This window comes from Zootoca vivipara, chromosome 16 (assembly GCF_965207765.1).
Source record: "Zootoca vivipara chromosome 16, rZooViv2.hap1.1, whole genome shotgun sequence".
Classification (NCBI taxonomy): Eukaryota; Metazoa; Chordata; class Lepidosauria; order Squamata; family Lacertidae; genus Zootoca; species Zootoca vivipara.
This window is the reverse complement of record NC_142599.1, coordinates 37,978,928-38,546,851: the sequence shown is the minus strand read 5'-3', so window position 1 is coordinate 38,546,851 and position 567,924 is coordinate 37,978,928. Positions and strand designations below refer to the sequence as shown.

At 47.2% G+C, this 567,924-nt stretch overlaps 15 protein-coding genes and 6 long non-coding RNA genes across 48 annotated transcripts; 8 read left to right on the top strand and 13 right to left on the bottom strand.

The window, feature by feature from the left end:
* Positions 1 to 34,361: 34,361 nt before the first annotated feature.
* LOC148683209 (uncharacterized) lies at positions 34,362 to 36,462 on the bottom strand. The gene is made up of 2 exons (XR_015947442.1): positions 36,208 to 36,462; positions 34,362 to 35,083 (listed from the first exon to the last, which is right to left on the bottom strand). It is a non-coding gene; the product is annotated as an uncharacterized LOC148683209 (long non-coding RNA).
* A 31,997-nt stretch (positions 36,463 to 68,459) lies between these two features.
* LOC148683205 (uncharacterized) lies at positions 68,460 to 102,381 on the top strand. Its single transcript, XR_015947440.1, has 2 exons — positions 68,460 to 69,006; positions 101,910 to 102,381. It is a non-coding gene; the product is annotated as an uncharacterized LOC148683205 (long non-coding RNA).
* LOC148683208 (uncharacterized) lies at positions 77,208 to 80,277 on the top strand. Its single transcript, XR_015947439.1, has 2 exons — positions 77,208 to 77,702; positions 79,290 to 80,277. It is a non-coding gene; the product is annotated as an uncharacterized LOC148683208 (long non-coding RNA).
* LOC148683207 (uncharacterized) lies at positions 80,558 to 82,450 on the bottom strand. Its single transcript, XR_015947438.1, has 2 exons — positions 82,309 to 82,450; positions 80,558 to 81,057 (listed from the first exon to the last, which is right to left on the bottom strand). It is a non-coding gene; the product is annotated as an uncharacterized LOC148683207 (long non-coding RNA).
* Positions 87,345 to 89,662, top strand: LOC148683206 (uncharacterized). Its single transcript, XR_015947441.1, has 2 exons — positions 87,345 to 87,527; positions 88,771 to 89,662. It is a non-coding gene; the product is annotated as an uncharacterized LOC148683206 (long non-coding RNA).
* A 28,047-nt stretch (positions 102,382 to 130,428) lies between the features above and the next one.
* Positions 130,429 to 139,907, top strand: TIPE2 (TNF alpha induced protein 8 like 2). 5 transcript variants are annotated; one of them, XM_088659354.1, is made up of 3 exons: positions 130,429 to 130,696; positions 134,608 to 135,410; positions 137,600 to 139,907. In XM_088659354.1, exon 3 carries the CDS (start codon positions 137,609 to 137,611, stop codon positions 138,167 to 138,169), a length of 561 nt encoding a protein of 186 aa, XP_088515480.1. In that variant the 5' UTR covers positions 130,429 to 130,696; positions 134,608 to 135,410; positions 137,600 to 137,608; the 3' UTR covers positions 138,170 to 139,907. The 5 variants fall into 5 exon arrangements, with proteins under 5 accessions (XP_088515480.1, XP_034955183.1, XP_088515481.1 ...); XM_035099292.3 differs by lacking the exon at positions 134,608 to 135,410 and having other exon boundaries at positions 130,432 to 130,696; XM_088659355.1 differs by lacking the exons at positions 130,429 to 130,696; positions 134,608 to 135,410 and adding an exon at positions 135,450 to 135,468.
* A 3,459-nt stretch (positions 139,908 to 143,366) lies between these two features.
* LYSMD1 (LysM domain containing 1) lies at positions 143,367 to 152,233 on the bottom strand. Its single transcript, XM_035099384.3, has 3 exons — positions 151,589 to 152,233; positions 146,637 to 146,986; positions 143,367 to 144,211 (listed from the first exon to the last, which is right to left on the bottom strand). The coding sequence occupies exons 1-3, from the start codon at positions 151,766 to 151,768 to the stop codon at positions 144,049 to 144,051; spliced, it is 693 nt and encodes a 230-aa protein (XP_034955275.1). The 5' UTR covers positions 151,769 to 152,233; the 3' UTR covers positions 143,367 to 144,048.
* A 1,987-nt stretch (positions 152,234 to 154,220) lies between these two features.
* SCNM1 (sodium channel modifier 1) lies at positions 154,221 to 163,067 on the top strand. The gene is made up of 8 exons (XM_035099362.3): positions 154,221 to 154,381; positions 155,482 to 155,552; positions 156,200 to 156,288; positions 157,392 to 157,489; positions 159,115 to 159,215; positions 160,078 to 160,253; positions 161,937 to 162,078; positions 162,809 to 163,067. Exons 1-8 carry the CDS (start codon positions 154,331 to 154,333, stop codon positions 162,906 to 162,908), a joined length of 828 nt encoding a protein of 275 aa, XP_034955253.1. The 5' UTR covers positions 154,221 to 154,330; the 3' UTR covers positions 162,909 to 163,067.
* A 5,682-nt stretch (positions 163,068 to 168,749) lies between these two features.
* Positions 168,750 to 192,348, bottom strand: TMOD4 (tropomodulin 4). Of its 4 annotated transcripts, none has more exons than XM_088659732.1 (11): positions 192,211 to 192,261; positions 187,162 to 188,049; positions 185,071 to 185,257; positions 182,595 to 182,751; positions 176,092 to 176,214; positions 173,352 to 173,441; positions 172,910 to 173,040; positions 171,555 to 171,662; positions 170,273 to 170,416; positions 169,765 to 169,909; positions 168,750 to 169,197 (listed from the first exon to the last, which is right to left on the bottom strand). In XM_088659732.1, exons 3-11 carry the CDS (start codon positions 185,194 to 185,196, stop codon positions 169,175 to 169,177), a joined length of 1,047 nt encoding a protein of 348 aa, XP_088515858.1. In that variant the 5' UTR covers positions 185,197 to 185,257; positions 187,162 to 188,049; positions 192,211 to 192,261; the 3' UTR covers positions 168,750 to 169,174. The 4 variants fall into 4 exon arrangements, with proteins under 4 accessions (XP_088515858.1, XP_088515857.1, XP_034954495.1 ...); XM_088659731.1 differs by having other exon boundaries at positions 187,162 to 187,320; XM_035098604.3 differs by lacking the exon at positions 187,162 to 188,049 and having other exon boundaries at positions 192,211 to 192,348.
* Positions 192,349 to 194,045: 1,697 nt separating this feature from the next.
* Positions 194,046 to 200,578, bottom strand: VPS72 (vacuolar protein sorting 72 homolog). The gene is made up of 6 exons (XM_035098891.3): positions 200,323 to 200,578; positions 199,446 to 199,598; positions 198,676 to 198,787; positions 197,525 to 197,707; positions 197,260 to 197,404; positions 194,046 to 195,876 (listed from the first exon to the last, which is right to left on the bottom strand). The coding sequence occupies exons 1-6, from the start codon at positions 200,470 to 200,472 to the stop codon at positions 195,486 to 195,488; spliced, it is 1,134 nt and encodes a 377-aa protein (XP_034954782.1). The 5' UTR covers positions 200,473 to 200,578; the 3' UTR covers positions 194,046 to 195,485.
* A 3,607-nt stretch (positions 200,579 to 204,185) lies between these two features.
* PIP5K1A (phosphatidylinositol-4-phosphate 5-kinase type 1 alpha) lies at positions 204,186 to 248,082 on the top strand. 16 transcript variants are annotated; one of them, XM_088659728.1, is made up of 20 exons: positions 204,412 to 204,552; positions 206,996 to 207,110; positions 220,008 to 220,045; positions 221,743 to 221,829; positions 222,175 to 222,434; positions 229,362 to 229,492; positions 231,058 to 231,175; positions 231,624 to 231,776; positions 232,031 to 232,330; positions 233,106 to 233,311; positions 234,332 to 234,415; positions 236,033 to 236,081; positions 236,740 to 236,824; positions 237,764 to 237,901; positions 238,659 to 238,788; positions 241,041 to 241,069; positions 241,673 to 241,739; positions 242,826 to 242,877; positions 244,274 to 244,358; positions 245,327 to 248,082. In XM_088659728.1, exons 5-19 carry the CDS (start codon positions 222,390 to 222,392, stop codon positions 244,310 to 244,312), a joined length of 1,626 nt encoding a protein of 541 aa, XP_088515854.1. In that variant the 5' UTR covers positions 204,412 to 204,552; positions 206,996 to 207,110; positions 220,008 to 220,045; positions 221,743 to 221,829; positions 222,175 to 222,389; the 3' UTR covers positions 244,313 to 244,358; positions 245,327 to 248,082. The 16 variants fall into 16 exon arrangements, 15 of the variants coding, with proteins under 15 accessions (XP_088515852.1, XP_088515844.1, XP_088515845.1 ...); XM_088659723.1 differs by lacking the exon at positions 222,175 to 222,434 and adding an exon at positions 210,554 to 210,595; XM_088659720.1 differs by lacking the exon at positions 222,175 to 222,434 and adding an exon at positions 210,554 to 210,601.
* A 2,188-nt stretch (positions 248,083 to 250,270) lies between these two features.
* On the top strand, positions 250,271 to 257,167 carry PSMD4 (proteasome 26S subunit ubiquitin receptor, non-ATPase 4). The gene is made up of 10 exons (XM_060269441.2): positions 250,271 to 250,398; positions 251,314 to 251,454; positions 252,325 to 252,439; positions 253,187 to 253,273; positions 253,418 to 253,486; positions 253,582 to 253,797; positions 254,740 to 254,848; positions 255,459 to 255,590; positions 256,326 to 256,393; positions 256,728 to 257,167. The coding sequence occupies exons 1-10, from the start codon at positions 250,373 to 250,375 to the stop codon at positions 256,893 to 256,895; spliced, it is 1,131 nt and encodes a 376-aa protein (XP_060125424.1). The 5' UTR covers positions 250,271 to 250,372; the 3' UTR covers positions 256,896 to 257,167.
* Positions 257,168 to 259,595: 2,428 nt separating this feature from the next.
* LOC132591299 (uncharacterized) lies at positions 259,596 to 273,535 on the bottom strand. The gene is made up of 7 exons (XM_060269374.2): positions 273,404 to 273,535; positions 264,584 to 264,959; positions 264,000 to 264,149; positions 263,689 to 263,811; positions 262,657 to 262,767; positions 260,539 to 260,656; positions 259,596 to 259,893 (listed from the first exon to the last, which is right to left on the bottom strand). Exons 2-7 carry the CDS (start codon positions 264,647 to 264,649, stop codon positions 259,859 to 259,861), a joined length of 603 nt encoding a protein of 200 aa, XP_060125357.1. The 5' UTR covers positions 264,650 to 264,959; positions 273,404 to 273,535; the 3' UTR covers positions 259,596 to 259,858.
* An 877-nt stretch (positions 273,536 to 274,412) lies between these two features.
* ZNF687 (zinc finger protein 687) lies at positions 274,413 to 304,911 on the top strand. 2 transcript variants are annotated; one of them, XM_035098942.3, is made up of 9 exons: positions 274,413 to 274,668; positions 291,046 to 293,252; positions 294,291 to 294,469; positions 296,262 to 296,438; positions 297,822 to 297,984; positions 299,682 to 300,002; positions 300,539 to 300,651; positions 301,409 to 301,550; positions 302,083 to 304,911. In XM_035098942.3, the coding sequence occupies exons 1-9, from the start codon at positions 274,440 to 274,442 to the stop codon at positions 302,548 to 302,550; spliced, it is 3,999 nt and encodes a 1,332-aa protein (XP_034954833.3). In that variant the 5' UTR covers positions 274,413 to 274,439; the 3' UTR covers positions 302,551 to 304,911. The 2 variants fall into 2 exon arrangements, with proteins under 2 accessions (XP_034954833.3, XP_088515947.1); XM_088659821.1 differs by lacking the exon at positions 274,413 to 274,668 and adding an exon at positions 285,862 to 286,000.
* Positions 304,912 to 308,278: 3,367 nt separating this feature from the next.
* Positions 308,279 to 351,098, bottom strand: LOC118076294 (unconventional myosin-Ie). Its single transcript, XM_035098944.3, has 28 exons — positions 350,679 to 351,098; positions 340,588 to 340,725; positions 337,739 to 337,828; positions 335,927 to 336,021; positions 334,960 to 335,047; positions 334,116 to 334,205; positions 332,260 to 332,391; positions 330,434 to 330,568; positions 327,988 to 328,120; positions 326,852 to 327,048; positions 325,883 to 325,963; positions 325,404 to 325,490; positions 324,785 to 324,871; positions 323,522 to 323,689; positions 322,370 to 322,455; positions 321,939 to 322,020; positions 321,504 to 321,610; positions 320,320 to 320,418; positions 319,485 to 319,629; positions 318,743 to 318,857; positions 318,375 to 318,544; positions 315,893 to 316,038; positions 314,798 to 314,944; positions 313,662 to 313,819; positions 313,074 to 313,154; positions 311,514 to 311,706; positions 310,556 to 310,737; positions 308,279 to 309,323 (listed from the first exon to the last, which is right to left on the bottom strand). The coding sequence occupies exons 1-28, from the start codon at positions 350,679 to 350,681 to the stop codon at positions 309,247 to 309,249; spliced, it is 3,312 nt and encodes a 1,103-aa protein (XP_034954835.3). The 5' UTR covers positions 350,682 to 351,098; the 3' UTR covers positions 308,279 to 309,246.
* Positions 351,099 to 355,146: 4,048 nt separating this feature from the next.
* Positions 355,147 to 400,158, bottom strand: PI4KB (phosphatidylinositol 4-kinase beta). Of its 2 annotated transcripts, XM_035098945.3 has the most exons (13): positions 399,914 to 400,158; positions 397,979 to 398,101; positions 386,283 to 387,265; positions 374,851 to 374,895; positions 366,808 to 367,035; positions 365,765 to 365,992; positions 364,887 to 364,996; positions 364,603 to 364,707; positions 364,161 to 364,284; positions 363,423 to 363,688; positions 362,258 to 362,390; positions 361,009 to 361,129; positions 355,147 to 359,124 (listed from the first exon to the last, which is right to left on the bottom strand). In XM_035098945.3, the coding sequence occupies exons 3-13, from the start codon at positions 387,234 to 387,236 to the stop codon at positions 358,943 to 358,945; spliced, it is 2,496 nt and encodes an 831-aa protein (XP_034954836.3). In that variant the 5' UTR covers positions 387,237 to 387,265; positions 397,979 to 398,101; positions 399,914 to 400,158; the 3' UTR covers positions 355,147 to 358,942. The 2 variants fall into 2 exon arrangements, with proteins under 2 accessions (XP_034954836.3, XP_034954837.3); XM_035098946.3 differs by lacking the exon at positions 374,851 to 374,895.
* Positions 400,159 to 405,336: 5,178 nt separating this feature from the next.
* On the bottom strand, positions 405,337 to 473,611 carry ADAMTSL4 (ADAMTS like 4). Of its 2 annotated transcripts, XM_060269916.2 has the most exons (19): positions 473,090 to 473,611; positions 471,617 to 471,724; positions 452,032 to 452,208; positions 440,095 to 440,170; positions 433,858 to 434,555; positions 431,351 to 432,830; positions 428,617 to 428,719; positions 425,057 to 425,193; positions 424,603 to 424,807; positions 423,313 to 423,485; positions 422,546 to 422,651; positions 421,959 to 422,279; positions 420,758 to 420,887; positions 419,466 to 419,670; positions 417,340 to 417,513; positions 415,737 to 415,910; positions 412,798 to 412,977; positions 410,389 to 410,533; positions 405,337 to 409,384 (listed from the first exon to the last, which is right to left on the bottom strand). In XM_060269916.2, the coding sequence occupies exons 3-19, from the start codon at positions 452,061 to 452,063 to the stop codon at positions 409,245 to 409,247; spliced, it is 4,479 nt and encodes a 1,492-aa protein (XP_060125899.2). In that variant the 5' UTR covers positions 452,064 to 452,208; positions 471,617 to 471,724; positions 473,090 to 473,611; the 3' UTR covers positions 405,337 to 409,244. The 2 variants fall into 2 exon arrangements, with proteins under 2 accessions (XP_060125899.2, XP_060125900.2); XM_060269917.2 differs by lacking the exon at positions 452,032 to 452,208 and having other exon boundaries at positions 473,090 to 473,526.
* Positions 473,612 to 512,608: 38,997 nt separating this feature from the next.
* On the bottom strand, positions 512,609 to 525,768 carry LOC118078494 (extracellular matrix protein 1). Of its 2 annotated transcripts, XM_060269617.2 has the most exons (5): positions 525,607 to 525,768; positions 519,149 to 519,349; positions 517,629 to 517,664; positions 516,247 to 516,464; positions 512,609 to 512,936 (listed from the first exon to the last, which is right to left on the bottom strand). In XM_060269617.2, the coding sequence occupies exons 2-5, from the start codon at positions 519,222 to 519,224 to the stop codon at positions 512,793 to 512,795; spliced, it is 474 nt and encodes a 157-aa protein (XP_060125600.1). In that variant the 5' UTR covers positions 519,225 to 519,349; positions 525,607 to 525,768; the 3' UTR covers positions 512,609 to 512,792. The 2 variants fall into 2 exon arrangements, with proteins under 2 accessions (XP_060125600.1, XP_088515863.1); XM_088659737.1 differs by lacking the exon at positions 525,607 to 525,768 and having other exon boundaries at positions 519,149 to 519,392.
* Positions 525,769 to 529,295: 3,527 nt separating this feature from the next.
* Positions 529,296 to 535,980, bottom strand: LOC118076263 (extracellular matrix protein 1). 2 transcript variants are annotated; one of them, XM_088659673.1, is made up of 4 exons: positions 535,443 to 535,980; positions 534,174 to 534,209; positions 532,935 to 533,146; positions 529,296 to 529,605 (listed from the first exon to the last, which is right to left on the bottom strand). In XM_088659673.1, the coding sequence occupies exons 1-4, from the start codon at positions 535,513 to 535,515 to the stop codon at positions 529,468 to 529,470; spliced, it is 459 nt and encodes a 152-aa protein (XP_088515799.1). In that variant the 5' UTR covers positions 535,516 to 535,980; the 3' UTR covers positions 529,296 to 529,467. The 2 variants fall into 2 exon arrangements, 1 of the variants encoding a protein (XP_088515799.1); XR_015947473.1 differs by lacking the exons at positions 532,935 to 533,146; positions 534,174 to 534,209; positions 535,443 to 535,980 and adding an exon at positions 532,198 to 532,411.
* Positions 535,981 to 542,960: 6,980 nt separating this feature from the next.
* LOC132591298 (uncharacterized) lies at positions 542,961 to 548,778 on the bottom strand. The gene is made up of 3 exons (XR_015947472.1): positions 548,718 to 548,778; positions 545,389 to 545,585; positions 542,961 to 543,178 (listed from the first exon to the last, which is right to left on the bottom strand). It is a non-coding gene; the product is annotated as an uncharacterized LOC132591298 (long non-coding RNA).
* Positions 548,779 to 555,761: 6,983 nt separating this feature from the next.
* Positions 555,762 to 567,694, bottom strand: ECM1 (extracellular matrix protein 1). Its single transcript, XM_035098712.3, has 7 exons — positions 567,529 to 567,694; positions 563,204 to 563,305; positions 562,250 to 562,593; positions 560,492 to 560,929; positions 559,741 to 559,961; positions 557,290 to 557,377; positions 555,762 to 556,996 (listed from the first exon to the last, which is right to left on the bottom strand). The coding sequence occupies exons 1-7, from the start codon at positions 567,596 to 567,598 to the stop codon at positions 556,805 to 556,807; spliced, it is 1,455 nt and encodes a 484-aa protein (XP_034954603.3). The 5' UTR covers positions 567,599 to 567,694; the 3' UTR covers positions 555,762 to 556,804.
* Between the last annotated feature and the right edge of the window lie 230 nt (positions 567,695 to 567,924).

Here is a 567,924-nt window from a genome sequence, read left to right as displayed (position 1 = left end):
AATTTGGACAGGTTTTGCCTTTCTCCTCCCCTCCATAAACTCGTGTTTGTGGTGAATGCTCCCCCTTTCCCCCTCATTGCCCCATAGCAGCCCTGCCTCTCTCCAGCTGCCTTTCTAAGCTGGCATAGCTTTGCCAGACATGCAAACTCTAGTGGCAGATTTTCACCAGGTGAAGCCTCCCCCGCCTGTCGTCCTACAGGTGTTAAAGCATGCCTGCCACCACCCCCCCCCCCAGAAAAAACAATGCCATGCACTGCTGCCCACAGAAGAGGCTGGCAACTGGCCATGCCAGCCATTTCTATTTTTAAACAGTGCTTAGCGAGTGGAGTCATTTTTCTTGAGCAGCGTTCGATGTCGAGCACAGCTCCCTTCCGAGAGCGCCAGCTCCGAGACATGGGATTCTTTTGTAAGAGCAAAAGCGGTGTTTTGTTGTGTGTGGTTTTTTTGGGGGGGGAGGGGAGGGGAGGGAATGAAGACAGCATGTGGCCCTCTAGATGTTGCTGGAGTCAAAGCTACCTCAGCGTCAGCCACACAGCTCCAAAGAATCACATTGCCTAACGTAAGGGCACAAGGAGAGCCCTGCAGGATCAGGCCCGTTGCCCACCTAGTCCAGCATCCTCTTCTCACAAGGGCCACCCAGATGCCTCGGTGGGAAGCCAAGGATCAGGATTCGAACACAAGAGCCCTCTCCCCTCCAGTGGTTTCCAGCAACAGGTATTCAGAAGCATTGCTGCTTCGGGGCATGGAAGCCGAGATAGCCATCATGGCTAGCAGGAGGGGCAGTGGGTGGTGTTATGGTCTAAACCACAGAGCCTCTTGGGCTTGCTGATCAGAAGGTGGGTGGTTCGAATCTCCGCGACGGTGTGAGCTCCCGTTGCTCTGTACCAGCTCCTGCCAACCTAGCAGTTCGAAACACACCCGTGCAAGTAGATAAATAGGTACCGCTGCGGCAGGAAGGTAAATGGTGTTTCCGTGCGCTCTGGTTTCCGTCACGGTGTCCCATTGTGCCAGAAGCAGTTTAGTCCTGCTGGGCACATGACCCGGAAATCCGTCTGTGGACAAACACCGGCTCCCTCGGCCTGAAAGCGAGATGAGCGCCGCAACCCCATAGTCGCCTTTGACTGGACTTAACCGTCCAGAGGTCCTTTACATGGCTAGCAGCCTGCCATAGACACTGAGGTCCAGCTCCGAGGGCCTTTTGGCGGTTCCCTCCCTGCAGTAAGCGAGGTTGCAGGGAACCAGGCAGAGGGCCTTCTCGGTGGTGGCGCCCGCCCTGTGGAACGCCCTCCCACCAGCTGTCAAGGAAACAAACAACGGCCTGACTTTTAGAAGACACCTGAAGGCAGTTTTTAATGTTTGATGTTCTATTGTGCTTTTAATTCTGTTGGGAGCCGCCCACAGTGGCTGGGGAAACCCAGCCACATGGGCGGGGTGTAAATCACCACCACCACCACCATCCATGAATTTGTCCAATCCTCTTTTAAAGCCATCCAGATTGGTAGCCATCGCAGAATCCGACACCTGCAGGCTAAAAGGGGAAAAAACTGAGCCAACGCTTGGCAGGAGCGGCGCACGCACCCACGCTCACTCAGCGCGCTCGTTCGGTGTTCCCCGGACTCTCGCCTGGCGCCCTCCAGAACTTGGTGCCCAGGTGCCCGGCGCCACTAGCCTCTATGAGTAAGACGGGCCTGGTGACTAGAAGGGGCCCCTCTGGCCTAATCCAGCAGCCAGTTTCTTCTGGTATTTTTAACTTGCTAAGTGCCCTGTTGGATCAGAACACCAGTCCGTTTCACCCAGTATCCTGCTTCCAACCATGCACAGCTGGGCAGCGAGAGAGAGAGAGAGACTGCCACCCCTTTTCCACTGCCAAGAGGCAAGACTGCCTCCGTCTGCAGAGAATCCACAGATTTCAACTGAAAGCAATGTTAAGCTGGATCGGGGCATCACTCCCCCTTGTGGCGGCAAAGAGCTCCCCGATATCTCATTCCCTTTAATCTCAGTCCGTTTGCTTGCATTAAGAGAAAGAGAGAGAGACAGGGAAAAGATGGTGGAGGGCATTGCCTTCCCCCTCTGCCTGGCAGAAATCTGGACGGATAATTAGCTGGTGCCTCATTAGCTAAACGAATCTGTATCGCCTCTAGAGGCTTCCTGAGACTTAGCCCTGGCATAGGATCCCGGGGTGAGGGGCGTGGAGGGTGGCCTCATTGGAGTCAACAGCGTTTGCCCTCCCAGAGGCCTTTGGGCATTGCCAGCAGATGCCACTTATGGGGGGGGGCGTTGAGAGGGGGGCCATGCCATCAAGTAACAGCTTGTGCTGCCAGCTCAGAGTTGCCATCCGAGAAGGGCAAACAGCTGGCCAAGATTAGTCGGGCACACTAAGTGGCGTTATTAGATTGGCATCGGAAAGGAAGCATGCCGGGGGGGGGCAGTGCCAACTGGCTGCAGGTGGGACCCAGGCGTCCTAGGAGGTTTTTTTTGGGGGGGGGTGGCCTTCGTCTGCTAGCTAGAGCGAAAGGGTTGCCTGTTTCTTTCTTAGATGTGTAGAAATGGTTGGTTAAAAGCAAAATCTTAAAATATAAATGTTGATATAAATAAAAGTTTTATGGGGGGGGAACGCAGGGGTACACATACCCCTAAACATTTTGTGAATCTTAAGTTTGGTCTCAATGAGGGGCAGTATTTCGATATGAGGAGGAAAATGAGAGTACCCCTAAACATTTTTTAAGGAAAAAAAAAGCACTAAATAAAAGCAACAGACTATAAACTTTACATTATAAACTAGAATTAGGTAAGATCAGGCCCCACCCTATTCTTGCAGTTGTAAATTATTTTCAACAGTTTTTAATGTTGCGGTTTAAATGGTTGTGACATGCCCTTATAGTGAGGGACGAGTAATAAATAAAAACAAAACAAAGCAAAACAAACAAACAAATAAATAAATAAATAAAATAAAAAATAAAAAATAAAAATATAATATAAAAAATAAAATAAAATAAAATAATAAATAATGAAATAAAATAATAAATAATGAAATTAAATTAAATTAAAACAACAACCACCTGACAGATTACAAACCATAACAAATGAGCACACACACATGCGTGCATGTTCACACACACAATTTTGCAAAATACACTCACACAAATTGCAAGTCCACAAAAATGGCTTGCTAGACAGCCGGACCACTTGTGCCCATGTGTGACGTTTCTGGCATAAGGTGAGGACTTGGGGACTTGGCCTAAGATGGGGACTTTGCAAATAAAGTTTGCAAAGTTTCCCCATCTGGTCGCCTCCGTGTGGTTCCCACTCACCGCTAGGTGAGTCACAGCATAAATGCCAAGCAACTGAACAGCTGGCAAGCCTCGCTTTCCCCTTCCCTTCTGTTTGCAAGACTCAGTAAGCAAGTGCGAGATTTATTCCGAGAACACCTGAAACTGGCTGTTCCTGGGTATTTCGAGAGCTAATTGCAGCGTGCCCAAGCCATCTGGCGCCAGAGCGATGCTGACAGTGTGAGGCGCTGCAACGGTGCATAAGCATGGGGGATGCTCTCAGGTGCTGCTGACGGAACGCAACATTCGAAATAAGCCAGCGTTCTTGTGTCAGATTTCCTCAGCCGCCAGCCCCCGCCGGAGCTCCTGTGCCTGTCAGCTGCATGACAGGCGCCGATTCAACAGGTGAGCTTTGGCTACTGGAAAGGTGCAACAGGGAGCAAGCCTTCCCTGTTGCAGCTCTGCCTGTGTTGCTTTCCCAGGCTGACCAGGGGCAACTCCAGATGAAGATCAACCTCACAGCGGTAAAAGAATGATGGTGTTGGGATGGCGAAGGACTTTGTTCCACACACCCTAAATCTATGGATGGACCTTCGCTCAGTTACAGGTTCAATCTATGGCAGGCCTAGGCAAACTCGGCCCTCCAGATGTTTCGGACTACAATTCCCATCACCCCTAACTAACAGGACCAGTGGTCAGGGATGATGGGAATTGCAGTCCCAAACATCTGGAGGGCTGGAGTTTGACTGTGCCTGATCTATGGCATCTCCAGGTAGGGCAGAGAATGACAGGTGCCTGAAAACCCTGGGAAGAAGTTTCTCTCCTCTGCGAAATACGTTCCCAGTGAAATAACATTGCAAACAGTAACGGAGGCTTCCCATGTTGCAGATCAGGTGTGGGAAGCCTTTGGTCCTCCAGATTTTGATGAACTGCAACTCCCATCAGCCCCGGCAGTCATGGCGGGGGTTGATGGGAGTCGTAGTCCAGCCACATCTGGTGAGCCAAAGGCTTCCCACACCTGTTCTGAAGGGCACTAAATAAATCAATGCAGCTTGGTCTGTTAGGGCAAAGGAGGACACTACCTCTCCAAGCTCAGTCTCACCAGCCTTCTTCCTTATTTACATCCAGTGGGAGGGGGGAGGCACTGTCCTTCCTCCTCCTCCTCCTCCTCCTCCTCCTCCTCCTCCTCCTCCTCCTCCTCCTCCTCCTCCTCCTCCTCCTCCTCCTCCTCCTCCTCCTCCTCCTCCTCCTCCTCCTCCTCCTCCTCCTCCTCCTCCTCCTCCTCCTCCTCTTCCATCTCTGTGTTGCCCCTTGTAGAACTCAGCAGGGAGGGAGAGATTGGGAACAGAACTAGAATGAGCTGGCTCTGGCGCCCCCTGCTGCTGGGCTCCTTGCCTCCCGCCCTATCAGTTCCAAGGGGCACCAGCTGCCCCTGAAACACAAATACAGTGGTACCTTGGTTGTCGGACATAATCCGTTCCGGGAGTCCGTTTGACTCCAGGAACAATTTGAAAACCAAGGCTCAGCTTCCGATTGGCTGCAGGAGTTTCCTGCACTCAATCGGAAGCCGCGTCAGCCGCGTCGGATGTTCGGCTTCCGAAAAACGTCCGCAAACCGGAACACTCACTCCCGGGTTTGCGGCATTTGGGAGCCAAAACGTCTGAGTGCCAAGGCGTTTGACAACCAAGGTACGACTGTAATAAAGGAAAACAGTGCCATTAAATTTGACAGGGCCACCTTTCATGTGCTCTTTGTCCGCGCTTCAACCAAGAACCTTGGGCCGTTTCGTGTGGGCAAGCGACGAAGGGTCCCTTTTGCTCAGCTTGAGAAATAGAACAGGATGGAAGTGCCTGAGGCCTCTCATGGTTGATTGGGAGAGAGAAAAGGAGCCGGGAAGCAGGTGGGGTGGGGTGGGGTGGCGAGCTGGCAGCTACATCCCCAGGCCGTCCTCGCAGAAAGTAGGGGAGAGAGGAGCGGGAGCGAACCAGCAGGATGCAGCAGGCTGTCCTGAATTTAAGGGGTGTCATGCTGAGTTCCTTTTCAAGGCAGGTGGCTTTCAAGGAAGGGCGATGCGGCAGGATTTAAGAACGAGCTGGAGGCCGCCGACCCGAGCCAGCGATGCATTTTAACGAGGAGTGACACTGAACCAGACACAAGCTGTATTCCAAGGATACAAGAGGGTCCAGCCCAGACATACAGGCACCATAGCAGGGCCGCAATTACACCGTCTGTTTTATAGAATCAAATAACTGTACAGCTGAACGGGACCTCAGGGGTCATCTAGCCCAACCCCTTGCAGTGCAGGAATCACAGTTTAAGAATCACTGACAGATGATCATCTGCATAAAACCTCCAAGGAAGGAGAGTCCTTTCTGAGGGGAGTCTGTTCCACTGCCAAACAGCTCTTACTGTCAGAAAGGTTTAATCAGAATCTCCCTTCTTGTAATTTGAATCCCTTGGTTCAGGTCCTTCCCTCCAGAGCAGGAGAAAACAAACGTTCTCCACCTTCCACATGCTAGCCCTTCAGATATTTCAAGATGGACATCTTACCACCTCTCAGTCTTCTCTTCTCCAGGCTATACATACCCAACCTCCTCAAGAGTTCCTCATAAAGCTTGGTAATGATACAGCTTTAAGCCATCATGGCTTCCCCAGAAGGATTCTGGGAGCTGTGGTTTGTTAAGGATGCTGAGAGTTGTTGGGGGAGACTTCTATTCCCCTCCCGGTTCTACAATTTACAGTACAGGCTTCCCTGTGAAGAGGACTTGATCATTAAGCAGCTCTGGGAATTGTAATTCTGGGAGGGCAACAGATATGTTAGGTATGTCTAATTTAGGTCCATTCATTTCTGTGGATCTTCTCTGAGTGGAACTTAGGCTGGATCCAGACCCATCAAAGAAGCGTTTCAGTTAAACGCGTTGTAATCTTTGTATGAGAAATCGGGTTGGCAAAAATGGGACTCTGCAGCGCCACCTGGTGCCACAGTGTTATAATGCATAATATACAATGCATATACTGTACAGTCATACCTCAGTTCACGATCACTGCGGTTTGCGATTGATGGGTTTACGACTGCCACGGACCCGGAAGTGCTTACATCCGGGTTCTGTGGAACACGGATGCGCAGCTCGCTTCTGCACAGCGCACGGATGCGCAGAAGCGAGCTGTGCAGCTTGCGCATGCGCAGAAGCGCTCTATCAGCGCTTTGTGCACGCGCAGAAGAGGCACTCTGTTTACGACTTGCTTGGGGAGTGACCGGCTCCCCGGAACCAATTGAGGTTGTAAACGGAGGTACGACTGTAAAGCACTTTTTCTTTGCTATAGCCTTTAGGCCATGATTTCCACCATGTCCTGGGTTCCTCACAATCGCCAATGCTTCCATTCTGCTACAGTTCAGCTTCTGCTAAACCCTATGTTTTATTTGTCTTGCTATCTGCTACGACTGAAAGGGATTTAATTAATTGCACAATCAATTTCAATGCAATTTGACAGAAACATCAAAGACGATGCAGGCAATAACGTAAATCAGTTGCATGACATTTGCGGACCAAAAAGAAGTGACTACATCAAACATCACTTTAACATGTGGATTAAGGCAGATTCTGAATGAGGTTTTTGACTGGGGCATACTGGGAGATGCCGGGGATCAAACCTGGGACTTTCTGCATGTAAGAGAGGTGCTCTACCACTGAGTGATAGGCCTTGCCCTCTAAACAAAGTCTCGGATGGTCTTCATGGATAGGAACAGAGGCAGCTGCTTTGCACTGAGAGTCCAACCATTGATCCACAGAGACTGGCAGCTTCTCTCCAGGGTTTCAAACATAATCTGCTGCCATCCCAACCCAGAGATGCTGTGGATTGAATCTGCAAGGTCCTTCCAATAGATTTAGAATGGGGAAGGGGGGAGAGAGAAGTTCATTCCAGCAGGGTTGCCTCGAAAACCAGCGCAGGCCGAGCTGCAACAGGGAAGGTTCGCTCGCTGCTGAGCCTTTGCAATAGCAAAAGCTCAACCTGTTGAACTGGTGCCTGCCACACACACACACAGCTGAGGCAGGCAATGAGTTGCCCTCCCAGGCTGTGTGGACCCCCTGCACTCGGCTTATATTATCCGAAAACTAATTTTACAAAGCGCCTCCAGGCTTTTCTCTTTGCGAGAGAATTGCCTGGTCCTTGGGGAGGAAGGGAAAATAAACACAAAACCTTCTCTCTAGCCCTCTTCCTTCTCCGCGCCAAGGAAACCCAGTTCTGTCTGATTGCTGGGTGCCAAAGGGCCCCCGATCCTCTCGGAGTTTGCAGCTCCTTTCCATGGAAGTCAGCAGAATTTTATCCCTAATGTGAGGGCCCCAGTGTTTCATATTTAAAAACCTTCTCCCCAGCCAACATTAATTCTGACCTCTCCTCCCCCACCTGCCCGACCTTATATGCAGAACGGCAAAGGCTTGGTTATTAAAGTCCCAACAGCTAGAATTTCTCATAAGACACCGCTTGATCAATTTGTGTTCTAGCCTAGCTTCTGCTTCTTTTTTATATAACCCCCCCTCCCTTTTTTCATTTTCCAAATGCAGGGCCCCCAAGGAGCTCTGGGAGGAAGAGGGCGGAGGGGGCAGGGGGGAGAAATGTGCTTATTAAAATGCAAATCAGCTAGAAATTAAACTTTCCAAAAATGTATCTTGCTGGCCCTCCCCACCCCTCAGCCAACAGTGCAGGTGGGCGATTGCACCAGGAATCTGCAACGTGAATAAATAGTCTTAAGTTTGGAGTGTTGCGTTTTCGTTTGGTTTGTGCAAAATTAGGGTACAAAACCCCAGGCCTGGGTTTCAATATTTGGGTTTTTTAAACTTGGGCAGGGGAGTAAGAGGGAACATGACTGGGGTGCGTGCAAAGATTCTCGGAGAAAGCAGAGGGGGAGAGACCTTTTCCTCCCTCTCTCATAACACTAGAACTCCTGGAGGCTGAATGTTGGAAGATTCGGGGCAGATAAAAGGAATGACTTTTTTTTTATGCCATTCAGTGTTGAACTCTGGAATTCTCTGCCACAGGAGGTAGTAACAGCCACCAACTTGGGTGGTTTCGCAAGAGAATTAGACGCATCCAAGGAGGATTTATGGATGCTAAACCTGATGGCTATCCCTTGCTGGTGGCAATATGTCTCTGAATATCAGTTGCTGGAAACCAAAGGAGGGGAGAGTGCTCTTCTGCTCAGGTCCTGGTTGTGGTTTTCCTATTAAGGCATCCGGATGGCCACTATGAGAACAGAAGGCAAGACTGGATGGATCTTGGCCTGATCCAGTTACCTCACTCATCTTCTTCTTCTTCTTTGGTGATCACTCGTAGCTGAGTAAGGTTGTCTTTCATAAACATGTTTTAACAGTGAGTCTGCAAGTGACTATGGAGGCCAATTCTGGATCATAGCTGCCCATAGCTGCCAAGTTATCCCTTTTTTAAAGGGATTTTCCCTTATGCTGAATAGGCTTCCTCGCGAGAGTTTTCCCTTTTCTCGCGAGGAAGCCTATTCAGCATAAGGGAAAATCCCTTTAAAAAGGGGATAACTTGGCAGCTATGTTCTGGATCCACATGTGGGGACATAGGTTTCCAGGTGGGAGTTGATCAAGATGAGGGTTTTCCCAGTGGCGGAGAGCAGGCGTGGGCATGGCGCACAGCCGGGGGGGTGTGTGTAACGTGCCACCTGCGGGGGCGTGGTGCCCAGTGTGGGGGGGGCAGCCGTGATGGCACCCCAACAGGATCGTGGTGCCGGGGGGTGGTGCGTTCCCCCTGCCCCCTCTTCCTCTGCCAGTGGGTTTGCCAAGCGTGCCTTCCTCTTAGCACGTTTCTCCCTTTCGTCCTGAGTTTGAGCGTCTTCAAAGTCCACGACACCTTTGGTAAAGGCTGTTCTCCAACTGGAGCGCTTGCAGGCCAATCTTTTTAAAGATTTGCCTTGAGAGCGTCTTTAAACCTCTTTTGTTGTCCACTGGCATTTCACTTTCCATTTTTAAGTTCGGAATAGAGGAGTTGCTTTGTAAGATGATAATCAGGCATCTGCACAACATGACCAGTCCATTGAAGTTGATGTTTATTGTGATCTTTGCTTCTTCCAGTACACTGATATTAGTTCGTCTGTCTTCCCAAGTGATGTGTAAAAAATTTCAGAGACACCGTTGATGGAATCTTTCGAAGAGTTGGATATGGCATTTATAAGTGGTCCATGTTTCACAAGCATACAGTAAGGTTGGTTGTACAATAGCTTTGTAGACAAGCATTTCGGTTTCCCTGTGAATGCCCCAGTATTCACATATATACTACCCCACTCGGTGTCAAAGGCAATATGTCTCTGAATACCAATTGGTAGGGATTGCAAGTGGGGAGGGTAGCTGGGGGATTCCAGGTTTATGGGCTTCCTCTCGGGGCATTCAGTTGGCTACTGTGAGAACTGAGAAGGGCCTGATCCTGCAGCCAGGCTTTTCTTACACCCTTCAAACTTGACTTGCCACTGGATGAGATTTTATTGGCGGCCCCACTTTAAGCTCGAAAGGTCTAAAAAAAAAATTGCAAAGAGGACTTTTGAATTCGCTCTCTAAAGGAGAGTGGTTTGGACCTCTCTTTTGAACAATGTGCAGGCTGTGATTCTTTCCTTTGTAAGCGGAGGTCTCGAGTTCCTTTGAAGTGGGAGATTTTCAAAGTGTGCTACGCGCCTTCGCTGCATTTTCAATAATAGCTCATTTGCAGGAGAGAGCTCTCTCTTAACCTCAAGTCACAGGTGTGTGGATCAGATTCAGCAGGTGGGGTGGGTGGGTGTGAGGCTAACACAATCACCTTGCAAAACCCACATTTCTCCAGATTTTGCAGTGCAGGCCTCCAGCCAAATAATGTGTGCAAGAATGCGTATATTAGGGTAATTTAAATGCCTATACAATGCATATGTTACTGAAATTAACATACCCAAGTGCATTATAGTAGGCAAAAAGGCTTTGCGGGAATGTGTGTCTATTAGACAAGATTGCACATTTCTGTTTTCAGATGGCTTCAGTACCAGCTGCTCAGCTCCCATTAAGTCTATCAAATTCCTATTAGAATCATAGAACTGTAGAGTTGGAGGGACCCCCCAGGGTCATCTAGTCCAACCCCCTGCAATCCAGGAATCTCAGCTAAAGCATCCATGGCAGGTGGCCATCCAACTTCTACTTAAAAACCTTCCAGGAAGGAGAGTCCACAACAGGCATCCCCAAACTTCGGCCCTCCAGATGTTTTGGACTACAATTCCCATCATTCCTGACCACTGGTTCTGTTAGCTAGGGATCATGGGAGTTGTAGGCCAAAACATCTGGAGGGCCGCAGTTTGGGGATGCCTGGTCCACAACCTTCCAACTATTGCTTACTTGCTCAGGAGTAAGTCCCCTTGAAGCCAGTGATATTGTTTCCTGAATCAAAGCAGGGATGACCAGGCCAGGACTAGTGATGGAAAGACACTCAGCACATGCTCAAGGGCAACCTACACTTTGCCTTCATACATCCCAAGGTTGAAATTAAATTTCCAAGTTGAGAGATTGATCTTTACTTAAAACAGAGGATCAACTGGTCACTCACAGCCTAATACTCAGCATTACCAAATTTCCTCCCTGCTGCCTCAGTATTGCCGTCAGTTTAAATGGGGCTTGATCTGCTGATTCAGGATGGGATGGAAGTGGAACAGAGGGCTAGGCATGGACAAATCTGTCAATTCTGATTTCTCCCTGTTTCTCAGTTTGCCCCAGTTTGTGACTTTTGTTTCAAAGGCCGTCATTAAATTCCATCACTGTGCATATTTCTTAATGTAAACATTTATATATCCTCCTCTATACATGAGGCAGTGTATAAAGCCCTCAATGGCCTCGCCTGGTATACCCGAAGGAGCGTCTCCACCCCCCATCATCCAGCCCAGACACTGAGGTCCAGCTCCGAGGGCCTTCTGGCGGTTCCCTCCCTGCAGTAAGTGAGGTTGCAGGGAAGCAGGCAGAGGGCTTTCTCAGTGGTGGCGACCTCCCTCTGGAACGCCCTCCCATCAGATGTAAAGGAAATAAACAACTGACATCTGAAGGCAGCCCTATTTAGGGAAATTTTTAATGTTTGATGTTTTATTCTGTTTTTAATCTGTTGGGAGTCACCCAGAGTGGCTGCGGAAACCCAGCCAGGTGGGCACGGTATAAATAAAAAAGTTGTTGTTGTTGCGGGGGACTTGTCAAGCGGGTGGCTCATGGGCCGGTTAAACGGCCTCTGTGGGCCGGATACGGGCCGACCGCATTCTGGGAAAATAACAACCGCAGACCCCCCAGTCATGCTCCTCCCCTGTAAGATTACTCCTCCAAGATCCCAATTTCGACAAACTGCACACTGAAGGGAAAAAAATGAGAAGTTAATACAAAACTCCTATATCCAGGGATAGATTTTGTAAATCTTAATGGCTTTCAAAAAACAATCTCCCCTGTGGCACCTGTTGCCTTCCTCTCCATCTTCACCCCACTACTCGGCCATTTCCCAGCTTGACCCGAAACAGGATGCACAAAGAAACCCCTCGGATCTGTGCACTCCTGTCCTCATCACCTGCCACTTCATCCAGCTGAATCAGTGCATGTTTCCTGCTGATGTTTGCAAACCCAAACAGAAACTGCTCTCTTGTGTTCTCCTGCCTGGGGGCAGGGAAGCAGCTGGCCAGCTCTGCAGTTTGCTCCCAGGGAGTCAGTTCAAATCCAGGGCATTGGAAAAGAGAAGAGAAGAGAAGAGAAAAATTGCTGCACAAGTCAGACGGATAGTGATTTAGATTCCTCCCTCCAGGATATTTGTCGATGGTCGGCAAGAAGCAGTTCATCAGGCAAATAAGGCCCTCTGTGAATTATTGTTTTATTGATTCAATTTACATCTTGCCCTTCCAAAGGAGCCCAGGGTTGCAAACGTATCAATAATAATAATAATAATAATAATAGCAAATTTAAAAAGCGTTAAACAAAAAGTTCTATAAAGAGGGAACTACAGTCGCCAGGAATGATATCTTCCAGCCATCAAATGCCTGCATATACAGAAAGGTTTACAAATTCCTCCTGAAAGTCAGTAATGAGAAAGACAAGCGCATCTCACCAAGGAGGAAATCCACAAATGGGGAGCCACCACTGAGAAGGCCCTGTTGATTATCACCAGCTGGGTACATTGCAGGGTTAGATCTCTGGATGCAAACACCCAACACCTCTCCAAAAATTAGGGGGAGCAGGGTGCTGGGATAGAACTCCTTACACAGGTAAGCAAGGTAACATTTGCTACAATCAGAATGGATTCCTTTGATCTATCTGAAAATTAAAAATTGGGCTTATCTGACTGGCGCTGCTCTTAGTTTTCTTTTTTCTTACCCCTCTACCCCTTCCCACAAAACACACACACACACACACACACACACACACACGTATGGTGTGAGAGCTAGTACGGTGTGTTAGTCTTGGACTAGGACCGGGAAGAGTAGAGTTCAAATCCCCACTTAGCCATGAAGCTGTGACCCTGAGCCAGTTGCTGCCTCTCAGTCTAACCTACCTCACAGGTTTGTTGTGAGAATAAAATGGGAAATGAGAGAGCAATGCTTGGAACGCTTGGAACTCTTTGCAGGAAAGGTGGTGAATCAAGGTAAAATAACAGCAATAAAATTATCGCCATCATTATAACTGCAGCCATTGTAACAATAGTAGTAATGATAGTGATAATAGCAACAACTGCAGTAATGTTAGTAGCAGTAGCAGTAATAATACTACTACTGTAGAATATAATACAGTAGAAATACCGTAGTACTGTATTCTCTTCATCTTGCAGTAACCCAAAATGACCACTAGATGTCTGCCTGGCTCCACGTTTGAGAAACCCTTCCTCACCCATCCCGTTTAATGATCCCACTTTAAAACTGCCATGGTATCTTGGGAAGTGTAGTTTGTTAAGGGTGCTGGCCGTTGTTAGAGAGAGGGCCCTCATTCGTGCCGGAGAGCTGCAATTCCCAGGGTTTTCTGGGCAAGAGGAGGGAACTGATAAACCACACTGAGAGTAGTACCGGTAGCTCCGAGAAGGGAACGGCAGTTCACCAAAGAGGTTTTGGCACCCTTCAAAAACTACACTTCCCAGGAATCTTTGCGGGGGGATCCATGTGTTATAAGAAAAAACTGCTCCTGTATCCCTTATGGGGTATCCAAGAGCCCGTATAGGGACCTTATGTAGGTTTTCTATCGGTAGGAGAAGATAACAGAGGCCAACCAGAGAATATTGAGAAGCAAAGCAGCTAGTAAGCCTGATTTATTAAACTGTTGCAGCAGGGTCCCCCGTCTCCCCCACGCAGGGAGGGAGGAGAGGAACCCAGAACATTGGTCTGCAAGCTCTTATATAGACTTTTGAATTTAACTCTCCCCTGTAGCTCAAGACCACCTCCCAAAACATCATACATACATCACAGAAAGAGGTGGTCCCCAGCAGAAATTGGATTGCGTTGCTTGTCCCCTGTCTGCCAGGATACCTAATAATGCCTTATTATCTGATTGCTTTTTCTGGGTAGCCTCGCCATTCCTTGGAGATGGTAAATACTTAGTTCCTGAATCTCTTACGCATATAGAGAGTGTGCTCAGCTTAACAGATACTTGCCAGACTGTATTTACAGGGAGGTGTAAGCCCCTACACTCCAAAGACCAGGGCCGTCAAGCATAGGCGGCGCCGGGTGCAAAGATCCGCCCAGCGCCCCCCCCCCCCAGGTTACCCGGAGTTGTCGACCTTTTTTTTAGGGAGCTGACCCCACGCTTATCTCTGCTCAGGAAAAGAAAACGGGGGCAGGCTAGTTAAATAGATTCCTTTGCCATTATGCCAGCAAGCAATCTAACAAATGGAGTTACAGAGCAATCCAGCGCAGTAACAAGGCAGAAATAATATTATTTTTTAAATAAATAAAAAAACCTCCCTAAAAGCTCAAGATCCAAAATGAAAAAACACAGCGTTTAATTTGAAAGGAACCCTTTATTAACTCAAGGAACCAGCAAGGAAGCTGGCAATGAAGACTCCTAAATAACCTGTGCCAGCCCTTATCGAAAATGGTCGCTGCTTAGTAGACCACAATATGAGTCCTTCTTCCTTGCAGAGAAATCTTTGAGGTCAATTTGGGCGAGTCAAACTGACTTCAGGATTGTTCTCCTGTACTATTTCAGACACGTGGTTTATATACTTATGTATAGTGGTACCTCGGGTTGAGAACTTAATTCGTTCTGGAGGTCCGTTCTTAACCTGAAACTGTTCTTAACCTGAGGTACCACTTTAGCTAATGGGGCCTCCCACTGCCGCCACGGTGCGATTTCTGTTCTCATCCTGAAGCAAAGTACTTAACCCCAGGTACTATTTCTGGGTTAGCAGAGTCTGTAACCTGAAGCATCTGTAACCTAAGGTACCACTGTATGTGTTTGCCGTGTATGTGTGTGTGTGTGTGTATATATATATACACCGTAGAATTCCTATAACACATGGATATTTAAAGTGGTATCCTGGTGGTATCCTGGTGCTCTAAATGCATGGTGCAGATGGGACCTAAACATCAAATGTGGAGAGTGGGATCCTGTCCACCTCTGCTCTGAACGAAGCAAGCCTGGTTGCTCTGAGTGGGGTTTACTCACACATACGGTATGTGTGTGGCCATAGGACTGCCACCTTAGGCACTTTAACTAAACAGCAGCAAGTGCCTATAACTTATAGGTTGTTGAATTTAAAGAGCCAGAATCTCCTCCTCAGGCTGCTCAGAAGATTAAATTAACCTGCCCCGCAATTCAATTTAATTAACCGCCATCACTTTATGTGTTATTCTTCTCTCATCTCCATTGCTCTGCAAGGCAGATTCCTGGAAAATAGCAAGGATGCCCCAGCTACAAAGGAAACTGCTCATACAGAGTCAGACCATCGAGCAGTGTAGCTCAGTGTTGTCGACACTGACTGGCAGCAGCTCTCCAGGAGACTGCCCCCCCCTCCAAGTCCTACCTGGAGAAGCCAGAGATTGAACCTGAGACGTTCTGCATGCAAGGCTGCTGCTACTACGTCCATCCTTAAGGTTTCATTGGCACAAAATGCAGTAGCCAAGCCAAGTGGGGTCAAACGTGGCCTTGGGATTTCTGGAAATAAACTTCTAAAGCTGAGAAACTCACTTGGGAATCAGAGGAGCGTAAGGAGAGCCCAAAGACCAGGAACAGGTCAAAGGGGGCCAACCTAGTCCAGCCTCCTGTCTCTGTAATGGTCCAATGCCCCATATAACCTAGGAATCCAGATAGACTTCCTCTGGACCTGGGGGTTCCATAGGAACATCGGCTGGCTGCTGGATCAGGCCAAAGGGGACCCAGTCTTGCCCAGCCTCCTGTTCTCACAGTGGCAAACGAAACGCCTCTTCTGTTAGATACGAAAAATGGTCCACCAAGTCTTCTGGGTCCTTAATAAATGGTGATCTTGGACAAGTTTGGTGAATTAGCAAAGCCTTATTGAATGTGCTTGCAAGCAGGTGACCTGAGTACAGAAGTACAAAGCAGGCACACAGAAAACCAGAAACCAAGCAGTTTTTAAAGTCAGTTCATTCCCCCACCTCTCCTTCCCTCACCTAAAGGGTGTGCAGAGTCCACAGTGTATCTTGCTTGTTTTGTTAACATAAAATCATCCCATTTCCCTTCTAATCATTGTACAAATATGGTCACAACCCCCAAGCCCCCTTAGACAGTTTTGGTGACACATCAGCCGAATGTCTTTATTGCAGAGTGGTCTTAAATTACGTACCACTGACCACAAGCTGTTCTAATTTCTATGCTTCTAACCCAGGCAGAGGCAAACATGGCCCCCCAGATGTTTGGGGACTACAACTCCCATCAGCCCAAGCTAACAGGACCAGCTAACAGGACAGATCGTGAAGCTGAGGCTCCAATACTTTGGCCACCTCATGAGAAGAGAAGAATCCTTGGAAAAGACCCTGATGTTGGGAAAGATTGAGGGCACTAGGAGAAGGGGACGGCAGAGGAAGCTACGAACATGAGTTTGACCAAACTGCAGAAGGCAGTGGAAGACAGGAGTGTCTGGCGTGCTATGGTCCATGGGGTCATGAAGAGTCAGACACGACTAAACGACTAAACAACAACAACAACAACAACAGGACCAGTAGTCAGGATGATGGGAATTGTAGTCCCAAAACATCTGAAGAGCCGTGTTTGTCTATGCCTGCCCTAACCGCTGACTGTTCCTTCATATAAAATCTAGTCAGTTTCTTATCTGATAAAGACAGGTGCTTAACCGACAGGCATAGATATGTTCATGTTCACAACCGCTAGCTACATCATGTGTACCTTGCAATGTGTACCTTATAAAGTTCTTGTGGTTCTTTTTATCACCCTAAGCTATCACCTTCGCTTCTATGCTTAGTAGCCTAGCAGACATATGTTTGTTTGTTTTTTAATGAGAGGCAAATAAAGAATAAAAAGAGAATCAATAGTTGCCAATGTTAAGGTAAAGAATGGCTTAGAAGCATCTTATGCAAACATGGCCAAGCTATGGATTGCTGAAAAGTGTGTGCTCAAATAAATGTTTGAATAAAACATAAACAACGAAGAGGCAACAATATATTCTCTCTCACATCTTCTGAGAAGCCCACAAGCAGGACCAGAGCGCAGCCGCAATGCTCTTCCCTCTTGTGGTTCCCAGCAGTGGATACCCAGAGGCATAATGCAGAGGAGGGAGAAGGCAGGCTCCATGCCCAGTAGCCATTGATAGCCTTATTATCCTCCACAAAACTGCCTAAGCATCTTTTAAAGCCATCCAAATGGGCGGCCATCACTGCCTCCTGTGGGAGGGAGTTCCGCAGTTTAATTATGTATTATGAAAATTGTTTTCTCTTTTCTCTGGAGGCGTCTGCCTTTTGGGGGATTCTAATAACACAGGGTGGTGGCTGCCTTGATTTAAATTATATTTAAAAAAATATTGCAATATTTGAATTTTATGAAACAAAATTTGGAAGTTGATATAGGCTGCAGAATAGAGTAATGTTTAGTGTTTAAGAATTTTTTTGGTAATGTAATTAAGTATAAAAAGAGAGAATGTAAAGATAAGATATAGAATGCGCTTGAAATTATGATTCAGAAATTGCGAAAAATGATTTACAGTGAAGCACAGAAAGGGGGGATTCGAGGAAGTCACACTAAAATGTTAAGAAAATAAGTTTTACAAGTTGAATTTTTTTGTATTTTGTATTCTTGTTTTTATGTGGTATTTTCAGTGTATTGTTGTGTATTGTTTTTATGTGTTTATTGTCTCTCATTGTAATAAAATGAATAATTTTTTTTGAAAGAAGAATAAAAGAATCGGGGCGGCATTGCAGTGGGATAGGAAAATGCCATTTCGTCCCACACCAGTTTCCATAATGGTAGCCAACAACTCCTGGGTATGAGGAGCAGAATAATTGGCACACACAGGAAGAACGAGGATATAGTTTGAGTGCCTCACCTGTAGTTTTATAAACCATTTAATGTGTGGGAGTTGTTAATATTGCAATTGTTGCATAAGGGATTGTTATTTGGGCTGGGGTGTAATTGAAATTAATAAGATTTTGGAACGCAAAATCAAGTGAATCATCAAACCATCAATTCTAGCACGCTGTGGGGCCATTAAAATTATATTTGGTACCTGAATTATTGGTATTAGTAATTGTATTCTAATTTGGCATTGTTATCATGAGGCTATTATTGGATTATTGCAGTGCTTTTTTTCTTAAAAAAATGTTTAGGGGACTCTCATTTTCCTACTCATATTGAAATACTGCCCCTCAATGAGGCCAATCTTAGATTCACAAAATGTTAAAGGGTATGCGTACTCCTGCGTCCCCTCAGAAAACAAAGTACTGGATTATTATAATTGAAAACTAATAAAAATTATTGCCACACACCAGCCCTTGTGCGAGTGGGAGAAGCAGGCGGCCATTTCCCTTCGGAGAGCATCGGCTTGGAGCCACTAATCCTCTCCACGTAACATTGCTATGGGGCTTCAAAGCAGTTCTCTGTTGTCCACTGAAGGAGAGACAAGACCCTCTTAGGAAACAGTTCTCTAGTCCCTGTGGCAAATGGCTGAGGCCCAGAGCCTTTCCTTTATAGTGGAGTCCGGCGGCCATCTTGAGCCCCACAGCAAAAGGGCCGCTTCCGCTTCCCACAGAGGCAAAAGGCTCTTCCCATGACTATGGGACTCTCTGTGCCTTCTTCAATGCACATCTTACGCCCATACAGTATCTTGTGGCTCGTGGGTTTGGAGTTATGCAACCCCTGAGGCAGGAAGATAAGGAACTGTACAACATTTAGGAGACATCTGAAGGCAGCTCTGTATAGAGATTTTTTTAAATGTTGAATGTTTATATATGTTGGAAGCCACTGAGAACTGCTGGAGCAACCCAGTCAGATGGGAGAGGCATCATCATCATCATCATCATTGAATAGGACGTCACTATTTTCATTGGAGAAATGTTGGAAGGTATGTATGGGGCTTTAGAGGAGTTATCTAAGTACCACAGAAGGAGAGACACCAGCCTCTTAGGGAACATCTCTCTATTCCCTGTGGCAAACGACTGAGGCCCAGAGCCTTTCCTTTCCAGGCCTGGCCAAACTTGGCCCTCCAGCTGTTTTCGGACTACAACTCCCATCATCCCTAGCTAACAGGACCAGTGGTCAGGGATGATGGGGATTGTAGTCCCAAAACATCTGGAGGGGCAAATTTGGCCATGCCTGCTTTATACAGTAGTGGAGTCCGGCGGCCATCTTGAGCCCCACAGCAAAAGGGCCGCTTCCGCTTCCCACAGGGAGGCAGAGGGTCCTTTACCACCATGATAGGACTCTCTGTGCCTGTTTCACTGCACATTTGAGGCCATTTCAGCACTTGTGAGGGGAAGTGGTTCATTTCAGGGACCTAAAAGGCTGAGGGGAGCCATCATTTCCCCTCTCCCATATGGCTCCTCTGAAAGACTGAGGGGGGAAATGTAGGCTGCAGCAGCCGCACTTGTGGGGGCTGACATTCCTGAGGTAAAAAAAAGGGGGAAGCGGCAAAACCGAAGAGCCTCGGTTTTTTGCAGGAGGATTTGAAGTGGGAGCCATTTGTTTGATGAATGCCAGCACCACCATCACTATGGACCCTTCTTTAATTTTTGCTGCTGTTTTTTTTTAAAAAAATTTAAAAATCCTTTATTGATAAATTCAAATAAAAATATACATATGATCAATTAAAGCATACATAATCAAATGAAGAAAAGAAAATACATACCAGCAGATTGTATCATAGACAATTATTCAAAGTAGTCATACATCAAAGCAAATTTTCGTAAAGAAGGAAAAGAAAAAGGGAAAAAAAGAAGAGAAAAATTACTCCACTCAAGGAATATAGAGGTAAAGCATAGAAAAAGAAAAGGAAAAAGAAGAAAAAAAGTGACAAGAAAAAGAGAAATACATTGCAAAATAGCATTGTACAACATTTGCGATTTCCACCGCTTCTCCATACAGTGGTTAACTCAGCATGCATAAAAGTAGTCTGTCTTTTTATTATTTTTCTCATTATTATTTATTTTCCATCATGGATATTATGATCTCCCATTTTCCAGTTCCCACAAGGTTATTCTAAACACAACCAGATTTTTGCTCCCAGACCTTGTTTCCCTGTATCTGACGAAGTGCGCATGCACATGGAAAGCTCATACCAAAATAAAAACTGAGTTGGTCTTTAAGGTGCTACTGAAGGAATTTTTTTATCTTGTTTCCCTAAATATTCATTTAGACACTCCCATTGTTTTTTTTTAATTTTAGCTTTAGATTTAATTTTAGCTTTAGATTTTTGCTGCTGTTTTTCTCCATGCCTCAGAAAACAACACAACCGCAAACTATATGTGTTTTATTTGATCACTAGGTTTCTAATCCTCTGTATAGAGGAGCCAGTCTTCTCCTAGGTGTCTGCTCTGAGGCACTGAAGGGGTAAAAGGAGGCTGGGGCATCCATGTTGCTGCTGGTGGCAACCTTCCTGAGGTGAAAAAAAAAGGGAGGGAAACCAGATGATTTCAAGTAGCAGCCATTCGTTTGATAACCCTTGTCCCCTCCGGCTTTATTAATTTTATTATTACAAACCAGCAGTGTAGTAGCAGTGTAGTAATCTTATGAAATGAATAAATTAATATCAAATAAGTAGGTATTTCTCCTTCCAGGCTCAAAACATAGGCTCAAAACTGCCCCGATTTTTAGAGAACATAAATTCCCCTCAGAAACGAACAGCTGAGGAAATGCTTCCTTGGCAAGGCACCCTCTGTAATCAAAGGCACCGAGCTGCCTGCCAGAGACTGAGCTTGTTATTTATTATTACTATTGCTTTTAAAGGTGTGTCGTATATCATGCCTCAGAAGCACTAATGAGTGCACAGACTAATTAGCAAGGGAAAGCATCCCAGATGAGTAGGAGCATCAAACTCCACTGGCAGAGCACATGCCTTGCAAACAGAAGATCCCCGGTTCAACCCCCTAGCAGCATCTCCAGGTAGGACTGGAGACAAGGTTGACATTGGGCTCCCATCCCAAAACACGTCACGGCTCTTGTTTGAAAGAAAGAAAGAAAGAAAGAAAGGCGTCTTTATTCAGGCTATCAGCGCAGGCTCAGAAGTCAAGGTTCCAGGATACATGAGCAAGGGAACAGGTTCATAACTGAACAGAAGCTATGGAAATGTCCCGACAGTTGACATGCACACCAGCAAGCTTTTAAAGATTATACCCGCAAAACAATTTTTCTGCTGTCTGTGCAGCTGCAAAGGGGGCACCTGTTTCTCCGTGACAAGTCTGCGCATAGCTGCCAAGTTATCCCTTATTTTAAGGGATTTTCCCTTATGCTGAATAGGCTTCCTCGCGAGAAAAGGGAAAACGTGGCAGCTATGAGTCTGCGTCCTGACTGCCACCCCTTTCTGATCCTTCATTCTGCTCAAACTCCTTCTCCCCAATAACGCACCCTCCTACAGTCCTAGCAGATTGAGCTGCCTTCCCAGGGTCTCTGTAAAAATTCATCTCACTGTTGCATAGGGAATGCATCTCATCCTTCCCTTTGCCCTGGCCCAGCTGGCTAAAAAGGGCCCCAGGTGGGGATCCTCAGTGGAAGATGTGCAGCTCTTGAGGGTTGCATGGTGCAAATGGAGGAAAGATACACAGTCAGCAGAGCTAGAAGGAAAATGTGTAAGGAAAGAGTAATGTGGCGGCTAACGGATTGAAATTGAATCCTGACAAGACAGAAGTACTGTTTGTGGGGGACAGGGGGCAGGTGGGTGTGGAGGACTCCCTGGTCCTGAATGGGGTAACTGTGCCCCTGAAGGACCAGGTGCGCAGCCTGGGAGTCATTCTGGACTCACAGCTGTCCATGGAGGCGCAGGTCAATTCTGTGTCCAGTAGGATGGGTCATTAAAAACTTGTTTCCTCCCTTGATCTTATATCATATCAGGCGTATGGTATAAACATAGTCAAATTTCAAATTTGGGACAAATCGGTTAATATTTAGACCCTGCTCCTACAGATTGAAATTTTGCCTCACTACGAGTGATGAAAACATAGGAATTTGACTCATTTATTCTCAGTATGTTAAATTGTGAACTAATAAACATAAATTTTAGGTTTTATGTAGAGCAATAATAGTTGCATGCTATTACGGTATTTTCTGCAATATTTATTTATTTAAGATAAAACATGTTGATAATTTACATGAAAAACCAATGGTTTTGAACAAATTATATGGAACAATTAAGCAAACACAAGAACATCTGGCGTATCCAATTAAGCAGCAGAAGCAAATCCTCAAAAGATCGAGACGTTAAGGCCTGGCAATGAATCTTATTCAACACGGATGTATATTAGAAAACGGTAAGGAAGGAAAATTTGTCCCATGGCTGGCCTCATCAGCACCATAGGGGTGGATCCAATGCTGACAATGGACATCTTGGAGGACTCTTGGAGAACCTGAAATGAGAACATTTTCAAGGATACTTTCAGAAATATGTGGATTCCCAAAGAAATAAGTGTTTAATGTTGTAGCCTGCCCTGGGACGCAAGGGTAAATGATAGGCGGCAAGTTAAATAACAATTTTAAAAAGAACAGAAGAGCTGGCTGGATCAGACACAAGAGGCATCTCCTGTCTTGTGATTTCCAGAACTGTTGTTCAAAAAGATTGCTTGCCTCCAATTGTGGAGGGGAAAGCATAACCATGGTGGCTGGTAGCCAGAAATACCCTTCTCTTGCATGAATTTGTTCAAACCTCTTTGAAAGCCATCCAAGTTGCTTGCCCTCGCTACCTCATGTGGGAAGGAGTTCCACAGTGCTTGAAGAGGTACTACTTTCATATATACAAATCTTCCAACGTTCAGGAATTCTAGTCCATCTATTCAGCTTCCCCTTGCCCTGCCTAGTTTTATAAACTTCCATCATTGCCTCGTACTCACCTTTTTCTAAACTGAAGAGTTCCAAACGCTGCAACCTTTCCTTTCCAACCTTTCCAACCTTTCATCCAAGAAAGGGTCAGTGTGGCGGGAACAAGGCATCCCCATCCAGAATGAGCATGAGATGCAAAATGGGCAAAGGTGACAATGGTCAGTGCACCTTTCTCCAGAAAGTGCTGAAAGTAGAGCGCTAGCCAAAGCTGGTGGAAAAGCCATACACTGTGAGCCCTTTTATACGGTTACTCGCGAGAGTTCAAGCGAACAATTTGGCGTGGCACCACTAATTTGGCTAAGTATATCCCACCTCAATTTACTGGAGATTTTACTGGATGTTCCAAGCCACCTTCCTTACATTCAGCGTGACATTCAGAAGACAGGGAGCTCCTTTTAATGCGTCTGATCATGGGTTCATTTAGCAGAGGGTCGTCCCTAGAGCAGGAATGGGGAACGCTTTGGATTTGAACTAAAAAAATCTTGGCAGCTGCAGGAAGCAGAGAAGATGAGGGTTGTAGTTTGGCAATGTCCGGAGGGCCAGAGGTTCCCCACCTCTGTTCACCTGCAAGAAGGATTCACTTTCCAGAGTTTCAGGTGAGCATCTGTCTCTGCCAGACCTGCCTCATGCAAGAAAGGGCGAGTGTGGCTGGAACAAGGCAGCCCTGCCTAGAGTGAGCCTCAGGAATCCAGTCAAGATGCTACAGGGGCAGCAGGTTGTGACCATGGCCAGAGCAGCTTTCTCCAGAAAGACAGGGAACAGGAGCACTAGGCCAGGCTTTGCAAAAACCACTCAGGACCACAGCTGCTGACTATCTGTTTTTCCTGAGCTGGCTCCAACCATAAAAGTACCCAGTTTCACATTTCTAAAAGCCCAAATACAACACTAGGTTAAACTTTGTGCAGATTTTCTGTTCAGCCCCAAACAATCCCATTAGCACAACTCCTTGGATGCAGAGATTTGAGTTTCTCTTCCCCAAACTGCTTCTTATCTGTCAATTGACAGCTAAATGAATCGAAACGAATTTCAAAATGATCTCTGTTCCATTATCAAACAGTTCCTTCCTTCTCTCCTCTAAGAAGTGATTCAGCAGAGCAGGCATCCCCAAACTTCGGCCCTCCAGATGTTTTGGACTACAATTCCCATCTTTCCCGACCACTGGTCCTCTTAGCTAGGGATCATGGGAGTTGTAGGCCAAAACATCTGGAGGGCCGCAGTTTGGGGATGCCTGCAGCAGAGTGAGTATTGACCCAACAGCAGGGATAGGAAGCATTGGCCGTCCGTAACTTATGGAACTACAACTCCCAGAAGCCCCGGCAGCCAGCATGACCAAAGGCCAGAGGAGATGGGTGTTTTAGTTCAGCAACACCTCAAGGGCACGTGGCTCAGCAATGAATGGGATTCACTTCCCAGAGTTTTAGGTGAGCATCCAAAAAGGGCAAGTGTGACTGGAAATGCAATATGGGCATGAGTGACAACGGCCCCAGCAGCAATATCAGGCAGAGGTTAAACTGGGACACTAGACAGAGCTTTGCAAAAGCAGCAGCAGACATGGAATGACATGTAAACCTTTGAAGGTCTCTTCCCAAATCTGATTTGTATGTGAAACTAAGTAGGAAGGCATGTTGAAAAGACCCCCCCCCCCCAATAAATAGCTTGTGCTTTTATCTTAAAAAATATTTAGGGGTACTCTCATTCTGCCTGAGACTCAGGAAACACCATGACAGGAAATGAGGCCGCCATTGGGGGTAGGATCAAAACTGATGATTCACCGTGCTAGAGAAGAAACAAAAAAAATCTTCTCCCTTTAGATTCAGAAAATGTTTAGGGGTATGTGTCCCCCTGCATCCCCCCAGGAAAAAAGCAGTGCCCATAGTCAATCACTTCCTCCGTTCCCTGCTCCACGATTCGATTTACTTAAAAGGAACTTACCAAAAGCTGAAGAAGCTGAGCAGCCGAAGAGAGGAGATCTTCAAAAGCACTGGTGGAAAAGCCCTATGCGCTGAGCCCTTTTATACAGTTTCTCTCTGCACTTGGAGCGAATTCTTAGGTGCAGCAATACTAAGAATGGCCCACCTCCGCTTTTTTGCCAGATTCTCTCTAGCCATTGGGACTCCACCCAACTCTAAGATAATACGTTCCAAAAATGCATGCAAAGGAACAGTGCTCATAAGTAAACATATACTTATCAGCAGTGTTTACATATACTTATGAGCACTTATATACTTATCTTCCTTTGCATGCAATTATTCTTACGACAGATGGGTTAATGAATATATTTCTAACACCCATTACTTTGCTGATGAAGTCACAACGAAACAGTATATTAGCCAGAAATATTGTACATTTTGACCACCTATCCTACTTCAGTATCGTTGGAACATCATACCACTGACCTTCATATTTGATTTTCCTCTATTGACTTTTTGAGTAGTGACTATCAGAGACTTGCAGAGACTTTTGGATCCTGCTTTATTATTATACCTCCACTTTTTGGGCTGAACGTTCCTAGCCACTGAGACTCCATCCGACAGCAATGTAATGTCTTCCAATCAATTACCTGTCCTGCCAGCCTCCCCCTTCTCTCAAGGCACAGCTTTGCTTTCTTTTGACTCGGCTTCAGTTAAAGACAACTTACCAAGCAGTGAAGAAGCCGAGTGGCAGAAGAGAGGAAATGCTTCAAGGTGGAAAAGCCTTTTGTGCGGTTTCTCTCTGGATTTTTAAGGGAACAGTTTGGCATGTCGTCACTATCTTGGCTATGTGTACCCCACCTCAATCAAGTCTAGACTTTACCAGGATGCTGCTGGCCACCTTCCCAGACCACCTAACCCAGGCCCCCCCAAACTGCGGCCCTCCAATTGTTTTGGCCTACAACTCCCATGATCCCTAGCTAACAGGACCAATGGTCGGGGAAGATGGGAACTGTAGTCCAAAACATCTGGAGGGCCGAAGTTTGGGGGGGCCTGACCTAACCCAATCTTACTACGGTATGTTGTAAGATGTTATCTTTCATGTCAGGCTACGTCTTGCCTCAGTCCAACCCCCTGCCAAGCAGGAAACACCATCAAAGCATTCTTGACATATGGCTGTTAAGCCTCTGCTTAAAGACCTCCAAAGAAGGAGACTCCACCACACTTCTTGGCAGCAAATTCCACTGCCGAACAGCTCTTACTGTCAGGAAGTTCTGCCTAATGTTTAGGTGTTTAATGTTCCGTTGACTCACTCTTATAGGCGAGCGCCTCAAGGGCTGCTCTTCGGAGAGGTGTTGGTGCGCGTGTAGCCAAACTCGCGCTCGCTTTTCACCCCTCCAATCGCATAGGGGGGGCTTTTTGCCCAGCGCCTGTGGGCGGGGGGTGGGGAGGCGGAGCCTGAGCCGGGGAGGGGGCACCTCCCGAGAGCCCTCGGAGACGCCCCACCTCCTCCTTCGAGGAGTTGCAGCGGGAAGAGGCGATTTGTGGCGGGTGCCGCCGTACGCGCAGCACACTGGAGAAAGCACCCACGGCCAGGCAAGGGAGCGCCCCGATCCAGCACCGCCCGAGGGGGCTTGGCAGAGCAGCTGCTGTTCCTCGCGCCCCTGGAGGGGGAGACCTTTTGGAGGAGCACTTCCTTTCTTTTCTTTTTCTTCTTTCCTCTTTTTCCTTTCAGGGCCCCTGGGCGCGGCTGTCCCCTGTCTCCTCGCCCCCTCCCCTCCACCCATGTCTTGGCTTCCTTGCTGCGATCTGTGCCCCGCACCACCCAGCCCGGGCCAAGAGATGGCCCTGCCTCCTCCCAGGGCACCAGCCCCGCCCCCACCCAGCCCGGCAGCCTCAGGAAAAAGAATAAAAAAAGGAAGCCACAGGTGCGCCGTGGGAGGGCGATGGGCGGTGGTGCGGGGTTTTGGGGGGGCAGGCTGGCCAGCGCCCCCTCCATTTGGGCGCCCTAGGCAACTGCCTAATTGGTTGGATGGCATTCATATTTGGGCGGCGGCGATCTCTGCAGCATATCCAAAGAGATCAATGCATTTACTAGCATACATAGCCGATGTCAGGTTGGCATGCAAGATGGCAGGGGAGGCAGCGGCCCTTAATTATGACAAGGACCTCTGCAGGAACGCTTCCCAAAATCCGAAAACACGGTGGGACCTGAGGCATCAACATTATTGGAGTAATCATGTGGTTCCATATGTAGAGAAAAAGCAGACTGACCCCCCCAGGTTTGAGCCCAAGAAAGACCCGGCGTGCAGGGTGTGTTGGGAGTACAATAAGGGCCTCTGTCTTTTTTTTAAAAGAGTTTTAAAAAGCTTTATTTCTTATTTTAAAATATTACATACAAACCACAAAATCAACACATCTATCACACAAAAAACACAAATACAAATGCAAATAATATACATGAAATTTTATACTGAAACTCTGAAAACAAAAATAAGACAGAAAAGAAAAAAAAGAAAGAAAATCTAAGAAAGGAGAAAGAGAAAAGATAAGAAAATTGGAAAGATGCGACAAAAAGCAGCAAAAAATAAAAATAAAAAATATATTTAAAATAAAAACTTCCGACTGTTGATATACCGTTTCTCACAATTTTTAGTTTTCCCTGTTTTTTCCTTTCCTATTTTCCCACCCTTTACGGGTGACTCTTCTCCCATTACTTCCCATATATTCTCTTTAAGCAATCCTCAAGTTAAATTAGACAAACTACCAATTCACAATTTATACCTTCTTTCCTTAGGTGATCTTCCACTGGTTTCCATTCCTTTTGAACTCTCTGTTTTGCTACATTTTTTACAGCCACCGTCATTTTGTCCAAATTCATATATTCTATCACTTTAATTAACCAATCTTGAATCGAAGGCACCTCCACCCCTTTCCATTTTTGTGCTATTGTTATCCTTGCTGCAGCTCCTGCGTACAGTATTACGTTTCTCTTCTCTTTGGGTATATTCTCTGGTAGCATACTTAACAAAAATAGTTCTGTTTTTTTTCCAAATGTTATTTTTAAAATGCTTTTCAATTTCTTGTTAATTTTTTTTCCAAAATTCTTGTATCTTTTTGCAGTGCCACCAATAATGCATGAATGTACCTATCTTTTCTTGGCATTTCCAACATTTGTTGGATCCTGTCTTATACATAGCTGCCAAGTCCGGATCGTAAAGATCCGGGATCGGCAGCGCACGCACGACCGGAAGTTGCGTGACGCAACTTCCGGTGGCGCTTCGCCCTTCTATGGGCACCAGAAAATGGTGGCGCCAGCGCCGGAAGTCGCTTCCGCGCATGACCGGAAACACGTAAAAGCGACTTCCGGCGCCGGCGCCGCCATTTTCTGATGCCCATAGACGGGCGAAGCGCCACCGGAAGTCGCGTCACGCAACTTCCGGTCATGCGCGGAAGCGACTTCCGGCGCCGGCGCCGCCATTTTCTGGTGCCCATAGAAGGGCAAAGCGGCACCAGAAAAATGGCCGCCAGGAAGAATCGAATGTAAGGGACAATGCCAGGATTCTCTGCCAAACGGGAGACCGCCGGAAACGGTGAGAAAAAAAGGGGTTTTCCCGGCGGATACGGGATACTTGGCAGCTATGGTCTTATATATTTTATATAGTTTTTCAGGAGTTAGGTGCCACCTGTAGGTCATTTTTAGCATATTTTCCTTTATTGCCGTACATGCTGTAAACCTCATACTTGTGGGATGGAACACTGGGGCAGACAAGTCACAACAGTTCCTAGAGTGTCCACTAACAGGAACTCACCTGGAGGGACACCTGACTACAGGTCAGTTCCTGTTCCCTCCTGATATGCAGATGAGATTAGCTGGGATTTAAGCCCCTAGCCTGCAATCACTCACTCTCTTAGCTACTTCCTCCTTCAATGGGAACACATCTTCAGAGAATCTCTAGTTAGGATGGTTCTCACTCTAGGCCTGCAGCCAAGAGTGAGACCAAATGGAGTCTTACTTTACTAAGTAGTCTCTAGATGTATATATATACTTGTAACTTTTCTAAGCAAGCCTGCCTATCTGAGATTATGCTGTAACTCAGGATGAAACTGTAAGTAAACTCTATCTTATTTTATAAACACTGTGTTGTGTATTTCTTTTAAGAGGGACAAAGGGGACCTTTGCCAGGAAGTGTAATATTGAAGTATAAAGTGTAATATTGTTATAGAGATTCTAGCGAATCTAACACACATGCTTTGCTGCGCACAAAAGGGGAATGTCACTCTGCTGATATTGGAAGCTTGCTAACACAAGCTTGGATAGGATCTATCTAATAATATATCCTAATCCACATCCCTAACATTCCCACAATACTTTCATTCCAGAGTCTTTCCCATTGTATACGATATATAATTCTGCCAATGTCCTGCGCCCATTTCACCATTATATTTTTTACTACCTCATCCTTTAAATTCCATTCTAACAGAAATTTATATAATTTGGTAATTTGTTTATCCCCATTTTCAATTAATAATTCCTGTAATTTTGATTTCCCCTCTTGGAATCCCACTTTCTTATGACATTGGAAAAGACTCTGGACCTGATTGTAGTGGAGCCATCTTGTACATTCCTTTTTGACCTCTTTATATGGTTTCAATAGGTAGCTCCCCTCTTCTTTCCTAACTATCTCTTGATATGTTCTCCATTTCCCATCTTTTTTCCCTCTATTTATGGCTGTCATCTCGAATGGGTGTTTTTGGCTCTAAAATTTTCCTATTCTCCTCCCAAACTCTCAATAGTGACTTTTTTATAATGTTATCTGTAAATTCTTTATAGTTCCTCTCCCTCTCCTTCACCAGATAGGTGTGCCAGTTCAACACATTCCTAAAGCCTTCTAACTCCAGTATGTCTTTATCTTCCTGTATGATCCATTCCTTTATCCAACACAGACTTGTCTCTGCGTAGTAAATTTTGAGATCTGGTAGTCCCCAGCCTCCTCTTTCCTTAGCATCTGTTAAGAGCCGATATTGGATCCTCGGTTTTTTGTTTCCCCAGATAAATTTACTTAATTCCTTCCTCCATTGTTCGAAAATTTCAGTTCTCCCAATTATAGGCAACATTTGAAAGAGAAAGAGAAATTTAGGTAAAATTGCCATTTTTATGGTCGCTATTCTCCCTGACATTGATAAATTTAAATCCCCCCATTTTTCTAAATCTTTTTTAACTTGTTTCCAAACCTTCCCATAGTTATCTTCATATAAATTTACATTATTTGATGTTAAAATTATTCCTAGATACTTTACCCTTTCCACTATGCCCCATTTTTTTTATCAATTTCGCATCCTCTAATTCTTTTCCTTTCATATTTTTGGTAATTATTTTTGTCTTTTCTTTATTGATTTTTAGCCCTGCAATTTCTCCATATTTCTCCATTTTTTTCTCCAAAAACGGGATTGAATTTGTCATATCTTCCAATATAATTACAATGTCGTCCGCGAACGCTCTGATTTTAAATATACTATTTTTAACTACTAGCCCTTTTATATTATCATCTTCCTTTATATCTTTAATAAGACACTCTATCGCCAATACAAAAAGGAGAGGCGATAGTGGACATCCTTGTCGGGTCCCTTTACTGATTTTCAAATCTTCCAATATCTCCCCGTTGATTATCAATTTTGGTGATTGTTCATTATAAATTGTTCTAATCCCGTTTAAAAAATTGCCCTCAATGCCAATTTTCTTCAATACCCTTTCCATAAACACCCAGGTCAAATTATAAAAAGCCTTTTCTTTGTCCAAAAAAATGAACGCCGCTTTTTGGCTTGGATGCCAGTCTAAATATTCTATCGCATTTAATATAACCCTCATATTGTTTGCCATTCTTCTCTTCGGTAGAAACCCTTGTTGTTCCTTACCAATCAGTCTACTTAATATTTTTTTAAGACGTTCTGCCAAGATAGATGCGAATATTTTATAATCTAAATTTAATAATGAAATCGGCCTAAAATTCCCTACACTTTCATTTTTCTCTTCTCCTTTCGGAATTAATGTAATAAACGCTTGCTGCCAAGACTTGGGAAAAGTCCCTTTTTCCAAAATTTCATTCACTGATTTTTTTGTATGTTTCTTTTAATTCATTTTAAAATATCTTATAATGCTGTGCCGACAACCCATCTGTCCCCGGGGATTTTCCTTGCTTTAATTTCTCAATTGCTTCCATTATTTCCTGGTCTGTTATTGGTTTATTTAACATTATTCTTTCTTCTTCCTTTATTTGCTCCATTTTCCTCCTTTCAAAATATTGTTCTAATTTCTTTTTACTTATTTCTTCTTCTTTATATAATTTCCTGTAATAATTGTTGAAGCAATTGTGTATATCCTCTCTTTTTGTCCAATATTTTTCCCCTTCTTTTACCGCCGTAATTATCCTCTTATTTTGTTCCTTTCTTAATTTCCACGCTAATAATTTCCCTACTTTCCCTCCCATTTCAAATGTCTTTTGTTTTGCCCACTTTATTTTCCTCTCAATTTCATTCCCCACCAACATTGACAATTCCTTTTGCAATATCTTGATTTGTAATACTATTTTATTATCTTTAGGGTTTTTAGCCAATTCTTTTCCTTTTCCTTTTATCTCCTCTTCAATTTTACCTATTTTCTCTCTTCTTTCTTTATTAATTTTGCTTTTCTGTTGGATGTAGATGCCTCTTATGAAAGCTTTACTAGCCTCCCAGATTGTTGTTGTCTCCATATCTCCTGTATCATTTATTTTGAAAAATTCCTCCAATAGTTTCCTAACTTTCTCTATAAAGATCTCATCGTTTAGTATATTCTCGTCTAATCTCCACCTCCCTAATTTCCTCTCTTTATCTCTTAATCTGATCATCACTGGATTGTGGTCCGTTATAGATTTCGTTAGAATTTCACTTTTTAGCACTTTCGTTAATAATTTCACTGAGAGCCAGATCATATCTATCCTTCCCGCGGATTTATTTGAGCCCGAATAATATGTAAATTTCTTCTCTTTATCATTATATACCCTCCAGCTGTCTTTTAATTCAAAATTTTCGGCCAGATATTTGAATGTTTTTGGTAGTTCTCCTTTATTTCTTCTTCCCTTATCTGTTCTGTCCTTACTTGCATCTACTACCCCATTGAAATCTCCTACTAAAATTACTTCTTCTCTTTCAATATTTTCTCCCATTTGATCTCCTAGTTTTTTTAAAAAATTACCTTGCATCCATTCGGTGCATAGATATTTACTATGATCACATTACCTCCTGGTATTTCCAGCCTTACACCCACTACCCGGCCTTCCCCGTCTTGGAATAACTTTTCAGCCTTAATATTTTTCTTGACATATGTTATTACACCTCTTTTCTTTCTTTTATCCAATAAGGGCCTCTGTCAAAGGCCCAACTGCAAGTACACACACGAGTGTGAAAAGTGCCTGGGCCAGCATCCAGGAGTCTCTTGCTTTAAGGGGAAGCAGTCCTTTCAGGGCAGCAGGGGCAATTCCCACCAGGGCCCCAGATACCCCCCCCCCCCGGGCCTCTCATGGAGCAGCCTCGGGACAGAATAGGTACTAATCCTTCCCTTGCCAAGGCCTTCTCCCCGGTAAAATTAGACCCTCTGAAAGCATTGTTAGACCTATACCCTAATAAATCTGCGGCAAAATACCTTTGGGAGGGGTTTTCTCTAGGTTTTCGTATCCCTGTGCGGACCCCACCCTTCACAGGCGACCCCCAAACCAGAAATCAGTAAGGGATCGGACCGACATAGCAATCAAGAAAATTAATAAGGAAATTTCAGCAGGTCGGGTCACGGCCCCCTTTTAAGCACCACCTATAGCGGACCTCCACACTTTCCCATTAGGAATAGTCCCAAAAAAGACCCCGGGTGACTCAGCTTCAATTTGCGACTACGAACACACTGGATGTTGCAATCACAGGTGAAGAACATTTTCTGCTCAAAGGACTCTGGTCCCTATAGATTGCTAAGGGTGCTGGAAATCATAGCTCTGTTGGGGGCGAGCTACATTTCCCAGAATTCTTTGGGAGGACAACGTTACGTTATTTCCGGGACTGTCAGCGTTCAAGGCCTTTATGCTGTTACAATGACCCTGCAAGTGTTTGTAGCAATGATTATTGGTGAGCTGGCCTTTGAGTAGAGAGGGAAGGACTTTATTTAAATGAGCGGGGCCTAGATAACTTTTTGTCATTGTATTCCTGGCTCCTTGGAAACTTCAGCTTACTTGTGTCACCGTCCTCTTGTCAGACCTTCACAGAGGGCATCCTCTCAGATCAACTCAGCTCCCTTCTAATGATATTCCCCAAATGAGTATAAATAGCAAACGGGGTCTCCAAATCCTGGTCTCAGTTTCTCCCACAGGGTTCTCCTGGTCTCCTCCTCCCTGCACCTTCCGCACAGACTTCCTTTATTCCCACAGATTCCTCTCAGCTGGCTCTGCCCCCAAGTACCTGGAACTTCCAGCCGAACAGGGTCTGTGGTCACAGAGAGCAATGAAGATCCACGGACCTGATTCTGGCCCTGCTTAATCGATTCTCAGTGCCTTGCTGTCTCCCTGCATTCACAGGACCTCTCACCAAGGACGTCTACTGCACACAATTGCACACAATAGCATTTTGCCCTCACAATGCTGCCATTCCCAACACCCCTAAGCGTCTACAGTGCCCAGAGTTCTATGAAGGGGAAAGGATGCTTCTGATGTGTTTTAAAGAAGTGGTCTGTATGTAGGTTATGCTCCACAGATGATGCTTCAGAAGCCTGGAGGATTCAAGAGAATGCCCTGAATTCCAACACAGAGAACATCATCCAAGGTGAAGCTGAGCCAAAATTAAGCATAGCAGGTTCCTGAGCCAAGGTGTAACCTGACATGCAAGATATCTTTTGGAACATAGTATGTGAAGGTTGAATATTGTCCTTGTCTTCTGGTTACAGCTTCGGAAAGCTTGTCCCTTCAAACTGTCAATTTTAGATATCTCAGTTTCTCACTGTTTCCAAATGTGAATTTAGCTCTCTTCATGTCTGCAGCAGTTTTTGATTTATTCATTTTTTAAGTCTTGTGAAAATTCATAAGCATCAGTGCAAATTCTCCTAATCTGCCACATTTCGGCATGGAATTTTGCAATCAAAGTCCACTGATATAATGCACATTTCTATGTTAACGTAATTCACTAATCTATTCATTTTATGCACTTTTTCATCTTAACATATGGGGTTTTTTTCTTCAAAATATTGCTTGCTTGGGGAATAGCATCACATATTCATACAAGTGTGTATTTCGAAGGGTGCCATGTTTTGGCTATTATGTCAACTTGCAAATTGTGAATTGGATAAATTCAACTTTAAATGGAAAATAAACTCAACTCCCCTAACCCCATTCTTGGCAACAGTAAAAAGTAATCTCGGAAGAGTCCTCTTTCTGTTGACTTCATCACGACTGGACACCTTGGAACTGCAGAAACAGCTTCCAAGGAGTAGATGGGAATCCCTCCTTCAAACTGGGCGGTGCCTATCTTTGCAGGGACTTTCAGGTAGGAGAAGCTAATAGAAGTTAGCAGAGACGGGTGTAGGACAGGATAAGAGACATATCAAGGAAACATATTTGCGATTGCCAGTTGCACTTCATGAAAGGTGAGCTGAGAACCAGTAAAGCTGGAGAAAAACACACAAGAGGCCTCTGTGATGCTGCAGTGAAGCTTTAATGGCTAGGAAGGAAGGAGGGAACATTGTGATCAACAGTTCAAGCAGGAGAAGAGATTCAACATTGAGAGATTAAAGGAAACCAAAACACTCATAAAAGGAGGTTGTTGAATTGGACAAGCACAAGGGAGGGAGGGAGGGAGGGAGGTTCTCCCCAGTCTTTCCCTTTGCCCCGACCAGCTGGCCAAAAAGGGCCCCAGGCAAGAACCTCTCCATGGAAGATGTGCAGATCTTCTGCCAATTCTGGCTCAGTGAACTGAGCTTTGCTTGGCATAAATGGAGGAAAGATACACTCAGCAGAGAAGGAAGGAAGATTTGTAAGGGAAAAGAATGTGTTGCAGAGCAAAGATGATGTGTTGGCAGCCATGGATAGTTTGCATCGTGAGCGCTCAGCATTTCGGACTTCCTGGCCCTCAGGGACTCAAAGCATACCGAGGTTTCTTGACTCAGATGTCAGTTTGGGGCTTTACATTAGGATCAGAAAAGTGGACGAATCTGAACGAGGCCCAAATGGTGAGTGGCATGACTACCTTGCATTCTGTTCAAAACGTGAGACCATCCGTAAGTATCAAAGGAAGCAGCAGAAGTGAATCCTCGAAGACAACTAGCGGGGACGGTTGATTTGGATTCTTTCCGATATGGCAAGAATTAGTCCTATATAGGGGGTAGGCGCCCGCAATTCTTCAAAGTCTCTTACATACTCTGAAATGATACGTTTTCAAGGACACTTTCAGAAAAACGTGAAAACATAATCTCTCAGATAGGACATAATCTCTCAGATAACCAAAGGAATAAAAGATTAATTTGATAATAGTTTTTAAATTGTTGCAGCCATGCCCCCCTACCCCTATTTGACAAGCTGTCTCTCTCTGACCCTTCTCCCTCTCCCTCTCCCCCTCCCTCCTGAAATTCAACATTCTTCTCTCACACACTGGCCCTGCAGGATCCTTCCTCTTCTGGCGTCAGACTTTTGGCCCATCTAGTTGAGTGTTGTTTCTACAGCAGGAATGGGGACTGTTTGCCTTCCAGAGTTTGTGGAACTACAACTCCCAGCAGCCCCAGTAGCCAACATTGGCCAAGGCCAGAGGAGGTGGGAGTTGTTTTACATTTGGAGGACCCTAGGTTCCCCACCCCTGCTTTAGCTGTCAGTGAGATTGACTTCCCAGGAGTTCAGCTGAGCATCTCTCCCTCCCTGACCTGCGTCACCCAAGAGAAGGTAAGGGTGGCTGCAGCAAGGCAGCTCTGCCTAAACTTGCATCAGTCCTCCCGTCAAGATGTAACGTGGGCATATCATGTGACAATGGTACAACACCTTTCTCAGAAGAAGATGAAGGTGGGGCACTGGCCTGAGATTCCCAGAGGGAGAAAAATGGGTCCAGGGATCCTGCCATTACCTGGAGCTGATCTTTCAAACAAAGCATGATCAGATCCAGAACAGGACATCTTCCTCTTCCCTGCTCTGATCTCTAAGCAGGAAGAGATCCTCATTCTTCACCCTCATTCTTCACCCTCATCTGACTCCATCCCTGAGAGTGCCCAGCTCCACATTTCAGAAGTCCTATTAGAAGTGGGATTTCTGTTTGAGCCCAAAACAATGCCAGTGGCAAAAGGAATTGCATGTCACCATTTTGATTCTCTCTGACCAGAATCACACACACATTTCCACATGTCTTCTCTTTGGCCTTTGTCCCTTCCTCCTTCTAACTGTGTCCTTAAGTACCCCAAACCCTGCCCCTTACAGGATATTCTTTCTACAGATGTTACTACAGATCCAATGATGAAAAACCTTGAACCCAAATCCTCGTGACCACGAGACTATTTATTACCTTCAACAAAAGGGCTCAGAGTTATATAAGTCCCCATGGCAATCTCATTCACACCGGATGAATTATAATCCAATCTCCTAAAAGGCAAAGGCAAAGACATTTCTCTCACGACGTGTCCAAACCTTATGCCAGGGACAAGGCGAGATGGTCAAAAGAAAAGCCCTAAGGGGATTTCGCCTGGAGTTGTTGCTGTGAGTATGTTGGAGGTGTGAGACCAGAAAACTAGCTTTGACACCTGAGAACACACAAAAAGAGGCAGAAACAAAGGAGAATGCATTTTTAGTCATTGCTGAACCTTCCTGATAAATGTAAAGCATAGACCACTATTGAGAAAAATGTTTCTCTCAACATGCTAGAATGCTATAAGTAATTTTAGTAACAAAATGCAAAAGGTGCTTTTTTATGTGATATCCTATGTCCAGCTATGTGCATTACTACACTTCCAAATAGCCTAAAGGGATCTGACATGCAAGACTTTCAGATTTACACAAAGACGTCCATTTCCAATAAACAGGGTTAATAATGAATGTGAGGCAATAATTTTTGTACCGAAAATTAAGCTTCAAAAGGGGGATTGTTGTAAGAATTTTAAGGTTTTATATATATATATATATATATATATATATATATATATATATATATATATATATACATACATACATACATATACACACACACACACACACACGCATACATACAGTGGTACCTCTACTTACGAATAACTCTACTTACGAATATTTCTACTTACGAACGGAGCTCTGTCCGCCATCTTGGATGCAGTTTAGATAGGATTTTTTCTACTTACAAATTTTTAGATAGGGTTGCTTCGACTTACGAATTTTTTCTCCCAATGCATTCCTATGGGATTCGACTTACAATTTTTTTCGACTTACAAATGTGCGTTTGGAACGCATTAAATTCGTAAGTAGAGGTACCACTGTATATATATAATAATTGTTTATAGACATGTACATGAATGTACAGGCACATGTCTGAAGCAGTACAGGAAGACAGGCCTGACTGACTCTCTCTGACCATAATCACACACACATTTCCACATGACTATCAACTTGGGAGCCATAATCCTGTAAGCCGGAGGCTCTGCCAACTGGACATTTCCCCATCAATGGTGCCAGACTGCTAGCCATCTCATTTGCAATGGAAGACTCCTCTGAACAAAAGATAGTGATCAACTTTTAGGAAACTGTTAATTTCTCTTTGTGTTTAGGAATTCACACCTGGGAGGGGTGAGAGGAGGACTAGGACAGGTGTCAAAGGTGCTCATATTTCTACCTTGAACCCTCCCTTTTTGTGAGGTATTGATTACCTAGCTGAGATGTAGGAATGATGTATTTTGGGGTTGTTTCCTGGTGATGGGAAAACTGATAAAAGTGGAGGTTCTCTTTTGTTCTGGGTTCCTTCCTTGCTCTCCTGCGGGAAGGCTTTGCTTCTAAAAATTCTCTGGTTGGCCTCTGTTATATTCTCCGACCGATGGAGAACCCCATAAGGGCAGATTTTTGCTTATATCACCCCCAATAAATATCTGCCCCATAGCCTGTGCTTTTATCTTAAAAAATATTTAGGGGTACTCTCATTCCGTCTGAGACTCAGGAAACAGCGTGACAGGAAATGACGCTCTGCTAGATGGACCAATCATCAGGCACCTTAAAAGCAGCTCCCTGTCTGCTGAATGTAATGTTGGGTAAAGATCTGGTCATGCAATATGGGCATGAGTGACAAAGGCCCACTGGGACACTGGACAGAGCTCTACAAAAGCAGCAGCAGCAGCAGCAGCAGCAGCAGCAGCATCCCCTGCCTGAGAGCCCCAGAGAGAGAGAGAGAAATGGATCCAGGGATGCTCTCATCCCATACACCTGCTCCTCTTGCACACAGAATCCAACCAGATCTAGAACAGGGAATCTCCCCCTTCCCCGTTCTGATCTCTTAGGAGGAAGAGATCCTCATTCCTCACCCTCATCTGACTCCATCCATGAGAATGCCCAGCTCCACTTTTCAAAAGCCCTCTTAGAAGTGAAATTTCTGTTTGAGCCCCAAACGCTGCCAGCCGCACAGGGAATTACATGTAAACCTTTGAAGGTCTCTTCCCAAATCTGATTTGTATGTGAAACTAAGTAGGAAGGCATGTTGAAAAGAAAACCCCCCAATAAATATATTCCCCATAGCTTGTGCTTTTTTCTTAAAAAATATTTAGGGGTACTCTCATTCTGCCAGAGACTCAGGAAACACCATGACAGGAAATGAGGCCACCATTGGGGGTAGGATCAGAACTGATGATTCACCGTGCTAGAGAAGAAACTAAAAAGTTCTTCTCCCTTTAGATTCACAAAATGTTTAGGGGTATGTGTCCCCCTGCGTCGTCCCCCCGGAAAAAAGCAGTGCCCATAGTCAATCACTTCCTCCGTTCCCTGCTCTACGGATCGATTTACTTAAAAGGAACTTACCAAAAGCTGAAGAAGCTGAGCAGCCGAAGAGAGGAGATCTTCAAAGGCACTGGTGGAAAAGCCCTATGCACTGAGCCCTTTTATACAGTTTCTCTCTGCACTTGGAGCGGATATTTTGGTGAAGCACCGCTAATTTGGCTAAGTATAGCCCACCTCCACTTTTTGGGCTGAACATTCCTAGCCACTGAGACTCTGCCCAACTCTAAGATAATATGAACAGTGCTCATAAGTAAACATATACTTATCAGCAGTGTTTACATATACTTATGAGCTCTTATATACTTATGTTCCTTGGCATGCATTTATTCTTATGACAGATGGGTTAATGAATATATTTCTAACACCCATTACTTTGCTGATGAAATCACAACGAAACAGTATATTAGCCAGAAATATTGTACATTTTGACCACCTATCCTACTTCAGCATCGTTGGAACATCATACCACTGACCTTCATATTTGATTTTCCTCTATTGACTTTATGAGTAGTGACTAGCAGAGACTTGCAGAGACTTTTGGATCCTGCTTTATTATTATACCTCCACTTTTTGGGCTGAACGTTCCTAGCCACTGAGACTCCATCCGACAGCAATATAATGTCTTCCAATCAATTACCTGTCCTGCCAGCCTCCCCCTTCTCTTAAGGCGCCGCTTTGCTTTCTTTTGACTCGGCTTCAGTTAAAGACAACTTACCAAGCAGTGAAGAAGCCGAGTGGCAGAAGAGAGGAAATGTTTCAAGGTGGAAAAGCCTTTTGTGCGGTTTCTCTCTGGATTTTTAAGGCAACAGTTTGGCATGTCGTCACTATCTTGGCTATGTGTACCCCACCTCTGGGGCTAACACCTTTTCGGGGCATGTTGGGAAATTTCTGCCCAGTGTCACCGATTTGCCAGTGGTTGAATATAAATGCTTTGCACGATCAGATTCAACCCCAGAAATGTCATAAGTAGTTTGGAAAAATCTATCTACTGACAAAAAGTATTTGTGGCAAGTTACATCTACACTCATATCTGGAGAATATGAGTGACTTATAGCTGCTCAGAATTGGCCCATGCAGCCATAGCAGGTGGCTCACTAGTGCCTGTTGTATCTGCCGGCTGTATGGAACAAATGATAAAATAGTCGGAAACTTACACATATAAGCCACCAATAATCAGGAACATGACAAACAATGAACTGTTAAATATTGTGACCACTCCATTAACAATTCCAAAATTCAAGTGCCATTCGCAAATGGTTGAACGTGCAGTGAAGGAGCTTACTGGACTCTAGTAACTAGAGCATCTAGGATAGTTATTGGAGAGAAAAGACGTGATGCTACCATCAAAACAACAATGAACAATCACTCTAAATTCCCAAAACAAGAGACAAATAAGGACTTTGCACCAAAATAGACGTTTAGTGTAAGGCATAAAAGCATATTTTTAGCATGATATAATATAGTGTACATGTACAATGTATAATATTGCATAAGGCATAATTTTATTAATTACACAAAATGTAAGCATTCAGTACAATTTATACCTAAGTAATTAAGTATAATGTGATGTTTTGACGCAACACATAATATGAGTGGTGTTTTATTGTTTATGTTTACTTGTTTAGTACACCGTTTGCTTAATTGTTCCATATAATTTGTTCAAAACCATTGGTTTTTCATGTAAATTATCAACATGTTTTATCTTAAATAAATAAATATTGCAGAAAATAATAGTATGCAACTATTATTGCTCTACATAAAATCTAAAATTTTGTTTATTAGTTCACAATTTAACATACTGAGAATAAATGAGTCAAATTCCTATGTTTTCATCACTCGTAGTGAGGCAAAATTTCAATCTGTAGGAGCAGGGTCTAAATATTAACTGATTTGTCCCAAATTTGAAATTTGACTATGTTTATACCATACGCCTGATATAAGATCAAGGGAGGAAACATTTTCCCAAAAAAGTTTTTTATGACCCACCCTATTAGCCACCCCCTCCTAATTTGGTGTCATCTGCAAACTTGCTCAGGATGCCCTCAAGCCCATCATCCAAGTCATTGATAAAGATGTTGAATAAGACTGGGCCCAAGACAGAACCCTGTGGCACCCCACTAGTCACTACTCTCCAGGATGAAGAGGAGCCATTGATGAGCACCCTTTGGGTTCGGTCAGTCAGCCTGTTACAAATCCACTGAATGGTAGCATTGTCTATCCCGCATTTTACCAGCTTCTTTACAAGAATATCATGGGACACCTTGTCAAAGGCCTTGCTGAAATCAAGATAGGCTATATCCACAGCATTCCCTTCATCTACCAGGCTTGTAATTCTGTCAAAAAATGAGATCGGATTAGTCTGACATGACTTATTTTTCAGAAACCCATGCTGACTTTTAGTGATCACAGCGTTCCTTTCTAGGTGCTCACAGACCGTTTGCTTAATGATCTGCTCTAGAATCTTTCCTGGTATTGATGTCAGGATGACTGGGCGGTAATTGTTTGGGTCCTCTCTTTTCCCCTTTTTGAAAATAGGGACAACATTTGCCCTCCTCCAGTCTGCTGGGACTTCACCTGTTCTCCAGGAATTCTCAAAGATTATTGCTAGTGGTTCTGAAATCACCTCTGCCAGTTCTTTTAATACTCTTGGATGTAGTTCATCTGGCCCTGGAGACTTGAATACATCTAAATTAGCCAAGTATTCTTGTATTACCTCCTTACTTATTCTGGGCTGTGTTTCCCCTGCTGAATCATCTGCTCCATATTCTTCAGGATGGCCATGGTTTTCTTTTTTGGAGAAGACTGAGGCAAAGAAGGTATTGAGGAGTTCTGCCCTTTCTCTGTCCCCTGTTCACATTTCACCATCTTCTCCCCTAAGTGATCCCACTGTTTCCTAGTTCTTCCTTTTGCTATGGACATACCCATAAAAGCCCTTTTTGTTGCTTTTAACCTCTCTAGCAAGCCTGAGTTCATTCTGTGCTTTAGCTTTTCTGACTTTGTCTCTACACGTGCTGGCTATTTGTTTGAATTCCTCTCTGGTGATTATTATTATTATTATTATTATTATTATTATTATTATTAGGCACTGTAGATTTTTAAGGGTGCTGGGAATTGTAGCATTGTGGGGGGGGGGGGCTACATTGCTCAGCATCCCTGGAAGGCAAAATGTCCTGGGACCACAGGGGACCATTGTGTGCAATACTGATGCAAATACGCTGCTACAATAACCCAGAGGTTGTGCGCAGCAGACGTTCTTGGTGAGAGGTTCAGTGAGTGCACTGAGAATCAATTAAGCAGGGCCTTCCCTCCCCTCCCCATTTTTTAAATTCATTTTGCAAATAAACACACAACATACATACAAAAAACATAATAACAATAAAACGAAAAGCAGAAAAAATAAAACCAAAAACCAAAAAATAAAAAAAATCTCATAATTATAATTCTTATTTCTTAACATTTTGACTTCCTCAAGTCCCCCCTTACTGTGTTTCATTATCATCTTTAGTAATTTCATAAATCATCTTTAGTAATTTCTATATCATAATTTCAATCAATTTATTAATTATCTAGCATTCTTTTCGCTTATTCTTACTTAACATTTATATTACAGGTAGGTAGCCATGTTGGTCTGATGTAGTTAAAACAAAATAAAAAAAATTCATTCCAGCAGCACCTTAGAGACCAACTAAGTTTGTCATTGGGTATGAGTTTTCATATGCATGCACACTTCACAGATACACTGAAATAGAAGTCCCCAGTGAGAGGGTGGGGAGGGGTATATCTCAGAAGGGTGATTGACTGACTGATAGCTGTTGACGACTGTTAACGACTGCAAATGGTCTTGCATGAAAAAGCAATGGGTGAGATGGCTTTATTCCGTATAATGAGATAAGAATCCAATGTCTTTATTCAAACCAGGTCTCTCCAAGATTTTAAGCTTGGTGATAGCGTACTTGTTTGGGGGAGATCAGTGCAAGGGAACCGGTGGCTGAGGTCTAACCAGAGGAAGGCGACATCTGTTGGCTGATGCGTCCAAGCAGCCAGGAGTACAGTGACGGGAAATAACCAGGCCCCTCTGAATTAAACAAAGTCCTTCCCTCTCTCTCAATTTAACATACCATTCCTGGATTGATGGGTTAAATTGGTGGAATATATGAACCTAGCAAGGTTAACAGCGCTAGTTAGGGGTGTTCCTAAACAAGAAGTCAAAGCAGAGTGGAGTTATGTGGAAGACTTTTTCTATAAAGAAGGTATAAGTTCAATGTGGGTGATCTGTTTAAATTAAAATGCATAAGCTGAATAAGTAATTAATAATATAAAAGGCAACAAGAAGCGAGATATGATTTTGTAGATGTTTAGTCGTTTAGTCGTGTCCGACTCTTCGTGACCCCATGGACCACAGCACGCCAGGCACTCCATGGACAAAGACAACAGGCGAGATATGATATAGAATCTAAATGACAGAAGAAATTTCATATAATAAGGAAACCGATACTAAATGTTTGGAGGTATTTCTTTTGTTGTTATTTTCCCCCTTTTTTCTCTTTAATTCGATTTTTTCCCTTCTTTTTTCTCCCCCCTTTTTCTTTTCCCTTTTCTCTTCCTTCTTGTGCTTTTTTGTAATGATTATGTTTGATTATGGTATGTAATGCTGTATTATTATTGATTATGTTTGTTTATGTTATGTTATTTTATGTTGAAATAATTTGTGTCGATATGTAAATTTTTAATTAAGAAATAAAGACAATTAAAAAACAAAACAAAGTCCTTCCCTCTCTCTCAAATTCACACGACTGCTCACCAATAATTGTCATTGTAAGAGCATAGGACGTCAAACGTTGACAGTCCCAGAGATCACGGAACATATTCCACCCAAAGTATTCTAGGAAATGCAGCTTGCATGCCTAGGCCCCAGGACTCGCAGTTCCCTGGCTATTAATAAATACATAGACACGAGTATTTAGGTTTATGAGATCAAATAGGCCACAACTTTATTGGTTACAGATGTGAGCGGTTTGGCTTAGGCATTGGGTGAAGCCAGGCTATATCTTGACTCCTTAGGGTTGCCAGACTCAATAGAGGACAGGACTTCTGTGCCTTTAATTGCCCTGCTCTCTTTTGAGTCTGGAAACCATAAAGAGAAACCAGCAGACCCTTTGCTTGGAAATTAAACAAAGGGTCTGCTGGTTTCTCTTTAAGGTTTCCAGACTCAAAAGAGAGCAGGGCAATTAAAGGCACAGAAGTCCTGTCCTCTGTTGAGTCTGGCAACCCTAGATATCACTGGGGGGGGGGCAGGACACGGGTCATTCACACATCACAGGACACGGGTTTGGGGTGAGGATTCGGGGATTTTGCTGACGGTGGACCAAGTTCCAGGAAGGCAGAAGAGAAAAATAAACACATCCCATTCCAAGTAAAGAGAACATTCACTACTGAGGTGATAAGATTGTGAGAAAACAAAATATCTCTAAAGAGAGGTGGTCAAGCACAAGGAAGGAAGGAAGGAAGGAAGGAAGGAAGGAAGGAAGGAAGGAAGGAGGAATCTCAACTATGGCAGGGGGCCATCGAGTCTCTGCTTAAAAATCTCCAATGAAGCAGAATCCACAAACTTATGAGGGTGTTTCGTCCAATGTCAAAAAAATTAGGAAGTCGACCTCGATATTAAAATTGTAAAAAGTTTGCCCACTAGGACGTAGTATCATGGGTTGTGGCATGGGAATCATAAGACTTGCTCCAACGTTGGCACTGGACATCTTGAAGGAATGTTGGGGAATCTGAAATAAATCAGTTTGAAGAATATGTTCAGATTGCCAAACAGATGAAAATGTATTTGACTGCTGGGCATTATTTTAAGCAAGGACAGGTTGTAACTTAAAGTATTATTATTATTGGTCTAAAAAGCCCCAAGGCTTTGCCTGTTCTCCTTCTCTCCCTGTCTGTGCTTAATTCTGGTGTTCTTCCCGGGTTGGGCATGCAAGAAGCTCCCTCTTCCTTTAGACCATCAAGAAGAGCATTGCCGCAACAGCAGGGATGGGAAGCATTGGTCTTCCGCAACGTATGGAACTACAACTCTCGGAAGCCCCGGCAGCCAGCATGGCCAAATGCCAGGGGAGATGGGAGTTTTAGTTTAGCAACACCTCAAGGGCACGTGGCTCAGCAATGAATGGGATTCACTTCCCAGAGTTTTAGGTGAGCATCCAAAAAGGGCAAGTGTGACTTGAAATGCAATATGGGCATGAGTGACAACGGCCCCTGCAGCATTCTCAGGCAGAGGTTAAACTGGGACACTAGACAGAGCTCTGCAAAAGCAGCACCAGCAGCAGCCCCTGCCTGAGAGCCCCAGAGAGAGAGAGAGAGAGAAATGGATCCAGGGATGCTCTCATCCCATACACCTGCTCCTCTTGCACACAGAATCCAACCAGATCTAGAACAGGGACTCTCCCCCTTCCCGTTCTGATCTCTTGGGAAGAAGAGATCCTCATTCTTCACCCTCATCTGACTCCATCCATGAGAATGCCCAGCTCCACTTTTCAAAAGCCCTCTTAGAAGTGAAATTTCTGTTTGAGCCTCAAATGCTGCCAGCGGCACAGGGAATTACATGTAAACCTTTGAGGGTCTCTTCCCAAATCTGATTTCTATGTGAAACTAAGTAGGAAGGCATGTTGAAAAGACTCCCCCCCCCCAATAAATATCTGCCCCATAGCCTGTGCTTTTATCTTAAAAAATATTTAGGGGTACTCTCCTTCCGCCTGAGACTCAGGAAACACCGTGACAGGAAATGAGGGTGCCATCAGGATGCAGGGCCGGTGGTAGGGTTTTTTGCGCCCTAGGCAAGATCACCTTCTGGCGCCCCACCCCCAATCATATTTCAAAAACTGATATATTAAAGGAAGAATTCAAAGCACAGAATTTGAATGGTGCCCTACTTATGGAACGCCCTCCCACCAGATGTCAAGGAGATAAAGAACTATACAACTTTTAGAAGACATCTGAGGGCAGCCTAGCATAGCCCAGCCATTTAATGTTTATTATGCCTTTATATGTGTTGGAAGTTGCTCAGAGTGGCAGGGACAACCCAGCAAGATAAGTGGGGTATAGATAATGAGCGCTCCTTTCCCCTGTCTCCTCACCCCCTCCCCTCCACCCATCTCTTGGCTTCCTCGCTGCGATCTGTGCCCGCACCACCCAGCCTGGGCCTAGAGATGGCCCTGCCTCCTCCCAGGGCACCATCCCCGCCCCCACCCAGCCTGGCAGCCTCAGGAAAAATAATCAAAAAAGGAAGCCACAGGTGAGCCGTTGGAGGGCGATGGGCGGTGGTGCGGGGGTTTTGGGGGGCAGGCTGGCCAGCGCCCCCTCCATTTTGGCGCCCTAGGCAACTGCCTAGTTCACCTAAATGGACGGGCCGGTCCTGATCAGGAATAGCACCGAACCCGAAGATTCACCGTGCTAGGAGTATGCATCCCCCCCCCCCAGGAAAAAAAGCAGTCAGTCACTTCCTTTTTAAAAAAATAATATATTTATTAGGATTTTAAAAACATTTAGAAAATACAAAAGAGAGAAAATACAAAACACAAAAATACAACAATACAAAAACTACAAACAAGCAAAATATATATATAAAAGAAAAACAAAAAAATTCTAATTCATAACACTAATCACCAATCTATTGACTTCCTCATTCCTCCTCCTTCTGCGATTCTTTACATATCCCCTGTAGTAAACTCTAAATCTTATATACTTTCTAGTTATTACTTTAATATTACCTTATTTCTATATCTTTTACATCTTAACCTATTATATTCTAACCAAATCTTTCTTCTTAATTATTTTCTTGTCAATTTCTACCGATATTTATTTTACACCATTATCTTTTCTACAACCTCTATTTTATCTCCCTCACTTCCACTAATTTCTCATCTATTATATGCTTATTCTTCAAATAAATTTTAAATTTCTTCCAATCTTCTTCCTCTTCTACTTCACTTCGATCTCGGAGTCTCCCGGTAAGTTCAGACAGTTCCAAATATTCTATCAGTTTCTTCTGCCATTCATCACAGTCAATCACTTCCTCCGTTCCCTGCTCTACGAATCGATTTACTTAAAAGGAGCTTACCAAAAGCTGAAGAAGCTGAGCAGCCGAAGAGAGGAGATCTTCAAAAGCACTGGTGGAAAAGCCCTATGCGCTGAGCCCTTTTATACAGTTTCTCTCTGCACTTGGAGCAAATATCTTGGTGCAGAACCTCTAATTTGGCTAAGTATAGCCCACTTCCGCTTTTTTTGCCAGATTCTCCCTAGCCATTGGGACTCCACCCAACTCTAAGATAATACGTTCCAAAAATGCATGCAAAGGAACAGTGCTCATAAGTAAACATATACTTATCAGCAGTGTTTACATATACTTATGAGCACTTATATACTTATGCATGCATTTATTCTTATGACAGATGGGTTAATGAATATATTTCTACCACCCATTACTTTGCTGATGAAATCACAACGAAACAGTATATTAGCCAGAAATATTAGCCAGAAATATTTTGACCACCTATCCTACTTCAGCATCGTTGGAACATCATACTACTCACCTTCATATTGGATTTTCCTCTATTGACTTTATGAGTAGTGACTAGCAGAGACTTGCAGAGACTTTTGGATCCTGCTTTATTATTATACCTCCACTTTTTGGGCTGAACGTTCCTAGCCACTGAGACTCCATCCGACAGCAATATAATGTGTTCCAATCAATTACCTGTCCTGCCAGCCTCCCCCTTCTCTCAAGGCGCAGCTTTGCTTTCTTTTGACTCGGCTTTACCTTGGGTAATGTTTTTCATGTTCCTTTTAATGGGATTTGGGACATTTTCTTGACTCAATCCTCATTTAGGACATATGGCTTTGCACCTACAAACACACTCGATGTTTCAATCACATGTGGGGCACATTTTCTTCCGCAAAGGACACTGGCCCCTAAAGATTGATAAGGGTGCTGGGAATCAGCTCTGAGCGGGAGCACTGGCCAAAGCTTTGCAAATCAAGACAAAGACATCAGCCATGAATGGAGCATCCCAGAAGGGGGAGGGGGGATGGGCCCAAGGAGCTCCCATGCTGCACACCTGATCTTTCAAACATAGGCCAACCATATCCAGAACAAGACACACACACACACACACACACACGGCCTGCCAGTTCTGCTCTTTTGGGAGCAAGAGATCCCAATTCTTCACCCTCATCTGTCTCCATCCACAAAAGTGCCCAGCTGCACCTTTCTAAGAGTCTAATGAGAAGTGTAAGCTCAAAATTGAGTTAAATTGCTTGTGAGCGCAAAAGAATCCCAGGGGCATGGCCAGTAGGTGAAACCTTCTGTCCCTAACCATTGGGACTCCATCCGACTCTAAGATAATGTGTTCCAAAAAGTTATTGGTCATGCCAGCCTCCCCCTCTGCTCAGGCGCTCCTTTGCTTTCTTTTGACTCAGCTTCAATTTGCGACTACGAACACACTGGATGTTGCAATCACAGGTGAAGCACATTTTCTGCTCAAAAGACTCTGGTCCCTATAGATGGCTAAGGGTGCTGGAAATCATAGCTCTGTTGGGGGTGAGCTACATTTCCCATAATTCTTTGGGAGGACAACGTTCCGTGATTTCCGGGACTGTCAGTGTTTGAGGCCTTTATGCTGTTACAATGACCCTGCATGTGTTTGTAGCAATGATTTTTGGTGAGCTGGCCTTTGAGTAGATAGAGAGGGAAAGACTTTATTTAAATGAGAGGGGCCTGGATAAGTTTTTGTCATTGTATTCCTGGCTCCTTGGAAACTTCAGCTTACTTGTGTCACTGTCCTCTTGTCAGACCTTCACAGAGGGCCAACTCAGACCAACTCAGCTCCCTTCTTCTGATATTCCCCAAATGAGTATAAATAGCAAACGGGGTCTTCATATCCTGGTCTCAGTTTCTCCCACAGGGTTTTCCTGGTCTCCTCCTCCCTGCACCTTCCGCACAGACTTCCTTTATTCCCACAGATTCCTCTCAGCTGGCTCTGCCCCCAAGTACCTGGAACTTCCAGCCGAACAGGGTCTGTGGTCACAGAGAGCAATGAAGATCCACGGACCTGATTCTGGCCCTGCTTAATCGATTCTCAGTGCCTTGCTGTCTCCCTGCATTCACAGGACCTCTCACCAAGGACGTCTTATGCACACAATTGCACACAATAGCAGCAGTTGTCACAGGACATTTTGCCCTCACAATGCTGCCATTCCCAACACCCCTAAAAAGATGCTTCCGGTGTGTTTTAAAGAAGTGGTCTATTATGTAGGTTATGCTCCACAGATGATGCTTCCGAAGCCTGGAGGATTCAAGAGAACGCCCTGAATTCCAAAACAGAGAACATCATCCAAGGTGAAGCTGAGCCAAAATTAAGCAAAGCAGGTTCCCAAGCCAAGGTATAACCTGACATGCAAGATGGAACATAGTATGTGAAGGTTGAATATTGTCCTGGTCTTCTGGTAACAGCTTAGGAAAGCTTGTCCCTTCAAACTGTCAATTTTAGATATCTCAGTTTCTCACTGTTTCCAAATGTGAATTCAGCTCCCTTGATGTCTGCAGCAGTTTTTGATTTATTCATTTTTTAAGACTTGTGAAAATTCATAAGCATCAGTGCAAATTCTCCTAATCCCCCACATTTCGGCATGGAATTTTGCAATCAAAGTCCACTGATATAATGCACATTTCTATGTTAACCAAATTCCCTAATCTATTCATTTTATGCACTTTTTCATCTTAACATATGGGGTTTTTTCCTTCAAAATATTGCTTGCTTGGGGAATAGCATCACATATTCATACAAGTGTGTATTTCGAAGGGTGCCATGTTTTGGCTATTATGTCAACTTGCAAATTGTGAATTGGATAAAATCACCTCTAAATGCAAAATAAACTCTACGCCCCTGACCCCATTCCTGGCAACAGTAAAAAGTAATCTCGGAAAAGTCCTCTTTCTGTTGACTTCATCATGACTGGACACCTTGGAACTGCAGAAACAGCTTCCAAGGAGTAGATGGGAATCCCTCCTTCAAACTGAGCGGTGCCTATCTTTGCAGGGACTTTCAGGTAGGAGAAGCTAATAGAGGTTAGCAGAGACAGGTGTAGGACATGATCAGAGACATATCAAGGAAACATATTTGCGATTGCCAGTTGCACTTCATGAAAGGTGAGCTGAGAACTAGTAAAGCTGGAGAAAAACACACAAGAGGCCTCTGTGATGCTGCTGTGAAGCTTTAATGGCTAGGAAGGAAGGAAGGAACATTCTCTGTGATCAACAGTTCAAGCAGGAGAAGAGATTCCACATTAAGAGATTAAAGGAAACCAAAACACTCATAAAAGTAGGTTGTTAAATTGGACAAGCACGAGGGAGGGAGGGAGGGAGGGAAGGAGGTTCTCCCCAGACCTTCCCTTTGCCCTGACCAGCTGGCCAAAAAGGGCCCCAGACAAGAACCTCTCCATGGAGAATGTGCAGATCTTCCGCCAATTCTGGCTCAGTGAACTGAGCCTTGCTTGGCATAAATGGAGGAAAGATACACTCAGCAGAGAAGGAAGGAAGATTTGTAAGGGAAAAGAATGTGTTGCAGAGCAAAGATGATGTGTTGGCAGCCATGGATAGTTTGCATCGTGAGCGCTCAGCATTTCGGACTTCCTGGCCCTCAAGGACTCAAACCATACCGAGGTTTCTTGACTCAGATGTCAGTTTGGGGCTTTACATTAGGATCAGAAAAGTGGACGAATCTGAACGAGGCCCAAATGGTGAGTGGCATGACTACCTTGCATTCTGTTCAAAACGTGAGACCATCCGTAACCATCAATGGAAGCATCAAGTGAGCAAGCCTCTCCTCAAATACAAGATTTCGAGTCTTTGCGTTATACGTTGAATTAGTTCTATTTGGGTGGATGGCGGCCGCATCTCCATAAAGATGTTGACACTGGACATCTTGCAAGAATTTGGATACTCTGAAATGATACGTTTTCAAGGACACTTTCATAAAAACGTGAAAACGGGGGAAATCAGACATAATCTCTCAGATAACCAAAGAAATAAAAGATTAATTTGATAATAGTTTTTAAATTGTTGCAGCTAGGCCTGGGACAGTAAGGTGAACGATGGTAAAGCATTAAAATGCTGGCACCCCACCCCCACCCCCATTTGACAAGTTCTCTCTCTCTCTGACCCTTCTCCCTCTTCTCCTCCCTCCTGAAATTCAACATTCTTCTCTCACACACTGGCCCTGCAGGATCCTTCCTCTTCGGGGGTCACACTGTTGGCCCATCTAGTTGAGTATTGTTTCTACAGCAGGGTTATCTCTCAGATAACCAAAGAAATATTTGTCAGACAGGGAGGAGGGACTTCCTCATTCTTTTCAGCTTTTAGATTGAGATTCTTCTATTATGACTTAAAGAATGCACATCCAGGAAGGAGACAGATAACGAAAGATATAAAAGATTAATTTAATGTTGATTTTTAATTGTTGCAGCCGGGCCAGGCAGGGACAGTACAGTGAATGATGCTAAAACATTAAAATAGTGGTGTTTCTACAGCAGGGATGGGGACTGTTTGCCTTGCAGAGCTTGTGGAACTACAACTCCCAGCAGCCCCAGCAGGCCCAGCAGCCAGCATTGGCCAAGGCCAGAGGAGGTGGGAGTTGTTTTACATCTGGAGGACCATAGGTTCCCCACCCCTGCTTTAGCTGTCAGTGGGATGGACTTCCCAGGAGTTCAGCTGAGCATCTCTCCCTCCCTGACCCAAGAGAAGGCAAGGGTGGCTGCAGCAAGGCAGCTCTGCCTAAACTTGCATCAGTCCTCCCGTCAAGATGTAACGTGGGCATATCATGTGACAATGGTACAGCAGCTTTCTCAGAAGAAGATGAAGGTGGGGCACTGGCCTGAGATTCCCAGAGGGAGAAAAATGGGTCCAGGGATCCTGCCATTACCTGGAGCTGATCTTTCAAACAAAGCATGATCAGATCCAGAACAGGACATCTTCCTCTTCCCTGCTCTGATCTCTAAGCAGGAAGAGATCCTCATTCTTCACCCTCATTCTTCACCCTCATCTAACTCCATCTCTGAGAGTGCCCAGCTCCACATTTCAGAAGTCCTATTAGAAGTGGGATTTCTGTTTGAGCCCAAAGTAATGACAGCGGCGAAGGGAATTGCATGTAAAGATTTGAAGGTGCCCCCCAATCTGATTTCTATATGAAACTGAGCAGGAAGGCATGTTGAAAAGAACCCCTTAATAAATATCTGCCCCATAGCCTGTGCTTTTATCTTTAAAAATATTTAGGGGTACTCTCATTCCATCTGAGACTTAGAAAACACCGTGACAGGAAAAGAGGCGGCCATCGGGGGGAGCACCGGAACTTATGATTCACCATGCTAGAGAAGAAACTTAAAATTTTTTCTCCCTTTAGATTCCCAAAATGTTTAGGGGTATGCGTCCCCCCAGGAAAAAAGCAGTGCCCATAGTCAATCACTTCCTACCCCCCTCCTCTACAAATCTATTTACTTAAAAGGAATTGCATGTAAATATTTGAATGTCTCTTCCCAATTCTGATTTCTATGTGAAACAGCAGGAAGGCATGTTGGGAAAAAATCCCCTGTAAATTTCTGCCCCACAGTCAATCAGTTGCTAACTTCTTGCTCTAGTAATCAATTTACTTAAAAGGAGCTTACCAACAGCTGAAGAAGCTGAGTAGCAGAAGAGAGATCTCCAAAAGCACTGGTGGAAAAGCCCTATACGCTGAGCCCTTTTATACAGTTTCTCTCTGCACTTGGAGCAAATATATTGGTGCAGCATCACTAATTTGGCTAAGTATAGCCCACCTCCGGTTTTGGGACTGAACGTTCCTAGCCACTGTGACTCCATCCGCCTGCAATGTAATGTGTTCCAAGAAGTAATTGGTTATGCTCCACAGATGATGCATACCTTTTGGAACATACGGTAGTATGTGAAGGTGCAATGTTGGGGGAAGATGGCTAGGAACATTTTGGTGAAATCAAGAGTTAACTGAGGTGGGGTATACTTTGCCAAATTACTAATGATATAAAATGATACATTTTCAAGGATGCTTTCAGAAACACGTGAGAACTGCGGAAACTGGACATTATCTCTCACATAACCAAAGAAATAATTGTCAGACAGGGAGGAGGGCATGGGCGTACCCAGTGAGGAGCACTATATGGACATGCGGGCCCTGCTTCTAGGAAGTTTTTAATGTTTGATGGATTTCTGTATTTTAATATTTTGTTGGAAGCCGCCCAGAGGGGCTGGGGGAACCCGGCCAGATGGGCGGGGTATAAATAATAAATTATTATTATTATTATTATTATTATTATCCTCCCAAGGAATTCTGGGAAATGTAGCTCACCCCTCACAGAGCTATGATTCCCAGCACCCTTAGCCATCTATATGGACCAGAGACTTTGGGGGCATAAAATGTGCTTCACCTGAGATTGCAACATCCAGTGTGTTCGTAGGCTCAAATTGAAGCCGAGTCAAAAGAAAGCAAAGGAGCGTCTTGAGCAGAGGAGGAGGCTGGCATGACCAGTAACTTTTTGGAAGATGAACAAAAAACAAACCCCTGTGTTGAAATACAAACAAGAATCAAACATGGAGCAACACACGACCATACTCGGGAATACAGTGTCAATTCAAAATGCACTCTTTATAATATCAATAGGGAAACGAATTCATAGATGATATTCTTCGATATATAAATAATAATAATAATAATAATAATAATAATAATAATAATAATAATAAAGCAGGATCCAAAAGTCTATGCAAGTATCTGTTAGTCACTACTCAAAAAGTAAATAGATGAAAATCAAATATGAAGGTGAGTGGTATGATATTCCAATGATGCTGAAGTATGATAGCTGCTGCTCAGGTGCAGAACAGAGACAGGGAGCCCACCTGCCAGACTCACTGCTGCCCCGAAACCCACTCCCAAAAACAAGACACGTCTGTGATACTGCACTGAAGCCTTAATAGTGGACTTCCTGGGAGTTTAATGGACTTCCTGAGAGTTGGTCTTTGGGGGTATCACTGATGGGGGGGGCAGTACATGGATCATTCACACATCACAGGACACGGGTTTTGGGTGAGGATTTGGGGATTTTGGTGACGATGGACCAAGCTCCAGGAAGGCAGAAGACAAGACAAATCTGTGATGCTGCACTGAAGCTTTAATAGAGGAGAAGAAAAGAGGGAACCTTTTCTGTGATCAGCAGTTTAAGCGGAAGAAGAAAAATGAACACATTCCATTCCAAGTAAAGAGCACATTCACTACGGAGGTGATAAGATTGTGAGAAAACAAAATATCTCTAAAGAGAGGTGGTCAAGCACAAGGAAGGAAGGAAGGAAAGAAATAGCAGTCGTCACAGGACATTTTGCCCTCACAAGGCTGCCGTGCCCAACACCCTTAAGCGTCTACACTGCCCAGAGTTCTATGAAGGGGAAAAGATGCTTCCGGTGTGTTTTAAAGAAGTGGTCTGTATGTAGGTTATGCTCCACAGATGATGCTTCCGAAGCCTGGAGGATTCAAGAGAACGCCCTGAATTCCAACACAGAGAACATCATCCGAGGTGAAGCTGAGCCAAAATTAAGCAAAGCAGGTTCCCGAGCCAAGGTGTAACCTGACATGCAAGATACCTTTTGGAACATAGTATGTGAAGGTGCAATGTTGGGGGAAGATGGCTAGGAACATTTTGGTAAAATCAAGAGTTAACTGAGGTGGGATATACTTTGCCAAATTACTAATGATATGAAATGATACATTTTCAAGGATGCTTTCAGAAACACATGAAAACTGGGGAAATCGGACATTATCTCTCACATAACCAAAGAAATAATTGTCAGACAGGGAGGATGGCATGGGCGTACCCAGTGAGGAGCAGGGGGGCAGTTGCCCCCTACTAGAAGCAAAAAATAATAAGAAATGGTTATAAAGTGATGAAACGAAACAAAATTAGGTAGGGCGATGGCGAATAATCAGTTGTTTACCACACTGAAATGGTGTAAAAACCGAGAAGCATCTAGAGCCACCTAGCGACTGGTAGAGGAATCTATATCAGCCAGCCATTGGGATTGAAGGGAGGGAGAGGTTCCTAGTGGGCTCTAGCAGAGAGAAGAGGGAATCTTCTAGAGGGTTCTAGTGAGTTCCGCGTCACTAAACTGAGCCGCCCATTATTAGTTTACCTTCTTATTTACATTTAGAAGACATCGAGGCTGCCTAAATGGATATAAGAAACTGGTTCCAAAAAGGTAAGTTAAGTAATTTTTGTAGAAAATTAATCAAAGGGTAAAGACCTGGCTCAAAAGTACAATGGGAGAGGACAGACTGACTGGGTTGTGTCTGATGAGTGTCCATCGGAAATTCTTCCAGGACAATCAGGAATGGATTGAAACGAAAGTTTTGAACAAGTTTTCTTCAAACCCAAGAAAAATGATATTAGTATAAGACATGGAACTAGAATATTTTTTTTTAAATTTCAAGCAAGAGTTCCTCTTTCTTTTCAGTTTTTAGATTGAGATACCTTTATTATGACATAAAGCAGGCATCCCCAAACTACGGCCCTCCAGATGTTTTGGCCTACAACTCCCATGATCCCTAGCTAACAGGACCAGTGGTCAGGGAAGATGGGAATTGTAGTCCAAAACATCTGGAGGGCCGAAGTTTGGGGATGCCTGACATAAAGAATGCACATCCAGGAAGGAGGCAGTTGAGGGCAGGAGGTCTTTGCAGGCCCAGCAAGGTAGGAAGCATCTGATATAGTTAAGGTGCCCAATTACTGAAGAGGCTTATAATGTGTGCTATTGAACTATAGCTGTGATATTTAGCCCTCATGGAAATAGTGACTCAAAATGATATTTCTTCATGGTATTAAAAAAAATCAAATAAATTTGTTTTGTCTTGGTACTCACTTATTTTTTATGGGCCACAGTAAAACTCCACGATCCTATTATGCTAGAATTTGGAATGCATGACACTCTATTGTTTTGTTTTTTTTATAAAAAACTACACACACACACACACACACACACACACAACTTTATTGTGGTCCATAGACCCAAAATACACAATACATTTTTTTTATTTACATTGTCGCTTTTTTAAAAAAATCATTTTTGTATGATTCCCTTGTAATCATGGATGAACATCTGTACTTACCTTCACACTGATTTGAAGCCACTTTGTGTCCTTCCTAAAAGTGGCTCCTGAGAGGCCACTGGTACATTGCTGGAACAATTCTTGGGTTGGGGCAACTGGCTAAAATGTTTCAAAATGTTTTAAACGGTTCTAAGTTTGGTTCCTCTGTTTTGCTTTTGTCAGGTTGATGTTGGTTAAATGTTTAGTTGGCATTGGTAGTTATTTTAATTTGGCTATAACTGTAAACTGTCTGTTGTTGTTTTTGTTGTTTTTGTTGTTGTTGTTTTCTATTCATTTATTGATTTGTTTGTTGCTAGTATAGGATATTTTGTTATTTAATGTTTGATGCTTTGTTGTGTTTTTATATACCAGTATGTTATGGGACGTGGGTGGCGCTGTGGGTTAAACCACAGAACCTAGGGCTTGCCGATCAGAAGGTCGGCGGTTCAAATCCCCACGACGGGGTGAGCTCCCGTTGCTCGGTCCCAGGTCCTGCCAACCTAGCAGTTTGAAAGCACGTCAAAATGCAAGTAGATACATACTGTGTTTCTCATATTATAAGACACGTCTTATATTTATTTTTTCCTCAAAAAAAACACACTATGGGATGTCTTAGTTTTTTCCTCCTCCTCCTGCCGCGGCCGGCATTGCTGCTGCGCCTATCACTATGTCTTATTTTCGGGTTATGGCCTATATTCCTTGAATGCTTAAAAATCCTGCTATGGCTTATTTTATGGGTATGTCTTAAAATATGAGAAACAGGGTAGGTACAGCGGGAAGGTATACAGCGTTTCCTCTCTTCTGCCATTCAGCTTCTTCAGCTCTTGGTAAGTTCATTTTAACTAATTCGCTTAGTAGAGCAGGGAAGGTAGGAATTGTTTATCTACAAAGCAGATATGTATTTGGGATCCCCCCCAACACAATTTGCTGTTACTTAGAGATAAGCATCAGTTTTGGGAAGAGCCATTCGAATCTGTGCATCCAGTCCCTAGTGCCACTGGCCTTCTTTTTGGGCTCTACAGAAATTTCATGCAAATCTTAAATTGTAATAGGGCTTTCGAAATGTGAAGCGGGATATTTTCAGATGATGGTGAAGAATGAGGGTCTCTTCCTCCTAAGAGATAAGAACTGGGAAGGAGGAGATGTCCTGTACTGGATCTTGCTGAATTCTGATTTGAAGAGTGTATGTGTGTGTGGTTTGTGCTCTTGAGGGCCAGGAAGTCCGAAATGCTGAGCGCCCAGTAAGCAAATCATCCATGGCTGCCAGCATGTCATCTTTGCTCTGCAACACATTCTTTTCCCCTACAAATCTTCCTTCCTTCTCTGCGGAGTGTATCTTTCCTCCGTTTATGCCAAGCAAGGCTCAGTTCACTGAGTCAGAATTGGTGGGAGATCTGCTCATCTAGAAATCAATTTACTTAAAAGGAGCTTGCCGAAAGCTGAAGAAGCTGAGCAGCTGAAGAGAGGAGATCTTCAAAAGCACTGATGGAAATAACTCAGTTGGTTAAAGCATAGTGCTGATAATGCCAGGGTTGCAGGTTTTATCCCTGTATGGGACAACTGCATATTCCTGCATTGCAGGGGGTTGGACTAGATGATCCTCAGGCTCCCTTCCAACTCTACAATTCTATAATTCTATGAAAACCCCTATGCACTGAGCCGTTTTACACAGTTTCTCTCTGCACTTGGAGCGAATATCTTGGTGCAGAACCACTAATTTGGCTAAGTATTGCCCACCTCCACTTTTGGGGCTGAATGTTCCTAGCCACTGAGACTCCATCCAACTTGAAGGTCAGTTTCCTCCTTCACTCAAGACGCTGCTTTTCTTTTCTTTTGCTTTAATTTCCAAGCAAAGGGTCTGCTGGTTTCTCTTTAAGGTTTCCAGACTCAAAAGAGAGCAGGGCAATTAAAGGCACAGAAGTCCTGTCCACTATTGAGTCTGGCAACCCTACGACTCCTGCCCATCTGAAGGGAGTCCATCTAAGGGTTAACCACCAACAGGGGAAGCCCTATAACTTACATCAAATAGGGGCACCCCAAGGGGTTCCCGTTGGGGTCGTGGCATGGCCCTAGCCCACATCCGGGCATCGGACAGAATCCACCGCCCGGATGCCTTTAAGAGGATATTCTTAATGAGGAAGGGCAGGCAGAGGCTACAACCTCCCCTCCAGCCAAAAAAACAAAGGCTTACCTGCATTTCCCAGCAACAGGTATCCAGAGGCATAATGCAGAGGAGGGAGAAGGCAGGCTCCATGGCCAGTAGCCATTGATAGCCTTATTATCCTCCACGAAACTGCCTAATCGTCTTTAAATCATACCTACGGGACCGCCTCTCCTGGTATACCCTGCGGAGGACCTTAAGGTCCACAAACAACAATATTCTGGAGATCCCGAGCCATAAGATGGCTAGATTGGCCTCTACTAGAGCCAGGGCCTTTTCAGTACTGGCCCCAACTTGGTGGAACGCTCTTTCCCAGGAGACCAGGGCCCTGCGGGATTTGTCATCTTTCCGCAGGTCCTGCAAGACAGAGCTGTTCCGCCTGGCCTTTGGGTTAGACTCAGCCTGACCCTTGTGTTTTCCTCCCTCATGGCTTGGATTTATGGACTACTTGAAATAAGGCTGCACTTTAAATTTTAATACTGTATTTTAATCTGTATTTTAATTAATTGTTTTTATGTTTTATTGTAATTCTGTTGGTGTGAGCCGCCCTGAGCCCGGTTTTTGACTGGGGAGGGCGGGGTATAAATAAAAATTATTTATTATTATTTATTATTATTATAAAGCCATCCAAATTGGCGGCCATCACTGCCTTCTTTGGGAGGGAGTTTCGCAGTTTAATTATGTATTATGGGAATTGTTTTCTCTTTTCTCTGGAGGCGCCTGCCTTTTGGGGGATTCCAGTAACACAGGGTGGTGGCAGATCTGTTCCCTTGCCACATCCCTAAGAGGCTCTTGTCTCTCCTTCAGTGGAAAACAGAAGTGCTTTGAAGCCCCATAGCAATGTTACGTTTTGAATTATGGTGCTGGAGGAGACTCTTGAGAGTCCCATGGACTGCAAGAAGATCAAACCTATCCATTCTGAAGGAAATCAGCCCTGAGTGCTCACTGGAAGGACAGATCCTGAAGCTGAGGCTCCAAGACTTTGGCCACCTCCTGAGAAGAGAAGACTCCCTGGAAAAAACCCTGATGTTGGGAAAGATGGAGGGCACTAGGAGAAGGGGACGACAGAGGACAAGATGGTTGGACAGTGTTCCCGAAGCTATAAACATGTGTTTGACCAAACTTCAGGAGGCAGTGGAAGACAGGCGTGCATGGCGTGCTCTGGTCCATGGGGTCACGAAGAGCCGGACACGACTAAACGACTAAACAACAACAAAACAATGTTACGTGGAGAGGGCTAGCGGCTCCAAGCCGATGCTCTCCGAAGGAAAATGGCCGCCTGCTTCTCCCTCTTGCACATGGGCTGGTGTGTGGCAAAGGACTGCGCTGAGATGAGAACAGGGTGGAAAGGAAGGGCAGCACTCTGCTCCTCATACCCTGAAGAGACAACTCCCAGGGCCAACCCTACCATTGGGCAGAGTGAACCAGAGGAAAGTTGTGGTGGCCCCACAGCACCATTTCTTCTTCATTTGATAATATTTTTTATTAGTTTTCAATTATAATAATCCAGTGCTTTTTTCTTCCTCTGAGGGGACGCAGGAGTACGCATACCCCTTAACATTTTGTGAATCTGAGTTTGGCCTCATTAAGGGGCAGTCTTTTTCTTCTGGTCTTTACTCCGGAGTCCTGGAACACAAGGCAACATTTCAATATGAGTCAGGAAATGAGAAAAAAAAGCACTGCAATAATCCAATAATAGCCTCATGATAACAATGTCAAATTCGAATTCAGTTACTAATACTAATAATTCAGGTACCAAATTATATAATTTAAATGGTCTCACAGCGTGCTAGAATTGATGGTTTGATGATTCACTTGACTTCTGTGTTCCAAAATTTTGTTAATTTCAATTACACCCCAGTCAAAATAACAATCCCTTATGCAACAACTGCAATATTAACAACTTCCCTCCCACACATTAAATGGTTTATAAAACTACAGGTGAGGCACTCAAACTATATCCTCATTCTTCCTGTGTGTGCCAATTATTCTGCTTCTCATACCCAGGAATTGTTGGCTACCATTATGGAAACTGGCGTGGGACGAAATGGCATTTTCTCATCCCACTGCAATGCCGCTCCGATTCTTTTATTCTTCTTTCAAAAAAAATTATTCATTTTATTACAATGAGAGACAATAAACACATAAAAACAATACACAACAATACACTGAAAATACCACATAAAAAACAAGAATACAAAACACAAAAAAATTCAACTTGTAAAACTTACTTTCTTAACATTTTAGGGTGACTTCCTCAAATCCCCCCTTTCTGTGCTTCACTGTAAATCATTTCAAGCGCATTCTATATCTTATCTTTACATTCCCCCTTTTTATACTTAATTACATTACCAAAAATTTTCTTAAACATTACTCTATTCTGCAGCCTATATCAACTTCCAAATTTTGTTTCATAAAATTCAAATATTGTGATATATCTTCAAATATAATTTAAATCAAGGCAGCCACCACCCTGTGTTACTAGAATCCCCCAAAAGGCAGACACCTCCAGAGAAAAGAGAAAACAATTTTCCTAATACATAATTAAACTGCGGAACTCCCTCCCACAGGAGGCAGTGATGGCCGCCAATTTGGATGGCTTTAAAAGAAGATTAGGCAGTTTCGTGGAGGATAATAAGGCTATCAATGGCTATCAATGGCTACTGGGCATGGAGCCTGCCTTCTCCCTCCTCTGCATTATGCCTCTGGGTATCCACTGCTGGGAACCACAAGTGGGAAGAGCATTGCGGCTGCGCTCTGGTCCTGCTTGTGGGCTTCTCAGAAGATGTGAGAAAGAATATTTTGTTGCCTCTTCGTTGTTTATGTTTTATTCAAACATTTATTTGAGCACACACATTTCAGCAATCCATAGCTTGGCCATGTTTGCATAAGATGCTTCTAAGCCATTCTTTACCTTAACATTGGCAACTATTGATTCTCTTATAATTCTTTATTTGCCTCTCATTAAAAAACAAACAAACATATGTCTGCTAGGCTACTGAGCACAGAAGCGAAGCTGATAGCTTAGGGTGATGAAATGAACCACAAGAACTTTATAAGGTACACATTGCAAGGTACACATGATGTAGCTAGCGGTTGTGAACATGAACGTATCTATGCCTGTTGGTTAAGCACCTGTCTTTATCAGATAAGAAACTGACTAGATCTTATATGAAGGAACAGTCAGCGGTTAGGGCAGGCATAGGGAAACACGGCTCTTCAGATGTTTTGGGACTACAATTCCCATCATCCCTGACCACTGGTCCTGTTAGCTAGGGATGATGGGAGTTGTAGTCCCCAAACATCTGGGGGGCCCTGTTTGCCTCTGCCTGGGTTAGGGGCATAGAAATTAGAACAGCTTGTGGTCAGTGGTACGTAATTTAAGACCACTCTGCAATAAAGACATTCGGCTGATGTGTCACCAAAACTGTCTAAGGGGGCTGGGGGCTTGTGACGACATTTGTACAATGATTAGAAGGGAAATGGGATGATTTTATGTTAACAAAACAAGCAAGATACACTGTGGACTCTGCACACCCTTTAGGTGAGGGAAGGAGAGGTGGGGGAATGAACTGACTTTAAAAACTGCTTGGTTTCTGGTTTTCTGTGTGCCTGCTTTGTACTTCTGTACTCAGGTCACCTGCTTGCAAGCACATTCAATAAGGCTTTGCTAATTCACCAAACTTGTCCAAGATCACCATTTATTAAGGACCCAGAAGACTTGGTGGACCATTTTTCGTATCTAACAGAAGAGGCGTTTCGTTTGCCACTGTGAGAACAGGAGGCTGGGCAAGACTGGGTCCCCTTTGGCCTGATCCAGCAGCCAGCTGATGTTCCTATGGAACCCCCAGGTCCAGAGGAAGTCGATCTGGATTCCTAGGTTATATGGGGCATTGGACCATTACAGAGACAGGAGGGTGGACTAGGTTGGCCCCCTTTGACCTGTTCCTGGCATTTGGGCTCTTCTTACGCTCCTCTGATTCCCAAGTGAGTTTCTCAGCTTTAGAAGTTTATTTCCAGAAATCCCAAGGCCACGTTTGACCCCACTTTGCTTGGCTACTGCATTTTGTGCCAGTGAAACCTTCAGGATGGACGTAGTAGGAGCGGCCTTGCATGCAGAAGGTCTCAGGTTCAATCTCTGGCTTCTCCAGGTAGGACTTGGAGGGGGGCAGTCTCCTGGAGAGCTGCTGCCAGTCAGTGTCGACAACACTGAGCTACACTGCTCAATGGTCTGACTCTGTATGAGCAGTTTCCTTTGTTGCTCATCCCTGCTGGGGCATCCTTGCTATTTTCCAGGAATCTGCCTTTCAGAGCAATGGAGATGAGAGAAGAATAACGCATAAAGTGATGGCGGTTAATTAAATTGAATTGCGGGGCAGGTTAATTTAATTTAATCTGCTCAGCAGCCTGAGGAGGAGATTCTGGCTCTTTAAATTCAACAACCTATAAGTTATAGGCACATGCTGCTGTTTAGTTAAAGTGCCTAAGGTGGCAGTCCTATGGCCACACACATTTGTTGTTTAGTCGTTTAGTCGTGTCCGACTCTTCGTGACCCCATGGACCATAGCACGCCAGGCACTCCTGTCTTCCACTGCCTCCCGCAGTTTGGTCAGACTCATGTTCGTAGCTTCGAGAACACTGTCCAACCATCTCGTCCTCTCTCGTCCCCTTCTCCTAGTGCCCTCCATCTTTCCCAACATCAAGGTCTTTTCCAAGGATTCTTCTCTTCTCATGAGGTGGCCAAAGTATTGGAGCCTCAGCTTCAGGATCTGCCCTTCCAGGGAGCACTCAGGGCTGATTTCCTTAAGAATGGATAGGTTTGATCTTCTTGCAGTCCATGGGACTCTCAAGAGTCTCCTCCAGCACCATAATTCAAAAGCATCACATACGTGCGAGTAAACCCCACTCAGAGCAACCAGGCTTGCTTCGTTCAGAGCAGAGGTGGACAGGATCCCACTCTCCACATTTGATGTTTAGGTCCCATCTGCACCATGCATTTAGAGCACCAGGATACCACCAGGATACCACTTTAAATATCCATGTGTTATAGGATATAAGATATAGGATATAGGTCTTATATATAATGTAAATCAATCAATCAATAAATTCTTTCCACTTTAGAGACCAACTAAGTTCTTCATTTGTATGAGCTTTCGTGTGCATGCACACTTCTTCAGGCACACAAAAGCTCATACCAATGACAAACTTAGTTGGTCTCTCAGGTGCTAGTGGAAGGAATTATTTTATTTTGTTTCGACTACATCAGACCAACCTGGCTACCTACCTGTAACTATATATAAAATAAATGTACAATAAATGTACAAGGCAAACACATACAGTGGTACTTTGGGTTACAGACGCTTCAGGTTACAGACTCCACTAACCCAGAAATAGTACCTCGGGTTAAGAACTTTGCTTCAGGATGAGAACAGAAATCGCACCGCGGCGGCAGCAGTGCGGTGGCAACAGGAGGCCGCATTAACTAAACTGGTACCTCAGGTTAAGAACAGTTTCAGGTTAAGAACGGACCTCCGGAACGAATTAAGTTCTTAACCTGAGGTACCATTGTATGAGTATATCTTTTTTCTGTAAGTATGAAACTGTTCCTAATCTTGTAAAATGTCAAAGTGTATCTTCCTGCCACTATAAATACGAATGTATCTGTACTTCGTATTTGGCAACACCACAGCGCCACTTACTGAGTCTACAGTGCTAAACTGATCGCTCACACAAACATAAAAAACAAAGACTTTACAGTGGAACCTCAGTTTATGAACACCTCGGTTTACGAATTTTCGGTTTACAAACACCGCAGACCCATCTGGAACGGATTAATTCACTTTCCATTACTTTCAATGGGAAAGTTCGCTTCAGTTTATGAACACTTCAGTTTATGCACAGACTTCCAGAACCAATTACACCCATGCTTCGGGTTAAGTACGCTTCAGGTTGAGTACTCCACGGACCCGTCTGGAACAGATTAATCCACTTTCCATTACTTTCAATGGGAAAGTTCGCTTCAGTTTATGAACGCTTCAGTTTATGAACAGACTTCCGGAACAAATTGTGTTCATAAACTGAGGTACCACTGTATTTCACAATAGTTGATTCATGGCCCAACTCCCATTCAGACACTGGTTAATATGCTGATGTAGAGTCAACTCAATACCCAAAGCGAAAAATCCTTTCTTCCCTCCTGTAAGCGCCAGACATAGCCATCAAGACCCCACCTAAAAAACATAAGGAAACATCAAATAATCTTTAGTGAGAAAAGAAATCAGGATGGTGCCCAATGATAGGTAAAACCCATCAACCTCTCCCACCCTGTTGTCAATAACATTGTTTTGGACCATAAGCAGGATGCCCCCTACAATTCTGCAATCACTGAAACACCAACCCTTTGTCAAACACTTACCTGTCAATGGTACCATCCCTCTTCATGACATTTTTTGACCACTGTATAACCGGGGGGGGGGAGTATAAATGTAAGATTTTTTTCTTTGTTCGAGGTTCTTTCTCTTTTGCACATGTGGAGAGTGGAGAACCCTGTTGCAACTGTCTTTATCTATGCAATAAAGGATCAGGCGTAATCACCGTTTTGTTTCAACCTTGACTCTAGCCGGTCTCTGTTTCTTCACTCCTACCGATTTGGATCCTCAATTTTCCCCTTAAGGGCAAAGAATGGTTTTTATTAATTTCAACAACATATATTAGACAGAGTTATTTTGCACATTTTCTCCAATCATTTGGATCATCATCTGCTAATTGATTAGTGAGTCATTAGCTAGAAAGACCTTGATATTCCAATGATGCTGAAGTATGATAGCTGCTGCTCAGGTGCAGAACAGAGACAGGGAGCCCACCTGCCAGACTCACTGCTGCCCCGAAACCCACTCCCCAAAACAAGACACGTCTGTGATACTGCACTGAAGCCTTAATAGTGGACTTCCTGGGAGTTTAATGGACTTCCCGGGAGTTGGTCTTTGGGGATATCACTGATGGGGGGGGCAGGACATGGGTCATTCACACATCACAGGATACGGGTTTTGGGTGAGGATTTGGGGATTTTGGTGACGATGGACCAAGGTCCAGGAAGGCAGAAGACAAGACACATCTGTCATGCTGCACAGAAGCTTTAATAGAGGAGAAGAAAAGAGGGAACCTTTTCTGTGATCAGCAGTTTAAGCAGGAGAAGAAAAATAAACACATCCCATTCCAAGTAAAGAGCACATTCACTACTGAGGTGATAAGATTGTGAGAAAACAAAATATCTCTAAAGTGAGGTGGTCAAGCACAAGGAAGGAAGGAAGGAAGGAAGGAAGGAAGGAAGGAAGGAAGGAAGGAAGGAAGGAAGGAAGGAAGGAAGGAAAGAAAGAAATAGCAGTCGTCACAGGACATTTTGCCCTCACAAGGCTGCCGTTCCCAACACCCCTAAGCGTCTACACTGCCCAGAGTTCTATGAAGGGGAAAAGATGCTTCCGGTGCGTTTTAAAGAAGTGGTCTGTATGTAGGTTATGCTCCACAGATGATGCTTCCGAAGCCTGGAGGATTCAAGAGAACGCCCTGAATTCCATTAAAGGGAACACATCATCCAAGGGGAAGCTGAGCCAAAATTAAGCAAGGCAGGTTCCCGAGCCAAGGTGTAACCTGACATGCAAGATACCTTTTGGAACATAGTATGTGAAGGTGCAATGTTGGGGGAAGATGGCTAGGAACATTTTGGTAAAATCAAGAGTTAACTGAGGTGGGGTATACTTTGCCAAATTACTAATGATATGAAATGATACATTTTCAAGGATGCTTTCAGAAACACGTGAAAACTGGGGAAATCGGACATTATCTCTCACATAACCAAAGAAATAATTGTCACACAAGGAGGAGGGCATGGGCGTACCCAGTGAGGGGCAGGGGGGCAGTTGCCCCCTTCTAGAAGCAAATAATAATAATAAATGGTTATAAAGTGATGAAACAAACCAAAATTAGGTAAGGCGATGGCAAATAATCAGTTGTTTACCACACTGAAATGGTGTAAAAACCGAGAAGCATCTAGAGCCACCTAGCGACTGGTAGAGGAATCTATATCAGCCAGTCATTGGGATTGAAGGGAGGGAGAGGTTCCTAGCGGGCTCTAGCAGAGAGAAGAGGGAATCTTCTAGAGGGGTCTAGTGAGTTCCGCGTCACTAAACTGAGCCACCCACCGCTAAACTGAGCCGCCCATTATTAGTTTACCTTCTTATTTACATTTAGAAGACATTGAGGCTGCCTAAATGGATATAAGAAACTGGTTCCAAAAAGGTAAGTTAAGTAATTTTTGGGTAAAGACCTGGCTCAGAAGTACAATGGGAGAGGACAGACTGACTGGGTTGTGTCTGATGAGCGTCCATCGGAAATTATTCCAGGAAAATCAGGACTGGATTGAAACGAAAGTTTTGAACAAGTTTTCTTCAAACCCAAGAAAAATGATATTAGTATAAGACATGGAACTAGAATAAATTTTTAAAAAAAATTCAAGCAAGAGTTCCTCTTTCTTTTCAGCTTTTAGATTGAGATACCTTTATTATGACATAAAGAATGCACATCCAGGAAGGAGGCAGTTGAGGGCAGGAGGTCTTTGCAGGCCCAGCAAGGTAGGAAGCATCTGATATAGTTAAGGTGCCCAATTACTGAAGAGGCTTATAATATGTGCTATTGAACTATAGCTGTGATATTTAGCCCTCATGGAAATAGTGACTCAAAATGATATTTCTTCATGGTATTAAAAAAAATCAAATAAATTTGTTTTTTTATGGGCCACAGTAAAACTCCACGATCCTATTATGCTAGAATTTGGAATGCATGGCACTCTATTGTTTTGTTTTTTTTTTATAAAAAATGACACACACAGAACTTTATTGTGGTCCATAGACCCAAAATACACAATACATTTTTTTATTTACATTGTCGCTTTTTTAAAAAATTCATTTTTGTATGATTCCCTTGTACTCATGGATGAACATCTGTACTGTACTTACCTTCACACTGATTTGAAGCCACTTTGTGTCCTTCCTAAAAGAGGCTCCTGGGAGGCCACTGGGACATTGCTGGAACAACTCTTGGGTTGGGGCAACTGGCTAAAATGTTTCAAAATGTTTTAAACGGTTCTAATTTTGGTTCCTCTGTTTTGCTTTTGTCAGGTTGATGTTGGTTAAATGTTTAGTTGGGGTTGGTGGTTACTTTAATATGGCTATAACTGTAAACTGTTTATTATTGTTATTATTCTTGTTGTTTCTATTGGTTTCTATTGGTTTATTGGTTTATTTGTTGCTAGTACAGTATAGGATATTTTGTTTTTTAATGTTTGATGCTTTCTTGTGTTTTTATATACCAATATGTTGTGGGATGCGGGTGGCGCTCTGGGTTAAACCACAGAGCCCTAGGGCTTGCCGATCAGAAGGTTGGCGGTTCAAATCCCTGTGACGGGGTGAGCTCCCATTGCTCGGTACCAGCTCCTGCCAACCTAGCAGTTTGAAAGCATGTCAAAATGCAAGTAGATACATAGGTATCTGGTAAAACTGCTACAGCGGGAAGGTAAATGGCGTTTCCGTGGGCTGCTCTGGTTCACCAGAAGCGGCTTTGTCATGCTGGCCACATGAGCTGGGAGCTATACGCCGGCTCCCTCGGCCAATAATGCGAGATGAGCGCCACAACCCCAGAGTCAGTCACAACTGGACCTAATGGTCAGGGGTCCCTTTACCTTTACCTTTACCTTTATGTTGTAAGCCTCCCAGAGTGACTGGGGAAACCCAGCAAGATGGGTGGGATATAAATTAAGAAATAATATTTCTTATTATTTCTTATTATAATATTCCTAAATATTGTTGCATGCCACTTCAATCTCTGAGTGGTGCCAGATCCAAGGGGGTACAAGCGCTGAACTAGGAACTGTGTTTCCTTTGGAAAAGAGGGACAGTGGAGACTTTATGACATATGGTTTATTTGCACATAGATGCAACATGAGCCGATGATGGAGGGGCCTAAAGCACAGACATCCCAGCAGGTTCTTCCTTCTCCCATACCAACGTCATCGCTAAAGTCAAACAGAAATCAAACATGTTCCTAACTGTGGCTCTGACCCTCTGTGCAGCTTGCTGCATTTTACAGGCTGCAACCTTTCTGCAAAAACTCAGTCCTAAACTCAATTCTTTACTCCATCTCAAAATTCTCCTTTGTGTTCAAAACTAACTCTGGGTCCCATTTTCTGTGTGGCACACTCTCTTCTCTCTCTGGCTTTCCTGATACACGACAGGTCCTGATTGGCTGGAGGTTCCAGGTACTTGGGGGGGGGGGTCAGCTGAAAGGAGTCCGTGGGATAAAGGAAGGCGATGAGGATGGTGCAGGGAGGAGGAGACCAGAAAAAACTGGAGGAAACAGAACAGGATTTGGAGACCCCGTTTTTCATACTCTTTTGGGGAAGATCGGAGGAAGGGAGCCAGTGGCTGAGTTGGTCTGAGAGGGTGCCCTATGTGAAGGGCTGACAAGAGGAAGGTGACACAAGCGAGCTGAAGTGTCCAAGCAGCCAGGAGTACAATGACAAGAAGTGACTGAAGTCCCTTGAGGAAGAAAATGTGCTTCACCTGAGATTGCAACATACAGTGTGTTTGTGGGTGCAAAGACGTATGTCCTAAAGTAGGAGTGAGTCAAGAAAATATTCCAAATACATTAAAAGGAACACAATGAACATTACCCAAACTGAAGCCGAGTCAAAAGAAAGCAAAGCGGCAACTTGAGAGAAGGAGGAGGCTGACAGGATCGGTAATTGATTGGAACACATTATATTGCAGTCGGATGGAGTCTCAGTGGCTAGGAATGTTCAGCGGAGGTGGGCTATACTTAGGCAAATTAGTGATGCTGCATCAATATATTTGCTCCAAGTGCAGAGAGAAACTGTATAAAAGGGCTCAGCGCGTAGGGCTTTTCCACCAGTGCTTTTGAAGATATTTTTTCTGCTACTCAGCTTCTTCAGCTTTTGGTAAGCTCATTTTAAGTAAATTGATTACTAGAGCAAAGAAGGTAGCAACTGATTTACCGTGGGGCAGTTATTTACTGGGGGTTATTTTCAACAAACTTCCTGCTGAGTTTCACATAGAAATCAGATTTGGGAAGAGACCTTCAAATCTTTACATGCAGTTCCCTGTGCCACTGGCATTGTTTTTGGCTCAAACAGAAATCCCACTTCTAATAGGACTTCTGAAATGTGGAGCTGGGCACCCTCAGGGATGAAGTTAGATGAGGGAGAAGAGGATCTCTTCCTGCTTAGAGATCAGAGCAGGGAAGGGGAAGATGTCCTGTTCTGGATCAGCTAAAGCAGGGGTGGGGAACCTATGGTCCTCCATATGTAAAGCAACTCCCACCTCCTCTGGCCTTGGCCAATGTTGGCTGCTGGGGCTGCTGGGAGTTGTAGTTCCACAAGCTCTGCAGGGCGAACAGTCCCCATTCCTGCTGTAGAAACAACACTCAACTAGATGGGCCAAAAGTCTGACGCCAGAAGAGGAAGGATCCTGCAGGGCCAGTGTGTGTGTTGAATTTCAGGAGGGAGGGGGAGAGGGAGAAGGGTCAGAGAGAGACAGAGAACTTGTCAAATAGGGGGTGGGGGGGTCAGTATTTTAATGTTTTACCATCGTTCACCTTACTGTCCCAGGCCTGGCTGCAACAACTAAAAATCAACATTAAATTAATCTTTTATATCTTTCGTTATCTGAACTGCCTCCTTCCTGGAAGTGCATTCTTTAAGTCATAATATAGGAATCTCAATCTAAAAGCTGAAAAGAATGAGGAACTCCCTCCTCCCTGTCTGACAAATATTTCTTTGGTTATCTGAGATATAATGTCTCATTTCCCCGGTTTTCACGCGTTTCTGAAAGGAGCCTTGAAAACGTATCATTTCAGAGTATCCAAGATTCTTGCAAGATGTCCAGTGTCAGCGATATCACCCCCGCTATGGAGATGGAGATACAATTGGCCATAAAAAGATTTCTTGATGCAGCGACCATTAGAATCGTTGTACACCACAGAATGTAAAGCCCGAAATTGGCAGCTGAGGCAAGAAACCTGGGAAGCAAGCCTCAGTTCACTGAGCCAGAATTAGCAGAAGATCTGCACATTGTCCATGGAGAGATTCTTGCCTGGGGCCCTTTTTGGCTAGCTGGTCAGGGCAAAGGGAAGGTCTGTGGAGAACCTCCCTCCCTCCCTCCCTCGTGCTTGTCCAATTCAACGACCTCCTTTTAATGGGTGTTGTGGTTTCCTTTAATCTCTTCTCCTGCTTGAACTGTTGATCACAGAGAATCTCTTGCTCCCAACAGATCAGAACTGGCAGGCTGGCTGTGTGTGTGTGTGTGTTTCCTGGTCTGGATCTCGTTGGCCTTTGTTTGAAAGATCAGGTGTACAACATGGGAGCTCCATGGGCCCATCCCCCCTCCCCCTTCTGGGATGCTCCATTCATGGCTGATGTCTTTGTCTTGATTTGCAAAGCTTTGGCCAGTGCACCCACTCAGAGCTCTGATTCCAGAATCCCAGCACCCTTAGCAATCTTATGGGGCCAGTGTCCTTTGCAGGAGAAAATGTGCCCCACATGCGATTGCAACATCCAGTGTATTTGTAGGTACAGAGCCATATGTCCTAAACGAAGACTGAGTCAAGAAAATGTCGCAAAACCCATTAAAAGGAATGCGAAGAACATTGCCCAAGGTGAAGCCGAGTGAAAAGAAAGCAAAGCGGTGCCTTGAGAGAAGGAGGAGGCTGACAGGACAGGTAATTGATTGGAACACATTATATTGAAGTCGGATGGAGTCTCAGTGCCTAGGAACGTTCATCCCCAAAAGCGGAGGTGGGCTATACTTAGCCAAATTAGTGATGCTGCACCAAAGAATTCGCTCCAAGTGCAGAGAGAAACTGTATAAAAGGGCTCAGCGCATAGGGCTTTTCCACCAGTGCTTTTGAAGATCTCCTCTCTTCACCTGTTCAGCTTCTTCAGCTTTTGGTAGGTAAGTTCCTTTTAAGTAAATCAATTTGTAGAGCAGAGAAGGTAGGAAGTGACTAGCTATGGGCACTGCTTTTTTCTTGGGGGACACACACGCCTAAACATTTTGTGAATCTAAAGGGAGAAGAAAATTTTTGTTTCTTCTCTAGCATGGTGAATCGTGAGTTCCGGTGCTACCCCCGATGGCTGCCTCATTTCCTGTCACGCTGTTTCCCGAGTCTCAGATGGAATGAGAGTACCCCTAAATATTTTTAAAGACAAAAGCACAGGCTATGGGGCAGATATTTATTGGGGGTGATATAAGCAAAAATCTGCCCTTATGGGGTTCTCCATCGGTTGGAGAATATAACAGAGGCCAACCAGAGAATTTTTAGAAGCAAAGCCTTCCCACAGGAGAGCAGGGAAGGAACCCAGAACAAAAGAGAACCTCCACTTTTATCAGTTTTCCCATCACCAGGAAACAACCCCAAAATACATCATTCCTACATCTCAGCTAGGTAATCAATACCTCACAAAAAGGGAGGGTTCAAGGTAGAAATCTGAGCACCTTTGACACCTGTCCTAGTCCTCCTCTCACCCCTCCCAGGTGTGAATTCCTAAACACAAAGAGAAATTAACAGTTTCCTAAAAGTTGATCACTATCTTTTGTTCAGAAGAGTCTTCCATTGTAAATGAGATGGCTAGCAGTCTGGCACCATTGATGGGGAAATGTCCAGTTGGCAGAGCCTCCGGCTTACAGGATTATGGCTCCCAAGTTGATAGCCATGTGGAAATGTGTGTGTGATTATGGTCAGAGAGAGTCAGTCAGGCCTGTCTTCCTGTACTGCTTCAGACATGTGCCTGTACATTCATGTACATGTCTATGAACAATTATTATATATATACAGTGGTACCTCTACTTACGAATTTAATGCGTTCCGAACGCACATTCGTAAGTCGAAAAAATTGTAAGTCGAATCCCATAGGAATGCATTGGGAGAAAAAATTCGTAAGTCGAAGCAACCCTATCTAAAAATCCGTAAGTAGAAAAAAATCCTATCTAAACCACATCCAAGATGGCGGACGGAGCTCCGTTCGTAAGTAGAAACATTCGTAAGTAGAGTTATTCGTAAGTAGAGGTACCACTGTATGTGTGTGTGTGTGTGTGTGTGTGTGTGTGTGTATACATATATATATATATATATATATATATATATATATATATATATATATATATATAACCTTAAAATTCTTACAACAATCCCCCTTTTGAGGCTTAATTTTTGGAACAAAAATTATTGCCTCACATTCATTATTAACCCTGTTTATTGGAAATGGACGTCTTTGTGTAAATCTGAAAGTCTTGCATGTCAGATCCCTTTAGGCTATTTGGAAGTGTAGTAATGCACATAGCTGGACATAGGATATCACATAAAATAACACATGTTGCATTTTGTTACTAAAATTACTTATAGCATTCTAGCATGTTGAGAGAAACATTTTTCTCAATAGTGGTCTATGCTTTACATTTATCAGGAAGGTTCAGCAATGACTAAAAATGCATTCTCCTTTGTTTCTGCCTCTTTTTGTGTGTTCTCAGGTGTCAAAGCTAGTTTTCTGGTCTCACACCTCCAACATACTCACAGCAACAACTCCAGGCGAAATCCCCTTTGGGCTTTTCTTTTGACCATCTCGCCTTGTCCCTGGCATAAGGTTTGGACACGTCGTGAGAGAAATGTCTTTGCCTTTGCCTTCGAGGGGATTGGATTATAATTCATCCGCTGTGAATGAGATTGTCATGGGGACTTATATAACTCTGAGGCCTGTTGTTGAAGGTAATAAATAGTCTCGTGGTCACGAGGATTTGGGTTCAAGGTTATTCATCATTGGGTCTGTAGTAACATCTGTAGAAAGAATATCCTGTAAGGGGCAGGGTTTGGGGTACTTAAGGACACAGTTAGAAGGAGGAAGGGCCAAAGGCCAAAGAGAAGACATGTGGAAATGTGTGTGTGATTCTGGTCAGAGAGAATCAAAATGGTGACATGCAATTCCTTTTGCCACTGGCATTGTTTTGGGCTCAAACAGAAATCCCACTTCTAATAGGACTTCTGAAATGTGGAGCTGGGCACTCTCAGGGATGGAGCTAGATGAGGCTGAAGAATGAGGGTGAAGAATGAGGATCTCTTCCTGCTTAGAGATCAGAGCAGGGAAGCGGAAGATGTCCTGTTCTGGTTCTGATCATGCTTTGTTTGAAAGATCAGCTCCGGGTAATGGCAGGATCCCTGGACCCATTTTTCTCCCTCTGGGAATCTCAGGCCAGTGCCCCACCTTCATCTTCTTCTGAGAAAGGTGCTGTGCCATTGCCACATGATATGCCCACGTCACATCTTGACGGGAGGACTGATGCGAGTTTAGGCAGAGCTGCCTTCCTGCAGCCACCCTTGCCTTCTCTTGGGTGACGCAGGTCAGGGAGGGAGAGATGCCCAGCTGAACTCCTGGGAAGTCCATCCCACTGACAGCTAAAGCAGGGGTGGGGAACCTATGGTCCTCCAGATGTAAAACAACTCCCACCTCCTCTGGCCTTGGCCAATGTTGGCAGCTGGGGCTGCTGGGAGTTGTAGTTCCACAAGCTCTGGAAGGCAAACAGTCCACATTCCTGCTGTAGAAACACCACTATTTTAATGTTTTACCATCATTCACCGTACTGTCCCTGCCTGGCCTGGCTGCAACAATTAAATATCAACATTAAATTAATCTTTTATATCTTTCGTTATCTGAACTGTCTCCTTCCTGGATGTGCATTCTTTAAGTCATAATAGAGAAATCTCAATCTAAAAGCTGAAAAGAATGAGGAACTCCCTCCTCCCTGTCTGACAAATATTTCTTTGGTTATCTGAGAGATGGCCCTGCTGTAGAAACAACACTCAACTAGTTGGGCCAACAGTGTGACCCCCGAAGAGGAAGGATCCTGCAGGGCCAGTGTGTGAGAGAAGAATGTTGAATTTCAGGAGGGAGGGGGAGAGGGAGAAGGATCAGAGAGAGACAGCTTGTCAAATAGGGGTGGGGGGCATGGCTGCAACAATTAAAAACTATTATCAAATTAATCTTTTATTCCTTTGGTTATCTGAGAGATTATGTCTTATCTGAGAGATTATGTTTTCACGTTTTTCTGAAAGTGTCCTTGAAAACGTATCATTTCAGAGGCTGTAAGAGACTTTGAAGAATGGCGGGCGCCTTCCCCCTATGTAGCACTAATTCTTGCCATATCGGAAAGAATCCAAATCAACCGTCCCCGCTAGTTGTCTTCGAGGATTCACTTCTGCTTCTTCCTTTGATACTTACGGATGGTCTCACGTTTTGAACAGAATGCAAGGTAGTCATGCCACTCACCATTTGGGCCTCGTTCAGATTCGTCCACTTTTCTGATCCTAATGTAAAGCCCCAAACTGACATCTGAGACAAGAAACCTCGGTATGGTTTGAGTCCTTGAGGGCCAGGAAGTCCGAAATGCTGAGCGCTCACGATGCAAACTATCCATGGCTGCCAACACATCATCTTTGCTCTGCAACACACTTTTCCCTTACAAATCTTCCTTCCTTCTCTGCTGAGTGTATCTTTCCTCCATTTATGCCAAGCAAGGCTCAGTTTGCTTAGCCAGAATTGGCAGAAGATCTGCACATCTTCCATGGAGAGGTTCTTGTCTGGGGCCCTTTTTGGCCAACTGGTCAGGGCAAAGGGAAGGTCTGGGGAGAACCTCCCTCCCTCCCTCCCTCCCTCCCTCCCTCGTGCTTGTCCAATTCAACAACCTCTTTTATGAGTGTTTTGGTTTCCTTTAATCTCTCAATGTGGAATCTCTTCTCCTGCTTGAACTGTTGATCACAGAGAATGTTCCCTCCTTCCTTCCTAGCCATTAAAGCTTCACTGCAGCATCACAGAGGCCTCTTGTGTGTTTTTCTCCAGCTTTACTGGTTCTCAGCTCACCTTTCATGAAGTGCAACTGGCAATCGCAAATATGTTTCCTTGATATGTCTCTCATCCTGTCCTACACCCGTCTCTCCTAACCTCTATTAGCTTCTCCTACCTGAAAGTCCCTGCAAAGATAGGCACCGCTCAGTTTGAAGGAGGGATTCCCATCTACTCCTTGGAAGCTGTTTCTGTAGTGCCAAGGTGTCCAGTCGTGATGAAGTCAACAGAAAGAGGACTTTTCTGAGATTAGTTTTTACTGTTGCCAAGAATGGGGTTAGGGGAGTTGAGTTTATTTTGCATTTAAAGTTGAATTTATCCAATTCACAATTTGCAAGTTGACATAATAGCCAAAACATGGCACCCTTCGAAATACACACTTGTATGAATATGTGATGCTATTCCCCAAGGAAGCAATATTTTGAAGAAATATATCAGTGGACTTTGATTGCAAAATTCCATGCCGAAATGTGGTGGATTAGGAGAATTTGCACTGATGCTTATGAATTTTCACAAGACTTAAAAAATAAATAAATCAAAAACTGCTGCAGACATGAAGAGAGCTGAATTCACATTTGGAAACAGTGAGAAACTGAGATATCTAAAATTGACAGTTTGGAGGGACAAGCTTTCCGAAGCTGTAACCAGAAGATCAGGACAATATTCAACCTTCACATACTATGTTCCAAAAGGTATCTTGCATGTCAGGTTATTCTTTTATTATAATCAAGGTGGCAACCCAGGATTCAAACGCTCCAATAAGATTCTAGTACCGTGAATAATTAACAGAGCTATCCTGAAATCCTACCCCCTTCTCACATTTCCCTGATTAACACTACAAAGCATGTGAACAGGAGCAGAAGCAGGAAATTGTAAAAGCAGTAAAACACACACAGGAACCTGTGAGAGATAGCAGATCTACATCAAAGGCACTTTGGGAGGATGTTGCCAGAGAGGAATGCAGAATGCCCTTTTGGCCAAACAGACACCAAATGTTTTACAGCCAGGCAGGAAACAAATGGCAACAGATGCCTGTCTCTTGCAAACTGGACTGAAACATGCTTGCAAGGTAGAAGATCATGGAGTATACACACATCCCACAGGATCCCAACTAAGAAACCACACATTCTATAACCCAGGCGGGAGTAGTCTGTCCAGTTGGAGCCACCAGCTCAGAACATCCTCCTCAAACCACTCATAAAGTTATAAATGCATGATTCCCTGAATCAACCCCTGAGATGCGGTCACTACATGATCCCTACATGCCACCTTTTTTTTTGTTGTTTCTTGTGCTAGGGAAGATACCCAGAGCACTTAGAAAAGAAGGGGTGTTGCATCCTCATCACATTCCTGCAAATGCTGTTTGAATAACATAGAGATCCGAGAGATTCCTGAGGTAGATTGAGAAAAACACAAGGGCATGAAGAAAGAGGGAACATCAAATACTAACTAAAATTAATAACTCATATGTGATCATAAATTCTAACTAAGCAACCTTAGAAAACCTAGCAATCCTAAAATATGCAATTACCCATAATAGCAAGATTATAAATGCATGATTCCCTGAATCAACCCCTGAGATGCGGTCACTACATGATCCCTACAGGAACACATTACATTGCAGTCGGATGGAGTCTCAGTGGCTAGGAATGTTCAGCCCAAAAAGTGAAGGTGGGCTATAATTATCCAAATTAGTGGTGCTGTGTAGCATCCCAGGGATTTATTGTAAGAAATCATAGATTTATAATCATGTGCATGGTTGAAGAGGATGACCCGAGTTTCATAGCTCACTAGGTCAGACTTTTTCCACCTGGGTTATAGGATGTATGGCTTGTGATATAAGCTCCTTGGGATGCTTGTATTCTCCATTTCTCTGTACCTGGTAAATCACGTTTCAACCTAAGATGCAAGACACAAGCCATTTGGCTAGGCATTTGTCTCACATGCTTACTACAGATCTGGCCAAAAGGGCATCTGCCATTCCTCTTTTCTTTCTGTAAACATGCCTTTGATGTAGATCCTAGAGGTGGATCCTAGAGGCAGATCCTAGAGGCAGTGATCTACCCCCTTTTGGGGGGTTCAGGTCAAAGTTATTGAGCTTTTTCTAGGGAGGGGGATCACTGTTGGGCTTCTTCTAGGGGAGCCAAACTTGTTGAGCTTCCTTGGGGGAAGCCAATGATCTACCACAGATGTCCAGTGATCTACCGGTAGATCACGATCTACCTGTTGGACGTGCCTGGTCTAAAGGAAGAGGGAGCTTCTTGCATGCCCAACCTGAGAAGATCACTAGAATTCAGCACAGACAGGGAGAGAAGGAGAACAGGCAAAGAGAGTTGGCCTTAGGGCTTTTTATACCAATAATAATAATACTTTAAGTTACTACCTGTCCTTGCTTAAAATAATGCCCAGCAGTCAAATACATTTTCATCTGTTTGGCAATCTGAACATATTTTTGAAAATGATTCATTTCAGATTCCCCAACATTCCTTCAAGATGTCCAGTGCCAACGTTGGAGCAAGTCTTAAGATTCCCATGCCACAACCCATGATACTACGTCCTGGTGGGCTACTTTTTTACAGATATAAGATCGAAGTCGACTTCGAGGAAGGAAGTTTTTGACATTGGACCAAACACCCTCAGAAGTTTGTGGATTCTGCTTCATTGGAGATTTTAAAGCAGAGACTGAATGGCCCCCTGCCATAGTTGAGATTCCTGCTTTTCCGGGGTTGGATTTGAAAACCCTTGGGGTAATTCCAACTCTACGATTGTATGATTCTACATTTCTATGATTCTTCCGCACAACGATTTTCAAATGTGTTTCTTAGGAGAAAGTGTGAATAAAGATCAGCATATTAGTGAAAAAAACACGCAAGATTTTAGCTAAGGTTTCTGTTATGTAATCAAGCCATCAATTCCAGCATGGTCTAAATTATATAAAAAGCAAGGGCTGCATGATCAAGCTTTCTTTAGCGCCTCAGCCCTTGCTTTTCCCCCGCAGTACCAATTGCAGTCATCAGCAGTCGTTAACAGCCATCAACAGGTTTACTAGTCCTATCAGCCCATCACCCATTCCCACCCACCACCCACCCTCTGTATATACATAAGGGTCTGGCTCTTCTGTTTCAAGTGTATCTGACGAAGTGTGCATGCACACGAAAGCTCATACCAAAATAAAAACTTAGTTGGTCTTTAAGGTGCTACTGAAGGAATTTTTTTATTTTGCTTCGACTCAGACCAACATGGCTACCTACCTGTAATTAAAAAACAAAATATCCTATACTGTACTAGCAACAAATAAACCAATAGAAACCAATAACAGCAAGAATAATAACAATAATAGACAGTTTACAGTTATAGCCATATTAAAGTAACCACCAACCCCAACTAAACATTTAACCAACATCAACCTGACAAAAAGAAAACAGAGGAACCAAAATTAGAACCGTTTAAAACATTTTGAAACATTTTAGCCAGTTGCCCCAACCCAAGAGTTGTTCCAGCAATGTCCCTCCGGCCTCCAGGAGCCTCTTTTAGGAAGGACATAAAGTGGCTTCAAATCAGTGTGAAGGTAAGTACAAATGTTCATCCATGAGTACAAGGGAATCATACAAAAATGTGTATTTTGGGTCTATGGACCAGAATAAAATTGTGTGTGTGTGTGTGTGTGTGTGTGTAATTTTTTTAAAAAACCAAAAAAATAGATGTTCATCCATGAGTACAAGGGAATCATACAAAAATGAAAATTTTGAAATGCATCCCCCTGCAACCCCCCAGGAAAAAGCAGTGCCCATAGTAAATCACATTCTACCTTCCCCGCTCTATGAATCGATTAATAATAATAATAATAATAATAATAATAATAATAATAAATTATTTATACCCCGCCCTCCCCAGTCAAAACCGGGCTCCGGGCGGCTAACACCAATAAAATTACAATAAAACATAAAAAGCAATTAATTAAAATACAGATTAAAATACAATATTAAAATTTAAGATTTACTTAAAAGGAACTTACCAAAAGCTGAAGAAGCTGAGCAGCCGAAAGGAAGAGATCTTCAAAAGCACTGGTGGAAAAGCCCTATGCGCTGAGCCCTTTTATACAGTTTCTCTCTGCACTTTGAGCGAATATATTGGTGCAGCATCACTAATTTGGCTAAGTATAGCCCACCTCCGCTTTTGGGGATGAACGTTCCTAGCCACTGAGACTCCATCCGACTGCAATGTAATGTGTTCCAAGAAGTTATTGGTCATTTCATCCTCCTGCTTTGCTTTCTTTTGACCCGGCTTCAATTTCAATCAATTCTCAGTGCATTGCTGTCTCCCTGCATTCACAGGACCTCTCACCAAGGACGTCTACTGCACACAATTGCACACAATAGTACCAGTGGCCACAGGACCTTTTGCCCTCACAATGCTGCCGTTCCCAACACCCCTAAGCGTCTACAGTGCCCAGAGTTCTATGAAGGGGAACAGATGCTTCTGATGTGTTTTAAAGAAGTGGTCTGTATGTAGGTTATGCTCCACAGATGATGCTTCCAAAGCCTGGAGGATTCAAGAGAACACAGAGAACATCATCCAAGGTGAAGCTGAGCCAAAATTAAGCAAAGCAGGTTCCCGAGCCAAGGTGTAACCTGACATGCAAGATACCTTTTGGAACATAGTATGTGAAGGTTGAATATTGTCCTGATCTTCTGGTAACAGCTTAGGAAAGCTTGTCCCTTCAAACTGCCAATTTTAGATATCTCAGTTTCTCACTGTTTCGAAATGTGAATTCAGCTCTCTTCATGTTTGCAGCAGTTTGTGATTTATTTATTTGTTAAGTCTTGTGAAAATTCATAAGCATCAGTGCAAAATTCTCCTAATTCCCCACATTTCAACCTGGAATTTTGCAGTGAATGTCCACTGATATAATGCACATTTCTATGTTAACCAAATTCACTAATGTATTCATTTTATGCACTCTTTCATCTTAACATATGGGGGGGTTTTCTTCAAAATATTGCTTGCTTGGGGAATAGCATCACAAATTCACACAAGTATGTACAGTCATACCTCAGTTTACGTACACCTGGTTTGAGTATTTTCAGTTTAAGTACTCCATGGACCCGTCTGGAATCAATTAATCCACTTTCCTTTACTTTCAATGGGAAAGTTCGCTTCAGGTAAAGGACGTCTGGAACCAATTGTGTTTGTAAACCGAGGTACCACTGTATTTTGAAGGGTGCCCTGTCAACTTGCAAATTGTGAATTGGATAAATTCAACTATAAAAGGAAAATAAACTCAACTCCCCTAACCCCATTCCTGGCAACAGTAAAAAGTAATCTCGGAAGAGTCCTCTTTCTGTTGACTTCATCACGACTGGACACCTTGGAACTGCAGAAACAGCTTCCAAGGAGTAGATGGGAATCCCTCCTTCAAACTGAGCGGTGCCTATCTTTGCAGGGACTTTCAGGTAGGAGAAGCTAATAGAGGTTAGGAGAGACGGGTGTAGGACAGGATGAGAGACATATCAAGGAAACATATTTGCGATTGCCAGTTGCACTTCATGAAAGGTGAGCTGAGAACCAGTAAAGCTGGAGAAAAACACACAAGAGGCCTCTGTGATGCTGCAGTGAAGCTTTAATGGCTAGGAAGGAAGGTGGGAACATTCTCTGTGATCAACAGTTCAAGCAGGAGAAGAGATTCCACATTGAGAGATTAAAGGAAACCAAAACACTCATAAAAGGAGGTTGTTGAATTGGACAAGCACAAGGGAGGGAGGGAGGGAGGGAGGGAGGGAGGGAGGGAGGGAGGGAGGGAGGGAGGGAGGGAGGTTCTCCCCAGACCTTCCCTTTGCCCTGACCAGCTGGCCAAAATGGGCCCCAGGCAAGAACCTCTCCATGGAGGATGTGCAGATCTTCTGCTAATTCTGGCTCAGTGAACTGAGGCTTGCTTCCCAGGTTTCTTGCCTCAGCTGCCAATTTCGGGCTTTACATTCTGTGGTGTACAACGATTCTAATGGTCGCTGCATCAAGAAATCTTTTTATGGCCAAATGTATCTCCATCTCCATAGCGGGGGTGATATCGCTGACACTGGACATCTTGCAAGAATCTTGGATACTCTGAAATGATACGTTTTCAAGGATACTTTCAGAAACACGTGAAAACCGGGGAAATAAGACATCATCTATCATATAACCAAAGAAATATTTGTCAGACAGGGAGGAGGGAGTTCCTCATTCTTTTCAGCTTTTAGATTGAGATTCCTATATTATGACTTAAAGAATGCACTTCCAGGAAGGAGACAGTTCAGATAATGAAAGATATAAAAGATTAATTTAATGTTGATTTTTAATTGTTGCAGCCAGGCCTGGGACAGTAAGGTGAACAATGGTAAAACATTAGATACTGACCCCCCCACCCCCATCTGACAAGCTGTCTCTCTCTGACCCTTCTCCCTCTCCCCCTCCCTCCTGAAATTCAACATTCTTCTCTCACACACTGGCCCCGCAGGATCCTTCCTCTTCTGGGGTCAGAGTATTGGTTCCTTTAGTTGAGTGTTGTTTCTACAGCAGGAATGGGGACTGTTCGCCTTCCAGAGCTTGTGGAACTACAACTCCCAGCAGCCCCAGCAGCCAGCATTGGCCAAGGCCAGAGGAGGTGGGAGTTGTTTTACATCTGGAGGACCATAGGTTCCCCACCCCTGCTTTAGCTGTCAGTGGAATTGACTTCCCAGGAGTTCAGCTGAGCATCTCTCCCTCCCTGACCCAAGAGAAGGAAAGGGTGGCTGCAGCAAGGCAGCTCTGCCTAAACTTGCACCAGTCCTCCCGTCAAGATGTAATGTGGGCATATCATGTGACAATGGCACAGCACCTTTCTCAGAAGAAGATGAAGATGGGGCACTGGCCTGAGATCCCAGAGGGAGAAAAATGGGTCCAGGGATCCTGCCATTACCTGGAGCTGATCTTTCAAACAAAGCACGACCGGATCCAGAACAGGACATCTTCCCCCTTCCCTGCTCTGATCTCTAAGCAGGAAGAGATCCTTGCAGGAGGTTGGACTGGATAGCCCTTGTGGTCTCTTCCAACTCTATGATTCCTCATTCTTCACCCTAATTTAACTCCATCCCTGAGACTGCCCAGCTCCACATTTCAAAAGTCCTATTAGAAGTGGGATTTCTGTTTGAGCCCAAAACAATGCCCGTGGCACAGGGAACTGCATGTAAAGATTTGAAGGTCTCTTCCCAAATCTGATTTCTATGTGAAACTCAGCAGGAAGTTTGTTGAAAATAACCCCCAGTAAATAACTGCCCCACGGTAAATCAGTTGCTACCTTCTTTGCTCTAGGAATCAATTTACTTAAAAGGAGCATACCAAAAGCTGAAGAAGCTGAGTAGCAGAAGAAATATCTTCAAAAGCACTGGTGTAAAAGCCCTACGTGCTGAGCCCTTTTATACAGTTTCTCTCTGCACTTGGAGCAAATATATTGATGCAGCATCACTAATTTGCCTAAGTATAGCCCACCTCCGCTGAACATTCCTAGCCACTGAGACTCCATCCGACTGCAATATCATGTGTTCCAATCAATTACTGATCCTGTCAGCCTCCTCCTTCTCTCAAGTTGCCGCTTCGCTTTCTTTTGACTCGGCTTCAGTTTGGGTAATGTTCATTGTGTTCCTTTTAATTTATTTGGAATATTTTCTTGACTCACCCCTACTTTAGGAAATACGTCTTTGCACCCACAAACACACTGTATGTTGCAATCTCAGGTGAAGCACATTTTCTTCCTTAAGGGACTTCAGTCACTTCTTGTCATTGTACTCCTGGCTGCATGGACACTTCAGCTCGCTTGTGTCACCTTCCTCTTGTTAGCCCTTCACATAGGGCACCCTCTCAGACCAACTCAGCCACTGGTTCCCTTCCTCTGATCTTCCCCAAATGAGTATGAACAAACGGGGTCTCCAAATCCTGGTCTGTTTCCTCCAGTTTTTTCTGGTCTCCTCCTCCCTGCACCATCCTCATCGACTTCCTTTATCCCACAGACTCCTTTCAGCTGACTCCCCCCCCCCAAGTACCTGGAACCTCCAGCCAATCAGGACCTGTCGTGTATCAGGAAAGCCAGAGAGAGAAGAGAGTGTGCCACACAGAAAATGGGACCCAGAGTTAGTTTTGAAGACAAAGGAGAATTTGAGATGGAGTAAAGAATTGAGTTTAGGACTGAGTTTTTGGAGAAAGGTTGCAGCCTGTAAAATGCAGCAAGCTGGACAGAGGGTCAGAGCCACAGTTAGGAACATGCTTGATTTCTGTTTGACTCTAACGATAATGTTAGTATGAGAGAAGGAAGAACCTGCTGGGATGTCTGTGCTGTAGGCCCCTCCATCATCGGCTCATGTTGCATCTATGTGCAAATAAACCATATGCCATGAAGTCGCCACTGTCCCTCATTTCCAAAGGAAACACAATTCCTAGTTCAGCGCTTGTAACCCCTTGGATCTGGCAGCACTCAGAGATTGAAGTGGCATGCAACAATATTTAGGTGAGCCCTGCATATACACAATTCCTGAGTTTGGTCCAGAAAGCAGGAATTTAGCCATACAGGCAGAGCTGCTCCTGTGTGGGATATTTCCTGGTCCTCAGGTGCGTTTTGAAGCTGAGAGGAGTCTATGGGAATAAAGGAAGTTGGCGAGGAAGGTGGGAGGAGGAGGAAAAAATGAAAAAGCTGTGGGGGAAACTGAGACCAAGATTTGTAGACTCTGTGTGTTATTCATACTTGCTTGGGGAAGATCAGTGCAAGGGAGCTGGTGGCTGAGTTGGTCTGAGGTCTGACAAGAGGCTGATGCGTCCAAGGAGCCGGGAGTACAATGGCGAGAAATAACCCAGGCCCCTCTGAATTAAGCAAAGTCCTTCCTTCTGTCTCTGCTCACAGGACTGCTCCCCAATTATTTGGGCTACAGATGTTTGCAGGGTCATTGTGAAAGCATAAGGCCTCAAATGTTTTTTCAATAACATTTTCATTGAAAGTTTTTTAATGCTTTAAACACTAAAACTCTAACTTATCTATACAAAAATACAAAACACAATCATATAGGAAAAAGAAAAAGAAAAAGAAAGACTAACTAAAAAGACCCTTTATGTCATACATGTCATATCATTCATCCCCACAGGCAGCAGCTCTTACCTGGACACTTTCCCGTTCTCCTACCTGTAGAGATGCTTCCTACCTTGCTGGCCCTGCAAAGACCTCCTGCCCTCAACTGCCTCCTTCCTGGATGAGCATTCTTTAAGTCATAATAAAGGTATCTCAATCCAAAAGCTGGAAAGAAAGAGGAACTCCCTCCTCCCTGTCTGACAAATATATTTATTTGATTATGTGAGAGATAATGTCCAGTTTCCGCAGTTCTCACGTGTTTCTGAAAGTATCCTTGAAAATGTATCATTACATATCATCAGGAATTTGGCTAACTATACCCCACCTCAGTTAACTCTTGATTTTACCAAAATGTTCCTAGCCATCTTCCCCCAACATTGAACCTTCACATACTATGTTCCAAAAGGTATGCTGCTTGTTAGGTTACACCTTGGCTCAGGAACCTGCTTTGCTTAAATTTGGCTCAGCATCACCTTGGATGATGTTCTCTGTGTTGGAATTCAGGGCGTTCTCTTGAATCCTCCAGGCGTTGGATGCATCATCTGTGGAGCATAACCTATATACAGACCACTTCTTTAAAACACACCGGAAGCATCTTTCCCCCTTCATAGAACTCTGGGCACTGTAGACTCTTAGGGGTGTTGGGAACGGCAGCCTTGTGAGGGCAAAATGTCCTGTGGCCACTGGTACTATTGTGTGCAATTGTGTGCAGTAGACGTCCTTGGTGAGAGGTCCTGTGAATGCAGGGAGACAGGAATGCATTGAGAATCGATTAAGCAGGGCCAGATTCAGGTCCGTGGATCTTCATTGCTCTTTGTGACCACAGACCCTGTTTGGCTGGAAGTTCCAGGTACTTGGGAGGAGAATCAGCTGAGAGGAGTCTGTGGGAATAAAGGAAGTTGGTGAGGAAGGTGCAGGGAGGAGGAGATCTTCCTTCCCTCTGGTGAAATCCAACCTTCTTCCATAAGAACATGAGAAGAGCCAGCTGGATCAGGCACAAGCCATCTCTTCCAACCTGTGGTTTCCCAGCAACTAATGTTCAGAAGCATTGCTGCCCCCAATTGTGGAGGGAAAGCATAACATTGTGGCTCCTCCTCCTCCTTTTTTAAATTTATTTTTCTAATCCTCTTTGAAAGCTGTAAGGGGAAGGGCTTACAGAGAACAGCCCCCCCCCCTCATCCGAAGCAGCCCGTCTCCCAGCAGTCACGAGAGCGAAGGGTCTGATGGAGGGAGTCAGGAAACGGAAAGCGAGTGCCAGACCTCTGGCAACATCCAGGGGCCCCTACTCCATAGGCAGGGAGAGAGGGAGGGGGAAAGAGAGAACAGGAATCAGTCAGACCAGAGGACCCCCCCCCCCCCAACGAAGGAATTGAGGAGGCAGAGAAAAGGGAGGCGCTTCACAGTTCCGATACTTTTATGTTGGTCTAAAACGTGGAGGGGGGCAGTGCAGGAATCTGACTGGAGCGAGTAGACAGGAAAACAGCAGCTCGTTACACTGTAAATAATGTGCACTAATAAAAGCTTCTGAAAGACAAGCATGTGGAAGGTCGTTACTCAAGAGTAGTCACAACAACCCTGACAAAAGCCATCCAAGTTGCTGGTCTTCACTGTCTCCCATGGGAGAGACTGGCACAGTATGACTCTGTTCTGTGTGAATAAGTCCTTTCTGTCCATATAACTGCCCCATAGTCAATCAGTTGCAAACCTCTTTGCTCTAGTAATCTTAATCTTAATCTTACTTAAAAGGAGCTTACCAAAAGCTGAAGAAGCCGAGCAGGTGAAGAGAGGAGATCTTCAAAAGCACTGGTGGAAAACCCTATGCGCTGAGCCCTTTTATACAGTTTCTCTCTGCGCTGGGAGCAAATATCTTGGTGCAGAACCACTAATTTGGCTAAGTATAGCCCACCTCCGCTTTTGGGGTGAATGTTCCTAGGTAGCCACTGAGACTCCATCCGACTGCAATGTTATGTGTTCCAAGAGGTTATTGGTCATGTCAGCCTCCTCCTTCTCTCAAGGCGCTGCTTTGCTTTCTTTTGACTCAGCTTCAATTTGGGTGATGTTCATTGTGTTCCTTTTAATGTGATTCAGGGCAATTTCTTGACTCAGCCCGGCTTTAGGACATACATCTTTGTACCTACAAACACACTGCCTGTTGCGCATATGGCTAAGGGTGATGGGAATCAGAGCTCATAGCGGAAATCACAGAACATTTTCCTCCCAAAGAATTCTGGGAGATGTAGCTCACCCCTCACAGAGCTATGTTTCCCAGCACCTGTAGCCATCTATAGGGACCCGAATCCTATGAGGCAGAAAATGGGCTTCACCTGCGATTGCAACAGACAGTGTGTTTGTAGGCGCAAAGACGTATTGTCCTAAAGCAGGGCTGAGTCAAGAAAATGCGCCAAAATTATATTAAAAGGAACACAATGAACATCACCCAAATTGAAGCCAAGTCAAAAGAAAGCAAAGCAGGAGGCTAAAATAACCAGTAACTTCTTGGAACACATTACATTGCAGTTGGATGGAGTCTCAGTGGCTAGGAACGTTCAGCTCCAAAACTGGAGGTGGTCTACACTTATAAAAGGGCTCAGCACGGAGGGCTTTTCCACCAGTGCTTTTGAAGATCTCTCTTCTGCTAATCAGCTTCTTCAGCTTTTGGTAAGCTCCTTTTAAGTAAATTGATTACTAGAACAAAGAAGGTAGCAACTGATTTACTGTGGGGCAGCAACTTACTGGCGATTTTTTCCAACATACCTTCCTGCTGAGTTTCACATAGAAATCAGATTTGGGAAGAGACCTTCAAATCTTTACATGCAATTCCCTGTGCCACGGGCATTGTTTTGGGCTCAAACAGAAATCCCACTTCTAGTAGGGCTTCTGAAATGTGGAGCTGGGCACTCTCAGGGATGGAGTTAGATGAGGGTGAAGAATGAGGAATCATAGAATCATAGAGTTGGAAGAGACCACAAGGGCTATCCAGTCCAACCCCCTGCAAGGATCTCTTCCGGCTTAGAAGGGGGAGATGTCCAGTTTTGGATCCGGTCGTGCTTTGTTTGAAAGATCAGCTCCAGGTAATGGCAGGACCTGAATCCTATGAGGCAGAAAATGTGCTTCACCTGCTATTGCAACACCCAGTGTGTTCGTAGGCGCAGATTGAAGCCGAGTCAAAAGAAAGCAAAACAATGTCTTGAGCGGAGGGGGAGGCTGGCATGACCAATAACTTTTTGGAACACATTATCTTAGAGTCACATGGAGACCCAATTGCTAGGGACAGTCCGGCAAAAAAGCGGAGGTGGGCTATAATTAGCCAAATTAGTATTGCTGCACCAAAGTATTCTCTCCAAGTGCAGAGAGAAACTGTATAAAAGGGCTCAGTGCATAGGGCTTTTCCACCAGTGCTTTTGAAGATCTCCTCTCTTCAGCTGCTCAGCTTCTTCTGCTTTTGGTAAGTTGCTTTTAAGTAAATCGATTTGTAGAGCAGGGAAGGTAGGAAGTGACTGACTATGGGCACTGCTTTTTTCCTGGGGGGACGCAGGAGGACGCATACCCCTAAACATTTTGTGAACCTAAAGGGAGAAGAAAATTTTAGTTTCTTCTCTAGCACGGTGAATCATCAGTTCTGATCCTAACCCCAATGGCGCCCTCATTTCCTGTCACGGTGTTTCCTGAGTCTCAGGCAGAATGAGAGTACCCCTAAATATTTTTTAAGATGAAAGCACAAGCTATGGGGCAGATATTTATTTGGGGGGGGGGTTCTTTTCAACATGCCTTCCTACTTAGTTTCACATAGAAATCAGATTTGGGAAGGGACCTTCAAAGGTTTACATGTCATTCCCTGTGCCCATGGCAGCGTTTGGGGCTCAAACAGAAATTTCACTTCTAAGCGGCTTTTGAAAAGTGGAGCTGGGCATTCTCATGGATGGAAGAAGAATGGGGATCTCTTCCTCCCAAGAGATCAGAACGGGAAGGGGGAAGATTCCCTGTTCTAGATGTGGTTGGATTCTGTGTGCAAGAGGAGCAGGTGTATGGGATGAGAGCATCCCTGGATCCATTTTTCTCTCCCTGCACTCAGGCAGGGGCTGCTGCTGCTGCTGCTGCTTTTACAGAGCTCTGTCTAGTGTCCCAGTTTAACCTCTGCCTGAGAATGCTGCTGGGGCCGCTGTCACTCATGCCCATATTGCATTTCAAGTCACACTTGACCTTTTTTGGGTGATGCAGGTCTGGCAGAGAGAGATGCTCACCTAAAACTCTGGGAAGTGAATCCCATTCATTGCTGAGCCACATGCCCTTGGGGTGTTGCTAAACTAAAACTCCCATCTCCTCTGGCCTTTGGTCATGCTGGCTGCTGGGGCTTCTGGGAGTTGTAGTTCCATAAGTTATGGATGGCCAATGCTTCCCATCCCTGCTGTTGAGTCAACACTCACTCTACTTGATGGTCTACAGGAAGAGGGAGCTTCCTGCATTCCCAACCTGAGAAGATCGCTGGATTTCAGAGAACAGGCATAGAGAGCTGACTTTGGGTTTTTTTATACCAACAATAATAATACTTTTAAGTTACCTGTCCTTGCTTAAAATAATGCCCAACAGTCAAATACATTTTCATCTGTTTGGCAATCTGAAGGCTAATGACTAATTTCCCTCTGTTTCCACATATTTGTGAACATACTCTTGAAAATGATTTATTTCAGATTCTCTAACATTCCTCTAAGATGTCGAGTGCCAACATTGGAGCAAGTCTTACAATTCGCATGCCACAACCCATGATACTAGATCCTGATGAGCTAAGACCAATTTATTACAATTTTCCGATGCAGATCATCTTCCAAATGTAAAAGTTTTTAAACTGTGGACTGGATGCCCTTGGAGGTTTGTGGATTCTGCTTCATTGGAGATTTTTAAGCAGAGGCTGGATGGCCCCCTGCCATAGTTGAGATTCCTGCTTTTCCGGGGTTGGACTTGATAACCCTTGGGGTAATTCCAACTCTACGATTCTATGATTCTACAATTCTATGATTCTTCCCCACAATGATTTTCAAATGTGTTTCTTAGAAGAAAGTGTGTATAAAGATGAGTATATTAGTGAAAAGATTCAAGAGAACGCCCTGAATTCCATTAAAAGGAACACAGAGGACATCATCCAAGGTGAAGCTGAGCCAAAATTAAGCATAGCAGGTGCCCTAGCCAAGGTATAACCTGACATGCAAGATACCTTTTGGAACATAGTATGTGAAGGTTGAATATTGTCCTGGTCTTCTGGTTACAGCTTCGGAAAGCTTGTCCCTTCAACCTGTCAATTTTAGATATCTCAGTTTCTCACTGTTTCCAAATGTGAATGCACTGATATAATGCACATTTCTATGTTAACCAAACTCACTAATCTATTCATTTTATGCAATTTTTCATCTTAACATATGGGTGTTTTTTTCTTCAAAACATTGTTTGCTTTGGGAATAGCACCACAAATTCATACAAGTGTGTATTTCGAAGGGTGCCATGTTTTGGCGATTATGTCAACTAGCAAATTGTGAATTGGATAAATTCACCTTTAAACGCAAAATAAACTCAACTCACTTAACCCCATTCCTGGCAACAGTAAAAAGTAATCTCAGGAGAGTCCTCTTTCTGTTGACTTCATCACGATTGGACACCTTGGAACTGCAGAAACAGCTTCCAAGGAGTAGATGGGAATCCCTCCTTCAAACTGAGCGCTGCTCTATCTTTGCAGGGACTTTCAGGTAGGAGAAGCTAATAGAGGTTAGCAGAGACGGGTGTAGGACAGGATCAGTGACATATCAAGGAAACATATTTGTGATTGCCAGTTGCACTTCATGAAAGGTGAGCCGAGAACCAGTAAAGCTGGAGAAAAACACACAAGAGGCCTCTGTGATGCTGCAGTGAAGCTTTAATGGCTAGGAAGGAAGGAGGGAACATTCTCTGTGATCAACAGTTCAAGCAGGAGAGGAGATTCCACATTGAGAGATTAAAGGAAACCAAAACACTCATAAAAGGAGGTTGTTGAATTGGACAAGCACAAGGGAGGGAGGGAGGGAGGGAGGGAGGGAGGGAGGGTAGTTCTCCCCAGACCTTCCCTTTGCCCTGGCCAGCTGGCCAAAAAGGGCCCAGGTACCTGTAAGAACATCTGCATGGGAGATGTGCAGATCTTCCGCCAATTCTGGCTCAGTGAACTGAGGCTTGCTTCCCAGGTTTCTTGTCTCACTTGCCAGTTTGGGGCTTTACATTCTGCAGCGTTTAACGAGAGTAATGGCCACTGCATCAAGGAATATGTCTAGGGACAGTATCACATTCATCTGCAAACAGGGAGTTCCATTGCTGACACTGAACATCTTGCAAGAATCTTGGATACTCTGAAATGATACGTTTTCAAGGATACTTTCAGAAACACGTGAAAACCAGGGAAATAAGACATTATCTCTCAGATAACCAAAGAAATACTTGTTAGACAGGGAGGAGGGAGTTCCTCTTCCTTTTCAGCTTTTAGATTGAGATTCCTATATTATGACTTAAAGAATGCACATCCAGGAAGGAGACAGTTCAGATAACGAAAGATATAAAAGATTAATTTAATGTTGATTTTTAATTGTTGCAGTCAGGCCTGGGACAGTAAGGTGAATGATGGTAAAACATTAAAATACTGACCCCCACACCCCCATTTGACAAGCTGTCTCTCTCTGACCCTTCTCCCTCTCCCTCCTGAAATTCAAAATTCTTCTCTCACACACTGGCCCCGCAGGATCCTTCCTCTTCGGGGGGGTCACACTGTTGGCCCATCTAGTTGAGTGTTGTTTCTACAGCAGGAATGGGGACTGTTCGCTTTCCAGAGCTTGTGGAACTACAACTCCCAGCAGCCCCAGCAGCCAGCATTGGCCAAGGCCAGAGGAGGCGGGAGTTGTTTTACCTCTGGAGGACCATAGGTTCCCCACCCCTGCTTTAGCTGTCAGTGGAATTGACTTCCCAGGAGTTCAGCTGAGCATCTCTCCCTCCCTGACCCAAGAGAAGGCAAGGGTGGCTGCAGCAAGGCAGCTCTGCCTAAACTTGCATCAGTCCTCCCGTCAAGATGTAATGTGGGCATATCATGTGACAATGGCACAGCACCTTTCTCAGAAGGCACCTTTCTCAGAAGAAGAAGATGGGGCACTGGCCTGAGATTCCCAGAGGGAGAAAAATGGAGGAGGCAGAGGAGGAGGAATGGCAGAGACCGCCTCCCTATCTTGACCCTGCCAGGGAGGAGGAAGAGGAAGACAGTCTTGATTTACAACAGGTGTTTGCAGGAGGTGACAGCAGGGATCCTGCCATTACCTGGAGCTGATCTTTCAAACAAAGCATGGTCAGATCCAGCACAGGACATCTTCCCCTTCCCTGCTCTTATCTCTAAGCAGGAAGAGATCCTCATTCTTCACCCTCATCTAACTCCATCCCTGAGAGTGCCCAGCTCCACATTTCAGAAGTCCTATTAGAAATGAGATTTCTGTTTGAGCCCAAAACAATACCCGTGGCACAGGGAATTGCATGTAAAGATTTGAAGGTCTCTTACCAAATCTGATTTCTATATGAAACCGAGCAGGAAGGTATGTTGAAAAGAACCCCCCCCCCAATAAATATCTGCCCCATAGCCTGTGCTTTTATCTTAAAAAATAATTACCGTAGGGGTACTGTCATTCCATCTGAGACTCAGGAAACAGCGTGACAGGAAAAGAGGCAGCCATCGGGGGTGGCACCGGAACTGTCGATTCACCGTGCTGGTCTGATTTGCTTTTAAGTAAATCGATTTGTAGAGCAGGGAAGGCAGGAAGTGACTGACTATGGGCACTGCTTTTTTCCTGGGGGGGACACACGCCTAAACATTTTGTGAATCTAAATGAGAAGAAAATTTTTGTTTCTTCTCTAGCACGGTGAATCATCAGTTCTGATCCTACCCCCAATGGCGGCCTCATTTCCTGTCATGGTGTTTCCTGAGTCTCAGGTGGAATGAGAGTACCCCTAAATATTTTTTAAGATAAAAGCACAGGCTATGGGGCAGATATTTATTGGGGGGTTTTCTTTTCAACATGCCTTCCTACTTAGGTTTTGAAATAGAAAGTGCTAAAAGATTCTTCCCCCCCTCCCCACCATTTTTACATACTCCCCTCTTCCTGCCCCCCCCTCTGTTTGTGGCTGGGCAGAGGAGGAGGAATGGCAGAGACCGCCTCCCTATCTTGACCCTGCCAGGGAGGAGGAAGAGGAAGACAGTCTTGATTTACAACAGGGGTTTGCAGGAGGTGACAGCAGGGATCCTGCCATTACCTGGAGCTGATCTTTCAAACAAAGCATGGTCGGATCCAGAACAGGACATCTTCCCCTTCCCTGCTCTGATCTCTAAGCAGGAAGAGATCCTTGCAGGGGGTTGGACTGGATAGCTCTTGTGGTCTCTTCCAACTCTGATTCCTCACTCTTCACCCTCATCTAACTTCCTCCCTGAGAGTGCCCAGCTCCACATTTCAAAAGTCCCATTAGAAGTGGGATTTCTGTTTGAGTCCAAAACAATGCCCGTGGCACAGGGAATTGCATGTAAAGATTTGAAGGTCTCTTCCCAAATCTGATTTCTATGTGAAATTCAGCAGGAGTTGGGAAAAATCCCCAGTAAATTCCTGCCCCACAGTAAATCAGTTGCTACCTTCTTTGTTCTAGTAATCAATCTACTTAAAAGGAGCTTACCAATAGCTGAAGAAGCTGAGTAGCAGAAGAGAGATCTTCAAAAGCACTGGTGGAAAAGCTCTATGCACTGAGCCCTTTTATACAGTTTCTCTCTGCACTTGGAGCAAATTCTTTGGTGCAGCATCACTAATTTGGCTAAGTATAGACCAGGCATCTCCAAACTTTGGCCCTCCAGATGTTTTGGACTACAATTCCCATCTTCCCTGACCACTGGTCCTGCTAGCTAGGGATCATGGGAGTTGTAGGCCCACCTCCGGTTTTGGGACCGAACATTCCTAGCCACTGAGACTCCATCCGACTGCAGTGTAATGTGTTCCAATAAATTACCTGTCCTGTCAGCCTCCTCCTCTCAAGGCTCAGCTTCAATTTGGGTGATGTTTATTGTGTTCCTTTTAAAGCATAGGACATACATATCTGCGCCTACAAACACACTGTCTGTTGCACTTGCTGGTGAAACCCATACAACTGCAATGTAATGTGTTCCAAGAAGTTATTGGTCTTTTTAGCCGCCTGCTTTGCTTTCTTTTGACTCTGCTTCAATTTGGGTGATGTTCATTGTGTTCCTTTTAATGTAATTTTGGGGCATTTTCTTGACTCAGCCCTGCTTTAGGACAATACGTCTTTGCACCTACAAACACACTGTCTGTTGCAATCGCCGGTGAAGCCCATTTTCTGCCTCATAGGATTCGGGTCCCTATTGATGGCTACAGGTGCTGGGAAACATAGCTTTGTGAGGGGTGAGCTACACCTCCCAGAATTCTTTGGGAGGAAAATGTTCTGTGATTTCCGCTATGAGCTCTGAGTCCCAGCACCTTTAGCCATATGTAGGGACCGAAGTCCTTTGAGGCAGAAAATGTGGTTGGATTCTGTGTGCAAGGGCAGGTGTATGGGATGAGAGCATCCCTGGATCCATTTTTCTCTCCCTGGGGTGCTCAGGCAGGGGCTGCTGCTGCTGCTGCTGCTGCTGCTGCTGCTGCTGCTTTTGCAGAGCTCTGTCTAGTGTCCCAGTTTAACCTCTGCCTGAGAATGCTGCTGGGGCCGCTGTCACTCATGCCCATATTGCATTTCAAGTCACACTTGCCCTTTTTGGGGTGATGCAGGTCTGGCAGAGAGAGATGCTCACCTAAAACTCTGGGAAGTGAATCCCATTCATTGCTGAGCCACGTGCCCTTGAGGTGTTGCTAAACTAAAACACCCATATCCTCTGGCATTTGGCCATGCTAGCTGCCGGGGCTTCTGGGAGTTGTAGTTCCATAAGTTACGGACGGCCAATGCTTCCCATCCCTGCTGTTGGGGCAATGCTCTTCTTGATGGTCTAAAGCAGGCATTCCCAAACTTCGGCCCTCCAGATGTTTTGGACTACAATTCCCATCATCTCTGACCACTGGTCCTGTTAGCTAGGGATCATGGGAGTTGTAGACTAAAACATCTGGAGGGCCACAGTTTGGGGATGCCTGGTCTAAAGGAAGAGGGAGCTTCCAACCTGAGGTTTCTGTTATGTAATCAAGCCATCAATTCTAGCACGTGGGGGTGGCACCTCATCTAAATTATAATTCGGTATTTGAACTATTGGTATTAATGTATTATAAATTGGTATTGTTATAACTAGGCTATTAATGGATTGTAACTGAAAACTAATAAAAAAATTATCAAAGAAGAAGAAGAAGAAGTATATACAGAAGTTTTTCCTGTTTTGCTGATCTTGGCCGGACCATCAGCCTCTGCATTGATTTGTGTTCCTTGTGCCTAAGGATTCACTTCTGGAATACTACTGGTACAAGGGCTGCTCATGTTTCAAGAAAAATTCCTATCCCTGACTTTATAGACCCTACTGTAAAGAGTCCAAAATATTTATCCTAAAGGAAGGACACCAATCTGGAAAGTGATGTGGCAAACCTGGATAGAGATTTGCCATCCGTTTGCTGAGTCAGAATCAGGGGACCCTCAAGGTCTGCCTTTTTAGCTAGCTGGACCAGGGCAAAAGGAAGGTCTGGGGAGAAGCTTCCAGCTTTCCACCTTTCCAATACGACCACCTACATTTATGAGGCCACTTGCGTGTTTTTCTCCCACCTTCCTATGTCTTGCTCCTCAATTCTTGAAATGCCACCGACCAGTTTCAAAGTTGTTTCCACAGTTCCAGTGTTTCCGGTCCCGAGTGAAATCAAGAGAAAGAGGACTCTGCCGAGAACACTTTCTGCCCTTGCCAGAAATGAAGGGTGATGGAACTAGTTTCTTTTCCCAGGTGAAGCAAGTTATTCTCCACCTCTTCTCCCTCCTTTTTCCTGCCATGTGCTTTCCTGCTAAACGGCTCAATCGCAGACTTTTCGGAGACTCTGGACCTACTATCTTGCATGCAAGAAGTGTATCTGAAGAAGTGTATCTGCATGCACACGAAAGCTCATACCAAAATAAAAACTTAGTTGGTCTTTAAGGTGCTACTGAAGGAATTTTTTATTTTATTTTTTACTTTAAGAACTGTCAGGCTGCATTCCTGAGTGAGATAGCCTTTTCTCACTTTCACTGGGCAAAGGAATCAGGTCCCTACTACTCTCTGGCTCGTCCCCCTCCCCTTCTGATGATTCCTGATTTCTGATGAGAAGTGTAAGCTCAAATTTGAGTGAAATTCCTTGTGATCGCAAAAGAATCCCAGGGGCACGACCAGTAGGTGAAACCTTCTGTCCCTAGCCATTGGGGCTCCATCCGACTCTAAGATAATGTGTTCCAAAAAGTTATTGATCATGCCAGCCTCCAGCCTCCTCTCAAGACACTCCTTTGCTTTCTTTTGACTCGGCTTCAATTTGCGCTTACGAACACACTGGATGTTGCAATCGCGGGTGAAGAACATTTTATGCCCCAAAAGACTCTAGGTCCCTATTGATGGCTAAGGGTGCTGGGAATCATAGCTCTGTGGGGGGTGATCTACTTTTCCCAGAATTCTTTGGAAGGACAATGTTCTGTGATTCCCACGACTGTCAGAGTTCGAGGCCTTCATGCTGTTACAATGACCCTGCAAGTGTTTGTAGAAGAGATTATTGGTGAGCAAGCCTTTGAGTAGATAGAGAGGGAAGGACTTTCTTTAAATTAGGGGGGCCTGGATAACTTCTTGTCATTGTACTCCTTGCTCCTTGGAAACCTCAGCTTACTTGTGTCACCTTCCTCTTGTCAGACCTTCCAAGAGGGCACCCTCTCAGACCAATTCAGCTCCCTTCTTCTGATATTCCCCAAATGAGTGCAAATCATAGAATCATAAAGTTGGGAGAGACCACAAGGGCCACCTACTCCAACCCCCTGCCAAGCAGGAAACACCATCAAAGCATTCCTGACATATGGCCGTCAAGCCTCCGCTTAAAGACCTCCAAAGAAGGAGACTCCACCACACTCCTTGGCAGCAAATCCCACTGCCGAACACCTCTTACTGTCAGCAAGTTTTTCCTAATGTTTAGGTGGAATCTTCTTTCTAGCAACAAATCCTGGTCTCAGTTTCTCCCACAGGGTTTTCCTGGTCTCCTCCTCCCTGCACCATCCTCATCGACTTCCTTTATCCCACGGACTCCTCTCAGCTGACTCCCCCCCCCAAAGTACCTGGAACCTCCAGCCAATCAGGGCCTGTCCTGTATCAGGAAAGCCAGAGAGAGAGGAGACTGTGCCACACAGAAAATGGGACCCAGAGTTCGTTTTGAAGACAAAGGAGAATTTGAGATGGAGTAAAGAATTGAGTTTAGGACTGAGTTTTTGCAGAAAGGTTGCAGCCTGTAAAATGCAGCAAGCTGGACAGAGGGTCAGAGCCACAGTTAGGAACATGCTTGATTTCTGTTTGACTCTAGCGATGACGTTGGTATGGGAGAAGGAAGAACCTGCTGGGATGTCTGTGCTTTAGGCCCCTCCATCATCGGCTCATGTTGCATCTATGTGCAAATAAACCATATGCCATGAAGTCTCCACTGCCCCTCATTTCCAAAGGAAACAGTTCTTAGTTCAGCGCTTGTACCCCCTTGGATCTGGCACCACTCAGAGATTGAAGTGGCATGCAACAATATTTAGGTGAGCCCTGCATATACACAATTCCTGAGTTTGGTCCAGAAAGCAGGAATTTAGCCATACAGGCAGAGGTGCTCCTGTCTGGGATGTTTCCTGGTCCTCAGGTGCATTTCGGAGCTGAGAGGAGTCTATGGGAATAAAAGAAGTTGGGGAGGAAGGTGGGAGGAGGAGGAAAAAATGAAAAAGCTGTGGGGGAAACTGAGACCAAGATTTGTAGACTCTGTGTGTTATTCATACTTGCTTGGGAAGATCAGTGCAAGGGAGCTGGTGGCTGAGTTGGTCTGAGGTCTGACAAGAGGCTGATGCGTCCAAGCAGCCAGGAGTACAATGACGAGAAATAACCCAGGCCCCTCTGAATTAAGCAAAGTCCTTCCTTCTGTCTCTGCTCACAGGACTACTCCCCAATTATTTGGGCTACAGATGCTTGCAGGGTCATTGTAAAAGCATAAGGCCTCAAATGTTTTTTCAATAACAGTTTCATTGAAAGTTTTTTAATGCTTTAAACACTAAAACTCTAACTCATCTATACAAAAATACAAAACACAATCATATAGGTAAAAGAAAAAGAAAGACTAACTAAAAAGACCCTTTATGTCATACATGTCATATCATTCATCCCCACAGGCAGCAGCTCTTACCTGGACGCTTGCCTGTTCTCCTACCTGTAGAGATGCTTCCTACCTTGCTGGCCCTGCAAAGACCTCCTGCCCTCAACTGCCTCCTTCCTGGATGTGCATTCTTTAAGTCATAATAAAGTATCTCAATCTAAAAGCTGAAAAGAATAAGGAACTCCCTCCTCCCTGTCTGACAAATATATTTCTTTGGTTATGTGAGAGATAATGTCCGGTTTCCGCAGTTCTCACGTGTTTCTGAAAGTATCCTTGAAAATGTATCATTACATATCATCAGGAATTTGGCTAAGTATACCCCACCTCAGTTAACTCTTGATTTTACCAAAATGTTCCTAATATTGTGCCAATATTGTGTCAGGAGTATGGGCAGGAGTCAGGCTCTGGGGCCTGTAGTGCTTTGCAGGACTGGGGCCTGCCTCAGCTTGTGCTGGAGAAGCAAGGAGTGGCCACTCAGGTGAGGCCACTTGGTAACTCACTGCAGCTGGTGGCAAGAGCTGGGAGGGATAAAAGCTCAGCATTTCCCTTCAGCTCTTTGCCACAGCAACATGATCCCTGCCTTGTTGCATCTGGCCTCCTGGTCCTTGGACCTTCACCTTGCTGATGCCTTGCTCCTCGACTCCAAGACCTTCACCTCCGTCTTGCTCCTTGACCCTCGGGCCCTCACCTCCATGACGCCCTGCTTTCCAACCTTCGGTTCCTTGACCCTGTGACTGCCTGCTGCTGGACCCTCAGCCCTGCACCATCCGGACCCCGTTCCTGCTTCTACACCACCATCTTGGTCCCGGTCCTGACGTCCTCAGGCGGGCCTGCTACCTCCTGCTGACCAGACCGTGACACATTGAACCTTCACATTTTTGTTGTTGTTTAGTCGTTTAGTAGTGTCCGACTCTTCGTGACCCCATGGACCATAGCACGCCAGGCACTCCTGTCTTCCACTGCCTCCCGCAGTTTGGTCAAACTCAGGTTCGTAGCTTCGAGAACACTGTCCAACCATCTCGTCCTCTGTCGTCCCCTCCTCCTAGTGCCCTCCATCTTCCCCAAAATCAAGGTCTTTTCCAAGGATTCTTCTCTTCTCATGAGGTGGCCAAAGTATTGGAGCCTCAGCTTCACAATCTGTCCTTCCAGTGAGCACTCAGGGCTGATTTCCTTAAGAATGGATAGGTTTGATCTTCTTGCAGTCCATGGGACTCTCAAGAGTCTCCTCCAGCACCATAATTCAATTCTTCGGCAATCAGCCTTCTTTATGGTCCAGCTCTCACTTCCATACATCACTACTGGGAAAACCATAGCTTTAACTATACGGACCTTTGTCGGCAAGGTGATGTCTCTGCTTTTTAAGATGCTGTCTAGGTTTGTCATTGCTTTTCTCCCAAGAAGCAGGCGTCTTTTAATTTCATGACTGCTGTCACCATCTGCAGTTATCAAGGAGCCCAAGAAGGTGAAATCTCTCACTGCCTCCATTTCTTCCCCTTCTATTTGCCAGGAGGTGATGGGACCAGTGGCCATGATCTTGGTTTTTTTGATGTTGAGCTTCAGACCATATTTTGCGCTCTCCTCTTTCACCCTCATTAAAAGGTTCTTTAATTCCTCCTCGCTTTCTGCCATCAAGGTTGTGTCATCTGCGTATCTGAGGTTGTTGATATTTCTTCCGGCAATCTTAATTCCGGCTTGGGATTCATCTAGTCCAGCCTTTCGCATGATGAATTCTGCATATAAGTTAAATAAGCAGGGGGACAATATACAACCTTGTCGTACTCCTTTCCCAATTTTGAACCAATCAGTTGTTCCATATCCAGTTCTAACTGTAGCTTCTTGTCCCACATAGAGATTTCTCAGGAGACAGATGAGGTGATCAGGCACTCCCATTTCTTTAAGAACTTGCCATAGTTTGCTGTGGTCGACACAGTCAAAGGCTTTTGCATAGTCAATGAAGCAGAAGTAGACGTTTTTCTGGAACTCTCTAGCTTTCTCCATAATCCAGCGCATGTTTGCTATTTGGTCTCTGGTTCCTCTGCCCTTTCGAAATCCAGCTTGCACTTCTGGGAGTTCTCGGTCCACATACTGCTTAAGCCTGCCTTGTAGAATTTTAAGCATAACCTTGCTAGCGTGTGAAATGAGCGCAATTGTGCGGTAGTTGGAGCATTCTTTGGCACTGCCCTTCTTTGGAATTGGGATGTAGACTGATCTTCTCCAATCCTCTGGCCATTGCTGAGTTTTCCCACTGCATATGGAAGGTGTAAATCTTAACATAACCAAGGCTGCAAAGAACTTAGAAGCTGCCACCTTAAAAAAAACCAAACTCACTAGAAAGTTTAAACCGTGCCGGACGGTTTAAGCTCGAATTATATCATTTACTGAATTTAGAGTGCTGTCTACAGACAGACGCATTGCAATTGGTTATTTTTGGCACATGACCTATTTCAAAGTGAAAGGAAAGGGCTGTCCAGCCCTGGTGGGTGTTCTCTATTATCCCCCTCCCCCACCCAACATCTAGACACAGACAATCCGCAAAGAGTGGCTCATACTGGTAGGTGGGCAGGATAGAGACAGAAGGGCAGACCAGACAAATTTTTACGTTCATCCATAAAGCCAGAGATAGGCAAAGAAACAGCCCTTGGATTATATGTGGGCAGGATACCAAAAGGACATCATGAGGGTTGTACCCAAGGAACCAAAAACTGAACAACTGATTCATTTTTAGCATGTTCATCCTGCCTTTCTATAAAAAAAGCACATCGGGAGGAGAGGGAGAAAGAGTAGATTCAAAATTAGGGTGAAATTAAAAATATGACACTTGCACAATAGCAGAAGTGCCTGATGAAAAAGGAAACCTATCAGAAAGTTTCAGCTGCCTGCAAAAACGTGAGCTAGGAGAGTGTCTTCTGGCAGGATGTTCCACTGCCCTGGAGCCAGCACCAAAAAGGCTCTACTTAGTACGCCATAACAAAAAGGGTTGGGCTCAGAAGATGACCCCAAGCACTGCTGAAAATCAACAGGTGTAGGGGCTGATCAGCCCCCTTGATAGAAGACCAGCAACAATAACTTTGTGGTATCAGTGCTACAAAAATAAAAGAAGATGGCTGCACTAGTTTCCCTGGCCTGTTTGACAAGTCTCACTTGCCAAAAAATCTTACCCAACAAAGAAACACACTAGGAGCTGTGAGTGGTGTTGGAAGGCCTGATGTAGCCCTGAAGTGGTACATTTCAAAGGCCTACCACCATATTATCTGCTCATCCCTTGAGAACTTTGACTCCAGACTGGTTGTTGTGTGAGAATAAGCTAGAGGGAAATTGTAACAAAATCAAGACTTTTCAAACCAGCTCTTCAGAGCAGCTCCTAGGAAATCAGCTGCTGTGGGGTGGGGAAAATATGCATTTGAAAGGGGGTGGCGACAGAGAGAGAAAATGAACTTTTTCTTTACTGTCTGAAAGTGTCTTGTTTTGGAAGCAGCCAATAATATTCAGTTTCAAATTTTCACCACTGAGAAGGTCACACACATCCAGGCTTTCTGACTTACAAAGTTTTTACACTGCAGGTTTAAACTGCTGCCTTCTATGTGTCATGTCATAGAATCATAAAGTTGGGAGAGACCACAAGGGCCACCTACTCCAACCCCCTGCCAAGCAGGAAACACCATCAAAGCATTCCTGACATATGGCCGTCAAGCCTCCGCTTAAAGACCTCCAAAGAAGGAGACTCCACCACACTCCTTGGCAGCAAATCCCACTGCCGAACACCTCTTACTGATGCAAGTTTAGGCAGAGCTGCCTTGCTGCAGCCACCCTTGCCTTCTCTTGGGTCAGGGAGGGAGAGATGCTCAGCTGAACTCCTGGGAAGTCAATCCCACTGACAGCTAAAGCAGGGGTGGGGAACCTATGGTCCTCCAGATGTAAAGCAACTCCCGCCTCCTCTGGCCTTGGCCAATGTTGGCTGCTGGGGCTGCTGGGAGTTGTAGTTCCACAAGCTCTGGAAGGCAAACAGTCCCCATTCCTGCTGTAGAAACAACACTCAACTAGATGGGCCAAAAGTCTGACGCCAGAAGAGGAAGGATCCTGCAGGGCCAGTGTGTGAGAGAAGAATGTTGAATTTCAGGAGGGAGGGGGAGAGGGAGAAGGGTCAGAGAGAGACAGCTTGTCAAATGGGGGTGGGGGGGTCAGTATTTTAATGCTTTTCCATCGTTCACCTTACTGTCCCAGGCCTGGCTGCAACAATTAAAAATCAACATTAAATTAATCTTTTATATCTTTCGTTATCTGAACTGTCTCCTTCCTTGATGTGCATTCTTTAAGTCATACTATAGGAATCTTAATCTAAAAGCTAAAAAGAATGAGGAACTCCCTCCTCCCTGTCTGACAAATATTTCTTTGGTTATCTGAGAGATGATGTCTTATTTCCCCTGTTTTCACGTGTTTCTGAAAGTATCCTTGAAAACGTATCATTTCAGAGTATCCAAGATTCTTGCCAAGATGTTCAGTGTCAGCAATGGAACCCTCTCTTTGGAGATGAATATGATATTCGCCTTAGACGAAATTCTGGATGAACTGGGCGTTATTGTTTTTGTACGCCCCATAAAATATAAAGCCCCAAACTGGCAAGTGAGACAAGAAACCTGAGTAGCAAGTCTCAGTTTACTGAGCCAGAATTGGCGGAAGATCTGCACATCTCCCATGCAGAGTTTCTTACGGGTACCTGGGCCCTTTTTGGCCAGCTGGTCAGGGCAAAGGGAAGGTCTGGGGAGAACCTCCCTCCCTCCCTCCCTCCCTCCCTTGTGCTTGTCCAATTCAACAACCTCCTTTTATGAGTGTTTTGGTTTCCTTTAATCTCTCAATGCTGAATCTCTTCTCCTGCTTGAACTGTTGATCACAGAGAATGTTCCCTCCTTCCTTCCTAGCCATTAAAGCTTCACTGCAGCATCACAGAGGCCTCTTGTGTGTTTTTCTCCAGCTTTACTGGTTCTCAGCTCACCTTTCATGAAGTGCAACCGGCAATCGCAAATATGTTTCCTTCATATGTCTCTCATCCTGTCCTACACCTGTCTCTGCTAACCTCTATTAGCTTCTCCTACCTGAAAGTCCCTGCAAAGATAGGCACCGCTCAGTTTGAAGGAGGGATTCCCATCTACTCCTTGGAAGCTGTTTCTGCAGTTCCAAGGTGTCCAGTCATGATGAAGTCAACAGAAAGAGGACTCTTCCGAGATTACTTTTTACTGTTGCCAGGAATGGGGTTAGGAGCATGAAGTTTATTTTGCATTTAGAGGGGAATCTATCCTATTCATGATTTGCAAGTTGACATAATAGCCAAAACATGGCACCCTTCGAAATACACACTTGTATGAATTTGTGGTGCTATTCCTGAATCAAACAATATTTTGAATACAAAAAACACCCATATGTTAAGATGAAAAAGTGCATAAAATGAATAGATTAGTGAATTTGGATAACATAGAAATGTGCATTATATCAATGGACTTTGATTTCAAAATTCCATGCTGAAATGTGGGGAATTAGGAGAATTTTGTACTGAGCTTATGAATTTTCACAAGACTTAAAAAATAAATCAGAAACTGCTGCAGACATGAAGAGAGCTGAATTCACATTTGGAAACAGTGAGAAACTGAGATATCTAAAATTGACAGGTTGAAGGGACAAGCTTTCCTAAGCTGTAATCAGAAGACCAGGACAATATTAAACCTTCACATGCTATGTTCCCAAAGGTATCTTGCATGTCAGGTTACACCTTGGCTCGGGAACCTGCTATGCTTAATTTCGGCTCAGCTTCACCTTGGATGATGTTTTGGAATATCTATATATGATAAGAATAATATTGGAGAAAACTGGGTATTGAAACTTGCTTAACCTAAATCATATATCCCAGTTTCCAGTGGCCCTTTAAAGTACGCTTCACGCAGAGTATATGCAGTCAGAAGTTGACCTGGCTAAGAAAACACCGCCAAGAGCGTAGGGAATTATCTCCCTTATATGAAACCCCTTACTAGCTGCCCACTTGTAAAAGTATGCAGATGAAAATACAAAGTCGAAGAGAGGAGATCTTCAAAAGCACTGGTGGAAAAGCTAAAGGTAAATGCTTTCTCTCTTTGCAACTTTATCTACCCACATTCCAACTTTCAAACCATTCCAAACCTCCCACATAACTCCCATTAAACTACCCAAGAGTTAACAGCAAACTAGCATTATAACTAAGCAACTCTCATACTAAGATTCAACTGGGAATCTCTTAAACTGATAATTAAATCACACTGAGAGATATTTAACTGAGAGAGTGATCTACTAAGAGATCTAAGAAGAGATGCAGAAGGCTTTCTGGCAGAGCCTTGTATACAAGGAGCAGAGCCCACGCCTGTGAGCAATTAACAGAAATCACCGGCACCTGTTTCTCTTAAACAGACAGTATTTACATTAGGCCGGCTCTAAAGTAACTTGGCTATTCAAAAAATCAAACATGATGTTCTCTGTGTTCCCTTTAATGGAATTCAGGGCGTTCTCTTGAATCCTCCAGGCTTCCTTGAATCCTCCAGGCTTCTGAAGCATCATCTTTGGATATATGCACATACAGACCACTTCTTTAAAACACATCGGAAGCATCTTTTCCCCTTCATAGAACTCTGGGCACTGTAGACTCTTAGGGGTGTTGGGAACGGCAGCATTGTGAGGGCAAAATGTCCTGTGGCCACTGGTACTATTGTGTGCAAATGTTTGTAGTAGACGTCCTTTGTGAGAGGTCCTGTGAATGCAGGGAGACAGGAATGAATTGAGAGTCGGTTAAGCATGACTACTATCAGGTCCGTGGATCTTCATTGCTCTTTGTGACCACAGACCCTGTTTGGCTGGAAGTTCCAGGTACTTGGGAGAAGACTCAACTGAGAGGAGTCTGTGGGAATAAAGGAAGTTGGTGAAGAAGGTGCAGGGAGGAGGAGATCTTCCTTCCCTCTGGTGAAATCCAACCTCCTTCTTCCATAAGAACATGAGAAGTGCCAGCTGGATCAGGCACAAGCCATCTCTTCCAACCTGTGGTTTTCCAGCAACTAATGTTCAGAAGCATTGCTGCCCCCAATTGTGGAGGGAAAGCATAACATTGGTGAGGAACAGGGAGGAGGAGACCAGGAAAACCCTGTGGTGAAACTGAGACCAGGATTTGGAGACCCCGTATGCTATTTATACTCATTTGGGGAATATCAGAAGAAGGGAGCTGAGTTGGTCTGAGAGGGTGCCCTCTGTGAAGGTCTGACAAGAGGAAGGTGACACAAGTAAGCTGAAGTTTCCAAGGAGCCAGGAGTACAATGACAAAAAGTTATCCAGGCCCCTCTCATTTAAATAAAGTCCTTCCCTCTCTATCTACTCAAAGGCCTGCTCACCAATAATCTTTGCTACAAACACTTGCAGGGTCATTGTAACAGCATAAAGGCCTCGAACGCTGACAGTACCGGGAACCACGGAACATTGTCCTCCCAAAGAATTCTGGGAGATGTAGATCACCCAGCGCTATGATTCCCAGCACCCTTAGCCATCTATAGGAACCAGAGTCTTTTGAGGGAGTGTGTGTTCGTAGGCGCAGATTGAAGTCGAGTCAAAAGAAAGCAAAACACTATCTTGAGCGGAGGAGGCATGACCAAAAACTTTTTGGAACACATTACCTTAGAGTCTCATGGAGTCCCAATAGTTAGGGACAGTCTGGCAAAAAAGTGGAGGTGGGCTATACTTGGCTAAATTAGTATTGCTGCACCAATATATTTGCTCCAAGTGCAGAGAGAAACTATATAAAAGGGCTCAGCGCATAGGGCTTTTCCACCAGTGCTTTTGAAGATCTCCTCTCTTCGGTTGCCCAGCTTCTTCAGCTTTTGGTAAGTTCCTTTTAAGTAAATCGATTTGTAGAGCAGAGACGGTAGGAAGTGACTGACTATGGGCACTGCTTTTTTCCTGGGGGGACACATACCCCTAAACATTTTGTGAATCTAAAGGGAGAAGAAATTTTTAGTTTCTTCTCTAGCACAGTGAATCGTCAGTTCTGATCCTTCCCCCAATGGTGGCCTCATCTCCTGTCATAGTGTTTCCTGAGTCTCAGGGGGAAGAGAATACCCTGTTATAGAAAATTATATTGGGGGGGGGGGCAGGACACCATTATTAATGAACAGAGAGGGGTGACAGAATTTGACAGCTGCAATACCCAGAATCCTGTTCAACGCCATCTTCCCAGTCTCCGCTCTGCTTCCAAGACCTTCACCCCTCCTGCTTGGACTCAACCCTGCCTTAAGGAAGGCTTAAGGATCTGCATATGCACAACAGTTAGCATAAGCTCACACATTTCCCTTCTCCACCTTCCCCTCTGCCCCATACTCCTTTAGATTTTCACTACAGAACCTTTTGCCTTAAGTTATGCTAGATTCTCTTTGTATTAGAATTGCTGTCTTATTCATGATGTATGCTAGGATCTCTCTGTATTAGAATTGCTGTTTTATGTCTCAGAACCTTTATATATCAGGACTACTGCCTTTTGCATAGAATTCTCTGTATTAGATATGTCTCCTGTAAAAGGAAATGCTGCATAACCCGTGCATGACCCCAGCCCACCTGAACCTTGCCCCATCGCCATCCTGATTCAAAAGACACACATGGACAAAGATGGATTAACTGGGACAGTTTATTCAAACCTCCAGAAGTGTCACCTTTTACTTGATCCCAGGGATCATCCTTGCATGACCTGGGGGAAAACACCTGCCGGATGGACCCCAACCCCTCCCCAACTCAACTCCCATCTAGACCAGGCTCCCCCAAACTTCGGCCCTCCAGATGTTTTGGACTACAATTCCCATCATCCCTGACCACTGGTCCTGTTAGCTAGGGATCATGGGAGTTGTAGCCCAAAACATCTGGAGGGCCACAGTTTGGGGATGCCTGATCTAGACTGATCAAACAAAGGGAAACCCATCAGCAACGGAGAAGAACAAATGACATTTCACCATATGAAGAAATAGTCATATCAACACCCAGTTAATCCCATCAGCACCCATTTTCCTTGTCTTTCCCGTCCCTCCCAGTCCAGGGATTTCCATGTGGGGACAGAAAGGTTTAAAAGGGAGATCCACCATTTCCCGGGGTCCTTCCTACATTCTTTGAGGCAGGGACCCTACAGCTGTAGTCTTTTCATTAATAAAGGATCACTTTGTTTTTCCTGACAGCATCGTGTGGTCTCTGTCATTTCCCAGCGGAGCTGAACTTAGTGCAAATTTTGGAGCTTCCGACCCGCGTCTGTCCTTCCTAAAAGGCTGCACATTTTAGGGGCAATTTTCCATATCAACCCCTAAATATTTTTTAATATTTTTTAAGATAAAAGCACAGGCTATGGAGAAGATATTTATTGGGGGGTTTCTTTTCAACATGCCTTCCTACTTAGTTTCACATTGAACTGGTTGGATTCTATGTGCAAGAGGAGCAGGTGTATGGGATGAGAGCATCCCTGGATCCATTTCTCTCTCTCTGGGGTTCTCAGGCAGGGGCTGCTACTGCTTTTGCAAAGCTCTGTCTAGTGTCGCAGTTTAACCTCTGCCTGAGAATGCTGCTGGGGCCGTTGTCACTCATGCCCATATTGCATTTCAAGTCACACTTGCCCTTTTTGGATGCTCACCTAAAACTCTGGGAAGTGAATCCCATTCATTGCTGAGCCACGTGCCCTTGAGGTGTTGCTAAACTAAAACTCCCATCTCCCCTGTCATTTGGCCATGCTGGCTGCCGGGGCTTCTGGGAGTTGTAGTTCCATACGTTACAGAAGACCAATGCTTCCCATCCCTGCTGTTGGGGCAATGCTCTTCTTGATGGTCTAAAGGAAGAGGGAGCTTCTTGCATGCCCAACCTGAAGTTTCTGTTATGTAATCAAGCCATCAATTCTAGCACGTGGGGGTGGCACCTTATCTAAATTATAATTTTGTATTTGAACTATTGGTATTAATGTATTATAAATTGGTATTGGTATTATAACTAGGCTATTAATGGATTGTAACTGAAAACTAATAAAAAAAATTATCAAAGAAGAAGAAGAAGAAGAAGAAGAAGAAGAAGAAGAAGAAGAAGAAGAAGAAGAAGAGGAAGTAGTATATACAGAAGTTTCTCCTGTTTTGCTGATCTTGGCCGGACCATCGGGCTCTGCATTGATTTGTGTTCCTTGTGCCTAAGGATTCACTTCTGGAATACTACTGGTACAAGGGCTACTCATATTTTAAGAAAAATTCCTATCCCTGACTTTATAGACCCTAGCGTAAAGAGTCCAAAATATTTATCCTAAAGGAAGGACACCAATCTGGAAAGTGATGTGGCAAACCTGGATAGAGATTTGCTATCCGTTTGCTGAGTCAGAATCAGGGGACCCTCAAGGTCTGCCTTTTTAGCTAGCTGGTCCAGGGCAAAAGGAAGGTCTGGGGAGAAGCTTCCAGCCTTCCACTTTTCCAATACGACCACCTCCATTTATGAGGCCACTTGCGTGTTTTTTCCCCACATTCCTATGCCTTGCTTCTCAATTCTTGAAATGCCACCGGCCAGTTTCAAAGTTGTTTCCACAGTTCCAGTGTTTCCAGTCCCGAGTGAAATCAAGAGAAAGAGGACTCTTCCGAGAACACTTTCTGCCCTTGCCAGAAATGAAGGGTGATGGAACTAGTTTCTTTTTCTGGGGGGAAGCAAGTTATTCTCCACCTCTTCTCCCTCCTTTTTCCTGCCATGTGCTTTCCTGCTAAACGGCTCAATCGCAGACTTTTCGGAGACTCTGGACCTACTATCTCTTCTTCCTCCTCTGTTGCATCCTGTTCTTTCACCAGTGCGTTACTTTAAGAACTGTCAGGCTGCATTCCTGAGTGAGATAGCCTTATCTCACTTTCACTGGGCAAAGGAATCAGGTTCCTACTACTCTCTGGCTCTTCCCCCTCCCCTTTAGATGATTCCTCTCTATCTGTCAGAAAGGGAAAGTCTCTGACACCAGCTCACAAGGAATTCAACTCAAATTTGAGCTTACACTTCTCATCAGACTCTTAGAAAGGTGCAGGAGGGCACTTTTGTAGATGGAGACAGATGAGGGTGAAGAATTGGGACCTCTTGCTCCCAAAAGAGCAGAAATGGCAGGCCGGCTGTGTGTGTGTGTGTGTGTGTGTGTGTGTGTGTGTGTGTGTGTCCTGTTCTGGATCTGGTTGGCCTATGTTTGAAAGATCGGGTGTGCAGCATGGGAGCTCCTTGCCCCTGTCCCCCATCTCCCTTCTGGGATGCTCCATTCATGGCTGATGTCTTTGTCTTGCTTTGCAAAGCTTTGGCCAGTGCTCCCACTGAGAGCTCTGATTCCAGAATCCCAGCACCCTTAGCATTCTTATGGGGCCAGTGTCCTTTGCGGGAGAAAATGTGCTCCACATGCGATTGCAACATCCAGTGTCTTTGTAGGTACAGAGCCATATGTCCTAAATGAGGACTGAGTCAAGAAAGTGCCCCAAATTCCCATTAAAAGGAACACGAAGAACATTACCCAAGGTGAAGCCGAGTCAAAAGAAAGCAAAGCAGCGCCTTGAGAGAGGGAGGAGGCTGAGAGGACAGGTAATTGATTGGAACACATTATATTGCAGTCGGATGGAGTCTCAGTGGCTAGGAACGTTCAGCCCCAAAAGCGAAGGTGGGCTACACTTAGCCAAATTAGTATTGTTGCACCACAGAATTCGCTCCAAGTGCAGAGAGAAACTGTATAAAAGGGCTCAGCGCATAGGGCTTTTCCACCAGTGCTTTTGAAGATCTCCTCTCTTCGCCTGCTCAGCTTCTTCAGCTTTTGGTAAGTTCCTTTTAAGTAAATCTATTTGTAGCGCAGAGAAGGTAGGAAGTGACTGACTATGGGCACTGTTTTTTTCCTGGGGGGGACGCAGGAGGACGCATACCCCTAAACATTTTGTGAATCTAAAGGGAGAAGAAATTTTTAGTTTCTTCTCTAGCACGGTGAATCGTCAGTTGTGGTGCTACCCCAAATGGCGGCCTAATTTCCTGTCATGGTGTTTCCTGAGTCTCAGGTGGAATTAGAGTACCCCTAAATATTTTTAAGATAAAAGCAAAGGCTATGGGGCAGATATTTATTGGGGGGTTTTCTTTTCAACATACCTTCCTACTTAGTTTCACATTGAAATCAGATTTGGGAAGAGACCTTCAAAGGTTTACATGTAATTCCCTGTGCCGCTGGCAGCATTTTGGGCTCAAACAGAAATTTCACTTCTAAGAGGGCTTTTGACAAGTGTAGCTGGGCATTCTCATGGATGGAGTCAGATGAGGGTGAGGAATGAGGATCTCTTCCTCCTAAGTCTAAGAGATCAGAACTTCCTTCAGTAGCACCTTAAAGACCAACTAAGTTTTTATTTTGGTATGAGCTTTCGTGTGCATGCACACTTCTTCAGATACGTATCTGAAGTATCTGAAGAAGTGTGCATGCACACGAAAGCTCATACCAAAATAAAAACTTAGTTGGTCTTTAAGGTGCTACTGAAGGAATTTTTTTTTTTATTTTACTTCGATCCAGACCAACACGGCTACCTACCTGTAACCAGATCAGAACTTGTAACCCTTGTTACTAATCTATTGACTTCCTCATTCCTCCTCCTTCTGCGATTCTTTACATATCATCAGTAGTAAACTCTAAATCTTATATACTTCTAGTTGTTACCTAATATTACCTTATTTCTATATCTTTTACATCTTAACCTTTTATATTCTCTCCAATTCTTCTTAATTAATTTATCATCAATTTCTAACAATACTTATTTTACACCATAGTATTATCTACAACCTCTATTTATCTCCCTCACTTCCACTAATTCTAATCTATTATATGCTTATTCTTTAAGTAGGTTTTAAATTTCTTCCAGTCTTCTTCCACTTCTGCTTCACTTCGATCTCGGAGTCTCCCAGTCAGTTCAGACAGTTCCATATATTCTATCAGCTTCTTCTGCCATTCATCCACTGTTGGTATTTCTTTATTCTTCCAATTCTTTTCATGTAGAATTCTTGCCGCTGTTGTGGCATACAAAAAGAAAGTAACATCCTTCCTAGGTATATCATCTCCTGTTGTCCCAAGTAAGAAGGCCTCTAGTTTTTTATTTTATTTTTAAATAATATTTTATTGATTTTTGCATAGTAAAAAGAACATACATAAGCAAACAGGCCTTTGGTTTTTTTAACAAAGTGGTTTTTCAACACTTTTTTCAGTTCATTATAAATCCTTTCCCAGAAGTGTCTCACTTGGGGGCACGTCCACCACAAGTGGAAGAAAGTTCCTTCTTGCTTTTTACATTTCCAGCATTTATTGTCTTGTTTATGATAAATCTTTGCTAACTTTACCGGAGTCAGATACCATCTATACATCATATTCATTAAGTTTTCTTTTAAAGCTGTACATGCGGTAAATTTCATATTCTGCTTCCATAACCTTTCCCAATCTTCCACCATAATGTTATGTCCTACATAGTTTGCCCATTTTATCATCACACATTTTGTTTGCTCATCTTTCGTATGCCACTCCAACAATAAATTATACATTTTTGATAAATTCTTACTCTTTGAATCTAACAAATTTGTTTCCAATTTAGACATTTTCATTTGAAAACCAACTTTTTTATCCATTTTATACATTTCATTAATTTGGTGATATTGAAACCAATCATTTATCTTACTCTTCAACACCTCATACGGTTTTAACTTAATCTGATTTCCTTCTTCCACCAAAATATCACTGTATTTCAACCATTTTGTTGACATATTCAATCTTTTCTGCAGCTTAGCTTCTGCCGGTGAGATCCACCTGGGTGTTTTTGACTCTAATAAATCTTTATATCTATTCCATACATTATACAAGGATATTCTGATAATATGATTTTTAAATCCTTTATGGACCTTAACTTTATCATACCATAAATATGCATGCCATCCAAGCGCATTGTTGTGTCCTTCCAAATCTAATACATCATCATTATCTAGTGCAAACCACTCCCTTAACCAGCAAAAGTCTGCTGCTTCAAAATACAACTTCGAATCTGGCAGGGAAAATCCTCCTCTTTCTTTAGCATCTGTTAAAAGTTTATATTTGATTCTAGGCTTTTTCCCTTGCCATATGAACCTCGATAATACCTTTTGCCATTCTTTGAAGCAGCTAACATTGTCTACGATAGGTAATGCTTGGAATAAAAACAACATCTTTGGCAATACATTCATTTTTATAAGAGAAATATGGCCCATAATAAACAGTTTCAAATTTGACCAACCTTCTAAATCATATTTTATCTCTCTCCATAATTTATCATAATTGTTTTTAAATAGATTAATATTCTTTGCAGTCATATTCACTCCCAGGTACCTCACCTTCTTAACAAATGTCAACCCTGTACTATTCTGTAATTTGTTGATTTCTTCTGCCGACAGATTTTTACTGAAAACTTTAGTCTTAATTTTATTTAATTTAAATCCTGCTAGCTGACCGAACTCCTGAATCACTTCCAAGGCTTTAATTACACTTATTTCTGGATCTTGAAGAGTCAATACCAGGTCATCAGCAAAAGCTTTTAACTTATATCGCTTTGAACCTACTACAATTCCTTTCACATCCTCATTTTTTTCTGATCAAGTTCAATAAGACTTCCAGGACTGTTATAAAAAGCAGGGGGGAGAGTGGACACCCTTGCCTAGTACCCTTTTCTGTTCTAATTTCCTCTGATACTACATTGTTTATTATACTAGTGTCCCAGTTTAACCTCTGCCTGAGAATGCTGCTGGGGCCGTTGTCACTCATGCCCATATTGCATTTCAAGCCACACTTGCCCTTCTTGGGGTGATGCAGGTCTGGAAGAGAGAGATGCTCACCTAAAACTCTGGGAAGTGAATCCCATTCATTGCTGAGCCACGTGCCCTTGAGGTGTTGCTAAACTAAAACTCCCATCTCCCCTGGCATTTGGTCATGCTGGCTGCCGGGGCTTCTAGGAATTGTAGTTCCATACGTTACAGAAGACCAATGTTTCCCATTCCTGCTGTTGGGGCAATGCTCCTCTTGAAGGTCTAAAGGAAGAGGGAGCTTCCTGCATGCCCAACCTGAGACAATCGCTGGATTTCAGAGAACAGGCAAAGAGAGCTGACTTTGGGGTTTTTTATACCAACAACAATAATACTTTTAAGTTACTACCTGGCCTTGCTTAAAATAATGCCCAACAGTCAAATACATTGTCATCTGTTTGGCAATCTGAAGGCTAATGACTAATTTCCCTCTGTTTCCACATATTTGTGAACATATTATTGAAAATGATTTATTTCAGATTCTCCAACATTCCTCCAAGATGTCCAGTGCCAACATTGGAGCAAGTCTTATGATTCCCATTCCACAACCCATGACACTACGCCCTGGTTCAATAACTCCATTTTTTACAGGTTTTCGGCCCCAGTTCTACATGCAAATAAATGTAGGAGTTATGTAACTGTGGACCAGAATCCCTCGGAGGTTTGTGGACTCTGCTTCATTGGAGATTTTGAAGCAGAGGCTGGATGGCTCCCTGCCATAGTTGAGATTCCTGCTTTTCCGGAATTGGACTTGATAACCCTTGGGGTAATTCCAACTCTACGATTCGATGATTCTACAATTCTATGATTCTGCCCCACAATGATTTTCAAATGTGTTTCTTAGGAGAAAGTGTGTATAAAGATGAGCATATTAGTGAAAAGAACATACAAGAACCATGCAAGATTTTAGCTAATGCTTCTGTTATGGAATCAAGCCATCAATTATAGCACTTACCTAAATTATATAATTCGGTATTTGAACTATTTGGTATTAATGTATTATAAATTGGTATTGCTGTAATGAGCCTATTCATGGAATGTAATTGAAAACTAATAAAAATTATTACCAAAAGTAGAAAACGAAGAAGTATATACAGAAGTTTCTTACGTTTTGGTGATCTTGGCCAGACCATTGGCCTCTGCATTGATTTGTGTTCCTCGTGGCTAAGGATTCACTTAAATACAACAAGGGCTACTCATGTTTTGAGAAAAATTCCCACCACTGACGTTACGGATCCTACTGTAAAATATTTATCCTAAAGGAAGGACACCAATCTGGAAAGTGATATGGCAAACCTGGGTAGAGATTGTGATCTCAGGGGCCAAAAAGTCAGAGGTGTTCCTGCCTGGGATGTGTCCTGGTCCTCAGGTGGGTTTTGAAGCAGCCGGGTCATGGCAAAGTGACGTCTTTGACCCCAGAAGTGCTAAATGTCTTAAAGACCTGCAGATCCCAGAAGAAAGAGAGGCCATATTGCAAATTGCGGCTGCTGCTCAGGTGCAGAACAGACACAGGGAGCCCACCTGCCAGACTCACTGCTGCCCCGAAACCCACTCCCATCAACAAGACACATCTGTGATACTGCACTGAAGCCTTAATAGTGGACTTCCTGGGAGTTTAATGGACTTCCTGAGAGTTGGTCTTTGGGGGTATCACTGATGGGGGGCAGGACATGGGTCATTCACACATCACAGGACACAGGTTTGGGGTGAGGATTGGGGGATTTTGGTGACGATGGACCAAGTTCCAGGAAGGCAGAAGACAAGACGATGCCTCATGAGGAGCGGCTTAGGGAGCTGGGTATGTTTAGCCTGGAGAAGAGAAGGTTAAGGGGTGATATGATAGCCATGTTCAAATATATAAAAGGATGTCATATAGAGGAGGGAGAAAGATTGTTTTCTGCTGCTCCAGAGAAGCGGACACGGAGCAATGGATTCAAACTACAAGAAAGAAGATCCCACCTAAACATTAGGAAGAACTTCCTGACAGTAAGAGCTGTTCGGCAGTGGAATTTGCTACCAAGGAGTGTGGTGGAGTCTCCTTCTTTGGGGGTCTTTAAGCAGAGGCTTGACAGGCATATGTCAAGAATGCTTTGATGGTGTTTCCTGCTTGGCAGGGGGTTGGACTGGATGGCCCTTGTGGTCTCTCCTAACTCTATGATTCTATGATTCTAAGACACATCTGTGATGCTGCACTGAAGCTTTAATAGAGGAGAAGAAAAGAGGGAACCTTTTCTGTGATCAGCAGTTTAAATGGGAGAAGAAAAATAAACACATCCCATTCCAAGTAAAGAGCGCATTCACTACTGAGGTGATAAGATTGTGAGAAAACAAAATATCTCTAAAGAGAGGTGGTCAAGTACAAGGAAGGAAGGAAGGAAGGAAGGAAGGAAGGAAGGAAGGAAGGAAGGAAGGAAGGAAGGAAGGAAAGAAGGGTGGGTGGTTCTCCCCAGACTTTCCTTTTGTCTGTGATTGCTTAAAAGTTCCCAATTAGGAACTCACTGGAAGATGTGCAGGTTCTGAGGGTCTCCTTATACAGACTCAAAGAACGGAGGGGTGATGGGCATAAATGGAGGAAAGATAGCAGAGCAAGAAGGGAGATGTGCAAAGGAACAGTCAAGGGCAACTGAGCAAAGGTGAGGCATTGGCAGCTGCTGATGTCAGAAAAGATGAGCAACTGAGACCATCTTTGCTTTGGATCCCGGATGCTCATCATTCCTGACTTCCTGCCCCCCCAAGAAAGCAAATCATATCCAGGTTTGTCATCTTGGTTTTCCACTTGGGGCTTCCCTTTAGGATGGGGGAATGTGGACTACAGTGGAATCTCGGTTTTCAAACTTAATCCATCCCGGAAGACCGTTCAGCTTCCGAAAATCGTTCAGAAACGGAAGCCTTCACTTCTGGGTTGTCGGAATTCAGGTTTCAAATTGTTCGGTTTCCAAAGCGTTCGACAACTGAAGTTCCGCTGTATTCTCAATAGGGTCCATATTGTGAGTGACATTGAAACTCTGCAATCTCTTTCAGCTGTGTGTTACTTTAAGAACTGTCAGGCTGCATTCCTGAGTGAGACAGCCTTATCTCACTTTCACTGGGCCAAGGAATCAGGTTCCTACTGCTCTCTGGCTCTTCCCCCTCCCCTTCTGATGATTCCTCTCTATCTGTCAGAAAGGGAACGTCTCTGACACCAGCTCACAAGGAATTTCACTCAAATTTGAGCTTACACTTCTCATTAGACTCTTAGAAAGGTGCAGCTGGGCACTTTTGTAGATGGAGACAGATGAGGGTGAAGAATTGGGACCTCTTGCTCCCAACAGAGCAGAAATGGCAGGCCGGCTGTGTGTGTGTGTGTGTGTGTGTGTGTGTGTGTGTGTGTGTGTCCTGTTCTGGATCTGGTTGGCCTATGTTTGAAAGATCGGGTGTGCAGCATGGGAGCTCCTTGCCCCTGTCCCCCATCTCCCTTCTGGGATGCTCCATTCATGGCTGATGTCTTTGTCTTGCTTTGCAAAGCTTTGGCCAGTGCTCCCACTGAGAGGTCCGATTCCAGAATCCCAGCACCCTTAGCAATCTTATGGGGCCAGTGTCCTTTGCGGGAGAAAATGTGCTCCACATGTGGTCGCAACATCCAGGGTGTTTGTAGGTGCAAAGCCATATGTCCTAAACGAGGACTGAGTCAAGAAAATGTCGCAAAACCCATTAAAAGGAACGTGAATAACATTACCCAAGGTGAAGCCGAGTCAAAAGAAAGCAAAGCGGTGCCTTGAGAGAAGGAGGAGGCTGACAGGACAGGTAATTGATTGGAACACATTATATTGCAGTCGGATGGAGTCTCAGTGGCTAGGAATGTTCAGCCCAAAAAGTGGGCTATACTTAGCCAAATTAGTATTACTGCACCAAAGTATTTGCTCCAAGTGCAGAGAGAAACTGTATAAAAGGGCTCAGCGCATAGGGCTTTTCCACCAGTGCTTTTGAAGATGTCCTCTCTTCACCTGCTCAGCTTCTTCAGCTTTTGGTAAGTTCCTTTTAAGTAAATAGATTACTTAAGGAAGTGATTGACTATGGGCACTGCTTTTTTCCTGGGGGGACGCAGGGGGACACATACCCCTAAACATTTTGTGAATCTAAAGGGAGAAGAAATTTTTAGTTTATTCTCTAGCACAGTGAATCATCAGTTCTGATCCTACCCCCAATGGTGGCCTCATCTCCTGTCATGGTGTTTCCTGAGTCTCAGGCAGAATGAGAGTACCCCTAAATATTTTTTAAGATGAAAGCACAAGCTATGGGGAAGATGTTTATTGGGCGGGGGGTCTTTTCAACATACCTTCCTACTTAGTTTCACATAGAAATCAGATTTGGGAAGAGACCTTCAAAGGTTTACATGTCATTCCCTGTGTCGCTGCTAGCATTTGGGGCTCAAACAGAAATTTCACTTCTAAGAGGGCTTTTGAAAAGTGGAACTGGGCATTCTTATGGATGGAGGCAAATGAGGGTGAAGAATGGGGATCTCTTCCTCCTAAGATATCGGAATGGGGAAGGGGGGGATTCGCTGTTGGGTTGTTCTCCCCAGACTTTCCTTTTGTCCTGGCCCAGATGGCTCAAAGGTTCCCAGTTAGGAACTCACTGGAAGATGTGCAGGTTATGAGGGTCTCCTTATTCAGACTCAGTGAACGGAGGGGTGCTGGGCATAAATGGAGGAAAGATAGCAGAGGAAGAAGAAGAAGAGATGTGCAAAGGAACAGTCAAGGAAAACTAAGCAAAGGTGAGGCATTGGCAGCTGCAGATGTCAGGAAAGATGAGCACCTCAATGCCTTAGACTTCCGGTTTGTCGCGCTGGCGAAGAAGGACGCAGGGACTTCGCGCTCCGAAGTCACTGGCCTCGCGGGGGGGGGGGGAGTCCGCAGAGCGAGCGGACTCCCCGTAGAAACACCGGGTAGAGCGTCCTGGTGACTTATGTGCCCAGCGGCTGCTCCGTTTTGCGAATCCTCCGCTGCCCGAGAGCTCAGTAGAGCGATCGAGAGCCAGCGGAGTGGAATCGCGGGAGCCATTTTGGGTTACATCTTACCTCCAAGAAGCGAAGCTCCAAGTCCTTACCCGGCAAGCGGCAGATTCTTCCAAGAAAATAAAAGATTTTTAGAAAGTAAGTGAAATTTCCATTTGGACTTTAAAATTTTTAATCTGGAAAATAAAACGGAAGTCGATCTCTTCCTAATGGCTAATCGGGAGGCGCATTAAATATTCCCAAGCCGAAGGGGAAAAAGAAAGACTTTTCTAACCCTTCTCAGCTCCCGACGCTGGCACCCCTTGAGGCTCAGCATTAATAAGGAAAAAGTGTTTTGACAGCTGTCAAAAGCTATCAAGTTGTCAAAAGATTAAGAAAATTCATTATATTGGCTGTGGATGGCAAAATTTATGTGAAGATGAGATAGAAGTAAGCTATTGGAACTATGATTTGAGTGGATTTGTGATGGAGTTAAAGACAAAGGAGAAGACCAGCCAAGATGGAGGCGGCCGTGTTGTAGGAAGGAATTTTCCAGCACCCTTTGTCCCCTATCTTCTGCTTGCCTGTGGTTAAGAGAAGTATGAAAACAAAGTACTCTCGAGCTTTCCAGGAGGCTGTGCTGAACTATTTACAAATATGGGAGGATATATACAAGGAACGGCAACATTCTAATTCATCATCCTTGGAGATTGAGGTTCAAGATCAGGACACAGAGGATAATTTTGATTTTGAGACTGGGTGTGAGGAGCAACAATTTGAGGAAAATGACTTGGACCATAAAAAAATTTTCCTGGATGAGGTAAAACAAGGACTGGAAAAGGAAGAAGAGGCCGACAATGAGAACCAAAGTGAAATGAAGATTAACGGAAATGAGGAGCCTGGAGAGACTGAAATGTCGAGTGGTGTTATTGAGGGATGGGACAGGCAGGGGGAGGGAGGGATGGGACAGGCAGGGGGAGGGAGGGATGGGACAGTCAGGGGGAGGGAGGGACAAGGGCCTGGAGTTGGAAGTGGGAAAGAACTGGTGTGGGGTGATAATTTTAGTTAAAAGGGTTTTTTTGGTTGCTAAACAATGGTTTCTGAAATCTTGGCTTGTTAAAGGAAATGCTGATCCAATTGGGGGGAAAGGCAGTGGGAGAGGAGAAGGAGAGTGTTTTTAAGTTTAAGGTTAAGAGTTTTCTGGAGGGAGGTAGAAGAATGGTTGAGGAAATAAATTTTAGACAAGTATGAATATTTCTGTGTTTAGATAGGTGTCTGGGTAGAGAGCTGCCTGTCTTCCCCTCCTTGTTCGGAGGCAGCTAGTGGCAGGGGGTGCTCTGAGGGGAGGGGAGGGGGTGGAGGGAAACCCAGACACAAAAAATGGATCCTTTGAAGTGCTGTGCCCCGCAGGTTTCTCTTGTGGAGGGGCAGCATGAAGAAGGAGGAGGATTAAGTTAATATTATAAGATATAAGATTTTGAATTAGAAAAGAAAACCCGCCATAATTAATTAAAGAAGTTAGGAAAACCAGGAGGAAGAGAGTCGAGGAAGTCACAATTATAATGTCAACAAAATAAGAATTGGATATTTTATTGTATTTTTCTTTTTTCTCTTTTTTTTCTTTTTCTTTTTCTTTTTGTTGTGTATTGTTAAATTGATTGTTGTGCTTAAGAAACAGCTGGGGGGAAGCCAAACCTCAGAGCTCCACCATCACTGTCCTCTCAGTGGCAGGGAGGGGAGGAGGGGGGGGGAGGGAGGGGGGAGGTTAAACCCAGCTTACAAGGGACCGCTTTGATTCTCAACACCCGCGGGTTCTACTGGTGGCAGAAGTGGACTGGTGGGTGGAGGGAAAATGAAGGGACAGAGTCTACATTGCATGTTTTGTTTGTCTTGTTTGTATAAAACCAATAAAAATTATTATTATTTTATAAAAAAAGGAAAGATGAGCACCTGAGACCATCTTTGCTTTGGATCCCGGATGCTCAACATTCCTGACTTCCGCCCCCCCAAGAAAGCAAATCATATCCAGGTTTGTCATCTTGGTTTTCCGCTTGGGGCTTCCCTTTAGGATGGGGAATGTGGACTACAGTGGAATCTCCGTTTTCAAACTTAATCCATCCCGGAAGACTGTTCAGCTTCCGACAATCGTTCGGAAAGGGAAGCCTTCACTTCCAGGTTGTCAGCGTTCAGGTTCCAAATTGTTCGGTTTCCGAAGCATTCGACAACCGAAGTTCCGCTGTATTCTCAATAGGGTCCATATTGTGAGTGACATTGAAACTCTGCATTCTCTTCAGAACATGAGGACAGTGATATCATCCATTGAAGCAGCAGAAGGGAATCCTCAAAGACCAGGATCCAGGAAGAAAACGAGTCTTTCTGGAAGGATGATAGTAAGAGTAGAAAAACCCAAAGTTCCGTCCATGGGTAGCATTTGCAGCACCAGAGAGGGCCTGACACTGGACATCTTGGGGGAAACTTGAAGCATCCGAAATGATACATTTTCATAGATACTTTGAGAAATATGTGGGTTCCCATATATTAAGAGTTCGATTTAACGTCATATAATTCCTGTAGCCTGGCTTGGGACATAAGGGTGAATAAAGGTAAAGGGACCCCTGACCTTTAGGTCCAGTTGCGGATGACTCTGGGGTTGCGGCGCTCATCTTGCTCCCCACCTCCGTTCACCAACAAGAAAGATTCACTTTCCAGGGTTTCAGAACAGGGACGAACGGAGGCTAACCAACACCCGGGGCGGGCCAAACCACCAGCTGCGCATGCATTGCGCCACTACGTACGACGCATGCATGTCATTGCTACATACCCTGTTTCTCATATTTTAAGACATACCCATAAAATAAGCCATAGCAGGATTTTTAAGCATTCAAGGAATATAAGCCATACCCCGAAAATAAGACATAGTGATAGGCGCAGCAGCGGCAGGAGGAGGGAAAAAATAAGACACCCCCTGAAAATAATCCATAGTGTGTTTTTTTGAGGAAAAATAAATATAAATAAATATGTTTTTGGAGAAACACGGTACGCTGCATGTGCGGCATCACTACTTACAGTGCATGCTTGTGACAGCATGCATGCGTTGTACGTAGTGGTTTGCTGCCAGCGCCGCCTGAGCGTCGTACAGATGGTGGTGGGATCCTCTGCTTGTGGCTGCAGCCGCGAATGGAGGATCCTCCACATGCGGCGGTGGTGCGATAGCTGCTCGCGCCGCCGCACCCAGGGGCAGCAGGGCAAGCAACCTGTGGGGTGCCTTCTTGCCGCCCCCCCCTTGCGACGCTACTGTTTCAGGTGAGCATCTGTCTCTGCCAGACCTGCCTCATGCAAGAAAGGGTGAGTGTGGCTGGAACAAGGCAGCCCTGCCTAGAGTGAGCCTCAGTAATCCAGTCAAGATGCTACAGGGGCAGCAGGTGTGACCATGGCCAGAGCAGCTTTCTCCAGAAAGACAGGGAACAGGAGCACTAGGCCAGGTTTTGCAAAAACCACTCAGGGCCATAGCTACAATCTGAGCATCCCAGAGGGAGAAAAAAAAATGTTCCAGGCATTCTCCAATTCTGCACACCTGCTCTTTGAATCATAGCCCTAACAAATCCAGAGCTGGGCATCTCCCCTTCCCAGTTCTGATCTCGTAGGAGGAAGAGATCCTCATTCTTCACTCTCTTCACACTCTGCTTCACATTTCTAAATGCCCCAAAGTCGAAATTTGTGTAGATTTTCTGTTGAGCCCTAAAAAATGCCAGGGGCACAACCCACTGGATGTTGTGATTTGAGTGTCTCTTCTCAAAACAGATTCCACCTGAGCCGCTGCTCCATAGTGAAACAATTGGCACCCCTGAAACAAACATAGTGAAACAATTCCTCCCTTCCCTGAACTAAGAAGTGAGTCAGCTAAAGCAGTGATTTTTTTCTTTTTAAAAAAATGTTTAGGGGTATACCTGAAGGAGCGTCTCCACCTCCATCGTTCTGCCTGGACACTGAGGTCCAGTGCCGAGGGCCTTCTGGTGGTTCCCTCGCTGCGAGAAGCAAAGCTACAGGGAACCAGGCAGAGGGCCTTCTTGGTAGTGGCACCCGCCCTGTGGAACGCCCTCCCATCAGAGGTCAGAGAGATAAACAACTACCTGACATTTAGAAAAGACCTAAAGGCCTGTTTAGGGAAGTTTTTAATCTGTGATATTTGATGTATTTTAATGTTTGTTGGAAGCCACCCAGAGTGGCAGGGAAGCCCAGCCAGATGGACGGGGTATAAATAAATTATTATTATTATTATTATTATTATTATTATTATTATTATTATTATTATCTCATTTTCCTACTCATATTGAAATAATGCCCCTCAATGAGGCCAAACTTAGATTCACAAAATGTTTAGGGGTGTGCAAAGATCACCAGTGTTGAAACAATGATTCTTCAACATCAACTTGGTTGGACTGGTCATTTTGTGCGTATGCCTGATGATCATCTTCCAAAGCAACTACTCTATTCCGAACTTAAAAATGGAAAGTGTGATGCTGGTGGTCCACAAAAGAGGTTTAAAGACGCTCTCAAGGCAAATCGTAAAAAAATGTAGTATAAACACTGACAACTGGGAAACACTGGCCTGCTAGCACTCCAGTTGGAGAACAGCCTTTACCAAAGGTGTCATGGGCTTTGAAGAAACTCGATCTCAGGACGCAAGGGAGAAACGTGCTAAGAGGAAGGCACGCTTGGCAAATCCACACCGTGATCAACTCCCGCCCAGAAGCCAATGTCCCCACTGTGGAAGGATGTGTGGATCCAGAATTGGCCTCCACAGTCTCTTACGGACCCATTGTTAAAACCGTGTTTATGGAAGACAATCTTACTCAGCTACGAGGGATCGCCAAAGAAGAAAGAAGAAGGGGTGTGCGTACCCCTGCGCCCCCCCAAAAAAGCGCTGAGTTAAAGACAACTTACCAAGAGCAGGAGAAACCGAGCAGCAGATGAGAGGAGATCTTCCAAGGCACTGGTGGAAAAGTCGTACATGGTGAGCCCTTTTATACAGTTTCTCTTGAGAGTTCAAGCAAGCAGTTTGGCATGGCATCCCTCATTTGGCTAACTATACCCCGCCTCTGTTGTCTTTGTCCATGGAGTTTTCTTGGCAGGGATACTGGAGTGGCTTGCCAGTTCCTTCTCCAGGTGGATCACATTTAGTCAAAACTCTCCACTATGACCTGTCCATCTTGGGTGGCCCTGCACGGCATAGCTCATAGCTTCTCTGAGTTATTCAAGTCCCTTCGCCACGACAAGGCATTGATCCATGAAGGGGTCAATGGATCAATTTTTACTTTCTTGGGCTCCTTGATCACTGCAGATGGTGACAGCAGTCACGAAATTAAAAGACGCCTGCTTCTTGGGAGAAAAGCAATGACAAACCTAGACAGCATCTTAAAAAGCAGAGACATCACCTTGCCAACAAAGGTCCGTATAGTTAAAGCTATGGTTTTCCCAGTAGTGATGTATGGAAGTGAGAGCTGGACCATAAAGAAGGCTGATCGCCGAAGAACTGATGCTTTTGAATTATGGTGCTGGAGGAGAATCTTGAAGTCCCATGGACTGCAAGAAGATCAAACCTATCCATTCTGAAGGAAATCAGCCCTGAGTGCTCACTGGAAGGTCAGATCCTGAAGCTGAGGCTCCAATACTTTGGCCACCTCATGGGAAGAGAAGACTCCCTGGAAAAGACCCTGATGTTGGGAAAGATGGAGGGCACAAGGAGAAGGAGAAGTCGAATGGACTTCCGGAACGGATTCTGTTCAATTCCGAGGTACCACTTTACCACTTTACCATATTGGCCCAAATATAAGCCACACCTTTAAAATTCATGGGGGGGGGGGGAAGAATACCCGAATATAAGCCACTTAAAATTCCGCAGGCACTCACACCCGTAAATGTAGAAGAAAATCCTACAGTGATATCGTGTAAGCCCATTTTTGTAAGATCGCGAATTTAAGCCGCACTTTAACTTTCCACAGTTTGAATTTCAGGGGGGAAAGTGTGGCTTATATTCGGGCCAATATGGTCATTATTCTTGTAGGGAAAGTGGGAGAAACATAATTCAGCTGGCATTTCAAAGGGTGGCTGGGGCTCACTGGGGCCGGTGTGGCAGAAGACAGGAAGGCCAACAGCAGGGGGAGCCAGAGCCAACTAATTCTAGTTTTGTCCTCTACCCATATAGAAAGAGGACTTTTCCAGGAGGACTCTTTCCCTGACTAGGATTGAATTAAATTCAGCATGCATTTAAGATCTGGAACCAGGAAGATCAAGTATTTTTAAAAGACTGGAGTAAATTCTTGGTTTTTTAAAAAGACCACTGTAAACAGTTAAAATCATTGGCAGGGATATAATGACACTTGTAATGTGGAATTAACTATGGTAACTATGGATATGTACAACAGATGGATAATGATAAAAGATGCAGAAGGTTTAATCTTAAATATGGAACCCAGGGAGGGAGGGAAGGAGGCCCGAAGGTTCAAAAGAACCTTTTACTTTAATGTTTGAAACGGTTAAAGTTTTATAGTTAAAATGTATAAAATTGTGTAAAACCAATTATATATAATAATAATAATAATTTATTATTTATACCCCGCCCATCTGGCTGGGTTTCCCCAGCCACTCTGGGCGGCTTCCAACCGAATATTAAAACAGTACAGCATTAAACATTAAAAACTTCCCTAAACAGGGCCGCCTTCAGTTGTCTTCTAAAAGTAAAATAGTTGCTTATTGCCTTGACATCTGGTGGGAGGGCGTTTCACAGGATGGGTGCCACTACCGAGAAGGCCCTCTGTCTGGTTCCCTGTAACCTCACTTCTCGCAATGAGGGAACCGCCAGAAGGCCCTCGGCGCTGGACCTCAGTGTCCGGGCAGAACGATGAAGGTGGAGACGCTCCTTCAGGTATACAGGACCGAGGCCATTTAGGGCTTTAAAGGTCAGTACCAACACTTTGAATTGTGCTCGGAAACGTACTGGGAGCCAGTGTAGATCTCTCTCTATATATATATCCATCAGTTCAGGATCCTTCTTCCTACATCTGATGAAACGGTTTCAAGAACTTGCACCATAATAAACTGTGCCAGCCTCCAGGGTGCCACAGGTTCCTCTGTGAAAGGAATTTCAGGCAGACCGTGAAGGCAAATTGCATTCCAGTGAAACTTTTGAGAGTTTCAATATTGCCTTCAAGGCGCTTTTGTTGCTGCCGGACAGGCTGGGCGGGTTTCAATCTGACTCTTTCGGTCATGTTTTTGTTTTCTTCCAGGTGGTTGAATGAGGCTATTGCTTTGTATCTTTCTCTGTTTGCTTCCGCTTATCCTGCCCTGAAACTCGATGGTCCCTGTCACCCTCAGCCATCTTACATGGACATAGGAACCTGCCTTAAACTGAGTCACTGCACTGGCCCATCTAGCCCTGCATTGTCTACACTGGCCGGCAGCATTTCTCCAGGGATAGCATACCCTCCGACCAGAACGCAGAGGTGGGGTGGGTAGGAACGGGACGTGTGAGAAAAACTGGGACCAGTGGCGTGAGATCATGGCCCCCAAAGATGCATTGCGCCCCAAAAACACACATTTGTGGGTGCTGTGCAAGATCTCGCCCCTGAAAAAAGCACTTTGTTCAGGGTGAGGTTGTGACACCCAAAATGCCCACTGTCAGGGGTGCCAACTTGAATAAAATACTGGGTGAGCCCCAACCTGCATCATCTGGCACAAGACACAGGGCATGCATACCACTTGAATGGCAATGGCCATGGGGAGGGCAACCCCCTCAAATATTTTTTGGGGGGCAAATGGACCTTGGCCCCTAGGAGTTGGCTCCTATGGTCGTTGTGCTCTTGCACCACAAAAAAGCGGGATGAATTAGGGGGAAAATGTTTAAAGTGCCCCCCCCCCAAAAAAACCAAAAATCCAGAGTCCCTTCTGTTGGGGATTATTCAGAGTGAAATTCCCAGGTGTCAGAAAAGGTCATTTATGTATGAAACAACTGTGGCCCGTGTTTTGTTAGCCCCAAAATGGAAAACGAGCGAGGTCCCAACCAAAGAAGAATGGCAACTTAAACTGACAGAATATGCGCAGCTTGCAGACTTAACATATAGAATAAGAGAAGATTTCGTCCGCTTAGAAAAGATTGGAAAACATTTATTGAATATAAATATGAAGAACTGTGCATGCACACAAAAGCTTATATACCTGAAGGTCCAGTAAACGTGAAGAAGCGTCTCCACCCCCATCGTTCTGCCCGGACACAGAGGTCCAGCTCCAAGGGCCTTATGGCGGTTCCCTCGCTGTGAGAAGCCAAGTTACAGGGAACCAGGCAGAGGGCCTTCTCAGTAGTGGTGCCCGCCCTGTGGAACGCCCTCCCACCAGATGTCAAAGAGAAAAACAACTACCAGACTTTTAGAGTACATCTGAAGGCAGCCCCGTTTAGGGAAGCTATTAGTGTTTAATAGATTATTGTATTTTGATGTTTATGTTGGAAGCCACCCAGAGTGGCTGGGGAAACCCAGCCAGATGGGTGGGGTATAAATAATTATTTATTTATTATTATTGTTGTTGTTATTGTTATTGTTATTGTTATTAAAACTTAGTTGGTCTATAAGGTGCTACTGGACAATTTATTTTGACTGTGTCAGACCAACACAGCTACCTACCTGAATTTACTGAATATGTGGGAAATAACTGGGTACAGCTGAAAATGCTGGCAGCATTGAGAAAAATTCAACAGAGTAAGTAATTATTGATGGATGTAATAAAGGAATACTGAATGGTATAGTTTTTGAAAAATAGGCAAGGATTTATGACATGCAAAATGAACCATGGGAAGAAAAGAAGGGAAGTCATTGATATCTTAAGGATGTAAAAATGAGTATTTTAAATTGTAAAACAGAAAATTAATTAAAAGTATATATATTTAAAAGAAAAAGCGGAGGTTTGACCAGGACAGCAGAGGGGTATGTGACAGCCTCTTCTGTCATGAATTTGTCCGATCCTTCTTAAAAGCCATCCATCGCAGATCAGGGCGGAGGAACAAGGGCGTTAGATGCAGAAAAGATGAGAGTCATATATATTGTTGTGAAGGTTACGCAGCAGCCCCATTCTCTGCTGAGCGGTAGCAAGAGCCCAGAGGGGTCCAGGCACACAGCCAGGGTTTTGTTTCCATTGGGAAAATTAAGGCAGAGCAGAGACTTGGGTCTTTTAAAAAATATATGGCTTATTGTACACATCTTTGCACCTGGAGTCTTCGGTGGAGGCGTTGCAGAACGTTATACCCCAAGAGTGTCTCTCTCACAGCTTTAGGAAGCTTGGGTCCAAAAACAGCAACACCTTTAGATTTTGAAAGGGACACATTTTCCTGTGACATCCTGGGAGCAATATACAGTAATATAATGATAACAATTTATGATTTACACCCTGCCCATCTGGCTGGGTTTCCCCAGGCACTCTGGGCAGCTTCCAACAAAAGATTAAAAATACATTAAAACACCAGTCATTAAAAACTTCCCTAAACAGGGCTGCCTTCAGACGGGGGGGTGGGGTGGCGGCGGCTTTTCCCATTGCCAACAGCCCAGCACCTAACTCCCCATTATTTCTCAAGGGCTCTGCAGTTAGCTAGCCTGGCCAATCTGATTTGCATAAACTAACCCAGGAATTTCCTGTCTGGCACAGTTCTGCAGCTTCCTGTCCCAAATATTATCTAAATGCCGCCATTTATTAATTTCTGCCATTCACTAACAGACACCGATACCCTAGATCAGGCACCCCCGAGCTTCGGCCCTCCAGATGTTTTGGACTACAATTCCCATCTTCCCCGACTACTGGTCCTGTTAGCTAGGGATCATGGGAGTTGTAGGCCAAAACATCTGGGGGGCCGCAGTTTGGGGATGCCTGCCCTAGATCTATGACAATATATAGATAGGCACACTGAGGAGGAGACACATTTCCATTCCCTCTTTCTACACAGGATGGAAAGCCAAGAAGGGCCAGCCAGCCAGGGGTGCGACAGGCACCCTCCCCTGAGGGCGCACCATTCTGCAGCAATGCGCAGACCCAGCCATGCAAATGGGCGCAGCAGAATCTGAACAGAAAAGAGGAAAGGGCAGGGATTGCTCATGCAGGGGTGCGACGGGGAACCTCTTTTGCGGGTGGGGGGGCCCACTTTGGGCTCTGCAGAGTCTTTAACACTGGCCTGGAGGAGCCTGCGGCCTTCCACCTGCTGCTGAATTCCTAGTCCGTATCATTACCCCTGACCACTGGCCAATGGGACTGGTGGGAGCTTTTCTTGGGGGTCAAATGACTTCCGTATCTGGCTCAACGGTTTTGTGCATTTGTTGCTTGCGGTGAGCTCCGCATTGCGCTTCTGACATCCAGGGTCTGTCTTTGCTTTCGCATGGCTGCCAGTGGCTGTCTCTCCTCTGCTGAGAGGCCCTCCCCCCTTCTATATTTTGCATTTTCGGCAGTTCCGATGGAAGCAAAATTTCCCCTTATTTGCCCCTCACCCTGCCTCGTGGCTTCCTCTCGGCTTCTTGCGGTTTTGCTGTGTGCTTCCTCTCTGCAGTCACCGTCACCACCACCCGCGTCAAGCATTAGAAGGAGTTTTATTTAGAAGCCCCAAAGCTATCTGCCCAATCACCAAATAGCAGCCGGAAGAAGAAAGGGGGTTTAAATGCCCCTGTGATTTGGGGGCGAGCATCCGACCCCTCTCAACAGGTCTCCTCTTCAGCACAGCGTGGGAGAAAGCATTTCCATCCCCTTTAAAAGATTTCTCTGCCTTTCTTGGGGCTCAGAAAAATAATCAGCCACCCTCCTTTCACGCGTCCATCACGGAAACTTTCGATTTCCGGGAGGGGAGGACAAGACGGCTTCGAAGAGAATCAGTAAAACGTTAAATAAATAAATCACACTGTGGCTGCTGCTTCTGTGAAGCAAAACAGCTACTGAATCAAACCCCACGCCAGCCAGACAAGGTGGGACACATTTGTTAAGGTTTCAGCCATGCTTTAAATGCTTTTCCTGTTTTTTGCGTGGTTTTAGCCGTTTTTAATTATGTTATATGCAAACTGCCTTGAGATGGTGGTTTAGGAGGCGATGAATCAATGAAGAAGCAGAGAAATCGTTGCAACTGGCCCAAATCGCATTGGGATGTGGGATTTGGCCGAACCCAAAGCAATTTTCCCTAACGTAATGCATTTTTGTATGTGAGGTTCACTCATACTTAAGGATATAAGTTCACCCTTTACCCCTGGAGACCTTGCTGGAGAACTGCGTTGCAAAATTCAAAGTGCAAAACTCATTACTTAGCTGGGGGAAACTGCGTTGCAAAATTCAAAATGCAAATTTCAAAGGCTGGTTGCATTTCTGCATTGTTTTGGAAAGCGGGAATAGTTTTAGCCTTAACTCCAAACTGAGGTCCCCGTTTGCACAGTACACACCACAGTAACAGTCATTCCCAAAGAATCCTGGAAATTGTAGTTTGTTAAGAGCGCAGCTGAGAGTTGTTAGTAGACCCTGCCCCACACACACATTCCCCTCACAGAACTACAATTCCCAGAGTGCTCCAACAACCAATCTCTCTTCCCAGGGAACTCTGGGAAATGTAGCCCTGGATACGCTAAGGATGGTCAATGTCCTTCTTCAAACAAGGCTCCCAAAATCATACCCCAGTGGTGGACTGACCCCCTTCCTAGGAGGCTGGAGGCAGAGGTGGATTTAGGAGAGCTGGGGGGGGGAGTAAGAGTCCCAGGCCAGACAATTTCTCCTCCAAACCCTCCTTTCCCATGAGGTCTTTGGCTGAACCCCTTTTTTTGTCACACTCCCCAAACTCGAGAGAGAGAGAGATTATTCATTAATGCTCAGCCCTTGAAGTGCTCACCTGTCTCTCACCCACCCCTTTCTTACAGTCGAACTGAGATTGTGTAAGTGCCGTGCGGGCAGAGACTTGTCCCTTGGCCCATGTTCAGCCCTCACCTCTTCCTGTCCCCTCCCCTCTGTCGCATTCCAATGTCCAGCTTACATTGTCAACTCCCTGAGGGCAGAGATCCACCTCCCTTTCCCCCTCTTCCCTTTTCCTTACGAGAACCCGTAAAATAGGGAAATATATGGCGGGGCGCCATATAAAAGCACTTTGGAACTCCCTGCCCATTGACACATCTGGCAGGCCCCTTCACTGTACATTTTTCAGCATCTGCTAAAAGCCTTTTTTGTTCAGACAACGCAACCCTGTTGATGTGTGTGTTTCGCCTGCTTTTGGTTTATCGGTGCAAATGCTTTCGAGTGTTTTTTAGCTGTTGCCGACCCACAATTTTACTGTCTCCTTCTTTCCGCTACATGATGAAATACCATATTTTTCCGTGTATAAGATGCCCCCATATATAAGACGACCCCTATTTTTTGAGCCCCAAATTAAGAAATAAATTTAATTTATATATTTAATTGCAGCATTCCTTGTATAAGGCGAAGCCCCAATTTTAAACTTTAAAAAATTGGGGGGGGGATATAGTACAGTCATACCTCGGGTTACAGCCGCTTCAGGTTGCGTATTCTAGAGTTGCGCTCCGCGCCGAACCCGGAAGTACCGGAACAGGTTACTTCTGGGTTTCGGCATGTGCGCATAGGTGCCAAATTGCGCTTTGCGCATGCGCAGAAGCGTCAAATTGTGACCTGCATGTGCGCAGATGCGGGTTGCAAACACTGCGGGTTGCAAACGTGCCCCCCGCACGGATCACATTCGCAACCCAAGCGCCCACTGTATTATACATGTGGGAAATACAGTAAATAAATGAACCAAATCAGGGCAGTCTCGAGCAGGTCATGTGCCCTGGCGCTGAGGGCCAGAGATCGCTCCGGCGCCCCCGCCCTCGCAGGGTGCAGTATGGCTTCACCTACCGGCCTGGCGCCCTAGCGCCCCGCGCCACCGGGACTCTACCTAGAGCCGGCCCTGAACCAAATGCTCTGCCTAATAAGACTACTGGCATTGTACCGGCGTCCCCATGGGCGCCAGCAATGTAGAAAGACACACACAAACACTCAGGTATGCAGGTTAGGCCTTGTCTGGTCAAGTCTAGAGCTGAACCTCCCAGCAGGAGGGGGGGGAAGCCTCCAGGGTACAGATGCTAACAGAGCGGAGGCACAGGTCACAAAATATGCAGACGGTCGAGGCGGCTGGCCAGTGGCTCTGCTTCCTGGGCACCTTTCAACAGGCGGCTGTGCTTTCCGCCTGCGAAGAATGAAGTCGAGATTCGTCAGCTGACGCAGGGCGGGCCTGTCGCTCGAGGAAGTCTCCCCGAGGCCACCCAACAGTCTTGCTCCTGCCTGCTGGGTCCGGACTGCTTCTCCTTTCTCTCCTCGAAGCCTGGCGGGGGGCCGCTCGCATGACCTGTAGAGCATCGTGGTCCCACGGTGAGTGAGGCACGCTTTGCCGGGAGGGCTTAACACAGAGGTGCTTCAGAGCAAGGGGCAGAGAAGGCTGGTCTGTTTCAGCAAGGAGATGCCCGTCGGTCTCTTTTCTGTTTTTAACAAACACTGAGCGTTCGTGCTCCTCCCGGACGAGTCGCAACAAGTCAGCGGGGTTGAGTCACCAGGGCGGCGAGAGAACGAAAAAACGAGAAGTGTGTCCGCAGGTTAAGATCAGGGAAAACTTCTACCCCAGAAGCTAAGCTTCTAAGTCAGGGCTTTGCTTAGGGCATGCAAAGTCTTCGGAGAGAACAGCAGCGCCCCTGGGCATGGGCAGAGTGTGACGCCACCCCACGCTGTGTAAACAGACCTCAGACATTTGAGGCTGGGCACATGGGAATTAATGCACCAAAGGCCCATGAAAAGCCCGACAGAATCATAGAGTTGCAAGGGACCCCAAGGGTCCACTAGTCCAACCCCCTGGAATGCTGAAACTAGTCTGAATGGTTATCATCCTTTAAGATGAGACCACATGTGGGCAGAATGTAGAAAGCAATTGCCAGAGGGCACCTTCCAGGGCTGTGGACATTTGGCTGGGTGCATGGTTGAGTGCCTTGCTTTCTTTGGAGAGTGTACAACAAGGTGCTAGTCCTCAAGTCTTTAAAATGCAGCTGCACAAAGATGCATGGGTGAGGCACAAATTAGCCTTTTCCATAGCTGTCAAGTTCTCCCCTTTTTTAAATGGAAATTCCCTTATGCTGAATAGGCTTCCTCACGAGAAAAGGGAAAACTTGACAGCTATGGCCTTTTCCCCGTTTCCGGGACCTTTGGCAAAGGGAGTAGGCCAGAGTTTTCCAACGTGAGGACAGCTTGCCACAGCCCTGTAAGAACAGCTTTGCCATATCAGACCCAAATAGTTCCATCTTGCTTTGCATCCAGGTTCCCAACACTGTGAAGAAAGCTCCCTGCCACTCTTTGTCCCCGCTATCAAATGTTCAAAAAAGGTAGCCTATCCCTGTACATGGAAGTTCCTGTAGACAGATGCAGCTTCTCCAAGAATCTGTGCAACCCTTTCTTTGAAAGGCAGGCTAACCTAACAGCCGTCACCCCGTCATGTGGAAGGAAGTTCCACGGGTCAACCACAAGTCGCCTTTTAGGGCCTCCCGCCAATCAAATTCACTTGGCAAAAAACCCTAAATTCCACGCTTGCGAGACAGGAAAGTGTCTCCCCACCCCCTTCCCTCCCCATACTGTTCCCAATTTCAAAAGCTTCGCTCGCATTTCCTCATCAATGCCTTTCAAGTTCCGCTTTTCTTCTTTTCGCTGAGATGGCGGAAGTGCGGAAAAATAGTCTCGCCTCGCAAGCTGCCTGTTTCTGCTTCTGTTGCCACGAACCTGAGTACGGCGTTGAGGAGACAGCCGGGAATTGGGGACCCTCATTTTATGTCACCTTGCTGTGACTCTGGCTGAGTGACCCAGCCCTCACAGAACAAGAGGAACGTACGAGGGCTGCACCTGTTGAATTTCTGCCTGCTGCTCAGCTACCCAGACCCTTCCAGGATACAGCAGGGGGAGGCGGCACACCTAGAGGAAATGGCTCTCCTCCCAGATAAGCCTTCTGAGGGCTTGTGCCTGGGTCCACACACCGTCAAGGACGTCTATTTCAGTCCCCTGCAATTAAGACACACTCATTTATTATTACACAGAGCCAGGAAGCCATTAAGTGGCAAGGCTAAACTGCGGCTCCTCGGCCAGCTAATTAGCATCCTCCCTCCTGGAACAGAGGAATCGTTAAAAGGGGGCAGGATATGCAAGAGGCAAGGATGTAGCTGCAAGAATCTTATTTGTTACTCATTTTTTCCCCTTTACAAACCACACAAGGGTCTGGAACACAGGAAGAAGAGAGAGCGATGCCTTTCTCAGAGTCAGGCCGGTGGGGTTCATCCAGCTGAGTGTTCCCCACACTCAGGTGGCAGGTGCTCTCCAGGGTTTTAGACAGGGAGTCTCTTACCTGGATATGGCTTTGGGGATTGAGCCTGGGACCGTCTGCCTGCAAAGCAGAGCTATTATCCTTCCCTTTAAAATCCTCCTCATGGTTCTGAATGAAGGGTTGGTTTAAACAGGGGGGAAAGAAGCTGCCTTCTGCTGAGTCAGACCATTGGTTCATCTCAATGGTTCATCTGTGGTCTGCACTGACTGGCAGCATAGAATCATAGAGTTGGAAGAGACCACAAGGGCCATCCAGTCCAACCCCCTGCCAAGCAGGAAACACAGCTGTCCAGGTTTTCGGACAAGAGGCAATTCCCAGCCCTGCCTGGTAATCATAATTTATTATTATTATTATTATTATTATTATTATTATTATTATTAATACCCCGCCCATCTGGCTGGGTTTCCCCAGCCACTCTGGGTGGCTTCCAACAGAAATATTAAAATACACTAATTTCTTAAAGATTAAAAGGCTTCCCTAAACAGGGCTGCCTTCAGATGTCCTCTAAAAGTCTGGTAGTTGTTTTTCTTTTTGACATCTGGTGGGAGGGCATTCCACAGGGCGGGTGCCACTACCGAGAAGGCCCTCTGCCCGGTTCCCTTTAACTTGGCTTCTCGTAGCGAGGGAATCGCCAGAAGGCCCTTTGCAATGGACCTCGGTGTCCGGGCAGAGCGATGGAGGTGGAGACGCTCCTTCAGGTATACTGGACCGAGGCCGTTTAGGGCTTTAAAGGTCAGCACCAATACTTTGAATTGTGCTCGGAAACGTACTGGGAGCCAATGCAAGTCTTTCAAGACCGGTGTTATGTGGTCTCAGCAGCTGCTCCCAGTCACCAGTCTAGCTGCCGCATTCTGGATTAATTGTAGTTTCCGGGTCACCTTCAAAGGTAGCCGCACATAGAGCGCATTGCAGTAGCCCAAGCGAGAGATAACTAGAGCATGCACCACTCTGGCGAGACAGTCTGCGGGCAGGTAGGGTCTCAGCCTGCATACCAGATAGAGCTGATAAACAGCTGCCCTGGATACAGAATTAACCTGCGCCTCCATGGACAGCTGTGAGTCCAAAATGACTCCCAGGCTGCGCACCTGGTCCTTCAGGGGCACAGTTACCCCATTCAGGACCAGGGAGTCCCCCACACCTGCCCGCCTCCTGTCTCCCACAAACAGTACTTCTGTTTTGTCAGGATTCAACCTCAATCCCAGGGATTGAACCCAGGAGCTTCTGCATGTGATTCATGTACAGTACTCTACAACAGTCGTACCTTGGAAGTCGAACGGAATCCGTTCGTTCGACTTCCAAAACATTCGGAAACCAAGGCACAGCTTCCAATTGGCTGCAAGAAGCTCCTGAAGCCAATTGGAAGCCACGGAAGTAGTGCCTAACGTTCAGGTTCCAAAGAACGTTTGCAAATCAGAACAATCACTTCCAGGTTTGCGGTGTTCGGGAGCCAAAACGTCCGAGTACCAAGGCGTTTGGGATCCAAGGTACGACTGTACTTGCTTTGAAATAATGCTAAGTCCTTGTCAAGGGCTGACTTAGGAAGCTGCCTTGTGCCAAGTCAGACAAGCGGGTACAGTGGTACCTCTGGTTGCGGACAGGATCTGTTCCGGAGCTCCAGTCTGATCCCGAGGTTTCCGCAACCGGAGGGGCCGCTTCTGCGCATGCGCGCATGGCGAAACCCAGAATAATACTTCCGGGTTCACAGCGTATGTATCCCGAAGGATACATAACCGGAGGTGAACGTAAGTAGAGGTACCACTGCGCTTTAACCATTGAGTTCTGCAGCTTTCCTTCAAAAATAAAATATGGTTCCAGTCTTTACTGTCCTGATTAAGGGGCCGATTCAAATAGCAGTCAGAAGCTGCCTTAAGTCGAGGTTGGATGGCCATCTGTCGTGGATGCTTTAGCTGAGATTCTTGTGTTGCAGGGGGTTGGACTAGATGACCCTTGGGGTCCCTTCCAATGATTCTACAAAGTCCAACCACTGACCAGTTTAGAGACGTCACTGGGGATTGAACCTCTGCATTCCAAGCAGGTGCTCTAACCAATGAGCAGCACAGCCCTCCCCTTCAAGCATCCAACAGGTATTGCAAAGTGTGGCGTGAGCAGATCGTAAGGGACCATATTTTCCCATCACTAAAGACCGGCAGCCCTCATCATGCCTCAGTCCCAACCACCACCCAAAAGCTTTTCTAGCAAACAAGGATCTCGACTCTGCCTTTTCCCGGGGATGGTGATTCTCTCACTCAAGACATTCATCCCCAAAAAAGAAAGAAATTGGGCAGAGGGTCAGAGCGAAAGGTCAGGAGGGCTCCATTGTGTGCTCTGCAGCCGCCACCTTGAAACTCTGAAACAGACTTCAGGAAGGAGCTGAGCTTGTTGGCTTGTGACAGAAGGATAAAAACAGGAAACCCCTGTGCATCTGTGGGGGTGGCGAGGAGAGGAGAAGGGAAGGAAACGCTGACTTTTAAAAATATATTCCGAGGCACCGTGAGAAGGCAGGGCTGCAACGGTGCCTGGCAGATCCCCCTCAGACGCTGGTTTTAAAAAGAAGAGGGGACAGGGGGAAATATCAGCTTTGCGCTGCAACCCACATTTGGAGATTTGGCGGCGCACTGCTTCAGAGGAGCAGGAGGAGAGACGTGCGCCATTGCGGTGGCAGCGCGCGAAGACTGCCACGACCCCACGTTCTTCGCTGGGCACCCCCGAACATCTCACCCTATTGAAGAGGTACGGAGAGACCAAACAGAGATTAAATCATTGCAATTAAATAAAAAAAAGAGTTAAGGTAGGTACAGTTCCCAGAGGGGTAGCCGCGTCCGTCTGTCTTTCGGCCAAGGCAGCGGCATCTTAAAGCAGGATTTATCTGAGGCCCACTTCCTCACAGCGAGCAAAAACCACAGGCACGTTAGGTGCAGAAATGCAGAACTGTCTCGGTTTGCCACATCGCTCCGAGACTCTCAGATTTAGCTTCTTCCAAACTCAGCCGGCATTTTGGGTCTGTCATTAATGCCCAACATCAACCACCTGTTCCTTTATCTGAGCATGCAAAGATACCTTCCTGCGGTCAGTTCCGCAGATGTTGGCTGCTTTGAGTGTCCCATAGATGGATGAGAATATTTTCTCTCCACACCCACCCCTCTCGCAGAAACCTCTGTCAAGGGCCACATTAATAGAATCATAGAATTGTAGGGTGGGAAGGGAACTCAAGAGTCATCTAGACCAACCCCCTGCAATGCAGGAAACTCAGCTAAAGCATCCGTGACAGGTGGTCATCCAACCTCTGCTTAAAAACCTCCAAGGAAGGAGAGTCCACCACCTTCCAGGGGAGCCCATTCCACTCTCCAACAGCTCTTACTCTCAGAAAGTTCTTCCTGGTGCTTTATTGGAATCTCATTTCTTGTACCTTGAAGCCATTGGTTTGGGTCCCCTACCTTCCAGAGCAGCAGAAAACAAGCTTGCTCCATCTCCCGTGTGACAGCCCTTCTGATATTTGAAGGTGGCTATCATGTCTACCCAGCTTCCTCAACCGTTCCTCATCAGGCTTGGTTCCCAGACCCTTTATCATCTTGGTTGCCCTCCTCTGCACACTTTCCAGCTCGTCAATATCCTTCTCAAACTGTGGTGCCCAGAACTGGACACATAATTCCACGTGGGGTCTGACCAAGGCAGAATACAGCAGTATTATCACTCCCCTTGATCTGGACACTAGACTTCTGTCGATGCAGCCTAGAATTGCATTAGATTTTTTTTTGCTGCTACAGCAAAAATGAATATCTGTCTGAGGCTGCATGCTGACAATGGACAAGGCCAGAGCCACTGGTAGGCAGTGTTATAGACTTATCTGTCTGTCTGTCTGTCTGTCTCTCTCTCTCTCTCTTTTTCTGTCACCCACCATCCACTTTTCCTTCTTTGCTCCTCTCCCCCAGTGTTATCCCAACCCCCATGAAATTACTTCAGGGGCTGAATGCCCCACCCTTGATTTTGTTGGTGGCAAGGAAAATAAAATAGTTATATAAAAGCAGAATTCCATGGAAGCCAAGATGCAGGTTTGGGCCAAGTACTCTTTGGTAAGAGAACCCGTCCAGAGATTTAAAATCACAAAATAAGTATGGAAACATAGGTCATTAGGCTTTTAAAATCTGCTCTTGTGAATGAGCTCCAGAATAGTCCCCTATGCTTCCCCTAGCATAGAAAAAGACAACATGTTTGGTTTACTTACAAACTCTCTAAAGGTCATATTCATGTGCTTTTTCCACACAGCATTCAGAAAACAATGCAGTAAAACGTGGCTTCATCACAGTGGTGAAAGTTCTTAAATTATTAGTATTGGAACACAAGAATGGCTTGTAAGAGCCATGCGGTCTGAGCTTGGAGAAACCAGCTCACTGAGCTTCTCAGGTAAATTGGAGGGGAACAAAGTCTTGATTACCTAAGTCCCTCCCAAGGGAAGCTAAGCCTGGCAGGACAGCTTACTCTATGGTTTTAACCCCTTCATGCATTAATTAAGACCTAAGCATGTTGGTTATATCGAGCTGGTTATCCCACAGATAACTCCTATATTCCTCACCTCCAAATTCTGGTGCGACACGGAAAATGTTCAGACAGATCACACGGACACAACACTATCCTGAGAAGTCTCTCTCAGCAGCCATTCTCCCTCTCACACACAAACAGAAAGCAGTTAAAAAATGACAGTTAGTGAAATAACAGTCACAACAGAAATGGAATGCCACTCTCATGTGACTCACAGTCAGCGAATCACATGTTAAAAGTACTGTACACAGTAATTTCACATAAGTAAATATTCCTATTTCATGAAATGAAATCATTATCCTTAACAGTGGCCTGGGGAGAGGAGGGTTATCCTGGGGACGAGTCCAGACAGCCTTATAAAACCTCTCTGTTGCCTTTTCCAGGCAGCCACGATGGAGGCGTTCAGCTCCCGCAACTTGGCCATGCAGGCCGAGAAGAAGATCCTCAGCCGGATGGCCAGCAAGTCCATGGCCAATATGTTCATTGACGACACCAGCAGCGAGATCCTGGACGAGCTCTACCGGATCTCCAAGGAGTACACGCAGAACCGGACCGAGTCCCAAAAGGTCATCAAGAACCTCATCAAGGTGGCGGTCAAGATCTCCGTCCTGTACCGCAACAACCGCTTCAGCCCCGAGGAGCTGGGCCTGGCGGAGGAATTCAAGAGGAAGCTGCACCAAGGAGCTATGACGGCCATCAGCTTCCACGAGGTGGAGTTCACCTTCGAGAAGGCCGTCCTGGCCGAGCTGCTGAGGGATTGCCGGGACCTGCTGCTCCGGCTGGTCGAGAAGCACCTGACGCCCAAGTCTCACGGGCGCATCCGGCACGTCTTTGACCACTTCGCCGACACGGAGCTCCTGGCCAAGCTCTACAGCCCCGGGGAGCCCTACCAGCCGCGGCTGAAGAAAATCTGCGAGGGGATGAACCGTCTCATCGACGAGGGGAAGTTGTGAAACCCACTGAGGAGGAGGAGAGGAGGAAAAAGGTGGAAAGGAACACACGTGCGGGGTGGGGAGGGGGAGACACGAATTTTTACACCGGCCAAATCCTTCAAGGATCTAGGGATTCAGATAGACTGCCTCTGGACCTGGGGGCTCCATAAGAAGAGAGGCCTGCTGGATCTAGTGAGAGGGGACTCATCCATTCTCATGGTGGTCAAATGCCTGTAAGAAACTAGGGATCCAGATAGGGCCTGGAGGCTCCATCAGCGCATGAGACGAGCCCTGTTGGATCAGGCCAACTGGAGAAGAACAAATGGGTTCACCCTGCGGTGAGAAAACAAGACGAGGGGTGCTTCTTGTGATCTCTTTGGCAGGCCGGGAGCACCCACAAAACTTGTTTGCTGGGTGGCCCTATGAGAAACTCAGCCCCTGGAAGCCCCTCCCAGCCTTCCTTTCTATGTCTTCGGAAGCCTGCGTACTCAGCAGCTCATCTTTGCAGGCGGTAAGGACTAGAAACTTGGGAATGAAAACTGAGTTTCAAAAACATCTGGAGGGGAGAGTGATGGGCGGGAAACTGCAAAACCACTGGACTTATTACAGCTCCATCCCAAACCTTCCTGGTCCATCATCAATGAGAAGAAATGTTGTGTTTTATATTCTTTAAATGTTGTTTGCAGGTGTTTACTTTGTTATGTTTGGTGCGGGGGGAGGGGGGGAGACCTTGCCACTACTTTTTTTTTTTGCTTCTCCTCTGAAGTCACAGGTCCTTTTGACGCCTGTATCACCTCCTCTGGCTGTTGACCATGGTGGTATCCGGCGAGGTTGGTGGGAGCCATAGAGCTCAAGCGCCAGGTGATGGGAAAGAGGTTCCCTACGGTAGGAAAAGGGATTGTTTGCTAAACCGCTCTGGGAATCGTAGCTCTAGGAGGTCTCCTAACAACACTTAGCACCCTTAGCAAACTACAGTTCCCAGGAATTCCAGGGGGAGAGAGCCACGGCTGTTTAAAGTGGCAGGCACAGCGCTTTAAATGCACTGCCGCCTTGGTGAGTTGCAGGCAACAGTCCATCTCTTGCTGCAAGATCAGCACTCTGGACAGCTGCCCCAGAAGAGGACCAGCTTGCAGCAAAAAAACGGGTTTCTCTCTCTTTCTTCCCTTGTCCATCTGGGAAGCGTTTTGCTCAAGACCTCAGGGATTTCGACTTCTTGAAAACAAAACAAATAAAGGTTTCTTTTCAAATGCACAATGTTCCCATTTCCTTAAGACAGGCAGGAGAAGAGGGGCAGCCAAAAGCATGAGCCCCCGGCAGACCCACCTGGCCCAGTCCTGCCGTCGAGGATAGGGAGATTGAGAAATTGCCTGTTTTGGTTTCAATAGCTTTCTCATTTGTCCTTCAGCTCCTCAGATTTAAGCAGCCGCTTGCATTTTTTAAAAAAAGAAAGAAAATAAAAGTCCTCATGGAAATTCCCTAGCGTTTTTGGCATGCATTTATCCTAATGTTTACACCCTCGCACATGATTCTCACACACACATTTTTTGCAAGCCGTTCCCGCAATATAAGGCATTTCTGTACATCACTTTCCCCACCTTTCACATTATTTGAGACCGGAGAGGTCTGGGTTTTTCTTTTTTAGGACCCACACTATTTCTGCGATTGTAAGTTCTTTTAAACTGTTAATATTGCATTTAAACATTGTAATCTTCCCTGGCACCTTAGGGTGAAGGACTGGTAATAAACGACAACAGCAACATTCTCATTTTTTTCTCCAGATTCCCCACCCCTCCACCTTGGAGAAGCCCCATCAAGAAAAGTGTGAATTTGGAATAATAGCCACTTCAAGAAGTCCAAACTGGATGGTGTTTCTGTTGCAATATGAACCAGAGCAAATTTCTCCTCCCTTCCCAGCCCACTCCCTATCCAATGGTGCTTGTGCCAACTATTTTTTTTAATATGTGGCAGGTGAGAGTAGCCTCAGCTTGAAGGCCAGCAAGGACTGTGAAGCCCATCATCCTGGCTCCACCGACTGACTTGTTTCCTTTGGGCAGAGATGCTCTAAATCAGGTATCCCCAAACTCGGCCCTCCAGGTGTTTGGGGACTACAACTCCCATCATCCCTAGCTAACAGGACCAGTGGTCAGGGATGATGGGAATTGTAGTCCAAAAACATATGGCGGGCCAAAGTTTGGGGATGCCTGCTCTAAATCATGAGAAGACCATCAGAAACCGGCATGAAGGGGTTAAAACCATAGAGTAAGCTGTCCTGCCAGGCTTAGCTCACCTTGGGAGGGACTAGGTAATCAACTACCCCTGCCAACCAAGGAATCTAGATAGACTGCATCTGAACCTGGAGGTTCCATAAGAACACCCAAACAGCCCTGTAGCTGTTCAAGCACCCTGTTCTCACAGTGGCCAAAGGAAAGTGAGCAAGCAGGACCTGAGCACAACAGCAACACTCTCCCCAATTGTGATAATCAGAAACTGGTATTCAGAAGCATACAGGTGATACTCGGAAAATTAGAATATTGTCGAAAAGTGCATTTATTTCAGTAACGCAACTTAAAAGGTCAAACCAATATATGAGATAGATGCATGACATGCAAAGCAAGATATGTCAAGCGTTTATTTCTTGTAATTGTAATTATTTGTCGTTAGGCGGGTCAATTATAAATGGAATGTAATTAATTAAATGTAATAGCGATGTTTATTTTTGTATGATTGTGACTATTTGCTTTATTACTGTGGAATTTTGAAAAGAAAGCATTTGTAAAAAATAAAAAATAATAAGTTGCATTACTGAAATAAATGCGCTTTTCGACGATATTCTAATTCAGGGGTAGGCAACCTAAGGCCCTTGGGCTGAATGCGGCCCAATCGCCTTCTCAATCCGGCCTGCGGACGGTATGGGGATCAGCGTGTTTTTACATTAAAATGCATCTCTGGGTTATTTGTGGGACATAGGAATTAGTTCATCCCCCCCCCCCTATATATATATACAGTAGTCCGGCCCACCACATGGTCTGAGGGACGGTGGACCAGCCCATGGCTGAAAAAAGTTGCTGACTCCTGTTCTAATTTTCTGAGGGTCACCTGTATAGGCTCTGACTGTGGCGGTGGAAGGAAGCCATCGTCGCTGGTAGCCATACATAGCTGTTTTATCCTCCGATGCTCTTTTAAAGTCACCCAAGTTGCCTCCTGCGACACCCAGTTCCATAGTTTCACTCTGCTCCCATGTCAAGAAACGCTTTCTTTTGACTGTCCCGAATGCATCCACATTCAGCTCCATTGGGTGGGCTCTCCCAGCTCCTAGCATTAGGAAAGAGGTAGAAAAGCCTCTTTTCTCTTTCATCCTTTTTACTCGGGAGCATGACGAGTAGAATCTAACATTCTTTTTAAGATCTGCAAGCAGCTGGGATTTGAAGGTAGACTGAACACAGCCATGGAGGTTCCATCTAGCTTCTCAGTAGTGGCGCCCACCCTGTGGAACGCCCTCCCATCAGATGTCAAGGGATAAACCAACTATCTGACTTTTAGAGGACATCTGAAGGCAGCCCTGTTTAGGGAAGTTTTAAATGTCTGATGTTTTATTGTTTTATTATCATTAATTCTGTTGGGAGCCACCCAGAGTGGCTGGGGAAACCTAGCCAGATGGGCGGGCTATAAATAAATTTGGTATTATTATTATTATTATTATTATTATTATTATTATTATTATTATTAAAGCAAATTGGGGCTTGTAAGGATTTATTTAAATGTACAAGAACTACACCAGATCCTGCCAATCAGAGAAGCCTGAGGCAGATCCATGCAGATCAGTTTCCCTGTTTCACACAGCGGCCAACCAGCTGCTTCCGGGACTCCCACAAGAAAGACAGGAAGGAAACAAGCCTTTCCTTGTTGTTCCCCCTCTATGACCACTAGCAACGTCTGCTATTCAAAGATAGATTGTGCTTGGACACAGATGCTTGATTAGGCTATTATAACTCTTGCAGGTTAAATCATTTAAAAGGAAAGCAGGAATTCAAGGCCGTCTTAAGTGCTGAGGGCCGGAGCTCTCCTGCGGACTGCTGCTTGGTCTTGCCCCACCGGCCCTCCTCCAAGGGCGAGGAAGAGGAGCGGCTTGCCAGCCAGCCAGCCGTCGCACGCTCTGCATCCCTCCATCCGAGCGAGCCTCGCCGCGCAGCCTTTTGCTCCCCCGGCGGCGGCAGCTTCTGTTCCTGCTGCTCACTTGACATGCAGCCCATGGCTCGGCTCACCGGGGACAGCTACCGGGGGAGGCGGGCCCCGCTCTTGCCGCCATGACTCACAAAAGGCTCCAACTAAACTTCCCTCCTGGAGAGCGAGCAAGCGGGGAGAGCTTCCGAGCATGGCAGGAGCCGAGAGCAGCCCGGCGGAGAAGACACCGGCAGCCGGCTGTCCCGTCCCGTCCCCTGCGGGGGCGCCTCTGCTTCTGTCCGCCGGCTGCCACCGCCCTTGAGCAAGAACAGCCAATGCAGGGAGCCGCGTCTCCTTCACTCGCCAGCCCAGCAGAAAAGGAGCGGAGCGGACGAGGCGGAGATGCGGGCGGCTCTGTGTGCCTCCTTGATGTGGGCGCCCTGGCATACCGCACCATTCAGCCCAATAGGAAGGCAGGCCCTGCAGGAATTGCCAGAGAAGAGTGGAGGTGTCCTAGATTCCACTTTACAGATGTTTCCTGTGGGTGGGAGAAGGAGTTGAAGTGGTGAAGGGCCCTACTAGATCAGGTCAAGCTGGGTTTGGCTAGCCCATTCCCCCCCAGAGGCAATATGAGCCTCAGCACATCAGGTAGACTGCCCCTGTCCATGGAATCCCAGCACACACCCCAGTCTGAAGTATGCTCCCTCCCATTCCTGGGATATTGTATATCGAAGAAGGTTGTACTTTTAAAGTATGTGAAAGAGTTATTGTAAAAAGCCCCTCTGGATGGCACATGCCCCTCCCATGGCCTATGTGCCCCCCCACTGAAGAGGGGAAGCAATCTAGCCCAGGGCATTGACTCATATAGAGGGGCGGCAGGCAGCCTCTTCTGACGGCAGCCTGCTCCACTGCATCCCTAGATTTTTTGGGGAAGCAACGAGACACTTCCATCCCACTTACGGGGAGAGGCAAAACCCAAAGGACAAAATCCCTGCTGTGGAGCTCCCAGGTTGGCAGCGACCGCCGCAGACAAAAAATAAACAGAGTCAGACAGGCACAGAGACAAACTGGGAAGTCAGCAAAAACTGCCAGTTGTTTTAATAACAGGGGAGGCAGTACAACAAGACGACCGGAAGTGTGCGGGGTGAGGAGATGGGAGCCTCGGAGGTGGAAGGGGTGGGCTGGAACGGCTCAGGGATCCCACCGTTAAGTCAAGCCCTCGCCCAACAGCCAGCCACACCGGGGATCACACGCCGGCCACCCCAGCCCAAAACTGACCGCCAGAAAACAAGGGGGAGGTTCCCCCAGCACAACAGTGCCCCCTTCGCTTCCGTTCGGCCAGCTGCACCATATATACCACGGGGGGGGGGCATTAAGGGAAGGTTATCCTCGGATTCTGAGGACGGGCAAGAAAGCACTTAAGGTGATAAATATGATGATGGAGGAGGGAGGAAACAAAGGTATGCAGAGACAAAGACACACAGAGAGTCTGTTCAAAATCCAGGGGGCAGGAATAGGCAAAGGCGTTGATGATGCTGTCCCCGCGGAGGCCCCTTCCAAAGCGCCCGTCTACAGGGATCGTCCGTCCTCCAAAAATAATTCCCGGCTCCTTGGCTGTTTGCAGCGGGAGAGTCCCCTTACGGGTGGGGGGGCACAGGGATGGGGAGGCTCTCCTGCAGTTGCCGAAGCCCCACAGACAGTGGGACGGGGAAGGAGGGAAGTGGCGTCGCTTGCGTCGCTTAGAGCTTGAAAATTTCGTCCTCTTGGTCGCGGAGGGTGTCGGCACGGGCGATTTTGGTGAGCGGCACAGGGCCCAGGACAGCACGGGAAGAAACCTCGTTCTGGTAGGAGGGAGAGGAGGAGGCCGTTGCGTGGGGAGATCCTGGCTCGCTCCCAGAAACCCTGAAGTGTGAGAAAGGGAAATATGAGAGAGAGAGGGGGGGTGGGGGGAGAGAGAGAGGTGTTCTGCTGCTGTAGAGAAGGATTTGCAGTTGTGCCCCTTGTGGATCAGACCCATCTAGCCCCCAGCTCTCTGTTTCCGAAGTGGGTCGATCGCAGGCCTGTGGGAAAACCGCTGGCGAAATTTTGGTTTAGGGTGGAGATTGCTCAGAGACTCTACATATGGTGGCGGTCTATCTCCAGGCACCAGGGGAAACCGGCTCAGAGAAACCGTTGCTTCCATGCCCCACTTGCAGGCTTCCTATAAGTCTTCAGCTGACCAGAGATGGTGGGCCAGGCAGACCGGCCCACGACCTGATTTGACAGGACTCTTCTCACCTCCAGCAGGTGAGGCCCCTAAAGTGGAAACAGGGACCCCGGCCTCTTCCCCAATCTAGTTGGCATCAAGGGAGCCTCCACGCCATGGAGCAGTCTACCTCTGAATGCCCAGATCAAGGGGACTTGGAGCTGGAATTGGCCATTCCTTGCTTGCCCTTGGCATCTGGTGCTCAGGGGAGCGGTACACTGCCCCTGGAGACTGAATTTCTATTAAGCCAACCCAGTTAACAGTTGCTAGTAGACGTATAAATCCCCAGGACTGAAGTGCCTCGGTGGGCTCCAAATCTGGGTCAGGAGCAAGGCTGGTTCCAGCTTCACTCAAGGACAATTCTGGCCCTTGCAATGCCAGCATGTGGCCCTCGAGAACCTACTTTGGAGAAAACACAAGAGACTACGTTGGAGAAAACGCAGCCCTCGGTGGCGGGCAGAATGCTCCATTAATTTTATTTTAAGGATGCCTATAAATGCTGTGTTTGCCCAAGCTGAGGACCAGAGTTGGACGAGACCTCAAAGCTTCCCATGCCACCCACGCCCATTAGGCAGGATCACAATGTTCCGCAACAAACACACAAACCCCCCCCTCCTCTGATCACCCGGCAACGGATCCGCCAATACGGAGGAAGGTTGTGGGAAAGAAAGCGCAGTGCACTGGGATTGTTTTTAAAAGCAAAAGGCGCTCTTAGATCGCTCGTGCTAGCCAGCCAAGCTGCGTGGAACTTGGTGCCGCTGTTTGGGGGAAATGGCTAGAATCTCTGGCGGTCTCTCAGTCCAAGGAGGCCCCATTTCCAAACTCCACATGCTCTCAAGTCTTTATCTGTTTATTATTATTATTATTATGTTTAATAGATTATTGTATTTTAATAACCTTCTGGTTATTTTGCTATGACCCATGCACGATTGGGACAGGAAGAAAATGAGAATATCAGCGTCACCAAATTCAAGGATGGAGCAGCTCTGTAGCAACTACGCCCTCTGGTGGCCACAGAAGCTCAACAGCAGGCAATGCCTCCCAGGCTAAGACTTCTTTCTCTCCCTTGAGGACTTGGAACAAGGTTTTAATAATAATAGTAATCACTGCTTCATTGGGAGATGGTTCTCACCAGGCTGAGAGCCATTACCTCTTTTTGGCCCTGGAGAAAGGAGGCATCTAAGCATGCCAGAATGCCTGCTTTGCTACGGTACTTCACAGCTGCATCAGCTTCTTATGCCAAATTAAGGATTTAGGCCTCCCAGTTAGAAAAAAACCACAGATAACCACATGTTCCAACTTTGCAGTACATATTGCAACCCAGACTTGAGTCCCTTGGGAAAGGCGGAGCTACAAAATGAAAATTAAAACGCCTGTTATTATAATTACATTGTTTTAGTTGATTTTAGTATTGTGGGTGGTATAGCCAACTAACGTCCGCTCAGAACTTAAGTTTTGAAAGCGGGGCATTTTCTGCCATGGCCTCTCCGGGCCTTTGGAATATCCTCCCCGGATCCTTCCTTCTCTGCCGCCGCCCATCAGATTGGGCTGTGTTGCGCTGCAAGCAAGATGCAACAGGAGTCTGAGAATGGAGCATTGTATTTAGGTCGCTCAGGGCAAGTGAGTCAAGCTGCATTGTGGGGAAAGGGCAGCCTGAGTGCCGGGTGGGTGGGGAAAACACATCTACCCCCGTTTGTGTGGCTATTCAGGAGACCCCTTTAATGTTGCAAACCACTCTGGAATCATATTGTTCAAGTGCAGGCAAATATTATTGATAATGATAATAATATTAGCCTTCCTCATAAAGCCTGTCCTTAATTTTCCCCATCTGTGAAATGGATACAATTGCATAGGGGAAAAACAGGAAAATGGCCCAGCACTCTGGCTGCCCTTTTGCCACAACACAGCTTGACTCACTTGCCCCGAGCGACCTAAATACAATGCTCCGTTCTCAGGCTCCTGTTGCATCGTGCTTGCAGCGCAACGCAGCCCAATGGGGGGGGGGAGAGAAGCAGAGGAGGAAGGATCCGCTTTGTGCCACCCTTGGGACCCACGGAAAAGGGGAAAAGCAGGGGCACTCACACGCTCCCCCCTTCCCGCAGCTTCTTCGTGGCGGCCTGCTTGGATCGGCGGATCTCAGAGTCCAGCTTGAACAGGAAGTCCGCGGCGGAGAGGTCGTGCTTGGGGGCAGAGGACCCCGATGCCCCGTTCTTCCGTGGATGCTTCTGTTTCTTGGGGGCCTCGGGCTGAAAGGCCTCCGTCCCCTCTTCTTCCGCCTTCTTCTCCTTCTCCTCCTCTGCATCGTCTTCCTCGAGATCTAGCCCGTTGGACAACAGCACCTTGGGTTCAACCGGTACAGGGATGTAGAGAGTCTTTTTGAGGAAGATGGAGTCGTTTGTGTAGAGCCGGTTTGCCCTCTTGATCTGCTCTGTCTGGAACGGAAAGGGGAGGGCTGCTAAATACAAGGCCCTTTAACAAAGCAAGCTGCTAGACCTCATGGATGTGGGAACACGCAAAACAGCAGAAATTGAGTGGGGGAGCTCACTTTGGCATAACTTGGGAAGAGCACCTGAGCACCCGAGCAATTTTGTGATGCCATGTTCTTGATCAAGCTGGGATACGCCACAACGGCGGCGAGAATGGTGACTGCAACGAATTGGAAAGGGGACAGAGTTCCAACAAAGGAAGAATGGCAACTCAAACTTTGTGAATATTTAGAATTAGCAAGAATGACGGAGGCGATTAGAGGCCAACCCACCCAAAAAGCCAAAAAAGATTGGCTATGTGTAAGAGATTACATGAAAAAAACATTGTTCTCAAACTATATCAGGCATAGGCAAACTCAGCCCTCCAGATGTTTCCCATCATCCCTGACCACTGGTCCTGTTAGCTAGGGATGATGGGAGTTGTAGTCCCAAAACATCTGGAGGGCCGAGTTTGCCTCTGCCTGAACTATATCCTGGTTATGTTTTGACTAAATCTTGCAAAGGGTATTATTCTTGCAAAGGGTATTATTGAAAGAAAAAAAATTGGGAGACTTAAATAAAATAAAATAAATAAATAACACAGGAAGAAGAAAAAATTGCTAAAAGAAAGCCACAGTGAGGTGGTGGGAAGTCACGGGTGGAAAAAGATTTGTATGGGTAGATGTATAATGTATTAATTTAAGGATTTAACTCAATAATATATGTATATGGCCATGGGCCGGATTTTGAAGGTGATTGGGCCGGATCCGGCCCCCAGGCCTTAGTTTGCCTACCCATCGTTTAAGTTCTCCTGAAATGAACTGAGTAGCCTCCCGCTGGGTTTTTTGGAAACATTTGGGCAACCAAGTCTTTTTCTTAGGATACCTCCTTCACGAATCATTCTCTCCCATAGCTGCCAAGTTTTCCCTTTTCTCGCGAGGAAGCCTATTCAGCATAAGGGAAAATCCCTTTAAAAAAGGGATAACTTGGCAGCTATGTTCTCTCCTCATAAATGATTCTTGTTAAGCAAAGAGGATATTACTGCACTGTATGAGAATGGAGTAGTCCAAGTTGACAACATGACTAATAATTTGTCATGTAAATTAATTTTAATCCTTCCTACTCTCATGTTTCTGTGATTCTAGGCTTTGTAAAAATTGATGCTGCCATTTTCCTTGTCCACTAGGAGGTGCCTTTTTATTTTTTGCTTGAAAGTTCCTTAATTTTTTTCCCCAACTCCCTGTACACCATAGACTAATAAAAGGATGCATTCTATTCATGTAAAAACACGCTGATTCCCGGACCATCCGTGGGCCAGATTTAGAAGAAGAAGAATGGTTTGGATTTGATATCCCGCTTTATCACTACCCGAAGAAGTCTCAAAGCGGCTAACATTCTCCTTTCCCTTCCTCTCCCACAACAAACACTCTGTGAGGTGGGTGGGGCTGAGAAGCTTCAGAGAAGTGTGACTAGCCCAAGGTCACCCAGCAGCTGCCTGTGGAGGAGCAGAGTCGCGAACCTGGTTCCCCAGATTACAAATCTACCACTCTTAACCACTACCGTGTTTCCCCTTTTTTAATACGTAGTCAGAAAGTAAGCCATGGCAGGGTTTTTAACCATTTGAGAGCTATAAGACATACCCCGAAAATAAGCCATACTTCCGCACCAGCTAGCAGGACCCAGCATGCCGGCCGCGACAGGAGGAGGAAGCCTGCCGGGTCGGGTCAGTGCCCGGAAGCGGCGGTGGCTGCTTTAGTGCCAATAAAGCGTGCAGCAGTGCCGCACGGAGCACCAGCCAGCAGGACCCAGCTCCTGCAATGCCGGCCGCGGCAGGAGGAGGAAGCCTGTGGGGTCGGGTGGGTGCCCAGAAGCGGTGGCGGCTGCAGCGCTGACAAAGCGTGAAGCAGCGCCGCACGAAGCACCAAGGGCACGAGCGGCAGGAGGAAAGAGAGAGAGGCTCGTTACTTGCGGCACTTTAAGAGAAGCAGCCAGAACCGATCTCCATATTCCGAGCCTCCCTTTTGCGCGTGCGGGCATGTTAAAGCCCCGATCACTTCACTCCCCACTTCTTCCTCGCCATCCCTCCCTTTCACGCATTGCCTTGACCCCGCAGCCCCCCTCCCTGGCCATCTTCCCCTAAGTGCAGCGCTGCTTCGTGAGCGCTGCAGCCGCACGCTCTCTGTGTGTGCTGCAGCCGCACGCTCTCTGTGTGTGCGCGTGTCTCTTTCTTTCTCTCCCTGTGCGTCCGTCTCTGTGTGTGTGTGTGTGTGTGTGCGCGCGCGCGCGCGCGTCTCTCTCTCTCCCCCCCCGTGCGTCTCTGTGTGTGTGTGTTTGTGCGCGTCTCTTTCTTTCTCTCCCCGTGCATCCGTCTCTCTCTGTGTGTGTGTTTGTGCGCGTCTCTTTCTTTCTCTCCCCCGTGCGTCCGTCTCTCTCTGTGTGTGTGTTTGTGCGCGTCTCTTTCTTTCTCTCCCCGTGCATCCGTCTCTCTCTGTGTGTGTGTTTGTGCGCGTCTCTTTCTTTCTCTCCCCGTGCATCCGTCTCTCTCTGTGTGTGTGTTTGTGCGCGTCTCTTTCTTTCTCTCCCCCGTGCGTCCGTCTCTCTCTGTGTGTGTGTGCGCGCGTCTCTTTCTCTCTCTCCCCCGTGCGTCTCTGTGTGTGTGCGCGCGTCTCTTTCTTTCTCTCCCTGTGCGTGTCTCTCTCTCAGTGTGTGTGTGTGTGTGTGTGTGTGTGTGTGTGTGTGTGTTTGCGCGCGCGCGCGTCTCCCCCCCCCACAGAGAAAAGGTTCCGCTTCGGCTCGTCATTCAGCCGCGCGCGCGCGCCAGGGGCATGGGCCCAAGCCTCGTCCCCCTCGCGCTTCCCTCACAAGCATCTCAGAGCGGGACGGGTCACGGCCTCCCTCCTCATTCCTCGGCCGGCGTGAGAGAGCCCGGGGAGCAGAAGGATCCCAGGTTTAACCCCCAGGTACCCCCAAGTTTGAAATTCTGGAGAGCTGCTGCCAGCCTGGTTGACAGCAAAACCTGGATAGCACAGTAGGCTAGAGTGTGGTGTTTATAATGTGCGCGGAAGAGAGCACCGAGTGTCCTGAGCCAGTGGGACCCAGTTGTACCAGCACTTAAAAAAAAAGACACCCCCTGAAAATAAGCCACCGTGTGTTTTTTTGAGGAAAAAAAGTTATAAGACGGTGTCTTAAAAAAGGGGAAACACGGTACACCACACTGGCTCTCTTTAGACGGCGATTTAGACCCTCTTTAGGCGGCGATTGGGCCGGATCTGGCCCCCGGGCCTTAGTTTGCCTACCCATGGTTTAGAACAGTGGTCTGCAGAAGGTCACAGTTCAGAGACTGCAGAGGGGAGAAGCTGGGAAATATTGGGAGAGCAGCAGGAAGAAGCAGTATCAGGGGAGAGACAGATGACAGACTGTGTGTCTTTAGAAAACATTCCTGACACACACACCCTCCTAGGACCAGGTGGGCATCGAAAGTAGTAGAACAGAAAGCTCAAGAGGCAGAAAGCACAGGCAGAGGGGGTGGGACTTTACTCGGAGCAATGCCATTACTGGAATGGAGAGGCACTTTTCAAAGCCTCTCTCTGTGAATATAGATTAAAGGACTTGGTAAGAACTCTTCTTGTTATCTGCTTATCGGCTGCCCCCTGTGGGAGGGATCAGATTCCCTGAAGCCCGACAGCATCCTGTCCTCGCGGTGGCCACCCAGATGCTCCGAGCATCACCTGAATCCACCTGCAATTCCCAGCATACGGCTTCCAGTTTATGCAACAGGGCCACAAGTTCCTCACATCTGTTCTGTTAGGCAATGTGCAACTTGCCCTTCCTGGCTCATCCCAAGGGCAAGAGGAGGGCTGGCTGAGGGGGCGAAGAGAGTGGCCGGTACCTCCTTACAACAAGGAAGAATTCCAGTGCACCTAAAGGAGGCAGTTAAAAGACCTCTCTTGAAAAGGCCCTTCCTGAATCTCAACTGTATTGGATATTTATCAGCCAGAGTCCAATATCTCATTTCGGGGCAAGGAACTAGCATCTCAGCTCCAGGGGTTTCTATATATGTGTATATATGTATACACAATAGCTTAATATTTTATTCATTTCATAAATTTGTACACTGCTTGCTTCCCGCCCCCCTCCCCCCCAAAAAACCCTCAAAGTGGTTTGCAAAAAAGGGGGGGGAAAGGAAATCATTGCTAAGAAAAATTAGCAACAATAATTTAAGACATTCGAAAAGTTAAACTAGCAGTAGACTAAATACAGTAGTAGATAAAAACTCACGTCACCTTTCTAAGCATCTGGGTAGGCCAGACTAAACAAAAATGGTTTTTTGCAGGCACTGAAAAGAGCACAGCGGAGGCGCCTGCCCAATATCAATAGGCAGGGAGTTCCAAAGACTGAGCTCTTACAAATGCAAAATGGGTCTTACGTGGGCGTAAGGCGATCGCAGGTAAAATTCTGGTCCCCAACTGTTCAGGGCTTTACATATGAACAGTAACAGCAACGCTGTAAACACCATTTCTGAGCATACGTGTAAGGATCATGACCCCTTCCCTTCCTAAGCAGACTTACCGTGACCCCATACTTGACCGCCAACCCCTGTAGGGTGTCTGCAGGCTCCAGCCGATGCTCCAGACGCCTCTCGCGCGCCGGCGAGCTGACCGTCTTGACCAGGCTGCCGTAGGATCGGTTCCTGGTCCCTTGCAGCAGCCCCGCCCCGCCGGGGGACCCCTGTTTGGACGGAGAGGCCATCCCCCAGCTGCCAAACTCCCCTTACCTGGACGGCCCCAGCTTGAGGCCAGGAAAGGCTGACCTCTCAAGGGCTAATCCTACTGCAGCCACCAACTCCTGCAGCCAAGGGGGCCCATTTCACAGGAGGCACCCTCAAGGCCCGTCCCCTGAGCGAGGCTATGTCCACCCCCTTCGCCCTTCCCCACCCCACCCCCAAAATCTGCAGTCCCCCGAAACGAAACCTTTCAATGCAGCTGTGCTTTCACTTTCCGAAATACCCCATTGTTTCCAACCTCCCAGATAACAGATCCCCCCAAGGGATCTCCTGCTCCCACGTCAGTCCGCTTTTTCTCTGAAAGATCACGCCCCCCGCCCCCTCTTGCAAAGCAAAAGCCCCCTAACCTATCCAGTGAGTAAACCACCCACCAGGTTGCCCGGCGGCTGCGCTTTCTGTTGCAAGCAGTTGAAACAGAACCCAGCCTAGCCAGGGCCCCGCCCTCCCACCCGTTCTCGCAAAGGCTTCTGGGAGCTGTAGTATTTTGGGGGGAGCTGCTGAGTAATCTCCCACCCACGACCACCACATTTTAAATTACAGTATATGTTGCACATTTAGACATGCACAAACACACAAAATGAGCCTTCTTCCAGCCTGGGGTGGAAGGGAGCCAGGGGGGGGAGACTACATTTCCCATCATGCTTCCTGCTTAGAGGCAAGTCCCTCCCGAAGCATGACGGGAGTTGTAGTCTTCCAGGAGCAGGAAAACAAAGGCTGCGCTTTCAAAGGGGGCGGCAACTTCTCCCCTGTTGCATGGGGGGGGTTCGCCCACGGGCAGCTGGGAAATGCAGTCCAGCATGTTAATAGTGTTTTTAAAAAAAGATTCTCATAAGGACTTCTAACGGTCAAAGGGACTGCAGAAAGAAAGCTTGTAAATTTGGGGGCTTTTAGTTTGGAGAAGCAGTGAGACTATAGACGTGTATAAAATTATCCACATATGTAGTATGATGGCATGCATTTTAACCTGGGTTTTATTTTAGTTTACCATTGGCTTTAATTATATTTTGAATGTTTTAAATACTTGGTTTTATTAATTTTTTTGAAACCGATAATTTAATTGCTTTATTCTTTTCCTAAACCGCTTGGAGGTTTGTTTGTTTTACGATCAAGTGGGATAGCAATGCTATGAAATATGTCAAATTATACACGGCCTGCTTGGGGGTGTTATGGAACCTCCAAGTCCAGAGGCAGTCTATCTGCATTACTAGGCTCTTACCGTAGGAGCATTTGGCCACCGTGAGAACACGACATTGGACTAGCGCCCTCCCCTTGGCCTGATCTAGCAGCCAGCCTCTACTGGAGCTCTTATGTTGCACTTTCCTTACACGCTTACCTGAGAGTAAGCTTGGTTATATTCACACAGAGGTTGTTGAGTTTTTTAGCAGAGTAGCCCCTCTGCTAATTTTAAGTTTTTTCTTAAAACTTGGCAAATTTTAAGTTTTTTCCAATGGGTTAGCTCTGAGGAAGACCCTAGTTAGATCCAACTCTTCATTGTTAGGCTACAAATATGGTCCCATCAATGAGCATACAGTACTTAACAAAAAAGCCACCCCAGTGAAAACACAATAATAAATATCAAAAAAGGACAAAAAACTCCTCCTTCAAATAATTCCTTGCTTTTTCATGCAAAACCATTTGCAGTCGTTTGCGGTCATCAACAGCTATCAGTCAGTCAATCACCCATTTCCACCACCCTTCTGAGTGATCCCCCCTCCCCATCCCCACCCCTCCCCACCCCTTCTCTACATAAGTGCCTGGAAACTTCCATTTCACTGTATCTGAAGAAGTGTGCATGCACACGAAAGCTCATACCAAAATAAAAACTTAGTTGGTCTTTAAGGTGCTACTGAAGGAATTTTTTTTATTTTCCTTTATAGAGAAACATCATAATGTAATTTGCAGTTCAGATTTAAAACACACTTTAAAAGCCAGGGTGGATTTAAATATATATTTATAATATATTAATTATATATATTATATTAAATATATATGTTATCATCTAATATCATTGATAGATAGATGTTTGATACGTGTCTTTACTAGGCTTTCTTTCTTCCTTTCTTTTTTTCAGATTCTACCCCGCCCCTTCTCTGATAACATTTACATTGGTCTATGGCAGGCATGGCCAAACTTGACCCTCCAGGTGTTTTGGGACTACAACTCCCATCATCCCTAGCTAACAGGACCAGTGGTCAGGGATGATGGGAATTGTAGTCCCAAAACCGCTGGAGGGCCAAGTTTGGCCGTGCCTGGATTATGGAGCTGAAAGCCGTGCGGCATGCTGGGAAATTGAGTTTTGCGTGCGCTCCATTTTCGTTGGCCGTGCAAGCTTGCTTGGGAAATGTAGTCCCTGAAGCCTGATTGGCTGAGAAGGGAAAGGGAGGAAAGAGACCGGCATCCAGGTGCATGCTGGGGGTTGTAGTTCTCAAGGGAATGGACAGGCCCAAACAGGAACTGTTGGAGGAGTCCTCCTGCTCCTTGCTCGGTCTTCGGAGCCTGAAGGAGTGAAGGCGGGAGGGAGGAACAGCATGTCTTTCAAGAGGGAGGGAGACGACCCCAGCCAGCTCAATGTGCTCAAGGTGAGTGGAGGGGAAGATTGGGGGGCGGCGTTTTCAAAAGGGGATCTTATTCTCCTCCCCCCCCCAAAAAAAAAAATCTGCAGAACCTCCCAGTTCGTTAACGTCGTCGTTGTTAGGCTTTCTAGTAGCTTGTTTATTTATTATTATTTATTTGTTGCATTTCTGTTCCACTTCTTTCTCCAAGGAGTTCAAGGTGGCTTGGACATGGGTTCCACTTCCTCATTTAATCCAGGTGCTATAAGAAAGCTGCAGATATTGTACAGGAGAGTGTGCACCCTGGAAATGATCTATTTCAGCTTCTGCCTTCTGGAAGGAGGTATAGGGTCATAAAGACCAGAACAAGCCGCCTGAGAAATAGCTTCTATCCAAGAGCGATTTCGGTTTTGAACGCAGCGAAAGGCAGTCTGTGAGGGAGGGTCTGTATTCAGTTGTGGGGCATCAGAGTTTTAGGGGGCAAATCAGGAAGGGTATTAGAGTTTTTAGGGGGTTAATTATGTATAGGCGGGATGGGAAGTGAGTTGATGTGCATTTTTTGGATAGTAGGTTGATGGTTGTCGTAAGTTTGATGTAGATTCTCAATTTTGTTGTTCTGCACTGGACAATGACAACAAAGATTATCGTATCGTATCGTAATCCCTGCAAAGGAGGTTAGGCTGAGAGGAAGGAATTTGTCCAAAGTCACACAATGGGTTTCATGTGGCTGAGTAGGGATTCGAACCCTGGTCTCTCCCGGGTCCCAGTTCAACATTCCAACCGCCACGCAACCAACTGGCTCAGACTCGGAGATCTCTGAGCGATTTGGAACACGTGTAAAAAGTAAATATCAAGCCAGGCCTAGAGAGCAAGCTGAGCCCGCTACTCATGCTCTCCCTACCCCAGGAGAAAGCAACTGCGCTCTGCACATGCTCCCAGTCACTGTGGAATCTGCACACGATTCCAGTCCTAGCACTGTGCAAACGCTTCCTGTTCCAGAATTTCTGCCCAAGGCCCCCATCTCCAACTCTCTTCTCCCTTTCTCGTGACCCTGCGGGGTCTCCTACTGTGACTTTGCCTGTGGCTAAACCCTGGTGGAATATTTCTCCTCCTTTATTCATTTCCAGAAAAGAAGAGTTGCTGACCTCTTGGCCAATTATATCGCTGAAGATGAAGCTTTGCTGCTGAGAGATGGCAGGTCAGAGCTTAAGAACACTGGATACTCCATTGTTATCTTCATTTATTGATAATAGATGGTGCAGGTTTATGTACAGCTAACAATGGGCAGTTAGAGCAAACTCGGCACTCTGCACATGCTCCAAATCCCAGATCGCTGATGTAGCAGGGCAGCAAAAAGAATGAGACCACAGTTTAGCTCTCACCAAACTGGCTCTCTTATGGCATGTAGTTCATAAGTCAATTTTAGTTAGAATACGTGGAGTAGAGGAAGAGGGCAATATGATTTATAGTTTTCATTTTTATTAACACCCCATTTTGCAGCCAAGACGGTGGCCCAAAGCTGTTTTAAATTAAGCAAAGTTGTTTGAGTGCTTGCTTTAAAGAAATATTTTTTAAAAAACCAAATGGATAATTAGAGTGCAGTATTATAGAAAATGGGTCTTTTAAAAACGGGTAGTAAATTATTGGAAAAAGAAAAGAGAAAGGCTATATACTCAAGATCACAACTATTCCAGCATGTTTGTCATGATTTATTTACAGAGCAATGTTGTAACAAGCCTGCTTAGAACTCAGTCCCACAGATTGAATGGGGCTAAGGCTGCCCCACTGAATGCAATGGAGTAAGTTCTAATTCAATTCTCTTTACTCGTTCCTTCACCCTAGCAGATATGCCTGCACGGTCTGCTTCCACCGTCCAGTTTTTGACACTCTTGACATGCTCACGGTCCACCGTTCTGGAAAGAAGCACCTCCTCAGTAAGTCTGCGGAAGCTTTTATTGAGCCCTCAGTGCCTCCATACTCCCTCCTCCAACCTTCTGAGCAGAAAATACTCACGGTTTATAGCACGTTGCTAAGAGCACTGTTGTGGTGGGGAAGCTAGGCCACACACCCCCTGCATTGTGATTGGCTCTCTTTGCTCCCATTGGCTTTCAGGTGCTGCTCAGTTAGCTGCTGGGGTAGTAAAAGAAGGGATCTGTGTGCAAAGGAAAGGTGAGGAATGTCTCAGAAGACATTCCCAAGGGTAAGGTTAGATAGAGGGTTTTTTGTATGCTACAGCAGCCGCTAGAGTGAGGAGACTCCTTCAATCTCAGAGTGGCAAATTAATTTTTGCGAATATATTAAACTAGCCAAAATGACAGCATCAATCAGATTGCATCCAAAGCAAAAATTAAGAAAGGAATGGAAATGTGTTCAAGAATATATTGTACAAAATCGTTCTGTTAGAAATCTCTGGATAAGTATAGACTGAACCCATTAAATCAAGAAGTTACCAGTATGATGATGTTGTTTTTTAATAGATGAATGACTATTGTAATGAACAAAAATGAACACAATGTTAGAGGTTTTTATTAAGTAACAAGTTGGATATCACACACGGGGTTGGAAGTCACACGGGTATTTGGGTATAATGGTTGCAGGGTTAGATGTGGGGAATTTGCAGAAATAATATATTCATGTTATGTACAATGTTGAAGGTGTATGGCAATTAGCATGTAATATGAATGAATTGAAAATAATAATAAAATTATTAAAGAAAAAAAGGAAAGGTGAGGAAAGGTGTGCTACCCGGTACCAAAATTGGGGAGGGGTGGCTGAAAAGTGACATTGCCACCCACTTTGTCTTGTGGCTGTCCATCTTGGGTTTCTTTTTAATCATTGCTGCAGTTATTCTGCGGCACTTTTAATGTGCAGTGGTTTTGTTCATCCTCGCAGTGGTCAAGTAAGGCGGTCCAGTCCCATTTTACAGATGAGGAAGACTGAGGCATAGATAGAGATTTTGCTTTAACCAAGGCAGCCCAGAGATTTGAACCGAGACCCTGCCATGTTCTTCTGTCCGCTGTCTCTCGCTTTGTAATAGGTTTGCAGAAGTTCTATGGGAAGAAGCGTTCACTTGAGAGCGAGGTCCAGAAACGCCGCCACCAGACGTACCTCCGAGCAGAAGAAACTGGTGCCCAGGTAAGCCTGCATGCTCCTTGCCTCCTCTTAGTTGCTAAGAATTGCAAACTAGAATGGCAGCCTCTATGTCAGCTGAGTTTTCTTCCACTGCAATCCTGGGCTTATCTAATTCCTTACAAATCAGCACTGGCACACTGCAGGGATGTGTGCTAAGTCCCTACCTGTATCCATTGTATACATATGGTTGTGTATCATCTGACCCGTCTACTGCAATTATTAAGTTTGCAGATGACACCACCATAATGGGTTTAATAACAGGTGGAGACGAATCAGCGTATAGAGGGGAGGTCCAAAAAATATCTACATGGTGCCTAGGGAACAACTTGCACTTTAATATCAGCAAGGCAAAGGAGATGGTGTTGGACTTTCGGAGGAAGAGAGGAGAACTAGGGGGGGCTGTGTGGAGAGAGTCTCTTCCTTTAAATTCCTAGTTTATCTCAATGAAGACCTTACTTGCAAAATCAATACAACCCAGGTGGATAAGAAAGCCCAACAGAGACTCCATTGCCTTAGAGTACTGCGAAAGAACGATGTCAATCAACGTTTGATGATCTTCTTCTACCGGTCCACAATAGAAAGTGTCCTTAAATACTGCATCACAGTGTGGTATGCTGGCTAGACATCAATGGTTTGGAAGTGCCTACAGAGGGTGGTGAATACAGCACAAGATATTATGGGCTGTCCTGTGAATCCGCTGGATGACATCGCAGAAGACTGTTGCTTCAGGAGAGTGAGGAAAATTCTTAGGGATGATTCACACCCTGGCTGGTACTTTCTTGGGCAGAAGATATAGAAGCATGATTAGTCCCACCTACAGGGTAAAGAACAGCTTCTATCCATGGGCTGTTAGGCTGCTGAATGAAAAGATAACAACCGGGCAACTGACTTTCGGGTTTGGTGGATGTGAGGGGAATTAAGAGGAAGAGAGCTGAGTCGGGGTGCTCGTGTAATCTCACTGTATACAAGTTGTACAAGTGACAATAAAGTATTTTTAGAGCCAGTGCAGTGTAGTGGTTAAGAGCAGTGGACGTAATCTGGTGAACCGGGTTCGGTTCCCCGCTCCTCCACATGCAGCTGCTGGGTGACCTTGGGCTAGTCACACTTCTCTAAAGTCTCTCAGCCCCACTCACCTCACAGAGTGTTTGTTGTGGGGGAGGAAGGGAAAAGGAGATTGTTAGCCGCTTTGAGACTCCTTAGGGTAGTGATAAAGCGGGATATCAAATCCAAACTCTTCTTCTTCTTTTAATTTCAATGAGTCCCACAGACTTCAGCAAGACTTTCGGAGAGCAACTTTAGCCTGAAGATCTGCCACTAAGCTATAGTTTGCCCTTTAAAATAAATATGATTCCAGTCCTCGTGGTTCTGAAGAAAGGGTTGATATAAATTGGAACAGAGGAAGCTGCTTTATACAGAGTCAGATCCCTCTAGCTCAGTCTTGCTTACACTGATTGGCAGCAGCTCTCCAAAGGAGGTGCTCTGCCACTGGGCTGCGTTTTCATGTACAAATTGTGTTTGTGTGTGTAGCTTTTAGTGTTGATGATTTTATTGCTAAATCGCTTTGAGACATTTCATAAGAAAACATTCATTCGTGGAAATGAATAAATAGATAGACGCTCCTTCTTTAGGTGAGTCCAGGCCCTGCACCTTTGCTTGTGGAGACCAGGAAGATCGCCCACAACGCTTTGCTGAAAAACGTCCCTTATAGCAGCTGCTGCCGGCGCAACAGGTAACATGCTTTGCTCTCAAATCGTGGCCCCATGGCCCTTAATGCGGATGGTGTCCATGTTCCCCGTTGGCTGGGGAGTGGCACCCGGAGGCCTTAGATCTCCTTCTGAGGATCTTCCCCAGGTTCCCTCTCTGAGGCAGGCTCAGAGGATTGTGACAAGGGAGAACGGTGCCTTTTCAGTGGTGGCTCCCAGTCTGTGGAATCCTCTCCCCAGCGAAGTCCACCTGGGAACTTCACTGACATTTTTTTTTGTACCAGGTAAAGGTTTACCATTTCCCCCAAGCCTTTCAATAGTCTTAAGACGTTGTTACTGTGTTACTAGTGTGCAGCTGACGCTTCCTGTGGCTGTTACATAGGCTGTTTCTTTCTGTACAGTGCATTTAAATTTATAGTATTTAAAGTTGCTTTGAAACCTTCAGATAACAAGTTTAATTAATATTTATGGCATCTATATCCTTTTTCTGAAAGGAGCTCAAGGTGGTATATGTGGTCCTCCCCCCCACCCCCAATTTAAACCCCACAACAACCCTAGGTTAGGCTGAAAAATAGTGGCTGGCCCAGTGTCACCCAGGGATCTTCATGGCCAGGTGGGGGATTTGAACCCCAGACCAACATGCGCCAGTGTTTCTCAAACTTGGGTCCCCAGCTGTTGTTGCACTGCAAACTCCCATCATCCCTGACCGCTGGTCCTGCTTAGTAAGGATGATGGGAGTTGTAGTCCAACAATAGCTGAGAACCCAAGTTTGAGAAACGGTGCTTCAACCACTACACTACATTGAATCTCAAAAATAACCACAACAATAATATAAGGAAGATGGCTGCTTTCTACAAGGCCTCAACATGACTGATTTATTTGGCACAGGGTGGCAGGAAGTGACATTGGCCCCAGTACCTCAAGGACAGATGCAAGCTCCAGAGAGTCTGAAGAAAATGAAATGTCAAAACCCAAGAACTCCGTGCATGCAGAAGAACATAGACTTGCTTTGCCAGAAGCCACTGCTGCTATGGATTTGCCTGGGTGCGCGACTTCCACGTCAGGTAGAAAATCGCTTTGGAGCAGTTTGCTTGCGATATTTCCTCATTGGGTTCAGGCTGTACGTCAGGCATAGAGCAATGCTTTGCATGCCAAAGCCCACAGGTTCAATCTCCACTGCCAGCATAGAATCATAGAATTGTAGAGTTCTGTGCCAACTCCTCGCAACACAGGTAGCATAGCTAAAGAACCACTGACAGATGGGCCACCCCACCTCTGTTTAATAACCTCCAAAGAAGGAGAGTCCACCACTTTCTAAGGGAGTCCGTTCCACGGTTGAACAGTTCTTCCTAAGGTTTTGTTGGAATGTCCATTCTTGTCTGGAGCAGCAGAAAACAAGCTCGTTTCATCTTCCATGTGACAACCCTTCATGTACTTGAAGATGGTTGTCATGTCACCTTTCATGCTTTTATCTGCAGGCTAAACATGCCCAACTCCCTCAACTGTTCCTCATAATTCAACATCTTTATCAATGACTTGGATGATGGGCTTGAGGGCATCCTGAGCAAGTTTGCAGATGACACCAAATTAGGAGGGGTGGCTAACACCCCAGAGGACAGAATCACACTTCAAAATGACCTTAACAGATTAGACAAGGAGAAATGTAAAGTACTACACTTGGGCAAAAAAAAAAATATGAAAGGCACAAATACAGGATGGGAGACACCTGGCTTGAGAGCAGTACATGTGAAAAGGATCTAGGAGTCTTGGTAGACCACAAACTTGACATGAGTCAATAGTGTGATGCAGCAGCTAAAAAAGCCAATGCAATTCTGGGCTGTATCAATAGGAGTATAGCATCTAGATCAAGGGAAGTAATAGTACCACTGTATTCTGCTCTGGTCAGACCTCATCTGGAATACTGTGTCCATTTCTGGGCACCACAGTTCAAGAAGGATACTGACAAGCTGGAACGTGTCCAGAACAGGGCAACCAAAATGGTCAAAGGCCTGGAAACGATGCCTTATGAGGAACGGCTTAGGGAGCTGGGTATGTTTAGCCTCGAGAAGAGAATGTTAAGGGGTGATATGATAGCCATGTTCAAATATATTAAAGGATGTCATATAGAGGAGGGAGAAAGATTGTTTTCTGCTGCTCCAGAGAAGTGGACACGGAGCAATGGATTCAAGCTACAAGAAAGAAGATTCCACCTAAACATTAGGAAGAACTTCCTGACAGTAAGAGCTGTTCGACAGTGGAATTTGCTACCAAGGAGTGTGGTGGAGTCTCCTTCTTTGGAGGTCTTTAAGCAGAGGCTTGACAGGCATATGTCAAGAATGCTTTGATGGTCTTTCCTGCTTGGCAGGGTGTTGGACTGGATGGCCCTTGTGGTCTCTTCCAACTCTATGATTCTATGAAGACTTTGTTTCCAAATCCTTTACCATGTTGCTCGCCCTCCTCTGCACACATCACACTGTTGACTCGTGTTAAGCTTGTGGTCTGCTAAAACCCCTAGATCCGTTTCACATGTACTGCTGGCAAGCCAGGGGTCCCTTTCAACTTCCTCTTCTGGTCTACACTCCCAAATCAATCCAGAAGGAGGAGACGGACCTGCAGATGTGGATACAATTGCCTCATCTGCAATTGTTATTGTGAAGTGGTCAGGATTTTACTGACGCCAGCCCCGTCCCAAGTTTCCAGTGAGCAAGGAGATGCAACTCCTAAATATCAATCTCTCTTGACTCCAGAATCGGTGAAAAGATCTGCTGCTCTGGGGAAGGAGCGTAGCCGCAAAAGGAAAGCACCTCACAGTGCAGCACCTCATTCGGACACAGGTGATGTTACCCCGGAGAAGCGGCAGGCTTTGGAACACTATCTGAGGCTGAAAAGGTAGGTTAGAGGTTGCCCAGGAGATGTGTTAACTAAATGTGCCTTTGGTAGGATCACAGGTTCCAGATTTGCAGGCTAGGAGCCCAAAAGCATCAGGGGAACAAAGTTGCTTCTGCATTGTTTTCTTTGTTTCAAGACCTGGTTTTGCGGGGGAGGGTGATCAGGTTTTACTATAGAGTTCGATTTCAGTGCATCCCTTCCAATGTAGACACAGGCAAAGCACTATTAAGGCTTTTAAGGGCTACTGTACTCTTAATTAAAAGCTTTTAAAGGCTACTTAATTAAAAGCTTTCTGTTGGTAAGGTCAGCCTTGTTTTATTGCTTTTTATAATTCTGTGTCTATATACTAGGAAAAAAGGCGGGGAGAAATTAAAGATAGTGAGTAATCTAAAGTAATCTAAAGCACCGTCACCGCTTGCAGCAATCAGAAGCTGGCATCTCCAGATAGGGCTGGGAGAGACTCTACCTGAAACCCTCAAGAGCCACTGTTTGTCAGCATAGACAACACAGAGCTAGCTGGTCTTAACTCTGCATTAGGCAGCTTCTTTGTGTGTTCTGAACAGGAAACTTTTAATTAACGTTATGCGGCTGTCTTGCACTTAAATGTCTCAGCCATGGTGAACGGCAGTGCAGATTAATATTGTGCCCTGCAAGTGTGCTTAGATCCATTATTCCAGAAAAATGAGCATCCCCTTCACAGATGTGTTTATTTCCTTCCTTTCTCTGGCAGTTCCGGTTGGATCCAAGATGGTTCTGGCAAGTGGGTAAAAGACGAGAATGTGGAATTTGACTCTGACGAAGATGAACCTCCTGCACTGACTCCATCTTGACAACATTGTTGCTTACTTTCTGAGGGGGGACCCTTGGGAATGTGCTGTTGCTTGGACATTCGGGGACCACTCATTCAAGAGCAAAATTTATTTTTTACCACGTACTGTATATAGGATGGTTTATTTTATTTTTTTAAAAAGGAGGGAATATGAACGCAGGTTACATTGTCTGGTTACTTCTTTTGTTGGTTACAGTCTCTGATTTTCTTTCATTGCATAGAGACTGCCTTTCACAACAACCCTGCTAGGTAGGCTGGATTGCAGGAGAAAGTGTGTGTGTGTGTGTGTGTGTGTGTGTGTGTGTGTAACTTCTGTGCTGGAATGGAAATTTGAACCCGGGTCTCCCTGGTCGTAGTCCAACAACCAGACTGCACCAAACATGAAAAACACTGGTTTTGAAAAGCTTGCTTAACCCTGACCAATTTTCTTTCAGTATTTGCAAAGGAAAAGCAGCTGCATGGAGTCCTGAGCTGGACCAATTCCCAAACTAGTTTCCCACCCCCAAATCCTGCTTTTCCCTTTTAAAAAAAATAAAGACAACTTAAATAAGTTTTTTTAAAAAAAAATAAGTAAGAACTTGACGCAACATTTCATTTGCCCCAAGCACCAACTCTAGGCAGCACTGGTGTTCAGCCTCTACTGCATTATTGGGGAAGCTTTTCCTGCTCGGGGGCCACATTTCCTCATGAGGAACCTTCTGAGGGCCACATGCTGTAATGGGCAGTGCCCCAGTCCAAAGTGACCACATGGTACAGCTGATTGCACCTCTCTGTCCAGGTAAGCAAAAGGCACAATCGCCACTGAAAGACACATTCCAACCAGGTAAAAGTGCTCAAGGGAGGGGTGGGCATGAAGTGTGACCTGAGGATCGGGTCAAGAGGCCCAGAGGGCTGCATTTGGCACCTAGCCCTGAGGTTCCCCAACACCATACTGAACCCTGCAAAAAGGAATTTGTTGGCAGCACAGCCTCTGGCTGGCCATTGGCCGAGTTGCCCTGATGTCACAGAGGCACACCAGGGAGCGGAGGCGGACCTCTTGACTAAGCAAAGCATTGGACAGGGGGCTCTTCAGGAAGGAGGCTTAAATGTGTGATCCAGAGGAGGCCAATGGAAAACATCTGGGTCCACTATACAAGCAGTGTCCACAGAGCCAGGCCCTTCAAAGATGCAGGGATACTTTTGAAACCCACATACTGATTTTAAATAAGGTTAAAGGGAAAGGACCCCTGGATGGTTAAGTCCAGTCAAAGGCGACTATGGGGTTGCAGCGCTCATCTCGTTTTCAGGCCGAGGGAGCCGGCATTTGTCCACAGAGTTTTTCCCAGGTCATGTCACCAGCATGACTAAACCACTTCTGGTGCACGGAGGACCATGACAAGTGCCAGAGCGTATGGAAACGCCGTTTACCTTCCCGCCGCAGCGGTACCTATTTATCTACTTGCATTGGCATGCTTTCGAATTGCTAGGTTGGCTGGGACAGAGCAACGGGAACCCACCCCGTCATGGGGATTCGAACCACCAACCTTCCGATTGGCAAGCCCAAGAGGCTCAGTAGTTTAGACCACAGCGCTACCCACGTCCCATAATAAAATAATTTTTAAATAAGCCATACTTGGATGGTTGATGTCCAATTGTGGGTTTTTACAACTGTATGTAAAGCCAAAGGGGGCCCCTTCCTTCCACTGTCTCTGAGCAAGAGTGGGTCTCGGAGGCAAAAGCATAAAGTTGGCAATTGTTCCCACTGCAAGTGCCTTTGTGTCAGCCTAGCATTGACCAACCTCCCCTGCCCCATCGTCTGCTGCTGGCTGGCACAGCCAACCAAGCAACACACTGTGATACATTGTGGGTTGCAGAGGCCAACCCATCGTTTTTACACCCCACCCTTTTGCCGTCGGCTCTGACGCCACCACCGCTTCTTGATGTGGGTCGTTTCCATTGCCCGCTTGCGTCAACTACAGGGCTGGTGACTTTTATCCGCCTAACCTAACTCCCTCCCCCCAAGCCTAACAGCTGTCCATGTCAACCACGGAGGACAAGCCGCAAGAACGGAGAGGCCTGCTGCATTGACAGGCGGGACACATGTGACACCTCCGGCCTGGGGAGGGGAAGGGAAGCCCCTAATTTAAGACCGGGACGCCTTCTCCTGCTGCTCCTCCTTGCGGGGCCTGGGCCAAGATTTCGTGCAACCCGATCCCTTGGGTGTCCATTTCGTCTGCTGATCCCAGCGGGGGGTATAAATACATCGGGAGGATGGGGGGGATTCTTCTCTTTCTCTCTGCCCCCTCCCCGGTCTTGCTCCGCAGCACCACCTGCTTGGAATAACTCTCTATAAAGTGGCAGGGCTCCTTGCAAGATTCCTGACGGGACACCCTTCCTTGACGCCGCTTGCGCTTCCTATTATATAAAGCGCCAGACGGCTTTTTAAATCTACTTTTCTTCATTGAGCACCAAGCAGAGTTCATGGAAAGACAGGTCCTGATGTCTTGGAAGTGCACTTGTTTCATTTCTTTACCAAAGTTGTTTTCCTAACACACGCATTAGGAATTTTCCTAATTCCTCCCGAGGAATTCAAGATGGAGAAGTCAGCCCTTCTTGTTTTTACTATTTTATCCTCACGACAACCCTGTGGGGTATGTTAGGCCAAGAGAGGAAGAGAGTAGCTGTCCCAAGGTCACTCAGGGAGCTTCATAGCTGAGTGTATAGTCAGAGTTAGGCCGTCTCCATTGAACTCTAACCACTATACCACACTGGCTCTCATGGGGCAGGCCAAAATCCTTCACCTACGTAAGCAATGGAAATCCTATCCTCAGCCCCTACACAGCCAGCCCTGAGAGGTGCCTCCATCATTTTAGCCTGTTTCTTCCTGAGGACTAGAAACTTGGTTTGTGTTGTGGCTTTGAAGTGTTCTTCTAAGTGCGCTGGATTCTCCACATACCAAACCAGGGATTTTAGAACACACACCTTTCAACACACTCCTCTGATTTTTCCTTTCTGTTAAATATTAACGTGTTGGTTCCCACTGAAGGCATTTCCCATGTTCGTACCTGGAAAAAGAGAATCCCTGTGGTGTAGCAAATCACGTGTCATACTGGGAAGATCCGAGTTCAAATCCCACAGACTCAGCCATGAAACTCTCACGGGGATCCTGCCCGGCCTCTTTCTCACAGCTCAGCCTACCTCATGGGGTTGGCTTTGAGAAAGGTTATCTCTGTTATGCATTAAGTTTAACTGCAGTACTCATTCTGGCCACCGTGGCTGCAGTTCATGCAAATGAAGGATTGAGAGTGCTGTTCATGGATTGGGTAGCCAGGGGGAGTTTGTTACTGTTGCAAGTTACTGAGTACTATATAAGCCAGTCGGCTAAGCTACTGTTCAGTCCAGGACTCAGAGCTGAAATAAAGAGCTGGTTGTTTTAAGAGCTGTGTCTTCATCCATCTTTCCCATAACTCAACACTGGCGATGAGGATGGGATGGATGCAACAAGCCACAGCCAGAGCTAAATCACTGGGCTGAATACCTAAGAGCTGAATCACTGCTGAGGCTAGCATTCATCCCTTCGCTATCCAGTTGGCATCCACAGAACCATGGCTTTGCTACTGCCTCTACCTCCATATTCTCCAGCAACTGAGTCCTGGCAGTCTTATATGGCCTGTTTTGATTGCTACATTGAGGCAAACACGTTCGTCGACATATCAGACAATTGGAAGAAAGCCCTTTTCCTCAGAAGTTTTTGAAACAGCTTGGACTCTCATTGCACCAATTGCTGCATAGCCCACGCCTTGGGACACACTGACAGAAGCTCAAGGGTCACCACGCACCCACGGTATTAAGGATCGCTGCACGCCATGCATTCCATCACCAGAACCAAGCCGAGGGGGAGACAATCAGCAACTATTTGTCTGCTCTCAGGAAGGCTGCTTACCACTGTCAGTTCAGAGATTTATAATAATAATAATTTATTATTTATACCCTGCCCATCTGGCCGGGTTCCCCCAGCCACAAAATATTAAAATACAGAAATCCATCAAACATTAAAAGCTTCCCCTAAACAGGGCTGCCTTGAGATGCCTTCTAAAGGGTGGGTGCCACTACCAAGAAGGCCCTCTGCCTGGTTCCCGGTAACTTGGCTTCTCATAGCGAGGGAACCGCCGGAAGGTCCTCAGCGCTGGACCTCAGTGTCTGGCAGAACGATGGGGGTGGAGACGCTCCTTCAGGTATACTGGACTGAGGCTGTTTAGGGCTTGAAAGGTCAGCACCAACACATTGAATTGTGCTCAGAAACACTTGCTTGATAGAATCGTGTGTGGTGTATGAGACAAAAAGCTGCAGCCACGGTGGCCAGAATGAGTACTGCAATTAAACTTAATACATACCGGTAACAATCTCTCTGAACACCACTCACAACACCATTTTGTAATAAAACAGCTTCCCCTCAAGTCATATCTCCCTCCTTTAGCAAGCTGAGGTGAGACAGGGCAGCTTAATTCAATTCAATAATACTGGTCCAGGGCCACCAGAATATTCCAGAAGGGTCCTCCTCATCTGTCCTAGTTTCTATACTATTTCCCCCACAGCCCTTGTTTCCTCATTTTTCATTCTCATCTTTGCCTTGCCCGTCTGAGGTAAATCATGCTGCCGGAGGGCAGTTATATTTACTTTTCTCCTGTCACTTTTTATGACAGAACTTAGTTAGCCCTGGTGGCGCTAAAGGAATTACAAACGCCAGTTTCCACCTAAGATGGCGGCCGTCATCAAGGCAGTCTGTGAGGACGTCGGACTGCAGGCCTTGTTGCCTGGCAGACCTCTGTCACGCCAAACAAGTGCAGGGAAACAAATTTGTTTACGATGCCCTCAGGCACTCTGAAATGGCTTCCTGACTAATATCTCCTTGGGCCCATAAAAACCGTCATCCTTTTGGCCTGCGGTTCTCTTTGCCAATTTAGGAGTGTTTGTTGACTCCTGAGGCCCAAATGGGTGCCCTCAGTTTCCATATTTTCACGCACACACCTGGCACCACTGAGGAAAAAAATGAATTTGATCCTGTTGGCACTGGGGCTTGTTTGGTGTTCTGTTTCTGCTATAGTTCAATTTTTTAAAAGGGAAAAAGGAAACCTCTTTCTTCTTTGTCCAGCCTCTTAACATGCCAAAATGACATTTTGGAGGACAGAGAAGTGACTCTGGGATCCTGGTTTCCCCACCCCCATGTGGCATCTGATGGCAGATATTAGCTGACAGGAGTGCGAGGCCATTGTTGACCGACTTTTGTGAGGGCGGCTTTGGCAGATCTCCAGGCCTGCCTCTTTTTATGCTCTTTCTTTGCTAAATTTACCTCAAACTTATCTCAAATTTCCCTTTTGTAGTAGAAGAGCAGGAGAAAGGACCTAGATTTAATTAGACACCCTCAAACTTGGTGTGTCAGGAGATGAATCTCCCCACCTGCCCATCTTTCCCGGAACATTCTGGGGCATATTTTCCAGAACATTCCAACCCAGAATGAATGAAATTGATTTCTACCAGGCCTGTGGGCTAGTGTAAACCCCAAATGCCACATTCATTATCAGAAAAAATATTATTTTTGATGCTGTGCTTAGGGGCACATGTGCAGAACCCATAAGGGAAAATGAAGGCTAGGTCTGGTGCCAGTCACCATTGCCAGCAGCACCAAAATAATATAATAATAATAATTGCATTATTTATACCCCACCCATCTGGCTGGGCTTCCCGAAAGGTGGTAGAGGCTTTGGGGAAGAGGCCACATCTCAGGCGTGGGGCTGCCCATTACAGAAGGGGCCAAGCATTTCCAAATGCAAGCTGACCCAAGAAAATTGAGATAACATATGTATTCAGGTTTCGATCAGCGAGATGGTGCCGAATCATTTAATAATAGTAGCTTGTTTAGGAAAGATAGGAAGATTACAACTGCCTTTGGTCCTTAGCGGAGAACAAAGCCAGTTCTTTGGGGGAAGGGCGGGCGTCTCTCCGAAATCTCTCTTATTTACAGAGGTAATCAAAAGACGGGGAGCCTGGATTCGGAGGAAGAAAGAACCTGAGATTGCAAGAAATTGGGGTGGGGGGGTTGTCGGTCGCCAAGGTGAGGGGGGAACAGCAGGGCAAATCTCTCCGATAAATTCTCTTCTTGAAATAAAATAAAAATCCTTGCTGTTGGCAAAACTCTGTCTCTGGGAGGCAGGCAGAGCTTAAAAGGCTGTTTAGAGGCACGTGAGGAAGCTTAAGGGCACTCTGGATTCGGTCGCAGGGGGTGGGCCATTATGTTTTCTTCTGCTTGCGGCCTGCAAAGGAAAGACGAGCAATGTGAGGACACTGAACGCTGCCTTATATATCCCGTCAGGCCATTAGGGTCCCATCTAGCTCAGTATTGTCTACACTGACTGGCAGCAGCTGTCTGGAGTTTAGGACAGTGGGTTGGATACGTTGGGAGTTGAAGCTGGGACTTCCGCATGCAGCACAAGTTGGAGCAGACAAAGGGAAGGACTTCTTTGCACAGAGCATAGTTAATCTTTGGAACTCATTCCTGCAAGAGGTAGCGATGCCTACCGATGGGGATGGCTTTAAGATTAGACAAATCCATTGAGGACAGTACGGCTATCAAAGGTGACTAGTAGCCATGACAGTCATGTTCTTCCCCCCATTGCTGGAGGCAGTATGCCTCTGAATAGAGGTTACTGGGAATCACAGGTGGGGAGACCACTGTTGCCCTCTGGCCCTACTTGTGGGCTTCCCAGTGACATCGGGAACAGGATAGCCAGCCATGAGGTCCACCCAACTAAAAATGACCACTCAATTATCCATTCAAGAGTTAGGACAGGCCACTGGGGTCACCGACCAGCGTCACTTACGTAATTCGTTGTTCTTGGTTATTGCGATGGAGGCTCTGGCCCTTGGTCCTTGCTGCGTGAAGTGATAACCAAAGCGGATAATGGAGGGGCAATTTTCCAACATGGCGGCCATCTCCATCTCCACCGAGTCGCCCAGTCGCTGGCGCTATGTGAGGAGAAGGAAGAAAGAGAAATGAGAAGTGTGAAGGAAGCGAGGAGGGGCCCCTCACTACTGTTTTTTATTTTAAAAAGATGGCATTGGGTTTGTGAGGAGACAAGAGGATTTTGCGGGCTGAACTTTGTGAATTCATGCATGTAACTGGAGCATGGTTTGAGGATAACACGAAGTAGCCCCCTTGCTGAAGCAAAGCAAGTCTAAGGCTGCTCATCTCCAGGAGAGAGAGAGAGAAGGCAAGCAGGGCTTTTCCATCGGCGCTGCAGAGAGACCAGCTGCCTTTGCTCACCGATCCGGCTGCAGAGCAGAGGGAGAGTGCAAGGGGCTCTGACCCCAAAACGGAGGCCGGCTAACCTGGTTGTCCACCTTGAGTTCAGTCAATGTGGAGTTCTCCTTCATGGCTTTAATGACTTCCATCATCCCAGCGCTGGTGATGAAGTTAGATTCAATGTTGAGGCTCTGAAGGGTCTTGTTCTCCTTCAGCATCTCGGCCACAGCCTAGGGGCAGAGAAACAGGCAACGTTCAGGAACGCTTGCAAGTACAGTGGTACCTTGGTTCTCAAACTTAATCTGTTCCGGGAGTCCATTCGACTCCCAAAACCGTTCGAAAACCAAGGCACGGCTTCCAATTGGCTGCAGGAGCTTCCTGCACTCAAGGAGAAGCAGAAGCTGCACTGGACGTTCGGTTTCCGAAAAACGTTTGCAAACTGGAACACTTAGGTACTTCCAGGTTTGCGGCGTTCAGGAGCTGATTTGTTCGACAATTAAGCCGTTCAAGAACCAAAGTACCACTGTATCGTCTTCAGCCACTGTCTCCAACTCCCAGCAGCTCCAGCAGCCACAACGGTCACAGAGGATGATGGGAGCTGTAGTCCAGCAATGTCTGGAAGACACCAGAATCCCTATCCATGGTCTACAAAAGACAACAATAACTTCGGGTGATGTTGAACTGCCTCAACATTCTGATGTTTCCACTATCCCTTTGGAACTCACTGCCTCCTGATATCAGGTAAGTGCCTTCGTTGTGGTCTTTTCGGTACCTGCTAAAAATATTTTTTGTTTAGATAAGACTATCTGGATGTGTAGAACACTGACATGTGCTTCCACCCTCTTTTTAGCTTACTGTTGATGTTAATTTGTTTTGAGTGTTTTTAAATAGTTGCTTGCAACCTTTCTTTAACTGATCGTTTGATTATTCCATTCTTTTCGTAACAGTTTTGAGGGTTTGTTTGTTTTTACAATCAAGCGGTATATAAATTTTATTGAATAAAATAAATAAATAAATGCCAGAACAATGGCCAGGCTGGCCATGACTGATGGAAGTTGTAGTTTAGCATCATCTGGAGGGCTGCAGGCTCTCCTATCCCTGCTTAAGCAGGACTAAACCAGGGCTCTGTTTCTGATTCTGTTTTGGTCCTATTCACCCTGTATTTGGTTAACTACAAACCCTACATAAGTTGTCCTAAATTGGGGCTATTCTAGTCTAGAAGGTTCCATGAGCGATCACGGGGAGTCATCCTTCTCCAATTCTGTTCTCCCTCACCAGTTCCCTGTTAGGGTTCAACCCTAGCCAAAGCTCCAGATCGCCTGTTAACGGGCAACAATTTTTCAGAGGAGGAGCAACCTCAAAGCTTACGTGTGCCACTGGGTCATTACTCCGGGTTGCCACCAGGCTGAGCTTCTTGATGACAGTGTTTCTTTTCATGGAGTCGCAGATTTCTATCAGCGTCTGAACGGGAATGTCCTGTTGGAATGAAGAGAGGCCCATCTGCACCACCCAAAATCTCGCTTCAAACCTTACCTGTTCCTGCATTTGGGGGCGAGGGACCACATGACGTTACCCGTCTCCTCCTGAATCTCACATGTCCAAAAGCCGAAAGCACACTTTTTCCCTAACTGGTAGTAGCACAAAAATGATTTATAATATGCTAACAACACTTTCACAGTGTGGTGTGGAAGAGCCGTAGCTCACTGCATTCTGCAGGAGAGTTTCTTCTTCAAATCCCTAAAATATGCAGTCTGCTCCACAGTTGCTTAGAGCAGGGCTTTCACTGTGGCTGTCCTGGTTCTGTGGGACAGCATCACAGTTTGAGACATAGCTGTTGTTTTGTGTTGTTTTTAAAAATATTTTTAGCTGCTTTTAAGGCAAGTTTGTAAATCATCTTGAGGCACATTTAATATTTATTATTTGACCATTCATACCCTGCAACATTTCTCTGATGAAAATAGGGAAATCCCGTTCTCTAATGATAATTTTATTATTTATACCCCACACATCTGAATGGGTTTCCCCAGCCACTCTGGGAAACTTCCAACATATATTAAAACATAATAAAATATGAAACATTAAAAAAAATCTTCCCCATACAGGATTGTCTTCAGACAGCTTGGGGGTCGGATAACTCCATACCCTCCAACATTTCTCCAATGAAAATAGGGACGTCCTAAAGAAAAGCGGGACATTCTGGGATCAAATCAGAAACCGGGATGGCTTCTCTAAATCTGGGACATCCATTTCTTAATCTTTGAAGCACCGGCCCACTCTCACACTGGTCAGACCCCTATCCTCTGACAATCCTTTTAATTGTTCATAACCATGAGGACTGGAACTTTAGCTCACGTTTAGAGGAAAGTGGCAGAGCATCTGCTTTGCATGCAGAAGGTCCCAGGTTCAATCCCCAGGTAGGGCCAGGAAGGAACTCTCTCTGAAACAGAGCTGCTGCCAGTCAGTGTGGACAATATTGAGCTAGATGGACCAAGGATCCAACTCCATATAAAGCAGCCTCCATGCTTGACTGGAAGCAAGGAACAAGCAAGGTGCTTGTTTCTGCCACCAGAGATGCTTTTTTAAAAAAAATCAGCTAGATGTGCTTGAGCCAACGTCTTCACAGCATCTGCTCTTCTGACAAGCGATGGACTCCAAAACAGGGGCTGTTCCATCTGTTGCCTGCTTAAGCACCCAAGTGTGTCCTCCTGGGACTCAGCACTGACCTTAATGTTATTAAGGTTCACTTCCTCAAGTTCCTTGTCGTTGCTCTGGATTTTCGTCAAGGTCTCCTCCACATTTGTGGGGTTTGGAGGCTCATCTGGGACAGGCTTGTACTTATCAGGCTGCACTACGCCTGAGAGAAAAATAAAATAAAGAGAAAGTGTTTCTTGAATAACAGAGGGCAGAACATCAGAACCAAGGGGCAAATGTGGCTCTCCAGTCTTCCCTTTCCAGCTCTCAAGACCCTTCCCAGGCCACGCCCCTTCTCTTGAAGCCTGTTCTCATTGATGAGTGTTTTGCTTAGTCTTCCTAGGATTGGGACCCTAGCCCCCAAGCAAGTCCACTTGAGTTTGACAGTTGCTTCTGGTTTCCTGGGCAACAGTCTCTCCTAACTTCTTGGTCATTTGCCACCCTCTGTAAGATGCAGACCAAGGAATCACTCACTGTTTATGCCTTCCGTGTTTGTGATATTGCCGCTGCAGATGGCATCATAATACTGCTTGTTGCTCATGAGGGTGTACATGCCCAGGATAGCTGCAAGGAAGCAGAGAAGGAAATAGCCAGGTTTGTATTTTTTTTTTAAAAAAAAGAACACACCACTATATTCTGATAATTTATTTTGGTTTGCCAACCATGTGCAAGTGACTGTACAGAGCACTGAGGCCTGCCCCTCTTCTGATCACTAGGCCTAGCTCTCCCTGTATCAATGCACTTTAAATTCCCCGCACATAGAAGTGTAGCATGTCGTGGGGATAGTTTAGCTAGAATCCTTGACACACTAGTATTCTACATGTGGGCTTGTTGTTATCCAGACAACCACATGAAGCAGTGGATAGGATAGAGAGTGGCACATAAATGGCACCTTTCAAAATGAGAGTATGACAAAATCCATAAATAATCAGATAGTTAAAAACACCAGTCTGTGGTTGTAAATGCAGAAACGCTCCCTATGCACCTTTTTTTTTTAAGCTAGTCTGTCAGGGCACTGACAGTTCCAGATTTGCAGGGGGCCTTGGACAAGATGTATCCTGTGGGCTCCCCTCCCTCAGTGAGTCCACCCACCCACTGCCATCACTGCCATCTGTTCCTGCTCCTTTGCCTCAATGTTGCTGCCACCGGCTTGCTTGCCAGTGAGTGACTCCGCCTCCTTCTTGCCACTACTGTTTACATACTTGAGCAGGTTGTAACAGTGGAGAGGAGACAGCAGCCAGAGGGGGCCCTTGTCAGTGGGACCCGCTGCCTTGGTTTGGGACCCCAGCAGGTGCCTGAGCAGCCCAACCTGTGCTGCCGGCCCTGTGCCTGGAAGAAGGAGGTTTCTCCATGCATTTCCCTTTTTCTGTAGGCACCGGCATTTCAAAAATCCTTTGTGGAAATCCATTATTTACAGGGACAGGAGCGACCTGCTTTGTCAGGATAGCAGCATAGCTGGTGGGGACATTTCTGCTCCGGTCCATCCATGCCGCGTCCAGCTCCGATTCCCAAAGCTCAGCAGCAAGCAGAGAGTAGGGCTGGCTTAGCGCCACGCAGAGGCTAAAATCGGACACTTCGGGTGCTCTCGACCTATCGGCTTACGCCTGACAGGGAGCCATGGGGGCAATAAAAATACGTGAGGCTTTGACAAGGAGGTGACATCAAGGGACTTTCCCGTCTGGTGGTCACCGGCCAGCATGGGAGACCCATCTGCTTTTTATGCAATACAGGTTGTTACAATTGTCCTGCAGGTTGTTACAATTGCCTGCAACAGAGTCCTATTCTAGAAATGGGGATGTCAGAGAAATTCCAATCGATATAAAAATGGGAGCAGGAGTTTACGATGTCCACTTATTCATCCCATGTCCATAACGGAAATCAATCCAGCAAATAGGGTTAGTGTTTGCTGTTGTCATTGCTTTCCATCCACTAATGATGTGCAACTGACTGTCTTTCTTCTGCACAGACGTTGTATTTCCTTTGCATTACTTTGTATTTGTATTTCTTTTGCATTAAGAAGAGCCTGCCAGATCAGGCCAAAGAGAACCCATCTTGTTCTCACAAACACATGCCCACAAGCAGGATCTGAGCACAAGAGCCTTCTTTCCTCCTAAGGTTTCCAGCAACTGGTACTGTATTCAGAAGCATTGCTGCCTCCAACTGAGGAGGTAGAACATAGCCATCATGGCTAGTAGCCACTGATAGTCTCCTCATAGCTGTCAACTTTTGGATTTGAAAATAAAGGATCAGCAGCCTCACCTGTCCCAGGGACAGTCTACGGTATATCTAACAATCCAGGATAGCAGCGGGAAACGGCACTGGAATAAGGGAATTTCCAGCAAAAAAAGGGAGGGTTGACAGCTATGAGTCTCCTCCTCCTCCAGGGATTCCTCTAATCCTCTTTTAAAGCCATCTAGGTTGGTGGCCATCACTGCCCCCTGTGGGAGGGAGTTCTACCATTTAGCTATGTGCTGCATGAAAATGGACAATGCAAGAAGCGTTCATTCTGGCTAAAAACATTCTGGTTTAGACAAGCCTACCCAGAAGTTTTAAGGTAGGGTGATGCACATAGAGACCTATAAGCTCAGCTAACTAGCCAGGCTAGAGGCCTTGTGCCTTATGCTAGGAGCAGCTTTACTCCCAAGGTTGTAAGCAGTGGTGGAGCTTCATGCTCTGGCACGGGGGGGGGGGGGCAGAGAGCAGGCGGGACAGGGCTGGTTTGCGTCCCGGGGGCATGGCACAGAGCAGCGGACACAGAGCGGCGGACACAGAGCAGCGGACTGCTCCAGATATCTACCGTAAGTCAGTGGCTTGAGAAGGGGTTAAAAGGAAATCCATGCACAGCCCCAAGCTGAGGGTTGTAGCCAGCTAAGTACTACATGGAATAGACCTGTTGGAAATAACAGGCCTAAGTGAGTCACATTCATTAATGCCAGTGGGTCTACTCCAACATTGGCTACAACCCCAAGGACCTAACTGGACAGTGTACTGGGTGCATTTGTACTTCTGCGCTTCTTTTTGAGCAGATGGTAAGTATTTATTAACCGCCCTTCATTGACAATTTGATAATAAATGCCAAGAGGTTTCTGAGAAGATGAGATTCCTTTCCCCCTATTTGGAGCAAACTTCCACTGGGATCTGATACTGTTGTCTGTGCCCCCAACATGGAGCAGCTCTCTGCCCACCACCCTCCGGCTGGAAATACGCTTTTTACCTGCAATGTCGCACATCTCCGCATCGGTGGCATTTGCTAAAGCTTCTTCCAGTTCTGGTTCCAGTGTGATCTGCTCTTCTTTGGGGATTTCCCTCTTGGGGTTCTTCGGAATAAAGGGTTTTCCTGGTGTTTGGGGTTAGTGGGGGAAATGAACTAAATTAAAAGTGGCACAGCAAAAGGTCATACGATGCAGTTCATTCAAGCAATTCCCCCCCTAGATTCTCCAAAACTTTCCCTGTTCTGAAATACAGTCAGATTTGGTGAAATGGCCCCAAGCCGAGCTCAAGGTTTTTGTAATTAATTAGCAAGGCCCTTAAACAACTTGGGTTCTAGATACCTCAAGGACTGTCTGATTCCCTTATATCCCTGCTTGATTTCTGAGATTTTGGGGTGAGTCACTGTTAGTGCCCTCCACCCCATGGCTCGAATCCACAATTCAAATCCCTCAGGAGCCATGTATTTAGTATGGTGGCCTCCTTCCTGTTGGACTCCCTGCAGGCTGAGATTAGGCAAACCCCTTCCTACTGAACTTCAGCACCTTGACAAATACCTTTCTATTTCAGTAAGTATTTTAAGGAAACATTCTGTTTTTATTACATTAACATTAATTGACTTTGTTTGTTGTATGTATCCATCTGTGACTGGATTAAAGACTTTCTGAAGGATCAGACACAGTGAGGATTGGGCTTCTTACATCTACCTCAGCACTGGCACCCCACAGAGATGAGACCTGTACTCGCTGTATACATATGACTGCATTTCATCTGATCCATCTACTGCAATTATTAAGTTTGCAGATGATACTACCATAATGGGTCTAATCACAGGTGGAGATGAATCAGCGTACAGGGGAGAGGTTCAAAAAGTATCTACATGGTGCCTAGAGAATAACTTGCACCTAAATATTAGCAAGACAAAGGAGATGGTGTTGGACTTTCGGAGGAAAAGAGGGGAACTAGCCCCGTTGTATATCGGGGTGTGTGTGTGTGTGTGTGGAGAGAGTCTCTTCCTTTAAATTCCTGGGAGTTTACCTTAGTGAAGACCTCACTTGGAAAAACAATATAACTCAGGTGGTTAGGAAGGCCCAACAGAGACTTCATTTCCTCAGGGTCTTGTGAAAGAACAATGTTAAACAACAATTGATGACCTCCTTCTCATACAGTATGTCCTCTCATATTGTATCACAGTGTAGTACGTTGGCTTGACAGCCACAGACAGAAAGTCTTTACAGAGGGTGGCGAACACAGCACATGATACCATGGGCTGTCCCCTGAGCCCGCTAGATGACATCGCAAGGGATCGATGCCTTAGGAGAGCGAGAAAAATTCTCAGGGATGATTCACATCCTGGCCAGCTCCTCTTTAATCTTCTACCCTCGGGTAGGAGATATAGAAGTATGATCAGTCATACCAACAGGCTAAAAAACAGTTTCTATCTGTGGGCTGTTAGGCTGCTTAACGGAAAATAATATAGTGCAACTGACTTTCGGGGTTGGTGTATTATGCGACAAGCACACAGAGTGCAATGAGATTGAGTGTTTGGGGGGGGGAGGCTCTGTTAATTTCATTGTACCCAGGTTGTACATTGACAATAAACGTATTATTATTATTATTATTATTATTATTATTATTATTATTATTTACAGGCACCCCTTTGAGACTTCTGTGATTAAGCAGTAGCAGGTTTTTCCAAATGAGTCCAACATTTGAAGATACTTTTTTTCCCAGTCTGGAAAAAGGGAGGGGGCCCCTTTATTCTCTTGCCTGGAAAGACTTTCCCCAAGGATGTGTGTAATAATAACGATAATAATTTTTATGCACATTTCCCCTAACATATACTTTTTTTTTTTTTGCTTAACGTTCTTTATAGCTAGAGAAGTGCATTGCAAAATTTGGAGAAGTGTACTATTCAAAGGGTAGCTGCGTTCTCGTTCTTGTATTCAAAGGGTAGCTGCATTCTTATTCTTTGGGGTATGTGAATTAGTCAGGTCCAGATACCTGCATTGCAGGGGGTTGGACTAGATGTCCCTCACGGTCCCTTCCAGGTCTACAATTCTATGATTCTATGTTAAACTGCGAGCCAAACTGAATTTCTCTTCCACCCTTCATTTCTGCCTGAGTTCCCATTCAGTGTGGGTTGCCCAGCTGAAAAAAAAACTGGAACAGTGATTCTGTTACATCACTTTACAGGGGAGTGACTAAATTATAACATCCCAGAGAGGCAGCAGGATTGCTGATTCTTAGCAGATGCCCAGAGCAGTAACTCATCCAGAATTTCAATGTGGAGGATTCAGGGCCCTCAAATTATTCCAGTTATTATTTCCCATGGCACACTAGCAGTTCTCTCTACACTATCTGACACGATCAGGTCTAGAAACTTGCACTGTTTGTTTTGTTGCTGGCTGGTTGTTGTTTTTTAAATCCAACATTAAAGTAGCTGGGATTCCAAAGCGGCCACACCAGACAGTTCCATTTCATGTGGCCCAGATCTAACCCTTCTCCATGCCCCCAAAACACGGTGATTTAGTTACAGAGAGGAAGCAAGGGATTTCTTAATCACAGCCAGATGTTTAATTGCTCAGTACTAAAAGTAGCAACAGAAGAAGAGGTGCCATCTGTTTAAATTGTTAGAATATAAACACCAAGCCACTACGAGCGGCATTGCACTAATTTATTTTGCAAGATTAAGAGAACGGGGGTGGGGGAGGGATTAAGAATATGAGAAATGTAATTATGGTGAAAACAGTTTTTCCAAGTATAAAAATAGCAGCAGTAATTAAATAAGGGTGGGGAGAGATGCCAATGCCTCAGATTGGAGCAAAACGACAGTGTGATGACTTGACGCTCAGGTTAGACATGTATCACAATTACTAATTGCATTTCTTTTCTATTTTGTGTTGGTTTTCTAATGTTAAGAACATGAACCAAAATAAGAGAGGGAGGAAAGAAGACACGGACAAGGTTTCCTTTCGGAAAAGCTCTTGACACCGTGAACTTTCAGGAAATCTTTTTTAAGGCCCCAATGAGACTGGGAAAAGGGAGAATCAAAGCTGCCCTTTAGAAACGTCCCGGCTCCAGGATATTTTCTTCGTTCCAGCATGGAGAGAAGTAAATTAGCGTGGGAACCACAAAGTGAGAGGAGGCGCGAATAGGGTAAACCTGAGATGCCTTCACACACACACACCCCAACCATCTTCCAATCTGCTGGCAGAGTCCACCTGTTGCTCCTTATCACCGGCACTCGGAATCTGACTGCAGCTGCCTCTCTACGGGATTGGCCAATGCACCGGCAAGATTCAGCACAAACGCCATTGGTTATGCTGCAAGATATCTGGAAAGGGTAGTGCTGCTGCTTTTGACATGCAAGGGATGTCAGAAGGCAACAGTTTCTATTCCAAACTGCATTAGTCATAATCGGTGCTGTTTGCGGTTCAGTTTCTTCCAAACACTACATTATTCATCACACCATGACAACTATTTAGAATCACAGAACTGTAAAGTTGGAAGGGACTCCAAGGGTCATCTAGTCCAACTCCCTGCAATGCACAAATCACAGCTAAAGGATCCATGACAGAGGGGCATCTGGCCTGTGTTTTAAAATCTAGAACAAAGGAGAGTCCACCACCTTCCGAGGAAGTCCGTTCCACTCTCGAACAGCTCTTACTGTCAGAAAGCTCTTCTTAATGTTCAATCGGAATCTCCTTTCTTGTCATTTGAATTCATTGGTTCGGGTCCTCTGCTCCAGAGCAGCAGAAAACAAGCTTGTTCCATCTCCCATGTGACAGCTCTTCAGGCTAAACGTACAGCTGGATTGGGCACTCGAAATGGGTGGGAGACACATTACTCCTGCTGTAATGGGTTCTGATGTACTAGTTGAAGGCCAAATGGATCATGAATTTAAATCCCTGATCAGTCTTGTTGTTCACTGGAGAAGCTGGCTACAGTCTCTCAGATTGGCATGCCTCACAGAGTTTTTGCATGGCGACATAGAGCCCCTTGGAGAAAGGGCTGAGTACAAATGCCACAGGGAGGAATTCAACAAGCAAAGAGATTTCCTTGTCACTCTGCCTCCATGTACCAGTGGCTAGATGGTTGGATTTCTGCCTGTTGTACTGCTCTTAAAGGCAGAGGAGCCTGCCTGGAGTATAGGGGTGGAACATTTGCCCTCTGCCTATCTTCAGTTGAATACCAGCTAACCAGTGATCAGTTTCTAAAATGTCATTTTAGGGATGTGTTTTCTGATGCAGAATATAAAGTTTCTGCATGTTTTGAGGTCAAAGGTGGAATGAAATATATTTTAAAATGTTACCAAATAAGATGTGAGATATATGTACTTTGGCTTTTAAAAAAGAATTTTTGGCAAGCAGAACCACTGGACAGCTCAAATTTATGCTCTCACAAGCTGTTTATAAAACTTTGGTTCCTCTGGTTGGTGTCACACAGAGAGAACCTCTGCGAGTGAATGACAACCACCTTTGCCTGATCTGAGCAAAGCCACTGGACAGCTCAGATCTAAGGTCTCTCAGGGAAATCTCTTTGCAATACCTCAGCTCTCAGGGTCACATGCAAAATCTGAAAATGGAAGAACATCATAAAGAAGAATATGACAAACGCCCTTAATGTACGGCAGCAGGATGCCCTGAAAGTGCTTTCAGCATACATGAAGGAAGCAACTCGGAATGAAGGCAAGTTCTTAAAATTAATGTCCTCCTTTTCACGCCTTTCATTGTGGGGTCAAGTAGCTGCAGTTGAAGGTCAAGGATGAAGAACATGCAGCTGCAAGTGCGCCATCGTCTACTCAGAAGGAAGTCCCAATTCACTTTGGAGCCGACATGCACGAAAGAGGGCTACAAATTTTTTCCCAGGTGTGTTGATGGATGGTTTGAAGAGATGCCACGAGCCTTTACCAGGAGTACTTAGGAACCTTTTGTGGGTCAGGACATCTGAGCTACACACCGGGCTATTTTGAATCCTCAGCGTGCTCCCGGCCGAGCTAAATATAACTTTTCCTCTCAATCCCATCTCAATTCTGGGACAGCACGCACAGTAGGATTCTGGCAACACTCAGGAGTAGCTTTTGCCCAGCGCCAAGCTGGGACAGAGCTGGTCTCGGAGACCTATGGGGTGTGCGTTATTGTCTCTCTGCACATGCCTCCAGCACCTCTTGGCCCCAATCAAAATGGCAGCCATGGATTTGGAACCACCAATAAAACTGATGCTAGAACCCAGGGTTTTTTAAAAAGGATATTGCAAATGGCAAATTCCAAAATCCATATCAGGCAATTGCTTTCTTAGGCCAATCAAAGTGTCACAAAGGAGTGTGCAAGCTTTCGAGACCAGAACAGTTCAGAGATGGCACCCCAAGCATGGTTTGCGCTAACCACAGTTTATAATCAAAGCACAAGCAAACCAAGGTTAACAGCTGCTTGCCTGCTTTTGTTTCCCAACACATCAGAGCTCAGGCTGATACATTTACTCTCATTTTGATGGTGCAGTGGCTTCTGGAGACAGGGATCTAGTAGTCATTCTGCTCTGTCAATTTGAACATCCCATTGAATCATACAGCACACAAACCATGGTTTCTCAGCCTTGCTCACCAGATTATTGCAAAACATGGTTTGCCCATTCAAATGTCACAGCCAAGCATAGTACAGGCCCATGGTTTGCAGACTTGTCAAACCATGGTTTCTGGCGCCAGACGCAAACTATGGTGATGCATAGGACAAGCCTGGCCTGGAAACATACAAACCATGGATTCTGGGGCTTATGGCAAACCATGCTTTCTCAAATTAGTGTCATGCCTAGCTGCTGCTGGCCACAGTTTGATGTGACATTTGAATAGAATGAATTTCTACGTCTTTGTAACAAGAGAAATGCTAGAGAATGAGGGTACTCCGGGGCCTGAAACACAGCAGGCGGAAAATAAAATTTATTTGTCCAAAGGCAGATGTCCAGGCTTCTGCTATTTAAATCAGACCTGGCCAATCCAGATGCTCCATGCGAATCACGAATCACAGAGGGTATAATCTCATGCAGCCCCAGTAGCTCAGTAGTAACTCAATAGTAACCATTATGGTAGTAATGGTTAGAGTGTCAGATTATGAGATCAGGGTTCAAAACTCAGCCATGAGGTTCACTGGATATCACTGCTTCTCAGCCTAACCTACCTCACAGGGTTGTTGTGGGAATAAAATGGGGGAGAACCATATATACCACCTTGGGCTGCTTGGAGGATATAATGCAATAACAAACTAACTAACTAACTGACTGACTGACTGACTTTTACGGTTACCAGCTGACCATGTGTTTTTTTGTTTAAATGGGCTGCTCCTCTGCTTTCAAGAACAGCTCAATCTGCAAAAATCTGTAGGTGGCACTTGGTGCATCACAGTTGCACATCCTGCTGCTGCAGACGGGACAGCCCCAGAAGATAGCTGGAAAGCTTAGCAGTCCATCCACCCAGCCTTGGAATCACAGCATCCAGCTTGGAAATTAGACAAATACCTTTTTTCTCTCCTGTGAAGGGCACCAGGTCTTCCCGCTCCTTTGCTTCCATTGCCTGCTTCTCCAGGTGCTGCATGAGGGCATCCCGATCCAATGGACCTGTCGGGCTCTTCTTCGTCTGGTCTCGTTGCCGGAAACCCGCCGGGAGCATCACGTTCTATGAGGCAGAGCAGAATGGGGGTGAGTGAGTTATACAACAGTGGCAATGTATCGCCCAGTACCGTAAGATAGGGCTTCTGGCTGTATCAGAACAAGGGCTTTCAACCAGGCCATCAAAATTAACTCAACAGGTGAAACTTCAGGCTTTATTATATTTCCCTGTTAGGCATCATCTGTCGAATGTGCCTGCTGGCAAGGGAAAATTGCTTGTGTGCTACTGGGGAGTGACTTGACACGGCTACTACTTTTAAACTTTCTGTGCTCTTGTTCATCACCACAAAACTTGCCCTTGGGGTTGTGAGGGGGGGATTTGTAGGGGGGGCAGAAACAATTCCCGGGAAAATAGCAACCTAAAGTTCCTTCCACACCTACTGCCTAGATGTGAGACTATTTCCTAATCTGAACGTAGATTATGACAATGATAATTGATACTATTCAGTCTCGATACCCATCCCCTCTTGATTCCCAAGCAAATGTTCCTAAGCTGAATGTACATTGCAAAAATAATCCAAATTAGTATTCTCCTAAACTTGATTCCATCCTGCAACTAGGGTCTGCTGGTTTCTCTTTAAGGTTTCCAGACTCAAAGGAGAGCAGGGCAATTAAAGGCACAGGTCTGGCAACCCTACCTGCTACCTTACCCCTTCAATGTTAGAGTTATAGGCTCAATGGCAGGGCAGAGAGATGGGGAAGAAGAAGCCTCCCCAAAAAATCAGCATGGCTAATCTTTTGCAAGATACTTCACAATTGCATATTTAAAATGGGTGCATTTGAGGACCTTTTAAAAATGCTATAATAAAAATAAAAGTTATCACCAAGACTTAAAAGATGAAACTTTAAGCAAACTCATTCTCTGAGGGTTGATCTTTATCATCCATGCACAGGGATCAGCAGGCTTGGGAGAGCTTCAAAATTTGAAGAAATGCTATGTATCTCTCTTTAGGGGGGGGGGGCCTGAAGGAATCCCCCTCCTGAAAACAGTCCAGAGAGTTGGGCATGTACAGTGGCCGCACATTGCCTCTGATGTCAGAGCACAAAAGTGGAAAGTGGAGGATGTGAGGAATGGAGTGCCCTGGAAAGGGATGGCAGGATCTGTCAATTTTGGTCCTTTCAGTTTCACATCCCCCCCCCCAATCTTAGATTCAGTTATCCAGATTTTGCAGCAATTTATAATTTAAAAAAATCCTCATGAAAATTCATCAGAATTTTGTGCGAATTTCTCATAACAAACACATTTTTATAAGCTGTTTTTAATACCATACATTTGTTGCAGTCTCACTTGTTGCCCCTAAGGAAAATTAAGTTCCAACATCTTCACATTCAAGAGGGCTGTGAATTTTAACCCAAGAAATTCGTTAATAAAAATTATAAAAGAAGAAGGTAGCTATTAATGTTTTGATTCGGCACCAGAGAGTTTGCTTCAAAAACCATCTGGATAGGTGAATCTGCTGGTTTTGGTTGCTTTCATTTTATGAATCTTAAGTTCAGTTCTCCGTATTAGCTTAAAATTTCTTTTAAACCCCTTGCAAAAATTCACCAACATTTTAGTGTGAATTTATTTCAGCCTACACATTTTAAAGCATTTTTGCATTGGGTACACACTTTTGTGAAGGGACGCAGGTGGCGCTGTGGGTTTAACCACAGAGTCTAAGGCTTGCTGATCAGAAGGTCGGTGGTTCGAATCCCTGCGACGGGGTGAGCACCTGTTGCTCAGTCCCAGCTCCTGCCAACCTAGCAGTTCGAAACCACGTCAAAGTGCAAGTAGATAAATAGGTACTGCTACAGTGGGAAGGTAAACGGCGTTTCCGTGCACTGCTCTGGTTCGCCAGAAGCGGCTTTGTCATGCTGGCCACATGACCTGGAAGCTGTATGCCGGCTCCCTCGGCCAATAACGCGAGATGAACGCCGCAACCCCAGAGTCGGTCATGACTGGATCTAATGGTCAGGGGTCCCTTTACCTTTTTACACACTTTTGTGAACAAATTTCTGTAACATAATGCATTTTTGTACGTCGGTTTCCCTAATGTATACATTTAGAGGAACATTTTACCTTGTCAAATGCATTTCGTTGCTTACATTACTTAGCTGGAGAACTGCATTGCAAAATTAGGAGAAGTGAAATTTTAAACAATATTTGCAAAAAGTGCAAATTAAGTACAGTGAGTTTGTCTTTTAATTGTGAATGAGACTGAATTTCTCCCCCATCCCTAAAATGTCTAGGCATCATATTTCCGTTGCCCTCAAAAACCTAAAATTAAATCTATAATCTTCAAGAATCCCACCTTCTACCCCAAATCGTCACCCCCCTCAATCTCACTTCAGGGTCCATTTCCTGAAGCTCTACGTCAAGTTGAGCCAGCTCCTCCGCAGATAGTTCATTCAAGATCTTATCTTCATCAATGTCTCGATATTTCTCCAGCTCTTTCTGGTATGAAGTCGTCATGGTTGCTGCAGTTTATGCAAAGGTGGTGTCTCTCCTGTGATGTAGAATGAGGAGGATGAAGCTGGATTTAGGGGGGATAGAAAGAAGTCCCCGTGAGTAACTAGGAGGCAGCTCTAAAAGATCCAGTGTAAAATCAGGCACAGGGCAACATGGGACACTGTTGGGGGGGGAACCAATGGAACTCCTTGCCTCTTGATTTTTCTGACTGGTCAGCTAAGTTGGTTCCTGGGACCTCTTACCGCTATAAATTAGTGGTAGTATTGGGGCTGGCACCTGATTAAAGAAAACATAGTTATTTAACCCTATGAGTGTCAATTGATTACTATTTAATTACTTGATTGAATCAGCCTACACTTCCCTATGAGAAAAGTAGAAAGCAAGGGGAGAATTCTTTCTGTGACTTTGAGATGCGTCATTCTCCATTCACTCTCAAACCAGAAGGGATGCTTCTTTTGAAATGGGGCTTGCAAACTGTCTTTTTAAAATATATAACTGTCTTCTACAATCTGGTTTCTTCCAGATATTTCTGGAGCAGAGGCACTTGGATCTGTTTCAACATAATATGTTCCATGTTTGAGTCCTCCTGACTTTGGGGGGGGGGCACACCAACAAGGCTAAACCCAAATCTTAATTCAACCATGGTGCTTGTGGCTTGAGTTTCTTTGAAGAGCAGGGTCTCCTGGTAAGTTTATATCTTGTTCTTGAAACTCTCAGCACCCAAATTTGGTGTGTGTGTGCTTGTTTAATTCAAATCAGGTCACATTTCAGTCTATGGCCTTAATTGAACGATCCAGACGAATAGATCAATGCAGGCATTTATGGCCACATCAGAGTGTTCAACAAGCAAACAAGCTTAGCCGTTCACCCAAAAGAAAATGACTGGTATTTCGCACTGTACTTTAATTTTCTGTCCTGCCTAAAGGGCAGCGCTCCAATTGCCAGAAGCTTGTGTATTGGCGGGGGGGGGGGGAGGTGTTGAATGAGTCCCCCAAAACAGCTGTTTTAAGCCACCCCATTTAGCTGATTGTCAGGACCTGGTTCTCAAAGGCTGAGGGTTTTAAAGCAATGCTGAGGAATCTGGTGTCTTCCAGGTGTTGCTCCCAACTCCCAGCAACCAGCACAGCCAGTGGTCAGGGATGATGGCACTTATAGTCCATCATCATATGGAGGGCCACAGGCTCCCCTTCCTTGGGTTAAAGGTATAAGTCCCCCAAGGGACTGTACCACTCCAGACTGCAAATACAAGATGGAATGGGTGCCCCTGTGCCCTATGTTAAAAGTGCCACACAAAACAAGAAGGAATAACTTTCTGAGGGTAAGAGCTGCTCAGCAGTGGGATGGGCTTCCTTGGAAAGTGGTAGACTCTTCTTCCTTGGAGGTTTGTGAATAGAGGGTCATCTGTCAGGAATTCTTTAGCTGTGATTCCTACATTGCAAAGGGTTGGGCTAGATGACCCACGGGGACCCTTTACGATTCTAAGACTAGGCTGATTCTTTAATGCGGTTGGGATTTTGGGCTTGTGGGGATAGAACATCCTGTTGTGTGCTGTCTGAAGTTGTATCCTCTCTGGAGGGCTGCACCATGCAATGTTTTTAAATATGTAAAATCATTCACATATGTCTGTGCACGCACACTCTGTGTCTCTTAGCTATGCATTTGGACACTTCTCAAGATATCATAACCAAATTTTGTGTGGTGGTTCCTGAGATCAACAGCACGTTTCTGTCTGTTTGGGTACCGTTGGGCGCCATTTTGAATCAAGAGGGTCAAATGAACCTTTCAAAACTACGCTGATTTTTAAATGCAGGTCTCAAAATTGGTTTCCTAGAAATCCTGAGCCACCCCAGGCTACAAACCTGCTATATCAGAATAAATGACAGGTGCAGGAAGGCTCTGAAACCTAATGATGGAGAAATCAGATTGAGCAGTAAAACTGTTTCCAAACTGTCCCATTCCCATACTTACTCTGTCTGCTTATCACTCTCTTACAAGGCAGGTGGGGAGTGCTCCAGGGAAATGCTCTCAGTCTGGCTCTTCCTCTCTTCCTCTCCCTCCTTCATTTCTGGTCTCACTTTCTCTATCACAAAATGGACCCAACCCACCACACAAGGCTGTTGTACAGAACTAAATGAATGCAAAGGAATCACTCTGAAGTCTGATACACATGGTACCTTTTAAATGTTTTTTTGAGCTAGGGTGTGTGTGTGTGTGTGTGTTAATTCTGTGATTCTCTTTTTAACCTTTTAATCTAGTTCAAGGACCCAGTGATGCAATGGGTCAATGTGTCTGGCTGATAACTAAAAGGTTGGTGCTTCGAGCCTACCCAAGGACAGCTGTGGCCAGAATTCATGCACTGCAGGAGTTTCAACACTATAATTCTGTGATTCTATGTTTCCTTCATCTTTTTAAGAACCTAGAAAGTTGCTTTATCCTGAGCCGAATCCCCAGTCCATCCAGCTTGGTATTGTCAACACTGACTGGCAGTGACTCTCTAGGATGCCAAGCAACTTTCTCTCCCAGCCCTACCTGTAGATGGTAGGGATTAAACCTGAGAGCTTCCACATGCAAAGCAGGTGTTCTGACCACTGAGCTGAGGTCCTCCCTTATACCAGATGGACTCCCTGCTTTTTCTTGTACCTTTCAAATAATGCCTTCCTGTTTTCCAACCTACTTCTTTGATTGTCCTTTTTCTCTCTTCCTCTCCTCACTTTCCCCAAAAAGATAAGAAGCTTTCTGAAACAGGAGTCCTGGAATCAAAGAGTTCTTGTGTGCTCTCAGAATTCAACCTCTGTGCAAAAGAGGAGGAGGTCTGTGTGAGCAGCTATAACTCAGCCAGCCCTCTTCTGGGAAGATCTAAACGAAATAGGTTGGTTTGTTTCCCCCAAGATGTCTTAAACTAGGGTCAAACTTCCACTCTCCATTTCCTGTGCACTTTCACAACATGCAGCGGATAGAAACTCAACCACTGTGGGAAAGCTTTACCAGCGGAATTTCTGCCTGTTGTGCAAGTTAGTTGTGTTTCCAGCAAGCGATGTGACAGGCAAAGAAGGGGAGGTGGGCGTCGGCATCCCATTTCTGGAAACAGGTGTGGGGAACCTTTGCCCCCCCCCCAGATGTTCATAGAATGGTAGAGATGGAAGGGATACCTAAGGATCATCTCTAGCCCAACCACTGCAAAGCAGGAATCTTCTTGGGCTATAACTCCCCTCCTCCTCCCTGGCCCTTGGGAGCACTGGGGCTGATAGGAGTTGTCATTCGGTGAAACACCTGGAGGGGAGCGCCAAATCTTCCCCACACCTGCTGTAACGGTTGCCATGCAGGTGGAGATTCAGCTGGTGAAGCGCCCCACCTGTCAGAGGGATGCGGTAAAAAGAATGTCCTGACAGGCCTCTGGCAGACAGAGGAACCATAGCAGAGAAACAACATATTCCCATATTCTTATCTTGGTCAATCAATTGGTTTGATATCTGCATATTTCCTGCCACCATTTTGGAGGAGATTAAGCTACTACTGTACTTTGTATTGCCAAAAATAAATAAATGTTGGCCATGTCATATTCCCTTTGATTGACAGAAGAAAGATGAAGGAGACTACCTTTTTTCTTTCTCTTTTAAAGCCACACTAGACAATTTTTATCTCCTCCCACTGAGTGGTACTCTAGACATCTATCTTAAAGTCTTATCCTGACAGCGCCACAGAGAACATGTCCATCAAGACTGTTTTGTCTCTGACGGGAGCCAAACAAATGCCGCTGGGAAATCCCTACAGCAGAGCAAACTGAAGACAGGCAAGCGTGCTGCTTCCCACTCCTTGCATCTGGTAAACTGCTCCTGGACATGGGGGTTCTGTTTTGCTCATTGCTTTCAATGCCCAACTACATATGAATTTGCTCCATCTTTCCCAGATTCACCTGAGCCAACATCCCATTGCCACACGCCAGGTTTAGACATAAGAATGTGAGATGGGCCAAGCTGGTTCATCTAATCCAGCCTCTTCCCTCAGCCCACCAGCACAAAGCAGGAAGGAAAGAGCCTTTTCCTTTGTTTGCACTCCAGAATCTGATGCTTTCTGAGGCAGACTGCACCTGAAAGACCCATTCCAGCCATCGGGACTAACAGCCCTCCATAGGCCTCTGAATTTGTCTCACCCTGTTTTTAAAGCTGCTTTAAGCCAGCATCCATCACCTCCACATCTTGTGGCGGTGAGTTCCGCACATCAATTTCACTCAGCCACCCCATATTCTAGTATTATGCAATGCTGGAAGGTGGTGGACTCTCCTTCCTTGGAGGTTTTCAAGCAGAAGTTGGAATGGCCATTTGACAGGAATTCTTTAGTTGTGGCTCCTGCATTTCAGGGGGTTGGACTGGATGACCCTTGGGACCCCTTCCAACTCTACAGTTCTATGATTCACTGAGCTGACATACTCTCGGTTTCCCCTGTCTCCACACTGATCGTGATTTACTAGATCTCTATCCGGATTCTCCTTTAGGGTTTTTTCTTTTCCTCCTCATCTTCCCCTTCTCTAATCTAAAACGTACCCAAGGAAGGAATATTTTACGTTCATAACAAACACAAACACAAACACACCCACACACCCACACACCCACAGAGAGAGAGAGAGAGAGAGAGAGAGAGAGAAGCCAGTTCTCTTTTGACACCCTCTTGCTCCCGTCTTGGATCTGGAGATCTGCCCTGCCAGGTGGTCTAGCATTGTGTGAGGGTTAATTAACAGGGAGGAGGGGGCTTAGCTGGACTTCTGAGTAGGAAGCAAGGACACAGCGACCTGGAGCCTTCCGGGAAACCTGCCACACCATCTCTGCATTCAGCATGGCGCTAAAGTCTCTACCTTCAGTGCCTGTGAATAGTACCAGGAGCTGGGATTCACAAGTGGGGAGACTTGCTGGTGTTGTGCTCAGGTCCTGCTTACGGGCTTCCTATTTGGGGCATCTGACTGGCCACTGGGGAAACAGGATGCTGGGCTAGACGGGCCCCCATTGTCCTCCCTGTTAATTAACAGCCAGGCTATTTTGATGTCCTAATAGAACCTCCAGGTCCAGAGGCAGTCTATCTAGATCCATAAGTTCATTGGGTGTTTGGCCACTTTAACCATTACACCACCACTGTCCCTCCTACCTGGAGATGCTATTGGGAATTGAACCTGGAAGCTTCTGCAGGCAAAGCAGGTGCCCTGCCACTCAGATGCAACCCTTCCCTTAAGATTCTAGTCCTCATAGTTCTCAATAAAGGGCCAATTTGAAATGAAACCAAGGAGGCTGCCTTATCTGAGTCTGGCCACTGGGGTCTGTCTAGCCTAGTGTTGTTTGTTCTGACCGGCAGCAGCTCCCCAGAGTTTTAGGCAGCCCTAACTGAAGGTGTCGGAAATTGAACCATGGACCTTCTACTTTCAAGGCAAATGCTCCATGCCTGAGCTGCGTCTTTCCTGCGTGATCCCCACCTTTTCTGCAGCCACAACTTGGCCCTTGGCCGCATTTCCCAGGCAGACAACTGAGCTTGCCAAAAGCCCTCCCTCCTTTGCCCAGATCTCTCTCTCTCTCTCTCTCTCTCTCTCTCTCTCTCTCTCTCTCTCTCTCTCTCTCTCTCTCTCTCTCTCTCTCTCTCTCTCTCTCTCTCTCTCTCTCTCTCTCTCTCTCTCTCTCTCTCTCTCTCTCTCTCTCTCTCTCTCTCTCTCTCTCTCTCTCTCTCTCTCTCTCTCTCTCTCTCTCTCTCTCTCTCTCTCTCTCTCTCTCTCTCTCTCTCTCTCTCTCTCTCTCTCTCTCTCTCTCCCTTCTTTGCTTCCAGAACCTTTAAGGCTGTGAGATGCTCAGGGTGGGGCCACTATCTGTACAATTACCTTTTGCTTTTCTTTTCTTTTTTGCTATATCACTCTGCCTGACGCTGCCTCCATCGACGGCATCATAAAAGGGTAATAGCTGTCTGGTTTCAAACCATTTGAGAGACAGTGACTGCATACAATTAAAGCACACACACCCCTCCTCGAAGAATCCCGGGAACTGTAGTTTGCCCCTGAGACGAGCTGCAAGTCTCAGCACCTGCAAACTACATTTCCAAAAATTATTTAAATGCAGCTTGCCTTGCGGAAGGTTCCAGGGTGGCTCAAATCTGTTTTGAGGATTTGTTGCCACTTTTGAGTCTGAATTCAATCACTTTGGGATCTCCTTTGACCCACCTATACCTCCTTCGTCTGGATTAGAGTATCCACCTGTTTCTAATCTCGCTATCAAGGCTTAAAACATTACTTAAGCTCTCCTCCACATTCACGCCATAAATCTGTTTCCTTGCAAGCCCCCCTCCTCTCTTCCAAATCTTCAGTTAGCAAGAGACAACTGCGTTTTGTGATGCCCACACACACCCCTCCCACCAGATATGGGGTGGGGCCTGCTCTGCACTTTTGCAGCAGCAGGAGGTGGTAGAGTCCTTGCAGAGCAGGTTGCGCCACTTCAGGCTGCAGGTGGCGAGTTGAAAGGACCCTGCCTGGAGCCCCTTGAAAGTGAACCAAAATCCTTTCTGAGGGATTTCAGTGACATTCTGCCAACTCCCAGCTTTGTTGTGGTACAGTCTCCTCAGGTTTGAGGGCAAGCCCAGCAAGGGGGGGGGAACACCCCACCGCAGGCTCTGATCCTTTCTAACTGGTCTCCTAGTGAGCTACTTTCACAGAAATTCATTTTGATTTTACAGCACACAGACATTTGCTGGGGGCGTTGCCTGTGCACATGGCAAAACGGTACAGTCCTCGCTGATCTCATGACAGGATTCCATCGCTTTATCTGTTGCATGTGCCGACTGGGCCTGTTTGTGTCTGGGTGTATAGAAGAACTGTTCATTTATCCTTCGGCAACACTCTCCACCCCACAAGGACTCAGCCCAAACATAGCCGGCGACAGGGAACCTCCCCTGGCTTTGCTTGGCGTACAATTTTCTCGCCACCCGCTTGCTGCCTCTTAAATTCCCACGAAGCCAAGGAGGAATAAAGGGGGAAAAGGGACCCAGACTTACCTCCCAGGCAGGCTGTGTCGGCCTCTGCCTTTTTTCTCCCCCACCCCGAGCGGTGTGAACCTAGCAGGCAGGGCAAACGGGGAGAGAGCGAGAGAGCGGCAAGCCCAGGAACTGTGTGAGATCAGCATTTTATTATTTTAGCTTTCCAGCCGGGCAGGCGGGCGGGGTGAGGAGCGCAAGAGTGAGAGATCACATATACAGACTCCGTTATCAATCACTCCGCAGACCTGCCGAGCGGCCGAGTCAAGACCTCCAGCGGCCACAGCTGAGAAGTGCCAAGCAGAAGGACCAGTTCAATTGGGAAGATGCTGCTGGCGCTTCTGTTTTGTTTCATTTCAAGCCTAGCCAGGCCTCCACTGCAGCCCATGCGCAACCACGAGACTGGACTACTGCAGTGCGCTCTGTGTGGGGCTGCCATTGGAGCTGGTTCAGAAGCTCCAGCTGGGTCAGAATGTGGAGGCCAGACTCACGATGGGCAAATCCAGCTGACAGCATGTGGCACCGCTGTTAAAACATCTGCACCAGCTGCCATCTACTACCTAGCTGCATTCAAGGTCCTCATATTAATTTTTGAAATTCAGTAGTGTCTGCACTGAATGGCAGCGGCTCTCCAGGGTTTCAGGCCAGGGACATTCCCAGGTGTTCCAGCCCATCCCCTAAAAACTAAGCAAGATTCTAGTTCTCATGGTCCTGAACAGAGGACTGAATTGTGTACAAACGCAGGAGTCTGCCTTCCACAGTCAGATCACTGGGGCCCATCCAGCCCACTACTGTCTACACTGACTGGCAGCAGCTCTCCAGCGTTTCAGACAGAGAGCCTGCTGAAATAGTGAACTGGTCGGAGGAAACTCAGGAAGGGTGTCTTGCCTCTGCAAAAGACCCAGATTTCTGATGCAGAAAGGGAGGATGCAAAAGGAACTGCAGCCTTCTATACAACAACTTCTGGTGAAGAATATCCCCAGTGCTTCATGGAGATGTCATGGGCTGAACCTGAGAACTTCTGCATGCAGAGCAAATGTTCTATCCCCTGAGCTAAACCCCTCCCCCTAAAAGCAAAGTAAAATTATCGTCCACATGGTTCTGAATAAAGGGCTGTTTTTAAATAAGAAACCTGGGAAGCTTCTTCATACCTAGCCAGACATTTGGGTCCATCCAGCTCAGTATTGCCTGCACTGAGTGTCAGCAGCTCTCCAAGGTTTTGCACCAAGAGTCTTTCTCGGCCCCACCCAGATGTGCTAGGGATCAGACCTGGGACCTTCCGCATGCCAAGCAAATGCTCGACCACAAGGCACAGCTGTTCTGCAACCAAGGGAAAAAGCACTCTGCTCCTTCACTGGCTCGAATTAACCCACAGCTTTTATACCTCTGAAGCTCCTCTGTGAGTATCGGGGAGAGAAGGGGCTCCCCATGGCTGGTAATAGTAACTCTGATAGGTGATCGAGCAGGCAGGGATTGTGATGGTACCTGGTGTGGTGTCGCCCCCTGGTGGACAATCAAAGGAGAGCAGATGAAGGCAGCCACTAAGGGATTGGGGGGGCACCTGTGCCCCTCCAGAAGTTCATAGAATCATACAGTAGTTGGAAGGGACCATGAAGGTCATCTAGTCCAACTCCCTGCAATGCAGGAATCTTTTTGCCCAACATGGGGCTTGAACCCACAACCCTGAGATTAAGAGCCTCATGCTCTACAGACTGAAATATCTCAGGCTTTAGTGTGTCGTAGTAGCATGAGTAATAGGATCAAGCCTAGGACCAGCGACACCTGGGTTCAAACTGGTCAGGGAGTTTGGGTTTGGCAACATCAGCCTTAAAATCAAGGAAGGCAACACACAAGGGTGAAGACATCACATCAAAGCCGTTTATTTTCAGAGAAATGTTCTACAGGCTGCTGAAACTGTTTAAAAAATGATAGTATTTTTGCAAGTTGATTTTAAAAAATGCAGGACTTTATGTCTCGCTAACAGCTCTCGTTCGACGGCTGCAGGCTCATGCTCCCACACGCCTGTGTCCTACTCAGATGCTGAGCCTCGTTTGACCATCCAGTCAAGACTTGAAGCCTTTTTCTTCGACCCAACAAAAAGAGCTTCCCGTTCCCCCAATTTGCAAAGGAAGACAACCTTCTGGCCCTCGTGGAAAGACCTCCACAAAACCTCCCCCTCTCCTGCAGCAGGCGTGGGCCTCATTTGGTCTGGTAAGTGTCCACCCTTTGACCCGCAAGGCGACCGAGTTCATGCAACAGGAGAGAAGGGTGCGGCTACGAAGGAAATGCAGATGCTGCTCCTCTGCAAGCAGGGCTCTCTTGATAGGAAGCCCCACTGCAATCGGCTGCACTTACAAGTTTCGTGGCTTGCTGGATGCGTAACGCCCACCCTTTGGTGATGTTCTTAGGCAGCCAGAACAAATTAGCTAGGAATAGTGGGCACTTTTCGACCTGTGAGCAGTCAATAGAAGCATTTGTGCCAAAAATGTGGGGCGATGGTTATGGTTGTTTTTTTTAAAAGGAGACATTTTGATTAAAATGCTTTGGTTGTCTGGTTTGAGAACCTTGCCAAAATCCCATTGCTGGGTTTATCTTTTAAACCTGGGATGGGAAACCTGTGACACTTCAGCTGTTGTTTGGACTCTCCTCTGCCCCAGTCAACCCGGCCAATGGTCAGGCTCCCTTCTGTGTGCTGTTCCTGAGGTTATTGATATTTAAAGGAATGTTTCATTGATGGCTTCTCCATTTTTTACTGATGCATTTCTTTGTATTTCGGGTTTTAAATGCATTTTCTCTCTCTGAATTAACATACTGTGTAAGCTACTCAGGGATTTTGCATCTTAAGCTGTATGTAAATATTACTGGTGGTGGTATGATAAGAACGGATCGCAAACACAGAGGCAATCAAATCGGGCATTTTAACACGAGGCCGCTGTGGTGCAAATGAAATTGCAGGTGGTTAGCAGCTGATTTGTGAATCTTGGGGAAAATCTGGCTTGCCAAACGCCGGAAACAAGATGGGCTGCTTCCGACAGACTTTCTGAAAATGACCACATTACTGGAAAAGGAATTATGACCAGAGATTATCTTTGTTCTAATGGTATTTGAACAGAAGTGAGCAGAATAAAACTGGAACATTTGAGAAACTCTTCCAATGACCTTATAACCAGGCTCTGTTTCTCCCTTGAAGGACAGTTCTTACTGCCATGCCTATTTATTTGTCGTGTTTGCTATAGTAATAGGAACAGCTGTTTCGTGGAAACGGGACGGGGAGTCAGCAAGGAAGGTCCCATGCCCTACGTATTCGGAATGCTTTGCTTGATGATGATCTTCTGTCTGGTGGCTCGGACACTGGAGTCGGCCATGGGAGGCCCTGCCCCAAGGGCGGCTGCGGCAGCGTTGGGCAGGCCATGGGCTGTGATGTACTTCTTGTAGGCCTCGCGGATTATCTTGAAGGCCCGGATGTTGGAGTACGGGATGTCAGTGATGGGGTCACGGTAGATGGCGGCCTTATGGGTGACGGGGCAGACCTCCTTCACAGGCAGCTTGGGGGCCCGAGACTTCGGGAAGACGCGCTCAAAAGTCTCGTCATCGCTGAAAGTGACGAAGGTCCGCGAACATTTGGCGGCCGAGGCGGAGGGTGCTGGTGGGGCCTCCAGGGGTGGGGGCTGCATGTCCTGGTCCAAACTGAAGCAAGCGGGAAAGGGTCCAGTGTTATTTGTAATTTCACAAAATTGATACGCAACCTGAAATTTTTTTGGGGGGGGAGGGGGAAGCCTCGAAGAGCTTCACAAAAAAAATCTACAAACATTTAAGATGTACGAAAAGTTAAGATAAGAACAAATTAAAACTGGCACCAACTTTCTAAAGGCCTGACTAGGCTTGCCTGAAGAAAAACGTTTTTAGCAGGTGCCAAAAAGAGCACAGTGAAAACACCTGCCTGACGTCAATAGGCAGGGAGTTCCGAAGTGTAAGTGCTGCCGCACTAAAAGATCAAGTTCTTGCAAATGCGGAATGGGTATTATGTGGCACCTGTTAGTCCTGCTCAGAGTAGCCCCACTGAAGTGAATGGACATGGAGTTGTATTCAACTAAGTCCTAGTGAGGCAGCCAGTAGACCATTTATCTCAGGACTGTCTACACTAACTGGCAGTAGCTCTCCAGAGGTCCAGACAAGGGGCACTGGAGATGCCATGGACCGAACCTGGGATCTTTTACATGGAAAGCAGATGCTCTACCACTGAGCTATAGCCCTTCCACTTAAAGTGTAGTAAGATTCTAGTCCTCATGGCTCTGAATGAAGGGCTGGTTTTAAATAGGAACCAAGGAAGCTGTTTCATACCTAGCCAGGCCCTTGGTCCACCTAGAACAGTATTGTTTGCACTGACTGGCAGAAGCTCTTGGAGTTCTCAGAGCAGAGTCTTTTCCATCCCTACCTGGTGATGCCAGAGATTGGACCTGGGACGTTCTGAATACAAAGCAGACGCTCCGATTCTGAGCTAGAGCCCTTCCCTTAAATGCCTGAAGGGCAGGTGAATGATCTCCCATTCTACCAGCTGTGGTCACCCAGCGAGAAGGAAAAGGAAATTTGCACATGCTCAGAGGCACAGTAGTATTCCAGGCTTCAGCGGTGAAGGTAGATAATGGGTAGAGAGGCCCAACTGAAAATAGTAATAATCAAGCCTCTCTGCCCATATGCTAGTTTAAGCAATGCATACCCGCCATAAAATTTAGAGAGTGTTCTTAGTTTGCGACTTGCAGAAATGCAGGTCTCTAACGGACTGGATGTACAATTGGCCTGGATATGGAATTGAACCCAAGGCTGTGAATAACCACTTGCCTAGTTGCTTTTGGTGAATGGAATCCCCACCAGGTGACCAGGCAGTTTCTGTAAACTAGGAGACAAAGTGAGCTCTCTTGTTTTCTTTTTTAGGCCGACAATGCTCCCAGATTCAAGATATGCCTGGAAAGGCAAGCCACGCCTGACTAATTTCTTAAGGACTAGGAACTTGTGCCTACTGCTTCGCACATCCAGCTTGCTCCATCCCAGGGGCAAGCCAGAAACCCTTACCCCTCAACGTCCACATTCTCTTCCTTGAAGCCGAGGTCGGACACAAGGGGCATGGTCCCCGAGTAGTAGCGGATAGTGGGCCCCACACATTTCCTCTTCTTCTGCACCTGCCTCTTCTTGTCTGCTTCCAAGCGTTCGTATGTTTCTGCACAGAAGAAAAGAAGCCAAGCTCCTGACAACCCCAAACTTTTGACATACGGCACACCCGCTCCTGGATAATTCTTGTGGACTAGTAACTTTGCTAGACCGCAGGACCCTGACTCACCCAAAGAGCGTATGTTGAGCTCCTCTGTGATCTTGGCCTCTTCCAGCAGCTCCTCCTGGGTCAGGGGCCGGTCGTAGCTGGGGCCCGCCCCCTTTTTGCGTTTTGACTGCACCTGGCGCTCCTGCAGGCGTAGGAAGGTCTGCCGCGTGTGTTCGGTCGTCGACTGGCGCATGTGTTTGCGGCCTGGGCAGGCGACGGTTAGGAGGAAGGAGTTTGAAACAAGAAGAGGGGACAGCACGGCATTTCATATTGGGACTTTCAAGCACGGCCCTCCAGGTCTTTCTAACTGGCCCTTGGGCCTATCCACAAGCCACCCCACTTCTCCCTATGCCTAACAACTCACAGGCCCTGATCCACACCCTTCTGAAGTGTTTCTGCCTGGCTGGAAGGCAACTGTAAATCACTTAGGGATGCCTCATAGGAAGCGATCCATAACTAAAATAATCAAGAATGATAACATGCCTTTGAACAGCGATAACAGCTTGTCTGAATGGAAAGAAAGGTGTGGAAGTGGATATGGAAAAAGGTTTGTCTGCCTCTCTCGTAACATGAGAATTCGTGGAGATCCAATGAAGCTGGAACATTCAGGACACATAAAAGGACTTATTCAGGCAGTGCACAGTTAAACTACGGAACTCGCTCCCGTAGGAAGCAGCAGGGGTCACCAACTTGGGAGGGCTTCAGAAAAGGATTGGACAAATTCATGGTTATAACAGTGGCTACTAGCCATGAGGGCTCTGCTCTGCCTCCATTGTCAGAGATGTTTCTGAAGACGAGCTGCTTGAAACTGTAGGAGGGACAAGTGCTATTGTGCTCAGATGCTGCCTGTGGGCTTCCCATTGGGGCATCTGGTTGGCCTCTGTGAGAACAGGATGCTGGACTAGATGGCGCCCTTTGGCCTGATCCAGATGCCAGGCTGCTCTTACATTCTTGCATGTGCGTGCGCGTAGAAATCGCTGATTTTTGTGTAGCTGTGATGTAGCCTTCAGTGCTCTACCACTCTTCTTCTGGCCCTGCGCAGCACTAGCATGCAGCCCCTGGAAAGTCACCTATGAAAGGATATGGCCTTCAGGCTGAGAAAGCTTCCTCATCGCTGGTGTAAAAAGGATCTGAGACTTATTAATTAATGCACACTCAAAATGGGCACTTACTGTCTCCGAGGTCATCTTGGAGCTCGGCTGGGGCCAGCTTTTCCTCTCTCACTTTCTGAGAGCTGCTTACAGGAATGTCTGCCTTCTTCGGCCTCAGGCTCTTGATGGGTTCCTACGGAGGATTCAAACGACAGAAATTAGGAAGGGCGGTTTATAGATGTGATTCAACAGCAGAATGAAAAGCCACCAGGTGTTTAAAAAGCATGAAAGGTCAGAGCTTACATTTTCTTGACTCTTCAACCAACAAAAGGCTCCCAGAGCAACTTATATACAATCAATCAAAAACAAGACAGTCCCTTCTAGACTTATGGTCTAAGAAAGCAGGACACAAAAGGAAAAAAGGGAGGGGGAGGGAAGAGGAAAAGCAAATTCAGGTCCTTAAAAAGCTAAATGGTAGTTCTTAAAATGACTTCCCACAGGGACTCCTTGCATGTGCTGCCCACTCTCCTCAAACCCCAGGCAGAAAGTTGCCAACTCTCCCCGCCCCATGGATAATCCCACGGTTCGCATGGGACGAGAGTATTGCCTCTTGCACACAAACACCTCCCTCACCACTTTCTTTTTCTGCACTCCCAGCAGTCTCCATTGCAGCAGTGGGCAAATGCCTCGCTCCGCTTTGCTTGCCTCTCAGTGGAGACACAAGAGCGACTCAGACACTGCTGCAGTTTGAGCTCAGCATTCCCACCAGCCCTGCTCTCTCCCATTAATGGATTTGGCGTTTCAGGAGGGCATCCGCATGCCCGGCTCTGCCCATCTCCTGTTACACATACCTTGTAGGCTTTGGTGACAACCCTCCGCTTCCGCTTGGGCTCATTGTCATCCTGATCGCTGCTGGGCTCATCTCCCTCGTCAATATCAAAGTCGGAATCTACTTCGTCGTCACTGTCTGACTGGTCGCCTTTGTACTCATCATCACCAGATTCCTGCAGGGCAGCCGAGAGAAGATGGTTGGGTGGGGAGAGCTCGCTCTCTGAACAGCAATGGCAAGAGACTCAATTTGTGTGTCCCCCAAGCCAACCGCAGCAGATCTTTTACCCACCCCTCTAGCCTTTAAGCCACACCTTGTAAAAAAAGGAGAAAATGGGAAAGGACATCCAAAATCAGTGTGGTTAAAGTGTCATACCAATACCTAGGTGACCAGGGTTCAAATTCCCACTCAAGCCATGAAGCTGACTGGGTGACTGCCTAGCCTACCACACAGGGTCGTTGTGGGAGTTAAATGAGGGGAAATAATTACGTAGGCTACCTTGAGCTCCTGGCAGAAGATAGGTAGGATGTAAATGAGATACTTCCCTCTATCTACCAAGATGACTTATTCAGCCACCATCACTAAAAGAAACCACCCTGTCCAGGAGCAGTCTACTGCCAAGCAACCTGTTGCAGAAAAGAAGATGCGGGTAGAACTGCTGGTGGAGAGAAAGCGCTGGACCTTCTTGGTTCAAACTTTCCAGAAATTAATATTTATATTATACGTATTGCACACACTACAAACTAAACGGGACCCATGCCTCTGTAGCCCCGCCTATCCCGCCTCCTTCCAGCCAATCACAAGCAAGCGCCGCCTCGGCCACGAGCTCGGAGTCCAGCCCGCTCCTGGACCAACCACGCACCCTACCGCTGCCCATCAACCCAAGTCCCGCCCCCTACCTCCGTGAAGCCCCCGTATGTCGTCTTATAAAACTCGTCCTCTTCCTCCGCTTCGAGCAGCCCCGAGAGCCGGTTCCCTGCCGTCCGCCGGGGCGCTCGGCCTCCAGCCAGGCCCGTCGAAGCGGACGCCGCCGCCGCCGCCGCCGCCATTTTTTAGTCTTTCCCCAGGGAGAGCGGAGTGGCGATCGATGCCGTCGGCTCGCGACCACGCGCCCTGCGTTGCGGGGCTGTTCGCAACGTCTCCGGGAGGCCTGCGCTTGAATGACGGGAGGGAGGAGCCATCGAGCGCCGAGCTAACGGACGCCGATGGTGGGTAGACACGACTAGTTGAGCGTCGACGCAGAGATTGTGGAGGGGAATCGAACGCCGAGAAAGTCGATGGGTTTCCAACAAGACGCTTACGGGGAGCATCTGCAAGCTGGGTGTTCAGAAGACAGCCTACTTTTATTGGCTGCCTCTTTGAAAGCCTACTTTTATTAATGCCCTTGCAGAAACTGGAAATTCATGTAACAATCATGCTCCGATAGGCCTATTTTTCATGTATTTGCTTAATCCCCTGCCCTTTGCAAAGTTCAGCATTCTGTCTCCAAATGCAGGCAGAGACAGCCTGCAAAGCAGCACCACTCAGACGTGCACTACCTCTGCATTTGGAAGTTTCATCTACTTCTCTTTTTTACCAATTTATTTTTATTGCTTTTCAAAATTTGTTACGAATTTAACATCAAATTTAATAAAAAATTTAAGAGTTTCATCTGCTGCTTGTGGCTAGTATTTGCTGGTGGACTCTTCCAAGAATGCCATCGCTGCTCTGCTGAATGAAGGCTAACTCGCCCCACCACCACCAACACTGGTGAAACAGATTCCTCCAGAAAGCCCACAAATCCTGCAATTTTCCCTCTCCCTCCACCCACAACTGATATCCAGAGGTTGACTGCCTCTTTGAATGGAGGTTCCTTTCAACTGAAACACTGGTGACTTCATTCTTAGAGAGCTGAAGAGCCATCTTAGCTTTTCATGTATTGGTACATAGAATCATAACAGTGGAGAACTGGAAGGTGCCCCTAAAGATCATCTTGTTGAAGGATCATCATTCTAGTCCAACCCCCTGCATGTTACTTATGGTACTGTGGAACCACTGTTGAAGGTCTGGGAATCAGATAATAGGCAGGGCTTTTTTTCAGTCAGAACTTGCTGGAACTTATTTCTGGCACCCCTCAGGTGGGCGCCATTGCCATTCTAAGAGAACGAGGGAGGTGTTCATGGTGAGTTCCGGCACCTCTTTTTTCTAGAAAAATACCACTGGATATAGACAATATAATTTAGATTCAAGACTGGAACAAAATAGGGGCCAGTCATCCATTAAAATCAGTTTCTAGTTCTGTTACAGTTACAGGGAACCAGGCAGAGGGCTTTCTCAGTAGTAGTGCCCGCCCGGTAGAACACCCTCCCTTCAGATGTCAAGGAAATAAACAACTATCTGACTTTTAGAAGGCATCTGAAGGCAGCCCTGTTTAGGGAAGTTCAAGGACTGATGTTTTAATAAAGTTTTTAGATATGTTGTAAGCCACCCAGAGGGCTGGGAAAACCCGGCCAGATGGGCAGGGTGTAAATAATAAAATTATTATTATTATTATTATTATTATTATTATTTGTCAAATTATCACATGTTTTCAACATTGTCACCACTTAGTTGGTGAGGTCATGATCAATGTGGCATGTACTTTCATTTATGGTAGACTTTTACTTGAAAAGTTTCAGGATTTGGTTTATAATGAAATGTGTAGCATGGCGGCTTACCACTGGGGGTAAGTAAGAACTTCAAATTGTGCTTTGATGGGGTCACTGAAACTTCTCCCCAGGTGGGAGTATAAGATTACCGGTGATCTGTTGAGTTGTATGGGGGCTATGAAGCCTAATTATGCAGCAAAGGTCAGAGAATTTGAATTAAGTTGCCATTCAGGTCCATTTATGTCACTCCCCCAAGTTTATTGGTTTTTATATGTCTTATTCCAGGGCCTAAAAATGTGATGATGAGCAGGAAGCCTCTGGAGTTTGCCTGCTGAACTTTCCTCCTCCTCTGGGAAGCTGGCCAAGATTTCCCCCCCTTTTATCTAATGTGATCTGAGCCAGCTGCCTAGTGAAACTGAATACAGTGACCTCCACTTTGTCGTTTAAGCTGCTGGTTTGGCCTTTGGATTGTTAGTTGCTTAACACCATCTGAAATCGAAAGGGGAACCAAGCTTGCATAAGTGATGCAAGTCTTCCTGGTAAGGGTTTTCTCTCTCTTCCAGTTCCTGTTCAGAATTGTGCCTGCAGCAAAACAGGAATCTGTGCCTTCCACCGAAGAGCACCTCCTTTAAATAGATTTTGAAAAGATTGCACAACTCAGCAGAGTTAGGTCCATTTTATACAGGTGTGGTGTGAACCATTTTCAGGCCAAGGGCCACATTCTGTTAGAGGCAGCCTTCTGGGGGCCACCTGTCAATAGTGGGCAGGGCCAGAGGGAAAAATAAGTGGAGCTAAAGATATAAGACTTACTTTTATATAGTAAGCTACAATACAGCAACACAGAAGTCAGAACTTTCCACATACACACCCACATGCTTCCTTCAACCTGTTTGTTAAACTTCAGGTAAAACTCATCAAGGTGGAAGGAAATGGTATGGAGATATTCCTTTTTCTTGCAAAGGCTTGGGTCACAAGGCCTATTGTAAAATGGAGTGGTTTGATTTCATTAGGTGATTTTGGACTGTAAAATATCCACCGAAGCATTGCTCTGATCTCTGGACAGCAACAGAAGGAAGGGCTTTCAGGTAATCTCTCTGTGCTGCTTTAAAAAAAGGGGAGAAGGCGATAATCCTTACTAATCGAGATAAAAGCCAATGCATTCTGCAGCTGAGGGGCAGTGAAGAGATATTGCATGCTCGTTCCATAGTGAACATTAGTTAGATCTGGATTCCCTAACCCGGGGTCCTCTGTCACCACTAACTAAAATGGTGTTAAACAATGCTGGAGACCGAATGCCTCATGCTAATTTGCTGTAATGCTAGTGCTATTTTTTTATTCACATTGCTAATGTTATTCATTTTATTGCATTTCTATCTCACCTTTTTCTCCAAGGAGCTCAAGGTGGCATATGTGGTTTCCCCCCTCCTCATTTGCTCCTCACAACAATCTTGTGACAGTATTGCTAAAAGAGGCAGTGACTAACCTAAGGTCACACAAGTGGGCTTGATGGCTGTGTTGGGATTTGAACCCTGTTCTCCCAGTTCCTCATCCTGACACTGGCTACGATGGGATTGTTGCTGGTGTGTCACATTTGATGAGGCCTTCACGGGGCAGAGATTATATAAAACGCTTTTGCTAGGATGCAAAAGCTAATTTTGATACAAAAGTAGTGGGAGGTGTGTTATCTTTATTAGTGTTTCTGTTGCTATTTTTAATAATAATGGAATAATAATAATAATAATATGGTGTGGTGTCACATCTGATGAGGTCATCCCACTGCACAGATCGAACAAGGCCGCATTACCATGGCAACGGTGTAGCTGCATCAAGTAGCATCCCTCAGGGGCCGGGGTGGCCCAGCCTGGCGTTGCTATGGCAACGTCAACTAGGCCAGTGCTCGTTGAGATGCCGTGGAGCCACGCCCACTCCCACACGACGCATGGCTGCCTTCTTCAGAGCCCCGGCCGCCCACTTCCCTCCTGGCGCATGCGCAGTGCCGGTCCCCTTACCCGCGGTCCGTTATAAACAAGGCAGAGCTTCCCCCCCCACCCATCTTGCCCAGCCGCCGCTCTGACGCTCCACCCTCCCCTTTGCGTGCATTGGTTTGTGCCGGCGCCGTTTGGGCGGGTCCACGAGAGGAAGCGGGGGTTGTGCGTGTTTGTGGACGTGAAAAATCAGAGACGGGTCAGGGGAGGAGGCGTGGCAACCCCTCTGAGCGCGCGGGTGGTGCGGCCCGCAGTCGCGGCTCAAAGCGAGGCGGGCGAGACCAAGTGAAGAGCCTGGGGGGGTGATAATGATGAAGAGCGGTGTGGAGAAAGAAACAAGAAAAAGAGAATTACAGCCGTGAGGCAAAGCGAGGCGGCGAAAAAATACTATTTTTTAAAAAAAATTGATAATAATACGGAATAATTTTTTTAAAGAAAAGGAGGCGGAAAGGAGGGTGAATCGGTAAAATGGCGTCAGCCGGGCCCGAGCCTGGGGGGAGCAGCGGCGTTTCCTCAGGTGAGGGGCGAGGTTGTGACTCCCTTTTCTGTGGCGGGTGTGTGTGTGTTAAATCTCGGAGAGGAACGTTGGTTGGGGGGGGATTCCCACTCTGTGGTGGGCAGGAATGGATATTTGGGGAGGGGGTCTTAAAATGTGTTCCTCTGAGACCCCCGTGTGAGTAAGAGAGCTGCATGGAGGGGGGGAATAGAAAGATTGGGGAGGGGGGCCTTTGCATCTTTATGTGAGGTAAATGAATCTCACCCAGGTGTCTGGGTGGGGGAGAAAGCTGTTTTATTGAAGGGTCTCAGCTCCCCCAATTCACAGGAGGAGGAGGAGAAAGAGACTGGCTCCCCCTGTGAGTGGGGAGGGCAGTTTAGGGTGGGAGAGGTGAGTGAGACCCCCCACTCACTCACAATGGGGTGTCAGTCTCCCCCCACCCCTTGTATATTTGGGGGACCCCGAATCCCCCACAGTAGAAAATCTACAGCTTTCTTTTCTCCCCGACCCCAGGGGGGGGGGTTGGGGTGTGTGTGAAAAGTGACTTCTGCCCCTGGGGGGGGAAATGAGGGGGGAAAGAAGGGGCAAATGTATGGAGATAGTTGGCAGATCTTATGTTGCTTGCAATGGAATACTGTATATATTTGGGGTGGGTTATGAGACTCCCTCCAAAGAGGGAGAAAGGAGGTGGATGTGGGTTTTATTGGGGGGGGGCGCTTCACATTAGGGGAAAGTGTGATGGGTTTGGGGAGAGGGAGCTTTTATTTGGGGAGCGATCAATGCGTGGGGTATGGAAGGGCCTTTTTCTTATTTCTCAGCAGGGGGAGTACTGTAGTTGGCTTTGAATATGGGGTGTATGGGAAGGCTCCAAAGAGTTGTGGGGGGATGTATTCCACCACCCCAGTGCGGATTCCATTAATTGAAAAGCAACCTTCCTGCTTGTAAGTAGCACTGAAGGCAGAGTTCAACAACAATTTGTTTAAAAATGCAACCATATACTAAAACTGCAGATTTCAGAGAATAGAAGCTTTGGGTATAATGTTGCCGTTAAATAAAAATTAAATGGAAGGTTAGAGGTGGCAGAGTCTCTAGGATTGGCGTGGGTGTGCGTGTGTTCTTTTGTGTATAGGGTGATATAATGAATCAGACCCTTTTTGCTGAGCAATGGGGAGGCAGTGGACCCCCCTGTTTGGGTTGGGGTGTCCTGGGGGTCGCGTTGCATGGATGAACGAAGTGCCTCCTTCAGTGTGGGGGGCTTTCTCTCTATTGCCTCAGAAAGGGGCTGTCATGGTGGTCCATGATATTCCAATAATTGGGGGTGATTGCTGGGATTTGGAGAGGGTTCCCCCAAACAGGGGGGCAGTGGGAGCCTGCCATGACACTGAACATATGGTGAGTGAGTGATTGCACCTCGGCATAAAGAGAGAGGATTCTGGGAGCGAACATATTTTTGTGTGGGATGTGGGGTCGCTTAAGGAAACAAGTCCCTGCTTTGGTGGGGGTGTTCAGGAGGGGGCATCCCCCTTTCCTGGAGGAAAGGACTGGGGCCTTCCTTATGGCGGATGTGGAGACTGTGGTATAACTTGTGTTGTATGCAGTTCACTGGGCAGTAGATGAGCGGGTCCCAAGGAGGGGCCCTTGTGGAGAAGCAAGTGGTTGGTGGTTTGAGGTTGCGGGTTGAGTCCTCAAAGTTTCTTCTGTGTATGAATGACTTTGTTTTTCTTTTCAGTTTAACAAGAGTGTTATGGGGTAGCACTGTCACTCATTGGTAGGGCACCTTCGTTGCATGTAGCAAGTCCCATGTTTGATCCCATCGGTCCCTGTTAGAAAGCCTGGAGATCTGCTGCCAGTTAGCGTAGACAATACTAAACTAGACAGACCCAAGCTTCTGACTGACTGTCTTAAGGCAGCATCTTAGGTTCCTAGTGTTTGAGGGTGGGGAAGGTTAATGCGAGCAGGGGACACAGGGAGGTCCTTGGGGCAGTGTCCTCCAGTCTATTCCCCCAAGGGAGCTTGTGTGGACACTGGGCACTCTGTAAAGGAAGGAGCTGGCTGGCTCGCTGACTTGCGGTCTGAGCTCCTGCATGTGTGGTTTTTTTTCCTGGAGTTGTAGGAGTATTATTTGCAGGTCAGAAGGAGTTGAGACCCTTTTGTGGGTGGTGGGAGGCGGACAAAAGCAGAATAGGAAGTGGTGGTGCTTCTTCTGTGGGAATGATTCGAGCAGGGTCCAGCCCACTTCCTGAATTAGGGTGAGGGGTTTTTGCTGTTGCAGTGCCGGGGTCAATGGGAGCATGTTCATAAGTCATCCTTTCCCTTGATGTCACGATTTGTCTTTTCAGAAGAAGGGTGGTGTACCTGGTTGTCACAGAGTCATGGGCAGGCTTCAGAGGCTGGGTTGCTGGACTCCTCTGGGTGGGAGTCCACCGGTCCTGAGGGAAGCTTCTTACCTGTCTTCTCCTATCAGATAGCAGCAGGCTGCAGGGCTGAAGTGTACATCTTGGAGGGACATGGATGAGATCACTGAAAAGGGAGATTTCTTAACCTTTGAACTTCAACCACCTTGTTGGACTTCGGGGATGGTATGTTTCCCTCTTTGTATTCCATGCTTTAGGAAGGAATGAGACCTTGAATTCCCCCTTAATGATTATAGGGTGTGGATTTAATTAACATTTATATTTGCAAGAATAATTATTATTTTATTTTTAGACAACACCATGACACATAGAAGGCAGCAGTTTAAACCTGCAGTGTAAAAACTTTGTAAGTCAGAAAGCCTGGATGTGTGTGACCTTCTCAGTGGTGAAAATTTGAAACTGAATATTATTGGCTGCTTCCAAAACAAGACACTTTCAGACAGTAAAGAAAAAGTTCATTTTCTCTCTCTGTCGCCACCCCCTTTCAAATGCGTATTTTCCCCACCCCACAGCAGCTGATTTCCTAGGAGCTGCTCTGAAGAGCTGGTTTGAAAAGTCTTGATTTTGTTACAATTTCCCTCTAGCTTATTCTCACACAACAACCAGTCTGGAGTCAAAGTTCTCAAGGGATGAGCAGATAATATGGTGGTAGGCCTTTGAAATGTACCACTTCAGGGCTACATCAGGCCTTCCAACACCACTCACAGCTCCTAGTGTGTTTCTTTGTTGGGTAAGATTTTTTGGCAAGTGAGACTTGTCAAACAGGCCAGGGAAACTAGTGCAGCCATCTTCTTTTATTTTTGTAGCACTGATACCACAAAGTTATTGTTGCTGGTCTTCTATCAAGGGGGCTGATCAGCCCCTACACCTGTTGATTTTCAGCAGTGCTTGGGGTCATCTTCTGAGCCCAACCCTTTTTGTTATGGCATACTAAGTAGAGCCTTTTTGGTGCTGGCTCCAGGGCAGTGGAACATCCTGCCAGAAGACACTCTCCTAGCTCACGTTTTTGCAGGCAGCTGAAACTTTCTGATAGGTTTCCTTTTTCATCAGGCACTTCTGCTATTGTGCAAGTCTCATATTTTTAATTTCACCCTAATTTTGAATCTACTCTTTCTCCCTCTCCTCCTGATGTGCTTTTTTTATAGAAAGGCAGGATGAACATGCTAAAAATGAATCAGCTGTTCAGTTTTTGGTTCCTTGGGTACAACCCTCATGATGTCCTTTTGGTATCCTGCCCACATATAATCCAAGGGCTGTTTCTTTGCCTATCTCTGGCTTTATGGATGGACGTAAAAATTTGTCTGGTCTGCCCTTCTGTCTCTATCCTGCCCACCTACCAGTATGAGCCACTCTTTGCGGATTGTCTGTGTCTAGATGTTGGGTGGGGGAGGGGGATAATAGAGAACACCCACCAGGGCTGGACAGCCCTTTCCTTTCACTTTGAAATAGGTCATGTGCCAAAAATAACCAATTGCAATGCGTCTGTCTGTAGACAGCACTCTAAATTCAGTAAATGAAATAATTCGAGCTTAAACCGTCCGGCACAGTTTAAACTTTCTAGTGAGTTTGGTGTTTTTTTTAAGGTGGCAGCTTCTAAGTTCTTTGCAGCCTTGGTTATGTTAAGATTTACACCTTCCATATGCAGTGGGATAATATTATACCACCTTTTTATAGATTGGGGTGGGGGGAGGTGGGAAAATCTGACAAAATCCCACACCAGGGGTGCAACTCAGAAATATGGCTTGCCTAAGCCTCACTCTGTCCCCTTGTCTTCTGAGCTCCTAGCTCCAGCTTTCTGGCTCACAAACTCTGTTCTTAGTCTCTAAACCAGGAGTCAGCAAACCTTTTCAGCAGGGGGCCGGTCCACTGTCCCTCAGACCTTGTGGGAGGCCGGACTATATTTTGGAAAAAAATGTGAATGAATTCCTATGCCCCACAAATAACCCAGAGATGCATTTTAAATAAAAGAACACATTCTACTAATGTAAAAACATGCTGATTCCCGGACCGTCCGCGGGCCGGATTTAGAAGGCAATTGGGCCGCATCCGGCCCCTGGGCCTTAGTTTCGGGACCCCTGCTCTAAACTAAAGCTGCAGTCTGCTATACACTTCAGCCCCTTTGAACTCTGTGGGGCTTAAGTTGCGAATAATCATGCTTCTGATCAGGCTGTGCATCTCCTTGGAAACCATCCTGTGAGGGTCATTAACTGCTGCTTCCATTTCATAGATGACTTGGTCAGCCCCCACCCCAAACTTTGTCCTTGCCTAAGGCAGATTTTGAACTCATGCCTCTAAACTCGTCCATTTGTAACAGCAGCACAGCTCTCCCCCCCCCAAAAAAATCACATTGCATCTTAAGGCCTTGTTTTGCTGGTGCTGTTTTGTCATTCAATGGAATGATGCTTTTGCCTTTTGAGTACTCTTCAAACAAATGTGCCTAAATGGAGGCACTTGTCTTTTGTGGGGAAACAAACTAGAGAGCCAGAGTGGGAAAGTACAGATGGGTTGTGGACTTTCCTCATCACTTTTGAAAGCTCTCTCCCCGAATGCTTCCTCTTGACATAGTGAAAAACGCGAAAGCAGAGGTGGGGGAACATCTGTGGCCCTCCAGATGTGTTCAGATTCCCAGGTGCTCAGATTCCCAGATTCCTAGTGGTCTGGGCGGATGATGGGAGTTGGAAGTTTGACAACTGGAGAGCCATAGATTTACCCCAATTTTGGACTGAAAATACTGAGGCAGACCGTTGGTCTACCTAGCTCAGTACTATCTACACTGACTGGCAGCAGCTCTCCAGGGAATTCAGGCAGGGTGCCTTTCTTACCCATACCTAAGGATTGAACCTGGGACCTACATGCACAATGGATGCTCTCCCACTGAGCTATGGCACTTCCCCAGGCATTTTGTTTTTCTTTTGACAGCTGTGATTCAGGTCATAAGGGGGCTGGAGATTTATTTTATCATTTATTTTATATCCTTCCTCTTTAGGATCATGCTGTACAAGCCTGCTTAACAAAAACAGCTTAAAACAATGAAGCCGTACAATTCTCGAGATAACAAAACTAATACAAAACAGCTCAACTTTTTTTTAAGGGTCTACAGAGTCCTCTGCCAGCACGTCCAGATTAAAATGAATTGTAAATATATTTATCCTAAATAAAAGTGATTTTTTCAGAGAGTGCTTAGAAGGTGTAGAGACTGGAGAGGTGTGTGCATGTTTTTGTGTGTGTGTTTGTCTGTCCACAATTGTGAAGCTGCTGAACTACTCAGCTGTGGAGCTGAGGCTTGAGGGAGGCACAGCGGGAATGGTTTCATGCAAGTTGAGATTGGATAGAGGTATTGGAGTAGAATTTCGGGATGCAAAGTGGCAACTTCCTTTTTGCATGTAGGCAGAACAGTGAGATTAATCTGTTTCAATGGTTTGCTGGATTCTCTTCTCTGTCCCCTCCTTCTTATTTTTTGCTCTTATATATTTTGGTACTGTACTCTTAATTTACTCTTCCCCTGTCACGATGTTGAAACATCTACCCAGACGTACTCAAGCTTCAGTTTTTCCCCTCCTAAAAATTTCACTGCTTTCTCTCTCTTTTCCTCCTCTTTCTCTGTATAGCTTTCAGCTTCCTTTGCTGTTCACTGATGCCTTCCCGAAGATGTATGGGTAAACTGAGGCACGAGCATGGGCTTCTCCCCCTCCTCTCTGATTACTAGCTGCTAAACAGACTTGGCTTTCTTAAGTTTCAAGTGTGCATGTGTGGTGTGGAACTGAGCCTTTACTTAGGAGTGGTGAACCTTTGGCCCGCTGGACATTGTTGGACTGCAGCTCCCATCAGCCCTTGCAGGCATAGCCGAGTGATCAAGGGCAATAGGAATTGTAGCTCAGTAACATCTGAAGGGCCAAAGTTTCCCCTGTTTGCCTAAGGTTACTGGATTGATGGTGTTATATTGCCTTATGTGAGAACTGCTCTCTAATTGAACTGGCCTCCTTCCACTCCCCAATTTTTAAAAGCCCTTACCTTATTCTCAGGTTAGAGCAGGTGGTCCTACAGCTCTGCACTGGAACCCTTTGTAGCAATACTATTTAGGTGCTCACAGCATAGAAGTTTATTACACGAACCCTGAAAAGCATTCTAATACTAACCTGTCCATTTTACATATGAGACTTCCAGGTATTAGTCGCCTAGAAGCTGCCATGGGTCTTACCTTTGCCTATAGTATTGTATCTTTCCCAGTATTATCTATCCTAAGGATTGGGAGCACACGTTTTGTTCACACCAGGGTTGGGAAACCAGTAGCCCTTCCAGATGATGTTCTGGATTGGAAGGTTTACAGAGAGCCCAGAGTCAATGACCTCTTCTAGATCCTGTCTGGCCAATGGCCACAGGGAGCCCGTCTTTGATTTAGGTCAATGGTTTTCACCCACTCGTACCTATGCAGTATTTAATGTCTGCCTCGAGTCCTCTTTTGATGTCTGAATATTTGTGGCATTAATTCTATATTTAGAGGGGAGGGTGACATCTTTGTCAGCCTTTGGGCCAAATGCCCCTGGTGGGCAGGGCCAGAGGCAAGAGTGGGCAGAGCAAATTCCTACACACCCTCGCAGGCCCTTCTCTGCCTTCCATCCAGTCAAGTCAAGGGCATGTTCCAGCCAGGTAGGAAGCAGGGTTGGTGAGAGGACGTGGCCTGAAGAGAGCAGGTGTGGCTAGGGAGGAGGAGTGGCCTCTCCTCAGGAGGAGAGGCCTGGTGGGTTGTATTTGGCCCCTAGTCCGGGGTCCCCCACCCCTGTTCAAAACACAGTTCATTTTTTAAAAAATGTGTGGGTAAGAGAAGGTGGTTTGTTCTGTTCTGCCTCTGTCCCAGAGCGGCAATTCTGCAACTCCTTGATGCACAGACTTGGTGTGAAGTGCAAGATCAAGGGTGCCAATGCGGGTGACACATCTTCTCCAAATAACTTTCGCAACCTCGCTGCATGTTTGTTTGAAGCAGCCACCCCCCCTTCTCCTCTGCTTGAGCAACACTCCTCCATGCTTTTAAGCACTAGAGCTCTAAGCCTGCTGGTATCGGCTGATGTTCATGCTTTTCATTTCTATCAAGCTTGCTGGATTATTACACAACTCTCATTGACATGGCTAGTGTCCTACCAGCCTCTGGCAAGCATAAGCAGCTCTAGCTTTTCAACCTGGAAGCCAGAAGGTGGCCGTGTGTCGACCCTTCGGTTGTGCTGTGTTTCCAAAGGTGCTTGGAATGAGGCTGTGGCAAGAGTCACCTATTGCCTCCAGTTTTAGTGCTAGAGAAGAGAGCAAAGAGGTTGCTGTCCTTGCACTGAATTTCAGAGATGGAGTACGAAGTTGGGGTCAAGACTCCCCACCTGCCTTGAGGAAGGTGTTTCATTCTGGTCACTACAGTTTTCTTTTTTCACTACCAAGGAAAGGGGGAATGTGTGAAACCTTGGCTGCAGGAGAACTACCGTGGCTTGAAAGTTGAATAACTGACATGAGCAAGAAGCATAGAATCTTTGAGTTGGAAGGGGCATCTAGTCCAGCCCTTTGCAATGCAGCAATATCAGCTAAAGCATCCATGACAGTTAAAACCCCCAAGGCAGGAGAATCTACCACCTCTTGTGGGAGTCTGTTCCACTGCTAAACAACTCTTACTGTCAGAAAGTTCTTCCTGGTGTTTAGTCAGAATCAACCTTTCTTGTGATCTGACCAAGGCAGAATAGAGTGGTACTATTACTTCCCTTGATCTGGACACTATACTTCTGTTGCAGCCTAGAATAGCATTAGCCTTTTTTGCTGCTGCATCACACTGTTGACTCATGTTAAGCTTGTGGTCCACCAATACCTCTAAATCCTTTTCACGTGTGCTGGTAGTAAGCCAGGTGTCCCCCATCCTTTAATTTTTCCTGCCTAAGTGCAGAACCTTACATTTGTCCCTGTTGAAATTAATTTTGTTTGTTTGGGTCCAGTTCTCCAATCTGTTAAGGTCATTTTGAATTTTGATTCTGTCTTCTGCAGCATTGGCTATCCCTCCCAGTTTGGTGTTGTCAGGGATGCTGGTGGCTACCCTTGAGTAATGACGCTCTACACCGCCGTGTCTTTAATACTTTTATTGGTGCATGCTTATTTACAGTGCAAGAGATAAGAGAAACATGACTGTTCAGTCTTCAGCAGAATCTCGCAATGGCGCTTTCCGGCTACGCGCCCAGCAAAGTAGTTTGGGGACCCCAAAGTGCCGCCCCTTGCTCCTACAGAAGCTGGCACGCCTCAAATCAGACGTTGGGGGAAAAGGGTGCCTGTCCAATACTCCGCCGCTGGCCATTTCCTGTATAGGAGCTCTAGGCTGCAGTCGCGGCGCTTGGATGCTGCCAGAGCCCTGTACCGACCTGCTCACTTCCTCCTGCCCTTCACTGGACCCGTTGCTGGAGCTCTGACTGGTTGAGGAGCTGGACTTTATGATGGGGGGCTGTTCTCTGTAACTCCGCCCCCTTACAGGTGTCATCTGGAAATTTGATGAGCACCCCCTCAATTCCTTCATCCAAGTCATTTATAAAGATGTTAAGCAACACAGGCCCAAGACAGAACCCTGCAGCACCCCACTTGCCACTTCTTTCCAGGATAACGAGGAACGATTAATGAGTACTCGATCAGTCAACCAGCTACAAATCCCCTTAACAGTTACAGTTGTACCTTGGATCTTGAATTTAAAACCGTTTGAGAACCAAGGTGCAGCTTCCGATTGGCTGCAGGAGCTTCCTGCACTCAGTCAGAAGCCGTGCCAGATGTTTGGCTTCCAAAAACGGACCACACACTCCCGATTTTCGATCTTTTGGGAGCCGAAATGTATGGGTCCCAAGGCGTTTGGCATCCAAGGTACAACGGTATTTAGTTCAACTCACATTTTATCAGCTTCCTCATGAGAATATCATGGGGGACTTTGTCAGAAGCCTTAATGAAATCAAGATACACTATGCCCACAGCATTTCTCCGTTCCACTAAGTTTGTAATTTCATCAAAAAGGGGGGGGGATCAGATTGGTCTGGCATGACTTATTTTTGAGAAACCCATGCTGGGTCTTAGTAATCACAGCATCCTTTTCTAAATGCTCACAGACAGACTGTTGAATTATCTGTTCTAGGACCTTCACTGGTATCAGTGTCAACCTCTGGTCAGTAGTTACCTGGGTCTTCCTTTTTCCCCTCTTTTGAAGATGGGGACAACAATTGCCCACCTCCAGTCTGTAGGACCTCACCTGTTGTCCAAGAATTCTGAAAGATAATAGACAAAGATTCTGAAATTACATCCGCAAGCTCCTTTAGTACCTTGGATGCAATTATCAGGCCCTGGAGATTTGAATTCATTTAAGTAGCTAGGTGTTCCCTTACTACCTCTTTTCCTATCTTGGGCTGCAGCTCCCTCCTTACATAATTTGTTCTGTTATCACCAGGTTGGGCATCACTTTCCTTTTGGGTGAAGGCAGAGGCAAAGTAGGTGTTGAGTAGTTCTGCCTTTTCTTTGTCACCCAATAGTATTTCTCTGTGTTCCCCACACAGAGGACCTACCACTTGCTTGTTCTTTCTCTTACTTCGGACATAGCTGAAGAAACCTTTTTAAAATTCTTTTTAACCTCTCTTCCAAGCCTGAGCTCATTCTGAGCTTTAGTCAGCCTGATTTCCCCCCTGCAACTATTGGCTACTTATGACTCCTCCTCCTTTGCGATTTCCCTTTTCTTCCATTTCTTATACATGTCCTTCTTAACTGTTAGCTCATCTGTGAGCTCAAATGCAGCCATACCCGGTTTCCTTTAATGCCTCCCATTTTTCTTTCTTGTTGCTATTGTTTGCATTTGGGCCTTCAATATTACTCCTTTTAGAACCTTCCATCCTTCTTGAACTCCCTTCTCATTGAGTAGTTCTGACCACGAGATCACACCAATAACTCATTCGGCTTTTTGAAATTGGCCTCCTTAAACTCCAATATGTGTGTCCGACTACACTTGGTTTTCCCTTGCCTCTGTAACCCAGGAGAGCATGATCACTTCCTCCCAAGTTTCCGAGCGCTTCCACTTCCTCAATCAGTTCCTCCCTGTTGGTGAGGACCAGGTCCAAGATAGATGGTCCCCTTGTTGGTTCTTCCACCTTCTGGGAAATGAAATTGGAGGAATTTGTCAGACCTTGCACTCTGGCAGAGTTTGAGTCCCAACAGATATCGGGGAAGTTGAAGTCCCCCATGATTACTATTCCTCTCCTTTGAATGTTTGGTAATCTGCATAGTAGGTTAGCTTCTACTTAAACTATTTCAGTTAATATACCGTATGTGTGCTCCAGGCGCTGCCTGCATATGGTGGGTGAGGCCAGAAGCACAAGATCTTTCCTTTTGGGGGAAGACAATATTGGGAATGGAAGGCTGAGCTCCATTGCTGCTCTGGGTGAGAAAGGGTGGGAGCCTGCCTTCCATCTTCTTCCATGTGGAGGGCCAGCCGGGCAGTTAAGCACTTCTAGTGAGATGACTGCCTTTATATTTATCATTAAACATTTGTATGCCACTCTTCCAAATGCATGAAAACTGTCAACAAGTTTGGGCCAGGGGAGGGGATCGTGAAACCAAACATTAATTTAAAAAAAAGCACCCACACACTACAGAAGTATAGCCACAGTACCTAGATCAGCTTAAATGCCTGATGGAAAAGGGAAGTCTGTTCTTCTTCTCCTCCCCACCACACCTCCAGTAAAAACAACATTTTTCAAACCTCGGGCAGAAGGCTCCATAAAGGCCCTGCTACGAACCGCAACAATCCTTAGTTACCACAAGGGTGCCATAGGAAAAAGTGTTGGTTGATTGGACTGCTTTTCCATTCTGCTTTGTGAATACTGGTCACGCAACTGAGATGTGGTGACTGTTGCTTGCCCAAATAGAAAATAATTGGTTTTTTAAAAAGCCTTCTCCATCCCATTGCCTTTTGTAACCTGAGGTACCACTGTACATTCCTGGGCCTCTTATGGTTATTTTCCATCATTTAAGTTCTCCTGAAATGAACTGAGTAGCCTCCCACAGAGTACCTGGGTTTTTTGGAAACATTTGGGCAACCAAGTCTTTTTCTTAGGATACCTCCTTCACAAATCATTCTCTCCTCATAAATCCTTCTTTACTGGACCCATTTATTGTATGATTCTTGTTAAGCAAAGAGGATATTACTGCACTGTATGAGAATGGAGTAGTCCAAGTTGACAACATGACTAATAATTTGTCATGTAAATAAATTTTAATCCTTCCTACTCTCATGTTTCTGTGATTCTAGGCTTTGTAAAAATTGATGCTGCCATTTTCCTTGTCCACTAGGAGGTGCCTTTTTATTTTTTTGCTTGAGAGTTCCTTAATTCCCCCCCCCCCAAACTCCCTGTACACTAAACTAATGTCATTCAGCAGTTTCAGTCTATGACTCCCCCTCGCCCACCTGTGTTCACAGGCCACTGAAAGACCAGGAGCCTGGGGGAGGTGAAAGGGGGGCTTTTGCCCTCTGTGCCCTTCTTGAGGTCTTTTTTGAAGGCTTATGATTGGCCATGTTCGGACATGGGATACAGGGCTAGATGGGCCTTAAGTCTCATCCAGCAGAGCTCTCCTTATGCTCTCCATGTGTCCTAGAGCTGAAAGAGCTGTGCATATTCCAGAAGCAGGCAGCTATTTGGAGTTTGATTCTCGGGGATGAACGGTGAGCTCTAAACGGTCACCTGGGGAGGTTTCCCCTCAGCACCCTTGAAGCCAAGAGAACCCACTTGGTTCATTCAAGATGCCAGACTACTTCCCTGGCAGCAGGGAGCAAGCTGGACTCTTAGGAGCGCCCTTCTCCTGAACCCTCGACAGAATGTCTCCTTGTCATTCATGCCAGCCTCCCGCTTGCCGAAATCTCGACACGCGTCTCTGCATGACGGAGCATGCTTGGCAACCCAGCAGGCTGATGATTCACCCTTTTTCTTGGGAGCACAGGATGTGCGGGGAGGGAAGAGTGTTCAAGAGTGTGATTGAACCTCTGAGCGCATATACCGGAACCTGTCTCAGGCTGCCTTCCAAGGAGAGAGTGCTGGCAGCAAGCTGAATGCAGCAAGCTGAATGTGTTCATTGGCTGCCCATGACCAGGGTGGGCGGGCCTGCCCAGTATAATTGGCGGCTACTGAGTGGTAGGGTAAAAGTTATGCAGGTCTTATGGGTGGTGGCTGTGAGAATGCAGGGCAAGGCGTGACAAAGTCACGTTGAATCGAGTCAGGAGCTGTAAGGCAGGTGTGTGCGCGAAATGCAGTGTGTTTTCCATCCTAAAACCCATTGGCTGTCTGCAGAGAGAAAAGCTTTGTTCTGTGACTTGTATAAATTATGCAAACTAAGGTTGCACATGAGAGATATACATATATTTATCTTCTATGTGGCATCATTCAAAAAAAAAAAATTCTAAACATGGGCTATACAAAGCCTACTCAGCCACCCATATTGCTCCTGAAATTTCAGCCGGGCAGTGTTCCTGCATGTGTTGAAGCATATATTTGTAACGATGAGGTCTAGGAATGTGCTTAAAAAACCCCAACAGATTCTTAGGAAGCTGAATTCTGTGCTTACCGTATATGCCACAGGCTTTCTGCATTCATGTGGGATTTCAGTGCACATTACACATCCACCTTATTCCACATGTGTACTGTATTGTGAAAACACTGGGAAAGGTGAGCATAAACAATAATTTTGAGTGTGAGCCCTGGGGAAGCTCTTTCTCCACTTTCCTACCCTCCAAATCCATCTTGAGGAAGAAAGGGGTCCTACTCCTAGGGAAGTCAACATCTTACAGCATTTTGGATTACTGTATTTATTTGCATGTATTAGAAACCTAGTAACCTAGTCCTGTAGGCAACAAATGATCATTTTAGTCATCAAAGGACCTACTATGCAAATCAGAGAATATAATAAATACAATATCAAGTCAGGTAGAAATGCAACATCAGCTCCAGTGTTGTGTGCACATAATTCTGGGGTGATCTGCCTGAGACTGCCTGTTTAATATTTGGTGGTACCTGCTCCCCCCCCCCCGGTGTGTTCCACCCAGGACTACCTTAGGCCAGGGGTGGCTAACTGGCAGCCAGGATACCTGTCTCCTGTTAGGGCTGCCATCAATGTTGTTTTCATGTTGAAAGAAACACAGACTCTGGAATGCTGCATTCTCTTCTGGATAGTGTCTTACATCTCGCTGTGCCCAAGGCCGTGTGCTCCATAATTGCAAAGGCCTTATAAAGCAGACTGCTCTCTCCTCACGCCACCCATTCCCTAAAGCAGGGGTGGTAACCAGCTGTCCCCCAGGTTTTGTTGTACTACAACTCCCAGCACCCTCCCTCCCTGTTGGTCAGGCAAGAAAGATCTGAAATATTCCCTTGAAGCTTGAATTTGTTTTATTCTGAATTGTTTTGTTTGATGTTTTAATGTGGTGTTTATTAAATTTATATACTGTACTGCCCTTCCTCAAAAGATCTTGGGGCAGTTCACAGAATAAAATACAAGATAAAACACAAGTAGATAATTGAACCAAAATAACAAAATTATAATCCCACCCCCTTCCCACAGTCACATTTAAAAGGCTGTTGAATATGAATCACCCCAAGCCCCTGGTTGAAGAGGGACGTTTTTGCCTGGCGCCTAAAAATAAATAATGAAGGTGCCAGGTGAACCTCCCTGGGGAGAGCATTCCACAGACACTACAAAAAAGGCCTGTTCTCGTTTTGCCACTCTCCAGTCCTCACAAGGAGGCACATGAAGAAGGGCCTCAGGTGAGCAGTGCAGAGTCTGGGATGGTTTATATGTAAACCACTTTGAGATTTGGTCTTTAAAATATAAAGCAATATAGAAATCATTATCACCATCATAATAGTAATAAAAACAAAATAATATTTCCGGGATGGGAATGGTGCCTAGACAGTCCATTGCGGCAACCGCAACCTATGTTTAAGGTGCCAGTTGGCGATCAGCTTATTTATCTGAGTTTCGATCACTGAGCTTGCCGAGCCTGGGCCAGATGGATTCACAGTGAGCTGGGTTGTGTGTTCTGTGTGTGGAAAAGCACTTACCGGTAAGCTGTTGGCATCTGGCTGAGTCATATATCTCTTGTGCGTGTCCATCAGTTTACACAAGATTTGAGGAATTTGAAGAATCCAGTTGAGCCTGAGTCTGGTATTGATGCTCCTTGATGCTTCGGGCAACAGAGTTAGACTGGGGTGACATTGTGATAAGCCAGTTGTTGACCCCACAACTACATATTGTCTAAATATATTCTTTAGCTGTGATTCCTGCATTGCAGGGAGTTGGACTAGATGTCCCTTGGGGTCCCTTCCAATGCTACAATTCTGTACGTTTATAGTTAGTGTTGTTCTTCCTGGACATTTCTGTATCCATATTTCATTCCTATCCTGCCTGCTCTCCATGGAGCCCAGGGTGCCATTTTCTTTTTCCCCCCCTTCCCCTCCCCAAAAACCCATTGTTGCAATATCCCTGTGATGGAAGAGGGAAATAACTGAGGGAGCCAGTTGTGGTGTAATTGTTAGTGTCGGACTAGGACATGGGACACCAGGGATTGAATCCCCAACTCACTCATTCTCGGGTCTAATCTACCTCACAGGGTTGTTGTGGAGATGAATGAGGAGGGGGAGAAGCAGGTAAACCACCAAAGATGCATGGAGAAAAAGTTAAGATATACACAGAATAAGTAAGCTACTGTATCTGACAAATTTGTGGCGCGTTAGGCCATCCATGGCTACTAGCTGTGATGGCTGTATGCTATCTCTGGGATCATCAGCAGGATGCCCCTGAGTTCCGGTTTCTGGAAATGGCAAGTGGGGAGAGGTGCTGCTGAGCTTAGATCCTGCTTGTGGGGTTCTCATAAAGCAGCATCTGGTTGCCCCCTGTAAGAACAGGGTGCTGGGCTAGATGCCCCCTCCCCCTCCCGGCCTGATCCAGTTGCAGGGTTCTCCACCTGGCGAGGTTTATGGCTAGGAGGGTTGCTTCATGGCTAAGCTCCTCACGTCTTCCGTTTCTTTCTTCCAGGGACACCCGGGACAGCAACTCTTAAAAAAACGCTTGAGGTAAGTTGAGATTGTGGGGGGCGAGGAACAACAAGAAGCAAAACGTCTGCATTCAAAGGATGGCAGGTGTGGGTTCTGAAAGCTCCGCGTTCTTAGATTCAGTTTGCTAACCATCAGTCAGTCAACACCAGTTTTCTATATGGGTGCCGTGTGCAGGAGAGGAATGTTCAGTGCACAGAACATCTTGCCCCCAAATAAGCAGGAATTTTAGGCCAGGGATTCTGAATATTGACTTGGTTTGATGTATTTGTGTATCACCCTTCATATAAATACAGAGTGGGAGCCCAGTCTTTGCCCTTAGGGATATATTTGCGTGCATTTTCCTGGGGAAAGACACAGTTTCCCGAGGCATGCTGATTTTGGCCACAAAGCGGCAACCCATCCGTGCCCTCTTCCTGACAGGTTGGGGCTCCCTCCTGCTTTATAACAGCTCCCCAGAGCAGAAAAACATCAGATGTTGAGTGCTCACCTTTCACATCAAGGGTCATCAGACTTGTCTCCTTTCCCCTCTGTGTCTCCTTGCTCTTGCAACTAAACACATCCCTGCCTATGACCTCCACTCTTTCAGCTCTACCCCCCTCAGCTGTCTGAAGGCCCTCTGCTCCCTCAGTTTGTTCATCATGCTGCCCCATTACCCCTAGAAATGCCTCCCAGAACACTTGGGTGCTGCTGTGTATTCCTTTCCACCTTAAACCTCACATTTTCTTGAAATTCTTGCACAATCCCTAGTCTCTATGTCCTCCTGCAACTCAAGTACTAAATAGGTATAATTGTGTTTTTGCTATCTCAGTCCATTTATCCCTCACCTGTGTGGAATTTTTCTGTTCTGAAAAAAAGCACATCCCTCTCTTGTTAACCCCACCTTAATTTTCCTCCCTTTTCTCTTCTGTATCTGTTGTTGCTGTTGTTATTACAGTTTATATCCTGCGCTCCCTCCCGAAGTAGCTGATAGTGGTGAACACATCAATAATATAAAATATTTTAAAACATCATACAAGTTGAAAAGAAAAATTATAAAAACAGTGATCTCAGGGTTGTCGGCAACAATATCTTTTCAAGCATCGAATGTTAAAAACATTAACATGAATGATTTTCAATTCCTCCTAAAAGTCAGTAACGAGGGAGACAGGCACACTTCATCAGGGAGGGCATTCGAAAGCGGAGAACCACCGCTGAGAAGCCCAGTCATGGGTCCATGCCAACCAGGCAGTCTCCAGTGGCTGTACCACCATTAATAAATTGAAAGAGTAAAAAGAGGAAAAAGGACTCCTGCCAATAAAGGATCTGTAGGGTACAATCAGTGTCTGGATTGCAAGCCAGTTGGGGCAGGGATAACCTCCTCCCCAAATCATAGAATTGTAGAGTTGGAAGAGACCACAAGGATTGTCTAGTCCAACCCCCTGCAATGCAGGACTCTCTTGCCCAATGTAGGACTCGCACCCACACCCCTGAGATTAAGAGTCTCATGCTCCTCCAGCTGAGCTATCCCAAGTGTGCCAAGTACCTTTTCTCTTTCTCTCTGCTTATGTCATGGGTCGGCAGCTAGCAAACCTATGGGCCAAATCAAGCCCCCTGAAGTTTTATCATCCGTTGTCAGCCAGGGATAGTAAGTCTTGAAACATACAGGATGATACTTAAAATCTCACTGAAGCCTGTATTTCATCTCTCCCCCCTTTTATTTTTGCTTCCGATTCCAGTTGCCAGGTGCCTCTGGGCCCTCATCACAGACAATCAAGAAAGGCCACAGGGGTGTGGACTCCACTGGTGAAACCACGTACAAGAAGGTAAGTGCTCTTTTCCACCTCTCTGGTGTCTCCCTCCCTCCCTCTCCCTTGAGTGTGTGTTTGTGTGTACATGTCCCTCCCTCCCCCTCCGCCCCTCCTCCCTCAGCAGATTCCGCCCAGCAGCTTCCAGCACCTGAGTCACCCGGCGGAGCATAAAAGGCTGGAGCAATCCAGGTAAACGTCAAAACTTTGCAAGCAGCTCTTGATGGTCACATGTCGGGAGATTCCAGGGGCTCAAAGGCTGAACCGTCCCACTGCGGCATCACTGTCCCAGCACAGAGATTTCTCTTAAGCCTTTGGAAAGAAGGTTCCCAACTTTCCCTCCCACCCCCGCCCCCATTTCAGGAGTTTCTCAATTTCCCCTTGTGATCGGGAGACAGCACTAGCCAGCCAACCTCGGATTTCTTGCTCCTTTTTGAGCCACACAATGGTGGACGTGTATCTCTCTTGCCGGCATGTGGACTGAACGTGGGACTCTTCGGGACCCAACATAGTTTGACGTTGAACAGTTATGCTCCAGCTCGCTCTGACCCAGAGCCAATTCCCTGCACCTGGATGAAATGGAGGTTGACACGATCAGTCCGTTCCGACGCCTGTCTTTTTCTGTAAGTTGCGGCCTTCTGGGTGGGGATTGCCGATCTCTTCTGGAATTCAAAACATGTGCAAAAGACTGTGGCGACAGGGAAGGGAGGAACTTGAGAATTGTAGTAGAGAGGAGACACTCCCGGCATTTGGGAAGAGTCCTCGCTAGTGCTCCCAACATGGATGAGCTGGAGAGGCCGTTCTGAATTCCCTCATAATTTCAAGAGTACTTCCTCCTGACATTTACTCGGAGGCTCTTGACTTTGGCACTGAAGATCAGGCTACAAATATTTATGTTCCTTTTTTCATTTGTGCGCTCTGGAATCTCACCAGGGCAGCTGTGCTCGAGAGAGAGAGATCCACTTCCTGTTTCCTTTTGATCTGTTGTTTTGTGCGTTTATCGGCACCCTCCTTCCCCCAAGGCGGTGGGGGTTGGCTTCTTCGTGTGTGGCGTTTGCTCTTCTAGCTCTCCAATGGCACGCAAATATTGCAACTCCACAGGCCTGTTTGTAAATCAAGGTAGGCATTGAAACTTGTAACCAAGAGCAGACTGCCTTTGGTTTGTTTTTTTTTTCTCTGGGGTCTCCTTCCATCCTACCACATAAGACCCATCTCCCTAGCTCAGCCTCCTAGTATCAGTCTGTTTATTGGACAGGCATGGGTGATCAGAGTTCTGTGACACAGGCTGTGCCTGTTGCTTAGTTCTGCTTTGCAAAGTGCTTGATAGTACAGGGCGGTTGGGTCCTACAGAGTCTTCCAGCACCTCACAAGTCACTGCTAGTTCTATTGCTTAGCCCAAAAGTACCTAGCGTTGTGCTGTCTGGATGCTGTGGTGTCAGACCGCAGCTGCCATCATCCCTGACCATTGATCATGCTGGCTGGGGCTCAGGGGAGCTGGGAGGGTCTACCCACGTCCAAGCCTTTACATAAATTGGCTCAGGGATTCTTGACAACAACCCTGTAGAGTGGGTCCAGTTTGCTTTCCCTGTGTTTCAGATTTAAAGAGGCTGAAGTGGAGAGAGTAGGGTTTTAGCTGAGGGAGTCTGTGGCTGTGGGAAGGGCTGTAGCTCAGTGGGTGGAGCATCTGCTTTGCATGCAGAAGGTCCTAGGTTAGCATCTCCAGGTAGGGCTGGGAAAGACACCCTGCCTGAAACTACGAGGAGTTGCTGCTAGTCAGTGCTGACATTACTGAGCTAGATGGACAAGGGACTTGGTATAAGGCAGTTTCCTATTAAAACTAGTCCTTTGTTCAGAGCCATGAGGACTAGGATCTTACTTATTTTTAGGTGGAGCATCTGCAGAAGGTCCTAGGTTCAGTCCCCAGTGGCATTTCCAGACAGGGCTGGGGAAGACTCCTTTCCTGCAACCCTGGAGAGCTGCTTCCTGTCAGTGGAGACAGTACTGAGCTAATGGTCCAAGGGCCCTACTCAGTATAAGGCAGCTTTTTACATTCCTATTTAACCTCTTTATTTTTATTTATATATCACCATCTATGTGCATGGAACTTTTTCCACACTGTACAAATAAACAGCCTATAATCCAGTGGTATGCCATTATTCCAGCTGCATGTGCTTGCACTTGGCTAAAGTGGATTGTGGGGTTAAGAGGTTGCGGCAGAGGTTTTGCAGAAAGGGTGGGCTGTGAGGAGGGGTCTGAAGGTAGCGTCACACAGGTACTTCTAAAGGCAGTTCCACACACTTTTGAACTAGCTGGGGGAAGACTTCTGATTCTGCACAGGCACAATCTCAGCTTGACACCCTTCTTGTGATCCGTAAGAAACCCAAGCAGTTCCCTCTCTGGCTTCTGAGGTTTCCACTGTTGAGCGTGTCTCCCTAAGAGTTAGAAACTGGGTGGTAGTGGTGGTGGTGGTTTTAAAAAGCCTTCAGGTTCCTGAGACTTGGATTTCTGCAGCACACAGTGCTATATTCTACTCTGCTGTGGTTCAGTAGCAAAGGCTACTGAGCTGCTTGTTATCTTTTCTCCTCTCCCACCGTGCCCGCCTCCCCCCCAAAAAAAATCCTCCAGCAAAGAACAGGACTGGTAAGCACTCCTAACCTTACAATTATCTCTGTGTTGATGAGTCTCCAAGGTGGAGCTGCCTCTACCTTGGATCTTTATCTCAGCACATTAAAGAGTGAAGCTGAAGTTTTTTTGTCTGACATTGGAGACGAATGATGGCTGTCGAAGGGAGGTCACAGGGTTTGCTTTCATCCTGGGGTTGGGACAGGTGGAAAAACCCCAGCACCAATTTGCCTGGGATCTTCGAAATCTGATCTTGGCTCTTAGGGAGTTTGCATTGGGATAGAAAGGCGGAAAGGAATAAGGAGGAGGGGATTTCCCCTCGAGCAGCTTGTACTGTTGCTAGGAGCCCTGCAAGGAAACTCACACTCTCAAGAACCGTTTGGCACCAGCCTTGCCAATAGGCCCACTTTCCTGGTCTCCTGTGGCGAGCAGGAATCTCCCCTAAGCATCCAGCCTGGAAAACATCCCCCTCGTTTTCAATTTCTTTTAAGATGACAAATGTCTAACCTGGGTAAAGTAGGAGTTTGAAAGGGTTTCCAGCCAAGGGAAGAAGTTTTGCCTCCTTCTAACCCCACCTAAACCAGCACATTTTTTCCTTAAGTGTTGTCTTGCAGTGGTGCTCTGTGAACCCCCAGCCAGAGCAGGATGAACCCATTTTCCCAGACCCAAGAACCACCCACTGTTTCTGTCTTGTCAAGATTCAGTTTTGGTTTACCGGCCTTCCTTCAGCTGCTGCAGAGTCCATAAATGTCTGCCTGCAGGCACAATCAGATACTATGTTCTGCATCCACTCAGGGGGCAGGGGACCTCTAAATGGCAGCTGCTGGGAATTGCAAGTGGGGGGAACGCTTTCGTGCTCAGGTTTTTGTGCTGCTTTTGAGGCATCCGCTTGGCCACTGTGAGATCAGGAGGCTGAGCTAGACAAGCCTTCAACCTGATCCAGTAGGGCTCTTTTGAGCCCTACGTAAGGCATAGCGAAACAAGGGAATTCCCTCTTACGTGTATGGCTGCCAAGTTGGATGGCTTCAGAAGGTGTTTAGAAAGTTCTCAGTGGCCACTAGCTGCCATGGCTATGTTCTGCTTCTACTCAGAGGCAGCAATATGCCTCTGAATGCCTGTTGCTGTGAACCACAAGAGGAGAGAATTGCTGTTGCACTCGGGCACAGCTTACTGACTTTCCATCGGGGCATCTGGCTGGCCACTTCAAGAACCGGCTGCTGCACCAGGTGGGCTCCCTTTGGCCGGATTCAGCTGCAGGGCCCTTCTTGGGTTCTTACGCATTTGTGAAGGATAGCAAACTCTTGCCAACACCCCTGATGGCTGAGTGGAACCTCCGTGTACAAAGGAAGTCTACTAAGGCTGGATGCTAAGGGCAAAAGGGAGGTGATTTTTCTCCTTTGCGGCTGGCTTGTGTGTTTCCCAGAGGCGCACAGCCTGGCTGGTATTAGAAATAAATTGCCAAACGAGACGGAACTTGAATCCAGTGAGGCCGTTTTCGGGGTGCGTCCTTCCATCACATTCTCCGACAGGCTCGATAAAAAACAATGAATAATATTGGGCACCATGCAGCAGGCTTGCCTGGGCGCACCCATTCCCGCAGACGACCATGTGTTTTGAATAGAGCTGGTGCTTACTTTTTCTCCTCGGTCCTGCAACATGCACAGATTTATCTTGTTTCTCCCTTTTGTGAATTCCTCTGTTTCACCGCATTCAAAACTGGTTGTTGATTTGTGGTGTTCCACCATTTGCCTCTTCTGTCCCCATCAATGTTCTGCATGGCTCTAACTTAAGTCAGGCATGGGGAGGAGCCTTTGGCCCCTGAATGTTGCTGAACTACAACTCCCATCATGATCCCTCACCATTGACCCTACTCGCTGGGACTGATGGGAGCTGCAGTTAAGCAACACACTGACTTACTAGCCCATAGTCAGTGAGGGGCGAGTTTAGCTATGAGCCTTGATTCAGACAAACTGCACCCCAAGGAAGATAATCTGAAGTCTGCTTAGTATCTCCCATGTTCCATCTTAAATGTCTCACCAACAATATTCTTTGGGACTGTTCAGCCTTTTCCTTCTATCCTGTTTCCCACCTTTTGCTTAACGTTCTGCCTGAAGAAGAATTTTGATACCTCGAAAGCTTGCTCACAATTGTTAGTCCATTCAAATAAAGAGGATAAATCACCTTATTGTGATTTTGACATTTCCTCTAATAGACCAACACAGCTACCTATATCTTTCCTAGCAAATTGGTACCGGTAGCCCTGGCCAAGAGGTGTCGATTACCTTCTCAAGGGCCTTTTCTTCCACTCCCTGCCCCCTTTTCATCTTGCCTCCTTGTTGGTTTGTTTCTATGTGTGTAAGCCTAATGCCAGGACACCACCACCCTCTCCTTCTCTTGTTAAATATTTGCATGCCACAGTTGGAGGAGATAATTGTCCAAAAAGCCAGATAAAAGTATAGTACGTAAGCGCTTCTTGCAGACGAAGACGCCTGGAGCCATTTGGAAGATAAGCGGTGATCTGATCTGGGCCTGGCAGCAGCAGATATATATTTACCTGGATTTTGCTTTAATGCAGCAGCTGGGGGGGGGTCAGGGACGGCTTGCGTCATGAGGTTCCAGCAGATTTTCCAAGGCAGATTTATTTTATTTTATATCAAAAGGATGTGTATATTGCTTTTTCTTTTAAGGAAAGCCAAAACACAGCCATAAAATCTCAATTAAAATACCAGAATGAGCACCTTGAACTTGGCCTAGTAACTAACTGGCAGCCAGCGCAGTTCTTTTCAGCACCAATGTTCTGCATGCATTATAAAGCTCCGCCGAGCAAAAGCCTGTTGCCATGTTCTGATCCGGCTGGATTTCTTTTATTATTTTGCAGACTAAACTGCCTATTTAAAAATGTAACAGAAAGTCTTGTGGAACCTTTCTTGAAAGGCTGATTTATTGCAGCAGAAGCTTCTGCAGACTGTAGTTGTACTATGAAATTCACTCCCACAGGAGGAAGTGATTGCTTACAGCAGATGCTTTAAAAGAGGATTAAACAAATTCATGGAGGAGGAGAGGGCTATTGAGGGCTGCTAGCTGGGATGGCTGTGCTCTGCCTCCACAGTTGGAGGCAGCAATGCTTCTGAATACCAGTTGCCGGAAAACACAGCACGGGAGAGTGCTCTTGTGCTCCAATGCTCCTTATGAGTTTCCCACAGGCATCTGGTCTGGTTGACCACTGAGGGAACAGGATGCTGGACTAGATGGGCCATTGGCCTGATCCAGCAGGCTTTTATGTTTGTACCTATTCAGAGATAGGTGTTTTCTTCAGCTGGTAGGTAGCTTAAATGTCAGCGTAGATGGGGAAGGGAAGATGGCAAACTGGTGGGTCACTTGGCACTGAAATGTAAGCAGCACAGCTTTTCTAATTCAGTGCACCTTCCCACCACCAATCCTTGGTAAGGGTAGGATAGCTCCAATGCAGCCTTTCCGGAGCTGGGGCCCTCCAGATGTTTTGGACTGTAGCTGGCACAGCCACATCTTGTGGTCAACTCTAGTTCAGCAGTGTTGTGTGAAGTTCTCATAAGAATAAGACCGCTGAATCAGGCCAGTGGCCCATCTAGTCCAGCATCCTGTTCTCACACTGGCCAACCAGATTCCTTTAGGAAACCTTCAAGCAAGAGCCCAAGAGCAACTCTCTCTCCTGCAATTTCCAGCAGTGGATATTCAGAAGCATTAGTGCCTCTGACCATGGAGGCCGAGCAGAGCTATCCTGGCTAGTAGCCATTGCCATATCCTCCCTAAATTTGTCCAATCTTCTTTTAAAACCATCCAAGTTGGTGGCCATCCCTGCTTCCTGTGGGAGCGACTTCCACAGTTTAACTCATTTTTTAAAATTGTTTTTTATTTGATCTTACAAATATAAATTTATAACAATACGAAATACATTTCCATATAAAGAGATTTCTCTGAATCTCAAGACTTCCTCCCCATCCCCTCCATGGGTCTTATTGTCAACATTTTCAACTGCTTGTTATTTCATTGTTGTTGTTTAGTCGTTTAGTCGTGTCCGACTCTTCGTGACCCCATGGACCATAGCTATATTTTATATCTATCCATATTGTCCATAGTATTTGTTAAATTACAAGTGAGATTAAAATCTGGCTAATGTTTTCATTTGTGTGCAGTGGTATCCTAAATAAATTATAAACTTTCCCCATTCTTTCTTGAAGTTTTTGTCCTCTTGGTCCCTGAACTTTCCAGTCAGTTTTGCCATTTTGGCCTAGTCTTAACAGCTTGGGTTGCCATTCCTCTCTAGTAGGGACTCTTTCTTTTCTTTTTTTTACAAAAGTTATTTTAAAGTTAAACATTTATTTTCAGTTCATTGTATATCATTTCCCAGAAAGCCTTTATTGCCTTACATGACCACCATATATCATAAAAGGTACAGTGGTACCTCGGTTTACAAACTTAATCCGTTCTGGAAGTCCGTTATTAAACCGAAACCGTTCCTAAACCGAGACACGCTTTCCCTAATGAGGCCTCCCGCCACTGGTGCCCTTCCACCGTTCAGATTCCGTTCTTGGACCGAGGTAGAGTTCTCAAAACGGGACACTACTTCCGGTTTTGCAGAGTTCGTAAACTGATTCGTTCTTAAACAGGACTGTTCTTAAACTGAGGTACCATTGTACCTTCTTTTTCTCCACAGTTTAACTATCAATAGCCTTATCGTCCACAATTCTCCCTTTCCCATTCTCCTGCAGAGGAGTTTTCAGCCTTAAAAAAAATGCTTTAATTAGCAGGGTTAGGGTAAATTTTGGAGTTTTTGAAAGCGTGGTGGAATGCTGGTGTTCTTTGCTTGCATCCAAAAGAAAGTGCTTGGAGGTGTCTTGCGGAATCCCACAAAGGAGACACTAACGCCGGTTCTCTGTTTCCCCCTCCAGACAACTTCGTCAGCCCTCAAAGGTGCCATCCAGCTTGGGATCACCCACACGGTAGGGAGCCTGAGCACCAAGCCAGAGCGAGATGTCCTCATGCAAGATTTCTACGTAGTGGAGAGCATCTTCTTCCCGGGGTAAGTGTTTTTATGTTTTTCAGTTGTCCCCGTCATGAGTGCAGGCAGCAGGCAGGGCATGGGAGAAGGGAGTCCAGCGACACTTTTTAAAAATGGCAAAACCAATAGAAATAAAACACGCACCAAGCAGTGAGCCCTGGGAGAGTCTGTGCTTCGCATGCAGAAACTCCCAGCTTCAACCTCTGGCATTTCCATCTCAGAGAGCAGGTTCTAGGACGCATGTTGCTTGGCTCAAGACCCAGGAAACAGATGGTGCTACCTAATACCGAGTCAGACCACTGGTCTGACTAGCTTAGTATTGTCCACACTGACTGGTAGCAGTTCTCCTGAGTTGCGGGCAGGTGACATCCCCAGCCGTACCTGGGCATTGAACTTGGGGAGCCACCAGTGATCTTACCACTGACTTTTCCTCTAAAAATAAAGTAAGATTCTAGTCCTCATGGTTTGGGATAAAGGAATGTTTTAAACAGGAAGCTGGTTGAGTCAGGCCATTGATCCATCTAACTCAGTGTAGTTACACCGACTGGCAGCAACACTCCAGAGTTTCCCAAGGGGATCCCCCCCCCCAACCCTACTTGCAGATGCCATGGGGATTGAAGCAGGTACTCTCCCACTCAGCCACTGCCCTTTCCATAAAATATGCCCCTTCCCTGAAAGTGGCTGCTAGTCAGGGTAGGCAGCATTGGACACGGTGGGCCAATGGTCTGTCCCAGTATAAGACCCCAGCTGACAAGGTAGCTCAGAATTTCAGATGCTGTGGACAAAACATTAAGGCACAGGGGCCTTGAGCCTCCACAGGAACTTGCAGCCATCCAGATGTTTTGGGCTTCCATCTCTCATTAGTTTATTTACAGCATTTGAATCTCACCCCATTTCATAGCATTTTCTGGGCCGCTTACAATAAATGCCTTTTAACAAATCCATCGGAACACAATATAAGAAACAAACCATTTTAAAAGGGGGGATTCAAAAATACAACAGAATAGAGCTACTTGCACCCCAATGTTATACACAGAGTTAAAGAAAAGGGGTCCCAGGCCCAGTGTGACCTATAGTCAAAGATGATGGGCACTGGAGTCCAGGAGTGTCTGGGCGAGGGTGCAAGTTTCCCACCCCACTGGAAGAAGAAGAGTCCCACTTTTGGGGGGCCACCAATGTTTTTACTTTGTGGCACACAGATGCTAAGGGACACCGTTTCTCCAGAGCTCAGCAGTCTTCAGCAAAACTCTTGCAAGGAACCCTGATGGCCTCCCTGGAAAGATTACCAGCGGTTCCACATGAGTGACAGACTGGTGTCCTTGTGGCACATTCTTGGGGGCATCTTTAGCTTACACAGGAGTGTAGGCACTAGCTCAGCGGGCCAGTGTGGACCAATGATGCTCCTTAGGGCCTTCCCAGAATCCTCTGCGCTGTGTACCAGTTTCATAGCAGAGCCACAGATATAGACGCATTGATACGGAAAGTGACTGTGCAGGTCGAAGATTTGAGAACTAGCCGCTTTTAGCAGATGGCGGCGACTCAGAAAGAGCATGGTGCTCATTTGCCTCTGTCCTCTCAATCTCCAGTGAAGGCAGCAACCTCACCCCAGCCCATCACTACAACGATTTCCGCTTCAAAACCTACGCTCCTGTCGCCTTCCGCTATTTCCGTGAACTGTTTGGGATCCGGCCGGATGACTACCTGGTGAGTGGAGGCAGGTGCCCAATAGTTTTTAAAAAGGAATTCCCCATCTTCTCTCCAGACAGAGATGAGTTGCGACAGGGTGGAGTGGGTAGATTTCAGCCTGACTGCTGTACTTAAAACGGCCAGAACAGAGGTTACTCTGGTGGGGTGATCCAGATCAGTCTCTATACACTTTGAGCGGCATTGAGCAGGAACAAGCAACTCCCTGAGCATTGGGGGCTGGCTTGGAGAAAGAGTGCCACTGGGATGTCTTTCGGTTGCCTTTCGTTCTTGTGGGGCTGTAACTCAGCCTTGCATGTAAAAACACTCAGGTTTTAATCCCTAACATCTCCAGGTGGGGCTGGGGATGCCCCTTGTCCGAAACTCTGGCATTGTGTCCAGAGAGGCAAGGCTAGAAGCCTGTGAGAATGTCCTTCTCCATTTCTTCTGTTGCCTCCTCTCCCCGCAGTGCTCCCTTTGCAGTGAGCCCCTCATCGAGCTCTCCAACTCCGGAGCCAGCGGCTCCATCTTCTACGTCACCAGTGACGACGAGTTCATCATCAAAACAGTTCAGCACAAAGAGGCAGAGTTCTTGCAGAAGCTGCTGCCGGGTTACTACATGGTGAGTCAGCCGGGAGGGAGAGCCGGGCGACTTGGGACGCGACAGAAGAATCCGATGTTGTCTCCCTGGTTTTTTGTTTTTAAAGCAGCATACGATGAATGAGAGGTTTTATTAAATATAATGATGCTTAAACTACTCTTCATTCTGGGAGGGGTGACTTTTTGGACCTATCCAGCTCTGAACTTGTTATTATCTTTATTTTCCTTTGACTTTGGAATGAGAACTTTGGGTTTCCCCCCCCCCCCCTATTGCAGAACTTGAACCAGAACCCCAGGACCCTCCTCCCCAAGTTCTACGGCCTCTACTGTGTGCAAGCTGGCGGCAAGAACATCCGGATTGTGGTGATGAACAACCTGCTGCCCCGCTCCGTGCGCATGCACCAGAAGTACGACCTGAAAGGCTCCACCTACAAGCGCCGGGCTTCCCAGAAGGAGCGGGAGAAGGTCTTCCCCACCTACAAGGACCTGGATTTCATGCAGGACATTGCCGACGGCCTCTTCCTGGACGCTGACATGTACAGCGCCTTGTGCAAGACACTGCAGAGAGACTGCTTGGTATGTGGGAGGAGGAAGGTTGTTTCCACCCAAGGCTCGGGGGTCACCAGGCAGCTTCTGCTCACACTCTGAGTTGCAGCAGCTGGGGCCTCTGAGCAAGTGTGGAGCTTGCAAATGTAAATAGAGTACAGTGGAACCTCAGTTTTTGAGCGTCTCGGGAGCCGAACAATTTAAAACCCGAATGCCGAAAACCTAGAAGTAATTGCTTCTGTTTTCGAACATGCCTTGGAAGTCTTAACAGCTTCTGCTGCATGCTTTCCCATTTGTCAATGGATTTTGCTGACCGCCCCTTGATCCTAGGTTTTTTTTAAAAGCAATTTATTAGATTTTCCAATTAAACACATTTAAACAAAAACAAACCACACATACAATCACAAACACAGCAACACATAATAAACATAGTAAACACAAAAAATTTCTTCTTAACATCTTATCAATCATTACAGTTTTCTTTGCTCTGCCGAGCTTTGACTTCCCTCCTTCCCCCTTGATCCTAGGTTTCTGAATGTTTCGCAAGTCGAATGGTCTTCTGGAATGGATTATGTTTGAAAACCGAGGTTCCACTGTACTAAAAACAAACTAGGAACAAACAACATAACACAGACTCCCCTTTGCTAGCTCAGGGGAAGGAAACTTGATGCTTTCCAAATCTAGCTGGATTCTAGCTCCCATGGAGAGGGGTGGGCCACAAGTTCCCCATACCTCGATCTAGTTAGATCCTGGTTTTTAGAACATACCGGCAGCATTTTGCTTTTGTGTGCTTTTGATACTTCAGGTTTTGCAGAGCTTCAAAATCATGGACTACAGCTTGCTCGTGGCAGTCCACAACATCGACCTGGCTCAGCGGGAGCGTGCCGTGGCAGATGGGGTGGCCGTGGCGGACACACGGCGGCCAGCACCCCAGAAGGCCCTGTACTCCACAGCAATGGAGGCCATCCAAGGGGAAGCCCGGCGAGGTGGCACTATTGAAACAGATGACCAGTAAGTCTCTGGCTGCTTTGGAATGGGGGTGCCTAGCCAACCAGGCAAGGAGCATGATCTGAGTCCCTTTGAGAAGAGCCTGGTTTTGTTGCCTGCACTGAATTATGCAGATGAAGGACACCTGCATATTTGATTAACTTCGTGCAACATTTCATGCTGATGAGAAAAGTGGGCTGTAGCTGTCCTAGAGAACAGGTTGGAGCTCTAAATTTCATGGGGGTTGGGGTTGGCAGCACCTCAACCACTCGCCTTTGAAATGGGCCCCCCGGAGAGTTCATGTGCCACAGTCTTCATTTTTCCTCCTGCATCTGTTATCTCCAAGGAAGCTGCCATATGCCAGATCAGTTATGTTTCAGAAGCAGGTCTCTGAAGCTAAACTGCTCTGAGTTCTGAAGAGGTGCATGCAATCCCCAAAAGATTTAGATGCTTGGGGTGGAGGGATTGATACTTCTAACCCATAGGAGCCATTGGGGGGGGGGTGGAGGCAGATGCTTGTGGCAGGGGAAGCCCAGCCAGATGGGCGGGGTATAAATAATAAATTATTATTATATTATTATTGTGAGGTCCAGGCCCTGGATCCTGTGAGCTGCTCCTTCCCCTCGGAGGCTCCTTAGATCAGCCATTAAACCAGTGCAACTCAGTGCATTTCCAGTTGCTTTGGGGGTTTCCGAGAGACATTAATCTCAAATGACTGGAGGGAGCAGCAGGTTGGGGAAGACCGTGTGACAGCAGAGGAGTGGTTATCTCGGCCTCAAACCTAACAAAGCCTTTTGTTCAAGAGCTTTCCAAATGCCTCTCCCCAAAACTGTTGACCTGGCTGTTCTCATGCTGCAAGCCAGTCATTTTCCCGCTTTGTGTGTGGGCATTTGGCCAAGTGCCAAGCCAGGCCCAACTGTTCCCAATGGGCTCTGCGTGGGGCTGAACCACAGGGGTGGGAGCAGTGGGTGAAAATGCCTTTTGGCTGGGCTGGGGCACCTTCTGAGACTCTTCTCTTTTTTCCTTTTCACCTCTCTTGCCCAGAATGGGAGGGATCCCGGCCCGGAACGCCAAGGGGGAGAGGCTGCTTCTCTACGTGGGGATCATCGATGTGCTGCAATCTTACAGGTGAGGAGTCAACATCTTTGTATTGTGATGGCTTTGCTCGGCTTCCACAGTTTCAGGCAGTATTGCTTCTGAATACCAGTTGCTGGAAACCCCAGGAAGTGATTGTTGTGCTTGAATACTCCTTGTGGGTTTCCCACAGGCATCTGGTGGGCCAGTGTGAGAACAGGATGCTGGACTAGATGGGCCATTGGCCTGATCCAGCAGGTCTCTTCTTATGTTCCTACCACTTCATCCAGTCATTGCCAGCCTGGGGTCCTCCAGAGGTTGCTGGACTACAACTCCCATCATCCCTGGCCATCACAGATGGCAAAAGCTGGAGGCCAAATGCAGCCCTCTGGGCTTCTCTGCCCAGCCTTTGGGACTCACCCACCAAAAGAACCCTTCCCCTTGAGAACTGTGATCGTGCCTCTCGTTTGGCTGGATGGGGAGAGGTGCCTTTGTGTGTGTGAAGGTTTTCAGCATCTGCATAGCTGGACTGTACAAAGACCAGTCCATTGCTCCTCCTGCTCTGACCTCTGGCCCCATCTACCACTGGCGTGTGTGCCCTCACTCCCAAAGTCTTGCCATGGAGAAGAAAACAGCCCTTGGGTTGACAAGTAGTTCCCCACCTCTGATGTGGCTAACTGCTGGCTCCCCAGATGTGGCTAGACTCCCAATTCCCATCTAGAAGTTAGAGGACCCCTCTGAAAGGGACAGGTCTTGGCCTTCCCTAAGGGCTGGGCTTTTCTGCGTTGGGATTTTATCTCAATTCCAAGGAAAACTGCTGCCTTGCATTCCCCCAGATACAAAACTTACTGTGGCTGTGAGGAGATGCAGAGGCAATCAGTTCAGCAGGCTAAAGCCTGACAATTAAAGCCGTCAGTGCGGGAGTCAGAAGGGAGCCCAAAGAGGTGCAGGGCTGCCTTCGCCACCTAGGAAAATAGCAAAGGGCAAGCAATGAATCTCCTGCTCTCTGGAAGTAATTAAGACTGACTAAGCAGGCTGAGCGGGCAAGCCCTCACAAATTAGGCTGCACATCAGGTTGAGTTGTTGTGCCGAGGGAAGTGTACAGGAAGTGATAACATGGGGTGGAAGTCAGCGAGAGGAAAGGGAGCAGGCGGTGGCTTGCTCTGGCCAGGAATTTTCTCAATGTATTGCACTGTTAGCAAAGTGTTTCTGTGGCGCCAAGGCAACAAACCACTTGGTGGTGAGTTGCAGCCAGTTAAACTTCAGAGTGAGGGGTGTGTGTGTGCGTGTGTGTGTGTGTGTGCGTGCAGAAAAAGAAAAACCCACAAAAGTAGAAATCAGCCTGGTTTGTGTATGAGATTCGAGGCTAACCAGACATGTTTAGAATCAGCCATTTTATTTATTAAGAATTGGAATAGCAAAACCAGGGGATCCAGGAGCAGACAAGATAATCCTCCTGGCGAGGCCTAGAGTGTCCCTCTGGAAGGAAGCTGAATTTGGGAGGCTTGGATTACAGGCAAGTTGGATAGCAGGCCAGTGGACAAAACATGGGGTTAGGAAGAGTAGAAGGTTGCTTCGTCTCCTCTTCTTCTGCCCTCCCTCAAAAAAATGCACTGATCTTAAAATCTGTGAGGCTAACTTGTCTCCACCTTTCAAAATCTTCCTTACTAGGTTCATTAAGAAGTTGGAGCACTCGTGGAAAGCCCTTGTTCATGATGGGGTGAGCAGCCAAAACCCACTGCTTCTTGTTGTTCTGTCTTGTCTGGGAAGTGCTGGGTGGTGACGATTGTTTGCTTTACTTCTGAAGCTGGAGGAAAGCGGGGTGTAAAGGAGAGAGAGAGAACGCTATTCCCTTCCCCCCGCTTTTGTATGTCAATTTTGGCCATCATTTCTTTGGGGTGTGTGGGGAGACCAGAGCCTGCAGATGCAAGGATCCAGGCATTTTGTGGTGTTTTTTTTATTTGTTAGCTGCCTTGAGTTTCTTCCTAGAACTAGATGTTGTAATAGTTTGTTGTTGTTTTCAGTAAATAGAACGATGCTTTTGAGGTGAACTCTCCTTAATGCTTTTGGGGTGGTTTCTCCAGAGAAGCCCACCTGGCACCAAACATCTTTTTTGGGCACCAGTTTTTTACTTTTTTTGCTCCCAGAATTTTCTGGCCTACAATGGGCCCTTTTGTTATGAATTAATCATTTTCTGATCAGTTTTTTTTCTGGCCATGTATTGTGTAGATGTCAGCTTTTGAGGTTGCTTTTTTCTACTATGTGGGCAAATTGTTGCTGGTTTTATTCCGATTTAAATTTTGTTGCCTGGGGTTTTTTTTTTGCTTTCATCCTTGTTTACTTGATGTGACTCTTTGCTGTTTGGCTCTTCATTGCAGGATACAGTTTCGGTTCACCGGCCCAGTTTTTATGCAGAAAGATTCCAGCGGTTCATGTGTAACATTGTCTTCAAGAAAATCCCTTGTAAGTTACTTGGGTTCACTGGTCACAAACGTACCCTGTTCTGGGTGGGTGGAACTCTAGCAGGCTTTTCTGGGCCATCTCTGAAAATAGTGTGACAATTCTGCTGCATTGATGCCTTGGAAGGATTCCCAGCGGACCCAAAATAAACCCTGCCATACTGGATGGTACATAATCTAAGCAGTTCTTAGTCCAGGGCATGGGACTTTTGTCTCTCCAGATGTTTGCAGGACTCCTATCACCATTCCTATTATTATTATTATTATTATTATTATTATTATTATTATTATTACTACTACTTTCTGCCCTTCCTCCCAAAGGAGCCCAGGGAGACAAACATCAAAAAGTTAGAGCAGTACAAATTAAAAATAATTGCAGAGTTAAGACAATAAGAAACCATTGGAGCTTCTAAAAAACCTTGACAAGCAATAACCATGCTGGCTGATGGGAGTCCAACAGCGCCCAGAAGGCCGCAGGTGGTCGAGAAGCCATTGAAACCTCTCAGTTTGGCTTTTTGGTTGGGATGTTTAGGGAGAGAGGCTGAAGCTCAGTCATAGTGCCCGACTTTGCCTATCGATGGCCCCTGGGTTGACTCTCCAGCCTATCTGGTTAAGGCTGCTGGGCTTGAGTGGGGATTTGTACCGTGGTCTCTCCCCAAAGAGAGCATCCCAAAGTGAGCCACTGAACTACAGTATGTTGGACATTTCAGTTCCACACACACACACACACACACACACACACACACACACCCCAGTCCTAACTTGGTTATTGTTGAGTCACAGCTACTTAAAAGGCTTTCTATTTCAAGTGATTTGAGTACCCCCCTCCACCCCTATATTTTGTTTGTGTTAAGCCTTGCGCCTTGCTTAATAGGCAAGACGAAGGCTGCCAATAAGGCTACATCTGGTATACACGTCTCTGGTTTCTCTTTCCCTTTCAAAGTTAAATCTTCCCCTTCGAAAAAGAGCCGGTCTGGTGCAGGACCTCCCCGGCGGCCAGGCCAGGGTGGCGCCCCATCCCAGGTGCAAGGGCTGTGCGAGGCAAAAGCGCAGTTCACGATGGAGGCGGAAATCGAGCAAGGTTGGTGGCTCCCCAGAGGTTGGGGGGAGGAGTTGGGGGGGGAGGCATGTCAGGACCAAGGCCTTCCTGCCTGTCCCAGCCTGACAAGCTGTGGCGACACCCAGATGTGTCTTCATCAGTTGCTTGGCTGCAACATTTCATGCTTCAGGCGGGGAGGTTTCATGCTCCCTGCATAAAAACCCTCCGCAGAGACAGGGAAAAGACCTGTTGGGGGATCCAGACTCTTCTTTCATGCCCCTTCCGTGCGTAATGGCTCTGCCCAGTGGTGGATTTAGTGGGGGGGGGCTTCTGTTTGTCTTTCTGAGCATGATGCTGTTCAAACTAGTCTGGGATGGAGTGGGGTAGGGCAGAGACCCAGAGGAAGTGGGTAGAACATTTTGTTCCAGGTTCAATCCCCAATGGTGTCTCCAGGCCGGGCTGAGAGAGAGAGCCATGGAGCTCTGGAGAGCAGCTGCTGCCAATCAGTGTAGACACCACTGAGCAAGCTGGCCCAAAGGTCTGACTTGGTACAAAACAGTTTCCTATGGTACTATCTAAAGTGAAGCAGGGATCTGTTGTTGAAGCCTCTTCCATCTACTGCACGGAACAACACCAAGGGTCCCCCCCGGCTGGGAGTGAATGAGAAGCCAAGGGCAGTTCCTCCTAGCAGATTCCAGGCTAAGGCATGGAAGGAAGAACAGGGAGATGAAGATGCCAAATTACAATGTCCTCAAATTACAGCTTTAAAGCTTGAGCACCCCTTTTCCCTCTTCCTCAGGTTCCCAGCTGGGCCGCCCTGACCTTCTCCCCCACACTCCCCTTGCAGAGGAAATAAACAGCGACTCAGCTGCCACAACCTTATCCACCTCCTCCTTGGGGAGCAGAAGCCACGATTCACCAGCCAACAGGTAAGGCTGGGTCTGGCTGTTGGCTTCTTGTTGACTCGCAGGTTTTCCGTACATGCACGTGTGGAAACCAGTCTGCCGTAAGACTGTTTGTAGTGAGAGTGGGTTTATTTTATTACAAAATTAACTGTCACATCCTGCGATCTAGGGCTGAGGATCTGCAGGCAGTGGTCATGGCAGCCCAGATTTGCAGCTGGCTTTCCCTGATGGGAAGTGGGTGCCTTGGGAAAGTGACTGAGGTGTGCTGCACCAATCCTTTGATCCCTCCCCTCCCCTGTAATAGAGCAAATTTATTTGGCTGTGGTTTGCATTCTTCTCCCCCCTTCTTTTTGCCTTCGAAGCTGGCAGCTGGTGGGCCAGCTGTCATCCCTCAAGGAGTGGGGCCTGCCTGCTCTCATCGACCTTTAGTCTACTATGTCAAAGTTCAACAGGGAGATGAGGGACACAGACACCAGGCCGCACCCAAGGTTCAGAGGCAGGAAACTACAGAATTTCAGGGGTGTGGGTGTGCAGGGGGCTCTCGCCTTCGCATCCTGCTTGTGAGCTTTTCAGGGAAGGCATCTGCTTGGACAGGAAACCAAAGCAGACAGACTTTTGCTCTGATTCAGTTGGTCTGTTCATAGAGCTCCCCAAGGGCTTTTCGGGGGGGGGGGAGTGTTACGAGAAGCTGTAGGATTAGGACAGGGGTCCCCAGACTTACCGGCGTTTGGGCCGGTTCCCACCACGCCGATCGCGCGGCGGGCCGGAGGGCGGGGGAGCGCGCGCCTGTGCGGGCCGGAGTGCGGGGGAGTGCGGGCCCGTGCGCATGCGCAAGGGCGCTTACTGGCGCGACGGCGCGCTTCCAGGGTGGGAAAAGCGCCGAAAATCCGTTGTGCGCATGCGCGTGGGTCTCCCCCGACCCGGAAGTGCACCAGAAATGACTTCTTCCAGGTCGGGAGAGGCCCATACGCATGCGCACAAAGGATTTTTGGCGCTTTTTTCCCAACCCGGAAGAGCACTGCCGCGCTGCGCACCGTAAGAGCGGGCGGCAGCGGCGGGCGGCGGGGGTCGTCGCGGGCCGGATTGGCCGGCTAATTGGGCCGCATCCGGCCCCCGGGCCGTAGTCTGGGGACCCCTGGATTAGGACTTCACTTCTCCCTCGCAACCTCTCCTTGCTTAGGAACAAACACCCAAGCAGGCTGCAAACCACATTTGATGCCCCAGTGTCCAGGCAGAACACCAATCTAGACTGGTTGTTTTGTCACAAATGTCACAAAGACCCTTGGCAACATCTTCAATATCTTAAGATTTGCCTTGCGGGGCAAGAGGATTTTGGTGTGCGAGTTCAAAACTACTCCTGTATTTAGCCCAGCCCACCCTGCTAAGCTTAGTCTTCAGCTGCACGACCAGCAGTATTGCCATTTACGACTAGCTTTTTTAAAAAGTCCCTGTTTTAATTGCAACAGGCTCTTCGCCAAAAGCAGTTTTGCTCGGGGGCCTTGTGACCTGAGCCACCCCCTGCACTTGGGAATCTCCCCTTTAAAAATATAAATTTGCACGGCATGAACAGACAGAGATGAGGGAAATCACAGCTTCAGGTGGGGAGCTGTCAGGTTTTGTTGAGGGCGCTTAATTGAAGTCACTCATCAGTTGTGGTTAAAAAGTCTGTCTTGTCTTGCTTCTCCCCCCTTTTGCACTTTATTGGATGAAATGCAATTGCGCTTTCTTGACACAAATATACCACGCTAGCTTAATTTCTCTCTCGCCACCCTTTTCATGTAATGTTCCTTCCCCTCTCTGTTGCTTTATCACCAATCCCCAACCCAGCCTCACCCCCCATTTGTATTTCCTTAAATTCCCTCTCCTGATATGTAATGAGAAGAGGAGATTTAAGGAAATAAAAAAGGGGTGATGCTGGGTGGGGGGCTAATAGCAGCTCCACCTGCTGGTTTTTTTTTTAAGGGTGGGGGAAATCCCTCCTGGACTAATGATTACAATTTTATTTGCATCTCTTGCTGAATCAGCAGCTTGGAAATTGGATTGTGAATAGCAGGGGTGGGATTCTTCTCCAGGATAAAGGAGGAAAAAAGAGGGAGAATATATATGAACTTTTCTTCTCTTGGTTCAGCCATGCTAGCTGTTTTGTTTTTCCCCTCCTTTTCCAAAAAGTATTGTGCAAAGCAGCTCAGATTCCTAGATCCTCACCACTCAGTTCATTGCCACTGAGAATCAGGCATGCTCTCCATCTTTCTCTCTCTTTTTATTTCTCTGTTTAGGTCGATAGGAGTGGAAGTGCACAAATCAGGTACCTCAATGGATCCGACTCCAGAGAGCTCCTTCCCTAGGTGAGGGGTGGGGGGCCAAGACCTTAGTAGCTGTCTCTTTTTCACCTTTGAACTTGAGGAGGGGCTTTTCTGCTGTCCTAATTGGGTGATGTTTGAATTATTCTTAACTTGTGCTGAAATGGCTCTTTGCTGTGACTGTACGTGGCATGGGCAGAGCAGGAATCCATGCCTTGTCTCCTCCCTGCCCTCCCCATCATCCTTAACCATCCTGCAAAGGTTCCTGTTGATTGCGGCCCAGCCTACCCACACCTGGGATGGAGAGCACCCCACAATGTGGACCCAAAAGATCCCCAGAGACGTCTGGGAAAGAAGGATACTGGATTTGAGATCGGCCATTGGTCTGATCCAGCGAAGCTGCTATTCCTGCCTCCCTGCCCACCCAGTCAGCCATCCAGGCTTCTAGCTGCCCCAGAAAGCAGACTCTAAAGGCTGGGCCTGGCTGCTGTTCAGATGGCTTCCCTGGGTTTCTCACAGCTTGGTGTCCAGCTGTGTTTTCAGCCTTGCCCATATAGAATGATGCACTTAATTAACCCTTCCCCCTTCCCCTTTTAATCTTTGCCTAGGTTACAGGCAGAGCTATGCAGACATGTGTTTTAGCAAGACCAGGTTCAGCCTCAGCAGTAGCCGTAGGTGAGATGAGACATACGCAGACCAGCCGGTGGGGCACTTTTGTTCTATTTATTGACAAGTTCAAAAACTGTTCCAAAAGGAAAAGAAAATTGCTCATAGATTAAGGGAGGTGGAGACTGCCTTACTTTGTCTGTCTTTACACACACCAGGAAGCCCTTAGGAGGTGCTTTTAGCACCCCTTCTCTGTAGGCCTCGGAACAGATTATGGGATTAAAGAAATAAAAAAGGCACGATAAGCTCCTGTCAGCCAACTTCTTTTATTTTGGGGGTTTCCGCCCTACCCTTCAAATAGATCTCCAGGACATCTTAAGAAAACAACAGCCACAATCAAAACATACAAATGATACATTTTGAGAGAGGTGTGTGAAGACTGCACAGAAATGAAAAGGCAGGATCAAAAACACCTGGGGGGGGGGACCAAGGCAGTTTATCCTGTCCTCGAAACAGCATCAAGGGGAGCCTCCCTGGGGATTGTGTTCTGGAGTTTGGGTGCCACTGCTTCAAAGGCAGGGAAACAGCGTTGGCTGTGAGCAGTTCACCTGACCACCTTCCTGCCTTGCACTGACCCCTTGGGGTTCTTCCACAACACATTCCTCCTTCTCTTTCTCATCCACTTTTAGATGACCCCCATTGTCCCAATTTTGAAGAGCTTCTCCCAGCCCCTGTGAAGATTGGGGGGTGGGGGGGTGGGATTGGAGCTAGGTATTTGTGCCACCTTGTGAAAAGGCCAGTTTGTGTTTTGCACAAAGTAAAGTAAGCTTTAAAAAGCTGGCAAAAAAATGTTTTAAAAGCAGGCTTCTTCCTTTGTTCCTTGCTACACAAATACCCCGCCCCCCCTATTCTGCCATCTCCCTTCTTGGCTGTCACAGCACATAGCGTGTTTTCTTAGCTGAAACAGGCTATAGAAATGCAGCACATTTTAGAGAGGGTGCCATCACTTGCCTTTTTTACTTTTTAAAAGAAGAGGTTTCCTTGACCCGGAAGATCTTGTGGGAAGGGAAGGAGGTGGGGGGTCACTGGTGTGTGTTTAATAGAGTAAAGCCGTCTAAGGAATGATGAAAGGTCTGTCTCTTGATCTCTACATAGGTCACAGGAAAACAGCTTATCTTCAGAGGTAGCTAGTTCAACGTTCTCCCAAGTAGGTGAAAAACTCACCCTGTCAGACAAGGAAGGCATCAATGTGCGGTGTCCCAATAATACCCTGGAATGGGAAGAACCTCTGGACCTCCAGATGTTGCCAGACTACAGTTCCCATCATTATCATCATCCCTGAATGTTGGCTGTGCTGGTTGATGGGAGTTGGGAGTTCCAGCAATCTCTGCAGGGCCACAGATAGTGGTCACCCCCATCCCTTAAGGCACAGACCCCTCCCCCCGGCGTGGAATTGCAAGTTGGAAACTGCCTTGGGTTTGGGTTTTTTCCCCTCTTTCGTGGGATGTTGAGTCACATTCAGCAAAATCTAATTCCTGCTCAGCCAGAAATTTTTCACTCAAGACTTTTGCACAGTTTTAATTCTCCTGCATGTAGAAAGCTAGTTCATCAGGGAGAAGGGGAGGTTTGCTGCTTGCAGCAATTTTCATTTATTTTTTATAGATGATCCCCAAATCCATAGCTGTCAAGTTTTCCCTTTTCTCACGATGAAGCCTATTCAACATAAGGGAATTTGCCTTTAAAAAAGGGAAAACTTGACAGCTATGCCCAGATCCCATCAAACTGCCACCTGCAGCCAAGACACAGACTTTCTCTCTCTAGTGAGATCAGCTTCTTTCTGCAGCTGAACTCTCTCTTGGTTCAGGTTGGGGCAGAGAATTGGTCTGGAGAAGTTAACTGGATTCAAAACAAGCAAGATCAGAGAAAGAGCAACAGGAACCTGGGAAGAGCTAAGCAAGCAGCTGTATAGAAATAAGATCCCACCTTTCATCCCCGTGTGCTTCAAGAGTTACTCTTGTTAGCAGCAATAAAGTTTTTGACTTCTCAAATGCCCCCTCCCCACCACCCTCCATGGAAATGATGAATGGGGAGGAAGCTTTGGTTTTTACCAGTTGGTTTGGCTGAGATTTTTTCCTGTGTGTTGTGGGTTAAACTAATCAACAAGGAGCTGATCTTTCCCCTTCCTGCAGTGGAGGCGAAGGAAAGGCTCAGCAGCCCTGAGACCCCTCTGGGAACCAGCAGGAAGCTCCTTGCATCTTGATGGTCCCCTCTTCTCTGACTCTCACATGCTGCTAAAGAGCTTCCCTTGGGGGCATCTGGTTGGGCTCTGTGAGAACAGGAATCTAGACAAGATGAACCTCCTTTGGCCTGATACAGCTGTGGGGTTCTTTGGGGGAGAAGCCCTTACTACTGATCAGCTGGCCACTTATGGGGAGGAAAGGGATTCCTTTGTAGCAAACACCTGCCCATGAAAGCTGGTACCATAAACGAACACCAGTCCTGTTTTTGAGCAGCCTTTGCGGTGTAACCTGGGGAGGGTACACTTCATAATCATAGCGGCCTTTTTTAAAGCATCTTCTTTTCTCCCCTCTGCCCCCACCCAGCATTTCTCCAGGACCCTCCGCACCAGGACGTCCCTCTGAGCTGACGGAGCAATTTGAAGACTTGCCAGAGACGGAGATCAGCTTTGTAAGTTGTCTTTTTTAAGAGAAGGAGGGGTCACCAGCTTGGTGCCCTCCTGGCAGCTGCATTGGACTCTTGGAACTCACGAAAAGCACTGGCAAACCTCAGGCACTCGGGGACCCCTAGTTGACTTTGCCTATGCTTATTTATTTAATAAAATTACACACCACTGTATTGTAAAAAGAAGAAGAATCCCAAAGCAGTTTACAAAGAGAATAAAACAGTAGAATTAGTCATACCTTGGCTCCCGAACGTCTTGGGAGTTGAACGATCGAAAACTGGAAGTGAGTATTCTGGTTTTCGAGTGTTCTTTTGGAAGCCGGACATCCAACGAGGCTTCTGCGGCTTCTGGCTGGCTGCAAGAGCTTCCTGCAGGCAATCAGAAGCCACACTTTGGAAGTCGAATGGACTTTTGGAACGGATTCTGTTCGACTTCAGAGGTATGACTGTATCCATAAAAACAACTATTAAAATGTTCAAAAGATGAACATCAGCTAAAAACACATTAAAACATACATCCACATTCTGCATCCAAGTCTGGGAAGGCTTGTCTAAACCAAAAAGAGTACAGAGAAGGTGCTGCTTTCAATAGGCAGGGAGTTCGAGTTACGCTGCTGCTTGCAGCTGCCCTGTTAAGGGAGTTCCCACTTCCAGGGCAACTCAAGAGAAGTTCCGTTTTTTAGCCACAGTAGTTAAATCAAACCCCAGAAGATCAGAACCAAACTCGATTCAGTATTTGCACTCTCTTAGGTGTACTGCCAAGCTCCTGATCCCCGTCATTCAGAACTGGTACTACTTTCCACTTTTTTAAAATCCTCATTTCTTCCCAAGGATATTTCAGTTTGCCTCTTTCCAAAAACAGCATATCCTTTTCTCCCACAATGCATCACTCCACCACAGAAATCTTCTCCTAAGCTGCAGGCACAATCTTCCTGAAACCTGCCTAACTCCCTTTTCTTTCTTTCTTTTTGCAGTGAAATATCATGGGGTGGATTCCTTCTTTAGACATGAGCGGAAGACTTTCCTCCACACACTCTGCGTTGTCTGTGGAGCACTGAACCTCCAGCCCTTCCCAGGCTGCTGATACCTAGAACTTTTAAGTGATCCGAACAGACAAAACGGGGGGCTCAGCCCCTCTCTCACACACACCTGCGGCAAAGTAGTGTTATCCGCCAACGTTCCTGAAGTCCGCCGGGTCTCTGATGGGGGACCCTAGGTTTCCTCTGGCGCAGGCAGAAGAGCCTTCCCTGAGCCACAAGGGTTTTCCAGGCTGTGTCTCAAGAAGGGACAGGTACCCTTCTAGGTGGTCCCAAATGCCTGAGCAGAGAACGTCTTGATGCTGCGAAGGGGCTCCTCTCTGTGTTCCCGATCCTTCACGGGAGCGGGGGGGGGGGAATCAGGGTGTCTGTTGGTCTTGCCCCACTTGGAACGCTTTGCAAAAATATGAACATTGACATTTTATTTTAAACTTGTATTTAAAACTCCCCCCCCCCTTTCAAACTGCCGTATTGGGGTGATGGTTCTTTAGGTTCTTGTTTTTTAAAGTATGTCGTTTTTAGGTCAAGAAACTTCCGATGCACCAAGAACAGCCTTTTCTCCAAGGGGTCCAATGGAGAAACTATCCTCTTGGTGGGGGCGGGTCACACATCCAATGATGTCTTGCACATTTTTAAATCTTGCTTTTTATTTTAGTGCAAGCGATAGCACCTCACCCCCTTTAAACTCTACTGTAAGCACGTCTGCTCAGAAGCAAAAATGGCCAGATGCTGGTTTTTAAGCCTTCAGCATTTTACTAGCGGACCAAACTTAATCTCCCCTGGCCTTTGTGAGGGAGGAAGACACCTCCCTTTCTCAGTATTAAGTCCTTTAAGGGACTCCAGACTTATAAACCTCCTTTTTTTAAAAAAAGAAAATTTTGAAATTCCCTGGTTTCTGGTTTGTTTCTTTTTAATTATACATATACACACACACATATATCTTCCAGCGTTCCAGCTCCTTTTGCTTTATAAAAACAGCCCACTTCCTCCTTTGTACGTAGTGAAAGTTTCCTACCCCGTTCCAAGTTGCGATGCCCTTCAACTATGAAGAAAGCAACTAGGTCTTTAAATTAGGGGGAGAGAGAGCGGGGAAGAAGGCAGCACAAAATTTTAGTGAGAGAATCACTAAATTTTCCAAACAGGAGCCCCTTCTGCAGTTTGGAACATGTGTCATGCCATACTTTTTTTAAAGTAATGTTCTACATTTACGGTCAAGTTGAAATTATGACAGCCCTTTCCTCCCTAGAGAATTCCACCAAGAGAATTTATATTTCTCCTAAATGTATTTTTTTATATCTCCCCTGTTGTCAGTAATCACAGTAAGAAGCTTAGAGGCTTATGAAAACAGGCTGGTTTTATTCTGTTTAAAATGTTGATGTATAGCGGAAGTTCCCTCCGTTCCACCGGAACCTAAACTTGAAGCAAAACACTTTCTTTTTTCTGTAAGGAACAGGGAGTGCCCCACAAGTTCACATAACCCCCCCCCTTTTTTTCAGTGCCTGATGTGGATGTAGCCAATTTTTGACTACCCACAGTTAGCTTTTCACAGGTGGGCTGCACCTTAGGGACAGCCAGGGTTAGCCGTTATACTCGGCCCAGGCTTGACAAGTGTACCTTGTTTAACTCTGAAAAGGGGGGGAGGAAGGGCGAACGGAGCACTCTTGGTCTCTTAAATTTGGTGAAGAGATCAGGAAGCATGACATGTCGGGCATAATTGGTTGATTCTATTTTTTAAACAAGCAAACAAAGTAGGGACATGGACAAATCCTATTTTGCATTCATAATGCAGAAAAGTAGTTAAATTCCTGCAGTTTTTCTAGCCATACAGAACTCCAGGTGACAACACAGCTTTGTGTTTGGAGAAATTACTTCCTTGCCTTACCCTGCCCTCTCCACAATTCTCTTTAAGAGTTATATTTTTAAGTAAATGTCTATATTAGACACCCTTTGACTCTTCGGAAACATCCCCAGAATCGTCTATTTTTGTCCCGCAAGGAGGAAAAGAACACAAGGTTTTTTTGGTTTGGTTTTTTCCCCATAATGTTAATATTTATGAAGTTGTATTTAAGTGTATACTTCCACACACCCCAACCCCCCCCCCCAAAAAAAAGGTGAGGTGAGAGGAGTGGGATTATTTCTATAGTGTTACGATTTAATGACTTTGCTTTGACTGGGTTTTAAGGAAGCAGCAAGCACAAGTTCTGGTGTTTTAAAAGAATTGGGGGTGGGGAGACAAGCCACGCCTTGTATCTTTTTTTGAAAAGCTCCACATCAGCCTCAAGAAGTGAGTGGGACTGGTTTCTCATTCAGCGCTGGGACTAACTGCCATTACCTCCCCTCATCGGAGGCGGGACAACTGAGGACCAGCCGCTTCACGCAGCCACATCCATGACTTGTTTCTGGCGCAGAGAGAGAGAGTGAATGAATGAATGCACGGTTGGGTTCTGGACCTGTCCAAGCATCCTTGTAGCCACCCATCTCGATGTGCCGTGCCGTGGATTTTTGTAACTTCGCCCCTTGTGACTCTGAGGCATATCATTGCCTGTTCAAGTGGATGTTGAAACCCCCTTCCCCTCGCTCTCTCAAAACAACAACAACCCACACTTGTTTTATCAGCTTCATCTGTCGGACACGATGGGGCGTAACATGCAGTATGCTACTCAGTCCAATAAAGCCGTCTTTATTTCTTTTAAGAGTGTCCGCCTCTGCTACTGCATTTGTACATTGTTGTCATTTGGATCATGTGCGTCTCTTTTATGCCCACATTATGCTTGCCTGCTCCCTGAGGTCTCCTTACTTGCAAGTAGGGTGTCCCGCCGCTGAAAGGCGCCGATGGGGCTCTTACCCCACCCAGGATTGGATCTCTTCCCTTGCTCTGGGGGGCAGAGATCCAGGAGATTTTCTTGCATGATAAACTTGGTCGCAAAGCAGAAACGGAGGTGGCCTTGCAGCCTGAAACCCAACCTACCATGCAAGGTTGTAAAGTGTGAAAGGAGGCGAGGATTGAAGATGTGTGCCTGCCGCTCTGAACTCCATGGAGGAGAAGGAAGAGTGGAATTGGAATTTAGTCATTTACATTCCCTCCATGTCACTATCCAAATTTTCCCCAAGCCACACAGTTCTTGGTTCCTGCTTTGAACCCCTAAGTAGCCTGCATGCTTCGTGAACTCTGTTTATGTCTCTTGCTTGTAGCTTGAGGATAGATTGGGGCGTGGTTCAAAACTAGCCTGGACAAATATCAAATTTGCATTAGTTGCTCCGCCCATTTTGCCTCTGGCCCTCAAGGTTATTTAGAAGGCAATGTGGCCCTCATGCTGAAGGCATTCCCCAACACTTGCTCTAAGCCTACATCAGAGGGTTGCTGGGTCCCAACCCATGTCCATCAGCTGATGTCTCTCATGATGTCATTTGATGGGCAGGAGGGCGCCATTAAATCCCGCCTTGACTCTGGGATGTACCCATACCTCCACTTTGTGATGTCAGGTGATTGACAGGTCGGTGGCCCTGCTGACCCAGCCACCAGATTTGGCCCACAAGGAAGAAGGATCTTCTGGACCATAGAGCCAAAAACATTTCGCAGCCTTGGCCTGTAAGGGTAGCAGAGACATTTTTTCTAATGGGCAAGTGGGAGGATTTGAACCTGGGTCTCCGCCGGGTCCTAGCCTGATGCTCTAACCTAGGTATGGATCTGTTATGAAACGAATGTGTAGTCCACGTTGCTTAGTTTTTGAGGCTAGTAGACCCAGTTTCAGTCTCATGACACAAAACTAATTATTTTTTGTGGTACAGTGGTACCTCTGGTTAAGAACTTCATTTGTTCTGGAGGTCCGTTCTTAACCTGAAACTGTTCTTAACCTGAGGTACCACTTTAGCTAATGGGGCCTCCCACTGCCGCCACGGTGCAATTTCTGTTCTCATCCTGAAGCAAAGTACTTAACCCGAGGTACTATTTCTGGGTTAGCGGAGTCTGTAACCTGAAGCGTCTGTAACCCGAGGTACCACTGTATGTATGTTTCAATCCCAAAGAATCAGAAGCACAGATGTTGCAATGGTGTAGTGTTGTGGTAAATTGGCTGTTCTGCTGTGGGTAATGGAATTACCCCCACCCCTTTTTGTAAAGAGAGGTCAAGACCCTAACTAATATAATAATAATTTACTTACTTATACCCCTCCTATCTGGCTGGGTTTCCCCAGCCACTAGAGGAATTAACAATAAGTACTTAAGTGTTCAGCCTGTGGGAAGTGAAATTACAGGGAACCACGCAGAACAGGGCCGCCTTGGTTGTGGAACACCTGTGGAACACCCTTTAAATGTCAAGGAAATAAAGAACTTCACACATTTAGAAGGCAGCCCTGTATAGGGAAGTTTTTAATGCTTGATGTTTTTATTATGTTTTTAGATATGATGTTGGTCGCCCAGAGTGACTGGGGCAATCCAGCCAGGTGGGAGGGGTATTATTATTATTATTATTATTAACAACAACAACAATTTGGATACCAAAAATGTAAACTCATGAGCAACCCCATTGATGAAGGTAACATTGGTTACTCAGACCTCGTTGCTGGTTGCAAAGACAGATCAAGCTTCAGCCCCCCCCCCAAAAAAAGAAATATAGGTCCCCCACTGCTCTAATCACTAGGCCGCCGTTTTATTTTTATTTTCATTTATTTAAACAGGCAGGAAGAGGTGCAGCTGGCGGTGGCAACTGCGCCTGCGCCTCTTCCTCCTCCCGAGGACCAGAAGGGCGGGCGAGGGAGCGGGGGCGGAGCCAGGAGGACTACATTTCCCGTCGGGTTCCGCGTGGGGACCTGCCAAGGAGGGCGCCGCTGATTGGGCCTCCCCATGGGCCGCCAATAGGAAGCGAGGTGAGAGAGGCCGACAGAGTGAGGCAGAGGAAGAGGGGAAGGAAGAGGCCTCCAAGGCTGCCGCTTGTCTTTCTCCTTCTCCTTCACCTCCTGGGCCCGGACTGGGAAGGGGCCGCGATGGTGCTGGAAAGCACGATGGTCTGGTGAGGAACGGGGGAGGGGAGGGGAAGGGGCTGCCGGGGGGAGGGGCAGAGGCCGGTTTCCCTGAGTCACGATGGGGCCCGATGTATATTTTTGTGGGGGGGGGAGGGGGAGAGACAGTTGGGGTGATGGGAGGCGGGGGGGGACACCCTATGTGGGGCAAGAATTATAGGGGGATCTTTTTGGGGGGGAGGGGGTCTTAAGTTGGGGGGATTAAATGGGAGGGAGAATTGAGGGGGGGTCTCCTTGAGGGACTTTGGGGGAGGGGTCTTGTAAGGGGGAGAAGGAGGTGCGTGTTGGGGGGGAGCATCCCCTTCATTGCTTGGGGGGAGCTCTGGGATTCCATGGGGAGAAGAGAATGGAAAGGGGGAGGACTCACCTTAGGAGGGGGGTGGGAGGTGCATTTGAAGTGGGAGAATTGGGGTGAGTTGGAGGGTGGAAAATGAGGGGTATCTACTGGGAAGGGGGGGAAGAGAGGTGCATTTGACATGGGGGGCAGCATTCCCTTAGTGGCTTGGGGTAGAAATTTATGAGGGGGGAATGGGGGGAGCTGTTTAGGAAGGGGTGGGGTGCATTTGAATTGAGGGGAAATGGGGTTGGGGGAGGGAGAATTGGGGGGGGGTTGAAGAGGGTCTTTGTGGGGGGAGAGTTGAATGGAAGGCACTGAGTTGGGGAAACATCCCCTTGACGGGAGTCTCTGGAAGTGAAGTAGGATTGAGTGGAGCCTGCAGAAGAGTGCTGAACATGGGGACAGGTCTAAGTGAGTCATGCCCCTTAACTTCATGCCCAATACAACTCTTTCTGCTTTTGTTTCGTGTTTGTTGTCATAATGTTTTGTGCAATTTTTTGTAGAAAAGATCTAGTGATATCTTATTTTAAAATTGTTGCTCATTCGGATCTCTGTTTGCCCGGTGCAGCGTCGACAACAGCGAGTATATGAGGAACGGAGACTTCTTACCGACCCGTCTCCAGGCCCAGCAAGATGCGGTCAACATCGTCTGCCATTCGAAGACCCGCAGTAACCCCGAGAACAACGTGGGCCTCATCACTTTAGCCAAGTAGGTTTCGCTCAAATTGTCCCATTGAAAATTGGAAGAGAGGAAGAGATCAGCGGCTTCTCATTGGGTCATCTGGTTGACCAATGGGAGAACAGGATGCTGGAGTATTTATTTATCTAATATGCCCCCTCCCTTCCTTCTGAAGGGGCCTAGGGCACCAAATGTGGTCACAATGAATTTTTCTCTTTCTAGCTTTCTAAATTCAGTTACGGTTGAAAATATTCTCGCATTCTGTGATGTCAGAGTTCTTAGGGACAGTGCCATTCAGCCACCAAATGCCTGGGTGAACAGGAATGTTTTCAGATTCCTCTTGAAAGTCAGTAATGAGGGGTAGAAAACACACTTCACCATGGCATTTCACAAATGGCAACCCACCACCAAATAGGCCCTGTCACCATAGGTCAGTGCCAACCAGGCAGCGTCAATGGCAGCAGCACCAAGGAGGCCTCCCCAGCTGCCTTTAGGGTCTCAGTTGGTTAACAGTGAACCATTGGCCTAAACAGCTATAAAGGTAAAGGCGCCCCTGACCATCAGGTCCAGTCGTGTCCGACTCTGGGGTTGCGGCGCTCATCTCGCTCTATAGGCCGAGGGAGCAGGGCGTTTGTCCGCAGACAGCTTCCAGGTCATGTGGCCAGCATGACAAAGCTGCTTCTGGCAAACCAGAGCAGCGCACGGAAACACTGTTTACCTTCCCGCCAAAGCGGTCCCTATTTATCTACTTAGCTATAGGGCTCTTCTAATGTTCTTTTGTTTAGCATGTTAGGCCAGATCATGATCTGCTATAGGTCATTGTACTTCCACTTCTCTGCCTCTTTTCCTTTCTGACACCCTAATCCTCAACCTGCCCGTGTGTGTATTTGCCTGTTTCAGTAACTGTGAGGTGTTGACCACCCTGACCCCTGACACAGGCCGCATCCTGTCTAAGCTGCACTCGGTCCAGCCCAAAGGGAAGATCACCTTCTGCACAGGGATCCGAGTTGCCCATGTAAGTTGCAAGTTCTCTCCCCTCCCCCCCCCCCCGATGGCAGCCCTCAATTGAGATATTAAACTAAAGGTGAACATCCTTTCGGGGGCAGTGGAGAGGAAAAGAATCTGAAACAGCCCCATGCTAAGTTGGGCAAGTGAGGAGTGGTCTGTCCTGAGAGCGGGGTCAGTGCTTGCAGATAACAGAGGGTGAGGAGCCCTCAGGCAGCCAGGCCTGTCCATTTGGCCTGTGGAGCTGTTTTGACCAAGCCTCACTCGCCTGCCTTAAAGTCATACATGACAGGAAAGACACCTTATATTGAGTCAGACCATTGGTCCATTATGCTCAGTATCAACTACACTGATTGGCAGTGACTCTCCGAGGTTTCAGACAGGGAGTCCTTCCTGGAGATCCCACAGATTAAAATTGGGGAATTCTGCATGCAAATCTCTGATCAAGGAGCTACAGCCCTTCCCTTAAGAACAAAGCAAGATTCCAATATATTGGAAGGAAATCGAGAAGGTGCGGAGGGAAGCGAGAAGAGAAGGGGAAGTGGTGGTGGGGTTTATGGATATATAATGTAATGTATGGAAAATCGGAAGTTGCCTTCTAATGAGTCAGATCATAGGCCTATCCAGATAAATATTGTCTATCCGCTGACTGGCAGTGGCATGGGAGAGGCGCAATGAAGGGTTCATTCAGTCCCAGGGATGGGAGGAGACGGGGGGCCTCCTCTCTCTCCATGTAACACGGCTGCTTCTGTTCCAGCTGGCTTTGAAACATCGCCAGGGCAAGAACCACAAGATGCGCATCATTGCCTTTGTGGGGAGCCCCGTAGAGGATAATGAGAAAGACGTGAGTGTGTACCTAGAGCTGTGGGGCTGGGGAGGGGGGAGGAACTCTCTCGTTTTCAAAGCACCTGGTTTTTCCGGGAAGCGTCTCCCATTCCTGGTGCTCCCACCTTGCTCGGCGCCCCTAATGGATCTCCTCTCCTCGCAGCTCGTGAAGCTGGCCAAGCGGCTGAAGAAGGAGAAAGTGAACGTGGACATCATCAACTTTGGAGAAGAGGTGAGAGGCCCTCTCTGAGCCCATGGCTCGTTGTTGTTGCATTAAGTTGCCTGCGACTCCCGGGTCAGTTCCTGACCTCTCCTTCCCGCCCGCAGGAAGCCAACACTGACAAGCTGACGGCCTTCATCAACACCTTGAATGGCAAAGATGGGACGGGCTCTCACTTGGTGACGGTGCCCCCTGGGCCGAGCCTGGCTGATGCTCTTATCAGCTCCCCAATCCTCGCTGGAGAGGGAGGAGCAATGCTGGGCCTTGGGGCGAGTGACTTCGAGTTTGGCGTGGACCCCAGCGCTGACCCAGAACTGGCTCTGGTAAGTGCCACAAACTGGAGAACATGTTTCTATTACAGTACTTACTTATTTCCATAAAATTCATACGCCATCTGATTGTAAAGTACTTTAAGATGGTTTTTCTTCAATAAAATTATCTGGAAAAACAGGATAACTGAAGGAGCGTCCCCACCCCCATTGTTCTGCCCGGACACTGAGGTCCAGTGCCAAGGGCCTTCTGGCGGTTCCCTCACTGCAAGAAGTGAGGTTACAGGGAACCAGCCAGAGGGGCTTCTCAGTAGTGGCACCTGCCCTGTGGAACGCCCTCCCATCAGATGTCAAAGAGAAAAACAACTACCAGACTTTTAGAAGACATCTGAAGGCAGCCCTGTTTAGGGAAGCTTTAAATGTTTAATAGATTATTGCATTTTAATATTCTGTTGTAAGCCACCCATAGTGGCTGGGGAAACCCAGCCAGATGGGCGGGGTATAAATAATAATAATAATAATAATAATAATAATAATAAATTTAAAACAGGCTTCCTCAAACTTCCTGCAGATGATTTTGGCCTACAACTCCCATGATCCCTAGCTAGCAGGACCAGTGGTCAGGGATGATGGGAATTGTAGTCTCAAAACATCTGGAGGGCCGAGTTTGAGGAAACCTGCTTTAAAACATTCAGAAAACAAAACAGCAATAAGCAAGAAATGGGTTAAAACACACACTGACATTATACCTGCGTAGACACCGGCTTGTCTAAACACATTTCTCCACCCACCCGCCCCAAAAGAATTGTGGGAGCTGTAGCTCATCCCTCACAGAGCTACAGTTCCCAGCCCCCTTTAGAAACTGCAGTTCTTGGGATACTTTTTGGGGGGCAATGCTTTGATGTGGATGTTTGCCGTTCTGTGTTATACGCTCCTTTGTTAGCCGCTGTGTCTTATTTGGCCACCCTGGTTTGTCTGTTCTGTTTTCCCTCCCAGGCGCTCCGGGTGTCCATGGAGGAGCAACGGCAGAGGCAGGAAGAGGAAGCTCGCAGGGCTGCGGCAGCATCTGCTGCAGAAGCCGGGATCCCTACCTCCGGTGGGGATGGTAAGAAAAGGGGTTTGAGCCGGGAAAATCGGGAGGGGAAGTGACCTGACTTTCCTTTCCTTCCAGTCAAGTCAAATAACTCTGAACCACCTTGGAAACAGTGTGCAGAAAGAAAGGCTGTAAATGACCAGCTTTGGGGAACCCCTGCCCCATATCCAGGCCATGGTCCTTTATGGGGCTGATGTTTAGATATGTGGAGTGGATAGGCTTAGTTTCTACATTTTTAAGAAGGGGGAAGCCAGAGTGTGGAATCAAATCCCTTCCAGGTCCATCCATGTGCCATACCTGACCCAGTCAGAGGGTTGGAAAGGAATCCGAGTTTTTCATTTAGGCAAGATGGAGGCTGTGCAGACAAAGGCAACCAAGATGATCAGGAGTCTGGGTAGCAAGCCTGATGAGGAACGGTTGAGGGAGTTGGGTATGTGTAGCCTGGAAAAGAGGAAACAGAGAGGAAATAGGGTAGCCATCTTCAAATATCTGAAGGGCTGTCACATGGAAGAGGGAGCAAGCTTGTTTTCTCCTGCTCCAGAGGGTAAGATCTCTTGCAATATGATATGGCACCGAATCGTGGCACTTCAAACATGGGTACTTGTGTTTCCTTGTGCTCTAGATTCAGACGACGCCCTGCTCAAGATGACCATAGGCCAACAGGAATTCGGCCGAACTGGCCTGCCCGACCTCAGCACCATGACCGAAGAAGAACAGATTGCCTACGCCATGCAGATGTCTCTCCAAGGAGCTGGTGAGTTGCAGGCAAGAAGCACCCAACGTAGGCCCCACCTTCAGATCAGGAACGCCATGTTTGCCAATGGGGCAGGGCAACAGCTGAGAAGGCCTCTGGGAGTGGCTTGAGCACTTGCCCTTTGTATAGTCAGGCTTCTCCTCCTCCTCCTCCTCCTCCTCCTCCTCCTCCTCCTCCTCCTCCAAAACACTAGAACACTATCTCTCAGTTGTGCCCAGAAGAGAAGTATCGGCCGCAGAGGACCGTGTCCGTTCCAACTCGGCATGAGTTTGTGTTCCAGCCTCATCTCCTTTTAGGGTTGTGCTTGAACAATAGCTCATTCAGGAACATGGGAGGCAGGTAGCAGCATCTTGCCAGGAGCAGGGGAACAATTCCTCCACTTGCATACAGTAAAAAAAAAAAAAGGGATGACGCTGCTCCCCATTTTAATTCGGGTAAAAATGTGGCTTGGTTATTAAACTTGGGGGAACAACTTGTTGAGAGGAGAATGGAGTATGGCCAGTGTTCAGACACGGTAGGATCATTAGGAGTGCCAGAAGTTTCCCACCCTGAAATAATAATAGAGATAAAAGTTGTGTGCTTTCGGGTGGGCTGCAAGGAGACTGAATCACTACCCTCCCTTTAAGCGGAGGCCCCGCGATTGGCTCTTCATTATTCTGGTTAGCCTTGGAAACCCACCCGTGGGCTTTGGCTGTAGCAGAAAAGAGGTCGCTAAGCTGTTTTCTCCCCTCTCAGAGTTTGGACAAGGCGAGTCGGCCGAGGTGGATATCAGCGCCGATATGGACACATCAGAACCGACAAAGGTCAGTGGCCACAGAGCCTCCCTCTCCCTCCCTCTATCCACTTGCTCAGAGCAGCCTCTGCCAACCCAGCATCCTCTGAACTACAACTCCCATCGCTCCATCCAGCACTGAGTTGTGACCTAGAAGGGTGCCCCATTAGTGGAGGTTGGGGTTCTCCTGTCAACAAAGTTGCCCAGCTTCTTTTCTGCCATAAGTTGTTTCCAAAGTACCACTAAATCTCTTGCAAGGGTCATTGCGACCCACCTTGAGACCTACCGGTGGAGGGCGGGTCAAAAAGGTGACAGTGCCTCTGATGCTGATTTTTATCTGTTTCACGGACGTTTCCTGCATCCAGGAAGAGGACGACTATGATGTGATGCAAGACCCCGAGTTCCTGCAGAGCGTCCTGGAGAACCTGCCAGGAGTCGACCCCAACAACGAGGCCATTCGCAACGCCATGGGCTCTCTGGCCTCGCAGGCATCCAAGGAGAACAAAGACAAGAAAGAGGAGGAGAAGAAATGATGTGGGGAGAAGGGGCAGGCCGCGGGCCCTCACTGGCGCCCCCAACTCGCCTTTGCCCCATTACGCAGCCAAGAGCATCGTCGGCTCTGCATGCCCCAGTTCACTTAGCCTTCTAGCCGTCAGTGTCCGTAATCTTCCCTCTCCAGGCTAGTTGGGGAGAGGCGGGGAGAGTCACCAGGTTATTGTGGGTCAGGGTGGGTGGCGGTGGGTGGGTAGAACTTCTCTTCTTTTTTGGGTTGTGGTTTAAGGGGTAATAAAAACCTTAAATTTTCTTTGCGGTGTTGCGTTTTTCCACCGCCTGCTTCCATTAAGCTGTGGTTTATGTCAGAACGTGAGCGGCCCATCTCCTAGCTTCCCTTTCCTTTCTGACAAAACGGCACCGCCCCCCTCCCTGCGCGCAGGCACCTTCGTTTCCCTGCCACGAAATTGGCGTGAAGAGGTTGAGAGGCGCACGCACTGCGGCCACCGGAAAGCTTCCAGCTGCCGGCAGGACAGAGAACTCAAGGTTCTGGTTTCAACAGACGCAAGGCTTTAGCGCCCATGACAAAAAGGGGAAACTAGGAAGCAGGTGGGCTTATTATGGGTTGGAACACCCTTTCCCCAAAGCTGCAGCCCTCCAGGTGTTCAAAGGACACCCCTAACCCTAACCCTTTTGCGCATCCTGAATCACTGTGCCTTTTGACACAGTTTGACAGCACTGAGAGAGAAAAGCTTCTCTCCACTTTTGCCACTTTGAACCTCTGTTGTGTCTCCTCTGTCCTGCCCTTTCTTTAAAAGGCTGCAAAGGCCGCAAACATTCCTCATGCGGGGGTCACTCCACCCCCCTGGATCATTTCGGTGGCCCTTTTCTGGACCTTTAACGGCTCTACAGTATCGTTTTTGAGGCAAGGTGATTAGAGCCACACGCAGTATCCCAAGTGTATTCTGTGTGATAGATTTATATAAAGATGTGATTGAGTTGCAGTTTTTCACAGGGCTTTCTAGTTTTTGTATGTATTTATTTGCACCACTCTCTTCAGCCAAAGAGGCTTCCAGACTGTCTTACGTACATGGAGAATTAAGTCAGTCCCTACCTGAAGGCTTACAATTCTAAACCATCCAACTACGACCCTTGTTACAAAAAGCAGAGATTGGCCATCAGTTTGGATGGATTTGGATTACATGAATTGATGGGAGCTGAGGCCTATTAGTCCTTATGGCTGAATGTCTACCATAGCCATGAATGGATTCATAAACTCCTTCCCAACAAATACTTCCCAGCAGCCAGTATCAAAAGTATATCATGCGGTCTGAAAATTGAATTTTGCCATCTGGTGCTTTTAAATGACTGAGTTGCTCTCCAAGGAAACCCCTCTTCTTCTTTTTTAAAAAGGTGTTCAGCCCCAAATGTTAGCTGCTTTCATTCCCATTTAACTGGAATCTTATGTTAAGGAGTTGGGCAGCTTCCTTCGACCCCACAGGTACCAATGCAAGGATGCTACATTCTAGCTGAGCAGGGGCAAAGCCAAGGGTTCAAGCTCCTGCGAAGCCAGAAGCCAAGCAGAACCTAATATCAGTTTCCCTTTCATAGAAAGCCGGCTTATTCTGTTGCACAGGGCTCTAGCAGGAATCATGGTTCACAGCTGAGTGGTTAGTTAAACAAGCCAGCCTCATAACCCATGTCTGAAGTTGCCTTGTTTTGAAACAGTGCAGTTTGTGCAGTGAGGGAAACTTTTAGTAGAGTGCAAAAAATTTGGTCGGAACTTCCTAGAGTACTTCCGAAGCTGACCAGGGAACTTAAGTACCCCAGAAATGTAGCCTCAGAAGACATTTGCATAAACTTTTTAAAAATATATATACATGTCCTGGAATTTTTAGTATAAGCCAGGAACCCTGGTTTGTGAGAGAGGGGAATGTACATTTAATGCTCGGATCCAGAGGGAAGGAGTTAAGGCAATGGATTCAAATGACAAGAAAGGAGATTCCGGCTAAACATCAGGGAGAACTTTCTAACAGCAAGAGCTGTTGGCAACAGTGAAACCGACTCAGAAGCTGATGGATGCTCCTCCCTTCATCATTGGGGGGTGGACCAAATGACCCCAACTCTTCAGTTCTATGTTTCTCTAAAATCAGAGCTTTTGAGACTATTGTGATGAAGCAGTATATATAGCCTAAATGGATTAAAAAATTAAGCTTGTTTTAATTTTACTAGAGGCAGGCAAGTTTTCTGCAGCTGAGCAAGTGCAGAAAACTTCAGCATTTTCATAGCCAATGGGTACTGCTCTTCCTGCAAACCCTCCTTAGCTGATGAGCACAGATGTTTTGGTGAGGCAGCTGCGCTTCTGCAGGAAGGACCGAAAGCAGCCAACTTGGGGACCCTCGCCTATCAAGCAGCAAATGAGCAGTGATGCAGAGCACTATAAAGTTATGCAAATGACCAGGCAGAGGGCCACAAATTGGCAAGTGCAGGAAGATGTTTAATATTTGAGATTGGGCGATGGAAACAAAGATTTGTGTGTGATGCAGTGATCCTTTCTCCCGCCAGAGGGCACATGTCACATTGAATAAGGGAGGCTGAGCTTTCTTGTGTTGTATTTTGCTCAGATTCTCAGGAAATTTAATATCGCAATCTGTGCCAATGCAGAATTGTGGCTGTGTTGCCCCAACGCTACTCGAGTTTGCCTTTTCAAAACACTCTACCCTGAAATGGACACACAAACACCCTTTCAGTTTTTTTTAATAATTCTTGTTATTGCTAATGATTTGGTTATGACAAGGAGTTGCAGGGAGGGGGGGAAATCACATACAAATTTGAGCTGCAGTGAAACAGGGTCTCAGCCCCCTCCCCACATACTATATGGGGGGAATCAATAGTGACAGGATCACGCGCCATTCTGAGGTCCTTTGTCACGTCTTGGGGGTTTTTGCAGGGAGGAGGGAAGAGGAGATGTTAATTGGTGATCTGCACAACTTCCCGGCTTGTCTTAAGCAAGTCTGCTCATGGTGTGCCTTGGAGAAGCTGCAAAGAAATGGGAAAGTATATTTTAAGAAGAGGTGGGCTAAACAAGTTCTGTCTAACAGGAAAGGCATCCCCTGTTGTGTTTGTGTGCGATGCTATTCTATTCCCCGTTCTGCCAAAAGGCTCTTGTGATGTAAGCTCTCCCTTTTCCAACCAAAGGGCGCCTTTGATGCCATTCTCTCACCTTTTTCCAAAAAGCTTCTGTGTGCAATCCTGTGTCTACTTTAATCATTAAAAAAAAAACTTGATCCAAATTCTTTTGGGTGTGTATGTGCAAACCGGCTCCCCAAACCAGGGATTAGCCCTCCTTGGACTAGAGGAACTTTTGGCACATTCCAAAATTGGGCATTTTACAAACTACATCGGCTGGATTTTTACCGAGCGAGAGAGATCTGGGTATCTCTAAACAAAGTGTGGGGGAACCTTCGGCCCTCCAGCTGTTGCTGAATTACAACTCCCATCAGCCCTAGCAAGCATTGGCCAAATGGCCAGGGTTGCTGCTGTTGCTGGGACGTATAGTTCAAAGCTTCCTCCCAGCTCCTAAATCAGATATCCAGACCTTTATCTCTCTGTCTTCCCCCCCACCCTCCGACAGAGGTACAATCTGTACAGTCCACTCCAGCGGCACCTTTCCACCCTACTTACGTGCAAAACTGTTGACCAGGTAGGTGGGCTTGTTGCTACACAGCAGTGTGGTGAGGCTGCCCAGGGATGCTGTCCCCACGATCTGCACCTCCGAGGTGATACCCAGCGTGGCGTTTTTCTGCAACAAGAAACCGAGCCAGCAAAAGCAGGTTTGACAACTGCTATATACAATGTTTTCGCTTCATGCTCTCAATATGACGCAAGTTACACACAATTGCATTTGAAGGTTCCGTCTTACCAAATTTCTAAAATGTTTCTTAATATATTCTGCTGTTTTCTTACATTTCAATCCCCGCTGTGGTCTTCACATACGGGAAGTAACTTTTTATAAAAACTTGAAATGGTTTCCAGTCTTCTTTAAAACATTCTAAATTTGTATCTTTTATCAGTGCCGTCAATTTTGCCATCTCTGCATATTCCAAGGTTTTCATCAACCATTCTTCCTCTGGGTGTGTTTTCTCTCCTTCCATTTCTGTGCACAGAGAATCCTTGCTGCTGTACTCACACACATTCTCAGCCCTTTAATGAGACATCACCGATCTCTGGAACTCCCTGCTTATTGACACTGGGTCTTCACTTTAGTGTTTTTGGACTGTTTTGGTTTAGACACTCCAACCTAGCTACATAACTCTGTTAGGTATATGGTAAAGGTAAAGGGACCCCTGACCATTAGGTCCAGTCGTGACCGACTCTGGGGTTGCGGCGCTCATCTCGTGTTATTGGCTTCCAGGTCATGTGGCCAGCATGACCAAGCCGCTTCTGGCGAACCAGAGCAGCGCACGGAAACGCTGTTTGCCTTCCCCCTATTTATCTACTTGCACTTTGACGCGCTTTCGAACTGCTAGGTTGGCAGGAGCAGGGACCGAGCAACGGGAGCTCACCCCCTCATGGGGATTCGAACCGCCGACCTGATTGGCAAGCCCTAGGCTCTGTGGTTTAACCCACAGTGCCACCCGCGTCCCTTATACGGTACTTGTCCTCAAACTTAAAGTTTAAGGACAAGTATATGGTACTTGTCCTTAAACTTGCTGCAAACTTCCTTCTGAATTCAGAACCACAACCACCCCTCTGAGCACCTGTGGGTGTTATATTTGCAACTCAAGATGATACTTCATGCATCTGAAGAGGTGGACCCCAGTCCACAAGTCTTGAAGCTGGAAGCAAGACTCTTCAGACCCCCCCCCCCCCGAATACACCTTGAAGGATGAGTTACCCCCTTTTTTGGCTCCCTTAGTTGGCACCTATATTAGTTAAACTGCAGTCTGTTGTCAGATGAAACACCTCTAAGTCTGCAACCCCCGCTAGGCCTATTTACCTGAGAGTAAAACCCTTTGAACAAGTGGGGCTTACTTCAGAGCAAACATGCAGGGGGTTTGTGCTGCTAAATCGCTTTTAACCGTATGATTTTCAGTCGGCTGGTATAATTTGTTGGTTTGCAGTATATAACAACAGCTATATACTGGTATTTGTTCAAGGGGGGGGGGGAGAAATCAGAGCAGTTTCCAGCAGTCACACATAAAACCGTACAGTTAAAACCGTATTTTTAAAACCAGAGATCAACTATTACCAAACTATTATTAAACGAGTTTGCATACAGATAAAAATGTATAAAGTAAAAAAATGCCTTTATGTATAAAATAATAAACCACTACTGATCATGTCTGCATTAATCATGTTTAAAATAACAGTTCAAAGGCGGCGCCATGATTGCTTTGTTTTGAGATGCTGCATTTAATTATATGTCAGCGTTTCTTTCAGAACCATGACGACCGGAATCTTAGAATTACTTTTAAGGAAAGGGCCGTAGCTCAGTGGTAGAGCTGATGCCTCAAATACAGAAGGTTCAGTTTCTCAAGATGGACCTTTGCTCTAAGGCACTTCCCTCTGCTCCTGTTCAAATCAGCCCTGTCCTCAAAACAATGAGGACTAGGATCTTGCTTTGCTTTCAGGGCAAGGGCCATAAGTCCAAGCTACTCCCCATGTGCCTAGCACATAGCTGCCAAGTTATCCCTTTTTTACAGGGATTTTCCCTTATGCTGAATAGGCTTCCTCGCGAGAAAAGGGAAAACTTGGCAGCTATGGCCTAGCACCGCCTCCAGGACACCTGCTGATCCTCACCAAGACAGCTTGGAAGTACGCCTCCAGTTCCTGGCAGGAGGGGAGCGGTTCAGACACCTCCATCTTTCGGGCCACACACCCTTCTGGCTGGCCATGGTACACCATCAAGTGCTGTTGGGGGAGAGAGAGGGGAGAGGTGGACCAGGCAGAGGAGGCTCCCAAACCCCTTGGCCCAGCAGCGTCCGAATCCCACTCTCCCTCCTGTCCCCAGGTATGATTTTCGGGTCGTTCAGCCTGGCTGTTGTTTCCGCTACATCTCATCCATTTTGCAAAGGTTATTTTTGTTTTCAGCTCTGTCTTTTTTTATTGCATTAACGCAGGCTATACATTTCAAATAAATAAAAGAGCCACTCCCATGCTCCTAAGAGCACCTCAGTGTGGTTTAATTAACTCTGATGCACTTTGGATATCTCTAGAGTAGGCATGTTTTGGAACTACAATTCCCATCATCCCTGACCACTGGTCCTGTTAGCTAGGGATGATGGGAGTTGTAGTCCCAAAACATCTGGAGGGCCAAGTTTGGCCATGCCTGCTCTAGAGAGAGCTTGAAAAATCACTTGCCCTGACAATTCTCTCTCTCTCTCTCTCTCTCTCTCTCTCTCTCTCTCTCTCTCTCTCTCTCTCTCTCTCACACACACACACACACACACACACACACACACACACAAAACAAACAAACAAACAAACAAACAAACACAAACACACTCTTAGGGGAATGGCAGTAGCTCAGTGAAAGAGCTGCCATGTCTGCTTGGCATGCAAAAGGTTCCCGGTCCAATTGCCAGTATCTCCAGAAAAACCTCACAACCTGAAGCCCTGGACAGCTGCTGTCAGTCGTTGTAGATAGATCCACCACCGGTCTGGCTCAAAGCAGCTTCCTATGTTCTTAAATCCACCTTAGTGCGATTCAGTCACCGCTAAGGCACTACCGGACAACTTAAGGACACCCCACTGGGAGATAAAAACAGCAACACTGTCCTCATAACCTCTTGTGACACTAATTCTGGCCCTATTGGCGATTCTGTGACTCACGTTTCTTAAGTCGCAGGTGATTCCTGGAGCGACACCTTGTTCACCCAGTTCGCTGAGCGCCAGCAAGAGAGACGCTTCGTTCTGGACGTTGACTTGGGGAGGGAGGAAGCTGAAGGAGTCTCTCTGCCGAGAAAGGAAACGGGAAAACAGATTGAAATGCGGCTGCCTTGGCCAAAGGTGCTGGATCTGGCCACCCAAGACTTCTGCAGTGGCGGAAGGCAGAATGTGCTGGATTCAGACCCCAAGGACTTCCGTCTATGAAGGCAGAAGGCAGGTGCTGCCTCCGTCACCACTGTCCCTCCGTAACGTACCTGGATGCAGTCCGCCCGCCCGAGGTAGGTGGCCAGCAGGACCCCCACGATGCTGATGCTGAGGGCTGAGACGGCGCCCACCATCAGAATAACCAGCTTGCGATTTGAGGCGACAGGAGGCTCTGCCAGCTCAAGGCTGGAGTGGAGAGTCTGAACAAAAATTGGGGAAGGGGTGAGGAGAGAGAGAGAAGGATGAAGGTAATGGCATCTCACAGCCCCTAAAATCCCTTTTCTAAAATCTGTGACATGTCAGCCTGTTTCTGCATTTGCACTCTGCACATGCTTCAGAGTGCTCTCGTCGCGCTGGAGAACCGAGCCCCGAAGATTAAAAAATCGGCAAGTCAATAACCGTAGGCATTCCCACACTGGAACTTTCAACCCTACCCCCTAGCAGGGCAGCAGGCAGAAATCCCACCGGTGCAGCTTCTCTCCCCGCCACTGTAAACGGCAATCACACAAGGCTGGGAAGAACTTCCCCTGATGGATTCCTGCCTGTTGAGCAGCGGTTAAAGGAACGGGAGACACAATGGGGTTTAAAAATTGAGGTGGCCTTCCCCCCCTCACTTCTAAAGTGAACTACTTACGTAGGGTGGGCTCTTGAGGTGCAGCCCCGCCGGCCACGATTCGGGGTTCTTGTCCTCGCTCACCATTTTCTCTTCCCCAACGGTAGGGCTGAATGGATCCAGACTTTGGCTTCTTCGTAGGCGTGTGAGATGCCAGTGGGAAGCTCTTATAAAGTCTCGGCTGCCTGGCACAGAGCCCTACCAAACAATAGCCCCCTCTGTGCACATCCCAGCTCCAGGCTCTCATGGGGGCACTGAATAAATTTTTGCCGCCTCTCCCCGCCTTCTGCCCCCAAATACCTGCTGCCCAGCAAGGTGCAAAGGCCTTTTCTATAGGGCTAGTTCTGTGGGCTGAGGGTTACAGAGGGTTGCATCCAGCGAAGTGGAAGGAGACTCCCTGAAACCAATAGATCTAAGTTAATCACAGAATTCTAGAGATAGAAGGGACCCTGAGGACATCTAGACCAACCCCTGCAAATTCCCCTTAATTTCAATGAATGCATTCGGAGTAAGGCAAGCATTTGGCATGAACCTTCATCGTATTTTACAGTTAAAAAGGATCCCTGGCTGGGATACTCAATCTCCTAATGAGAAAGTGGGTGCACTCTTCTCATGCCCTGATAGACACTCTTCTTTTTTCATTCCCTGCTTGGACTCTAGAGTGCAATACTGCAAACAGACCTTTAACCATGAGGACGAGAATCTTAAGCCTATTTTTAAGGGAACGGCTGTATACCTCTGTGGCAGAGCACCTGCTTTGCACGCAGAACATCCCTGGTTCGATCTCTGGCGTCTCGACTTAGGGCTTGGACAACCCCCTTCTCCGAAAACCTGGAGAGCTGCTGCCAGTCAGTGAGGACAATATTGAGCTAAATGGACCACAATGGTCCGACTCACTGTAAGGCAGTCTGTCTATATGTTTCCTCTGTTTGAGTACACACATACACACACCCCTCCATCCCTCATCCAGACAAGCAAGACAAATTGCAGGGGGTTGCGCTAGATGACCCTTGCAGGTCCCTTCCAACGCTACAATTATTTGCTGCTTACTTCAAGAGTGCAGATTGTTGTGCTGTTTTTTAAAGAAATTATATTCAATAAAGTGACAGGTGGAATTACAACTACAGCAGTTTCCTCTCCGGCGTGGCTGCCGTGTAATAGGCAGATATTCGTCTGGTGAAGCCTGCCTCCTCCCCCGCTAATCCTTACATTCAGCAGGATTTGACCTGCTGCTGAATTTCCCTTTGTCTCTCCCCCACTGTCGTTCAAAAGCATGCAATAAAATATGGCAACCTCGTGTTTTGCGGATGTTCTGATCTACACTTAAAGGATAGTCAACCCTTTATTCCAGGAGCCCTCTGAGGAGCGGCAGAAGTCGGGGGGGGGGGGCGGGGAAAGGAGACTTCATTCCTCCAGCCAAAAGCTTTCTGGCTTGCGGCCGACTCTCTCAGGTTCCACCACCTGACATGCTGGGAAGAAAAGGCCCTTTTGAAAGAGAGGCCGAGGCTCTCCCCCGATAACCTCGCTGTTGAAAACGGAGCGGACCGAGGCACAGACGAGGCCCTGTTTTCGGGAGAAACTGCCGCATCACTCGATCGGCTCGGAAAACTTCCAAGCGAAAGGCCTTGGCTCTCAGGGAGGGTGGCGGGGTGGAAAGAGCCTGATTTCGGAGGCACATAAAAGCAAGATTGTTTACAAGCTGATGCACCCCAATCGCAGCGATAGGGCAGCGAAGGAGAAGTGGACGGCGGGAGATGAAAATCATTTGGCTCCCCTTGGCAAGGTGGGAGTATAGGGTGGCAATGACCAGGGCCAGAATAATCCTGGTCAGACCATGCAGGCCCTAAAAGCAAGAGGAACTCCATTTTCTAAATCTCTCTGCCTCTTATAGAAAGTAAACCAGACAGCACTTTGCACACAGGCACAGCATGTTTGCACATCTAATGCAAAGATCTAACCACACACAGCACTTCTGAGAAACTCTAGCAAACTAGACAGGGCCTGTTTCAACCCACTGTCAGAGGATGTAGCCCTGCCACAAAACCGCAGTTACACGTGTATGAAAGTACCAGGTACATAACGCCACTTAGTGGAGTTAGGTAAATGACTTTGCATCTTGGGGTGCTCTCTCTTGATTGGTTGATGAAGTACTGCAGAAAGGCTGGCCTTCACTCTGTCAAAAAGGTATAAAAGCACTCTGTGTATGCCCATGGGTTGGGCAGAATGAGAAACTCATTCTCACTGCCACCATTTATTGCAATAAATGTTTTAATAAATCTGTTTTATAATATGTACAACTGCCTGAGATTTCGTCTGGTCAATTTGGGAAGCCAATCATCCATATTATATTTCTGGTGTCCTTACATTTCTGGTGCAAGCGTGACTCGGATGAGGGCATTTCCCTGAACCAGAGGCAGTCCCCTTTTGCCCCACTGGACAGGGCGCAGATTCCTAACGGTGCCTCTGGTCTGGTGCACACCGGCAGACTTTTTCCGGAGGATCAGAGGTGGCCCTTGAGTTTCCGTGCCCTGGACGAAGAGGCAAAAGGACCGAGGTTGGAAGGGAAGAACAGGAAAAGCCGGCTGGGGTAAGTAGAAAGGGAAAAGGTACCTTGAAGGGAATTGGCCCCCTTTAATGAGGGGAAGGGAGATCCTGATCACATCTCCAGCGTGTTGGTAGTACTCAGTTAATCAGAGGTCAACTGGGAAAACCAGGCGCTTTGGGTAAGAGGCAAAGGGAGGAGGAAAATGTGTATGTTAGTAGTCAGTAGGGAGGAGGTCCCCTGACAAATAGACACTTAGAAAACAAGGAAAAACTGGGAGGTAGAGTGTGGTAAAGTGTCCAATGCATGGTATGTGTGGCAAAGTTTGCAGTGTGTGCTGTGAATGAGGGGATACTTTACAGGGCCATAAATGGGAGGAGTATGGTCAAGAGGAGGGAAAAATGTGATTTCCCTAGAATTCATGATAGATAAATTCAGAATGCTATAAAAGAAATTTAATTTACAAGTCCTGCCAACAACAAGTTCGGAGAAAAAAAAAGGTGGCGTCAACCAGTATTCCCCCCCCCCCGAGAGAAGAAAGGCATTGTGAGAAAGAAGATGAAGAGAAAGGCAGTGGTTAAACAGCAACAAATAATGGCTCAAGGACCAGTGAGGAACCAGAAGGGGTTCAAAGGTCACTGGTGAAGGTCAGTTGCTAGGACGGAGATGTCTCGGTCAATGTAAAAGAGGAAGGAAGAGTGTTCGGAGAAAGATGGGACAAGGGGGTCCCAGCAGAAGAGAGTTCGTTGGCTTGGCAGGCATGGCAAGGAGCCGTGGTCAAGGTGACCTAGGAGTTACCTGCATCTGGACTTTGTTATAAACATAGGCACCCAGTATTCTGTTTTTAAATATCCTTGAAACAGCCCCCAAAAGCCAAAAGAAGCATCAGACTGATTTTATGCCTAAAAGGGCTGTACAAACAGACAGCGGAGGATTGGTTCAGAAAAATCATCTCTGCAACCTTTAAAATGCTATTCACCACACTAGAAATGAGGCTACCTCCGCACAGGATACTGACAAAATGCCAGTAACGGTGCTCAGAAAATGTTTTCATATGCTTCAGCTGGCTTCAAAAGAAAAGAAAAGGAAAAAATTATGTACTTAAGTAGTTCACAACGCAAGAGACAATAGATTTTATTTGAACAATTAAAATCTTTTCCCCAAGTCCTGTTGGAACTGTGCAGACTTTAGTTTTTGGGGAAACTTACAAGAATGGGGAAAAAGAGACATTTGAGTCCTTCAAAAAGCAAACTACGTTTAAAGGGTTTAACCCTCCTACCTGCAACCCCATTTCATATGTTTTTGTGACAGCAACATGTTGGAAAATTTGTAGAAGTGCATATTTTAATGAAATGAATGTCTGTCAACTAAAGAATTCAGGATAAGGTAGAAGGAAGTTATACTGAATTGAGATTTGTGTGTAAAGACATTGTTTGAATCTAACACTACGTTGGAAGACAGGCTGCAACATCTCAATAACTCTCAAACCTCCGGCAGAGATGTGTGGCGTAACCCCCCTTATTTGGTTACACAAGCGATTCTGAATGATTTGTATTTGCACAACTTGTTTTCTCCTGCAACCTGCACTTAGAGACTGTGGCTGTGCCTGGCTGGTGTTGCCATTTCGGACATTCTATTGTGTGACATTGTGTGACCAAAGACCGTTGCTGTGACAGTAGGGAGAAAAGATGTTATGCTTTGGAGATCCACGTTTCAGGTTACAAAAACACTACTGCTCTAAATGCTTTGACTTTTAAAAAATTGCATGTCTCACAGAAACAGCCCGTTGCTACAAAGCAGCTGTAAGTTTTTCTTCTTCTAGAAACCACAAGACTTTGCATAATTTGAAAAACAGGCTTCAGTATCCTAGCAGAACTCAGCTGTCGGCAGCTGGATGGGAGGCAAATACGGATTTAAAGCGCCCCCCTCGACCCTGCACATGCATGAAGTTCTGTGGAAGGAAAGAGAAACCACGGGGAGATCCTGAAAGATGGACCAGACGTGGAATCCTGTTGCAAGCCTTGTGAAATTCTGCAAAGACTGCTGTAAGGCACTGCTGCTATATCCCAGAGATGACTTCTCAACTAACTGCTGCTACATCCCAGAGATGACTTCTGTGTGCCAGACACACCTCAATGTCCAATACGTGGGACGTACTACCTCGGAGAGTTTGGTGGTGTACTTACCAGCAAGAAGTTCTAAAACAGCAGCGGCAGCTACAAGGACAATCTCTTCCCCCCCTTCCTTTGTTTTTTATCTACAGGAAATCACTCGAGCGAAGAGCGTGTAGCCTTGCGGAGCCTGACACGATGGTTCCAGCCTGACGCTAGCGAGTCCCTGAGTGAATCCTTGAAGGAAGGGAGACGAGACCCTCTTCATTCCTAGGTGGTGAGGTATCCATTCCAACTGGTGAAAGTGCCAGAGATGACCCCCTGGATCCACACCCTGCTGTGCCTAATCAGAAGTGGGTACCCAGCGCACGGTGCACCAGTTTCCCCTTGCAGCGTCTGACCGGCAAAAGACGCCCAGCGCATGGGAAACCGAAGTAGCCCCTGCTGTGACACTCCGGACGCTGTCACTCGACGCACGGGTTGAGGAACGTCCATCTTATGCAACGCCATCAAGAAGACACAGTAAATCTTAGACCCTTATGTATGTATGTATGTATGTATGTATGTATGTATGTATGTATGTATATTTGTATGGGAGGCATCAATTGAGTGGGACCCACAGTAGAACTCTACCTGCCCCAAAGCAGTATCCTTAATTTGGAAGGAAGGGCAGTGTACCTGCCTCACTTGAGTGAACAGACCCAAAACAGTTTCAGAAATTGAACCATGGGGTGGGTTCCAGCAACTCCCTAGGTCATACAGATATGGGGAGGGTTCCAGCAACTCCCTAGGTGATACAGGGCTATAGCTGGGTTGGGGATGTAACTGGAAGAAGTTGGCCAGGTGCACCCCTCAGTTCTGGTTTTGGAAATGATGGGAGAAGCTTCTGGTAGCCCACTGATGTCTAATGCAAGCCTCTCCTGACTCTGGCAAACTGGAACAATAGCCATTCTTTCTGTAGCCAAATGCTCAGCTAGGACAAACCTCCAATTGTTATATATATATATATATATATATATATATATATATATATATATTCCTGGCCTTTAGAACTGTGTAGGAACTCTTGAAACCCACTGATTTGCATTGAAGCCCAGTACTGAGCTGAGAGAGAACTGTGTATTTTCCTGCTGACATAAAGTTTTGGAAACAGTGGCCAAAGCCCCTTGGCTTTTAGATTTCCAGCAACTATAGTATCCCAGTATCTCTGAAGACTAGTGTGGCCATTATAGATTCATGGCCCACCTGAGAGAAAGAACCCTTTGTTGCCAAAAGTCTGTATTGCGATTTTTTTGTTGTGCCTCAAATGGAAATGCAATGTAGTAGAAAGTGGCACTTGTGCTTCGACAAAAATGATGTTTGTATAATGCAAATATGTGTTTCCAGTTAGGTCTAACACGAAGGCTAAAAACTTCAACAGAAAATGCTTAGGAGTTATGGAAATAGATTAATCAAAAGCTGAACCAGGCTTAAATTCAGCAAGCATTTTTACTCTGGTTTATAGCATCAAGCTGAAGCAAAAAAAAAAAAAACTTTCATGGTTATTTTACACTGACAGTTCTGCAGACTGAATGCCTTAATCTACAGGCTCTCAGAGTTTGTGTATAGTCCTATGAATTAGCTGATGGTGTCTGTCCTAACAGTGAATTATTCTCCCCCCCCCCTTAGGAAAGATTTCCAACCCCATGTGTATGTGTGGTAGCACTTTTAAGAAACTGTTTAGTAGTGCACATTATTCATTTGTTTTAGAAACACTAGCTTGTATACCTTAAGTTAAGAAGTTTCAAAATGAAGGTCTGAATATGCCAGGTAACAAAATGTAGGTCTGTTTGTGAAATATTTTGCTATTTGATTTAAGAAAAGCAATGTACTAATGTCTTTAATGACTGCTAGTTCCTGATCACAGCTGGAGGTTCCTAGGTATTTTAACTGTTCAGTAGAAAAGGCAGCCCCCACCCCGAAGTTATCTATCTGCCTTGCACTATTTCCCTGGAAGTCAAAACCTAACATTTGAGCAAGCTTCCAGTTAGCCTTCTTCTGCCCTACATACTTCTTTGAAGCCCAGCAATCTTCTAAGGGCCCTGAACTAACATCTGTATACAACTAGAGTAAACGTGTTGAGAGTGATGTTAAAAACATTAAGAAGCAGGCTGACTTGTACCACAAGGTTAGCCTAGACGGTGCAGGTCTGCCCAGTGTATGGAGTTAGATTAGTTCTTGGCTCCCAGGTTGGTCATAGTTAAAAGAGATTCTGCTTGTAATATTAATTTTCTTTCTTATTGTCTTAGCCCTATGCAGAACCTTGGTCTGTATAAAGCTTCTGGTAACCCTTCTGAGACAAGCTGAGTAACAAGCTGGGAAAAGTCAGCAGAAGCTTCCTCACTTACTTTGCTCTCTGTTGCCCATCCTTTGGCCTAACATTGGAGCATGGGAAGCTGCTGGCTCCTCTGTAGAATCATAGAGTTGGAAGAGACCACAAGGGCCATCCAGTCCAACCCCCTGCCAAGCAGGAAACACCAGGAAACACTGTAGTGCGATGGGTCAATCAAATGGAGATGCAGAAGCAGACCTGTTCTTCATCTCCATATTGAAGAGGAGGGAATATAGGGTGGCAATGACCAGGGCCAGAATAATCCTGGTCAGACCATGCAGGCCCTAAAAGCAAGAGGAACTCCATTTTCTAAATCTCTCTGCCTCTTATAGAAAGTAAACCAGACAGCACTTTGCACACAGGCACAGCATGTTTGCACATCTAATGCAAAGATCTAACCACACACAGCACTTCTGAGAAACTCTAGCAAACTAGACAGGGCCTGTTTCAACCCACTGTCAGAGGATGTAGCCCTGCCACAAAACCGCAGTTACACGTGTATGAAAGTACCAGGTACATAACGCCACTTAGTGGAGTTAGGTAAATGACTTTGCATCTTGGGGTGCTCTCTCTTGATTGGTTGATGAAGTACTGCAGAAAGGCTGGCCTTCACTCTGTCAAAAAGGTATAAAAGCACTCTGTGTATGCCCATGGGTTGGGCAGAATGAGAAACTCATTCTCACTGCCACCATTTATTGCAATAAATGTTTTAATAAATCTGTTTTATAATATGTACAACTGCCTGAGATTTCGTCTGGTCAATTTGGGAAGCCAATCATCCATATTATATTTCTGGTGTCCTTACAGGAGGACAAAGGACAATGCCTCCCAGGCTCAGAGAAAAGGGGACGGGGAGGCCTTGAGGGCACTGCATGCTTTAACTTGTTGGTCGCCGTCTTGAGCCGCATCGAGGTACACAGACCACCAGTGGTCTGACTCGGAAGTTTCCTGTTTTATATCAGAACCATGAGGACTAGAATTTTCCTGAGTATTGTAGCTCTGTAAACTACAGTTCCCAGGATTTTTGGGGAGGGTGCTTTAAATGTACAGAGCATACACAGTTGGGAGGCTCTTCCTGTTGTATTCCTCTTTGGAAAGTTCCCTAGGCAAGAACCCTAGGCACTTCCATTGTTGCTGCGCTACAACTCCCGCCAAGGACTGGCCATGCTGACCACTTATAGCTCAGCAGCACATTGCATGCTGCAGGTGTCCCGCAACCTTGGTAGAAACATTATTTATAACAATAAAAAAAATTAAGTTGTAATACCATTAATTAATATTAAATAACATGTCCTAAATCAGGGGTCCCCAAACTACGGCCCCCGGGCCGGATGCGGCCCAATCGGCCTTCCAATCCGGCCCGCGACGACTCCCGCCGCCCGCTGCCGCCGCCCGCTCTCACGGCGCGCGGCGCAGCGACGATCTAAAAAATCGGCAAAAAATCGCCGAAAATCCTTTGTGCGCATGCGTATGGGCCTCTCCCGACCCGGAAGAGGTCATTTCTGGTGCACTTCCGGGTCGGGGGAGGCCCATACGCATGCGCACAAGTGATTTTTGGCGATTTTTTCCCCGCCCGTGTGCGTGTGCGCATGCGCACGGGCGCGCACTCCCCCGCCCTCCGGCCCGCTGCGCGCGCACTCCCCTGCCCTCCGGCCCACCGCGCGGTCGGCGCGGCGGGCACCGGCCCGCCGCGCAGAAAGTCTGGGGACCCCTGTCCTAAATGGAGCTTGCAGTTGTGAAGGTGCAAGAAGGTGCAGTTGTGTAAGGTTTGATCCAGATGTAAAAGAATCAATTTGTTAGGTCAAGGGTGTCATTACCCAGAATCCCGTGCGCTACTCCCCCATAATGCCTCACGCTCAGACCTCCTTTGCGCGTCTTCATTTAAAGGCCACTATCCCAGAATCCCTTGCGGCACTGCTGCTTTCCATTCATTCTGCCTCCTGCGAGGAGTGTTTGGACGGACGTTTGCTTTGGCCAATCGCCACCCAGATCTTCGGCGTTCCTTCACGCGTGCAGCTATTAGAGGGCTCAGTCATTATTTTGAATGGCAAGAATACGGCCCGCCTTCCAATAGTAAAGTGACGTGAGACGCCTCAGGCGGGGGCAACTCATTTGAGTGACACGGATTTCCCCCAATAAGCCTAAGTGCTGGATCTGACGAAGTGTGCATGCACACGAAAGCTCATACCAAAATAAAAAACTTAGTTGGTCTTTAAGGCGCTACTGAAGGAATTTTTTTTATTTCGCTGGTGGTTTGTTCGTTTTAAAAAGCACGAAGTACAGCCAATTAGAAGGTAGAGAGTGGGACGCTATTTCCCGCCCCCTGCAAGCCCCGCCCATCTCCCCTGCCGAATACTAATGGGCGGTTCTTGTCTGAGACGGGAAGCCTCAGCCAATGGGCACCTGCTGCCGTTTCTGTATTCCCTCAGGTGGCCAGCGAATGAAATTAAAGCCCGGCCGACTTGAGGCTCGCAGCCAATAGAAAGGCTGTTTGGCACCGAGCTGAGTGGCAAGCAGCCCTAGCCAATAGTTAGTTGGATATCTTGGAGAATGATAGGTATACCTTAGCCAATAGACGCTGGCCGGTGGGAGGCTCACCCAGCTGACTACATCTCTCCTCCTGGCTCTGCTTGGCAAAGCACCAAATAGACAGCGGATGAGGAGGGCGCGAGCCATTTGAGCGGCAGGCCTCCCAGCCAGTAGGGCTGCCCAGCGAGCGGAACGATTGTGCCCCGCCCCCGACGAGGACCGAGTTTGGGGAGGGCGGAACGTACTCTTTGACTGATAGCCGCTTTTGCCCAATGGCGGGCGGGGAGACCGGGAGCCTCTCTTGACCGACGTCCCGTTCGCCCAATGGAGCGCCAGGCAACCGGGAGGTCACCCTCAGAGCGGCAACCAGCCTCGCCAATGAGGGGACCCGGGGCCGGGCCGGAGCGGAGAAGCAGGAAGCGGTCGAGGAGGCGGAGGCCGCCCCGCAGTCGGGAGAGGGACCTGGCGGGGAGCCTGCGGAGCCGCTGGGCGAGCTGCCCCTCTCCGAGGCGGACACGACACCGGGGCGCTCCAGGGAGCCGGAGCCGAGCAGGTAGGCCCGAAAGCACTTCCCCTTTAAGGGGGTGGGGCCTCGCCAGGCCCCGCCCACGAGGCCTCGATTAAAGGGGTGGGGGCGCGGAGGGAGATTTATTAGGGGGGGCGACCTCAAAATGGGGTGGGCTTCTGCATTGATGGGGTTGTGGAGGAGTAATGGGGAGGAGGGTCTGGCGCTACAGGGATGGGAGGGGAAGGAGGAATATTTCACCATAAATGGATGGGGGGTTCTCAAAATCAGGGATTGGGGGACAAGGGCCCCCCCCACCAAGGGGGTTACAAGTGGGGGAGGTACAGAATAGGCTGGCGGTTTTCATCCCTCAGTGGATATTAGCTTAAATAAACTGGGGAGGTTCTGGTATTGGGGGAGGGCATTTCAGTCCTGCTTTGAGGGGGTAGGAAATTGTGTGTGGAGGGGGTGCAGGCTGACGGTTCCTCCTCCCTCCTGCAAAAATAGAGAAAAAGAGCAACACCCCAACATGGGATGGATTGGGGGGGGTTGAAGACTTAAAATGTGGGAAGGGATGACCCCCAACAAAGCCCTCTGGGGAGCCCAAAGAGGGAAGTCAGAATAACATGGGGCTTCGCCTCTTTTCAGTGCATCTCGGTGTAAATAGATCCTGGGAGGGGGCACCTCAAAATGGTGTGGGACTGGTCCACTTCAGTCCTGTTTTGAAAGAGGAGGAAGTGAGGAGGAGGATGGTGGTTTCTTCTGTTTCCTACTCACAAAAACAAACTTGGGATGGAATGGCGCTCACGATGGTTGGAAGGGTCCGTTTCAATGTTGCTTTGAGAGGTCAAGCAGATTTTTTGGCGGGGGGGGGTGAAAGGAAGGGAGATGGGTGCTGTCCTCCCCCCCAACTCCAAAAATCCATGTATCTCAACAGAAACCTGGAACTGCGAGGAGTGGGGAGGGTCTCAGACTGGAGGAGATGGGGGCATCTGAGTTCTGCTTTGAGAGGAAAGGAAGATGGGTGCTCCCTCCTGAAAAACCTGGGATGGTGGGGTTGTGCATGAAAATAATATTGAGAGCATGGGGAGATTGGTGCTCCCCTTCACACTGGCGAGGTGAGATCTAAAAAATGCAGGGAGAGAAAGGAGTCCATCTCAAAACTCCTTTGAGAAGGCAGGGACAATATGAGGTTGCATATAGAGCAGGCATGTCCAAAGTTGGTTTCGGGGGCCTAATCCGGCCTGCCAGTTGGTTTATTTCCTAAAATCCTAAAAAAAAACCTCAACAACCTCAACCCTAAAAAAGCTCAACAACTTTGGTTGGCCCTCATGGCCCTTCACTTCATCAAATATGGCCCTTTTTCACCACTGATATAGAGTATCTCAACATTAAAATAGAATGGGGTTGCGGGGGGGGGGGGAATAGGGAGAAGGATGCAGCTCAGTCCTGATTTGAAGGCATAGTGAAGGAATATGGGGGGGGGACCTGGGATTTCTCTCTCCCTATATGTATTAAAGAAATTGAGGGGGTGCATAAGTTAGTGATAGAGCACACGCTTTGCATGCAGAAGGTCCCAGGATAAATAAACATTTTAGGGGAGCAAAGTAGACTTGAGAAAGCAATGCCAGATTTCAACCCTTTTAAATAAGTTAAACATTTTCAGGGGTTTGACCTGTTTCCCCCCCTTCTCTTCAACCCTTCCCCCCCCCAGCAAAAGTAGAAAAAAACAATCCTGGGAGAGTAAAAGGGGATGGACAGCAATTTCCAGATCCCTTCTTTTCTCTGCTCCCCCCCCCAAAAAAAAAATCTGAGGAAAATTTTAATATTGCCACACACAAATATATATAAAGCATATAGTTTATTGAGAGGGGTGAACAATTTTATTCTCAGATTGGGGGTTGGGTGAAAGAAAATTTGTCCTCCCAAGATACACAACATTTGTGATGGGGTGTTTTGTTTTGTTTTTTTGAGGAGGTGAGACTTCCTTCTCCTAGGATTTCGTGGAGGTGGAAGAGTAGAAATCTTTAGAGGTTTGCCATCACCCCTTATTGAATTGTATATCTCACTACCAGCCAATTGATACCTAAAACCTGAAAAATCAATCAATTCACTGTGTAAATAAATATCGGGTTGTTGCTGTTTGCCTGTTTGTGGACAGTTTGTGTTTACAGACTGTTGAGTAGGCAGAACCTTCCCCCTCCCTCCAAACTGAAAATAAATCCTGGAAAAAAGCAGGAAAATATTTCCTTAATTGTGGTTTTGCGTTTGTTTTTTTGTTTGCCTTTTGAACGGAGTTATGCTGAGCCCTGGTGGCATTTGGAGAAGTGTTCTGATTTTGGAGCTTCTCCCCACCCCTACCCCCAGTCTCCAAATATTCATGGATAGAGGCATACAGTAGTAGGTGTGAGGGGGTTAATCAAATATTAGTTTGCTGTTATGCATTTAAAACCTTTTGATTCCATTTTCCCAGGGCTCAGAGCAGGAGTATGAAGGGGATATTTTTCTGCAAAAGAGAGGCAGCTCCCCAATGGGCTTTGAGGGGGGTTCGGCCCAAGAGTCTGCTGTAGCTTTGCTTGGCGTTTTACCCATCCCATCCCCTCCAGTGCCTAAGAGATTATAGGACTTTTCCCAAGTCCTGCATGGCAGTGATGATGGGAAGTGCTACGTCAGGGTCTGGGGGACCCGTGGTGCTCCAGGTGTTGTCAGTCTCCCCCAAATCCCAATAGCTAGTAGTGTGGCTATTTCAGCAACATCTGGAGGGCTGGAGATCTTCTAAAACTTCCCACTAGGTCTTGGAGGGTGGACAGCCTTGAGTTAAAATGCCAATTTGGCCATCAATGTTTTTGAGTTGCGTTGGACACCATTAATTCTGTTTCCCAAATTCCCAGCGGGGTCGTGTATGCTTTTAAATGGGTGCCAGTAATTTCTGTGAACCGGCATTCCTGATCAGAGCATGGGTGCTGACATTCAGGAATTGAAATCATGCTAATGGAAGAGCAATGAAAATGGCAGGGTGGAGGGGGCTGAGAACCAAGAACCCAAAAGATAGTTACATGTCAGGAAGAAAGTAAGGCTCCTCCTTGAGATGCTAGCTTTCTTCTTTCAGGGATTTTTGTTATGTCACTTTCCATCAGCATCTTGAAATCATACAGTCCAGGACAGGTGTTGTCACTTGGTTCTCCCTGTTTCGTATCCTGGCCTTGTTTGTTTCGTTTACCCTGAGAGTAGATGCTAGCCAGATAACGTAGATTTTTAATGCTTCGCAGGTTCCCTGTCTGTCTGCCCACTATGCTAATGTGGAGACCCTTGAAACGCAACACCAAGCCTGCCAAATATATATATTTTTAATTTTCTGTTTTCTCCCTTTACAAAATTGCACTTTTCCTGGCCTTCCTTTCCTTCCCCACTTGGGTGTCTCTGTGGAAGTTAGCAGATGGTCAAGGCTTAAGTCTCTTAAAGACAACTGGAATTTAATCGCGTGCCGTGCCAGACTTCAGCTGAAGGCCCCAGCAGACGGGTTTTTAATCCAAAATATTAAAATGGTTCAGGTTGGGGGTGCAGGGGCATAGGACGGAATGGAAAAGGGGGGGTTCTAGATTGAACCTCCAGGATACAGATTTTGAGACCTGGGCAGCAGAGTGCAAGACTGGGTTGTGTTAAGTTAGGAGCTGTCTGATCTCAGCTGCCTCTTCCGTCTCCCTTAGAGGTGTGGGGTTTGGTGGTTGGGGATGGGGATGGGGCGGGCGGGGGTCTGCTTGCCCCAACAGCATCATATTAGGACCACCTGATCCCTTTGATCAGTCTCTGAGGGAGAGTCACTGTTTGTGGTTCTCATTACTTGGGTGCCTCTCAGGAGCCATGCATTCAGCGCAGTGGGCTTGATTGTGTGGAAGTCGCTTTAGACAGGCCGTCTTCTACCCATTGAACCACTGGCACTAACATAAGACTTTAAAAAATTGCAGCAGGCTTTTTAATGGAACTCTGACTTTTAATAGTTTTAACTTGTTTTGGCTTCATTGCCTGGAGACGACTGTATTCAAGCGGGATATAAATTGTCGAAATGAATAATAAATAATCATCTAAATCAGTGTCCATCTACCTTGTCAGACTACAACTCCCATCATGTCTGGCCCGCATAGTTAGGGATGATGGAAATTGTAGTCCCAACAACATCTGGGGACCACGGTTGAAGATCACTGATCTGAATAATCTTCAAGTGTGCCTTTCTGCACACTGTGGTTGCCTTCTATACCAGGGTGGGAAACTGCTTTTGTGCCCCTCCACTGAATGTTGTTGGGACTCCCAAATCCCATCAGCCCCAGAAAGCAACATCTCCAGAGGTGAAGGATGTCCTGCCTAGAGATGCCACTGGGATCGATCTCATAGACATCTACATGCAAGGTGGTCGCTCTCCCACAGGGCTTCTCCTGAAGATGAAGTAAGATTCTAGTCCTCAGGGTTGTGAATGAATGGCTGGCTTTAAATTGTACTTTAGGAAGTTGCCTTACTGCAGAAGGAGACCTTTAGTCCTTCTAGCTCATGCTGCCTACACGGGCTGGCAGTGCCCCTCCAGGTTTTCTGGCATGGATCTTGCCCACCAATGCCAGGGATTGAACACGGGGCATTTTACCTGAGCTGAGACCTTCCCCTCAGGAGCTCTGCCGCAAATGCCCAGGAGCAGAAATGGGCACCCCAGGTTGTCTCCTGATACACTGCATGTGATCTTTAAAACAGCCTCCTCCCTCCTGAAAACTCCTCTCCACTCCCAAAATGCCGAGGGAGAGACTTAATATGACAGGATGAATTCCTAACAGGTTTTGTAGCTCTTTCCAGCCGATCCTGTGCGCTGCAAAGCTCTTGCAGAACGACTTTCCCTGCCTCTGACTCTGCCCCTTTTTGCAGCCAGGGCTGAGGCAGGCATGGCGGCCTCCTTGCCAGGCCTCCGTCCCAGGCCTTGTTTGTTGTTTTTTGTCCATTCCCCAAGCCTCGCCTGGCGTGTTGCATCTTGCTTCATGAGCTGAGGAGATGACAAAGCTGGGCTTGTCCATCTGTCACTGCCTCCCGGGCCAGGCGATCAGTGTTGGTTGTGTGTTTAAATCCTTTAAAGGGTGGGGGGGAGAGAAATCTAAATCTATTTCCATCGTTGGCATGTTTTCTCTGGAGTAAGCTTGGTGGTAGTGTACCTGCTTGGGATGCAGAAGGACTCGGGCTCAATCCCCAAAGGCGTCTCCAGGCTGGGCTGGAAGAGACTCCCTGTCTGAAATCCTGGGGAGCCACTGCCAGTCAGTGTAGACTATACTGGGCCAGGTCTGACTCAGTAAAAGGCAGCTTCATGTGTCCCTGTTTAAACCAGTCCTTTGTTCAGAACCATGAGGACTGGAAGCTTACTGGAATCTTTTGGGGAAGGACAGTAGCACAGTGATGGAGCATTGGCCTTTGCTTGCAGAAGTTTCAGTCCAAGGAGGGCTGGGGAGAAACTTCCTGCCTGAAACTCTCAAGAGCTGCTGCCAGTCAGTGTAGACACCACTAAGCTAGGTGGGCCAACGGTCTGACGTGGTCTAAGGCAACTGCCTGTGTGGGTTTTTTTGCACACGTGTAACCTGAGTGCAAACAACTGCAGCAACAGCAACAACAAAATGGCATTAGGTCTCTGCCCATAAGGAGCTTACAGTCAGAATGAGCAAGGGGGAGGATTTTTATTGGCTTCATATGGGGGGGGTAGGAGGGAGAAAATTGGAGTCTCTGGGGAACCACTGTGGTCTCCCTTTCTCCTGTGCTTTGGGCCAGCTGCTACATATCCTCCATGCTCAGCACCAGAGCCCCACTGCGCACATGCGCCCCATGAGAGTTGAGGCCCATGCTGTGCAGCTGTTCCTAGCAGGTGGGGTGGGAAGCAACAGGCAGTGGAGGGTAGGCCACACAAAGCCTTCCCTTTCCCCAACAAACTCAAAAGGCCGAAAGGAAGCCTTATTAGAAGCTGCCTTCTGGATATATATTGCATTCTCTGCATTAGAGTAAGCCCCCCCCCCCCTTTCATTCAGGAAAAGAATGGCAGCTAATTTGCGATGACAATGCTTCCTTTTGGGTGGGTGGGTGTCCCGCATTTAACCCAACAATGCCTCCATTTAAATCTTAAATCTTTAAGAGGAGGTCCGGCTATTGGAGGCGATGGCTTGGAAGAAGACCCCTTTCCTTTCACAGCCCCTGATTTTTTAAATGCTGATTTTCCTCTATAGGTCTTTAGATATCCTGCTGGAATCTCAAATGGCTGGACCCGGTGGGTTCTTTTCTGCATTAACACCCCCCCCCCCCGTAGCTTCTGAAAAGGGAAGTGGCAAGGTTTATTTCTCTGAGTGATCTCTCTCTCTCTCTCTCTCTCTCTCTCACACACACACACACACACACACACCACCACACCACACCACACCACACCACACCACATGTGTGCACACACTTTTAACATTACTTTGATTTCCTTGGTTTATTGTTGTGGGAACAGAGGTGTTGCCCCTGTGTCAGTTGCTTGCTATAATTCTGAACTTGTTCTGATTTTGCAGTGTGCTCAGAACATCCAAAAAGCGCATGTGTTTGTGTGTGCATGAAAAGGTCACTGTGGAGGATTGCAGGATTGCTCAGCCTTCCAAGGCAACTGGAAGAATTAGCTAGCCAGTGGCTCCCTCCAGATGTCTTGGACTACAACTCCCATCAGCCTCTGCTGCTAATGGGAGTTTTAACCCCTAACATAGAGGCCCAGTGTGTGGCGTAGTGGTTAGAGACTAGGAAACTGGGAGAGACCAGGGTTCGAATCCCCACTCAGCCACGAAACTCATTGTCGGTAGCCTTGGACCAGTCACTCTCAGCCCAACCTACCTCACAGGGTAGTTGTGGCAATCACTTGTTACTGAGTCAGATTGTCTTCCATGAACACAGTTTTAGCAGTGTGTCCGTAAGTGACTGTGGAGGCTAATTCTGGATCCACACGTCCTTCCATAGTGAGAACATAGGTTTCCGGGCAGGAGTTGATCACGGTGAGGGTTTGCCAAGTGTGCCTTTGTATCAGCTTGTTTCTCCCTTTTGTCCTGAGTTCATGCTTCTTCAAAGTCCATGACACCTAGGATCGATCACAGCTGTGTGATCTTGTACTAATTGCAGGATAAACATGTTTTTAAAAAAATAGATTTACGTAACTTCTGCAAAGTGGGAATCAAGCCCCCCGGCTGTTTAATGATGAGTTAGCCTGGCTTTTTAATTTGCTGAATGATAACAGTGAGGTTTGAAGAGACATTAGTCTGCTTCCAGTGCCTGTACTAGAGGTGCCTTCTGGAGATATTGAAGGAACTGTAAAGGGGTTTTGAAACTGGGATAAAAGCCACCAGCCCTTGTTAAAGGAGAAGATGGCTGCTTTCATTCCCTTTTGCAGTAATGCACCAGATAGTTTGGAACAGGTGCTCTGAGCTCAGGCTTCCAAGGAAGGTTAAAAATAATAAGAATAAAAGGTTTCTTTGGCTATGTTACAAGCAAGAGGAACAAGCAAGTGGTAGGTCCTCTGCATGGAAAAGACAGAAAAATGCTACTGGGTGACTGAGAGAAGGCAGAACTGCTCAATGCCTACTTTGCCTTTGTCTTCACCCAAAAAGAAAGCAATGCCCAACCTGGTAAAAATAAAATAATCAATGGAAGGAAGGAGGAGCAGTCCAAACTCATCTCTTTCTTTTTTTGATAGAGTTACAAGCTTGGTGGATCAGGGGGATGCTGTGAACGTAGTATATCTTGATTTCAGTAAGGCTTTTTTATGAAGTCTGCCATAATATTCTTGCGGAGAAGCTGGTAAAATGTGGGCTACATGAGACAAACTTAGTTGGTCTCTAAGGTGCTACTAGAAGGATTTTTTTTATTTTGTTTCGACTATGGGAGACCAAACATTGCTACCTACCTGTAACAAATACAAAAGTTACCTTTGTGTGTGCACAGACTCACACACCACCATCCAGGAATTATCAGAATCTTAAGGATCCAGTCCAGCTATGAATATTATTTTCACAACAACCCTGTCAGTAGGTTAAGCTGAAGGAGAGTGACTGGCCTGAATTTCTTGGCCCTTGCCTGGGGCAGGTTACTAATTTACCATAGTGAATTCACCGTAAGGTGAATTTGGGTGGGGGGCAGAAGCGGGTGGGGGGGCAGAGTCTGACTTTGTGTACAAGTGTCCTGGTTTTGTACAACTGTGTTCAAAACACTTAACATTACACCAGCCTTGAAAGGTAGGGCAGCCCTGTTTCTTCTTTCCCACCCCCTATTCCTCACAAGGGGGCTCACTGAATTATTATTTGGGGGGGGGAAGGTGATTTAATCTAAGAAGTGTGCATGCACACGAAAGCTCATACCAATAACAAACTTAGTTGGTCTCTAAGGTGCTACTGGAAGGAATTTTTTTATTTTGTTTCGACTACGGCAGACCAACACGGCTACCTCCCTGTAACTATGCAAATGCTAGATTGGAATGCATGTATTTCACCTAGGCCTAAAACCCTTTGTTTTCTTGGAGGCCCAGTCCTGGTGGACCCATTGCTCTGGCAAAACCACCAAATGCTTCTGAATGCCTCTTGCTGAAAATCACAGGAGGGGAGAGTTGTGCTCGGGTCTTCGCAGGCTTCCTGCTGTGGCATCCGGTTGACCACTGCGCGAACAGGATGCTGGACTAGGTGGGCCCCCTCTGACCCGATCCAACAAGACTATTTGTGTAGAACCTCCAGGTCCAGAAGCAGTCTATCTAGATTCCTAGCTTCATCGGGTGTGAGAAGTCGGATTTGGCTGCTGTGAAAACAGGGTGCTGAGCTAGAAAGGGACCCATTTGGCCTGATCCAGCAGCCAGGCCCTTCTGTTAATGCTAGTTGCCAACCAGGGTCTTGAGGGTGGCGGCTGTGATTCCTGCCCCCCTCCTCAGTGAATTGTGCAGACCTGCAAGGCCTTTTCCTCCCTCCCCCGCAAAGGTGTCTAAATCTATGCCAAATTCCTTGGGCTTCCGGCCTGGCCGCATGGCGGGAGCCCTACCTGCTAGTTACGGAGCGCGGCTGGTGGAGGAGGAGAATGTGCCGTAGCAAAGGTAGGCCTGGCGCCTGCTCCCTTGCTCAGCTCCCATGGGAATTTGGTGCTTGTTTTGCTCGATTCCCCCCCGCCCCCCCGCCGGCATCCCTCCCATCGCAGCTGTCCCTGTCGAGCCCTGACCTCATGAGCTCACGCTGGGAAGCCGAACTCAGCGGCCTGCCCCCTTGCGCTTGAGAAGCAGCCGCTGGCTCCCCTGCCTGTCGCCAGAAATCGGAGGCCCACTTCCACCGCCCTCCCCCCCCTCTGTTCCTGCTTGGTTCCTTTTCTCCCTCGGCTCCTCCGCCCCACTGCTCCAGGAAAACCTCCGTAAGGTTAGTGCTGCCTTTTTAACAGGTTCCTCCTGCTCTGTCACTTGACCAGGGAGGAACCACCAAACACGCCCTTTCTCTCTCCCCCTCCCCACCGCCAATTTCCAGGTGCTCCTTGGGAGCTTCGCAGGGTGGGGGGCATGCCAAGCAGATCTTCCCATTACTCTCCCCCACCAACCTCCTGTGGGGCGGAGGAGTATCTGCCCCGCATACTCCTTAGGGCCCTTCTTGCTTTCCCCCTATTGCAGCGAGAAGTTTTTAGTGTTTAACGTTGCCTGGCTCAATGTTGTGTCTGTGTGCTTCTGAAACCTGAGTGTGCGTTGGAAACTAGACCTAAATAGAGACCTGCTTCCAGCCAGCATCCTGTTTGAAACAGCGACTGCAATACATTCAAAGCACATGGAATGCGCATCTCTCCCCCCCCCCCCCAAGCTGCCCACCCTCCAGTTCTGGAAGTGGAAGTTAATCCCTTGCAGACCTACAGTTCCCGGCACCCTTCACAAACTATAGTTCCCGGGCTTCTTTGGGGGAAGCCATGTGCTTCAAGTGACCTGTAAATGTGTGGTGGGTGCACAGCCAGGGACCACTTCCCTACGCTTAAAAACCACATAGGTGAGGCTTGAGGCAGGCAAGCTGTTCTCTGCTTCTTTCTAGAATCTGGTTTTTTGAGGTACGCTGTTACTAAACATGGGGGCTTCATTTTGCTATACTGCCTGCTGATAGGCCCGCTCTCACCCCCAAGTTCAGGCTTAATTCTTCTTTTTTTAAAAGGTGTCATTTTGAAGAGGAGCACTGTCCGGCCTTTAGGTGTGTTCAGTGCTTTTGGGAAGGGAAGACTGATAACCCACAAGGTAGATGTTTGGAGATGGATATTTAGGGGGCAATGATAAGGTCCAGGCCTCTCCCCAGGACCATATCATGGGAGAACTAGGGTGGTAGAGAACAAATGCTCGCCCAAGGTTAAATTTCTCTTTTTAGACCCACACCTGCTCACTGTTCACCATTGGTTTGCAAAGAACCATTGGCTCATGAACAACCCCTCTTTTACCTGGCGTCCTCAACATGGCGCAGTCTCTAGGGACCTGTACCACATTACTTTTATTTAATTTGTTAATCAGTTTCTATACTGCCCTTCATCCTAGGATCACAGGGCAGTTTACAATGTTGTTGTTGTTGTTTAGTCGTTTAGTCGTGTCCGACTCTTCGTGACCCCATTCGTGACCCTTCGTGAGTTTACAATAGAAAAACACAAAAAATACATAACGCAGTAACAAACAAAAACAATACACCCCCTCCCTAGTTATAAAGGCCATAGATTTTTTAAAATTAAATTTCTATACCATACTTTCCTCACGGTGCAGAATGCATGGCCTTTAGCTGTACTGAGTTGTGTGTTGTTGGTGGGGACACAATTTATGTTTTTCCTTTGCGAGTGCTGGCTGGCAATTCCATGTTGGGGGATGTCAGAAATGGATCTTGGAGGGGGGAGATTTGTGATGTGTTGCTCTTTATAACTCATCTCCCTCTCACTTCTCTCAAGGACCCCACCAAATCATATCCTGCGACGCTGGATATTAACACATTAACTTTATCCCTGCGTCGTAGAATTGTAGGGTTGGGAGGGATCCCAAGGGTCATCTATTCCAACCCCCTGCGACACAGAGGGCGTTGTTATCATCAAGCAGTCTTCGTGTTTGTGTGAATCTTGAACCTTGTTGCATTTTTTTTTTTAATGACAGCATCGGGGTCAGCTAGGATTGCCTCCTTTTATTTTCCCCTTCCTGGCAGAATTCCTGAGCCTTTCAACAGCTATGTAACAGCTTTTCCCAATGCAGAAGAGTTGCAAAGAGGAGTGAACTCCACCTGTTGGATTGTCTCTCTGGGGATGTTCACATTCAGTGAGTGTGCCTGCGTACCAAGGAGTCAACCGGCACACTTGTACAGTTACTCGCATGTAACGCTCTGTGAGTTGAAATAATTTTTTTTTAATGTCCAGTAGCACCTTAGAGACCAACTAAGTTTGTTCTGGGTATAGGCTTTTGTGTGCATGTGTAGCTGTGCACGCAGTAAGCACATGTGAAGACTTGTGCCTGTGTTCAGTGTCATGTGTGAACAAACCTGTGTCACGGGGGGGGGGGGGAGACTACCCTCATGCTCAATGAAACAGGTCGCCTGGAAGTGCCCCCAAATCATACCTGGTCTATTCCTCAGGCAGCAAAGCTTTTTGTTTAAAAGGGCTTGCTTTAAAACAGTTTAGTCAGGCTGAAATAGCGGAGGGCGGCCAGGGAGCGGGAGGGCGGCCAGGGAGCGGGAGGGCGGCCATCTTTTCCGCCTCAGCCTTCTTCCCCTTGACACCTTTAACAGCAGCCTGGTTTGCTGCAACATAACCAGGCAAAGAAGCCTTTTCTCCTCCATTTCTACCCAGAGGAAGCATCCCCTGCCAGGCCAGCGGCAAGCCAGCACGAGGGGAGAAGCTTCCTACTCTGGGGCCTGGTCTGGGCCTTGTCCTAGGCCTCCCGTTCCCTTTCACCGCAAGCCACGCTCGCCTGGCCTAGGACAACAGGAGAGGCAGCCGTCCGCCTCTTGTGAAAGCGTTTCCCTCCCCTTCCTTCTCCCCCTCAGAAGCCGATCCCTCGTGTCACGTAGTTATTGGCAAAGCAGCCGTTTCAGTTGGCCTCCGTGACAGACGGGTCTGGGGGCCGGGGGGGGGCATTTCCCCAGTTCATGCCAAGGGAAAGCTTTGTCTGACAGAAAAATGAAACCTATATAACTAGTATGTTCTCTCTCTCATATATATATATATATATATATATATATATATATATATATATATATACATACACATACTTGGGTTCCCTCCTCTCCCTTCAGAACTAAATCATATGTGCAGGAACATATCTCTTGTCAGTCAGGAAAGGGAAAGGGAAAGCTGTCTCTCCACCACAACCACCCTCTCTCTGTCTTCAAAATAGCTGTTTCTTGAAATAAACCCCTCAAATTGGAGAAAACCAGAAACTAACTAAAAGAAAATAATAATAAAAAGGCTTCAGCAAAAATGCCACCTCCCTCCTCCACCTCTCTGGCCTCCTGGCTCGAGAAAGATTTCCTCAGTGTCTTGGTCGCTGAAGCATGAAACAGAAGATTTGTTTATTAAAAAAAAATTTATTGGCTTGTTTATTCGCCGAAGCAATATCTCTGTGCCCACCAAAGCGTGAAGCAAAATAGGCTTTTGTGATTCATTTCTTTGTTGTCTTGCTTTTTTGCCGAGGTGCTGTCAGGTTGAGCAAACCTGTCTCCATCTTGAATTCCTGGCTTTTTTTCTCTGAGGCCCATTTATGGTTTCTGTCAGCAACCGTACCATGCTTCAATAACACATCTTCAGGTGTGGGGGTGCCAAGGACTTGGGAGACGGGGATTCAAATCCACATTTGGCCATGGCCAAGTCGCCATCTCTACCTCCCAGGGTTGTACGATTTTAAAAAATGGAGGAAAGGTGCGATAGAAAAGTACATTAAATGCAAGAAGTAATCAAGTCCTTGTTCACTCCATAACAGACTTTACCAGCCCCTCAGGGCCTGCCCCATTCATTCCCTTTGAAAGCAAAATACTCTCCCCCTTGAAAGCTGAACAGTTGTCACGTCACCAGTTAATGGTTTACCGTGAGCACTGAGATCACTGCCTATACAAGTTTTAATCGGCCATCATGCCTTGTTTTTCTCCAAATAAGCCACATTTGGTAAGCCGTAATAAGCAAACTGTCGCTTCGCACCACAGTTTGTTTCGAATGGCACGCATTACGTGTGAATTCTGCCTCTGAAACTTGCCCGCTTGTCATTTTTTAAAATGTGCGCGTCTTTCCACACACCGAAAGGGTAACGTCCAAGCGCGCAGCTTTTCCCTTTAATTAATTTTAGTTTCTTCAGTGCCGCACTCAAGGGTGTCCCTGCGCAAGGGTGACTTCTGCCAAACTGATAACAGCCACACATGACAGGACAGGCAGCACTGTGATTTGGCTCAACGAAACATGCGCAGATATTAAGAAAGCAGAATTCACATTTCTTTGTGTAGGAAGTTTGAAAGCTGGGAGTACCTGAAGCTCAGTGCTTTTTGCTTATCTGCCTATTGTACTTTTTGTAATTAATATATCCTGCATAGTTATTGAAAAGAGGCAGCTCAGAACCATTTATGTGTGTAGAATAGTGGGTAAGAAGGATGAAGACACAGCTCTCAAAACAACCAGCTCTTTATTCTAGCTCTGAGTCCAGACTGAACAGTATCTTAGCCAACTGGCTTATATACTGTAGTACTCAGTAACGTTGCAACAGTAACAAACTTCCCCTAGCTACCCAATCTGTGAACAGCACTCTCAATCCTTCATTTGCATGTTGTGGACCTGAGTGAGAACTGCAGCCACAGTGGGCAGGGTAAGAACTGCAGCCACGGTGGCCAGAAGGAGTACTGCAGTTAACTTAATACATAACAATGTGGTTCTTCCAGCGGTGTCCCATCCAGGCCTAAACTGATGCATACGTACGGTAGCTATTTCTTATTATATCTACTACTGTTATTATTTATTACATTTATCAGTTGATTTATGCAAGGAAAAATTCTCAAAACGATTTGACCAAGATAAAATGCAATAAAAGCATTTTAAAACCAGACAATTTAAAATCAATGGGCAAAATACATAAAATGCTCAAACAGTGGCATATTAATGACAAGTTCTACCCAACCCTACTATAGGAAGCAATTTAATTACAGCTTAGAGAAGGTTTTGGAGCATTCACTGGGTTACCCCAAAACTTCTTAATTGTGTGTTTTTTTAAAAGGCTCTTCAACCAAAAAAGCTTACTACAGCATAGTAGTTTACAAATCACTTAAAAACAAACCCCACACAACAATGTGAAGACAGTCCCTCCCTCAGGCTCACAATCTGGAAAAAGTCACAGCACAAAAGGAAACGTGGATTGGGAAGGAGGAGAAAATAAGCTCAGGTGCAAGTTTAGTTTACCTGTAGTTACAAGTCTTTATAGTGACCAACTGGGATGGAAAAAGTTCAAGGGAAAGAGGCGCCAAGTGTTGCTGTGCCAATGGAGTGACTCAGTGTCCCCATCTAGCTAGCATGGTGTTTCCTAGGACCATACTTGCCTGGGAACTGGGCATGTCATGTGTCCGGGGGGGGGGGGGTTACAAAGTAGTGGGGAATGTTAAAATTGTCCCATTTTGTGTGTGGGGAGCCTTGTCATAGGTAGAGACGTAAAGAACTTGCTGGCAGGGGTGGGGTGGGGTACACATTTGAATGGAGGATTTTCTCCCAAGCCTTTTTCCTTTTGGAGAAATGGAAATTATTTCGGCTTATGGAATATTTTCTTTTAGAACGGCATTTCCCAAACATGGGTCTCCAGCTGTTTTGGAGCTACAGCTCCCATCATCCCTAGCTAGCAGGACCAGTGGTCAGGGATTATAGGAATGGTAGGCCATAATATTGAAATGGCCGCATGGGAGAAGTTGTAGGACAGGCATCCCCAAACTTCGGCCCTCCAGATGTTTTGGACTACAATTCCCATCTTCCCCAACCACTGGTCCTGTTAGCTAGAGATCATGGGAGTTGTAGGACAAAACATCTGGAGGGCCGCAGTTTGGGGATGCCTGTTGTAGGATGTAGACCTAAAGTTTACAGCATGCTATATGCTGAAAGAAAACTACTGTATATTCCTGCGTATAAGACTACTTTTTAACCCAGGAAAATCTTCTCAAAAGTCAGGGGTCGTCTTATACAACGGGTCGTATTTCTTATACGACGAGTATATCCCAAACTCTATATTTTAACTGGAAAAGTTGGGGGTCGTCTTATGCGCCCAGTTGTCTTATACGCCGGAATAGGTACATGAAAATGATGTACGGATGGTATTTAACTCCAAGTAGATTGGCAAAAATGGGTAAATCAAAATCAAACACATGCTGGAAATGTAAAGAAAAAGAAGGTACTTCCTACCATATGTGGTGTTCCTGTAAGAAAGGAAAAGCTTTATGGGAAATTATTTATAAGGAATTGGAGAAAGTGTTTTAAGATCTTTAAAAAACAAAAAAAATTAACCCAGAAGCTTTTCGCCTAGGGATTCTAAATACTGAGATCCCAAAAGACCAAAAAAACAATTGTTTATGTATGCTGCAACTGCAGGTAGAATGGCTTTTGCCCAGAGATGAAAATAAGATGTAGTAGGAACCAAGGAAGAGTTGCTAATTAAATTAATGGATTATGCCGAAATGGCAAGGTTAATGGGTGTAATAAGAAACCAAGAAGAAGAAGAAGAAAATTTTAAAGATTGGAGGAAATTTGTGGAATATTTGAAAAACATATGTATGCAAAGAAGTTCATTGGCAGGGTTAACGTAAAACAAGCAGTTAAACATATTATTAAAAGGAACTAAATAATAACTTAAAAATGGAGTCATGTGGAAAATGCAGTATGAAAATTGAAACTAAAAAGAAACCACAAAGGGGGGGGGGAGAGGGAAGTAAAATATATGTGTACTAGAAATGTATGTGATTTGTGTTTTTGTAATTTGTATGTCTATAAATCTTAGGGGGGGGGATTATTTATTTATTTATTGAAAAGGAATTGTAGTTCAAAAAAACAGCTGGAGACCCAAGTTTGGGAAATAATGTTTTAGACAATACTACTGAGCTAGATGGACCCAAGTCTCTGAACATGAGAGCTACCCTGTTTCTCATATTTTAAGACATACCCATAAAATAAGCCATAGCAGGATTGTTAAGCATTCAAGGAATATAAGCCATACCCCGAAAATAAGACATAGTGATAGGTGCAGCAGCAATGCCGGCCGCGGCAGGAGGAGAAGGAAAAAAATAAGACATCCCTTGAAAATAAGCCATAGTGTGTTTTTTTGAGGAAAAAATAAATATAAGACGTGTATGATATGAGAAACACGGGTACCTGTCTTTCTACGAAAGAGCAACTGTTTTCCTTTCCCTCCTTGCCTTCCAGAGCTTTCTGAATCCTTCGCCATGGGGGACATGAAAACCCCAGATTTTGACGACCTCCTGGCGGCTTTTGACATTCCCGACATCGACACCAACGAGGCCATCCACGAGGAGGCAGAGGCACACATCAAGCCCATCCCTGTGGAGGCGGTGGTCCCTGAGCACGTCCTCCCTCACGCTGACATCACCACAGTCAGCGTCATAGTGAAGAATACCGTCTGCCCCGAGCAGCTGGAGGCTGTGGACGGACGCGTCAAAGACAGCCACGTTGTCGGGCCACGCCTGCTGCAGAACGGCTTCTCTGCCCCTGAGGCGCTCCATTCCTCCCCCACTCGCCCCACAGAAGGGGTGGCCACCGCGAACGGAGAGTGTTGGACCCCGAAAGAAAAGGGGGCCAAAAGCCTCGACATCTTTTCCCATTTCAGCCCCGACCCTCCTGAGGACGGGGAGGCCAACCTCATCGACCAGCCGCGAGAATGCAAGCCCAAGGAGAAGGGTCCCCTCTCCCCGCCCCACGTGCTTTCTTCGGTCCCCCCGCTGGAGTGCCACGAGCCGTCGGCAGGGGAGGCCGCAGGGCCCCTCCCCCCAACATTCCCACAGTCCTTTGAAGGATGCCCAGCCGGTGGAGGTGTGGGCCTCCCTCCAACCCCTGCTGTTCCCCAGGTGCCCCCAGTCATCAAGCAGGAGTCCGATTGCGAGACGCCCTGCCGGGGGGCCAGTCCACTGGGCCGCCCGAAGCCCAGTTCTGTTTGCTACCCTACAGACGGTTCCCCCATAGCACCCTGGCCAGGCTCAGACGCAAACCTCTGCGTCAGCTCCCGCGGCACCCCAGAAGTCAAGCGCTCTCCCTCCAGCCCTGGGGACTCACTCTTCAAAAGCTCTCCTCCGGAGGCAGAAGCAAGCCCCGGGCCCTCCACCTCCCCAAAACATTCCAGCAGCGGGACCCTGAAGGAGGAGCCCATCGAGAAGCCTGTGCAGTGCCCGCCAGATGCGTCCAGCGAGGAAGAGGACGAGGACGAGAGTGCTGGTTCTCCCTCGTCCAATTCTTCGCGGCCCCTGAAAGTGAGGATCAAGACCATCAAGACTCCGACCGGAAGCATCACCAGGACGGTCACCAGGGTCTCCTCTGACACAGAGCCAGGAGCCGCCAAGCCACCTTCGGACCACGACTCACAAGAGGCTGCTTCCGCCGAGGAAGCCGTGCCCCACGCCTCTGCGGAAAATGAAGGAGGCGCCACGGAGCCCCCCAGCCCCAAAACGGTGGCCGCCAGCCCCGCGAAGGTTGCGGAGGGGCCCAAAGTGGTCAGTGTGCAGCTGGGAGACGGGACCAAGATCAAAGGAACGGTGCTGCCTGTCTCCACCATCCAGAACGCCAGCAGCGCCATGCTGATGGCTGCCAGCGTGGCCCAGCAGAAGGCAGTGGTGCTGCCCAGCAAGGCCGTGGCCAAGAACATTGTCAGCCTGGTGCCGCAGGCCCTCCCCAAGGCTGGCGTCGTGGCAGCAGCGGCCCAGGCGGGCGGGGCCAGCCAGAAGGTCAACGGCACCACAGTGGTGGTGATGCAGCAGTCGCAGAAGTCCTCGCCCACCGTGGCTGGCACAGTCATCTCCCGCAGCCAGTCCAGCCTGGTGGAGGCCTTCAACAAGATCCTGAACAGCAAGAATCTGCTGCCCATGTACAAGCCCAACCTGGCGCCCCCGGCGGACTCCAGCCTGACCCTCCCGCCGCTCGGGTACCGGTGCCTGGAGTGCGGAGACGCCTTCGCCCTGGAGAAGAGCCTAGCGCGACACTACGATCGGCGCAGCATGCGCATCGAAGTGACCTGCAACCACTGCACCAAGCGCCTGGTCTTCTTCAACAAGTGCAGCCTGCTCCTCCACGCCCGCGAGCACAAGGACAAGGGCCTGGTCATGCAGTGTTCCCACCTGGTTATGCGCCCCATCGCGCTGGACCAGATGATCGGGCAGCCCGACATCACCCCGCTGGCCTCCCTGGCCTCCCTGAACGCCAGCAAGGCCGCGGCCACCATCGCCCAAGAAGGCACGGCCAGCGGGGCAGCCACGCACGACCCGCCCGTCCTCCCCTTGAATGGCAGCACCGAGCAGGCCGCCACCAACTCCTGCCAGTGCCTGGAGTGCAAGGAGCCCTGCAAGGACAAAGCCGGCCTCGCAGCCCACTTCCAGCAAGCCACAGCCTCCGCCTCCACCTCCACGGTGAGGGCGCTAGCAACGCTGTCAGGGTGGTATTCTGTTACTATTATTGGCATTTCATAGAATCATAGTTGGAAGGGACCCCAAGAGTCATCCAGTCCAGCCCCTTGCGATGTAGGAATCACAGCTAAAGCATCCATGACAGATGGCCACCCACCCTCAGCTTAAAAACCTGCAAGGAAGGAAAGTCCACAACCTTCCAAGGGAGACCTTTCCACTGTCAAACAGCTGTCACTGTCAGAAAGTTCTTCCAAATTTTTAGTCAGAATCTCCTTTCTTGCAACTTGAAGCCATTGGTTTGAGTCCTGCCCCCTAGAGCAGGAGAAAACAAGCTTGCTCCCTCTTCCATGTAATAGCCCTTGTGACATCCATGTAATAGCCCTTGTGACATTTATGTGTCACTTGGACTCCATCATTTTGATCCCACCTTTCCCTCCAAGGAGCGCAAGATGGTGTATGTGGGTTCCCCTCCCCCAATCTTCTCACAACAACCCTGGGAGGTAGGTCAGGTTGAGAGTCTTCCTCCCCATTTCAGCTGAGTATTGTCCTCACTTACAGAAGAAGAAGAAGAGTTTGGATTTGATATCCCGCTTTATCATTACCCAAAGGACTCTCAAAGCGGCTAACATTCTCCTTTCCTTTCCTCCCCCACAACAAACACCCTGTGAGGTGGGTGGGGCTGAGAGACTTCAGAGAAGTGTGACTAGCCCAAGGTCACCCAGCAGCTGCATGTGGAGGAGCGGAGATGCGAACCCGGTTCCCCAAGATTAGGAGTCTACCGCTCTTAACCACTACACCACACTGGCTCTCTGGAAGCGGCTCTGCAGGGTTTCAGGCAGAGAGCAGTCCTAGACCTACCTGGAGGCAACAAGGTGCTCTGCCACCGAGCTGCCATTCTTTCGTTGGCAAAGCCCTGATTCCAGGGCACAGTTTCTGCGGTTCCTTGCCAGGGGCAGAGTTAGCACTCGTTACACCTTCCCTCCCTCCCCCTGCCTGCCTTATCCAACATAAATTAACCTTTCTTTTTGCTCCTTCCAAAAGGTGTGCACCGCCTGCCCCATGATGATGCCCAACCGGTGCAGCTTCGGCGCCCACCAGCGTATGCACAAGAACCGCCCGCCTCACGTCTGCCCTGAGTGCGGGGGGAACTTCCTCTTGGCCAACTTCGAGGCACACCTGAAGGAAGCCTGCCTCCATTTCTCCCGGAGGATAGGCTACAGGTAGGGGTGTCTTGAGTGTGAGTGAAAACCCGAAAGGCAGTCTCTTTTTCCCATTTTTTTTTTAGCTCTGTCACCCAGCATGGATTAAGTTGATTCCTGTTTTAATGATTCGGCCGCTGAAGCAGGAATCTGAACTCGGGACCAAGCTGAGAGCCCTTTCCCCCACTCATCCCTGATTTCAGAGCAGGGCATCCATGGAGTGGAGGTCAAAATGGTGACGTGAGAATTAAGGAAGCTTTGCTGTAGTTCCCGCTTCCCATTTTTGATCATTGTATGTTCCATGTCTGGGTGGCATTGGAGCCTAAGATGCTGGCTCGATATTTTGGCTCTTTCCTCCACCCCCTTACTTATTTATTCATGCCAGTGCCCCACCTTTCTTCCATCATGGAACCTGGTGGCATTGTACATATGGTTCCCAAGTGGCCACCAGTTGTTGTTATTATTACAGTGGTACCTCGGTTTATAAACAGTCCTGTTTATGAACTATTTGGTTTACGAACTCTGCAAAACCGGAAGTAGTGTTCCAGTTTGCGAACTTTACCTCAGTTTAAGAACAGATTCAGTTTAATTTGGAACGGATTAAGTTCGTAAACCGAGGTACCACTGTATTATCATTTATTTCCATTCACTTACCAGGCCCAGGCCTCATTTGCCTTCAGATCATCTCCACTCAGTGCCCCCTGGCCCTTCTGTCTTTTTGTCAAGGGAGAGCAGGAAGGCAGAGCCATCTCTTCTGTTCAGGACCTGGCAGGATGGGCCTTTTCCCTTTCTCCAACATCCAGGTAGAACTCAGGAAGTAGGGCTCAGCTGCCATCACACCATATTTTCCAGTTTATCGCCTTTGAAGTGGTTGTTTCCTTAAGAACTTTTCCCTGCCGCAGGAGCCTGGAGAAGGTTGCGAGAACTTTTGATACTGTTTGGAGGGCTTCTCCAGCCAGTCCTTAACTCGGGATTCCAACTTTACTGTCCAATGGAATGGCCCCGCTTCTCCCCTCCAAAGCTTCCTCTGTTCATTTCCACCAAGTAAGAAAAGCAGGTAGCTCCCAAAGAGAGGCCCTTTTCAGTCAGCCTCCCCAGAGAGACTCACGTACCACCTTCTGTGTGGTCTCTTCAGCAAGAAAATGAATACTTTTTCCTTCACTATGTGTGTCTTGAAACCAGGCTGCCACCTCATTGCTAGGAAGGTTTTCCTTTGGGGTCTTTCCAATGCAGAGCAGACCCATTGTTGTTAATGAAGGTTGTTATTACAGTGGTACCTCTACTTACGAATTTAATGCGTTCCGAACGCACATTCGTAAGTAGAAAAAAATTGTAAGTCGAATCCCATAGGAATGCATTGGGAGAAAAAATTTGTAAGTCGAAGCAACCCTATCTAAAAATTTGTAAGTAGAAAAAATCCTATCTAAACCGCATCCAAGATGGCGGATGGAGCTCCATTCATAAATAGAAACATTTGTAAGTAGAGGTACCACTGTATTATTTTATTTATAAACTACGTTTTCTACAAATTTGGTGCCCAAAGCTGTTCAAAACATTCTAACAGCCCAAAAGTAATAATACGTTAACCGTAATGTTTAATCAAAATGGATATAAATTGGCATGCATAAATAACAATTTATTAATTTCAGTAGGTCTTCTCTGAGCATCGGCTGCAACCTTTTACACCTTTATTGTTGATTTTAATTATCACATGTTGCAGTTTTAATCATTGTTTTGTTTTGGTAAGCTGCCCAGGGAATGTTTTAAGTGATAGGCGTATTGATCAGTAAGACCTCCCGGTTCTCGTCCTCAGGTGCCCGAGCTGCTCAGTCGTCTTTGGCGGAGTAAACTCTATCAAGTCCCACATCCAGACGTCTCACTGCGAGGTTTTCCACAAGTGCCCCATCTGCCCGATGGCGTTCAAGTCAGCACCCAGCGCTCATGCCCATATTTACACCCAGCACCCAGGCTTCAGCAACCAGCAGTCCAAGTGAGATGGCATGTTTGTGGGTGGGTGGGTTATGTCCACTGAAATTAATGGGCACGACTCTACTGTGTGTGGGACACAACCCTGTGTGTCTGTCCAAAAAACGACTAGAGCGGAAGGAGGCCTTTGGGCCTCCAGATGCTGGACTTTTAACCCCCATCATCTTCATAAGAAGACCTAAGAAGAACCCTGCTGGATCAGGCCAGAAGGGGGCCCATCCAATCCAGCATCCTGTTCTCAGGGTGGCCAACCAGATGCCCTAATAAGAATCCCAGAAGCAGGACCCAAGCACAGCAGCACTCTGCTGCCCCATGGCTTCCAGAAGTTGATGTTCAGAAGCATTAATTTAATTTAATTTATTAAATTTGTTAGTCACATTATCTTGCCCAAGAGATCTCAGGGCAGTTCTCAACATAAAAATGCAGGATGAAAGCACAAAGTAAATACTTTAAACAAAAACAAAACAACACAATAACACCCCACCCCACTCTCCCATAGTGGAAGCAGGGCTTCTTGGCCTTCTGAGCCACAGGAACAAGCATTCCCCAGTCCCTCCAACCTGTTCGGGACCAGGAGTCAGGTGGCAGAGGCAAAGACTCTTAACCTGAACAGGAAGGGCATGCAGACCCAGAGACTGTGCGGCCAGATGAGTTGGTGGGGACAGTGGTGCCCTGGGCCAAACATGTGGCCTTGCCATGTTGTGTGCAAGCCCTGAGCCTCCTTCCCTCTGCTGGCGTGGGAGGCTCCTAGAGAAGCCCAGGCCCTTTTGAACAAAAGAGCATATTGAGGCACGGGTGGTCCTAACAATTTGGCTGCGCCTGATGGTACTCCTATAAAAAGGTCTTGTCGGTTTCAGTTTCTCCATTGCTGGAGCGACTTCAGAGCTCTGGGTTTCCTCGGAGCACAGCCTGAACCGGGCCTTGCCTCCAGCCGGAACCTCACCTTGTCCGACACCCCAATTCAGGACGGATAAAAGGAAGCATTGGTTCATTCAACACATAGTTAAAACGATGAAACTCCCTCCCGCAGGAGGCACTGATGGCCACCAACCTAGAACGGCTTTGAAAGAGGATTAGACAAATTCACTGAGAAGAGGCTGCCCGTTTGCCTCCCCAGTTTGAGGCAGCGATGCTTCTGAATCCCAGTTGCTGGAAGCTGCAGGAGGGGAGAGGTCTCTTCTGCTTGAATCCTCCCTGTGGGTTTCCCAAAAGAGGCATCTGCTCAGCCACTGTGAGAACAGGATGAAGGACTAGATGGGTCATTGGCCTGACCCAGCAGGCACCTCCTGGGTTCTTATGTTGTCTTGCACCCCGGCTGATTCCTGCTGTGCTGCAGAGCAGGACAGTTCCTTTCTGAAAGCCCTCCTGTTCCTTTCATCCTCTCCAGGATGATCTTCAAGTGTGCCATGTGCGACACGGTCTTTACCCACAAGCCCTTGCTCTCCTCCCACTTCGACCAGCACCTGCTCAACCAGAGGGTGAGCGTCTTCAAGTGCCCAGACTGCCCTCTTCTTTTCGCCCAGAAGCGTACGATGCTGGAGCACCTGAAGGTGAGTGGCATTGTGGGGTAGAAGGGGGAAGAATTGGGGGGGGGACAGGGGGGATCGGTAATTTCTCACTTCTGTTTCCCCACACCTGGTCTAGTTCCACTTTTGCTGTTTTCGGTTGAGGGAGCCGTTGTCTCTTTCACTTACTTTGGGAATGGGTAGCATGAGCCATTAATCCGACAGGGAGAAGGAAATTATTTCAGCCCTCTAGGTAATAGTGCTCTAGGCAGGAAACTGCATGTGTGTTGAAGTGTACCACAGCAGCAGCACAGAAAAGGAATATGATGCTGTTTTCAGGTTCCTGAGAATCATAGCTTTCTAATCCTCACGGCCGCTGGCTGCAAAATCCTGGCTCCCAAGCACTGCAGTTTTCATTAAAAAAGAGGGGGGGGATTACTGGTCCCCATGTGTACAAAGATAAGGTTGGAAGAGTGAGCAAGAGCTGCTCAGGTCTCAGAAGAGAGACTTAACTTTTGGAAAGCAGTGCAGCTGGCAGGGCGTCTGCCTTGCATGCAGAGAGCCCCTCCACTCACCTGCTGCCCATCCATGAAGTGAAGCTGGGAAATGATGTTGACCAGTCCAGTCACTTTCTCACAAGACCATGAGAAGAGCCTGCTGGATCAGGCCAGTGGCCCATCTAGGTCCAGCAACCTGTTCTCACAGTAGCCAACTAGATCCACAAACAGGATTAAGGCACAAGAGCCCTCTCCCCTCGCCTGTTGTTTACAGCCGCTGGGATTCAGAAGCATTGCTGTCCCTAACCATGGAGGCAGAGCACAGTCAGCAGGACTAGTAGCCATTGATACCCTTCTTCTCCATGAATTTGCCTAATCTTCTTTCGAAGCCATCCATGTTAGTGCCCATCACAGCCTCCTGAGGGAGGGAGCTCTATAATTTAACTATGTGCTCTGTGAAGAATTATTTTCTTTTGACTGTCCTGAATCTTCCAACATTCAGCTTCACTGGAACGTTCCTGAGGTCTAGTGTTACGAGAGAGGGAGGAAAACCTTTCTCTATGCCGTACATAATTTTATGAATCTCTTATAAGCGCACTGATGAAGGAGATTATAGTGGCAAAACGAACCTATGATTCGGACTCAATTCTCAAACATTTCTCGGCTACTCTTTGGAAGAATTTACAGAACATTTCTGAATATAAGAAATGTTCTTATATTCTTTTACTGAATATAAGAGAACGTATTCTTCTGCTCTGGAGAGTCAAAAATTGGCAAATGACCTGAATCAGTTTTATAGCAAAGTCAAGCATTATCAACTAGAGCAATTCACTTGGCGCCAGAGGCACCAACAACAACCTCAACCTGTTCTGAAGTCACTACAGGGACAGAAGGCAAAAGCTCCAGGCGCGGTCGGAGTGGCTCCTCTTTGTTTGAAATAGTGTTCTGCACACTCCGATCCTCACACAGATATTTAACAAATATTTTGTATAAAGTACATTTACATTGTAAAATTAGCCAAAGCAAATTCCAAGTATGTAAGTACTTGGCGAATAAATTTCTATTCCATTCCATTCCATTCCATTCTATTCTATTCTGTCATTTCACCCCTTAACTCACCTTGACTCCAAACTGAAAAGTCCTAGAAAGCTGCCACCATTCTTCATAGGGGATCCACTCCATCCCCTCAGTGGTTTTTGTTGCCCTTCTCTGAACCCTTTGCCCCTCCTTCCCTCCCGGCGCCAGAGCACCCACCAGCCCCAGAAACCCAAAGAGGACCCCGCCGCCAAGAAGCCAGTTGCTGCCCCGCTCACCCCCAAGCAGGAGCCGGCCGAAGAGGAGCCCCCACCGCCCGTCTCCAAGCTCTCGGAGTCGCCGTCGTCTTCTTCGGAAGACGAGGAGCCGCCCAGCTCCCCGGAGCTGCGGAAGAGCAAGCGGGGCCGCTTCCAGCGCAAGTCGGAGGGGGGAGGGCGCTCCCGGAGCAACGGCTGCACCTGCGGGATCTGCCATTCCTGGTTCCCGGAGCGGGACGAGTATGTCCTGCACATGAAGAAGATCCACGGGAAGGTGAGGGAGGAGCCACGGGCGGCAGTGGGGTGATGGCAAGGGAGGGGGGGGGGCTGTCACCAGCATCTCTGGTTTTAAAAGGCCCAGGGAGCAGGGGATGAGAAGTACCTTGAGTGGCAGAAGGGACAGAACTTCATTGCCGAGGAAACTTATTCATTTCTATAATGTCATGCCCCTCTGTGTGCTTTGCTAAGAACAAAAGGTCTCTGCCCCCTGGAGGCTTACAGTCTAAAACTCAAAAGACATCGAAGGATAATAAAGGGGCTTGGGGATACCTCGAAAGGGTCACAACTCTCCTCTCCCCCTTTACACTGTACTGAATCAGGTACAAGGCAGGTCTCTGCCCCTCCAAGAGCTTACAGGGAGTGGGATGGAACCAGAGGGAAGAATTGCAGCAAAAAAAGATTGCCTTTGCAGATGCCGGGTTTAGAGGCTTTGGGGTGGAGGCTTTGGGGTACTTTGGGAGCAGTAACTCGCTTTTGACCTGAGTTTCTTTCTCTTCTCTTCTCTGTGGCCCCCTGCCCCCACCCCCACAGTGCGTAAAGAAGTTCCCATGCCACCTGTGTGAGAGATCCTTCTGCTCCTACCCCAGCCTCCGGAGACACGTCCGGGTGAACCACGAAGGCATCAAACGTGTCTACCCCTGCCGGTACGGAAGGAGCCCATCCTCCTGGCCTCTGGGCTGGTTGGCGAGTCAGGCAGTGTGTGTGTGTGTGTGTGTGTGTGTGTGTGTGTGTGTGTGTGTCCACGCACTCCATCTTTCGTGTGGGTCTGTTGCGCCCTCTGCTGTAAAATCAGGCAGTATGTGTTTGTGTTTGCTTCTGTGGAATTGATTCAGCTGCCCATGGTAGTAAGATTTTAGATGATTTCAAGGTAATTTTTGCCAAGGGTTGACTGCAGAGGGAAGGGGTGGAGTGGAGGCCGCTGGAGATATTCCTACCATGTCCTGAAGACAATAAACTTATTTTGGAAGTAAGTCAAGACTTTTCAGCACCCCGAGGTGAATCCCATAACTTGTGCAGAATTGTGAAATGCCCTCACAGGAGTCCTGACGAAAAGTACAGAACACACAATGGGGTGGCAGATGATGCTGAGAGTGCCAGGCCCTGCCCCAATAAACTTACAGATCTAGATCTTGTAAGGGGAACAGAGGCTCCTCGTCTGCACTCTTGAGCTTTGCACATCTCTTCCCAGCCTGCTTCTGAAGCACTTTGTAATGCAGCCACCACTGTCCAGAACAGCCTTCTATTATTTTTATTTATTGAATTTATATACCACCCTATACCCGAGAGGCTCAGGGCGGTTCACAGAATAAAATCAAGATATAAACCTACCTCCTTTCCCCTTCCAGGCCGGGACACCACCTCTACTGGCTTCTCACTGCTCCCCCTTTCCTCCTACCCCAGGTACTGCACGGAAGGCAAGCGGACCTTCAGCAGCCGCCTCATCCTTGAGAAACACATTGAGGTGCGTCATGGCATCAAGGTGACGGACGAGACCCGCAGCCAGGAGGTGCAGATCACCCGCATGGGTGCCAGGAACTCTCAGGTACGGGGCGGCGGCAGATGTCTGACACGATGCAAAACCACTTCCCATCTTGCTATTTTCCTGCTTGAGGACTAGAATCTTGCTTTTCTTTTAAGGGAGGGCGGATTCTTCAGTGACTGAGCCATTGTCTGGCATGCAGGGGAGACCCCCTGTCTGAAACTCTGGAGAGCCACTGCCACTCACTGCAGGCAGTGCTGAGCTACATGGACCATGGGCTTGTAAATGTAACTCTTAATTTGCAAACTCTTATGATCCCTGCTGTTGCACGTGGTCAGGGGTGTACTGCCAAGTAGGGTTCAGTTCCTCTCTGCATCCAGAATCTTTGCCACACACCTCCCCAGGTCTACCCCACCACCCCTTTGCCCAGCCCTGAGGACTAGAACCATGCCACTGCCTCTTGGTTTTTATCCACTGAGAAGCAAAGATGCTCATGATGTCATTCTTGCTTGCATGGCTGGCAGGATCAGTCCTACAGCATGCTAGACACCAAGCCTTTTTTTTAAAAAAAATAAACACTTCCACCCCCCCACAGGCGTCTGGCCGGAAGCGGAAGCTCTCCGACGAAGGGGACTCATGCAGCGAGGAGCCGGACAGCACCACCCCGCCTTCGAAGACCCCCAGGGGCGACCGGAAGTTCCACTGCCGCAAGTGTGGCTACGTGGCATGCTCGGCGGCCGACTTCCAGGAACACATCCCCCAGCACAGGACAGGGGAAAGCGCCCACCAGTGTCGTGAGTGTGGGCTCTGCTTCACCTCTCAGGTCTCCCTCAACCGCCACCGCTTCATCACCCACAAGAAGAAGCGGGGGTCGGGCGATGCCGGCGGCTCCAGCCCCCGGGGGGGCGACCCCGAGGAAGCGTCCCCGCCAGCCGAAGAGGGGAAGCTCTCCTGCACCGTCTGTGGCAAGGGCTTCGACACCCAGCTCAACCTCAAGACTCATTTCCGCACCCACGGAATGGCCTTCATCAAAGCCCGGCAGAACGTGGGGGCAGAGAACTAGGGAGTGTGTGCACAGGAGGCTCTGCCTTGCCCCTCTGCCACCCAGGGACAGCGGTCGGAGGTTGATCAGCGCCCCGAGGTCTGGGTGGGAGCAGTGGTATACCCCCCTCCCCATGCCTCACTTAATAAGCTGTGATTGTGAAGGGGGGGCGAGGAGCCTTATTTATAAGCAGCTGTCTCTGCTGTTGGCTTGGGACCTCGGTTGTGGGGTGTCTTGTTACTGTGTGTTTTTTTAACTCCTTCAGCTTGGGGTTATACCATGGGGCAGAAGGCAAGGGAGAAACATTACATTACATCCGGTGGTGCTGAGGAATGGGACTCCGAGCCCCAGTGGATTAAGGCTGCTGTGCGCCGGGGTGCCTGCCTTGCCCTTGCTGAGAAGACCTTCCCGTCAGCTTTGCTTGCTGATCACTGGAAAAGGCAGGCGAAGCCTCGCGATGCTCCCCTTCTGCCTTTCCTCCTCCTCCTCCGTGCACAGGGGCACTAACCCATCCCAGTGCATGACCCCGTTGCGTTGCCCCCTCCCTCCCTCCCCTCTGATTTTGCCCCCTCCCACTCTTTCCAGCACCCTCTTTTCTCCCCTCCAGGATTTCCAAAAGCTTCCTGGGTTTTAGTTCTTCTCTTCCCTCCTCGAAAAGAGGGATTCGTTTCAGCTTCACCTTTCCTGTTTTGTCGTCATTTTTTTATATATATATAAAATCATGTTCGCAGCTGCAGGACCGGAAGTCGCAATTAGCTACAGGTTAGTGCCTCTGTTCTCCCCTCGCCCTTCTCAGTCGGAATCATGGGTCAATTGTTCCGCTTCTCCGAAGCACGACGTTTCCCTCCGCCCTCCTTCACTGCTGATCATAATACTGACTCCTTTTTTGTGTGTTAGCGCTACCCTTTCCAAGCCATTCCAAGGGGCAGGGTTTTAAAAAGCAAACAAACCCCCAATGTTATTGGTGTTTGGCTCACAGTGTGTGTTGTGTTGATGACAATCCAGACCAGGAATGGGGGTTATCTGTGGGGCCAGTCTCCAACTCCCACCGTCAACCCTGAGCACGAGGCATGTTGGCTGCTGGGAGTTGGGCAGAGGCTTCTCCATCACTGTTACAATGGGCACTCGGTCAGCAGCCATTGCCCCCCGCATCCCAAACCTGCCTGCCAAACTACGTGCCACCTCTTCCAGCTTTTCCCAAGTGGCTGAACGGAGAATGAAAACGGGGGTTAGGAGGCAGATGAGGCTCTGTGTGTTTGTGTGTCAGCTGAAGGGTGGTGGTGGGAACCTCCAGAAGGTTCAAAACGGGTCCACAGCGATAACTTCCTAATATTTGGTGGCCAGGAAAATCCATTTATGGGGAGGTGTGGACAGGAGGCAGAGGGGGATGGCTAATATTGCCTCCCCTGAGCAGAAAACGAAAAGGCAGCTGTAGTGACCAGATACATGTCTGAGTGGCAACAGACCTACCCAGGTGGAAGGATACGGACACGAGTAGCTGGGGGATTCAAACGTTTGCACACTCCCCCCCCCTTGCATAAAATGCTGGTGCCCCATTTCTGCCCTTAATTGCAAAAGGGTTAGGAAGGCATTGCTTGACCCTGTCCTCAATTCACTGGGACTTTGGGGGCCTGTGCCCTTCCACCGCTGGTGTCCAATTTCAGTGGGGCTCTCTCAGGAGAGAATTTTTACGATGGCGACAGTCCAGTCAATCAGTCAATCTCTTGATTAAGGTCAGTGACCCGTATTTAAAGCAAACAAATCAAACCTTTGTGCAAATATATAACACACCTCCCCATCCTATCTGTCGACACTTAATGGTATGCCAGCGCCCCCTGGCGGTTGGATCAGCTGCATTAATCTTGTATTGACAAACTTCACTGCCAAAGGGGGTGTTTGTCTATATCATGGTCTTGAGTGTCTGCCCTCACCTGCCACCTCAAAAAAAAACCACTGCCTCCAGAATGAACTTTAAGTCCCTTCTGTAGATGATCATTCCGAGGTTTTGTGACCAAGAAAACAGCACACAATGCTGCCTCTTTATTCTAACAAACGTTGAGCTTTTAGCTTCATATTTCAGTAAAGGTTTGGGAAGCGGCAGTTCTGTGCTTTAAACCCCCCCCCCCCGCTCCCACAATCAGATCATGTGTAAAGGTAAAGGGGGGGTACTTTTGTGCTTTGTCTAAAAGGAAACCATGGAAGGGAGTTTCGTAGATCTCTTTTAAAAAAATAATAATAACGTGCACAAGTGATTATTTTAGTAACTTGGATTTTCTTTATTTGTCTTTGACTCGTCACTAATGCTTATTAACCAAGCGCGTGTCCTTTAAACAAATCTGTTAACATACACTTTTTAACTAAAAAGAAAAAAGAAAAAGGTAATGAGTGTTGTAATTTCCTGTTTCTGAAAATATTAGTTTGCACATCCATTAAATTCATTTTGGGGAGAGATAGAAAAGAGGGAGGCCCTTTTCAGTTTTGTCAAATGGTTAGAGCAGGGAGGAGTTGCCTGTGGCCTGTCTAGGTCACTGTTTCACAAACTTAAAATAATCGCACTCCCCTCCTGAGAGTTTCGTTTTCCTGGCTTATCCCTTCTCGGGAGAAGATAATTTGGGTGTAGTTTTAATAATAATGTTTTTAATCTTTGAATTGTTTTTTTTTTTTGCAGCTTTAAAAAAAACCTTCGGTATGCTAAAGTAAAAGAAAAAAAATCTTGTGTACCCTTTGAAACCCTTTCACATACCTCTGGTGGGGGCCAGGTACCACACTTGGGGAAACACTGCTCTAGAACAGGGGTCCCCAGACTATGGCCTGCGGGCCAGATGCGGCCCAATTGGCCTCCCAATCCGGCCCGTGACGACCCCTGCTGCCGCCCGCTCTTACGGCGCACAGCGCGGTGGCGCGCTTCCAGGTCGGAAAAATCGCCAAAAATTGTTTGTGCGCATGCGTATGGGCCTCTCCCGACCCAGAAGAGGTCATTTTCAGTGCACTTCTGGGTTGGGGGAGGCTCATACGCATACGCACAAATGATTTTTGGCGATTTTTCCGACCTGGAAGCGCGCCACCGCGCCAGTAAGTGTGTGCGCGCATGCGCATGGGCGCACACTCCCCCGCCCTTCGGCCCGCTGCGCACGCACTCCCCTGCCCTCCGGCCCAAAGCCGGGTAAGTCTGGGGACCCCTGCTCTAGAACAACCTTTGCCAACCTAGCACCCTCCAGATGGCTGGGGGCTGATGGGAGTTGTAGTTCACGACATCTGCCTGCCTTAGGCCTCTGGCGCCTTTTGACCATAGGGCTATTCAGACAGTAAGCTGCGTAGCTAAATATCTGGAGCGGCACCAGCTTCCCATCTCTGGGCCAGAGAAGGGTGGCTGAAAGTTGATCTTTAGACTGTTTTAACTTTTTTAACCCCAACCGTAACGCATCACAGGCAAGAGCATAGGCCAGAGAAATGGATGCTTTTTATTACTGTGTTCACACTTGCTTAAGAAGGAAATATTGTTCTTCATAGAACTGGGCTCCATCTGGTTCTCCCCATCTCCTCCTCCTCCTTTGGCAGTGGAATTGTAGAAGTTGAGATTCTGTGGGCAGGATGAGCAGAGCACTCTGCGTTCAAATGCCCCCCCTGCCCCCCACCCCCATCTGCTTTTAATGCCTTTTTCTCCCTTAGCACCAGAACTGGTTTTGGCAATCTTCCGCAATGGGTATCAACCCCACTCTTGAATCTGCATGTAAGTCAGTCCTGCTGCACCCAATGGGATCCTAAGCAAGAGAGGCTTAGCAGTTAGCGAAGTGTGGGTTGTCTGTGGTGCAACAGCTGCACACTCAAAGCCCCAGGTATTCAGTGGTACTTTGCACAATCCTGCTGGGTGCAGATTTGAGAGGTGTGATTTCCACCTTAGGAGGGACATGGGATTCTGTCCCGTCTTATTTGTCTCCTCAAGTCCAGCTTGGGAAATGCAGTGAAGATCCAACATAAGGGTTGGAGAGGGAGCCAGTCAATAAATTCACTTTTTTTCCCTACAGAACTTCTGTAACATCAGCTACGTGATTACAGTCCTCATAATGACTTTTTTAAAAAAACAAACCATATCCACTCTACCATTATGTAGGGATGCTTTTTGGAAATGAGCTGCTTCACCAGAGCAGAATTGAGGGTGAGGAGGAGGAGGAGGAGGAGGAAGATCAGTACTGTTTAGTTCCTTCCCATGAGTCTTGGATGATGAACTCAGCTTCCTAACTATTCAGCAGAAGCCCCTGATGCTTCTCCCCAGTCCCACTCCTCCTCATCCTAAGTAAAATGTGTTCATTTATTTTAGGCAACTTCTTGTCTCTGTTAAACACCTACTTAACTCATTTACCCCCCCCCCCCTTTTAATTTAAAGAAAAAAGTTTTTTTTAAAAAATAGCTGAAAGTGTAAATGATGTTTCATAGAACTTTCTTACCGTTTTAGGGGTTACGGAAGAGAATCGATTGCTTTGTAATTATTGAAGATTGACTTCCAAACCTTCTCTCCCCCCCCCTTTTCTTTTCTTACCTTGCACGCACTTCAGTGCCTTTAGGTATATCTTGTGGGCTTTTTTAAAAAACAAAAAAGAAGACTCTGAATTCTGTATATTTGTTTTCTAGCAGGTCAAAAATTACGGAGGGTCATGGGAGATTCAGGGGGGTCACGACTGTGAACTGAATATTATGCTACAGTACATTAAAAAAAATTGGTCACTGAAAAAGTCTCTCAGGTTAACTCATTTCACTGTACTGATAATGCAATTAAAAACTTCTAGTGGTTTAACCCCTCTCCGGACCTGGTCTTAATTGAAATTAATCCCTGGTGCTTTGATTTTACCGTTGCTCCTTCCTTCCACAGAGAGAGGGGGAGCGAGAAAGAAATATCCTGTCATTGCTTTTCATGAGGCTGCGATGCCAGCTGCAGTTTTGCGAAAGAGCTTTCTTTAAAGTCCTGTATCTCAGCAAAAAATTGCGAGCAATAAAACTTGCAAATCTGGACGTGGCAGTTCAGAGGCAATACACTTCTTTGCCATCCCAGGGTGGCTGCAAACGGGCCAGGACTGTAAAACGATACCTTGCCACCTGCTTTGTCCTGTGAACTAACCCAGCTCATCATTTGTGGCTTTGGCTGAGTAATAAACCCTGTCCTGACGTCGAAGGAAGTCTCAAAAAGGAAACGTGTAATTTGGAGCTAAACCTGGCTCATGGAGAACATCCGTGTGGCACCCAAGCGGCTTTGCAGAGGGCTCCCACCTCTTTGTGGGCCTGTCACCTCTGATTGAGTCCTCCTGTCTGGGGTAGGAAGTATTTTATTATTTAAGGCTCACTAATACTAAAGGCTTTATTTTCCAGCAAGGGAAAAACAGAGCCAAGAGACATCTTAGTGGGCAAAATCTCTCAAGAGGGGACCCCCTTGCTCCCTCCAATCCATGATTTTGTCCTGTCTGTGATTATGTGTCTTTTAAATCATGACGGTCCCAGTGTAGGCATTTGCTCCCAGTATGCATCCCCCCCCCTCTTTTTCCACTTAAGGAGTCCTTCTGGGTCAGATCAAACGTCCATCAAGTGCACTCCCCTGTTTGCCACAATGGCTAGAAAAATTGCCATCATGTGCCCACCAGCAGGGCATGAGGGCAACTGTACACACACACACACACACACACACACACACACACACACACACTCCAGGATTCTCCACATGCAGCCTCTGAAAACAGAAGACCCAGGTAGACACCCTCTGTCATAGCTGCCTTGCTTTTATGGATCATACGTAAGCTGCCCTGGGAGCCATTTTGGCCAAAGAGAGCAAAAATTAATGTAGATAAACGAATAAATGTAACTCATAGACTACCTTTCTCTACAACTTTGAGCACTGCAACCACAAAGTCATTCCAGTCTTTGCAACTCCCAATTAGGGAGACCCTTCTAAGGTAGCCAGATGGGGACAAAAAGACGACAGTGTTCCTGCACTTTTAGAACAGGTAATTCCAGCCTGTGCAGTCCTCGCTTCACACCACACCTGCCGAAAATTCCTTTCTCAGCTGTTAAAAGGTGCAGGAGCCCTTTGGCAATGTGTCCTTCCAAGACGCTTTCGCAATTTACCCGCCAAAGCTTCTTGGAATTTGTACCTGCTCTGGTTCCCAAAGTAGATCCAATGAAATGCCCCACCCCCACCCATTCCACGCACCCCCCCTCCATTTGGGAAATGTGTGGGGACTGCACTGCAGGGGTGTAGGGCAGGGCCTTTGCTGAGGATTCGGTGATCCACATTTTCACCCACACATCTCCAAACAAAACCCCATTTCCAGAAAAGGGTTCCTGATGTACATAATTTATTTCACACGCAGGTTCTGTGGTCCCATTCCTGCTTAAATGCCCATGAAACCAAAACCTCTGCCTGTTTTCACGGACAAAACGCCTTCCACTGGAGGGGTAAAAAGGGAGACCTGCGCTTTCCCACCCCGCTCTTGATTTCAAAGTTCAGCCATGCTGGCATTGTCATGGCTTTCAAGGCAGCCACTTATATATATAAAATAAACACACAGACCCCTTGTCCTTGTGCAATGGAAGAGAGAAGGCAGGTGTCCCCCAGCCACGAAGCAGCTCCTTTTGCTGGCCAAAATTCCCTCTCTAGCCTGCAAAGTCCACAGCAGCTGGTAGAGGGGGGGGGCAGTCTAGAAAGAGAACGCTGAGAGTTTTCCGCCCGCCTCAGATTTTCTCCACGTAGTTCCACGGGAACAAGCCTTCTTTGCCACGGATGCGGCCCTGCCACCAGCCAGAAGGGTCTGCAAACAGGCGGAATAAGAGGCAGGAGCTTAGATATTGGAAGAGCTCTGCTGCACCAGACCGGAAGTCAGTCCCGTACAGCTCCCTAATGTCCCAGAAGGAGCCAGCAGATGACACCAGAAGCAGAACATTCACACTCCCACCTGCTGCTTATTGCACCTGGTACTCAGCTAGACTGCCCCTGCACACAGAGGTTCCACCTGCCTCCGAGAGCTTACAATAGGGATAACAAACATGAGGAGCTCCAAATGTTTTTGGGCCATAGTTCCCATCACCTCCACTTAACGCAGGGGCAGGGATGATAAAAACTGTAGCCAATCATCATCTACAATTGATAGATCCAGCCAGGCACCAGGCATTCATTACTGCGGAAGCCACATTTTGTGAACCTTCTGTCTGAGATTAGACAGCCCCCACTGTCTCAAAAAGTCGCCTTTTAAAAATTTTCAGCAGGCATTTAAAGTCATTTCTGATCTTCTCTCCTATTAAGTTTATTGCACAACACCTGTAATTGATAGAAATGTAGAGCTGGAAGGCACCCAAAGGGTCATCTATTCCAACCCCCGGCAATTAAGTGGCATACAAATTGTTGAAGTAAACGAATAAGCCAGGGCTGGCTAATGTGGTGCCCTCCGGATCTCTAAGAAAAGTAAAGGTAAAGGGACCCCTGACCATTAGGTCCAGTTGTGACCGACTCTGGGGTTGCGGCGCTCATCTCGCGTTATTGCCCGAGGGAGCTGCCGTACAGCTTCCAGGTCATGTGGCCAGCATGACAAAGCCGCTTCTGGCGAAACCAGAGCAGCACATGGAAACGCCGTTTACCTTCCCACTGTAGCGGTACCTATTTATCTACTTGCACTTTGACGTGCTTTCGAACTGCTAGGTTGGCAGAAGCTGGGACTGAGCAACAGGAGCTCACCCCGTCGCGGGGATTCGAACCGCCGACCTTCTTATCAGCAAGCCCTAGGCTCAGTGGTTTAACCCACAGCGCCACCTGCGTCCCCCTATGAAAAATGGATAGATCTTATTTAAAAAATACAGGAGTGGGTCCGTCTCATCTGCCATCTTGTTTCTGGATGTGGCTCTGAGCTGGACTGCTCCTGAACCTGGAGGCTCCAGTAGTTATCATGGACAACAGCCGCTGAACTCAGCCGCTGAACCTAGGGCTTGGGCAGGGAAACGGTACATTCAACACATACACTGCACCAAGAAAAGACCCCTGAAAGCTTACCTTCCTTGATTATTTCAATGAACTCGTTGGCATTGAAGCTGAGCTCATCTGTGTCTTGAGCGTCGTAGGCATACAGGGCCCTGCACCGGGGGAGGCATGGCTGAGGTTTCGGTTTCGGTTTGGGCTTGGCGCGGCCTCCTCCCGGGATGGGCTTGGCTTCCTTGGACAGGCGCCTCTGGAGGCTGGAGAAAAGAGAGGTCAGAGTCTGGATTGGAGCAAATGGAAGTTCTCCTTTCCCACCTTATTCTGCTGGAATGATCTGCCACATCCCAACCTTGGCCAGAAAGAAAATTCCTCTTCCTAAGCTGGTGGGGTGGGGGGAGAGCCTTTGGCCCTCCAGACGTGATTGAGCTACAACTCCTGAGAACTTAAGAAGAGCCTTCCGGATCAGGCCATCATCCTGTTCTCACGGTGGCCAAATGCCATTTAGAATTTAGGAATCTCGATAGACTGCCTCTGGACCTGGAGGTTCCATAAGGACCTAAGAGCAACTTGGAAATCTGGATTAGGCTAAAGGGACCACATATAGTCCAACCTCCTTCAGACCCATCAGCGAGATTATGACACAGCTGCAGGTTTCCTGGCCTAAACGAGAGTCCTTAATACAATGAAATACGCAAGTTAATGGACTGTTTATTGTTTAAGCTGGCTCCTTTCATGGCCCAGCAAGTAAGAAAACACAGAAAAGACCTGAGCTACATAGCAAAGTGCTGAGCTTGTAAGGCAATATGCTTTCTGGTTTTGGGGTGGTGTGTGTTTTGCAGCCTACTGGTCACCTTAAAACTGTTTTGGCAAAGCTCAAAGGAGTTGAAGGCAATGAGCATGAAAATCAGAGAAGGAAGGAAAGTCCTAAGAGAAGATTTAGTTCTGTAATCCAGAGTGCAGGAGAGAGAAGCAAAGTCTCGGTCTGGCACCAGGAAGGTGCGACCTCAAACTACAGTCTACTCAGCTCGCTCACCCAGCCACGCCTTGGTCCGGGACGTTCATAAAATCCAGGTTGAGTTGAGTCGGCAGGACTTTGGCCCTGGGGCTGGCCCCTTGGCGGGGCAAACTGGGCTGCTCCATGCTGACCTGCCTGGTCATTGAAAGGCGCTGCTGGTAGGGGGGCCTGGTCCCCACACCGCCACCCCCGCGGTTGCCCCACTTTGACCCTGCCGGGGGGGGGGGAAGAAAAGTGAGAGAGTGGGCCGCCGTTTGGTTGGTTGGTTATTTCATAAAATCCACGCACCGCTTGATTGTAAACAACCATCAAAGCTTGTTCACAAAACAATAAAATTGTTAAGGATGTACTGCACAACGATGCTTTTTTAAAACATGCAGAAAGTTGCAACCACCAAAAACAGATAAAAGTTCCCAGCAGCTTGGGAAGATTCCTCTCCACAGTTCCTGAGCACATTAATTATTATCATTATTGTACTATTTATACCCCGCCCATCTAGCTGGGTTGCTCATTTGTAACCACCACCCCCCTCCACCCCAAATGTTTCGGGTGTTAGGAGGACCTTGAGTTTGCTCCACGTCTTCCTGAATTCTTGAGCATCCGCTCTGGAATATCCTCAGCGCAAACAGCCCAAGCATCCCCTGTAACACAACCTTCCCCAAACAGCTGCCCTTCAGATGCTGGTGGGGCTCTTGGCAGCCAGCAGGACCAATGGTCAGAGATGGTAATGGAAGCTGTAGTTTAGCCCGATCTGGAGGAAGCGCCAGGTTGACCTGGGCTGTTCTACAAGTGAAACTCGGAAAATTAGAATATCGTCGAAAAGTGCATTTATTTCAACAATGCTACTTAAAAGGTGAAACCAATATATGAGATAGATGCATGACACGCAAAGCAAGATATGTCAAACCTTTATATGTTGTAATTGTAATTATTTGTCGTTAGGCGGGTCAATTATAAATGGAATGTAATTAATGAAATGTAATAGTGATGTTTATTTTTGTATTATTGTAACTGTTTGTTTTATTACCGTGGAATTTCCAAAAGAAAGCATTTGTAAAAATTAAAAGAAAAAGAAAAAATACTAAGTTGCATTACTGAAATAAATGCACTTTTCAACGATATTCTAATTTCCCGAGTTTCACCTGTAACTTGGCATACAATAAAGGTGTCTTCTCCTGAGGTTGTCTGGGAGGGTCTCGGGAAGAAAACACCCTCCTGGGATCCAGCCAGCTCTCCTAACCTGGCCTTTTTTAAAATCGGGAGCTGCCTGAAATCGAACCCAGGACATCCAGCACGCCAAGGCTGGGAAGAGGCCACAAGTGGGACTCTGGGAGAATCCCCCTCCCCACCTGGCCTGATCCCCGGAAGAGGAGATGATGCAGAACAGGATGAACCAACAGAATGGCCTCATACAAGGATACAGAATGGGATCTTAAAAGGACATCCAGCCCAACCCCCTATTGCCAGTAGCTTCTCATGTTCTTGGAAGCCCATGGGGGGGATTGAATTCCTCCAATCCTGCCTCTATTCCCCATCTTAGACAAGACCTCCCCCCACCGCAAGGAAAACATTTTTTACCTGTTGTGTTCGGGGCATTCCAGCCTGGTGAGGCTCCCCTTCCCAGGCTGCGACTCTTCCTGGTGTCTTTCCGGGTAGGTCCTGAAATCGGAGGGTCCCACCATCAGCTATCCGAGGGGAGCTGGCTCTGATCCCCTAGAAACCCACCCAGCATGGGGGAGCAGCCCTTAAGGACGCCCTCAGTTCCGTCCGACTCAAAAGCTCGTCGGAGGGCAATCCACACCCCAAAAGACCTTGAGCCGGCAGATGTTGCATCCCGATATCATCAACGCAAAATGGGAGATATAGGGTTGAAATAACGCATTTGAAATACCAGTTCCAAAGGTTTCTGGTGGGTCACTTAATAAGAGTGTGTTTTGCAAAGGCACAATGCTATAAATTGTGGGGGAATACAGGTTTTCAGAATGTATTTTGGGGTTCTCTGGGGGAAATTTAAAGGACATAAATAAAATAACTAAAGGACTGTCTTGTTGACTTAGATCCATTAAGTAATATCTTGATCAGGGTCTATGGCTATTCCCTCCCCTCCGCAGGTCCTCTCCTCTTGGGAACAATAACCTTCACCCCGCAAAATCTCCCCAGACTCACGGGCGTTGCGGGGCAAGCCAGGCCCAATGCTGACGACCAGCACTTTGCCGTTGTTGCGCAGGAGAGTCAAGTCCCCCTGGCAGATCTGGAACTGGATCTGACGGGATCCGGCGGCCCCCCAGGGGCCCCACCCGTCTTTCTTTACCTTGAACTCCAGCCTGGGGCAGCGGAGAGAAAAACACAGAGATAGAGAGAGGGAGAGATGAGAAAACGATATACATTAAAAGATAGCTGTCACTGGGTGACCTTGGACCACCCGCTATATTTCATCCTCACAGGGTTGTTTGTGAGGATAACATGGGGGGTGGGTTTGCATGAACCGCACACGTCACCCTGAATTCCTTTGGAGAAAGGGTAGGATTAAAAAACGTTAAATAAATAAATAAAAACCAAATTTGCTTATTACATTATATTATCTCACCCAAGCACCTTGTTTACATTGTTTGTTACTGTGTGTGTGTGTGTGTGTGTGTGTGTGTGTGTGTGTAATAAATAAAAAAACATTTTTAAAAAACAAAAACAAAATCCTCGAAGTGATTTACAATATAACATCAAATGCTACAATTTCAATAATACAAATACTGAATAAAACATTAACGGAACTGACTTACAGCCTATTCCTTAATCATTTTACATGAAAGTCTGACTGTAATGGAATTTACTTCTCATGGTTAGAAGTGTGCTTAGAATCACCATGGACCACAGGCTAAGAATACACACAGTCATAGTAGCAATGAGTTCCTCTGGCCCATATTCCATTTGCAGGGCTTATTTCGAACAATCCCTCTCCTGGATCAAACGGAATGTTTGTATTTTAATCCCTCCCTCCCTCCCTCCCTCCCTCCCTCCCTCCCTCCAAGGAGTTAAAAGTAGACCCCCCCAACCTTTCTGCATCACCCAGAAAAGCAGTTGCGGGACTTCAGTGGTGGGTTGTCATAGTTCCACAGAAACCTCCACACCCAGGCACAGTCTATCTTAGAGCCCCATAAGCAAAACCCACAGGTGAGGGCTCCCTCTCACCTTTGTGCTGTCATTCTCGGAGGCTCCCCGCTGAAAGTGGAGACTCGGGCGACCTGGCCCCACCTTGTCCAAACCCACAGGACCAATATTTTCAAGAGAGCTGTGCAGCTACTCACTGGTTGCTGAACTTGACTGGCAGCTGCTTCTGGGTCCTCTCCTCATAGCGCTTGTAGAGCAGGCTCAGAAGCTCCGTCTTGAAGACGGACTCCAGGACGCTGTCGTATTGGGGCTCGTGGATGATGATGAAGTCGTCCTGCAAGGTGCTTGGGCGAGAGAATACAGGGGAGAGAGAGAGAGAGAGAGTAAGGACTTTAAAAAGCCAAAGGACAGTCCTGCCTGCTGCAGCTGGATCAGGCCCAGCACCCTGTTCTTACAGTGTCCCAAACGCCCCTAAGAACCTAGGAATCGAGGTAGACTGCCTCTGGACTGGAGGTTCCATCATAACACCAGGAGAGCCCTGTAGCTAGGCCACCTAGTCCAGCAATCCTGTCCTCCCAGGGGGCCAAGTCCGCAAGCAGGACCCAAACTCAGCAGCACTCTCCCTTCTTGCGATTCCCACCAACTGATATCCGGCAAATTGCCTCCGATCCTGGAACTATATTATTCTTATTTCGGTTTCACCGTAACACCCCAGGGTGGGTTACGCCAATTTTAAAATACTAATACTAAGAAACGGCTGGAAACAAATAAGCCTTAAGAATGTTATCAACATCAAGGGCGCATTCAGGCCAGAGTCAGGCCGCCATCACATTTAAAGCACGGTGATTCCCACTTTAAACTGTCATGGCTTCCCCTGAAGGATTCTGGGAGCTGTCGTTTTGTTAAGGGTGCTGTTCCCTTCACGGAGCTACAATTCCCAGAATCCCCCAGGAAGAGGGATTGATTGTTAAACCCCTCGGGGAATTGTAGCTCTGTAGGAGGAATAGTGGGGTGTCTCCTATCAATTCTCATCACCTTTAAACTACATCTCCCAGGAGCCTTTGGGGGAAGCCATGACTGTTTCTGGGGGCATCACAGCTCTTTAGATAAGTGGTGTGAATGTGGCCAGTAACACTCAGAACAGACCCAATGAAATCAACGTGCCCACGTGTCCATTCATTCCAGTGAGTCTTGGAGGGCCACCCCTGTTCAGTATGGAAGGAGGAGCTCCTATACTCCGGCCTCCCCACAACTCCCAGACACACACACAGCCTGTTGTCGTTGTCCCTCACCTCAGGGACACCGACTGGACCCGCTCCACCTCGATCTGCCTCTTCAGGACCTCCTTGATGGCGCCTTTATCTGGGCCCTGCTTCACCTTCTCGCGGCCGATCAGGTAGAGGAACTTGGGGGTCAGAATCAGGTCCCGCTTCACGGTCTGCAGGGAAAAGGGGGCAGTAAGAACATCCAGCCCGGTTCTCATAGCAGCCAAACGTCCCTAAGAGTTTTGGAATGTAGATAGACTGCCACTGGGCCTGGAGGTTCTGTAAGAAATTAAGAAGGGCTGGCTGGATCAGACCAGTGCCCCCCCCCCCAACTCCAGCCTCCTGTTCTCGCAGAGGCCAACGAGATTCGTCAATTGGAACCCAGCAAGCAGGACCTGAGTTCAAGAGCAACTTTCCCCACCTGCCAATTCAAGGAAGTGATGTTATGAACAGGTGTGGGTCAACTTGAATTTTCACTGTGGTTTATTACTGTAGAAGATCATGACATGAGGGAAAGTGCAATATATGACAAGAGACCCTCCATGAGGAACTTCCTTGACCCTGGCACCAGTCTGATCTCAAAAAAAATTGTGCTGGAAACCATTCAGGAGACACCCTGAGCTCCCCACACTTTGTATGAGGATCGGCATATGTAAATCTAGCTAGCATTAAAATCTACTAAACACCTGAGTGGTTGCTATCAAGATAATGACGGGATAACAGGAGGCAGGCAAGAATAGCCAGTCTTCTCATCGTCCACTAAAACAACGTTAAATTATCTGCTTGTGTTTTACCTTTTATTCAGTGAACCGCCCTTGGATCTCTTCATGAAGGGAGGTATACAAATTTAATCAATCAATCAATTTCAGCTGGTGTTTTAATTAAGCAAGATGGGCAAATTGGGAAGCAAGCCGGAAACTCTGGGGCAACATTCAACAGAACAATAAAACTATTGGAATGATAGGGAACTGCTCATCTCAAATTCTAAATGCATTAGAATGCATTGGCAAAAAAATCGTACAAAACCCCCCTAGATTTTCAAAGGTTAGTCAGCTCTCCAAGCTCCAGCAAAGAACCAACACCGGCTTCACCTTAGGACAGCCTGTCCTCTCCTTCATTTCTTGACTTGCTATTAAGTATGGATTCCGTGGCAAAATTGTCACACTTCCGTAGGCTTATGGGAATAGGGATTCTTTCACTCTTCAGATCAAGGTATTGTAGGATTTGCTGCTTGCTTAAATGGTAATTTTGCTGTCTGAAGCAGCACTTACAGTACAGTGGTACCTTGGTTCTCAAAGGCCTTGGTTCCCAAACACCGAAAACCCAGAAATTCTGGTTTTCGAACATTTTTCGGAAGCTGAACGTCTGAAGCGGCTGTCGGCTATTGTTTCCGGGGCGCCTGCACCAATCAGAAGCTGCGCCTTGGTTTTCAAACATTTCGGAAGTCAAACGGACTTCCAGAACGGATTAAGTTTGGCGCTTTTGTTTTTGCTATTTATTTTGCATTTTTGTTCTTGAGGCTTTGTCGGTTAATTTGTTTTTGTTACTGTGTGGAACCCAGTTCAGCTACTGATTGATTGATTGATTGTGTGACTGTGGAAATGGATAAAAGCCCCCCATCAAAACAATGACTATCATCAGTGCAGGTAAGAAAAATACAGTGCAGTATTGTCATCTACAATACTGTCTTATTTTATAGCACAGTACATTGATTAATGCTTTCATTTTATGGAGCAATGGCCTCGTTAGATAGTAAAATTCATGTTAAATTGCTGTTTTAGGGGTTGTTTTTAAAAGTCTGGAATGGATGAATCCATTTTGCACTGGAAGGACAGATCCTGAAGCTGAGGCTCCAATACTTTGGCCACCTCATGAGAAGAGAAGACTCCCTGGAAAAGACCCCGATGTTGGGAAAGATTGAGGGCACTAGGAGAAGGGGACGACAGAGGACGAGATGGTTGGACAGTGTTCTCGAAGCTACCAACACGAGTCTGACCAAACTGCGGGAGGCTGTGGAAGACAGGAGTGCCTGGCGTGCTATGGTCCATGGGGTCACGAAGAGTCGGACATGACTAAACGACTAAACAACAACAACTATGGGAAAGCACACCTTGCTTTTGGAACGCTTTGGTTTTGGAACAGAATTCTGGAATGCATTAAGTTTGAGAAGCAAGGTACCGCTGTATGTATTCTGTGATTTCTATTTCAACCAATAAACCAAGCTTTCTGCATTCCTTTGTGCAAGAACTTCTTGGCGGATGTAAGGATAAGGGCAAACATGTATTCATAAACGGATGCACATCATAACTCTAGCAGAAGATCCCAAACTTCTTTGTTGGGTGTGCATGAGTACATTAGTGCTGGACACGCATGTGGGTTCAGGCACATGCTTGCAACAATATTCAGCATTTACTGCGTCCAAAAGGGGAGGAAAGACAAGAGAAGAGAAGAGACAAGGCTATGCAGAAAGATGACCACAAAGAAGGACTCTCGCAGCGTCACACCTCACCTTGAACCGCCGGTCATATTTGACAACCGTGTCAGCAAAATCCACGCGCTCTCGCCGGCCCACAAAGCGGCGCAGCTCAGGGTGGGTCTCCAAGCCAATGTAGTCACCCACGAAATTGCGGTTGATGCTGTTCCGGCGACGCTCTTTCTTGTTCAGAACGATGTTGGATGCTTTGGAAGACAGAAGCGAGAAAGAAGCTAGGCCTAGCTGCGGTCAGGCACTCTGTGCAGGCTCAGAGACAGTTTCCCAGTAGTCACACGGCTCCGCCTTTGGGGTGTTTGTGGAGCAATGAGGGATTTCCCCCCCACACACACACAAAATGCTCCAGCTCAGCTGGGTCAACCTGGGGGAAGGAGAAAACAGCTCACCTTCCTCCCTCATCTGAATGTACTTCCGGACGGCCACGTGTTTCCGCCACGCCTGCTGGATGACGCGGGCATAGCCGTCGTAACGGCGCTCGCGCATCTCCTCCAGGAGGAAAAGCTGGAGAAAGAGAGAGGGCAGGAGAAGGAGGGAAGGGGAGAAGAGAGGGAGATCAATTGTGGTGGCACTGCGGAGGAACAGGAAGGAGTCAGCAGACTCTAGAAGGAGCTTCCGTTCCCCCCCCCCTAGCTATCCTTCACAGAATTGCAGAGTTGGAAAAATAAAAATGTAAATGAAATGCGCTCCAATCGGGAACAGGTGGGGACCAATTTAACTTTTCAGACTTGAGGGTGTGACAATGTTTGGAAGCTGGAACTAACTTACGACCCATCTCAGCTTCCCACTGGGGTGTTTGGTCTGCCACTGTGAGAACAGGGGGCTGGAGTGGCTGGCCTTTGGCCTTATCAAGCGGCAAGGCTGCTCTTATATTAAGTTTGAATGATGAGGGAGGAAGGGAGGGAGGAAGGGGGGGAAGGGGGGAAGGAGGAAGGAAGAAAAGGGAGGGGGAGGGAAGAGGGAAGGAAGGAAGGAAGAAAATGGAGGGAGGGGGGGAAGAGGGAAGGAAGGAAGGAAGAAAAGGAGGAGGGACGGAGGAATGGAGGGAGGGAGGAAAGAAGGAACTTGAGCACAGCCATCTTCCGCCCCGACTTCCCCCTCAGAGCTGCTGCTCCTCCCTCCTGCCCTCACCGACTCAGGAGCTTTGATGAAGACCTTCGTCCGTCCCAGCTGAAACTGGTCCAGGTCCATGTTGACAGATTTCATCAGGTGCACCACGCCCTGTTTCTCGTCCCCACGCCACAATGGCCATGTCTCTGGGGTCAGTATGGCGTACCTGGGAGAGAGAGAGAGAAAGTGCCTTCGGTTTATGGGGATTTAGGGGGAGGCCGGACTGATTAAAACTCACACAGGAGAATGAATATATGGGAAATCTCATTTGATGCTTATTTCAGCAGCGGTGGAAAAATCGGATGAATGGATGAAAGAAGAAAACATTTTAGTGACTGCAGGGGAAGATTGAGATTATCATGGATTATGAGTGACTATTTGGACTTTAGAATAAAGACGGCAGTAAGCAGTTGCGAGAAAACCCCAATTTTTTGAAGCATGGGAACTCCAAAATTGTATATGATTTGGTATAATATTCGGTTTAATTGATATGGATTTGTATAATTTGGAATAATGGATGTGATATAGTTGTATTTTAATTGGAAAATTAATAAAAATAGATTGTAAAAAAAAAAAAGAGAGAAAGTGCCTTCGGAGGTTTGTACAGGTGAAAGTGGGGAGGATGGAAACCGGTTTCGAGAATGGTCCAGTGCCTTCTGATCGGCGCTTCCTTCCCCTCGGCTGCTCCTGCAGATATTCCAAGGCTTCGTCTCCATCAATAGGGGAAGCTTTCCCCGATGGTCCATAAAAACTGAGCTTCCATCGAAAGGCGCAGGAGCAGAGTAGGACGGACGGGCTTTTCCTCTGGTCAGTTGGCAACCCCAGAAAGGACATAGTGCAGCGCACAAAGCCTCACCTATGGAGGAACTTGTGAAAGACCCGTCGGTAGGCGTAGCCGGCTCGGCGCACCCGAATGTTCTCCCGCAGGCCCAAATATTCCACCTGGTGCTTCACCCTGGGGGAAGGAGCAGAAATTGAGGGCCACAAGAACAACGAAAGCCACCCCTTATCGTCCTTCCCATTGCAGGATCAAATGGGAGGTTGAGGAAATAGGGGGGAGACTACCTGACCTTCTGGCAACAGCTGTTCAAAGATAGACTGTGCCTGGGCACAGAGGTTCCACTGAGCCATTCGTTACAACTGATCAGGCTATGTCACAAAGAAGAAAGGAGTTTGGGGGTCCCCTCCCAATTTATGGGAGAAAGAGCAGAAGAGGCAAAAAGCCCCTTGGCTGGATCCGAGTGAAGGTCTGTGACCCAGGACCTTGTTTCATGGGCAACAGGGAATTAAGAAGCTCTCCTTTGTCACTACTGTCTGTGACATTCAGGGGTATAGTGCTCTTGGACAGGGAGGGTTTGTAAAAAAAAAGCTATTATATTGAATAAGCTTCTCATCCTCCTCAAACTGAGCACATAGGGGTATTTTGAGTGAGTGCTGTGGGCACCCACCCATCCAATTGCTTCTCTTCCCCCCCCCGACTTAGCACCCACCCACAGAGAGACGCCACACTCCTGTCCTTCGCTGTTCCAAAAGATCTGGGTCAAAGAATTCGCCTCGGAAAGACCATAGAGGTGAGACAGAAAGCGGGACAGAGTGCCCCTTCCCCCCACTTCCTCCTTCCATTCCATGAATTTTTCGCAAGACGAATCCCGCCTCATCCCCTCCCAACCAAGGGAGCAATGTGTGTGTGTGTGTGTTGTATAGGGAGCAAAGGGAGCTTTGTGGCTCCCAGGAAACACCCACCGGCACCACATTGGTGATTCCTGCCATGTTGAAGTGGGTTCATTCGGTGGGAACCTGAGCAGCTCTCCAGATGTTGGTGAACAACAGGCCCCATCATCACCCCTGAACAGCTTGGAATCCAAGACTCCTCAAATTTCACTAATCCCCTTTAAAAGCCATCCTTGCCTTGCAGCTACACTGCTTATTCTTCATGTGTTATTTTGGAGGGGCTGTACTGTCTCCCCTCATTCCCACTCTTCATCTCTAGAACAGGAAGACCCCACCCCATAGGCCCCATGTGCCCCACAGCTCCCCCACCTGCTCTCCTCCCAATCGCGGGGCCTCTTGGTCTCGTTCGGCTTGATGCATCTGATATAGTGCGGTGTGCATTTCATCAACGTGCCGACCAGGTCGTTGGCTTGTCTCTTTAATTTTTCCCAAGAGGGGAGGAGGTGAAAAGAAAAGAAAATGTTTTGCTCTGTTTAATTCCCCCTTTTAAAAAAAAGTCACAGCACAAAAGGAAAAGGGATGGGGAGGAGGGAGGAAAAAATAAGCAAGCTCGCAAATGATTTTCTCAGGGCAGGTCCTAAGGACGGGGAAGTAGAGCCAACACTTGCTTTCTATTTCTGCTGTAGCTTCACGTAGCAGCTGCTGCACAATTGCATTTCTTAAAGCAAAGAATTCTAGCCCTTATGGATATACAAACACACACATACTTCCCTTATCTCCACATGCGCTGCCAAGCCACACTACCTTGATCTTGCTGCCAGCTGTGGTGGGACGCCCTTTCTTCTCTGCGTTGAGGTTATCAGGAAAGAGATCTCGGATGAATGGGCTTTGGACAACAAGAAAAAAACATTAAGGACCATCATTTTCCTTGTAGGAAACGGCTCACGTGGCCCCAGGGCACCAAAAAAAGGTCTTCGTTTTTGTACCACTTTCAAACACTGTCTCCTGACATGCTTAAATCTTTCCATTTTACAGATGAGGAAGACTGAGGATTACCCAGGAGACATTTAACACAGCTGGGATTCAAACCTGCAACTTCCAGGTGTGAAACGCCATCTGAAAGGGACATGCTAGCGGGACGGAGATGAGTGCCAGGAAGGGATTTTTGTTGCAAGGGGGCTGGAGGGTTGCTTTCGAGGGGCACCGGTTCTTTCTCCCCACCCTGCCCCACTCACATCTCACTGCTCTGCATCAGCTCAATGAGGTCTGTAAAGAGCACATCGCGGTTCCGTTCGCAGAAGCCGTTCACGTCGTACGAGACCTGCAGCACCCGGGAAGAAAGCGGCTCAGGTTGCTGGACTTTGCAGTTACGGTAGATTCCCAGGGGAGAGGGGGTCCCCTGCCCACCCTCCACAATGATGAACTGAACTGGATGGACCAAGGATTTGACTCAGGAGGTGGCAGCTTCCCATCCTCCTGATTTATTCAGACCATGAGGACCAGGATCTTGCTTTACTTTCAGCAGGACAGACAAAACTCAGTGGTTAGTGCAGCTGCTTGGCATGCAGAAGGTCCCAGTTTCAACCCTTGACAGCATCTCCAGACAGGGCCGGGAGAGACTCGCTGCTTGTTGCCCGAGTCAGTGGGCTAGATGTCTCACAGGACGCAGTGACAGCCACCAACTGCCCGCCTTTCCCTTTCTTTAAATTTTCTGCAATTGTTTGTGATTCAGTACACCTGTGGGTAGCCTTTATAATGCCACTAGGGTTCTGCTAATAGTATCAGCCTTCTACATTGTTAAGTGACTGCTGATCCATTGCTATTTGAAGTACCTGTAGGGACAACTCATTTGGTATCTATTTATTATTATTCACTATTAGTTGTATGTATGCAGGCCTGTCATTTCAATTTCTGTGTCGCATTTGAATGTAACGGACTTTATTTTGTATCATTGTCAGCTGACGAAGAATCGTTTTTGAAACCGTTATCTGGGGGAACTGTTCTACGTTGGGAGCACCTATCACGGCACGTCGGCAGGGTTTTGACCGTTGAAAGGCAATTTGCCTCCATTTCAGCATTCTCTGATACTGACTGACTACGCTTTCTAATTCCATTCATGGAACATTTATTTGACCCCTATTATTTATGACTGGGTGCAAGGGTGACATAGTTTCTGCTTACGATTTGTGAAACAACATAATGTTATAAATATTTTGTGAGTACATTATTATCCATGTGTTGCTTGACGTTGTTCAGAGCTGTCTTTCGGCTCTGTTTAAATGTTGTTGTTGTTGTTTTAAAAAAGATGCACAGCTCTGTGGATGAGGGAGGAGGGGAGACCCACCCACTGTTTCCCTCTCAGATTCCCCTCCTAGGGGGGAACTGACCTTCCCGGCATAATGGTGGATGATAAAGCCCTTGTTCCAACTGTTAAAGTGAGGGTGGGTCCCCAGGGCCGTCTGGAGCTTCTGCAAGAGGGTGTGGTCGGCCCCCTCGCCCTTGGCGTGCATCGTGGCGCAGACGTCGTCCAGGATGCTCATCAGCCCCGGAGGATTCTGGGAGTGTGCGCAGCAACAGGGAGGGGCAGGGGGTAAGGAGGAGGGAAAGAGAAAGTAAATAAATAAGAGGAGGCTAGAAGCTGAATTAATTGGGATGGGGGATTGTTTTTGGTTGTGCGCATATGCATATTCGATATATCGTTGATATATAACAATTATTATCAATTACGGTAGTATAATTATATCATAATAGTTATTACATAACATCATACATAACAATGATATCATCAGTAAAGGTAAAGGGACCCCTGACCATTAGGTCCAGTCGCGGACGACTCTGGGGTTGTGGCGCTCCTCTTGCTTTACTGGCCAAGGGATCCGGCATACAGCTTCCAGGTCATGTGGCCAGCATGACTAAGCCGCTTCTGGCAAACCAGAGCAGCGCACGAAAACGCCGTTTACCTTCCCACTGGAGGGGTACCTATTTATCTACTTGCACTTTGACGTGCTTTCGAACTGCTAGGTTGGCAGGAGATATCATCAGTAGTATTAATATATATATGTTGCATTTATATTCCCCCTTCCCCCTCCAAAAAAAGAGCTCAAGGTGCCAAGTGTAAACTTCTCCCTCTCCATTTTATCCTCACAACAACCCTGCGAGGGAGGGCGACTGACCCAAAGTCCCCCCAGGGCGGCTTCACGTGGCTGATATCCAATGAAGCCGAACGTTGGGAGATTCGGGACAAATAAAAGACAGAACTTAGTCGTGCAGGGCAGAGTGAATCTGTGGAACTCATTGCTGCAGGAGGCAGCCACCAAATTGGATGTACAAGCACCCCTTTCGCTTGCATACCTGTTTGGACATTTGGATAGCATACGTATCAATCTGTATTTGTAAACGAAGATGGATGAACTGATGCTTATTCTATTGCTAAGTGTGAGCTGACAGGCTTGTTTTTCCTCTGGTGTTTTCTACCCTATTCCCCCCCCAAGTAAACTTGCACCCCAAAAAGGATCTCTATAACAGGAGTCACACCCTTGCCCAGCAACAACTTCGAGGGTTCTTTGAGGGGAGAGGCAACAGTTCAGGCAAGTATGAACCCAGGGCTGCAGGAAGTGGCGAGGCTGCTCTTTCAACTTTTCCCCACTCACCACTTTGTTCTCGATGAGGTCGCACACGACCTTGTTGTTGAAGTAGTCAATGGCGTTCCAGCGGATGCCCTCCTGGACGTATTCCTCCTGTGGGTCGGAAGAGGGGGATTGTGGGAAGGGAGAAGAGAAACAGGGAAAGGGATGGGACAAATGAGTGGCTGGACGAGGGGCTAAATTTGCACAACAGACACACACACACACACACACACACACACACACACACACTTTCCATCAGCACTAAACTGCTCCTGGGACTGTGTGGGAATGACATTACAGACACTGGCCAATAGGTGCTATCTACAGTAGAGATGGCCCTCTAGATGCTGCTGAACTAAAACTCCCATCATCCCCAAACTGGCTGGGACTGATGGGAGGTGGAGGCCGACAACATCTCTCAATGATCGCCATAATGTGGAGATTCCTTGTAGGGCATATAACAGTCATCTGGAAATGAGCCACTATGCAACATTGAAAAACAAGCCACAGGACCCGCTCAAAAGAACCCGCGATCTATTTAGGGGGGTGATCCAATCAATTAAGGAGATCTCTTGTTCGTTTCACTTCCTACACCAAACAAACACCAAATGGCTTGAAAAACATAACTGCTGGTCTCTCTCACCTGTTCGGCCTTCAACGTCAGCTCGATGAAAATCTGCTGCAGCTTCTCGTTCACAAAGTTGATGCAAAACTGTTCGAATCCGTTTTTCTGCAGCGAGGAAGAAAGAAGGGGCTGTCAAGAAAAACTCAAGAGTCGCAGGAGGGGAAATCAGATATTTGGGTTGGAGGGGGACGGACGGATAGAAATGCTGGGCATCACTGCCCTGACCTTAGCTTCTCAACCCTCCATCAACGAGACTCAGTTGGAACAATCCCTGGTTTCTGCGCCTGCCTCCAGCTTGTACAAAAAATGTGCATATATCTTATTTAGTTATTATATTTGCTTGTTCCTTTCCTTGGGTGAAATAGGCAGGCAAGCAGAGCAGTTTTTCAAGCAGAAGCCACTGAAATGAATGGTGGGTGCACAGCACAGTTTATTGGGGGAGGAGGACTGTGCTCCACATTTCAGGGGAATCTGCTACTTCCTTTTTTTTATACTACCTGGAAGATCTCAAAGCCGTAGATATCGAGAACCCCGATGCTGTATTCCTGGCGGTCTTTCTGTATGGCCTTGTTGACAGCCTGAGAGCAAATAAGAGCAGTGGACAGAAGGGAAGAGGGAGAAAGAGGGCAGATCTCATGAAATAAGCCAAGTTTTCACCACCCAATCTAAATAACCAGGACTTAGCATGCAGGGATCCTCTGCTCCCAGCATCAGCGACCTGCAGAGAGTTGTGTTTTGCACAAACATGGCTCAGTTTTCAGGCATCACCTACAATCCAACCATTCAGGAGTTGGAAAATTTGGGTCTTCTTTTTTTTTAAAAAAAGAAGCAAGTGGCTGGGTATTGCAGCCAGAGGTAAAGTATGATGTTGCTGATGGTGTGTTCATGTCAGAGGATAAATCCAGTCAGTGTGGTGCAGTGGTTAAGAGTGCCAGGCTAGGATCTGGGAGACTAGGATGACATTTTGACACCCGGCACCAAGCTGTACTGCTTAGGCCTGGTTTGAACGTTTTGCCAAACGAGGCAGCACAGTTTGTGGCAACACCTCACCTGGCAGGCAAGAGGTGTCCATTTTTTTGAATGAATTATAATAATAATAATTTTAAAAACTCCCTGCATGTAGAAATCTCACATATCAGGATGAACCTTTCTAATACCTTGCCATGCTTGTTTTCTACTTGCAGGGAGGACTTGAAAAAGGAAGGGTTCGAAAACAGAAGCTGTGGACTAAGAACATAAGACAAGCCGGCTGTTTCGTTTCCAATCTTCTTTTAAAGCCACACAAGTTGGTTTTAAAAGACGCAGACATTCAGGTTTTACCACACATTTGGACAGAAGTCAAATCACCACAGGCTGGAGACCCAGGTGACAAACGCGGCCACCCGTGTGGGTCTTTGGAACAGGCTCTTCTCACAATGCCCCCACCCACCCCGCTGCCCTGTTGGGTGCCTAGCCCCCAAACTCACGTCCACCAAGAAATCGAAGAGGCGGGCATAGAGGGCCTTGGAGAGGGCATCACGGGTGAAGCTGGCCTGCTCCACGTTCAGCGTCACGTCAATGACCTCCTGCTGCCCGCCCCACTTGCTGTCCATCTTCCGGCTGGTCAGCTTCTCCTTGAGGCGTTGCTGGTCGATGGCCAAGAGGTACGATGGGAAAGCCAGAACTGGGGGAGAGAGGGGACTTCGCTGCCACAGATGTTTTCGTGGCACACATTTAGAGCACTGCCACCCTGCTTTCGACAGTCGCAGCTTCCCCACGAAGAACCCTGGGAACCGTAGTTTGTTAAGGGTGCTGGGGCTGGTTTAGCGAGCAGCTCCTCTTCCCAGGGAATTCTGGGAATTGTAGCTCTGTGAGGGGGAAAGCACTCTTAACAAACGACAGTTGTTGTTGTTTTCCTGAGGAAGTCACAGCATGGTGCTGTTTAAAATTTAAAATAAAATCCACACTGCATTTATAGCAGTATCATCCCACTTTAAACAATCAGGGCTTCCTGTGAAACGAAGTTTGTTTTGGATGCCGGGAGTTGTTAGGAGGAGACCCCTATTCATCCTCATGGAGCTACGATTCCCAGAGTTCCCTGGGAAGGTGGGGGGAGGTCAATTGTTAAATCGTTCTGGGAATTGTAACTCGGTCAGGGGGCCTACAAACAACTCTTAAGCAGCTCCCATAACAAGCTACAGCTCCCCGAGTGGGCTGCTTTACCTGGCCACATAGGAAAGATATTGTCTCAGAGGTGTGGGAGAAAGAAGGGCACTCTGCACATGAGAGGCACCCTTCCCTCGATGAGTCCTTCACACGTTCGAGGGCTTGATAAAACAAGGTAAATGCAGAACACATCCACAAGAGGGCGTATTTGAAGGACAAGTCTGCCCCCCCCCATACACACAAGCAGATAAAATGCACTTTATGGCAACTCCGCTGTGTAAATAGTTGATGCAACTATGAGAAAGGCCTCTGCCTGGACTTTCTAGGCATCGAATTAGGTGCCGCCACAAATCTTTGGCCCTGGCGCCCCCTACTGTTGGACTCCCTGCCTTCCACCCTACCAGTCCCAAGGGGAGCCAGCCCCTGCTGAAACCCCCCAGCCAGCCCCACAACTCACAGTCCTCGCTCTCCACCATGGCGTAATTGCCCGACTCCTGGAAAGTAATGTTGCCCAGGTGGAGGATCCCAGCCACGATCTGGAGTACCAAGGCTTGCTCTTCCCCTGAGAGGCCCACCACATCCATGGCTGTCTGGAGACGGGAGGGAGAGAGAGAGATGGCATTGCAGGGGGGTTGGGCTACATGGCCCTTGGGGGCCCCTTCCGACTCTGCGATTCTGCGAAAAGGAGTCCACACCAAAGGGGAACCGCTAAAGAAGAAAAACGGGGACCAGATGACTAGTCAAAATTCTGGGCTATGTGTTCCTTGGCATGTGCCAATTCCCTTTCATTCAGGGGATACACATGCAATTTTTTCTCCCCCTCAAGGGAAAAAACATTCTCTTGATTGTATTTTCATTCATTTTACTGGTTTTTGCTTTAAAAAATTGCACCCTGCATTTCCTCCAAGGAGCTCAGTGTACTTATATGCAATGCCAGATTTACGTATAAGCTAAACAAGCTATAGCTTAGGGCCCCACTCTCTTGGGGGCCCCCCAAAAATTAAAGGAAAGTAAAACCGGATGTACACCCCAGGTAGTGTGGTTGCTGACCTTGAGCCAGACATCTTGGAGAGTGAAGTCAAATGGGCCTTAGAAAGCACTGCTAATAACAAGGCCAGTGGAAGTGATGATAATTTTAAAAGATGATGCTGTTAAGGTGCTACACCCAATATGCCAGCAAGTTTGGAAAACTCAGCAATGGCCAGAGGATTGGAGAAGATCAGTCTACATCCCAATTCCAAAGAAGGGCAGTGCCAAAGAATGCTCCAACTACCGCACAATTGCGCTCATTTCACACGCTAGCAATGTTATGCTTAAAATTCTACAAGGCAGGCTTAAGCAGTATGTGGACCGAGAACTCCCAGAAGTGCAAGCTGGATTTCGAAAAGGCAGAGGAACCAGAGACCAAATAGCAAACATGCGCTGGATTATGGAGAAAGCTAGAGAGTTCCAGAAAAACGTCTACTTCTGCTTCATTGACTATGCAAAAGCCTTTGACTGTGTCGACCATAGCAAACTATGGCAAGTTCTTAAAGAAATGGGAGTGCCTGATCACCTCATCTGTCTCCTGAGAAATCTCTATGTGGGACAAGAAGCTACAGTCAGAACTGGATATGGAACAACTGAGTGGTTCAAAATTGGGAAAGGAGTACGACAAGGTTGTATATTGTCTCCCTGCTTATTTAACTTATATGCAGAATTCATCATGCGAAAGGCTGGACTAGATGAATCCCAAGCCGGAATTAAGATTGCTGGAAGAAATATCAACAACCTCAGATATGCAGATGACACAACCTTGATGGCAGAAAGCGAGGAGGAATTAAAGAACCTTTTAATGAGGGTGAAAGAGGAGAGCGCAAAATATGGTCTGAAGCTCAACATCAAAAAAACCAAGATCATGGCCACTGGTCCCATCACCTCCTGGCAAATAGAAGGGGAAGAAATGGAGGCAGTGAGAGATTTCACCTTCTTGGGCTCCTTGATCACTGCAGATGGTGACAGCAGTCACGAAATTAAAAGACGCCTGCTTCTTGGGAGAAAAGCAATGACAAACCTAGACAGCATCTTAAAAAGCAGAGACATCACCTTGCCGACAAAGGTCCGTATAGTTAAAGCTATGGTTTTCCCAGTAGTGATGTATGGAAGTGAGAGCTGGACCATAAAGAAGGCTGATCGCCGAAGAATTGATGCTTTTGAATTATGGTGCTGGAGGAGACTCTTGAGAGTCCCGTGGACTGCAAGAATATCAAACCTATCCATTCTTAAGGAAATCAGCCCTGAGTGCTCCCTGGAAGGACAGATCGTGAAGCTGAGGCTCCAATACTTTGGCCACCTCATGAGAAGAGAAGAATCCTTGGAAAAGACCCTGATGTTGGGAAAGATTGAGGGCACTAGGAGAAGGGGACGACAGAGGACGAGATGGTTGGACAGTGTTCTCGAAGCTACGAACATGAGTTTGACCAAACTGCGGGAGGCAGTGCAAGACAGGAGTGCCTGGCGTGCTATGGTCCATGGGGTCACGAAGAGTCGGACACGACTAAACGACTAAACAACAACAAACAACAACAAAAACCGGATGTGCATTTCCAAAATACTGTACATGATAAAAAAACAAATAAAATAAAACCTAAATACAGCAAGAGTGTTTTGTGTTGTGTAGGCTCCTATGAGGTAAGTCATGGGCTAGCCTGCTCCCTCAAATATCACTGCTTTGCTCAACATGTGTTTTAATCTGGTTTGGAACAGCTTTAAATAATCTTTCGAATGTTTTAAATAGTTGTTTTTTTAACTGATATTTTCTTCTTTGTAAACTGTTTTGAAGGGCTCACCGCCCCAATTGACGAACAAGAGGTATATAAATTTTATGTAATGTGGATGATCATTTAATAGCCTTGGTTTCATACCAATGTCTCCTGAAACTCCTGGTGGTCGTTGATATCTTCGACTTCGTAAGCTGCCGACTGGTTGAGGTAGTAGTAATAATCTGGAGTGGTGATACCCAAATTCTCTCGCTGCTCTGTGCTGGCTCCTTCCAGCAGCTGCAGTGAGGAGGGGGAGGGAAAGAAAAGGAAAGAGGTAATTAATAAACAAAAAGAGACTGTTTCTATGCAAAACATGTTAAGAGCTCAAGAAACCTCTCAACTCTGCAAACCCTTTACAACGACCTTATAACGTAGAACCGCACAAATGTCTTAAGAGTTCAAAAAACGATACACAATGAAATGGAAAGGATGCTTAACATAATGTTCATTAAAAAAACCAGAAGCTTTTCTCTTGGGAATTGTAGGGACAGAACCACCTAAACCAGGCATCCCCAAACTTTGCCCCTCCAGATGTTTTGGACTACAGTTCCCATCGTCCCTGACCACTGGTCCTGTTAGCTAGGGATCATGGGAGTTGTAGGCCAAAACATCTGGAGGGCCGCAGTTTGGGGATGCCTGAGTCCTAAACTGTATAGAACAGGGGTCCCCAGACTTTCTGCGCGGCGGGCCGGTGCCCGCCGCGCCGACCGCGCGGTGGGCCGGAGGGCAGGGGAGTGCGCGCGCAGCGGGCCGGAGGGCGGGGGAGTGCGCGCCCGTGCGCATGCGCACACGCACACGGGCGGGGAAAAAATCGCCAAAAATCACTTGTGCGCATGCGTATGGGCCTCCCCCGACCCGGAAGTGCACCAGAAATGACCTCTTCCGGGTCGGGAGAGGCCCATACGCATGCGCACAAAGGATTTTCGGCGATTTTTTGCCGATTTTTTAGATCGTCGCTGCGCCGCGCGCCGTGAGAGCGGGCGGCGGCAGCGGGCGGCGGGAGTCGTCGCGGGCCGGATTGGAAGGCCGATTGGGCCGCATCCGGCCCGGGGGCCGTAGTTTGGGGACCCCTGGTATAGAAGCTTCTTCATGTATGCCACTACAGCGACAAGAATGTTACTTGCCCAAAAATGGAAGTCCCAGCAAAGGAAGAATGGATACAAAAACTTATGGAATCTGCAGAAATGGCAAAACTTACTGGAAGAATAAGAAATCAAGATAAACAAACTTTTTATAAAAGAATGAAAATGGTTTATTGTATATTTACAGATAAATTGTAAATAGATAACAACATTGGCAGGATTGTTGTAATAACCTGCGGTTTCATAAGAGTATATATTTAAAATAGATGAATAAATGAAGAAATTAAGTTAATTTGGATATGCAGAATATATCAAAAATAAACTTAAGGAACCGCAGAAAGAGGGGGAAGGAAGTCAAGTTTTGAAACGTCAAAATGATTGCAAAACCAGTGAAATGTATGAACCTGAAAATTATAAATAAAATTAAAATTTTAAAAAAGAGTTCGAAAAAACCTCTGTAAACATCCAGCAACATTGTAAGGTAGAACAGTAGCATTGTCCCCCTGTCACAGGTCGAGGGAAAAGAGGTTGAACAATATGATTCTTGCATTTGTACAGTTGGGTACATGCCAGTCATGCAAAAGTCAAAGATGTATACCTGCATACAGAGGCATCTCTCCATCCCAGCAAGCGGGAGGCATTATTGCAGGTGCTTCTTTCCAGGATAGACCACTTGAGGCCACGAAGCAGAGCCGGCAAGGGGGTGTGGCTCGGGGATGCCATTGAGGCCACCAAGTGCCACCCCTGACGCTTGGGGATGCCAGTTTTAGCTCCGAAGGACACCGAAACACACACCCACACCCCTCTGACCTCTTCCCGTAAGATAATTTGGGCCTGATGCATCACCTGATAGTAGATGTGGAAGCTTCTCTCCCCTGGGTTCTGGCTGACGACACGAGACTTCTCCAGCAGGAAGTTGGAGATCTTGCCTCCGTCGGGCTCCCCGCCCCGGCTGAACTGGATCTCAAAATACTTGCCCTGGGGGAGGGGGGCAAACAGGAAGGGGACTTCGTTAGAATTACGCTTCCTGAGTCGTCCCCCCCCCAACCCCCAATCATTGTTGCATTGTTGCTAACAAAATAAATCTTGCCAAGGGGTCACCAACCTTTTTTTAGACCTCTAAGTCAGCGTTTCTCAACCACTGTTTCGCGGCACACTAGTGCGGCGACGAGAAGGGCGATTCGCATTGTCACGTGCCTGGCGGCCGCCAATAAACAACGCTAACCCGCCGGAAAGCAATATTTCTCCTCCTCTTTCCCAAAGCTCAGTGCAAACGAGCCTGGCGGCCGCCAATAATAACCACTACACAGCACTAACCCGCTGGACGGCTTGTGAAGCCTTATTACAGGAGATTGCAACCAACACAGCAATTGGCAAGTGTTTCTTACAGTCATAATTATAGTCAATATAGGGCGGCACAGAGTTAATTTTTTTAACTTTTTTAATGGTGGTGTGCCTCGTGATTTTTTTCACGGAACAAGTGTGCCGTGGCCCAAAAAAGGTTGAGAAACACTGCTCTAAGTCATAGGGGTATTTGAGCGAGTGCTGTGGGCACCCACCCAATTGCTTCTCTTCCCCCCCCCTCCCCTGGCTTAGCACCCACCCACAGAAAGATGGCACACTCCTGTCCTTCGCTGTTCCAAAAGATCTGGGTCAAAGAATTCGCCTTGGAAAGACCATAGAGGTGAGATAGAAAGCGGGACAGAGTGCCCCTTCCCCCCACTTCCTCCTTCCATTCTGTGAAATTTTCACAATACGAATCCGGCCTCATCCCCTCCCAACCAAGGGAGCAATGAGTGTGTGTTGTGTAGCGAGCTTTGTGGCCCCCAAGAAACACCCACCGGCACCACATTGGTGACTCCTGCCATGTTGAAATGGGTTCATTCGACTCATATTAACCCCAGTTAGATGTTTGTAGGGGATTTGAAACAGAATACCTTCTCAATATGCCTGAAGGAGCGTCTCCACCCCCCATCGTTCTGCCTGGACACTGAGGTCCAGCGCCAAGGGCCTTCTGGCGGTTCCCTCCCTGCAAGAAGTGAGGTTACAGGGAACCAGGCAGAGGGCCTTCTCGGTGGTGGCACCCGGCCTGTGGAACGGCCTCCCATCAGATGTCAAGGAGATAAACAACTATCTGACTTTTAGAAAACATCTGAAGGCAGCCCTGTTTAGGGAAGTTTTTAATCTTTGATGTTTTATCACTTTTTTTATTAATAATAATATTCTGTTGGGAGCTGCCAAGAGTGGCTGGGGGAACCAAGCCAGATGGGCAGGGTATAAATAATAAATTATTATTACTTTCAGTGTAGGGGGGATTAAGTTTCCCTTTTATCAGTCGACGACAATTTAAAATATCAGTCAGAAAAGGCACTGGGGAGTAAAAAGGTGCCAAACATGCATCTGAAAGGAGGGGTTTGTTAGAGAATGTCTTTTATCTCTGATGGTGACTAACTAAAGGGGGTCACAGAAATAAGACAGGACTGTGTGTAAGCCACAATTCCTTATCATCTTACTGGGTGCCTAAAAATTCAGCTTCCCCAGAATGCCCATTTGTGTTTTGTGTTTCCGCTTTTGAAATGACACTGCTGAGTTTCTAGGCCTCATGGAGGCGGTGTCAGAGGCCAGGAAAGCCAAACCTCCCAGTGAGAGCCCACATGTCACAAACAGATCTCCCGCCTCGGCTTCGCAGACCCGGCACTTACAAATCGGCTCGAGTTGTTGTTCCGAACCGTCTTGGCGTTCCCGAATGCCTCCAGGAGCGGGTTGGATTTCAGGATAATTTCCTTCACGTGCTGTGGTGGAAATGGGGTTTGAGGGGGGTGTCGTTAAAGCTGGCACAGCTCCTTTGCTTACAATTGCTTGAGGCACGCAAGAGCCCCTCTCAATTAACATCATAGAATCATAGTTGGGAGGGACCCTAAGGGGCATCTAGTCCAACCCCCTGAAATGCAGGAATCTCAACCAAAGCATCCATGACAAATGGCCACCCAACCTTTGCTTAAAGATCTCCAATATAGGAGAGTCTCTACCACCTTCTGAGGAGTCTGTTCCTCTGAAAGTTCTTCCCAAGGTTTAATCTGATTCTTTTTCTGTTGTCACTTAAATCCAGTGGTTTGGGCCCTACGCTCTGCAGCAGCAGGAAACAAGTTTGCTCAATCTTTCATGTGACACGGCCCTTCAGATATTTGAAGATGGCTATCACATCTCTTCTCAGTCTCCTTCCCCCCACCCCAGGATAAACATACCCAGCTCCCTCAACCATTCCTCATAAGGCTTGGTTCCCAGATCCTTCATCATCTCCTCTGCACATGTTCCAGCTTGTCAACATCCTTCTTAAATTGTGGCGCCCAGAACTGGACACAGTATTCCAAGTGTGGTCTGATCAAGGCAGAATCGAGCAGAACTATTATCTTCATTGAACTGGACACTAGACTTCTGTTGATACAGCCTAGAATAGCATTAGCTTTTTTTGCTGCTGCATCACGCAGCTGGCTCATGTTAAGCACCACTGTTTGGAATCAGGGGCGGGGAAGTTTAATTTAATACCTGCACTTTGGGGCCTCCACCAGACACCTTGGAGATGTAGCCCATGATGTATTTGGCTGCTACAGTCTTGCCGGCGCCACTCTCCCCACTACAACACAAAGAGAGGAAGATATCAAAGAACCAAGAAGGGAGGCAGGAAGAAATCCTTGCCATCTTCTGGCAGGGAGTTTCCGTATGTTTGCATTGTATGAAGAAGGACTTCATTTGCCCGGAATCCTTGGGGGACCTCTGACTTCTAATATTCTGAGAGAAAGGAAGACACGTTTATCTACTAAAATCAGACACCGGACGCTTGGTACCAATCACACTGGAATATAGCTATTATGGAGAAAACTGCGTATGATTTGAGATTTTGGCAAGGACTAGAACCTGCAGGCACATTTTATATGATTTGGCATTCCTTTATTACATATGCAAGAGAACAAGCATTTTCAAACCGTCTTCAGAAGGCTGGCAAATCTGGAACTAGACTTGATAGTCAGATAATGCTATCTGAAGAAGTGTGCATGCACACAGAAGCTTATACCAAGAACAAACTTAGTTGGTCTCTAAGGTGCTACTGGACATTTTTTAATTTTTAAAAAATATATTTAGATAGTGCTAATATTCTTCATCTGTAGACAACATTTAGTCTTGCTTTTTGCTTTCGTGACTTGGACTTTGTCATTTTAACTCCCTCTGCAACAGCACAGATTATATGTGCCTATTTTGTAGTTTTTTCATCTTTTAATTTCTGTCTGCCTGTCATCTCTTTGTTTTATATATTTCATTTCTAAAATGAAATGAAATAATCTTTACCAGCCACTCCCCGCAAACTTCCCTATCCAGTTCTCCACACTGTGCAGGATTTTACAAATACCATGCCTCTCTCCCACTGCTTATGTCATCTTTTTCCTAATCTAAAAGCCCCCAAACAACACAACCTTTCTTCCTATCAATGCCACCCTTTCTGTCCCTGTAACATTACCTGATAATGACGCACTGATTCTCCCCGTCGATCAACATGTTCCGGTACATGTTATCAGCCAGAGCATAGATATGGGGAGGGTTTTCATATTGCGCCTGTGAGGAAGAAACAGTCCACGTAAGACCTTTGATTATCCTATTTTCCAGAAAACCTTTGCTTTCCAAGGTATTTTAAGATCTAGGTAGCAAAGGGCCTTGGGGGGGGGGCATCCCCCATCATGGCAATGGCGCAGGCATGAAAATGACTACCTGGAGAATTTATTTATTTATTGCATTTATATCTCAAGGTGGTGTATATGGCTTCTCCACCATCCTTCTCGTTTAATCCCACACAGCAAGAGACACACATCTTGTAAGTGAACACACCCGTTCAGAGCAGGCATAGGCAAACTTGGCCCTCCAGATGTTTTGGGACTACAATTCCCATCATCCCTGACCACTGGTCCTGTTAGCTAGGGATTATGGGAGTTGTAGTCCCAAAACATCTGGAGGGCCGAGTTTGCCTATGCCTGATTTAGAGGAATTTCAACATCATCACCAGCAATCCATCCATCCATTCATTTCATTCATTTATGCATGTTTTTTTTAAGAGCGCAGAAAATCAACACAACAAACTTAGGTCCCTGCATTTCATTGCGTCTTCTCTAAGCCAAACTTAGCCGGATCCCACCAAATAAGAATAAGCTATTTGCACAGCTCTGCCGATTTGTTGCAGTCCGTTTAAAATATTTGTTGATTGCCCCGCCGCCAAAACGTTCTGGGGTGCATATGCAAATGTGCACATTTAAAAATTAATTCGTGCATGAAATATAAATACAACTTGAGCCTGACAAATAGGGACAGCGGAACGGAGTAAGGCAGAAAAACAGCGAGAGCAAATAAAAACCTGAAATTTTTTTTAAAAAGCAAAGCAGAGCTTTTTGAAAAGGAGCCACATGGCTCCTTAGGTAAGGATTGCTATCCTAAGGAGTCCCTTCCAGCTCTACAATTCCATGATTCTGTGAATTTTTAAAAAATATCTATCCATCCATCAATCTCCCTTCCTACAGCTGTCAACGGGGGTGGTCTGCCCACCGGCCACTAGATGGCAGTGTCAGAGCAAAGCAGACCTCCATGTGGGTCAGAGTGGGCAAGGCAAATCAATGGCACTTCTGACTGGGCTCCAGTTGCACAACTCTGTGAGTGTGGCCACACTCCCTCCTTTGACTCACGGCTTTCGCAGCGTCACTGGGGAAGAGGAAGCCATTCCCAAGCTCCAGCACAGCTTCAGACCAGCTCCCCCTTTCCTTGCCTTCCTGTTCTGGAAGGTAGGAGCAGCACAGCAGGCAGGAATACAACAGGTGAAGCTGACCACCCGTTGCGACCCGGGAAAGTTGAATTTCTGACTGCCTGGCACGGGACACAGAATATCTTTTTGTTGCTTCGGTATTCAAAAGAGCTTTCCTGGGTGGCCGAGACTCTTAGCTGTGGCCCTCTGGGCGCTGCTGAACTACAACTCCCATCCTGCTTGTTGGGCCCTGCTGGCTTCTGGGGCTGATCTGATGGGGAGTCACTATCGGGGTGGGGCAAAGGCACAGATATTCCCCTGCCCTGTTCTAATCGAAGAGTGCCTCGACAACCGCTTCTCATTTAGTTGTCAGGGCAAGGCTCAGAAAAATGGAATTCCTACAAATGACAGATCCCAATAGTTCCTTTAAGGGAAGCTGGGGAAGCCAGTTTCACCTGAAGGGGGAGCGGAACTCTGCACATGCCATGGGGCACTCCCCACCTTGGCAGCTGCATAAACAAAAGGAGGGCAAACCTAGTCACTTACCGCCCCCTGGTACATGTCGATCTCGCGGTCGGTGAAGTACGGCAGTTGTTTGAAGGGGTTCACGGAAATCAGCACAGGACCAATGTAGGTCTTTTTATGTTTTGAAAGTCAAGGGTCGAGGAACAAGACAAGGGTGGGCAGGCAATTCAGTGAGCAGTCAAATCCAGCAGGTTCCCTCCCAGTTGAAGCAGCCAGGGCCCTGAAGCTGGATCAGGCCAAAGGAGGGGGGCAATCTGGACCTTCTCCATTATTTAACTCGCTGTGGTGAAATGACATTCTCTACAGAACTAATTATGTCGCCATTGCATTATTTCACCCATTCATTGCAATGCAAATGGTGGGAGGGCCGGAAATGCGACCAATGGCATATCATTTGCAAAATAATGTGCCTTCAGGTACAGGGCAGTATATAATTGCAATAAATAACAACAGCAACAATAATTTTATTATATATATGCCACCCATCTGATTGGGTTGCCACAGCCAATCTAGGCGGCTTCCAACAAAAAACCACGAGTATTAAAAACCTCCCTGTACAGGGCTGCCTTCAGATGTCATTTAAAAGTCAGGTGTTTATTTCCTTGACATCTGACAGGAGGGTGTTCCACAGTGTGGGCGCCACTACCAAGAAGGCCCTGCTCTGCCTGGTTCCCTGTAAACTCACTTTTCGCAGTGAGGGAACCACCAGAAGGCCCTTGGAGGAGGACCTTGGTGTCTGGGCAGAACGATGGGAGTGAAGATGCTCTTTCAGGTATACAGTACAGGGTCGAGGCTGCTTAGGGCTTAAAAGGTCAGCACCAACACTTTGAATTGTGCTTGGAGCCAACGTACCGTGTTTCCCCTTTTTTAATACGTAGTCATAAAGTAAGCCATGGCAGGGTTTTTATGCATTCGCGAAATATAAGACATACCCCGAAAATAAGACGTACCTTCTTGCTTTCCTTTAGAGCCTCGAGAGGCTTGAAACCAGTTGGGAGGGGGTGCATGAATTGAGCGCGTCACCAGGCGAGCCACGCTGGGAGCCTTTCCGCTCTTCCCAGGACTTTTTTTCCACTTGGGCCGAGCGCCCGGACGGGAAAACCCCTCGGCGTCGGGAGCCCTGCTGGCCCCTTCCGCGCCGCCGGAATGTTGTGGGGCCGCATGGCCCGAAGCAGAGCGGCGGCGGGTGACAGGCGGCAGGAGGAGCCGCGCCGCCGAAAAGTTCTGGGGCCGCATGGCCCGAAGGAGAGCGGCGGCGGGTGACAGGCGGCGGGAGGAGCCGCGCCGCCGAAACGTTCTGGGGCCGCATGGCCCGAAGGAGAGCGGCGGCGGGTGACAGGCGGCGGGAGGAGCCGCGCCGCCAAAACGTTCTGGGGCCGCATGGCCCGAAGGAGAGCGGCGGCGGGTGACAGGCGGCAGGAGGAGCCGCGCCGCCGAAACGTTCTGGGGCCGCATGGCCCAAGGCAGAGCGGCGGCGGGTGACAGGCGGCGGGAGGAGCCGCGCCGCCGAAACGTTCTGGGGCCGCATGGCCCGAAGGAGAGCGGCGGCGGGTGACAGGCGGCGGGAGGAGCCGCGCCGCCGAAACGTTCTGGGGCCGCATGGCCCGAAGGAGAGCGGCGGCGGGTGACAGGCGGCGGGAGGAGCCGCGCCGCCGAAACGTTCTGGGGCCGCATGGCCCAAGGCAGAGCGGCGGTGGGAGGAAGCGGGAAGTAAAGGGCAGAGCCGGGCAAAAGAGCTCGACACTTGCGTGTTGGTTCGCCCTGGTTCACGCAGACCCCTTTCCGGCAGAAAAATGGCAGGGGCAACCGTGGTGGTGGCAGCATTAACGGCGCCAGGAGGAGGCGGTGGATGCAGTCCAAGGCAAGGCGCTGCTCCGCTCGCCGCCTGGCTCAGCTCGTTGCTGCGGGCGGCTTGTGTGAGTGGGTTTCTCGTGTCTGGGTCAGTGCGCCTGAAAGGGAAGGAGGGGAGCCAAGGAGGGAGAAAGCAGGGCGGGAGAAAAGCCTTTCCTCTTTCCTGCCTTCATTTGTAGCGCTGCTTTCTTAAAGCAGTGTACAGTTCTTACTAGTTGTAAGGAGGTACTTACAGTAATAATAATAAAAAGACACCCCCCGAAAATAAGCCATAGGCTTATTTTCTTGAGTAAAATTAATATAAGATGGTGTCTTAAAATGTGGGAAACACAGTAGGTCTTTCAGGACCGGTGTTATATGGTCTCGGCGGCCACTCCCAGTCACCAGTCTAGCTGCTGCATTCTGGATTAGTTGTAGTTTCCGGATCACCTTCAAAGGTAGCCCCACATAGAGTGCATTGCAGTAGTCCAAGCGGGAGAGAACTAGAGCATGCACCACTCTGGTGAGACAGTCTGTGGGCAGGTAGGGTCTCAGCCTGCATACCAGATGGAGCTGATAGACAGCTGCCCTGGACACAGGATTGACCTGCGCCTCCATGGACAGCTGTGAGTCCAAAATGACTCCCAGGCTGCGCACCTGGTCCTTCAGGGGCACAGTTACCCCATTCAGGACCAGGGAGTCCTCCACACCTGCCCGCCTCCTGTCCCCCCAAAACAGTACTTCTGTCTTGTCAGGATTCAACCACAATCCGTGAACTGCAGCAAACACCCATCACATTCTCTGGATCTATTTCCATTCCAGACACAAATAAGCAGATATCGGCAAATTTCTGCAGCCATTTCTGGCAGAATTCCCCGTCTTACCTGCCCTGGACCTGCTGATTGCGTTTAAAAGGAAAAGGCGGGTCCTAACCTCAATTCTTCCCCCAAAATAAATTGGCCAGAGCCTTTACTCAAGGCTGACTAGGGCCCTCCCCACAAAAACAACAACAGCAACAACAACAACGTGTAAAGGGATACAAATATGTAGTCATCCATGAACCGCTTCTTGAGGTTCTCCACGATGGCATCCTCACTGATCTTGGACAGCAGGACCATGTCGTCCACCCCAGTCTGCTTGACATTCTGGGTCTGCCAGTGATACCGCTCTTTGCTGACCTGGGGAAGGAGAGTACTATTAGCAGCTGTGTTTACTGAATAATATCCAGGCATCCTTCCTCCCAAAGGAGCCCAGGGCGGCAAGCGCACTATAGCGATCAAGACACCTTAAAAACAATACCAGAAAAGGTGCAAAACAGGAAAGATCTTTAAGAAGGTTTGCTGGTACCAAAAACACCACAGAGGGAAAAAATCCCAAAGAGTGATGTTGTAATTTAATATTATCTAAAACATTATTATTATTATTATTATTATTATTATTATTATTATTATTGCGGTGTCTTGAAAGGGGACAAATATTCCTGAGGCGGTAAACAATTAAATACAACATAGTGTAAGAATAATCAATCAATTAAAATTATCAATCAATTAAACTAAAATAATCAATTAAAAACCAGTGAAAATAAACCGTAAACATCCAGCCACAAAAATTCAGTACATAAGAAAAACAGAGGAATCCACCTTAAATCGAGCCAGACCGCTAGTTCATCTAGCTCAGTATTGTAAGCAAGCTTCTAGTCCAGAGGTCAGGTCAGCAAGGTTTATCTTTCCTGGGCCGGATCAGTCCCACAGAGATCCCTCCGTGGGCCGGATCGCACGTGCGCCCACGGTTTTCAGCATCTGCGCATGCGCAGACACAATTTTCGGCGTCTGCACATGCACAGATGTGATTTCCAGTGCTGCGGAAGCGCGTCCCTGCACTACGCTGCGCTGTTTTAGCACCGCGCACAAGCGGGCAACTGGGTTCAGGGGCAGCTCGTGGTCCGGTCAAACGACCTCTGCGGGCTACTTCCGGCCCATGGGCCTTAGGTTGCTGACCCCTGTTCTAGTCCTCATCACTGTAATAAAGGGCTGAATGAATAGGAACACAGGAAGATACTTTTTATCATGGTCCTGACTAATTTGACTGACATCAGCTTTTCAGGGTTTTGGAGACTGAGTCCGTCCCAGCCTCGAGAGGCCTTCAGAGACCGAACCAGGAAACTTCTGTGTCCAGCCAGTGGGCTCCACCACTGAGATGTGGACACTCCCTTAAAAAATAATTGAAAGATTCTAGTCCTCATAGTTCTAAGCGGAGCAACTGGTCTGTACAAAAATATTCATTGTTTGGAGAAAAATATATTTGGGGGGTTGTAACGGATTGACACAGTTTTGAAATATTTATTCCTACCTGGCTGGAAAAGAGTTAATCCACCTCCAGCCTGACTGACATAACATTCTGATGGGGGCGGGACTGTTCCCAGTTTAAAAGGAGAGAGGAGTGGTTTGGTCAGTTAGGTGGTTGGCAGTTGGCAGTTGGGGAGTGTGGAGTGTTAGAGAGGGATGCAGGAGCTGTAATAACAAGTCTGTGTTAAATAAAAAGAAGATATGTGCTTTTAAGAACCAAAGAAACTCATGTTTATAAGTTAAATAATAAAGTTAAATGTGCTTAAACGTTCACTGACTCGGCAGTGTCTCAGTACCTTCAGAGGTGTGACAAAGAGGGGAGAACAAAGCTTTCCTGGGGAAGAGGAAACTGTTTGCTTTTTCTCCTGTCATACAAAGGGCTGGTTAGCGAAGCTGAAGGAGCCACATAGTTGCCTACTAAGGGAGAGGCAGACTGTAGCAGTAGGGGTCCATGGGAGGGACTTCCCACTGGTGGCCATAGGTTTCGAACGCAGCGCCTGAGGTAATCTGGAGACAAGTCCAATTTGGACATTCGAGGTTTTCTTCTCCTGTTTGTAGAGAAGCACAGGGAGAGCCTCTGATGTTAAAGCAGTGAGGAGGGGATCCATCACATTTTTGGTGTCAGCGGTGGGATCGTCACAGGGGTCTGGCCAAATGATGTATTTAGGAAGACAATAAGGTCTATATTTTTCAGTTGGTAAGAGAATTTTTCATTGAAGTGCATTGCAAACATTTCCATGGCTCTGCATGCAAGTCAATCTTCTCCCACAGATTCTCCCATATCTAAAGATTTCATAGTTGAAGCATGTCTGGTTTTTATGTTTCGGAAGATACTTGTCTCATATTTTTTTCAACTTATTGACACTTGGGATATCATTACACCCAAATTTCCTGGCTCATATGAGTATGAGACAGTTTTTATATAATTTTATTTTAAATTAGATGTTATAGATTTGTAATTTAAATCACAGGCTACCAACTTTGCTTTTTAACTTCTTCTCTTTTCTTTTCTTTTGCCTTTATTGGGACAGATCAGGGAATACTTTCTCTTGTTTGTTTGTTTGTTTTTTCTGAATAAAGGGCTAACATAAACAGGAACACAGAAAACAGCTTTAAAAAACCTTTTGCATAAATTAATGTAACAGCCTGCAGAGAAATGGACTTTGTTGAGGCCCATCAACCGACCTCTCCAGGAGAAATAAACTGAACTAAAGTTTGGGGTGGCGGGAACTTAGACATTTTGTCTTCTTCTTACTCACTTTGAAAGGTTTTTGGTTTTTTTGCTTTAAATATACCAGGCAATCAGGTCCTACTATGTCTTCAAAATTGCATTGGCTAACCCTCAATCCCCTCACTCCCTGTTGCCCCACAAAAATAAAAATAAAAATCAGGGACTACAAATTTCTTTTGCACCACCAAACTTGGGTGGTCTTTTCCTGTGAGTGAGTGTGTGCAAATTTTTGCAAACTTTAGAAAAGGCCTGTTGCTAGGGCTCCTTTCCTCCCAAGCTGGCTGAGACAATGGCGGTTGCCAGGCGACGGTGCCAGGATCGAGGGGAAAAGAAAAGCAAGGGGCACAGTCGCCATCTCAGAGTGGAGAAAGGATGGGCAGCCTGGAAGCAGGAGAGAAAAAAATACAGCCCCGTGCTCAAAAAGGGGGGCAAATTCTCCCACGGCCACACCTAAAAATGAAGCGAGGCAACTGTAGTAGAAGAAGGGGGTGCAATTATCAACAACCCCCCCAAAAAAAGGAGAGATGGAGGGGGAGCATGCATAATAAACACCAGAACCGAGTTCGAATTCCACCGCTTGGCCTTAGTCACTCAGCGAGTGGAATTTGACCGGAATTTGACCATGTGGGCTGGGCTTCATCATGCAAACTTCTCTCAGGGATGCCCTAAACTTAAACCTAAGAAGTTTAAGTTTCCTTTAAAAAGAAAAGAAAAGGAAGTCCCCATTTAAATTTGCAATGCACTCCCTGCCCCCATTTCCATAACCTGCAACAATGTCTACCACAGGGATGTCGCTGGAGCTGCAGAATTAACAGCAAAAAAAAAAAAAAAGCCCTCCGCAATCTGGCCGTCTCTAGAGAGCCTGCCATCGTTCTGAGGATACATTCAACACCGTACATTTAAAGTGCATGGCTTCCTACAGAGAATCCTGGGAACTGTAGTTTCCCCCCTTGCAGCGCCACAATTTCCAGCGCTTTTTAACAAACTAAAGTTCCCAGGATCCATGCTGTGTGGATTCACCCTCGCTTAATTCTTCCAGAATCAGCATCCAGCACAAATGGAGAGGGTTTACCCGAGCATGTGCCGAGTGCACCTCTGACTTGCGGCTGTTCAGAGAAAGATCTCCCCTCCCTTCCCCCCCTTTTTGATGTGTTCTCGGCCCCTTTAATTTGGGGGTGACTCTTTGCTCAACAGGATTGTGCCACATCTGGTTCCAAACCTGTTTTTTCCCTTTTTCCTTTTAATAACCGCTATACTCAAAACAGTCTACAGCCGAAGGAAGCCGAGGGTTGACATCTCCCGTCATCGCCGCCACTAAAGGGCGCAAGATGGGTGCCTTTTTAATCACAAAGCAGGACCGGAGTTGCCAGGTCCAGGCTTGGTTGCCGTGGGCGACGGCGTAGGCCCGGCGGTGCTTGAGAAGGGGACAAAGGCGTTGGCAAGGCCGATGCTTCCAGGGGCCTCCTTTTCTGTGGCACACAGGCCTGCCATCTTCACTCAGGGCAGCCCAGAGCCTCGCGTGCCATGGGGTGGTTGTGGTGCCCACGCTGCCTTGCAGCTGCCATTGCCCCAACACAAGGCACCCTTCCAACATGGGCTTTAATTGCATTTGTTTGCCTGGGGCTTCTGCCACAGCTTTTGCCCCATGGTATCTGTAGGGTTTTGGAACCGTAGGTCTCTCACACGCTAAATTTCATTCGCATCAGCAGGCCTGCCGGATCAGACCCATCTTGCCCAGCATCCTGTCCTCACAGTGGCCAAACCAGGTGCCTCTTTTGGGAAAGCCGCAATCAGAATTCGAACACAAGAGCGCTCCCCCGCACACACTTTCCAGCCACAGGTATTCAGAAGCATTGCTGCCTCCGGCCGCGCAGACAGAGAATAGCCATCCTGGCTAGCAGCTACCATGAGCTGCTCTCGTCCGTGAATTCGCCCAGTCGTCTTTCAAAACCATCAGAGAGGACGGCCGTCGTTGACTCCTGTGGAAGGGAGTTCCACAGTTTAACTATGCTGCCACTCTTCCCACCCTTTCTGCACAGGCCCGCTTCTCTTCTGCTGCAATTCACTCTAAATTTCATCATGTGAACAGCGGGGGGTGGGGTGGTGAGCCATGAAAAAAACCCTGCAGGAAACACACCACACAATATTCCAGGTTCGCAAAGAGATTTTGTCTGGAAACGATCAACACGGAAATGAGCGCTAGGGCTTTCTGCTAGATTTCCAGTAGGGGATTTTTCCGCGCCGCGTGGAAGATCACATAGAAACGCAGCAATTAACAGCTAAGGTTATGTCGGGAAGATGAAATAAAAGTGCCTTCTGCATGGATGTCAGCCCTGAGAAGTTTGGAAGGAACACACAGACACAGACACACTAAGCCCTACACAACACTGCATTTCATTTGCTCCATGTGCCACCCTTGGTGAGACTCCGCGCTCCATCCTGCTACCTCTGGGACTTTAAGGCAGCATGGCTGAGACTCCCTTTAGCTCCTAAACTTTTCCATTTGGAAACACAGGGTAAAATCCTATGCAACACTCGCTTGGGAGTAAACCTGCCCTATTGAACTCAACAGGACATATTTCTGAGTAAATGTACACATTGTTACAGGGATGGGTGACTTTTTTTGGGGGGGGGGAGTCTGGATGATGCCCTGAGTTCCTCCCAATTCTTGGGGTCCTCTCCACAGTGAGGTTTATCAACAGAGGATTCTATCGCTGAACTAGTCAGACAAGTTTATTTGTAAGGCAATGAGCGGATCTGTCCACTTAATTGTCTCTAGCCAGTGGGGTGTGAGCTGGATGCAGACACTGGAAGATGTAGACACAGAGAAATGCTTGATCTATACTGGATCCTAAGCTGCGACTGATGGAAAAGCCAGATCTTTTGGGGTGTTAATGCTGTGAGACGTTCATGTTGTATATATGGGGTGAATATGTAACAAAATATGTAACCCCAAAAAAAGGGACGCGGGTGGCGCTGTGGTCTAAACCACTGAACCTAGGGCTTGCCGATCAGAAGGTCGGCGGTTTGAATCCCCGCAACGGGGTGAGCTCCTGTTGCTCGGTCCCAGCTCCTGCCAACCTAGCAGTTCGAAAGCACGTCAAAGTGCAAGTAGATAAATAGGTACAGCTCCAGCGGGAAGGTAAATGGCATTTCCATGCGCTGCTCTGGTTCACCAGAAGCGGCTTTGTCATGCTGGCCACATGACCTGGAAGCTGTACGCCGGCTCCATTGGCCAATAATGCGAGATGAGCGCCGCAACCCCAGTGTCGGTCACGACTGGACCTAATGGTCAGGGGTCCCTTTACCCTTTACCTATGTAACAATATGATCATCAAGTCTTCCTTGGGCTTCCATAGTTTCTTGCCTTCCGAACAATCGCCTGCACCCCCTTATTTCCTTCAGCGCAGCCTGGGCGCGGAACTCTCTGTCTCGGTTGCGAAACCTGCTCCTCTTGTCAGCTCTCTCTCTCGCTTATTAACTCGCCTTGGGAGTCTCCAAGATTCCCTTTCCGCCGGGGGGGGGGGAGGACTCCCAGGTGAAAGAGCTCGGCAGCGATACAGATGGGGAGGAACACCAAACCAAACTCGCTCTTCTGCCACAAGAGCATTCCGGGACACTGTACCCCCTCTCCAGCCCTCCCAAAGTTGAGACTGCAAACTTGTGCTACGAAAACTATTTCCGAACCACGGCAGGGGAATCAAGAGTCTGAAGTGTCCTTCCCTCCAGATTCCAGGCCTGTGTGGAAGGAATGTAAGGCGTTATTTGCCGTGCAAACACAGCTCCACCCTGACGACATCTGTAGACTGCAATGATTTAACACCCAGTGCCTGCACAACCTACTTCCACGCGGGCTCGTATGTCATCTGGTATACTGCGTGAGGACATGGAGGTTCTGCTTAACAAATGTGGGTAACAGTCACCTTTCTGCCTTTGTCACTGGCATTCTCCCTGTTACATTTGCCCCTACTGTACTTTGCTTGCTCTTGGCAGGAACCCCCTACTGAAACAACAAGGGTATGGGATGGAGTGTGGGCCCACCCTATTTCTTTCGGGGACCTTCCCCAGAAAGGAAGCAAAATGTAGTTTTTCTTCCTTTGCGTTAAAAAACAAACAAACATGGGCACGATCTCTGATCCAAGGAGGCCAAATTGCATATGGGTCACCTGGAGTATCAGCTCTCGGGAAACAGGCAGCGTTGAAGGCAACATCAAGGAGCTGACATCACCCGCCTGTATCGAGGAAGCCTCGCCCCGCTGAATCAGACCTGGGCTGGCTTCGTGCATGGTCACCCAGTTGTGGGGGAAGGAATAAATGAAGCACATGGGTGGGGGGGATGGGAGAGAGGAGGAACCAAACAGGCTGATTCAGTGTCCCCTGGGGGGGCATTCCAAAGGCTTCTCCATCAAGCCTGGTCCTGCCTAATGTTTCCTGCAAGGGCTCTGCTGGGCAGGGTGGCATAATAAGGGATTCCCCCACCCACTTCTAAACACACCCACATAGGGTGTCAGAATCACACCCCCACGGAAGAAGTTAACCATTAACCCCGCTGGCATGGCTAGGAGAGGTTTGCTTCATTCAGGGGGAAATGGAGCTAAACAGAGTCACAAGGGCATAGTACAATTTGGCTGCATTTCATCGCTTTCTCGTAGTTGCCTCCCGCCCGTGGCCAGAAATGGAGACTGGGCGGGTCGCACACATGGCTCGCTATCGATCCGGAGGCTGCCTCACTCGCTGATGCATCCGCACGCAAAATTACGTCACCTCCGGTGCGTGAATTCTCATGGCAAACCCACAGGGAGGCCCACAAATTCCCAGGAAGTTGCCTTTTCAGGCCACCGGCCCATCTAGCTCAGTAGTGTCTGCACTGACTGGCAGAGGCTCTCTAGGGTTTCAGGCCAGGGACATCCCCAGATGCTCCAGCCCATCCCCTAAAAACTAAGCAAGATTCTAGTCCTCATGGTTCTGAACAGAGGGCTGAATTGTGTACAAAGGCAGGAAGCAACCTTCTATGGAGTCAGACCACTGGGGCCCATCTAGCCCAATATTGCCCACACTGACTGGCAGCAGCTCTCCAGCATTTCAGAAAGGGAGTCTTTTCCCTGCCCCCCCATCTACCTCTGAGCTACAGACCTGCCCCTGTTGGTGAGGATCCCTGCCCTCCCAGCCTCAGTCCCTACTAGCATCACCAGGTAGGGCAGAGAGGCTCCTTGTTTCCCCTGGAAATTGCTGCCTGTCAGTGTTGACAGTAGTGAGCGACAGCAGGAGGGTGTGTTGAATTTTTCAACTTTTCAACTTCCAAAAATGAAGGCTGCTAAAAAGTTGTAGCATGACTTGGGAATTCAAGATATTTTGAATTAATATAATTTAGTTCTGCTTCAAAAGTATTATGTATGCAAAATTGCACATAAATCATTAAAAAAGATTGCCACGTCCCTGTTGTTGTCGCTGTTGTTGTTGTTTAGTATTGCCTGACATTTTTCAAAAGGTAAAATGAAAATTCTTTGATTTTTCAAAAGCAAATTATGTGCTTCTTCACCAAATGTAGACTTGCCAAGCTAAACGCTGTCCATTTGCATAAATACTGTAGCAGATTTGAATTCCTCTCACTCACAAACATATTTTAAGAACCCTCACTGAGAAAAATTGCAAAATTAAGTTTTGCATGCTAATAAGGCAGTTCCCTCTGTTCCTGTTTAAATCAGCCCTTTCTTCAGAACAATGAGGACTAGCCTCTCACTTTATTTTTAGGGAAATGACTACAACTCAATGGTAGAGCAGGTTCAACGACAAGCATTTCCCTAGGAAAGACCCGTCAGAAACTCTGGAGATCAGCTGCCAGCCATTGTAAGTAACATTGATTTTACATAGACCAATCACAGAATTGTAGAGTTGGGAGTGATCCCAAGGGTCATCTATTCTAGTCCAACCCCATGCAATTCAAGAATCATTTAGCTGATTCAGTCAAAGGCAGTGCCCTATGGAATACATACTCTCATATGTTGGGGTTCTATACGTGCTTAGCTTTGAAGCATTATTATTTCAGCAACAACCATGTAGATAGGCAGTTATTGGGTTATAGGGTTGTGGGTTAAGTTATTAAGTGGAGGGGCAATTGGTTAAGCTGGTGCATTCACAACTTTGTTTTAAAAAGCCGTCACCAAAAATAAACCGTGATTTACCAGGAACAGGGCTCAGAAAATAGGAACTCTTCCTGGTAAATAGGGGAAATTGGAGGGCAGAAGTATGCCAGCCATCATTTTGATGGGCAGTTCACCAGCCCACAAGAAAAGCCAGGAGAGAGATTGCCCTTTCTGGATTATCACCTCTCTTGGGCTGTTTCTAAAACTGCAAAAGGAGAGGGAAACTTCCCACCCCAGTGCTGGCTCCTTCCAAGAACTGCTCAGATAGGAAACCTAAGCCTTCTTCAGCTATTTCTGATCTGAAGTTTCTCTAAGCTGCAATTCGGAAGGTGATTCAGCCGCAGTTTAAGGAAGCCAGCAAAGAAGATGATGATTAGGCCAACTAAAATGTGACAAAAGAGCAAGGGTTTTTTTTAGGTTCTGGAGAACTCTTCATTAATTAAAGCACATTTTCCTACTCTTAAAAAACCAGGGAAACGTAGTTCATAAAGGATGCTGGGAACTGCAGAGCAGTAAGGAGTAAACTACAGTTCCCAGAATTATTTCACTCTGTGTGTGTGTGTGTGTGTGTGTGTGTGCACGCGCTAGCTTTAAATGTATGGTATAAACACAGCCAAAAAATATTGACTGAAGATGGAGCCACGGAGCCTGCATTTGTTGGGAAAATCTAAAGACAGACCTTGAGAAGAGACAGAAGGCATTCCAGTGACATTTAAGCACATATCAATTAAAATTATCTCAAAAGTGCATCCAGGTGACTTGAAAGCAATTACCTCCATACTGTTTGAAAAATTGTCCCCTCTCTTAAATTGCAAAGATTATTTCCATTTCCAAACAAAACCTTTTTAAAATAACAGGAACATTTTTTCCCAACAGCTAAGATCTACCGTCAATGACTTGAATAAGAAGAATACACATTCTTATTGGACTTACTTCTGTGTAGACAGTAGATAGGATTATGCTGTAAAATATAATTGCATTCATTTTACACTGGCTGCGATTTTTAAAGAACCCCAAATCTGAGGGTCACCTGTTGCTAAATAGGAGGCTAAACCGAAATCGGCCCATTTCAACATTCTTTCTAGAAGTGTCACTAAGATCTACCGTCAAGATGCACATTAATTTAATTCAGGCGCGCATTTTTAGACCAGAATCTCCAATCAAGTTGAACATGAGAATCGGGGCCTATATAGTTATATATAGGGAGGCGGGAAAGAAAATTAAAAGAAGTTCAGGATTTGCCGCGGAGATCAAAGAGAGGGAAAAGAAACTTGATCCGACTTTTTCTTTTTTGGTGGTTGGGGGGGGAGGGAAGTTGGTTGGGCGCTCAGCTTGACCCAACGAAACGAGGAAGGGAGGGGGGAGAGGCAGAAGATCCATAATCTGTTTCCAAGGAAAACCGAAACACTCACCATGGTGGAATCTGCCTGCAAGATCTTCACTCGCGGCAGGCAATTCCTGATTCTTACTCGGTCTTGCAGGTGGCGCCCATCAGAGGCTCGCCGCGGCGGCGGCGTTTCAAACTCCTTTTCTCAGGCGCTGGGAAAGTTCTCCTCGGGAGGTGGGGGCACTTTCCCCCCAGCCACCCCCCCGCAAAGCGAAAGTGCACCCAAAGTTGATGGACTGGAGGAGGGGGAGGGGAGGAAAGAGAGCGAGCGAAATCAACTGCTCCCTTCAAAACATTCCTGACCTGATCGCCCTCTTCCTCTGCAGATGGGTTGGGCCAGGAGAGGAAAGCAGGAAGGCAAGAAGGCAGGCAGCGACAGGTAAGCTGTTAGGTTGAGGTTTGCTCTCCCCCCCCCCTTAGGCTGGCTGGGGGGTGGAGTGGTTGAGGTTTTGCATTGAAATGGCAAGGAAAGGTGGTGGTGGTTTCGCAGGCGCCCCCTGGTGGAGCAGAAAGGCGGAGCCGCGCAGCTGCGGGCGCGACGCTTATGCAAGGCTGCCCTCTCCTGGGCGAAGGAGGAATCGCAGCAGCGGGTTGGAGACTCACCACGGAGGGGCAAAAAGGTAATTACTGTATGTGAACTGTGAAATAATGGAAGGGGGGCACGCAGTCCACATTTAACTCCATGGGGCTTGTTTGGTTTTTTTTTTTACACACCAAAAAAGGAAAAAACAGAGCAAAAATACAAATAAAACCAGTGATAACAACAGTATTAATTACAAATCAATAAAGCAAAAAATGGTCCCTGGACTATAGACCCGGCCTCCCATCTATTCCTTATTTCAGTTATATATTATTTGTTGCCAGTACACACTTTCATCATAAATTAACTAATTACTGGTTTATCTTAGGTCTCATATCTTTCTTAAAGCTACTACTGAAATTATTCAAATGCTGCGAGAGAGTTTAAACTGCTGTAGTTGTTTTTCAAATAAACTTTGAAAACTTCCCATTTTGAGACAAATTCCTCTTTTGGTTTGTTCTTCATTTTTTTCTGATAAACTGTCTGATCTGTTAGCTTTTGGATCCATTCATGAATAGAGGGAATTTCATCACTCTTCCATTTTCTAGTAGTAAGAACTCTTGCTGCCACTGTAGCATATAAAAAGATACCTTTCATTTTTTGTGGGATATCCGAATCTGTAATCCCCAGAAGAAGATAAGCTTCTGGTTTCCTCTTAAAGGAAATCTTTAACATTTTTTGTAATTCTAAGTGGATACTCTCCCCAAATGCCTGTATTTTCTTAGCCACCACATGTGATAGAAAGTGCCTGATTTGTCTCCACACCTCCAGCAGTTGCTTGCGACACCTTTGTACATCTTCGACAGTTTCCAAGGTGTTAGATACCATCAAAGTTGCATTTTTAGAAAATTCTCTTTTAAGACATCCATGGGATTATTTTGATGCATCAGTCCAGGTCACTGGCTCCTCCACGATCCCAACCGGCAACTTTCTATGTTTCTTTTCAAATATTCAGTATATCCCTAGGCTCCCCATCAGAATAAGGCTGCATGCGTGGATCTTGACAGAATTTGGAAGAATTGCTGGGAAATTTCCCCTGGCAGTGTGTGGGAGATGTTGTGTGGTGTGCTGGAGGGGAAACACAGCACAGCGCCAATACTTTTTTTCCCCCAGAAGAGGAGCAATGGCATCATTTCCCAGAGCCCCTGGGCAATGGATGGACCCCCTACTTGCTCTGGGAAGGGAATGAGGTGATAGCAAGGCTGTCTAGTCAAGTTTTGTGGGATCAATTTCAATCTGTTACCTCCGAGGATGTGGACAGGCTGCTTAGACGAATGAAACCAACCACCTGTCTCCTTGATCCTTGCCCATCCTGGCTTATAAAAGCTAGCCAGGAAGGGCTGGGCGATGGGCTTCGCGGGTTGGTAAATGCTTCTCTCCATGAGGGAGCCTTCCCAGACCCGCTGAAAGAGGCGGTTATTAAACCGCTTCTTAAAAAACCATCTTTAGATCCGGCCAATATGGCCAACTATCTCCCAGTCTCAAATCTTCCATTCTTGGGCAAGGTGATTGAGCGAGTGGTTGCGGAACAACTCCAGGCACGCCTGGAAGAAGCGGACCATTTGGATCCCTTCCAGTCAGGATTCAGGCCTCATCATGGGACTGAAACTGCCTTGGTCGCACTGGTTGATGATCTCCGGCGGGCTAGGGACAAAGGTAAGAGCTGTTTCCTTGTTCTGCTGGATCTCTCAGCGGCTTTTGACACCATCGACCATAACATCCTTCTGGACCGTCTAGAGGGCTTGGGAGCTGGGGGCACTGTCATGCAGTGGTTCCGCTCCTTCCTCTTGGGCCGTGTTCAGAAAGTGGTGGTGGGGGATGAGTGTTCAGACCCCTGGGCTCTCACTTGTGGGGTGCCTCAGGGTTCTGTCCTCTCCCCCATGCTTTTTAACATCTATATGCAGCCGCTGGGAGAGATCATCAGGGGGTTTGGGCTGGGTGTCCATCAGTATGCTGATGATACCCAGCTCTACCTCTCTTTTAAATCAGAACCAGTGAAGGCGGTGAAGGTCCTGTGTGAGTGCTTGGAGGCGGTTGGAGGATGGATGGCGGCTAACAGATTGAGATTGAATCCTGACAAGACAGAAGTACTGTTTGTGGGGGACAGGAGGTGGGCGGGTGTGGAGGACTCTCTGGTCCTGAATGGGGTAACTGTGCCCCTGAAAGACCAGGTGCGCAGCCTGGGAGTCATTTTAGACTCACAGCTGTCCATGGAGGCACAGGTCAACTCCGTGTCCAGGGCAGCTGTTTATCAGCTCCATCTGGTACGCAGGCTGAGTCCCTACCTGCCCACTGACTGTCTCTCCAGAGTGGTGCATGCTCTAGTTATCTCTCGCTTGGACTACTGCAATGCGCTCTACGTGGGGCTACCTTTGAAGGTGACCCGGAAACTACAACTAATCCAGAATGCGGCAGCTAGACTGGTGACTGGGAGCGGCCGCCGAGATCACATAACACCGGTCCTAAAAGACCTACATTGGCTCCCAGTACGTTTCCGAGCACAATTCAAAGTGTTGGTGTTGACCTTTAAAGCCCTAAACGGCCTCGGTCCGGTATACCTGAAGGAGCGTCTCCACCCCCATCGTTCTGCCCGGACACTGAGGTCCAGCTCCGAGGGCCTTCTGGCGGTTCCCTCATTACGAGAAGCCAAGTTACAGGGAACCAGGCAGAGGGCCTTCTCGGTAGTGGCACCCACCCTGTGGAATGCCCTCCCACTAGAGGTCAAAGAGAACAATTACCAGACCTTTAGAAGGCATCTCAAGGCAGCCCTGTTTAGGGAAGCTTTTAATGTTTGATGGATTTCTGTATTTTAGAATTTCTGTTTTTTTGGAAGCCGCCCAGAGTGGCTGGGGGAACCCGGCCAGATGGGCGGGGTATAAATAATAAATTATTATTATTATTATTATTATTATTATTATTATTATTATTTCAAGTTTGACGTGGTACAGATTAGCTCAGAGGAAGTCGGGAAAAATGGGAAAAGAACCAAAACGCAAAGGCTAGATACTTCTTTCCTTTTCTTTGATGGAGTTCCTACTTCACACTTAGCAGCTTAAATAGATGCACATCTTTGCAAGGGGGTCAGGTCAGCATTTCTTGACTGAAATGCCAAAGGCTGTGGTTTAGTTCAATGCAGTTAAATGGAGGACTAACATTTCTGCGGCAGCCATGTTTTAAGGGCTACAGTTTGAAGCTGCAGTGTGACGGAAAGTTTTCAGCTGGATGAATGACTGGTGTTTGGAAGGGATAGGCCCCTAGATTGGGCTGGCTAACCTGTGGTGCACAGACTGTATCCCACCCCACAAAAAGTATTTTTGGCCTCCCCAAGAACCCCACCTATCTATTTATGATTTTAAAATTAATGACTACCCTCTCCCCAGTTAAAAAAGTATGGCTTTACCTATTGACAAAACAAAATCTGCAGATGGAAGACAAATGACTGAGCCATTCACCTAAAATCAGTGCAAAGCACCAAGCCTTTCTTTCCCTCTCCATCCGGCCACGGCCTTATTGGCTCATTCCTCCAACATTTTCTTAAGGCTATGCTCTGAGACTTTGACCACTTGCCCGCTACGGACTCTGCTTTCTGGGGCCCTCCTGCAATCCCCTTTAGATGCCCATGGCAAGACTCTGCCAGTCTCTTGCCCCTTTTATAAGAGGGTCGATCCTGCTCTTAAAACCCACGGGAAATCTCCCAGAGCGTGGAGCGATGGAGAACCACCCCAGGCGCTTCAGAACCAGTGACTGCACCTGCTTCTCTCTTCTGGTGACATCAGGGCAGCTCAGCCAATCGCCATCAGAGCCACTATCACTAGCACTGCAGCCACAAAATTACCTCCCCCCCAAACTGCAAACACACCCTTTGTTCACAAAGATTGTATTCATCCCCCAAAGAAATGAAACGGAGGTCAGCTTCTCTGCAAATATTTGGCTTGCATTTTTTTTCTTTACATATGTATAATATATATTTTTAAAAAGGACATTTTTATTAGAAATGTAAGTTCATTTCATAGATTTTTATTTTGGAGTTTTGGCCCATCCTTACCAACTAGGGAAAGAAAGAATGAATGAAGGGGGGAAAACAAATGCACGCACACACAAAATGGTCATGCACAAACGTTTTTGGAAGCCATCAGCAACTCTCCTGAAAATGGGGGAGGACTTTTAACGAGGCTGGCGGGGCGCGCATATGTAAAATGCAATTTGTAATGCATTTTAAGACTGCTTGCTTCCTCACTTGTTAATGGTTTACCCTCTTTCTACAGCTCTTCCCCACTTTTGTGGGGTTGGTGTTACAAACAGTGATAAGCCCCTCCTCCCTTGCTGGCAGAGTAGCTTGTCTCATTTGCTGACACCCCAATTCAGCTATAATTCAGACTTGTGACTTCCTGCTACACAAGCCAAAAGACCTCATTCTGATCATTAAAATCAAGAGGGTGCTGGGAGAAAGAAATAACCACCTATTTGGGATCTCAATAAAGTGGTTCGTGCAAGCACCTGTTAGCCACTGGGTGCCCGGAAGTCTCCTGGTGACTGTAGTAGTGACTGCTTTTGACAGCTGCTCCAGACCCACTCCTCTTGCCACCCGTTTCCCCACATGCTTGTTGCCTTCTCTGTTGCTGCAGGAAGTCATCCACGAGGCTCCTGAAAAAGGTGCTGCATGCAGCAAGTGCCGTCGCAAAAAGAGAGCAGGAAGCAAAGCTGCTACAGTCACCCAGAGGCTTCCAGGCACAGAGAAGGTGTGGTGGCTCACAAGTTCCCCGCAGGAACTGGCAAGGGGAAGAGGGATTTATGTAGCCGTTGTTACGACAAAACACTACATTTCTCGCTCTTTTAAAACCGTGCTTTTCACCATGACATTCATAATGCATCACTTTTCTACCAGATTCAGTCAACGCTGCCCAAAACATGTACGACTGTAAGGTTAGGGGGTACCAAACAAAAAACAAAAAAACCCTCCCAATTTCTGCTTTTGTGTGTGGATGCAGGTTTTTAAAAAGGTGCACACTTCCTTCCCCTGTCTTCCCCCTCCAAGGTGCTCTTCTCCTGCCAGAGAGTGGCTGAGGATGACTGTGAATCCCCCTACCTAAAAAAAGGGGGGTGGGTGGGTTATCTAACAAGAAGGACCTGACAGACACAACAGATGAAAGCAAACAGCGCCCATCATGAAATATCTTTCTGAGATTGTGTTTCTTGTTACCTTAGTTCAGATTTTTAAAATGGTGCAAGGGCCACCAAAAACTTTGTAAACAGAAGGTGTAAATAGAATTTGCCACTGGAGGGGTGGAACGGAATTCACACACAAACACACACCTGAGCACAGGCTTATTGGGGTGGGAGAAGAGACCTGTTAAATCACCCGCCCCTTGCAGGCCTAAGGCTGCCATCTGCCCCCGCCCAGATGTTTCTGGACAGCTGCCTGCGATAACGCAGTTTGCTGCATCAAGACCGACAGCTCCCCCACCCACCCCCTTTTAATCTGTTTAAAAAAATAAAAATAAAAAAGGGCTCGGTGAACCTGCACATTTAAAAACAGCGCACACATTTATAAAGAAAAAAGGAATGTCTACTACCACCTCTTTGCATTTTATGCAGCAATTTCCAAGCTCCCAACTGCTTCCTTCCACTCAATATAGGGTCTCTTGTAAAAATAAAAAATATTTCTTTGTTTTTTTTTAAGTACGCCATGATTTTAAGTGCTATGTACACACACTTGGTATAGCACCGGGGGGGGGGGGCGGGAATCATATACAGATTTGGGGGAAGAGGCCAGCCGAAAGATTGGACAGGGAAGGAAAAGCAACATAACACAAAAACCTCACAGAATGAGGTGTCAGACTCACAAATGCACCCCCCCACATTCACATGGCATTGCCCCCCCCCAAATAAAAAGCAGTATTTCTTATTTGAATACATGGAATTGGGCTCACTTTCCTCCCGCAACAGAACCACATAAGCCGCCACTTTTCAGTGACTTGAAGTACCAACTCTCTTTTCTTTTTGTAAAGAGGGAAGGGGGCAAAGGGCAGCTCCACCCTACACACACACACACACAGCTGTTTCTAAAATTCATATTGCAAAAAAACAAAACATAAAACATTCATGTCTCCAGGGAGCTGCGTCCCAGCGACCATTTGCGACACCTCCCAGGCTCCATGGTAGCTGCTTTCTAAGAGGTGGCAGATCCTAGTGTGTTTGCGACCGCGAGCGATGGAGGAGAAGGCACTGTCTAAGAGACCCAGAGGACTGGGCAGGAGGGCAAAACTCGGCCAAAGAAGGGAACGTTGACTCTTGGGAACCATAGAGGCGTGGGGCTCCCTGGGAGCAGGCCCCGTCTCGGCTGCACTATGCTGGGAGCTGTAAACTGGGGCAACTGTTAAACTGGGGGGAAAGAGGGAGGAATACTTTAAATGGCTATGAGAGAGAGAGAGAGAGAGAGAGAGAGAGATTGGCTGCCCAGTGGGAAATAGTGAACTAAATACACCCAGGAAGAAAAGAATGTTTTCATTCTCTAAGGAGGTGGTGGCAGGACGAACAGCGGCAAGAGGTTTTCTGCAGCAGTGCTAAGGAGATTTCAACGCAACACAAACTAAGGGAACAGTTAAAAAAACTCTGCAGCTAGTATTGCCAAATGCTCAGCAGATGCTTCCCATGCCATGGATGGTGTAAGAAAATATATATAGAGAGTGAGTAGAGAGGTGCAAGACAGAACTCCCACTGTGGGGAAGGGGTGGGGGTGGCAAAGGCTGAGTGCTCTTCTGCCCCACTGGCAGCCAATTCCCACTGCAAAAACTGTGCTCTGGAGAAGCGGTGTGGAATAATGAAAACACCGGCCATTGTGCAACTCACAAACAGTGGCGCCTTTGCATTAACTTGTGCAGGAAATAATACAGGGGTTTGGTGATGGCAGGGAATTTAATTGTCTCAACGGAAACACACGCACACAAACGAAAAGAAACATGCATGGGTTGGGAAGTGGGGGAGAGAGGCGGAAGGGGAGGAGGGCGCCCTCCCCCCCGCATTTTAGAAGTGGGGAAGAAAAGGGGGTCTTGGAAATGGGAGGCTCAGAAATGCATGATTTCCCAGAGCTGTTGCAAAGGTCCATCTCTCTCTCTCTCTCTCTCCATTCCCTCTTCACTCCCCAAAATCCACCCAACCCACTTCACTATCCCCTGGGCCCATAAAAAACATTTGCGGGATTGTTGCGAGAGAGTGACAGTTCAGAGGACAAGACGAGGTATAATACTGAAAGAAATGATTTTAGAGTTTCACGGGTGGGGGGAGAGGAAGGATGACGACAAGGGCAAAACATGGTTTTTCTTCGTGTGTGATTTTCTGACGTCCAGAGAACAAAGGCTCCATCCTTTCGCTCGTTGCTTTTCTTGGGGGGAAAAGCAAAGATCTCAAGGTTTTCTTTCCTACATGATCCTTCAAAATTTTCGCATGGGGGGAGGAAGAGAGAGAAGCTTCTCTAGCTTAGTTTGAGAGGTCCTTCTCCCTACCCTGAAGCCCCCAACCTACACCCCGACCCCATCAATGTCTAAAAGAATCCGGTAAAAAGGGGTGCTGCGTTCAAGAGGTGCCTCGGGAGGAGGGCAGCTCCTCGGTTCCTTCCCTACTTCCGCCATCCAGCTCCCTCCGACAAGGACTTTTGGGGGGTGGATGGGGAGGGCGGTTCCGCCGGCATGTCTGGGGAACGCGGCAGGCGGTCACATGATGCCGTTGGTGAGGTACTGGAAGCCGTCGTAGAGCTTGGTGGTGATGGAACGCATGCTGCCGTCGACCATCTGCTCGATCAGGAGCTGAAGCTGCTCCTCTGTCATGTTCATGTGGAATCGCTCCTTCAGGTTGCGGATGGTGCTGGAGCCATGGAAACAGGGCAGCTGGGAGCCTGCGGAGAGAGAGGGGAGAGTCAGCGCCTTCTGAAGTCCCAAGTTGGCCCAAGGAGCGTAGAGCCGCTGCGGGGAGGACACGATCCATCTCTCTCTGTCCGCCGGGAGGGCTGAGAAGCATTTATCTTATTTATCTTGTAAGGTTTACGAACTGCCTGAACCCTCCAAGAATGAAATGATAGATAAAATTGCAGGTGTCCCCGCCCCCCCACTTACGCGGGGAATACGTTCCGAGCCCCCCGCGCACAGGAATCTCAACAAAGACTCACTGAATGGTCGAGTTGGAAGGGACCCCAAAGGGTATCCAGTCCAACCCCCTGGAGAATAGACAGAGTGGCTCAGGCAACCCAACCAGATGGACAGCACAGAAATATTATTATTATTATTATTATTATTATTATTATTATTATTATTATTCCATGGTGGCAACTGTAGCCATGATTTAAGTCAGGCATCCCCAAACTGCGGCCCTCCAGATGTTTTGGCCTACAACTCCCATGATCCCTAGCTAACAGGACCAGTGGACAGGGAAGATGGGAACTGTAGTCCAAAACATCTGGAGGGCCAAAGTTTGGGGATGCCTGATTTAAGTTGTCGTTTAGCAGCTAGCATATATATCTGAGTTTCTAACTCTGGGTTAAGAGTATTGTTATGATTTTTTTTGGGGGGGGGGACACGATTGCCTCCCACAGTGTCCACCCATAAAGGGTGGTGCCACCACTATGAAGGCCCCTCCGTAGCCGCCATTCAACTCGATGGCGTGGGTTACTGCCTGGAAAGCGAAGGCTGCGTCGAGAGCTTTAAAACAGGCTCGTTCGTAGTAAATGCCAAACGATATCCCCGCAGAGCTATGCAAAACAGGCACTCTCACGACCCTGCTCTTCTGCCCAATCGCAGCATACTTTTCATAGAGGGGGGTGGGCAGGATGTGCCGGCAGCGCCCTTTTTGGGAAGCCTTGAACTGCCTTGATCCAACAGGTCCTGAAAGGGCCACTGAAATCTTCTGGGGAAGGGGAAAGCTTTTTAAAAAGGCGGAGGAACACCCTGTGGGAATTGTGCAATTCATGGAGGATAAAAGTACCAGTACCAACAGCTGCTGTTTGCAGTAGGTAGTTAAAGGGAAGCCTGCATGCTCAGGAGCAGTCTACCTCCAAATGCCGGGTATAAATAAAGGGGCTGGCCGTCTCTGTCTCTGAGAACTACTTCCAGAGACAGGCGCCAGCCTCTTGCGGCAAACAGAACACCAGACCAGGCGGACCTTTGGCCTGATCAAGCAAGGCAGTTGTTACTTTCTTATGGACTTGCAACTTATCCGAATACGCTGCTCTCGACACTCACTGATGACCTGAGCTACTGCGGGGGCCTGACTCTGCTGCGTTTCGCCCAAGCAACACTGGCAACCTGCAGGACAAACTGATAACAAGCGCTCTGGTTACTTTTTTAAGAGAAACAAAAAAAACCCTATCCTTTCTAAAAGGCCCGTGCCTCCTTTAGGCCGCTGATTAAAGCGGCTTACAAGTTTCCTTGCACTTCTGTCAAGAGGGCGTCTGTGTTACGGGGTTATTTAAGGCCACGTGACCGGATGGCAGGCTCAACAGCTAAGGTGGTTCTTTGAAATCGGACGACAATCTGAGTTTGTGTGTGTGCGCTGGGAGAAAACTATCCAGGTGGGTTTGGAGCCCGGTGTTCCCAGAACCCTTTGCAGCGTCCCAGCGATCCTGGGCCTGGCAGTGCAGGTGCCCCTTGGTGGATGGGTGGACCGGGAGCTTCTCGTATGTGGTGGAGGAGACACTCTACTGAGTTGAGGTGGGGGTGTTTGTGACCTGGTGGCCTGACCTGAAATCCCAAAACTGTCCAGGTACCCCAAAACCCACAAAACCTACCTTGTTGCATTATCTCCACAATCTGGACGACTTTATCCATGTGCTTCCGAGCGGCGATGAGGCCCTGCAGCATCAGCATCTTATAATAGTTGAACATGTCGCCATCCAAGCCTCCCATGACCTGAAAGGGGGAAGGAGGAAAGTTGAAGATGGGCGTCCAAAGAAGGGCTGGAGGAACAGGGAGGACTGGAAGGCTTAAAGCTTTCTTGCATGCAAAACTGTGGCAAACCCAACAAATATTCCGTTGGGAGCCACCCAGAGTGGCTGGGGAAATCTCTCTCCACAGGTGGGGTATAAATACTAAATAATAATAATTAACACACGCTGCTGTGGCTCATCCCTGTGACTCCCACCACCCCACCCCGTCCCAACCCATGACCTGTCCCGAACCCGTCCTGCCCCCACCCCCACCCCAGGCGAGACCCCACCTCCATTCAGCCCAGTCTGCTATTTCGTTCTTGCCTGCAAACCCTAGCTGAGCTGTTTTGGAGAGGGAAGCTTTTCTAGGTGCAGTACCAGTGGAGTCGCCGCTAGAGGGTGTTTTGCAATCTCTCATGTTCCCGTTTTTCAGCTTTTTCCCAAAAACCATGTTTTTACCTGTGATAGGTGTGACATCTGTATAATCTAAGTTTATACAAACACTTGACTAGTCGCATGTGACGTTGTGTCCAAATTTCAACGGAATTGGTCAAGCGGTTACGGAGAAAAGTGGAATATAACAAACATGGACAGCTTACATTTTTATATAGATAAATAGATAGATAACACTAGAAGAGCCTGCTGGATCAGGCCAATGGCCCACCTAATCCAGTAGTCTTAACCTCACAGTGGCTGACCAGATGCCCATGGGAATCTGCAAGCAGGGCATGCGTACAAGGGCAACTCTCCCTTCCTGCCGTTTCCAGCAACGGATTCAGAAGCATCGCTGCCTCCGACTGCAGAGGCAGAGCACAGACATCATGGCTAGGAGCCATTGATAGCCCTCTCCTCCATGAGGAGATTGAGTCCTTTCGATGGGATTGCTTCAGCAAGAAGCTGCCTACGCCCGAGACAGTGTGTGGGTTGACCAACCTCCTTGGCTTCAAAGAAGCAGAAATAAGAAATACGCCTTAACCAGACCTCTTGGTCACAGGCTGCTTCTTCCTGTCCTCCCTGCCCCTTCAAAAACTGCTTGATCAAAGAAACTTCTCGCAAAGAACCGCAGACAAAAAAACAAGGCAGGAGTTCTCTCTCCCTACCACCAACTTACATCAACGAACTCAGAGGTGAGTTTGAAGGCCGATGTCTCAAAGCCGAGATTCCGGGGTGAGCTGGAGAGGATGAACCCGAAATCTATGTGGATTATGTGTCCGTCTGCATCCAGCAAGATATTGCCATTGTGCCTTTTTTGGGGGGGGGGTGTTGCAGGGTGGGAGGAGACAAGGCAGAAAAAAACATTATTTATTGCATTCATCTCTTGCCATTTTCTACAAGGAGCTGAAGGAGGAGTACAAGGTTTCCCCCCTCCTGGTTTGGAAAAGGTCAACTATCTATCGCACGGCTTTTTGTAAATTTTCCAAACAATTTCCCCTTCTCGCAGATTATGGTGCAGCAAACCTAGACCCAGGCAGCTGCCCGGAGCAGACGCAATTCAAGGAGCACCAGATTTATTGTGACCATCCTTTCCTGTGAGGAGGGAGACCAGGAGGGTAGGGATACCCACGTTGTTCTACTGATGCCTGAACCCACTTCTGGCACCCAGGTAGAAGGCAGATTTACTGAGCGAGTTCGTGGGGTTTGACGTCTGTTGTGAGTTGGCCCTCCCTAGTTGAGGCCCAGGGTAAAGGGGGATATTTAACTTACCCCAGTGGTGCCACTTGCTGGGGCCTGATGGGATTCCCTAGGGGGTCACTAAGAGGCGAGGGGCTGGGGCTGGAGCTATCAAGGATTCTCAGACTTCGCAAAGCTGAGATCACTGGATGGAGTTCGTCCACTTTGTTGAATTCACTGAGCTAAATAGTTTTAACTGGGCTTTGAAGGAATGTGCAATTAATTGCTGCCGTTTTGACTTTTATTGCGCTGTTACCTTCCTTAGTGGGTTGTGCAAACCGCTATTCCAAACAATGTTTCTTATACGGCAGGGTAGGATGCACTGGGGGTGAATTTCTGGAACCAAAAGGTTGGCGTTGCCTGAAAAAGTTTGGGAATCACTGGCTTTTAACTTGGGGGGATTGTGGAGACTAATTAGGCTCTGAGCTTAATTGTCGGAAAATGGCTTTCCCCTTTCTTTCCATCTCCATTCCCTGCCACTGACGCACTCTGGGGCTGCTCCCTCTTGCTCTGAAACTGGCAGCAGCGAAGCTTCTCTCTGCAATGTGCTGAGCGCCCCTTCTCTGCCCACTGCCTCGCCCCAGCTTCCCCCAGGGCTCCCTCACCTGTCTTTGACTTGCAGCAGGTAGCAGACCAGGCAGTAGCCAGCGCAGCTCTGCACGAAGTTGCGCTGGGCGGTCAGAAAGGCCTCGGTGGTGTAGTTCCCATGCTCCTGCAGGAAGTAGTCCAGCAGGGAGAGCTGCGACTGCTTCTTGACCTGGTGGATGGAGACGGCGTTGACCACCGGCTCGATCATGCCGCTGTCGGCAGAGATGACGAGGATTTTGTATGGCTTGATCCACAGGGGGACGCGCTCCTGCTCCCAGATGGACTGGAGGAGGAAAGCAAACGAAAGAAAGAAAGAAAGGTGTTTTGCAACAGGAGACCGTTGTGTTTTTCAGTTTGGGGGGGGGGAGAAGTCCAGCATGCAAAATGTCCCTTGCAACATTTTGACGGGCATCTCCAGACTACAGGGGTGTCCCAAACAGGAGGAGGCGCTTGAAAACTGAGGTTCCACTGTATTATGATTATTATTCAAATTTATATTTCCCTCCAAGGAGCTCAACGTGCCGCACCTAGTTCTCTTCCGCCCCATTTTATCCTCACAACAACCCTGCGAGGGAGGTTAGGCCCCCAAGCTAGGCAGGAATTTGAACCCTGGTCTCTCCCAGGTGCTAGTCTGATACTCTAACCTCTACACCACCGCTGCATCTGACTTGACCAAACTCAGCAGCCCTTGAGGGAGGAAAGAGAAAGGAGAAAATGAAAAGCGCCTTGAGGCACTGCTGTGGGGTATTCCCTACCTGAAGCTGTTTCAGCACCTGGAAGGCCAGCAGCTCTTGCCGGAGATCATCGCCGCATTTCACGATCACGGAGAGGAGGCGCCAGTTTGGGAGGTGGCCGTACGGAGAGCCCTCCCGGATCCGTCTGCGAAAAAGCAGCAGGAATAATAATAATAATTTATTATTTATACCCCGCCCATCTGGCCGGGTTCCCCCAGCCACTCTGGGCGGCTTCCAACAAAATATTAAAATACAGGAAGCAGTTGGTTCCGCCCTGGCCTGGCATGGAAGACTCAGGCCACCCTTGCCGAGCCCTGAGGAACCCAAACAGCCCCTTTGCCCCACGCAGGAGATGGGGAGAGCCTCCTGGTCTGCAGCCAATGCCTGGCTTCCTAGCACGTCAGGCCATGGAGACACAACTGGGGCCTCGTCACCCTCTGCTCTGACCCCGCAGTGCCCTCACCTGACTTTCTCCTGCCACGGCTCCTTCAGGGCGACGGCAGAAGGGTCTTCGGGGTCCCTCTTGAAGGTCGTTGGAGTGTGGGCAAGCTGTTCCGAGAGGCGTCTCCTGCAAGAGGGAAGAGAAATGTTACGGTTTTGGGGGGGGGGAGAGATTTTGTTACACACGGAAGCGGAACTGGATTATACTATTCTCAGGTTTTTGGGTTTTTTATAAGGGATGTTATATTCCTAGACCTGAACCCCTCACTGCCAAGCAGGGAACGTTTCTTCTAGACTCCCACTCACCTGATATCTCCAGCAGCTATGAAGACGGGCTCTTTGCTCTCCTGGCTGGTGATGCTGTCCACAGAGAACTGGGAGATGTTGTCACAGCTGTTGGTGTGAATCTCTGGAAGCTGGAGAACAAAGGAAGGAAGGAAGAGCTCAATGGAAGCAGAGAGGTTTCGTCCGTTTCCGTGGCACATCGTTGAAGGAAAAGCCCTGCTTTCAGCATCGCTTTAGCTGTACCTTCAAGACCATCAAAAAATATGCAGCTGTTTCATCCTTCTGATAAAGGTAACTGAATTCCTGATCCAGGGATTTTTCTTGGGTCTTTTTGACTTTATTGTGACCAACTATAAGCCTCTTGTCTTCATCAGTGATCAAGTCAGCACCCATAAAAGCGGCAGCAGTGATGGCAGCAGTGGTACGCGCTTGGTGTACTTAATGCCAATTCATAACTTTCATCATTTTCATCTTAAAAGGTAAAGGTAAAGGGACCCCTGACCATTAGGTCCAGTCGTGGGGTTGCGGCGCTCATCTCGTGTTATTGCACCAGCTAATTGTCCTTCGTTTTCATCAGCAGAGAAAATTATTTCATTGGACGGCACTGAAGCCTCTTGCTGACTTCTCTGCTTATATTTATCAAGCCTTCTTCTCTCGTCTTCTTGCTCCTCCTGCTTTTTTACATGTCTGTTATGCATAAGCGAGATTTGGCAAGCTAATCTGATGTGCTCCGATAATTCTTAATTATTTTTATGCATTTCTCCCCCCCCCTTTTTTCACACGAAAGGTTTTAATAATACAAGTTTAAAATGACTGGAAATATTCCACCAAAACGTTAAAAAGTCAACCTTTTTATATTTGCGAAGCAGAGCTAAATGATAATAATTTCATTGAAATACCTCCACCTGCAGCTCTCCAATGTCGTCCACAGACCAAGCCTCATCATCGTTGTCGTAGTTGGGGACAGTGGTGAAGCTGCTGGCCCGCTGCTCGTGCGTGATCCCACACTCTGGGAGGTTCTCCACGGACCGCGTGCTACGGATGCGGTTCTCTGGGATCCGGGCCGGGACATTAGTGGTGTCAAAGTTTTCACATTCAAGTACTTCCACGTAGATTAGGTAAGGAGCCTGGAGACGGGGAGGAGGGAGGGAGAGAGAGAGAGAGAAAGGAGAATTCTGACTGGACAAGTTTAGAAAGTCTGACAAAACAGGACAGGAGATTTGTGGTGATGTTTTGGAGACCGGGGGGTGGGGGTAGCAGGAGACACCCAGCGGCTTATTTCCACTCTGGGTGAAGGAAGGCTCAGTGCACTGTTCTTCCCAACACTTGGCTCCTACTGCTAATTGCAAAGTGTGCCTCTGCCTCCATCATTACGGTATTAACTTTCGGGAATCTGGAAATGTCCCTCGGGAAAAGCTCCCTTCAAACTGTTTCAGCATGGACCCAGAAAAATGCATTCAAAGTTATGCATCGATGGTATACATACCTACCATTACTGAGTGAAACAGCTAAAAACCGATCAGCCATGTGTTTGAGAAATGCAGTGGTTTTCTTGTCTGTTTGACTCATGTGTGGGTTGTTGGTTTGTCTGTTAATACGAAGTCCCAGTTATGTGAGTTTCAGATTTCAAACAGGTCTGTGTTTAGTCTTCTAACGCCTTGGCGTGCTGCAGTCATCGGGTGATTAATGAGATCCTTATGGGAAAGTTGCCAAGCAGTTTTCTAGCGGTAGGACAGAAGTGCTGTTCCCCGAAAAGCTTTTCCGCCCCAAACAAAAAGACTCCGGGCTTTGTCACCACATGTGGATCCATGAGCCGGTGACCTTACAATTTCTCCCGCACACAGCTGATGCGTTTTCAGCCTTGGAATCTACTTCTGATTTAGTTGGGCACAACCCGAATCCACTGGAGCTCTTGCCCCCGTTCCTTCCTCAGCCCCCTTACCTTGTCCTTGGAGTTCAGCACGACGGCCTGGGTGTGTGGGACCCGCACCACGTGGTGGTCAAACCCAGCGGTGGGGAGCCAGACGCGGGCTGGCAGCTTGTGGTTGAGCAGGGAGAGCTCGGAGATGAGGCGCTGGGTCTTCTGCTCCTTGGTGGGCAGAGTTGTCAGGCGCTTCCCGATGGCCATCAGAGACTTGATGAACTCTCGCTCCGGGGCCAGGCGGACAGGCTGCGCAGGATGGTGGGGCTCCCCCACCCCCAATTTTAGAGGGAGGGAGAGAAGGAGACAGAAGTTGGAATCGTTTATTGCACAGAGGGTGCCTGCCTTGAGGAGCCTCAGAGTTACAGGAGGATGCCAATTTTTGCCTGACAAATGAGAGAAATGTTCCTATTCTAACTAAAGCCGTCTGAATGACCAGGATTAGGTTGGGCTGAGAGTATGCCTAGTTCAGTCTTCTGTCCGCCACCCTGGGGGTGGGATCCAGCTCACGTCTACTCAGGCCACATTTGCACCATAAATTTAAAGCAGGCACCCCCAAACTCGGCCCTCCAGATGTTTTGGCCTACAACTCCCATGATCCCTAGCTAACAGGACCAGTGGTCAGGGATGATGGGAACTGTAGTCCCAAAACATCTGGAGGGCCGAGTTTGGGGGTGCCTGATTTAAAGCATTATGATACAACTTTAAACTTTAAATCATGGCTCCCTGTCCAAAGAATTCTGGGAACTGTAGTTTAAGGGCGCCGGGGGATGTTCGGAGATCCCCTATTCCACGCACAGAGCTATAGTTCCCAAAGTGGTTTAAAAGGGAGCTCTGGGACTGTAGCTCTCTCCCCCTCCTACGCAGCCTCCCGAAAACACTCCACACCCTGAACAAACTACAGTTCCCAGGATTCTTTAGGGTAGGTGGGAAGCCATGACTGTTTAAAGCAGTTTGAAGTTGCTTTAAATGGGAAGTGCAGGTGGGGCAATATGATACCACTTTAAACAGTCATGGCGCCCCCCAAAGAATTCTGGGAACTGTAAGGGCACTGGGAGTGGTTAGGAGACACCCTACTGCCCTCCCTGCACAGAGCTACAATTCTTTGAGTTCACTTTGAAATATTATCTTCTTTTTACACAGATTACTAACGGGAACGAGGGTTCTATGTGAATGGGGCCGCCTAGACAACACTGGCTTTCTGCCTACTATTGGGTCACATCCACACTAAACATTTGAGAAGCAGGAACTATAGTCCCCATGGAATTATAATTCCCAGCATCCTTAACACGCTACACTACTTAGGGTTCTTTGGTGGCAAGCCATGTGCTTTAAAACAATGGTGAGGATGTGACCTTAGACTGTAAAAGGCAACTAATCCATATTTGAGTCTTCTTTAACCACCCCCCCCCCTTTTTGCAATGTTCTCATTTTCAAGATGTCTTGAAGTCTGAAGTCACCTGCCTTAAACCCGAGCAAAACATTAACTTTTACCCTTGATCAGGCATAGGCACCCTTGGCCCTCCAGATGTTTTGGAACTACAACTCCCATGATCCCTGACCACTGGCCCTGTTAGCTAGGGATCGTGGGAGTTGTAGTTCCAAAACATCTGGAGGGGCAAGGGTGCCTATGCCTGCTCTTGTTTGACAACCAGCCTTCCTCTCCAAAAGAATAGAGAGAGGCTGCTCTTTCTCAAATAGCCAGCAGAGGGTGCGAAAAGCTAGGAATTCTTTGAAAGAACACCAAGCAGAGCTGCACAGAAGCTGCTGCCCTCGCTGCTAAAAAGTCCAAATCGTTGACAAGCGTTTGTGAGCAATGCCAGCTTTATATATACAGTCGTACCTTGGAAGTCGAACAAAATCCGTTCCGGAAATCCGTTCGACTTCCAAAACGTTCGGAAACCAAGGCGCGGCTTCTGATTGGCTGCAGGAAGCTCCTGCAACCCAAACGTTCACAAACTGGAACCCTCACTTCCAGGTTTGCGGAGCCAAAACGTTTGACTTGCAAGGCTTCCGAGGTACGACTGTACAGTATACAGTGGTGCCTTGCAAGACGAAATTAATTTGTTCCGCGAGTCGCTTCGTCTTGTGATAATTTCGTCTTGCGAAGCGCGGTTTGCTGCGGCAAAAAAAAAAAACCCGCAAAAAAAATCGTCTTGCGAAGCACGGCCATAGAAAACTTAGTCTTGTGAGTCACCAAAACCATCGCAAAACGCTTTCGTCTTGCGAGATTTTCATTGCTCGAGGCGTTTGTCTTGCAAGGTACTACTGTATATATAAAAGCAACCTAGTAAGGAAGAGAAGAGACTGTGTGTTTTCCTATTTGCTTTTAAAGCGAGTAATTTATATGATTTATAATTGTTAAGCAATTAAATGCTTAAGAATGTCAAGAGGACACCCTCACAGGAACTGTCTCCTGCGGAGTCCCACAGACCTGCCTCCAACTCCCACCCGTCCCAACGGCCAGCATGGCCCATGGTCAGGGAAGGGAGCTGCATGCTCCAAGAAACACCTGGATGGTCACAGATGCTTCCCCCACCCTTGGGGTTAAAATCACAGAAGGTTGAACCCCAAGGGCACCAGAAGTCAGCTCACCCAAGAGGTGCGCTCTGCACTCCAGAAAGGCATTCAGACCCCGTCACCTCCACAATAAAGCCACATTGGACTACCTTTCAGGGCCGTCGGGATGCTTACTGAGACGCTGGACTGATTTAGGCACTGGAAACTACTGTATTTCTCCGTCTATAAGATGCCCCCATGTATAAGACGGCCCCTATTTTGGGGGACTCCAAATTAAGAAAACACCCCTCAGCACTACCCGTGTTTAAGACGAGCCTCACGTTTAAACCTAATTTTTGGTTAAAACAAACAAACAAAAACCCTAGTCTTATACAAGGAAAAATATGGTATATACAGCTAATTATTTCCACTGATGATGGTGATTATCAACTTCCCGCATAACCGCTCCCTGCCCACCTCCCTTCTTCAAAAACAACCAGCTTCACTTCAGCGGTTTATTCTACTGTCACAGGGAAGGATTTTTTATTTAAAAAAAGGATAATTTGAAATTAATAAGCCATTCCTGCCACCACCAAAACCAAGCGCTGGTCAAAGAGGCATGCAGTAAAGAGGGGGGGGAGGGGGAAAGAGAAGGGTGTTAACTGTATGAAGCTAGTGATGAAGTAGAGAACACACAAAAAAGGGGGGGAAGTTAAGAGGGGGAAGGAAGGTGTTAAGCACAGAGGAGAGAGACTGCCCTGGCTAGAGGTAGGAAGGGATTCCCTGACAGCTTTGGGGGGTGTGGGGAAAGGGGGGGGGGGCTTTGGGGCTGCTGTGTTGTCAACACAAAGTTTCCCATCTCTCCCACACTGGGGGAATCAGGTCATGCCTGATGCAACTGGAACTTTTGCCACGTTAAAACGCCTTAAGGAGCCACCAGGATTCGCTGCTGGGGTCTCCCCCCCCCTCCGAACAAGTAATACCCCACCATGGGTTGCTACAGAGCCCCACAAAGCAGCAAGTTAGGGGAGCTGGGATTCAGTTCTCAACAGCGCTGTTTACCAAGAAGCCCTGGCCCCGCCGAAACTTGCCCCTGGCCTAATTGGACTTACAGGACCGTAGCCAAGAACAACATAGAAGATCTTTTAGCGTTTCTGTAAAAAGATTTTGGAACAAAGAACTCTGGGTTTTCCAGATTCCAGGGTTTTTCAAGCATAGGGGAGGGGAAGAGGCAGGGGACCAAAGGGGAGTTACGTATATGCCAGCCCATAGAAAGGATCTTTATGGTTTGTGGAAGCTGGAAAAGATCACTATCCTGGAAAAACTAAGGCCTGAAAGTGTCAGATCAGGGTGGGCTGGCTTCAGCCGCCTTCTGCAGTCAGGCTCCTGCTCCTCCCCTCCATGAAACCCACTGCTGAATAAACCACAGTTTAGTGTTACATGCAGGTCAGGCCAAATGTATAGCTATGGTTTGCTCACAATCATCCCTTTTCGTCTCCTTTCCAAATTCAGACTGTAGGCTCCTTGGGGCTGGCACAACTTTGTCGAACCTTTAGCTCCTCTGGGTGTTGTTGGGACTTCAGCTCCCATCATCCCTGGCTGTTAGCCATGCTGGCAGGGGATGATGGGAGTGGGAGTCCCTCACCCTCACACCGACATTATAGCAAAGGCTTACGCTTGAGATTCCTAAGCTGGGGAAGTGGCCAAAGAGATTGACAAGCAAGCAAGATGGTGCCCACTGAAGCAAGGCAGTGACAGACAAATCTTTCTGTTCCACTTTCTTTCAATTTCTCAACCTCTTTCCCACCTGAAATTCTGCCTGTCACATTTCTGCACCAGTCTTTGAATTATTATTGTTTTGAAGCACTCACAAACTTAGTGTGCGTCACTCCTAATATACAAATTTTCATACGCAATCTCCCCCCAGACATACACATTTCCTGCATGCTTGTTTTCCAAATGAATTGTTTTATAACCATTTCCCCCTAATACGCACATGCATTTCTTTTTTTTACAAAAAAAAATCATTTTTGGAGAACTGCGCTGCAAAACCCAGTGAACTGTGGGGTATCTGCGTATTGAGTTTCGGGAAGCGTCAATTAGGCAAGTCTGCATTAAACATGAACCAAAATTGATTTTCCCTCCCCTCCCCTTGTCCCAGGTTAAAGCAAGAGGGAGGTGGGATGGATTTGAGACAAGAGAGAGGCTGGGTTGATTGACACAAGACAGAATTGATTTATAGACAGGGAGGAGTTTTCAATTGGAGGAACTGAAGGAGCTTCCCCAAAGTCCAAGCCTATGTTCTCATCACGAGCTCATACGTTGATTCCACCCATTATCAAGAAGGGGGTCGGGGATTCTTAGGGGAGAAGAAGAATCAGGTATAATTGCCAAAAGCAAAAATTCCAACAAAAAGAAGGGGGAAAGGGGTGGAGCCTGATTTAAATTATTTGTCGACAGACGAAGAAAGAAAGAAGACAAGCAAATGAAAATTTCTACTCAACACAAGGCGTGCCAAATTAAAAATATATGTAATAATTTAAGGGCAGCAGAGAGAACAGCATTTCCTCTTTTAATTGCTCATCTGAGCAAAGAGAAACAAAACATGAATACAGAAGGCCTGCGACGAACAATTCAATGATGGTTCCAAATGTTTTCCTTATTCAGGCCAGATCTTCAAAGCAGGTCACTTGCCGCAAGACTTCCACCACCAGCACCCTTGTGCAGCCTGAGGTAGTGCTGTGGATACGCTGAACTTGACTTTAAAAAATAAAACACAAAAATCCCTTTGCTTCCAAAAGAAGAAGAGAGTGCGTAATTCAGAATGAAATATTCCGCAATGTAATCCAATTTGAAAAGCTGACTCCATCTCCCTGAGCCCAAGGGAGGAGTCAATTCTTGTTTCATCAAAAATTAGCATCTGAAATTGCTCAGCTTCCTCTCCCCTCCCCATTCATTTTCCTTTTGTGCTGTGTATATTAGAATGTAAGCCCACAGGAAGTAAAGACTATCTGGTTTTTTGGGGGGGGTTCAGGTGCTTCATATATATTATAAAATAGTTAAAAAGGTAAGGGTAAAGGACCCCTGACAGTTAACTCCAGGAGCGAACTACTCTGGGGTTGCGGCGCTCTTCTCGCTTTACTGGCCGAGGGAGCCGACGTTTGTCTGCAGACAGTTTTTCCAGGTCATGTGGCCAGCATGACAAAGCCACTTCTGGTGAACCAGAGCAGCGCATGGAAATGCCATTTACCTTCCTGCTGGAGCTGTACCTATTTATCTACTTGCACTTTGACGTGCTTTCGAACTGCTAGGTTGGCAGGAGCTGGGACCGAGCAACGGGAGCTCACCCCGTTGCAGGGATTCAAACTGCCGACCTTCTGATCGGCAAGCCCAAGAGGCTCAGTGGTTTTGACCACAGCGCCACCCGTGTCACTGCAAATGCAATGCTAAGGACTAGTATTTTCTTTTTTCTTTTTTAAACAAAGCTCTTGGAATGCTGAACTCTTCATGAGTGATATGAATTAACAATGGGCTGCCCTATGTATAAAAGGCCCTTTGGGCTTATAAAATGCCATGTGTAAGACCATGAAGAAAGGCCACGAGCTTAATTACTGTACTTGCTTTGTAGGAGGCCTAGAACTCTAGCTGTAAGAGGATAAAATGTAATAGTTTAGCAGCAGCAGCTAGGCTTCCTTCCACTTTTAAACATTTGGTGCTTCAGGAAAATCAAACTGGTTGCACTTCTAGAAACGGGTTTGCTTGTCAAAATTTACAGAGCCAGAAATACCTGCTTGAGGGTTATGAGGTGGTATAGCTAGACCTGGGAGAATGGCACAGGGCAAGGGCTGGAATCCTATAAGCAAGGACTACTGGGATACATTATGGCTGTGAAACATTCACTGCCTGTTTGGTACCTCGCAGTGGTACCTCACGTTACGCTCTATTGTACCGCGCGAGTACACAGAAGCGGCGCCCCCGGATACAGACTTTTCGGGGTAAGTACGGACCCCTGGGATGAATTAAGTTCATATCCAGAGGGTCCACTGTATAGATCTCTGTGGGGCCATCAAAACTCTGAACTATCTCTTGCCCCATTCCACTGTCTGTCTGGATCACTGCCCCCCACCCATCTGAGCACTAAACCATGGTTTACCAAACCAGGGTTTAATGCTGTGTGTTGAATGCTGCCCAGCAGCTTAACTATGGGTTGGAGGCTGCTTGTTAAGGGAAATGATTTATTAAACTTACTGTTAAGCAGAGGTGAGCGTTACGTGTGAACGGAGACCACCTTCTCAACTGTGGTTAGGAGCTGTCGCTGCCCCAAAGCTTCACGAGTTAAGAGTAGCTAATAGTTCAAATTGTTTCAAGGTTCAGCAGCTATTGGTTGCTTTTTGTTGGATGTGTTCACAGCAGGGTTCGTTTAGTTTGCACCTTAAGGATTAAATCTGTCAAGTGTTCAAGTTAACTGGCCCAAAGGAGGATGGGGTGGAGGTTTTGCATAGCAACGAAATAGAATGGCATGGCATTCGCTAAGGCAGCACATGCTCTGATTGGCTGTGTCATTGTGAGAGACTTTTTCCCTCTGTATATGGGGTCCACCATCTCGCTGCAATGTACAAGGAGGGCTTGAACTAAGGAAGAAAAAACCTCTCTGTTCCTATCTCCTCAAATTATACAGTGTTTTTGTTCAGCTTTGCTCTGTGAAGTGTTATCATACCTTTTCTGCCTGGAATCTGCCTGTATTATTTAACACTTTTTAGCTACCGTGGTACCATAAACAGCTTAGTTTATGAACAACTTGGATTAAGAACACTGCAAATCCGGAAGTAGGTGTTTTGGTTTGTGAACTTTGGCTTGGTTTAAGAACATGTTCTGCTTCCTGCTGAGTATAAATTGAGTTCCCCGCTGCTATGGGAAAGCACGTCTTGGTTTAAGAACGCTTTGGTTTAAGAAAGGACTTCCGGAGTGGATTAAGTTCGTAAACAAAGGTACCACTGTATAAGGTGACACAGTAAACCAAGGCTTTCTAAACAATGCTGTGGCTTCAACTGTGCTTCTATTAACTATGGTTAAGCGTTACGTGCCATAGAGACCACTGGCTGCGACTTTAGTATAAAAAAGACAAACCTGCTGGGGAGCCTCATACCATGCAGAACCCCCCTTCCCAAGCTCAACATGCACGCGGGTGGCGCATGAGTGATGGAAGAGAGAGAGAGAGAGGCATGACAGCCAAGGAAGTCAGTTAGCCAAAGAGGCTCAGTCAAAAATGGCTAACAGCAGTGTAGTATTTGGCTCGCTTGCAGTGATTTTATTTCATTTTTTTTTTCCAAAGTGGTGGAAGAGAAGAGAGGAATGGATTTTGCCTTTGTTGCTTTGCATGATGCATTTGCCAAGGGTGACTGGCGGGCTTAGCAAAGTGGCTTAAGATGACAACACAGAGGAAATGCTGCAGCGGAAGAAATTATTTGTTGTTGTTTTTTGGTAAATCACGGGAAGGGAAGCAGGCAGCCCAGTTGGAAGAGGTGGGGGAGAAAAAACAAAAAAGCTAAAACGCAGGCCACTTACAGAGCAAAATGATCTATCAAGGCTCTCCGTACTCGATGACAACTCCTGAGAAATGAATGAGAGGGAGGGGGAAAGGGTTTTTTGTTTTCATTTTTTAAAAAAATGTAAAAAAAGGAAGGGAGAGGGAGGGAGAAAGTCGAGGAGAGAAAAGGCAAGTTTTTTGTTTTTGTTTTTTAAAAAACCAGCTCTGCAAACTCCCTCCCCACCTGCCCCATCTCAACACAGAGAACAAACTGCAGATGCTTTGCACGGCAAACCAACCCCCCACTCCAGGCGAAACGACTCAGTGACAGAATATTCTGTCCTCCTGCACAGGAGGGGAAGGGGCTCAGAGAAACAGCGCTTTGCTTCCGACACAGGAGAGCCAGAGGAAGCCAACTCCTCTTCCTGCTGCTTGCTCCAGCACCTGGTATTCAGAGGTACATTCTGGAAGCCAGTGCAACTGTGTGGTCTTCTGGATGCTGCAGAGCTGTGACTCCCCGACTAACAACATCTGGGAAGAGCCACAAGCTCCCCATCGCTGATTTAAGCCATCCAGGCTACAAGCAGTTGACAAACCTGTCCTATGATCTTATCTGAAAGTTATCTGAGCTAGCAGCGCTCCCTGGAGCCCACAAATTCTTTAAGTTAATGCGGAATAATTAAGACGCCATGGATGCCATGGAAGGCAGCAGGCAAAGGTCTGGCTTAATGTCTACACAGGTTGAACAACTTGACTTTTTTCTTTTTTCTTTTTCAGAGGTTGCCTGCTTTCCAAAATGCCTCCCTGGAGACTGGAGGCTTGGCAGAGGTGCTGAGGATTTTAGAGACTAGATACCTAGATCCACTCCGGAACAGCAGCTCCCAGGATCTCTTCTGGGACACGCCTTCAGCTTAATACAAGGTAGGGCACAGAGCCCACTGGGTGTCCTAGGGACAGTCGCTTGTCAGAACAGAATGCTGGGATTCGGAGAGGAAAACACCTGTAGGCAACACCCTGGATGGACAGCAAGGTAATAAACTATAAAATAACCCATTTGCAACAGGTGGAACAGGTCGGTGCTGAACAGGGAGCAGGAGGAGGAGAAAAAGTTATACAAAAGTGAGAATCAGACCAAGAAAGGTGGGTGATTCTCAAGCTGTGTTATATCCTTCCCATCATTAATCTCACATCCCCTCCCATTTTGCATGTGATGAAAGGGGTTTTTTAAAAAGCCTTTTAGGGCAAGTCAACAGTGCCACTTTTTTATGAAAAGAGGCTAGGGTTTCATCAAAGCCAAAGCTTACTAGGATGTAAAAGCAATAATAACAATAAAAACGAGGAGGAAAGGGGGAACTCACCTTAAGAAAAACAAAGTGAAACCCAAAGCGGACAGTATGGTTGTTTTGACAACTTTCCCTTAATTAGAACACTCCCCCCCCCCGAAAGATGAACCACCCTGGAAAGGACTCTGTCTCTCTGCCAGCCTACAGCAGAAGTGTGGGACCTGCTGCTGGACTGCAGCTCCCATCCCCAACCACTGGTCATGCTGGCTGACAGGGCTGATCGAAACTGGGAGTTGAGCAGCATCTGGAGGGCCAGAAATGTTCCCCACCTCTGAACCCAGAGTCATTCTGCTGAAACCTACACCAGCGGCGGGCATCAAGGGCTATCTAGCACAGGCTTCCAAACAGTCGGGTCGCCTGATCACCTGGGGCGACTCTCAGAGGCCTCCAGGCAATCCAACACAGAAGGGCTTTGCACTCTTTCCTCGCTAGGCGTAATTTTGTACACCTATATCGCGCTCCCCAATCTTCCAGCCACTTCCCCCCTTCCCAACCTGAGCATACAAGCGAGAAACTTTGACCTCTCCTCATTGGGGAGGCATTCCACATACCCGCGCAAACTGAGCATTTCGGTGGCCTGTTTTTCTGCATCCCTTTAAGCTCACCATTATCTTTTTATTTGAGATGACTGGGGGGAAACTATGCAACGTCCCGGCACAGCTATTTCCAAATGTGGGAAAGGGTGAGGAGAGTAAGAATCAAATCGGCATAGTGAAGAGGAAGAGGAAAATACAGTATGGAGGCCAAGATGAGGTGTGTATATATAGAATTGTAGAGTTGGAAGGTACCCCTAAAGGTCCTCTAGTCCAACCCCCTGCAATGCAGGAATCACAGAAAGACAGGATTTCTCTCCATCCACAGTTAATAAATTCATAGAATCACTGAATGGTAGAGTTGGAAGGGACCCATTCTGTGGATGGGACAGTCCATCCTGTTCATATGGACCTGCCACAATATCCATCATTCTCTCATCCAAAGAGCCTATGTCAGGTCCTTAAACTCGGCCCTCCAGATATTTTGAGACTACAATTCCCATCATCCCTGACCACTGGTCCTGCTAGCTAGGGATCATGGGAGTTGTAGGCCAAAAACATCTGGAGGGCCGAGTTTGAGGAAGCCTGGCCTATGTATTAAGATTATCTCCTGCAGAACTGACGCAGCGATGGCTGGATGGACTTCGCCCCACATTTACGGCCGGCTATTAATGATGGTTTTCCGCTTGCAGTCCTTGCAGGGGCGAGTTGAGAGGAGATGAATGGCCGACTGCTCCCCCATCCTGGCTCTGGGTTTGCTGACGATGCTTTTCTCCCCAGCATAGGGATAGGCTTTGTTATGCGTGCGCAAGGAAGATGGCGTTCTTTCCAAGACTACCAAAAACTGGGCCAAATCACGCGATGAGGACCGCTCCCCCCTCCAGTTTATGGAAAACAGAGGCAGCCAAAGAAGCCAGACAGAGGAAGTCTGGCCAAGTCACCGAGGGGACAGAAATGGTTGGAATTCTTATTTTATGTTCAAAGGGTCCCACCCCCACCCCCCCAAAAAATTGAATGAGGCCAGAAGAAAGGAGTAGCTGTTGGTCCCATTAGAAAAATGTAAAATGATCAGACTTAAAAAAAAGGGGGGGGGAGGGAACACTGCACTTCCTTCACACACAAACACACAAAACCCACACAGTGTATGACACTCCACAGAGGACTTTGAGACCTCTCCTAGATAGCAGCTTTATGTCACAGAATCAGAGTTGGAAGGGGGCCCTGAGGATCATCTAGTCCAACCCCTTGCAATAATAATAAATCCCACCATTCCTCCTGAAGGAACCCGGGAGGCAAATGCATCCATAATGGCAAACCACTGTGAGGGTTTTTGTTTTTTACAATCAAACAGTATATGAATGTCCTGAAATAAAATAAACAAATAAATAAATTTAACACACCAGCGTGGTAAAAGAAAAAAATAAAAGAAAAAAGCTTTTTATCTTGAACTGGTGTGATAAAGTACAGGAAAATGCAAACCCACACACTTGATTAGGCATAGCATAATGTGTTCTTGTATAATTATATGGAGGTTTTATGTATATCAGGAAAGCAATATGTACTATCAAGTTTCCATTATTAAACAATTTTTTATTACTTCTATTTCTTCCCTTGGATTAATGCTGTCGCATGTGAAAGAATGAATGAATGAATAAGAAAATGTGTGTTAAAGAATGCTCATCAGGAATCTACAATTCTATGATTCTCTGACAGAACAGATTGGAGATGTATATCCCTCCCTGCTGAGCTGATTGGCTGCAGGCCTGCCCATCTTGACATTAAAAAGCCCTTTTCACAAGGGATCAGAGAAGGCGGAAGCCCTTGTCCGATTTCACCTGGTTTCCAAATCCAAAACAGGAAACCTCTGCAGTGATGTTGATATTTCCCCACTCTCCACTTGTCGGTGTCTGAATCATCCTGAGTCACTCTCACCCAGTTGCCACAGAGACCTCAGAGCAGGGGGGGGGGGCTCCCTGCGCAAAGGTTGCCCAGCTCTGCCAAACACACAGAGACAAAAAACGACTGCCTGCTGTGTCACCGCAAAGCAGGTTCCTAAGCGCTCTCATGTTACACAGCAAGGATTTCCTGGCAGGACACAACCGGCTCCCCCTCCAGCACCCCCTGGAATATTACCTGCCCAGGTGCAAATGCCAGAGAGAGAGAGAGAGAGAGAGAGAGAGAGAGAGAGAGAGAGAGAGAGAGAGAGAGAGAGAGTGAGTTAGTTCTGTCTTGGGCCCAGTCTTATTCAACATCTTTATCAATGACTTGGATGATGGGCTTGAGGGCATCCTGAGCAGGTTTGCAGATCACACCAAATTAGGAGGGGTGGCTAATACCCCAGAGGACAGGATCACACTTCAGAATGACCTTAACAGATTAGACAACTGGGCCAAAGCAAACAAGATGAATTTTAACAAGGAGAAATGTAAAGTACTACACTTGGGCAAAAAAAATGAAAGGCACAAATACAGGATGGGAGACACCTGGCTTGAGAGCAGTACATGTGAAAAGGATCTAGGAGTCTTGGTAGACCACAAACTTGACATGAGTCAACAGTGTGATGCAGCAGCTAAAAACGCCAATGCAATTCTGGGCTGCATCAATAGGAGTTTAGCGTCTAGATCAAGGGAAGTAATAGTACCACTGTATTCTGCTATGGTCAGACCTCACCTGGAGTACTGTGTCCAGTTCTGGGCACCACAGTTCAAGAAGGATACTGACAAGCTGGAACGTGTCCAGAGGAGGGCAACCAAAATGGTCAAAGGCCTGGAAACAATGCCTTATGAGGAACGGCTTAGGGAGCTGGGTATGTTTAGCCTGGAGAAGAGAAGGTTAAGGGGTGATATGATAGCCATGTTCAAATATATAAAAGGATGTCATATAGAGGGTGAAAGGTTGTTTTCTGCTGCTCCAGAGAAGCGGACACGGAGCAATGGATTCAAACTACAAGAAAGAAGATTCCACCTAAACTTTAGGAAGAACTTCCTGACAGTAAGAGCTGTTCGGCAGTGGAATTTGCTGCCAAGGAGTGTGGCAGAGTCTTCTTCTTTGGAGGTCTATAAGCAGAGGCTTGACAGGCATATGTCAGGAATGCTTTGATGGTGTTTCCTGCTTGGCAGGGGGTTGGACTGGATGGCCCTTGTGGTCTCTTCCAACTCTATGATTCTATGAAGGAGGGAGGGAGGGAGGGAGGGAGGGAAGCTCAAGCTTCTGTTCTTAAGGCTTTTTTAAAAAAAAGTGAAGAAAAAGAGACCGTCCTCACTTGGTAACTCTGCAATACTTTAAATTAGGCAGACATCAGGACTGCAGGATCTGTTGGCATGGTTGCTGCCAAGAAGCCGATTTCAAAACAGTGGCCCAGATGGGCACATGCACAGCTGGCGCAGAGGGGCAGGGCATGCCTTTTGAGCTCAGAGCCTGGCATGCAAAGCCCTTCGGTAGAAGGAAAAACCCACACCTGATATTCACTCACAACTGAAGCAAGAGGGAGGAGCTTTTCAGCTGCCAACTGCCCAGAGATCTCCTGGTAGAGCCTTCATCTGCCTTCTGCTCCTGGTTGAGAGGGGTTGAAGAAGCCTTTTCAGTCACGAGGGCTGCATTTCCTTCTTGGCAAGCTTCAGGAGGCCGCGTGCCAGTGGTGGGCGGGGCCAGAGGGAAAAGGAGGCAGGGCGACAGAGGCAGCTCTTACCTCTCCACAGTAGGCCTACACCACAGCTGTGCAAAAAGTGAGAGGCTTTCATACTTCCCCTGCATGCAGACGCACCCCTCCACCCAAATATCATGGTTCAAGGACATGCTCCAGCTAAGTGAAGGCACTTAAGGGGGGCCCACAGCACTGCCAGCGAGAAGGGTGGGGGGCCTGGGGAGAGGGTCCAAGGGCTGGAGAGAGGGAAATGAAGCGCCCAGAGGTCCGGCCACCAAATTAAATCACGGCAAGCCTACTGCTTTATGGCTAAGGGTTTCACTACCTCGGTGGAAAGCTGTCAGAGGAGGGGGAGGGTGCATTCCTAGGGGCAAGACACACACACATATACGTAACAGGTATAGTGGGCAGGTATTCCCTCCCTGACATAAACCGAAGCAAGGAATATGAGGATCCTTTGCAACAATGGTAGATTATTAGTGTAAAGGGTCACATCAATCACAGGAAGCCTCCAGATCCACCAGGCCCAGCTCAAGCGAGAGGCAGACTCCTGCTAAAGTAGTCAATGCTAATGGAGTTAGCAATTTGTGTGCTAAAGTGTGCATTTTAAGAGGTGATGAGACTAAGGGGTAATATTAAGACGCGCTCAGACCAACCAAAGCATAAGAACGTAAGAAGAGGCGGCTGGATCAGGCCAATGTCCCATCTGTGGGTTGTAATCCACTGGGAGCAGTCAAGTACAACAATACCTGTTTTGCTAGAGTGGTCATGCTAGAGTTGGTCCAGCCAGTCAAAACTTCCTGTTCCTCCTGGCCTGGAGCATCCTTTCTTGCATGTGACTAGTAGGTGGGTGTGACCTTTCAGACCTGGTAAAAGGCCAAGTCACGCAGCCACCTTCCTCTCTTCGATCTTCTTTTTCATCCTGCGAATTTCCTAATTCACCTGGACTGGACTGCTGGCTGCCAGCAACAGTCCCCCAGGTTGTCTCCCATATGGGGTAAACCTGTTTGTACATGTTTGTAACTTTAAGCCTAAAGGTTGCCTTCAGAGATCACACTGTGCTCTGCCTGATCATGAGTAAAGCTACTTTTTTGTTACTTATGAATAAGACTGTTGTGTCTTTATTCTTTTAGGTAAAGGTAAAGGAACCCCTGACAATTAAGTCCAGGCACGAACGACTCTGGGGTTGTGGCGCTCATCTCGCTTTACAGGCCGAGGGAGCCGACGTTTGTCCGCTTCCGCAGACAGTTTTTTTGGGTCATGTGGCCAGCATGACTAAGCCGCTTCTGGCAAAACCAGAGCAGCACACGGAAATGCCGTTTACCTTCCTGCCAGAGCGGTACCTATTTATCTACTTGCACTGCAGGAGCTGGGACTGAACAATGGGAGCTCACGCAGTCACGGGGATTTGAACCGCCGACCTTTCAACTGGCAAGCCCAAGCGGCACAGTGGTTTAACCCACAGTGCCATCAGCATCCCATTTTATTCTTTTAGGAGGGATCGAAGGGGTCTTACCAGGAATAACAGAACATATCTCAATCTGGGGAAGCCAGATTGAATTGTTTGTTGTCTTAAGAGACTCACACATGTGTGCAACCAACTTTCTGCAGCGTAAGAAGGGGAATGCACTCTGCTATATAAAGAAACTTGCCAGAGCGCGTTAGGAAGAATATTAATAATCAATATATCCTCTCCTGTCACCCTCAACATTCCCACACCATCTAGCACAGCATCCTGTTCCCACAGTGACCAAACAGATGCCTCAATAGACAACTCAGAAGCAGGATCCAAGCACAAGAGCCCCCTCCTCTCCTTCGGCCTCCAGTCACTGGTATGGAGAAGCATTGCTGCCTCCGACTGGAGGCAGAGCACAGCCATCATGGCTGGTAGCCATCAATAGCCCTCTCCTTCTCCACAAATTTGTCTAATGTTCTTTTAAAGCCATCTAGGTTGGTGGCCATCACTGCCTCCTGTGGGAGGGAGTTCCACCGTTTAACTCTGTGCTGCGTGAAAAAGTCCTTTAATTTAAGTATCCTGACTCTTCCAGCATTCAGGATGTCATTGAATTTTAGTGTCATGGGAGAGGTAAAATATTTCTCCCTCTCTCTCAATGCTGTGCATAATTTTATAAACTTCTATCATATTGCCTCTTACTCACATTTTCTCTAAACTAAGTCCCCAAACTGCAACCTCTCTTTATAGGGGAGTTGCTCCGTCCCCTCCCTCTTCCAACTCTACAATATCCCTTTTGAGGTGAGGCGACCAGAACCGCAATTTTTAAGAAGTGCTCAGCCTCAGCCAAAGCATTTCCCACATTTTCCTCGGAACATCTCTTGCGGCCTTCGGGCCCAGAAGACTCTCCGGACGTCGCCAGGAGAAATCCAGCCCTGCATGAATTAATAAGCATTCAGGGCTCCGGTTTCCAGTTGGCGAGTGGCTTTCTATCAGCCCATTGTTCCCCTGCGAACAATGAAGCAGCAGGGAGTGGAAAGGGCTCTATGAGCCACCTTTGGAGCCATCTGGAAGACAAGCCTGGGAATCAAGAGCGTATAGGGTGGTCAATTGTTCTGACTTGGCCAGGACGGTCTGGGGAAGATTGCCTTTGCGCCCCAAGTCAGCATGCAGCACCTGACAAGAGTGCTCGCTTCTGAATGCCGGTGCTAGCCTACCTCGCAAGGTTGTTGTGTGGGCAGGATCATATACACCTCTCCCACGCACGCAACTGCAATTTCATTGGAGGAAGCATGGGGTGGAAATGTGATTTTTAAAAATGAGAGAAGAGGGGAGGAAAGAAGCCCGGTTTCTCCACATGCATAGGCTCAGAAGAATTCCATGCAGCTCAACGCCTGAAAAAGAAATTTCTGGAATTTCTTTTATTCACTTCATACGCTAAAAAATTTGAGGCTGGCTCCTGGTAACTCGGCATTTCAAGCATGTTCACCGCCCCCCCATCGTTAAAAGCAGATTAGACAAATTCATGGAGGATAAGGCTATCAAAGGCTGCTGGTCACAATGGCTGTGTCCTCCCCACTCCAAGATGAGGATTAAGAAAAAGTAACTGGGATTCGCAGGCGGGGAGAGTTGTTACTGCTGCACTCAGGTCCTGCGAGCTTATGGGCTTCCCTTTGGGGCATCTGCTTGGCCACTGTGAGAGAAGGATGCTGGATGGGATAGACCCCCTTTGCCTGACCCAGCAGCCAGGCCCCTCTGATGTCCTTATGGAACCACGAGGTCCTAAGTAGATACCACATAGCTTCCCAGTTATATCACAAAATCCCAGCGAACCCACCCCCTTACTTCCCCCTAGGCTTTATCAAGGGGCCCCCACATCTCTCAAAAGCCCCATGCCCAAAGGACAGCCAAGTCAAGACCACTCGGCAACCGCGTCTGACGCAAGCCCGAGTCTACGGAGAGGCAGGGGAAGTTCTGGCGCATTAAGTATTCAGTTGCTGCTCCAGTGATACTGAAATTCCACTCCAGAGTTTCTGCATAGATTAACTCCAACAACGTGCGCCAAGGGGGTAGGAGAGAGAAAGAGAGAGAGAGAGAGAGAGAGAGAGAGAGAGAGAGAGAGAGAGAGAGAGAGAGAGAGAAAGAAAGAAAGAAAGAAAGAAAGAAAGAAAGAAAGAAAGAAAGAAAGAAAGAAAGAGTGAAAGTAGACCTCTTGGCTCGCCTCTGCTGGCTGAGTTCACGGAGACCAATATTTTTGCCAGATCGAGGGCTGGAAAGAGAGAGAGATCGCGGTCCCATGTGGACGCCAGAACAGACACATCCAGCAGCACCGTAGAGGCCTGATGCATTTCAGCTCCCACTTGTCAATCACATGACGCCAAAATGATGTCACCTATTTGACACCAAATTTGGCCGCTGGAGGCTGATCCTGATAAGGCTCTGGTCTGCAGAGCCAAAGACGTTCCCCACCCATGATTTAAAGCTCTCCAACTTTTGTTCCTCACCCCCAAGCATGGGAATCCCCAGGGTCTTTCACCATGTCCACACCCACTTAGATTCAGCAGCTGGTGTAGCACTGGGTATCCGTGTTCCCACCACAATCTCTTTCCTCCACTTTTTAATTCTTTCACCCGTTTTTCTGGTGAAAGGCAGACGGCAGAAAGGATCTTGCTTTGGGTGGGGTGGGGAGCCTGTTTTATTAATTACAATAAACGAGGGTGAGGAATGATGGGAGTTATGGCCCAACAACATCTGAAAGGCACCACATCAGCTGCTTTTTAGAGTGTTGGACCAGCAAAACGTGGGTTTCTACCCCTGCCTGGCCAGAAAGCTCCCTGGAGGGCCTGGCCTACCTCACAGGGTTGTTGTGAGGGTCCACAGGAAAGGATGAGGAAGAGCCACATACCCACCCTGAGCTCCCTGGAAGAAGCTTGGGATTAAAAATCACAACATGCAAAACTAGACCATAATTCCATGAATACCCCTGGATACATTTGTTCCCCACTACTGCAAGGCTGGGGAACCTTTCAGCCCCAGTTGGCAGCATAGCCAACCATGAGAGATGATGGGAGTGGCAGTCCAGGAACACCTGGAAAGCCAAAGATGCTCACCATCCCTGTCTCCATCAAAAACCAAGAAGATTTTTGGTGGGATTTCCCCGTGGAACACACAGGACCTTATGTTCCCTCTCTCTATCTCAGTCAAGATCCATCACCAATTTTGGCAAGGATAGCCAAGCAAATTAATACTCTGGGTTTCAAAGTTTATTTTCTACACGTTTGTTTGTTTCCAAAAACAGAGAAATCATAACATCAACACCACTGGGTGGAAGAGAGGAGTTAAATTCATGAAGAGAACAAAATACCAGCGCCAAGACAGCTTTATCGACTGTAGAGGCGGAGCTAAAACTAGGCCCTGCCCACTGTCCTATGGCACTGTCAATCAGTGGCTAGCCAGGGCTAGGATACTCTCCGAACAGTGAGCGCGGCTAGCCCCTGGGGTTGCCATCTTCCCCATCACCCACCCCCAGGTCCACTTACCCCATTCCTCAGAGCGGGAGGCCTAGAACCTCACCCACATATTCCCAATATGTCATATTAATGACACCGACTCCTGTAAGCATCTCCTTATCTAGCACGGTTTCCCCCAGATGTTTCAGGCTCCCAGCTCCCATCAACTCAGCCGGCACCACTGGCCTGGAGCAAACAATACGGCTGGGAGCTGGGAGCCCGAAACATCTGGAAGGTGTCATGCTGGGGAAGGAACACAAGAAGCTGCCTTAGATGGAGTTATACCCATGGTCCTGCTGGGACGCTGACTGGCAGCAGCTCTCCAGGGTTTTCAAGCAGCCCTACCTGGAGATGCCAGGGATGGAAACTGGGGCACTCAGCATGCCAATCAGGTGCTCCACCCCAGGACCACAGCCCTTTCCCAAGGCTGCCCTAATACGTGTGGATTTTCGATCGCAAGACCCTTGAGGAAGAGGGTACATATATAAAAATTGTAAACACAGGATTGGAGGCAATGGTGGGCGATCAGGGCAACACACATGTGCCCCCCGGCCTCTCTCTTTTCCTCTGCCGCTATTGGGGGGATTGGTTGGCAATGCCTGATTACATCGTCCCAAGAGATGCTCAGGATCAAGCGGTCCCGATTAGCAGCAGAAATGGAAAACCACCCTGTCCCACATTGGATCCGCATGAAAACTAGCAGCTAAATCAGGCACGACTCCAAAAGGAGGAGGACCAGGCTGAGCCAGGAAAGCAGCCACAACCTGGTTGGCATGTGTCTTACCTTATACCCAGCTCTCTGGCACGAAAATGGCCTCTTCCTACCAACTTGCCACAGAGCTGGAAGCCCACGCTATGCAGAATTTCCCCTCTCCTGATATATATGTTTTCACAAGGATTAAAAGCTAAATAACGGAGAAAAGGATAAGCCCCACAGTAACCTATCCCCCCGCCCCGTGAATCTGGGAACGCCCCTCACACCACGTTACCTCGTCGTCGTTCTCCACTTTGGGGTTGCTAGCGGTCCTCTTCAGGTTGCTGCTGAGGTGGATGCCGACAGTGGCGTCTGACTTGGACCTCTGGTGTGTCCTTTTGGAGGGGGAGAGCCCCGCCTCAGGGGCCGGGCCGAGGGCTGGCAGCTCCCTCTTCCGGTGGGCCGGCTTGAGCTCGTCGGAGAGGATGAGCTTCCGCAGCTTGGTCCCGCGGGAGTGGCGCTGGGTGGAGATGTGCATGTCCGAGGAGTAGGCACCCAGCAGGAGGGCGCACTGCAGGGAGAAGTTGATGCTCTGCCGGCAGCGGTGGACGATGTAGGGCTTGATGGCGTCGCCCACGTCCTCGTCCATGTGGATGTACATGTTCAGCAGCTGCGGCAGGTAGAAGTCCACGTCCTCGTTGCGGAAGCAGAACAGCCGGTTCCCGATGTAGGCCTGCACACCGGGCTCCTTCGAGTTGTACAGGTACGAAATCGCCATGGAGATGTCGAAGAGCTTCGACTCGAACAGGCGCAGCAGCCACGACTGCTTGGCCGAGTTGTTCTTCTGGCGCCGCCGGGCGCTCTTCACCGAGTTGGGCGCGTGCTGCTCCTCCTCCTCCCGGATCTTGTCCGGAGGGTCGTCCAGGCACTTAATCTCGCAGCACTCGCCGGGGCTGCCGTTTAGCAGGGCCAGGCCAGGCCGGCGAGCTGCGCCTGCGCTGCCGTCCTTCAGCTGGATGGACCCGTCGGGAGAGATGCAGTGCATCAGCTTGACCTTCTCCAGCACCTCCTCACAGGCCTTCTTGGCCACCTCGGGGTCAATGACCGCCAGCTCGCCCACGCCTTCTGTGATGACCCCCAGGGCGGCCACCCCGCCATTTCCCGGGGGCGGCAGCACCGCTGCAGCCAGCGCCTCCTCCTCCTCCTCTTCCTCCCCTGGCGGCGGCACGTCTGCATCAGAGTCACTCATATCCAAGGTGGGTCTGTGCTCTTTCAAAGCTGGAAAGCAAACCAGGAGAGGAAATTAAAAGAGAATGTGCGCTCATTGGGCAGCCTGGGGGTACAGAGCGCTGGTCTTACACAGCAACATAGGTGTTCTCTCGATGAGCTGGTGTCCTTCCCCAAAAGGCAAACTAAGACTCTAGTCCTCATGGTTGCAAGTAAGGTCTGGTTTAATAGGTACATCTGGCTCAGTATTGACTACACTGACTGGCAGGGAACATATCCAGCCTTGCCTAGAAACGCTGCAAGGGATTGAACCTGGGACCTTCTGCACACACAAAGCAGATTATCGCTGAGCTGTGGTCCTGCTAAATACAGCTTGTATTTCAGTGCTTAAAAACAAACAAACGGACAATCCCATTTCACATTCCACCACCAAGACTATGGTTATTCGTAGAAAGAAGATTCTTTTGCAGCAAATACAGGCTGGAAAAAGGCCCACAAGATGACCAGTGCATAGACCTATCCTAGTCATCTGTAGCCTAAAAAAGGGGGGAGCGGATGAGTGCCAAACTTCCTCCTCCTTGGTCACCAGAAACCATTTCTGACTCACCACAGGTGACCAGCGTTTTGACAAGGCTGCCTAAAGCGGGTTTGCTTTCCCACTTGACGAGAGCGACTGTGTGGCCCAATGTACAGAGAGCGGCTAGGATTCAAATCCCACTTTTGCCACCCATTCTTAAGGTAGAAACAAACCCTTCTCCCCTGCAGTATCAACACTATTGATACTATTAATTTACTGCATTTTCACAGCAGCTCCCCTCCTTTGGCCAGAGGTGGTCACTTTGGACTGAACCCTGCCCAAGATCCCTGGGGTCACCAGTTCAAGGCTTGCTTGTGACCTCCAGTCCTGATGCCACAGCAGAAGATGGCAGAAGCTTCTTAGAAAAATTAACTGTAGAGCATAAAGAGCCCCCCTCCTTTTTTTTACCACTGGCCACACACATATGCTTAAAGCTTTTCTAACACCTGGGAAACCAATGAAGACTCCTGGAGTGTGGGAGGCAGATAGAGAGTGGGGATACTTCTCTCACGATGTGGGGAGAGGCTGCATATCCTTCTTTCCGTCCTGCCACTGTCAGAGGCACATTTGGTGGGAGAAGGCAGGCCTTTTTGGTGGTGGCTCCCCGACTTTGAAACTCCTTCCTTAGAGAAGTCAGACAGGCACCCTCTTTGCTGTCCTTCAGCCAGCAAGTGAACACTGTTTTATTCGAACAGGCTTTCGAGAACTGACTGGCTTTTAAATGGTGCTGTGATGCATTTACTGCCTGTATTTTAACATACAGTATCTGTTTTGATGTTGTGTTAATTCTATTATGCTTGAATTTATTTTTTACTATTATTTGTAGTAAATTATTATTTGCTTTCAGTCTCCTGTATTTTATCTGTGTTGTTTTAATTTGTGTAAGCCGCTTGAAGTCTCAGTATGGGAAAATGGTGGGATATATAAAAAATGAACGTAGTAATATTGTTCCCAGAGCAGCCTTACGAAAGCAGCTGCACCATTTTGGAACCTGGTGACTCAACTTGTGGTTGTCCCAGAACTAAGAATGTTGCCTGTGCAGCAAGAAGGCGCTGTTTAAATACTAAAATCTCCCCCAGCCCTATGTAGATCCAGCACAGTTCCATGGCACAGGTCGTACCAGACCGAGGTCGTTAACAGGATTTGTTTAATGGTGCAGGAACAGCATGCAGGTGGACAGGCAGCAGTCTCTGTTTGCTGCAAGTGTCTAACGGATCCGTACTCATGGATCACCATTTCGATTTCCTGGCGGGAGCTGCGTGACCTTTACTGACTGGGCCCAGCCGAAACGCCAGCCCTGCTGGCAAGAGCTTCTGGTGGTGGCATAGTGGTTAGTGTCAGACCAGGACCTGGGAGAGACCAAGGTTCAAATCCGCCCACAATGCCTCATGAAGCTCACTGGGTGTGACTTTGAGGGCAAGTTGCTACCTCCCTCAGCCTAACCTGCCTCATAGGGTTGCGGCAGGGATTAAATGAGGTGGGCAGGCGAAAACCACAAACACCACCTCGAGCTCCTTGGATAAAAAAAAAAGGTGAGATATGAATGCAATGAATAAATAAACAAATAAACAAATATTATAATTAATAATAATTTGATTTATTACCTGCCCTTCAAGCTAAGGTTCCAGGGCAGGTTGCAACACTTTGAAATGCAGCATTTAAAAAGTTTTAAACAAATTACAGCAACAGGTTAGGTCCTAGAATATATGTGCATCCCAAGGTCAGAGCAAAGAGGGGCATCTTCTGCATAGGATGGAAACTGTGTTTCAGAATCCGAACACACCTCTGCTCCCAGCCCCCCAATAGCAGCACTAACAAATTTGGAGCTGTGGGGGTGGAGATTAAGGGAGGCCGGGGGTGGGGGGTAAGCAGAAGACCATTAAGTAGTCCATCAGAGGTTTATTAAACAAGGGGCAAATAGAGAGAGTTGCAGGGCCCCTTTCGGCCCCCACCCCTGCCACCTGTGAACAAACCCCAAAGAAGCCATTTGCAGGAAGCAGAATTTAAACATCTCCCCCTCATTTCTGCTATTTATTCATCATGCTGTGTAGCTAATAAAAAGCCTTCATGACTTAACTATTTTTTAAAAAAAACCAAAACAATTTCACACTTAGGCAGTGAAGTAAAAGAAGCTGAAATTTAGGCACAAGAGTCTTGGCAGGACGAGTCATTTTGCAAGAAGGAAGACTTCTGAGAGGAGCAATTAAAAGTTCATGTTCCAGGAAGTAAATTAATTGAGATGTAGACCACCGGTGTGTGTAGGCTCCCCATGGATGCAAAGCCCGGAGGAGAAGAGAGGCAAGGGACACAAAAGAGGGTGGGAAGTGGGCTGCACAGAAAGGAACTGGACGGGACCGGCAAGCAAAGAGAACTTGGGCAACACGTGGAGAAGTATCAAGAGCGCCAAAGAACAGGTGCAGACGTAGAGGCAGGTGAACCGAACACAGGTCAAGGAAGTAGGAAGATCTGGGCAGCATGGCAGTAAGCCCAGAGGAGAGGATGGAGAGGCCCCACCCCTGAGTCCGCTGACAGCCACAAATCTATCAGGCAAATGAAAGGGTCTGTGGCAAGCAGAAGTCAACAGCTGGCTACTGACTGAAGCCAGAACCTGCGAGTCCCTGGGATGCAGAAAACTCCCTGGCACCAACTCAGACCCTTGAGTCCAACTAAGCGCAGTACTGCTGACACTCAGTGGCAGAGTCTCTTCAGGGGTTTAAAGAGGGAGTCTTTCCCCAGCTCTACTTGGAGGTGCCACTAGGCATTGAACCCGGGGCCTTCTGCATTCAGTGCAGGTGCTCACTGCTGTCCTTCCCCAAAAGATAATTCAAGGCTACAGTCCTCATGGTTGTGAATAAAGGGCTGATTCAACAGGAAAACACAGGAAGATGCTTTTCACAGTCAGCCCCTGGGTCGCACTGGCCGAGTATTGTCTACACCGACTGGCAGTGGTTCTCCAGGGCTTCAGGTAAGGAGTCTGTCCTGGAGATGGCGGGGGCTGAACTTTCTGCATGCTGAGCAGATGCTTTGCCCCCGAGCTTCATCCCTTCCCTTGTGATCTTCAAATGTTATAGAGTCACTGCAGCAGAGCTATGCTTCCTTACGGACCCAGAGATTAACACACACACACACACACAGTGCAGAAGAATTAATCCCCTTCTTTCCAAAAAGGGAAGCTTTCACTTAGAGGAGCTTCCTGCCAATAACACTCCCAAATTCAAAGCGCCATACAGGAGAGGATTTGCAGCCTGCGAAGAACATGCTAGCAGGTCACAGGGTCCGAAATTAAATGACTCCCTACTAATTAAAGGATGGAATGAATACCCAGTTTTATCTGCTTAGCGTGTGATGTAACCACTGGAAGGTGGGGCCATGGGCATGGCCGGCTTCTCTCATCAAAAGCTCCAGAGGAATTTTGCCTTCTATGATCTTTCGTCCCTCTCTCCCTCTCCCTCTCTCCCTCTCCCCCACACCAATGCTTAAAATAAATGTGGAAGAGCTGCTGCTTTCAGCGGACTCAGGTTAATCCAGGCTCTCTTGCAAATCTTTACAACAGCCCTGCAAGGCAGGCCAGCAGCATCATCCCCACGGTTGTTGTTTTTTGGGGGGGGATTTGACAAGGAAGAGAAGCAGTTTCCCCAAATTCACAGCTCCTGTTTGGGAGGAAGCAGGAGAGAATGGGGAGGGGAATTCCAGCAGGGAGCTCATGCCTGAGGCCAAGAGCCAATTAGCTCTCCACTGCCAGAGGATGAGGCAGCTCTCAGGGGATTCCCACACAGGCCCTCCTCTCATATTTAGCCACATTTTTCTTCACCTTGCTCATCCAAAACAGATTGTGCTTTAAACTATATATATATGGAAGGGGGGGAATGACAGCATAGTCAATGGGCTGTACCCAACAAAATTTTACTCCAAGTAGACCCATTGAAATTAATCACCCTAGCTTAGTCACACACATTCATTTTGACGGGTCTTTGCATCAGAGGCAACCTGATGCAAAACACAAAGTTAAGGACGTGAAACCATCCAAAAGGAGTTAGGAACATCAGAAGAGCCTGCCTTCTGGATCAGGCCAAAGGGGACCCATCTAGCCCGGCATCCTGTTCTCACAGTGGCCAACCAGATGCTCCAATAGGAAGCCCACAAGCAAGACCGGAGTGCCCCGGTATTCTCCAATCGTTGCTCCACAATATCTGGTATTCAGAGGTAGATTATCCCTGGGCATGGAGGTTCTGTGCAAGAATCCTTTCTCCTCCCATGGCTTCCAGCAACTGGTATTCAGAAGCATTACTGCATCTGACCGTGGAGGCAGAGCACAGCCATTGTGAATCGTAGCCTTTTCCGGCATCACGTATTCGTCCAAAGCTCTTTTACAGCCATCCAGGAGAGCTAAACTTAAAAATAAAAATTATTATATTGTTTTAAAGGGCTGTCCTAGGCAATGGCTGCACCCCGTGGCAGAGGATTAGTGATCTCTCCAAGTTAATTACTCCATGCATGAGAAGCTGGAAGCTGGGATTGTTGAACCAGCCCAGATAGCGCCAGGATAAGCTCCAGACATCTGGTGGCTATTAAACGGTGTTACTTTCCTCTCCAAGGCTCAGCGTTTTTGCAGAATTTGCTGCCCACCCACCTCCCAAGGACAGAACACATGGCTCTCATTGAAGCTTCGAGTGTGCGCCCCACTTACGAGGCCTGCGTTAAGCACCACAACGTCCCCTCAGCCTCCTCCCCTTCTCCATCTCCATGTCAAGAAATAGCTTCAAAGGTCAAGGAAAGCAGGCCTAGCTTGAAGTCGAAAACAGGAAAAGCAGGGACTTTGGGGTGGGGGTGAAGAACAGGATTACACCCCCCTAGGAAGGCAGCACCATCCAGACCTAAATTAAACAGGGCAGTTGGGAAAACCCCCACCATCTTTCAAGCATAGGACTCTTCTTGGTGTAGAGGAAAGACTCGCTGGACAGGATTAGGCTTTTTCTACAGAGTCCGAGCCAGGGAAGGCTTAAAAAAAGAAATTAAAAGTCTCCTGTCCGGTCGGCCCAAAACACTCCGGACGCATCAGAAACTTGCGCACTCCAACAGACAGATTCTGGTAGCTGCAGGCAGGGCCACTCAGTCCCCTGAATCAACCCCAGGCCCCTTGTGCTGATGCTTTGCATAAATCTCAAGATTCTAGTCCTCATTGTTCAAGGTCCTCGCCTGTAATCTCCTCTCCTCCCCTCCCCAGACACCTCCATGCTCCCTCCAGTCTTCATAAGTCAATAATTTCTTACATCTCTCTCCTTGGCTGCTGTCCTCTCTTCCTTCAGCCAGGAATTCTACAAGGGGGCTGCGGGGGGAGGCGGGGTGTCACTGTAGAGAAGGCTCTGCTCCGGGAAGCTGCCACCAGGGACAGAGAGCAAGGTATCTGCAGAGGGCCTTAAAGGACATGATTGGAGGTGGTGCGTCTCTGGGCTGTTTTGGGGCCTTAATACAGGGGTGGAGAACCTGTGGCGCGTCGGGTGTTGCTGCATTCCAGCTATCATCATCATCATCATCCCCCTGACCACACTGGCTCTTAGGGCTGATGGGAGCTGAGAGCCCAACCACAGGATGTGGAGAGCCACAGGTTCCCACACCCCTGCTTTTAAAAGCTCAAAGCCCAGACCTTGAACTAGGACGGGAAAATAATTTGGCAGCCTGTAATCCTGAAGAGGCTAATAGGTCACGATGCTACATGCAACCTCCACTTGCAGAGGCAGCCTATCTTTGAAATGCCAGAGGCTGGAGGCACGTAGCAGGGGAGGGCTTTTGAAATAAGTAGCCCCCCCCCCATATGCACTATAATACCACTTTAAAGAGCTGTGGCTTCCCCCAAAACATACTGCAAACTGTAGTTTGTTCAGGGTGCTGAAAATTCTTGGCAGGAGACCCTTGTTCCCCCTCACAGGGCGACAATTAATAGAGCAGTTTAACAATCAATCCCTCTCTCTGTGGATTGGAAAATATAGCTGCAGCAAGGAATCCTGGAACCTGTAGTTTCCTGAGGGGACCAGGGCGCTTCCTGTTAGTCACCCCTAGCTCCTTCAAAGAACTAAAATTCCCAGGATGCCTTAAGCTTGGGGGCCGCAGCAGGGAAATGGGCTTCTGCAAACCACCTTCAAACGGGTTTGCGCAAACAAGTTTTAAACCAGGTTTTGCAAACTGAAAAATGATGCAAACAATAAGACAGAAGGGGGGGGGACCCTTCCATGTCTTGCTAATGAGGGGTGGTTAAACTACTCTGATAACTGTAGCTCTGTAAGAGGAACTGAGGCCTGCTCCTAACAATTTTAAGCACCCTGAACATACTACAGCTCCCAGGATTCTTTGGGGGAAAGCCACAATGGAACAAAGCGGTATGATCGTGATTGAAATGAATACAGCTGATGAGGAGGCCCTAGATTTCTACCCAAGAAGGCAGTGATCCCAGGGAACTTTGCAGCATCAACAGTGGGTGGGGAGGAGCAGGCAGATGAACTTGTGCAAGGGCAATTTAGCAGGATGAGTGTACTTTTTTTTTTTTAATGTACACAGACATAGAGGCAAGTCTGAACCAAGCCACTGAGTCACACGGAGATGGTGGCAACTGCCTGGGGTTTGCTTCTGAAGCAGCGGCGACAAGATTCATCACTCCCAGAGTTCTCGCAGGCTGGAATATCAGAGCCATGTGCTCACATGCACACAGAGGGCCATGAGCGCTGGAAAACCACTTCGCCATCCCACACCATTCTATTGCAGTTGACTCGCCCCCTTTGCAACCACCTGCCTGTGCTGGGCGATGAATAATGCTGGTCTACCTTACAGGAAGGGCGGGGCATATCGGAAGTCTTTCGCTGGACTCCAACTCCCAGCAACCAGCATGCCCAAAGGTCAGGGAGGCTGGCAGGGGATGTAGTCCAGCAAGAGCTGGAGGGCCACAGCCTCCTCACCCATTCCTGACAGGGTCACTGTGAGCACTGAAAGGGGTTTGGACTAGATGACCCCTCAGGTCCCTTCCAACTCTGCAGCTCTATGTGTCTATGATGAGAGAGGTAATTTGCCTAACTGATCTAACCTGGGGAAAGGCGGTAGCTCAGTGGTAGAGCACCTGCTTTGCATGCAGAAGGTCCCGGGTTCAATCCCTGCCATCTTCAGGCAGGACTAGGAGGGCTCCGTCTGAAACCCAGAGAGATGCTGTCTGCCAGCATAGACAATACAGAGCTACATAGACTCCCAAGTCAAATCTTGGATCATGACCATGAGGACTGGAATCTTAGTATTCATTTTAAAGCTAGTGACATATAGGGCTCCCGCTTTACATGCAGAAGGTCCCAGGCATTTGGAGGTAGGACTGAGAGAGGAGAGCTGCTGCCAGTCAGTGTAGACAGTACGAAGCTAAAAAGATCAAGGGTCTGACTTGGTAGAATATATTATCATTACTGTAATAATAATACCACCCCTCCTATTACATATCTTTAACTGTCAGGCAAAAACATTCCTCTTAAGTCTTTGGCCAATTAAGCTGTGTGTGTGTGTGTGTGTGTGTGTGTGCGTGTGCGTGTGTTGGCCAAAGACTTAAGAGGAATGTTTTTGCTTGGTGGCTAAAGATATGTAATGAAGGTGCCAGTTGAACGTTTCTGGAGAGAGCATTCCATAAACAGGGAGCCATCGCAGAAAAGGCTCATTTTCATGTGGAGGAGGCACACAAAGAAGGGGCTCAAATGACCGTGGCAGGATCTAAGTCGGTTCATATAGGGATAGGCGGTCCTTGAGCTCTTGTGGTCCTGGCCGTTGAAGACTTCTTAAGTCAAAACCAGCACTTTGAATTGGGCCCCAAAGCTAACTGGCAGTCAGTGCAGTTGGACCAGGATCAGTGTAATATGCTCAAACCGTCTTTCCCCATCGAGCAACCTGGCCGCTGAAATCTGCACCAGCTGAAGTTTCCGAACCGCCTTCAGAGGCAGCACAGGTATAACGTGTTGCAGTAATCTAACCTAGAGGTTACCAGAGTACAGATGACAGAAATTAGGCTAGCCCTGTCCAGATAGGGGCGCAGCTAGGAAACCAGCCAAAGCTGGTGGAAGGCATTCCATGCCGTTGAGGCCACCTGAGCACCCCCAAGCTGCGTACCTGCTCCTTCAGGGGGAGTGTAACCCCCTAACAGAGCCTCAGTCTTATTTGGACTGAGCTTCAATTTGTTGTCTCTCATCCCGTGCATTACTGAGGAAAGACAACGGCTTGGCTCATCCACCGCCACACCTGGAGATGTAAAGGAGGAGAAGAGGAGCTATGTGGCACCAGCATATTGCTGACAACGTACTCCAAAATTATGGATGACCCTACTCAGCGGTTTCGTGTAGATGTTAAAACAGCATGGGGGATAAAACTGGACCCGGAGGAATTCCACCTTGAAGGCTCCACGGCGCCAAAGAGCGCTCCCCAAGCATCACCCTCTGGAAACAACCATCCAACTAGGAATGTAACCACTGCAAGGCAGTGCCACCCACCCCTAACTTGATAGCATCCTGTGTTCCTCCTTTCAGGGAATATGGTAGTAATCCAACAATATCTGGAGGGCATCAGGGTGGGGAAGGCTCACATGCAGAGTCCTCTGGGTGTTTAAAACTGAATGCCTAAACACAAACAACTACTGCTACAATTTACAAACAAGAACAAAGTATTTTGGCAACTTTAAAAGATGAATGATTTTTTTGTGTGGCATAAACTCTTGCAAAGTATGGTAGGCAATACAAAGTGTTATATTGAGCTATATGCAGTTTCAGGAGTGGGGGGAGAACTGTAAGCGGCAAGGTCAGAGGCAAATGAAATGCAGAGGACAGATAGTGGCAACATGGACCTAAGAACAGAAGAGGGGCCCTGCTGAAGCCCATCTCATCCAGCATCCTTTTCTCACAGCAGCCAGCCAGCCAGGTGCCTGTGGGAAACCCACAAGCAGGACCCGAGCACAAGAGCCCTTTCCCCTCCTGCGGTTTCCAGCAACTAGTATTCAGAAGCATTACTGCCCCAGACCATAGAGGCAAAGCGTAGGCATCATGGCTAGCAGCCAACACTAGAAAACTCAGGGTAACAATTCATGCCTCTGAAGGATGCTTGTGCCACAAGAAGTTTGTTAGCCCTTTAAGGTGCCGCAAGGGTCTATCCTTCTTAACGCAAGAGATAGCTGCCCCCTCTGGAAAGGATGACAAAAGTACCTAAAAAGTGAGAAGGGAACAGCAGTACCAGCACAGAACACAACAGGCACCCAGGCAGGGTGTTTCATGGAATCCTCAGGGGACCCCTTCAGCTCTGCTGGAAGACCAGCTCCATCATGCTTCCTCTCCCCTCAAAACCCACCTGGAAGAAGCCTCAGCCAGCCAGACAGAAAGCAGCGCTCGTTCTGTCGCCTCCGCAGAAAGACCAGCTCCATCAGGAGCCTCCTAGCCCTGAACTATTCCCATTAAATAGAACTGCTATTTAAACATTTTCAGAATCTGTGCCTGAGTTTCCCTCCCTGCCCCTCTTTCCTTTTGTGTGATGCCATTTAGATTGCAAGCCTGTGAGCAGAGACTGCCTTGTTTTAACCAGCCATTCTGGAAGCCTTTTCGTGTGTTACTGGTGCTGCAAATAAACAGGATGCTGAGGGCCCCCAGCTTCTTACTGGCAAACAGGCTCGTTGAATCATTGGCTGAAAGAGGTTGGGGTGTGTGTCTGCTTTGGATTGGAGCACCGGATAAAAGGGGAAGGAAACAGCCCAGACTTGAGAGGTAAGAAAGAAGGAAATTGGATGCAGGGCAATCTCTGGCCTTCCAGATGTTGCTGCACTACAACTCCCATTAGCCTCAGCAAGTAAGGGCAACAGTCAGGGATCTTAGAATTGTAGAGTTGGAAGGGACCCTGAGCATCATCTAGTCCAACTCCCTGCAATGCAGGAATATGCAGTTGTCCCATACAGGGATTGAACTTGCAACCTTGGCATTATCAGCACCATGCTCTAACCAACTGAGCAATGAGGGTAGCGGTAGTAGAGCAACAACTGGAGGGCCAGAGGTTGCCCACACCTGCAGTTCATCATGATTCCCTCCTCCTCTTCTTGAAAATCAAAGAATTACGAAGTACTAACTAGCCCAATACACCACAGAGGAGTGGTGCCCAGACGCATGCCCAGAGAAGGAGGCCTGTCCACCACTCACCTCTCTCGTGCCCATCCAACCGGGCAGCTTGCCCCTGCTGAGACGCTCGCCCACAATGCCAGCCGAGTCAGCCATCTTTGCAGATGGGGACTCAAAGGGATTCTCTCCTATGATCCTTCACAGCTGTAGGGAAGAAAAGGGAGATGTGTTGGGAGGGGAAATGGAGGAAACGTTTTGCTCAACCTTTCAGTTTTAATGCAGAGGTTTGGGGTCTCTCTCAAACAATGAAATACCAGGAAGGTGTTTGCAGAAATCTGGAGGAATGCCACACATCACTTCATGTTCAAAAGCACATTCCATTTTTGAAGGGGTGGCGTTCATCCTCGAAGTCTGAAATATCAGAACGGAAGCTGGTATACACATTCAGGGCACTATGGTTCAAGTCCAAGGCCTGGCTCAAACCCTGTACCTGTTCTCACAAGGGGGAAAGGTGGGCAGGGATATAGGGATGTCAAAACAATCATAAACTTGGTGGGTAGGTTTATAAGACAATCTGGAGTGGAAATGCTCGGAAGAGGAGAGGTGGAAGAGGCAGAGAAACTGCAAAGTAAAAGTGTAATTGGAATCGGATGTCTCTGAAGCTTAGAAAAGCCCACTCAGCACGGAGAGCTGCAAAAACAGCAAGGACTCAGAAATGCTCTGAGGACCGTTGGCAAACTTGCTTTGACTCTCCTTTCCCTACACCACAGGCAAAGCCACATCTTCCCAACCCTACAAGGAAGCAAGAGTATAATTGAAAGAGCTTTTAAAAGAGAAACTTGCTCCTTGGCAACTCAGCGAGGAGGGTGAAAAGTACTCTGAAAAATCCCGGAGGAAGTGGTGTGGGGAAGAAGAAAAAGGTGAGGTATTAAAACCCCAGCACTCCTTAACATCAAGAACAAAAAATGGCAGTCTTGAGGAGTTGTGGAATACAACTGGTGTGGAAATATGCCTGCAGAAAGTTACTAGCCTCCAAAATATGTTTTGTTTTAGAAGAAGTCATCTGATTTAAACCCTAAAGCTGTTGCATGACATTAATGTTACAGATAAATGGGTCAGAGGTAATAGAGGAGCAATGGTGAGGAAGGTGTCTCATATCCAAGGACGGGAGAAAGGAAAATGGGGGTCAGGGAATGGAATGGAAAGAGTTGAATTGAGGGGGTAGCAGAAAGGGGGCCAGTATTAATTTGCAGAAATGGGGGTGGACAGAGGCCACTAAATCCCAGAGATCAGTGGGGCAACAAGAGGGGGACAAGAGAGTGGAGGCTGGGATGTGGGGAGAGATGCAAAACAAGGGGGTATAAGGGAAATAATATTTTGGAGGGGGGGTGTTGAAAAGCCAAAGGCTCCCAGAAGCCAATGGGGCAAGAGAGTAGGTGGGAGTGGGGCAGGGGAGAGGAAATCAAGGCTGGTGGGATCCACTTGAGGAAACTGGGGGCCGAGGAAAGAAACCCCAGGAGCCAATGGGGCAGTTTTACGGGAGAAGGAGGAACAGGGAGACCTGAACAGTGGGGGCTCTTACGTGTCAGAAGCATAGCTGCCAAGTTATCCCTTTTTTTAAGGGAAATTCCATTATGCTGAATAGGCTTCCTCGCGAGAAAAGGGAAAACTTGGCAGCTATGGTCAGAAGGAAAGAAACGGGGGCAGAGGAGGAACTGGAGCGGGGGCAACGAGGGCTGGATCCAGAGGCGGTCTGTCAGTGGGGCGGGGGCAGGGGGGGTTGAAGGGAGGAGAAGGGCGCTTGAGCCCCCCTGGGGCAAAAGACGGGGGGCAGTTCCTGGGCTTGTGCGGGGGGGGCGTGAAGGGGAGGGGGTGCGAAATGACCCATGGGCCCCTGGGGCAGGAGAGGGGGAATGGGCGGGCAGGGGCCCTTGAGGGAGGGGGCGTCAGGGGGGAGGGGACGGAGGACCCCCCAGGGGTGCCCTCAGAGGTGCCTGCCCGCCTTCCCACACTCACCTCTCGCTGTGTCCATGAGAGAGAGGCGGCGGCGAGGAGGGAGGGAGGGAGGGAGGAGCAGGCGCCCCTCTGCGGCCTCTCTCTCTGTCTTTCAGTCTCCCTGTCTCTCCCTCCGGCCGCCTCAGCCTCTTCCAGCCGCCGCCGTCGCCGGGCCCAGCTCCGGGGCTGCCCTCGCCGCCGCCTGAGGGGGCCTCCTTCTCCCCTCCTCCCTATCCGCCCCGCCGCGAGGTAAATAAATAAATAAACTCCCGCCCCCTCCACCTCAGATTCACTTTCTCCACACACGCCACGCACGATTTTTTTTAACCGACTCAAACCCCCCTTCTCCCCCCCCGGAGAAGGCGAAGGACCTCAACTCAGGGCCCGTTGGCGGCAATGGAGAGGAGGGCCGTAGGTGTCTAAGCCAGCGCCTGATTGGGGGGAGGAGGAGGAAAAGGAAAAAGAAGGCGGGGCCGGCGCTCCGGAGTCGCGCGCATGAGCAGCGGGTTCCCCCGCTGTGTGTCGCGTGCTGCTGAAGGAGGGCGCTCGGGTCGAGAGGGGCTCGCTGCGTGCAGGGCAGTCGGTGGCTTCGTGAAGGGGTCAGGGATTGGGGCCGCCTTTTATATATATATTTATTTTATAAATACTTATTTATAAATATAAAAATATAAATTCTTATTTATAAATATATATATATCATTTTATAAATTGTATGTTAAATTGATATAATTCCGTTTTCCTTTGTAAGTAAAATGTGTGTAAAGTTGCCTGTTGTTGTTTAGTCGTGTCCGACTCTTCGTGACCCCATGGACCAGATCACGCCAGGCATTCCTGTTTTCCACTGTCTCCCGCAGTTTGGTCAGACTCGTGTTGGTATCTTCAAGAACACTGTCCATCCATCTCCTGCAGTCGTCCCCTCAATCTTTCCCAGCATCAGGGTCTTTTCCAGGGAGTCTTCTCTTCTCATGAGGTGGCCAAAGTATTGGAGCCTCAGCTTCAGGATCTGTCCTTCCAGTGAGCACTCAGGGCTGATTTCCTTCAGAATGGATAGGTTTGATCTTCTTGCAGTCCATGGGATTCTAAAGAGTCTCCTCCAGGACCATAATTCAAAAGCATCAATTCTTCGGCAATCAGCCCTCTTTATGGTCCAGCTCTTACTTCCATACATCACTACAGTACTGGGAAAACCGTAGCTCATCTTCCAGCGTCATAACTTTTAATCCCTGTTGTTTTTGTTCATGGAGTTTTCTTGGCAGGGATACTGGAGTGACTTGCCAGTTCCTGCTCCAGGTGGATCACGTTTAGTCAAAACTCCACTATGACCTGTCCGTTTGGATGGCCCTGCACGGCATAGCTCATAGCTTCTCTGAGTTATTCAAGCCCCTTCGCCACGACAAGGGAGTGATCCATGAAGGAGCATAAATAGCAGGTGAAACTCGGAAAATTAGAATATCGCTGAAAAGTGCATTTATTTCAGTAATGCAACTTACTATTTTTTTCTTTTTCTTTTAATTTTTACAAATGCTTTCTTTTGGAAATTCCACAGTAATAAAACAAATAGTTACAATAATACAAAAATAAACATCAATATTTCATTTCATTAATTACATTCCATTTAAAATTGACCCGCCTAACGACCAATAATTACAATTACAACAAATAAAGGCTTGTCATATCTTGCTTTACATGTATCTCATATATTGAAATAAATGCACTTTTTGACGATATTCTAATTTTCCGAGTTTCACCTGTATTAGTAATTGGGTGGGGGGGAGGCGTTATTGGGTTGTTTTTAATTTTGTATTATGCATTGTGTGTTTTTATATTGGGGTTCTAGGTTGCAACTGCCCTGAGATCTCTGGGTATGGGGCAGTATACAAATTTAATAAATAATAATAATATTTATACCCCACCTTTCACCCCAGAACGGATCTCATAAATCGAAACTGGCTAGTTTGCAGCTGAGGACACCCATTGACCTTAAGTTGCCTTGCATGGAGGCAACTATGGGTCTCTCCAGGGCAGCATTTTTTGGCAGAGGCTCTCCAGAGTTTCAGGGAAGGAGTCCTATGCAACCTGAGACTTCCAGTATGCAAAGCATACAGTTTTGGGGTCAGCTGCTTAGCCTGGAGGAGAGAAGAGAAGACTGAGAGAGGTGACATCCTCTTGTTCTTTTTTTAATAACTTTATTCATTTGGTTTTTCAAATTAGAGTTTTGCAATCGGATATCCAACAAACATCATAAAAACAAGATTCCACAGAATTCCCTGGACTTCTTCCCTTTTGTGGGTCCTATTGTTAATCATGTCCTCCTGCATCTTTTATAATAATCCAACTCTTTTTACATCGCCATTACTGTATATCCAAAAATCACCATTACAAAATTCACTACAAGTGTTATTCCAATCCTACTAACGATTTTAACTGTTTACAATGATTTCTACGATAAATTATAATTCCCCCCCCCATTCCTTACTAAAATCCTCTTCAAATATCTGAAGGGACGTCCCGTGGAAGATGGAGTGAGCTTGTTTTCTGCTGCTCCAGAGGGCAGGACCCGAGTCAGTGGATTCAGATGACAAGAAAGGAGTTTCAGAGTAAGAGCCGTGCAGCCATGGAACGGGCTCCCTTGGAAGGTGGTGGACTCTCTTTTATACAGAAGTTGGGTGGCCATTTGTCAGGGATTCTTTAAGCTGTGATTCCTGCATTTCCGGGGGGTTGGACTAGATGATCTTTGAGGGTCATTTCCAACCCTACCATTCTATGATTATTCCTTGCAATGCTGGCCAGCTGCAGAACTGAACTCTGCTTGTCCCCTCCCCATGCTGTTTTTGGTTCTGGGTGCAGTTTATGGAGGGGGGGGCAGCTGGCAGATTTGGGGCAATTATAGAAAGGTAAGATGTCCTTGCAGAGAAGAGAGAGTTAGGAAGAAGGAAGCCTCAGTGTCCCTCTGCCAACACCTTTGCCCCAGGCAGTTGCTATCTTGCAGCTGAGTCAGGCGCTGAGACAAAGCGCAGGATTGCATCCAGCCACACCCACCAGGTTGCAAATTACTATGCAGATGGCATTGCAGTCAAAAATGATATAGCAAATGTCAAAAATGTCCTCTTCTGCATCACCTAATGGCTGGAGCGACTGCAATAAGCTCAGTACATTATCAGTTATGGTGGCAACGTACAAGATTTTTGGAATTGATTTTGAGGGAAACAATAAATACAGCCGTGCCTTGGATTTCCCAACGCCTTGGCTCCCGAACAAATAGGCTCCTGAACGATCAAAAACCCAGAAGTGAGTGTGCCGATTTTTGGAAGCCGAACATCTGGCGCAGCTTCTGATTGGCTGAAAGAGCTTCCTGCAGCCAGTCGGAAGCCGCGCTTTGGTTTCCGAACATTTGGGAAGATGAACGGACTTCCAGAATGGATTCCATTCAAATTCCAAGGTATGACTGTATTACTAAAGAAACTATGCGGCCCAAAATTTAACATGCTGAATATTTTTCATGCTACGAACAATGGCAAGAAAAATTCATGGAATACGCTGAAATGGCAACGCTAACTGAAGGACTTGGAGACAAAGACAATAGACTTTAAAAAAGATTGGGAACCATTTATGAGGTATCTACAGAAGCAATGTAAAAAGAAATGGACTCACTAGCAGGGTTTGAGTAAACACAATTAACAAATACAGGAATGATAAAGAGGATGTTAAAATGATAAGAGAATAGCAATATTTGATATAAAGAACTCAATATGAAGATATAATATAGCAAGCCGGGGAAGTTACAGTGAGGGGAAAAAGTCATTATTTTGCAAAGGGATCAAATACCTATTCCACTCATTATAATGCACATCAATCTCTGACTTTTGTCTTCTGGGCTTTTTCCTGTTGTTATTCTGTCTCTCACAGCTACAATAAACCTACCATTAAAATTATGGACTGGCCATTTCTTCGTCAGAGGGCAAACGGGCAAATTTAGCAGGGGATCAAATACTCCCTCCCCCCCCCACTATAATATGTTAAAAACCAGAAGAGGAAGTCGGGGGAGGGAGAAATTAGGGGAACTGCATTATTTTTTTCTGTTATATGACAAGTTATTATCATGATAAAAACGTAAAACTCAATAAAAATTAATTAAAAAACAAACAAACGCCAGCCCATTGCAAGCTTTCATGAGGCCCCTCAGCTCTGAAAGAAAGCAGGACAAGAGTTAATCTCCTCCCAGCTTTTCACAGAAAGCCTTAAGGAAAATAAAATCCCAAAACAAAACACAAGCCCTTCAAAGTTCTTCATTTAATTCTGGGTGGTGTTTTTTTTAACTGCTCTTTGAGGAATTACAGTATCCTGCTTAGGGAATGCTGAACTAGGGCATCGCTGCCCTCTGCTGGAGAGTGGATAACATTAGAATATAAGCAAAAGGGGAGCCCAGGCAAAAAATCCATCTCTCGTCTCACTTCCTACAGCAGCTGACTGCATGGTCCCATATGAGGATTGAACCTGCAACCTTGGTGTTATCAGCGCTGTGCTCTAGTCTAACCAACTGAGCTATCCAGGCTGATATTCGTTGACTCAGCAGATCCTCTGGGATTTCTCTTAGTAGCGTTTTTTTTTTTTTATGAAGCAATCCCAAAATGATCTCAGCAGGCCAAACGAAAAACCCCAACTTCACTTTGCAGATTGGTCTACGCAAGTTACTAGTCCTCTTGGCCAAGACGTTAACAGCATTAATGAGCATCAACAGTCTAGTAGTGGGGGGGGGGGCAGGACTCCAATTATTCGTGCAATTTAAGGGGGAAATCTTCCCATACCTGGAAGGAATTTGCACTCTGCTGCAAAGCAGTCTGGTACATGCCAAATTAATAAATCAGTAAAACGCCATTTTGATGTAGTCGGGTGGGTCATGTGCCTTCCTTTATTTACAAGCAAAAGTGGGGGGGGGATTGGCATTTGGCTGCTCCATGCATTGGTGACCCCACAGATAGACTGCTGTAATACACTGATAAAGGGCTTCCCTTGAGACTGGCCCAGAAGATGCATCAGGTGCAGGATTCTGTGGCCACATTGCCTGGTTGTGCCCATTGTACAGCTGTGTTGAATGAGGCAGCAGCACTGGCCACCGATCGGCTACCAGATATGTCCAGTGTTAAAGACTTGCTGTCCCTGTGTAGGCCTGTAAGATTACTTAGATCATTGGGCGGGGGGTGGATTTTACTTGTGGAACTCTGCAGAATATCACAGGGGTTTGTGACCCCCAAATGGGCCGTTTCCTGCATTCTGGAATGCCCAACTTTTCTACCACCCTAGTACTGTTTCACCGGGGGTTGGAATATCCATTTTTTAGGATACCGTTTCCTAGATTTTCTGTTGTGATACCGGCGGATTAGAGAAGAACAACAACAGTGGTTTAGAAAAGCGCATTTAAAGAAATGAAGAGAAAACTCCAGGCATAAAACCTCAAATAAATCTTTAATAAAAAATAAATTAGATTTGGACCAAGAAAAAAAAAGGGTGTGTGTGTTTGGGGGACGGGGAACCAAACCAAACCTAGATACATTCAGCTTTATCATAGAGATTTATATATAATATATATTTTTTTTATATATTTATATAATCTGAGCACTATAAAATGTCTTTCGTATAAATGCTTTTCCTTTTTTTGTCTGTTTCCGATAATCTGATGCAGCTTTTTGCAATTCAGTGGGAAGCCAAGCCCTGGTTCCAAGAGGCCTCCTGTACCTTTTTAAAGTGTAGCAGGAAGAAATTCAACAGGTGCTGTTTCCTTCCTCCTCAGTGCTTCTTCAGGGAAACTACTTAGTGTGGTTTATTTTCTCTCTCTTCCTGATGCACAAGAGCCCTTTCCACATTGGTACTGGCCAGTATCCTCCCCTGTGGTTGGTCCACAGTGACAGATTTTGGCTCATCCACCATCCGGCCTACCAGAAAGACAAGACGTTGCCAACTTTTTCTTCCAGAAAGGCTCCTGTGTCATTTGTCGGTTTTTTGTATCTTTGTTTTAGGTCTTGTTGTAATTTATGTGGAGACTGTTCCGTTTGACTGTGTATGTTTGTAATGTTTTATTTACCATATAGGACTACAGTCGTACCTCGGAAGTCGAACAGAACCTGTTCCGGAAATCAGTTCAACTTCCAAAACGTTTGACAGCCAAAGCACGACTTCTGATTGGCTGCAGGAAGATGTTCGGCTTCCAAAAGAACGTTTGCAAAACGTCCGAGAACTAGGCTGTTCGAAAACAAATGTACGACTGTACTTTTGTTATGTTGCAGTTAAGCATTTTTTCCTATGTTGTAAGCTGCCTTGAGCATAAGTTTAATAGAATCACAGAGTTGTAGAGTTGGAAGTTTGAAATGCAGCAAAAAATAAAAATAAAATGTATGTGCGAATGCAGGGCCAGATTTAGGTTTGATGAGGCCCTAAGCTCCTGAAGGTAATGGGGCCCTTTATATGTCCAGCTGTCCTTTGTCAACAACAAATTGTCACTGTTTTTTGTGTTGAATATATGGTAATTTATGAACCTAATAGGTATCTAAAGCCACCTGCACATAACAAAATATGTATTTTATCAAAGTAATTGTTGAAATACAATTAAGAAGAAGTATATTAATATTTTGGAAATGTACATCCAGTGTTTTTTTCCTTTACATTTTTTGGGGGGGCCCAAGAGAGTGGGGCCCTAAGCTATAGCTTGTTTAGCTTATACGTAAATCCAACACTATGCACATGTATGTATGTATGTATGTATGTATGTATGTATGTATGTATGTATGTTTAAAATGGTTGCATGGGAAGCTGGAATCCGAGAGATGGACCATACTTTTCCTTGTATAAGCCTAGGGTTTTTTTTACTAAAAAATAATGCTAAAAGGGGGGGTAGTCTTATACATGGGGGCAATCTCCCCCCCCCTTTCTTAATTTTGAGGCCCCAGAAATAGGGGGCGTCTTATACACAGGGGGTGGCGTGTTATACACGGAAAAATACAGTACTTCCCCCATCATGACACAGCTGTTGCTGCAGGAGGAACGACATGGGTAGAAGCCTCCTCACCTGTTGAATTTCTGTCATTTAAAAAAGGCACCAGAGCCCTGGCAAAAGACTCAAGGTGACAACGCCTGGGCCTAAGAGGAGGAGCTGGTGTGGGCAGCAAATCCAGCACCAGGTGTCAACTGTGGGATTTAGGATATTCTATCAATCTAGAACAGGCATCCCCAAACTTCGGTCCTCCAGATGTTTTGGACTACAATTCCCGTCTTCCCCAACCACTGATCCTGTTAGCTAGGGATCATGGGAGTTGTAGGCCAAAACATCTGGAGGGCCGCAGTTTGGGGATGCCTGATCTAGAATAATAGAATTGCAGCGTTGGAAGGGAGCCCAAGGGTCATCTAGTCCAACAACTAGTCCTGTGCAGGAGCTCATCTCAAAAATAAGTTGGCAACCCTTCACAGAAGCTGCCCTCGGAGGGATGGGGCTGGGCAGAGAGAAACACAAAAGTGTGTTGATTTGAGCTGCAAATAAGGGGAGGCAATGTATTCCTGTTTCTAGAGATGAGGTTTTCCAACTGTTTCACTGAGACCTGCACCTGTGCTTTTAGCAGCCGTGTCATCTGCAGACATCATCAAGCCGCTTTTTTTAAAAAAATAAAATCTCTATGCTGTAAGAGGACTTCCAAATTTTTGCAGGCAAAGCTCCTCTTGGAAACATGACAGCAGGCCGGGCTGGGTTTTCTGGTCAGTTGGCAACACCGCCCGGGCTAGGAAGGAGGAAGGAAACCTCTGAGTGCTAAGGTTGCCACCTTCAGCAAAAGCCAAAGCCTGGCCTGCTCACATGCCTTTTAGGGACACCTAAACAAAAACAAAAACCCACTGTGCTTCTCTCTAGGGATGGAGAGGAGCAGAATTGATGTCGATGACAGAGGAGCAAGGGCAGGCGGAAAAAGTTGGCAACCTCAAGAACTGCGCGGAAAACCCAGCTGCAACTTGCGAGTTGGGAAGCTGGCTTGGAGAAGCGCAGCCTGATCAGTCTTTCCACAGAAGCGTTTGCCCTATGGCGTCTTTCCTCAAAACTGAGGGAATCCAGGGAACTTCAATTCTGGACCGAGGGAGTTTTGGGCTGGTTGCTTGACCACTTCCATCACCACTGGGCATGCTGGTTGCGGGCAGCTGTAGTCCAGTGACCTCTGGGAGTCCGCAGGTCCCCTCCTTCCTACTGTAAATCGGGAAACAAGAGGCAAGATCGTAGAAACCGTCTTGATCGGCTGCTAACCAGCCTTCCCCACAATCCAAAATAGCACCAATACTGTACATTTTCAGAAGGAAAAAGAAACGCATATTTTTCGCTTCCCTAAGGAAATACTAGAGCAAAGCCAATATGGCTGGGAGGTGTCAGACTCAGTGCTGCCCTCTGGAAGGGAGCACGTGGAACTGCAAGGGCTCCGAGTTCCAGTCCACCCACCAGCCTTTTTTTGCCGCAGTTGCTGGGGTTTACTGGCTGGGGTGGTGTACATCGGGTCGAGAGCTCCCTCCCCATCTGGGCTTTGTCACTTGAGGCAGGTTCGCAGGCCTTGGGGACTGAACCCACCACAGAACCCCACATAATGTCTCGCGCATTTCCAAAGGGCTTCTGCAAGGAATTGAACCCAGCAATGGCAATGGCAGCTTGTCCATGCACGGCCCATAGCGCTGTGTCCAAAAACAAGCTGAAGTTGGAGCTGTGCAGACAGTTTTGGCCTCCTTTTAGCTGGCTGTAAAATGAGCGTCTCAGGGTGTGTGGGTGTGTGAATGGGATTGGGGGTGGCTGCTTGGAGGGAACCAAAATTTTCGTGGTGTGTCTTCAGGGAGGGAGGGAGGGAGGGAGGAGGCCGAGCAGGGTGCAAAAGTACCCCTTGGAGTCCCTTAAAAGCCAAGGCCACCAAAGTCATCTGTGCGTCCCATTCTCTGCCAGAACATCGTGCGTGCCATTGCAATTTGTCTCCCCTCTTCCTGGCCTCCGTGAAAGGGGACAGCTTAAAAGGAAATCCAGGAAGTACGATGAGTCTGTAGCTATTTTTGGGGGGGATAGGTTTCTTGAGGCAGCCAGAGCCTTCTCTGGAAATACTGGGGTACAGTATAAAATACTCCTCCTGGAGAGAGCAGAGGAGAGGATGCTGATGGGAATTTCTCGGTCCTCGAGTTCGAATCCCATTTGGTCGTTCAATGCCTTTGCCGCAATCCCTCTCCAGCAGATGGGTTGTGGGGGTTTTTTGCGGATGACGGGGGCTCCCGTAGTCCGCGAAATATATTCGCTCGTCCCCCGGTTCAAGTAAAGGTGCGAGGAGTCCAGGATCCCGCCCGCTTCCCGGCGCTATCGGCTCGGTCCGGCGTGGCGCCTCTCCAAGGCGTGGGTACATGAGGCACAACAGACGGCTTTGTAGTAGGAGTAGACGCAGAGGCGGGCCTGCACGATCACCGGGCAGTTGTGGTATTTGTCCCTGCAGTTCTCATCTGCCGACCAAAGAGAAAAAGCAACATGAAAAACCCCCAAAGTGCTGGAGGAGTGTCTCCAACTTGACGAACCGAGCCTGAGAATGTCCCCCACCCCATTAACTCTCTCGACAGATGGGGAAATACGACTCTGTTCATTGGGATAAATTCTCGGCTCACATCTTCAGTGACCTCATAACCACAGCTTCCGGAATAATTTAAAGCAACTATCTGACGTTTAGAAGACATCTGAAGGCAGGCCTTTTTTAGGGAAGTTTTTAATGACTGGTGTTTTAATGTATTTTTTAATCTTTGTTGGAAACTGCCCAGAGTAGCTACAACCCCATATTCTATACAAGATCTCAAAGCAGCTGTTTTATTACAGAACAAATTCAGGAACAGACTGGAAAGAGAAGTTGCTGAATTGGAACTCATTACCAAGCTTAAAACCATGGAGCCACCTGGGATGAATAAAGACATTGGATTCTTATCATGATCAAGCTTTCTTTAGCGCCTCAGCCCTTGCTTCCCCCCCCCAGGACCATTTGCAGTCATCAGCAGTTGTTAACAGCCATCTACAGGTTTACCACTCCCATCAGCCCATCACCCATTCCCACCCACCCCCACCACCCTCTGTATATATATATAAGGGTCTGACACTTCTGTTTCCAGTGTATCTGACGAAGTGTGCATGCACACGAAAGCTCATACCAAAATAAAAACTTAGTTGGTCTTTAAGGTGCTACTGAAGGAATTTTTTTATTTTGCTTCGACTCAGACCAACACGGCTACCTACCTGTAACTACAACCCCATAGTCGCCTTTGACTGGACTTAACCTTCCAAGGGTCCTTTACCTTAACCTACCACCACGTCATACAGTAGGAACTGGAGGTAGAAAAAATATCTCTGCAAATAAACAACCTTGCAGAAATGCACCCCTTGGGCATGTGGAGTTTTTTGGCCTGCCTGTCCGTCCTCCCCCCATTTTTGGCTGTAGGGAGGAGGAGGGGGCCGGGTGGGTTACCGAGGTCGAGGAGGCACGGCTGGACATTGCAGGGCCGTTTCTTGATGGGCTTGAGATCTGGCGGACAGAGGTTGCTCAGGGTTTTGTTTTGGGTCAGACACTGGACCTCTCTCACTTGGACGCCCCCAACGCAGGACCTGGAACACTGAAAGGACAAAGGGGAAATGGAACAATTGTGGGAAATGGATATAAAATTTACAGCACGTTACGGTTTAAGAGAAAATTATATGGAAATGATATATCGGTGGTATCTAACACCGAGTAAACTGGCAAAAATGTTTACATCTAAATCAGGGGTCAGCAAACTTTTTCAGCAGGGGGCCAGTCCACTGTCCCTCAGACCATGTGGGGGGCCGGACTATATTTTGAAAGAGAAAAAAAATGAACGAATTCCTATGCCCCGCAAATAACTCAGAGATGCATTTTAAATAAAAGGGCACATTCTATTCATGTGAAAACACGCCGATTCCTGGACTGTCCGCAGGCTGGATTTAGAAGGCGATTGGGCCGGATCCGGCCCCTGGGCCTTAGTTCGCCTATTCATGATCTAAATCAGGCATAGGCAACCTTGGCTCTCCAGATGTTTTGGAACTACAACTCCCATGATCCCTAGTTAACAGGGCCAGTGGCCATGGATCATGAGAGTTGTAGTTCCAAAACATCTGGAGAGCCAAGGTTGCCTATGCCTGATCTAAATCAAACAAGTGTTGGAAATGTAAAGAGAAAGAAGGTTATTTTTATCATATGTGATGGTCTTGTAGTAAGGTTATGATATACAATGAATAGAAAAGGATGTTCGAAATAACTTTTGTAAAAAAACATACACAAAAGCTTTTCTTTTGGGAATTATAGGGACAGAACTACCTAAATTGTATGGAAATTCATTCATGTATGCTACTACAGCAGCAAGAATGCTACTCGCCCAAAAGTGGAAAGAAGCAGAAGTCCCAGCAAAGAAAGAATGGATACAAAAACTTATGGAATATTCATAAATGGCGAAACTTACCGGAAGAATAAGAAATCAAGATAACAAACTTTTTATAAAAGAGTGGAAATGGTTTATTGAATATTTACAGATAAATTGCAAACAGATAAAAACATTAGCAGGATTATTGCAATAACCTGCAGTTTCACAAGAGTATATATTTAAAGTAGATAATTAAATGAGCAAATCAAATGAATTTGGATATGCAGAAGCTACTAAGAATAAAAAAAATTAAGGGACTGCAGAAAGGGGAGGAAAAGAAGTCTAATTTTGAGATGTTAAATTGTTTTTAAAACTAATAAAATGTATGAACTTGAAAAGTAAAAAGAAAAACTTAAAAAGAAAAAAGAAACGACTAGGCGGAAAGGGGGTGATGGAGCTGCCAGGGTAGCCTCTCACCTGGGGTGGGGGTGGGGGTTTGAGGGTGTTCCAGGGTGGATAAAAATCAATGGTGTGTGTGTGTGTGTGTGTGTGTGTGTGTGTGTGTGTGTGTGTGTATATATATATATATATATATATATATATATATAATATTTAAAATTTAATTCGGATTTTTTTTTAAAATCGGATTTTTAAAATAAAATGCTTTTGTAGGAAAAATCTTTCTAAAGATAGTTTTCTGTTTAAGTTACATTATAGTCCAAAGGCTATCCATCAGGAAATAAGGATTTGTTTTAAGTTTTCATGTGTACTAAAAAATGTTTAACCACATCAGTTAACAAACATGGATACATATGCTATAATGTTATTGTTTTAGTTAAATAAATTGTTATTAAGGAAATTACTATTTTTCTCCTTCCAATAAGGTACAGCAGAAAAGTTGCCCAAATATAAACAGTCAACTTATTAAACCTCACAATAATTTCATAATTATCTGTCTATGTATTTCTGTATAGTATTTCTGTATACTATAACCAAATCAGTAAATTTTGTTATGACTGCAAAAACTACTCTGAAGATTTATTATTCCAAAAATGAAACCTTCATCTGGTTGTAAATATTAAGATTATACCAGGAATAATAATAATAATAATAATAATAATAATATATTTATATCCCACCCATCTGGCTGGGTTTCCCCAGCCACTCTGGGTGGTTTCCAACAGAATATTACCGTAAAATGCAATATTCTTTCTGTAAAAAAAAAAAAATTAACATTTGATGTTAGCCGCTCTGAGCCCAGTTTTGGCCGGGGAGGGCGAGGTAGAAATAAAAATTATTACTATTTATAATTAATATTAAATCAAGATTCACTGAGTGGTTCAAATCGTGATTTAAATCAAATCCCCCCTGGGGTTTTCCCTGCTGCAAACCCCTTCCCCGTTTTGCCCGTTCCAGCAAAATGGATTTCTCTGAATCAGTACGTGTGGAATCGGTACCACCACCCCCAACCGCGTCAGACCCTCGCCTCGCCCCTCACTCACGGAGCTCCAGGCGGTCGAGAACCAGCGGGCCTCGCAAGACGTGCCCATGCAGGGCTGCAGAGAGGGCGGCTTCTCCAGGTGGGCGCAGTCCGAGGCCTCCGTCACGTTGAACTCTGCACCCAGCTTGCTGATGCAGATGAGGTCGCGGCGCTGGGTTCCCGTGCTGCAGTCTGACGAGCACTGGGTGGGGGGGCAAAGAGGCAGAGGGATCAGGGCCGGATTTAGGTTTGATGAGGCCCTACGCTACTGAAGGTAAAGGTAAAGGTAAAGGGACCCCTGACCGTTATGTCCAGTCGCGGACGACTCTGGGATTGCGGCGCTCATCTCGCTTTATTGGCCGAGGAAGCCAGCGTACAGCTTCCAGGTCATGTGGCCAGCATGACTAAGCCGCTTATGGCAAACCAGAGCAGCGCACGGAAACACTGTTTACCTTCCTGCCGGAGTGATACCTATTTATCTACTTGCACTTTGACATGCTTTCAAACTGCTAGGTTGGCAGGAGCAGGGACCGAGCAACGGGAGCTCACTCCATCATGGGGATTCGAACCGCCGACCTTCTGATCGGCAAGCCCTAGGCTCTGTGGTTTAACCCACAGCGCCACCCGTAATGGGTGCCTTTTATATGTTATATGTCCAGCTGTCCTTTGTCAACAACAATTCTTTTTGCGTTGAATATAGGAGCGTCTCCACCCCCATCGTTCTGCCTGGACACTGAGGTCCCGTGCCGAGGGCCTTCTGGTGGTTCCCTCGCTGCGAGAAGCCAAGTTACCGGGAACCAGGCAGAGGGCCTTCTTGGTAGTGGCACCCGCCCTGTGGAACACCCTCCCACCAGATATCAAAGAGAAAAACAACTACCAGACTTTTAGAAGACATCTGAAGGCAGCCCTGTTTAGGGAAGCTTTTAATGTTTAATAGACTATTGTATTTTAATATTTTGTTGGAAGTCGCCCAGAGTGGCTGGGGAAACTCAGCCAGATGGGCGGGGTATAAATAATAAATTGTTGTTGTTGTTAGCTGTATGGTAATTTATGGACCTGACAGGTATCTAAAGCCATTTGCACGTGTTGCCATGCAACCAGTCCATGCAGAATGTAGGCACCCTATTTATAGAAAGGAGCAAACTAGTGATATTTTAGGGAGCAGGCTAGCAGATAGGGCCCATGACTTACATCATAGGAGCCTACACAAAACAAAACACTCTTGCTGTATGTAGGTTTTATTTTATTTGTTTTTAATCTTGTATTTTGGAAGCGTACATCCAGGTTTTTTCTTCCTTTTGGGTTTTTTCTTCCTTTTGGGGGACCCAGGTGGCGCTGTGGTTAAACCACTGAGCCTAGGGCTTGCTGATCAGAAGGTCGGTGGTTCGAATCCCTGTGACGGGGTGAGCTCCCATTGCTCGGTCCCAGCTCCTGCCAACCTAGCAGTTCGAAAGCACGTCAAAATGCAAGTAGATAAATAGGTACCACTACAGCGGGAAGGTAAACGGCGTTTCCATGTGCTGCTCTGGTTTGCCAGAAGCGGCTTAGTCATGCTGGCCACATGACCTGGAAGCTATACGCCGGCTCCCTCGGCCAATAATGCGAGATGAGCGCGCAACCCCAGAGTCGGTCACGACTGGACCTAATGGTCAAGGGTCCCTTTACCTTTAAGAGAGCAGGGCCCTAAGCTATAGCTTGTTTAGCTTATACATAAATCCAGCACTGGGGGCGGGGCAGGGGGGGCGAGGCTCGCTGAGAAAGCCCTGCTCAGAGTAGGACCACAGAAACGAAGGAGCCCAAGTTAGGCCCCACCTGCACGTTCAAAGCAGGATCATGCCGCTTTAAACAGCCATGGCTACACAACCAACCAAACTCCACACACAGGGTCCCGGGAACTTTTGTTTGTTATGGGAGATCCCCCTTTTCCCTCCATCAGAGCTACAATTCCCAGAATTCCCTGCAGAGGAGGATGGATTGTTAAACCACTCTGGGAACCGTAGCTCTGGGAGGAGGGCAGGGGGACTCCCAGCACCCTGAACAAACTACAATTCCCAGAATTCTTTGGGGGAAGCCGTAGTTGTTTAAAGTGCTATGGTAGTGTCTTAAATGTGGTGGGAACTGGGATTTATGCCTGTCAACCCACATTTGTAGAATGTTGACGTTTGTTCTAATCTGTTTTTAGTCTATCAATAATTTTAATTTTCTTTTAATAAAAACACACATTTTGAATAGTTGCTTTTAACTGTTTTCTTGCTGATTAATCTATTGTTGTATTCTTTTTTTTGTAAACTACTTTGAGGTGTTGTTGTTTTACAGTCAAGCAGTGTATAAATTTTATGAAATAAAGAAAAAGAAATAAAACTAATGGTACTGAAATTTGTTAGGAGTAAACCCCTTCCAAAAAAACCCCCTCACAGAGCTACAGTCCTCAGTGGTTTAGCAGTCAACCCAGGGAATTCTGGGAAATCTGGGTCTGTGAGGAAGGGCAATAGGGAGTCTCCTCTTAACAACTCTCAACACCCTTAGCAAACATGTCGGCTGATTCCTGCCTTGCAGCGGGTTGGACTAGATGCCCCTTATGGGTCCCCTTCCAACTCTTAGGATTTGAGGTCTGAAATCCCTTCAGCCTTTGGGGCTCCCTGCAAGCAGCAAGGAATCCTGGGATCTGTAGTTTTGTGAGGGAGCCAGGACTCCTCCTGTTAGTCGCCAGTCGCTTGTTCGCAAAAACTACCATTCCCAGGATGCCTTAAGGTGGGCACCCCCAAACTCGACCCTCCAGCGGTTTCGGGACTACAACTCCCATCATCCCTGACCACTGGTCCTGTTAGCCAGGGACGATTGGAGTTGTAGTCCCAAAACATCTGGAGGGCAGAGTTTGGGGGTGCCCGGCTTAAGCTTCTGCAAACTGGGTTCAAACAATGCAGGCGAGGAGACCGGGGCGGGAGGAGGCGTGGCGCTCACCGGACTCCATGGCCCAGTGTACCACCGGGTGACCCTCTGGCACGGACCGCCATTGCATGCCCTCATGTCGGCTGGTTTGGTGCCGGCGCAGTTCTCCTCTACCTGCCCGTTGGCAGCGCTCGAAAGGCAGACCACCGAGCGTCGCTGGATCCCCGTCCCACACTCTGCAGAGCACTGGAGAGGAGAAAGAGGGAGAGAGGGAATGTGAGAGAATTTCAGATGCTTTATCATACAACTGGCTCTTCTTATCATTCCCCTCCTCAATACCCCAGCAGCCCGAGAGGCAGCTATTTCTTTGTATATAATTTTTATCAGTTGTTCTGCTTTTCCAATTTAAAACACTCCTTTTTACACCCTTAAAATATCCACGATATTTTATCCTCCTTCTCTTTTCCAGGGTTCACTTTACACAGTGCTCTTTATTTTCTGAAAAAATGTTTAGGGGTACTCTCGTTTTGACTCAAGAAAACCACCATTTTATAGTTCAAATCGGGGAAAATAAATATGGTAAATGGACAAAAGTACAAAGATTTACAAAATGTTTAGGGGTATGCGTACCCCCAGAAAAAAGCACTGATTTTACATATCATAAATCCCTGCATTTCATACAGAAACTATACCATTCAGTATTCCATTATTACATCCATCCTAACTTTATTTACACTGTTGAATTTATCTCAATGCTCGCAGCGTTTTCAGCCGTACAGTTATTTCCCATATATTCAATGAACGTTTTCCAATCTTCTCTAAACGCATGTTTTTCTTGTTCCCTTATTCTATGTTAAGTCTGCAAACTGCACATATTCTGTCAACTTAAGTTGCCGCTCTTCTTGGATTTTTACCTTGCTTGTTTTCCATTTTTGGGCTAAAAAAAACAAAACAGGCTGCAGTAGTAGTAGCACCACACATAAATAACCGTTTTTGACACCTGGGAAGAAAGGCTGCCATTTCTAGCTCATCTTCCACAAACCATTCATATCTCACTTGCAGCAATCCCTGGGGTTTCGTTCAAAAAAGTGCCTTGGAGTTAACTGAATGTCACACGAGTGAACTGAAGTGCATTGTACGGCTATTTATTTGAAGTATCGGGGAGCAGTTTGCACGGCCAGAAACGGAAGCAAGGCAGGAGGGTAGCAGCATAGGAGGAAACACTTTTGCACAGGTTTGAAGGAGCATCTCCACCCCCATCGTTCTGCCCGGACACTGAGGTCCAGCACTGAGGGCCTTCTGGCGGTTCCCTCGTTGCAAGAAGCCAAGTTGCAGGGAACTAGGCAGAGGGCCTTCTCGGTAGTGGCACCCACCCTGTGGAACACCCTCCAATCAGAGGCCAGAGAGATAAACAATTACCAGACTTTTAGAAGACATCTGAAGGCAGCCCTGTTTAGGGAGGCTTTTAATGTTTAATAGATTACTGTATTTTATTTTTCTGTTGGAAGCCGCCCAGAGTGGCTGGGGAAACCCAGCCTGATGGGCGGGGTATAAATAATAAATAATAATAATAATTATTATTATTATATCTAGCTCTGGGAGGTATGGGGAATTTCAAGCTGGGGAAGAGAGACAAGGAAGACCCACGGGTTTTAAAAAAGGAGAGAGGAGGTACCGTGTTGCTCCAGTCGCTGTAGAACCAGGTGCGCACGCAAGGCCCCATGTCGCAAGTTTCGCTGGTCTTCGGCCGATGGTTCCCCGGGCAGTCGCTGTCGCGGAGCAAGTCGCCCTGGTTACTGACGCAGCGGACGTGGCGTGTCCGATGTCCGGTGCCACAGAGGACCGAGCACTAGACAGGGGGAAGGAGGAGACAGGCTATCGTGCATTCTGTTTCGACATCCAATGGTGCCAAACGCCGGAAGGTTTAGGACAAACAGAAGAGAGATAATACAGTGCCCGGTTAAACTGCGGAACTCCCTGCCGCAGGAGGCAGTGATGGCCAATGACTTTAGAAGAGGACGAGGCCAATTCATAGAGAATAACAAGGCCAGGCACCCCCAAACTTCGGCCCTCCAGATGTTTTGGACTCCAATTCCCATCTTCCCTGACCACTGGTCCTGTTAGCTAGGGATCATGGGAGTTGTAGGCCAAAACATCTGGAGGGCCGCAGTTTGGGGATGCCTGAACAAGGCCATCAATGGCTACTAGCCAAGTCTCCGTGGTTGGAGGCAGAAATACTGCTGAGTTCCAGCTGCTGGAAACCAGAGGAGGGAGAGGGGAGAGGGCTCTTGCGCCCGAGTCCTGAATGTGGGCTTCCTATTGGGGCATCTGGTTGGCCCCTGTGAGAACTGGATGCTGGACTAGATGGGCCACTGGCCTGATCCAGCAGGGCTCTTCCTAAGCCCTTGTGGAACCTCCAAATCCAGCGGTAGTCTATCCAGATTTCTAGGTTCTTTGGGGTATTTGACCACTGTGAGAACAGGATGCTGGGCAAGATGGGCCCCTTTGGCCCACCTGCAAGGCTCTACTGGGTTCTTATCCTGCACAAGTTGTTGCAGCGTTCAGGCCAGGCGCACGGGACAGCCCCACACAAATCACATGGCAGAAATTAAGCCTTACCAGGGTGGATAAAAATGAATGATTTTTTAAATAAAAAAATCAATAAAATTGGATTTTTTAATTTAAATTGATTTTTTTAAAAAATTAAACCAGATTTTTAAAAATAAAATGCTTTTGGAGGAAAAAATCTTTCTAAAGATAGTTTTCTATTTAAGTTACATTACAGTCCAAAGGCTATTCATCAGGAAATAAGGATTTGTTTTAAGTTTTTCATGTGTGCTAAAACTCAGTCTGTGTTTTTTTGTTTTTTTAAAAAACCATTTTACCACATCAGTTAACAAACATGGATGCATATGCTATAATGTTATTGTTTTAGCTAAATAAACTGTTTAAATTGTTATTTAGGGAATGACTATTTGTCTCCTTCCAATAAAGTACAGCAGAAAAGTTGTCCAAATATAAACAGTTAACTTATTAAACCTCACAATAATTTCATAATTTATCTTTCTATGTATTTCTAATAGTATAATCAAATCAGTGATTTTTTATATGACTGCAAAAACTACTCTGAAAATTTATTATTCCAAAAACGAATCCTTCATCTCGTTGTAAATATTAAGATTATACCAGCAAGAATGAGTCTTTCTGTAAAAAAATGATTTAAATGAAGTCTTAAAGGTAAAGGTAAAGGTACTCCTGACTATTAGGTCCAGTTGCGATGACTCTGGGGTTGTGGCGCTCATCTCGCTCTATAGGCCGAGGGAGCCAGCGTTTGTCTGCAGACAGCTTCCAGGTCATGTGGCCAGCACGACTAAGCCACTTCTGGCAAACCAGAGCAGCACATGGAAACGCCGTTTACCTTCCCGCCGGAGCAGTACCTATTTATCTACTTGCACTTTGCAAGCTGGGACCAAACAATGGGAGCTCACCCCGTTGCGGGGATTTGAACTGCCGACCTTCTGATCGGCAAGCCCTAGGCTCAGTGGTTTAACCCACCGCACCACCCGCGTCCTGATCAAGTCTTACTGACTAGTGAATTCAACTGTGATTTAAATGAATTTGATTTAAATCAAATCCACCCTGCTTAACGGGCATTTCTCCTTGTCTTACACCAATGCCCATTTTGCAGGCATCCCTCATACCCTCCCCTAGAGTTCGCTGCTGCTTCCCACACTGAAACGACCCCCGCACGGCCCATCCTCTCCTTCCCCCCCCCCCCCCGGCTACCACTGGGTCCCTTACCGAGCTCCAATTGGTGCGCACTTCCCAGCGGCTGCAAACCTGGACTTGGCAGGCCTGAGTGGCGTTCGGCTTCTCCAGCTGCGCGCACCTCTGGGGGTGGACCATGGTGCTGCGGTTGGCGTAGATCTGCCGGCACAGGACTTGGCGGTGCTGGGTCCCCAGGCCGCAGGATTTGCTGCAGGCTGACCACTCGCCCGCCTCCCAGCTGGAAAAGAGACGGACAGGGTGGGGAGAGAGTCGGAAGATGGGGAGGAATGAGGGGGAAAAGGAATATTCCCTCGCAAGGAATAATAGCAACGACAAAGACAATAATAGCAAGTCGGGACAGGACTTTTGGATTCAGTTTCTCTCTGACCGCATTCACAGGGCAGCCTATCCCATTTGCCACGACGCTTCCCCAACTCCCGAACAAAGCGGAAGGTTAGGGGATTTGGAGCAGATAAAAGAAAGGGTGTCTGTGGAACTCTCTGCCACAGGAGGCAGTAATGGCCACCAACCCAGATGGCTTTAAAAGAGGATCAGACAAAATCATGGAGAATGCTATCAAGGGCTACCAACCACAATGGTTATGCAAAGATCACCAGTGTTGAAGCAATGATTCTTCAACATCAGCTTCGTTGGACTGGTCATGTTGTGCAGATGCCTGATGATCGTCTTCCAAAGCAACTACTCTATTCCGAACTTAAAAATGGAAAGCGTAATGCCGGTGGTCAACAAAAGAGGTTTAAAGACTGTCCCAAGGCAAATCTATAAAAAAAAGTAGTATAAGCACCAAAAATTGGGAAACACTGGCCTGTGAGCGCTCCAATTGGAGAACAGCCTTTACCAAAGGTGTCACGGGCTTTGAAGACACTCGAACTCAGGACGCAAGGGAGAAACATGCTAAGAGGAAGGCACGCTTGGCAAATCCACACCGTGATCAACTCCCGCCCAGAAACCAATGTCCCCACTGTGGAAGGGCGTGCGGTTCCAGAATTGGCCTCCACGGTCACTTACGGACCTATTGTTAGAACTGTGTTTATGGAAGACAATCTTACTCGGCTATGAGTAATCGCCAAAGAAGAAGAAGAAAGCTCTGCCCATAATAGTTGGCAGCAATGCTCCTGAATACCAGTTGCTGGAAGGTGACCTACTCAAAATTAGGCCGCTATTTCCCGAAAAGCTCACATATGCAAATTTTAATAGGAAGAGAGGAAGTTCAGGCGGGTTGTCATGAGGCCTCCAGGCCTGCAGAGGGCAGCAACTGCCTCAAAAGGAGACCCATAAGAGGCAAGAGTGGACTCGACACTCACTAGGCTGGGCAGGGCTCCGTGTTGCAGGCTTCCTCCGACACGATGGGCTTGGGGATCAGCTGGCACTTTTCCTCCCCCACCTCCTCTTGTGTAACGCGAGAGATGCATTGGTAGACAGACTGCCAGAAACCTGTAAAGAAAGATGGCGATGAGCATACTGGCAACTTTTTTTTTATTAAAAAAAATCAAGTTTCTAGTCCTCAAGGCTGTGGAGAAGGCAATTGAGGGGCCGAGAACCACAGAACTCAGCCTATGCTGGCAAATGTGGTCCCTTCACATGGTCTGAATGCCCCTCTCTTTCCTTTGCGCGATGGCTTCGTTTTTGCCATTGCTGTGGGGGCGCAAAACTCGCAATGCTTGTTTGGCACTTTTTCAGAGCGTTCCGTGGGCCTAATCCTCACCACAACAGCCTTGTGAGTGTTGTGAAATGCTTAAGAGACCGCCGTACCCGAGTAGCAGGTCCGTCATTTAAATAGAAGCAAATACATTTTAAAATCCTCCCCCCCATTTTGCAGATGGGGCAAACCGAGGCCGAGAGTACATGGTTCAGCTATGGCTAGCGAGTGAGTTTGTGGCAGTTCTGAGATTCGAACCAGGGACTTCCCTGATTTGCAGCTAAGCTTCCTGTTCCATGGTGCTACTCCAGCTTTCTTGGAGGGGTGAGGGAAAGATAAAGCCATAGGGGGGACTAAAACTGCTAATAGCCGAGAGGGGACTGGGCCATTGGGGCACGGACAACCTACTTCGGTTTGCCTCTGTCTGACCGCTTGCTTACCTCTGAGTCCAGTGGGTGACACTGCCGGTCACCTTCTTCCACCTCAGTTCCGCCCTTGCAGAATCAAGAGGCAGTGTGGCGTAGTGGTTAGGGCGCCAGGCTAGGACTTGGGAGACCGGGGTTCAGAAATCCCCACTTGGCCGTTCCCTGGGTGTGACCTTGGGGGACAGTCGCCGCCTCTTAGCCTAACCTACCTCGCAAGGTTCAGGGGGGAGGGATTTAAATGAAGAGAACCAGACTCACCTCCTTGAGGTGTGACAAAACTAGAATGATATTCTCTGGCGCCCCCTACTGTTGGGCTCCCTGCCTTCTGCCCTATCCGCCCCAATGGGCGCAAGCTGTAAGAGGCTTGCAAGACGACCCAAACCACCACGCGCAGGAACAGTCTACCTCTGAATACCAGCTGCCAAGGAAAATAGGACTCACCTTTCCCGCAGGTGGCAGAGCAGTCGGTGTTGCCGATCCGCCTCCAGTAAAAGTCCTGTAGGGGGTCAGAGCCATGCTGGGCAGGAGGGGGAGGGGGTGGGAGAGGTGGGACACGGACGTTCCGTTGCAGGGTCCCCGGGCTCCTCCCCGATTGGCTGGATGAGACGGGAGGGGGTGGAGCCGCGGCACGGCTCCTCCCCGATTGGCCGGACAAAGCCGGGAGGCGGGCCGGGCTGAGGTTCCTAGCATCTGCCGGCACAGGGCGCTGGTGGCTGGGCGGGGGCTCCATCTGGTTGCCGGAGGAAACCACAGTCAAGGCACCTGGCAGGTACGGCGTGGGAAGGAAGAGAAAGGTGATTTTTTTTGCTTCCCAGCAATGGGCTCCACAAAAGGGTGTCGGCTAAAAAGGACATGGCACAAAAGGAAAATGCTCTGGGACGGAGAAGGAAAACATAGGCCTACCACCTAAAACAGGTATGGCACCGAAGGAAAACGGACTGGGATGGAAAAGGAAATAAGCAAACACAGGGGTTTGGGGTTTTTTGCCTGCCACAGTGGAACATGAGGGGAGGGGGTAGTTTGCTCACCAAAGTCCTGCCGGGGGCCACGTAGGTCAGGAGTGGGGCTCTCCGGCTGCACAGAGGCCAGGAAGAACTGGTAAGAGACACCAGGATTGTCTTGCTGGAAGATCATCTGTGAGAGGCAGCAGAAAAGGAATTAAAGTGGGGCATGGAAGGAGCGGGGGGCAATGTAAAATGAGCAGCTTTATTCCCCTTCCCCATTGGGAGTTAACTCTTCCCTCCCTCTTTTTTTGGGGGGGGCAGAGCTTGGGGATCCCTTTCCCAGTTTGAACATCAGAGAAAATGAATTTCTTCAAATTACGCACATTTCATTTGCCTATATTTGCATCTGTAGACTCGGGCATTTTGCAGAGCCAAGATGCATTCAACAGACGGCTCTGCTCCTATCTGTGCCCAATATCCTTGGGCTCCCTTGAGACTTTGCAAACCACACTTTTCCAACCTGGAAATGGAAGCCTTAAGGATCAATGATTATTTATTAAACTTATCAGTTGCTGCTTTTTTGTTTTTTAATAACAAAAGTAACTCAAAGCCACAATGAATAAATTCACGCACCTGTTAAAACCAGCGTAAAACAAAACTGAGAGAAATCAGAAAGTCCTGAGGACTAGGAACTTGGGTTTTAAAAGTGAATAAACGAAAGCGGAGCCCCGCTTCCCCCTTTGACAAAAGAGGCAGAGATCTGCATCCGGGGTGAGCTACAGACGTACAAGCAGCACCCGATTCAACCTCTCATCTCCCTGAGCCCCCACCCCACCCCACTGCGTACTCACATACACATCTATAGGTTCTGTCGTGGGCCCCTCTGCTGTCAGGGACTCGCCCTCCCTCCGGTCGCTTCCTGGACGGGTGTACACAAAGACAGTGCCAGCTGCCTCGTAGCGCCCCGGCGGGTTCACGGCCCAGTTTCCATTGATGATGGATTTGCCACTGTGGCTGCGAAGGGCTGGGAGATTTGGGGGCAGAGGGATTGGGGGGGGGGGAGAGAGACAGTAAACAGCAACATGGAGCTAAGGCCAGTTCAAAAAGCCCCTCCTCCCCTCGCTCTGTGGCCCCTCTGTGGCAATTTTTATTTTTATTTACTCATTCCAGGTGCAGCTTGCTTTTCAAAAATACAACCGCTCAATTTGGTTTACAAGATAAAACAGGTCAAAGGAACAACTTTAAAACGCTCAAATCAAACTCAGCGACAAGGTTTAAATGCACCCCAACATTCTACACATTGCCTATAACAACAACAACAAAATGTTAGCAGGTGCCGAAAAGAGGATGGGGACAGGGGGTTCCAAAGTGCGGGTGCTGCCACACTAAAAAATCGTTTCTTACAAACGCAGGGTGAATATTTTGTGGCACCTGTAACAGAGTCATGAAATGGGAAGGAGGGTGGGGTAACTCAGGGAACCAAGGCCCCCACCCTGGAGCCACCTCTGAAGGAACGGCAGAATGCCTCTGAGCCCGTACAGAGTGCACTTGGGTTGCCATGGAGAAACACAACCTGCCTGCCTTCTCCCTTCCCATAGATCTGGCATTAAGGGGTAGAGGGCTTCTATCTTGGATGATAAGAATAAGAATAAGAATAAGAATAAGAATTTATTATCTTTCCCCGCCCATCTGACTAGGCAGTTCCAACATCAAGGTTTGTAACATTGTGGCCTCAGCCGTTCCTAGTGAAATCAGCCCTTTATTAAGAACAATGAGGACTAGACTCTACATTATTTTCACGGGAAGATTCGCACATCAATGGCAGGGCACACACTTTGCGGGCAAAAGGTCCCTGGGCTCAATCCTCAGCATCTCCAGATGGGAAAGTCCCCCTTCCTGAAACCCTGGAGAGCCTCTGCCAGTCAGTGTAGGCTATACAGTACTGAGCTAGATGGCCCAATTGTCTGCACTGGTAAGACAATTGTACTGCTTGTACAAATGCCGAATTTCTACGTGCGTGCATGGAGAACATCTTCAAGAAGCAGATTTATAAACCCACTGAATTAAACAAACTACAACTGGAGCAAAGGGAGGCTCCCGTCTCTCCCTGCCCCCCCCCACTAAACGGCATACACACATACCCAGGTAGTTAGGGCTCCGGGTCATCTCCTTAACCTGGATCCGCGTGGCCCCCGCCGGGATCTCCAGGATGCGGTGGTACCCGATGGGGACATCCGTGTCGCTGAAATTCCCCACAACCAGCTTGCAGGTGGTGTGGTCCCCACCGCAAACCCCGCAGCTGTCCAGCGTGCGATTCGAACCCAGGACTCCGTCGCAACCGGGGGTCTGGCGAGGCCATGGAAAAAGAGAAGAAACGAGGCCAAGAGATGAGTCGAAGTGTTCAAGCGAGGAAGAAGAGGCAGGATCTGGTTCTCCAGCTGTTCTCTGATGCCTCCAAGTCTCCTTCATTCCCCTGCAGCCCAGAAATATATTTTCCCCTCTCTCTTAGGCGCTGCCACCACCTCCAAACCCTCCTTAAAAAAAAATCAGACCCCTTCCAAGTTAACAAGAAATATGAGTGAGCAAGCAACTCACAAGGCACTGCCCGGCCACACAGATGTCCTGGGAGGAGGATTCGCACGGGGTGCCGTCTTGCACTTTCTCCGTGTGTCGCACATAGAAGCGGTAGCCAATGGGGCGGCAGTTCAGCTCACAGCGCTGGGACCCCCGCACTGCATGATGGGAGCGGAGGGAAGGAGAGGGGTCAGTAGGATCAGAAACAGGCAGGGGAGGGAAAACCACGTGCATGCTTAGTCGCCTGGGGCGATCATGGGCTCCTTTCCAGGTGACCAGAGAAGCATTCGCAAGTAGAAAGTACTGGAAGCAAGTACAGAGTACAAAGGCTTTTTGCCCCATCTGCTCTTAACAAAGGAATAAACTGATTTGGTTGTCATGACTATCCCCTACACTGTGGGCAAGAAAGTTATGAAAAATGAGGACTAGCACCTTGAACTTGGTGCAAAACCTCCCTCTGTCATATAACTGATTTCCAGATGTGGTCCCAAGGCTGCCTCCTCTACCTTCCCACTTTTTTTGGGCTGCCAGTAAGTTTTTCTCATTGTCCAGGTTTTGTTTTTAAAAAGAAGTTGCCAGGCCAGGGTGGCAAGTGAGGGCCCCAATGGCAAGCAAAGGCCTGGATGGCAAGTGAGGGCTCGATTTCGCCCCCTTCTGGCTTTCCTTGCTATAGCACGGAGACCTCTGGCCGGGCGGCTAGGGCTGTGCCGAATGAAGGAAGCAAAGAACAAAGTGCCTTTTTGTGTAAAGACTCCCCCATCACCGCTGCCGCCAGCCCTGCCCCGTCCTGAAGTGCTTAAAAACATAAATATTGGCTCTGGATGTCAACAAAGAAGGCCGGCAGAGGAGAGGAAGGAGGTCGAGACGGCTCTGTCTGGAGACTCCCCCCCTTGTTTACTTAAGAATATTTAAGCTCATTGGAAGCTTGCATGGGATTTAGTTTCAGGCTGTAGGCAAAGAGGCAATGATTCTCTTTCGAAAGAGAGAGGGGGGGGGTTGGAGGCGCAGAAAGACCTACCAGCAGTCTCTGACACCCACAATCTGTCAGCCTGTGAGAGGAGGTTGGAATCAAATGCACTCTGTACATGCTCAGATGCCATTTTCTTTTCCCCACCCTTGCCTGGAAAATGAGCTGCGCAGCTTTGTACCATCTCTGTACAACCGAGGCTGAAAGCGCCCCTGCCCAAAGCAAAGTAGGAAAGATAAAGGGCTCGGATTATGCCAGAGTTTCAGAGATTCCTACATTGCAGGGGGGTCAGGCTGGATGACCCTTTAGGTCCCTTCCAACGCTGCAATTCTATGATTCTATGAATCCCAGAACCAAAAGACTAAGCCTGATTATAAAGGTGTTGGGGGTCGCGTTGGACTGGAGGTCATAACCTCAAGCTGGCCTCAGAGCATCACTGCCTCCCAAGGTGTAGCTAACCAGGGAGAGGGAAATGCACTCTGCGCATGCTCCAGGGCCATCTTGTTTAGTATTATCATCATGAGGAGTTCTAAGGCTGAGAAAGCAGATGCCACGGCTAAGACTCTTCCTGAAGACATTAATAGCAGGGGGCTAGCGGGGGGGGGGTCTTTCGAGACAGACACCCATTACAGGATCAGCCTTCTCAGAAGTGTGACTCTGAGCATGTCAAGAGTGCTCCCTTTTCTGATGCTGTCCTCCCAGGAGGAGGACGTGAGGGAAGGGGCAGAGCACTGTGTTCCCTCGAGCTGGGCGAGAGCTGTTTGCTGCAAAAAAACAAACAAACCAAAAAAAGGCCCACAATACAGTATGTACCGTACTTTGATCTGACAAGTTGTGTATTTTTGGAAAAAGGGAAATGGCCACAGCTGCCGTCTTCTCCACAGCCGGCCAGCAGAGGGCGCTGGCATTCTCCCCATGCCACAAGTCACCCACAAATGTTTGGGGCACGGTTGGAGGGCAAAGACCCCAGTGATAAAACAGCTTCATGGGTGCGATGGGTAGAAGAGATAAGATATCATATATAATCCTTGACAATAATTAAATTTATCTCTCTCTCTCTCTCTCTCTCACACACACACACACACACACACTCCTTTCCAAGCAAGAATACAGGCCTTAAATCTCCCAGCATAAATACAGATTTTGGCCCCAGGCCACCAATGAGATCAGCTCAAAAAATGACACACGTGGGAAATGAGGGGGTGGCCGTTTGCGGGGCGGACAGCCTTCCCCTTCCCCCTCCCCGCCTGCCTCACTTTCCAAACTGGTTTTTGCACGCCTTCCCTGAAAGGCAGAAATCCCACCGGTGCAGCGATGCAGTCGCCTCACCCAGCCTTTCATCGCCCTTGCAGAATCCTGTGGCAAGGAGTTCTGCAGGGCCACAAGGAACGCAGCTTAAGTGGGAGGGTTTTGCCAGACGGGTCTGGAAACCTGGGAGACCCTCCTGGGCAGAATGGAAAGAGTGTGGCCTTTAAAAAATAAATTCCTCCTCAATCCCCAGCTTCAAGGAGTTGCGAGCTTGGCTGCTCCCAAGCCTGGCATCTCCCGAGCGTCAGCTCTTTTTCCTAAGCCGCGTCGTCCTTGCGATGACCTCTCCAAATCTGCTTATGTAAGTGACAAATACCCACTGGCCCCATGCTGGTATAAATTGTTCATTAAAATAATAGGGGGGTGGGGCTGAGAAAGAGGGGAAGAAACACTCCCTACGCCCACGCCCCCCAGCTCCCTCCCCGAGGTTGCTGGAGAGTTCAGCTGCTGTTCGCAGAGAAAAGTCACAGGCGGGCAGCGTAAACCTTCGAGATCGCGCTTCTAGATTGCCAGGGATGTCTGGCATCCCACCCAACTGGCAGAGCCAAGATCTGACGGCCGCAGCGAGCTGGACAGGCAGAGGCCAGCTGTCCGCTCAAGAGGAGAGGGCGGCTTGGGGGAAGCCAAAACCCCAGAGAGAAAAGGCCCCCGACAAATGCTAAAAAGTGTGGGGTACCCATCTGTGCTGCAACAGAGCAGCTCAGCTTCTCAAAGAACCTGTTTCTGCTTTGAGAGCAAGTTACTAGTCCTCAAGGCCGCAAAGGCACATGTTGAAAGGGTACAGATGCTGAATCTAAGCAGGGAAGGGCCTGGCCAATATCTCAGAAGCGAGACTCATAAGACGACCAAAAAAATCATTGAAATTGTTTCTGGGGTTCTCTCTCTCCCGCACCACAAATCATCTTCCCCCAGTTATAACTCAAGACTGTTACGCAGCTCATTTCGGTGGGGAAAGGCGAGGCAAGGCCTCTGCCTATCTCCTGATCCTTTTCCCTGACTGGTAAGAATCAGAAGTGATACAGAAGACGAGACGATGCCTCATCATTCGTACTGAGATCACAGAAGCCAGCTTTCTGCTTCTTGTCCTGGCCTGCCTTCTCTGGGCCATGCAAACCATAGCAGCAAAGCATTGAGCAGCTGGAAGCATGTCTTCATGCACTGCGGCTCAACTGCGGAACTCACTGCCACAAGATGTACGGCCAGCTGGCCAGCTGTCAAAGGCAGCAGACTGACAGCTGGGGCAGTCACTCCCAATTTGAAAATACGTTTGGGGCAACCTTAAAATTTGGAGAGGCGGGACTCTTACCGTCCGTGAAGGGCTCCCACTGGTACAGGCGTCCCATGAACTCCTGGTTGTTGTATGCTGCACACTGGACGGCCCGAGGATCAGGTCGATCGGGCGGGCACGGCTGTGGAAGGAAAAGGGGGAAGGCCGGATGGGCAGAGAGATAGATAGATAGATAGATAGAGAGAGAGAGAGAGAGAGAGAGAGAGAGAGAGATCGTCAGATCATTCCTGGATTTTAAAAAGGTGAACTTGCAATATAGCAGAACTTCTTACTTCCCAATTCGGAGAAAGGCTGTAATTTGACACATTTGTGTGCAGCCCTTACTTTGCGTTGTATACCACGTTACTCAGCTAACGCAGGCCCATTGATTCCAGTGGGTCTCCTCTGAGTAGAAATGTGTTGCATTTTAGCCTCTGGGAGACACACATAAAATGAGACCATCTTTCATCCGTGTAACAACCTTGTAAGGTAGGCCAAAGAGAGAAAGAAACAGAGAGAGAGAGAAAAGCAGGCCCGAGGGCATCTGATAAGCTTCGCGATCAAAGCAGGGATTCGAACTCGCATCCTCCAAGCCGCAAGGCCACTCTGGTTATGGTCGGAAGGGAAGAAAGGAACTTAAGCCTCTTGAAACTGGTTTTATCAGGTCAATGCATCCTAAGAACAAATTCATTAATGTCTATTGCCCGAACAGTCTTTTGACGTTTTTGGTGTTTGGTTTCCCACCCCTCGTAAAAAGCACAGAAACACTGCCCTTGTACTAACGATAAAGGAGGTTTGGGAAATTAAGCAGGAAATTCAATCACAAGCTTATCTCCTGTTCACTTCAAAGGGCCGGTAACAATAGAGGCATTATCTACAGAGAAGCTGGATACCCAGAGTGGTCATATAGGATTGAAGAGAAATATTCCCTTTCCACCTCCACCCAGTGCATTAAAAGTGGTTTAAAAGAGGGGTTTGCTGTGCAGGGATAAACAGGTTGTGTAGGCTTTTGCATAGATTCCAAAACCTGCTGGATCTGTTTGACCGGAGTCAATAGCAGCTGAAAAGAAAATGAGAAAAATCTAGCAAACGATGCCCCTCTGGATCTCTTTAAAAAAAAAAAATTGCTTGCCTCCAGCCAAAGGTCATCTCTGAAAGATCATCTCTCTCTCTCTCTCTCTCTCTCTCTCTCTCTCTCTCTCTCTCTCTCTCTCTCTCTCTCACACACACACACACACACACACACACACACACACTCATTGCTCTAACCACTAGGCCTTCCAGAATTGCTCAAAGTTAGGAGTAGGATCCAGCAGAGCTAAAGAGGAGAGGGCCCAAGTGTGTTTAATTCCAAGTTGTACTTATTCACGGGCAGCCTTCCTCTTCTACAAATAATCCCCGCCCCCCAACTTGAAGGCAGCTGTTTGTCTGGTCCCAATGGGCCAAACAGGAAAGCTTGGAAGCAGCCGTGCAAACGCCCATGGCTCTAGTCCCTAAGAATTCGCCAGAGCCATCTCTCTGAACAAAGAGGTCTGTTTCCCATCACTCTTTTAAAACTCTTTGTTTACAAGACAAGTAAAAACAGGAGACTGCACCGTACGGTTCTGAAAGTCTTAGGCTGCGTACGTACACCCCATACATTTCAAGCACCTCCCCTAAAGAATATTGGGAACTGTAGTTTCCCCCCTCACAGATCTGCAATCCCCAGCACCCTTTGCAAACCACAGTTCCCAGGATTCTTTTGGGGTGGAAAGCTTGCTTTAAATGTACGTATTTATCAGCAAATAAACAACAGTTTGAGCACCAGCTTCTAAACTCGGGACGTGAGAAACCCACCCCACAACCTCTCAGGGGCTGATGGGGGATCCTTTTGATGAGAAAGGGGTGCATATCCCAGAAAGCAGCCTGCCCGCTCCCATTGATTGCTACAAGGAAGTCCTCCTGTAATAGATTCAAGGTTTGCACTTAGCTGAATCAGGGCTGTTTTGCAGTAAAACACAACTAACAGAGTAAAATGCAAAATTAAACTCCCTAATTCTAGTCTCCCATTAACTTTGCTGCTAACCCCCTGCACTGCTTTCAAGTGTCTCCTCACCCGAGGTACTTCCAGTCCATTCTGCTAACTTTTGGGGCACACCACCCACTTAATGATTCTCTCCCCCCCCCCCCGCCCGCCTCTTGTAGCGACTGCAATGTGCTGCACTAAATGCTGTGCATTTTGGGGTTGCATTTTTATGGCTTCTTGGATACCATATTTTATTTTACAGTGGTTTTCGAACATCTCCGTTGACTAACGTTTCAGTTTTCCAACGCCGTAAACCCGGAAGTAAATGCTTCGGTTGGTTTTCGGTTTGCCAACGTTTCTGAACTTGAACGGTCTTCCGGAACGGATCACGTTCGAAAATCGAGGTGCCGCTGTACCACAATTTGAAGTCCAAGGAATTCAAATTGCAACACAGCAAAGCGCAATGCAAGAAACATGTGCCCGCGAATTAAAATTAAACTCATTTAATTCTCGCCTCCCGTCTACGCTGCTGATCCCCCTCCACTCCTTTCAAACAGCTCCTACACCTGTTGCTTTTGCTGCATTGCTGCTCACTTTCTGGGTGGACCAAACAATTTTAAGAAGGATGGAACAGCCCCTGCTCACAGCTACTGCTGCCCTGTTCTTCAGGCATGCCACAGGCCACCCGAATGAAGCACGCAGACCACTGGTGGACCACAACTTGGGAGCCACTGCTATGGGGAGGGGAACCCCTCCCCGAGCTCTTACCTCTTGCCTGCAGGCCTTGAACTGCTTGCTCTCTCCTTCGCAGTGGAAGGTCTCGGTGCCGGGATAGTAGAGGTTCCACTGCGGCCCTTCGCCACCCGGCCGCACCCCTCCCGGCAGCCCTTGCCCCCTGGCGTGGAACTGAACAGGGTTGCCCCGGTGCAGTAGCCAAATGTCTGGCTCCGCAGGACGAGGAGCCACGGGCTGGTCCACAAAGAGGCTGTGTGACGGCCGCCTTCCCTGGCCGCCCGTCTGGTGCTCATTCTGCCTCTGGTTGCGGGAGCGGGAATGCCCGTGGGGCGGGCGGTTGGCGTGTCCCGCCCCGTCGGGCTGGGCCACGGAGCTGCTCTCCGGGCGGCGTAGCAACTCTGGCGTGGCCCGGTGGCTCTTCCCTGCCCCAGGCCCCTTCCTCTTGGCAGCAGAGCTGTTGTTTCTGATGACATGGTGAGTCAGCCGCAGCTCGCCCTGCGCCTGGGGGGCGGGGCTGCCAGCCACGGAGGGCCCCTGAGAGGAGGAATGCATCACGGCCGCTGTGGGGTTGCCGCCTCCCTCTCCGCCGTCCGCTGTGGGGATCGAGCCGCCCGTGGAACTTTCTGCCACTTTAGGTGTCTCCTGGGGCCTTGCAGAGGATTCTAGGAGATGGTCCTCCTGGGACCTTGCAGAGGATTCTGGGAGATGCTTCTCATGGGGCCTTGCAGAGGAGTCTGGGAGACGCTTCTCATGGGGCCTTGCAGAGGATTCTGGGAGATGGTCCTCCTGGGACCTTGCAGAGGATTCTGGGAGATGCTTCTCATGGGGCCTTGCAGAGGATTCTGGGAGACGCTCCTCCTGGGACCTTGCAGAGGATTCTGGGAGATGCTTCTCGTGGGGTCTTGCAGAGGATTCTGGGAGATGCTTCCGCTGCTGGTTCCCCGAAGGTGCTGTGGCGCCCCCTGGCTGGTGAGCCTCGCCATGCAACCCTGGAGAGGTTGCTGCTGCCTTCCCACGATGCTCTGCTTCCCCCGAAGATTTGCTCTTCTGCGGCGTGTCCGTACCTGGTTCTGTGGGCTGTGCTGTGTCCGCCATGCCCCCTCTGTTTGCCACATGCCCATGACCCTCTGACTGGCCGTGCCCCAAATGGTTCTTCACCCCCTCACCAGCCTGTGCGTGGGGCTGGGCAGCAGCATCTGCCAGCAAAGGCTGTTTTGGCTTCAGGGAGGTCCTGGGTTCGGCCCCGGAGCTCAAGGGCCCCTTCTCCCGGCCGGTTTCCTCCTGCTCCTCCTCCTCGCGGGATGAAGAACGGACAGTTTTGCGCTTCTGTTTTTTTGAACGAGGGGGAGGAGGAGGGGGAGGCGGAGGGGACGGGGGCTCCCCGGCTCTGCCTCCGTGGTGCCTCTTGAAGCGGGGTGTGGCCCCCTCGGCCACGTCTTTGTGGAGGGGCAAGGCGAACGGCAGCTTCCCGTAGCCGTACTTGCCTGGCTTGATCGCCTCTCGAACCCGGGACCTGGAGAGTGCAAAGTGTTGCAATGTGAGTTTGAGGAGGGTACAAAATGTGGGAGCTTTTAGCACACATTGACCTCCCCACTCCTCTCTGGCCACTTTAAACAAAGTTCCTTTTCACTTTTACCAAGAACATATTGATGCTTTATTTTATTCATAACATATTAATGTTATTAATGTTACTAATATTATTCACATGACTACCACTACTACGCTATTAATAGTGTTATGATAATATTATTGTTGCTATCTTTTATTAAAATAAATGTTTATGGAGAATCTATCTTTTTTTAAAAAAAAAAACCCTCATAGGAGGCCCAAAGTAAATAGATCTATGAAGTGAAACTACACCCCCCCGAAATTACAAAGTTAGGGAAATTTTACATATCCCAAGAAGGGCGCCTGTCATCACATCCAGAAAAGGTGTCAGCTACCTTATTACCAATGTAAATAATCAAATTATTACTATTGTGCTTTGTCAATGTTCGAGTGCGGTTCTCAGCTAAAAAAAAAAGCATTTTAAAATGCAAAAGTTGGGTAGAAGACACATCAAGGAGTCTCTCAAGAGAAATGACACTTGGAAATGAAAGAAAAATTCAAAGCACGCATTTAAATACATATTTAAATGCCAATTTGGTTCTGGACAAGCCCCCTGCTCCCAAACTGCAGATTAACACAGAAACAAGATTTATGAGTGAACAGAGGCAGGTTGCAAAGAGACTGACTAGACGGTCCCAGGTCCAAGACCCCTGCCCTGAGATGCTGCTGCCAGTCAGTGTAGACAGTACTGAGCTAGATGGACTTAGCATAAGGCAGCCTCCTATTTAAACCAAACCTTTTCTCCAGAACCATGAGGACCGGAAACTTGCTCTGTTTTTAAAGGGCCGCAGCTCAGTAGGGAGCATCTGCTTGGCATGCAGAAGGACTCAGTGTGTAGACAATACCGAGCTGCACGGAAACAAGGCACCCCCCCCAATGTTCCTAGGCTCCCCACCCCTATCTTCATCTCCCAAACCAGACCCCAAACTCACCTCCGGGACGCCGGGGACTCCGGCGTAGGAGAGGCGGCCCAGCTGCGGCGGTCACCGTCCCCTTGCCCACCGTGGCGCGGCCTGTCGGGGCTCAACCCTGCCTCAGGGCTGTCCCTCCTCAGGGGTTTGAACAAGGGGATGGCGTCTCGGACGGGGGTCCGGGCGGCCGCGCTGTGCCTGAAGGCCGGGTTGAGGGTCCGGCGAGGTTCCTGGTTCCCCCGAGGCCTCGGCAGGCGGACCCCAGCCTCCTGGGCGGGAGCAGAGTCCCTCCGACGGCCATGCTGGGGGGCAACGGCGTCCCGCGACGGCAGCTCCTCGGCCGGGAAGGCCTCGTGGCGGGTGTGGCGGTTCTGGGGTCCGAGGCGCAAGGCGCGGGGCGGCTGGGCCTGGCTGTGGATGGGCAGACCCGGCCTGGCGCTGCCCTCGGTGTGGAGGGGGTAGGATGGCCGGCCCGAGTAAAGGCTAGCAGCCTGGTTCTCGTGGGCCTGCGGAGGGTACACCGGCTGTGGGGCCAGCTCCGGCCGGCCGGCCCAGGGGATGCGCTGGTACGGGGACTGGCACACACGAGCCCTTTCCATGACCCCCAGGCCGCAGGGCTGCGAGCAGGCTGACCACGGTGCCCAGGCGCTCCACAGGCCAGGCACCCTGCTCCCGGGGCCGTCATCCTCAGCGGCCTGGCGAGGTCTCCTACTGGGGACCTGAGGGTGGAAGCAGGAAGACATAGTCAGTGGGGCAGCCCTTGGCGGAACTAGAACCCGCCACCCGTCGCCACCCGTCGTCCCTTCTCCACGTACATAAGAAAAGCCTGGGATGGAAAGCAGAGGAAGTCCCTAGCAGAGAAGCATGGCAGTTTAAGATGATGGATTATGCCAAATTGGCAAAAAAAAAAAAATGACCAGAAGAATCAGAAATGAGGAAGACCAACATTTCAATAAGGAATGGGGAAACTTTTTATCTTAAAAACAATTGTAAACAGTGAAAACTGTTAGCAGGACTGGAGTCACACTTGTACAATAGGAGGGAAGTCTTTGGAATCTTGCTTCTATGTTATATATTGGATAAGTGATTGTAAAGCTTTGGTTTGAAAACCAAATAAACAAATTAAAATAAGAAGCCTTTGGCCTGTCTAGTCCAGCATCCTGTTCTCACGATGGCCACATGCCCCAAAGGATATAAGAATCCAGGTAGACTGCCTCTGGAGCTGGAGGTTCCAGAAGAACACAGGAAGAACATTTCTGGATGCAATCAATCGCCCATTTTCTGACTGGTGGATTTACTATGAAACTACTGAATCTTAAACTCCAGGGCCCCTAATCCCGGAGGGGCCCCAGAAGCAATTTTAGTCCATATCGCTTAAATTTTTTGGGTCTCTCTGACATGATTTGAGTCACACGACTCTAACGGATTAGTTTTTGTTGTCGTATATATTTCAACGATCCCCAAGTTGGAGAGTCGGTAGCACAGATGTTGTAAAGTTGTGCCGATCTGTTGTGGAGCAACCCCACTGAGAAAAAGACAGCTGTAGTGACCGAGCCCCTCGTTGCTGCTTGCAAGGGGGTCTTCCGTGACAGCTGAGGGCCCCCCAAAATGTAGCCCCTGACCGTGGAGGCAGAGCATAGCCATCAGGGCTAGTAGCCACTGATAGCCCCCCCTCTCCTCCTCCATGGAGCGAATCCTCTTTCAAAGCCACCCAAGTTGGTCGTCACCGCTGCCTCTTGTGGCAGGGAGTTCCACAGTTAAATGCACAACTCCAGTTTTTCCACAAGACACTCGAGGTGGTTCTCCCGGCCCTCATTCAATCTGCACAACAACCCAAGAGGCTTCGACCCTTTTGGCTAAGTGATCTCCCTCAGGTCCTAATCCAGTGCTCTAACCATTGCACCACACCACTCTGTACAAAAAAACCACACAATCATGTTCATATAACTTTTGCCTTGCTGGGGAGGAGGGGCAAGGGTCCCTGCCTTTTCCAGATTCGAATTGGGTACCCGCTTGCCAGAATTATTTCCTCCCCGTTCCAAACGGGCTCAGAAAGAGAGAGCTGTCCTGGGTGCCAGGAGATGCTTCCCAGCTGCTGACCGTCTGACCGGGCAGCCGGTTTCCTCCCTTGCTGGGCGAGGGCGTCGCGGATGCACGGAGCTGGAGAGATCTGGACAGGGCACATTCTTCAGCCAAAAAAGGAAATTATTAATAATGTGTAAAAGCTGGTGTGCTCTCTAACCCAGATCCTTGGCTCCGTGGGGTGGGGGTGGGGGTGACCGACTCGCGGGGAGAGATAGTGCTGGGGCGGAAGATAACAGGGGCACCAGTCTGTCGGGTGAAAGGGAACCTGGGTTGCCTTTGCTCTAAAAGGATTGGGGGTTATTTGCCTCCACAATTGGTTTTCAGAGGTAGACTTCCACTGAATGTGGAGGTTCAGATTGACCAATCAGGCTCTTGTAGGGGTGGCTGCTGCCTGTTGGGACTGGGGAGAGGGCAAAAGGGGGGAGCCCAACAGTTAGGGGGCGCCACAACTAATGACAGTCAGAGTCAAGTAATTTTGATTTTTTTGAAGGAGTTGGGTATGTTTAGCCAGGCGAAAAAAAGACAGGGGAATGGACTTCCTTGTGAGGTGGTGGGCTTTCCTTCACTGGAGGTGTTCAATCAGAGGTTGGATGGCTGGTTTTTCAAGGATTCTTTAGCTGTGGTTCCTTCATTGCCCGGGGTTGGACTAGATGACCCCCCGGGGTCCCGTCTGACTCTACAGTTCTGTGATTCTAAGTTTTTGTTCCCATCCTGCTCTCTGCTGAGTTCCGCAAGGGGCAACACTGAGGAGGAGGGAGGAGGAGGAAGCTGAGAGGCAGGGCCAGCTCCACCCAAACTGGTTGTAAGAAATGGGAAATTGAGGTTGGTGGGGCAGAGCCTCAATGGATGAGTCTGAGGCAGCAACCTGAACCAGAAGCTGGTTTTTAGAGAGGGAGTCAAGAAGGTTATCAATGGCTAGCAGCCATTAATAGGCTTCTCCTCCTCTATGAATTCGCCCCCTCTTTTTTTTAAAGCTGACCATGTTGGCATCCGTCACTGCCTCCTGCAGGAGTGAGTTCCACAGTTTAACGAAGTAAACCGGGAATCATTGGCTACCTGAGATAACTCTAACTGGAGTTTACGGGGATGTCTACCAGGAATGTTTATAATTAATGATGATGATGATGATGATGATGATGATGATGAATATGATGGTTTAATTATCTATACTCCACCCATCTGGTTTCCCCAGCCACTCTGGGCGGCTTACAGCATATATAGAAACATAATAAAACATCATGCATTAAAAACTTCCCAATACGTTCTGCATGCCAAGCAGGGGCTCTGCCTCAGACCTACAAGCACAGCAGGCTGTTATCTCTCAGCTGTGATCCTGTGTCTGTAAAAACCAGAATATCAACAGTCTACCTTACAGTTTGTTGTACAGATAGTCATTTCCTATGTAAATAAAATAAAATAAAAAATTAAGAGGTGGTGATTGACCCCAAGCACAACGAGGAAGTACTTTCGACCTCTGGCTGAAATAATTCCCCGTTCTGATTCCACCAGCGATCCTCATCAGAAGGCCCTTTGGGGGGGGGTTCTTTTTCCTGCTTTCCATTTCATTCGTGATGCAACAACCAAAACCACCGCCTTCCAGGGTCTCCGTCTAAAGTTACAAAATCAACACCCAGAAAATTGAGCCCAGATGCTTAAATGCAAGCTGGTCCAAGCTGAAGCGGCGCATACGACCCAGAAATAAATAAACTGAGAAGCTTCTTTTCACACCATCTGGCCACCGACCGGAGAGAGAAGGGTCTTTCATTTGAACAACCTCTCGCTTTGTCCCCCTTCCGAAGAAGGCGGCCTTATTTCGCGCGCAACGAATCTGGCCAGCGGCAAACGTCCCTGGGGAGTCAGTTTGGGGAAAGCTTTGCCCGTTCAGCACTTCTGCACATGCAAAGGAGGAGGAAAAGCACCACAGGGCCGGGGGGACAAAACCTCTCTGTTTCGTTCTATTCAAATCATACGCTGCTTTTGATCAGTTTCCCTCTGTAAAGTGTTATCGGTATTTATTCTCTCTCTGGACTGCCCCTGTGTTATTTAAGTGCTAGCATCCTCCAGATGTTGCTGGGCTACAGTTCCCATCACCCTTGGCCCCAGTCGGCCCCACTGCCTTGCTGAGGGCTGGAATCCAGAAACATCTGGAGCGCTCAGAATCCGCACCCATGGCTTGCATATACATCTCCCCCCTTCAGCCTGGCCACCTCCAGATTTTGTTGGATTCCAGCTCCCACCTGGAGGGCCACAGATGTCCCTCATTCCTGTTGTAGGGGGGGAACCCATTTTGGGAGTGGGGTGGGGGGACAGAGTTATAGGATATATAGAATATCCTTTGAACCAGATGCTATATTCCTTGGAATTTTTAAAGATACAGTTAATCTGAAGGATAAAGACTTGGTCAGGAGCGTGCTGGTTGACGCCAAAGTCACGCCAACATTTATCAGCTGCCTTGCAGAAAGCGTGAGCCACAATAATAATTCTCAAAAGGACGAGATGATTTATCACGCACATATATTTAAAAGGTCGAATTGGAAATGAAAGGATGGAAGAAATCTTAGAGACTCTTTGGGTTCTGTTTTTAGATGGCTATTAATCAAGATTGCCATATTTATATTGCGGAAAGTATGTATATATTAGGGGGTTGCTGGCTCCACCGGCCAACCCCACACCAGCCCCACATTAACCCCCCAGCCTCTGCTTCCCACACTATTCAGCTCCTAAGATGCCCTTTGACTTTCTTAACCTCACCTGAATAAGGCAAATTCCATGCTAGAGTTCATTAGGAAACGAACTATCATAATGCCGTTATACAAATGGATGGTATAATGTGCATTTTGAGGACTGTTCTGGTCGCCTCGCTTGAAAACGGATATTGTAGAGCTGGGAAAGGTTCAGAAAAGGGCTAGCAAAATGATCAAGGGGGTGGAGCTGCCACTGATATGCATTGCCCAGTTCCTTACTTCTTTTTCACGTTTTCCCCACACTGTTAAAAGTGCAGGGTTCCTTACGTCAGCGATGATCTTCACAACTGAGTTGTCATGATAGGTCTGGAATATGTCCATTTCACAGGCTATGGGGATGAGGCTAAAGGCTGGTAATGTTCACGATTTGCTTGCTTGGAAGCTTTTATTATTATTATTATTATTGTGGAACAAATAAGAGCCTTGATTACAATTGACGCCAATGTTTAGGCCTCTGGATGCAACAGGGCTCCCTTTTAACCTTCCAGAAATAGCCGGAGTCTTAATTTTCCCATCACTGAAAAAGGATTTCCCCAAAGTGCGGCGTGAGGGGGCCTTGATCCAGTTTATTTTAGCTCTTGCCCACCATTAAAGTTTCCTGGTTGCCTTCCTCCGGCTTCAACAGAGGCAGGAAAAACAAACAAAGTTAAAAATAACAGTTCTTTTAACACGGCAAAAACCTGCACACAACTCTATAACAAATTTTGTTTTGCAGATAATAAAACTGTGTGTGTGTGTGTGTGTGTGTGTGTGTGCGTGTGCGTACGTGCCCCCTGCTCTTGCAGGGAGGAAAAGAGAATGCTATTTCAACAAGCTGAATCCGCCCACTGCTGCTTCTTATGCCCATTATACAGAGGGGGAAAACTGAGGGCTGGGAGGCCACTTAACCTGTATCCAGAGGTTGAGCCGGTTTACTCAGGCAGTCCTCATGTTGAAAAGAGCAAAAAGAACTTGTGGACATTCAAAGAAGATGAGCACTGGACAATTCAGGGCAGATAAATAAAAAAGACCTTCTTCATCCAGCACATAGTTAAACTATGGAACTCACTGCTGCAGAAGGCAGTGAGGGACACCAACTTGGATAGCTTTAAAAGAGAACTGGACATAGTCAAGGAGGTGAGAGCATTGCTAGTCCTGCTAGTGTGCTTTTGGTTGGCCACTCTGAGAACAGGATGCTGGACTAGATGGGCCCTTGGCCTGATCCAACTGAGCTCCTCTGATGTCCTCAATGCAATCAGAATGCAGGCAGATTCTTACCAAACTCCAAGCTGCTAGTCCTCACTTTTCTGAGTTCTCCTGCTGTCAATCTCCGGTTCCCTATTATTATTAACTGCCTTCACTTGGGGAATCGATTTCTCCAAGCAAAGGTAGTAAATCTTTGCAAAAGATCTTTGCTCATGAGTAAGCCCATTGTTGCAGACTGACTCACCTTCTCGGTGGCTTGGCAGAGGCTGGCCGTCAACATCATTGCGGAGAGAGTCAAAGAGATGGAAGCCAAGGGAAACCTGGAAAAGGAAAACAAGGCGGTGATTCCACCGGTAGCGGAGCTGCTTGCAGGCTCTCCAGGAAAGTTCCTGAGCAAAGCATGATGGGAATATCTCTGCTTTTAATGCCCCATCGCTTGATAGTCAATAAGGACCCTTTCACTGAACAGGAAGGTTGACTGCAGCCTGCTGAATCTAATTAATAATACAGTGGTACCTTGGTTTAAGAACAGCTTAGTTTATGAACAACTTGGATTAAGAACGCTGCAAACCGGGAAGTATGTGTTTTGGTTTGTGAACTTTGCCTTGGAAGCAGAGCATATTCCACTTCCTGTTGAGTGTGTTCCATTTGTAAATTGAGTCCCTCACACTCCTTGGTTTAAGAACGCTTTGGTTTAAGAACGGACTTCCGGAACGGATTAAGTTCGTAAACCAAGGTACCACTGTAATAATAATATTTTTTAAAAATCAGATTCCTCTTGCAAAAGCTGTGGTTTGTTTAAGAGTACGGTTCTCTGTGCTTTGAGAAGCAGTTCTGCCTCCTACCATCAAGGGAGAACATATTAACATAGTTAGTAGTCATGTTTATTAACATCCATGGTTTTTCTCTGTGAAGAACTAGCATTAGAGACAAATACACACCCAATTCAGATCCAAAGATGCCTATTTGCACCCAGAGGAGGTTTTTCGGGACACCCCGGTTTAGGGATGTTCTTACCACTGATCTTTGGAAGTCAACCTGGGATTGTTTTCTACAAAACAAGGTTAAAAAGTGGGGTAAAATGTTTTCAATAAATCAGAAGTGGCCCTACAGGTCTCGCTTGGTGACAGCTCGCCTCGTCCCTAACCACTGAGCGCCGCTGCCTGCCCGGCACTGGAGTCCAACGCTCTCAGGAGGGCACCGCATTGGCTATCACGAGACCATCCGGACAGCTGGGGTAGGTGGAGAAAGAAATGCGCCTTAAAACCAGCTCAGCATCTTCCGTCCCTATGATTTAATCGTACATAAGAAAACTCCCTTTCGAAAGCTGGCTGTGAGGAAGATCTCACACAGGGACCACTGACTTCAGCGCTTCCCCCTGCTGCGTCAAGGCAGATTCCAAGCAGCGAGAGCTTTGCTGGCCTCTGAGTCTCTTGCTCGCATCCCCTTCCTAGGGGATCCTCATCAACCGTACAACGGTTATGTCACCAGGCACTGAGATCGAGTCAGTCTCTGGCTGCCACGGCACCAGCACATCAGAGCCAGAGGCAGCAGGTGGGGGAAACATCTGGCGGGCGAAATTATGGGCGCTTCCTTGCTCAGAGAGCACCGGGGCCCTTTCCACCACTTTGTCCCTACTAGGCCAGCTCCCTCCTCCCTCCATTCTGCATTGGTACGGAATTGATCTCTTAGGGTGGAACTTTGGAACTCCCTGCCTATTGATAAAAAATATTTGTCGAACTCAATGCTGGGAACAACCAGCAGATTAAAACAAACAAACATACATGACATTAATTTGGGCACGTTCCATGGCTCAGGTATACTGTAGTAGATCGGTTGATCTTAAGTAAACCCTCCTGGCAGACTGAAAAGGTTTGTGTGTGTGTTAGACATGGGGGACAGCTGCAAATTTCTCTCCGTCTCTCATTTCAAGGTCAGTTCTCCATACCACTTTGTAATTTTGTTTTTAACTCGTCACAAAAACTCACCAACATTTTACAGGGCTGGGCTAGAATGACCCCTTTGGTTCCGTCCAACTCTACAGGGTTCTGTCTTGGGCCCAGTCTTATTCAACATCTTTATCAATGACTTGGATGATGGGCTTGAGGGCATCCTGATCAAGTTTGCAGATGACACCAAATAGGGAGGGGTGGCTAATACCCCAGAGGACAGGATCACACTTCAGAATGACCTTAACAGATTAGACCAGGGGTTCCCAACAAAATTTTCTCGAGGACCCCTCATTGAGCCGCTATTGTGACAAGGACCCCCATTAATTCCTAAGCCTAAAATTAAAAAGTGAGAGCCAAATTAAGAGTTTTTTTATATTTTATATTTATACGTTTTTACAGTTCTTCCTCTTCATCTGTAGGCCTTTGTTGTTTTAACGAACCACTTTTTAACCAACGGTCTATTTTTAACTACGCGAATTGTAGCTTCCGCGAAAAACAACGCTTTGTTTACAAACACTACTGTTTTGCAAAGAGGCAACGCGCGCCAGGGAGGAGGGAGGGGAATGGAGAAGACAGGGTACCCGCGCAGTAGCGCACAAATGAAGCCGACGCGCGCAAAGCATCTTGGGGAGGTGAGCGTTCGTAGAATGCGCGTGCTGCCTCTTTGCAAAACAGTAGTGTTTTTAAAGCGCCACCTAACGGCATACAGCAGAACTACTGCCTCTATCTAATTCTAGTTTTGCGCTAGACTCTGCTCATGCAGGAAGCGGCCAAAACAAAAAATCTGTTATCATACGAAATATATTTAATATATTTTTTATTCTAATAGCATCTTGCGGACCCCTCTGGTATAGCTCGCGGACCCCTGGGGGTCCACGGACCACCTGTTGGGAACCACTGGATTAGACAACTGGGCCAAAGCAAACAAAATGAATTTTATCAAGGAGAAATGTAAAGTACTACACTTGGGCAAAAAATAATAATGAAAGGCACAAATACAGGATGGGTGACACATGGCTTGAGAGCAGTACAGTGGAACCTCGGTTTATGAACACCTCGGTTTATGAATTTTCGGTTTATGAACGCCGCGGACCTATCTGGAACGGATTAATTCACTTTCCATTACTTTTAATGGGAAAGTTCGCTTCAGTTTATGAACGCTTCAGTTTATGAACAGACTTCCGGAACCAATTACACCCATGTTTCAGTTTATGAACGCTTCAGTTTAAGTACTTTGCGGACCCGTCTGGAACGGATTAATCCACTTTCCATTACTTTCAATGGAAAAGTTCGCTTCAGTTTATGAACGGTTACTCCGCGGACCGTCTGGAACGGATTAATCCACTTTCCATTACTTTCAATGGGAAAGTTCGCTTCAGTTTATGAACGCTTCAGTTTATGAACAGACTTCCGGAACCAATTGTGTTCATAAACCGAGGTACCACTGTACATGTGAAAAGGATCTAGGAGTCTTGGTAGACCACAAACTTGACATGAGTCAACAGTGTGATGCAGCAGCTTAAAAAGCCAATGCAATTCTGGGCTGCATCAATAGGAGTATAGCATTTAGATCAGGCATCCCCAAACTTCGGCCCTCCAGATGTTTTGGACTCCAATTCCCATCTTCCCTGACCACTGGTCCTGTTAGCTAGGGATCATGGGAGTTGTAGGCCAAAACATCTGGAGGGCCACAGTTTGGGGATGCCTGGTCTAGATCAAGGGAAGTAATAGTACCACTGTATTCTGCTCTGGTCAGACCTCACCTGGAGTACTGTTTCCAGTTCTGGGCACCACAGTTCAAGAAGGATACTGACGAGCTGGAACGTGTCCAGAAGAGGGCAACCAAAATGGTCAAAGGCCTGGAAACAATGCCTTATAAGGAACGGCTTAGGGAGCTGGGTATGTTTAGCCTGGAGAAGAGAAGGTTAAGGGGTGATATGATAGCCATGTTCAAATATATAAAAGGATGTCATATAGAGGAGGGAGAAAGGTTGTTTTCTGCTGCTCCAGAGAAGCGGACACGGAGTAATGGATTCAAACTACAAGAAAGAAGATTCCACCTAAACATTAGGAAGAACTTCCTGACAGTAAGAGCAGTTTGGCAGTGGAATTTGCTACCAAGGAGTGTGGTGGAGTCTCCTTCTTTGGAGGTCTTTAAGCAGAGGCTTGACAGGCATATGTCAAGAATGTTTGACTGCATGGTAGGGGGTTGGACTGGATGGCGCTTGTGGTCTCTTTCAACTCTATGATTCTATGATTTCTATGAAATTGATGACTTTAGTGTGAATTTCTCATAACGCGCACATTTCTGACGCAATTTTGCCCAATGGACACATTTTTGCAAAGCCATTTCCCCTTATACGATGCACTTTCGTTTCGTATTTTCACTAAAACCCACGTCAGAACGTGATTTCGCCACACGGACACATTTTTGCAAAGCGACGACGCCCAATTCAATGCGTCCCCCCCCTGCATTATTTCCACATTTCACCCTAGTGATGTGCATATTTCGAAACCATTACTTGCCTGGAAAAACTGCACTGCAAAATTAAGAGAAATGCAGATGGGCTGTGCTTCGGTTCACATACCGTTTTGGAAATCGCAAATTAGGCAGGTTTGCTTTTAAGTGCAGATTTAAACCAAAATTTCTTACCCAAAGAAATTTTACGAGAGCTAACCCCCTTAGGGGCACCTGCCCTCCCATCACAAACTTTCTGGCTCCAGTCCTTTTCTATCCAGAGGTCAACAGGCCGCCCTGTCCTTTTGCTGAAGTGAGTCACTTACTAAGGGGGGGGGGGGCGGTTCTCACCTTCCCCATCATCTCCTGAAAAATCGCCCATCCTGCACAAAAGGAAGCAAGGGGAACAAGCGTGCAGAATTTTATTACCCTGTGTGACCGCCAAGAGATTCTCGTGGCAGGCCAAGGATGAATCACAAGCTGGCTCAGAGGCCCAGTGGATAGCCAGCATTGTCACCAAACACATTGGGGCAAAACAACCCCCCAAGAAAAAGCCTTTCCCCAAAAAACCAGAGATCAACCTACGCAAGCAGGAATCAGGTGCCACAAAAGCAAGCGAAGGTGACTCACCTAGGGAGGAGGCTGTGGAATCTCCTTCCCTGGGGGCTTATTATTTTTTGCTTTTTGCAAGGGAGAAAACAAAGTTGGACAGGAATTTGGTCGGGATGTTTGCAGAGGTTGTCCTGGCTCAGGACTGAGCCCGTGATGATGAGACGGCCCTCGGAGTTTCTTCCAACAGGGCAATAAAACAACACTTTCTTCTCTAATGCGCAGCACACATGGTTCTGTACTCAATGCACATCGCATTAATCCGTCAACATGCACCTTGCAGAGAGCGGCTAACACTAAATATGTTTTCCTGTTCAGCAGCTTTCAATGCTGTTCGGACTTTTGGGGGTTTTTTTGGGGGGGGGGAGTTGTTAAAAAAATTATTTATGCTTTTCAGGTTTATACAAAAAGGTAGGTAGCCGTGTTGGTCTGGCGTAGTCGAAACAACAACAAAAAAAAATTCCTTCCAGTAGGACCTTAGAGACCAACTAAGTTTGTCATAGGTATGAGCTTTCGTGTGCATGCACACTTCTTCAGATACATTTATATATTTTATACATTTATAAATGTATTATACATTTCACTGATTTTACAATCTTTTTCATATTTCAAAACTTGACTTCCTTCCCCCTTTCTGCGGTTCCTTAAATTTATTTTTAGTATCTTCTGCATCTCCTAATTAACTTAATTTGCTCATTTATTCATCTTCTTTAAATATATACTCTTATGGAACTGCAGGTTATTGCAATCATCCTGCCAATGTTTTTATCTGTTTACAATTTATCTGTAAATATTCAATAAACTATTTCCATTCCATAACAAAAAGTTTGTCATCTTGATTTCTTATTCTTCCAGACTTTCAGGTGTTTTTTAACGTGCCACTCAAAACTAGTTCTCTTCTGCGAGAGGCAGTGGTGGTGTAGTGATTAGAGTGCTGGACCCAGGAGACATGGATTCAAATCTTCCCACTCGGCTCAATGGGAGCTCACTGAGGGGGGTGACCTTTGGAGGCTGCCAGTCAGTGCCTCTCTCAGCCTGACCTACCTCACAGGGTTGCTGTGGGGATTAAATGTCGAGCAGTGGAAACTTAATTTAGAGAATGCATGGTCAAAAGTTGTGGTGAATGGTGGCATTAGCTGGGGATACGACCAATTCAGGAAGGACAACTGCCTAGTAGTTCTACCTCTCCTGTCAGAGGCAGTATTTGGGGGAATCACAGAGCACCATTGTTATGCTTAGCTCCTGCTTTTGGACTTTACAATTCGGGCACCCGGCTGGCTGCAGGGAGAAGAGGTTGCTGTAATAGAAGTGCCCCCCCCCTTTGGCCAGATCCAGCTGCTGAATGGCCCTTCTCGTATTCCAATGTGTTTATTGATATATGGAGCCCCCCTGTTTCAAAGGCAGTGTACTTGAATAAAGTCGATCAAGGCCAAGTTGGAGAATCTAAATCTTGGAGGAAAGTTCTTCAGCCCATTTCTACAAATATGAGATCCTAAGAACATTAGAATAGGCGGGGTACTGGATCGAGGCGAAAGGAGCCCTGTTCTCACAGCGGCCAAATGCCCCCAGGAACCTAGGGATCGAGGTAGACTGCCTCTGGGCCTGGAGGTTCCATCAGAAGAGCCCTGTAGCTAGGCCACCTAGTCCAGCAATCCTGCCCTCCTACGGCAGGGGCCAGCAACCTAAGGCCCATGGGCCGGGCCAGAAGTGGCCCGCGGAGGTCGTTTGACCGGCCCACGAGCTGCCCCCGAACTGAGATACTGGCACAGCGCTGTGACTCGCTTCCATGGCACTGGAAACCGCGTCTCCGCAGACACTGGAAATCGTGTGTCTGCACACGAGCAGTTGCCGAAAATCACCAGCGCATGCGGGATCCAGTCCACGGAGGGATCTCCACAGGACTGATCCAGTCCAGGCAAGATAAACCCTGCCGACCCCTGGCCTAGGGGGTCAACTAGATGCTTCAAAGGGAAACTCAGCATGATCTGAGTGCAACAGCAATTCTCTCTTCCCTTGCGATCCCCAGCAACTGTTCTCATCCATTTACTGCCTCCAAAAGGGGAGGTGGGACACAGCCATCATGGCTCATGCGCAACCTGCGGCTTTGGGGAGGGGAAAGGGCCTTTTTTCAGAAACATCGACCTGGGTGGCACAATTTTCAAAGCCGCTTTCTCAACAGGCTTCGTTGACCACGTGGCAAAACTGTCACCAAACATCGTAAACATCGCACTCGGCTAGCAAACACCCCGGGGAGCCGAGAACGAGCACTTGTGAAAATAAAACGGGTGCGCAGACGTTCGGCTCTTTTGTGCCGAATTTTGGCTTTGTTCTTGCGTTGGGTGGGAGGGTACGGGAAAAGGTCCCGGGCCTCTGTCACATGGGTGGGGTGGGGTGGCGGGATGCTTTCATTCCCCGCCAGGCCTTCTTGGAACTGAGATTGCGATCTGTCTCAAAATTCAGCGTTCCGTCTTTCTGCTCCTAAAATAATTCCTTCTTTATGATAGGTTAACTCTCCCTATGATTATTATGATTGCAGAGGTCCCACACAGCCCCTAGAGCTTGGAAGAGAGATAAGTTAATTCCACAAACAAGAAGTCTCTTGAGAAGGGGGAAAGCCCAGCCTCTCTGCGTTTGATCGCTCCAAGGCCAAGGGCTCGGGAGGGCAGGAAATGACGCTCCCCAGACAGGGCGGGACGTGGCCGGCAGCCACGAGGGCCAACCGTTGAAAAGGGCGGCAGGAAGCATTTTCCCAGGAGGGACTCAGCAATCCTGGTCAAGGCTGCCCAACGAGAGCTGATGGGCCACAGGCAAGCTGTTCTAAAAGCTTCCGAGATGTCCGCCAATCAAAACCCAACTTCAGGGTTAGATTCCCAGCCCTTCCCTGCAAGACAAGTTCGCTGCCGGCCATTTTGAACCACCCAACCCATTTCAGAGTTCACCGGGATTTTCGCTCCCAGAAACCTTTCAGTGGAGGTCCTGCAAATACACAAAGGATATATACCCTCAGCCTATTTACCAGGGGTGGGGGTGGGGGTGGACGGAACTGTTCACTGAAATAGTTCAGACATCCCATTTGGGGTTAGTAGTGTGTTTCCAATCAACCATGTTCTTCAACATCAACTTTGTTGGACTGGTCATGTTGTGCGGATGCCTGATGATCGTCTTCCAAAGAAACTACTCTATCCCAAACTTTAAAATGGAAAGCGCAATGCTGGTGGTCAACAAAAGAGGTTTAAAGACTGTCTGAAGGCAAATCTTTAAAAATGTAGTATAAACACCAACAACTGGGAAACACTGGCCTGTGAGTGCTCCAATTGGAGAACAGCCTTTACCAAAGGTGTCATGGACTTTGAAGAAGCACAAACCCAAGGTGAAAAGGAGAAACAAGCTAAGAGGAAGGCACACTTGGCAAATCCACACCGTGATCAACTCCTGCCTGGAAACCAATGTCCCCACTGTGGAAGGATGTGTGGATCCAGAATTGGCCTCCACAGTCACGTACAGACTCACTTTTAAAACCGTGTTTATGGAAGACAATCTTACTCGGCTATGAGGGATTGCCAAAGAAGAAGACGACGACTAACGTGACTTCAGGTTTAGCAGCCTGTTCCCTCTGCTCATGTCACAGAAACAATGGTGTCAGCCAAGCATTGTCTGCTCTGCAAAGATAACCCAGTTTGGAGCATCTATTGGTTAGTCAAGAAGTATTGTGTGGCAAGAAGACTCAAGGGCAATCAAATAAACATTTAAACATTTCAGTGAAGTACAGTCGTACCTTGGTTCTCTAATGCCTTATGACTCGTCCTGTTTTGGCTCCAGAACGCTGCAAACCCAGAAGTGAGTGTTCTGGTTTGCGAACTTTTTTTGGAAGCCGAATGTCCGACGCGGCTTCCAATTGAGTACAGGAAGCTCCTGCAGGCAATCGGAAGCTGCATTTTCGAAGTCAAATGGACTTCCGGAATGGATTAAATTCGAGAACCAAGGTACGACTGTATAGCAGAGTATTATAAGTCTTCGATTAGCCTAATACAAATGAGATTACCTGGCAAAAGCCCACCCCCACCCCAAAGAAAAACCCCTCTTGGATTTATTTCTTTTTGGGGGACGGGGAAAGGAAAGGCTCTTGCTACGCCATCTGGAATGGAGACACTTTGGGGAAGGAAACGCTAAACAATTCCTGGCTCCCCACATGGACCCTACAAACAGAGAGGGATCTGGAGGACTGGAACCCCAGTTGGTATTCCGGTTGTACCCTGTGAGCTTTCAGTGGGGATTCTCTGCCCAAAATGTGTGAAAAGGAATCCCGTAAATCCTGATGGGAAAATAGACACCCCTCCTTTCCTTTGCATGACCCCAAGAGATCACACATGGGGCTGTGAGACCTGTGCCCCCCCCTTCCAGCTCCGGTCATCGTCCTAGACCAAAGCCAGGGAAACTCAGGTCCGTGGCCCGAATGCGGCCCTCAAGCAGTCTCTATCTGGCCCTCAGATCTCACCTTTCGATACATGCTCCCTCAACCGGCACTACATAATATCTGTTCTGCATTTGCAAGAAATTGACCTCTTTGAGCGTGGTAGCGTCTAAACTTTGGAACTCCCTGCCTCTTGACGCCTTTTCTATACTCTTTTTTTCGACGCCTTTTTTAAAACACAGTCCTTTAGGCAAGCCTGCCCCCAGACACATAGAATTTGAGGGGTTTAATTTTGTTTTGTTTTTTACTGTTAACTTTAAATACCTTTAAAAGTTTTAAACTTTTTCCAGGTGGATGATTTCAATACTTCTTGCAAATGGCTTAGAGGTTGTGCTACAAAGTGGCATATAAATTCTGCTGAATAAAGGAATCAATAACGAACATCGCTGCCTCCATTTTGTTTGCAGCAAAAAATGGAATTTGTGCATTGCCTTGCAATTAGGGCCGCAGGAGGCGGGGGGGGGGGGGTTGTCGAAGCAGATCAGTGCAACACCTGGACTGTGTCTGCTATCTGTGCCCCGCAGGGAAGGTTGTTACCTGAAACGCTCCAGACAGAGAGGAAATCAATAAATACCAGGGCACACCTGGATGGCTTTCTGCTTCTGGGGGCGAGAGATGGATTCCTTGCTGACCCTGCCAACATCTATGCCCAGAAGCCTTTTAAACACACACACGCACACACACGCACACACACACACCTCCAACTGCCTCAGTACAAAAATGCCACAAACCAGGAATATGTGGGGAGCAGGACAAGTTTCTAGTTCTCATGACTGCAGAAACAAAAGCCCAGAGAGGTAAGAGTCGTTTTTTTTTAAAAAAAAATCCAGGCTCCCCAAACTGAACACGCTAAAAAAATGGCCTTACTGACCATTGATTGACATCCTATGCCCTTTTAAAATGTGGGGTTTTTTGTGGGGGAGGAGTTTCGTTATCGGGTTGTTGTTTTTATTTTGATTACGGATTTTGTAGTTTTATATTTTGACTTTATTCTGTAAACCGCCCTGAGAGCTGCAGGTATAGGGCGGTATATAAATTCAATAAATAAATAATACAAGTCGTACTTTGGTTCTCGAACAGAATGCGTTCCGGGAGCCCGTTCGACTTCCGGAACCGTTTGAAAACCTAGATGTGGTTTCCGATTGGCTGCAGGAGCACCCTGCAGCCAATCGGAAGCTGCGCTGGACGTTCGGCTTCCGAAAATCGTTCGGAAATCCAAACACTCACGTCCGGTTTTCTATCGTTTGAGAGATCGGGTCCAGCCCTCTGGTTGAACTCGCCGTAAAACAGGCTCCGTTTATTGTACGTTTGGAAAACCCTTTGGAAAGCGGGGTAATTTAAATAAACTCATACAGTATGTTGAAATAAGAGCATTCTTATTTAAATAAATGCATATGTGGGATTAAACGCATACTTGCAAATTGTTTGAATAAGTGCACATGCGGGAACTTTGTTATTTCAGATTCCCCTTCTTCTGATAAATCTCCAGCACAGACCCCAGTTGCTTAGCCCTAATTTTCAGTGCTAAGTCTGTATAACTGCCACAGTCATCCACGCCCTGGCTTAAGCCTTCGCCTCCATTTCCAACTTTCCTCTGTTCATTTTTATTTATTGCTACATTTATAGCCATCCTTTTCCTCCAAGGAGCTCAAGGTGGAGGAGCAGATACTCTTCCTTCCCTGTTTCAGAACAACAACCCTGCGAGGTAGGCTCAAGGTTGAGAGAAAGTGGTTCCAGGAAGGCATCACGAAAGCTACTTGATAATGGACAACTATGAGGGTCTGCAGTGGGTTTTAAATGATTTTAGGTGCTCTTAAATGTTTTTACGTGGTTGGTAAATGGCCTTTAGATATTTTAAAGGATTTTTAAAAAAGTTTTAAACACATTTTTGCTTACTTTTAAACTGTATTGTTTTAACACGCTTGTGTTGAATGCCCTCGTCTCTTTGGGGAGGGCAGGATAGAACGTATTTATTTATCTATTTCATAAAATTTGTTTTATGATTGTTAAAAAAAACCAGTTTACAAAAGGAAGAGAACAGAACCATGAAATTACCAGTAAAAAAAACAACAACAACCAATTCAGAACAACAACTTAAAACCTTCCAAAATAATTACAACAGACAGGGAGCTAGCCAAAAACCCAGCCTTTATTTATTTGGGAAAATGCTAAAATAAAATTTAAAAATGTAGCTGAGCGTGAGACTCGAACCCTGGGCTCGCAGGCTCTAAGTCAAACACTCTAATGACTACGCCACATTTGCCTTTTGCTCACTTCTCTCCCTGGCCTCCTTTCCTGCACTGTAAGCGTCATGGGGCAGAGATCTCACGTGTCACGTGTCATATAGAACCCAGAATCAGACCATGGCATCCATTTCTCTCTGTTGGCAGCGGTTCTTTGGGGTTTCAGGCCAAGAGTCCTTCCCAGCCTTGCCGGGATTTGCCAGTGATCGAACCTGGGATCTTTCGCATGCAAAATAGGTGCTCTACCACTGGTTTTAAAATAATGCCAAGATTCCAGTCCTCATGGTTCCAAATGCAGGGCTGACTTAGGAAGCTCAATACTGCCCGCACTGGCTGGCAGCAGCTCTCGGGGATTCAGAGAAGGCGTCTTTCCCTACCTACGGCCCATCCGGACACCCTGCCACCCCCAAAGGCCAACCCCAAAAATGGGGGCTGCCCCCTTACTTACCTGCCAATCTGGCCATGGCTTGCTGCCCCCATCGCCTTCTGATTTGTGCCGTCAGTTTAGGGAAGACCAGGCCCCTTTCGCAACCTCACCATCTGCGCAGGCTGCTCTCTCTGCCGCAAAGCCCCTCTTCCCCTGGGGTGGGGGGAGACCCCCCAGTTTCAAGACCTTTCCAGCTCCCTAAAGAAACGATTTTTATTTTATTTTTTAAAAAGGAAAATGTCAGCGTTCAAAAGTCAACAACGGAAGCATGGGTCCCCTTTTTCTTTGCCTCTTTTAAATGTTGACTTACGGAAGTGAGCCTGTAAAAGGAGGCTGGCTGGCGGGGTGGAGGGAGAATTTTGGGGGTGGGTGGGCTCGCCTCGCTCGTAAAAGCCCCCTGAACGATGCCTGAACTCGTAACCCCTGGTTGCCCTTTCTGAAAGGAAGATGGGGGAAAGCTGAACTCTTGTTTTGGGTGACTCATAAATCAGTCACTTAGTGCATTTTTTGTGGGGGGGGGGCGAGAACCAGAAAAGGAAATTGGCTCATAAAAATGTGCAACAGATTCCAATCAATCGTGCCAACCGTGTTTCGCCTCTGTGCCTCAAAGGCTAATTATATTTTTTTTTTGCAAAACGAAAAAAAGCAGAATCGAGAGCTCAGATCTGTTCGGGGACGACCCCTCCCCAGGCAATGAAAAAATACACAACTCATGTTCTGAGCTGAATTATGCCATGTGCAAGACTTGCAAAAGAGAAAGAGCAGAATACGGAATGAGGCAATTGTTATAGGAATTCTAAGGTAATAAACGTTCATAAATTTACAAGGCAAACCCATACGTAAGTATATAACCACGTGTCTGAAATAGTACAGGAGAGCAACCCTGAAGCCATTTTGACTCTTCCAGCAACTTCAAATATTCTCCCCATTGTCTCTTTGCTCACAATTCCTGTCTTTAGGGCATATTTGTGTATAAATAGGGTGGGCCTGTGACCTGGATTCAGGAACTACCGTTAAGTATTTAGCATCTCAAAAGGAATGGCCAGGCTGCCCAGGTAAAGCAATCAGTGACCATTATCAGGTATCCCGACAGACAGGTTTTCTGCTGTAGACCGCCCCCTGTGATGTATTTCTGCTGTAGACCGCCTCCTTCTGTGATGTATGTATGATGCTTTGGGGGGTGGCCTTGAGCTACAGGGGAGGCAATTTGAAAAGTCTATATATGAGCTTGCACACCATTGTTCTGGGTTCCTCCTCCCTCCTGCGTGTGGGGCGTGGAGACCCTGTTGCAACAGTTTAATATTAAAGATCAGGCTTACTAGCTGCTTTGCTTCTCAATCTTCTCTGGTTGGCCTCTGTTATTTTCTGCTGCTGATAGAGAACCTACATAAGGACTCTATACAGGTAGAACTCAGAAAATTAGAATATGATATCGTCGAAAAGTGCATTTATTTCAGTAACGCAATTTAAAAGGTGAAACCAATATATGAGATAGATGCATGACATGCAAAGCAAGATATGTCAAGCCTTTATTTGTTGTAATTGTAATTATTTGTCGTTAGGCGGATCAATTATAAATGGAATGTAATTAATGAAATGTAATTGTGATGTTTATTTTTGTATTATTGTAACTATTTGTTTTATTACTGTGGAATTTCCAAAAGAAAGCATTTGTAAAGATTAAAATAAAAATAAAAAATAAGTTGCATTACTGAAATAAATGCACTTTTCAACAATATTCTAATTTTCCGAGTTTCACCTGTATAGGCTCTTGGGTACGCCGTAAGGGAAAAGGAGCAGTTTTTTCTCACAACACAGAGAACCATAGAATGGTATAATTGGAAGCCCAACCCACTCCGATGCAAAAGTCAGTGCTAAAGAACGCCCGACAACCGAGCTCTGGTTCAAAACCTCCAAGGAAGGAGAGTCCCCCAGCTTTATTTTATGTTTTTAAAAAGTTCAGGCAAGTTTCTTCTTGCCTGAGAGAACCATCTCCGCTCTCCACCCCAATGTGACGTTGTCGGGGTTCTCCTGGCGCCCCGAACCAATTGGGAGGGGAGGGGCGGGGGAGGGGGAGGAGAGAGGGGGAAAGCCCCACTGCGCTCATGTCCTCACATGGACTTCCACCAGCAAGACCCATTGGTTGAATTTGGCCCTAGGTTTCTAGTCCTCAGCAACAACCTTCCAACATAAACGTGGCGCCAACCGTTCCGTCACCTCTTCATTTCATTATATCAGCTCGTTTATAAAAAATATTATTTATCGCAAGCTGACACGAAAAAAGGGCTCTGCCCTCCCCTTTTAATCCTCCTCTGAGCATCACCATCACCCACCTGAACCAAAATGTCTTGACATCTCATGGACCAGTCCCGCTACTGTGGTTACCAAGGGGAAAAGAGGAGAGACCAGAGACTTCCTCTGGCTGGGCGCAAGGTTGTCATGGAGCCTCAAAGGGTGACAGCCCTGCAAGGTCTGGCTCCCACTCCCTTTGTTCGGCCAACCTTTGCTTAATTCAGCCCCGGGTATTTTTATCCTGCTGGGGACCGTCCAAATCTTTGTTGCGTTGGCACTATATTGAGTGGACCATCCAAATATACCCGCTCACATTCCCCACTTATCTTTCTAAATCAGTTACATTGGCTACATAAAAAAAGCATCCTTGGCTTGGAGTTGTGTAAGGAAAGGTCATCACTTTGTGGAATCAAAACATGTCTGAAAAGGTCATTGCACCCAAGAGAATGCTCGGCCCAAATGCCAAACTTGCTCTCTCTCCTCCTTTTAAAACCCACAGGTTGCTAATGTAAGTATCACCGTGGAAAGGCAAATTTGCAATGAGGACTAGCAACTGAACAGAGCCATACTGTTTTATCAAAGCACGCCTGGAAGGTCGTTGCACCTGAGAAAGCACCCACCCACCCACCCACCCACCCACCCACCCTCTTCTCTCTCTCTCTCTCTCTCTCTCTCTCTCTCTCTCTCTCTCTCTCTCTCTCTCTCTCCTTCTTTAAAACCCATGTTCCTAACACAGCTATCACTACAGGTGTGAAACTTAATTTTTGCACATTTCTTCAGTCTTAAAAATACATTTTTGGGTGTGAAGGATTCAAATTTGCTACTATGTGACCGTGCAATATTAAGCTTGGTAGGACTACGTTTGATGAATCATAGAATCAAAGACTTGTACAGTAGAGTTGGAAGAGCCCTTGATGATCATCTAGTCCAGGGGTCCCCAGACTACGGCCCGCGGGCCAGATGCGGCCCAATTGGCCTCCCAATCCGGCCCGCGACGACCCCCGCCGCCCGCTGCCGCCGCCCGCTCTTGTGGCACGCTGCGCAGCGCCGCATTTCCAGATCTGAAAAAAATCGCCGAAAATCCTTTCTGCGCATGCGTATGGCCCTCTCCCGACCCAGAAGAGGTCATTTCCGGTGCACTTCCGGGTCGGGGGAAGGTGCACTTCCGGGTCGGGGAGGCCCATACGCATGCGCACAAACAATTTTCGACGATTTTTCCAGCCTGGAAGCGCGCCACCGCGCCAGTAAATGGGTGTGCGCATACGCACTGGCACGCACTTTCCCCACCCTCCGGCCCACTGCGTGCGCACTCCGGCCCGTCGCGCAATCGGCGCGGTGGGCACCGGCCCAAAGGCGGGTAAGTCGGGGTACCCCTGATCTAGTCTAATCAACTGAGTTATCCAGATACATAAACTGCTTTTGGAAAACCAAATAATTTTAATTTTACCCTCTGAAAAGGTCAGGTAATGCTTAATCTTCATCATTATCATCATCATCATCATATCTGCAAGTACTTGGCAATCATTTTTAACGGTTTCTATGCAACTTTACTCACTGCAGGTGGTGACAGCAAACAAATTAAAAGATTCCTGCTTCTCGGGAGAAAAGCGATGACAAACCTAGACAACATCGTAAAAAGCAGAGACATCACCTTGCTGACAAAGGTCCGTATAGTTAAAGCTATGGTTTTCCCAGTAGTGATGTATGGAAGTGAGAGCTGGACCATAAAGAAGGCTGATCGCCAAAGAATTGATGCTTTTGAATTATGGTGCTGGAGGAGACTCTTGAGAGTCCCATGGACTGCAAGAAGATCAAACCTATCCATTCTGAAGGAAATCAGCCCTGAGTGCTCACTGGAAGGACAGATCGTGAAGCTGAGGCTCCAATACTTTGGCCACCTCACGAGAAGAGAAGACTCCCTGGAAAAGACCCTGATGTTGGGAGAGATTGAGGGCACTAGGAGAAGGGGACGACAGAGGACGAGATGGTTGGACAGTGATCTCGAAGCCACCAATGTGAGTCTGACCAAACTATGGGAGGCAGTGGAAGACAAGAGTGCCTGGCATGCTCTGGTCCATGGGGTCACGAAGAGTCGGACACGACTAAACAACAACATGCAACTTTATACACATTTTACTTACAAAGCAAAACGGAATTATATCAATTTAACATACAATTTCTTTTGAATCCTCAGCCATCTGCAATCTAAAATCAAATCAAGTTGGTATTGGCCCAAGGCAATGAATGCCCCTCCTTTTTTGGAATTTGAAAGCTGAAAAACACAACACGCCCAAATGCCACACTGGTTTTAATCAACTTCATCACACTTGCACCTTAATTCCAGCATTGGCTCAGAGACGTGCTTTTTGCCTTTCACAGACACAATCTCCCCACCCCGAAAAAGCACCCCTGGCACACAAACATTTAAGCAAGCGATGGGGTTTTTAAGGCGAAATGCAATTGGTCTGGGGTGGGGTGGAGTGGGGGCTTTTCTTGTTGTTTACATCCATGGAAGGTAGCTTTTAAAATCCCTGTTGGAAAAAAGATGTCGCCGGGGGCCCTGAGGACACGACAGTGTCCCCACCCCACCCCGAGCTAATCCCTTCAGCAGGGGCTGAGTGGGCGCAAGTCACAGGTTGGCAGGACCTTGGCAAGGAGCCTGGAAAAGTGAAGGTTGATGGGTAAATCAGATGGGATTGTTTGCAAACAAACGGCCCTCTCCAAGCAAGGCTGCCCTCAGCAGAGATGAGGTAGAGGGGTGGCAGCGAGGTTAACGGAGAACAGAAGCAGAAATCTTTTCACCCAGGAAGTCAAAAGGGGGGAGGAGGCTATCGTCCACACCTCTCCTCTGCTGACCTTCTAAGGATGACAATTAGCCGGTCCTAAGCCTTTTAATTCTTGCCGCATTTCAGCCAATTTGCAAGCACGGCCTACGAGAAGCAGGAGCAGGCGATGGAATTCGATTCAACCAAATTTGCACTTCCCAAAATGTTGAGAACCAGAACGCTGTGGGTGGTTTTTTTGGGTGTGTGTGTGGATATATTAGGGGGAAGTGCACCTATAAATTAATGTAACTGTGAAAATAAAACACAAAACACATTATATCAGGGGGAACGGCTTGCAAAAATGTGTTCGTGGGGAGAAATTTGCACTGCGAGTCCTACATCTGAGAGGGTTGGACTAAATGACTCTTGGAATCACTTCCATCCCTAAGGTTTTGTGATTCTATGAAAATGCAGAATAATTTTCAAGAGGATTTGTCTGCAGCTAGAAATTTGGGGAAGACTAGCTTAGAATAGAGGAGGAGGAGGAGCAAACAGGGATTAATAGGAGATTTTAGGGCTGTCCCATGGACTGCAAGAAGATCAAACCTATCCATTCTGAAGGAAATCAGCCCTGAGTGCTCACTGGAAGGACAGATCCTGAAGCTGAGGCTCCAATACTTTGGCCACCTCATGAGAAGAGAAGACTCCCTGGAAAAGACCCTGATTTTGGGAAAGATTGAGGGCACAAGGAGAAGGGGACGACAGAGGACGAGATGGCTGGACAGTAATCTCGAAGCCACCAACATGAGTCTGACCAAACTGCGGGAGGCAGTGGAAGACAGGAGTGCCTGGCGTGCTCTGGTCCATAGGGTCACAAAGAGCTGGACACGACTAAATGACTAAATAACCAACAACAAAATCAAAAATAGCTCCAAAAAGCGCATGCGCGCACACACACACACACACACTCTATAAGCTGAACAATATGGCAACCCTAAACAATGAGGACTAGGAGCTTGACATTGATTCCGCACATGCCGCCTTAGTTTACAGAAAGGTGTTTTAAAAAGGGTGATTTGATATCCAGAAGAAGAGGAGGGAGAAAGAGAGGGGATATATTTCTCTCTGTTTCCCAGCACTCAAGGACAAGATTGGGCATGCTGGGGTTACGACAGGCAGACATCCCAGTGGAATAAAAAGCCCAGCCAAAGGAACAGATGAAGGCAGATGTTTCCACATCCAAAACCATGAGACGAATCACAGATCAGTTTGGACACGGTCAGCTGTCCAGAAAAACCCCTTTGAAAAAGGAGCAATTAAAAGCACCCCTCGAAGTTGCCAAGATCGCTGGTGTTGGGGAATATTTTCTATTTTTTTGGAACTGTGGGGAAATCTTGAAGGAACATTGTTTCCGAAGAACGACTGGGCCTCACTCACTCCCTGTGCAAGAATATTTGGGAAGGCAAATGCAGGATCTTGGCCTCAGGAGATGACAAGACCTTGACTGAAATGGAAAAGTCTGGTCAAATCAGGTAATGCTTCCCTCTGCCCTCCCCACTCCACAAAAATCAAATCAAATATAATATCTAACATAATTACCAAGCCAAGTTCAAGGTGCTGTTATTAGTATTGTTGTTGTTTAGTCGTTTAGTTGTGTCCGACTCTTCGTGACCCCATGGACCAGAGCACGCCAGGAGCATGCCACTATACGGACCTTTGTCGGAAAGGTTATTAGTATATAGAGCCACTAGTCTCATTCAGCCCATTAAGAAAACGGGCGCTAGAGGTGCGACGGGGCCGCGGCCTTCCCTCCCTTTCTGCGCTCGGTTGCGGGGCGCGCCGGGAACGCAATTAAACAAAATCGCTCTCCCGTTGTGTCCCGCGGCCGAGCGCAGAGAGGGAGGGAAGGCCGCGGCCCCGCCGCTCCTCCCACGGGCCAGGTAGGGTTGTCAGGAGGAGGAGGCGGACCAAGATGGCGGCATTGGGGCCCAATGCCGCCATCTTGGTCTGCCACCACAGGGAAACGGGAGGCAGAGGGTTGAGGGGGGAAGAGAGAGCGTGTGTGTGTACGTCCCGCCTCTTCGTCCAGTCTCTGTGTCCGTGGGGCACATGTGCATTAGCGCGGACACAGGGACTGGACGCAGAGATACAGGACATTATTATATAGGATTAACAATTTGGGACCAGTTTTTCTGCGAGATGCCCAGTTGACTGGCAGAACTGGTGCTGCTACAGGTACCATGTTATTATACCTGCTCTGCATTTGGAAGAACTTGATATTTTCGCGTAACTTTGGAACTCCCTGCCTATTGACATCAGGCAGGCGCCTTCGCTTGTGAATAGTTGTGTGTCAATCATAACTTTTTCTGTGGTTTATTGCTGTAGTAGATCACAATGTGAGTAAGAAGGTTGGCCTAAATTAACATGGCAGGAGATTTCCACATTTTGAACTTCCTTGACCCCGGGACCAGTCTTATCTCAAAGGTGCCCTGAAGACGTCCTGAGCTCCTAATACCTTGTATAAAGATCAGCGCAAGTAATCTGGTTACCAGTAAAATCTAATCAACACCTCGTGTTAAGGAATGGCTGCTCCACAGGGGAAATGAAACGCAACCAGTTTTCACTGAATTCTATCATATTCTTTCAACTTTTAATTGAGCAGAATAATCAAAATGAGAAACGGGCAGGAAACTCTGGGAAGAGACAATAGAATTATTGGAATTAGAGGAATTGCTCATCTCAAGCCCCTCCATTAGAATGCATTGGCTAAAATTAGTACAAGAATCCTAATGTTTAGTTAGCTCTCTTTTCCAAGCTGCGGCAAGGAACTTAGTCCGTGCTCTCTGTGAATCCTACATCCGAAAACAATTGTGCATGAATACTTGTGAGTGCTGGACACGCATTTAAGTTCAGACACATACTTCGTAACACACTGAATTTTTTTCGGTGCCTGCTAAAAACTTTTTTTTTAAAGCAAGCCTACTCAAGATATTAGGAAAGTTGAAGCAAGTTTTAATATGTTTTAAAGCAAACTGTTATTTTAACTGTTTTTTTTAACGTCTTTTTTTTTTTAAGTATTCTGTTACTTTAACCGTTTTTAAAGTCTTGAATTATTGTTTCCCCTCCCCCTGGTAATTTTTATTGTTTTATCTTTTTCATAAACCGCTTGAGGTTGTTGTTTTCTTACAACCTAGCAGAGCAATAATAATAATAATAATAATAATAATAATAATAATAATGAACAAATATTTAGCCAACTGCTAAAATAATATTAAAAAAGGATGACTATTTATAACGACAAAATAATGCGCTGTATCCAGAGTAGCACTAAACTAAGCTAAACTCCTGAACTGCAGCTTTGCAGAAAGGGGAAAAAAGGCTGAACCAGCGTAAGTTCTTCCTCTTCTTGGCCTGGACATTTACAGTAACATTCCCCTCGTATTACTTCACCAGAAGGAGCAGAAATCGTTTAGCTGTTTGGCTGGGGTGTTTGGAAAAGAATGGAGCGCTCTAGTTCCTTGGGAAATAAAAGAGCAGCGAGCCGAGGGGAACTTGAAAGCCAAGGTTAAACATACCACACCATTCCCTCTCCGAGGGAGCGGGCCAACTCGACACCCCACCCCACCCTTCTGCGATTTGGCAAGCGGCTTGCGAGGCAGAGGTCGCGCTTCAGAATGATCAAGAGACTAGTCCCTGGGGACAGAAGGACTGTTCCTTCGAAAAGCACACCAAAAAGATGCCTTAACTTCTGCCCTCTCTTATATAGACACACATCCTAGTTGCCAGCTGGGTGCCCTTTATGTTCCCAATTTTGACCTGCATAGAATCATAGAAGAGTTGATGCTTTTGAATTATGGTGCTGGAGGAGACTCTTGAGAGTCCCATGGACTGCAAGAAGATCAAACCTATCCATTCTGAAGGAAATCAGCCCTGAGTGCTCACAGGACAGATCCTAAAGCTAAGGCTCCAAGACTTTGGGCCACCTCATGAGAAGAGAAGACTCCCTGGAAAAGACCCTGATGTTGGGAAAGATGGAGGGCACTAGGAGAAGGGGACGGCAGAGGACGAGATGGTTGGACAGTGTTCTTGAAGCTACGAACATGAGTTTGACCAAACTGCGGGAGGCAGTGGAAGACAGGAGTGCCTGGGCGTGCTCTGATCCATGGGGTCACGAAGAGTGGGACACGACTAAACAACAGAATCCTAGAAATTATTTGAGTTTAGAAGGGGTACCACTGAGGTCATCCAATCAAACCCGCCCTGCTCCGCAAGGGATTCTGGTGGCGACAGGGATCTAGCATCTCTTTCAGGGGATCTCTGGCTTGTGCATCAGGGCTCCCCATTTGCCTGCCAATCACCTGAAAACACCCATGATGCCAGGTGTGGACAGGTAAAAAAGCAGTCTGAAAGCAGCCTCCTAAGCAACAACAACCAGCTGATAATCAGCAGTCTAGAAACTCCTGAAGCCCTGACAATCAGCTGATTGGGGCTTCTGAAGTTCCCCTTGTTCAGCATATCAATCGGACTTCAAAGGACAGGACAGGGCTTTGAAATCCCGACCATCAGCTGGTTGTTGGGACTTCAAAGCTCCACGTCACCTGCCAAGCATTGTGATGTCAAATTTGGCCCATAGTGGGATAGGGCAGTTCATAGTAGGGTAGGGCCCCAGCAAAGGAGAGCCTGCCACTTCCTGAGGCAGGCAGTTCCACAGATGAACAGCTTTCCCAATTAAGACGAAGCTTCTAGTCCACATGGTTGCAAAAGCAGGCTCAAAAGGGCATGGGCTCTGAAAACAGAAGGAATCAGCTGGGATACTGAGCTGTTCAGCTGTAACTAGAAAAAAAATGGTGCAAATGCGTGCCATTTAGCTTAATATATGCAAACTGCAGAATCAGGATTTTCTTTGTGACGTATTTGGGGAAAACCCGGGAGCAAGAGGTTTGAGTTTTGAGCACAAAGACCATACGCATACTGTGGCCCCAAAACAGACATAACTCAGATGCAATGGCCTGGATAATCTATGCAAATTACACTCATTTGGGCATAATTTATTCTGCTCACCACTGGGGGGGGGCAAGGTGCTGCAAAGACCACCAAGGACCCTGACGCCTTGCATCTCAAAGCCCTGATCACCCTTAGCCGAGCTTCAGAACCTAAGAAGAGCCTGCAGGATCAGGCCAAAGGGGTCCAGAATCCTGTTCAGATGCCTCAATGGGAAACCTGCAAGCAGGATTCGAACATGAGAGCAAGTCTCCCCTCCTGCAGTTTCCAGCAATCAATCAAAGCGATAGAACGGCACCTCCTGGATGCAATGTGGATGTCCCAGCACTGAACAATGGCCTTCCTCTAAAAATAAAGTAAGGTTCCAGTCCTCATGCTTCTGAAGAAAGATACCAGGCACTCTACCACTGAACTCCCCCTAAATGGCCTGCCCTCTCCCAACCCTTGCCAGGACCTGCCCTCTCCCAATGCCACGTTTCTCAAACTTGTTTTCAACTTGGGGGGGCAGAGGCGGAGGAAGGGGGTGCAGTGGGGGCGGGGCACCCCAGGTGCCAACCTGTGGGGGGATGACATTGCTGCAGCACCCCCCTTGGACGCTTGCCCCCCAAGTGCACACCGCTCAGGGGTCATTTCCTGAGCACCCCTCTTACCCCTCAAAACCACCCTTTCCTTGGCTCACAGGAGCAAAAAAAACACGGTTGCATGGGGATAGAAGAATAGCACTGGAGAGTTGGAAGAGACCAAAAGCATCATTTAGTCTTCTTGGAATCTTTTGCTCAGCGTGGGTCTTGAACCCATGACTCATGAGATTAAGAGTCTCATGTTCTTCCGGCCATGCTTCTCTGGGTGAATGGGGGGCAGTCTGCAGCCTGGAGGTTGATGGCTTGGTCGATTGCATTTGCACCCCACCGAGAAGCAGCGACTGGCCACCCCACTCCAAGGTCACACCCAGTGAGCTTTATGGCCAAGTGAAGATTTGAACCCCGGTCTGCCTAGTCCGACCCTCTGACAGATGCGTTGTCCTGCTGGCGAGGGGGAGAGGGCCTGAGAATCTGGCGCAGCCTGGGTGGCTCTGTCTCCAGCTTGGTGTATTATGGGATGCTGCAGACCCACCCCCTCTTCCTCCAGGTGCAGGAGACCCCCATCCCCCCACCCCCAGGCACCTGCTCCCGAACTCGAGATCTCAGCCAGAACGAGCGGCTGATGCCGTGGGAGGAATTACGCCACAAGAAGTCTTAGAAAGCAAACTCTTGGAACAGAGAGCCTTCGGAGAGGCTCTGATCCGTGCTCCTCGCTCAGCCGGGGAGCATCAACGCGGGACGGAGGGCGGCTGGCGGAACATTCCAGCTCATCCTGTGGTCCTCAGGGAGCCAAGCTTTGCCGACCTACGCAGGGAATGAGGAGGAGTTGGGGGGGAGAGAAGGCGTCCAGGCCGGCTGCTCGCCTCCATAGGTCACGCTTTGGTGTGACGGCTACCAAGGGACCCCAGAAGACCGGTGTCGACGTTTGGAGGAGGAGGAAGGGCCAGGAGGACACAGCCTTTCTCTGAAGGGACTTGCCAGCTAGGCCAGAGGTCTTGGCAAGCAACATCTCCTCCCCATGAGGATCACATCCCTTGGCCCAGCTAATGAGCAAACTCCCTTGGCAAATGCCTTTCTCATACTTTCGCCACTGCGATCCTGCCAGGGCGCGGCACTTCCCTGGAATTTGAGGTCCCTTTGGGAGAGAAAAAAAGCCTTGCCTCAAAATGGAAATCGGGGAGTTTAGGAAAAGGTTCAAACCAATCCATCAAGCGCTTGGGGCTTCTTAATTTGGAGAAAAGGCGAGCAAGAGGCGTCAGGGTGGAAGCTTCGAAAATTATGCATGGCCTGGGGAAAGTGGAAAGAGAGAAGTTTTCTTCCTCTCTCTTAACACTAGAATTCGTGGGCATCCAATGAAGATGATTGCTGGGAGATTTACATTAGGTAAAAGAAAGTCCTTTACACAGCACGTAGCTGAACTGTGGAACTCACTTCCGCAGGAGGCATTGATTGCTACCAACTTGGATTCCCCCCCCCCCGCCGCCGCCTATGAATGTTGGAATGAGGTCTGTGGAAATGTCCATTGCCCACCTGGAGGTACATCAGGCAAGAGGCGGAGCCCTGTGGGGTCAAGGGGCGGGGCTCCTCTTTTCAGATCTGACTCAGCATTTCGGGGGGGGGGGAATCCTGAGTCATGTGTGCTCATTGAAGGAGGGGGGAACAACAGATATAAGGCTCCATTCCTTTAAGAGCTGCTGAGCAGGCAGAAACCCAACAGGTGAAGCTTGTCCAAGCGCACATATTTATTTAAGGCATGGTTCTTTCGCACAAAAGGTGTGCTGTTGGATCAATGTCTTTTCTTTAATGATAATAATAATAAACTTGATGAAAGATTAAGGTGCCGGGGTAAAAATCTGGTTTTGGGAAGAACATCTAAAAGAGAGTCACAATCAGTTTGCTGTGCTTCGTTTTTAGCTCCTGCGAAAAGAGATCTCCTTTCTTTTCCGTGCTAGCTTCAAGCTGACACAGGAAAGGGATTTAAAAGGGTTTGCGTGCAGGATTAGGGCCTAAAATAAAAGGTTGGGGTCTTAACCCTTGGAAGGCGGGTGGTTTCCGGAGCCCACCAGCCTGTGGGAGAAGGAATTAATGCAGGCATTCAGCCTCTCTCTCTTGCAGAAAAGAATAGATAGATAGATAGATATTTAAAATCCTGAAGAAACCTTTAGAGTTGCAGAGCTCTCCCAACCCACACCACTCAAGCCTTTTCAGATGTGGGAGCCACCTTTAAAAACATGGAACAGGATTGCCTTCAGACGGCTTGGGGGTCGGATAATGCAGTACCCTCCTACATTTCTCCAATGAAAATAGGGACATCCTACGGGAAAGCGGGGCATTCCGGGATCAAATCAGAAACCAGGACGGCTTCTCTAAATCAGGGACATCCCTGGAAAATAGGGACACTTTTCTCCCTCTCTCATAACTCTAGAATTTGTGGACACCCAGTGAAGTTGGATGATTCGGGGAACATGAAAAGTCTTCTTCCGCATGCAACTGTGGAACTCCCTTCCACAGGAGACAGCAATGGCCGCACGCCTATTAGATTTTAAAAGAGGATCAGACCAATTTGTGGCGGAGGAGAGGGCTATTGATGGCTACTAGTCTTGGTGGATATATTCTCCACCTTCACAGTTGGAGGCAGGAATGCTGCTGGATCCCAGTTGTTGGAAGCAACAGTGAGGAAAGGGCTCTTGGGATGGGATTTCCTACTTGCGGGTTTTCCCACTGAGGCATCCAGGTGGCCCCTGTGATGCTGGACTAGGTGGGCCATTGGCCTGATCCAGCAGGCTCTTTTTATGTTCCAATGGAACCTCCAGGTTCAGAGGCAGTCTATCCGCATTCCTACGTTTCTTAAGGGCCTTCGGCTCCCATGAGAACAGGAGGCTAGGGCTAGACGGGCCATTGGCCTTGATCCAAGCAGGGCTTCTTCTTACGTTCTTACGGCAGGGCCAAGAAATGTCCTGAGCCTGGGATTCTCTTTTCCACCGTTCAACAGATGGGAGGGTCCCCGTCCAGCCGCGATGTCCATCTGTTCATTGTTAACCGATGAAGCAATGAGGGCTGTGCTTTCGCTCTCCAAGTCCGTCGAGGGAAAGGTAGAATTTCTAGCGCTCTTCGTTGCTGCGCTCTAAAGGAAGGTTTGAGGACCAGCCAGTTTCCTTCCCCGTGGGGACTGGACGGCGCAAATGCAAACAGTGGTAGGGCATGGGTGCGAATCGAGAGTTAAACAACCTAACAGAGCAGCAGCAGCAGCAGCAAACTTCAGGGAGGATGGAGGAGGGAAAGGAATATTCTTTGTTGCAGAGCAACTGGCAAGCACACAGAGAGACCCATCGCCAATGGGATGAGTAATGGTTTCTCCCATGTAAACACACACACAAAAATTTAAAAACTGGGTCAAAACCATCCCTTCCCTTTGGCTGGCGCGCAGCTGGAAGAGTTCAGTCATTTCACGTGCATGGAAATGTCAAACACACTCCAGGGCTTTCGACTTGCCTAGTCACCAGTGGTGACTCAGCAATGGCTACAAGCGACCAGGTCATTTATGATTATTACTTAATAATAATAATAATAATAGCTGTATACCGCCCTATACCTGCAGGTCTCAGGGCGGACGCAACATAAAATCACAATATAAAAACACAAAACACACAATAAAAACATATTTTTAAAGGGCATTGGATGTCAATCAGCCAAAGGCCTAGTTTAAGAGGAACATTTTTTACCTGGTGCCTAAAGGTGTTTAAGGAAGGCACCAGCCGAACCTCCCTGGGGAGAGCATTCCACAAATTTTAAATTCCCATTATTATTATTATTATTATTATTATTATTATTATTATACCGGTATTATTATTATTACTGGTAATATTACTATTTTGCAAGCTAGAAGAGTTGGCCCTTTTAAATTTCTGCTTTTGGGGAACAAATCTCTTCAATGACATACAAGTTTTTCCTCCCCACACATAACATATATAATATATTATTATTATTATTATTATTATTATTATTATTAACAACAACAACAACATATCTTGTCTTGGAACTTAGGTCTAGCACTGTTTGTTGATGCACAGAGAGAAAGTAACAAACTGAAGCAACCGGAGGACACAAAATAGGGAGGAGGTAGAAACAGCAATCTGGATGAGCAAAGGAGGTACAGTAGTACCTCAGAAGTCAAACGGAATCCATTCCGCACGCACCCTGGCTCTGCATCAGAGGGTTTTTTTAATACCTGGAAAACATTATCCATCTTTTCCCTCCCCTCCCACAACCTGGAACTGAACTCTTTATTTTTTTTAATGCCAACAGTTGTGCTGGAAGAGATAGTACGCTATTAGCAAACCGTGACAAACTGCTCAGTGACTACCGAGCGGTGAAAAGGTGGTTTGCAGATAATGCTTGAAATAATTCCATAAATGAATTTTTAAAATACTGCTGATTTGGAGGCCATAGCTCGTTTCTGATTCCCCAAACCGTGCACCAGGCAAGCAAACCATCCCTTATATCATTTCTCTGTCTTCACCGTCATTATATCTATGGTGCAGGGATGAATGACTTCAGGATTTGGCCCCAGAACCTGTGCCAGGACTTGTCCTGAGCTGTTATATTGGTTAGTTCCTCTAGGCATGTGCAGAGTGCTAGTCCATCAATTCCTGAAGTAGCAGCAATCAGGCTGCACAAACCAGCAGATTACGTTTTCCGGCGCAGACATCAATCTAGCAGGACCATGTTTGCCTCTGCAAAATTAACAACCTCTAGGGCAAATACAGGACGTTTCAAGGGAATCTCTGGCAAGGGTTTGGTTTTTGGAATGAGCAACAGCTCAATGATTCTAGCCACAGTTTAGGGACAGCAGCAAGTCGCCTCTGAAGGACTCGTGCAAAGGAGAGACCCTCAGGCTTGTGGTTCGCCATTGTTCCCTACGAAAATTCGACCAGATTTCTCATTGAAAAGCAGATTCCTTCTCTGCCATGATTCTGTTACAGCTATGGTGAGGGCCTATTGGCAAGGCTCTATGACGTCAACAATACACCTCCCTAACCAGTCTGCAAAAGGAGGGCGTGTGGTGGCCTGTGTGTGATTCAAAACAAAGGATAGAAATATACACGTACTGCGGAACTGCTCAACGTAACAAACGCCATTTCCACACAACTCATTTAAAGCATATGGCTTCCCCCAGAGAGTCCAGATAGCTGTGGTTGACCTCTCACTGAGCTACAATTCCCAGCACCCTTGACAAACTAGAGTTCCCAGGATTCCCATGCCCGTTAATTGTATGGCGAGCATGTAGCCAAAGATTCAAGGGCTATATTTTTAGAACAACCATGGCCTGCACTGGGAGAATCATCTTTAACTTCAGCAATGTTAAGCGGTGAAGCAAACACACATAAGGACTGTTGGTCTTGGACCATTTTCTCAGTGTTGATAAATCACTTTTCTATGTGCACCGTACACTCAGCATCGCAGCCAAAGCTTCTCGCTGGGCAAAATCCCTCAGCAAAACATATATGCTGCAATTATATACAAAAAGCCTGGGACTGCTAAAACATCTAATCCCAAAACGCCCTCGGAGTTCAAGGAATTCGCCGCCGCAGTGCAAGGTTCTCGAGTGATCTCCCGCCAAGCCACAAAGCCACAGATACCCGTGAAAGATTTTCTATTCTCCTTTAAAACAAAACACACACAAGACAGGCAGACAAAAGGCTTTTGACATAAGTAGGAGCTTGGCGGGCCGGGCGACGCTAGGAAGGATCAATCCGGGAGGCTCCCTCAGAAGGGAATTCCAGAGTGGCAGGAATCATCATGGAAAATCACTGCCTTGATCTTGTTTGCATAGATGGGAAGGGGCAGGCAGGTGAAGGGAGGCCATCAGAATACACGAGACCCTGCCCCTCCATCTCATGCAGAACCACCCCCCTGTCTTGGGCCAGACCCATTCTGTTGTCTATGTTCTGGCAATCTCTAGGCTAGATTACTGCAACAGCTTTTACGCGGGGCTGCCCCTGAGGACGGTTCGGAAACTTCAGCTGGTGCAGAATTCGGTTGCTCACCAAGGCAAGACGGTTTGAGCATATAATGTCGATCCTGGTCCGACTGCACTGGCTGCCAATTAGTTTCTGGGCCCAATTCAAAGTTCTGGCTTTGACCTATAAAGTCTTATGAGTCTCAGGACCCCAATACTAGGGCTGGCATATGAGATTTCAAAGGCGGAATTGATGTCCAATTTTCTGGAAAGCGGCGCTTTTTGTAAGAAAAGTTCAACAACTTTGGGGGTTCCTAAAAAAAAGCTCAGCTATTGAAACACCCTACACATTTACTTCAAGGACCGCCTCTCCCCATATGAGTCGACCCAGAACCTCAGATCTTCTGAGGTTCTTCTTCGTGTGCCTTCTCCGCAAGAGGGCAACAACATGAAAACGGGCCTTTTCTGCGGTGGCTCCCCACTTGTGGGATGCTCTTCTGAGGAAGGCGCGCCTGATGCCTTCATTACTTAGGTGCCGGGGGGAAACATTCCTCTTCTCCCAAGCCTTTGGTGATTTAAACAATTTCTAGCCTTTAAAACTGTATTGTTTTCATTTGTTATTATGACTTATATATTTTTTTTGTTTTCATATTGTAAACCGCCCAGTGATTTTCGGATGAAGGGCAGTATAGAAATTTAATAAATAAAAAACAAACTAAATTCAGAACCATCACTCAGACTTTTGACCATGCTTGTTCAGAATGAAACCTTTGACTTTTGCCACGCCCATTTAGAACGGCCCCTGTCTTTGGCCACACCCATTTAGAACTGTCCCTGTCTTTGGACACACCCATTTAGAACTGTCCCTCATGAATGGCCACACCCATTCAGAGCCATGCCTCCATCTCTAGCCTTTATGGCTTTACACATCAGGAGTAAAACCGCAATCTTGGCTCAGTTAGTGACCAGTGAGTGGCCTGCTTCCTTAGGACTCGCTGAACTCGGTGGGGCTGACTTTTGGGTAAACACACATGGAAATTGCGCTATGCAATCACTTAAGCCAGCTGGGTCGGACCCAAGACCTTGTTAACATGATATTGCTGGTTGTAAACAGTCTTTCTCTCACACACAAACCCTGTTGCTTTCTTCCACAGAGCCATTGGATGAAAAGAATGCCAAATATTTGTGTGTGTGTGTGTCCCCATCCAGCTCTGAAAAAGGATAGTTAATAAAGGAGGCTTTGACAACAGGAAGCGGTTAAATGCAAGCAGACCAGCTTCCTCTTTGCTTGGCTGGATTGGGCCCAGGTAGTCAGGTATATCCCAGAGCCTGTGATTTCAGGTCCCAAACCTGAGACATAGGGGCAGCCACTGGAGACACACATGCTAAAAGATTGGAAAGTTTTCACAATGGCTTTAAAAATAAATCAATTGCAAATAAGAATATTTTATTTTTTAAAAAAATTGCGAACTGATGCTGGAAATGGGTCAAAAGAAACTTAAGAAAGGCTGGCAGGGAGGGGAATGAGAAGCCGATATAAGATGGCAGGTTCACCCAGCTCTTTATTAGAGGGCTTTTTATCCGGCCCTTTAAAGAATCGAGAGATGAGTGAAACCTCCAGGTGCAGGCTCAGTCTACCTCTGCAGCACTGGGCAATGGGTGGGGGGGGGAGAGGCGATGAGGGAAGGGAGCTACCTGTCCTGCTTTGCTGGTGAGATTCTTGGAATCATCTGGCTGACCATCACCCGAAGCCTCGCTCTGGGCTCAGCAGACACCAGCGATCCAGCAGTTCTTGGATTCTTTTATAAGAATGCAAGTACTGTACGCAAACGTCTCCACCCACTTTCTCAGGCTTGGATGGAAAAGTACTTGAGGCCGGGGGGGGGGGGGAGAGGACGCACCCCCCCCACACACACATATTAAAATCAGCTGCTTTAGGCTTTCCAAAGCTCTGCGGAATCTCATTCTCTCCCCTATCAGGTTACCAACCTCTGGCGATCAGAGCAGAGACAATGGTAAGGAGAGTACGCCCTCTGACAAGGCGCTATAAAAAGGTGGCTTTTTAAAAAATAGAAAACTCAGTTGATAGAGTGCACGATTCGCTTGCGAAAAGTTCGCAAGTTCTATTCCCGGAATCTCCAGGTGACGGCTCTCTGCCTGAAACCTTAGAGACAGTCATTGTTGATATTCTAGGTAGGGCCCGATTCCCTGCAAAAAAAGAAAAAATGCAATTTCCTCTCTCCCTAAAAGGGCAGCTCGGTTTTGGAAGATCTGCATGCGATACGACTACCTACATTACAAGCCCGCAGTCACAATTCATCTGCCACACTGAACTCCTTCCCCACATTTTTCTTTTTTTTTAAGCATTCTCTGCCGTGGGTGGTCCAAAGCCAAAATTATTCAAAACGCAGAGGCACGAGGACGACGGATGGAAAGAAAGAAGAAAGTCTCATTGATCGGAAAGATTTGACTCGCCCTCTGAAGCCAACAGGACTTAAATTGTCCTGAGCCACCGCTGGATTGAACCCAAACTATTTCCAACTCACAATGTCATCGCAGGACAGGCACGGAGCCCCCTCTTCTCCCCGCAACCCAGTTTTAAAAACTTTGACATAAAGTTAAAAGAAGTCCACAGTGGCAACCACCACCATTGCATAGCTGCCAAGTTATCCCTTTTTTTAAGGTAAATTCCCTCATGCTGAATAGGCTTCCTCGCGAGAAAAGGGAAAACTTGGCAGCTATGCCATTGCTGATGGGGCAAGTTCGGCCCTGGATATCATTTCGAGCTGACTCCTCAGAAGACTGTGCCTCTGAGCATCTGCAGAGTGCTCTCCCCGAACTGCAAAACAAAACATAATCACCCTGCGCTTTTCTCAACCACAGGGTTCACCTCCGCCATCTTTTCCCTGCCCCAAATTTAAGCCCCTTCAAGCGGGTAAATAAATAAAACCAGAGTTTATTTTTTTCTTTTTCTTTTTTTGCTTAGTTAAAAATGAAAGTGTACTAACCTGGCCGCCATCGGTTTGGAGTGGAGAGCTGAGTTCAGAAAAACAGCAGAGGCAGGTAAAGTCTTGGATGGACAGATGGATGCCTGTCTTTTTAAATGTGCAGGTGATCTAGCGGAAGGAACATAGATGGATGAAGAGGAAGAGTAAAAATTTGGGGGAAGCAGAAGGGTGGAAAGAGACACAAGCTTAGACTTAGAAAGGGGGCCAGGAAAGGAACGTTAACCTCAGAGAAGGAGGTCTACACTGAAGTGGGAGAACAGGGAAATGGACATTTTGGTAGATAGCTCCAGACCTAGACACGTAGCAGAGAGAATAACAGATTGGCTCCGTGGGAATTACCAACACCACAGAGCAAAGCTTAGGATTAAAGCCTCCAGGGAGCCTGGTCTAGGGAGTGACAAATCAGTCCCATTTCTCTCATTTTGCCAGTCTTAAATTCCACATTTCAATCCTCGCCACTGCTTGAGTGAGGTTTTAGCCTGAGACACACATTTCTGCATGCAGTTTTGACTCATAAGCAAATTCCCCTAATGTTTCACCTGAATGGCATCTTCACGGACACATGCATTTTTGGGAATGCACATGTGCATTTCGGTGCGCGTTGTTCCGCGGGAGAACCGCGTCTTTTGAAATTTGCAGGAGCGCAAATTTCAAAGACCAACCGGGTTTTGAGAAGTGTGAATTGGGTAGCTCCTCGTCGGAATGCAAATGCAATTTAATTTCCATCCTCAGGGCTGCAATCCTACTCAGAACCCCCCAGACAGGAGCGCATTCGACGACAGTCCAACTTAGCGAACTGGTGGAGCGATGGGCAGAGAATCGGAGCCGTCCAACGAGGGATGGCAAAGGATAAGAGAGTTGGACGCGTGGATGGAAGAGCAAGTCAAGCAGAGCGGTTGAGTGACAGGCAGGCAGAATTTAGAAATGGGATATGGGGGCAAGTGAGGAAACGTGGGCAGAGGACTTTGGAGCAGATAGATGCCCATAGCAGGCAGGGAGGAAGATACAGACTCAGAGATTCTGTGAGATCAGTTTAGAATCTGGACTTCAAGGTCCGATATCCCCTCTCCCTTTATTTCTTCAGATGGTTATACAGTCACACATTTATCACGTCAAACTTCCCACCTGCCCTTCCTCGTCACACCAATAATGTGAGTTACGTAAAGAGCAGCTTTAAAACAAAACTCTGTCCCCCAGGCAGCAGCTAGGAAAAACAGTGCGAAAGCTCCACAAAGGTACATTGCCCCACCCTAACCGAAATACCAGCTCAGAATAATAATGACTTGACATCTTTCCTGAATGCAAGTAATTGGGGGGGGGGGTCCAGTGAGGATGGAAGTTCCAATTCCTTCACTTCCAAAGTTAAGACTTGGTGGGGGGGGAGGCGTCTGCGGTGTCCCCTGCCTTGAAGTCTTCCTATGATAGCACCCCCTGGGATAAAGCTACAGAGGCAAGTGAAAACAAAAGACTCACCTGAGGCCCTGGAAGCAGGTGGAAGTTCTCCTGGTGTAGCTCTCCTGCCTCCCTAACCTGTTGGATTTCTCTCTCTCTTTCTCCAGAGGGAGTGGGGTATTGTGTCCTATCCAAGTCTGCTGCTGCTGCTGCTGCTGCCGCTCCTCTCCCAGCCTCTTCCAGGACGGAGCGCGTGGCCGGGGTTGCAGATTTTGGTAACCCCAAGAAGGGCTTGCAAAGAGAGATTCCCCCCTCCCCACTTTCCGCCTCCCTGCTGGACTCTCTGCACCTCCGCTGGTGGTCCCGGACTCCCGGGCAGTTTTGTTTTCCCGGGGAAGCGGGAGCAAAACTTGGGGGCTGAGCTGGCAGGCAGAGAGGTTGGACTGGATACAGAGACTGTCTCCTCTCCGCGCTTTCTGCCCCCCCCTCCTTCTCCTGCTTGGTCACTTCGCCCCCAAGCGGCCCCCCTCCCCAGCCTGCCTCTGGCCCCTTCCCCTTTTCAGATTCATCGATCCTTCACTCTTCCTCTCCCTTCCTCGCTCTGGCAACACCTCCCTCCCACCACGCCCCCCCCCATCCGGCAGCTCCACCCCTTTCTCTGCTCCTGGCCGGCCCTCCCCCCCCCGGCAGTCCTTCCTCCCTCCCCCTCCTTGCCAGGCTAATATATAGCCCAGGGGGGTGCTGAGGATGGGGGGGGAGAGAGAAAGGAAGCCCCCTCCCCACCACCAGAAACAGAAAGTAAAAGGAATGGCATTGAATGGAACAACTTCAGGGTAAAACTCTGGTTGGAATCTGGCTGGAAGGGAAGAGTTGGGTGATGGCTCAGAAGCACTGCTAGATTCTCATCCCATAATGATTGCTTGTAAATGGTTAAGTTAAGCAGCGGATGGGATTCAGTTTAACGCTTTTAAAAACCATTGCGAATAGGTTTTTTTAAAAAAACAAAACAAAACAAAACAAAATCATTGCTTGTTTTCCATCCCATCCCACAATGATCGCCTGTAAGCGCTTAAGTTGAATAGGGGCTGGGATTCAGTTTAATCGTTTGAAAACCATCGCTGACAGCTTTTAAAGCCATCGCTGCTTGGAGTTCCTGCTCAGAGTTGTTTGTTGTTTAGTCGTTTAGACGTGTCCGACTTCGTGACCCCATGGACCATAGCACGCCAGAGTAGGCCCATTGAAATGAATGGACGTGGCTAAATTGTTGTCTGTTTCAGTAGGTCTGTGATCCTGTTTAAAGAATAATGAGACCGTTTTATTTTTAAATGGGAAAAATGAGGACCTCAGATGGTTGAGCACCTGCTTGGCATGCAGAAGGTCCTGGGTTCAGTTCCTCCGAAAGCCTGGAGAGCTGCTGCTGCTGCTGCTGAGTGTAGACAATACTGAACTAGATGGACTTGTCAGAGATACAGCCCATTGACTTTAATGGAGTAAAGTGAAGACGTGCCCATGAATTTCATTGGGTCCCCTCTGACTAGAACTAGCATTGGCTACCAGCCCGTCCAAATTATTATTATTTGCATAGATTCGTTTGGGTATAATCGTGCTGTTGGTTTCTGCAGATGGATTTAACACAAATCTCTCCAAACGGGACTTGTAGTCTCTCAGGACTTGTTTGCCAATCACCATCTCTCCCACTGGGGCAAATTAAGAACCTCATCGACATCAAGGTTGAAACCCAGGGTTGAAACCCAGGGTTGAATTCCCACTACCCATTTAATGCAAAAATAACATAAGAAATCAATCTTTGGAACTCCCTGCCTATTGATGTCCAGCAGGCACCTCCTTCATTGCACACTAAAAATATTTTGGTTCAGGCAAGCCTATCCAGGTATGTGTTATAATCAGGTTTTAGCTTAATAGTTGCTTTCAACTGTTTTTTTTATGGATAATTTCATTGTATCTTCTTTTTTTTGTAAACTACTGGTTTCTTTTCAATCAAGTGGTACACAAATTTTTATGAAATAAAACAGAGTACACTGCGCCTTCTAAAGAATCCTGGTAAACGTGGTTTTTTTTTTCTGTGGGCCCTGGGAGCTGTAGCTCTGTGAGGGGTTCCCAGAATTATTTCGTTTTGGGGAGGGCTTTAAAAGTATGGCCTATGTGCATTCCTGCATATTTATTATTTGGAGTGTGACAGTAAAACCTGGAGGGAAACTGATATGCATTTAAAGGGGAGAACAACAACAACAACAACCACAACAACAACAATTTATTTATACCCTGCCCATCTGGCTGGGTTTCCCCAGCCACTCTGGGCGGCTTCCAACAGAATATTAAAATAAAATAACATATTAAACATTAAAAGCTTCCCTAAACAGGGCGGCCTTCAGATGTCTTCTAAAAGTCTGGTAGTTGTTTCTCTCTTTGACATCTGGTGGGAGGGCCCTCTGCCTGGTTCCTTGTAACTTGGCTTCTCGCAGCGAGGGAACCGGCAGAAGGCCCTCGGCACTGGACCTCGGTGTCCTGGCAGAACAATGGGGGTGGAGACGCTCCTTCAGGTATACTGGACCGAGGCCGTTTAGGGCTTTAAAGGTCAGCACCAACCCTTTGAATTGTGCTTGGAAACGTACTGGGAGCCAATGTAGAAATAAAGTGTGTTCCCACTGCCCCCAAAGCTCAGAATTTTCGGGTCTGTGCCCCTCTGCATCATTCAGAAGAACGGTTCGTTTTAAAGGATGGAATTTGCCCCCGCAAGTAACGGCCACCAATTTAAGCAGCTTTAAAAGCGGATTAGGCCAATTCGGGGAGAATAAGACCATCAATGGCGAATAGTCACAATGACTGCATGTTACCTCCAGGATTTGAGACGAGATGCCTCTGGGTACCAGTCACCAGGTCACAAGCTGGGAGAGGAGGGGTGGCTTCATTCACTTGCAGGCTTCTCAGTGAGGTGCCTGCTTGAGAACAGGATGCCAGGCTCGATGGGTCCCCTTTGGCAGCGTTCTTATGATGATCCAGAAACTGCAAAGGAGGAAAAAACGGAATTTGGGGGCTGTGTTCTCTGTATGCAGCCACGAGAGACAGGAAACACCATTTTCTTCCTCAAAAGGAGATGTGTCAGGACTCAGGCAGAGGTTGAGGGGAACCTGAAATTGACCTGGGGTGGTGGGTGGGGACTTCGTTCATTCATTGCAACCTGACAGACACCAGTTACTCTGGGATTGGGGAGGGGAAGGCTCTCTGTACATGCTCAGAGGTACAGAAATGAGTTTGTGGAAATGGGTAAGAGGGAGGTGCTTCTCCCCTAGAAAATGGACACCTAGAATGGATAAAGGGAAATGGACTACGGTAGGTTAAGAGAAATTAATATAATGCCAAAAAACAAACAAACCATGAACCCCATTATGTTAAAAACAACAACATCATCAGCTCAGAATAATGTTTTGCTCCCTTTGCTAGATTGCGGATGGGATACTACTCTCTGGAGATTTTGAATATGAATGGATTTGTTCATTTCGGTTTTCTCAGTTTTCCCTGCACCAAGTTCATTTCTTCACATTTCCCAGCAACTTGCAAAGAATTGCTTTTTTAAATCCTCGTGAAAACTCAGCAGATTTTAGCATGAATTTCGACACAATGTTGGTTGCAGTTTTGACTTATGTGCATTTTTTTTTTGCAATTGGTTCCCCCACGTATCCCTATCATGTTTTTTGACTTCCCTGATGTTGTATGTGATTTGGAACTGGTCTGTGACCTAAATAATTAATTTACTATTATTGTTATTATTAGTTGTAGTAGTAGTAGTAGTAGTACCGTATTACTATATAAAATGTAGATTTTGTGCCAGTTTGGGCAGGCTATGCATAATGCTGATTTAATAAAGCCCCATAGAAAATACGCCAAAAGGCTTCCCCTCTGCTGACGATCATTCCCAATAAGACTGTTTTGCAACATTTACGGGATATGCCCAGCTTCAGAGCTCTCTTGGCAACTTCCCAGAGGAATTGTGACAGTCATGTGTGAAGGTTTTCACAAAGGAACAATAAGGGAGGGGGGTTGGAATCTCATGAGCTCAGTGCAATTAATAAAGCACAGTAATTATATATATATATATATATATATATATATATATATATATATATATATACACACACACACACACACACACACACACACACACAAGCTATTCCAAAAATTCCAATCTGTTTGCAGAGCGAAAGGAATGATCATTTTTAGAAGCAATGTAAGAGGTTTTTTTAAAAAAAATTCCAAAGGAAACATGAATTCCTTTAATATCACTGTAAGCCCCATGATTTGTACTGAATCCACACATATAGAGAGGGAACAATTTCAGTGCGCCTGCAAGCAAAGGATTTTTATTGTATTATTCCACGTAAAAGGTAAAGGTAAAGGGACCCCTGACCATTAGGTCCAGTCGCGAACGACTCTGGGGTTGTGATGCTCATCTCACTTTACTGGCCGAGGGAGCCGGCGTACAGCTTCCAGGCCATGTGGCCAGCATGACTAAGCCGCTTCTGTCGAACCAGAGCAGCTCACGGAAACGTCGTTTACCTTCCCACCTTACCTATTTATCTACTTGTACTTTGATGTGCTTTCGAACTGCTAGGTTGGCAGGAGCAGGGACCGAGCAACGGGAGCTCACGCCGTCACGGGGATTCAAACCGCCGACCTTCCACTCGGCAAGTCCTAGCATAGCTGCCAAGTTCTCCCTTTTTTTAAGGGAAATTCCCTTATGCTGAATAGGCTTCCTCGCAAGAAAAGGGAAAACTTGGCAGCTATGAGTCCTAGGCTTTCCATGTAGGGATATAATAAATTGAAGAAGTGGGACAGGACGTTTTGGCCAAAAATTAAGCTGCAGTCTAATATCCACTTTCCTGGTGGGAAGCCCCATTGAACTCCATGGGACTTACATGTGAGTAGGGCATGTATGAGATTGCATGACCATTGTTATTTTCAAAGGGGCTGCTGTCCTAGGCAAGGAACACCTAGAGTCGTAGCTTAAGGCTTCTTTAATTCAGTCGCAGCCCTAATTTCGTGAGAAGCAATTGTAGTAGTGAGATTGCATGATTTCTTGGCGAATCTCTTGCTTTTAAAGCTCCGTCTCTCTCTCTCTCACACACACAGAGGTTTATGAATTCTGTCTGCCAAGACAAAATAGATGCAAAGGGGAGACACAGGACTTTCGAGAGCTGCACAGAAGAACTGAATACTGTATATATAATTATTTACAGCCTGCTAGGCATCAATAAAATGCTTTAAAGTTACATTTGCGTGTGGAGACCTTTTTAACCACCCCCCAAAATAAATTCAGTCAAGACTCAAATTTTAGGTTTAGTTTTTGGCAGAATTTAGGCCACAACTTTATTGATTACAATCAAGTGAGTGGTTGCATAGGCTCTGGTTCGACTAGCTCCCTGCACCTTTGCAGGCAGCGCTGACCTAGGCCTCCACCCAAATGTCCCCTAGACTCAGGCTCAGGGCACAACCCCTCACAGGGAAGACCAACCATGAGCCAGTGGATTCCTTCTTAAAGGAATACCCAACGCATAGGGATGGCTAGGTCATCCTGCCACCCCTATCCACTTGAACCAGAGCCTATCCGCAACCTTACAAGTTGTGACGATTTGCTACGCAGCAGGTGAAACCCAAGTGGCACCAGCCAATCAGCCCAGTGGGGGAAATTCCTGCCGTGCCCTTGTCCCAACGACAGGTGACACACGACGGCATAGCAAGGTCAAGCGCGCATGCCCTAAATATAGGGAGAGGTGGGCAGGTGTTCCGATGCACAGAGCCCAAAAGAGGAAGCTCAGGGACACGTGCATCGGCTTAAACTGAGGTCCCTCGATCGCATTGACTGGCATCCCTCTTGCCCAATTGCTCCCCAGATCGAGGGACCACCAATAGGGTGTTGTGGCTATCCAAACGTTCCCACCCACAACACAGGGTCTGGTTGCCAGGTCCCACCGCAACACGTGCCCTCTTGTTAGAGAGGACCCCATTAATTAAAATATTTAATTTAATCGCTGGTAGCAGTGATGGTGAGAAGCACATAAGAAATAACAGATTTTCAAAGCCAGGGGTCAAATGCTGCCCTCTCTATCAGGCTCTCAGGACACCATACCTCCTCTCCTGTTTATTTTGGGAGGGTTGGATGTCTGGAATGTGGAAATGCTTGCCCAGATGAAGGAGCAATGTATTTGTATGGTCATGTAACTAGGCCTTAGTTTGAGTCAAAGCTCACAGCCTCCCCATTCCTAGAACATTCAAAGCGACCATGTCAGAACCGGCTACCGATAACTTTGCCACTGACCACAGATTTTCCTCTTCTTTCCTCTCAGACTTCGTTTCACCTACCATTCTATTCAGACGAAGAATTCTGCAGGATCCAGAAGCTGGCACACTCTGGGTGACATTTAAACTGACCCGATAATGCTATTACTGTATTGCCCTGTTTTTGGAAGCTAAGAAACAGGTTCTCTTCTGAGCAGAGATTGGGATGAAATGCGGCCGGCGAGAACCCAACTAGCCCACATTTTCCCAAGCAGTGAGCAAACTGAAATGCAGCAAGCCTTTGAAAAAAACAACACCCCGTACTTCTCTGAATTTTGCAATGCCGGAAATCTCCTGCCAAGGACTCGTAAAAAAAATGGCAATTATTCGAGGAAAGAAAGTGTGTATGAAAATGAAGCTGTGAAAATAATGTAAGAGAGATGCATGCGAGGGGGAAGTGTGTGGAAAAGGCTTATATCCAGGAAAACGTCATGAGAAATGAAACATACTGGGGGGGGGGAGGCTTGCAAAAAAGTTTATCTCTCATAGAATTGTAGAATTGCAGAGTTGGAAGGGACCACAAAGGCCAACTATTGCACCCCCTGCAATGCAGGAATCTTTTTGTCCCAATGTGGGGCTCGAACCCACGACCCTGAGATTAAGTGTCTAATGTGTAGATGAGATGAAATGAGCACTAAAATACAGCTAGAATTTGCCATGAGTACTTTTTTAAAAAATCACAAACTGATGTGGAAAATGGAAGGTTGAGAAACCAAAACTGACAGACGTGTCCATCCCTACTCCTGAGCGTGCACAGAGTGCCTGACCGCACCAGACCCCTAAGTTGCCACCAACGCCTTGCATACCACGTTGGGAGCAAATCTCTTCCCTGGAGCGCCCACTGGGAAGCCCCTGATTCAGAGCTTAAAAAAAAAAACCCACCACTTGACAATTTCTCTGTATAATCTTAATAAATTAAGTGTCGTCTGGGAGGGGTTCGATGGAGCAGGCAGAAGGAGGCAAACTTCCCAAAACGGGACGAAAGCGTTGCTTAGAAACTAGGCATGCTTTGGAGGTGGAGATCTGGGGGTTGCGCCCAACCACTTTTTGCTCAAAAGTTGGAATTAACAGATCTCGGCTGGGCCTGTCCATTGCTTTCCATGGGTCTACTCTAGGTCGAGCTAACTTTTCAGTCAGCCCATGTTCACCCATGAGGTTCTGCTCAGTCCCTTACTGGAATATCCATCGGCTAGTGAGGGCGAAGAGGACAGCTAATCCCAGCTAAAATCCACAAATCGAAAGCGAGTCTGCCAGATTTAGCCCTCCAGACTTTTTGGGGGGTGGGGTGGGGGTGCCTGTTATGTCTGCCCTGCCATAGAAAGTTTCTCCCACAGACAGGGAGAATGACTCTCTTCTTCTCCCCACCACCACCAGCCGCCCCCACTTTGTCTGCAGCCTTTAATTAGTCATTTGCTAAAAGGGTCAGTCTCTGCGCTCCGTTTATGGATTTTTATTTTTTTTTACACGGCCAGTCTCACGCTCCACCAGCAGATGAAAGCCGCTCTGACAAGGCCCCAAATCAGCCCTGACTCAATTTATTGTCACCCCCAGGGGAAATGCAAGGGCGCTGGCCCAAGACCTCACTCAACAGCCTTCCCTCAGGGTATCAGTTATTCAACACCAAGACAGGGCAACAAGAAAGTGGATTTATCATTATTATTATTATTATTATTATTATTATTACACGTCTCACCTCTACCTCTCTGATTAAAGCACACACACTGGGGTAAAATGAAAATAACGTAACAAAAAATGCATGATTACTACAGAAAGTTGCTTTGCAAAAAAGAAATGTACATCGTTGTTATTTTCGTTTGTTTGTTTTTTAAAATCTGCATACTTCTGTGCCCATAAAAAGATATGAAAGAGTTTTACAGCAATAAACCACACAATAAAAGCCATAAAAAGCTTTTTAAGAATTGTGGAAGGACGTACTGCCTGCATAGGCTTGGTGGACTAGAAAAGTTTCCAGTGGGCATTTAAAATGTTGAAATGGAAGGTGCCTGCATAATCTCTAGTGGCAGAGAGTTCCACAGGACTGGGCCAGCGGCACAAAAGGTTTCTTGTTATCCCATGAGCTTCACCAGCTTGGAGAACGACCCGCGACGCTCCTGCGGATGATCTCAGGGATGGAGGTGGGATGGATAAGGGTTCAGGCAATCCCTCAGGAACCGCAGGCCTAAGTTGTTCAGAGCATTGCAAATTAATTGAAGAACCTCGAAAATCACTCCATAGCAGATGAGCAGCCAGTGTCGGAAATTCGGCTGGAGTTTCTGTAGCGGCCCTAAGGGCAGCCCCACACAAAGCGCATTGCAGCAATTCAGTCTTGAGGTAACCAGGCACATAGACACCATAGTTGGTGAACCAGACGAAGCTGGCAAGAGGCACTCCTGTGGGGTGTGATACATAAGTAGCAGTCAAGTACAACATTCCTTGTTTTCCTAGAGTGGACATGCAGGGGAATGTTTGGTCCAGCCAGTCAGAAACTTCCTGCTTCCTCCTGGCTGGGGCATACTTCCTTTTGCTTGTGACTAGAGGTGGGCGTGATCTTACCTGTCCAGGTAACAAAAGGGCAAGTCACGCAGCACACCCTCTCTCTTTGACTCCCTCCGCCATCGGAGCAGCAGCTTTTAGCTAGAATTGCTCTGTTGGCTCTCAGCCAATAGAGGACACAGGGATTATCTCCATATGGAATAGATCCACATGTATATACTTTGTAACTAAGCCTGCCTTCAGGGATCCAACTGTGAACTGATGATGTGAGCAAACTTCTTTTATATACTGTACACAAGATTGTGGCGTGTTTATTCTTTTAAGAGGGATATAAGGGAACTTACCAGGAGCCTAATATTGAGAGGCTTAAACAAGCCTGCAACCAGCTATCTGCTGTGCGTTTAAAAGGGGAATGTAAAACTCCGCTAAGTTATAGAACTTGCTAGCGCAAGTTACGAAGGATATTAAAAAACAATATACAGTGGTGCCTCACTAGACGAATTTAATTCGTTCCACGGGTCAATTCGTATAACGAAGAATTCGTCTAGCGAATCCCATAGGAATGCATTGGAATTTTTTAATTTTTTTGCCCATAGGAACACATTAATTGAATTTCAATGCATTCCTATGGGAAACCGCGATTTGTTAGATGAATTTTTCGCAAAATGAATTCGTATAGCAAGGCAACCTCCACTAGAAAATCTATTCGTTAAGCGAAAAATTCATTTTACAGGCCATTCGTCTAGCGAGGCACCACTGTATCCTCTCCTGCCTCCCTGAACATTCCCACAACTCCTAGCTACTGAGAAAATGAGCCTGTCATGACAGAAATGTACCCAGAGATGTGTTGTGTGTGTGGAAGCTCACCCCCCAAAACCCTGATCAGTTTTCACCAGGACTTCCACCCCAATCATGCAGGCTGAGTTTGGAAAGGGATAATTTTGCAAGCCCTGATGGAATTCTCTTGCCCTTGAGGTGACCCTTGCTTTGAGGGTTTCTTTAAAAAAAAATCCCGGGATTGAGAAAAAGACGGGGAGCAGAATCTCCTCCACCCTTTGGAATGCCATACTCCAGAGTTTTTTTTAAAAAAAACATGCACAGCCTTTTCCTGGCTCTAGCACTGACCGAGGTGCTGTGGATTTTGGACGCCAGGTTACTGCCCTCTTGAGCACCTCTGCGCATAAAGGCCGGAGTGTTCACAACACTCTCGCAGAGGAAGGAAAACATGCACCTTCCTCAGGAACAGAAGACAACTGTGTGGGCTCCTTCGCTTTAAAAAAAAGCAAAAAAAAAAGCACAGAGGTCCAGGAATTTTGGACGGAAAAAGGCAGCCGCCTCCCCACCGTCTGGAAACAGGATCGAGAAAGACTTCGTTCTTGTGGCAACAAGGAGAGGACTTTGCTTGCCCATTGACGATCTGCAAGATTAAATCTACACAGAGTCTCCGTAAATCGCTTCTGAAGTTCAGTGAACTCTCTTTTTGCCCTTTGCGTTTCAGCAGATACCTGTCAGCTCAACCAGCTCAATAATGTCTACACTGACTGGCAGCAGCACTCCAGGGTTTGGGGCAAGGAGCATTCGCAGCCCTGCCTGGAGATCTGGCTGGGGATTGAGCCTGGGGGACTCCATGCCACTGAGCCGCAGTCCTTCCCTAAAAATAAAGTAAAATTCTAGTCCTCATGGCTCGTCAGAAGACACCAGAAGAGCCCTTGCTGGATCAGGCCAAAGCCCGTCTCCTCCAGGCTCCTGTTCTCACAACGGCCACCCAGATGGCTCAATGGGAAGCCTGCAAGCAGGGCCTGAGCTCAGTAGCTCTCTCCTTCCAAGACACCTGCTCCCAGGCCAGCTCAGAATCCCCCGCAGGCCACTGAGGTTTCCGGGGTTTTTCTTGAACTAGTAATTGTTTGGTTACCCACGTGCGCAGCAGGCTGTGTGATCTGAAAGCTCACAATCTCTCCTCTACCCCATCGCCCCAAGAACCAACAGATGCAGGCAGAAGACACCCCTCTCCGCCCCCTCCCCGGCCATAATCACAAGTCTGAGCAGCCAAGCAACCGCATCCACTAGCCCCAAATATTTGATTGTGGCGCAGGAGGAGGAATGGGGTGGCCGGAAGGGGCGGTTATGTTATGATTAGAGTGTGGAGTTGATATAGATGTATTTTTTTAAATAAAAAAAGTAAAACATCGCTCTGTGTTTTGGAACAGGGCAGCTCACTAAGGGATGACTTCAATGTAGGAGAGGCAGTAAATGTCTCTGAATGATCCCAGTTCTGGGGGTGAACAGAAGTGGGGAGAGAGATTGTGTTTCCCTCTGTGGGCTTCCAAAGAGGCGGGTGCTGGGCTACTTAGGCCCCCTTTGACCGGATCCAGCAGCCAGGATCTTCTGGTATTCCTATGGAGCCTCCAGGTGCAGAGGCAGTCTATCTGGATTCCTAGGTCCTAAGGCCTGCATCTGGCCCACTGGATCCACCAGTGGAGAGAGAGCATTGCTTTCTGTTGTAAGGAGAAAATGGGGGGGACGGACGGAACTATTCCCACAAAAAGAGAGTGAGAGGAAGAGAGAGAGACTCTTTCCTTTTATGGAATTGTATTAATAATATTTATAATTCCAGGACTTAAAAGATTACAGCCGATATACACAGAAAGGCCAAGAAAAGCAGCAGAGGCTGCCTCTGGGAAGACGGGGAGAGGAGAGACAGTCCCGGGTTCCGCCCCCAGGTAGGACTCCAGTCTGAAACCCTGGAGAGAGCAGCTGCCAGTCAGTGTAGGCAGCACTGCATGAAATGGACCCCAATGGTTTGGCTCAGGGTAAGGCAGCTTTCTCTGTTCCAGTGTTCCCAAAAGCCTTCCTTGTGGATAGGAGTTGGGCCCTGGTGATATCTGGGGAGCCACAAATCGCACGCACCCCAGAAACGCAGGAGGCTACCCTGGTGCACGGCGGCCAGCCCTTGGGGCTTCACCACAGTTCCCCTCAATTGCTGTGAGCAGAACAGGTTTAATTGCCCTGCAGTCTGTCCTCCCCATTTACCCCATCTTTGGGGTGTACCTCGAGCACATCAGGCCCTTGTTCCTCTAGCTCAATATTGTCCACACTGACTGGCAGCAGCTCCCCAGGGCTCCCGGCAAAGGGGCTTTCCTAGCCCTACCTGAAGATGCCATGTCAGGGATCGAACCCGGGACCTTCTCTATGCAAAGCAGGTGCTCTGTGACTAGCTTTAAAAGAATACAGTGGAACCTTGGTTCTCAAACGCCTTGGTACTCAAATAACTTGGGAGCCCAAACACTGCAAACCCGGAAGTAAGTGTTCTGGTTTGCAAACTTTTTTTGGAAGCTGAACATGCTCCGTTTTGAGGGTTACGCTTCCGATTTGAGTGCCACACTTCTGTTTTGAGTGTTAAGCTGAGGTCTGTCAGTTTTTGCTATTTATTTAGCGTTTTTGTTTTTGTGACTGTGTGGAAACGGGGCTGGGAAACGGCGCGGGAGGGCGTCGGAGGGATCCGGCGCACCACGGCGCCAGGGGCACTTAAGACGGCCCTGGTGGAACCCAGTTCAGCTACTGATTGATATTGATTGATTGATTGATTGTGTGACTGCAGTACATTGTTTATTGCTTTCATTTTATGGATCAATGATCCCGTTAGAGACAGTAAAATCGTGGTAAATTGCTGTTTTAGGGATTGTTTTTAAAAGTCTGGAACGGATAAATCCATTTTGCATTACTTTCTGTGGGAAACCGCGCCTTGGTTTTCGAATGCTTTGGTTATGGAATGGACTTCCGGAATGGATTAAGTTTGAGAACCAAGGTACCACTGTACTAAGATTCCAGTCCTCATGGTCCAGGATCTAGGGTTGACTTAGGAAGAGTTAGACTCTTGGTCCATCTAGCTCAGTATTGTCTGCACTGACTGGCAGTGAGTCTCCGGGGTTTCAGGAACAGGGGACAATTCCCAGCCCTACCTGGAAATGCCACGGGGGACTTGAACCCGAGGCTTTCTACATGCAAGGCAGCTGTTCCAAAACAGCTCTGAGCTCTGGCCCTCCCGCATAGAAGCTGGCAGTAGTCCGAGCTTCCCATCCAACTGCTCTTGGGGTGGTCCTAAATATTACTCTTTCTATTTTCTCCGAACATTCACTGGCTCCCAAAATAATCAAGCTCAGCCCGTTTTGTCCAATGCAAGTAATTAATGGTGCTTAATTTCTAGAAGGAAAAATGAGGGCTTGGATATTTCTGGAAACACCACTCTCCTAAATCCTAACATATGAAGACCTGCTGAGCAGTTTATTAAGGGTAATAATGCACTCTGCACATGCTCGTGGGTGGTCGTCTCATTCCATAGGGTCCCAGCTGAAGATTTGGTACTGGGAAGGGATGCTAGAGGCTCAGCCTTGGAGAGATGTCTCGGTAATTAAGCCCTAAGAACTTCCCTTCCATCTCCTGCTTTATTTTGAATACACACACACTAAAAAAGAAAAAAGAAAAAACCCTTTTGGTGTTTGTGACTCACTCTATCCCTATTTCCTTTGCTATGGGACAGGAAAGCAACCAGGACAAAAATGTTCTAAGATTAGCCCACGAATACGCACAGAAACCCTCAGTGGGTGTACAATTTGTCTCCACCGAGATAACAGGATCTGTTTTATCAGCCGGACTTCGCTTCCGACCTCACAGTCTTCCCACTGGCTCAGAGCTCCTAGGATGCTCTTGCAGGGATCCTCTGGGAAGCGAATGACCTCACCCTTTGGCTAAAATAAGGCTGCCTGGGGGGAAACGCTCTGCACATGCTCAGGTACCCCTTATCATTTCAGTTTATTGTTGTTTAATAAAATTGTTAGGCGCTTTATCTTCTGCAAGGTGACTTATAATCAAAAGGAAAAGGGGGGAAAGGGGGGGACCACCACATAAATATATTAAAACCAAGGGGAGAAAAATACATTGAAAATACTTCAAAAGACCACAGATAGTTAGAGGCTAAAGGCCTCATGTTATAGAGGAAAGGTTTGGTTTTTTGGGGGGAGGTTTTCTTACATTTCCCCCTTCCCCACACAGGTGCGTGGCAGGCAGAAGTCCAACAGGTGGTACTTTTCAGATAGAGAGATGCAATAATGAGCGGGATGCGGGTGGAGAGAGATAAAGTCTCACCTGCTGAACCTATTTTACAAGATTATTTGTAAATATTTTGCAACCGATCTCAGCTAGTTGTTTTTGACTAGGGTTTTGTTCATCTCGGCAGGGACCCAGGTGGCACTGTGGGTTAAACCACTGAGCCTAGGGCTTGCTGATCAGAAGGTCGGCGGTTCGAATCCCGTTGCTCGGTCCCAGCTCCTGCCAACCTAGCAGTTCGAAAGCACGTCAAAATGCAAGAAGATAAATAGGAACCGCTACAGCGGGAAGGTAAACGGCGTTTCCATGTGCTGCTCTGGTTTGCCAGAAGCGGCTTTGTCATGCTGGCCACATGACCTGGAAAGCTGTCTGCAGATAAACGGCGGCTCCCTTGGCCTGAAAGCGAAATGAGCGTAGCAACCCCAGAGTCGCCTGCTTTGTCATGCTGGCCACATGACCTGGAAGCTGTACGCCGGCTCCCTCGGCCAATAATGCGAGATGAGCGTGCAACCCCAGAGTCGGTCACGACTGGACCTAATGGTCAGGGGTCCCTTTACCTTTACCTTGTCCATCTCATTTATTAGGTTTCATTCTTAATTATTTTATTACTGCTGCCAGCCGTCTAATTCGGTGGCCAGGCCCCATTTAACAGGCGGGCTGCATGAACACCATACATTTAATGCAAAAAAACTCCCCTGCAAAGAATCCTGGGAACTGTAGTTCGCCCCTTGCAGCACCCTTAACGAACTACACTTCCCACAATTCTTGTGTGGTGCATATTCAGCCACACTGAAACAGATTAATAAATGCACAGGTTGTCTTGGCGGTCTGCCCAAGGGGGGACTGAGGAGAAGCATCCCTGTTTAGCACAGTGACATCAAAGCTTTGGAGGTGCCTATGCTGTTTCCTAGGTCTAAATAACTGCCTTAAAAAAAAAAAAGGTGTTAAAGGCACAGGAGCCCCTACCCAGAGAATAGAGGTAGCATTGGGTATCACAAGCAGAAATTCAGTCCATGAGGCTCCCTCGGGCCTGCCATAAGAACATAAAAATCACAGAATAGAACCATAGAATTGTAGATTCTATGGTCATCTAGTCCAGCCCCCTGCAATCTCAACTGAAGTGTCAATGACCGATGGCCGTCCCACCTCTGCTTAAAAACCTCCAAGGAAGGAGAGTCTGCTGGATCAGGTCAATGGCCCATCAAGTCCAGCTTCCTTTTCTGACAGTGGTTCAAAAATACCCCATAGAACCTAGGGATGCAGATAGACTGCCTCTGTACCTGGAGGTTCCATTAGAACATTGAAAGAGCCTGGCTGCTGGATCAGGCCAAAGGGGACCCAGTCTCGCCCAGCATCTTGTTCTCACAGTGACCAACCAGGTGACCTAAGCACAGGGTCACTCTCTCTCCCAGTTCCAGGCAACTGGTCTTCAGAAGCCTTGCTGCCTCCGACCGTGGAGGCAGACCATAGCGATCGGGGCTAGTAGCTATCGATAGCCCTCTCCTCCTCCATGAATTTGCCCACTCCTCTTTTAAAGCCACCTGAGCTGGTGACCATCAATGCCTCATGTGGGAGGGAGTTCCACCGTTTAACTGTGTTATGTGCGAAGAAGTCCTTTCTTTCCATTGTCCTGTCTCTTCCAACATTCAGCTTGGAAGTTCCGGCGTTACGAAAGCGGAAGAAAAACTTTCCCCTATCTGCTTTCTCCACCCCATACATCGTCCTATATGAATATTTATCATTTCCCCTCTTAACTTGTCTGTCCTCTAAAAAAAGCACCCAAATGTTGTAACCTTCAACCCCAGGAGTCTTCCTTCAGGTGTTGTGTTATTTTCCCCCCAATTCAGGAAGAAAAAGCATGCCTGGCCTGCTCTAGAAATCCTCTTGCCCTGATAACCTCGCCAAATCCCCGACAACTGAGGCCACATCAGGCTCGCCATCCTCTCGGGCGGCCAGAGGGGAACCCCTGGATCGCTTGAGGACAGGTCATGGATCCTCCAGATCTGATCAAAACCAGCAGGCCTCGCCGCTTGCCCCTATGAAACCTCGGTTTGCTGTTGACCTTCCCGTTCGGGAATTGAAAGTGAGCCTTTGCCTGCCTCCCCGGCTCCCACCGCCTCTTCTATCTTTAGAAAATTAAGCGGTGACCTACAAAGGGCTAATTCATCGGATCATTAGCGGCACAATCCCTGGCATGCTGAGGGAGGGCGGTTCTGGCAGAGGGAGATTTGTTTGACGGTAGATCCAGGGGCAGATGAAGGAGAGCCCGCCTTTAACGTGGCACATGGTTAATGTGTGGAACTGCTTGCCTCAGGATGGCGCTGCCAGCAGGGCCGGCTCTAGGGGTAGCCTGGGTGGTGCGGGGTGCCAGGGGGGCGCCGCACAGCAGAGCCGTGCGGAAGCCATGCTGCACCCTGCGCCCGCCCACCAGCCGCGGCAAGAAACAGGGCGGGGCAGGGGTGCCGGAGCGATCTCCGCACCACGGCGCCAGGGCACCCGACACGCTTGAGACGGCCCTGGCTGCCAGCATCCAGACCGGATGGATTTGTGAAGGGGAAGAAGCAGTTATTTGCGAGGACGGGACTTCCATGTTCAGATGGAACCTCCATGTTCAAGGGCAGACCCTCCAAGTGTCCCTATTTTCCAGGGACAGTCCCAGATTTACAGAAGCCGTCCCAGTTTCTGATTTGATCCTGGAATGTCCTGTGGGACTGCCTCTCCCGGTATGCCCCGCAGAGGACATTAAGGTCCACAAATAATAACATACTGGAGATCCCGAGTCACAAGGTGGTTAGACTGGCCTCGACCAGGACCAGGGCCTTCTCAGTACTAGCCCTGACCTGGTGGAACACTCTCTCCCAGGAGACTAGGGCCCAGCGGGAGTTGTCATCTTTTCGTAGGGCCTGCAAGACATAGCTGTTCCGCTTGGCCTTTGGACTGACTCAGTCTGACCCCGGTGTTACCCCTCCCCTAAGGTTTTATCCTACAGATATTTAAATGAGGTTCCACTTGCAGATTCCCATTTTAAAATTGAATTTTAACATTGTATTTAATCTGCATTTTATTGAATTGATTCTTTTATGTTTGTTTTGATATTTTTGTTGTTAGCTGCCCTGAGCCTGGTCTTGACTGGGAAGGGCGGGGTATAAATTATTTATTTATTTATTTATTTATTTATTTTATTATTACTATTATTAATTTTTCTTAAGACACCCCTTTTTTCATTGGAGAAATGTTGGAGGGTATGGAGTTATGAAACCCGTGAGCCAAGGAGATAAGTAACTATGCAACCTTCAGAAGAAGGCAGCCCAGTATAGGGAAGTTTTTAAATGTTAAAACTTTCATTGTGTTGTTATATATATATATTGGAACCTGCCCAGAGTGGCTGGGAAAACCCATTCAGCTACGGAGGGCACAAACCATCATCATCAGAGCTTTTTTTCTAGGGGGACGTGGGGGGACGCATACCCCTGAACATTTTGTGAATCTAAGTTCGGCCTCATTGAGGGGCAGTATTTCAATATGAGTAGGAAAATGAGAGTACCCCTAAACATTTTTAAAGAAAAAAACCACTTATATTACCGTATTATTAATACTGTAATGGAATAGGACATTCCTATTTTCATCGGATAATTATTGGAGGGTATGTAGGGGTAATTTACCCCTTAACACCATGCACTGAAGGGGCAAATCGAAGGCAGGAGCTATTCCTTCTGTACCCCTGGCGCCTGATTTCCCTGGACTCATTCTGACCAGCCAGCATAGAAAGCAGGATGAAACAGACCTTTAGTTTGCCCCCAGAAAGACAAACCTTACATTCTTTCCCCCATCCTAGAATTGCTTCCAGAGCATCTGTGGTTACAAAAGCTCCCTTCGTATCGTATTGTCGAGAACATCTGCACCAGCTTTCTTAATAAACATCTCATTGCAAAGTGGGTTGCATTTCCAATAAAAACGAGGATCAAAGCGGATCAAGTTCTATTGTTATCGTAAGGACATTGCGGGGAGGCTGATGTTGATAGGTATTTAATTCCTACCCGCTATCATTTCAAGGGGAGTTTCACAATCTCTCTCTCTCTCTCTCTCTCTCTCTCTCTCTCTCTCTCTCTCTCTCTCTCTCTCTCTCTCTCTCTCTCGGAAGAAAGGCAGGATCAGATGAGGATCAGGTTTCGGAACCAGAAAGACAATTAAGCAGAAATTCATCCTCTGGCCTTAAAATGTAATATGTAAAGTCAGAGGGATGTTTTGCTGACTGTTTCCATTATTATTTTGCTTTGTGCTGAGAGATGCACTTGTGGTGTGTGGTTTTTTTAAAAGGTAACTTTTGTGGGCAGAGGGAGGGGAGTTTTGATTGCACATTCACACAGCTATTTCTTTATAAACTTGCTCCCTATCAGAGAAGAAAACCTACAGGTACAGAACTCAGGTCCTTGTGATCTTTAAATGGCAGCTGTATTTCATGTATACTCTGTACATGCTCAGATACATCTTCCCCTCTAGGGCCTTTTCTTGAATGCACCGGGATCTGCGGGAGAGCTTGCTGCAGGTTGACAGCACTCTGCACGTGCTCAACAGAATCAGAGTGCCAGGGTTTTCCAACCTCCCTTTTTAGTTTTTTTATTTTAACTAGTGGTCATTTTATTTTTATTTTTTAAACAATAACAACAAACTCGCAAATCCCAGACCCTCTAAGTGTCCCTATTTTCCAAGAACAGCCCCAGATTTACAGAAGCCGTCCCAGTTTCTGATTTGATTCCCAAAATGTCCCTCATTTTCCTTAGGACATCCCTGTCTTTATCGGAGAACTGTTAGAGGCTATGGTAAAGGTAAAGGGACCCCTGACCGTTAGGTCCAGTCACAGGCAACTCTGGGGTTGCGGCGCTCATCTCGCTTTATTGGCCGAGGGAGCCAGCGTACAGCTTCCAGGTCATGTGGCCAGCATGACAAAGCCGCTTCTGGCGAACCAGAGCAGCACACGGAAACGCTGTTTACCTTCCCGCCGGAGTGGTACCTATTTATCTACTTGCACTTCATGCTTTCGAACTGCTAGGTTGGCAGGAGCTGGGACCAACCAATGGGAGCTCTCCCTGTTGTGGGGATTTGAACTGCTGACCTTCTGATCGGCAAGCCCTAGGCTCTGTGGTTTAACCCACAGCGCCACCCGCGTCCCTTAGAGGCTATGGTAGGACGTCCCTATTTTCATCAGAGAAATATTCGAATACAGTCAATGAGATAAGTAACTACAGTATACAACCTTTAGAAGACATCTGAAGGCAGCCTTGTAGGGGGAAGTTTTTTTTAAAAAAAATGTTTAATGTTTTATTATGTTTTTATATATATGTTGAAAGCCACCCAGAGTGGCTGGGCCAACAGAGTCGGATGGGTGGGGTGTTGTTGTTGTTGTTGTTGTTGTTGTTATGGAATAGGGTGTGTGTTGCAGGGTATGAAATCCTCTTCCTTTCATAAAGAACTGATACCCAGTGAGAGGCTCAAAAACATCCCCCCCCCCCCGTAGTTGTTGATTGATATATAAAAGTACTTGATATGGGCAGGAACTGTGGGAAAAACTGGATTTTTAAGCATATATATGCATATAATTTCACATCCATGTGAAAAATTATTGCTCTGAAAAGCTACGGCTGAGCTTTGAGGGGCACATGGAAAGCTTTGAGGTGTCCCTAGTCCTCTAACCTAGAAGGCTGGTGGACATCAGGCCAACCGCCTGGGCGCGTTGACAGCCCCTCAGACCTCGGCTCTCTCAACACGGGCTGCCGGGCACGAGAGCAGGCGGAAGGAACTGGTAGTGCAGAGGTGTTCTGGGGCGATTATTTGGGATCTGGACCGAGGGAGGAAGGAAAGGGCATCGTCTTTGAGAGTCTGTTGCTGACAGAACACAAACCACCGCCAGCCAATTTGGAGCGAAGGGGCCTTCAATTTGGACCAAGGCCCCCAAGCCAGTTTTCTGTTTTACAATTTAAAATACAGTGCTCATTTTACATCCTTAACCTATCAATGACTTCCCTTCTCTTTCCATGGTTCTTTTTACATAACACAAATGCCAGCATATTTTACAGAAACTATACCATTCAGTATTCCATTATTGCATCCACCATAACTTATTTACACTGTTGAATTTATCTGAACACTGCCAGCGTTTTCAGCTGTACACAATTATTTCCCATATACAGTGGTACCTCGGTTTATGAACACAATTGGTTCCGGAAGTCTGTTCATAAACTGAAGCGTTCATAAACTGAAGCAAACTTTCCCATTGAAATTAATTGAAAGTGAATTAATCCGTTCCAGATGGGTCCGCGGCGTTCATAAACCAAAAATTCGTAAATCGAGGTGTTCATAAACCGAGGTTCCACTGTATTCAATAAATGTTTTCCAACCTTCTTCTTGTTCTCTTGTTCTGTATGTTATGTCTGCAAATTGTGCATATTCCATCAACTTAAGTTGCCATTCTTCTTTGGTTGGGACCTCGCTCGTTTTCCATTTTTGGGCTAACGAAACACGGGCCACAGTAGTAGTAGCAGCAGCAGCATACAAAAATAACCTTTTTTTTTTTACACCTGGGGATTTCAGTCTGAATTATCCCCAACAGAAAGGACTCTGGGGTTTTTTTGGGGGGGAAGTACTTTTAAACATTTTTTCCCCAATTCATTATGGATCATTTCCCAATACTCTTTTTCAAGTCCACCCCAAGCCAGTTTTCAATGCCCGCATGTGCACAGGTGAGTTCAGTTTGTTTGAGCGTGGTGCCGATAACGCCAAGGTTGTGGGTTCAATCCCCTTATGGGACAGCTGGATATTCCTGCTGTGCTAGCCCCGGGGTGCCCAGCCCAGTGGACCCCAGGTGGGATGACCAGAAACTCACCCTGGGCTGAGCAGAGGTGTGGTCAACAGTCCAGGTCAGCAGCGGTAGGTCCAAACAAGGCAACCAAGTCTAGGGGCTGGGCGAAAGCAGAGTCAGGAGATCAGGGACACGCCAAGGCATAGCTGCCAAGTCTCCCTTTTTCTCCGGGAAACCCCCATTTTTAAAGCCGTTTCCCGTTGTCACCCTGAATGGCGAAATAGCCCGTAATTCCCCCATATTTCTTCCGGTGCCGCTCTGCCCATGTCTGGGCACCAGAAATCGAGCAGCGCTGACACCGGACGTTGCTTCTACGCATGTCTGGACATGCGTAGAAGCGACTTCCGGTGTCGGCGCTGCTGATCCCGTATTTTTCTAATCGGGACTTGGCAGCTATGCGCCAAGGGTTTGTCCGTAAAACAGGGTCAAAGTCCAGTCGTAGGTCCAGGAGTCCAGCAAGGGGTCAGTCTGGCAGGGAGCAAGGCAGGAAGCAGGGCAAGGTACAGGCCAGGAACAGGCACAAGGTCACAGGCGGGCTCACGGGAGAAACTATGTTGCTCACGCAACTTGGGTCTGGGTCTGGCTGGCTTTTATCTGCCCCGAGGCATAGGGCGGCCCCGATCCTCCAGTGACTCGCCTCTCCTTCTGGCCTGGAAGCGAGCACTCCTCCTGCAAGAACTTAGTTCCCTTCGCCTCTCTGCCCTGAGCCTCTGCAGCTCAGGAGAGGCTGGTGGTTTACTGGACCCAGGGGCAGCCTCAGCTTCCCCTGACGGGGCTGGGAGAGGAGCAGCTGCAGGCAATGGGTCCTCCATCACATTGGGGCCCAGAGCAGACTCAGCTGATGACTGCACCTGAGGATCCTGCGCAGGTGAGGACCCTTCAGGCTCAGGCCCTAGACCTGGCTCAGCTGATTCTGGAGGCGGGGAACCCTGTGCAGGCTGGGACACCTCAGGTTCAGCGTCTGAGTCCGAACCCCAGGCCATCACACCTGCATTGCAGGGGGTTGGACTAGATGACCCTCAGGATCCCTCCCAGCTCTATGATTTTGTTCAGAAGCATTACTGCCTTCAAATGTGGAGGAAGAGCCAGTAGCCGCTGGTAACCTTCTCCTCAATGAATCTGACTGATCTTGCAAGTGAGTTAATTCTCAGGGTCCTTTCCAACTCTGCACTTCTGTGATTCTATTAAAACAAAGGGTCTATAGCAGGCATCCCCAAACTTCGGCCCGCCAGATGTTTTGGACTACAACTCCCATCATCCCTGACCACTGGTCCTGTTAGCTAGGGATCATGGGAGTTGTAGGCCAAAACATCTGGAGGGCCACAGTTTGGGGATGCCTGGGCTATAGCAAGGTTTTGGGAAACATTTTGAGTTGGCCAATTAGGACTATTGGTACTCAAGGGGTCTGGCTGGTAGCCTTGTTAGAAACACACACACACACACCCCAAAAAATTAAAGTCTCTAGGGGGAGTCAAAAAGACAGGGTTTTAAAAATTGTGGGAATGTACAATTCGGTTCCTGAAGGCAGATTTAGGTAGTTAAAAATATGTATATGTGGATCTACCCCATGTGGGGGAATAATCCCAGAACTTCTGCTGGCTGAGAGCTAGCAGAGCAGTCCTAGCTAAAAGCTGGTCAAACAAAGAAGGAAGTAAAAAGGAGAGAGGTGTGCTGCACAACTCGTCCTTTTGTTACCTGCACAGGTTCGGTCACGGCCACCTTCTATCACATGCAAAAGGAAGGATGCTCCAGCCAGGAGGAACAGGAAGTTATCGACTGGCTGGACCAAACATTCCCTCGCATGTCTTTTCTAGTGTTACAAGGAATGTTGTACTTGACTGCCTCTCATGGATCACATCCCACGAAAATATCATTTATGATTAAGGAGGTATATGAACGGTAGGTTCTTCCAACTAATGCTATAATATGGGTTACATGAAAATACAATCCATATGTAACAAGCCCTTTCATTTCATTTTGTTTTATATTATCGTATTTTATGTTTATCGCATCTCTATTCGTATGGTGCGCACATGATAGGAAAAGCAGGGGAATTAAGCGCAACCCGTTTTTGTTCGATCCACTCCACGTGTTGGCGATTGCCGCAGCGTTTTCTTATCCAAATATGTAGGAACATTTGTTAAACCTCAACAATATTTATGCAGTACTCGCGCTCCACGTCTGTGTCGATGCTGTATAGGGGAGAACGGGGCACGTTTTCCAACTTTTTATAATTTAATTTTTGCTTTGGTTCTCTTCCGGTATCTTCCCTCTTTCATTTTCCTTCCCTAAAACCCTCTCTTTCTTATAAGTTTAAAGCTTCAATAAATGTGATACAAAACAAGCAAATGGGACAAAGTGACGCCAAAGTTTTCGGGGAGGCCGGTGATCATGAATCTTTAAAAAAGAAAAGAAAAGCTTGCTTTATATACATTGTAAAAACAAAATAAATAGAACAGTAATAACGACAGGTGAAAATCAAAAGGAGGGAAACTGACAATGAAATAGGCTTGTGGGATAAAATAACACGGCCCGAGTAAAAATATTGGCGCTTTTGTCTTTAAAATGGTGGCTCTCTTGTATATGTAGTAAAGGAATGTCAAATGATACAAAAAGTGCCTGGAAGTTCTCTAGAAAGTGCCAGATTTTCCTGGACATTATCAGGAATTCATAGGTGGAATTGATGTCTGGGGGGAATCTTAGGCAAGTCTTACACTTCTTTTTTTTTAAAAAAAAGCTCCATAACTTTGGGGTTCGTCTTAAAAAAAAACCAATTTTGGGGTGTCCTGGTTGTTTTTACTTTGTTAAATAGGGCACCCCTAGGTTCTAGTCCTTGGTGAAATCTCAAATTGTGCATGGTTTTCTCTATTAGAGTAATATTCCGGAGTGAGCATTACCAAACATCCAGTGTAAGATTTTGGGATTCTCCTCCCCCTCCCCCCACCCCGTTGAGTTGCAGTTGTGGTCATGAGTGTTTGACTCCACACACTCTTCCCTGCCGGCACAGGAATCCGAGGGCATGATCTGCGGCAATTTCTCAGCTTGCTGTGACTTGTTGGAGAGTTTCGAGAAGGTCAGACACACCAGCTTGACTTTCGAGTGCAAAATTGCTGTCTTGGAGAAGCCAGCTAGAAGAAGGGTGGGGGTGAGAATAAGACAAGAGGGGGCTCCTGTTGCATTGGCTAGAAACTAGGACTGCTAACCTCTTCTCTCCCACACATCCCAATTTCAATGCTCTTTTTTTTTGTATTTCTCTCATGTACGGTTTTGAAAATTAACACGCACACACCCAAGATAAACAGTGGAGGAAAAATGAGGCAGAAAGGATTGGAGTCTGGCAGGAGTCCAGCATGCTCTCAACTGCATCACAAATACCCCATCACTGATTTGCTGTCCATCAGAGTCAACGGAACAAAAAAACCCAAATATATATATATAACCACATCCAGCCTGCTATTTTTAGCTGGCTGTGCCTACCTCCCCGAAATAGACTTCCGTCCCAAAGCCAATTAATATGTTTTATAATGTCACATACTCTCCCCACCTCACTGAGTAGCCAAGTAAGATTGTCTTCCATAAACACAGTTCTAACAATGAGTCCATAAGTGACTGTGGAAGCCAATTCTGGATCTGCACGTCCTTCCACAGTGGGGACATTGGTTTCCAGGCGGGAGTTGATCACGGTGTGGATTTGCCAAGTGTGCCTTCCTCTTAGCACATTTCTCCCTTGCGTCCTGAGTTCTAGTGTCTTCAAAGCCTCTGACACCTTTGGCTCCAACTGGAGCGCTCGCAGGCCAGTGTTTCCCAGTTGTTGGTGTTTATACTACATTTTTAAAGATTTGCCTTGAGACAGTCTTTAAACCTCTTTGTTGACCACCATCGTTATGCTTTCCATTTTAAAGTTTGGAACAGAGTAGTTGCTTTGGAAGACGATCATCAGGCATCCGCACAACATGACCCGTCCAACGAAGTTGATGTTGAAGAATCATTGCTTCAACACTGGTGATCTTTGCTTCTTCCAGAACACTGATATTAGTTCACCTGTGTTCCCAAGTGATGTGTAATTTTTTTTGGAGACACCATTGATAGAATCTTTCGAGGAGTTGGAGATGGCATTTATAGGTGGTCCATGTTTCGAACATCAGGATTTTCTGCAACGAAAGCCCAGTATCTCAGTATGATCTGCTTCCACTTTCGGAGGCAGCAATGCTTCAGAACCCCAATGGCTGGACACCGCAAGAGGGGAGAGTTGCTCTTGTGCTAGAATCCTGCTTGCGGGTTTCCTAAAAGAGGCATTTGGTTGGCCACTGTGAGAACAGGATGCTGGACCAGATGGGCCCGATCCACAAGGGTCTTCTTATGTTCTCTACTCGACAGCGGCCAGACAGATGCCCCCAGGAAGGCCCAAGCAGGCAATGATGGCCTCTGTCCATCAGCGACCCCCTTCTCCCCATCCTTTGCCTACCCCCGGGTAATATTTAAGGTACACTGTGTCTGGACAGGGAGGTTCTGTTCATCGGCCAGGCCTGACATCTGTTGGTAGGCATATCCCACTGTGAGTTTGTCCCAATTTTTTAAAAAGTCTTCAAAGTATGACAGAGTGGACTGCCCCCTGTCACTTGTCCCTAAGATCCGGCATACGGAGGTAGACTATCACTGTCCATTTATATTCTGCTAAGCAGATGGTGACAGCAGTCACAAAATTAAAAGACGCCTGCTTCTTGGGAGAAAAGCAATGACAAAGCTAGACAGCATCTTAAAAAGCAGAGACATCACCTTGCCGACAAAGGTCCGTATAGTTAAAGCTATGGTTTTCCCAGTACTGTAGTGATGTATGGAAGTGAGAGCTGGACCATAAAGAAGGCTGATCGCCGAAGAATTGATGCTTTTGAATTATGGTGCTGGAGGAGACTCTTGAGAGTCCCATGGACTGCAAGAAGATCAAACCTATCTATTCTGAAGGAAATCAGCCCTGAGTGCTCACTAGAAGGACAGATCCTGAAGCTGAGGCTCCAATACTTTGGCCACCTCATTCATGAGAAGAGAAGACTCCCTGGAAAAGACCCTGATGTTGGGAAAGATGGAGGGCACAAGGAGAAGGGGACGACAGGGGACGAGATGGTTGGACAGTGTTCTCGAAGCTACGAACATGAGTTTGACCAAACTGCAGGAGGCAGTGGAAGACAGGAGTGCCTGGCGTGCTCTGGTCCATGGGGTCATGAAGAGCCGGACACGACTAAACGACTAAACAACAACAACAACAAGCTATTTTCAATAATAATTGGGGAAAATGCCAAATGGGGTGGCAGTGGGATTTGGAGTGTGTGTGTCAGGTGGCCTCAAGTAAGAAAAGACAGAAATCTGAATCAGAGCTGGCCCCCTGATCCAGGGATACAAGTCTGAGGCTGTGTTGTATAGTGGTTAGAGTATCAGACTAGGACCTGAGAGAGACAAGGGTTCAAGTCCCCCCACTTGGCCACATGATACTCACATGGTGTAACCTTGGGGACCAGTCACTGCCTCTGTCAGCCTAACCTACCTCGCAGGGTTGTTGTAAGGGGGGGGATTGGGAGGGCCACATATACCACGTTGAGCTCCTTGGAGGGAAAGGCAGCATATCAATGCAGTAAATAACAACAGAAGCGTACGTAACACTCAAAATGGAGCACGTTCGGCTTCCGAAAAAAGTTCACAAACCGGAACACTTACTTCCGGATTTGCAGTGTTTGGGCTCCAAGTTGTTTGAGTACCAAGATGTTTGAGAACCAAGGGACCACTGTATTTTCTTCGGAGAAACGTTGGAGGGTAGGCACACACAGGCAACATGAGGCTTCCTTCTGCATCATGCAAGGCTGGGAGTTCCATCTCAGGGGTTCTGGTCACGCTGCCCTGTTCCTTTGAACTCTGGTGAAGGACGGTCCCTTCTCTGTCATTGGTACACACTCAGCCACATTCAGAGCAGAGTTAATGAAACACACACGAAAACAGAGACGGTTCATTTTCCGTTGACCCTGAGCAGTGCTTCTTTCAGCTCGGGGATGCGGGGAGCCTCGTAATCTTGACTGGCCTCCCTGCTTCCTACAGAGGGGCTTCCTACAGAGAGACCCGTTTATTTTTCACACCCCGGAGAGCCGAGAGGCCTCCTTCCCCACACAGGCTGCTCAGCACGGCCAGCCAGGCAGCCGTCTCCCCAATTAAATGTGTGTAGCCCCTTCTGGCCCTGCCTGGGCTCCCCAAAACTGGCTGCCACCCCGCTGTTTTTCTGTAACCTCACACCAACTGGCAGGAGACTGGCGGCTTCTGGGTTTGGCAAGAGGGAAGGTTCTGGTTGCTGGCACCTCCTGCCGCACACCATGTGCAAATATTTAAGCTAACATACCATGGAAGAGAGGGAGGGGGGAAAGCAGTTTTATGGTTGGGAAGCAAAAGCTCACACTCCCTGGGTCGGATTCTGCTCCCTGGGCCTGCAGGTGGAAAATGGATAGTGTGAAATAGCGGTGAAAAATAACTGGTACGGATCGATACGGTCCTAAGACCTAATTGAGGCACACGATTCTGGTATAAGCTCCACGTTCTAGGTTTAAAAAAATAATATATGCGGTGTTGTCAGTTTGGCAGAAAAGTTCGGCTGTATGCCTGAGTGCCTCTTAATTTCTGGATCCAGCGAGGATTCAATGGTTGGAATAGCCAGGCCAAGTTACAGGGAACAAGGCAGAGGGCCTTCTCGGTAGTGGCACCCGCCCTGTGGAACGCCCTCCCACCAGATGTCAAAGAGAAAAAACATTGACCAGACTTTTAGAAGACATCTGAAGGCAGCCCTGTTTAGGGAAGCTTTTAATGTTTAACAGACCATTGTATTTTAACATTTTGTTGGAAGCTGCCCAGAGTGGCTGGGGAAACCCAGCCAGATGGACAGGGTATAAATAATAAATTAGCATTATATTATTATTATTATTATTATTATTATTATTATTATTATTGGTAATGTGGCCCCCTAAAAATGGGTCATTAAGGTAACAAAGGAAGTGGCTTTGTGCCAGATGATAAAAGGGGTGGATCCCATTCTTTTACCTGGTTGTTGTTAAGAAGGAAATGGGCCAAATAGTTGAGGTGTGATAGAGCTTGGAGCAGGCTACAGGGTGAATCCTGTGAAGGAGAGAGATGCTTGATTCCTGATTGAATCCAAACAGTGGCTATAGGAGAAACAAGACCTTACTGTTTGGGCACCAACAGGTTGGCGCACTGAAGGCAGCAGTCAGATGCAGAAAGAGCCTAGATCCACAGTCCGGGTCAGGAGAAGCTGAAGTCAGGAACACTTGAATCAGGAACAGGACGAGCAAAGACAACCACACACTTCAACACAGCAGTTGCAAGTGCTGGCAAAGGGAGCAGCCGGCCTTGCTTAAGTAGCCGGCTCCTCACCACGCCTCTTACGAGCTGCAGCTGCCTCTAATTGTTCCCTATGTTTCTCAGCTTTACGCTCTACAGCTGTGAAGGGAGGAGGGACAGGAGCCCGTTGTCTCCTCTTCTCACAAGGGCCTGATTCTGACGTGACTCCTTCCTCCTCCTGTTCTGGTCTTCCCTCTTCCCTATCTGATTCTTCCTCTTCTGAGGAGTGCCGCCACCAGTCTTCTCCAGGTATGAATTCCTCCATTTCTCCAGACTCTTCCATGGTTTCCGCTTCACCTAGTAGGCCTTGCCACCACTCCTGCTTGTCCAGCGCAACCCTGACACTTACTGGGGGTGCTAATGCTGCGAGCCCCTCCAAGTTGTATATATGGCTCAGGTTGTAAATATGTGTAAATAAGCCATATATCCTAAAGACACCACAATCTCCGCTGTGCTTCATTCCTGAAGGAAACACAAATAATTAAAATAAAATTGCATTACCTGGTTGCCCAAGTCAGGGGTGGGTCTAAACCAGGCATCCCCAAACTGCGGCCCTCCAGATGTTTTGGCCTACAACTCCCATGATCCCTCGTTACAGGACCAGTGGTCGGGGAAGATGGGAATTGTAGTCCAGAACATCTGGAGGGCCGAAGTTTGGGGATGCCTGGTCTAAACTGACCTTTAGACCTGATCTGGCAGGACTGTTCTTATACTTTTTCTTTTTAAAAACAGACTCTGTTCTCAGCCTGCTTATCAAGGGAAATTGTGGCCTCAGTAATCCTTGCTGAGGTAGTCTCCAGGTTAGACTACAGCAATGCACTGTTTATGGGGCTGCCCTTGAAGACCGTTTGAAACCTGCCTTTGTTGCAGGGCACAGCTGCTTGCTCTAAGCTGGGTACAAACTTAATGGTTATCAGACCACACCTGCCTCATGCCAAGTGCGATGGCAACCAATCAATCAGTTTTAGTTTCTTTCATTTCCCCATTTTCCCAGTCATAAATTCAGGTTCTAGTAATTTGCAATTGTTCCTCCCAAAATACACATTTGCAGCTTTGACTAATTTGCACATTTTTTTGCAAGTGATTTACACATTATTTTCCCAAGCGGGTCCATTTTTATGCCTGCTTCTCCCTAACACTGGCAATCTTAGTACGACACAAAATCTGGAGACCTGCACATTTCAATGGATTATTGCACTCGAGAAGTTGTTTCCCAAGACAAAAATAAGGTTTCGCCCCCATCGGGGCCGAAATAGGGTCACTGCATGTTGGTGCTGGTGCCCCCACCAGGATCAGTTAGGATCCTATCCAGAGATCCATGGAAGAGATTCAATTGAGGTGGGGATGGAGAAGAAGGAGGGAAAGAGATTTTGCCAGGAGAACTTGGTCGGAATGGCGCCTCTAAATCTCGCAAGAAGCTCTTCTGGAAAAAGACACTGACAGAACAGGCCTGGGCTTGAGCCACTTCCAACAACCCCACTTGGAAATGAAAGCGGAATAATGGAGCCGCTGAGGAACAGCCAAATCTCGTCCGCAAGACGGCGGCGCTTTTTTTTCAAGCAGTTATCGCATCTGGGGTCGCAGACAGGCTATCGCTGTGGTTGTTCTAAAAATGAATTGAGAATCTGAGTGTGGTTTCGTTCCCTGTGGTGTGTGCTATGCATACATAACGTAGGATTGTAGAGTTGGGAGGGATCGCCAAGGGCCATCTAGTCCAACCCCTTGCAATACACGTGAACATTTATCTTGCCCTCCTCTCACCTATGATCAAACAAGGTGGGGGGGGGCGCCACATGAAAACTTCACAAACCAAAAGCCTTCAGTTCTGTTTTGCGGGGAGGAGCAAACTCTACCCTCAATTTGAAATCAAAGAAAGCAGGTACAGGTAATAGTATGCCGAGAAATCAAGGGGGGGGTTAAACCTGAGTTGCTTTGTGCTGCAATCTATCTAAGTGTACTCTTTATAAATGAATACAGGAGCTGAAATGTTATCTATTTACAGTGGTACCTCGGTTTGAGTACACAATTGGCTCCCGAAGTCTGTACTTAACCTGAAGCATACTTAACCTGAAGCGAACTTTCCCATTGAAAGTAATGGAAAGTGGATTAATCCGTTCCAGATGGGTCCGTGGAGTACTCAACCTGAAGCGTACTTAACCCGAGGTATGAGTGTAATTGGTTCTGGAAGTCCGTACTTAACCTGAAGCGTACTTAACCTGAAGCGAACTTTCCCATTGAAAGTAATGGAAAGTGGATTATTCCGTTCCAGACGGTCCATGGAGTACTTAAACTGAAAGTACTCAAACCGAAGCATACTTAAACCGAGGTATGACTGTATTTCTTGAATACACTTTTCTCCCTGTGAGCTCAAGGCGCTGTGCAAGGTTCTCCCCTTCCTCATTTAATCCCCACAACAACCTTGCGAGGTGTGTTCAGATGAAAGGCATCTGGTTGGCTGCTGTGAAAACAGGGGTGCTGCTGGACTATGTGACCTTTTCGGCTGATCCAGCTACGGGCCTCTTCATATATCCTTATGCATCTTTGTACATTATTTTCACCGACCGATACATTTTATGTACGCTTTACCCCAATATGGGCACCTTTGTACACGTTACATGTGTGCGAAATTCAGAGGAGATGTGTAAATTTCAACGAAGAAGCTGGTCTTGAGAGCCAGTGTGGTCCAGTGGTTGGAGAGTCAGACTAGGGTGAAAGAGACCCTGGTTCAACTGTCCCTGGGCTAGTCCCTGCCTCTTAGTCTAACCTACGGTACCTCGCAGGGCTGCTTGGGGGATCAAATGAGGAGGAAGAGCTCCATGGAGAAAAGGGGGGGATATGAATGCTAATAATGCCAATGATGATGATGATGATGATGATGATGATGATGATGATGTAGCCCAGCGTCCTGTTTCTGTCAGAGTGAATGATCAGAGCCCACATGTAAGCACAGCATGCTACAGCCCCACTGAGCTGGTCTGGATGGAGCAGAGTAGGTAAAGGACCCCTGACATTTAAGTCCAGGCGTGGACGACGCTGGGGTTGTGGCGCTCATCTCGCTCTACAGGCCGAGGGAGCCAGTGTTTGTCTGCAGTTTTTCCCCCGAGTCATGTGGCCAGCATGACTAAGCCGCTTCTGGCACAATGGAACACCAAAACCAGAACAGCGCACGGAAACGCCGTTTACCATCCCGCTGGAGCGGTACCTATTTATCTACTTGCACTTTTGGGTGTGCTTTTGAACTGCTAGGTTGGCAGGAGCTGGGACTGAACAACGGGAGCTCACTCCATCACGGGGATTCAAACCGCCAACCTTCTGATTGGCAAGCCCAAGAGGCTCAGTGGTTTAGAGACCACAGCGCCACCCACGTCCCTGTAGGATGTACATACCTGAAGATAAATAGCTGTAATTTCTGTTCTGGGTGCATTGCAAGCGTTTGGGCCAGATGACCCTCAGTGACCCTTCCTACAGTTCTCTGATAACAGGCCAACCCGCCACTTCCAAAGGCTTCCAGGTCCTTAGTCCTTTCCCATCAAGCCACGAGCCACAGGCTCTCATTCAGGCCTTGACAACCTCTCTTAGAGTATCCCAAATGTGGAGATTTATGACTCAATCGTTTCAGACCAGCAACGCCTGGGCCCAGTCGGATTCAAGCAGCTGCCAGCAACAGTTTCCACATCTGGAGACAGAAAGAGGGGGGGAAGGTTTCTAGAAAGTGTCTTATGTCTTTGCTTTCGAAGACACTGTTCCCTGGATAAAGCAGGAGAAAGCTCGGCCACAGAAATCTCCATCTCTCAGAAATCTGGAGTGTTTGGGAACGGCGCCTCTGAGCCCCACACCCTGAAAACATGAACTAAATTCAAATGGCCAGAGGAGGCCAAATAGTTTAACTCCCAACTAATCGGCAAAAACCTGGATTAGAAGAGGAGGCTGGGAGGAGATATGACAGCCATCTTCAGATATCAGAAGGGCTGTCACAAGCCTGTTTTCTGCACCTCTAAGGGGGAGGACCCAAACTAGTGGATTCAAATGACAAGAAAGGGAATTCTGAGTAAATATATTAGGAATAACTTTCTGACAATGGAAGATGCTCCACAGTGGAACAGAGACTCCCTCGGGAGGTGATGGACTCTCCTCCTTTGGGGGTTTTTAAGCAGAGGTTAGACGACCACCTCTCAGGGATTATTTAGCTATGATTCCTCGAGGTCCCTTCCAACTCAACAATTTTGTGGTTCTACAAAAAAAAAAAAGTGTTACGGAAATGACAGGGGGGCACATCTTTAAAGTTGTTTCAGTGTTACAAATGTATCCTTTCGACTTGGCAGCTCAGGGAAGATACCTAGCTTTATAAATTCATAGAAAATCCATACTTTAACTGACTCTCCATTTTAACCCTTAAGAAAGGTGAATTTGGGCTCCACCTCCTGCCATGAACCAAGAAGCAGGAAGTCATGGAGGCAGCAGGAATAGGGCAGCCCACCATAATTCCCCAAGTGTGAGAGCACATACACGGCCCCCCACCCAGGGAGTGACCAGGGGGCAACACTAGACATCCACAGACAGTGGCAGAGCTTCATACTCTGGCACCGGGGGCAGGGCGTGCATTCTGGGGGCGGGGGGCGCGTTCCAGGGCCATGGTGCGCCTCCCGGGGGCACGGCACACCTCCCGGAGGGGTGTGGTACACATTCCGGGGGTGGGGTGCACCTCCCGGAGGGGCGTGGTACACATTCCAGGGGTGGGGCGCACCTCCCGGAGGGGCGTGACACGCACTCCTGGGCGGGGGCACGTTTTGGGGGCGGGGCGGGTGCCCGCGATGGCACCCCTTGGAGCCCGCTGCTCGGGGTGGCCCTAACGCCCCGATCTTCCTACGCCCCATCCACAGAGGCAGTTGAGCAAGTCAGGTGTTCTGAAAGCCCATCTCCAGACAAGTCCTGAGGGCAAGGATATGTAAAGAGTTTTATTGCTCTTTCGGTGATGGGGACTTAAGAGGTGTTGGGAAAGGTGTCTGATAAAGGGACCGAATGTTGAACTTGTGTAAGCCTTGTATAGGTAAAGGTGACCCCTGACCATTAGGTCCTGTCATGGACGACTCTGGGGTTGCGATGCTCATCTCGCTTTACTGGCTGAGGGAGCCGGCGTACAGCTTCCGGGTCATGTGGCCAGCATGACTAAGCCGCTTCTGGCGAACCAGAGCAGCACACAGAAACGCCGGAGTGGTACCTATTTATCTACTTCCGCTTCATGCTTTCGAACTGCTAGGTTGGCAGGAGCTGGGACCAAAGAACAGGAGCTCACCCTGTTGCGGGGATTTGAACCACCGACCTTCTGATCGGCAAGCCCTAGGCTCTGTGGTTTAACCCACAGTGCCACCCGCACCCCAAGCCTTGTATACCCCTCTCCATTTGTGACATGCTAGTGAAGATGTATCAGTGATGCCCCTCGAAGTGTATTCTGGGGGGAAAGAGGGAAGTTTTAAAAGAGGATGGTACCCCATGCTCGGGGTTCTTACTCCTGTGGGGACCTGTTGAACAACAATAAAGACCACGGTCTACTGACCGCTGTTTTGCTCCAAATGACTTGGCTGGAACGTCCTTCTTTTACTGACCACATGGACCTGCGGATGACTTGTACCCCAATGAACTGGGCTGTTGAGAGTAGTCTCTCACCCCGGAATTTTTCCATAACAAAAGGTATGTAGTTTGTCTGGCCCTTTGCTCAGTTCTGTACCCAGCTGGCTCTGGATAATATTTTGCTGCCATCACACGGTGCCAGAAATTGCGACTGGAAAAAGCGAGAGGTGTCAGGAACCAACCTTCTCTGTGACCAAAAACTGGTATTTTGCACAACTTCGAGGCAGCTAGAGAAAGCAAAACAGAAAAAAGAAAAAAAGGGCAGCAATTGAACATTCAAAGTGGGGATTTTAGCCAGGCCTCTCTCCGCAGAGCTGAAAAGCTGTGCTGGCGGCTCTCAACCCCAGCCAGAAGCCCCTACTGCAGCCATCTGAAAAGCCCTCAACCTCCTTGTTTCCAAACTATGCATGAAATTCCCGCCCGGCAGTCTTTTGGCAGGTGAAGTGGGGCCAGAAGCTGCACCTGGCGCAGGTAGCCAGTGACCCCATAGCGGCCTCGCGATGCTCTGAGCTTGCCTGTTTGTTTGCCTTGCTTCATTAACTTGAGCCTTAAACAATCCGAAAGGAGTGGGGGGGGAGAGAGAGTGAGAAGTGGGGGGGGGATGCAGGAATGAAAAGGGGTTTCTGGCAGCGCTGTGGGCCAAGAGGAGGGAACACAGGTGCGAAAGGGAAGGCAAGCCGGCTCACGGAGCTGAGGCTGAAGGGATGGAGACGGCCCGGGGATGGCGGCCTGCTCCTCACAGATCACCACCGGGCCAAAGCAAACGTCGCTTCGGCAGCGGGAGAGTGGCAACAGGCGCTTGCCAAAGCAAACTGGGCTCCATCTAGCTCTTCTCCACTTTCCCCAGGAAAGAAAAACACAGGATGCCGGTGGCTCAAGAGAGGACGGCAAACTTGACGACTGCACACCACGATTTTATTGCTACGCCCTTGCATGTGCTGAAGCAGAGCATTTGATTATTGCATGCTGAGGTTTTGGTCATTGCATCTGCAAGTGCACAGACCGCTTGGCATCACAGGGGACACACCCTAACTATGGCCATGTTCATACAGCGCGGGTGGCGCTGTGGTCTAAACCACTGAGCCTCTTGGGCTTGCCGATTGGAAGGTCGGCGGTTCGAATCCCCATGACGGGGTAAGCTCCCATTGCTCTGTCCCAGCTCGAAAGCACACCAGTGCAAGTAGATAAATAGGTACCGCTGTGGAGGGAAGGTAAATGGTGTTTCTGTGCACTCTGGTGTTTCATTGCGCCAGATGCGGTTTAGTTCTGCTGGCCACATGACCCAGAAAGCTGTCTGTGGAAAAATGCCGGCTCCTTTGGCCTGAAAGCGAGATGAGCGCCGCAACCCCAGAGTCGCCTTCGACTGAACCATCCAGGGGTCTTTTACCTTTAACCTTTACCTTCACCATACATGGAAACTTCTACAATACCACTTTAAACAGTCCCAGCTTCTCCCAAACCATCCTAGGAGCTGTGGTTTGTTAAGGGTGCTGAGAGTTATTAGGTGGAGATCCTTATTTGCCTCCCAGAGCAGTTTAATGACCAATGCCTCTCCCCAGCGAAGTGTAGTTCTGAGAGGGGGAATGAAATTATCAGTAATTTCAGCAATTTAAAACCTTTTGAGAATCAACAACCAGCTAAAAACCAGATCAAAGCACATGCCTCCCCCCCCCTGTGTTCTACATACACGTCCGGGTAAGGTAAAGGTAAAGGGACTTGCACCTTGACATGCTTTTGAACTGCAAGTGCCCCAAGGAGGACAGTGAAGAAGGTCCCTTACCTGATTTCAATCAGCAGGGAGTTCCAAATTTGGCTGAAGCCCTTCTAAAACATCCAGTCCAGGGCATACAAATGCAGAACGGGTATCACAGGGCAGCTGTAACAGCGCCGGTTCTGCGGATTGGAGGGGTCAGTGGGGCATAGAGGGGGCAAGGCAGGCACACTGGTGTTCTGATAAGAACATCGTCTGGCCTTCTTACGACAGCCACACACAGTCCTCCTCCCCCCAGCAGGTTGCCAGAATAAATGGACTCAGTTTGCATCCGCTCTTGTCACCCTCTGCCCACCTGCCCTCTTCCAATTCAACTCTTCTCTCTTTAGAAACCAGCCATTGTTATAATGGCTTTGGAGTGGCGGGGGCAATGCCGGGTGTTGTGGAGAGGGGTGGGGGGGGGTGGATCAGCCCCCCCCCCCCAGCCAGGGGGCCATTGTGTAGTCCAGGCCTAGGAGGACCCTCCCCTGTGATCTTAGCCTGGGTTTTTCTAACACGCACACTGTGTGTTTCTTTCCCCTGTGAACTTTGTGGCCTGAAAGGGGGATGTGTTGTTAAAAGGGGGCCTTGTATCAGCTGTGCGCTGTTTGCCTGGGATGGGTGCCCACCCTTCTGGCCGAGCTGCCCGGTGCGCAGCCCCACCCTCCTCCTCGATATGTTACCATGAGGCCCCCGGGACTGTTTGCTTTAAGCACAGCGGGTGCCAAGTCCCTCGCTGCCATCGTGCAAAGTTTCATTCGCCCACTCCTGCACACACACACACACAAAACAAGTCCGTTCTCTCGCCATTCCAAAACAAAAGGAACTGGGATTATTTTGGTCGCTGGAAAAAACAGGTCAGCCTTGAAACAACAAGCCAAGGATTAGCTCACCGGCACGTCTTCTTAGAACAAAAATGAAATAAAATGAAATAAAATCCAAATCTGCGTGCAAGGGGAAGGTCCCAATTCTGAGATGGATCAGTATCTGATATGGTTGGTTTTTCACTGCCCCCAGGAGCTACCTGAAGCCATAGGAGAGCGTCTCCCCACAAGCTAGCACTTTCCCAACTCTGGGACGGTCGGACCCTCATAAATTAGTGTTGGACTAGGGCAGAGGTCGGCCACCTAAGGCTCATGGGCCAGAAGCGGCCCACGGGGGTCTTTTAACCAGCCTGGTGCTGGAATTCGCAACTGTGCAGGCGCAGGCGCCAAAAATCACGGGCGTGGGTGCTCACACACACACACCATCCGGCCCACAGAGGGATCTCCGCTGGAGTGAACTGGCCCAGGCGAGGTAAACCTTGCCAACCCCTGGACTAAGACCTGGGAGAGTTCGAAGCCCCAAATTCCCACTCTGCCAGGGGAACTCACTGAGACAAGGTGAAATGCCTGCATTGGGCATCAAGATCCACTGCAGCAGCAGATCCCAGAGCTGATCTTTCTCTTCCCCCTGGCCTTGGTCTTGATGTAGATCTTCCCTCACCCCTTCTTCCCTGGAGGGGAGGGGAGCACCTTTTGGGGGTCTGCCTCAGGTGCCAAAATATCTTGAGCTGGCCCCGTCTCCGACTGACCACTGGTCATCCTGGTTGTTTGGGGGTGGAGTCCAGGGTAAATTTGGAGGGAACCTGGACAAGGTAAGGTTGCCGCAGGAAGTCACTGAGAAATTAAAAACAGGCCAAATCTAGGTAAACGTCTGTTCTGAAACCTGAATAAACGTTGAGGTGACAGCCATGTATGAAAGGCTCAGCCCTCTGAGCCAATTTGGAATGTTGGGGGCCATTGTCGCCATGCGCCTTTAGCTTACGGAACTCAGCGCCACAAGGTGCGGCGATGGTCACTAATTTTGATGGCCATAAAAGGGGATCGGAACAGAAGGGAAAGAGTAATATTTCAGAGAGAACTGCAAAGCTAAGCTTGCGTCAACACTAGTTCATTTGGTTCTATGGATCCATATATGATTTTTTAAAATGTTGTACTGTATGCTCTTTTATAAATTAGGTGACTGATTGGTCCAGAAACACGAGGCAGATGCGTCCTGTCATTCTCTGACTCCTTGAGTGATGTGTCAGAGATGGGATTGAGCCAGGAAAACTCCAGTCCTGCTGAGGTGCAAATTAAAGCTTGTCTAAAAGATCTGGCACTGCAGACCAGCTACAAGTGGCCAGTGCCAATGCAGAGGCGCCCCCTGGTGGTTAAATCCCTCTGCTGTTTTTGCTATTATTGGACGTTGTTCATGCAATCTTCTTATATTTACCGTGCCGAAATGATGTCACTGTTGTTTTGCATGCTGTTATGCCTCCTCTCCCCTTGTTTTCTTACGTTATGAAATAGTTTTACAGTGTCTGATGTTGAAAAGCATTCCCGCTATCTCTGTTGCAAGCCACTCTGGGCATTTGTTGGAGGCATTTGTACAAATAAAACATATGAATGAACGTATATATGTTTTTATTTTGATTATATATTTTGTTGTTTTATACAGTATTTTGATTTTTTTCTGGGAACCGACTTGAGACCTAGGGCGGTATATAAATTCAATTAAGAATAAGAATAAGAATATTTTACGGCAGTCACCATCAATGCTACTCCTTACCAAATTCACATTTTCTGGAAGCCATACACGAACCGCTGCTTAACTGTCCTTTGAAATTTGTACTTCTCTAAATTTTGCAAAGCTGTTCTCCGCCAAGTAATGTGTACAGAAATGTATATTATAGATCAGGCATAGGCAACCTTGGCTCTCCAAATGTGTTGGAACCACAACTCCCATGATCCCTAGCTAACAGGGCCAGTGGTCAGGGATCATGGGAGTTGTGGTTCCAAAACATCTGGAGAGCCAAGGTTGGCTATGCCTTTTATAGATGCACATATAACGGGAAATAAAACCCATATTATATTGGTTTTGCAAAATGGTTTTGCCTAAGATCTACCTTTGGGAGAGGGCTTTGTATTTTCCCCTCTTTGCATTTTCCTTTCCTTTCTTTGCTCTAAACCGGCACAGTGCGGCTCGGGGAGTCGCCGAGTAGTGCCGGAAATGGAAATCGCAGCCGCGGAAGCCATTTCCGGCGCCTTGGACATGGGCAGCATGATGCCGGAAATACTGGTAGCTTCTGCGCATGTCCAGCGCATGTCCAGCCCACGGACGATAGTCCGTGGGAATCCTCCGGCCCACAGCCGGAAAATGTTGCTGACGCCTGGGCTATACTTTCCTAAGACCAAGAGAAAGGCTGCCCAAAAAGAAAGGTTCCCCTTCCCTCCTGCATTCCTGTTTCACCTACTCCACATAAAAAAACACCAGCGCCACCTATCAATTTAGATTTTACACATATCCAAAAGCAGGTTCTGTGGCACAAAAGGCAGTGCTTAATAATAATAATAATAATAATTCTCTAGAAATCTCACCAAGATCTGGAGGTATCTGGTTTGGAGGAATTGAATTAAACTTCGCCAGCTATACAAGATGTCACATGCTATGGAGTCCTTTGCTGTATTTTTGGGGTGTCTAGCAGGGGTTCCCAAACTAAGGCCTGGGGGCCGGATGCGGCCCAATCGCCTGCTAAATCCGGCCCACGGATGGCCCAGGAATCAGCATGTTTTTACATGAGTAGAATGTGTCCTTTTATTTAAAATGCATCTCTGGGTTATTTGTGGGCCATAGGAATTCGTTCATATTTTTTTTCAAAATATAGTCTGGCCCCCCACAAGGTCTGAGGGACAGTAGACCGGCCCCCTGCTGAAAATGTTTGCTGACCCCTGGTGTCTAGGAATGAATTGTCACATGTTACGTTCGTCATGTTACGTTAGTCACATTTCATTTGCCAGAAAACCTCTATTCCACAGTTTTCAAATAAACATTACTATCGATTTGGCACTTGGCCATGAAACCTTAGTATAGCGGCACAAAAAGAAGAAAAATGGATTCATACTTTCAGAGGAAAAGCTTGCCCACGTTACAGATAAGTTCTTGAGGTTGCAAAGCTGTTACATTGGCTACATTTTTTTAATAAAAACACACACAATAAAAAGTAAACATTTAAACAACCTCAGGCATAATGATTTATTGTTTTTGTAGGGAGGGATCAAGGCAGTTAACAGCTTCATGTTAATTGGAGTTACATAATAGTCAAATCACACACATATATATACTGTGTGTATATATATATATGCGCAAAGAAGCTGCAAATGTTACATAGGTCACGACAGAATCACCCATCAGTTCTTGAAGTCGTAATTTGGGAAGCGGGACTTCTTGTCAAAACAGTTTTCCCTGGCGGCATCACTCTTTCCACAGCACTCATGGTGTGCCATCTTTATTGCGTATTGCTTTGTGCACATCTTGTTCAGAACGGCAGACCACTGGACCAGGAGGGAGACAGATGAAAGGGTCAATAAGATGGCTAACTAGGGTTTCATAATCTGGGCCCAAACTCAGAGCCTCTTTTTAATATGTGTCCGAATGTCTGTCTTGCAAAATGTGTGTGTGGGTGTGGATTTGCACTCAAAGCAGCAACAGATTGAGAAGAGGGCAGCTTTGAGTCGTCTGCAGCGCACTCTCTGTACAACTGAATCCTAATTGCCTTCCCAATCACTTCCCATCACTCTGCCCGGACACTGAGATCCAGCGCCGAGGGCCTTCTGGCAGTTCCCTCACTGCAAGAAGCCAACTTACAGGGAACCAGGCAAAGCAGGGCCTTTTCGGGAGTGGCACCCGCCCTGTGGAACGGCTAATCTTCAGATGTCAAGGAAATAAACAACTATGTAACGTTTAGACATGAAGGCAGCCCTGTTTAGGGAAGTTTTTAATGACTGATGTTTTATTGTATTTTTAATCTTTGGTGGAAGCCGCCCAGAGTGGCTTGGGAAACCCAGCCACAGATGAGTGGGGTATAAATAGTAAATTGTTGTTGTTGTTGTTGTTTTGTTATTGTTAGTTGGGAAACAAAGGCACTCTTATCAGGAGCAAGGACTAGTATCAAAAATGCAAACTTGTCTTAATTTGGGAAGGGGTGTGATCAGGGCCGGAGCGAGCATTGGGGCAAACTAGGCAACTGCCTAGAGCGCCAATATGGAGGGGGCGCTGGCCAGCCTGCCCCCCGCCGCCACCCGGTGCCGCTCCGTTTCTTTTACGCGCCCCACAGCCAGCCGGGGAGGAGGGAGACATTCCTTCTAGCCGGCTGGCTGTGACGCGGGCGGAGGGAAAGCCCCAGAGCCGCACACAGCATTTGGCCAAGTTTCCCTCTGCCTACCCCACAGCCAGCCAGGGAGAAGGGAGACGGCCCTTCTCGCTGGCTGGCTGTGGGGGGTGGTGGAAGGAAAGCCCCAGAGCTGTGCAAAGCATTTGGCCAACTTTCCCTCTGCCTGCCCCACAGCCAGCCAGGGAGAAGGGAGACGGCCCTTCTCGCTGGCTGGCTGTGGGGGGGGGGGTGGAAGGAAAGCCCCAGAGCCGTGCAAAGCATTTGGCCAACTTTCCCTCTGCCTGCCCCACAGCCAGCCAGGGAGAAGGGAGACGGCCCTTCTCGCTGGCTGGCTGTGGGGCGGGTGGAGGGAAAGCCCCAGAGCCGCGCAAAGCATTTGGCTGGCTTTCCCTCCACCCGCCCCGGCAATCGCGGAGGGGAAGGAGGGGATCGGAACAGCCCGATTTCGGGCTGATCCTGGTGCCACCTCGCTCTGTTCCAGCAGCTGCACGCGGGCCATCGCCGCCTGGGGGGAGGGGGAGGCAGGATCAGCAATCGCCGTTACCATGCCCCCGACAATCTCTCTCTCTCTCTCTCTCTCTCTCTCTCACACACACACACACACTTCCTTCCTTCCTTCCTTCCTTCCTTCCTTCCTTCCTTCCTTCCTTCCTTCCTTCCTTCCTTCCTTCCCCCTCTTTCTTTCACTCTCTCTTAACCCTTCCACCCATCCATCCTTCTTTCCTTCCTTCTCTCTCTTCTCTCCCTCCCTCTCTTTCTTTCTCTATTGCCCTAGCTCAGTGATGGGCAACCTTTTGAGCTTGGTGTGTCAAAATTCGCCACAAAACCGAGCATAACTTGGGTGGTGTGTCACTTTGAGAAAAAAACCATTATTTCGCGATATTTATAGTTTAAATAACAAAAATGTATAATTGTAATATATAACTGTATTTAATAAACAAAAAACTAATTATTTAACCAAACCAAACCAAAAACTCCTTATTTATCACAAAGTGCCCAGAGTTGTTGAGCTTTTTGGGGGAGCTGCTGACCAAAGTTTTGGAGGTTTTTTGGGGGGTGCAAAAGCTGCATTGGTTTTTTTGGGGATGCCCCAAAGCTGCTGCGCTTTTTGGGGGGGGAAAGAGAACAGAAATAAATGACGAATAATACCTTCGGTGGAACTAACACACAGCACCGACATAGTCTGCCAAAGCGCCAAAAAAAACAGCACAGAAAGGGTTAAAAACCAATCTTTGGCTACCAGCAGCAACAACAACAACAAAGGATCCAGGTTTTAACAGAAGAGACAAGCTGTAGGAGAAGCAGGAGAACAAATGGGGGGGAAACAACAACAACAGTGTGAATGGGCCGATGGGGCGCGTGCCAGCAGTGAGGGCTCTGCGTGTCACATCTGACACGCGTGTCATAGGTTCACCATCACTGCCCTAGCTTCAGCTCCTTCCGAGGGCTTCTGCTGGCAGGACTAGTCAGCTGAATCTGGCCCACATTGTTTGGAATTAATATGATTTATGAAGTAGGAAATCGGCATGCATCTAGTACCTAAAGTCATCATTACAACAAAGTAAAACTGGGGTTTTCCTAGGAATATTTATAGAAAAGAAACAGCTCCTTCTTCAGTAGCACCTCCCAACTAAACGTGGAACTAAAGGAGGTTGATAGTCAATAACTGGCCAGTTCCTCTGCAGCTGTATTTCCTGAATAGCACCATTTTGGAAGAAATCCAAGTATTCTTGCAAAATTGATTCTCTCTCACCCCCTCCCTCCCTCCTTCCCTTTCTCTTCCTCTCTCTCTCTCTTTCACCCCTTCCTTCCTTCCTTCCTTCCTTCCTTCCTTCCTTCCTTCCTTCCTTCCTTCCTTCCTTCCTTCCCTTCCTTCCCTTCCTCCCTCCCTCCTTCTTGAGGCTGTCCTCAAGATCTGCTTGCTTTACAGTGAGGTGAGAGGAGGGACGGACGGGAACCCCTTCCACCCCTCCTCCCAGCCTTTTAGAGGAGGAAAACAATATATATATATATTTCTTGTTTTCCGCCTCTAAAAATGAGGTGTGCCCTATGGTCGGGTGCGTCCCATGGAGCTAAAAATACGTAGGTTCAGGATGTCACTGCTTTACACCCACCCGCACCCCCCCTTCCAAAGAAAGAAAGAAAGAGCCCTAAACGGCCTCGGTCCAGTATACCTAAAGGAATGTCTCCATCCCCATCATTCTGCCCAGACACTGAGGTCCAGCGCCAAGGGCCTTCTGGCGGTTCACTCACTGCAAGAGGCCAAGTTATAGGGAACCAGGCAGAGGGCCTTCTCGGTAGTGGCACCCGCCCTGTGGAACGCCCTCCCATCAGTTGTCAAAGAGAAAAACAACCAGCAGACTTTTAGAAGACATCTGAAGGCAGCCCTGTTTAGGGAAACCCCACAAGGCCCCCATATTAAAGCAGCTGCCATATTTGTCAGGCCAAGGAGGAAAATGGTAAGCACTCACTGCTTTCTCGGAGCAAGGGAGCTGCGCCTTTTCCTTGCAACACTTGCCCAGTGCGACTCCCAGTTCGATGAGGACATCTGCCTTGCCGTAGACGTTTGAGCGATCTGAGTCTTTCAGGCCCTGCGGCAGCTTCTTACTCCCATCCTTGCAGATGTTCCCGATATTCTTGGCAGTGGGGCGGGCAGGTGGGAATTTGTCTTGCCCACCTTCAGCATTCACTGGGGAAAGTGAGAGAGAGGGAGGGATAGAAATCAAACGACGCTCAATCACACCTCACCTGCCTTAGTTGAGAAATACTCTTTACAGAATATGTGGGCGAACAGCACTTTTGCTTGTTGCTCTGAAGAGCTTTTGATGTGGGCGTTAGCTGCAGTTAGGATTTTAGTAGCCCAGCAATGTTTCTAGGGTGAGCAGAGGATCCAAAATGTTTTTAGGCCACCTGGTGAGATTTTATTTCCTACGCTTTGATCTTTAAAAAACCCTTCCAGTTTGTCATTGGTATGAGCTTTCGTGTGCCTGAAGAAGTGTTCATGCACACGGAAGCTCATACCAATGACAAACCTAGTTGGCCTCTATGGTGCTACTGGAAGGAATTTTTTTATTTTGTTTTAAAATAGGAAAAGATTCTGCGGATGTGTATAAATAAGTATATATTTAAAAAAGGAACCAGGAGGGGGAGTTGGAGGAAGTAAATTAAGATGTAAGGTTTTGATTGTGATGTTCTTTGTGTGTGTGTTTTTTGTTATCATAAAATTAATAAATTGTATCAAAATACAAGAAAAAAAGAAAGAGAAAGGTAGGAAGATGATTGTTCTAGGCCTTGTGTGTCTGTGTGCATGCTTGCGTTCACAATGCAAGCAATCTTTCTCTCGCCCTCCTTATCTCTCCGTTATTATTCATTATTCCATTTGTTCACCGCTTTCTACCAAAGTCTCAAAGCGACATACAATGGTGCCTCGCTAGACGAATTTAATTCGTTCCACAGGTCTTTTCTTATAATGGATAATTCGTCTAGCGAATCCCATAGGAATGCATTGAAAAATTTTTGGAAATTTTTTTTGCCCATAGGAACGCATTAATTGAATTTCAGTGCATTCCTATGGGAAACTGCAATTCGTAAAACGAATTCGTCTAGCGAGGCAACCTCCGCTCGAAAAATCCTTTCATTAAGCGGAAATTTCGTTAAGCAGGGCATTCGTTAAGCGAGGCACCACTGTACAAAACAATAAAATACATAGTAATACCAATTCAAATCAAATACATTGATTCATTCATATATGATTTTCTTTTGTTACACAACCTAAAATTTCTAAATGATCGTTTTCCTAGGAAACTAGCCCATTCCCCAGCACGGATAGTAGTTAGAATAAAGATCCTCTAACCTAGTCCAGGTATATCTATCGGTCGCTGGTACATATCTGTAGGGAGAATCAGAAAAAAAAAGAGAGATAATGATACAATAAAGTTTGGTGTTTCATCTTGTTTTTTTAGAATATTATTATTATTATTATTATTATTATTATTAATCACCCTCCCTTTCCTCTCCAAGGAACCCAGGTCAGCAAACAGAAACACGAAGCTAAAATAGTGTAAAACAGTTTAGATCGTTCTTTAAAAAAACAACAACCTCAAAACCAATTACTGTACACTTGAAAGTATCTAAAAGCAGCTTCAGTTAAAATATTCTTAAAGCCTTTAAAGCCAAAAACATTGCTCCATCTCATGACTGCAGCATTGCTACAGGACTCGGTGTTGTGCACAGAGGCTGTAGCCTGCTATGCATGCAGAAGGTCCCAAGTTCAAATCCTGGTATCTCCAGGCGGGGCTTGGAGAGACTCCCTGCCTGAACACTCAGACAGAAACACCCACACACCCCGTTAGGGGGACCAGTGCTCTGGCTCAGCACAGGCAGCTTCCTGTGTTCCTGTTGGAAGCAGCCCTTTCTCCAGAACCATGAGGACTGGAGACTTATCTCCGCTTTTTATCTCAGACACCACCACCCCTCGCCAAGTCCCAGGTTTCTTCCTTCACTTCTCTCTCTCAAATTTTCTTTTCTTGTGTGATAGGCAGCATAAGACAACTCTCTCTCTCTCTCTCTCTCTCTCTCTCTGGCAGGGTGGGAGAGGGCAGGCTCATTTAATTTAACTTGATTTACTTTTAAAGACATTTTTAATTTGGGTTTTATACACAGAGAGAGAGGGTGGGGTGGGGTGGGGAAGCGACTGGGGGCATGGTCGCTGACTCAGTGGTGGCTGGTCAACTTCAGACGTGTTTGGAGGAAAAGGAATATCTGGACCCCCTTTCCACCTGGCCTTGATGCACTGCCTGGCAACCTCTGAATAACGTCTGCCCTGCCCTGATGCTTGGGGAAATCAACACTGTGTCACCATCTTCCGAGAAGGCTGCCTTGCAAGGGGCCATTCTGAAGCCCACCCCCACTGTGCCAGCTTGCAGATCTCGCTTGGCAGGCTCTCTCCCTACCCCACGGAACATCCTGCAGGCGTTTGCCCTAGTCTGGAACGAAGAAAGGGAGTGGGAAGCAAGCAAGCAAAATCTCAACTTGTAGTTAGTGATGGATTCTCTTGTAGGCATACCTGACATAGCTGTCAACCCTCCCTTTTTTGTACGAATCTCCCTTATTCCAACCCACAGCTGTCAACCTTCCCTTTTTTTTTGCTGAAAATTGCCTTATTCCAGTGCCGTTTCCCACGGCTATCCTGGATTGTTAGATATACCGTAGACCAGGCATCCCCAAACTTCGGCCCTCCAGATATTTTGGGCTACAATTCCCATCTTCCCTGACTACTGGTCCTGTTAGCTAGGGATCACGGGAGTTGTAGGCCAAAACATCTGGAGGGCCGCAGTTTGGGGGGTGCCTGCCGTAGACTGTCAGCTATGATACCTGAGTCTGAATCATCAGATTGCCCCTGGACGAACCAAGAGACCAGGAGAAGAAGGACTTGCATCTTCATAGCCATATCGAAGTCGGACGGAGTTGGCTTCTCTCTCCTGGTTTGCGATTCTGTCTCCAGACAGTTCCTCTCTGCTCCTTCTTCTCCTTCTCTCTGCTATAGTTGCTGCTGGTTTTATAAGAGAGCTATCCCTAACCCAGAAAAAGATACAGTACAGTGCTCCTTTATCTGTTCAGGGAAGTTTTTAATGTGTAGCATTTTAATGTATTTTAAATCTTTTTTGGAAGCCGCCCAGAGTGTCTGGGGAAATCCAGCCAAATGGGCAGGGTACAAATAATAAATTATTATTATCTAGGATAAGTTTTCCAGACAACGGCAAAGATAAATAGAAGAGAGAACATGATGAAATAATATAAGACAAAGGAGGGCTTTGGGGGTTGCATGTAAGAATGATCAACTGTTGCTAAGTGTACCCAAAATACAATTCTGTTTAAAGGTCTGTGTTGGCTTAAGGGACTTTTTAATAAAAAACTTTAAATCATTTTGTTCTTTTATCCTTTCACGTGGCAGCTGATCTACCTTGAGTTTGCAAGCCACAGAGACTCACATAAAGACTAGGAGGTGCAAGAGAAAAGTTTATAAATAAGTAATCTCCCCCTCTGCCCAAAAGAAAAAGTCCTATGGGGTAACTATGAAGATAAAATGTTTTGAATGGTGGGGGGTGGGTGGGAGTCAGGATCTCTACAGGGATACCTCAGGTTATGTACCTAATTTGTTCCAGGGTGCTGTACGTAACCCAAAAAGTATGTAACCCGCCTGATGCGGTTTAGTCCTGCTGGCCACATGACCCAGAAAGCTGTCTGTGGAAAAATGCCGGCTCCCTCGGCATGAAAGTGAGATGAGCACCGCAACCTCATAGTTGCTTTTGACTGAACCATCCAGGAGTGCTTTACCTTTAACCTTTACCTTTACCATACATGGAAACTTCTACAATACCACTTTAAACAGTCCCAGCTTCAACTTCCGGTCTGCCGCACTGGTGAGAGGACGCAGAGACCTCGAGCTCTGAGGTCTCTGGCATCGCGGAGGGGGGGGAGTCCGCGGGGGCACGCAGATTCCCCACAAAAACCCCGGGAAGAGCGTCCCGGGGGTTTAGCAGCTCAGCGGAGCTCCTAACGCGATTTCTCTGCTGCCCGGGAGGCTCAGTAGAGCCACCGAGAGCCAGCGGAGTGGAAGTCGCAGGAGCCATTTTTAGCACCACCGTCACCTCCAAGAAGTGAAGCCCCGAGTCTTCAGCCTGCAAGCGGCGGATTCTTCCCACAAAAATAAAGATTTGGACTGAGTAAGTGAAATCTCTAATTGGGACTAAGAACTTTATAATTTGGATCATAGGAAGAGGTTTTAAACAAACGGGAGTCGATCTCTTCCTACTGCTGAATTAAGAAGCGCTAAAATGCTCCAAAGCCGAAAAGAAAATTGACTGTCTTTGAAATCCCAAAGAAAGACTTTTTCACTCCTGCAAGCAGGGTGTAGGGGGACAGATTTCTCGGTAATAAGAAAAATCCCTGCAAAAGAAGGAGATTGGTAGGGGGGGAACCCCTTCTCAATCCTGGTGCCAGCACCCTATGAGGCTCAGCAAGGAAATACTGAGAAGTAAATTTGACAGATTTCAAAAAGGGAAAAAAAGTGGTGATTGATGTTATACGATATGTGAAGAAACTGAACTGATTCAAAGATCATGAAAATGGTCAGCCAAGATGGATTCTACCGTTCTTGAGGACGGAAATTCCATTGTCTTTTGTCCTCTAATCTCCATTCTGCCTGTGACTGGAAAGAATGTCAACATCCGGAACATCTGACTTCCAACAAACTGTGTTGGAATATTTGGAAATACTGGGAGATCTCTTAAAGGGACAGCAACAGTTCAGCTTATTGTTAGCAAGCATTGTGGACCAGGGACAAGACTTAAATGTCACTCTTGTAAATTACGTTATAATTATTTCTCTCTTGTATATATCTCCTAAATACATCCCATTTTTTTTGCAAACAACTGTTTGGTGGTTCCCCTTAGGTTATCTGTTAATTGGGCCAAGTTTACCATATCTGACAATTTATTTTGCCACTCATTGATTGTTGGGACGGTGTCCCCTTTCCACCTGCCTGCTATTAGGAATCGAGCGGCTGCTGAAGCATATAAGAAAATCTCCCTGTACTTAACCGGTTTATCTTTGTTCAGAATTCCCAACAAAAAAGCCTCTGGTCTTTTTTGAAAGTTTAGTCTGAAAATCTTTTTCATTTCTTCATATACTGCATTCCAAAAGTCTTTAACCATCACTTAAATGTCACTCTTGTAGATGAAAGGGATCTTAAAAAACAAGCTTCGGAACAATGCACAACAAAACAAGGGGAAGGAAGAAGAAAGTGCTCAACATGAAGAGAAGAACTTTCAAAAAACAACTGAGAAATTAACTAACTTTCAAAAAACAACTGAGAAATTAACTACTGTGGGAATACATCACCAAGAATGGGAACTGATTTTTGAAGGAAATGGGGAGGATTGGGAAAATGCAACTGGGCAAGGGAGTGAGATTGAGGGGTGGGAAAAGCAGAGGGAGGGGAGGACAGAGACTTTGAACTTAAAATGGGATAGACTTGGGGTGGGTTGAAAAAATTGGTAAAATTGTATTTAGGCTGATTGAAAAACGGTATTGAAATCTTGGCTTGATAATGGAAATGCTGAACCAAATGGCGGAAAGAATCCAGGGGAGAGGAGGAGGTATTTAGGATAATAAGGTTAAGAGGTATGAGTAGAGATTTGAATAATCATTTGATATTTCTTGTGGGGGAGGTGGAGGAATGGCTTGGGGGAAAATCTTAGGTTAGCATAACAGAAATTGTATGTTTAGTTAAGTAGTTGGGGGGGATATCTGCCTCTCTCTCTCCCTGCTATCCTGGAGCCTCTTGTGGCAGGGGGGGTGGGGGGGTGAGGGGGTGAGGCGGAGGGAAGCCCAACTACAAAATGGATCACCTTTGGATGGTCACTTCCCATGGGTATCCCTTGTGGCAGGAGGGGGAATGTGGAAAGGGGGCACGAAGAAGGTGGAAATTGTTCGATAGCCTGATTAAAGAGTAAGAATTGAATTTAAGAGTAAGAAACCCACTATGATTAATATTAGGAAATTATGAAAACCAGGAAGAAGGGATCTGAGGAAGTCACTAAAATAATGTTTAACAAAGTAAGAGATTGAAAAATGAGATATTTTAACTCAGGGGTGTCAAACTCAAATTCATCAGGGGCCGCATCAGCAGTTTGGTCACCCTCAAAGGGCCAGTTGTATCTGTAGGACTATGTGTCCACTCTTTATTATCATAAATTATTGTCACTGCATTCAATTATTACTGTTTTTTTTTGTAATAATGTAAGTAATAACTAGCTCTGAAAGCAGAAACATAGTCAGAATAATGGCAAGTAGATATTCAAATGTACAATTATTGTACAATTTATTGAAAAAAGATTTTTGGTAACTGCACTGGGTGGTGGAGGCTCGCTAGGGTTTCATGCAGGACCTTTGCAGAGCTACTAGTACCTGGAGATGCTGGGGTCCTTCTGCATGCAGGACAGATGTTCTGCCAGTGAGCCACCACCCTTCACCAAAGGGACTGGCTGAGGTTGACTCACTGGAGCTGCTCTCCTGGTTCCAGGGTTTAAGGGCCAGAAGTATAAAGCAGCATCCTATGTTTCTGAGGAGAGGGAGAGGGAGGGGAGGGAAGGAAGGAAGGAAGAAAAGAGGGGAGAGAAAGAAGAGTAGGAAATAAGGAAGGGAATAAAGAAGGAAAGAAAAAGAAAGAGGGAGAGAAGACGGAAAGGGAGAAAGAAGGAAGGAAGTACAGTAGAGGGAAAGAAAGAATAAGAATGAGGGAGAGGAAGAAAGATGGGAAGGACGGAAGGAAGGAAGGAAGGAAGGAAGGAAGGAAGGAAGGAAGGAAGAAAGAAAGAAAAGAGGGAGCAGGAGGGAGAGAGGAAGGAAAGAAAGAGGGGAGAGAAAGAAGAGTAGGAAAGAAGGAAGGGAATAAAGAAGGCAGGGGCGTAGCCAGGATCAAAACTAGGGGGGGCAAGCCATGGTCGTTCAGGGGCGGGGCCAAGGCACAGAAGGGCAGGGGCCACAAAGTGGGCAGGGCTAAAGGGCCAACGGGCCTGATGACATCGTGGCGGTGGCAGCAGCGGCCACCTTGTGCTTCTGGGGCTGGTAGCGTTGGCGGCTACCCTGCTTGGCTGGAGAGGACGGGAGGGTCGGGCAGGCGAGAGGGGGTGGCAGGGCGGGCGAGGGCAAGGCAAGACACGGCCGCAGCCACGACGGCTCAGAGGCGTTGCTGCATATCAGCATATTATTTCAACCATGGTTCAAGCCCCACCTTAGGAAAAAAATCCTGCATTGCAGGGGGTTGGACTAGATGACCCTTGTGGTACCTTCCGACTACAATTCTATGATTCTATTGATATATTACCATAGCATATGCATCATTCTGCTTTCTTGAATTGTCCTACTCCTAGGCATAGCATCCAACTCCTAGAGGCCTAGGTGCCCCCCCCCAATTACTGGTAAATACCGTATTTGAAAGAGTCATCCCCCCATGTTGATGGGCTTTCTATGTGGGGCTTATCTGCCCCCCCCCATATTTTATTAAGGATGGAAGAGGGAGGGAAGGAAGGAAGAAATAGAGAGAGAAATAACTCATATTTGTGGGTGTCTCTGGATGACGCTGTGATGCTGGAACTCTGCAGCAAGAGGACAGGAGGGTCGGGCAGGGGAGAGGGGGTGGAAGGGCGGGCGAGGGCGGGGCAAGGCATGGCCGCAGCCACGACGGCTCCAAGGCGTTGCTGCATATCAGCATAATATTTCAACCATGGTTCAAGCCCCACCTTAGAAAAAAAAATCCTGCATTGCAGCGGGTTGGACTAGATGACCCTTGTGGTACCTTCCGACTACAATTCTACGATTCTATTGATATATTACCATACCATATGCATAGTTCTGCTTTCTTGAATTGTCCTACTCCTAGGCATAGCAGCCAAATCCTAGAGGCCTAGATGCCTCTCCCCCCCCCCAATTACTGGTAAATACCGTATTTGAAAGAGTCATCCCCCCATGTTGATGGGCTTTCTATGTGGGGCTTATCTGCCCCCCCCATATTTTATTAAGGATGGAAGAGGGAGGGAAGGAAGGAAGAAATAGAGAGAGGAATAACTCATATTTGTGGGTGCCTCTGGGTGACGCTGTGATGCTGGAACTCTGCATGTACAGGAGCCTTGTAAGCAGCTTTCTCTCTGCTTGATTTACAGCAGGCACGTCCAACAGGTAGATTGTGATCTACCAGTAGATCACTGGATGTCTGTGGTAGATCACTGGTAGGTCACTGGCACCCCTAAAAAAAGCTCACCCAAAATGTTCCTCCTCCCTCAAAAAAGTTGAACTATGACCTGAAGCCCTAAACAAAAATGGGCCTCCCTCCCTCCTAAAAGAAGCTCAACAAGTTTGACCTAAACCCCAAAAACAGGGCTTCCCTTCCTTAAAAAAAAACTCAACAGCTTTGACCTGAACCCCCCAAAAGGGGGTAGATCACCCCCAGTTTTAAACTCTGAGTAGATCTGAGTCTCTTGGGAGGTGGCCACCCCTGATTTACAGTATACAGATGCAGGAGGAGGGGCAGACTGGAACACCAATGCTTTTTATAAACATCACTGTGTCTGTCAAAGCTACAGCCCCCCCTTTCTTATTCACTTCTTTTTAGCCTTGCAGAGCCACCTTAGTCAAATTGAATCCTCTGAGTCTGCACCCTCATTAAATCGCCAATAGAACTCTTAATGCTCCTGAATGCTCATTAACAACTCCCACTTAAGAACAATAGGGTGAAATGGTCAGCTATCGAATCTTGCCTGGGGATATATGCTCCATTGTCTTAACTGCTTAACTACTGGTAGCCACTTTGCTTTATTTATTTGATGTGTTTTTGTTACTGCTGTGTGTCCCCCCCCCCCCAGCAAGCGGAGACTTAGCTGCTCTTGCTAAAGCAAAGCCCTTTCCACTTCAGTTTTTGGAGGGGGAAAGTGCTGGTTATGGTCTGTAAAATACATTAATTTTTTTGCTTCTAGGGGGGGCAGCTGCCCCCTCCTGCCCCCCCTGCCTACGCCCATGAAAGAAGGAAAGAAAAAGAAAGAGGGAGATAAGACAGAGATAAAGAAGGAAGGAGGGAGAGGGAAAGAAAGAATAAGAACGAGAGAGAGGAAGAAAGAAAGGGAAGGGGGGGGTCGCCGCCTTGATTCAGTGCCAGAAAAGGGAAGGGACTTGTTGAGCGAAGGGACCCAGGGGCAAAAAGCCTTTCCCGTGCAGCGTGAGGCAGCGGGTGTCCATTTTAGGAGAAGTGCGTAAAGAAAAAAGAAAAGCTGTACCTGCTGAAATTCCCCTCTCTTAAAGGTACAGGAGTCCATTTCCTCCCTCCTGATCGAGCCACCCAAGCCTGAGCCTGGCTAGATCAAGTAGGTAGGGAGACTTTTCAACTGACATGGAATAGATTTGGTGGGCTAGCCAGCCTCTGCTAGAAAAGGAGCTCCCTTTTACAGAGAGGACCGAAAAGGCAGAGCAAAGGAGGTGGAAGAAGAAAAAGAGGGAGGGAGGGAGGGAGGGAGGGAGGGAGGGAGGGAGGGAGGGAGGCGAACCCAGGAAGGCAGGGGCCGGGCATAACTTTCTTCCAGTCACATGCATACACACACACACACACGAGAGTGACACCCTGTGTGTGATTAAATGTCTTGAAATCTGCTTCTGATTTCCTTGGGAATCAGGAGGAGTTGATTTTTTCCTTCTCCCCCCCCCCACTTGGATTGAAACCTTTTTTTAAAAAAAACTCCCATTTAAAGGCAGCCCGACCTCAGTTTCTCCACTGTTGCATTTCTCCCACCCCCCTCCCTTCCCACACCCCTCGCTGCTCTTTTGATCCCTCCCAGCAAAGCAACCCTTCATTGGGTAGTTCAGAGCGAGCGAGCGAGCGAGTGAGAGGGAGAAGCAGCAGCAGCAGCCAGCCCTGCCTCTGCCGCTCATTCCGGCGCCCCTGGAAGCCGCGGCTGCGGCTCCAGCGCGCTTGTCTCCTCTAGCCAGAAAGGGAGAGGGGCTTTGGAGGACTTACGGAGCTTCCGGACGAACGGCGACAAGGACAGCTTCGTCGGAGGAGACGACGCGGCAGCGGAGCGCGTTGCCATCGCTGCCACCGCCCCGCCCCACATTCAACCACCGCGCCGAAAGCGAGCGCGAAGTTGCGAGAGGTGGGGTTGGGGAAGGGAGCGGCGGCGGGCCATCCCGCGAGAGTAAGAGGCGAGAACGGTTTCCCGAAAGGAGCCCCTGGGAGCTGTAGTCTACAAGCGGAGCGCTCCCCGCGCGCCTCCAGATAGCGGCCTGTGTGTCGGCGCGGCGCTTCAGCAGCAAGGTCCCGCTGCTGGGTCCTGCTGGCTGGGGCGCTCGGTGGGCCACATGAGGAGGTCTGGCGGGCCGGATTTGGCCCGCGGGCCTTGGGTTTGACACCTGTGTTTTAACTGCTTGTTTGTTTTTCCTTTTTGTGTTTTATTTTTTCTTCTTTTTTTTAGAATTTAATGGGATTATATATAAATAGTTGGGGGGACTCCAACCCGTATCTCTCCTTGTCATCCTAGGGCCTCTTGGTGGCAGGGGGTGGCTCTGGGGGAAGGGGGGATGAGGACAAACCCATCTATAAAATGGACTACATTCGACTCTCATCGTCCACGGGATTCCCTTGTGGCAGAAGGGGACTTGTGGAGGGAGGGGGAGAAGGTGGATTGATATGGGCTGTATGTTTTTGTATGTTTTTATTCTTTGTGTTACTATATAAAACTAATAAAAATAATTTTTTTAAAAATAAACAGTCCCAGCTTCTCCCAAACCATCCTGGGAGCTGTGGTTTGTTAAGGGTGCTGAGAGTTATTACCGGTAGGTGGAGACCCATATTCGCCTCCCAGAGCAGTTTAATGACCAACGCCTCTCCCCAGCGAAGTGTAGTTCTGAGAGGGGGAATTAAATTATCAGTAATTTCAGCAATTTAAAACCTTTTGAAAATCAACAACTAGCTAAAAACCATGCCCCATGTTCTTCTACATACACATCCAAGTAAGGTAAAGGTAAAGGGACCCCTGACCATTAGGTCCAGTCGCGGATGACTCTGGGGTTCCGGTGCTTATCTCGCTTTACTGGCCGAGGGAGCCGGCGTACAGCTGGTCATGTGGCCAGCATGTTTAAGCCACTTCTGGCGAAACCAGAGCAGCACATGGAAACGCCATTTACCTTCCCGCTGTAGTGGTACCTATTTATCTACTTGCACCTTGACATGCTGCTAAGTTGGAAGGAGCTGGGACTGAGCAATGGGAGCTCACCCCGTCGCAGGGATTCGAACCGCCGACCTTCTGATCGGGCATATGTTGGAGGCATTTGTACTAATAAAACATATGAACGAACATATATATGTTTTTATTTTGATTATATATTCTGTAGTTTTATACAGTATTTTGATTTTTTTCTGGGAACCGACTTGAGACCTAGGGCGGTATATAAATTCAATTAAGAATAAGAATAAGAATATTTTACGGCAGTCACCATCAATGCTACTCCTTACCAAATTCACATTTTCTGGAAGCCATACACAAACCGCTGCTTAACTGTCCTTTGAAATTGGCACTTCTCTAAATTTTGCAAAGCTGTTCTCCGCCAAGTAATGTGTACAGAAATGTATATTATAGATCAGGCATAGGCAACCTTGGCTCTCCAAATGTGTTGGAACTACAACTCCCATGATCCCTAGCTAACAGGGCCAGTGGTCAGGGATCATGGGAGTTGTGGTTCCAAAACATCTGGAGAGCCAAGGTTGGCTATGCCTTTTATAGATGCACATATAACGGGAAATAAAACCCATATTATATTGGTTTTGCAAAATGGTTTTGCCTAAGATCTACCTTTGGGAGAGGGCTTTGTATTTTTCCCCTCTTTGCATTTTCCTTTCCTTTCTTTGCTCTAAACCGGCACAGTGCGACTCGGGGAGTAGTGCCGGAAATGGAAATCGCAGCCGCAGAAGCGATTTCCAGCACTGCGGAAATCTGCAGAAGCCATTTCCGGCGCCCTAGACATGGGCAGCATGATGCCGGAAATACTGGTAGCTTCTGCGCATGTCCGGCCCATGTCCAGCCCACAGCCGGAAAACGTTGCTGACGCCTGGGCTATACTTTCCTAAGACCAAGAGAAAGGCTGCCCAAAAACAAAGGTTCCCCTTCCCTCCTGCATTCCTGTTTCACCTACTCCACATAAAAAAACACCAGCGCCACCTATCAATTTAGATTTTACACATATCCAAAAGCAGGTTCTGTGGCACAAAAGGCAGTGCTTAATAATCATAATCATAATAATTCTCTAGAAATCTCACCAAGGTCTGGAGGTATCTGGTGGTTTGGAGGAATTGAATTAAACTTCGCCAGCTATACAAGATGTCACATGCTATGGAGTCCTTTGCTGTATTTTTTGGGTGTCTAGCAGGGGTTCCCAAACTAAGGCCTGGGGGCCGGATGCGGCCCAATCGCCTGCTAAATCCGGCCCACGGATGGCCCAGGAATCAGCATGTTTTTACGTGAGTAGAATGTGTCCTTTTATTTAAAATGCATCTCTGGGTTATTTGTGGGGCATAGGGATTCGTTCATATTTTTTTTCAAAATATAGTCTGGCCCTCCACAAGGTCTGAGGGACAGTAGACCGGCCCCCTGCTGAAAATGTTTGCTGACCCCTGGTGTCTAGGAATGAATTGTCACATGTTACGTTGGTCATGTTACGTTAGTCACATTTCATTTGCCAGAAAACCTCTTTTACACAGTTTTCAAATAAACATTACTATCGATTTGGCACTTGGCCATGAAACCTTAGTATAGCGGCACAAAAAGAAGAAAAATGGATTCATACTTTCAGAGGAAAAGCTTGCCCACATTACAGATAAGTTCTTGAGGTTGCAAAGCTGTTACATTGGCTACATCTTTTTTTAAAAAACAAAACAAAACACACACACACAATAAAAAGTAAACATTTAAACAACCTAGGGCATAATGATTTATTGTTTTTGTAGGGAGGGATCAAGGCAGTTAAGAAACAGCTTCATGTTAATTGGAGTTACATAATAGTCAAATCACATGCATATATATATATATATATATATATGCGCAAAGAAGCTGCAAATGTTACATAGGTCACGACAGAATCACCCATCAGTTCTAGAAGTCATAATTTGGGAAGCGGGACTTCTTGTCAAAACAGTTTTCCCTGGCGGCACCACTCTTTCCACAGCACTCATGGTGCGCCATCTTTACTGCGCTTTGCTTTTCGCACATCTTGTTCAGGACGGCAGACCACTGGACCAGGAGGGAGACAGATGAAAGGGTCAATAAGATGGCTAACTAGGGTTTCATAATCTGGGCCCAAACTCAGAGCCTCTTTTTAATATGTATCCAAATGTCTGTCTTGCAAGATGTGTGTGTGGGTGTGGATTTGCACTCAAAGCAGCAACAGGTTGAGAAGAGGGCAGCTTTGGGTCGACTGCAGAGCACTCTGTGTACAACTGAATCCTAATTGCCTTCCCAATCACTTCCCATCACTCTGCCCGGACACTGAGATCCATCGCCGAGGGCCTTCTGGCAGTTCCCTCACTGCGAGAAGCCAACTTACAGGGAACCAGGCAAAGCAGGGCCTTTTCGGGAGTGGCACCCGCCCTGTGGAACGCCCACCCTTCAGATGTCAAGGAAATAAACAACTATCTAACGTTTAGACGTGAAGGCAGCCCTGTTTAGGGAAGTTTTTAATGACTGATGTTTTACTGTATTTTTAATCTTTGGTGGAAGCCGCCCAGAGTGGCTTGGGAAACCCAGCCAGATGGGCGGGGTATAAATAGTAAATTGTTGTTGTTGTTGTTGTTGTTGTTGTTGTTGTTGTTATATTGTTATTGTTATTATTAGTTGGGAAACAAAGGCACTCTTGTCAGGAGCAAGGACTAGTATCAAAACTGCAAACTTGTCTTAATTCGGGAAGGGGTGTGATCAGGGCCAGAGCGAGCATTGAGGCAAACTAGGCAACTGCCTAGAGCGCCAATACGGAGGGGGCGCTGGCCAGCCTGCCCCCCCTTGCCCGGTGCCGCTCCGTTTCTTTTACGCGCCCCACAGCCAGCCGGGGAGGAGGGAGACGTTCCTTCTAGCCGGCTGGCTGTGACGCGGGCGGAGGGAAAGCCCCAGAGCCGTGCAAAGCATTTGGCCAACTTTCCCTCTGCCTGCCCCACAGCCAGCCAGGGAGAAGGGAGACGGCCCTTCTCGCTGGCTGGCTGTGGGGCGGGTGGAGGGAAAGCCCCAGAGCCGTGCAAAGCATTTGGCCAACTTTCCCTCTGCCTGCCCCACAGCCAGCCAGGGAGAAGGGAGACGGCCCTTCTCGCTGGCTGGCTGTGGGGCGGGTGGAGGGAAAGCCCCAGAGCCGCGCAAAGCGTTTGGCTGGCTTTCCCTCCACCCGCCCTGGCGATCGCGGAGGGGGAGGAGGGGATCGGAACAGCCCGATTTCGGGCTGATCCTGGTGCCACCTCGCTCTGCTCCAGCAGCTGCGCGCGGGCCATCGCCGCCTGGGGGGAGGGGGAGGCAGGATCAGCAATCGCCGTTACCATGCCCCCGACAATAACTCTCTCTCTCTCACACACACACACACAAACACTTCCTTCCTTCCTTCCTTCCTTCCTTCCTTCCTTCCTTCCTTCCTTCCTTCCTTCCTTCCTTCCTTCCTTCCTTCCTTCCTTCCTTCCTTCCTCCCTTCCTTCCTTCCTTCCTTCCTTCCTTCCTTCCCCCTCTTTCTTTCACTCTCTCTTAACCCTTCCACCCACCCATCATTCTTTCCTTCCTTCTCTCTCTTCTCTCCCTCCCTCTCTTTCTTTCTCTATTGCCCCAGCTTCAGCTCCTTCCGAGGGCTTCTGCTGGCAGGACTAGTCGGCTGAATCTGGCCCACATTGTTTGGAATTAATATGATTTATGAAGTAGGAAATTGGCATGCATCTAGTACCTAAAGTCATCATTACATCAAAGTAAAACTGGGGTTTTCCTAGGAATATTTATAGAAAAGAAACAGCTCCTTCTTCAGTAGCACCTCCCAACTAAACGTGGAACTAAAGGAGGTTGATAGTCAATAACTGGACAGTTCCTCTGCAGCTGTATTTCCTGAATAGCACCATTTTGGAAGAAACCCAAATATTCTTGCAAAATTGATTCTCTCTCACACCCTCCCCCCTCCTTCCCTTTCTCTTCCTCTCTCTCTCTCTTTCACCCCTTCCTTCCTTCCTTCCTTCCTTCCTTCCTTCCTTCCTTCCTTCCCTCCCTCCCTCCCTCCCTCCCTCCCTCCCTCCTTCTTGAGGCTGTCCTCAAGGTCTGCTTGCTTTACAGGGAGGTGAGAGGAGGGATGGGAACCCCTTCCACCCCTCCTCCCAGCCTTTTAGAGGAGGAAAACAATATATATATATATTTCTTGTTTTCCGCCTCTAAAAATGAGGTGTGCCCTATGGTCGGGTGCGTCCCATGGAGCTAAAAATACGTAGGTTCAGGATGTCACTGCTTTACACCCACCCGCACCCCCCCTTCCAAAGAAAGAAAGAAAGAGCCCTAAACGGCCTCGGTCCAGTATACCTAAAGGAATGTCTCCATCCCCATCATTCTGCCCAGACACTGAGGTCCAGCGCCAAGGGCCTTCTGGCGGTTCACTCACTGCAAGAGGCCAAGTTATAGGGAACCAGGCAGAGGGCCTTCTCGGTAGTGGCACCCGCCCTGTGGAACGCCCTCCCATCAGTTGTCAAAGAGAAAAACAACCAGCAGACTTTTAGAAGACATCTGAAGGCAGCCCTGTTTAGGGAAACCCCACAAGGCCCCCATATTAAAGCAGCTGCCATATTTGTCAGGCCAAGGAGGAAAATGGTAAGCACTCACTGCTTTCTCGGAGCAAGGGAGCTGCGCCTTTTCCTTGCAACACTTGCCCAGTGCGACTCCCAGTTCGATGAGGACATCTGCCTTGCCGTAGACGTTTGAGCGATCTGAGTCTTTCAGGCCCTGCGGCAGCTTCTTACTCCCATCCTTGCAGATGTTCCCGATATTCTTGGCAGTGGGGCGGGCAGGTGGGAATTTGTCTTGCCCACCTTCAGCATTCACTGGGGAAAGTGAGAGAGAGGGAGGGATAGAAATCAAACGACGCTCAATCACACCTCACCTGCCTTAGTTGAGAAATACTCTTTACAGAATATGTGGGCGAACAGCACTTTTGCTTGTTGCTCCGAAGAGCTTTTGATGTGGGCGTTAGCTGCAGTTAGGATTTTAGTAGCCCAGCAATGTTTCTAGGGTGAGCAGAGGATCCAAAATGTTTTTAGGCCACCTGGTGAGATTTTATTTCCTACGCTTTTTAGGGAAACTTTTAATGTTTAATATACTATTGTATTTTGATATTCTCTTGGAAGCCGCCCAGAGTGGCTGGGGAAACCGAGCCAGATGGGCAGGGTATAAATAATAATAAAATTATTATTATTATTAATAATAATATTAGAAAAAAGGTGGCAAGGTTACAAGTCTTTCAAAGGATAGCTAAGAGCAGCCACCCCCTGACCCCACTAGGCCCCCATATTAAAGCAGTTGCCATATTTGTCAGGCCAAGGATGAAAATGGTAAGCACTCACTGCTTTCTCGGAGCAAGGGAGCTGCGCCTTTTCCTTGCAACACTTGCCCAGGGCGACTCCCAGTTCAATGAGGACATCTGCCTTGTCGTAGACGTTTGAGCGATCTGAATCTTTCAGGCCCTGCGGCAGCTTTTTACTCCCATCCTTGCAGATGTTCCCAATATTCTTGGCACTGGGGCGGGCAGGTGGGAATTTTTCTGGCCCATCTTCAACTTTTATTGGGGAAGGTAAGAGAGAGAGGGATGGAAATCAAAGACGCTCAATCACACCTCACCTGCCTTAGTTGAGAAATACTATTTACAGAATATGTGGGTGAACAGCACTTTTGCTTGTTGCTCCGAAGAGCTTTTGACATGGGCGTTAGCTGCAGCTAGGATTTTAGTAGCCCAGCAATGGAAAAAACCTGGAAAATCTGCCTTTGGCCGAGCGGTATAAGAACTTCTGGACTTTGGCTATTGCGAGGGAAAAAAATCATAGAAACTCTGTGTTTCTAGGGTGAGCAGAGGATCCAAAATGTTTTTAGGCCACCTGGTGAGATTTTATTTCCTACGCTTTGATCTTTAAAAAACCCTTCCAGTTTGTCATTGGTATGAGCTCTTGTGTGCCTGAAGAAGTGTGCATGCACACGGAAGCTCATACCAATGACAAACCTAGTTGGTCTCTAAGGTGCTACTAGAAGGAATTTTTTTGTTTTGTTTTAAAATTGGATAGTTAAAAGATTCTGCGGACGTGTATAAATAAGTACCTATTAAAAAAAGGAACCAGGAGGGGGTGTTGGAGGAAGTAAATTAAGATATATGGTTTTGATTGTGATGTTCTTTGTGTGTGGGTGGGTTTTTTTTGTTATCATAAAATTAATAAATTTTGTTATCATAAAATTAATAAATTGTATCAAAATACAAGAAAAAAAGAAAGAGAAAGGCAGCAAGATGATTGTTCTAGGCCTTGTGTGTCTGTGTGCATGCTTGCGTTCACAATGCAAACAATCTTTCTCTCGCCCTCCTTATCTCTCTGTTATTATTCATTATTCCATTTGTTCACTGCTTTCTACCAAAGTCTGAAAGCGGCATACAAAGCAATAAAATACATAGTAATACCAATTCAAATCAAATACATTGATTTATTCATATATGATTTTCTTTTGTTGCACAACCTAAAATTTCTAAATGACCGTTTTCCAAAGAAACTAGCCCCATTCCCCAGCACGGATAGTAGTTAGAACAACAACGACTGTCTCACCTGCTCCACCTACAGGTATAGGTCGCTGGTACATAGCTGTAGGGAGAATCAGAAAAAGAGAGAGATAATGATACAATAAAGATTGGTGTTTTGTCTTGCTTTTTTAGAAAATTATTATTAGTAGTAGTAGTAGTAGTAGTAGTATTAATCACCCTCCCTTTCCTCTCCAAGGAACCCAGGTCAGCAAACAGAAACACGAAGCTAAAATAGTGTAAATCAGTTAGATCGTTCTTTAAAAAAACCAACAACCTCAAAACCAATTACTGCACACTTGAAAGTATCTAAAAGCAGCTTCAGTTAAAATATTCTTAAAGCCTTTAAAGCCAAAAACATTGCTCCATCTAATGACTGCAGCATTGCTACAGGACTCGGTGTTGTGCGCAGAGGCTGTAGCCTGCTATGCATGCAGAAGGTCCCAAGTTCAGATCCTGGCATCTCCAGGCGGGGCTTGGAGAGACTCCCTGCCTGAACACTCAGACACACACACACACACACACACACACACACACACACACACACACACACACCGTTAGGGGGACCAGTGCTCTGGCTCAGCACAGGCAGCTTCCTGTGTTCCTGTTTGAAGCAGCCCTTTCTCCAGAACCATGAGGACTGGAGACTTATCTCCGCTTTTTATCTCAGACACCACCACCCCTCGCCAAGTCCCAGGTTTCTTCCTTCACTTCTCTCTCTCAAATTTTCTTTTCTTGTGTGATAGGCAGCATAAGACAACTCTCTCTCTCTCTCTCTCTCTCTCTCTCTCTCTCTCTCTCTCTCTCTCTCTGGCAGGGTGGGAGAGGGCAGGCTCATTTAATTTAACTTGATTTACTTTTAAAGACATTTTTAATTTGGGTTTTATACACAGAGAGAGAGGGTGGGGTGGGGTGGGGAAGCGACTGGGGGCATGGTCGCTGACTCAGTGGTGGCTGGTCAACTTCAGACGTGTTTGGAGGAAAAGGAATATCTGGACCCCCTTTCCACCTGGCCTTGATGCACTGCCTGGCAACCTCTGAATAACGTCTGCCCTGCCCTGATGCTTGGGGAAATCAACACTGTGTCACCATCTTCCGAGAAGGCTGCCTTGCAAGAGGCCATTCTGAAGCCCACCCCCACTGTGCCAGCTTGCAGATCTCGCTTGGCAGGCTCTCTCCTTACCCCGCGGAACATCCTGCAGGCGTTTACCCTAGTCTGGAACAAAGAAAGGGAGTGGGAAGCAAGCAAGCGAAATCTCAACTTGTAGTTAGTGATGGATTCTCTTTGTAGGCATACCTGAGCCTGGAACAGATTGCCCCTGGATGAAAAAAGAGACCAAGAGAAGAAGGACTTGCATCTTCATAGTCATATCGAAGTCGGACGGAGTTGGCTTCTCTCTCCTGGTTTGCGATTCTGTCTCCAGACAGTTCCTCTCTGCTCCTTCTTCTCCTTCTCTCTGCTATAGTTGCTGCTGGTTTTATAAGAGAGCTATCCCTAACCCAGAAAAACATACAGTACAGTGCTCCTTTATCTGTTCAGGGAAGTTTTTAATGTGTAACATTTTAATGTATTTTAAATCTTTGTTGGAAGCCGCCCAGAGTGCCTGGGGAAACCCAGCCAGATGGGCAGAGTACAAATAATAAATTATTATTATTATCTATGATAAGTTTTCCAGACAACGGCAAAGATAAATAGAAGAGAGAACATGATGAAATAATATAAGACAAAGGAGGGCTTTGGGGGTTGCATGTAAGAATGATCAACTGTTGCTAAGTGTACCCAAAATACAATTCTGTTTAAAGGTCTGTGTTGGCTTAAGGGACTTTTTAATAAAAAACTTCTTTTATCCTTTCACGTGGCAGCTGATCTCCCTTGAGTTTGCAAGCCACAGAGACTCACATTAAGACTAGGAGGTGCAAGAGAAAAGTTTATAAATAAGTAATCTCCCCCTCTGCCCAAAAGAAAAAGTCCTATGGGGTAACTATGAAGATAAAATGTTTTGAATGGTGGGGGGTGGGGGGGAGTCAGGATCTCTACAGTGATACCTCAGGTTACGTACCTAATTCATTCCGGGGTGCTGTACGTAACCCGAAAAGTATGTAACCCGCCTGATGCGGTTTAGTCCTGCTGGCCACATGACCCAGAAAGCTGTCTGTGGAAAAATGCCGGCTCCCTTGGCCTGAAAGCGAGATGAGCACCACAACCCCAGAGTCACCTTTGACTGGACTTAACCATCCAGGGGTCCTTTACCTTTACCTTTACCTTTACCATACATGGAAACTTCTACAATACCACTTTAAACAGTTCCAGCTTCTCCCAAACCATCCTGGGAGCTGTGGTTTGTTAAGGGTGCTGAGAGTTATTAGGTGGAGACCCTTATTCACCTCCCAGAGCAGTTTAATGACCAATGCCTCTCCCCAACAAAGTGTAGTTCTGAGAGGGGGAATGAAATTATCAGTAATTTCAGCAATTTAAAACCTTTTGAAAATCAACAACTAGCTAAAAACCAGATCGAAGCACATGCCCCCCTCCCATGTTCTACATACACGTCCAGGTAAGGTAAAGGTAAAGGGACCCATGACCATTAGGTCCAGTCGTGGACGACTCTGGGGTTCCGGTGCTTATCTTGCTTTACTGGCCGAGGTAGCCGGCGTACAGCTTCCGGGTCTTGTTGCCAGCATGTCTAAGCCGCTTCTGGCGAAACCAGAGCAGCGCATGGAAACACCGTTTACGTTCCCACTGTAGCGGTACCTATTTATCTACTTGCACCTTGACATGCTTTTGAACTGCTAAGTTGGCAGGAGCTGGGACTGAGCAATGGGAGCTCACCCCGTCGCAGGGATTCGGACCGCCAACCTTCTGATCAGCAAGCCCAAGAGGCTCAGTGGTTTAACCCAAAAACATTTTTAGCAAGTGCCCCAAGGAGGACAGTGAAGAAGGTCCCTTGCCTGATGTCAATCAGCAGGGAGTTCCAAGTGATGCAGAACGGGTATTATTACAGGGCAGCTGTAACAATGCCGGTTCTGCGGATTGGAGAGGTCAGGGGGGGACATAGAGGGGGCAAGGCAGGCACACTGGTGTTCTGATAAGAACATTGTCTGGCCTTCTTATGACAGCCATACACAGCCCTCCCCCCCCCAGCAGGTTGCCAGGATAAATGGACTAGGTTTGCCTCTCTTATAAGAATTTGAGGGGCCCTGAGGACCCAGAGAAGTGAGGGTTCTGACCCAGGAGGACTCCAGGAACCCTGGCAAGAGATATGGTTAAGGAGCTCTTACCGACGGCAGATGACAGAGACCACACCAGGACTCCCAAAAAGCAAGGCGATTTATTCCAAGACAGAAAAACAAAAAGCTGTTGCAACAGCGGTTCCCCCTCACGTGGCAAGATGGAGCGAAGAACCCTGAACAAAGGGGGCTTACAACTTTTATAGTATTCCTTCCCAATGTTACCAAATGACAAGAAAAGGGCGGGAAACAGCAGGGAGCAGGAGCAATCAGGTAAGTATCACAGGCGTGGGCACACACAAACACACACCATCCGGCCCACAGAGGGAGCTCTGCTGGAGTGAACTGGCCCAGGCGAGGTAAACCTTGCCAACCCCTGGACTAGGACCTGGGAGAGTTCCAGGCCCCAAATTCCCACTCTGCCAGTGGAACTCACCGAGACAAGGTGAAATGCCTGCATTGGGCGGCAAGATCCACTGCGGCAGCAGATCCCAGAGTTGATCTTTCTCTTCCCCCTGACCTTGGTCTTGATGTAGATCTTCCCCCACCCCTTCTTCCTGGAGGGGAGGGGAGGGGAGTGAAATAGGAATTTAGGGGGTTGGGTGACCCAGAAACAACTAGGTTCTGACCCAGGAAGAGTCCGAGAACCTGACAAGGAGACCAGTTTACAGAGCTCCTTGGTGGAGTAAAATGACAGGGACCACACCAGAGCATCTAGAAAGCAAGGCAGTTTATTTCCAAGTAAAAGAAAACTGTTGCAACGGGGTCCTTCCCTCACGTAGCAGGACGGAGCGAAGAACCCAGAACAAAGGAATTTCCAACCTTTTATAATATTCTTTTCCAATGTTACTCAATGACAAGGAAAGGGCGGGAGACAGTCAAGTAGAACGCAATCAGGTAAGTACAAAGGTTTGATAGGTTTTTCGATGGGGGGGACCTTAGGAAGACAATTGGGGTGATGGTCCTGATAATGAGTATGCATACATTTTATTCGTTCAGTGCGAAAACCATCGGTGACACCTGCGTGTCAATAAACTTGTTTTTCTTCACTGAGTTGTGTATTGGTGTCATTATTATTAGACAAGCTAGATGGCGCTGTGGTAAAGGATAACTGTCAAAGCATGGGGAAAACACAGAATCCTGCAAGGATCTTTTAACATGGGGAGACTTGGGTGAATGCAAAACTATAATATAGATTAATAATCAGGGTTTGATACTAGGTAAAGAAACAAGTACATCTAATAGTTACATAAAAGGAATACAGAGATACAATAAGTAGTGACATGGGAAAGGTTACATTTTAGCAATATAATATATACATAGTTTAAAACGACATTTTAACAACTTGAAAGTCTCAGAGTTTTACAGAAACACATATACGAGAATACATTCAAAAGAAACCCTTGTCCCCTTAATATAATGAAATAGATAAATTCATACAAAACATAGCTTTATTCAGGCAGAATTAAAGAAAGATTTAGATTCATCAAGTCTCCTTCCTGGGAGGAAAAACGCTTGGGGCAGAGATAAAGAAGGGGGGTTGGTGCGAAATGCGCATTTGCTGTTGCGCCAGACCTTCCTGAGTTAAGGCATCATTATGTATGTTCCTGGAGGAGTTTGTAAAAGAGCTTAGGCGATAGTTATGCAAAAGAGGCGAGGCGTATTCCGGTGATGGTCTGGGGTCAAGTGGGAATTATTCCTCCTGTTGAGCAAGGGATAGCCCTTTCTTGACCTCTGTTTCTGGTAAGGAAAAATGGCTCCTGTCAGGTCAAGGCATCATTCCCCTCTCTGTACATCTGTGGACCCCTGAGAGCAGTGCATGGTGTTCGATTTCCTACAACATTTCCCCTCTCTGCGGCTTACTTTTTATTTATTAAAAATTATTGCCGCACACCGACGTTGCGTATTCTCCCCTTCGGAGGAAGCATGTTCTAGCACTTTGGGATAAGCATTTTCTCAATAGTGGTCTATGCTTTAATTTATCAGGATGGTTCAGCAATGATTGAAAATTGCATTCTGCTTTGTTTCTGCCTTTTTGTGTGTTCTCAGGTGTCAAAGTTAGCTTTCTGGCCCCACACCTCTAACATACTCACAGCAACAACTCCTGGCGAAATCCCCTTAGGGCTTTTCTTTTGACCATCTCGCCTTGTCCCTGGCATAAGGTTTGGACACGTCGTGAGAGAAATGTCTTTGCCTTTGCCTTCTATGGGATTGGGTTATTATTTATTTGGCATTGGTCTTGCACTCTAGGAAAGTTGCTCAGTTGTTCTAAGGGGACCAGAGAAAGTTCATTGCACCTGGGATACATGGCCAATCAGAACTGAGGCCAATTAAAATTTAGATAGCGCCATGGTTTTCAACTTTTCAAACCAATCCGCAAAAACCATTATAAAAAGGGCAGTTGTCCAAATAGGTCAATTTAATTCTATAAGGAATCATTCCTGGTAAATCAAGGCATATACACCTTCTTGTATCTGCTGTTTCATGGATCCTGAAACTGCTCCTTGGTAAAAAGAATTAAACAATTTAAAATGTGTAGAGAAGGTTGGGACATGGAAAAGTGGTCCTAAATTGATGTAACCTAAATATTGGACTACTCAATAGCCTGATCTATTAGAAAACATGAGAATCCTCTATTGGGTGTGTAAGGAATAATACACTATAACATAACTTACTATACATTAAACATAGAAAAACAATTACACACAAAATTCCCCCCTTTTGTGGAAGTGACATTTACATTTACACAAAAATAGTTGAATGTTTCTGCATAAGATCACACAACACAAAACATTTATATATCAGTTGCATATCTTGAAGTCAAGCCTTGCTGCTTTTACTTATTCTTTCAATCCTAAATCAAAGTCTTGGGGTTAGAGAGATAACATGTCCTTGCAATTCAACCTTTCCCCCTTCTGTCAGTCCATATCCCTTTGGAATGAGATTGTTGTGGCCACTTTGAAAACTCTGGTGTCTGTTGTTGCAGGTAATAAAGCCATACACAAACCGCTGCTTAACTGTCCTTTGAAATTTGTACTTCTCTAAATTTTGCAAAGCTGTTCTCCGCCAAGTAATGTGTACAGAAATGTATATTATAGATCAGGCACAGGCAACCTTGGCTCTCCAGATGTTTTGGAACTACAACTCCCATGATCCCTAGCTAACAGGGCCAGTGGTCAGGGATCATGGGAGTTGGGGTTCCAAAACATCTGGAGAGCCAAGGTTGCCTATGCCTTTTATAGATGCACATATAACGGGAAATAAAACCCATATTATATTGGTTTTGCAAAATGGTTTTGCCTAAGATCTACCTTTGGGAGAGGGTTTTGTATTTTTTTCCTCTTTTCATTTTCCTTTCCTTTCTTTGCTCTTATTGCTGTATTTTTATTTAGACTAGTTTGTTTTTATTAAAAAGTTGAATGTTGAAAAGTACCAATGACAATTTTATACAAAAAAAGAAAGGAAATTGTTTGTTAGGCGATCATTTGCATAGCAAGTCAACCATTTCCATTGATTCCTATGGGGAGATTTCTAATGAGTTCCCAACCATGGAATTCTGGTGCCAAAATGAAGAAAAAGCCTGTGAAAACCCAGGGGGGGAAACACACTGAAAACTTTGTAAAAGTCAAACAAGGAAGAGGGGGGGGGAATGCTCTTTTTTCCACCGATCTCTCCCTCTATGGTTTCTGGCAAAAGAGTGGCTGCAGACCAGCAAAACACCCCAAAATAAATCTTGTCTAAGGGCTGCTTATTTATTTACAGTACTATGTACAGGTCTGGTTGTTGGGATATCTGCATCTGTGGTATGTATAGCGAGGTCTGGGTATGAATTCCTTGTGTCTGATTAAGTGAATTTTCATATAGAGAGCATTTGAATAGCAGAACTTGTGTGCACAATGCAAATTATGATTAAACAGGGGTGGGCCCTCCAGATATTGCTGGATTCCAGATGCCACCATCAACCCCCCCCCCAATTGTTGGTAGGGCTATACCATACATCGGCAACCTCCGGCCCATGGGCCAGATATGGCCCACAAAAGCCATTTATCTGGCCCACGAGCTGCCCGCTCGGCAAGTCCCCCGCACGCTGCACTAAACTGGCACAGTGCGGCTCGGGGAGTCGCCGAGTGGTGCTGGAAATGGCGCCTGCGCAGTCGTTGGAAATCACGTCTGCGCAGCCGCAGAAGCGATTTCCGGCAATGCGGCCATATGCAGAAGCCATTTTCGGCGCCCCGGACATGGGCAGCGTGGTGCTGGAAATACGGTAATAATGATGATGATGATGATGATGATGATGATGATGATGATGATGATGATAATTCTCTAGAAATCTCACCAAGATCTGGAGGTATCTGGTTTGGAGGAATTGAATTAAACTTCACCAACTACCGGTATACAAGATGTCACATGCCATGCTATGGAGTCCTTTACTGTATTTTGTGGGTGTCTAGGAACGGATTGTCACATGTTACATTGGTCATGTTACATTGGTCACATTTCATTTGCCAGAAAACCTCTTTTACACAGTTTTCAAATAAACATAAAAAAACACACACACACAAAAGTAAACATTTAAACAACCTCAGGCATAATGATTTATTGTTTTTGTAGGGAGGGATCAAGGCAGTTAAGAAACAGCTTCATGTTAATTGGAGTTACATAATAGGCATGTGCAAAGAAGCTGCAAATGTTACATAGGTCCCGACAGAATCACCCATCAGTTCTCGAAGTCGTAATTTGGGAAGGGGGACTTCTTGTCAAAACAGTTTTCCCTGGCGGCACCACTCTTTCCACAGCACTCATGCTGCACCATCTTTACTGCGCCTTGCTTTGTGCACATCTTGTTCAGGACGATAGACCACTGGACCAGGAGGGAGACAGGTGAAAGGGTCAATAAGATGGCTAACTAGGGTTTCATAATCTGGGCCCAAACTCAGAGCCTCTTTTTAATATGTGTCCAAATGTCTGTCTTGCAAAATGTGTGTGTGGGTGTGGATTTGCACTCAAAGCAGCAACAGGTTGAGAAGAGGGCAGCTTTGGGTCGTCTGCAGAGCACTCTCTGTACAACTGAATCCTAATTGCCTTCCCAATCACTTCCCATCACTCTGCCCGGACACTGAGATCCAGTGCCGAGGGCCTTCTGGCAGTTTCCTTACTGCGAGAAGCCAACTTACAGGGAACCATGCAAAGCAGGGCCTTTTCAGTAGTGGCACCCGCCCTGTGGAACGCCCACCTTTCAGATGTCAAGGAAATAAAAAACTATCTAATGTTTAGATGTGAAGGCAGCCCTGTTTAGGGAAACTTTTAATGTTTAATATATTATTGTATTTTTAATCTTTGGTGGAAGCCGCCCAGAGTGGCTGGGGAAACCCAGCCAGATGGGCAGGGTATAAATAATAAAATTATTATTATTATTATTATTATTATTATTATTATTATTATTATTATTATTGAAAGAAAAAATATGGAAAGATTACAAGTCTTTCAAAAGATAGCTAAGAGCAGCCACCCCCTGACCCCACAAGACCCCCATATTAAAGCAGTTGGCATATTTGTCAGGCCAAGGAGGAAAATGGTAAGCACTCACAGCTTTCTCGGCGCAAGGGAGTTGCTCCTTTTGCTTGCAACACATGTCCAGTGCGGATCCCACTTCGACGAGGACATCTTGCGTGCTGTAGACGTCTAAGAGATCTGAGTCTTTCAGGTCCTGGTAGTGCGACAGCTTCTTACCCCCACCCTTGCAGATGTTCCCGATATTCTTGGCAGTGGGGCGGGCAGGTGGGAATTTTTCTGGGTATCCTTCAACTTTTTTGGGGGAAGGTGAGAGAGAGAGGGATGGAAATCAAAGGACGCTCAATCACACCTCACCTGCCTTAGTTGAGAAATACTCTTTACAGAATATGTGGGCGAACAGCACTTTTGCTTGTTGCTCTGAAGAGCTTTTGACATGGGCGTTAGCTGCAGTTAGGATTTTAGTGGCCCAGCAATGGAAAAAGCCTGGAAAATCTGCATTTGGCTGAGCGGTATAAGAACTTCTGGACTTTGACTTTTGCGAGGGGGGAAATAATAGAAACTCTGTGTTTCTAGGGCGAGCAGAGGATCCAAAATGTTTTTAGGCCACCTGGTGGGATTTTATTTCCTACGCTTTGATCTTTAAAAAATTCCTTCCAGTACAGTGGTACCTTGGTTTAAGTACACAATTGGTTCCGGAAGTCTGTACTTAACCTGAAGCGTACTTAACCTGAAGCAAGCTTTCCCATTGAAAGTAATGGAAAGTGGATTAATCCCTTCCAGACAGGTCCGCAGAGTACTTAAACTGAAAGTACTCAAACCGAAGCGTACTTAAACTGAGGTTACAGGTAGGTAGCCATGTTGGTCTGACGTAGTCAAAATAAAATAAAATAAAATTCCTTCCAGCAGCACCTTAGAGACCAACTAAGTTTGTCATAGGTATGAGCTTTCATGTGCATGCACACTTCTTCAGATCCGCATGCACACGAAAGCTCATACCAATGACAAACCTAGTTGGTCTATAACAGGCATCCCCAAACTTCGGCCCTCCAGATGTTTTGGACTATAATTCCCATCTTCCCCAGCCACTGGTCCTGTTAGCTACGGATCATGGGAGTTGTAGGCCAAAACATCTGGAGGGCCACAGTTTGGGGATGCCTGGTCTATAAGGTGCTACTAGAAGGAATTTTTTTATTTTGTTTTAAAATTGGATAGTTAAGAGTACAGTATAAGATTCTGTGGACGTGTATAAATTTATATATATATATAAAAGGAACCAGGAGGAGGAGTTGGAGGAAGCAAATTAAGATGTATGATTTTGATTGTGATGTTCCTTTTTTGTTTTTTGTTACCATAAAATTAATAAATTGTATCAAAATGCAAGAAAAAAAGAAAGAGAAAGGCAGGAAGATGATTGTTATAGGCCTTGTGTGTCTGTGTGCATGCTTGCGTTCACAATGCAAGCAATCTTTCTCTCGCCCTCCTTATCTCTCCGTTATTACTGTATTCATTATTCCATTTCTTTACCGCTTCCTACCAAAGTCTCAAAGCGACATAGAAAACAATAAAATACATAGTAACACCACTTCAAATCAAATCAAATACATTGATGTATTCATATATGATTTTCTTTTGTTGCACATTAAAGTTTTGTGTTTTGTCTTGTTTAACTCTCTCTCTCTCTCTCTCTCTCTCTCTCTCTCTCTCTCTCTCTCTCTCTCTCTCTCTCTCTCTCTGCAGGGTGGGAGAGGGCAGGCTCATTTAATTTAATTTGATTTACTTTTAAAGACATTTTTAATTTGGGTTTTATACACAGAGAGAGAGGGTGGGGTGGGGTGGGGAAGCGACTGGGGGCATGGTCGCTGACTCAGTGGTGGCTGGTCAACTTCAGACATGTTTGGAGGAAAAGGAATATCTGGACCCCCTTTCCACCTGGCTTCAGGCCTGATTTGGTACCCAAAGAGCCTTGATGCACTGCCTGGCAACCTCTGAACAACGTCTGCCCTGCCCTGATGCTTGGGGAAATCAACACTGTGTCATCATCTTCCAAGAAGGCTGCCTTGCAAGGGGCGATTCTGAAGCCCACCCCCACTGTGCCAGCTTGCAGATATCACTCGGCAGGCTCTCTCCCCGTGGAACATCCTGCAGGCGTTTGCCCTAGTCTGGAACGAAGAAAGGGAGTGGGAAGCAAGCAAGCAAAATCTCAACTTGTACAGTGGTACCTCGCAAGACGAATGCCTCGTGCAACAAAAAACTCGCTATACAAAAGCGTTTTGCATTGCGCGAGGCGTCTCGCAAGATGAAGTTTTCTATTGCCGTCTATTGCCGCACTTCGCATGATGAAGCCGCTTTTTGCACCTTTTTCGTGTGTTTTTTCCGGTCGCGCGACCGCGCTTCGCAAGACGAAATTTCCGCTAGAAGAAACGGCTTGTGGAACAAATCAATTTCGTCTTGCAAGGTACAGTACCACTGTAGTTAGTGATAGATTCTCTTTGTAGGCATACCTGAGCCTGGAACAGATTGCCCCTGGACGAACCAAGAGACCAAGAGAAGAAGGACTTGCATCTTCATAGCCATATCGAAGTCGGACGGAGTTGGCTTCTCTCTCCTGGTTTGCGATTCTGTCTCCAGACAGTTCCTCTCTGCTCCTCCTTTTCCTTCTCTCTGCTATAGTTGCTGCTGGTTTATAAGAGAGCTATCCCTAACCCAGAAAAACATACAGTACAGTGCTCATTTATCTGTTCAGGGAAGTTTTTAATGTGTAACATTTTAATGTATTTTAAATCTTTGTTGGAAGCCGCCCAGAGTGCCTGGGGAAACCCAGCCAGATGGGCAGAGTACAAATAATAAATTATTATTATTATCTATGATAAGTTTTCCAGACAACGGCAAAGATAAATAGAAGAGAGAACATGATGAAATAATATAAGACAAAGGAGGGCTTTGGGGGTTGCATGTAAGAATGATCAACTGTTGCTAAGTGTACCCAAAATACAATTCTGTTTAAAGGTCTATGTTGGCTTTAGGGATTTTCTTTATAAAAAACTTGTTCTTTTATCCTTTCACGTGGCAGCTGATCTCCCTTGAGTTTGCAAGCCACATAGACCCACATAAAGACTAGGAGGTGCAAGAGAAAAGTTTATAAATAAGAAATCTCCCCCTCTGCCCAAAAGAAAAAGTCCTATGGGGTAACTACCGTGTTTCCCCCTTTTTAAGACGTAGTCAGAAAGTAAGCCATGGCAGCATTTTTTAGCATTAGTGAGATCTAAGACACCCCCCGAAAATAAGACATACCTCCATGCGAGACCGCCGAGCGCCCCAGCCAGCCAGAGGGGCCTGGAACTGGCTGCTGTTGCTGCAGAGAACGCATGGAGTGCCCTGCAGCGCCTGGCCTCTTCTTTTCTTTTCTTTTTTTTTTGGGCTGCCCGAGGCCTGCCGCCCCGCCACCGGAACCGGCGGTTGCAGAGCGGAGCGCTCCGAAGCAGCGAGCGCTCAGAGCGCCCTGCAGCGCCTGGCTTCTTCTTTTGCGGGGGGGGGGGAGCTGCCTGAGGCCTGCCGCCCCGCCGCCGTAACCGGCGGCTGCAGAGCGGAGCGCTCCAAAGCGCCGAGCGCTCGGAGCGCCCTGCAGCGCCTGGCCTCTTCTTTTTTTGGGGGGGGGGGAGGAGCTGCCCGAGGCCTGCCGCCCCGCCGCTATAACCGGCGGCTGCAGAGCGGAGCACTCCGAAGCGCTGAGCGCTCGGAGCGCCCTGCAGCGCCTGGCCTCTTCTCTTTTTGTTTGGCTGCCCGAGGCCGGCGGCTGCAGAGCGGAGCGCTCCGAAGCGCCGAGCGCTCGGAGTGCCCTGCAGCGCCTGGCCCCTTCTTTTGGGGGGAGAGCTGCCCGAGGCCTGCCCCCCGCCACCGGAAGCGGCGGCTGCAAAGCGGAGCGCTCCGAAGCGCCGAGCGCTCGGAGCGCCCTGCAGCGCCTGGCCCCTTCTTTGGGGGGGAGAGCTGCCCGAGGCCTGCCCCCCGCCGCCGGAAGCGGCGGCTGCAGAGCGGAGCGCTCCAAAGCGCCGAGCGCTCGGAGCGCCCTGCAGCGCCTGGCCCCTTCTTTTGGGGGGAGAGCTGCCCGAGGCCTGCCCCCCGCCGCCTGAAGCGGCGGCTGCAGAGCGGAGCGCTCCGAAGCGCCGAGCGCTCGGAGCGCCCTGCAGCGCCTGGCCTCTTCTTTTGGGGGGAGAGCTGCCCGAGGCCTGCCCCCCGCCGCCGGAACCGGCGGTCTGCAGCGCCGAGCCAGCAGCCTGCCGCCTCGGTGCCGCGCAGAGCGCCCAGCAGCACCCCGAACCAGTGGCCTGGCCCCTCCGAGGAGGCCTTAAGGTACCGTACAAGACATCCCCTGAAAATAAGACACCGTGTTCTTTTTTGAGTAAAAAAAGTTATAAGACGGTGTCTTAAAAAAGGGGAAACACGGTATGAAGATAAAATGTTTTGAATGGTGGGGGGGGAGAGTCAGGATCTCTACAGGGATACCTCAGGTTACGTACCTAATTCGTTCCGGGGTGCTGTACGTAACCCAAAAAGTACGTAACCCGCCTGATGCGGTTTACTCCTGCTGGCCACATGACCCAGAAAGCTGTCTGTGGAAAAATGCCGGCTCCCTCGGCATGAAAGTGAGATGAGCGCCGCAACCCCAGAGTCGCCTTCGACTGAACCATCCAGGGGTCCTTTACCTTTAACCTTTACCTTTACCATACGTGGAAACTTCTACAATACCACTTTAAACAGTCCCAGCTTCTCCCAAACCATCCTGGGAGCTGTGGTTTGTTAAGGGTGCTGAGAGTTATTAGGTGGAGACCCTTATTCGCCTCCCAGAGCAGTTTAATGACCAACGCCTCTCCCCAGCGAAGGGTAGTTCTGAGAGGGGGAATGAAATTATCAGTAATTTCAGCAATTTAAAACCTTTTGAAAATCAACAACCAGCTAAAAACCAGATCGAAGCACATGCCCCCCTCCCATGTTCTACATACACGTCCGGGTAAGGTAAAGGTAAAGGGACCCCTGACCATTAGGTCCAGTTGTGGACGACTCTGGGGTTCCGGTGCTTATCTTGCTTTACTGGCCGAGGTAGCCGGCGTACAGCTTCCGGGTCTTGTTGCCAGCATGTCTAAGCCGCTTCTGGCGAAACCAGAGCAGCGCATGGAAACACCGTTTACGTTCCCACTGTAGCGGTACCTATTTATCTACTTGCACCTTGACATGCTTTTGAACTGCTAAGTTGGCAGGAGCTGGGACTGAGCAATGGGAGCTCACCCCATCGCAGGGATTCGAACCGCCGACCTTCTGATTGGCAAGCCCAAGAGGCTCAGTGGTTTAACCCAAAAACGTTTTTAGCAAGTACCCCAAAGAGGACAGTGAAGAAGGTCCCTTGCCTGATGTCAATCAGCAGGGAGTTCCAAGTGTGGCTGAAGCCCTTCTAAATCATCCAGTCCAGTGCATACAAATGCAGAACGGGTATTACAGGGCAGCTGTAACAGCGCCGGTTCTGCGGATCGGAGGGGTCAGGGGGGCATAGAGGGGGCAAGGCAGGCACACTGGTGTTCTGATAAGAACATCATCTGGCGTTCTTACGACAGCCACACATAGTCCTCCCCCCCCCCAGCAGGTTGTCAGAATAAATGGACTCAGTTTGCATCTGTTCTTGTTGCCCTCTGCCTGCCTGCCCTCTTCCAATTCAACTCTTCTCTCTTTAGAAACCAGTGTTATAAGAATTTGAGGGGCCTTGAGGACCCAAGGAAGTAAGGGTTCTGACCCAGGAGGAGTCCGGGAACCCCAGCAAGAGATATGGTTAAGGAGCTCTTACCTTTTACCCTTTTAAGGTTAAGGAGCAAATGACAGAGACCACACCAGGACTTCCAAAAAAAGAAAGGTGATTCATTCCAAGACAGAAAAACCGGATTCAAAGCCAGAAAACCAAAAGCTGTTTCAACAGTGGTTCCCCCTCACATGGCAAGACGGAGCGAAGAACCCTGAACAAAGGGGGCTTCCAACTTTTATAGTATTCCTTCCCAATGTTACCAAATGACAAGAAAAGGGCGGGAAACAGCAGGGTGCAGGAGCGATCAGGTAAGTACAAAGGTTGATAGGTTTTCCTATGTGAGGACTTCAGTAGGACAATAGGTGTCATGGCTCTGATAATGATTATGCAAACATTTTATTTGTTCACAGGATGGAATCTCATCAGTAACACATGTCTTGAATAAACGGGTTTCCTTTACTGAGTTGTATATTGGTGTCATTATTCTTAGACAAGCTAGATGGCACTGTGGTAAAGGGGAACTGTCAAAGCGTGAGGGAAACAAGGGATTCTTCACAGACTTTTACCATGGGGGTAACTTAATTGAATATAGGAATGTACAGTAACTCTAAAAGATTGATACATAGGGTTTGATTCTTGGAAAAGGAAACAAGTACATTCGTTACATACATAAAGGAATACAGAGATACAATAACTAGTGGTGTAGGGAAGGTTACGTTCTAGCAATACAGATATATACGCGTTTTGAAGAAGACGTTAATAAAATACTTTAAAGTCTTGAAGTTTTCCAGCATAAAGGTAAAGGGAGGTAAAGGGAGGTCCAGTCGTGACCGACTCTGGGGTTGTGCGCTCATCTCGCATTATTGGCCGAGGGAGCCGGTGTATAGCTTCCAGGTCATGTGGCCAGCATGACAAAGCCACTTCTGGCGAACCAGAGCAGCACACGGAAACGCCGTTTACCTTCCCGCTGTAGCGGTTCCTATTTATCTACTTGCATTTTGACGTGCTTTCAAACTGCTAGGTTGGCAAGAGCTGGGACCAAGCAACGGGAGCTCACCCCGTCACAGGGATTCGCACCGCCGACCTTCTGATCGGCAAGCCCTAGGCTCAGTGGTTTAACCACAGCGCCACCTGGGTCCAGCATAAGACATATAAAAAGAATACTTTCAAAACTCTTGCCCTCTTAATACAATCAAACACATAACTTCCTACAAAAACATAGTTTTATTGGATCAATTTAAAGAGGGATTTAAGGTCCGGCAAGAGCTTCTCTCTGGGAAGGAAAATACTTTGAGGTGGAGATTTAGCAAGGAGATTGGTGTGAATGTGCAGATACCATTGCTGCAAGATCTTTGCAAGGCATATTGTTGGAAAGATTGCAAAGGTGCTCAGGTGACATTTATGCAAGGGGAGGTGAGAACGTTTTCCGGAGACAGTCTGGAGTTGAGTTGGGGATTTTCCCCCTCCCCCCCCCCACAAAGAGATGACTCTTCCTCAACCTTTTTCCCTGGTCTGAAAAATGGCTCCTGTCATGTCAAGGCAGCATTCCCCTCTCTGTACATTTGTGGTCTCATGAGTGTAATGTATAAGGTTCAATTCTCCACGACACATCCGCTCTTGTCACCCTCTGCCCACCTACCCTCTTCCAATTCAACTCTTCTCTCTTTAGAAACCAGCCATTGTTATAATGGCTTTGGAGTGGCGGGGGCAATGCCGGGTGTTGTGGAGAGGGGTGGGGGGGGGGTGGATCAGCCCCCCCCCCCCAGCCAGGGGGCCATTGTGTAGTCCAGGCCTAGGAGGACCCTCCCCTGTGATCTTAGCCTGGGTTTTTCTAACACGCACACTGTGTGTTTCTTTCCCCTGTGAACTTTGTGGCCTGAAAGGGGGATGTGTTGTTAAAAGGGGGCCTTGTATCAGCTGCACGCTGTTTGCCTGGGATGGGTGCCCACCCTTCTGGCCGAGCTGCCCGGTGCGCAGCCCCACCCTCCTCCTCGATATGTTACCATGAGGCCCCCGGGACTGTTTGCTTTAAGCACAGCGGGTGCCAAGTCCCTCACTGCCATCGTGCAAAGTTTCATTCGCCCACTCCTGCACACACACACACACAAAACAAGTCCGTTCTCTCGCCATTCCAAAACAAAAGGAACTGGGATTATTTTGGTCGCTGGAAAAAACAGGTCAGCCTTGAAACAACAAGCCAAGGATTAGCTCACCGGCACGTCTTCTTAGAACAAAAATAAAATAAAATAAAATAAAATAAAATAAAATCCAAATCTGTGTGCGAGGGGAAGGTCCCAATTCTGAGATGGATCAGTATATGATATGGTTGGTTTTTCACTGCCCAAAGGGGCTGAAGCCATAGGAGAGCGTCTCCCCACTTTCCTTCCCAACTCTGGGACAGTCGGACCCTCCAAAATTAGTGTTGGACTAGGGCAGAGGTTGGCAACCTAAGGCTCATGGGCCACAAGCGGCCCACAGGGGTCATTTAACCAGCCCACAAGATACTAAAGTGGCGCAGCATGGCGTGGGGACTCACTTCTGTGGTGCTGGAATTCACAACTGCACAGGCGCAGACACCGAAAATCACGGGCGTGGGCGCTCACACACACACACCATCCGGCCCACAGAGGGATCTCCGCTGGAGTGAACTGGCCCAGGCGAGGTAAACCTTGCCAACCCCTGGACTAGGACCTGGGAGAGTTCGAGGCCCCAAATTCTCACTCTGGAAGATCTGGAGGTATCTGGTTTGAAGGAATTGAATTAAACTTTGCCAAGTATATAAGATGTCACATGCTATGGAGTCCTTTGCTGTATTTTGTGGGTGTCTAGCAGGGGTTCCCAAACTAAGGCCTGGGGGCCGGATGCGGCCCAATCACCTGCTAAATCCGGCCCACAGATGGCCCAGGAATCAGCATGTTTTTACGTGAGTAGAATGTGTCCTTTTATTTAAAATACCCGGTACATCTCTGGGTTATTTGTGGGGCATAGGAATTCGGTCATATTTTTTTTCAAAATATAGTCTGGCCCCCCACAAGGTCTGAGGGACAGTAGACCGGCCCCCTGCTGAAAATGTTTGCTGACGCCTGGTGTCTAGGAATGAATTGTCACATGTTACGTTGGTCACATTTCATTTGCCAGAAAACCTCTTTTACACAGTTTTCAAATAAACATTACTATCGATTTGGCACTTGGCCATGAAACCTTAGTATAGCGGCACAAAAAGAAGAAAAATGGATTCATACTTTCAGAGGAAAAGCTTGTCTACATTACAGATAAGTTGCAAAGCTGTTACATTGGCTACATCTTTTTTAAAAAAACACACTGGGTGAATATGCTCCATGGCAGGGACCCCCCCATGAGGAGCCTCGCTGCAGCATTCTGCACCTGCTGGAGTTTCTGGGACAGCTTCAAGAGCAGCCCCGCGTAGAGCGAATTACAGTAGTCCAGCCTGGAGATGACACATGGATCACTGTGACCAGGTCAGGGCGGGAAAGGTAAGGGACCAACTGCTTAATGACACATTTCTACATCCCTTTACTAAAGAAACCCAGTCTTACATCAGGGATACAAAACATATTATAACCCTTATTGAAAATTTGCATGTCACTCCACATAGTATAATTGCTACATGGGATGTTTCGTCTCTATATACCAATGTACCTCTGGATATAGTAAAATCTCAAATCCAAGAACTGCTAGTTGATCACAATCAGCCTTCTCCACCAGTGCATTTTTAATGGAGATTCTAGATTTAGTTCTATCTATCGAAATAATTTTTTCAGGTTTGGTTCGAAGTACTTCATTCAAAAACAAGGTATAGCCATGAGCTCCAAATGTGCTCCCAGCGTGGCTAAGATCTTTATGAGAAATTTTGATTTAGGACACATTGTTCATAATAACCTATACAGTGAATACATTTTGTTTTATGGTCGATATATAGATGATTTGATATTTATATTTTCTGGGGATATTTTTGAACCGTTCAACCATTGGATCAATAGTGTAAGTCCACACTTGACCTTTGAAAGAACATCAAGCCCACATTTTTTACCTTTCCTTGACCTAGAAATTTTTGTGGATCAATCAAGAATTAAAGTGCTTCCTGATATGAAAAGTACAGATAGAAACTCCTTACTACATTATAGATCTAATCATCCCAAACATCTCTGAGATAACCTTCCTTTAGGTCAGTTTCTAAGATTGAAACGCAATTCATCGGACTCACAGGACTTTAAAGCCCATTTAAAAATACTTTCTGCATCTTTATTTAAACCAGGTTATCCAAATTCTGTAATAACAACTGTCATCCAAAAAACACAATTAAGAGAGAGGTCGGCCCTTCTTACATCTGGTTCACATGTTAATATAAGATCTCTGTGTATTTACGCTTCCCTAGAATATAAACATATGACTTTCGAAATCGAGAAAATTATTAGGCGACATTGGCATATTCTTAAGGACATCCCTGGGTGTGATATGATTCCCCTTTCTGCCAAACGATGCACAAAGTTATTAAAAGATATATTGGTGCATATGGGTTTAAAACAGGCATCCCCAAACTGCGGCCCTCCAGATGTTTTGGCCTACAACTCCCATGATCCCTAGCTAACAGGACCAGTGGTCAGGGATGATGGGGATTGTAGTCCAAAACATCTGGAGGGCCAAAGTTTGGGGATGCCTGGTTTAAAATCTACACTCACACAATGCACGTTGTCTAGTCCTCCACGTGGTTTTTTTTTTAAGATGTGGGCATTGTACCTCCTGTAAATATGCACTGCAGGTAAAAGACTTTACCAACAAAGAAGGTTTTAAGTTCGTTTTACAGGCATTTGCCACAGGTGCTACTCCACATGTAATTTACGTGATTAGATGTCCCTGTGGGTTGTTGTATGTAGGTCATACTCTCAGACCTATCGAAGTAAGAATATCAGAGCACCGATCTAGATACTCCTTTAGTACAACATTTTATTGAAGCATCTCATTCGGATGAGAACTTGACATTTTTTGTAATTTGGACATATTTGGGTCCTGTAGAACGAGCTAAAAAAATCCTCCTGCAGAAAGAAACTAGATTTATTTTCTTACTTAATTCCTTACATCCCTCAGGTCTGAATACTGAAACTGATTATAGTTACTTTTTATGAGTTTGTACTAATGTTTATATGCACACCACCTGAGCATGGACCAAGTTTGTTTCACTTCTGTGGGCCATATGGGTCACTTTAAGAAATAAATTTTGTATCTGTGGATTGCTATTACCTTAGATCTGGAGATTGAAATTGATTATAGTTGTGTATGAGTTTGTATAAATGTTCACATGTATAACACCTGAGCATGGATTTAGAATCATAGAGTCATAGAGTTGGAAGAGACCACAAGGGCTATCCAGTCCAACCCCCTTTAGTTCGTTTTACTTCTGCTGTGCCAATTGGGCCACTTTAAGAAATAAATTTTGTATCTGTGGATTGCCAACACCTGTAACTGAAATCAATATTGTGCCTGTCCATATAACCCCACATTGCAACAGTTGCTGTTTATTGCAGCTACTACTATGCTTGGGACCCTTGTACCTACGGGACCGCCTCTGGTATGCCCTGCGGAGGACCTTAAGGTCCACAAACAACAATATTCTGGAGATCCCGAGCCATAAGGTGGCTAGATTGGCCTCTACTAGGGCCAGGGCCTTTTCAGTATTGGCCCCAACTTGGTGGAACGCTCTTTCACAGGAGACCAGGGCCCTGCGGGATTTGTCATCTTTCCGCAGGTCCTGCAAGACAGAGCTGTTCTGCCTGGCCTTTGGGCTGGACTTAGTCTGACCCCTGTGTTTTTCTTCCCTCATGGTTTGGATTTATGGACTACTTGAAATGAGGCTGCATTTTAAATTTTAATATTGTATTTTAATCTGTATTTTAATTAATTGCTTTTTATGTTTTATTGTAATTTTATTGGTGTTAGCTGTCCTGAGCCCGGTTTTGACTGGGGAGCGCGGGGTATAAATAAAAATTTATTATTATTATTATTATTATTATTATTATTATTATTATTATTATTAGACCCACAATCTTGTTACATCATATATGGCAGGCATCTCCAAACTTTGGTCCTCCAGATGTTTTGGACTACAATTCCCATCATCCCCGACCACTGGTCCTGTTAGCTAGGGATCATGGGAGTTGTAGGCCAAAACATCTGGAAGGCCGAAGTTTGGGGATGCCTGATATATGGTATGTACAGTTGTTTATAGTACTGTATTTATATTATTCTTCCTGTTAAAATGTGAGAGACTACGACATTGTATTTATTTGCATTACTCAGAACTTGTACCACTGATGAAGCCCAGAACGGCGAAACAAGGCCAATATTCTGGAAATCCTAGTCTAGACTCTGTGAAAGGATTCTGTGCAACTGTAACAAGCTCCTGTGTGGACTGTTTGGACAAATAGACGCTAGTACATGTATGGACCTCATGAATGAACTTATCTGTGAATGAACTGATCTACTGGGTCTTCTGCTTACTCCGTTTAACTTTATGAGTTATTTCTGTCAAACTCTGTAAGATATTTGATATGGTATAGTGAATAATATATTTTATGTGGCCATGTGTGTTTTGGCACGGTTCTGGGTGTCCCCAATGTTCCAGATTAAGCACCCATTTCCGCTTGACTTTTGCTAAATGCATTGGCACTCAAAACCCATTTGGTGGCTGTTCTTGCCATTTCGATCAGAGGCTGCTTTCTTCCTTATACCCAAAACAATGGCAAAATTACTTGCTGTGGATGGCTTACTTTGTGTGTCTGTGTAATGTATGTCTTTTTCATTCAATGGCATGACCTGTCCCTTTGCGTGATTGAGAAGGAACAGCCAACACTTTTGTTCTCCTCCTATTGTTCATTGCCACATACGCGTTTTGAGAGAATTTCAGAACTACCATGGTACCAAGGGTGCATTGCAGTAATCCAACCTCAAGGTCACTTAACACATGTCTATCCCTGACCAGGAACAGAGCTGGTAAACCAGCCTGACTTTTTCCAGTGAAATTTCCCCAAATAGATATATATTTAAGTAAAATAAAGAAGTCAAAGGAAAGGATTCATCTAAAAAGTGGTTTATTAGAGCCCTTTGCCTTGGGCAGATATCCGTACAAGCACTTCACTACGATATGAAAACATGGACTTCTGCGAGCTCAGTTACAGCTGGGAAACAAAGATCGAGATGCAATGGTGTGACTTGGCATCGTAATCCACAAACTCCCCTGTACAGTGTTTGCTTCTGGGCTAGTGTGTTTTCTGGGCATGTTTCAATAACCATTACACCACACCAATTCTTTCCTTGTTGTTTTATCCACCGTCCCCACAATCATTCCTGATTCCCAGAGCCCTGTTGGTAGGGCTGTACCTGCCTAAGATCAGCAGAAAAACTGCTCAGAAATAAAAGTTCCCCTTCTCCAATCCTTCAGGCCCTGTGCTCCTGCTCCACTTTCTTCACTATAAAACCAAAAGCACTGGCACCCATCCACCTAATTGGAGACCATCCTGATCAACTTAAGTTTTGCACAAATCCAAAAGCAGACTATGGAGCAGAAGGCACAGCTCCAAATAACGATGATGACAAAGATCTTCCAGATATCTCACGAAGATCTGGAGGTGTCTGGTTTGAAGGGAATGAATTAAACTTTGCCAGTTGGCCAATATGGTGGTGTGGGAGGAGGCACTCCCTAGCAAGAGAAATCCTCTCTCTGCTTTCCCCCAAACTCCCCTTTTGAATCAAAACACCTTTTTAGCACTTTGGTGACGGAAGACAAAAATCAGATAGAACCTTTTCTTTAATAAAAAAAAAAAAGGACTGAGATGTTTTCCTTGGGTCACGACTGCCTAGAATTTAAAGTGCGTACCAGTGAGGGCTTTCAGAGGCCCCCTTAGTGAGAGGTCAGTGTGTGCAGATTGCTTTTCACTCCCCCCTCCCTGCTTTGTCTTGGGGAGGGAGCAACGTCTTGGATAGTTGATGGTCTCTATAGGTCAGGGAAGCAGCTAACCCACTTCCTGGAAGCATGGAACTGGAACCAGCCAGAGAGAGGAGAGGACAGAGGAAGGGAAGAGGCACATTTCAGCAGTAGGGGGAAAGTCTGTTCTGATTCACACGGATGGCACCGGCACCGGCACCGTTGGGCGGGTGATCTGCACGGAACTAGCAATAGACACGTTGTTCAGGTAGTTGACATTGAAGCAGTTGCTGCGGGCCTCGCCCTCCAACTGGGGACAACATTCCTTGGGGTCTTTCCAAGTCTTCTTCTGGGAGCTGCAGAGTGCCACAATGAACTGGGATTTCTGGGGGGAGGAGAAATAACCACATCAAGTTAAAGAGGCAGGGACGTCAGTGTTACTCTCTTTTCTGAAGCGGTGGGACATCATTGCCACCCATCACCACCTGGAGGGTCACAGGTCCCCACCCCTCTTTTATAGGCAGAGGAGGGAGGGGTGAAACACAAGTTAAAAGCAGAACCCCTCGTGCTCAGGTCATACTAGGCTGCTCCTAAATCAAGATCCTTGCCAACACCGCCCCCCAACCCTTTCCTTGTTCTTTACAGATGAGTAACTGCTTCCTCCAACCAATTACTCACCACATCCTCAGCACACTGTGTCCTCTCATTGCCCTGCAACTTGCAACAGGGTTCTGTGATGTTCTGGACCAAAGCAGGGATGTTTCTCCTGGAGAACAATGTGAAAAAGTGGTTGTGGTTATAAAAATATACTAATGGAAAATGCCCTGCAGATGGGCAAGGCAAGTTAAACATTTATGCCACACATAAGTCTTGATCAACACGTCAACCATTTTGGATGGAAAATTCTCTTCTTTCTTCCTCCAAATTTTCTGTTATCTGTATTTAGAGACTGGCAACTCTATCAAATTTCAGTTTCCCGCAGTTTCTAATTTTTCAAACCATAAGTTCAGTTCATCATGTTTCCACATCAGCTTGCAAATATTTTTTTCCTTTAATGTCCCCACAAAAATTCATCAGAATTTCAGTGTGAATTTGTCCTAACATGCACATCTTTGCAAAGCAATTTCCTCTAGTATAATGCATAGCTGTATGTTACGTTCACTAAAATATGGATTTTATTAGTATGCTTCAACAAAATATATGCAATTTTCTACACACTGCAAAATTTGAAGAAGCACGAATCTTGGCTGTGGTTCAATTCACATATCATTCCTGGAAGTGCAATTTAGGCTTATTTGAAACAGCAAACATGAGGAGTGAATTTCTCTCCCATTCCTCCCTGTCTTCAGCTAATAAGACTAGGTGGACTGGAGGAGGATGAGGATCTCGAACTGTAGACGGGGAATGGTTTGGGCAAGGGGGAGGGGAAGAGAGAAATCACTTTCGGTTTCAGCCACAAGAGGGAGCAACAACCCTAGGTTTGACTTAATTATCCAGCCTTCGTTAAATTAATTATTTCCGAACAGCACAGTTTAACTTTTTTGAAAGCCACACTCAAGGCTTGCTGCCTGCAAGCAAATTGTTGATACCAGAGGTGGCTGCAATCTCCGCAATCTGTATTCCGCCCAGTTGGAATAACAGTCATTATCAGAAGCATATAGGGCAGTGCATTTTTCAAGCTTTTCAGAGCCTGTCACCCTCTTATCAACCCTATAAAGTAGGCCACGAGGGCAGCAAACACAGTGACTCTTCCTGCTCTTGGAGGCAGTGGCGTCACAATGGGGTGGGGGGGCGGTGCGCTCCCAGTGGCATGTCTCTGGGGGTGACAAGGTGGCACCCCGCCACGGCGGCGTGAGCAGCCACCGCATGTAGAGGATCCTCCGTTCGCGAGCAGAGGATCCCGCCCCTCCCAGCCTCCCTCCCTCCCCGGCTCGTCATAAGCTGCTCCCGCTTTGCCGCTTTACAGTGAGCCAGGGAGGGGCGGACGGGAGCCACGGCTCCCTCTCCCTCCCTCCCTCCCTCCCCGGTTTGCGGTAAAGCGGCAAAGCAGGAGCCGCTTACGGTGAGCTGGGGCCTCCCTTCCAAGCCTCCCTCCAACCCCAGTTCGCTGTAAGCGGCTCCCGCTTTGCGGCTTTACAGCGAGCCGGGGAGGGAGGAAGGGAGGGAAAGGGACGGACGGGAGCCGTGGCTCCCAAGAGGACGCAGCTTTGCCAGTGCCCCAGAAAAGCGGGGTGTGTGGGGTGGGGGTGACAAAAAAATTTCCACACCGGGTGCCACCTGGGCTTGCTGCGCCTCTGCTTGCAGGTTCTCCTACTACTGTGTGTGTTAGTGTGCATATGCACACATTTTTACATGCAATGTATACTCTATTTCAGGCATGTCGTCGTCTACTCCCACTATAGAAAAACTGGCAGTGATCTACCCATTGGATTGACCAAAGTTGTTGAGCTTTTTGGGGGGAGGATGAGCCAATGTGGAGCTTTTTTTGGGTGGGTGGGTGGGTGGAGTCAGGATACCAGGATCGACCAGGGACGTCCCGCGATTGACCAGTAGATCACTATCGACAGGTTGGATAGGCCTGCTCTATTTGTAAGACGCTTTCCTCAAAACATGGCATCTTTATACCACTTCCTACTGACAGATGCCCTTTTCACACTCCCACCCCACCCCCTCCAGTATAGGCATTCTTAAACACACTTTTCTAGCTGGAGAAGTGCATGGCTCAAATCGGAAAACCAAACTTCTCCAACCTCCCCTGCATTCTACATCCTGACAGCCCAGCAGAAGCCTGAAGCCCTCTTGAAACTCCACTGCCCTCAGAAGTTTGGGAGTTCTGTGTGACAGCCCCCAAGTCAAGGAATTCCCTCCCCACAGAGCTGCGTCCGGCACTGTCATTATGCAGTTTCTGTCATGTATTGGAAGAAGATGCACCTTTCAAACCTGGCCTTTGATACCTGTTATATATCTTTACAAGAGCCACCCTTTCCCATGACCGCCACTTGTTGGTTCAAGTGTTCCACAAACTGGAAACTGTTTGTGATACTGAACTTTAAATTGCTGTAGCTCGACCTGGGACCTGAAGGGGAAGGGCAGGTAAGTAACTGAAACGGAATAAATAACCATACTTACTGCTTGGTGAGAAGCGTGAATTGGCCACAGAGCGAGTCCAGGAGGTCCGGGGTGACCTGACCGAGGTTGACCTGTTGAATTTCCTGGTCGTAGGCTGGGTATGGTGCCAAACGGGCAAAGCAACCATAACGGGCCTCCCCTGCAGGGACTTTACAGCAGAAGTGTGGCCTGGTCTTCACAGAGAACTCCTGCTTGCAGTACTGGGTCATAACATTTTCCCACTGGAAAGCAAAGCAAAATGGAGAGGTCATGAAGGAGGGACACCCTCTAGAGATGAGCAAAAACCCATCAGTTTCTTGCAGCTCCTTGCGGTCTACAAATCTTAAGTTCAGTTCTCTACAGTCCTCATGAAAATTCGCTAGCACTCTTATTTCAGTTTCTTCCTAATATGCCCATTTTCGTATGCTACGTATGTGTTCGCAAAGCAGTTTCCCTAATATAAAGCATTTTTGCATTTACTAATATATACCATTACTGTATATGCACACTTTACACATCCGTGTACCTGTTCATTGGTTGGAAAAAGCAACAAACTTCCCAATGGTTAGCCTGCAGAACTGCAAAATTCCAAAATTCCACACTGGGTGTTACCCCAAATCAAGGACAAATCCTTCATTGTGAACTGCTCAGATGCTTTGGCTGCATGGGAGAGGCACCTTGTGTTCCATAAAGCATGGAATGCTGGGAGAGAAATGCATGCTGGGAAAAGACCCAAGCAGGAGCTTCCAGGCGTGCCTCCTGACTCACTCACCCCTTTGTGGGCACAGCCGGCATCCTCCTTTCGGCAACATTTCCTAAACGCATTTTCCAAGCGGTTCACAGCCTGGGCTCGGCGCACCAACCAGCCAAAACGTGACCGTGGGAAGATGCTGGCCGGGAAGGTGGGGCGGAATTTACGCAGCTTGCAAATATTTTTGATGTTGGCGCTGGTGGGCTCTCCAGGAGGAAAAGTGACCTGTAGAAGCTTCGGTGGGTTGACCTGCTCCAGGGGTATGCAGCGTGAAGGATCACTGCAGGCGACCGGCTGTGATGGGCCTTGACCATCAGAGCTCTTGAAGTTGTAATTCGGAAAGAGGGACTCATCGTCAAAGCAGCGATCCCGGCTGGCACCTTCCAGCTTGCAGCAGTGGTAAGGCCTGGTCTTTATCGATAATTCCTTGTCGCAGAACTGCTCCAGAACATCTGACCACTGGAGCAGGGTGGGGAGAGATTAATGGGTCAATGAGACGGCTAAGCAGAGCTTTTATAATCTGGGCCCAAACTCAAGAGGTCTGCTTTTGATACCACATGTCTCTGTCTGTCCTGGGATGTGCAAGGCGGCAGCAGACTGAGGGCAGATTTTGGCCGTGTAAAGAGTGAATTTGCCTCAACCACAGCATGCCCTACCAACACATCTGGAGGGAGAGGAGAAGCAGCTTCAAAGGCCAACCTGTGCAAAGTTGTGTGGACCTCCAAAAGCCCTTTGAAAGGAGTCCCATAGAGGCTTAGCTTTTTGCTCCAACTTTTGAAAAGCTGAGGATGCATCCATCATACAAAGGCATTGTTGGCCTTCACAACCAGTGCAGTATCTGAGCATGTCACAACCACCACCGAAGGGTGGTTCATTCATTCACATTCTCACAGCCCAGACGAAGTGCCTAGAATCTCGCCATCAGATCTCAGTTGTGTAGAAGTCACCTTTTACCGAATAGAATACCTCTGCGTTCCTCTTACTGCATGAGGAAATACAATGGCTTGGCCACAGATGTTCCCAACCCTGATAAGAGCATAAGATTAACAAATTTGGGGTGAGAATGACCAGACCTTAGAGACTGGGATTTCCACCAAAATGCTCAGTAGGGCATGTTCAGCATCAACAAAATCCATGCATGCAAGACTCCTCCTGCCTTTTAAAAAAATGATGGAAAGAATTCAAGTTCAAAACCAGTCTTTCCAAGGAGAGATAAAACATCCTGTAATATGCCTAAGAGCAGCAGCCCCTGCCCCCACAAGGCCCCCGTATTACAGCAGTTGCCGTATTTGTCAGACTGACAGCAACAATAGTTGATCAGATGTTGGACTGAGACTCCAATCAGCCCTTATTCAGCATGGCTGGGTGACGGTGGGAGCTGGATTCGGGCAACAAATGGAGGGCCACAGATGTTTCCCAACCCTGATAGGCACATAAGATTTACAGATCTGGGCTGAGAACTGTCGGTCTGCAGAGGCTGGGATCAAACCAACAGTCCCTTTTTAAAAGTTTTCACCCAGATTCTCAGTAGTGTGATTTCAACACCGACAAAGCGTAAAAGAGAGGTTTTTAGACTTTCCCCAAAATATAAATAAACGGTGGAAATAATTCAAGCTCAAAACCAGTTTTCCAAAGAGCAGCTAGGAACATAATGTGTCTTAAGAGCTGCACCTCCTGACCTGTAATGTGCCTAAGAGAAGTGCGCCCGTTATCACAGCAATGCCATATTCGTCAGAACAACAACAGAACAACAACAGAACAACAACAGTATCAACTCACCACACTCTGGCAGCAAGGGAGCTTCTCTCTGTCGGACAGCTGGCAGCACCGGCCCAGCCCGTCCTCCATGCTGTTGAGGGCATCTCCCTGGCGGCTGAGGTGACCGAAACCTGTCTGGGGCAAATTCCAGGGCCCGTAGAAGAGCTTCTTCCTCCCTTCATTGCAGATGTTGCCAATATTACTGATGTCAGGTTGGGCAGGTGGGAATTCGTCCAGTCTATAGCGAGGGGGGTTCCGGGTGCACCCGAAGGCACTGTTGCAGCTGGGCCTCCTGCCCCTTGGGTTGAGGGGAGAGGATAACCGTGTCTGGGGCTCCCCATTGACTAGCAGCGGGATGTCAAACTCTGGGGAAGAGGAAAGAGAGGGATGGAAATCAAACAAGGCGCACTCACACCTCACGTGCATTAGCTGGGAAGTGCCCATTTTGAAACTAAACCTTTAAATATTTCTAATTTTGTTTTTTTATTATCTTGGAGGCAGTGGAAGTATAAGTCTATGAATATTATTTCTTACTCTGCGGGAGATTTCGTTATCAGGTGCCTGTAAGGATAAATACAGGCGTTTGAGAATTTCTGAGACATCAGCAGTCACTATTTGGGTCCCTGTGTGGCAATACTTTCCCTTTCAGACTTACATAACAATAAGATAGACATGGTAAATTTGTAGAACTGTAAAGTTGGAAGGAATCATGAGGCTCATCTAGTCCACCCCCTTGCAATGCAGCATACGTTTGCCCAACATGGGGCTCAAACCCTGAAATTAGAGAGAGTCTCGTGCTCTGACTGAGCTACCCCAGGTTGGTATTATCTATTCAAAACAAATACACCAATCTGTTCCTGTACAATTCTCTCTTCTTGCACAGCCCAAGGTTTTTTTGAATAACCTTTTCCCGGAGAAACTGGCCCCAATCCCCAGCATGGATTGTAATTAGAACGGAGAACCTTGAACCCTCACCTTCCAGTTCATCATTATCTAGTGGCCTCTGAAGCAGAACCTCCCGTGGGATCTCGTCAGGAAGTATTTCCTCTTGCATAATTGGCATCCCAAGTTCAATAACTAAAGAGAGAATTGAGGAGGAGGGATTAGAAGATGTTTTTAAGCAACAACAACATTATTTACTGAATGGATACCCCTCCCTTTCATCTCTAAGGCTTCCAGGGTGGCAAAGAGACACACAATTTAAAAACAATGTTCTGACTTGGCATAGGCAGCTTCCTATGTTGCTTCCTATCTTTTTTCAGAACCATGAGGACTGGAACCTTACTTTATTTTAAAGGAGGAGTGCTATGGCTCAGTAGCAGAGCACAGGTATGCTTAACCGCAACTCCAGAGTGGAAGTGGTGTGTTGATCAGGAAGTTGCATGAATACCCCCCCCCCAAAAAATATTGTACCCTGTACTGAGAGAAGTCAGGACTTGGCCCCCAGGGCATCAAGGCCAAATTAAAACAAACAACCATAACATAAGAACATGATTTCCTTAATATTTGACTTAAGCCATGTGGCCACTCTGCTCAGATTTGGTTGGGGCAGAGTTCAAACAGAAGGGAGACTTTGATTGGGGCCGGTTCTACTACGTGGCTGCCTCTAGTGGCAGGTAAGACAGCGTTAAGGAGGTGTTGGCCCCGAGTTCCCTCAGAAGCAGTGGAGGATACTGTCCTATGGATGGTATCAAACCCAAGTTCTAGTCAAAGTAGACCTATTGAAAACAGTGGGCTTAGCTCAGTCATGCACATTCAATTTCAGTGGGTCTAGTCCGAGTAGGATTAACACTGAACACAACCCCAATATTTTAAATTGTTTTGCCCAGGGGCCTCATTGTGTAGGATAGATTTAAAAAAAAAAAAAAAAGTGGTGCCAGAACCAAGTCTTTCTTGCTACGGTTAATCAGGTTGGTTAATCAACTTCCTCTTGTCAATTACAAGTGCAGCTCTCGTGGATGAGTAAGCACAATCAATTCCAAAAGAAGAGGAAGTCAAGACACTCTGCCACCCGCTAATTAACGCTTGCGGCAATGATGGAAGTCTGGCTCGCTCCGTGGGGCCAGTTTCCTGGGCAGACTCAGCCTGACTACTTTATCTGTCTCATACATATTTTGTCCTTGAGTTCCTGTGAAGGTTTCTACCCATTCCTTTGCAGCATGGCTCCTGCGGCTTCAAAAACAGGTGCTAGACAGGCAGAGATTCTACAGGTGCAGCAATTGGGGGGGCGGAGAGAGAGAAATGGCCAGTTGAGTTCCTCAGTTCCACATCTGGAAAGCCACAGAGATGCTTCTCTACCCCTGATCTACCGGTAAGTGACCAGCGATGTGCTATATGACATTTCATCCCAAGTCTCTGGCAAATGTGTGTCCTTCCATGTAATATTGTGTAGGGTCTCAATAGTAACCAGATTGGAAGGAGAAGATTGCTGCACACACACCATACATTTTAAGCATACCCTGAGCAAACTACAGTTCCCAAGATTCCTTGTGGGGAGTGATGTACTTTAAATGCATGTATGACGAGTCTAGTTGGTTTAGGGACAGAATGAGAAAAGCCAGCTTATTCTTCTGGTCTTGCAGGGTGACGTTGCCATTGTGGCAGGGAAAAGTCCTCTGGCATCGAGAGCCGCTTTAAGTTCTCTGCAAATAATGGCTTCAGAATCCTCTCCCTGCTTAGGGAAGGTAAATATTGTATTGTGCGTGCCGAGGGAATGAGATCTAGAGGAAGTCACCCACCACAAGGTCTCGGGCTACACCTGACATGTGCGTTCTTAACGTGCACACCCCTTTTCAAAACAAGTAACAGTTTACTCTCACATCCAGCGCAGTGCTTTTGTACAATTTGCACAGCCAAAATTCCTGCTGGTTGCTCCTCACAGCAAGAAGATGGCAGGGTGGTTGCAGCATCCTACCCTCACATCAAGGGAGGGAGGTTCTAGGTCTGGTATAGAAAGACTTCAGGTTTGTGGAATCTACTTTGTGGTGTGTGGCTTTTTGTTTTAACTAAAAAATCCAAAGTTCCAACAACAAGAGATAGGTGCACAATAGAGACTGAACCTTGTGGACATATGCTAAGAATTAAGGAACAAGGGTGTCTCTGAGCATGTACTGAGACCAGATGGTCAGTACTAGAATCAGGATAAGAAGTCCTTCCTTTCAAAATTCCACTTCTGGTCACCCTACGTTCTTTTTCAGCATCTAATGGGGGGCGTGTTTGGGTCATTCTTGTTGGGGATCAAAAGCTCTTGCTGAACCACCCAGTAGAGTGTGATTGACTGGTACTGCTCCCAAGGATGCTACTATTGAAAAGGTCTCTGTAGCCAATTGTTTATGCTGTGCAGGAGGGCAAGGGGCCTGACCACACTGATGCTTTCAAACATCCCAGGTGATAAATAGCAGAAACTTCACTTCCTTCCTTCCCCGCAACCCAGCTTGTCCTCCAAGCAATCACCAAGAAACAACAGACCTTCCAAAATGAATGACCAACTTCTGCACTCCCTTTGTTTACTTTGAGGTTCAGGGAAACATGCAGTGCATGCTGGAAAATCAGAGCCACTGTGCTCCACTAGACAGCGGACTAAGCTTGGAGACCTCAGGAGCCTAGATCCCAGGGCTTGGCTCTGCCATGGGACAAATTATCCAATGCTTCAGCCTCAGTTTTCCTCATATGTAAAATGGGAACATCTGTAGTGGCCTATCTGAAAGGGTTACTGTGAGAAAAGGCAACGTTTTGGATTTTAAATTTTTGGTTGGGACACACATACACATGCATTTTGGGAGGGTTCTATTTTCTCTGTAACTCAAGATACACAAAGCATCTTGGACACCACAGTACAGTACTATTCATTACAATCTAATATGTTACGGCATGTGTCCCTTCAATCCAGAGTTGTTCTTGTATCTGATACTTCTTCTTTTTCTCCTCTTTTTTTTTGCAGAGGGAAGGAATCATTTAAATTTTAAAACATTGCAACACAATTCGGCTGGAAAAAACCAACAGCAAACAAGATGACAGATTTCACAAGGTTAATCAGGAGATTTTTCAGATCCAAAACCAGTGCCACATTTTTTTCCAGTTAAAGCAAAGTTCAACATGTAATGGGATTGAAGCTACTGAAAATCATGATTTATCGCCTAGTTGTGCTAAATTTCACAATGCCTAGAGTGTTTGGATTTTTTGCCTGGAGGCCTTGAAAAAAATTGTCAAATACTTAGAGGATCAGCAAGTGTGTAAATAATTGGTTTTCAGTTCCAAATCACAGGACTGATGATAGATGTGTTGTTTTGAAGCCTTATTCAGCCTGAGCCACTAAGACAACAGCAGTTCTGAAACATGATTAAGGAAAGAGATGAACAATGCCGAATGATTTCGGAGCACCCAGCGACACAAATAAACATAAAAAGATAAAGTACAGGCTGTGAATAGCTCCTGGATCTGTGCTCAGAGAATAAAATGAGTGCTGTCCTGAAATTTCAAAAGGTAGGGAGACCCAAACCTTTGAGAAAACTGGGGTAGATTGCAGAACCCTAAACCAGGCACCTCCAAACTGCGGCCCTCCAGATGTTTTGGCCTACAACTCCCATGATCCCTAGCAAACAGGACCAGTGGTCAGGGATGATGGGAATTGTAGTCCAAAACATCTGGAGGGCCGAAGTTTGGGGATGCCTGCCCTAAACAAACTACAGTTCCCTTGGGGTGGGGGTGTGCCTGAAATGTGTGGTGCCTATGCAGCCAGAGGTTTTCCCCTCCAGTGACAATAAGGTACTCTCTCCAAGTAAAAAAAAATAGCTGGAAGGTGGGGGAGAATAGGCAGTTTCAGAGAAGAAGTGCACAAGCAGGGAAGGATCCAGAAGTTTAAAATGTCCCCCTTGCTTTATAGGAGCATGGCACTAACCCACATAAGGCTGTGTGCATGGCTTTCCCCACCCACAACTCCTGGGAACTGTAGTTTCTCAAGGGTGCTTGGAATCATAGGTCTGTAAGGGGGCAAACTACATTTCCCATGTGTTTATGCGTGGCGGTGCTAATAGAGGAATAAATGTGCTTTAAAGGTATGGTGCGTTTGCAGTCTAATGCACTGGTTGTTCCAGGCTAATAGGCAACACGGAGGGCGTGAGGAAAGTGCCAACCTAAAGCCCACTGCCGCCATGCCAGTGTGCAGCTCTCGTTTGGCAGCTCTCACCTTGCCCTGCAGACACCAGCCCTAGTTTGCAACAGGGAAAGCGAGGACAGGAAACAAGTAAGCAAGCAAGGTCCCAACCTGTCATAGTTTGTGATGGGCTCCCGTGTAGGCTTACCTTCTGGCTCAAGAGTGGCAGACTGTGCCAGGACTAGCCAAGAGGCCAGGAAAAGGACCAGCATCTTCATAGCAGTCCCGAGTCAGGAGGAGTCTTGCTTCTCTCAGGGGCTGTGCTTCTGGCTCCAGGTGGTTCCTCTCTGTTCCTTGTTGTTGCCTGAGCTGCTGTTGCTGGCAGCTGCTGCGCTCTTTTATAAGGCTGGAGCCTGGCAGGCGAAAACTGAGTCATCGGCTGACGTAGGGAGACACGCCCTGGGTGCTCATGAGCTAGCAACCCACTACCACCAAAACCACAAGTGGGGGGTGGGGGCAGGAGGAAAGAAAAACAGAGGAATTTTCCTCCTCCTCCTCCTCTCTCTGCCCCCTCCCCACCCTCAAGCCCAACTCTGATTCCTTA

What these genes read in the sequence shown, in the direction of transcription:
- PSMD4 (XM_060269441.2), top strand. Translation starts at nt 250,373, where the DNA reads ATGGTGCTGGAAAGCACGATGGTCTG. An exon ending in CTGGAAAGCACGATGGTCTG is followed by an intron (nt 250,399 to 251,313) that starts GTGAGGAACGGG and finishes TGCCCGGTGCAG; the next exon opens with CGTCGACAACAGCGAGTATA. An exon ending in CAGGGATCCGAGTTGCCCAT is followed by an intron (nt 252,440 to 253,186) that starts GTAAGTTGCAAG and finishes CTTCTGTTCCAG; the next exon opens with CTGGCTTTGAAACATCGCCA.
- SCNM1 (XM_035099362.3), top strand. Translation starts at nt 154,331, where the DNA reads ATGTCTTTCAAGAGGGAGGGAGACGACCCCAGCCAGCTCAATGTGCTC. An exon ending in GCCAGCTCAATGTGCTCAAG is followed by an intron (nt 154,382 to 155,481) that starts GTGAGTGGAGGG and finishes ATTCATTTCCAG; the next exon opens with AAAAGAAGAGTTGCTGACCT. An exon ending in TTGCTGCTGAGAGATGGCAG is followed by an intron (nt 155,553 to 156,199) that starts GTCAGAGCTTAA and finishes TCACCCTAGCAG; the next exon opens with ATATGCCTGCACGGTCTGCT.
- LOC118078494 (XM_060269617.2), bottom strand. Translation starts at nt 519,224, where the DNA reads ATGGCTATGAAGATGCAAGTCCTTCTTCTCCTGGTCTCTTGGTTCGTC. An exon ending in ATCTGATGATTCAGACTCAG is followed by an intron (nt 517,665 to 519,148) that starts GTATCATAGCTG and finishes TTCTCCCTACAG; the next exon opens with ATATGTACCAGCGACCGATA. An exon ending in GATAGATATACCTGGACTAG is followed by an intron (nt 516,465 to 517,628) that starts GTTAGAGGATCT and finishes CACTTTCCCCAG; the next exon opens with TGAATGCTGAAGGTGGGCAA.
- ECM1 (XM_035098712.3), bottom strand. Translation starts at nt 567,598, where the DNA reads ATGAAGATGCTGGTCCTTTTCCTGGCCTCTTGGCTAGTCCTGGCACAG. An exon ending in TGCCACTCTTGAGCCAGAAG is followed by an intron (nt 563,306 to 567,528) that starts GTAAGCCTACAC and finishes TTCTCTCTTTAG; the next exon opens with TTATTGAACTTGGGATGCCA. An exon ending in TCCCTTGCTGCCAGAGTGTG is followed by an intron (nt 560,930 to 562,249) that starts GTGAGTTGATAC and finishes ACCCTGCTCCAG; the next exon opens with TGGTCAGATGTTCTGGAGCA.
- LOC132591299 (XM_060269374.2), bottom strand. Translation starts at nt 264,649, where the DNA reads ATGGTGAGCGAGGACAAGAACCCCGAATCGTGGCCGGCGGGGCTGCAC. An exon ending in ACCTCAAGAGCCCACCCTAC is followed by an intron (nt 264,150 to 264,583) that starts GTAAGTAGTTCA and finishes ATTTTTGTTCAG; the next exon opens with ACTCTCCACTCCAGCCTTGA. An exon ending in CCTGGTCAACAGTTTTGCAC is followed by an intron (nt 259,894 to 260,538) that starts GTAAGTAGGGTG and finishes ATTTCTTTGCAG; the next exon opens with CTTCTCCAAGGCACACCATG.
- TMOD4 (XM_035098604.3), bottom strand. Translation starts at nt 185,196, where the DNA reads ATGACGACTTCATACCAGAAAGAGCTGGAGAAATATCGAGACATTGAT. An exon ending in GGAGATGTGCGACATTGCAG is followed by an intron (nt 173,442 to 176,091) that starts GTAAAAAGCGTA and finishes GCTTCCTTGCAG; the next exon opens with CTATCCTGGGCATGTACACC. An exon ending in TGAACCTTAATAACATTAAG is followed by an intron (nt 171,663 to 172,909) that starts GTCAGTGCTGAG and finishes TCATTCCAACAG; the next exon opens with GACATTCCCGTTCAGACGCT.
- ZNF687 (XM_035098942.3), top strand. Translation starts at nt 274,440, where the DNA reads ATGGAGCGCCAGGCAACCGGGAGGTCACCCTCAGAGCGGCAACCAGCC. An exon ending in TCCCGGAGGATAGGCTACAG is followed by an intron (nt 294,470 to 296,261) that starts GTAGGGGTGTCT and finishes TCTCGTCCTCAG; the next exon opens with GTGCCCGAGCTGCTCAGTCG. An exon ending in TGGGTGCCAGGAACTCTCAG is followed by an intron (nt 301,551 to 302,082) that starts GTACGGGGCGGC and finishes ACCCCCCCACAG; the next exon opens with GCGTCTGGCCGGAAGCGGAA.
- TIPE2 (XM_088659354.1), top strand. Translation starts at nt 137,609, where the DNA reads ATGGAGGCGTTCAGCTCCCGCAACTTGGCCATGCAGGCCGAGAAGAAG.
- VPS72 (XM_035098891.3), bottom strand. Translation starts at nt 200,472, where the DNA reads ATGGCGGCGGCGGCGGCGGCGGCGTCCGCTTCGACGGGCCTGGCTGGA. An exon ending in CATACGGGGGCTTCACGGAG is followed by an intron (nt 199,599 to 200,322) that starts GTAGGGGGCGGG and finishes GCTGCCCTGCAG; the next exon opens with GAATCTGGTGATGATGAGTA. An exon ending in GCTCAACATACGCTCTTTGG is followed by an intron (nt 197,405 to 197,524) that starts GTGAGTCAGGGT and finishes TCTTCTGTGCAG; the next exon opens with AAACATACGAACGCTTGGAA.
- LOC118076263 (XM_088659673.1), bottom strand. Translation starts at nt 535,515, where the DNA reads ATGACTATGAAGATGCAAGTCCTTCTTCTCTTGGTCTCTTTTTTCATC. An exon ending in TATACCTGTAGGTGGAGCAG is followed by an intron (nt 533,147 to 534,173) that starts GTGAGACAGTCG and finishes CCCCAATAAAAG; the next exon opens with TTGAAGATGGGCCAGAAAAA. An exon ending in TCCCTTGCTCCGAGAAAGCA is followed by an intron (nt 529,606 to 532,934) that starts GTGAGTGCTTAC and finishes CTCCTGGTCCAG; the next exon opens with TGGTCTGCCGTCCTGAACAA.
- LOC118076294 (XM_035098944.3), bottom strand. An exon ending in TCGACATGTACCAGGGGGCG is followed by an intron (nt 336,022 to 337,738) that starts GTAAGTGACTAG and finishes TCTTCCTCACAG; the next exon opens with GCGCAATATGAAAACCCTCC. An exon ending in GTGGAGGCCCCAAAGTGCAG is followed by an intron (nt 334,206 to 334,959) that starts GTATTAAATTAA and finishes TTTCCACCACAG; the next exon opens with CACGTGAAGGAAATTATCCT.
- PIP5K1A (XM_088659718.1), top strand. Translation starts at nt 204,504, where the DNA reads ATGGCGTCAGCCGGGCCCGAGCCTGGGGGGAGCAGCGGCGTTTCCTCA. An exon ending in CTCTTAAAAAAACGCTTGAG is followed by an intron (nt 220,046 to 221,742) that starts GTAAGTTGAGAT and finishes TTCCGATTCCAG; the next exon opens with TTGCCAGGTGCCTCTGGGCC. An exon ending in GATGTGCTGCAATCTTACAG is followed by an intron (nt 234,416 to 236,032) that starts GTGAGGAGTCAA and finishes CTTCCTTACTAG; the next exon opens with GTTCATTAAGAAGTTGGAGC.
- LYSMD1 (XM_035099384.3), bottom strand. Translation starts at nt 151,768, where the DNA reads ATGGCCTCTCCGTCCAAACAGGGGTCCCCCGGCGGGGCGGGGCTGCTG. An exon ending in CGGTCAAGTATGGGGTCACG is followed by an intron (nt 146,987 to 151,588) that starts GTAAGTCTGCTT and finishes TTTCCGTTCCAG; the next exon opens with ACAGAGCAGATCAAGAGGGC. An exon ending in CTGCGGGAAGGGGGGAGCGT is followed by an intron (nt 144,212 to 146,636) that starts GTGAGTGCCCCT and finishes CTCACACTTCAG; the next exon opens with GGTTTCTGGGAGCGAGCCAG.
- ADAMTSL4 (XM_060269916.2), bottom strand. Translation starts at nt 452,063, where the DNA reads ATGGGGGCAGCAAGCCATGGCCAGATTGGCAG. An exon ending in TCAAGGCCTGCAGGCAAGAG is followed by an intron (nt 428,720 to 431,350) that starts GTAAGAGCTCGG and finishes TTCCTTCCACAG; the next exon opens with CCGTGCCCGCCCGATCGACC. An exon ending in GTGGGAGCCCTTCACGGACG is followed by an intron (nt 425,194 to 428,616) that starts GTAAGAGTCCCG and finishes CCCATCATGCAG; the next exon opens with TGCGGGGGTCCCAGCGCTGT.
- PI4KB (XM_035098945.3), bottom strand. Translation starts at nt 387,236, where the DNA reads ATGAGTGACTCTGATGCAGACGTGCCGCCGCCAGGGGAGGAAGAGGAG. An exon ending in AGGTGCTGAAACAGCTTCAG is followed by an intron (nt 363,689 to 364,160) that starts GTAGGGAATACC and finishes TTCCTCCTCCAG; the next exon opens with TCCATCTGGGAGCAGGAGCG. An exon ending in TCACCTCTGAGTTCGTTGAT is followed by an intron (nt 361,130 to 362,257) that starts GTAAGTTGGTGG and finishes TCCCCCTTTCAG; the next exon opens with GTCATGGGAGGCTTGGATGG.